Source organism: Scyliorhinus torazame, chromosome 3 (genome assembly GCF_047496885.1).
Source record: "Scyliorhinus torazame isolate Kashiwa2021f chromosome 3, sScyTor2.1, whole genome shotgun sequence".
Lineage (NCBI taxonomy): Eukaryota > Metazoa > Chordata > Chondrichthyes > Carcharhiniformes > Scyliorhinidae > Scyliorhinus > Scyliorhinus torazame.
In genome coordinates this window covers 341870714-342387843 of record NC_092709.1, presented here as the reverse complement: position 1 = coordinate 342387843, position 517130 = coordinate 341870714, and the positions used below count along the sequence as shown (strand labels likewise).

At 49.1% G+C, this 517130-nt stretch overlaps 2 protein-coding genes across 8 annotated transcripts; one reads left to right on the top strand and one right to left on the bottom strand.

Moving 5' to 3' along the window:
* Nucleotides 1-53123: 53123 nt before the first annotated feature.
* On the top strand, nt 53124-405774 carry sema4f (sema domain, immunoglobulin domain (Ig), transmembrane domain (TM) and short cytoplasmic domain, (semaphorin) 4F). 4 transcript variants are annotated; one of them, XM_072497724.1, is made up of 14 exons: nt 53124-53618; nt 184357-184517; nt 205375-205434; nt 230176-230274; nt 232936-233044; nt 235735-235851; nt 285144-285289; nt 292113-292288; nt 326479-326623; nt 338297-338507; nt 346721-346830; nt 371481-371644; nt 395012-395073; nt 401919-405774. In XM_072497724.1, exons 1-14 carry the CDS (start codon nt 53501-53503, stop codon nt 402536-402538), a joined length of 2298 nt encoding a protein of 765 aa, XP_072353825.1. In that variant the 5' UTR covers nt 53124-53500; the 3' UTR covers nt 402539-405774. The 4 variants fall into 4 exon arrangements, with proteins under 4 accessions (XP_072353825.1, XP_072353824.1, XP_072353826.1 ...); XM_072497723.1 differs by having other exon boundaries at nt 53125-53618; nt 395009-395073; XM_072497725.1 differs by lacking the exons at nt 53124-53618; nt 184357-184517 and adding an exon at nt 184973-185055 and having other exon boundaries at nt 395009-395073.
* A 29116-nt stretch (nt 405775-434890) lies between these two features.
* Nucleotides 434891-504887, bottom strand: ccdc166 (coiled-coil domain containing 166). 4 transcript variants are annotated; one of them, XM_072497720.1, is made up of 9 exons: nt 504737-504887; nt 504376-504506; nt 502055-502184; nt 499632-499685; nt 498586-498640; nt 478388-478532; nt 464251-464330; nt 449259-449435; nt 434891-435586 (listed from the first exon to the last, which is right to left on the bottom strand). In XM_072497720.1, the coding sequence occupies exons 3-9, from the start codon at nt 502159-502161 to the stop codon at nt 435122-435124; spliced, it is 1083 nt and encodes a 360-aa protein (XP_072353821.1). In that variant the 5' UTR covers nt 502162-502184; nt 504376-504506; nt 504737-504887; the 3' UTR covers nt 434891-435121. The 4 variants fall into 4 exon arrangements, with proteins under 4 accessions (XP_072353821.1, XP_072353820.1, XP_072353819.1 ...); XM_072497719.1 differs by having other exon boundaries at nt 504283-504506; nt 504594-504747; XM_072497718.1 differs by having other exon boundaries at nt 504594-504747.
* Nucleotides 504888-517130: the final 12243 nt, after the last annotated feature.

Here is a 517130-nt window from a genome sequence, read left to right as displayed (position 1 = left end):
TGTGGCAACATTTGGCTCCAAAGCCATTTACAAGTTTGCTAATGACACGACCATAGTGGGTTAGATCTCGAGCAACGATGAGTCAGAGTACAGGAGGGAGATAGAGAACCTGGTGGCGTGATGTAACACCAACACTCTCTCCCTCAACTTCAGCAAAGCTAAGGAGCTGGTCATTGACTTCAGGAAGCAAAGTATCGTACACACCCCTGTCTGCATCAATGGTGCCGAGGTGGAAATGGTTGACAGCTTCAAATTCCTAGGTGGCAAATCACCAACAATCTGTCCTGGTCCACCCACGTCGACGCTACAATCAAGAAAGCACAACAGCGCCTTTCCGTCCTCAGGAAACTAAGGAAATTCAACATGCCCACATTGACTCTTACCAATTTTTACAGATTCACCATAGAAAACATCCAAGGGTGGCATGGTAGCACAGTGGTTAGCATAGAACATAGAACATAGAACAATACAGCGCAGTACAGGCCCTTCGGCCCACGATGTTGCACCGAAACAAAAGCCATCTAACCGACACTATGCCATTATCATCCATATGTTTATCCAATAAACTTTTAAATGCCCTCAATGTTGGCGAGTTCACTACTGTAGCAGGTAGGGCATTCCACGGCCTCACTACTCTTTGCGTAAAGAACCTACCTCTGACCTCTGTCCTATATCTATTACCCCTCAGTTTAAAGTTATGTCCCCTCGTGCCAGCCATATCCATCCGCGGGAGAAGGCTCTCACTGTCCACCCTATCCAACCCCCTGATCATTTTGTATGCCTCTATTAAGTCTCCTCTTAACCTTCTTCTCTCCAACGAAAACAACCTCAAGTCCATCAGCCTTTCCTCATAGGATTTTCCCTCCATACCAGGCAACATCCTGGTAAATCTCCTCTGCACCCGCTCCAAAGCCTCCACGTCCTTCCTATAATGCGGTGACCAGAACTGTACGCAATACTCCAAATGCGGCCGTACCAGAGTTGTGTACAGCTGCAACATGACCTCCCGACTCCGGAACTCAATCCCTCTACCAATAAAGGCCAACACTCCATAGGCCTTCTTCACAACCCTATCAACCTGGGTGGCAACTTTCAGGGATCTATGTACATGGACACCTAGATCCCTCTGCTCATCCACACTTTCAAGAACTTTACCATTAGCCAAATATTCCGCATTCCTGTTATTCCTTCCAAAGTGAATCACCTCACACTTCTCTACATTAAACTCCATTTGCCACCTCTCAGCCCAGCTCTGCAGCTTATCTATATCCCTCTGTAACCTGCTACATCCTTCCACACTATCGACAACACCACCGACTTTAGTATCGTCTGCAAATTTACTCACCCACCCTTCTGCGCCTTCCTCTAGGTCATTGATAAAAATGACAAACAGCAACGGACCCAGAACAGATCCTTGTGGTACTCCACTTGTGACTGTACTCCATTCTGAACATTTCCCATCAACCACCACCCTCTGTCTTCTTTCAGCTAGCCAATTTCTGATCCACATCTCTAAATCACTCTCAATCCCCAGCCTTCGTATTTTTTGCAATAGCCTACCGTGGGGAACCTTATCAAACGCTTTGCTGAAATCCATATACACTACATCAACTGCTCTACCCTCGTCTACCTGTTCAGTCACCTTCTCAAAGAACTCAATAAGGTTTGTGAGGCATGACCTACCCTTCACAAAGCCATGCTGACTATCCCTGATCATATTATTCCTATCTAGATGATTATAAATCTTGTCTCTTATAATCCCCTCCAAGACTTTACCCACTACAGACGTGAGGCTCACCGGTCTATAGTTGCCAGGGTTGTCTCTGCTCCCCTTTTTGAACAAAGGGACCACATTTGCTGTCCTCCAGTCCTCTGGCACTATTCCTGTAGCCAATGATGACATAAAAATCAAAGCCAAAGGTCCAGCAATCTCTTCCCTGGCCTCCCAGAGAATCCTAGGATAAATCCCATCAGGTCCCGGGGACTTATCTATTTTCAGCCTGTCCAGAATTGCCAACACCTCTTCCCTACGTACCTCAATGCCATCTATTCTATTAGCCTGGGGCTCAGCATTCTCCTCCACAACATTATCTTTTTCCTGAGTGAATACTGACGAAAAATATTCATTTAGTATCTCGCCTATCTCTTCAGACTCCACACACAATTTCCCATCCCTGTCCTTGACTGGTCCTATTCTTTCCCTAGTCATTCGCTTATTCCTGACATACCTATAGAAAGTTTTTGGGTTTTCCTTGATCCTTCCTGCCAAATACTTTTCATGTCCCCTCCTTGCTCATCTTAGCTCTCTCTTTAGATCCTTCCTCGCTACCTTGTAACTATCCATCGGCCCAACCGAAACTTCACACTTCATCTTCACATAGGCCTCCTTCTTCCTCTTAACAAGAGATTCCACTTCCTTGGTAAACCACGGTTCCCTCGCTCGACGCCTTCCTCCCTGTCTGACCGGTACATACTTATCAAGAACACGCAGTAGCTGATCCTTGAACAAGCCCCACTTATCCAGTGTGCCCAACACTTGCAGCCTACTTCTCCACCTTATCCCCCCCAAGTCACGTCTAATGGCATCATAATTGCCCTTCCCCCAGCTATAACTCTTGCCCTGCGGTGTATACTTATCCCTTTCCATCATTAACGTAAACGTCACCGAATTGTGGTCACTGTCCCCAAAGTGCTCTCCTACCTCCAAATCCAACACCTGGCCTGGTTCATTACCCAAAACCAAATCCAACGTGGCCTCGCCTCTTGTTGGCCTGTCAACATATTGTTTCAGGAAACCCTCCTGCACACACTGTACAAAAAACGACCCATCTATTGTACTTGAACTATATCTTTTCCAGTCAATATTTGGAAAGTTAAAGTCTCCCATAATAACTACCCTGTTACTTTCGCTCATATCCAGAATCATCTTCGCCATCCTTTCCTCTACATCCCTAGAACTATTAGGAGGTCTATAAAAAACTCCCAACAGGGTGACCTCTCCTTTCCTGTTTCTAACTTCAGCCCATACTACCTCGGAAGAAGAGTCCCCATCTAGCATCCTCTCCGCCACCGTAATACTGCTCTTGACTAGCAGCGCCACACCTCCCCCTCTTTTGCCTCCTTCTCTGAGCTTACTAAAACACCTAAACCCCGGAACCTGCAACATCCATTCCTGTCCCTGCTCTATCCATGTCTCCGAAATGGCCACAACATCGAAGGCCCAGGTACCAACCCATGCTGCCAGTTCCCCTACCTTGTTTCCTATACTCCTGGCATTGAAGTAGACACACTTCAAACCACCTACCTGAACACTGGCCCCCTCCTGCGACGTCAAATCTGTGCTCCTGACCTCTATACTCTCATTCTCCCTTACCCTAAAACTACAATCCAGGTTCCCATGCCCCTGCTGCATTAGTTTAAACCCCCCCAAAGCGCACTAACAAATCTCCCCCGCAGGATATTTGTGCCCCTCAGGTTCAGATGTAGACCATCCTGTCTGTAGAGGTCCCACCTTCCCCAGAAAGAGCCCCAGTTATCCAGAAATCTGAATCCCTCCCGCCTGCACCATCCCTGTAGCCACGTGTTTAAATGCTCTCTCTCCCTATTCCTCATCTCACTATCACGTGGCACGGGCAACAACCCAGAGATAACAACTCTGTTTGTTCTAGTTCTGAGCTTCCATCCTAGCTCCCTGAAAGCCTGCCTGACATCCTTGTCCCCTTTCCTACCTATGTCGTTAGTGCCAATGTGGACCACGACTTGGGGCTGCTCCCCCTCCCCCCTAAGGACCCGGAAAACACGATCCGAGACATCACGTACCCTTGCACCTGGGAGGCAACATACCAAACGTGAGTCTCTCACGCTCCCACAAAATCTCCTATCTGTGCCCCTGACTATAGAGTCCCCAATTACTAATGCTCTGCTCCTCTCCCCCCTTCCCTTCTGAGCAACAGGGACAGACTCCGTGCCAGAGGCCCGTACCCCATGGCTTACCCCTGGTAAGTCGTCCCCCCCACAAGTATCCAAAGCGGTATACTTGTTTCTCAGGGGAACGACCGCAGGGGATCCCTGCACTGACTGTTTTTTCCCAGTCCCTCTTACAGTTACCCACCTATCTCCAATCTTTGGTGTAACTAATTCCCTGAAGCTGCTATCTATGACCCCTTCTGCCTCCCGAATGATCCGAAGTTCTTCCAACTCCAGCTCCAGTTCCCTAACTCGGTCTTGGAGGAGCTGGAGATGGCAGCACTTCCTGCAGGTAAAATCAGCAGGGACACTAACTGCATCCCTCACCTCAAACATCCTGCAGGAGGAACACTGCACTCCCTTCCTTGCCATTCCTCTTACTTTCTACCAAGATCTGGCTAACAACTAAATTAAATTTTTATAAAAAATAATAGTAATAAAATAAAATATGGTACTTACCTCAGACCAATGGGTTTTATTATTAGGTTAGAGGAGGAGGGCGGGTGGGAGACACTACACGTGTAGTGTCTCGGGTTTCCTCTCCACCAGAATTTATTGGTGAGGGTCTTCCCAGACGTCCGCGGGTCGACTTCCTGTTCCCGCCTAAAAAACTAATTTAAAAAAAAAGAAAAATTCTCAGCTCCTTCTGAAATTGACTAACCAGCCAGCTCCACTCCCGCCGAAATCGACTGGCCTGCCCCTGCAAAGACAAGTGCTTTTAAAGGTTGACTTACCTCCCAGCAGCCACTTCCGCAATGCTCCCGCTGAAACTGACTCACCAGCAGTTCTCACGCCGAAATCGACTGGCCTGCCCCTGCAAAGACAAGTGCTTTTAAAGGTTGACTTACCTCCCAGCAGCCACTTCCGCAATGCTCCCGCTGAAACTGACTCACCAGCTGATTCTCCCGCCGAAATCAACTGGCCTGCCCCTGCAAAGACAAGTGCTTTTAAAGGACAGACTTACCTCCCAGCAACCACTTCCGCAATGCTCCCGCTGAAACTGACTCACCAGCTGTTCTCCCGCCGAAATCGACTGGCCTGCCCCTGCAAAGACAAGTGCTTTTAAAGGTTGACTTACCTCCCAGCAGCCACTTCCGCAATGCTCCCGCTGAAACTGACTCACCAGCTGTTCTCACGCCGAAATCGACTGGCCTGCCCCTGCAAAGACAAGTGCTTTTAAAGGTTGACTTACCTCCCAGCAGCCACTTCCGCAATGCTCCCTCTGAAACTGACTCACCAGCTGATTCTCCCGCCGAAATCGACTGGCCTGCCCCTGCAAAGACAAGTGCTTTTAAAGGACAGACTTACCTCCCAGCAACCACTTCTGCAATGCTCCCGCTGAAACTGACTCACCAGCTGTCTCCCGCCGAAATCGACTGGCCTGCCCCTGCAAAGACAAGTGCTTTTAAAGGTTGATTTACCTCCCAGCAGCCACTTCCGCAATGCTCCCGCTGAAACTGACTCACCAGCTGTTCTCACGCCGAAATCGACTGGCCTGCCCCTGCAAAGACAAGTGCTTTTACAGGTTGACTTACCTCCCAGCAGCCACTTCTGCAATGCTCCCGCTGAAACTGACTCACCAGCTGATTCTCCCGCCGAAATCGACTGGCCTGCCCCTGCAAAGACAAGTGCTTTTAAAGGACAGACTTACCTCCCAGCAACCACTTCCACAATGCTCCCGCTGAAACTGACTCACCAGCTGTTCTCCCGCCGAAATTGACTGGATTCAGAATGTCCAATTCACCTAACAAGCACGTCTTTCAGGACTTGTGGCAAGAAACTGGAACATCCGGAGGAAACCCACGCAGACATGGGGAGAACGTGCAGACTCCGCACAGATAGTGAGCCAAGCCGGCAATCGGACCTGTGACCCTGGCTCTGTGAAGCAACAGTGCTAACCACTGAAATAAAATAAAGAATAAAGTTAAAACAATGGTCGGAATTCTCCGTTGGTTGCGATTCACGTTTCCCAATGGCAGCGCACCCCTGCGACGTGTGGTGGTTACAATGGGAAATCCCATGGGCGGCACGGTGAAGCAGTGGTTAGCACTGCTGCCTACGACGCTGAGGACCCAGGTTCGATCCCGGCCCTGGGTCACCTCCCGTGTGGAGTTTGCACATTCTCCCCATGTCTGTGGGGTTTCACCCCTGCAACCCAAAGATGTGCAGGTTAGGTGGATTGGCCACACTAAATTGCGCCTTAATTGGAAAAAAATAATTGGAGACTCTAAATTTATTTTAAAAATACAATGGAAAATCCCATTGACATGCGGTGGGAGGATAGAATCCCGCTACCAGAGAACGTTGTGCGGTGGAGAAACACGCTGCTGGAGGACAGGAGAAAAATATTTGAATTGTGACTAAAAGTTGAAAGAAGTGGCTTTGAAGGAGACTCTTAATGAAGGGACGGAGGTGTAAAGGCAGAGAGAAGTCCAAAGTGTAGGACCAAGGTGCATTGGTGAGGGAAAGGGAGTGAGAAATATTAAAAATTAGAAATTATACACTGTAAAAGCTGGTTTTTGAAGCTTGTGTCACATCTACCAACTGATTTCAGGAAACAAATAAAAACTTTATCAAATGGAATTCTGAAAATGCAAATAATTCATACCTCTGGGTAATTCTTATCCGCTGATTTAAGTTGCCTCCTGAAAAAATTCAATAGATCAGTAAGTCACGATGCAATGCTTCCAAAATCTATACCCAATAAATAATGAATAGCCAATAGCATTTTAAATTATTACCCTGATCACAATCTTACACATGTAAAAGTGGAATGAAAGCTTAGCTAATTTCCTCAATGTCTTATGATAAGCCGAGATGATTCTATAAACAGAACATGGGCAGCAGGTTGAGCAGCAGGGGGAGCTGGGAACATTCTGCATGTTGCTGGAATGTTACACCAAAGTGCCTTACACCTGGCGCAGATGAAGGAGAGCACACAGTAAAACAGCAGATCTGATCAAAGTGCTGACCCCACAGTGGATAAAATTAAAACCTATTCAGGCAAAATTAACATTATGTAATATTATTACTTTGAAATAAATTGTACCATTTTGCTTCCACTTCAAGTTAAATATAAAATGTATAACCCAGACTTCAAAGGTGTCAGTTGTGACTCAGCGGTTAGCACTCTCATCTCTGAGTCAAAATGCTGTGGGTTCAAATCCTACACCAGAGACTCAAGCATGTTGTCTAGACTGACTTTTACACGAATGACTGGGGGAGTACTGCACCAGCAGAGGTGGCTTCTTTTACATGAGACATTAAATGAAGGTTGTGTCTGCCTTTCAGGTGGATGTAAGGAACGTAATCACAGAGGGCGGCATGCTGGCATAGTGCCAATACTACCCCACAGCTCCAGGGACCCGGGTTTAATTCCGACCTTGGATGACTGTGTGGAGTTTGCATGATCTCCCCGTGTCTGCGTGGGTTTCCTCCTGGTTCTCCGGTTTCCTCCCACAGTCCAAAGATGTGCAGGTTAGGTAGAGTGGCCATGCTAAATTGCCCACAAAGATGTGGAGGTTAACTTGGGTTACGGGGTTATTGGGATAAGGCAGGGAATGAACCTAGGCAGGGTGAACTTTCGGAGGGTCGGTGTAGACTCCATGGGCCGAATGACCGAAAGGCCTCCTTCTGCACTGTAAGGATTCTAAAATTTTAATTTCAGGAGGCGGCCACATAGGGTCCAGCCAATCAATGAAGTGCCCGAGCCTGCCATCACCTGATGGAGTCAAAGGTCTGGGTGGCCTATATAAGAGCCAGCTGAACAAGCAACGGACATCTAGTGCCAGCCATGGTGTGAGTGAGTGCACACAGGGCAGCTCCTGCTTGAAGGCGTAGAAAAGAGCTCTTTTTACCCCAAATTGCATGTAACTTTGATGGAAAAGTGTAACTGAAGGTTGGAAGAGACGTTACCCCCCGAAATTGTCTGATGGTTACCAAACCCGCAAGGAGAAGGTGAAGGATCTGGCCAAGGAGTTGGAAGAGAACTGTGGTGCAGCAGTTAGTAGAAAGATGGTGGAGGGAGAAAGGTCAGTGCAAGTTGGAAAACCACAGATGGAACAGTTGATGGCCTTCATCAAGGAAGTGTTTCTCCAACAGAGGAAGGAGTTGCAGGAGGATCGATCAAAGGCCATTGAAGGGGCTGTGACACTCCTGAAGGGCTTGATGGAGAGGGTGGAAAAATGTCTGGAGGCTCAGAGGTTGCAGATCCGAGAGATTGAGAGGGTGGGACTCTTGGGAGACCTTTGCAAGACGTTGAGAGCAAAGTTGGAGGAAAACAGGTAGGGAAGGTAGAATATACGTATAGTTGGCCTGCCTGATGGAATGGAAGGTGGAGGTACATTTTGAGGATGCTGGCGGGGCTGATGGTGGAGGGGATGCTGGACAAGGTCCCTGAGGTGGACAGAGTGCATAGATCTCTGAGGCAGAATCCAAGAGCTGGGGAGCTACCACAGGCAGTGATTGTGAGATTCCAAAAGTTTATGGAGAAAGAGAAGATCCTACAGTGGGCCAGGGAGAAGCGGAACTATGAATGGGAGGGGGATAAGGTACGAATATACCAGGACATTGGAGCTGAACTGGCAAAACGGAGTGCGGGGTTCAACAGGGCCAAGGTGGTGCTGCATTGACGGTATATTTTGTCGTGTTGTGTGCTTTGCTACATAGACGAACCAACACGGTTGTGGATGGTACAATTCAGGTTTATTACTAACAATAACAACATCTGTAAACTGGTTACTGTGGTTCTTTTATTACCCTCTAACCTGTGGACCTAGCCCTAACACTATCTTGGAGAAGCACTCAGCACATAGTGAATGTCTGAGTGGCTTCCTGTGGGCTCTGTGGCCTGAGCTATCTCCTGCTGGAATGAGCGGGAAGTGTCGTGTTCCCCGTTTTATAGTGTGTATGCTCTTGCCTGTGATTGGCTGTGATGTTGTGTGTGTATTGATTGGTCCGTTGATCTGTCCATCAGTGTGTATGTATGTTTGCACCATGATGTTTATCTGAATATCATGACATCCCCTCTTTTTTACAAGAATATGTGCCTATGTGGTAATAAATATAGATGTGTACTGAGTGCAGCTGAATGTGTGTGTGCATAGGAAGGTGTCAGGTGCAACATAGCAACGAGGTTGTACCATAAACAAAACATGTGTAAACATTAAGCATCAAAACGAACTCCTGTAACGACAAAAAGAGAAACATATTAACATTGTGGCATAATACGTCAGTGAGTTCAATGTTCAAACAGGCTCATAAGTCCAGCCTAGTAGGCGGCGATGAATTCGGGTTGACCGTTAGGGTGGCACACCATTCATCACCCGGATTGACACTGTTCACTGGCATCGGCTGGTGGGTCCTGCTTGGAGACATCCGGTTCCTGTCAATGACCGCAAGACGGAAGGCTTCCCGGTCGTCTGTATCACCGGTCTGTATATCGTCAGGGTATGACTCGGTGTACGGAGGCTAAATGGTCCACACGTCCCTGCGAGGCTGTCGGAATTGGGGAGCGTTGGCAGGTTGAGCTGCTCGACAGCAGGCAGTGTAGTGGCCCATCTTGCCACAGCGGAGGCATTGTCGGTTCTTTGCCGGACATTGCCGCTTTAAATGTGCGGATCCACAGTTGCTGCACGTCGTGACGTCATGGCGTTCGTTGCGCCATCGCGCATGCGCAGTTCGGTCCTGCGTAGAGCACGCCTGCGCGTCACGTTCCTCTGCGTCGATGTCTCTTTTGGCGCGTGCAAGCGCGGGAGGCCGCGGAAAGCGCGCGAAATGGCCGCCCTCGTCCGGGCGGAACTCGATCGCCTGGACCCGCTCGGCCTCGTAGGACCCCTGCCTTGCCGATTCGGCGGCGTAGGACCCCTGCTGTGCCGATTTGGCCACCTGGAATTGGGAGTAGCGGCTGGTCGTGTTTTCATGGAGGACGCAGGCTTCAATGGCGGTGGCTAGGGTGAGGCTTTTAATTTTGAGGAGCTGCTGGCGTAGGGTGCCCGAGGTGACCCCAAAAACAATCTGGTCCCGAATCATGGAGTCGGAGGTGGCCTCGTAACCGCAGGACTGCGCGAGGATACGGAGGTGTGTTAGGAAAGATTGAAAGGGCTCATCCTTACCCTACAGGCGCTGCTGGAAGAGGTACCTTTTGAAACTCTCATTTACCTCGACGCTGAAGTGTCGCCTTCAAGCAGATATAAAGATAGATGGGTGACGGTGAGAGGGGCTGGGAGGAAGCAGTCAGTACAGGGATCCCCTGTGGCCGTTCCCTTTAGTAACAAGTATACCGCTTTGGATACTGTTAGGGGGGACGACTTGCCAGGGTTAAGCCATGGGGTACAGGTCTCTGGCACAGAGTCTGTCCCTGTTGCTCAGAAGGGAAGGGGGGAGAGGAGTAAAGCATTAGTCATTGGAGACTCCATAGTTAGGGGGATAGAAAGGAGATTCTGTGGGAACGAGAGAGACTCACGGTTGGTGTGTTGCCTCCCAGGTGCCAGGGTGCGTGATGTCTCGGATCGTGTTTTCGGGATCCTTCAGGGGGAGGGGGAGCAGCCCCAAGACGTGGTCCACATAGGTAACAACGTCATAGGTAGGAAAAGGGATAGGGATGTAAGGCAGGAATTCAGGGAGCTAGGGTGGAAACTTAGATCTAGGACAACAGAGTTATTATCTCTGGGTTGTTACCCGTGCCATGTGATAGCGAGACGAGGAATAGGGAGAGAAAGGAGTTGAACACGTGGCTACAGGGATGGTGCAGGAGGGAGGGTTTCAGATTTCTGGATAATTGGGGCTCATTCTGGGGTCGGTGGGACCTCTACAAATGGGATGGTCTGCACCTGGACCAGAGGGGCACCAATATTCTGGGGGGGAAATTTGCTAATGCTCTTCGGGAGGGTTTAAAATAGTTCAGCAGGGGCTTGGGAACCTGAATTGTAGCTCCAGTATACAGGAGGTTGAGAGTAGTGAGGTCATGAGTAGGGTTTCAAAGTTGCAGTAGTGTACCGGCAGGCAGGCAGGTGGTTTAAAGTGTGTCTTCTTCAATGCCAAGAGCATCCGGAATAAGGTGGGTGAACTTGCGGCATGGGTTGGTACCTGGGACTTCGATGTTGTGGCCATTTCGGAGACATGGATAGAGCAGGGACAGGAATGGTTGTTGCAGGTGCCAGGATTTAGATATTTCAGTAAGCTCAGGGAAGGTGGTAAAAGAGGGGGAGGGGTGGCATTGTTAGTCAAGGACAGTATTACGGTGGCAGAAAAGACGTTTGATGAGGTACTACTGAGGTAGTATGGGCTGAGGTTAGAAACAGGAAAGGAGAGGTCACCCTGTTAGGGGTTTTTTATAGGCCTCCGAAAAGTTCCAGAGATGTAGAGGAGAGGATTGCAAAGATGATTCTGGATAGGAGCGAAAGCAACAGGGTAGTTGTTATGGGGGACTTTAACTTTCCAAATATTGACTGGAAATGCTATAGTTCGAGTACATCAGATGGGTCCGTTTTTGTCCAATGTGTACAGGAGGGTTTCCTGACACAGTACGTAGATAGGCCAATGAGAGGTGAGGCCATATTGGATTTGGTACTGGGTAATGAACCAGGACAGGTGTTAGATTTGGAGGTGATAGTGACCACAATTCGATTGCGTTTACTTTAGTGATGGAAAGGGATAGGTATATACCGAAGGGCAAGAGTTATATCTGGGGAAAGGCAATTATGATGCGATGAGGCAAGACTGAGGAGACATCGGATGGAGAGGAAAACTGCAGGGGATGGGCACAATGGAAATGTGGAGCTTGTTCAAGGACTACTGCGTGTCCTTGATAAGTATGTACCTGTCAGGCAAGGAGGAAGTGGTCGAGTGAGGGAACCGTGGTTTACTAAAGCAGTCAAAACACTTGTCAAGAGGAAGTTGGAGACTTATGTAAAGATGAGACATGAAGGTTCAATTAGGGCAGTCGAGAGTTACAAGTTAGCTAGGAAGGACCAAAAGAGAGAGCTAAGAAGAGCCAGGAGGGGACATGAGAAGTCTTTGGCGGGTAGGATCAAGGATAACCCTAAAGCTTTCTATAGATATGTCAGGAATAAAAGAATGACTAGGGTAAGAGTAGGGCCAGTCAAGGACAGTAGTGGGAAGTTGTGCTTGGAGTCCGAGGAGATAGGAGAGGTGCTAAATGATTATTTTTCGTCAGTATTCACACAGGAAAAAGACAATGTTGTCGAGGAGAATACTGAGATTCAGGCTACTAGACTGGAAGGGCTTGAGGTTCATAAGGAGGAGGTGTTAGCAATTCTGGAAAGTGCAAAAATAGATAAGTCACCTGGACCGGATGGGATTTATCCTAGGATTCTCTGGGAAGCTAGGGAGGAGATTGCTGAGCCTTTGGCCTTGTTCTTTAAGTCATCTTTGTCTACAGGAATAGTGCCAGAAGACTGGAGGATAGCAAATGTTGTCCCCTTGTTCAAGAAGGGGAATAGAGATAACCCCGGTAACTATAGACCAGTGAGCCTTACTTCTGTTGTGGGAAAAATCTTGGAAAGGTTTATAAGAGATAGGATGTATAATCATCTGGAAAGGAATAATTTGATTACAGATAGTCAACACGGTTTTGTGAAGGGTAGGTCGTGCCTCACAAACCTTATAGAGTTCTTTGAGAAGGTGACCAAACAGATGGATGAGGGTAAAGCAGTTGATGTGGTGTATATGGATTTCAGTAAAGCATTTGATAAGGTTCCCCATGGTAGGCTACTGCAGAAAATACGGAGGCATGGCATTCAGGGTGATTTAGAAGTTTGGATCAGAAATTGGCTAGCTGGAAGAAGACAAAGGGTGGTGGTTGATGGGAAATGTTCAGACTGGAGTCCAGTTACTAGTGGTGTACCACAAGGATCTGTTTTGGGGCCACTGCTGTTTGACATTTTTATAAATGACCTGGAGGAGGGCGTAGACGGATGGGTGAGTAAATTTGCAGATGATACTAAATTCGGTGGAGTTGTGGACAGTGCGGAAGGATGTTACAAGTTACAGAGGGACATAGATAAGCTGCAGCGCTGGGCTGACAGGTGGCAAATGGAGTTTAATGCAGAAAAGTGTGAGGTGATTCATTTTGGAAGGAATAACAGGAAGACAGAGTACTGGGCTAATGGTGAGATTCTTGGCAGTGTGGATGAGCAGAGAGATCTCGGTGTCCATGTACATAGATCCCTGAAAGTTGCCACCCAGGTTGAGAGGGTTGTTAAGAAGGCGTATGGTATGTTAGCTTTTATTGGTAGAGGGATCGAGTTTAGGAGCCATGAGGTCATGTTGCAGCTATACAACACTCTGGTGCGGCCGTATTTGGAGTATTGCGTGCAATTCTGGTCGCCGCATTATAGGAAGGATGTGGAAGCATTGGAAAACGTGCAGAGGAGATTTACCAGAATGTTGCCTGGTATGGAGGGAAGATCTTATGAGGAAAAGCTGAGGGAATTGAGGCTGTTTTCGTTAGAGAGAAGAAGGTTCAGAGGTGAACAGTAGTGGACTCGCCAACACTAAGGACATTCAAATGGTCATTGGATAGACATATGGACAATAAGGGAATAGTGTAGATGAGCTTTAGAGTGGTTTCACAGGTTGGCGCAACATCGAGGGCCGAAGGGCCTGTACTGCGCTGTAATGTTCTATGTTCTATGTTGCTTGAGTTTGAGAAGGACCGTCTTGTACTTCGTCTTGTCCTCACCTTCTGCGAACAACAGGGAGTTGTAGATGTGGATGGCGTGTTGCCCTGCCGTGGAGAGGAGGAGGGCAATTTTCCTGGTGTCCGAAGCTTTCTCCCATTCTGTGGCTTCTAGGAAGAACTGGAAGCGCTGTTTAAACAGCTCCAGTTGACGCCGAGGTTTCCAGCGATTTGGAGCGGCTGCAGTGGGCTGATGGTTTCCATGGCGCAGGATGGCGGATTCCTTAAGATGCGTAGGTAGGTCTCACAGTTACTTGGTTCCAATCCTGGTACTATGTCGTGTTGGGTGCTCTGCTACATAGACGAATCAACACGGTTGCGGATGGTACAATTCAGTTTTATTACTAACAATAACAACATCTGTAAACTGGTTACTGTGGTTCATTCATTACCCTCTAACCTGTGGACCTAGCCTTAACACTATCTGGAGAAGCACTCAGCACATGGTGAATGTGTGAGTGGCTTGCTGTGAGCTCTGTGCCCTGAGCTGTCTCCTGCTGGAATGAGCGGGAAGTGTCGTGTTCCCCGTTTTATAGTGTGTAAGCTCTTGCCTGTGATTGGCTGTGATGTTGTGTGTGTATTGATTGGTCCATTGATCTGTCCATCAGTGTGTATGTATGTTTGCACCATGATGTTTATCTGAATATTATGACAGATTTGGGGTGTTCTACCCATCGAAACTATGGAATACTACCTTTTTTTTTTCAATTTTAAAATAATTTTTATTAAAGGTTTTCATAAAATATCAATAACAAAATGAGAAAGAAAAAAGAACCCAACAGGGTTAAGTACAAAACACAATCTAAAAAAGCAACCCCCAAACCCCTCCCCACTGTACATAAATAATAAATTAACATTAACACCTCGACTTAACACAACAGGTATATACACCCCCTCAGACCCTCCAGTGTAAATAACATAAACAAAAATAAAGTAACCCCCTCCCCTGCCCCCGAGCTGCTGCTGCCATTGACCAATGTCTATCGTTCTGCCAGAAAGTCTAAGAACGGTTGCCACCGCCTAAATAACCCTTGTACTGACCCTCTCAAGGCGGATTTCACCCTCTCCAATTTAATGAACCCTGCCATATTGCTGATCCAGGATTCCACGCTTGGGGGCCTCGCATCTTTCCACTGAAGGAGAATCCTTCGCCGGGCTACCAGGGACGCAAAGGCCAGAATTCCGGCCTCTTTCGCCTCCTGCACTCCCGGCTCCTCTGCCACCCCAAATATTGCGAGCCCCCAGCCCGGTCTGGCCCTGGATCCTACCACCCTCGACACTGTCCTCGCTACGCCCTTCCAAAATTCCTCCAGCGCTGGGCATGCCCAGAACATATGGGTGTGATTTGTTGGGCTCCCTGAGCACCTGACACACCTGTCCTCACCCCCAAAGAACCGGCTCATCCTTGTCCCGGTCATGTGTGCCCTGTGCAGCACCTTAAACTGTATGAGGTTGAGCCTCGCGCACGAAGAGGAAGAATTCACCCTCCCTAGGGCATCTGCCCACGTCCCCTCTTCGATCTCCTCTCCCAACTCCTCCTCCCACTTTCCTTTCAACTCCACCACCGAAGCCTCCTCCTCCTCCTGCATCACCTGGTAAGTTTCCGAGATCTTCCCCACTCCCATCCACCCCCCCCCGCGAGCACCCTGTCCTGTACTGTGTCTGGCAGTAGCCACGGGAATTCCACCACCTGCCGTCTGGCAAACACCCTTACCTGTAAGTACCTGTAGGTGTTCCCCGGGGGGGAGCCCGTACTTCTCCTCCAGCTCACCCAAGCTCGCGAACTTCCCGTCCACAAACAGGTCCCCCAACTTTCGTATCCCTGCCCTGTGCCACCCCGAAAACCCTCCACCTGTTCTTCCTGGGGCGAACCGGTCATTCCCCCGTAATGGGGTCCACGCCGAGGCCCCAACTTCCCCCCTATGCCGCCTCCACTGCCCCCAAATTTTGAGGGCCGCCACCACCACGGGGCTCGTGGTATACCTCCTTGGAGGGAGCGGCAGCGGCGCCGTTGCCAGCGCCCCGAGACTCGTACCCACACAGGACGCCGTCTCCAGCCTCTTCCATGCAGCCCCCTCCCCTCCATCACCCACTTGCGCACCATCGTCGCATTGGCGGCCCAGTAGTACCCACAGAGGTTGGGCAGCACCAGCCCCCCCCCCTATCTCTACTCTGCTCCCGGAACACCCTACTCACCCTCGGAGTCCCTCGCGCCCACACAAACCCCATTATACTCCTGTTAACATGCCTGAAAAAAGCCTTCGGGATAAACACGGAACTGGAACAGGAACAAAAACCTTGGAAGCACCGTCATTTTGATTGACTGGACCCTACCCGCCAAGGACAGCGGCAACACGTCCCACCTCTTGAACTCCTCCTCCATTTGCTCCACCAGCCTTGTAAAGTTAAGCCTATGCAGGGCCCCCCAGCTCCTGGTCACCTGGACCCCCAAACATCTGAAGCTCCTCTCCGCCCTTTTTAGTGGGAGCTCGCCAATCCTTCTCTCCTGGTCCCCTAGCTGAACTACGAACAGCTTGCTCTTCCCCGTATTGAGCTTGTACCCTGAAAAGTCCCCGAATTCCCTAAGGATCCTCATTACCTCTGGCATTCCTCCCACCGGGTCCGCCACATACAGAAGCAGGTCATCCGCATAAAGCGACACCCTATGCTCCTCCCCACCCCGCACCAATCCCCTCCAGTTCCTCGACTCTCTCAGTGCCATAGCCAGGGGTTCAATCGCCAGTGCAAAGAGCAGGGGGGACAGGGGCCCTGTCTCGTCCCTCGGTGCAATCGAAAGTACTCGGACCTCCTCCTGTTTGTGGCCACACTCGCCATCGGGACCTCATACAACAGCCTAACCCACCTGACAAACCCCTCCCCAAACCCGAACCTCTTCAGCACCTCCCACAGGTACCCCCACTCTACCCTATCGAAGGCTTTCTCAGCGTCCATCGCCACCACTATCTCCGCCTCCCCCTCCCTCGCCGTTCAAAAGCCTCCGCACATTCGCGTTCAACTGTCTCCCCTTCACAAACCCCATCTGGTCATCATGGATGATCTGCGGCACACAATCCTCAATCCTCGTGGCTAAGGCCTTCGCCAGCACCTTGGCATCTACATTTAGCAAGGAAATCGGTCTGTAAGACCCACATTGCAGGGGATCCTTGTCCCGCTTCAGGATCAAGGAGATCAGTGCCCGGGACATCGTCGGGGGTAAAGCACCCCCCTCCCTTGCCTCAGTAAAGGTCCTAACTAACAGCGGGCCCAACAGGTCCATATATTTTTTATAGAATTCGACCGGGAAACCGTCCGGCCCCGGTGCCTTCCCTGCCTGCATGCTTCCTATCCCTTTGATCAGCTCCTCCAGCCCAATCGGGGCCCCCAGTCCCGCCACCAGTCCCTCTTCCACCTTTGGAAACCTCAATTTGTCCAGGAAACGGTCCATCCCTCCCTCCTCCCGTGGGGGCTCGGATCGGTACAATTCCTCGTAGAAGTCCCTGAAGACCCCATTGATGCCAACCCCACTCCGCACCACACTCCCTCCCCTGTCCTTAACTCCCCCGATCTCCCTAGCTGCGTCCCGCTTCCGAAGCTGATGCGCCAGCATCCGGCTTGACTTTTCCCCATACTCGTAGACCACCCCCTGGGCCTTCCTCCCCTGCACCTCCGCCTTCCTGGTGCTCACCAGGTCGAATTCGGCCTCGAGGCTGCACCTCTTCCTCAACAATCCTTCCTCAGGCTCTTCCGCATACCTCCTGTCTACCCTCACCATCTCCCCCACCTGCCTCTCCCTCTCCCCCCCGCTCCCTCCACTCCTTGTGGGCCCTAATGGAGATCAGCTCTCCCCTCACCACCGCCTTCAGTGCCTCCCATACCATCCCCACTCGGACTTCCTAGTTGTCGTTGGTCTCCAAGTATCTCTCTACTTCCTCGGACCCACTTGCTCACCTCCTCGTCCGGCAACAGCCCCACCTCCAAGCGCCACAACGGGCGCTGGTCCCTCTCCTCCCCCATCTCCAAGTCCACCCAATGCGGGGCGTGGTCCGAAATGGCTATTGCCGAATACTCGGTATCCTTGACTCTCGCTATCAGCGCCCTACTCAAAATGAAAAAGTCGATTCGAGAATAAGCCTTATGGACATGTGAGAAGAATGAAAATTCCCTAGCCCCCGGCCTTGCAAATCTCCAAGGGTCCACCCCTCCCATTTGGTCCATAAATCCCCTCAACACTCTAGCCGCCGCCGGCTTCATACCCGTCCTAGACCTGGAGCGATCCAGTGCCGGATCCAACACCGTGTTAAAGTCTCCCCCCATTATCAGGCCCCCTACTTCCAAGTCTGGGATCCGACCCAACATACGCCGCATAAAACCCACATCGTCCCAGTTCAGAGCATACACATTGACCAGTACCACCCTCTCTCCCTGCAACTTACCACTTACCATTACGTACCTACCGCCATTATCTGCCACAATGCTCGACGCCACGAATAACACCTTCTTTCCCACCAAGATCGCCACCCCTCGATTTTTGGCATCTAGCCCCGAGTGAAACACCTGACCTACCCACCCTTTCCTCAGTCTTACCTGGTCTGCCACCTTCAGTTGTGTCTCCTGGAGCATAACCACATCTGCCTTAAGCCCCTTCAGGTGCGCGAACACGCGGGCCCGCTTAACCGGCCATTCAGTCCCCTTACATTCCAGGTTATCAGCCGGATCAGGGGGCTACCCGCCCCCCTCCACCGCCAACTATCCATGACCCCTCCTCGGCCAGCCACGCGCCCGCACCCCACACCCGGCCCGTTCCCCACAGTGGCACAACCCCGTCTCGACCCCCCCCCCCACTCGCTCCAGCTCCTCCTTGACCTTAGCAGCAGCAGCAACTCGATTCCCCCCCCCCATCCTAGCTGGTTTACTCCCCCCATTGCACTTCCGCACGTCAGCTGACTCCTGCTGACCCCGGCCACTCCCGCCTCCCCTTCGACTCCTCCCATTGTGTGGCACACCCTCCTCTCCCGCTCCCCATCGACAGGCTCTCCCCCTCCCCCCTCCGTTCTAAGCGCGGGAAACAATCCTCGCTTCCCCGCCCCGGCCCCGCGCCCCCAGTCTTCGGCGTGGGAAAAAAAGACATGCTCTCCACCTACTAGGCCCCGCCACCAACCAAAACAGTGCCCAACCCGCCCCATCCACCCTCCCCTACCCGAAAGAGAATAACACAGAGAAAAAGAAACCCAAAACAATGCAAAGGCCCCCCCGCGAACCAAAAATAGGCATAACATATCCACCGCAGTCCCCAATCGCCCATCCCGACCCTCAGTCTGTGTCCAGCTTCTCAGCCTGAACAAAGGCCCACGCCTCCTCCGGAGACTCAAAATAATGGTGCCGGTCCTTGTAGGTAACCCACAGTCGCGCCGGCTGCAACATGCCAAACCTCACCCCCTTCCTGTGCAGCACCGCCTTCGCTCGATTGTACCCGGCCCTCCTCTTCGCCACCTCCGCACTCCAGTCCTGATATATCCGAACCTCCGCGTTCTCCCACCTGCTGCTCCTCTCCTTCTTGGCCCACCTGAGCACACACTCCCGATCGACGAACTGATGGAACCACACCAGCACCGCCCGCGGAGGCTCGTTAGCCTTGGGCCTCCTCGCCAACACTCTATGGGCACCTTCCAGTTTCAGGGGCCCCTGGAAGGACCCCGCTCCCATCAGCGAGTTCAACATGGTGACCACATAGGCTGAGGTACCCTCAATAATGATGCTTAGAGATTAAGCTGTAAAGAAGGCTTTATTAGGCTAATAACTCTGCCACAGATTTGGACGAGATCTGACTGCTATACAGACCATGAGGCAGGCCTTTATGTATGGCTCCCAGGTGGGCGGAGCCGGAGGCAGAGTCCCCAGGGTTCCAAGCCTGGTCTTAAAGGGGACATCACCTTACATGATAAGGCAGTAACCGTTCATCACATTCACCCCCTGTTTAAAAAGGAGTCCGGCGGGGGTGAAGTGCCATCATAGGTCCATCCGTCTCGGCGGCCGGATCGTCCTCCTCGATCTCCTCAGTTCGGGCGGTGGTGCGGCGGGCACGGACGTCCCGGTTGAGGGCACATCCGGGAGCACAGCGGTCGGAGCTTCGGTCCGGGTCGGGGCAGAGGAACTAGGCAGGGCCGGGTGTAGCGGAGCCGGCGCCGGCGGGGTGTGTAAAGGGGGGGCGCACGGTAGGAGCTCACCAACGGGTGGTAGGGCCGGAAGGGGGTGTGTTGTAGGGGGCGACGGGTCCTGCAGGGGAGCGGTGCGGGAAGGGGCGTCTGTGGTGGAGGATCCAGCGGGCGCCAGATCCCGGAGGGAAACCGTATCTTGCCTGCCGTCGGAGTACTCCACGTAGGCGTAACTGGGGTTGGCGTGGAGCAGTCGGACCTTTTCAACTAGGGGGTCCGTTTTATGGCTCCTCGCGTGCCTCCGGAGAAGAACAGGTCCCGGAGCCGTCAGCCAAGGTGGAAGCGAGACCCCGGAGGTAGACTTCCTGGGGAAGAGAAACAATCGCTCATGAGGGGTCTCATTTGTGGCCGTGCAGAGGAGTGACCTAATGGAGTGTAGGGCATCGGGTAGGACCTCCTGCCAGCGGGTGGTTGGGAGATTTCTCGACCGCAGGGCCAGAAGGACAGCCTTCCACACGGTCGCGTTCTCCCTCTCCACCTGCCCGTTTCCCCGTGGGTTATAGCTGGTCGTTCTGCTCGAGGCGATGCCTTTGCTGAGCAGATACTGACGCAGTTCATCGCTCATGAACGATGTACCCCGGTCGCTGTGGATATAAGCAGGGAAACCGAACAGGGTGAAGATGCTGTGCAGTGCCTTAATCACCGTGGCTGAGGTCATGTCGGTGCAGGGAATGGCGAATGGGAAACGGGAGAACTCATCGATCACGGTGAGGAAATAGGCATAACGGTTGGTGGACGGGAGGGGCCCCTTGAAGTCCACGCCCAGTCGCTCAAAGGGGCCCGAGGCCTTCACGAGCCAAACCTTGTCTGGCCGATAGAAGTGCGGTTTGCACTCCGCACAGACCTGGCAGGCCCTGACCATGGCCTTGACCTCCTTGGTTGAGTAAGGTAGGTTGCGGGACTTGATGAAATGGACGAGCCGGGTAACCCCGGGTGGCAGAGGTCATTGTGGATGGATTGCAGGCGGTCCTCCTGCGCGTTGGCGCATGTGCCGCGGGACAGGGCATCTGGGGGCTCGTTGAGCTCCCCTGGACGATACTTGATATCGTACGAGTTGGTGGAGAGTTCGATCCTCCACCTCAAAATGTTATTGTTTTTTATTTTGCCCCGTTGCGTGTTATCGAACATATAGGCGACCAACCATTGGTCGGTGACGAGGGTAAACCTCCTACCAGCGAGGTAGTGTCTCCAGCACCGCACAGCCTCCACAATGGCTTGTGCCTCCTTTTCGACTGCAGAGTGTCGAATCTCGGAGACGGTGAGGGTTCGGGAGAAGAACGCTACTGGTCTGCCTCTTTGATTGAGGGTAGCAGCCAGGGCGATGTCTGATGCATCGCTCTCTACCTGGAAAGGGATGGTTTCGTCCACCGCGTGCATGGCGGCCTTGATGATGTCGGCCTTGATGCGGTTGAAGGCCGATTGAGCCTCAGCCGATAGGGGAAAAGTGGTGGTCTTTAGGAGTGGGCGGGCTTTGTCCGCATACTTGGGGACCCACTGGGCGTAATAGGAGAAAAGCCCCAAGCACCGTTTGAGGGCCTTGAGGCTGCGGGGGAGAGGGAGTTCCTTAAGGGGGCGCATGCGGTCGGGGTCGGGACCTAGGACCCCGTCTTCCACGACATAGCCGAGGATGGCCAGCCGGGTGGTGTGGAAAACGCATTTGCCCTCGTTATAGGTCAGGTTAAGGGCTCGGGCGGTCTGGAGGAACTTTTTGAGGTTAGCGTCATGGTCCTGCTGATCATGGCCGCAGATGGTGACATTGTCCAAGTACGGGTGTGTAGCCCGCAAACCGTACTGGTCCACCATTTGGTCCATCGCCCTTTGAAAGACGGAGACCCCATTTGTGACACCAAAGGGGACCCTGAGGAAGTGGAAGAGCCGGCCGGCTGCTTCAAAGGCAGTATAGAGGCGGTCTTTTGGTCGGATGGGGAGCTGGTGGTAGGCAGATTTGAGGTCGACCGTGGAAAAGACTCGGTATTGGGCGATCCGATTTACCATTTCCGCGATGCGAGGAAGGGGGTACGCATCAAGCTGCGTGAATCGGTTTATGGTCTGGCTATAGTCCACGACCATCCGTTTCTTCTCCCCGGACCGGACTACCACCACTTGCACTCTCCAAGGGCTGTTGCTAGCCTCGATGACCCCCTCTCCCAGTAAACGCTGGACCTCTGACTTGATAAAAGCCATATCTTGGGCACTGTAGCGCCGGCTCCTGGTGGCGACGGGCTTACAGTCGGGAGTGAGGTTAGCGAATAGCGAGGGGGGTGCGACTTTCAGTGTCGCAAGGCAGCACACCGTGAGGGGGGGCAAGGGTCCGCCGAACTTCAGTGTCAGGCTTCGGTGGCTGCACTGGAAATCCAGTCCGAGCAGCAGGGGGGCACAGAGGTGAGGGAGGATATAAAATTTGAAACGGGTGTATTTGGCACCCTGGATCGAGAGATCCGCAATACAGTACCCCGTGATTTGTACCGAGTGGGACCCAGATGCGAGGGCTATGGTTTGGGATGTGGGATGGGTGCGTAGGGAGCAGCGCCTTACCGTTTCAGGGTGGATAAAGCTCTCCGTGCTCCCGGAGTCGAAGAGGCATGCAGTGTCGTGCCCGTTGACCTGGACCTGCATCATGGAGTTCTGCAGGTGTTTTGGCCGAGTTTGATCGAGGGTGATCGCACCCAGTCGTGGGTAGTCGGAGTCGTAAAATGGCCGCTGCCGTTGGTCGCACGTGTCAGGTCGAGAAGATGGCCGCCGACCAGATGGCCGCTCCCATGATTCGCACGAGGCTGATGACGCGTCAGAAGAGGACGTGTCGGGTCGGTGCGCAGCAGCATTGCGAGGCCTGTGGGCCTGAGAGCCTGATTTTCGGGCCGGCTGTTCTTTGTTTTTCTGGCCCCTGGGTCTGGCCAGGCAGACCCTCGCAAAGTGCCCTTTCTTCCCGCAGTCGCTGCAGATCGCGGAGCGGGCTGGGCAGCGTGGGCGTTGGTGCTGGCCCTGCCCGCAGAAGTAGCAAGGTGTGCCCCCATTGTGAGCGGATCGCCGCGTGGCGCAGGCCTGTACTACGGGCGAGTCTGAGGAAGTCCGGGGGGGCTGGCAGAGTCCGCGGGGTACGTACCCAAGTTATGTCGGGCCACCTCCAGCGAGGAGGCGAGCGTTAGCGTCCCCTGGAGGTCTTTTGCCCCGTTTTTGAGCAGTCACTGCCGGATGTAGGTCGAGCGGATGCCGGACACGAAAGAATCTCTGATGTGCAGGTTCATATGGACTTCCCCTGTCACATCCTGATGGTCACAGTCCCTGGCCAGCGCGGTGAGTTTCTCAACAAACTCGTCGAGCGATTCCCCCGAGCGCTGCCGGCAGGTAGAGAGCAGATGCCGGGCGTGCACCTCATTGACGGGTTTGACAAACCGCTTGCGGAGCAACTCAATCGCTTCCTCATAAATCGTCGCCTTTTCGAGCGTGGCGGAGATTCTGTGACTCACCCGGGCGTGGAGTAGACGCAGCTTGCGTGGCCCCAGGATGGGAGTCTCTGCGGAGTCCAGGTAGGCCTCAAAGCACCGCAGCCAGTATTTAAAAATTTCCTTTGCCTCCGGCGTTCGTGCTTCCAGATTGAGCTTCTCTGGTTTTAGGCCTGCGTCCATCCTGAATCTAGTTTAGCCTAATAAATTGAGGTACCCTCAATAATGATGCTTAGAGATTAAACTGTAAAGAAGGCTTTATTAGGCTAATAACTATGCTACAGATTTGGACGAGAGCTGACTGCTATACAGACCATGAGGCAGGCCTTTATGTATGGCTCCCAGATGGGCGGAGCCAGAGGCGGAGTCCCCAGGGTTCCAAGCCTGGTCTTAAAGGGGACATCACCTTACATGATGATAAGGCAGTAACCGTTCATCACATAGGCCCCCACGTCCGGCCCCTCCAGCCCCTCCGGGAGGACCAGAATCCGCAGATTCTTCCGCCTCGACCGATTCTCCATCTCCTCGAACCGCTCCTGCCATTTCTTGTGGAGCGCCTCGTGTGCCTCCACCTTTACCACCAGGCCTAAGATCTCGTCCTCATTGTCAGAGCTCTTTTGTCGAGCCTCTGGGCCGTCTGTGTCTCCAGCAGCTTATCAATAGAAGCCTTCATCGGCTCTAGCAGGTCCGTTTTAATCTCTCTGAGGCAGCGCTGGATACCCTCCTGTTGCTCCTCCGCCCACTGCCTCCACGCTGCCTGGTCTCCGCCCGCCGCCATTTTGTCCTTCTTCCCTCCCTTCTTCGGTTCCACCACCACCTTTTTTGTCGCCCCGCTCCTAGTTAAAGCCATATACTGACGGGGAGCTTTTATTAACTCCTTCCCACACTGGGAAACGTCAAAAAAGTGCCCTTGGGGGCCCTGAAAAGAGCCCAAAAATCAGTTTTGCGGTAGCCGCCGAATGTGCGACTTAGCTCTGCATAGCCGCAACCGGAAGTCTCGAGAGGGAATCCTTTTGGCAGTGTTCGCTTCACCAATCTGCCCCAAAAAGTCTGTGAAAACTCCTGAAAAAGGTCTGAGAGTAAGTTCCAGACGGGAGCTGCCGAATGCGCGACCTACTCCTCCATGGCCGCCACCGGAAGCCTCGTCCCCGCTTCTTCAATGGCTTTGGTAGATCTCTTCACAGTTGTTCCTTCTGCTGCTAGAATTAACCTTTATTAGAGGCCCTCAAGTCAGGTTGCAGCTTTAAGCTTGCCCTTCCCCCGCCTGCATGCTGGAAGAGGCTCCTCTCTCCCCTGCAGTTACAGACAAAGATTTTACTGTTTCTGCCGGGTCTGGTAACCAAAAGACATAACATTCCTGGGGGACACTGTCAGAGGAATGTTACAGTCTTCTTCCCACACCGAGAAATGTCAAACAAATGCCGTAGGGGCCCTGTAAAAGAGCCCAAAAGTCCATTCTAAGCGGGAGCTACCGAATATGCGACCTAGCTCTGCATAGCCGCACCCGGAAGTCCTATGGAATACTACTTTGAGACCCCAATTACTTTATCAACGTGCACAAACTGGGGGGAACTGAAAAATGTTGGGAGACGGAGGTGCTGGCAATTTGGAGTAATAGAGAATACGGCTAGAGTGGGGGTTGGAGGGAGATGGGGGAGGGGTTCTTTTCCTCCGATGGTTTGCTTCTTTTTTATGTTGGTTCGACAAAGGGTACCGAGGGAGTGGGCGATGCTACATAAATTAAATCTAACACTGCTGGTGGAGGAGGACAGGGAGGATCTGAAGAGGTGGGACACATTGCACTTGATTCTGGCAGGGAGGGTCCAAGTGGTGAAGATGAACATTCTGCTGAGTTTCCTGTTCATATTCCAGACACTTCTGGGGCGAGAATCTCCGACCCCCCATCGGGTCGAAGAATCGCCGGGGGCTGCCATGAATCCCGCCCTCGCCGGTTGCCGAATTCTCCGGCACCGGAGATTCGGCGGGGGCGGGATTCGCGCCGGTTGGCGGGCACCTCCCCACGATTCTCCGGCCCGGATGGGCTGAAGTCCCGCTGCTAGACTGCCTGTCCCGCCGGCGTGGATTAAACCACCTCTCTTACCGGCGGGACAAGGCAGCGCGGGCGGGCTCCGGGTCCTGGGGGGGGCGCGGGGCGATCTGGCCCCGGGGGGTGCCCCCACGGTGGCTTGGCCCGCGATCAGGGCCCACCGATCCGCGGGCGGGCCTGTGCCGTGGGGGCACTCTTTTCCTTCCGCCTTCGCCACGGTCTCCACCATGGCGGAGGCGGAAGAGACTCCCTCCACAGCGCATGCGCGGGGATGCCGTGAGTGGCCGCTAACACTCCCGCGCATGCGCCGCCCGGCAATGTCATTTCCGCGCCAGCTGACGGGGCACCAAAGGCTTTTTCCGCCAGGTGGCAGGGTGGAAATCAGTCCGGCGCGGGCCTAGCTCCTCAAGGTTAGGGCTCGGTCCCCCAAGATGCGGAGGATTGGGGCGGCGCGATGCCGGACTGATTTTCGCCGTTTTTGGCGCCGGTCGGCGGACATCACGCCGATACCGGTGAATTTCGCCCCTGATCTTTTGAAAACTGGATATGATTATCTCAGACTTTGTATGGGCAGGGAAGGTGCCAACGGTTAAGAGTACCCTGTTACAGAGACAGGGGCAGAAGGAAGAATTGGCATTGCCGAACCTGCTACATTATTACTGGGCGGCGAACGTGGAGAAAGTGAGGTGATGGTGGGAAGGAGAGGGGGCAGAAGGGTTAGGATGGAGGAAGTATCCTGTGGGGTGTCCAGCTTGAGGGCTATGGTGATGACGGAATTTCCAATGGCGCCAACAAAATATATAGAGAGCATGGTGGTACAGTCCACAGTAAAGGTCTGGAACCAGCTTAGGAGGCATTACAGGAGAGAAGGGATGTCGGTGCTGGAGTCGCTGTGCGAAAACCATGGTTTTGAACCGGGGGCGGGAATAGACAGTATGTCTAGAGAAAAGTGGGGCTGGTTAAGGTGAGGGATCTGCACCTGGAAGAGGGGCTTGCCAGTATAGAGGAACTGAAGGAGAGGGTAGAGTTCCCGAGAGGAAGAGAGTTTAAGTACCTGCTGGTAAGTGACTTCTTGCGGAAGGTTTGGAAAGAGTTCCTCAGGTTGTCGAGGTACACCCTGTTGGAGCGATTGCTGCTTCCTGATGTGGAAGTGGATGGCAGGATTGGGGACTTATACGGGTGGCTGGGAGAGCAGGGAGGTGAGCAGCTGGTGAAGATTAAGGAGGAGTGGGTAGGGGAGCTGCGAGGGGAGATAAACTGGGGAGTATGGAGTGATAGGCTACGGAGTGTAAATAAGACCTCCTCGTGTGCACGGATGAGCCTGATACAGTTCAAGGTGGTACACAGGGTACATATGACTCAGGCAAGAATGAGTGGGTTCTTCCAGTGGGTGGCAGATGAGTGTGAGAAGTATGGGCAGGGACCAGCGAATCACCAACATATGTTCTGTGGCTGCGAAATGTTGGAGTGATTCTGGGCGGGAGTGTTCGAGGCACTAACATGGATAGAGGGGGAGGAGGTTGAACCGGACCTTTTGGTGTCGATATTCGGGATATTGGAGAAGCCTGAGCTAATGGAGGGGAGGAAGGCCGACGTTGTGGCCTTCGCCTCTCTGATTGCCCGGTGAAGAATTTTGTTGGCGTGGTGGTCAGCAACGCCACCGCGGGTGGCGGCCTGGCTGGGGGACTTACCTGGCTTTCTTCAGCTGGAAAAGATCAAATATGAATTAAGGGGTTCAGCGGAGGACTTTGCGGCAAGGTGGGGAATGGTCGTGGCCGTGTTTGAGGAGCTGTTTGTCGCGGGGCGGGGGGGGGGGTGAAAACAGGAAAATGTGTAGAAACTGTATAGTTCTGTGTTGGGGTTGTTTATGTTTTGTTTATGTTTTGCTTATGTTTTGTAACCTTTTATACAAGTTTGGAATAAATACATTTAAAAGAAAAATCTGAACAAGCAACCATTTCCTTCAGGTAAGAGCCTTACAGACACCTTAGGCAAAACAAGTATCTTATCTCTCCTGAACCTCTATGTTCTCTCTATGACCAGCTGATCTATTCAGATTCCCCATCAGCTGCATCTACCTTCTCCATCTTTCAGCTAAAATTATCTGGTGACATTTACAACACACATGTGCCAGGCAATAACCACCGCCCTAGACATTCAATGACATTACCATTGCTAAACCCCCTTCTATCAATGTTGGGTACTATTGACCGGAAAGTAAATTGGCCATGTAAATACTGTGGCTACAAGAGCATGTCAGAAACGGTGAATTATGAAATGAATACCTCACCTCCTGACTCCCCAAAGCTTGTCCACCATCTACAAGCAACACGTCAGGAGTGTGATGGAATACTCACCACTTGCCTGGTTGAGTGCATCTCCAACAGCACTCCAGAAGCTAGACACCATCCAGGACAAAGCATCCCACTTGATTGCTACCCCTTCCACAAATATTTAATTCCCCCACCACCGACAAACTGTGGCAGTTCTGTGTACATCTACAAGATGCACTGCAGGAACTCACCAAGGTTCATTCGACAGCACCTTCCAAACCCACGAGCACTATCATCTAGAAGGATAAGGGCAGCAGACACATGGGAACACCACTACTTGGAGATTCCTCTCCAACCTACTCACCATCTTGACTTGGAAATAAATGGCCATTCTTTCATTGTCACTGGGTCAACATCCTGGAATTCCCTCCCTAACAGCACATTGGATGTACCTACATTTCTGGAACTGCAGCGATTCAAGCAGGCAGCTCATCACCACCTTCTTAAGGGCAACTAGGGATGGGCAATAAATGCTGGTCTAATCAGTGATGCCCATATCCCGTAAAAAAAAAGTAAAACTAAAAGCTAGCATGCAGGTGTAGCCAATGGTTAGGAAAACAAATGGTTGGAGTTAAGATGCCTTGCTGCAGTTGTCTAGTGCCTTGGTGAGACTGCACCCCACCTGGGGTATTATGTGCAGTTTTTGTCTCCTTATCTAAGGAAGGATACACTTACCATGGAGAGAGAGCAACAGAGGTTCCCCAGAATGTCCCAGGATTGAGGATTGTTTTATGAGGAAAGATTGACAAAACTGGGCCTGGGTTCTCTAGAATTTCGAAGAATGAGAGATGATCTCACTGAAATGTATTCATTCTTACAGGGTGTGACAGGATAGATGTAAGTAGGATGTTTTCCCTGGTTGGTAAGTCTTAGAATAAGGGCCAGGACATTTAAGATATAAGGAGGAATTCCTTCACTCAGAGGCTGGTGGATCTTTGGAATTCTCTTCTTCAGAGGATTGAGCAAGCTCTGTGATTCATTATGTTCAGAAATTGATAGACTAATGGTTTCAAATGATATCAAGGGATACGGACATAACACGGGAATATGGCATTGAGGTAGATGGTGAACCATGATGAAATTGAATGGTGGAGCAGGCTCAATGGGCCAAATGGCCCACTCCTGTTTCTAACCAACTAGTTTGGAAGCTGCTTCAACAATGGCATGCATTGGACAGAAAAAGCTCTGGTTGTTGGGTGGTTGTTCCACAGGGGTCTATTCATAGATCCAGTTCCATTCTACTATTGAAAAATGGTATGGGAAAGGATATGTCTCGCAAACATTTCAAAAGGGGCTGAAAGCATTGAATGAAATCTGGTCAGATTAAGTGGATGGACAAGTGCACTTAGAAATAAATCATATTTATTCTCGATATGTCATTTTACATTTTGTTGCAAAGTATTCATATTCCTAGCTCCCCTCCTCTTGCGAAAAAGCAATGGACATAAACTGTTTTTGATTCAAATGAGTGGCGCTAGCTACTTAAAGCATATGCACTACAGCTCGTAGTATGTTACTTAAGTATGTTACTGGCAACATAAAAAGGGTCTTCGCACATTGGAACTTAGGAACAAGGGGAGGCCATTCAGCCCCCTAAATCTATTTACCATTGAATTTGATATGGTTGACCTGAACTTTAAAAATATCTATCTGCTTTGGTTCAGTACCATTTATACCGAGGGAAAATCTGAAATCACAGTGTTGAAATTTTCCATTGATCCTTTAAAAGCTTTTTGGGGAGAGTTCCAGATAACCACTATTCTTAGTACTATCTATTCGGGTTTTTAAAAGCTATTTGTTGTAGAAGGAAGGGACTACTGAAAAGGTGAGTAGTAGTACTATTTCAATGGTGCTGGAAATAATAAAATAGTACAGGAAAGAGATTGATGAGTCTGTTTCACCATGTACAGAGTGGTATTTATATATATTTCATGATATATATATATATTATTCAGCATGTATCCTTGGTGCACTTAAAAAGTTAAATTGAGGAGTGAAATATATTACCATGCAATTTTTTCTGTGCACTTTTTCATTACTGTCGTGTTGGGTGTTCTGGTGTACAAACGATCCAACAAGGCTGGAGATGGTGTAACTCAATTTTATTAACTACTTAACTATAACAGCACACTGCTAACTTGGGTACGTGCATTACCAGCTAATCTGTGGACCCTGCCCTATTATTATCTGGGTGAGGCACTCAGCACATGGCAGGCTCTGAGCTCGGTGCTCTGAGCTGGCTGCTGCTGGAATGAGCGGGAACTGTAGTGTCCCCTGTTTTTATAGTGCGTGTGCTCTCACTGGTGATTGGCTGCGATGTTGTGTGTGTGTTGGTTGGTCCTACTGCATGTCCATCAGTGTGTGTTTGATTGCACCATGATATGCTGATCTAAATATCATGACAATTACCTCTGTTGTTAGTTATACATGATGTGGAGATGCCAACGCTGGACTGGGGCGGGCACAGTAAGGAGTCTCACAACACCACGCTAAAGTGCAACAGATTTATTTGAAATCACAAACTTTTAGACTTTACTTCACCTTTTCATCAGGTGAAGTAGTTATACTACTTTCTTTCCACTGAAGAATATGTGGCAATGATGGGGTTAAATTAATAGAAATTAACTACATCGCATGTACATATGGATGGGAATGAGAAATGGTTAGCACTGTAGGGCAGCATAGTGGTTAGCACTGTGGCTTCACAGCACCAGCGTCCCAGGTTCGATCCCCAGCTGGGTCACTGGCTGTGCGGAGTCTGCACATTCTCCCTGTGTCTGCGTGGGTTTCTTCCATGTGCTCCGGTTTCTTCCCACAAGCCCTGAAAGACGTGCTTGTCAGGTGAATTGGGCATTCTGAATTCTCCCTTATGTACCCGAACAGGCGCCGGAGTATTGCGACTAGGGGCTTTTCACAGTAACTTCATTGCTGTGTTAATGTAAACATACTTGTGGCACTAATAATAATAATAATTAATATTATTATTATTATTATTATTATTATTATTATTATTAATAAAGATTATTATTAGGGGTGGAGTTTGTGACATGAAGACCAGGTGGAGAGGCAGTATCTAGAGGGACCAGACCTTGAATGAGATGGGGGGATGCCCCAAGATTGCAAGATATGCAAGATTATTCCCAAGCAGGATAATCCCCATCCTGAATCCGTCCTAACAGCCTGAAAATTGAGGGCATGGCGGGATCCCTGATTTGGGGTGTGGTGGGCAGGTGCACCGCCCACTTCCCCATAGAACATAGAACATTACAGCGCAGTACAGGCCCTTCGGCCCTCGATGTTGCGCCGACCTGTGAAACCACTCTAAAGCCCATTTACACTATTCCCTTATCGTCCATATGTCTATCCAATGACCATTTGAATACCTTTAGTGTTGGCGAGTCCACTACTGTTGCAGGCAGGGCATTCCACACCCTTACTACTCTCTGAGTAAAGATCGTACATCTGACGTCTGTCTTATATCTATTTCTCCTCAATTTAAAGCTATGTCCCCTTGTGCTAGACATCACCATCCAAGGAAAAAGGCTCTCACTGTCAAAGGCTCTCCTAACCCTAACCCTAACCCTAATCCTCTGATCATCTTGTATGCCTCAATTAAGTCACCTCTTAGCCTTCTTCTCTCTAACGAAAACAGCCTCAAGTCCCTCAGCCTGTCCTCATAAGATCTTCCCTCCATACCAGGCAACATTCTTGTAAAACTCCTCTGCACCCTTTCCAATGCTTCCACATCCTTCCTATAATGCGGCGACCAGAATTGCACGCAATACTCCAAATGCGGCCGCACCATAGTGTTGTACAGCTGCAACATGACCTCATGGCTCCGAAACTCACTCCCTCTACCAATAAAAGCTAACACACCGTACGCCTTCTTAACAACGCTCGCAACCTGAGTGGCAACTTTCAGGGATCTATGTACATGGACACCGAGATCTCTCTGCTCATCCACACTGCCAAGAATCTTACCATTAGCCCAGTACTCTGTCTTCCTGTTATTCCTTCCAAAATGAATCACCTCACACTTTTCTGCATTAAACTCCATTTGCCACCTCTCAGCCCAGTGCTGCAGCTTATCTATGTCCCTCTGTAACTTGTAACATCCTTCCGCACTGTCCACAACTCCACCGACTTTAGTGTCATCTGCAAATTTACTCACCCATCCTTCTACGCTCTCCTCCAGTCATTTATAAAAATGACAAACAGCAGTGGCCCCAAAACAGATCCTTGTGGTACACCACTAGTAATTGGACTCCAGTCTGAACACTTCCCATCAACCACCACCTTTTGTCTTCTTCCAGCTAGCCAATTTCTGATCCAAACTGCTATATCTCCCTGAATCCCATGCTTCCGTATTTTCAGCAGTAGCCTACCGTGGGGAACCTTATCAAACGCTTTACTGAAATCCATATACACCACATCAACTGCTTTACCCTCATCCACTTGTTTGGTCACCTTCTCAAAGAACTCAATAAGGTTTGTGAGGCACAACCTACCCTTCACGAAATCGTGTTGACTAGGCCTTGCTTGCCCTCTGTAAAATTGCATGTACGTTGCAGGTGGGAGGGAGGAAGTTTGGGAAGGCCACACGGGGAATTTTATGGCTCTCCCCACCTGCAAACCTACTGGCTGGGTGTCTGTTAGATTCTGCCCATGGAGACCAGAATTGCAATGAAGGGGAGAGGGAGGGAAGTGGCAATGGATGATAATGAGGGGAATATGAATGATGATGAAAGGGAGAGACTTGTTTTTGACAGCGGATGGAGTATAAAAGTAGGGAAGTTTTGCCACAACTGTATAGGGAATTTGTGAGACCACACTTAAGAGTACTGTGTACAGTTTTGGTCTCTTCCTTTATCGAGGGTTATCCTTGCATTAGAAACAGTTCAGAGAATGTTCACAAGGCTTACTCCTGTGATAAAGGAGTTCATAGAATCTACGGCACGGAGACAGGCCCTTTGGCCCAAACTGGTCCATGCCAACTAAAAAGCCCATCCAAGCTAACCCCATTTGCCTGCATTTGGCCCACATCCCTCTCAACCTTTCCTACCCATGTATCTGTCCAAATGCCTTTTTAAAAATATATATTTTTATTCTCCCTTTTCACATTTTCTCCCAAATGTATACCTACCAACAATAAACAATAATCTGTAACAAATGCAATGTCAATCCCCATATCAATAACAACAATCCCATCCTCCCACCAAACCCCCAAACAGCAGCCCGCATGTTAACATAAACAAATAACAAAAAGGAATCAGGAATCACCCATAGTCACCATTAACACATACAGTCCCCCTCCTCCCAACACCCCCCTAATGTTCAATGTAATCTAATTCTCGAAAGTGCATAATGAATAACGCCTGTGAATTGTAGAACCCTTCTCCAAATGCCTTTTAAATGTTGTCAATGTCCCTGCCTCAGCCACTTCCTCCGGCAGCTCATTCCACATACGTACCACCCTCTGGTGTAAAATGTTGCTCCTAAGGTTCCCATTAATTATTTCCCCTCTTAATTTAAACCTATGCCCTCTAGTTCTCGATTCCCCAACCCTGGGAAAAAGACTGAGTGCATTCACCCTACCCATGCCTCTCATGATCTTATATACTTCTATAAGTTCACTCCTCAGTCTTGTTATGGGCCAGGGTTTGGAGAATCCTAAAGTGTATCATGGAGTTCACCTGACCCACAACTTTTAACAGATTGTGGTACGGGGAGCACATGGCTCACTCTACAGGTATGGTACAGCATAAAATGGACCAGTGGTTTTTAAAACAAAACAATGTTTATTCTATGAACTCAAGTTAACCTTTTTAAAACAAACAGTGAATATCTTTGCAACCAGTAAATCAAATACACCCCTCCAAAGACTACAACACTAAGTAACCTGTATGCTGCCCTTTTACACCCAAAAGACTTAACAGACCTTCAAACAGGAGCACATTAGGTTTACATTCAATATTGAGACCCTTTTACAATTCTGAGTTCGCCAAATGATCCATAGATAGTCTTTGGATGGCAGAGATCAACAGCAGAGCAGCTCACTGAAAAACACAGACACACCCAAGCTCTTTCTCAAACTGAAACTAAAAAGCAGAAGTAGAGCTCAGCTCCACCCATACTCTGACATCACTCCAGTAACATGAGCAGCTCCATTTCTTAAAGGTACATTTCATACACCCATTTCTTAAAGGGTACTCTCACATGACAGTCTCCTATACTCCAAAGAAAAGAGTCCTAGCCTCACCAATGTCCTGTACAGCTGCAACATAACTTCCCAAATTCTATATTCAATGCCCTGACAGATGAAGGCCAGTTGCCCTATCTACCTGTGACTCTACCTTTAGAGAACCGTGCATCTGAATTCCAAGGTCTCGCGATTCCACGATACTCCCATTCACTGTGAAAATCCTACCTTGATTTGACTTTCCAAAATGCAACACCTCACACTTAGAACATAGAATATAGAACATTACAGCTCAGTACAGGCCCTTCGGCCCTCGATGTTGTGCCGACCTGTGAAACCACTCTAAAGCCCATCTACACTATTCCCTTATCATCCATATGTCTATCCAATGACCATTTGAATGCCCTTAGTGTTGGCGGGTGCACTACTGTTGCAGGCAGGGCATTCCTCGCCCTTACTACTCTCTGAGTAAAGAACCTACCTCTGACATCTGTCCTATATCTAGCTCCCTTCAATTTAAAGCTATGTCCCCTCGTGCTAGACATCACCATCCGAGGAAAAAGGCTCCCATTGTCCACCCTATCCAATCCTCTGATCATCTTGTATACCTCAATTAAGTCACCTCTTAACCTTCTTCTCTCTAACGAAAACAGCCTCAAGTCCCTCAGCCTTTCCTCATAAGACCTTCCCTCCATACCAGGCAACATTCTGGTAAATCTCCTCTGCACCCTTTCCAATGCTTCCACATCCTTCCTATAATGCGGCGACCAGAATTGCACGCAGTACTCCAAATGAGGCCGCACCAGAGTATTGTACAGCTGCAACATGACATCATGTCTCCGAAACTCAATCCCTCTACCAATAAAAGCTAACACACCGTACGCCTTCTTAACAACCCTCTCAACCTGGGTGGCAACTTTCAGGGATCTGTGTACATGGACACCGAGATCTCTCTGCTCATCCACACTGCCAAGAATCTTACCATTAGCCCAGTACTCTGTCTTCCTGTTATTCCTTCCAAAATGAATCACCTCACACTTTTCTGCATTAAACTCCATTTGCCACATCTCAGCCCAGCGCTGCACCTTATCTATGGCCCTCTGTAACTTGTAACATCTTTCTGCACTGTCCACAACTCCACCGACTTTAGTGTCATCTGCAAATTTACTCACCCATCCTTCTATGCCCTCCTCCAGGTCATTTATAAAAATGACAAACAGCAGTGGCCCCAAAACAGATCCTTGTGGTACACCACTAGTAACTGGACTCCAGTCTGAACATTTCCCATCAACCACCACCCTTTGTCTTCTTCCAGCTAGCCAATTTCTGATCCAAACTGCTAAATCACCCTGAATCCCATGCCTCTGTATTTTCAGCAGTAGCCTACCGTGGGGAACCTTATCAAACGCTTTACTGAAATCCATATACACCACATCAACTGCTTTACCCTCATCCATCTGTTTGGTCACCTTCCCAAAGAACTCAATAAGGTTTGTGAGGCACGGCCTACCCTTCACAAAACTGTGTTGACTATCTCTAATCAAATTATTCCTTTCCAGATGACTATACATCCTATCTCTTATAAACCTTTCCAAGACTTTGCCCACAACAGAAGTAAGGCTCACTGGTCTATAGTTACCGGGGTTGTCTCTACTCCCCTTCTTGAACAAGGTGACAACATTTGCTATCCTCCAGTCTTCTGGCATTATTCCTGTAGACAAAGATGACTTAAAGATCAAAGCCAAAGGCTCAGCAATCTCCTCCATAGCTTCCCAGAGAATCCTAGGATAAATCCCATCCGGCCCAGGGGACTTATCTATTTTCACACTGTCCAGAATTGCTAACACCCCCTCCTTATGAACCACAAGCCCTTTTAGTCTAGTAGCCTGAATCTCAGTATTCTCCTCGACAACATTGTCTTTTTCCTGTGTGAATACTGATGAAAAATATTCATTTAGCACCTCTCCTATCTCCTCGGACTCCACGCACAACTTCCCACTACTGTCCTTGACTGCCCCTACTCTTACCCTAGTCATTCTTTTATTCCTGACATATCCATAAAAAGCTTTAGGGTTATCATAAGAACATAAGAGCTAGGAACAGGAGTAGGCCATCTGGCCCCTCGAGCCTGCTCCGCCACTTAATGAGATCATGGCTGATCTTTGTGGACTCAGCTCACTCTCCGGCCCGTACACCATATCCCCGAATCCCTTTATTCTTTAGAAAGGCATCTATCTTTTTCTTTAAAATGTTTAAAGAAGGAGCCTCAACTGCTTCACTGGGCAAGGAATTCCAGAGATTCACAACCCTTTGGGTGAAGAAGTTCCTCCTACACTCGGTCCTAAATCTACCTCCCCTTATTTTGAGGCTATGCCCCCTAGTTCTGCTTTCCCCGACCAGTGGAAACAACCTGCCCGCATCTATCCTATCTATTCCCTTCATAATTTTATATGTTTCAATAAGATCCCCCCGCATCCTTCTAAACTCCAATGAGTACAGTCCCAGTCTACTCAACCTCTCGTCATAATTTAATCCCCTCAACTCTGGGATCAACCTAGTGAATCTCCTGCAATAAAGCCTCAATAATTTCACCATTTTTGTCGCGTGGTCATTGATGGTACATCAATTTATTGCACAAGAATTTTAGAGATGAACATCTTAATCAAGCCTGATCGCCTGGAGCTGAACCCTCACGCAGCCGACGCCACAGCCACCTTCGAGCACTGGCGAGCCTGCTTTGAAGGATACCTTGGAGCATCTACAGAAGCCCTCTCAGGACCCGCAGAAGCTCCAGATCCTCTACTTACTGGTGACCCCACAAGATTTCCCCCTCATTCTGGATGCGCCCACCTACACGTAAGCGATGGCGCTACTAAAAGGACAGTACACCAGGTCTGTGAATCAAGTGTTCGCCAGGCACCTCCTGGCCACGAGATGGCAACTCCCGGGGGAATCTCAGGACGATTTCTTGCGTGCTCTGCGGATACGGGTAGGAACTGTAATTGCCAGGCAGTGTCAGCAGTCCAACACAGAACTGCTAATCAGAGACGCTTATATTACGGGCATTAAGTCTACTTACGTTCGCCAGCGGTTATTGGAAGTGGGTACGCTCGAGCTTACAGAGACTGTGCAGCTTGCTAACTCCCTAGATGTGGCCTCTTGCAATCTGGAGGCCTACATCACCGACCGCGCGGCACCCTCGTGGGCAGCATGGGCCCCACAATCTGCCGAGTCGAGTACACCGCAAGCCTGCGCCGCGCGGCAGCCAGCCAACTCCGGAGGGCCCAAATGTTATTTTTGCGGACAGAACAAGCACCCCAGACAACGCTGCCCGGCGCGAAGTGCGACCTGCAACGGGTGTGGAAAGAAGGGCCACTTCGTCTCCGTTTGTCACGCCCGATCAGTCGCTGCCGTTTCCAGGCCCAACATCGCTGCACCTCCCACGTGCGATCCAGGGGCGCCGCCATCTTCTCCGCCACCCACCACGTGCGGCCCGTGGGTGCCACCATCTTTGATGTCATCCGCCATGTGCGCCCCGTGGGCGCCGCCATCTTCGGCGCCATCTTGGACCGTGCCTCAGGACCCCTGCTTCCACGGCCGTTCGCGGCCCGCCGATACCTCCGCCACCGCTGACCAGCCCAGCGACTCCCAAAATCTTCCACAGCTCGCCTCCATCACCCTCGATCAGTCTCGGCCCCGCAACCTCTCGACCGCTACGACGACAGTAAAGATCACCGGCACGAGACGACCTGCCTCTTTGACTCCTGGAGCACAGAGAATTTCATCCACCCTGCTACGGTAAGGCGCAGCTCCCTCCCGGACCTCCCCGTCACCCAGAAAATCTCCCTAGTCTCCGGATCCCATTCCGTGCAAATCCGGGGGTACTGTGTCACGACCCTCTCCGTTCAGGGCGTAGAGTACAGCAACTTCAGACTCTAGGTCCTCCCCCATCTCTGCGCTGCCCTGTTACTAGGTCTCGATTTTCAGTGTCACCTCCAAAACCTTACTCTGAAATTCGGCGGACCCCCGCACCCCTTCAGCGTTTGTGGCCTCACGACCCTTAAGGTCGAGCCGTCTTCACTTTTTACAAACCTCACCCTGGACTGTAAGCCCATTGCCACCAGGAGCAGACGGTACAGTGCACAGGACAGGACCTTTATCAGGTTGGAAGGGGCTGGTTTAGCACAGAGCTAAATCGCAGGCTTTGAAAGCAGACCAAGGCAGGCCAGCAGCACGGTTCAATTCCCTTACCAGCCTCCCCAAACAGGCGCCGGAATGTGGCGACTAGGGGGCGACAGTAACTTCATTTGAAGCCTAATTGTGACAATAAGCGATTTTCATTTCATTTCAAGTCCAACGGCTTCTGCGGGACGGGGTCATTGAGGCCAGTAACAGCCCCTGGAGAACTCAAGTGGTGGTAGTTAAGACTGGGGAGAAACACAGGATGGTCATCGACTACAGTCAGACCATCAACCGGTCCACGCAGCTCGATGCGTACCCCCTCCCATGCATATCTGACATGGTCAATCAGATTGCGCAGTATTGAGTCTTCGCCACAGTTGACTTAAAGTCTGCCTACCACCAGCTCCCCATCCGCCAGTAGGACCGCCAATACACTGCATTCGAAGAAGATGGTCGCCTCTATCACTTCCTTAGAGTCCCCTTGGGTGTCACCAATGGGGTCTCGGTCTTCTAGCGAGAGATGGACCGAATGGTTGACCAGTACGGGCTGCGGGCCACGTTCCCGTACCTAGATAATGTCACCATCTGCGGCCACGATCAGCAGGGCCACGATGCAAACCTCCAAAACGTCCTCCATACCGCCAAACCCCTTAACCTCACCTGCAATAAGGAGAAATGCGTTTTCTGCACCCACCGCTTAGCCATCCTTGGCTACATTGTGGAAAATGGAGTCCTAGAGCCTGACCCCGACCGCATGCGCCCCCTCCTGGAACTCCCCCTCCCCCACTGCCCCAAGGCCCTGAAACGATGCCTGGGGTTTTTCTCATATTACCAGTGTGTCGCTAATTATGCAGACAAGGCCCGTCCACTCATCAAGTCCTCAGTTTTTCCCCTGACGCTGGGCCTTCAACCACATCAAGGCGGACATCGCTAAGGCCACAATGCAAGCGGTCGACGAGTCCCTCCCCTTTCAGGTGGAGTGCGATGCATCGGACGTGGCCCTGGCTGCCACCCTCAACCAGGCGGGCAGGCCCGTAGCTTTCTTTTCCCGTGTAGCCATCTGGGATGGGCACTTCCCGATTACAAAATGGACACTTTGCAAAGATTGCAGGGAAAATGGCCAGCACTGAGAAAGCAAGCAGGTGCAAGGTTTGTCTGTTGATTGGAGCCGTAGCTCCCAGACAAGACCGATACTGCAAAACCATTACCATACTAATGAGCTATCCCCGGGGACAAAAAGATAACATTTAAGTAAACAATACCAAGACAGACATCCCGGCGCCAGAGGAGACCAGAAAAAAGCAGGCTAACGGCCACCTAGGACACGACCAGCCATCAGGGCACCCACCCCTCTATTGGAGGAAATCGATAGAAACGATATGGAAACAGCCCAATTAATTGGGGCCAAGTTCAAGGCCCGCCCAAAAGTGCGTGAAGCCCCTTTTGGGTATAAGAAGAATCCCCCGAGAGAGAATCGCTCTCTTGCGGCTCCGGCTCTCACCAAGGAGAGACCTGCCCAACAGCAACATCAGAACAAGTAAGTCCAAGGTCAACGCAAGCTACGAGACAGACGCTCCTAGCTGTTATTCCATAACAGTTCGACCCCAGCAGCCTCAGAACTGAACAACGGCCATTGTTCCTCTGACTGAGTGGGCGCCCGAAGCTAAGTATAGGCTTTAGCAGTAGTGATAGTTTAGTTTGTAGAGTTTTATGCATGAGTATATTTGACTGTGTGTGTAAATAAATGAGCATTGCGTTTGAACTACTAACTGGTGTATCGAGTCTTTGATCAGTATTCGGCTTTGAACCTTGTGGCGGTATCAAAAGATACCTGGCAACTCTAGAGCAAACGTAATTAGAATTAAGGAAGGCGACCATATTGGCCGCCATCTTCAGAGTCAAATTAAGAGAAACACAATTAGCAACACCTGCACTCTTCATGCCTCCAAAATTCGGCACTCCTCTGTCGAAAAGGAGGCCCAAGACATTGTGGAAGCTGTGCGACATTGGCGGCATTAACTGGCCGGCAGGAGATTCACTCTCCTCACTGACCAACGGTCGGTTGGCTTCATGTTTAGCAATGCACAGCTGGGCAAGATCAAGAATGATAAGATCTTGAGGTGGAGGATCGAGCTCTCCACCTATAACTATGAGATCTTGAATCGCCCGGGAAAGCTCAATGAACCCCCAGATGCCCTATCCTGCGGTACGTGCCAGCGCACAATTTGACCGACTGCAGGCTCTCCACAATGACCTCTGCCACCCGGGAGTCACCTGGTTCTTCCATTTTATCAAGGCTCACAACCTGCCCTACTCCATCGAGGAGGTCAGGACCGTGACCAGGGACTGCCCAGTCTGCGCGGAGTGCAAGCCGCACTTCTACCGGCCAGATAGAACAAACCTGGTGAAGGCCTCCCGCCCCTTTGAGCACCCCAGCATGGACTTCAAAGGGGCCCTCCCTTCCACCGACCGCAACGTGTACTTTCTCAATGTTATTGACGAGTACTCCCTTTTCCCATTCGCCATCCCATGCCCCGCCATGACTTCTGCCATGGTCATCAAGGCACTGCACAGCATCTTCACCCTGTTCGGTTTCCTCACCTACATCCATAGTGATCAGGGATCCTTTTTCATGAGCGATGAGCTTTGTCAGTTCTTGCTCAGCAAGGGCATCGCCTCGAGCAGGACGACCAGCTAGAACCCCCGGGGAAACGGCAGGTGGAGAGGGAGAACGCGACGGTCTGGAAGGCCGTCCTGTGGCCCTTCAGTCTAGGAATCACCCAGCCTCCCGCTGGCAGAAGGTCCTCCCCGATGCGCTCCATCCGGTCGCTTCTGTGCACTGCTACTAATGAGACCCCACACGAACGTGTGTTTGCCTTCCCTAGGACGTCGCTCCCAACCTGGCTGACAGTTCCTGGGCCCGTCCTCCTCCGGAAGCATGTGAGGAGTCATAAATTGGATCCTCTGGTCGATAAAGTCCTCATCCTCCATGCAAACCCACAGTACGCCTACGTGGCACACCCCGACGGGCGACAGGACACAGTCTCCCTCCGGGGCTTGGCACCCGCTGGGTTCCCACCCACAACCGCCGCCACCCCCGACCTGGTACCGTCCCCTCCCCCTCCGGTTGCCTCCCTCGCTCCTGCGCCGCCCTCCCTCCCACCAGCGAACCTCACCACGGCTCCCACCCCAGCAGCATCTGTCCCCTCACCGGATCCACTACTGGGTGACGAAGGAGAGGACAACACGCTCCCGGAGTCGCAGGTCACCACATGGGTGCCCACACCACCACCAGGACCGAGACGATCGTGGCGGAGGGTCAAAGCCCCCGATAGACGTCATTCTGCAACATTGTTTTTCAACCCCGCTGAACCTTTTTTAAACAGGGGGTGAATGTGGTAAGCACCACTGTACTGCAGGTAACACAGTAAATCCCAGCCTGCTGGCTCCTCCCAGCTGCAGGAGGCTCAACATCTTGTGCAATAAAGCCTCAATAGTTTCACCATTTGGTATTTGAATTTGATTAATAAACCTGCAGTTATCATCAAATTTATTTTAAAAATATGGTTCACTAATGTCCTTTTAGGAAGGAAATCTGCTGTCCTTACCTTGTCTGCTTTACCTCTGAACCCAGACCCACAGTGGTGTAGTTGACTCGTAACTCCCCTCTGAAATTGTTTAGCAAGCCACTCAGTTCAAGGAAAATTAGGAACGGGCAACAAATGTTGCCCTTGCTTATGTTGCTACGTTCCATGAAAGAACAAAGAAAAGCTGAATTTCACAGACTTTTGGGACGCGATCTACCCAAATGGGGTCAAAGTTTCTTAGCGCGAGATCAGCTGGGTGTTTCCTGGCACTTGGAGGGCCGAGAAACGCCCTGCTAGCTAATGGGTAGATTGGGGGCCTCAGCGGGGAAGTCCGCAACAAGGCACACTTAGCCCCGTTTTCTGCACTGAGGAGCTCCACTCGCCAGAACTTCTCAGTGAATCGAGAGATCAGGACGACATTTTTAAATGCCAATCTAATCTCTCGAGCCCCTAATACAACCCCAGACCCCCCCCCCCCCCCCAAAGCCAACACATTATAAGGGGGGTCCTCCCACTGCACACCACAGCCAATCACCACTATGCAAAGAATGCAACTTGGCAGTGCCAACCTGGCACTGTTCCCACCAGCTGGCATTGCTACTTGGCAGTGGCAGGCTGGCTACCAGGTGGCACTGCCAGGGTGCCCAGGTGGAACCAGCAGTGCCAGGGTACCACCCTGTCCAAAGGGCATGCGCCTGGGGGTTTCCAATCCCCTGGGAGACCCCCACCAGTACCGTTGAGTCTGGCCCCTGTTTGTGGAGCCCAGCAGTGAACAGGTCTCCAAGGTAAGCGAGTTAGATCCCACGCCTTGGTTAGAACTCAGGAACACATATTAGAGTGAGATTAGCTATCTTCACCTAAAGTGCAGATTTGCCAGAAAGTGATCCCACCCACAATGGTGGGATTCACATTGCAACATCTCACAAGATTGTGTTAGATCTCACGAGCCGTGGTGAGCCGGGTAGATCCTGGAAGTGGGATCTCCCGGCATCTAGTGGTCGCGTTGCACTGCTCTGCTTTTCGGGCACAACGCGAACGGTACACCCCGCCCCAACAAAGGAGTTGTGTTATGGGGAAGATAGCAAAGTGGAGTTAAGGCTACAGTTATATCAACCATGACCCGATTGAATGACGGAGCAGGCTTATTCCTTACAATCCTAGGAGAGAGCAATGGTGAGGTAATGAAAGGGTGGATGAAAGATGGTGTAGATACAGTGGATGAAATAAAGGGTTTAGAAGGGGAGGGAAGAATTGGGGTTATATACAAGTGACTGGGGGAGCAGAGAGGCGAGCAGGTGGTGAAGATCAAGGACAAACGGGAAGCAGAGTTGGGAGGGGAGATCAATTGGGGAGTATGGAGTAAGGCACTGCGTAGGGTAAATAGGACCTCCTCTTGTGCAAGGATGAGCCTGATACAGTTTAAGGTGGTACACAGGGTGCATATGACTCGGGTGAGACTGGGTGGGTTCTTTCAGTGTGAGATGAGTGTGAGAGGTGTGGGCGGGGGCCAGTGAATCACGCGCACATGTTTTGGCGTTGTGAAAAATTGGGAAAATTCTGGGCATGAATGATTGTGGTCTTAGCCAGGGTAGCGGAGGAGGAAGTGGACCGGGTGGCGATATTTGGGGTTTCAGAGAAGCCGAAGCTTATGTGAAGGTGGAAGGCCGATGTCATGGCCTTCGCCTCCCTGATTGCACAGCGGCAAATTTTGCTGGAGTGGCGGTCGGCATCGCCGCCGGGGGTAGTGCTTGGTTGGGTGACTTGTACAACTTCCTGCGGTTGGAGAAGATAGGGGGCACGGTTCTCCGAAATGGAGACAGAGGGCAGGATTCTGCGCAAATCGTCGGGGCAGGAAAAAACGGCGCAAACCCTGGCGGGAATCACTCCGGCGTTGAGCCGCCCCAATCCTCCGCACCTTCGGGGGCTAGGATGGCGCCGGAGTGGTTTGCGCCGTGCCGGCTGGCGGGAATGGGCTTGGCACCACGCCAACTGGCGCCGAAGGGCCTCCGCTGGCCGGCGCGAGTTGCCGCATACGCGGGAGCGCCAGCGTGTGCTGTTGTCATCCCAACGCATGCGCAGGGGTGGTTCATCTCCGCGGCAGCCATTGCGGATCAGTACAAGGCTGACGCGGAGGAATAGAGTGCCCCCACGGCACAGGCTTGCCCGCGGTTCGGTGGGCCCCGATCACGGGCCAGGCCACCGTGGGGCACCCCCCGGGGCCAGATCGCCCTGCGCCCCCCCGAAGACCCCGGAGGCCACCCACGGAGCTGGGTCCCGCCGGTAGGGACCAACCTTGATTTACGCCGGCAGGACCCTTGTTAAACGGGCGGGACTTCGGCCCATCGCAGCCCGGAGAATTCGGGCGGCCCCGGGCCCATTGAGTCGCGCCGGTCCTCGCCATTCTCTGAGGCGGGTGGCATGATTCACGGCGAGGTGATTTTTGGGGGGCCGGAGAATTTGGAGGACGGCGGGGGCGGGATTCACGCCGACCCCTGGCGATTCTCCGACCCGGTGGGGGGTCGGAGAAACCCGCCCAGAGTGTTCGCGCCGTCGTGAATTCCGTCGCGAAAGGAGCGAAACGGGCACAGGGACTACCGATGGGCCAGCAGGTGCTGGAGCGGTTCACACCACTCCAGCCTCCTTTCCTAGCGTCAAATGGACGATGCGCCAACCCACGCATGTGCAATTTGGCCGCGCCAACCCACGCATGCACGGGGGACTTCTTCAGTGCGCCGTCCACGACCCAACATGGCGTGGGGGTTCAGGGTCCGGCCACGTAATAAAATAGGGCCGGGGCTGAAGAGGCCGGCCCGCCGATCGTTGGGCCCCGATCGCGGGCCAGACCCCATTGGAGGTCCCACCCGGTGAAGGAGCGCTGTGCCCAGCCCCACAGACCACCCCCGACCCTTCGTGCAGAGTTCCCGCCGGCAGCGACCAGGTGTGAACGGCGCCGGCGGGACTCTGCCGTTTCCACGCGGCCGCTCGGCCCATCAAGGCCGGAGAATCGGCGGTCTGGCCGCGGACAGCGGCCTGTGACCGCGCCGCACCAAATGCGCTGCCGCAAATGGCGCCGATTCTCAGCTCCTCAGAGAATCACCTGCCGGCGTCGGACCGGTGCCGCGGGAAAAAATGGCGTGAACGCCGATTCTCCCGTACGGCGCGGCATTGGGAGAATCCCGCCCAAAGTATGAGTTAAGGGACTCTGCAGGGGGTTTGGGAAAAGGTGGGGTTGTTTGTGACCGTGTTTGAGGAGTTGTTTGAGCAGGTGGGGGTGTGGGGGGTGGTGGGGGGGGGGGAGAGAGGGTGAAAAAGGGGAAAAAATCTGTACAGACTGTATAGTTGATTGCTGGGAAGCATGTTTCCCGAGGTGTTTATTTGCTGTAACCTATTTTGATATATGTTTGTAATAAAATATATTTTAAAATGTGTTTAGAAATTCATGGCAATGGATTGGATTTGTTTTATTGTCATGTGTACCGAGGTACAGTGAAAAGTATTGTTCAAACTACAGTCCAGACAGATCGTTCCATACATGAAACAAACCATAGGACATACATAATTACACAATGTAAATACATAGTCACAGGCATCGGGTGAAGCATACTACTCAGTAGAGAAGATGTGTGAAGACATCAGATCAGTCCATAAGAGGGTCATTTAGGAGTTTGGTAACAGCAGGGAAGAAGCTGTTTTTGAATCTGTTTGTGCGTGTTCTCAGACTTTTGTATCTCCTGCCCGATGAAAGAAGTTGGAAGAGTGAATAAGCCAGATGGGAGGGGTCTTTGATCATGCTGCTAATCATCTCCACATCGGCACAATTGATGCAAACAGGGGTGTGTACGATACTTTGCTTCCTGAAGTCAATGACCAGCTCCTTAGTTTTGCTAACATTAAGGCAGAGATTGTTGTCGTTACACCACTCCACTATGTTCTCCATCTCTTTCCTGTACTGTGACTCATCATTGTTCAAGATCTGACCCACTACGGTTATGTTTTCAGCAAACTTGTAGATGGAGTTGGAGCCATATTTTGCCACAGTCATGTGTGTGTAGCAGGAGAGTGTTCAGGTGGGAGGGGGGCGAGGGAGAGTGTGCAGGTGGGAGGGGGGTGCGGGAGAGTGTGCAGGTGGGGGGGGTGTGGGAGAGTGTGCAGGTGGGAGTGGGGCGAGGGAGAGTGTGCAGATGGGAGGGGGGGTGTGGGAGAGGGTGCAGGTGGGAGGGGGGGCGGGAGAGTGTTCAGGTGGGAGGGGGCGAGGGAGAGTGTGCAGGTGGGAGGGGGGTGAGGGAGAGTGTGCAGGTGGGGGGGGTGCGGGAGAGTGTGCAGGTGGGAGGGGGGTGAGGGAGAGTGTGGATGGTATCGCCCATCCGCGGAATCCACATGTCAGCCGCCCTGATATGGCAGGACGGTGACGAGGACACGGCCGTAGGGTGCGTGTGGCTGATGGGCACAGGCGAGTGGCACACTGGTGAGCAGTACGGTGTGAAGTGACCGTTGGGCGCAGCCAGTGACCAGGTGTTAGGCTGGCTGCGTGTCTGCAGCGCGACCAGGCCACCGGGGCACACTGGTATCCCATGCAGCCCAGCTGACAAGGTGTGGAAGAACCTCCGTGTAACATGTCGTTTCTCTGCCCCCCACCACCCTCCTGCAGGTCACCATGTATGCCAACCAGACAGCGACGTTCACTGCCATGGTTGGAGCCGCAGCTCTGGAGTTTGCCATCCGGCAGCGTAGAGTCGGACGGCCCACAGTTGATGCAGATGCAGCGGTCACCGGTGCAGCAGAGGGGATGGCCGGGGAGTGGCCCGTCGTCGCCACGCAGGCCGCAGGCGCTCAGGACCCGAATGTACAGGGGGATGCCGAGGGGAACATTGACCGCCAGACGGCGAGGAATGCAGAGGAAGTGCTTTGGGGGGGAGCAGGAGGAGGAGGAGGAGCAGGTGGAGCAGGAGGATCCACTGATGGTGGTGCCAGGGCGCCACAGGCGTCCAGCAAGGCCGAGGGTGTACCGTGACAGAATGTCGTTCGAGGCCCTACCGGACATCACATGCAGGAGGAGATTACGGTTCAGCAGGGAGACGGTCGCACATATATGCCAGCTCATGGCGCACCTCGCACCACGTGGAATGGGAGGAGGACACGCGATACCAGTCTCCGCCAAGGTGACGGTGGCCCTAATCTTCTATGCAACCGGTTCCTTCCAGGCGCCGAGCGGGGACCTCTCCGGGATATCACAGGCATCGGTCCACAGGTGCATCAGGGCCGTCACCGACGCCTTGTACGCCATCGCGGACAGGTACATTCAATTCCCCGAGGACCGAGCACAGCAGGAAGCACGGGCACGTGGATTCACCAAGGTGGCCGGGATACCGATGGTCCAGGGTGTCATCGATGGTGTGCACGCCCCCATGCGCCCGCCTGCAGACAGCAGGGACATGTTCATGAACAGGAAGGGCGCGTACTCCATGAACATTCAGGTGGTGTGCGACCCCCACATGAAGATCATGCACGTGTGTGCAAGGTACCCCAGCAGTGTGCATGACGTCATGGCTGCTGTCGCCAATACGGAGGCCTCACACCAACGCGGGGAGCCTATACAACGAGGCACATGCAGCAACCAGGAGTGTGGTGGAGCGGTGCTTCGGGCTGCTGAAGATGCTCTTCAGATGCCTGGACCGCTCCGGAGGGGCCCTGCAGTACCAGCCCGACAGGGTCGGTCGCATGGTTGTGGTCTGCTGTGCGCTGCACAACATTGCTATGCAGAGGGGAGACGACCTGGTGGAGGAGCCGGAGGGAGGACCCGACGGCACCGGAGCCAACGCAAACGAGGGGGATGGGGAAGAGGAGGATGCGGAGGATGAGGATGATGGGGCGCATCAGGATGGGGGAGGGGCGCAGGACGCAGACACTGCCCGGCAGCTCGTTACGCCCAGGAGACTGCGCGACGGCACCGCCGGGGACAGCGGGCACGCAATGCGTTGGTGGCCACATGGTTCACGCACTGTGGGGGTGGGATTCGCTGAACACTGCCACTTGCACCGTCACTCCTGTACACGGGCACCACACAGCACCCACCACCTCCCCCCCGCCCCCCCCCCCCCCCCCCCCCCCCCCCCCCCCCCGGGCACCCCCGCACCGCGTTCACGGCAACAATTCCACATCACCTTACCACTGCGGCACTATGGATTGCACAACATTGATGATTGGGTAAGTGCAGCGATACATACTACCACAGTAAGCGGGTGTGATCAGTGCCATGTTGAATGATAACAGCCCGCTCTGCGATGAGCTGTGTGCTCAGATTTGCCAGCCGAGGTCTGACTCATGGCTATAGCTGAACCATGCACTCCGGTGGTCACAGCCTTCGTGACGGATATTTCACCACATGCCCGTGGGGTGGCTGGCGTCGGTGTACTGAGGACAACGGTGTCCGATTATGGGGGGGCCAGGGGGGGAAAAGGGTCACCACATCCGGAACATACCTTGAACGGCTCGTATACCACGACGCCAATCGGGCACCCTCACGAGCCCCCTGGCATCGGACATAGCACACAGTCTTACAAGTCAAATTTAACAGTGCGTTTATTCGTGTGGTGAACATAGGTGCCCTACCCCCTACAACTAAACTGTGCCCTGCACCTGTGCCAACTTCTTACGTGCCGAACGACTTTGCCTTACGGGCCCTACCACTACGTCTTGGAGTGTTCCCAGATGGTACAGCAGGAGTGGAGGTGGACTGCTGTGAATCGCGCCCTTCGACATGGCTCCCCTTCGGCACGCGTTTCCTGGGGCGGCCCGGCTTCGATGGGCCAGGCTGCTCTGCGGGCGTGCTGGATGGCGTGGTGCCACCCTGACTTGCCCGCTCCCCACCAGATGCACCAGGGGACGGAACAGGGGGAGGCCGAGTGTACCGGGACGTCCTTTGGTGGAGCTACCGGGACGGGCCCCAGAACCTCCTCCTCCCTCGGGGAGCCCGGTGGCCCCCGGGCCTCACTGTGGACAGAGGTGCGCTCGGAGACATGCCCCGTCGCACCCCCGACACCTGGCGCTGCCAGTCCTGGGGGCCTGCAGCGGTATCGACCACGGTCCGAATGTTCGCCGAGACGGGGCCCAGGGAGTGCCACATTCCTGCCAAGGTCTGTGCAATCTCGACCTGTGAGTGCGCGACGCCATCCATCACGTGCGCCAGGTGGTCTATGCTCTCCGCGACCGACTGCTGGGACTGAGCCATCGCTTGCTGGGACCGGGCCATGGCATGGTGAGACTCAGCCAGGGCCCGGAGAGCGGCGGCAATGTCGTGTTGGCTCTGTGAGATGGCTGCCTGTGAGAGGGCAGCCCGCTCCTGAGCCATGGATGACGCGTGCACGTGAAGCCCAATGCCTTGCAGAACCTGACCCATGGCCAAAACCCCTTCACCCATTGCCTCCACCGCGGACGCCACCCGTGCGGTGTCGGCCTGGGTGGCTGCGATGAGCGGCACCACTCCCTGCTCCTGGATGCGGATAGACTCCTCCCGCTGCGTGTGCAGGTCCTGGATGATGGCCCTCATCCCGTTACTCAGTCCCTGGGTGTCCATACGCATCGGTTGTCCGGGTGTGTCAATTACATCCAGGAACCCGGGAACCGTCTGGGTGGCAGCTGGTTGCTGGGCCTGGGCTGCCCTCCAACCGTCCAGCCCCTCGGCTGCTCCAAACTCCACCTGCTGTTCCGGCTCGGCTGTGGGGTGCGCACCAGACTGTGACCCGGGAGCCTCATCACTTATCTGCCCAACCGAGGTGAGTGTCTCTGCGATGGTGAACGGTGTGGGAGACAGCAGTGCCGCAAGCTCGAGGTCATCATCCGTCAAGAAGTTTGGTGTGGACTGGTCCCCCTCATGGCCCGGCGCAAGCTCCATGCGGGCCATGTCGTCTTGACCTCCAGTTCGATCCAGCGGGTGTGTGGCCATGATGTGGGCTTCGGCATGACTGTCCACCCTGTGCACCTGACTAATGTCTGTCCCGGAGGTCTCAGCATCCCGGTCCCAGACTGTGAGGTCTGCCCTCCTGTCCGACCAACTGCCAACCTCTGGCGTGCATCCCTGGGTGCCGTTGCGGTGGGTGGCATTGTGCTGCTTCCTGGGCGAGACGTCCCTGAAGGTTCGGCCGATGGCCCTGGGGAACATAAAAGATTCGGGGTTCGTTAGACACAGTGGCCCGGGTGTATGATGGTGGTGGGTGCACAGTGTGAGGGGATCTGGGGTGCAGTGGCCAGAGTGTGAGGGGGGATGGGATCTGGGGTGCAGTGGCCAGAGTGTGAGGGGGATGGGATCTGGGGTGCAGTGGCCAGAGTGTGAGGGGGGATGGGATCTGGAGTGCAGTGGACAGAGTGTGAGGGGGATGGGATCTGGGGTGCAGTGGCCAGAGTGTGAGGGGGGATGGGATCTGGGGTGCAGTGGCCAGGTGTGAGGGGAGATGGGATCTGGGGTGCAGTGGCCAGAGTGTGAGGGGGGATGGGATCTGGGGTGCAGTGGCCAGAGTGTGAGGGGGGATGGGATCTGGGGTGCAGTGGCCAGAGTGTGAGGGAGGATGGGATCTGGGGTGCAGTGGCCAGAGTGTGTGTGGGGATGGGATCTGGGGTGCAGTGGCCAGAGTGTGAGGGGGGATGGGATCTGGGGTGCAGTGGCCAGAGTGTGAGGGGGGATGGGATCTGGGGTGCAGTGGCCAGAGTGTGAGGGGGGATGGGATCTGGGGTGCAGTGGCCAGAGTGTGAGGGGGGATGGGATCTGGGGTGCAGTGGCCAGAGTGTGAGGGGGGATGGGATCTGGGGTGCAGTGGCCAGAGTGTGAGGGGGGATGGGATCTGGGGTGCAGTGGCCAGAGTGTGAGGGGGGATGGGATCTAGGGTGCAGTGGCCAGAGTGTGAGGGGGGATGGGATCTGGGGTGCAGTGGCCAGAGTGTGAGGGGGATGGGATCTGGGGTGCAGTGGCCAGAGTGTGAGGGGGATGGGATCTGGGGTGCAATGGCCAGAGTGTGAGGGGGGATGGGATCTGGGGTGCAGTGGCCAGAGTGTGAGGGGGGATGGGATCTGGGGTGCAGTGGCCAGAGTGTGAGGGGGGATGGGATCTGGGGTGCAGTGGCCAGAGTGTGTGGGGGGATGGGATCTGGGGTGCAGTGGCCAGAGTGTGAGGGGGATGGGATCTGGGGTGCAGTGGCCAGAGTGTGAGGGGGGATGGGATCTGGGGTGCAGTGGCCAGAGTGTGAGGGGAGATGGGATCTGGGGTGCAGTGGCCAGAGTGTGAGGGGGGATGGGATCTGGGGTGCAGTGGCCAGAGTGTGAGGGGGGATGGGATCTGGGGTGCAGTGGCCAGAGTGTGAGGGGGTATGGGATCTGGGGTCAGTGGCCAGAGTGTGAGGGGGGATGGGATCTGGGGTGCAGTGGCCAAAGTGTGAGGGGGGAGGGGATCGGGGGTGCAGTGGCCAGAGTGTGAGGGGGAATGGGATCTGGGGTGTAGTGGCCAGAGTGTGAGGGGGGATGGGATCTGTTGTGCAGTGGCCAGAGTGTGAGGGGGGATGGGATCTGGGGTGCAGTGGCCAGAGTGTGAGGGGGGCGATGACGGGTTGGGGGTGGAGAGGACATGCTGGGTTCTCTCACTTGCTTCTGCGCCTCCGACCTGGCATGGCGCGACCTCCCGGGTGGCGGATCCCCCAGCGAGGTCCTGGGCCCTCTGCTCGTGAATGGTTAGGGGGTGCAGGACCGGAGATCCCCCTCCGGTTCTCATGCGCTCCCGCTTGTTATGCGCTGTCTTGTCCTGGGTTTGGGGAGGGGGGGGGGGGGGCGGTGTCGGATAAAGCATCACCATTAGGCGGGTATCATCAGGCCATGCAGATATTGACAACATTTTTGCTGGTTCAGGAGACAGCACGCAATGCTGTCTCCACGGGGGTCCTGGTGCTCATGTGGGTCGAGTAGATAGTTGGGCACCGTGACCCCCCCAAGCCCCCTGACCCCCCCAACATCGCCCCTGATGCCCCAGTCCTCCCCAACACTCCCAACGCCCCCCCCAATCCCCCGTGCCCCCCCCAAACCCCGTGACCCCCCCAACATCACCCCTGATGCCCCAGTCCCCCCCAACACTCCCAACCCCCACCCCCCCACCCCACTTCTCCCCCCCGTGCTGGGGGGGGTGGAGCCTGGGGGCACCCTCATGGCACTTACCCTGGCAGCCCGGGTGAGGTCGTGCAGCTTCTTGTGGCACTGCTCCCCCGTCCAGGGGGTCTGCCCCACATCACTGACTGCAGTGCCCACCTCCTGCCAGCCGTGCCTCACCGTGCTGGATGGCTGGCGATGCCCACGTCTTGGGCAGAGGGTGTCCCTTCTCCACTCCACCTCATCCACCAGGGTGTCCAGGTCTGTATCCCGGAACCTCGGTGCGGCTCTTCGGGGCTCAGCCATCTCCTCAATTCTCCTCCGGGTCCTCTGTGCGCGGATCGCGCCATTTTTGACGCAGCGGTGCGTCATTCGGGCGTCGCACGGTGACGACGCGGCCTTCACGGAACGCCCCCCCGAGGTTCTCGCGGCCCCGATCCTAGCCCTTTTTCGGGCCCTGAATCGGTCGGGATCGGGGCCGTTCTGCGCCGTCGTGAACCTCGACGGCTTTCACGACGGGGCGGCCACTTTGGCGTGGGAGTGGAGAATCGCGCCCAATGTGTCTCATAACCAACCTCTCGAAGCACTTCATAATAATAGATGTCAAGGCCACCGGAGGGTAGTCATTGAGGCATGAAAGGAGATGGTCATGGATGGAATAGCAATGAACGCAAATACACTCATGTCTGAGGGGGTGTGGTCAAAGGAGAGGGTGTATTTCCAGTCTGTACTGATGAAAATTGTTGACTCGAGTTAGCAATTTTGGTTACCACAGGCACCACCCCGATACTCTTCTATGTTTTCCCCCCCAACTCATCATTTCTATAACTAATAGAAGTAAACACACATGAACAAAATGTCAATGTCCCCATGATTTTCTGCTGGGTTGCTCACACAAGTGTTCAAGATATTAATCTTTAACCCCTGGAGATTTGAGGGAAATGTTAACTTGCTTTCTTTTACTTTGGAGATGCTGAATTGTTTCTAGTACTTTCTGTTGCTTTTTTAAAGCCAAAAAGAAGATTGATCTCAGGGGAAGTTTTTCCTGTTTTTTTAAAAGAAGCGCCTCACTGGGTTTATATTATATTATATTAGATATCCTATTTAATTTCTGAACTTCTGAAAAAAGTGAAGGAACAGTCGACTGAATTAACATGGATAGCTGAGCTACACGATTCAATTTAAGTCCGAGAAAAATGCTCCCGACACTTGAGAAACGACAAGATTATTGGTGTCCTTGTTGTTGGGGAACGGATGAGAGAGGGTGGAGTTTTCTTAGGTACATATAGGCTGTGACTCAAACCCAATCCGCCCTCTGATTCACGCATTTTGCGCTACCTGGCGCTGTTGCAATGCTCGACCAACGCCGGCATCTCCACATCATGGATAAGAGACAGGAACAGAAAGCGACTGCGTAACGCTTCCGACTGTCGCCATCAACTGTAATTTGTTCAGAAAAGTTTCATAAACTCTGGAGAATTCTGGACTGTGAGCCGCAATCTGAATGTAAAGCAGGGGCTGACGACGGAAAGTTTGTAAGGAAAGGAGCGGCTTGCTTGTATTTCAAACACCTGGTGGGCGTGTGTGCACTTTGTTTCTTTGTATTGGCGACTACAAGGAAAGGGAATCGTGAGAATAGCAGAGGACGTTGTTTTTTTGTCCTCCCCCCATTTTAGTTACGGGACTTTATTTGTTTTTTTCTGAACAACATGATGAAAGGAGGATCTACGGCTCTGGCTGTTTACGTTGCGATCTTGTGTTGTATTAGTGCCTGCGTTTTGGGCAATACGAAGGATTCAGTCCCCAGGAAAACCATCTCTCACGATGGTAGGTGTCAATTTATGATTTATTTTCTCTCTCAACAATGATCCCCTATCTCCAAATGAATGCATATCTGTTGTTAAGTAGGCTGCATATATTACACTGTTAAGATACTTTGAGAGGGGTTTAAAGATCGCTTCATCATGCGTTGTATGTTCATGACATGATCAGTGAGGTACTTGTTCACAAAGGAAATGAAAAATTCTGCATTTCTATAGCACCCTTGGAATTGCTGAAATGTTTTGCAGGAAGTGCAGCAGCCAAACTGCACACAGCAAGCTCTCACTGACAACATTGAAGTAATGACTAGATAATTGGATTGAACTTGGTTCTGGGGCATATTGGGGTTCATAACCAACGCTGACCTAAAATACATAACCAATGCTGATTGTATTGCAAACGACGAGGCTGGTCTGGAATTTGTTCCTTGGGCTGCGTTTTTTTTCTTGACCAAGCTGCTAGTATCTTTAGTTATAAAAGCAGAAAATGTTATTTGTAAGGACTCGAAACGTTAAACTGTTTCTTTCTCCACAGATACTGCTGAGTTTAACCAGCAATTTCTGTTTTTATTTTAAATTTACAGCATCTGCAGTATTTTGCTTTTATTTTGATGTGCTTTAGTTCCCCTGACAGGAGCTTGCCCTCTTTCTAAAGAGAATCTTTTACAAATTAAAAACAATTTTAAAACAAAGATTTAAAAAAATATTTTTATGCAAAAAATATGTTTTGCAAAGAGTGCTGAACAATCCTGAACAGAGCTCATTATCAACTAGTTTCAGCAAAGGGACCTAAAAGCAGTGTTAAACCCCTCATTCAAATATACAACACACCTAACACCTGTTTTTAGGGGGCTGGATGGAATGTCTTAAAAACGGGTGATATGAATTTATCAGTAGCTTGATCTCCCAACTGCCATTGTTAAATTGTGTTATGCCTGTTTTAAACCCAAAATATCCTGATAATATCAGCCAGCACATGGCTTTAATTGCCAAGCAGTGTCTTGGATGATTTATGTCCATGAGGGCATCACTGCCTCAGTTTAATGTCTCACCTGAAAGATGGCACTGACGACCGTGCATAGCTTGTACAGTATTGAATAGAATGTCAGCATGGATTATATGCTCAAGACACTACATCCTCCTGAGGCAAGATGGTAACAAGCATTAATATTTTAAAATAATCTTTAGGTTAACATTAACACTGCAATGAAGTTACTGTGAAAAGTCCCTCCCTAGTTGCCACACTCCGGTGCCTGTTCGGGTATACAGAGGGAGAATTCAGAATGTCCCAATTCATCTAACAAGCATGTCTTTCAGGACTTGTAGAGGAAAACGGAGCACCCGGAGGAAACCCACGCAGACACGGGGAGAATGTGTAGACTCCACATAGACAATGACCCAAGCCGGGTATCGAACCCGGGTCCCTGGTGCTGTGAAGCAATAGTGCTAACCTCTGTGCTACCGTGCTGCTTTTAAGAAGAGAAACCAAGGTAACAGAGGAGGCTCTTAGCAGTACAAACCGGCAATCTGGAAATAAAAATTGAAAGGGATATAGAATTGTTTTCTGGTTTGTAACCCACCATTGTACATTATTTGTAAAACTGGATTGCTGAAAGAAGAAAAGGCCAAGGGAGATGAGGAAATTCACAATTTTTGTAGACCTAGGAAATTAGATAACTTGCGTTATATGTCATAATGCACAGGTTAATTCAGTCTTCCTCCATCCCAATCTCGGCAAGCCCCTCCAGCATCTAGAAGTAAGTTCCCGCACCTATAAAATTCTCTGGGCGAATGCTCTGATAATGGGATGTCCCCCACGCCTGTGAGAAAATGGACGTGAATCACTCGACATTCCTTGAGAAAGTCCAGAGTGATTCTCCGTTTTGCAGGGGGCTAGCAGGGCCCCGAAGTGCTCCTCGCAGCTCCAGCTTCCGATACGGGGCCCTGCACTTCTGAACGTGGGTCTGTGCATGCACGCAGCGGCCGCGCGCAATATGGCGGACTCGCATCGCGGGCTGGCCCCGACAGTTTAGGCCTCCCCCCGAGAGATTGCACGCACCCACCGATCGGTGGCCCCCGATCGCGAGCCTGACCATCCTGGAGGCCCCGACGGTGACTGATGCCCTCGCCCCCCCCCCACCAGCGTGGCTGCGGAATGAGTCCGCAGGCCACTCCGAGCTCCCACCGGTTGGAACCATGAGTGAACCACGCAGGCGGGAATGAATTGCTGCGGGGGCCTCTTTCAATGGCCTCTGACCTGCGCTGCATTGACTGTGTGTGAGCGATTGGCGCCGATTCTCCAGTCCCCGGAGAATCATGGAAGTGGGGTCGGTCCCGATCGCAGGTCTGACGCCCCATTCGCCGTTCCGGCGCCGAGCGCGATTGTGCTCAAAGGCTCTGAGAATCCCGGCCCCTATTTCTGTAAGTGAAGTTTACTGCTAGGATTATTTTGCCTTGCTTCTTTGTCGATGGCACGGTTGCATAGTGGTTAGCACTGTTGCTTCACAGCATCTGGGTCCCAGGTTCGATTCCTGGTTTGGGTCACTGTGCGGAGTCTGCACGTTCTCCCTGTGTCTGCGTGGGTTTCCTCTGGGTTCTCTGGTTTTCTCCCACAAGTCCCAAAAGATGAGCTTGTTGGATGAATTGGACATTTTGAATTCGCCCTCCGTGTACCCGAACAGGCGCCAGAGTGTTGGGACTAGGGGATTTTCATAGTAACTTCATTGCAGTGGCAATGTAAGCCTACTTGTGACAATAATTATGCACTTTGCCTCTGCTGCGAGGGGAACCAGATTTCATGAAATAATCACGAAAGGGGAGAGACTTGAAACACTGGAATTGTTCTCCTTAGAATAGAGAAGGTTAAGAGATCTTTTGATAAAGGGGTCTTTTTCAGGATGCCAGCCGGTGACTAGTGGTGTGCCTCAGGGTTGGTGCTGGGACCACAACTTTTTGCAATATACATTAATGATCTGGAAGAAGGATGATCTGCTCTGTTGCTAAGTTTGCTGATGATACAAGATCTGTAGAGGGGCAGGCAGTATTGAGGAAGCAGGCGGGCTGCAGAAGGACTTGGACAGGCTAGGAGAGTGGGCAAAGAAGTGGCAGATGGAATACAATGTGGAAAAGTGTGAGGTTATGCACTTTGGAAGGAGAAATGGAGGCACAGACTACTTTCTAAATGGGAAGATGCTTAAGATGGACAAGGATAAGAGTGGTCCTAGGATGAATGTGCTAAATTGGGGGAAGGCTAATTATAACAATATTAGGCGGGAACTGAAGAACATAGATTGGGGGCGGATGTTTGAGGGCAAATCAACATCTGACATGTGGGAGGCTTTCAAGTGTCAGTTGAAAGGAATTCAGGACCGGTATGTTCCTGTGAGGAAGAAGGATAAATACGGCAATTTTCGGGAACCTTGGATAACGAGAGATATTGTAGGCCTCGTCAAAAAGAAAAAGGAGGCATTTGTCAGGGCTAAAAGGCTGGGAACAGACTAAGCCTGCGTGGAATATAAGGAAAGTAGGAAGGAACTTAAGCAAGGAGTCAGGAGGGCTAGAAGGGGTCACGAAAAGTCATTGGCAAATAGGGTTAAGGAAAATCCCAAGGCTTTTTACACGTACATAAAAAGCAAGAGGGTAGCCAGGGAAAGGGTTGGCCCACTGAAGGATAGGCAAGGGAATCTATGTGTGGAGCCAGAGGAAATGGGCGAGGTACTAAATGAATACTTTGCATCAGTATTCACCAAAGAGAAGAAATTGGTAGATGTTGAGTCTGGAGAAGGGTGTGTAGATAGCCTGGGTCACATTGAGATCCAAAAAGACGAGGTGTTGGGTGTCTTAAAAAATATTAAGGAAGATAAGTCCCCACGGCCTGATGGGATCTACCCCAGAATACTGAAGGAGGCTGGAGAGGAAATTGCTGAGGCCTTGACAGAAATCTTTGGATCCTCGCTGTCTTCAGGGGATGTCCCAGAGGACTGGAGAATAGCCAATGTTGTTCCTCTGTTTAAGAAGGGTAGCAAGGATAATCCAGGGAACTACAGGCCGGTGAGCCTTACGTCAGTGGTAGGGAAATTACTGGAGAGAATTCTTCGAGACAGGATCTACTCCCATTTGGAAGCAAATGGACGTATTAGTGAGAGGCAGCATGGTTTTGTGAAGGGGAGGTCGTGTCTCACTAACTTGATAGAGTTTTTCGAGGAGGTCACTAAGATGATGGATGCAGGTAGGGCAGTGGATGTTGTCTATATGGACTTCAGTAAGGCCTTTGACAAGGTCCCTCATGGTAGACTAGTACAAAAGGTGAAGTCACATGGGATCATGGGGGAGCTGGCAAGGTGGATACAGAACTGGCTAGGTCATAGAAGGCAGAGAGTAGCAATGGAAGGATGCTTTTCTAATTGGAGGGCTGTGACCAGTGGTGTTCCACAGGGATCAGTGCTGGGTCCTTTGCTCTTTGTAGTATATATAAATGATTTGGAGGAAAATGTAACTGGTCTGATTAGTAAGTTTGCAGACGACACAAAGGTTGGTGGAATTGCGGATAGCGATGAGGACTGTCAGAGGATACAGCAGGATTTAGATTGTTTGGAGACTTGGGCGGAGAGATGGCAGATGGAGTTTAATCCGGACAAATGTGAGGTAATGCATTTTGGAAGGTCTAATGCAGGTAGGGAATATACAGTGAATGGGTAGAACCCTCCAGAGTATTGAAAGTCAAAGAGATCTAGGAGTACAGGTCCACCGGTCATTGAAAGGGGCAACACAGGTGGAGAAGGTAGTCAAGAAGGCATACGGCATGCTTGCCTTCATTGGCCGGGGCATTGAGTATAAGAATTGGCAAGTCATGTTGCAGCTGTATAGAACCTTAGTCAGGCCACACTTGGAGTATAGTGTTCAATTCTGGTTGCCACACTACCAGAAGGATGTGGAGGCTTTAGAGAGGGTGCAGAAGAGATTTACCAGAATGTTGCCTGGTATGGAGGGCATTAGCTATGAGGAGCAGTTGAATAAACTCGGTTTGTTCTCACTGGAACGAAGGAGGTTGAGGGGAGACCTGATAGAGGTCTACAAAATTATGAGGGGCATAGACAGAGTGGATAGTCAGAGGCTTTTCCCCAGGGTAGAGGGGTCAATTACTAGGGGGCATAGGTTTAAGGTGAGAGGGGCAAGGTTTAGAGTAGATGTACGAGGCAAGTTTTTTACGCAGCGGATAGTGGGTGCCTGGAACTCGCTACCGGAGGAGGTGGTGGAAGCAGGGACGATAGTGACATTTAAGGGACATCTTGACAAATACATGAATAGGATGGGAATAGAGGGATACGGACCCAGGAAGTGTAGAAGATTGTAGTTTAGTCGGGCAGCATGGTCGGCACGGGCTTGGAGGGCTGAAGGGCCTGTTCCTGTGCTGTACATTTCTTTGTTCTTTGTTCTTTGAAATCAGAAGCACAAAGTGACTTGGGAGTCTTTGTTCACGATTCTCTTAAGGTTCACGTGCAGGTTCAGTCGGCAGTTAAGCAGGCAAATGCAATGTTAGCATTCATGTCGAGAGGGCCAGAATCAGAGGTACATCAAGGATGTACTTCTGAGGCTGTATAGGCTCTGGTCAGACCCCACTTGGAGTATTGTGAGCAGTTTTGGGCCCCGTATCTAAGGAAGCATCTGCTGGCCTTGGAAAGGGTCCAGAGGAGGTTCACAAGAATGATCCCTGGAATAAAGAACTTGTTGTATGAGGAACGGTTGAGGACTCTGGGTCTATACTCGTTGGAGTTTAGAAGGATGAGGGGGCATCTTATTGAAACTTACAGGATGTTGTGAGGCCTGGATAAAGTGCACATGGAGAGAATGTTTCCACTTGTAGGAAAAACTAGAAGCAAAGGACACAAACTCAGACTAAAGGATGATCCTTTGAGACCGAGATGAGGAGGAATTTCTTCAGCCAGAGGGTGGTGAATCTGTGGAACTCTTTGCCGCAGAAGGCTGTGGAGGCCAAATCACTCGAGTGTCTTTAAGACAGAGATATTTCGGTTCTTGATTAATAAGGGGATCAGGGGTTATGGGGAGAAGGCAGGAGAATGGGGATGAGAAAACTATTAGCCATGATTGAATGGTGGAGCAGACTCGATGGCCTAATTCTGCTCCTATGTCTTATGGTCTTCTGGATATATTAAATATATGTTTTATTTTGTGTTTATATGTTGAATGTGATATTTTAAAATTATGAGGCACTTTTATTGAGTAAATAAGGAGGAACTTTCCACCTGCAGGAGGGCAATAACCAAAGGACACAAATGTAAATAAATTGAGAAAAAAATGGATGGAGTGTAGCTGAAATTCTTTTAATGCAATGGGTGGTCACCACTGCTGCCTCACAGCGCCAGAGGCCTGGGTTCAATTCTGACCTTGGGTGACTGTATGGAGTTTGCACATTCTCCCTGTGTCTCTATGGGTGCTCTGGTTTCCTCCCACAGTCCAAAGATGTGCAGGTTAGGTGGATTGGCTGTGCTAAATTGTCTCTTGGTGTTCAAAAGGTTAGGTGGGGTTATGGAGATATGGGGAGTGGATCTCGGTTAGGGTGCTCTTTCAGAGGGTTGGTGCAGAGTTGATGTGCTGATTGGCCTCTTGCACTGTCTATGATTCTAGTTCTTAGCTGGAAATCACAAATTCAACAGGAACTTGGAGAGATTGAACTTGGATATAATTTGGTCAGGTGAGTGGGCAGCATGATGACAGATGGAATATATTATAGGGAAATGTAGATGCACAGTCACTTATAGCACAGAAGGAGACCATTCAGCCACTGTCTCCACACCGGTCAACAAAGATCTGACAACACTAATCCCATTTTCCACTGCTTAGCCCAGTGTATATCTAAATATTTCTTAAATATGCCAATTTTTGACTCAACCATACTTTGATGAGTTCAGAGTCCCACCACTCTCTGAAAAGAGACTCCCACCACTCTCTTGAGTGAAAAGATTTCTCCTCAACTCCCCTCTTACCTTGGGAGGTACGATGGGGCAGTGGTTAGCACTGCTGTCTCACGCGCCGAGGATCCGGGTTCAATCCCGGCCCCGGGTCACTGTCCGTGTAGAGTTTGCACATTCTCCCCGTTTTTACGTGTATCTCATTCCCACAACCCACTGTGCAGTGTATGCGTAGGTGGATTGGCCATGCTGAATTGCACTTTAATTGGGAAAAAAAAACCCTCCTCTTACCCTCTTCTTACCCTAAATCTATAGCCCCTATAATCTGTACCCCCTGTTTATTGACCCTTCTATTAATGGAAAGTGCCTTCTTAGCCACGTTATCTATGTCTCATAATGTTACACACCTCTATCAGGTCGGTGTCGACCTTCGCTGCTCCAAGGAAAGCAGTCCCAGTCTATTCAATCTTTCCTCATGGTCATGCAGCATCCTGGTAAATCTCTACACCCTGTTCACTGCAATCACACTCTACCCAGAGGGGCTGGTTTAGCACAGTGGGCTAAATAGAACACAGAACATAGAACATTACAGTGCAGTAGAGGCCCTTCGGCCCTCGATGTTGCGCCGACCTGTGAAACCACTCTAAAGCCCATCTACACTATTCCCTTTATCGTCCATATGTCTATCCAATGACCATTTGAATGCCCTTAGTGTTGGCGAGTCCACCACTGTTGCAGGCAGGGCATTCCACACCCTCACTACTCTGAGTAAAGAACCTACCTCTGACCATCTGTCCCCATAGCTATTGCCCCTCAATTTAAAGCTATGTCCCCTCGTGCTAGACATCACCATCCAAGGAAAAAGGCTCTCACTGTCCACCCTATCCAATCCTCTGATCATCTTGTATGCCTCAATTAAGTCACCTCTTAACCTTCTTCTCTCTAACGAAAACAGCCTCAAGTCCCTCAGCCTTTCCTCATAAGATCTTCCCTCCATACCAGGCAACATTCTGGTATATCTCCTCAGCACCCTTTCCAATGCTTCCACCTCCTTCCTATAATGCGGCGACCAGAATTACACGCAATACTCCAAATGCGGCCGCACCAGAGTTTTGTACAGCTGCAACATGACCTCATGCTCTGAAACTCAATCCCTCTACCAATAAAAGCTAACATACCGTACGCCTTCTTAACAACCCTCTCAACCTGGGTGGCAACTTTCTGGGATCTATGTACATGGACACCCGAGATCTCTCTGCTCATCCACACTGCCAAGAACCTTACCATTAGCCCAGTACTCTGTCTTCCTGTTATTCCTTCCAAAATGAATCACCTCACACTTTTCTGCATTAAACTCCATTTGCCACCTCTCCGCCCAGCACTGCAGCTTATCTATGTCCCTCTGTAACTTGTAACATCCTTCCGCACTGTCCACAACTCCACCGACTTTAGTGTCATCTGCAAATGTACTCGCCCATCCTTCTACGCCTCCTCCAGGTCATTTATAAAAATGACAAACAGCAGTGGCCCCAAAACAGATCCTTGTGGTACACTACTAGTAACTGGACTCCAGGCTGAACATTTCCCATCAACCACCACCCTTTGTCTTCTTCCAGCTAGCCAATTTCTGATCCAAACTGCTAAATCACCCTGAATCCCATGCCTCCGTATTTTCTGCAGTAGCCTACCGTGGGGAACCTTGTCAAACTCTTTACTGAAATCCATATACACCACATCAACTGCTTTACCCTCATCCACCTGTTTGGTCACCTTCTCAAAGAACTCGAGGTTTGTGAGGCACGACCTACCCTTCACAAAACTGTGTTGACTATCTCTAATCAAATTATTCCTTTCCAGATGATTATACATCCTATCTCTTATAAACCTAAAATAGCTGGCTTATAATGCAGAACAAGGCCAGCAGCACGGATTCAATTCCCATACTGGCCTCCCTAAAAGGTGCCGGAATGTGGCGACTAGGGGCTTCTCACAGTAACTTCATTGAAGCCTACTTGTGACAATAAGCGATCATTCTTATTATTATGATGATGATGCTGACGATGTGGTGACCAGAACTGCACGCAGTACTCCAGTTGTGGCCTGACCAGCATTTTATACAGTTCCAGCATGACCTCCCTCCTTTTTCTATGACAAGAAAGGCAAGCATCCAATATCTTGTCTTCACCACCTTTACCTACCCTGCCACCTTCAGGGATCTGTGGACTTGCACTCCCAAGGTCCCTCTGATTTTCAGTACTTTCTAGGTCCTACCATTCCTACGAATCTTACGAGCTTTACCATAAAATATTCAATGGTTCTGCTTCTACTGCCTATTGAGAAAGCAGTTCCAGACACTCATGGAGATAAAAGCAAGTTACTGTAGATGTTGGAATCTGAAACAAAAACAGAAAATACTGGACAATCGCAGCAGGTCTGACCGCATCTGTGGAGAGATAAGGGAGCTCAGATTGAGCGAGAGAAGACAGTGCCGTACTAGAGCTTTAGCCTTGGGCGGAGGTAATTATACAGTCCTGAGGAAAGAGTTGGTCCAAGTAGACTGGGGACAGATAATTGAGGTAGGATAGTTGAGGAACAACGGTGAAAGTTCAGGGAGATATTAAATACCTCCCAATGAAAGTATATTCCTGAGAGGAATTATAAAATGGAGCAAAACGTTCCATGGCTAAAAAAGGAAGTCAAGGAGGACATTAAGGAAAAAAACCGAGGGCATACCATACTGCGAAAGCTAGTGGTAAACTGGGAGGATTGGGAGAACTTTAAGGTTCAGCAAAAGGCTACTAAAAATAAAACCAAAAGAACTAAGATGAGCTACGAAAAGAAACAAACAGAAAACATAAAAGCTGATCGCAAAAGCTTCTGTAAGTGTATATAAAGAGGATGATAATAGCTAAAGGAAATGTTGGCCCTTTATTTTTTTAAAATATTTTTATTCAAGGCTTTTTAACAAAAATCTAAATATGCAAGATGTCAAAAGAGCAACAGAAGAACAACGCATCAACCTCAACCCTCCAGCCCCTCTGACACCCACCCCCAGCCAGGTCCAGCCTTCCCCATTTGAACCCCCTTAACCCTGCTGAAGGCCCACCCTTGCTGAGCCCTCAATCCTCCTTGAAGAAATCGATGAACTGATTCCACCTCCGAATGAACCCTTCTACTGACCCTCGTAAAATCAACTTGATCTTCTCCAACCGCAGGAGTTCCGCTGGTTGCTCACCCTTGCCCCTGCCTTCATCGGCTCCGAGCCCTCCAACATAACAAAATCTGTCTCCAGGATATCAGGGAGGCAAAGGCCAATACATCGGACCTGCCCCCGCACTCATGGTCTTCCGACACACCAAATATCGCCAACCGTCATGTGAGCCAATGCACTATTTTTAACTGGATGAGGCTTAACCTCGCACATGATGAGATCGCATTCCCCCACCGCAAACCCTCAGCCCATAACCCAGCCCCCCATCTCCTCTCCCAACTAGGGGCAGCACAGTGGGTAGCACTGTTGCTTCACATGCTTCAGAATCCCAGGCACATCTTTGGACTGTGGGAGGAAACCGGAGCACCCGGAGGAAACCCACACAGACACTGGGAGAATGTGCAGACTCCGCACAGACCGTGGCCCAAGCCAGGAATCGAACCTGGGACCCTGGAGCTATGAAGCTATAGTGCTAACCACCATGCTACAGTGCCGCCTGTTGTGCTACCGTGCCGCCCGATAAAGATAGGGAGGTTTTGAAACACTAACGTAACCTATACAGCACCGTTGTTTTTACTGTCTGCTCCCGCCCTGCTAGCGACAACGGCAAAAACATCCCACCTCCTAAAATCCACCTTCATTCCCTCCACCAATTGGCCAAGTTCAACCTATGCAGCTGAGCCCAGCTCCACGCCACCGGGATACCGAGGTATTTAAAGCTTGTTCCCACCACCCCTAAACGGCAACTCCCTAACCTCCTTTCCTGCCCTCTAACATTTATCGGGAACACCTCACTCTTCCCCATGTTCAATTAGTATCCCAAAAACCGGCCAAGTTCCCCAAAATCTCCATAATCTCTCCAATGTAGCCCAATGAGCGCCATTGCTAGTGGCTCTTAACGGCAAAGCAAAAAGCAATGGGGAGAGCAAGCACGTCCCATGGTGTAGCCCAAAGTACCCCAAACTCACTCGGTTAGCCTGCATACTTGCCACAGGTGCCTTATACAACAACCAGATCAAATCCACAAACCCTGTCCGAACATTAATCTCCACAACATCTCGAACAAATACTCTAAAAGTCATCTCCGCATCCATCGCCACCACTACCTCAACCTCCTGCCCCATGAGGGCATCGTAATCATGTTGAGTAGCGTCTGCACATTTGCCAAAAGCTGCCTTCCTTTCACTAAACAGCACACAATCCTCAATCCGTGATGCAAGCATCTTCATCAATAGCTTGGCATCAACATTCAACAACGACATTGGGTGGTGTGAACCACACTGCTCCGGGTCCTTAACCTTTTTAAGAATCAGGGAGATAGAAGCCTGCGACAAAGTAGGAGGGAGTTCCGCCTTTCCATCGCCTCAATATACGCCCTCATCAGCATTGGCCCCAGTTCCACATCAAACCTCTTGTAAAACTCCACTGGGAACCCCTACTGCCCCTGGGCCTTCCCCGCCAGCATCGCCCCATGCCATCCATTGCCTCCTGCAGCCCAATTGGGGCCTCCAGGCCCTGCACAACGCCAACCTCTTCATTCTCTTTTTCCCTCCTTGGGGCTCCGACTCATAAAGCCTCCTACAGAAGGCTTCAAATACCCCATTCACCCCCTCAGGGTCAATCACCACCTTACCCCCTTCATCCCTCACTCTACCGATCTCCCTTGCTGCTGCCTGCTTCCTCAACTGATGGGCCAGCATCCTACTTGCAGTCCCCCTGTACTCATACCATGCCCCTCTGGCCACTGAGTACCTCCTATCTACCCTCAAAATCTCATCAACCAGCCTTCCCCTCTCCTGCTCCACCCTCTCCCTGTGCACCTGAATCAAAATAAACTTCCCTCTAACTACAGCCTTATTGCCTCCTACAACATAGAACATTACAGCGCAGTACAGGCCCTTCGGCCCTCGATGTTGCGCCGACCTGTGAAACCACTCTAGGTGGCTGTGACCTGCCCCATGTCGTCTCCCCCCCCCCCCCCCCCCCCCCCCCCCCCCCCCCTCTCATCTGCCAACAGCCCTACATCTAACCTCCACTGCGGCCATTGGGCCTCCCCCCCCCCCCGAGCCACCTGCAAATCCACCCCAATGTGGCGCGATCACAATTGTCAAATAAGAACAAAGAACAAAGAAATGTACAGCACAGGAACAGGCCCTTCGGCCCTCCAAGCCCGTGCCGACCATGCTGCCCGACTAAACTACAATCTTCTACACTTCTTGGGTCCGTATCCTTCTATTCCCATCCTATTCATATATTTGTCAAGATGCCCCTTAAATGTCCCTATCGTCCCTGCTTCCACTACCTCCTCCGGTAGCGAGTTCCAGGCACCCACTACCCTCTGCGTAAAAAAACTTGCCTCGTACATCTACTCTAAACCTTGCCCCTCTCACCTTAAACCTATGCCCCCTAGTAATTGACCCCTCTACCCTGGGGAAAAGCCTCTGACTATCCACTCTGTCTATGCCCCTCCATAATTTTGTATACCTCTATCAGGTCTCCCCTCAACCTCCTTTCTTCCAGTGAGAACAAACCGAGTTTATTCAACCGCTCCTCATAGCTAATGCCCTCCATACCAGGCAACATTCTGGTAAATCTCTTCTACACCCTCTCTAAAGCCTCCACATCCTTCTGGTAGTGTGGCGACCAGAATTGAACACGAGACTCCAAGTGTGGCCTAACTAAGGTTCTATACATCTGCAACATGACTTGCCAATTCTTATACTCAATGCCCCGGCCAATGAAGGCAAGCATGCCGTATGCCTTCTTGACTACCTTCTCCACCTGTGTTGCCCCTTTCAATGACCTGTGGACCTGTACTCCTAGATCTCTTTGACTTTCAATACTCTTGAGGGTTCTACCATTCACTGTATATTCCCTACCTGCATTAGACCTTCCAAAATGCATTACCTCACATTTGTCCGGATTAAACTCCATCTGCCATCTCTCCGCCCAAGTCTCCAGACAATCTAAATCCTGCTGTATCCTCAGACAGTCCTCATCGCTATCCGCAATTCCACCAACCTTTGTGTCGTCTGCAAACTTACTAATCAGACCAGTTACATTTTCCTCAATCATTTATATATACTACAAAGAGCAAAGGTCCCAGCACTGATCCCTGTGGAACACCACTGGTCACAGCCTTCCAATTAGAAAAGCATCCCTCCATTGCTACTCTCTGCCTTCTATGGCCTAGCCAGTTCTGTATCCACCTTGCCAGCTCACCCCTGATCCCGTGTGACTTCACCTTTTGTACTAGTCTACCATGAGGGACCTTGTCAAAGGCCTTACTGAAGTCCATATAGACAACATCTACTGCCCTACCTGCATCAATCATCTTAGTGACCTCCTCGAAAAGCTCTATCAAGTTAGTGAGACACGACCTCCCCTTCACAAAACTGTGCTGCCTCTCACTAATACGTCCATTTGCTTCCAAATGGGAGTAGATCCTGTCTCGAAGAAGTCTCTCCAGTAATTTCCCTACCACTGAAGTAAGGCTCACCGGCCTGTAGTTCCCGGGTTTATCCTTGCTACCCTTCTTAAACAGAGGAACAACATTGGCTATTCTCCAGTCCTCCGGGACATCCCCTGAAGACAGCGAGGATCCAAAGATTTCTGTCAAGGCCTCAGCAATTTCTTCTCCAGCCTCCTTCAGTATTATTCTGGGGTAGATCCCATCAGGCCCTGGGGACTTATCTACCTTAATATTTTTTAAGACACCCAACACCTCGTATTTTTGGATCACAATGTGACCCAGGCTATCTACACCCCCCTTCTCCAGACTCAACATCTACCAATTCCTTCTCTTTGGTGAATACTGATGCAAAGTATTCATTTAGTACCTCGCCCATTTCCTCTGGCTCCACACATAGATTCCCTTGCCTATCCTTCAGTGGGCCAACCCTTTCCCTGGCTACCCTCTTGCTTTTTATGTACGTGTAAAAAGCCTTGGGATTTTCCTTAACCCTATTTGCCAATGACTTTTCGTGACCCCTTCTAGCCCTCCTGACTCCTTGCTTAAGTTCCTTCCTACTTTCCTTATATTCTACACAGCCTTCGTCTGTTCCCAGCCTTTTAGCCCTGACAAATGCCTCCTTTTTCTTTTTGACGAGGCCTACAATATCACTCGTCATCCAAGGTTCCCGAAAATTGCCGTATTTATCCTTCTTCCTCACAGGAACATGCCGGTCCTGTATTCCTTTCAACTGACACTTGAAAGCCTCCCACATGTCAGATGTTGATTTGCCCTCAAACATCCGCCCCCATTCGATTCGGCCACCTCCGCCAGCAGCGCCTTGTCAATTAAGGAAAAAATCAATTGGAGAATATACCCGTTGTACATGAGAGAAGTATGAAAACTCCTTCGCCCTCGGCCTCTCAAATCTCCATGGATCCACCCCCCTCCCATGCGCTCCATGAACCCCCCCAGCTCCCCAGGCAGTGCTGACCTCCTCAGCGACTTCGGCTCGGGTCCAGGGCTCTTATTAAAATCCCTCCACATAATAAACCAGTGCGTATCTAAATCCGGAATCCTCTCCCAACACCCGCCTCATAAAATCCACATCATCCCAATTCGGGGCATAAATATTTAGCAGGACCACCAGCGTCGCTTCCAGCTTCCCACTAATCATCACATACCTTCACCCTGGATCAGCCACAATGCTCCCCACCTCAAATGCCATCCTCTTATTGACAAACACTGCCAATCCCCTCGCCTTCATATCCAGCCCCGAGTGTAAACCTGCCCCACCAATCCCTTTCTCAACCTCGTCAGATTCCCCCAACTTCAGGTGCGTCTCCTGCAGAAATACCAGATCCGTCTTCAGACTCCTCGGGTGAGTGAGTAAACGCGACCGTTTAACCAACCCATTCAACCCTTACACATTCCACGTGACCAGCCTGGTCAGGTGGCTCCCCGCCCCCTCCCCTGCCAATCAGCAATACCCCTTCTTGGGCCAGCCCCTGGCCCGCGTAACCCACCCCAACAGGCCGGCCTCCGTCTCTCCCTTCCCAACTGTGTCACACCCGTGACCGCAAACCCTCCCCACCCCCAAACAAAGAACTACCCCCCACCCCCAACCACACACTCCTTCCTCCTGGCAACCCCCCACTTCACTTCCGTTAACTAGCCCACCCAGCTAGCACGGTAGCCCCGCCCAAGTTCTCCAACCTCCACCCTCCCCCTCCTCCCAACCACCAACAAACCAAGAACAAAAAGCACACTCGCCATCGCTGCTCCCCGTCGAAACCCTCAAAATACGCACCCCAGGCATTTTACACTACACACAAAGTGCTTCTCCAAAGTTCAGTGTCCTCACACTCCTCCGTGTCCATGGTCTCTCATAAAGTCACCTTCTCTTGCGAGTCAAAATAAAACTCTTGTCTCTGACGATTCCCCCACAAGCAGGCAGGGTACAGAATCCCAAACTTCTGTTTGGTGGATTGGCCGTGATCAACTGTAGGGATTCTATGGGGCAAGTCCACAGTATATGGGAGGCAGTGGCGTAGTGGTATTGTCACTGGACTGCTCTAGGGTCCCTGGTTCAAATCCCGCCACTGCAGATGGTGAAATTTGAATTCAATATAAATCTGGAATTAAAAGTCCAGTGATGAACATGCATTGTTGTTGTCGTAAAAACCCATCTGGTTAACTAATGTCCTTTAGGGAAGGAAATATGCTGTCCTTACCTGGTGACTCCAGACCCACATCAATGTGGTTGTCTCTTAACTGCCCCAAGGCCAATTAGAGATGGGCAATAAATGGTGGCACCGCCTGCAACGCCCATTTCCCATGACTGAATAAAAGAAATTCTCAGGCAATATCTTTGGATCAGCCAGCTCCGTAACCTGTTACTGGGGCACATTTATTTGTTGCTAGTGGCTCAATTATCTTAATTATACTCGGCTAGTGAAAATTGTATTCGATTTATAAACTCAGTTTGAACAAAATAAGATCCTAAACAGAGAGCGTTTGTATGACAGTTTGTGTTTCCATTCCAACATGTCATAATGTCTCTGCTGTTGGTTGAAAATGATTCACAGCATACCCCTTTTTTAAAAAAAAAAAGATGTTTGATAAAGGGCAGCAAATATCTTGATATTCACTTTGTGCTGCTGGTGTCAAATTCTGGAGCAAAGATCACTTCTGATGCTAATTTGCATATGTGGAGCAGTAATTTTTAATGTATGCCTTCTGGGCACTAGTCTTAAAATGCTCATTGTACTTGCACAGTATACGATTCTCTTCAGTCATTTGACAACATACAATAGGCCGTTACAGTTAAAAAAAACTGTACTAAAACCGTCACTTTCTGCCCCCAAAGGATCGACATTTCAATCTAATATAATGTTCCATTTACTTTACCAATTTGCTGTTGTCAGCATCAGCAGGGTTGGCACTTACAAGCCCCACTCCCTGACAGAAGTATTGTTTACATTTACCAACAGTAGAGCTGCCTCTTCTAACAAGATAACCCCAAAAAGTCATGACTGGCCATGTTCTAAGCTGAGGTAAACTGATCCTATCTTCTTAATGGTCATCGCTTAGAGCAGCACAGTGCACAGTTGTTAGCACTGCTGCCTCACAGCGCCAGTGTCTCGGGTTTGATTCCGACCTTGGGTTACTGTGTGGAGTTTGCACATTCTCCCCATGGCTGCGTGGGTTTTCTCCGGGTGCTCCAGTTTACTCCCACAGTCCAAAGATGTGGTAGTTGGGTGGATTGGCGGATTGCAATGTTAAATTTCCCCAGAGTGTCTAAAGGCCAGGGGGGGGATTACGGGGATAGGGCAGGGGTGTGGGTCTGGGGGGGGGGGGGGGGGGGGTGCTCTTTTGGAGGGTTGGTGCAGACTTGATGGGCTGAATGGTTCATTCTGCACTGTAGGGATTCTATGAATGGTGCCAGATTCCTTTCCCTGAAAAACACAAGTTAGCATCTTGCGCCAATCCAAAACCTTTCATGCTCGCTTTTTGCTGCGCTGTATGATGAACTAAAGATTAATTGAGGTCACTTTCACAATTTGGTAGGTGATGCATATAGTGAGTACTTGTTAGTGCAGTGACATAACGTCTGTGCACAGTAGCCTTGGACCTGTTTTTGTAGTGTGGCAAAGGTATTGGGAGAACAAGATAATTTCACTGCTGTTGGGAATAGTGCAACTACTTTACTGCCCCACCAACAGGTGCAAAGATGATGTAGTGGCAGATTTATTTACCTATTCATGTTAGCATAAAGCTTAATCCTAAATTGAACCTCATTTAAACACTGCCAGTAAGCTGTGAGTGACAATTAGGGTGTCCTGTTGCAGCTCATCAGAGATGGCGGGCAGGGAATTATTTGACCCAAATTCTCTGCAGGTTGAGTCTTGGAGAGATAGAAGAGATGATCCTGTAGCAAAGTTTTGAATGGCCCAGAGATTTTTATGGGGAGCACTTTTGCTTCTCCTGGGATCACACAAATAAAAACAAAATTCTGAAATCCTTGAATTAAATTTCACCTCTGCTTTGTTTGTGCAACCATTTGCACAACTTCCCATCTTGCTGAACACACCAGCTCTGGTTCCCTTTTTCGGAGTGCCCTCTTGTAGCTCTTTTGTGAAATTGGTGGTGGACTAACTTGTAAAACTGCACCGGATGTGGAGAAGATGTATTCATATCTGTTCGGTAAAAAAGGTCTTTGAGTTAAATAGTTAAGATTTGCTGAAACAGTCTGGATAATGAATGATTCAGTTCCTTCATGAGGGGTAGAGGAGTAAATCTCACTTTGAAACAAATATTCAAACATAAGGTGGAGAGTAAGCTTCATTTTTTAAAACTGCACTACAAATTTAAATTTTACTTGAATTTTGTGAATGTCTCTTGAATGCATTTGTAAACAAATTATTTCGACCATTAGATCCAGGGCAGCATTTGTTACCCATCCCTAATGGCCGTTGGGAAGGGCTGCCAAGGAAAAGGATCTGACTGAGGCTGAGTCGGAAAATTTAAGCTTTCCTGACAATTGGCTTTTGACGTGCAGGAAGGTTATTAAAATCCCACAGGAAAATTATTTTAAAGATTTTTATACGCACATCTATGCACACAAGGATGTGAGTAGTCAGATATTTCTAATTTACGCCTAGTGTTACAACACCCTGGACCAGTGCTTGGTCAGTTCCACGATTGAAACTAACTTTTATTTTAAAACACCCAAGGTCTTTGGCTGCCCAATAACTATAGTCGCCAGGTTTGTAAATTTAAACGCAATTAACTTTTTATTATTTCAGTAACTATAATTAAATAGGCAACAAATATAACTGGTTAGCTACTGTTTAATCTCTAACCAACCCCCAACACACACACACAAACGGGAAAGAAGGGTGCAAAATGATGATGAAAGTAAAAGGATAATAGTCTTTGTTTCAGGTGGATGTCTGCCTGTTAGTTTCTTCTTCAGTTCCGGCTTTCAGATGGATGCTATCTTTTCTTTCAGCTTGTGATGGCTTTCATTGTAGACTCTCAAAAATAGCAGCCAGCCAACATTCGAGAGAGGGAGTGAGAAATCTTCTTTCAGTGTCTAGAAGCTTCTGTCGGCAGCAGAAGCGAGAGAGCTGCTTAATTCCTGAGGGTCCAGTGACTTCTCTCGGATTCTGTCCGAAAAATTCCACCTGACAGAAACCAATCGTTTTCGGTTTGCCGGGCAGAATACTGTCCCTGACTATTCCATTGGCCACCAGTCCACCAATCGAAACAAACCCCTCCAATCTCTTGGGTGATATAAAGTCTGGGTTCTTTTGTCCAATACACACACCTTTACAACACCGTGTACTATTTTTACACCTCGAGTTCCTTCCTCTGCTCAACTTAAATGTATTGACCAAAAATGATAAAGACAAAATAAAAGTAATAGGAACTAAGGGAATCAACAGGAAGCATGTTGGAGGTTATGGATGTGTGATAGTGGTTTGGAAAATTAAGATGTTAACAGGCTCTGTGCGTGTCGGAAAGATTTTGATGCGGATGCATGAAGGATAAGAGACAGGAAGTAAAATAACATAATTTGCAGCCTGCGTCAAATGGAACTTCTGCTATCAGTGTCAAACTCCAATATCAGTATTGTAGCACTTGAGCTTGGATTTCTTGGATTTGTTTATTGTCACGATTACTGAGATACAGTATTTTTCTGCGAGCAGCTCAAACAGATCAGTTAGTACATGGAAAGAAAAATAAAATAAAAATAAAATACATAATAGGGCAACACAAGGTCCACAATGTCAATACATAGTCACCGGTATCGGGTGAAACATACAGGTGTGTAGTATTAATGAGGTCAGTCCATAAGAGGGTCATTTAGAAGTCTGGTAACAACAGGGAAGAAGCTGTTTTTGAATCTGTTCGTCTGTGTTCTCAGACTTTTGTATCTCCTGCCTGATGGAAGAAGTTGGAAGAGTGAGTAAGCCGGGTGGGAGGGGTCTTTGATTATGCTGCCCACTTTCCCCAGGCAGCAGGAGGTGTAGATGGAGTCAGTGGATGGGAGGCAGGTTCGTGTGCTGAACTGGGCGGTGCTCACGACTCTCTGAAGTTTCTTGCGGTCTTGGGCCGAGCAGTTGCCATACCAGGCTGTGATGCAGCCCGATAGGATGCTTTCTATGGTGCATCTGTAAAAGTTGGTAAGAGTTAATGTGGGCACGCCCAATTTCCTTAGTTTCCTGAGGAAGTATAGGCGCTGTTGTGCTTTCTTGGTCGTAGTGTCGACGTGGGTGGACCAGGACAGATTTTTTGGTGATGTGCACCCCTAGGAATTTGAAACTGTGTTAACCATCTGCACTGCAGACCCTTTGATGTAGACAGGGGTGTGTATAGTACTTTGCTTCCTGAAGTCAATGACCAGCTCTTTAGTTTTGCTGGCATTGAAGGATAGATTGTTTTTGTTGCACCACTCCACTAGGTTCTCTATCTCCCTCCTGTATTCAGACACGTTGTTATTTGAGATCCGACCCACTATGGTCGTGTCGTCAGCAAACTTGTAGATGGGGTTGGAACCAAATTTTGTCACGCAGTCATGTATGTACATGGAGTAAAGTAGGGAGCTAACTAAGCAGCCTTGTGGGGCCCCAGTATTGAGGACTATTGTGGAGGAGGTGTTGTTGTTTATTCTTACTGATTGTGGTCTGTGGGTCAGAAAGTCAAGGTTCCATTTGTAGAGTGAGGAGCCAAGTCCTAGGTTTTGGAGTATTGCTATGAGCTTGGCTGGGTTTATGGTGTTGAAGGCAGAGCTGTAGTCATTAAATAGGAGTTTGATGTAGGAGTTCTTGTTGTCGAGATGCTCTCGGGATCAGCATAGGGTCAGGGAGATGGCGTCTGCTGTGGACCCGTTGCGGCGGTTTGCGAATTACAGTGGATCTAGGTGTTTTGGGAGTATGGAGTTGATGCGCTTCATGACCAACCTCTCAAAGCACTTCATTACTATTGATGTCAGGGCCACCGGACGGTAGTTGTTGAGGCACGTTGCCTGGTTCTTCTTTGGCACCGGTATGATGGTGGTCTTCTTGAAGCATGAGGGAACCTTGGAACAGAGTAAGGACAGGTTAAAGATGTCCGCGAGCACACCTGCCAGCTAGTCCGCGCAGGCTCTGAGTGCATGACCAGGGATCCCGTCCGGACCCGTCGCCTTCCGAGGGTTCACTTCAGGAAGGCCAATCTGACTTCGGAAGCTGTGATGGTGGGTATGGATGTGTTCTGGGCTGCTGGGGCACTCGACAGTGGATCGATGGTTTCCTGCTTGAACCGAACATAGAATGCGTTTAATTCATTGGGGAGGAGTGCGCTGCTGCTAGAGATACTGCTTGACTTCACTTTGTAGCCCGATGCTTAAAAAAAAAAAAAAAAAATTTTATTAAAGGTTTTCATAAAATATCAATAACAATGAAAAAAAGAACCCAACTGGGTTAAGTACAAAACACAATCTAGAAAAGCAACCCCCCATACCCCCCTCCCCATACATAAATAATAAATTAACATTAACACCCAGACTTAACACAACAGGTGTATACACCCCCTCAGACCCTTCAGTGTAAATAATAAAGTTAAATCCCCCCCCCCCCCTCCCTTGCCTCATTAAAGGTCCTGACTAACAGCGGGCCCAACAGGTCCATATATTTTTAATAGAATTCGACCGGGAAACCGTCTGGCCCCGGTGCCTTCCCTGCCTGCATGCTTCCTATCCCTTTGATCAGCTCTTCCAGCCCAATCGGGGCCCCCAATCCCGCCACCAGTCCCTCTTCTACCTTTGGAAACCTCAATTGGTCCAGGAAGCAGCCCATCCCTCCCTCCGCCCGTGGGGGCTTGGATCGGTACAATTCTCGTAAAAGTCCCTGAAGACCCCATTGATGCCAACCCCACTCCGCACCACACTCCCTCCCCTGTCCTTAACTCCCCCGATCTCCCTAGCTGTGTCCCGCTTCCGAAGCTGATGCGCCAGCATCCGGCTTGCCTTTTCCCCATACTCGTAAATCGCCCCCTGGGCCTTCCTCCATTGCACCTCCGACTTCCTGGTGGTCACCAGGTCGAATTCGGCCTGGAGGCTACGCCTCTTCCTCAACAATCCTTCCTCGGGCTCCTCCGCATACCTCCTGTCTACCCTCACCATCTCCCCCACCAGCCTCTCCCTCTCCCTCCGCTCCTTGTGGGCCCTAATGGAGATCAGCTCTCCCACTGTCACCAGACTCCTAAATGACTCTTGTGGACTGACTTCATTAACACTACACTCTGTATGCTTCATCCGATGCCAGTGCTTATGTAGTTACATTGTATATGTTGTGTTGCCCTATTATGTATTTTCTTTTATTCCCTTTTCTTCTCATGTACTTAATGATCTGTTGAGCTGCTCGCAGAAAAATACTTTTCACTGTACCTCAGTACACGTGACAATAAACAAATCCAATCCAATCCTCACCACCGCCTTCAGTGCCTCCCATATCTCCCCGTTGTCATTGGACTCCAAGTTCCTCTCTATACTTCCTCAGAAATGCTTGCTCACCACCTTGTCTGCCAACAGCCCCACCTCCAAGCACCACAGCGGGTGCTGGTCCCTCTCCTCCCCCATCTCCAAGTCCACCCAATGGCTATTGCCGAATACTCAGTATCCTCTACTCGCTATCAGCGTCCTACTCAAAACGAAAAAGTCGATTCGGGAATAAGCCTTTTGGACATGAAGAATGAAAATTCCCTTGCAAATCTCCAAGGGTCCACCCCTCCCATCTGGTCCATAAACCCCCTCAGCACTCGAGCCGCCGCCGGCTTCCGACTCGTCCTAGGCCTGGAGCGATCCAGTGCCGGATCCAGCACCGTGTTAAAGTCTCTTTCCCGCCCCCCCCCCCCCCCATTATCAGGCCCCCCACTTCCAAGTCTGGGATCCGACCCAACATGAGCCGCATAAAACCCGCATCGTCCCAGTTCGGGGCATACAGATTGACCAGTACCACCCTCTCTCCCTGCAACTTACCACTTATCATTATGTACCTACTGCCATTGTCTGCCACAATGCTCGACACCTCGAATGACATTTTCTTTCCCACCAAGATCGCCACCCCTCGATTTTTGGCATCTAGCCCGGAGTGAAACACCTGACCTACCCACCCTTTCCTCAATCTTACCTGGTCTGCCACCTTCAGGTGTGTCTCCTGAAGCATAACCCCATCCGCCTTCAGCCCCTTCAGGTGCACGAACATGCGGGCCTGCTTAACCGGCCCATTCAATCCCCTTACATTCCAGGTTATCAGCCGGATCAGGGGGCTACCCGCCCCCCTCCCCCGCCGACTAGCCATGACCCCTCCTCGGCCAGCCACACGCCTGCACCCCACACCCGGCCCGTTCCCAACAGCGGCATACCCCCGTCTCGACCCCCCCCCCCCAACTCGCTCCAGCTCCTCCTTGACCATGGCAGCAGCAACTCGATCCCCCCCCCCCCCCCCCCCCCCCCCCCCCGGGCTAGGACCCATCCTAGCTGATTTACTCCTCCTCCCCCCCCCCCCCCCCCCCCATTGCACTTCCGCAAGTCAGCTGACTCCTGCTGACCCCGGCCACTTCCGCCTCTCCTTCGACTCCTCCCATTTTGTGCACACCCTCCTCTCCTGTTCCCCTACCATAGGCTCTCCCTCCTCACCCTTCCGTTCTAAGCGTGGGAAACAACCCTCGCTTCCCCGCCCCCTCCAGTCTTCAGCGTGGGAAAAAGCCCGCGCTTTCCACCTACCTGGCCCCGCCACCTCTGCGCAGCTCCTTTTACAAGCCCAGACCCTGCACCCCTGACTCGGGCCTCCCCCTCCTCCGCGGGGCCCCATCTCACTGCCGGCCACCACCCCTGTTCCGTTTACCTACCCCCCTCCAAGAGCCCCCCCCCCGACCAACCTTCCAAAACAGTGCCCAACCCGCCCCAGCCACCCTCACCAACCCGAAAGAGAAAAACACAGAAAAAGAAACCTGGAGCAATACAAAGGCGAGAAAAAAATAAATAAACATAACATATCAACCGCAGTCCCCAATTGCCCATCCCGACCCTCAATCTGTGTCCAACATCTTGGCCTGAACAAAGGCCCACGCCTCCTCCGGAGACTCAAAATAATGGTGCCGGTCTTTGTAGGTAACCCACAGTCGTGCCGGCTGCAACATGCCAAACTTCACCCCCTTCCTGTGCAGCACCGTCTTCGCTCGATTGTACCCGGCCCCCGTCTTCGCCACCTCCGCACTCCAGTCCTGGTATATTCTAACCTCCGCGTTCTCCCACCTGCTGCTCTCCTTCTTGGCCCACCTGAGCGCACACTCCCGATCGACGAACCGATGAAACCGCACCAGCACCGCCCGCGGAGGCTCGTTAGCCTTGGGCCTCCTCGCCAGCACTCTATGGGCCCCTTCCAGCTCCAGGGGCCCCTGGAAGGACCCTGCTCCCATCAGCGAGTTCAACATGGTGACCACAAAGGTCCCCACGTCCGGCCCCTCCAGCCCCTCCGGGAGGCCCAGAATCCGCAGATTCTTCTGCATCAACCGATTCTCCATCTCCTTGAACCGCTCCTGCGGAGTGCCTCGTGCACCTCCACCTTTACCGCCAGGCCTAAGATCTCGTCCTCATTGTCAGAGATCTTTTGTCGAGCCTCGCGGATCGCCACCCCCTGGGCCGTCTGTGTCTCCAGCAGCTTATCAGTAGAAGCCTTCATTGGCTCTAGCAGGTCCGTTTTAATCTCTCTGAAGCAGCGCTGGATGCCCTCCTGCTGCTCCTCTGCCCACTGCATCCACGCTGCCTGGTCTCCACCCGCCGCCACTTGTCCTTCTTCCATCGCACCTTCTTCGGGTCCACCACCACCTTTTTTGTCGCCCCGCTCCTAGTTGAAGCCATATACTGACGCGAGCTGTTGTAGACTCCTTCCCACATCGGGGAACATCGAGTGCCGTTGGGGGCTCTAAAAAGAGCCCAAAAGTCTGTTTTTGCGGGAGCCGCCGAATGTGCGACTTAGCTCCACATAGCCGCAACCGGAAGTCTGTAGCCCCATATGTTGTTGGTTGTACAAGAGTCTGTGACTCTCGCTTGGTCTGATATTCTCTCCTGGCATCCCGGATGGCTTTGCGGAGGTCATACCTGGATTTCATGTATAGGTCCGGGATACCGGTCATGAATGCCTCAAATCTGGGCAGCACGGTGGTGCAGTGGGTTAGCCCTGCTGCCTCACGGCGCCGAGGTCCCAGGTTCGATCCCGGCTCTGGGTCACTGTCCGTGTGAAGTTTGCACATTCTCCCCGTGTTTGTGTGGGTTTCGCCCCCACAACCCAAAGATGTGCAGGCTAGGTGGATTGGCCACACTAAATTGCCCCTTAATTGGAAAAAATTAATTGGGTACTCTAAATTTATTTTAATAAATTGTTAAAAAATGAATGCCTCAGATCTGTCCTTCAGTAGGGAGTCAATCATAGAATTTATAGTGCAGAAGGAGGCCATTCGGCCCATCGAGTCTGCACCGGCTCTTGGAAAGAGCACCTTACCCAAGGTCAACACTTCCACCCTATCCCATAACCCAGTAACCCCACCCAACACTAAGGGTAATTTTGGACACTAGGGCAATTTATCATGGCCAATCCACCTAACCTGCACATCTTTGGACTGTGGGAGGAAACCGGAGCACCCGGAGGAAACCCACGCACACACTGGGAGGATGTGCAGACTCCGCACAGACAGTGACCCAAGCCAGAATCGAACCTGGGACCCTGGAGCTGTGAAGCAATTGTGCTATCCACAATGCTACCATGCTGCCCGATCTCCCGAATACCCGATACCAATCTCCCGAATAAGCCATGGTTCCAGTTGTATGTGTTAGTATGTGTGCACAACCAAAGCTGGCTTTCTGGTGGTGCTCAAGTGTAGATAGCAATTGGCACAGGCAGTGGAAAAGCATGGCCAATCTTTAGTAGCTGAAATATTATTGCCTGCCATGGCATCAACATTAACCAAATTATTACCAGCAGAAACTTCTATGACAGCTCCAAATATACAGACTTGTGACTGGGGTAAGGGAGATTGATAAAATGTGCATAAAACATAGGAAAACCTGTTTTTCTGTTATTTACAACCCACTCAACCTTTCAGTTAAACTCGGCATTTCTTCAATTTCCTTGGTCAACCATTATTAGAGAGAAGGCAGAACTTGAACCAAGGTGTCCGCCTTGGCTCACTGGTAGCACCCTCGGCATTGAGTCAGAACATTGTGGGTTTAATTCCCCTTCACGAGGCTAGAGTTCATAATCTAGGCTAACAACATTTAATTGCAGCACTGAACGACCGATTGCACTATTGGAGATAACAGCCGGAGTTTTATGGCGCCTGTGCGCGCGCGACTTATTTTCTGGCTGTGGATGTCGCTCACCATTGGTTGCCGGCAGGATCTTGGTGTTTTGTACGGCTCGCCCGCTCCACTGCCAGGGAACCCACTTCAGAGGATCGCCTTTGGTTGGACTGGATTCCACTGGCGGGAAGGGGTGGGAAATTCCACTCCATCTTTCAGATGCGATATTAACATAAGGCCCCACCTGCCTCTCAGGTGGATTTAAGAATGGGGTAGCTTTCCTGTGTGCTGGCTTTTGTTTATCCCTCAAATAACATTGAGGAAACAGATTATCTGGCCATCAGTACTGATGCGACCATCAATTCACTCAAGGACTCGTGTCGGAGTAAAACAGTGGTTTTAATTAACTATCAACATTGCCTGCCTGCGACTGGTACATACTGAGGACAGTCCCACAAGCCAGCTACTCTTGTACTCCTTCAAAGGGGCAGAGCCATGGGCGGAGCCTGTACATGCTCCAACATCTCCCCCTGTGGGTGAAGCCATACAATGCCTCACAGATAAAACCCACAGGGTTAATAACATAGAACATTACTGGTGAATTAACTGTATTTACAAACATAAGAACTAGGAGCAGGAGTAGGCCATCTGGCCCCTCGAGCCTGCTCCACCATTCAATGAGATCATGGCTGATCTTTTGTGGACTCAGCTCTACTTTCCGGCCCGAACACTATAGCCCTTAATCCCTTCTTCAAAAAACGATCTATCTTTATCTTGAAAACATTTAATGAAGGAGCCTCTACTGCTTCACTGGGCAAGGAATTCCATAGATTCACAACCCTTTGGGTGAAGAAGTTCCTCCTAAACTCAGTCCTAAATCTACTTCCCCTTATTTTGAGGCTATGCCCCCTAGTTCTGCTTTCACCCGCCAGTGGAAACAACCTGCCCGCATCTATCCTATCTATTCCCTTCATAATCTTATGTTTCTATAAGATCCCCCCTCACCTTCTAAATTCCAACAAGTACGTCCCAGTCTACTCCACCTCTCCTCGTAATCCAACCCCTTCAGCTCTGGGATTAACCTAGTGAATCTCCTCTGCACACCCTCCAGTGCCAGTATGTCCTTTGTCGGTTAGGAGACCAAAACTGAACACAATACTCCAGGTGTGGCCTCACTAACACCTTATACAATTGCAGCATAACCTCCCTAGTCTTAAACTCCATCCCTCTAGCAATGAAGGACAAAACTCCATTCGCCTTCTTAATCACCTGTTGCACCTGTAAACCAACTTTGTGCGACTCGTGCACTAGCACACCCAGGTTTCTGCACAGCAGCATGTTTTAATATTTTATCCTTTAAATAATAATCCCTTTCGCTGTTATTCCTACCAAAATGGATAGTCTCACATTTTTCAACATTGTATTCCATCTGACAGACCCTAGCCCATTCACTTAGCCTATCCAAATCCCTCTGCAGACTCCCAGTATCCTCTGCACTTTTTGATTTACCATTCATCTTAGTGTCGTCTGCAAACTTGGACACATTGCCCTTGGTCCCCAACTCCAAATCATCTATGTAAATTGTGACAGTTGTGGGCCCAACACTGATCCCTGAGGGACACCACTAGCTACTGATTGCCAACCAGAGAAACACCCATTAATCCCCACTCTTTGCTTTCTATTAATTAACCAATCCTCTATCCATGCTACTATTTTTCCCTTGATGCCATGCATCTTTATCTTATGCAGCAACCTTTTATGTGGCATCTTGTCAAAGGCTTTCTGGAAATCCAGATATACCACATCCATTGGCTCCCCGTTATCTACCGCACTGGTAATGTCCTCAAAAAATTCCACTAAATTAGTTAGGCACGACCTGCCTTTTATGAACCCATGCTGCGTCTGCCCAATGGGACAATTTCCATCCAGATGCCTTGCTATTTCTTCCTTGATGATAGATTCCAGCATCTTCCCACTACCGAAGTTAAGCTGACTGGCCTATAATTACCCGCTTTCTGCCTACCTCCTTTTTTTACACAGTGGTGTCACGTTTGCTAATTTCCAATCCGCCGGGACCACCCCAGAGTCTTGTGAATTTTGGTAAATAATCACTAGTAAATTATCACATTGAACATAACTGGTGAATTAACTATTTACGTTCACCACAAGTACATTGCTGTTTGTAGAATCTTGTATGAAAATTGACTGCCGTGTATCCTATATTACAACAGTGATTATCTTTCACAAAGTGCTTCATTGTCTTTAAAGCGCTTTGGGCCTGATTTCTGCAATCACGAAAGGCACTATAGAAACACAGAGTTTTTAATATAGAGCGCCTTCTGGACATCCCAAACTGATTTACAGCTTGTACATTACTTTTGAAGTGTAACCACTGCTAACAAATGGACACAGCAAGACCAACAGATGGTATGTCTTTGATCCTAAAGGGATAAACATGCAGGACACCAGAACATAGCTGCTTGTCTTCAGATGCTGCAACATGATTGTTAATATCTATTTGAGCAGGCAGAGCCTTGTTTTAACACCTCATCTGCATGACACTCTGTAACAATGTAGCATTCTCAGTTGCCTCATTGCTGTACTGTATGTGTCAGATTATTAGGTGCCAAATCTCGAGTGGGGCGTCAACCAAAAACCTACATTTTAAAGGGAAATATAATTTTATTGACACAAACAAAGGATCCATTCTTTGTTGGAACAGCTTAGATATATACACTGGCAGGTTTCTAGAGCAGCAGGACTGGAAACAGCTTCTGGAGGCAGTTCTCTCACATAAGTGACCTTGAAAGGGGACTGTGCGACATTTTGAATGCATGTGTATTTGGAAGTAAATGTGTATTGTTTCATTTGTTCAAGTACGGTCAATTATATTTTTCAGGCTTTGTTTCGATATTTGCATCATGATGCATACGTATATTATGCGTTTTTGTGCTGTGCCTTCTCTTAAATCATCACAACATTTTGCATTCATATTATACAGAAGAAGATGCAAGGTGCTTTCATAGGGGTGCAATGCAAAATTGAAACCTTTGAGCTGTTGTTAAAAGGTTTTCTCAGGGTTTTAGAGCGAGCCTTAAAGGAAGCAAAGAAGAGAATTCCAAAGTGTGGAGTAGGTAAGCGATAAGAAGGGCGAGCTGTGGTTAAAATTAACATATGGATGAGAATTTTAAAGTTGTGGTATAAAAGTCCAATATCAGTTGGCGAGGGCAGGTGATGGGAGACTCAACATTTTGCTTGCTGCCAGATGCTGGAAGGAATTGATTGTACTTGAAAGCTGTTTGTATCCAATCTATAAATATAATTGATGAGATGAAGGTGCTGTTTAGTACTGTGCGTTCTTTGTCGTGTTCTCCTGCCAAACTACTTGCACTTTATTATAGGAGTGCAGATGATGGGGAGGATACATATGATAATTTGGAGCTGCAGGCAATGATGTATGGTGTTTATATTTTCAGATTTGCTGTTCTTGATTTGAAGGCTTTTTTTTAATAAGCATTTTATTGAGTTATTTTTGGTATTATAACAACAAAATAAACAATGTACATGAAACTATAAACATTGTGCAAAAGCCGTCTCCCTCCCTTACAGGTCCCACCTTTTATTAACCTCCTACTCTGAGCTAAACTAAACCCCTCCCCCCTTCTGCTGACGATTAATTTTCTGCGAAGAAGTCGACGAACGGTTGCCACCTCCGGGCGAACCCTAACCGTGACCCTCTCCAGGCGAACTTGATTTTCTCCAAACGGAGAAAGCTAGCCATGTCCGATAGCCAGGTCTCCGACTTCGGGGGCTTTGAGTCCCTCCAAGCTAATAGTATCCGTCTCCGGGCTACCAGGGAAGCAAAGGCCAGAACGTCAGCCGTTTCTCCTCCTGGATTCCAGGGTCTTCTGACATCGCCACCTCTGGACTCAGTGCCACCGTTGTTTTTAACACCGTGGACATGACATCTGCAAACCCCTGCCAAAATCCCCGAAGCTTCGGACATGTCCAGAACATGTGGACATGGTTCGCTGGTCCTCCTGCACATTTTGCACACCTGTCTTCCACCCCAAAGAATCTGCTCATCTGGGCTGCTGTCATGTGGGCCCGGTGAACGACCTTAAATTGTATCAGGCTCAGCCTGATACAATTAGTGGATGCGTTGACTCTACTCAACGCGTCCGCCCATAGGCCATCCTCTATCTCTCCTCCCAGCTCCTCCTCTCACTTGCGCTTCAGCTCCTCGGTCAGCGTCTCCTCTGACCCCATAAGTTCCTTGTAAATGTCAGAGACACTCCCTTCTCCTACCCACCCTCTGGAAACTACCCTGTCCTGAATCCCCCTTAGCGGTAGAAGCGGGAGGTTGACACCTGTGTGGTGAGCCACGTATGGCTATTGTATATATTATTGTATTTACTCACTGTTACTGTTGTTGTGTTGATGTTGTTGTTGGCCCCACCCCGCTGAGAAGGTATATAACCCATCGATTCGGGACAGCCTCTCAGTGTGGGAGACGCTACTGGTGGGCACATTCTAGCTGATTAAAACCACAGTTCTTGTTAACTACCGTTTCGACTGGATTGATTGGTATCAATTTAATCAGCTAGAAGTTTTTTTTTTAACATGGAAGCAGTTTTAAAACCAGAATGCCTCGATCTTGACCAGCAGGCGCCGGAGGCTACAGCAATATTTGAGCATTGGCTCAATTGCTTTGAGGCCTATCTCCGCTCCTTCGCCGCCGAGGTCTCCCCGGAAATTAAACAGCATCTCCTCAACGCCCAGGTGAGCCACAGGATTTTCCAACTCATCAGAGACGCGGCCTCATACACCGAGGCAGTGGAGCTGCTCAAACGACAGTTGGTGAGGCCGGTGAACGAGGTACTTGCTCGACATCTCCTGACCATGTGGCGTCAGAGCCAGGGTGAGTCACTGGCTGAATACCTACGTGAACTGAGAATACGCAGTTGTAACTGCAGGACTGTCACAGTGGTGGAGCATGCGGAGCTGATGGTCCGGTCCAGCTACATTCGGCAGTGGCTTCTAGAAAAAGGAGCGCTCGACCTCGAAGAGACTGTGAAGCTGGCTACTTCGCTGGAAGTAGCCTTCCAGAGCCTGGATGCCTTCCCATCCGACCACGCGGCATCCTCTGGGACTTCGGAGGCACAGCCATCACCCTACCCAGGCGTGCCTCATTCCTGCACCGCGCGGCAGCCGTCCAGCTCCGGAGGACCATGCTGTTAGTTCTGCGGTCAGGGCCAGCACCCCAGGCAGCGTTGCCCGGCTCGCAATTCCACGTGTAACGAGTGTGGCAAGAAGGGGCACTACGCTAAAGTATGCCCAAAAGCCTGTCAAGCCCCGTCTGAGACTCTCAGACCCCTGCAGCGTGGCATCGTGCCTGCCCGGTGCGCCCTCTGCTGACACGTCACTCGCCGTGTGCAATCCATGGGGGCAGCCATTTTGTCCGACTTCGTCGACGACGCCATTTTGCGACCAGATTGACAAGATTTTGCGGTGGAGGATCGAGCTCTCCATCTATAACTACGACATCTTGTATTGTCCTGGGAAGCTCAATGAGCCCCCAGATGCCCTGTCCCGTGGCACCTGCGCCAACGCGCAGACTGACCGGTTATGGGCTATCCACAACGACCTCGTTCACACCGGCTTCTCCACTTTGTCAAGGCCCGCAATCTGCCTTCTCCACAGAGGAGGTCAAGGCCATGACCAGGGACTGCCAAGTCTGTGCGGAGTGCAAGCCGCACTTCTATCGGCCTGGTGAAGGCATCCCGCCCTTTTGAACGCCTCAGTATGGATTTCAAAGGGCCACTGATCGTAACGTGTACTTCCTCAACATTGAGTGCTCACGTTTTCCTTTCGTCTTCCCATGCCCTGACATGACCTCTGCCACAGTCATCAAGGCCCTGCGCAGCCTGTTCGGTTTCCCCACTTATATTCACAGCGATCGGGGATCCTCATTCATGAGCGATGAGCTGTGTCAGCACCTGCTCGGCAAGGGCATCGCCTCGAGCAGGACTACCAGGTACAACCCCAGGAGAAACGGCCAGGTGGAGAGGCAGAATGCTATGGTCTGGAAGGCCGTCCTTCTCGCCCTATGGTCTAGAAGCCTCCCAGTCACCCGCTGGCAGGAGGTCCTCCCTGACACGCTCCACTCCATCCGGTCACTGTGTACTGCCACTAACGAGACCCCTCACGACCGTCTATTTGTCTTTCCCAGGACGTCGATCTCCGGGGTCTCGCTTCCTACCTGGCTCATGACTCCTGGGCCGATACTCCTCCGGGAGCACGTGAGGAGCCATAAGGCCGACCCCTTGGTCGAGAGGGTTCACCTCCTCCATGCGAACCCTCAGTACACATACGTGACACACCGCGACGGGCAGCAGGACCCAGTCTCCCTCGGGGACTTGGCCCCTGCGGGTACCCCTGCGCCCACCATCACCTCACCGCTGCCTTCTACCTCCCCATCTACCCCTGCACCCACCATCACCTCACCACTTCCTTCTACCTCCCCATGAACTCATCCGGGGTCCATTAGCACCGCTCCTGCGCCGTCATCCTGTCCGGGACCCTGTTGTGAGGACGACGTGCTCCCGGAGTCGAAGGTCTCGACACTGCGACGTTCACAGTGGACAATACATCCTCCTGTGAGTCCACGCCGCCCCCACCTGACCTTTTTTTTAAACCGAGGGTGAATGTGGTGAGCCACGTATGGCTATTGTATATATTATTGTATTTACTCACTGTTACTGTTGTTGTGTTGATGTTGTTGGCTCCGTCCCTCTGCGAAGATATATAACCCATCGATCCGGGACAGCCTCTGTGCGGGAGAAGCTACTGGTGGGCACATTCTAGCTGATTAAAACCAGAGTTCTTGTTGACTACCGTTTCGACTGGATTGGTTGTATCAACCTGTCTACATAGGAAGTCCCGCACCTGCAGGTACGTAAATTTGTTTCCCCTCGCCAACCCAAACTTCTCCTCCAGCGTCCTCATACTCGGAAAGCTCTCCTCTATAAACATATCCCCCATCCTCTCAATCCTTGCTCTCCGCCATATCCGGAACCCCCCCATCCATACTTCCCTGGGCAAACCGGTGATTATTACAGATTGGGGACCAGACCAATGCTCCCTCTGCTCCCACATGTCTCCTCCATTGCCCCAGACTCTCGGGGCCGCCATCACCACGGGGCTGGTGGAGTACCGTGCCGGCGGGAATGGCAGAGGCGCAGTTACCAACGCCCCCAGACTGGTGCCCTTGCATGAAGCTGCCTCCATACGCTCCCATGCTGACCCCTCTCCCACCACCCACTTCCTGATCATGGCTATATTCGCCGCCCAGTAATAGTTCCTAAATTTGGCAGCGCCAGCCACCCTCTCCCCGACTCCCCTCCAGCATTACCTTCCTTACTCGTGGGGTCTTGCCCGCCCAGACGAAGCCAGTGATCACTTTGTTGACCCGTTTAAAAAAAGGACCGCGGAATAAAGATGGGGAGACACAAACACGAACAGGAATCTCTGGAGGACTGTCATCTTCACCGTCTGCACCCACCCAGCTAATGACAACGGGAGCGCGTCCCATCTCCGAAAATCGTCCTTCATTTGGTCTACTAGTCGGGCCAGATTTAATTTATGCAGCCGGTCCCATTCCCGCGCCACTTGATTGCCTAGATACCTAAAGCTTCCCCCAACTAATCTAAACGGCAGCTCCCCCAATCGCCTCTCCTGTCCCCTCGCCTGGACTACAAACATCTCCCCTTTCCCCATATTTAGCTTATACCCCGAAAACCCGGCCAAATTCCCCGAGAATCCTCATGATTTCTTCCATCCCCTCTATTGGGTCTGATACATAGAAGCAGGTCGTCTGCATAGAGCGAGACTCTGCCCCCCCCCCCCCCCCCCCCCCCCCCCCCCCCCCCCCGGCACCTGCCCCTTGAGGCTCTCCGAACAATTGCCAGTGGCTCTATAGCTAGCGCAAACAACAGTGTTTAGAGGGGGCATTCCTGTCTCGTTGCCCAGTGAAGTCTAAAATAGTCAGATGTTGTCCTATTAGTCCGTACGCCTGCCACAGGAGCCTGATACAGCAACCTGACCCAGTCAATAAAGCCCCGCCCAAATCCGAACCGTCCCAGTACCTCCCACAGATAATCCCATTCTATTCGACCCAAACGCTTCTCTGCATCCATTGCGATCACTACCTCATTGAACATCCTCATCAACACTGGCCCCAATATCCCAGAGAACATTTTATAAAACTCCAATGGGTACCCGCCCGGCCCCGGGGCTTTCCCCGACTGCATGGCCTTCAGACCCTCCACTATCTCTTCAAACCCGATCAAGGCTCCCAGCCCTTCTACCAGCACCCCGTCCACCAAATTCGCCTTTCTCAGCTGCTCAACCGCCTTCCCTGTGGTTAACAAGCCGAACTCCGCCTGTAGCCTCCGCCGTTCCCTTAAAAGCCATCTGGGGTCACCGCATACCTCCTATCAATCTTTAGTATCTCTTTTACCAGTCGGTCTGTCTCTGCCCTGTCCACCTTCTCCCTATGGGCCCGTATCGAGATCCGTTCCCCTCTGACCACCGCCTTCAGTGCTTCCCAGACCACAGCTGCTGAAATTTCCCCCGTGTCGTTGACCTGAAGGTAGTTTGGAATACATTTTCTCAGCCGCTCGCACACCTCTTCGTCAGCCAAAAGTCCCACATCTAACCTCCAGTGCGGGCGCTGGTTACTGTCTTTACTAACCTGCAGGTCAACCCAGTGCGGAGCATGGTCTGAGATTGTAATCACCGTGTACCCCGTGTCCACCGACCCTGCTCAAAATAAAGAAATCAATCCGGGAATACACTTTATGCATGTGTGAGTAGAAGGAGAGCTCCTTCACCCTCGGATGCCCAAATCTCCGTGGATCCACCCCCCCCCCCCCACCCCCCCAACTGCTCCATGAACCCTTTTAGTTCCTTTGCCATTGCTGGCACCCTGCCTGTTTTTGAGTTTGACCGGTCCAAGCCAGGGTCAATAACTGTGTTGAAATCCCCTCCCCATGACCAACCTGTGCAAGTTCAGGTCCGGTATCTTCCCCAGCATCCTCTTTATAAACTCCACATCATCATCCCAATTTGGCGCATAGACATTTACTAATGACCCCTCCAGTTTCCTTCTGACCATAATGTACCAACCTCCCACATCCGAGACTATTCTATCCGCCTCAAACACCACCTGCTTATTGATCAGGATCGCGACCCCTCTAGTTTTTGAATCCAGTTCCGAGTGAAATACCTGACTGACCCAGCCTTTCCTCAATCTAATCTGGTTAATTACTCTAAGGTGTGTCTCCTGCAACATTACCGCGTCCGCCTTCAGTCCCCTAAGATGCGCGAACACGCGTCCCCTCTTGACCGGCCCGTTTAGCCTTTGAACATTCCTGGTGATCAGCCTAGCAGGGGCAGTTTAGCACAGGGCTAAATCGCTGACTTTGAAAGCAGGCCAGCAGCACGGTTCAATTCCCGTAACAGCCTCTCCGAACAGGAGCCGGAATGTGGCGACTAGGGGCTTTTCACAGTAACTTCATTTGAAGTTTCTTTTAGTTGGGGGGCTCATTGCCCCCCCCCTTCGTCGATCAGCCATTCCCTTTTTTGGGCCAGCCTCCAGCCCGTGCTCCGCGCCTCCACCGCCCGCCCCCAGGCAGCCTCCGCCCCCAACCTCCACTCTGTCCCTTAGCACAAGCCCACCCCCGGTAACCCAAACCCTTTAATAAACCAAACACATGCACACACCCCACTACGCTTCCGTGAGCTTGCCTGCCCAGCTAGCTTGGTGGCCCCCATCCCTGGCGCTGGAAAGTCTCCCACCTATTGTTCTCTCTCTCTCTCTCTCTCTCTCTCTCTCTCTCTCTCTCTCTCTCTCTCTCTCTCTCTCTCTCTCTCTCTCTCTCTCTCTCTCTCTCTCTCTCTCTCTCTCTCTCTCTCTCTCTCTCTCTCTCTCTCTTCCCTCCCTCCCTCATTCCAACATAATTGCCCGACAGAAAAACACCACAATCTAAACAAGTGCACCTCCATCCCCCAACAGTGCAAATGAAAACCTTAACTCACTCAGCTCTGCCTCTGGTCCCAAATCAATACAGAAGGCATTACAAACCGTTTCCACAAAACGAGAAACTTAAAAAAAAAACATGAACGATGCAGCAAAGTTTAAAAAGTTCTCAGTCCACCACCAGTCCTTTCTTTTTCACGAAGTCCAGCGCGTCCTAAGGCGACTCAAAATAAAAGTGCTGTTCCTAGTACGTGGCCCAGAGACTGGCCGGATACAACAGTCCAAACTTCACCTTTTTCTGAAAAAGAATCGACCTGATCTGATTCAAGCCTACTCTTCTCCTGGCCACCTCTGCTCTCGGGTCTTGGGTCTTGGTAGACCCGCAGGATACTGTTGTCCCACTTACAGCTCCGTGTCTGCTTGGCCCACTGTAGAATGCGATTCTTATGTATTCCCTGTGGAATCTCACCACCATTGCCCTCAGGGGGTCTCCCATTTGCTGCTTCCTCGCGAGTGCTCTGTGAGCCCTGTCCATCTCCAAGGGTCGGGAGAATGCCCCATCCCACAGCAGCTTCTCAAACATGTCTGCGATGTATGCCCCAGCACACCTCCGGGAGCCCAACGAATCTCAAGTTCTGTCGGCGGGACCTATTCTCTAGATCCTCCACCTTCACCAGGAGCTTCTTCTGCTGGTCTCTCAGCATCCCCGCCTCCAATTCCACTGCAGTTTGATGTTCCTCGTGCTCAGCCAGTGCCTTTTCTACCTTCTGGATTGCCCGATCTTGGGCGTCCAATCTAAGTTCCAGCCGTTCAATTGACTCTTTTATCGGGTCCAAGCAGTCCCGTTTCTGCTTAGCGAAGCCTTCCTGAATAACTTGCATCAGCTGCTCCGTTGACCACTGGGTCGACAAGCCAGAGGTCCGGTCCTCCTCCATGCTATCTCCCGCTGCAGCTTCAGCCCAAGCCTTCTCTGTCTTTCTGTTTCTGCCTTTTCGAGCACTTCTAGTCCTTCTCTCCATGCACCGATGCGGGAATTCAGTACGCAATTGCCTCTGTTTTTCAATTCAAGTCCGGTAGAAAATCGGGGGGAAAGGTCCACAAGTCTGACCCGAGCGGGGGCCACCGAATGTGCGATTTACTCCTTCATAGGTGCCACCGGAAGCCCCCTGATTTGAAGGCGTTTAATGTAGCCAAATACAATACTGTGGTAAACCACTGTAGTGTATTGTACTGTTGTATTATTACATACCTGGGCTTGTTCCTGCTGGCTCCGCCTGTGGCTCCTCCCCTCGGGTTCATGTATAAAAGTGGCCAACATCCAGTCCTGCCCTCATTCTGGGACCGGCTGCCAGCAGTGTCTTTAAGCATGTGCGACCCGCGGGGGCCACCATCTTTGATTCTGCTCATCCGATCGGCCTGCCCGCCTTCTGAAGATCGCCTCCATCACTCTTGACCTCATCACCTCGCCAAATCCATGATGCCAGTCCGGATCAATGGTCATGAGATGACCTGCCTGTTCGACTCTGGGAGCACAGTTTTATTCACCCAGCTATGGTATGGCGCTGCTCCCTCCCAATCTTGCCTGTGACCCAGAAAATCTCCCTGGCTTCCGAATCTCATTCAGTGGGTACTGTGTTGCAACCCTTACAGTACGGGGCGTTGAGTTCAAAGGGTTCAAACTCTACGTCCTCCCACAACTCTGCACTGCCGTGCTACTAGGTCTTGACTTCCAGTGCCACCTCAAAAGTCTTACCCTGGAGTTCGATGGACCCCCCCCCCCCCCCCCCCCCCCTCACCGTATGTAGCCTCTCGACCTTTAAAGTCACCCCATCCCCGCTCTTCGCTAACCTCACTCCGGACTGTAAGCCCGTCACCACTAGGAGCAGACTATACAGTGCTCGGGACAAGGCCTTTATCAGGTCGGAGGTCCAGCGACTCCTGCGGGAATGGATCATAGAGGCCAGTACTAGCCCTTGGAGAGCCCAAGTGGTGGTTGTCAAAACTGGGGAGAAGCAGTTGGATGCGTACCCTCTTCCCCGCATATTTAGTGGCAGCACGGTAGCATAGTGGTTAGCACAATTGCTTCACGGCTCCAGGGTCCCAGGTTCGATTCCCAGCTTGGGTCACTGTCTGTGTGGAGTCTGCACGTTCTCCCCGTGTGTGCGTGGGTTTCCTCCGGGTGCTCCGGTTTCCTTCCACAGCCCAAAGATTGGTAAGGGGAGACGGAGTGCAGGATATAGTTTTGTTTTTCTTGAAAGCTTTGTGAAAACACTTGGACAAAAAGTGTTCCAATGATTTGTTAGGTGTTAGATGGATTGGCTATGCTAAATTGCCCTTTGTGTTGGGTGGGGTTACTGGATTATGGGGATAGGGTGGAGGTGTGGGCTTGGGTAGGGTGCTCTTTCCAAGAGTCAGTGTAGACTCGATGGGCCGAATGGCCTCCTTTGCACTGTAAATTCTATATCTGGCATGGTCAATCAGATTGCGCAATACCGAGCCTTCTCCATCATCGACCACGTACCACCAGCTCCCTATCCACCTGGAGGACTGCCAATACACTGCCTTCGTGGCAGATGGTTGCCTCTACCACTTCCTCAGGATCCCCTTTGGCGTCACCAATGGGGTCTCGGCCTTCCAACGGGAGATGGACCGAATGGTTGACCAGTATGGGCTGCGGGCCACGTTCCCGTATCTGGATAATGTCACCATCTGCGGCCATGACCAGCAGGACCATGACGCCAACCTCCCAAAATTCCTCCACTCTGCCAAGCTCCTTAACCTCACATACAATAAGGAGAAATGCGTTTTCCGCACAACCCGCATAGCCATCCTTGGCTACGTTGTGGATGCGCCCCTTTCTGGAACTTCCCCTCCCCCACTGCCTCAAGGCCCCGAAGAGATGCCTGGGGTTCTTCTCCTACTATGCCCAGTGGGTCGCCAATTATGCAGACAAAGTCCGCCCACTCATTAAATCCACCCTTTTTCCCCTGACGGCTGAGGCCCGCCTGGCCTTCAACCGCATCAAAGCAGATATTGCTAAAGCCGCGATGCACGCAGTAGACTAGTCCATCCCGTTCCAGGTGGAGAGCGATGCGTCCGACTTTGCCCTGGATGCTGCCCTCAACCAGGCAGGCCCGTTCGTGGCTTTCTTCTCCTGTACCCTCCAGGGCTTCGAAATTCGACACTCCTCCATCGAAAAGCAAGCCCAAGCCATTGTGGAAGCTGTGCGACATTGGAGGCATTACCTGGTCGGCAGGCAATTCACTCTCCCCACTGACCAATGGTCAGTTGCCTTCATGTTCAATAACTCACGGGTGGGCAAGATCAAGAATGACAAGATCCTAAAGTGGAGGGTCGAATTCTCCACCTATAATTATGATGTCTTGTATTGACCTGGGAAGCTCAATGAGACCCCAGATGCCCTATCCCGCGGTACATGTGCCAGCGCACAAGTAGACCGACTTCGGGCCCTCCGCAATGACCTCTGTCACCCAGGGGTCACCCGGTTCTTCCACTTCATCAAGACCCGCAAACTGCCTTACTCCATCGAGGAGGTCGGGACCATGACCAGGGACTGCCAGGTCTGCGCGGAGTGCAAACCGCACTTCTATCAGCCATACTGAGTATACCTGGTAAAGGCCTCCCGCCCCTTTGAGCGTCTCAGCATCGATTTCCAAGGGCCCCGCCCCTCCACTGACCGTAACGTGCACTGACCGTAACGTGTACTTCCTCAACATCATTGAGTACTCCTGTTTCCCTTTCACCACAGTCATCAAGGCCCTGCACGGCCTCTTCACCTTGTTCGGTTCCCCCACTTACATCCATAGTGATCGGGGTTCCTCTTTCACGAGTGATGAGCTGCGTCAGTTCCTGCTTAGCAAGGGCATCGCCTCGAGCAGGACTACCAGCTACAACCCCCGGGGAAACGGACAGGTGGAGAGGGAAAACGCAACGGTCTGGAAGGCCGTCCTCCTGGCCCTACGGTCTAGAAGTCTCCCTGTCTCCCGTTGGCAGGAGGTCCTTCCCGATGCGCTCCGCTCCATCCGGTCGCTCCTGTGTACCGCCACCAATGTGACCCCTCATGAGAGGATGTTTGTTTTCCTAGGAAGTCCACCTCTGGGGTCTCGCCCCGTCCTGGCTGACAGTCCCAGGGCCCGTCCTCCTCCGGAAGCATGCGAGGAGCCATAAGTCGGATCCACTGGTTGAAAAGGTCCTTCTCCTCCATGCTAACCCCCCAATATGCCTACGTGGCACACCATGACGGGCGGGGGGACACAGTTTCCCTTTGGGATTTGGCACCCGCAGGTTCCCCAGTGACCATCACCACTACCCCTGACCCTACACCGTCTCCCCCATTGCTACTCCTCTACTACGAGACGTAGAAGACGACACGCTCCTGGACACGCACGCCTCAACACCTCACCCGACACCAATATCCACGCCACAGCCGGGTCTGAGGCGGTCACAGCGGAAAGTCAAAGCCCCCGACCGACTCGTATCTATAACTCAACCCGTCCACTTCACCCCCCGCCGGACTCTCTCTTTTATTTATTTATTTATTTATTTTTTAAACAGTGGGTGCATGTGGTAAACCATTGTAATGTATTGTACTGTTGTATGGTTACCTACCTGGGCTTGTCCCTGCTGGCTCTGCCTGTGGCTCCACCCCTCGGGCTCATGTATAAAGGTGGCCAACCTCCAGCCCTGCCCTCATTCTGGGACCGGCTGCCAGCAGTGTCTTTAAGCTGATTAAAGCCACAGTTTTTCTCCCGACTCCTCGTCTGTTGTCAATTGATGGTGCATCAAATACTTAATATTTTGGGAATTTAATACTGTCAAACTACTTCTGCTATGCTGCATCAAGACGTGTTGGCCCAAACGTTAATCACATGTAATATTTGACCCAATTTATTTGCTCTAAGATAATGCCTGCAATTTATAACTCTGCATCCCAAAAAGACTGAATTAAAGATCAGTGACTTCAGAGGTTAATATCTGCTTGCTGGAAGTATCACTGGGAATTGACACCAAAACATCTACAAATGATTTCAGAATGCTAAATGGGATCCGAAAGTCAGTGTATCAACACTGGGCCTTTCCAGCCCAGTCCAAAGTGAAACCATAAACATATGTTGTGGGGTGGCGGTTGGGGAATTTCTTCCAGAGATTTTGAAGTGTCAAAGATTTGATTATTGGAGATGGGTGAATGGTTGGGGTGGAGTTGGGCAGTGATGGGCTGGGGCAGCTAGGAAAATAAAAGTTATAAAATTCATATTCTGCTCTAACCAACCCACTTTTGGTTTCAATGGAGATGGGTTGGGTGCATAAAAAACAAACTCACTGTCAGGAGATGGTTGGTCACTAAAACCTGGTATCTGAGTGCCTCCATTTAAAAAAAAAAAAAAAAAAAATAATAAAAAAAATAAATAAAATAAATTTAGAATACCCAATTATTGTTTTCCAATTAAGGGGAATATAGCGTGGCCAATCCACCTAACCTGTACATTTTTGGTTGTGGGGGTGAAACCCACGCAGACACATGGAAAATGTGCAAACTCCACACACTTGGTGACCTGGGGCCGTAATTCAACCCGGGTCCTCAGCGGTGTAGGCAGAAGTGCTAACCACTGCGCCACCATGCCGCCCTCGAGTGCCTCCATTTTAACTGGATTTTTATTTTAAACACTGGGCTGCATCGTCCGGTAAGGGCAGGAAAACGCAGGTAGGCTGCTTTTGCGGCTTCCGAAAAGCGACCCTGCCTTAAAAACACATTCCCGACATATTTTTGTCTTTGAGAGAGTTGGGTTTTTGCGAGTCATAAAGAGGTACAAGAGGAGTTTGGTGCAGAGGCGGGAATATTATAATGCGCTGGTCTGTTCTTAAGGGCAACAGCCCAACTCCCTATTCTTGCACTCCTTAAGACTCACACCATCGTCATTCTCTTTCAGTGCTACTTCCCATGTTCCCTGCATGTGCAGAGAGACCTGGGTGTGCTAGTGCATGAGTCGCAAAAAGTTGGTTTACAGGTGCAACAGGTGATTAAGAAGGCAAATGGAATTTTGTCCTTCATTGCTAAAGGGATGAAGTTTGAGACTAGGGAGGTTCTGCTGCAATTGTATAAGGTGTTAGTGAGGCCACACCTGGAGTATTGTGTTCAGTTTTGGTCTCCTTACTTGAGAAAGGATGTACTGGCACTGGAGGGTGTGCAGAGGAGATTCACTAGGTTAATCCCAGAGCTGAAGGGGTTGGATTATGAGGAGAGGTGGAGTAGACTGGGACTGTACTCGTTGGAATTTAGAAGGATGAGGGGGGATCTTATAGAAACATATAAGATTATGAAGGGAATAGACAGGATAGATGCGGGCAGGTTGTTTCCACTGGCGGGTGAAAGCAGAACTAGGGGGCATAGCCTCAAAATAAGGGGAAGTAGATTTAGGACTGAGTTTAGGAGGAACTTCTTCACCCAAAGGGTTGTGAATCTATGGAATTCACTGCCCAGGGAAGCAGTTGAGGCTCCTTCATTAAATGTTTTTAAGATAAAGATAGATAGTTTTTTGAAGAATAAAGGGATTAAGGGTTATGGTGTTCGGGCCGGAAAGTGGAGCTGAGTCCACAAAAGATCAGCCATGATCTCATTGAATGGTGGAACAGGCTCGAGGGGCCAGATGGCCTACTCCTGCTCCTAGTTCTTATGTTCTTATGTTATGTTCGGCACCCAACTTCACATGCCCCTTCAAGATGCCTCATATGCTCCATGCAACCTGATGACTCCTAATACTCTCCATTCTCCCTGATAACCCATTACTTAACAATGAGGTCTAAGAGACATTGCAATCAATTGTCTCATTTATGTTAAGTATCCATTGACACAGGTGGCCTCTTTCAGGTGATGGATGGTTAGAGTTTTATGCAAAGGCTGTTGGAATGAAATAAATGTGTGTTGTGAAAAAGGAACAGAACTTTAGACTCTTCAAAGCTCAGCAACTAAAACGTCGAACAATTGGTAGCAGAGGATGGTTGCTGTGTAAAAATGAAGGGTTGAAAGATGCAACTTTTCCAGATCAAACCAAGGAGTGAGTGAGAAAAGAAAAAAAGGATATATGGCTGAACTGAGGATAAAGATGGCTGGGTATGACTATCCTCCCTTATTTTCTGAAAGGGAATCGTACGACCAATGGAGAAGTGCAGTAGTTATGTGGACTAAGGTAACTGCTTTGGGAAAGAGAAAACAAGGTATGGCATTGGCTCTTTCTCTACCATATGGCAGTAAAATCCGAAACAAAGTGATTTCTGACCTGGAATTGGAAGAGTTAGACTCAGAAGAAGGTCTGGAGACTTTATTACATTATATGGATAAGATTTATAAGAAAGATGACTTGTTAAGTGCGTATGAAGCATGGTCGGATTTTGATAAGTTCCGGAAAATGGAGGATATCTCCATGGAAGACTACATAATGGAATTTGGCAGACTATATAAAAGACTGCAGAAACACAATCTGGAATTTCCAGTCTGTGTTGGCCTTTAAATTACTTGACTGTGCTAGAGTGAGCAACATGGATAGGCTCCTGGTTTTGACAGGAGTTCAGTTTACTGATAAGGATACCTTATTCGAACAGATGACAAAAGCTTTACAAAGGTTTCTGGGGAAACATTCGATTCCGATGGCTCTGATGACCCAAATAGGTCAGCCTGCAATAAGGCAGAATATGGAAGGTACACTACTAACAGGATGGCGAAATCGTATGGCTACGAACAGGGCTCAAGACTATAGAAGGAGACCGAGACAAGGAAATTATGAAGACCGAAACCCAGTTAGAACCCACAATAGGAAGATGAACCCCAGAAATGCACGGGGCATGATAAATCGATGTTTACGATGTGACTCTCAATACAATTATGCTTTGAACTGTCCAACCCGTTATGATAAGAGTGTTTGAAGCGACACATGACACGGAAGAGTCAGAAGAGGAAAAAGATAGTGAACAGAAAGAACGCATTGTCCTATTGATGAGCAGTTTTACGCTGGTAATGAGGGTGTTGGTTGCAGAATCCTTCAACTGTGCTGTATTGGACAGTGGCTGCTCATCTACTGTGTGTGGAATTGACTGGTTGAAATGTTAACTGGACTCTTTGAATGCTGAAAATCGTAACAAGGTTAAGGAATTTGAAAGTTCCACAAGTTTCAGGTTTGGGGATGATAATACTCTGAAGTCACTGAAAAAAGTGGTGATCCCTTGCAATATTGCCAGAGTGAATCATTTCATTAGCACCGATGTTGTATCAAGTGAGATACCTTTGCTTCTGAGCAGACCGTCGATGAAGAAAGCACGCATGAAACTGGATATGGAACAGGATAAGGCAACCGTTTTTGGAAACAATTTACACAGTCGGCACACTATTGTATTCCATTACTGACAAATAATATTTCAAGTAGAGTGGTTAAGGATGTGTTAATGGCAGTTGAAAATGGGACTTTAGCTGATAAAAAGCTTGTGGTATTAAAACTGCATAGGCAATTTGCACATCCGTTTCCTCGGAGGCTGAAAAATTTATTAAAGGATGCAGGGGTAAGGGATGACGACTATACTAAACTGATAGAACAGGTTAGTGACCGCTGTGAAGTTTGTAGGAAGTACAGAAGGACACCAGCACGACCGATAGTAACCCTACCTTTGACCAGGGATTTTAACGACATTGTGGCCATGGACCTTAAGATCTGGGATAAAGCAAATAATATATTTATTTTGCATTTTGTAGATTTAGCAACCAGATTTAGTCAATCAACGATTGTATGAAGTAAAGAAAAGAGAGTAATTCTGGATCAAATCATGGAAAAATGGATAGGGACAGGAATGGGACCACAGGCAAAATTCCTTACGGACAATGGGGAGAATTTGCTAATGATGAGTTTAGGGATATGTGTGAAAACATGAATATCAGAATTATGAATACGGCTGCAGAAAGCCCATTTAGTAATGGTGTCTGTGAAAGAAATCCTGCTGTCATCGATGACATGCTTCGGAAAACTTTGGCAGATCGACCAAATTGCAGGCGAAATTCAGCTTTAGCATGGGCAGTACATGCAAAGAATTCATTGAAGATGGTTGGGGGCTATGGTCCTAATCAATTAATGTTTGGTAGAAATCCTAAAATTCCGTCCATTTTGGATGATCAGCCTCCAGCTTGGGAGGGGACTACAATTAGCTCTGGTTTAGCTGAACATTTAAATGCATTACATAGCAGTAGAAAAGCTTTTTTGGAAGCAGAAGTCTCTGAAAGAATTCGCAGAGCTTTAAGACATAACGTACGACCATCAGATGCCGCTTTTCAGCAAGGAGGCATGGTATACTAGAAGAGAGACAATTTTAATGAATGGAAAGGCCCAGGGATCATACACATAGATGGCAAAACAATTATTTTGCAACATGGTAATCAAACTGTTAGGGTACATTCATCAAGGATAATGGGTACAGATTGCAAATTTTCAAATTTTGACAGAGCAGACAGACATGACGAGGGACCAGAGTCATCTGGTACGCATGTTTTACAGAACTATGAGGACCAATTAACTGATATAGACAGGGTTTCTGTGGAGGAACACAACACTTCTGATGAATTAGAACAGGCCATTTTTCCGAAAAGCCAACTGCCAAAAGTTGGTACAAAAGTGACATACTTGCCTAAGGGGTCTAGTCAATGGAAGGATGCAACTGTTACTAGTAGAGCAGGGAAGGCCACTGAAAAGTATAAACATATTGGTTGAATGTACAGCATTCAGGGGAAGGAGTCAAGTCAATGGATTGGGAAAACGAAGTTCAAAAATGGACGGCACAGAAACGCAGTGCCAGTTCAGATAGTACATCGGATAGTGAATAGGTCCGCAGGAAAAGGTCGAGAACTATTGAAAGGCCATCTCACAGCAGAAGGGAAAGATCTAGCAGAAAAGAACGAGATACCAGGCTGGAGAGGGGACGTAGTTTGTCAAGATCTCGGAACATGAGTAAGACTAGGAATACTAATAGGAGTAGAAGCCTACATGCCCGTGAGCTTTTGGTGGCTTCAAATAAATTAGATGAAAAAGTTATTAAAGAAGCTAAACAGCAAGAATTGCATAGTTGGAATGAATTTGGGGTATACACGGAAGTACCGGCTAGGGGACAAAGAGCTCTATCCCACAGATGGATTTGCACCGAAAAGGTTCTTCCGGATGGAACTTATAACGCAGAGGCCAGGCTTGTGGCAAGGGTATTTGAAGAAAACTTAGAAGATTAGGATTTAAGGGTAGATTCACCTACAGCAGGAAAGGTTTTTTTAAAGATCTTCTTGGCTCTATTAGCCACAAAGGCATGGGAATGCAAATCTATAGATATAAAAGCTGCCTTTTTGCAGGGGCATCTGCTCCAGAGAGACATTTTTCTCCGTCCTCCTAAAGAAGCAGCTAACACAGAAGGGGTACTCTGGAAGTTGAACAAATGTGTATATGGATTAAATGATGCATCTAGAGTCTGGTATTTTTCGGTAAGGTCAGTTTTGTTAAAGTTAGGCTGTTGCCAGTTGAAAGCAGATCCTGTAATGTTTTACTGGCACTATAAAGGAAATCTTTCTGGCATTTTTATGATGCATGTCGATGATTTTTTGTGGGGTGGGACTAGTGATTTTGAAGCTATTGTAATCTCTGGTTTGAGGAAAGAATTCCGGGTTGGAAGTCCGACTTCCGGTGCATTTAAATATATTTTACGTCAGCAACTTTACGTCCGCAATCTTATTTGGAAAGCATCACCCCAATAGCAATTAGTCGTGGCCGAGTTTCACAAAAAGACACAATGGTTTCAAAGATAGAAAAAGAGCAACTGCGAAGTTTAATTGGGCAACTGAACTGGTTAGGTAGACCAACTAGACCGGACGTGAGTTTTGATGTCTTAGAGTTGAGTACAAAAATGAATGATCCCAAAGTGGAAGACATAATAAGAGCAAATAAAGCATTGGCCAAACTAAAAATGCAGGAGTGTGTTTTGAAGTTCCCGGTTTTAGGTGACCTTAAGCACTTGAAACTTATAGTTTATAGTGATGCGTCCTACGCAAATTTATGTGATGGGGTTTCAAGCGCAGGAGGTTTTATAATTTTCCAGTTGGTGAACAATGTTAAATGTTGACCGCTTGTGTGGGAAACAAAGAAAATAAGGAGAGTGATAAAAAGCACTTTGGTTGCTGAGACATTAAACCTTGTAGAGGTGGTGGATATGGCCTTTTATACAAGTATGATATTGACAGAAATTTTGGGATTAGGGGATTTGGGTAATATATCTATTGACTGTCACATTGACAATAAATCCCTGTGGGAAAATGTGCACTCTATAAAAAGTGTCAATGAAAAGAGGTTACGGATAGACATCGCAAGTTTGACGCAGATGTTGGACAGCGGGGAAATAACCAAAATTAAATGGGTCGACAGGAGCTATGAACTGTCAGACTGTTTTACGAAAAGAGGGGCGAGTTCACAGAAACTTTTGGATATTGTTAATGAAGGGCGCTTGTTTCTGTGACTTTTTTTTCTTTCTCGTCCAAACCAAAGAAAAAGGGCGGGGGGGAAATAATGTGTGTTTTTTTGAGTTTCTTGGAAAAAAAAAATACACTTTTTTTCTCCAAGGATGGGGAGACTGTTAAGTAATGGGTTAAGATACATTGCAATTAGTTGTCTCTTATGTTAAGTATCCATTAATTGACACTGATATGTAAAGGGGCTTCAGGTGGCCTCTGTCAGGTGATGGATGGTCAGAGTTTTGTGCATAGGCTGTTGGAATGAAATAAATGTGTGTTGTGAAAAAGGAACAGAACTTTAGACTCTTCATATCACAGCAACTAAAACGTCTAACACTCATGCTCTTTCTGTCCTCATGCCCGCTGCCGTTTTATGTGGCCCGATAGCGAGGTCCCGTGCTGGCCACCCCCCGCATCACACTTCAGCACCCCTCGCATTGCAATTCAGCTTCCCACCCCTGGATTTTCCGGGTCTCCCCCTTTCCCCAAGTACCGGAGTGACCCGACCCACCTTCCTCACAGAGGACCCCCCCCCCCCCCCCCCCAAATAAAGGGACCTCCCTGATACCCCCTAAATAAAAGGACCTCCCCAAGACAGCCTAAATAAAGGGTCCCTCCAGAGACCCCATAAAGGGACCCCCACAGAGACTGCTAAATAAAAGGAAGTCCCATGGACCCCCCCTCAAAGAGAAACCTGTCTGGAAGCTCAAGAGCAGTCCAGACAGAGGCAGTGAAAAATATATATTTGTGTATATATAGGGGCATGAGGTCCTGCAGCAGGAGTTCAGGGAGCTAGGCAGAAAGTTAAAAGACAGGACCTCGAGGGTTGTAATCTCGGGATTACTCCCTGTGCCAGTGAGGCTAGAAATAGGAAGATAGAGCAGCTAAACACGTGGCTAAACAGCTGGTGTAGGAGGGAGGGTTTCCATTATCTGGACCACTGGGAGCTCTTCTGGGGCAGGTGTGACCTGTATAAGAAGGACGGGTTGCATCTAAACCGGAGAGGCATAAATATCCTGGCCGCGAGGTTTGCTAGTGTCACACGGGAGGGTTTAAACTAGTATGGCAGGGGGGTGGGCACGGGAGCAATAGGTCAGAAGGTGAGAGCATTGAGGGAGAACTAGGGAATAGGGACAGTGGGGCTCTGAGGCAGAGCAGACAGGGAGAAGTTGCTGAACACAGCGGGTCTGGTGGCCTGAAGTGCATATGCTTTAATGCAAGAAGTATTACGGGTAAGGCAGATGAACTTCGAGCTTGGATTAGTACTTGGAACTATGATATTGTTGCCATTACAGAGACCTGGCTGAGGGAAGGGCAGGATTGGCAGCTAAACGTTCCAGGATTTAGATGTTTCAGGCGGGATAGAGGGGGATGTAAAAGGGGAGGCGGAGTTGCGCTACTGGTTCGGGAGAATACCACAGCTGTACTGCGGGAGGACATCTCAGAGGGCAGTGAGGCTATATGGGTAGAGATCAGGAATAAGAAGGGTGCAGTCACAAACAGGCCTCCCAACAGCCAGCAGGAGATAGAGGAGCAGATAGGTAGACAGATTTTGGAAAAGTGTAAAAACAACAGGGTTGTGGTGATGGGAGACTTCAACTTCCCCAATATTGACTGGGACTCACTTAGTGCCAGGGGCTTAGACGGGGCGGAGTTTGTAAAGAGCATCCAGGAGGGCTTCTTAAAACAATATGTAGACAGTCCAACTAGGGAAGGGGCGGTACTGGACCTGGTATTGGGGAATGAGCCCGGCCAGCTGGTAGATGTTTCAGTAGGGGAGCATTTCGGGAACAGTGACCACAATTCAGTAAGTTTTAAAGTACTGGTGGACAAGGATAAGAGTGGTCCTAGGATGAATGTGCTAAATTGGAGGAAGGCTAATTATAAAAATATTAGGCGGGAACTGAAGAACATAGATTGGGGGCGGATGTTTGAGGGCAAATCAACATCTGACATGTGGGAGGCTTTCAAGTGTCAGTTGAAAGGAATTCAGGACCGGCATGTTCCTGTGAGGAAGAAGGATAAATACGGCAATTTTCGGGAACCTTGGATGACGAGAGATATTGTAGGCCTCGTCAAAAAGAAAAAGGAGGCATTTGTCAGGGCTAAAAGGCTGGGAACAGACGAAGCCTGCGTGGAATATAAGGAAAGTAGGAAGGAACTTGAGCAAGGAGTCAGGAGGGCTAGAAGGGGTCACGAAAAGTCATTGGCAAATAGGGTTAAGGAAAATCCCAAGGCTTTTTACACGTACATAAAAAGCAAGAGGGTAGCCAGGGAAAGGGTTGGCCCACTGAAGGATACAATACGAAGTCTTACAACACCAGGTTACAGTCCAACAGATTTGTTTCGATGTCACTAGCTTTCGGAGCGCTGCTCCTTCCTCAGGTGAATGAAGAGGTCTGTTCCAGAAACACATATATAGACAAATTCAAAGATGCCAAACAATGCTTGGAATGCGAGCATTAGCAGGTGATTAAATCTTTACAGATCCAGAGATGGGGTAACCCCAGGTTAAAGAGGTGTGAATTGTACCAAGCCACGACAGTTGGTAGGATTTCGCAGGCCAGATGGTGGGGGATGAATGTAATGCGACATGAATCCCAGGTCCCTGTTGAGGCCGCACTCATGTGTGCGGAACTTGGCTATAAGTTTCTGCTCGGCGATTCTGCGTTGTCGCGGGTCCTGAAGGCCGCCTTGGAGAACGCTTACCCGGAGATCAGAGGCTGAATGCCCTTGACTGCTGAAGTGTTCCCCGACTGGAAGGGAACATTCCTGCCTGGTGATTGTTGCGCGATGTCTGTTCATTCGTTGTCGCAGTGTCTGCATGGTCTCGCCAATGTGCCACGCTTCGGGATATCCTTTCCTGCAGCGTATGAGGTAGACCACGTTGGCCGAGTCGCACGAGTATGTACCGCGTACCTGGTGGGTGGTGTTCTCACGTGTAATAGTGGTATCCATGTCGATGATCTGGCACGTCTTGCAGAGATTGCCATGACAGGGTTGTGTGGTGTCGTGGTCACTGTTCTGAAGACTGGGTAGTTTGCTGCAAACAATGGTTCGTTTGAGGTTGCGCGGTTGTTTGAAGGCAAGTAGTGGGGGTGTGGGGAAGACCTTGGCAAGATGTTCATCGTAATCAATGACGTGTTGAAGGCTGAGAAGAAGATGACGTAGTTTCTCCGCTCCGGGGAAGTACTGGACGACGAAGGGTATTCTGTCTGTTGTGTCCCATGTTTATCTTCTGAGGAGGTCGGTCCGGTTTTTTGCTGTGGTGCGTTGGAACTGTCGATCGATGAGTCGAGTGCCATATCCCGTTCGTACGAGGGCATCTTTCAACGTCTGTAGATGTCTGTTACGCTCCTCCTCGTCTGAGCAGATCCTGTGTATACGGAGCGCTTGTCCATAGGGGATGGCTTCTTTAATGTGTTTAGGGTGGAAGCTGGAGAAGTGGAGCATCATGAGGTTATCCGTAGGTTTGCGGTAAAGCGAAGTGCTGAGGTGACCGTCCTTGATGGAGACGAGTGTGTCCAAGAATGCAACTGATTTTGGAGAGTAGTCCATGGTGAGTCTGATGGTTGGATGGAACTTATTGATGTCATCGTGTAGTCGTTTCAGTGATTCTTCGTTGTGGGTCCAAAGGAAAAAAATGTCATCGATGTATCTGGTGTATAACATCGGTTGAAGGTCCTGTGCGGTGAGTAGGTCCTGTTCAAACTTGTGCATGAAGATGTTGGCGTATTGGGGTGCGAATTTGGTCCCATGGCTGTTCCGTGCGTCTGGATGAAGAACTTGTTGTCGAAGGTGAAGACGTTGTGATCCAGAATGAAGCGGATGAGTTGCAGAATTGCGGCTGGAGATTGGCAGTTGTCGGTGTTGAGTACTGAGGCTGTTGCAGCAATGCCGTCGTCATGGGGGATGCTGGTGTAGAGTGCCGAGACGCCCATTGTGACGAGGAATGTTCCTGGTTCAACTGGTCCATGGGTGCTGAGTTTCTGTAGGAAGTCCGTCGTGTCGCGACAGAAGCTGGGTGTACCTTGTACGATGGGTTTCAAGATGCCCTCGATGTAGCCAGAGAGGTTCTCACACAGCGTCCCATTGCCTGAAACGATAGGGCGGTCTGGTGTGTTGGCCTTATGTATTTTCGGGAGGCAGTAGAGATCTCCAATGCGGGGAGTACATGGGATGAGAGCAGGTAGGGTGGTCTGAAGATCTGGATCCAAGGTCTTGATCAGTCTGTTAAGTTGGCGGATGTGTTCCTTGGTCGGATCTGCGGGTAACTGTCTGTAGTGTTCTTGGTTGTTCAGTTGTCGGTATACTTCTTTGCAGTAGTCCGTTCTGTTCAGTACGACAGTGGCCCCCCTTTGTCTGCTGGTTTGATTACGATGCTGTGGTTGGTCTTGAGAGCGCGGATGGCATTGCGTAGTGCTTGGGTGACGTTCGGGGCTGTCTTGTGAATGCGACTGATGAATCTGGCATTGACGCGACTCCTGACGGCTTGAGCATACATGTTGAGTCCAAGGCAGCGGCCTTCCGGAGGGGTCCAATTTGACTCTTTCCTCTTCGGTTGCCGCAACCTCAGACGAGGAGGAGCGTAACAGACATCTACAGACGTTGAAAGATGCCCTCGTACGAACGGGATATGGCACTCGACTCATCGATCGACAGTTCCAACGCGCCACAGCGAAAAACCGGACCGACCTCCTCAGAAGACAAACATGGGACACAACCGACAGAATACCCTTCGTCGTCCAGTACTTCCCCGGAGTGGAGAAACTACGTCATCTTCTTCACAGCTTTCAACACGTCATTGATGACGATGAACATCTTGCCAAGGTCATCCCCACACCCCCGCTACTTGCCTTCAAACAACCGCGCAACCTCAAACGAACCATTGTTTGCAGCAAACTACCCAGCCTTCAGAACAGTGACCACGACACCACACAACCCTGTCATGGCAATCTCTGCAAGACGTGCCAGATCATCGACATGGATACCACTATTACACGGGAGAGCACCACCCACCAGGTACGCGGTACATACTCGTGCGACTCGGCCAACGTTGTCTACCTCATACGCTGCAGGAAAGGATGTCCCGAAGCGTGGCACATTGGCGAGACCATGCAGACGCTGCGACAACGAATGAACGGACATCGCGCAACAATCACCAGGCAGGAATGTTCCCTTCCAGTCGGGGAACACTTCAGCAGTCAAGGGCATTCAGCCTCTGATCTCCGGGTAAGCGTTCTCCAAGGCGGCCTTCAGGACCCGCGACAACGCAGAATCACCGAGCAGAAACTTATAGCCAAGTTCCGCACACATGAGTGCGGCCTCAACAGGGACCTGGGATTCATGTCGCATTACATTCATCCCCCACCATCTGGCCTGTGAAATCCTACCAACTGTCCTGGCTTGGTACAATTCACACCTCTTTAACCTGGAGTTACCCCATCTCTGTATCTGTAAAGATTTAATCACCTGCTAATGCTCGCATTCCAAGCATTGTTTGGCATCTTTGAATTTGTCTATATATGTGTTTCTGGAACAGACCTCTTCATTCACCTGAGGAAGGAGCAGCGCTCCGAAAGCTAGTGACATCGAAACAAACCTGTTGGACTTTAACCTGGTGTTGTAAGACTTTGTACTGTGCTCACCCCAGCCCAACGCTGGCATCTGCACATCACTGAAGGATAGGCAAGGGAATCTGTGGAGCCAGAGGAAATGGGCGAGGTACTAAATGAATACTTTGCATCAGTATTCACCAAAGAGAAGGAATTGGTAGATGTTGAGTCTGGAGAAGGGTGTGTAGATAGCCTGGGTCACATTGAGATCCAAAAAGACGAGGTGTTGGGTGTCTTAAAAAATATTAAGGAAGATGAGTCCCCACGGCCTGATGGGATCTACCTCAGAATACTGAAGGAGGCTGGAGAGGAAATTGCTGAGGCCTTGACAGAAATCTTTGGATCCTCGCTGTCTTCAGGGGATGTCCCGGAGGACTGGAGAATAGCCAATGTTGTTCCTCTCTTTAAGAAGGGTAGCAAGGATAATCCAGGGAACTACAGGCCGGTGAGCCTTACTTCAGTGGTAGGGAAATTACTGGAGAGAATTCTTCGAGACAGGATCTACTCCCATTTGGAAGCAAATGGACGTATTAGTGAGAGGCAGCACGGTTTTGTGAAGGGGAGGTCGTGTCTCACTAACTTGATAGAGTTTTTCGAGGAGGTCACTAAGACGATTGATGCAGGTAGGGCAGTGGATGTTGTCTATATGGACTTCAGTAAGGCCTTTGACAAGGTCCCTCATGGTAGACTAGTACAAAAGGTGAAGTCACATGGGATCAGGGGTGAGCTGGCAAGGTGGATACAGAACTGGCTAAGCCATAGAAGGCAGAGTAGCAATGGAAGGATGCTTTTCTAATTGGAGGGTTGTGACCAGTGGTGTTCCACAGGGAACTTTACCAGTGCTGGGACCTTTGCTGTTTGTAGTATATATAAATGATTTGGAGGAAAATGTAACTGGTCTGATTAGTAAGTTTGCAGACGACACAAAGGTTGGTGGAATTGCAGATAGCGATGAGGACTGTCTGAGGATACAGCAGGGTTTAGATTGTCTGGAGACTTGGGCGGAGAGATGGCAGATGGAGTTTAATCCGGACAAGTGTGAGGTAATGCGTTTTGGAAGGTCTAATGCAGGTAGGGAATATACAGTGAATGGTAGAACCCTCAAGAGTATTGAAAGTCAAAGAGATCTAGGGGTACAGGTCCCCAGGTCATTGAAAGGGGCAACACAGGTGGAGAAGGTAGTCAAGAAGGCATACGGCATGCTTGCCTTCATTGGCCGGGGCATTGAGTATAAGAATTGGCAAGTCATGTTGCAGCTGTATAGAACCTTAGTTAGGCCACCCTTGGAGTATAGTGTTCAATTCTGGTCGCCACACTACCAGAAGGATGTGGAGGCTTTAGAGAGGGTGCAGAAGAGATTTACCAGAATGTTGCCTGGTATGGAGGGCATTAGCTATGAGGAGCGGTTGAATAAACTCGGTTTGTTCTCACTGGAACGAAGGAGGTTGAGGGGAGACCTGATAGAGGTCTACAAAATTGTGAGGGGCATAGACAGAGTGGATAGTCAGAGGCTTTTCCCCAGGGTAGAGGGGTCAATTACTAGGGGGCATAGGTTTAAGGTGAGAGGGGCAAGGTTAAGAGTAGATGTACGAGGCAAGTTTTTTACGCAGAGGGTAGTGGGTGCCTGGAACTCTCTACCGGAGGAGGTGGTGGAAGCAGGGACGATAGTGACATTTAAGGGGCATCTTGACAAATACATGAATAGGATGGGAATAGAGGGATACGGACCCAGGAAGTGTAGAAGATTGTAGTTTAGTCGGGCAGCATGGTCGGCGCGGGCTTGGAGGGCCAAAGGGCCTGTTCCTGTGCTGTACATTTCTTTGTTCTTTGTTCTTTTGTGTAACACACTCACCTGGGCACATACCTTTTTTAAAATTCTATTTAATCGCCTAACTCATTTCCATACTTTTCCTTTCCTGTTTTCCACCTCACCAAATTCCTGCTAACTAACCCATTATCTGCAAAAACCTCAACAACCTTCTTACTTCCCCAGATTTTTGCCTACTGACATATGCTAGCTTTTTAAAATATGTGAACAGTTAAAGATGAGTTGTTTTCACAATTGTTTTGTCACTTTTGGGCTGCTGAACATGTTTGTTGTTTTGATATAAATTCTACAATGCATAACTTTCACCCTCTGCATGTCACTTCCCTCCTTTAGGACTCTGCTAAAAAGCAACCTGCAGACAAAGCTTTTGGTCAGCTGGGCTAAAATCTCTCTCTGTCAAATTTTATGTAATAATGATTCTTCTGTGATATACTTTGAGATGGTGGTGAGAGTATATGGTGATGTTGTTGTCCGAGCCTGCTACCTTGCAGGCATTTCTTTTTGCATTGTTTAACAATTGGGCATTAATCTGATTAGAGCTAGTCTGAATACATTTCTTTGTACTGCTCATAAAGGACAAGAGGGACATTGTGCACAAATGTGACCTGATTTAATGGCAAATCTTTGAACCATTGAAGCATTTCAACATTTGGCAGTATTTTTTCCCTGATGAATGGGTACCATTTTAGAGGGCAGATAAGAGTTAGCCACAGTGGATCTCGAGCCATAGGTCAGCCAGGTAAGCATGACAAGGTTGCGGACGAACCCAGTTGTGACAGCACCTAACACTTAAAATAATCAAAAAGTTCAAATATTTTCCGTTGCAAAATATTTTCTGAAAAGGAAGAATGTGCAGAGTATGGGAAAACAGTGGGAATATGGCACTGTGAATTGCTTATTTGTGAGTGCTGGTGCAGACTTGACTGGCTGAATGGACTTCTGTGCTGGAACAATCCTGTGAGAAGGACTTGGGTTTCAGGATGTGGATGTTGCTGACGAGGCCAGCATCTGTTGTCTTTCCCTCATTGCTTCTGGACCGGTTTAACTCAGTTGGCTGGACAGCTGGTTTGTGATGCAGAGCGAGACCAACAGCCGCGTTCAATTCCCATACTGCCTGAGGTTATTCATGAATACCCACCTTCTCTACCTTGCGCCTCGCCTGAGGTGTTGTGATCCTCAGGTTAAATCGCCAACAGTCAGCTCTTTCCCCCTCATAGGGAAAACAGCCTATGGTCACCTGAGTAGTGACATCTTTACTTACTTTACTTGCTGTTGGGAAGGTGGTGGTGAGCTGCTGCCTTGATGCACTGCAGTCAGTGTGGTGTAGATATCACAGTGCTGTGAAGAAGGCATTTCGAAGACTTTAACCCATTGACAGTGGGGGAATGAGGATATACTTCCAAATCAGGATGTTGTGTGGTTTGGAAGGGAACTTTCTGGTGGTTGTGTTCCCATGCGTCTTGTCCTTCTAGGTGGTAGAGATTGTGATTTTAGAAAGTAAATTTGAAGGAGCCTTTGTGAATTGCTGTATTTCATTTTGTATATATGGTATGCACTGATACTGTGTGTTAGTGGTGGAAGAAGTGAATGTTTAAGGTGCCAATCAAGTATGCTGCTTTGCCCTGGATGGTGGCTTGTGTGTTGTTGGAGCAAACTCATCCAGATATGTGGAGAGTATTCCATCACATTCCTCATCAATGCCTTGTAGATGTGGGCAGGCTTTGGGAAGTATTGAGGAGGTGAGTTACTCTCCGTAGGATTCTCAGCTTCTGACTTGTTTTTGCAGCCATATATTTATTTGACTGGTCCAGTTCCGTATCTGATCAATGGTAATCCCCAGGATGTTGATAGTGGAGGATTCAGTGATGGTCATGCCATTGAATGTCAAAGGGAAATGGTTAAATTCTCTCTTGTTGGCGATGATCATTGCCGGGCACTTGTGAGGTGCAAATGTTTCTTGCCACTTGTCAGCCCAAGCCTTAATGTCTCTCTGGTTTTGCTGAGAGGGCTGCTTTATCTGAGGAGCTGCGAATGATACTAAAAACTGTGCAATTATCAGCAAACACCCTCCCTTCTGACCTTTATGGTGGAGCTAATGTCATTGGTGAAGCAACTAAAGATGGTTGGAGCTGGGACCGTACCCTGAGGAACTCCTGTAGCCATGTCCCTAGACTGAGATGATTGACCTTTAACAACCGGTGGCACAATGGTTAGCACTGCTACCCCACAGCACCAGGAACCTGGATTCAATTCCGGCCTGTGTTCTCTGGCGTTTTCACATTCTCCTTGTGTCTGCGTGGGTTTCCTCTGAGTGCTCTGGTTCCCTCCTGAAGTCCAAAGGTGTGCAGTTTAGGTGGGTTTACGGGGATTTGTTAGGTGAATTGGACATTCTGAATTATCCCTCAGTGTACCCGAACAGATGCCGTAGTGTGGCAACTAGGGGATTTTCACTGTAACGTCATTGCAGTGCTAATGTAAGCCTACTTGTGACAATAATAAAGATTATTATTATTATGGCAGGGAAGTTGGCCTAGGGTCCGTGCAGCCTCAGTGGGCTGAATGGTCCCCTTCTGCACTGTAGAGATTCTATGATTCACAGCCAACTTTCTTTGTGCTACGTCTGATTCCAACCAGTGGAGAGTTTTCCTCCTTATTTCCATTGACTTTAGTTTTGTGCTGGCTCCTTGATGGCATACTCGGTCAAATGATGCCTTGATGTCAAGGGCAGTGATTCTGTCCATCTTTTTTGTCCACATTTGGACCAAGGATGTGATGAGGTCAGGAACCGAGTGGCTCTGGCGGAGGTTTGGTGAAATGAAGGCCTGGAAAGCTTGGATCTGATCTGTTGGTTGTGCGATTGCTTAGCACTGTCTTTCGTATACTGCTTGGCATGAAAGTAGCCCTGTAGCTTCATAAAGTTGACATCTCAATTTTAGGTATGCCCTCTGCTGCTCCTGGCAAGTACTTGGAACCAGGTTGAAGCTGCGGCTTGATGGCAATGGCAGAGTAACGGATATTTCGATGAGGTTATAGATTGTGGTTGAATGTACTGCTGATGGCTCACAACACCTCCTGCTTAGTTTCGTGTTGCTAGATCTGTTTAAAATCTATCTCATTGAGCTCAGTGGTCATGCCACACAACACAATGTCCGGTATTTAATATTTTTGTTCGAGGCATTTTCAATTATTTACAAACAAAACACAGCACCAATAACTGTCGCTCCCAAACCGAACTCCAAATACCCTTCGTAAGACCTCACTCCGTCGTCCAACTTCTAGTGCCCCTCTCAGCTCTTCTTGCCATTTATGCCTTATTTCCTCCACCATGATCCCCCTCTCTCCATCAGTTCTCAGAGATCCTATCCTCCCCATCTTGTAATTTTATCTTGTAATGCCGGGTCCGGTAGATTTGGAAACATAACACCCGCCCCAAACGAACATATCCCTGAAGCACTTTACGCCCGCCCGCTCCCAAGTTCTGAATGTGGAATCCAACCCCACCGGAACAAATACCGCATCTTGGCACCCACAGTGACATGCTCTTCATCTTAGGATGCTGTCGGCTCTGATTCCACACTCTGAGCGATGAGACAACCACCGTGGAGTACCTGGCCGACCAGAACGGGAGAGGTGCCAATAAAACCGTCCCCCTCACGAGGCCTTCCATCCGCCCCTACACCGACCCTTACCCCAGCGTCATCTCCTACCTTTACTACGTTCATCGCCCAGTAGTAATTCAACAAACTTCGGCAGCACTGTCATTTTAACTGTCTCGACCTTTCCAGCCAATGAGAGTGGCAGGGCATCGCATCTCCTAATGTCCTCCTTCACCCCCTCCACCCAGTTCGTCAAATTCAGTTTGTGCAACTGGGCCCAACTATGCACCACCCGTATCCCCAGGTATTATAAACTTAACCCATCCAGCCAAATTGGCAACTTCTCCAAGCCATAAGACGTAGGAGCAGGATTAGGTCATTCGACCCATCGAGTCTGCTCTGCCATTCAACCATTGGTTATATTTTCCTCCTGCCTTCTCCCCATAACTCGTGATCCCCTGATTCATCACTATCCTATCTATCTCTGTCGTACCCTCCAACTTCCCATTCACATTACATACCTACCCTCGGGATCACCCACAATATTATTCACCGAGAAAGCCACCCTCTTACTCGCCAGCACCGCTACCTCCCTTGCCTTCATATCCAACCCTGAATGAAACATCCGGCCACCCACCTTTTTTCCTCAAGCTCATCTGGTCTGCCACCTTTAAATGAGTCTCTTGCGTGAACCACATCTGCCTTCAAACTCTAAATGACCAAAGACATGGGACCTCTTGATCGGCCCATTCAATCCCCAAATATTCCAAGAGCTCAGCCTGGTTGGATAGCTCCATGCAACCCTCTTACACCCCCCCCCCCCCCCCCCCAAACCTGATTAGCCTTGCCATTTTACGAGCTCCTCCAGGCCCATCTCCCCCTCCCCTGGATTGTGACGACAAGAGGATTTTTACAGTAAATTCATTGCAGTGTTACTGTAAGCCTACTTGTGACACTAATAAAGATTATTATTATATCTTGACGCGCACATGAACAGTTCCCCATCCTCCCAGAGTACAGCACCTCCAGTCTGCTTCATGGTAAATCTCCCCAAAATCCAATGTTTTCACAATTCCCCCAGTCCATGGCCTCTTAAGAACTTACCCCGGTGCATCAACGAAATGTTCCTGTCCCCCATACGTGTCTCACAAACCAGCAGGGTATAACATCCCACCCGCACCTTATTCCTAAATACGGTAGCCTCGACCCTATTGAACCCACCCGGCCACTTGGCCAACTCCGCTCCCAAGACCTGGTAGATGCGAACATCATGTCCCTCCCAGGTACACACTCTCGCCTCCTTCACCCACCGTAGGATCTTATTTTTATCCAGGTAGCAATGCAGCCGCACAATCCTCGCCCTCGGTGGCTCCCCTGCTTTCAGCTTCCTCCTCAGACTTGTACGCCTAATCCACTTCAAGAGGTCAGACAAAGATGGGGGCTAGGGTGGAGATGTGGACCTTGGGTAGGTTGCTCTTTCCAAGAGCCGGTGCAGACTCGATGGGCCGAATGGCCTCCTTCTGCACTGTGAATTCTATGAAATCTATGAAAGACCCCTTCCCCCACCAACTTCTTGAACATCCAAGCCACACATTTCATTGCCTGCGTTCCTTTGATCCCTTCAGGCAGCCCATGATCCTTAGATTCTGCCTCCTTGAGCTGTTTTCCAAGTCATCCACCTTCTGTCTCAATTTTTTCTGGCCCTCCACCATTATGAGCACTTTTGCCTCCAACAAGGCCAGCTGATCTTCATGATCATCCACCTTCTGGAGCGTTGCATCCTGCGCCTCCAGCCTCTGCTCCACTCTCTCCAGGGCAGCCCGAATCAGCTCTACCATCCTCGTCAAATCCTCCAAGGTCACCTTCCTCTGCTGCTGAAACTCAGCCATCAGAAACTCCACCAATTGCCCCATTGACCATTGTGTGGGCAACCATGCTCCAGATCTCTCTGCCATCTTTCCCGCTGCTGTGCCACGCAATTCCTCGTGGCCTGACTGGTCGTTGCACACCTCGTTTGATAGGATTGCAACATTTCCTACAGAAGGAGAATCACTAGTTCGTTCTTATTCTCTCATTTTTCACCAACAATCACCCCACAAAACGGGTAGAAAGGGCCAAAGAAACTAACCTCGGACAGGAATCACCTTGTGTGCGACCACTTACTCCTTGGCCGCCACCGGAAGTCACAATGTCAGGTATCCTCAATGTGAGTACTGGATTTTGTCTCCAAAGGTATTGTGTCATGGTCTCTTCTACCAGTACAGTCATGGACTGATGCATGTTTGACTTCTGCAGTTAACTTTTACAGATTGGCATTGCTATCCTAAAGCTCTAGTGCAAGAGTGCAAACAGGAATTTGGGTGCAGTGGCGGGTGGGCCTGACATTAAAATAGCCATCAGAAGAGTTGCTTGTCAATATAGTCTACTCCTTGTATCACTTTAGTGGAAAAAAATGGAAATTAACAAAGTCATTCCTGAAATAATGGGCAGGTGTCGTTTTTCACCCACCCCCACTGAGGTATGTTTTGCGGGAGCGGAGGCAGTCTACCATTGGCCGGTGACGAGATCTTCCTGTTCGTTGTTCACACCCTCTACTGTTGGGGAATCTGCGGCAGGGGGTTGCTGTCGGCTATAAGGGGAACAGTGAGGAAAGTTAGTAATGGCCCTGTGCAATGTTGCTCTTTTTGGGCAGTCCCTTGGGCTTGAGGATGACATTTTAGTTAAGCACAGAAGGAGGCCATTAGGTTCATCGGTCTGTGCTAAACCTCTGAAGGAGAAATTCATCTGCTACTTCTTCCCTTTTTCCTGCAGCCCTGCAATTTTTACCGTCACAGATAATTATCCAATTTTCTTTTGAAAGTCTCCATTGACCCTGCCTCCATCACACACACACTCAGCAAGGCAGTGCATTCCAGACCCTAACCACTCTGCGTGAAAACATTTCCCCTCATGTTGCCATTGCTTTTGGCAATTACCTTCAATCTGTGCCCCTTGTTCTTGATCCTCTTTAAAGCCTTCACATTCTTCCTAAAGTCTGATGCCCTGAGCTTGAGGAAAAATCAGTGTTTTCAACAGGTTTAAACTAACGTCCTTGCTTTTGTTTACAACGCCCCTATTGATAAAGCCCAGGATGTCATATGCTTTATTAACTGCCCTCTCGAGTTGTCCAGCCACCTTCAATGATTTGTGCACAAGTAGCAGATGCATTTTAATGTAGCAAAGTGTGGACTGGTTCATTTAGGTAATAAGAAGGTGGTTAGACAAAACAAAATAAAGAAAAATTGGATTGGATTGGATTTGTTTATTGTCACGTGTATCGAGGTACAGTGAAAAATATTTTTCTGCGAGCAGATCATTAGTACAATAAAATAAAATACATAACAGGGCAACACAAGTTCCACAATGTAACTACATAAGCACCGGCATCGGGTGAAGCATACAGGGGTGTAGTGTTAATGAGGTCAGTCCATAAGGTACACACATTGCTCCCGCAATATCTTTCATGGTGAATCTCCTCTGTACCACCTCCAGTAGACTTCCCAAGAGATCAGTGTTCGGACCCCTAATTATCCATATATATAATATATTAGATAATCTGAAACTTAAAAGTATTGTGAACCAGGTGGAGAATAGGGTAGAACTCCCTCAATGCCAGCAAAACGAAGAGCTGGTCATTGATTTCAGGAAGCAAAGTACTGTACACATCCCTGTCAGCATCAACGGGGCTGAGGTGGCGATGATTAGCAATTTTAAATTCCTAGGGGTACACATCACCAAAAATCTGTCCTGGTCTACCCACGTCGACGCTACCACCAAGAAAGCACACCAGCGCCTATTCTTCCTCGGGAAACTAAGGAAATTTGGCATGTCCACATTAACTCTTACCAACTTTTACAGATGCACCACAGAAAGCATCCTACCTGGCTGCATCACAGCCTGGTATGGCAACTGCTCGGCCCAGGACCGCAAGAAACTTCAGAGTCGTGAGCACAGCCCAGTCCATCACACAAACTCGATGGGCCGAAGGACCTCTTCTGCTTTGTATTTTCTGTCATTCTGTAAACCGTACTCTAATCCGAAAAACAACCATTCACTGTCGTGTTAATCACTCTGAGATAACACGGACTGCAACTGGATGCAGTTGGACTTGAAAGTAGACTCCAAACTTTGATAGTTCAATACGCTTTATTGAACTTGTTAAGCAGTGCACACAGTTCGCTGTGGGTTTGACACTCTACTAATCTAAGCGTGCTTACGAGAACTAACTAGACCAGACTAGCTCTGAGCCACGTGTAGAAGGTGCAAATTGATATATACACCCTGACTGTCACTACAGTTGTCACCAGTGGAAAGAGGCAGAGTTTTGATGCCTCGTGTGTTTTATAGTGGGAGACCACCTTCTAGTGTTCTGCCTGGTGATTTGTTGTGTTCTTTCCTGTGTGTTGATTGGCTGTAATGGGTGTCTGTCACTGCCTGCCTGTATCTCATTATGTGCATGAGTGCATATCATGACATCTCTCCTTTTAAAAAAAAAAAATGTTGGTTGCTTGGAGCATATGCGACTGTATTTACATGTATAACTATTTACATTAAATGGTGAGTGGATGAATATATACACAAGAGGTGTCTAGCGTGCAGATACAGAACAAAATTTACAAGATCAATGTCTATATGTTCAATCTTTGGGGCTTGCGTCTGATCTTTGTTGACTGCCTGAGAGGTGGAGGTGGGGATGAGGGCTCCTTGACAGGTGGGATTGGTGGCCTCGTGGTGCGAGGTGTCCAGAGGAGGCATAACAACAGCTGGAAAAGTAAGATCTGGTGGTGGGCAGGCAACTTTGCGCAGTGAACTTCTGTTGCGCCTGACAATGGAGCTATCAGCCATACGAACTACAAACTATCTGGGAGCAGCCTGTCGAACAACAACAGCTGGAGCTGACCAGCCTCCATCAGGTAGCTTGATCTAAACAGCACCTTCTGGAGATAGCATCGGTAACATGAGCATCGTACGTCAGCTTTTGCCTGTTCCTGAGTTGCTGCACCTCTTGCAGCACTGGGAGGTGATCCAGGTCTGGTAAGTGTATGGCCAGAACAGTCGTTCGCAGGTCTCTATTCATGAGGAGTTGAGCCGGAGACATACCGGTGGACAGAGCCCTGTACGCCAACAGCGCAAGGTTGAAGTCAGAAGCAGAGTCCGCAGCCTTGCAGAGCAGCTGCTTCGCCATATGGACCCCTTTCTCAACCTTCCCGTTGGACTGCGGGTAGTGTGGGCTTGAGGTAATGTGGTTGAATTGGTACAACTTGGCGAAATTGGACCACTCCTTGTTGTGGAAGCAGGGACCATTGTCGCTTATGACAGTGAGTGGAATACCATGCCTGGCAAATGTCTCCTTGCAGGCCTTGATGACTGGCCTTGATGGAGGTCTGACAGCTTCACAACCTCCCGGGTAATTTGAAAAGTAATCTATGATGAGCACATAGTCACGCCCATTGGTGTGAAAAAGGTTGATTCCCACCTTAGACCACGGAGAGGTCACAATCTCGTGTTGCTGGAGTGTTTCTTTTGTTTGAGCAGGCTGGAAACGCTGGCAGGTCGCACAGTTGAGGACCATGTTGGATATGTCCTGGCTGATTCCAGGCCAATAGACAGCCTGCTGGGCCCTGCACCTACACTTTACGACACCTAGGTGTCTCTCGTGGATTTGTTTGAGCACTAGGCTCTGCAGACTGAGGAATAACTATACGATCGAGCTTGGAGGATCCCCTCGACGACTGTCAAGTCGTCCTTCACATTAAAGAACTGAGGGCATTGCCCTTTTTGCCAGCCATTTGCAAGGTGGTGCATTACACGCTGCAGAAGAGTGTCTTTGGCAGTCTCTTCACGAATGCTGATCACTCTTTCATCTGAGGCCGGGAGGTTGATGGCACATAGCTGCACCTGTGCCTCAATCTGGCAGATTTAAGTCAACCTGTTCACAGGGCGAGGTGATGGAGTGGGGCAGGGCATCCGCAATCATCAGCTCCTTGGCTGGTGTGTATACTAACTCAAAATCGTTCCTTCGGAGTCGAAGGAGAAGGCGCTGAAGCCTGTGCGTCATGTCATTCCAGTCCTTATGAATGATATGGACCAAGAGCCTGTGGTCCGTCTCCACTGTGAATGTTAGTAGACCGTAGACGTAGTCATGGAACTTTACAATGCCGGTTAGGAGGCCCAGGCACTTTTTTTTTTTTTTTTTTTCTTCTTTTTCTTTTTTCTATCTGGGCGTACTTCTGTTCGGTAGGAGTCATGGCCCTTGATGCATAAGCAACTGGAGCCCAGGACGAGGAGTCATCCCTATGGAGGAACACCGTACCAATGCTATCCTGGCTTGCGTCTGTTAAGATTTTTGTTTCATTGTCCGGGAAAACGCTAGTACTGGAGCAGTGGTGAGCTTTGCTTTGAGCTCGAGCCACTCTGCTTGATGTGTGGGTAGTCAAAAAACGCTTGTCCTGGAATGCAGTGGACTTCTTCTCCAGATGCCCGAGAGCCGTGGTGTGTGAGGCCATGTTGGGAATGAATTTTCCCAAGAAGTTCACCATTCCGAAGAATCGTAGTACCGCCGCCTTGTCTTCCGGGGTCTTCATGGCGTTAATGGCCTTGACCTTGTCCGAATCTGGTCGCACACCCTACTGGGATATCTGGTCGCCCAAGAACTTGATGGATGACATGCTAAAGGAGCACTTGGCCTTGTTCAGCTTGAGGCCGTTTGCATGGACACGTAGAAAGACTTTTTTGAGGCGAGATTTGTTCCTTGGGGGTTGTGGACCATATGATTACATCCTCTAAGTAGACACGCACCCCCTCAATGCCCTCCTTCATCTGCTCCATGATCCTGTGGAAGATTTCAGAGGCTGAGACAAGCCAAACGGCATACAGTTCTAACAGTAACTGCCAAATGGTGTGTTGAACATGCAGAGCTTCCTGCTGGACTCGTCCAGTTGTATCTGCCAGAAACCACGCGATGCATCTAGCTTTGTGAAGAATGTGGCATGTGCCATCTCACTGTCACTTCCTCCTGCTTCGGGATCGAATAGTGTTCCCGCATTATGTTCTGGTTAAGATCTTTGGGACCTATGCATATCCGCAACTCTCCTGAGGGCTTCTTCACACAGACCATTGAGCTGACACAGTCAGTCGGTTCCATCACTTTGGAGATGATGTCCTGGTCTTGGAGGTCCTGTAGCTGTGTCTTTTAAACGTTCCTTCAGAGGAGCCGGCACCTGGCGTGCATGGATTACAGGCATGGCATCAGGCCTGAGTAGGATTTTGGAGCAGTATGGCAGAGTACCCATTCCATCAAACACATCCGGATATTGAGCAAGGATGGCATCAATGTTAGCCTAAGATCCACATTGGAAAAAGACATGGCATGGACTCGCTGTACGAGGTTGAGTAGCTTGCATGCATGGGCACCAAGCAGGGATGCCTTATCAGGCTTGGCGATTTTGAATCACAGTGTGGCATTGGTCTTGTTGGAGATGAATAGATGACAAGATCCTTGTGCAGTTATGGCATTGCCATTACAATCGAGGAGCTGGCAGAAGAATTTTGGGTTGCTTTTTAATGCGGTCAAAATCAGCTTGAGAGAAGAGATTGGATGAAGCACCAGTGTCCAGCTTGAACTGTATGCTGCATTGATTTGCGTGTATGACAGCACGCCATTCGTCCGCGGAATCTACATTGAGGATAGATGGGCATCTTGCTGAATTTGAGGAGCCATACTCGCATGTAGTGATGATGCCCACACGATAGGGGGACTCCAGGCAGTCGTCCTCTGGATCCGTAGTGCTACCAGGATCAGAATCCAGTACACCCTGCTGTACCCATCGAACGTGCTTATGTTGAAATTGGGATCACTGGCCCTTGACTGGTGGTGCAAACCTGCGCAAGGCTGCAGAATGTCCAGGCTTCCCGCAATTTAAGCATTGCCACTTTAAGTGGGCAGTGCCGCAGTTTGGGCACGTCATGACGTTGACGTCGTTACGCTCTGTGTTGTCGCACATGCGCAGTGTGGTCAGCTGCCGCTCGCACCTGCACAGTTTGGTTTTCGGCCGCTTCGTTCTCCCGTTTGTGTTGCGCATGCGTGGGGCCCTGGGAAAAGCACGCAAAATGGCTGCTTTCATTGATACTGAGGCGCTGCATCCGGCCAATGGCCTGTACACGCTCTCTGCCTCGGCAAGTTTTTCGTATTCTGCCGATTTGAAACGGGAGTACCGATTTCTCGCATGCCATGCACTATACACGTCTCGATTGCTACTTGCAAGGTCATGTGCTAAATTTTGAGGCGTTGCTTCTGCAAGGAATTGGAGTGCACCCCAAACACTATCTGATCCCTGATGATGGAATCAGCGGTATCAATAATTGAAGGACTGCGCTAATATACGGAGATGAGTTAGAAAGGATTGGAAAGGTTCATCCTTAACCTGAAGGCGTTGCTGGAAGATATAGCGCTCAAAGCTCTTGTTTGTTTCGACTTCACAGTGACTGTCGAACTTCTCCAAAACGGTCTTGAGTTTGGTCTTGTCCTGGCCCTCGGTAAAATTAAGCGAGTTGAAAATCTGGATGGCTTTGTCCCCCGCAGTTGATAGGAGCAGTGCGATTTTTCTGGCATCAGACGCATCCTCTAGGCCTAAGGCCTCCATGTAGAGAAGGAACCTTTTGCTTGAAGACCCGCCAGTTGGCGCCGAGATTGCCGGAGATCCGTAGCTGTGGAGGGGCCTGGATCTTCTCCATGCCGCTGGAAGGCACTTGCTGGTCGTCACGGAATCACTCTAGGTAAACCACTTAAAGAAAGTAGACTACTGGTACCATGTCATGTTAATCACCCTGGGGTAACACTGACTGCAACTGGATGCAGTTGTACTTGAAAGTAGCCTCCAAACTTTGATGTTAGTTCAATATGCTTTATTGAACTTGTTAAGCAGTGCACACATTTCGCTGTGGGTTTGACACTCTACTAATCTAAGCATGCTTACTATAACTAACTAGACCAGACTAGCTCTGAGCCACGTGCAGAAGGTGCAAACTGATATATACTCCCTGACTGTCACTACAGTTGTCACCAGTGGAAAGAGGCAGAGTTTTGATGCCTCGTGTGTTTTATAGTGGGAGACCATCTACTAGTGTTCTGCCTGGTGATTTGTTGTGTTTTTTCCTGTGTGTTGATTGGCTGTAATGGGTGTCTGTCACTGCCTGTCTGTATCTCATTATGTGCATGAATGCATATCATGACATTCACCGCTGCTGTTGGGTGTTTCCTGTCACTCAGCCAATTTCGTATCCATTATATTGTCATTTTTAATTCCATGAGCTGTACCTTTGCTCACAAATCTGACTTAAGGCACTGTATCAAATGCCAAATGGAAGCCTGGTTTTGTATTGTATTGTCACCTGAGATCTGTCATAAGCACACTTTTTCCTACTTCCTCTTAATCTTTATCTCTTTTGTCATCCAGGGAGCTCTGGATTTATTTGCCCTGCCTCTCCCCTTCGTAGGAATATATCTCAAACTATCCCTTCTTTAAAGGCAATCCATTGGTCAGATAGTTAGCCTAATAAATGGGTGGCATGGTAGCACAGCAGTTAGCACAGTTGCTACACATATCCAGGGTCCTAGGTTCGATTCACGGCTTGGGTCACTGTCTGTGTGGGTTTGCTCTGGTTTCCTCCCACAAGTCCTGAAAGACGTTCTGTGGCTGTTGGGTAATTTGGACATTCTGAATTCTCCCTCACTGTTACCTGAGCAGGCGCCAGATAGTGGCGACTAGGGGATTTTACAGTAACTTCATTGCAGTGTTAATGTAAGCCTAGTTAATCTACAATTTCAATTTTACTGACCAGATCTGTTCTTACCTCATTGAAGTTGGCTTACCCCCAGTTCATTATTCTTACTCTGGATTGTTCCTTGTCCTTTTCCATTGTCACCGTAAACCTTATGAAAATATGATCACTGTCGCTTAAATATTCCCCTATTTACACATGGATCTAGTTGATCTATTTTCCAAGTCCAACAGCACCATTCCACATCAAGCATAGTTGACCAGAAAACGTCCCCACTCTAACTACCTGCCCTCCTGTGAGTCTCCAGCTATGATTAAATTCCAACTTTGCTCATTATTACATGCACAAAATATCTAGGAATTAGAATATCTCCGTTAGGCCCAACCATTTGATAGATTACAGTAAAACTATTTGTTTAAATAGTTTGTAGCAATTGTGAAATCAATTGGTTACATTTACATAGGTTTGCATAGTACAGAAAAGGGTATTCTGGAATATCATAGAGGGCCCAGGTCTGGAAACATGAGATATTGAGATATCTTTCTTGTACCTAAATCTCTTACCTTGCCAAATATCTGTTCTGTTACCTGTTGAATTCATCAAGGAAATCCATCTCCATAGCTTCTCTAGCAGAAATCCATTTTGCATATTTATAAGCATGAGAAAGCAATGACAAGCTCGCTTCACAAAAGGTGAACTATTATTTTATACCCTTCCCATAGCATCTTGAATAGAACAAAATATCCCCTGAACCTTCTTGAACACACTATTCTTGAAGGAATTGAGGTACAGATTGGCTGTGATCTAATAGAATGGCTGAAAGGCCCAAGGGACTGAATTACCTCCTCTGTTCCTGGTTGGTTGTAGAGGCCGCGATTCAGCAGACCAAAAGTTAAAGTCAGGTTTTGGGTGTTTTTGGTGGGGGAGTTTCATGGTGGCTGCGATGGCGAGATCACGGACTGTATTCAACTGCACATAGTGCCAAAAATGAGCCCACATGAGAATCTCTACATTACTGGCTCCCTTGCTGTCTGATTCACCCGACTCTCGCCTCAGCTGCTCACTGTTAACACCACTCATTCCCAGTCAACACACCAGCGTGGCAGGGCGCAGACCAGCTCCTCCGTTTGGGGATGTCACCCTCCATGCTGTGGATAACCTGTTCCCCTGAAGGGGTTGGAGGACCAGCAACAGGGTCAGCAATGCCGCTTGGGAGGCAGTACAACTCGTACCCTCCCCACATCCGATCTTCAAGCATGGTCCGCAAAACCTATTACACTTGACAAGTGTGAAAATAGATAAGTCCCCTGGGCCGGATGGGATTTATCCTAGGATTCTCTGGGAAGCTAGGGAGGAGATTGCTGAGCCTTTGGCTTTGATCTTTAAGTCATCTTTCATCGAATTTTGGAAGGAATAACAGGAAGACAGAGTACTGGGCTAATGGTAAGGTTCTTGGCAGTGTGGATGAGCAGAGAGATCTCGGGTGTCCATGTACATAGATCCCAGAAAGTTGCCACCCAGGTTGAGAGGGTTGTTAAGAAGGCGTACGGTATGTTAGCTTTTATTGGTAGAGGGATTGAGTTTCAGAGCCATGAGGTCATGTTGCAGCTGTACAAAACTCTGGTGCGGCCGCATTTGGAGTATTGCGTGTAATTCTGGTCGCCGCATTATAGGAAGGAGGTGGAAGCATTGGAAAGGGTGCTGAGGAGATATACCAGAATGTTGCCTGGTATGGAGGGAAGATCTTATGAGGAAAGGCTGAGGGACTTGAGGCTGTTTTCGTTAGAGAGAAGAAGGTTAAGAGGTGACTTAATTGAGGCATACAAGATGATCAGAGGATTGGATAGGGTGGACAGTGAGAGTCTTTTTCCTTGTATGGTGATGTCCAGCATGAGGGGACATAGCTTTAAATTGAGGGGAGATAGCTATAAGACAGATGTCAGAGGTAGGTTCTTTACTCGGAGTAGTAAGGGCGTGGAATGCCCTGCCTGCAACAGTAGTGCACTCGCCAACACTAAGGGCATTCAAATGGTCATTGGATAGACATATGGACGATAAGGGAATAGTGTAGATGGGCTTTAGAGTGGTTTCACAGGTCGGCGCAACATCGAAGGCCGAAGGGCCTGTACTGCGCTGTAATATTCTATGTTCTACCTCTGGCACTCACCAGCATAACCCCTTCATGTCCAGGTGTGATGCGCCCACATGCCACCTGCTATCGACCCCCTGATCCATCAAGCATGAGGCTCACCATGCCCTCTTTGTCCCCGCAGGAGAAGATAGCCAATAATAAGCAGAGAAGGCTCAAGTTGGGGGATGGGGAGGAGGAATCCCATAGATCCAAGTCCTCACCCCCTGTAAGGAAAGGACCCTGAAAATCACGGAGTTGCCCGAGGAGGGTGAGGAGAACGACAATGAGGTTGGCCTGCACCAGAGACGTGAGGATCCACTGCCCTTTCATCCAGATTACATGACTCAAGTGAGTTCATGTCAGACAAAAAGATTCTTCCCTTTCACTGACCCCATGTCCACTGTCTTGCAGAACACCGAGGGGACCACCGGCAAGGCATTACAGCTATCACCCATACCTTCCACCAGTGCAGAGGCACACACCTCAGTGGGCAACATTATGAACAGGCTTCTGGGGCACATTCTGGTGAGCAACACACAGCTGCTGGCAGGAAGAGTGCAGACGATAAAAATGATTATGCTGCCAAGGTTCCTTTTCCTATTCCGGTCTTCATCCCCAAATCCCTCTTCACCACGGTTGACAAACTGAACAGGGCCTTTGTCTGGGTGGGAAAGAACCCTAGGATACGGAAAACCGTCCTACAAAGAGGGTGACACATGGAAGGCTTGGCTCTGCTGAACCTCTAAACCTCTATTCAACCACTGGGCAGCGAACACAGTGTGCAGGGGTGGTTGGGAGAGCCGGAGGTGGAATGGTTGCAGATGGAGGAGGCCCCCCTGTACAGGGACATCCTTTGGGCACTAGCCACTGCTCACACCCAGCCAAATATCGAGGAGCCTGGTGGTAGTAGCCACATTAAGGACCTGGAACCAGTTCAGACACTATTTCAAACTCAGTGGCATGTCTGCTGCGGTCCCCATTTGAAGGAACCATGAATTTATCCCGGCAAAAATAGACCCCACTTTCAAAACGTATTGACGGTGAGGGACATGTACGTGACTGGTAGAGTTGCAACCCTGAGGGAACTAAAAGTGCCAACTCCCAAAAAGGAAAGAGCTTGGCAACTGCGAGACTTCTACCGCAAAGAGACCACAACGTTTCCCCAGATATCTGGATACACTCAACTGGACAGATTGCTAGCACTGGACTTGGTAGGGGGAGGTAAATGTGGCAACATATACGACTGTTCGAAGAGTTAAGGGCCACACTGGATGAGATGCAGAAAAAAATGGGAGGAGCTGGGCATGGAGATGAAACTCCACTTAAAAACGTCAAGGCCTCTTTGTGCACGGACAACATCACAGTCTTCTGCTCGGATCCGCTGTCAGTGCACAGGCGGATCAACATTTGTGACCAGTTTGAACTGGACACTGATGCCAAGGTAAATTGTGGCAAGAGTGAGGCCATGTTCTTTGGGAACTGAGCTAACCGATCCCTCAGCCCTTTCACTGTCAGGTCAGATGGTACAAAGGTGCTGGAGATGTGTTTCGGAGGGACCAAGGCATGTGTTAGACTGGAAGGAGCGAGTAGGTATAATGAAATAAAAATTGTGTATGTGGCAGTGACACACTCTCCATTGCAGATAAGAACCTGGTTATCAGGTGCAAGACCGTAACGGTGTTGCTGTGTGTGGTGCACGTCTGGGCCATTACTCACTCCTGCGCTACGGCGATTACCCGAGCCATTTTTCACTTCATTTGTGGGTCAGAATGGACACGTTCAAAGGGATGTGATGTACAAGTTTCTAGATAAAGGGGGGGGGTCAAAATGTGCCCAACATCACCTTAATCCTGATGGCCACATTTATGTGTGACTGCATCAAATTGTGCATAGGTCCTCGGTATGCAAGAGCAAAGTGTCGCTATGTGCTGAGATTCTACTCGCCCACCGTGTTGCAAAGGTTGGGTCTGGCCGCGCTGCCGCAGACCCCTCCCAAGTACCACCTGTGCTGTACCACCTGGCCTTAGAGGAAACATTTATGCAGAGAAACACCTTTGACCACAAGTCCATCAGGCAGTGGTCTGCATGCAATGTCCTAGAAGTCATAGATGTTTACAGCATGGAAACAGGCCCTTCGGTCCAGCTTGTCGATGCCGCCCAGTTTCTATCACTAAGCTTGTCCCACTTTATATAAGAAGAACATAAGAACTAGGAGCAGGAGTAGGCCATCTGGCCCCTCGAGCCTGCTCCACCATTCAATGAGATCATGGCTGATCTTTTGTGGACTCGGCTCCACTTTCCGGCCCGAACACCATAACCCTTAATCCCTTTATTCTTCAAAAAACTATCTATCTTTATCTTAAAAACATTTAATGAAGGAGCCTCTACTGCTTCACTGGGCAGGGAATTCCATAGATTCACAACCCTTTGGGTGAAGAAGTTCCTCCTAAACTCAGTCCTAAATCTACTTCCCCTTATTTTGAGGCTATGCCCCCTAGTTCTGCTTTCACCTGCCAGTGGAAACAACCTGCCCGCATCTATCCTGTCTATTCCATTCATAATCTTATATGTTTCTATAAGATCCCCCCTCATCCTTCTAAATTCCAACGAGTACAGTCCCAGTCTACTCAACCTCTCCTCGTAATCCAACCCCTTCAGATCTGGGATTAACCTAGTGAATCTCCTCTGCACACCCTCCAGTGCCAGTACGTCCTTTCTCAAGTAAGGAGACCAAAACTGAACACAATACTCCAGGTGTGGCCTCACTAACACCTTATACAATTGCAGCAGAACCTCTCTAGTCTTAAACTCCATCCCTCTAGCAATGAAGGACAAAATTCCATTTGCCTTCTTAATCACCTGTTGCACCTGAGAACCAACTTTTTGCGACTCATGCACTAGCACACCCAGGTCTCTCTGCACAGCAGCATGTTTTAATATTTTATCATTTAAATAATAATCCCTTTTGCTGTTATTCCTACCAAAATGGATAACCTCACATTTATCAACATTGTATTCCATCTGCCAGACCCTAGCCCATTCACTTAGCCTTTCCAAATCCCTCTGCAGACTTCCAGTATCCTCTGCACTTTTTGCTTTACCACTTATCTTAGTGTCGTCTGCAAACTTGGACACATTGCCCTTGGTCCCCAACTCCAAATCATCTATGTAAATTGTGAACAGTTGTGGGCGCAACACTGATCCCTGAGGGACACCACTAGCTACTGATTGCCAACCAGAGAAACACCCATTAATCCCCACTCTTTGCTTTCTATTAATTAACCAATCCTCTATCCATGCTACTACTTTCCCCTTAATGCCATGCATCTTTATCTTATGCAACAACCTTTTGTGTGGCACCTTGTCAAAGGCTTTCTGGAAATCCAGATATACCACATCCATTGGCTCCCCGTTATCTACCGCACTGTTAATGTCCTCACAAAATTCCACTAAATTAGTTAGGCACGACCTGCCCTTTATGAACCCATGCTGCGTCTGTCCAATGGGACAATTTCCATCCAGATGCCTCGCTATTTCTTCCTTGATGATAGATTCCAGCATCTTCCCTACTACCGAAGTTAAGCTCACTGGCCTATAATTACCCGCTTTCTGCCTTCCTCCTTTTTTAAACAGTGGTGTCACGTTTGCTAATTTCCAATCCGCTGGGACCACTCCAGAGCCTAGTGAATTTTGGTAAATTATCACTAGTGCATTTGCAATTTCCCTAGCCATCTCTTTTAGCACTCTGGGATGCATTCCAGCAGGTCCAGGAGACTTGTCTACCTTTAGCCCCATTAGCTTGCCCATCACTACCTCCTTGGTGATAACAATCCTCTCAAGGTCCTCACCTGTCATAGCCTCATTTCCATCAGTCACTGGCATGTTATTTGTGTCTTCCACTGTGAAGACCGACCCAAAAAACCTGTTCAGTTCCTCAGCCATTTCCTCATCTCCCATTATTAAATCTCCCTTCTCATCCTCTAAAGGACCAATATTTACCTTAGCCACTCTTTTTTGTTTTATGTATTTGTAGAAACTTTTACTATCTGTTTTTATATTCTGAGCAAGTTTACTCTCCTATTCTATCTTCCTCTTCTTTCTGCTTTCTAAAAAAGAAAGCTTTTTTAGTAGCTTTCTGTTGCCCCCTATAGATTTCCCAGTCCTCTAGCCTCCCACTAATCTTTGCTACTTTGTATGTTTTTTCCTTCAATTTGATACTCTCCCTTATTTCCTTAGATATCCATGGTCGATTTTCCCTCTTTTTACCGCCCTTCCTTTTTGTTGGTATAAATCTTTGCTGAGCACTGTGAAAAATCACTTGGAAGGTTCTCCACTGTTCCTCAACTGTTTCACCATAAAGTCTTTGCTCCCAGTCTACCTTAGCTAGTTCTTCTCCCATCCCATTGTAATCTCCTTTGTTTAAGCACAAAACACTAGTGCTTGATTTTACCTTCTCACCCTCCATCTGTATTTTAAATTCCACCATATTGTGATCGCTCCTTCCGAGAGGATCCCTAACTATGAGATCCTGAATCAATCCTGTCTCATTGATCCAGGACCAGATCTAGGACTGCTTGTTCCCTCGTAGGTTCCATTACATACTGTTTTAGGAAACTATCGCGGATACATTCTATAAACTCCTCCTCAAGGCTGCCTTGACCGACCTGGTTAAACCAATCAACATGTAGATTAAAATCCCCCATGATAACTGCTGTACCATTTCTACATGCATCTGTTATTTCTTTGTTTATTGCCTGCCCCACCATAATGTTACTATTTGGTGGTCCATAGATTACTCCTATCAGTGACTTTTTCGCCTGACTATTCCTGATTTCCACCCAAATGGATTCAACCTTATCCTCCATAGCTCCAATGTCATCCCTTACTGTTGCCCGGATGTCATCCTTAAATAACAGAGCTACACCACCTCCCTTACCATCCACTCTGTCCTTCCGAAAGGTTTGATACCCTTGGATATTTAACTCCCAATCGTGACCATCCTTTAACCATGTTTCAGTAATGGCCACTAAATCATAGTCATTCACGATGATTTGCGCCATCAACTCATTTACCTTATTCCGAATACTACAAGCATTCAGGTAAAGTACACTTATGCTGGCTTTTATACCTCTGTTCTTAATCTTAACACCTCGATCAGTAACCTCTCCCAAGTTATATTTCCTCTTGACCTTTCTCCTAATTTTCCTTGTCGTCGAACCCATATCTTCATGTAATAACCTGCCGCGGCGCTTACCATTAATGTTTTCATTTCCCATTTTATTTCTTTTAGTATTCCTGGTCCTATTCACTGAGCTCCCCTCAGTCACTGTACCTTGTACTGTCGCCCTTTTTGATGTTTGACTATGGCTTCCCCCCCCCCCCCGGGACATCGGTTCCAGTCCTGCTCAGTTGCAGACCGTCCGGTTTGTACTGGTCCCACTTGCCCAGATCCGGTTCCAATGTCCCATGAATTTGAATCGCTCCCTCTTGCACCATCTCTCGAGCCACGTATTCATCCTCTCTATCCTGACATTCCTTCTCTGATTAGCTCGTGGCACTGGTAGCAATCTTGAGATTACTACCTTTTGAGGTCCTACTTTTTAGTTTAACTCCTAGCTCCCTAAATTCAGCTCGTAGGAAATTCAGCTTTGTAAAAAAAAATTTAGAATACCCAATTCTTTTTTTTTTTCAATTAAGGGGCAATTTATCAAGGCCAATCCACCTACCCTGCACATCTTGGGGTTGTGGCAGCGAAACCCATGCAAACACAGGAGAATGTGCAAACTCCACACGGACAGTGACCCAGAGCCGGGTTCGAACCTGGGACCTCGGCGCCGTGAGGCAGCAGTGCTAACCACTGCACCACCATGCTGCCCCTAGCTAGTCTCACTTGCCCACATTTGGCCCACTATTTCCCTCCATTTCCACCCTGCTCATGTAACTCTTGTTTTTTTAAAGGAAAAAATTGTACCCGCCTCTACCACTGTCTCGGTGTGAAAAAACTTCCCCTCTTGGTCTCTTTTGTATCCCCTCCTCACCTCACCTCAAACCTATGCACTCTAGTTCTAGACTCCACTAGCCCTTGGGAAAAGACAATGGTAGATCCTGTTGGATGGTTCCCTGAGCAGACTATCAAGGTAATTTGGCAGAATGCCTCATGACTAGAACATTCAAACAAGCACCAAGACCTAGCTTGGTTGGGGGTGAGAAAGGACCTCCCCGTCAGATCCTTCCTGCATGCCCGGAGTCTTGCCTCATCTGCATGCAGCCCTCGAGGTGACATTTAAGCCAGGGGTGGACAAGCGAATGTTATCCTGACTGGGTGAGACACATGCTCGGTTGTTGAAACAAGTAAAGGTATAAAATGCAGAGATGCTGGCTACAATCTTACAATCCTCTTTCAATATGGGGTGGACTAGAGGATTGACAAATTGTTCAATAAATGGGAGAAGGATCAGCCTATCTGTTATGGGTCAGCTTATTTAACACCAGTGGTGGGAAAGCATCTTGAAACAATGATCTAACAGAAAGTTAACATGCACTTGGAGAAGTTGGGACTTATAAATGTGACGTAACCTGGGATTCTTTTGATAAGGGGCTAGATTTTATGACTTCTCACCATGTTATCAGCAGGGGGGCAGGTGAGGATACGTAAAATATGATGGATGATTAGCCTGCTGCCCCCATAACACAGTTGGTGCTGGGCAGGCACCAGAATTGGCAGCCTGCCTGCCATTTTTAAAAAGATAATTAATAGACAATTGAGCTTGTTAAGCCAATTAATCTGTATATTACACTGCCCACACAATTCATTGGTTATGGGTAGGCTGTTTTTTACCAAATTGGTGGAAAGGAAGGGTGATCTATGTCGTTTGGGTGAGCAATCCCCCCCACAAGATGTTCCCATCCTTTGTCCCTTCCCCCTGGCCTCTAATACCCGCCTTGCTCCACATCTGAAGTTGGCTGATCCCTTCTTGCTCTAAAAGCCCAAGATTTATTTCATTCCTGATGCCATTGCTCTTTCTCAAAGTTTTGCCTGCAGTCCAGCAGAGCCCACTACTAAGTTCAGGTGATGCTGAGAATGAGAGATCTGTCAGCCAATCCGATTGGCTAGCAGCTCCTGAGGGCAGGACCTCCTCCCACTGAGGGGTGGAAATCCAATCGTCATCTGCCTGCCAACAGTGGGTTATGCTCATATGAAATAGGAGCAGAATTAGCCTTTTTGGTCCATCAGGTCTGCTCTGCCATTCGATCATGGCTGATCTCATCTAGGCCTTAACTACACCGTTCTCCATAACCCTACAACTCATTACCAATTAAACATCTGTCTGACTCCTCAAATTTACTCATTATCCCGATATCCACTGCACTCTGGGGTAGCGAATTCCACAGATTCACAACCCTTTGGGAGAAGTAGTTTCTTCTCATCTGTTTTAAATTTACTACCTCTTATCCTAAGACTATGACCTAGGTTTGCAGTGATGATGGGTTATCAGTGGCTGAGAGATGGTGTGTTGAGATTAAAAAAGAAGCATATTATCTAACTGGTGAGAACGTAGGGGTCTGAGGTGCAAAGGGAGCTAGTGCAAAAATTGCAAAAGATTAGTATGCAGGCACAGCAAGTAATTAGTAGAATGTTGTCACTTATTGAGAAGGGAATTGAATACAAATCATAGAATAGGAGAAGAAAGAGGTCATTCGGCCTCTGGGCAGGGTGGCATCCTGGCACTGCTGATGCCACCTGAGCCTTTGGAAGTGCCACCCAGATGCCAGGCTGGCAGTGCAAAGGTGCCCAGGTGGTATAAGCCCACGCCGGAATCTGGCCTGGGGTGCATTGCCCTGAGGAGATGGGTACGGGGGGCTGGAGGACCCCGAGCAGATAAGTTGGTGCTTTGGTTGGGGGGTGGGTCGGGTTGGAAATTGAGAGAGTGTCAGTTCTTCCTGCAATGACAAGAGGAGCTCCTCAGTGCAGGAAATGAATTCACCTGAGGAAGGAGCAGCGCTCCGAAAGCTAGTGACATCGAAACAAACCTGTTGGACTTTAACCTGGTGTTGTAAGACTTCGTACTGTGCTCACCCCAGTCCAACGCCGGCATCTCCACATCAGGAAATGAAGCTCACTGAGGCAAGAAAAAACGACAGTGTCCCATTCGATAGTGCTGGGAACCACTCCGTTAAACCCACCGATGACAGGGCACCCTTTTTTCGTTAAATCGCAGCCCCGTTTCTTCTTCCAAAGCAGAGTAGGGCAGTTATCATTGGTATCTTGGCCGATATTTATCCATCAAGTTAGATCACAAAGGCGGATTATATGTTCATTATCACATTGTTGTTCGTGGCAGCTGTGCACAAAGTGGCTATTAAATGTTTTGCATTACAACAGTGACTACACTTCTAAAGCACGTAATTGGTTGTAAAGCATTTTGAGACATCTGGTGATTGTGAAAAGTGCTGCATTTGTGAAAGCCTTGTTTTTCTTTTACAAATTCATAATTCCACCACCAATGTTTTTCTCCGAACAGATATGTGAAGAAGAATTTAGGTTTATAGTTACTTTGCCAGCTATGCAAGTTTGACTCAATGATATAAATGTGCTAATAGTTGTGTGGGGCAGGGAACCTGTAAAGAATAATATGGGTTGGATTATTTGTTTTAATGATATGCCATGTAGTGTATAAAACTTTGATGCTGAAATGCTTTCGAGTTACTGCCAGTTGAACCCTTCTAATAATGAGAAGGCACCGACACTTGAGGCCGTTTTGAGGTTCTTGAGATGGGTTATTACTTTGGCAGTAGCCATTAGCGGAAGACAAAGACGCTCAGAAATCTGTAGCAAATGAATATTTGCATCAGGGTAAAGAAACAATGGAAACACCGGGCTGGAATTTTCCGTCCGTTTGCTGGCGGTGGGACTCTGATCCTGCTGGCAGCGCACCTCCGCCCGCCGGTTTCCCAGCGGTATTGGATTGCTTTGGTGGGAAATCCCATTGACAGCAACAGGAGCAGAGAATCCCACCGCCAACGAATGGTGCGCTGACTCCCACCGCCAAGAAACATGTGGCTGAGAAACCCATGGGGTGGGGGTGCACTGCCGACAGCAACAGAGAATCCCGCCGCCAGCGAACGGCTGGAGAATTCCCGCTACAATCCTTTCTATTCCTTGAATGATTTGGGAAGATACCATCAGTCTGTTATTAACTGAAACCGAGAACTTTTCTCCCTCAGCCAACCTCATGAAAAACAGACCACATCATTATTCACCTGCTGAACGTGGAACCTTGCTGCGCTCATAATGCTGACATGTTTTTACAAAATAGGCTGCGATTCAAAAATAGTCCATTTGCTGTAAAGCACTTTGCAGCATCCTTTTAAAAAAAAAAAAAATTATAAATTCATATTCCTGGCCTGGAGCCATTAGATTAAAATACTTCATTGGCAACATACGAGGGCATTTGTGTAATTTTTCCCTCAGGTGCCTAAGTAAACATGTCTTGTTATGATTATGAAGTGGAGTTTTCTCAGTGTCTCGTAAATTGTACAACATCCTGTACTTTTACACTTGTTTGCTGTTATGATTGCAGATGCTTGCTAAGAAGTCTAGCAGAAATGTGACCTGTTGTTTGGCCATACACTCAAATTGTGTTATTCTGCCGTGTTGTCATAGCTAATTTGGATTTAAAAAAAAAACTTACCCAGCTATTAGTATATGCTGCCTCCCAGTAAGTGGAGAAAATAGAAAAAGATCCAGTCTGACTGGTTTTGATACCTTCAGGCAAAATCCCACAACTAGCTATGAATCAACTCTAGGAGCCAGGCAACAACAGCTCTGATGAATTTGCATCAAGTTGCCTTTATCACATGTACTCGGTGCATCAGAAGATTGTGGGTTTCAGACCCACTCCTGAGATTCGACTGCACAACCTTGGCTGATCCTCCAGTGCAATACTGAGGGAGTGCTGCATTGTGCGAGGTTCAGCCCTCTCAGGTGGGCATAAGAAATCCCATGACACTACTTTGAAAAAGAACAGGGGTGTTCTTTCTGGTCTTTTGGCCAATAGAGGAATGAAGAGATATAGGGAGGGCATTCTGGTGTTTTAGGGCTTTAGCAGCAAAAGGCATGACCACCAGTGGTGGAGCAGCTAAAATGGGGGCAGTGCAAATGGCTCGAGTTGAGGGAGCACAAATATTGGAGGGTTGTAGGCTTGGAAGAAGTTCTAGAGAGGGGGAGGCGCCATGTCCTGGAGGGATTTTAAAAGAAGGATGAGAATTTTAAAAGATCGCCCTGGGAGAGAATATATCAGTGAGCACAGAGGTGCTGCGTTGTGATTTAAGACACGGGTTTTGGATTACTTCAAATATACAAGAGGGTAGAATGTGGGAGATTGGCCAAGTGTGTGTTGGAATAGTTAACTGTGGAGGTAATAAAGGTATTGAGAATGCCAGACTGATTAACTGAGACAATAGTCCCTTCCCTTTCCTCCTGTCATTTCTAATCTCTCCACCCAAAATCACAAATTAATTAAACTTAAAAATGGTGAAGCAACTATTCTACTAAAGTGGCCTGATAGCAGAAAGAACTGGAGTAGAGACATGTACCATCTTGAAACAAATAACTTTCTGCTCAATTCCTTTCCATACAATTAAATATTTAAGAATTGCTGAAAAAAGAGACATGTCAAAGCTTTTTGTCTTGCATTCCTAGGACATTTTGCAAGAATACTGATGAGGGGTAAAGGCAACTGATACTGTTTAAGAAGAAAGTGCTAATTGATTAGAAAGTATATTCTGATTGGTAGAGGCGTTGCCATGAAAAATGCTCCAGATGACTGACAGTTAACTGCCAAGCATTGTTTCAAATTTAAACCAGGCAGTTTGACCCTGATTGGTCACGGCACTACGCTGAGCAATGAGTCAGCGAATGGCGATCATTTACTTTGTTTAGTTGAAACAAATGCAATGTTCTTTCTGTCTGCAAAGAACAGGACCCTGTGTATTAATATATGTAGATTTCAGTGCATGCTATACACCACACAGTGAGCCTGATTATCTTAAATTGGTTGTCAGCATAATTCTCAGCATGCTCAGGGTTATTTCACAAATGCTAGTATCACATCTAATGTTTGACACTGTGGTTTGTGATTTGCACACATGGGCTGACTGGGTACGTGCTTTCCATGCACAAGCTGGTTGGGTATGGTCTGTACGTTGCTCATTGCGAACAGTGGCTCGAATATGCTGTTTGATACAATCTGCCAGTCTTTGAGACATGTGGCTTGCATTCCTAGAATCATACTGAAATTCATCTACCACATTACTCATTCGTGTGATTGACAGGATGTCTTTGTGGCTAAACGGCAGCATCTTGTTCGGGTGAGTACCACTGGTGTTGCTACTGCATTAAATATTTGGTTGGAGGACTTGAGCATGATATGATGAAGAAATGGGATTAATTGGAAAATACCATTTAGCAAAGGGAACATTGGCACAGATATTCGATATGCACTGCTGATGCACACCAAACCTCCTTAGACAGCGCATTCCAAACACATGACCACTACCATCCAGAAAAACAAGGGCAGCAAACACATGGGAAGTGACGCCACCTGGATGTTCCCCCTCCAAGCCACTCGTCACCCTGACTTGGAAATATATAATCGTTCCTTCACTGTTGCTGGGTCAAAATCTTGGAACTCCCTTCCGAACAGCTGTGGGTATCCCTATAACCATATATGGAGAAAGCTAGTGATTCGAAACAAACCTGTTGGACTTTAACCTGGTGTTGTAAGACTTCTTACTATAACCATAGACTGCAGAGGTTCAAGAAGGCAGCTCACCACTACTTTCTCAAGGGCAATAAATGCTGGCCTAACCAGCAACGCCCACATCCCAAGAATGATTAAAAAAAAAAAAAAAAATTGAGCATGAGTGGGGGTTGCATAAAGAATAATCTCTGCATTTGAATAAATAGGCATAAGTCTCAGTAATGAAGATCTAATGGCCAGCCCCAGGCAGCTTAGTGGAAATAATCTTTGGTCTGGGCACTATGATGTGAAGGAGAATAGTGGTAATCAGATGGATCAATAGCAGTCTTCAATAATTGGGAAGGATGGATAGTGGTGATCAGGATGCAGAATAGCAGTCTCCAATGCTTAGGAAAATTGGGCAGTATTTATGATCAGGAGGCTAGGGGGCTGCAATTTGGGGAGGTTAATGGCTAGAAGCCAGAGCTGGTGGGTTTGGGTGTTGGGAGCAGATTGGTAACAGTTCTGAACGGGAGGACTGCTGTGACAGACTGGTTTGAATTTGGGTCAAGAAGAGTATACTTTCTCCTCCAAGTTTTACATTCAGTTAAGTACATGAACACTTAGCTTGTTGGCTGGGGCCTGCTTTGGTTCCTTTTAAGGACTGCTGGGCAAGCAGGCTGTGCATTTGACTTTCTTGAACAAAGCCAGCCCAGTAACTGCACTAGAATAACTCTGGATTTGAGACAGGGACTCATAGGGTTTCGGCTCTTTATTTGAATATGATTTAGAGACCTCCAGCCTTCATATTGATTTCAATGACTTCATAACATACCCTCGACTCCCATTTTCTCTTAGACAACAGATTCTGGTAATGTGGGATGCACCAGAGATTTAAAAAATGGGAAGATTTTGGATTAAAAACACTGCTCTGAAGAAGTCATGCAGCCTCAAAAATATTAACTGTGTTTCTCCCTCCACAAATTATTCCAGACCTGCTGAGATTACCCCGCATTTTCTGTTTTTATTTCAGAGTTTCAGCATCCATAGTTTTTTTGTTTTAAGATTCTGGGCTGTTGTTTTATATCTGTTTCTATCTCTTCACCATGTTGTCTGTGAGGATCCTCCCGTTCTAGACCCCAAACTTCATTTTAATGGTGGAAGGTGCCTGTGCGTGAATTCTTTTAAAGTTGGGTGGCCATTACACAAGAGCTACCGCAAGGGCTGGACAGAGCAAGGCCTCAGTCCAGTGGCAAGGGTGTCCAAGACGACTGGAGACCAGGCTCCACTGTATGATTTGAGGAAATACAAACACACATACTCCAATTGTTCTCCTTTCTCCTTCTCACAGGACCACTCTCCCTGGGATTTATATAGAGTGCTGTGGCGCGGGCTTATGAGGGTGGCAATGACCTCTCAAGGGGCTGGTTTAGCACAGTGGGCTAAGGCAGCTGGCTTGTAATGCAGAACAAGTCCAGCAGCGCGGGTTCAATTCCCGTACGGGCCTCCCCAAACAGGCGCGGGAATGTGGCGAATAGGGGCTTTTCACAGTAACTTCATTGAAGCTTACTTGTGATGAGCTATTATTATTATTATTATTTTACTGGCTTTACTGCTCCTCTCTCACTGTGACTAGCCCCACCGCTCCTTTTTTTAAAATTAATTTGCGGAATGTGTATTTCACTGGTTAGGCCAGCATTTATTGCCCATCCCTAATTCGGAAGGTGGTGGTGAGTTGCCTTCTTGAACCGCTGCCGTCCTTGAGGTGTCTGTATACCCATAGTGCTTTTAGGGAGGGATATCCAGGATTTTGCCCCAGTGACAGTGAAGGAACGGTGATATATTTCCAAGTCAGGGTGGTGAGTGACTTGGAGGGGAACCTCCTGGTGGTGGCACTGGGGCAAAATCCTGGATATCCCTCCCTAAAAGCACTATGGGTATACGGACACCTCAAGGACGGCAGCGGTTCAAGAAGGCAACTCACCACCACCTTCCGAATTAGGGATGGGCAATAAATGCTGGCCTAACCAGTGAAATACACATTCCGCAAATTAATTTTTAAAAAAGGAGCGGTGGGGCTATGTGCTGCCCTTGTCCTCCTAGATGGTAGTGGCCGTGTGTTTGGAAGGTGCTGTCTAAGAAACCTAGGTGAGTTCCAGAGTGCATATTATAGATGGTACACATGGCTGCCGCTGTTAGTCGGTGATGGAGGGTTTGAATGTTTGTGGAAGGGGAGCAATAAAGCGGCTGCTTTGTCTTGAATGGTGTCGAGCTTCTTGAGTGTTGTTGGAGCTGCACTCATCCAGGCAAGTGGAGAGTATTCAATTACATTCCTGACTTGTGATTTGTAGATCAGTGTTTTTCCAACTTTTTTTCCCCGGGAGCCATTTTTACCAACCGGCCGACCTTCGCGGCCTACGCTGGCCAATCTGCGCGACCCACCATTTTCTCTTACCTTGTTTGTTGCTGACAAAAATGGAGGAAATGGTTTTGGGTCCCTTTGGCCCCAATTGTCCCTTTGGCCCCCCCCGAACTTGGGGGAAAAAAAAAAGGCTGCGACCATATTTAAAAAAAAAAAAAAAAAAAAAATGCGGTCGCACTGCACATGCGCAACGATGATCGGGCACGCATGCACAGTGCAGCCAAATTTTTAAAAATCTGTTCCTGGCCATTTTGAAGGCCGCTCGCATCCGGCATTATTAAAAGCCGGCTGCTGCGCACGGATTTGCGCGATCAGGAGCGCCGCGACGGACGGATCCGCAACCATCCCGACACCCGCCAACGACCCACCCGTGGGTCGCACCCCAGAATTTGACAATGCCTGTTGTAGATGGTGCGTCAGGAGGTGAGTTACCTGCCGCAGGAATCTGAGCCTTTCTCCTGCCCTTGTAGCCACAGTATTAATATGGCTCGTCCAGTTCAGTTTCTGATCAATGGCAACCCCCACGGTGTTGATTGTGGGGGACTCAGCGATGGTAATGCCATTCAATGTCAAGGGGCGATGGTTAGATCCTCCCTTGTATGAGATGGTCATTGCCTGGCACTTGTGTGGTGCAAATGTAACTTGCCGCTTGTCAGCCCAAGCTTGGATATTGTCCAGGTCTTGCTGCATTTGGACATGAACTGCTTAATTATCTGAGGAGTCATGAATGGTGCTGAGCACTGTACAATCATCCGCAGACATCTCCACTTCAGACCTTATGATAGAACATAGAACATACAGTGCAGAAGGAGGCCATTTGGCCCATCGAGACTGCACCGGCTCTTGGAAAGAGCACCCTACCCAAGGTCCACACCTCCACCCTATCCCCATAACCCAGTAACCCCACCCAACACCAAGGGCAATTTTGGACACTAAGGGCAATTTATCATGGCCAATCCACCTAACCTGCACGTCTTTGGACTGTGGGAGGAAACCGGAGCACCCGGAGGAAACCCATGCAGACACCGGAGAATTTGCAGACTCCGCACAGACAGTGACCCAGCGGGGAATCGAACCTGGGATCCTGGCGCTGTGAAGCCACAGTGCTATCTACTTGGACCCACTGATGGGAGGGAGGTCATTGATTAAGCAGCTGAATATGGTTCAGCCTAGGACACTACCTGAGGAGCTCCTGCAGTGATGTCCTGGAGCTGAGATAATTGACCTCCAACCACCACAACCATTTTCCTTTGTGCCAGTACGACTCCAACCAGCGGAGATTTTTGATTTTGGTTGATTGTCACGTGTACCGAGGTGCAGTGAAAAGTATTGTTCTGCGTACAGTCCAGACAGATCGTTCTATACACGAAAAACATAGGACATACGATAAATATACAATGTAAATAAATAGACAAAGACATCGGGTGAAGCATACGGAGTATAGCTTTTATTCGGTATAGAAGATGCTTCGAAAGATCTTTTCAGTCCATAAGAGGGGCATTCAGGAGTCTGGTAACAGTGGGGAAGAAGCTGTTTTTTGAACATGTTAGTGCTTGTTCTCAGAATTTTGTATATCCTGCCCGATGGAAGAGGTTGGAATAGAGAATAACCCAGGTGGGAATGGTCTTTGATTATGCTGCCCGCTTTCCCAAGACAGCGGGATGTGTAAACAGAGTGAATGGACGGAAGGCAGGTTTGTGTGATGGACTGAACTGTGTTCACGGATCTCTCTAGTTTCTTATAGTCTTGGGCCGAGCAGTTGCCATACCAGGCTGTGATGCAGCCAGAGGGATGTTTTTTATTGTGCATCTGTAAAAATAGATAAGAGTCAATGTGGACGTGCCAAATTTCTTTAGTTTCCTGAGGCAGTACAGGTGCTGTTGTGCTTTCTTGGTCGTAGCGTTGACATGGGTGGACCAGGACAGATTGTTGATGATGTGCACACCTAGCAATTTGAAGCTATCCATCATCTCCACCTCGGCACCATTGATGCAGATAGGGGCACAGTAGCACAGTGGTTAGCATTGTTGCTTCACAGCGCCAGGGCCCCAGGTTCAATTCCCGGCTTGGGTCGCTGTCTGTGCGAAGTCTGCATGTGTCTGTGTCTCCCTGTGTCTGTGTGGGTTTCCTCCGGGTGCTCCGGTTTCCTCCCACAAGTCCCGAAAGACGTGCTTGTTGGGTCAATTGGACATTCTGAATTCTCCCAACGTGTACCCGAATAGGCGCCGGAGTGTGGCGACTAGGGAATTTTCACAGTAACTTAATTGCAGTGTTAATGTAAGACTACTTGTGACACTAATAGAGGTAAAGGGTGTGTATGATACATTTTACCCCCTGATTCCCAATGACTCCAGTTTAGCTGGGGCTCCTTGATGTCAAATGCTACCTTGCTGTCAAGGGCAGTCACTCTCACCTCACCTCTGGAATTCAGCTCTTTTGTCCATGTTTGAACCAAGGCTGTAATGAGAGCAGGTGCTGAGTGACCCTAGCGGAACCCAAGCTGAGCATCCGTGAGCAGGTTATTGCTGAGTAAGTGCTGCTTGATGGCACTGTTGATGTCTCCTTCCTTCACTTCGCTGTTGATAGATAGTAGACTGATGGGGCGGTAATTGGCTGAGTTACATTTGTGAGGTTTCTTATGTACAGGCCACATCTGGGCAATATTTCACATTGCTGGGTCGGTGCCTGTATTGGAGCTGTACTGGAACCGCTTGGGTAGGGGTGCAGCAAGGTCTTGAGCAAAAGTCTCCAATATTATTGCCAGAATATTGTCAGGGCCCATAGCCGTTGCAGTATCCAGTGCCTTCAACTGTTTCTTGGAATGAATCGTATTGGCTGAAGACTGACATCTGTGATGCTGGGGACCTCCGGAGGAGATTTAAGATGGATCATCCACTCGGCACTTCTGGCTGAAGCTTGTTGCGATTGCCTCAGCCTCGTCTTTTGCAGAGATGTGCTGGGCTTCACCATCATTGAGGATGGGATATTTGTAGAGCCTCTTCATCAAGTGAGTTGTTTAGATGTCCACAACCATTCCCGGCTGAATGTGGCAGGACTGCAGAGCTTAGATCTGATGCATTTGTTGTGGAATCGCTTAGCTCTATTACTTTCTGTTTGTGCTGTTTGGCACACAGTTGGTCCTGTGTTGTAGCTTCACCAGGTTACACTTCATTTTTCGGTATGCCTGATGTTGCTCCTGGGATGCACTCCTGTGTTCTTCATTGAACCAGGGTTGATCGACTGGCTTGGTGGTAATGGTAGAGTGGGAGATATGCCGGGCTATGAAGTTACAGAATGTGATTGAATATAATTCTGCTGCAGCTGGTGGCCCATAGCACCTCATGGATTCCAGTCTTGAGTTGCTGGATCTGTTGGAAGACTATCCCATTTAGCATTGTGGTAGTGCCACACAACACGATGGAGTGTATCCTCCATGTGAATATGGTACTTTGTCTCCACAAGGACTGTGTAATGTTCCCCTCTCGCTGGGAATGGCCCCGCTGTTCCCCTCTCGCTGGGAATGATCACGCTGCTCCCCTCTCGCTGGGAATGATCACGCTGCTCCCCTCTCGCTGGGAATGGCCCCGCTGCTCCCCTCTCGCTGGGAATGGCCCCGCTGTTCCCCTCTCGCTGGGAATGGCCCCGCTGCTCCTCTCTCGCTGGGAATGGCCCCGCTGCTCCTCTCTCGCTGGGAATGGCCCCGCTGTTCCCCTCTCGCTGGGAATGGCCCCGCTGTTCCCCTCTCGCTGGGAATGGCCCCGCTGTTCCCCTCTCGCTGGGAATGGCCCCGCTGCTCCCCTCTCGCTGGGAATGGCCCCGCTGCTCCCCTCTCGCTGGGAATGGCCCCGCTGCTCCCCTCTCGCTGGGAATGGCCCCGCTGCTCCCCTCTCGCTGGGAATGGCCCCGCTGTTCCCCTCTCGCTGGGAATGGCCCCGCTGCTCCCCTCTCGCTGGGAATGGCCCCGCTGTTCCCCTCTCGCTGGGAATGGCCCCGCTGTTCCCCTCTCGCTGGGAATGGCCCCGCTGATTCTCTCTCGCTGGGAATGGCCCCGCTGCTCCTCTCTCGCTGGGAATGGCCCCGCTGCGCCTCTCTCGCTGGGAATGGCCCCGCTGTTCCCCTCTCGCTGGGAATGGCCCCGCTGTTCCCCTCTCGCTGGGAATGGCCCCGCTGTTCCCCTCTCGCTGGGAATGGCCCCGCTGTTCCCCTCTCGCTGGGAATGGCCCCGCTGTTCCCCTCTCGCTGGGAATGGCCCCGCTGTTCCCCTCTCGCTGGGAATGGCCCCGCTGTTCCCCTCTCGCTGGGAATGGCCCCGCTGTTTCTCTCTCGCTGGGAATGGCCCCGCTGTTCCCCTCTCGCTGGGAATGGCCCCGCTGTTCCCCTCTCGCTGGGAATGGCCCCGCTGTTCCCCTCTCGCTGGGAATGGCCCCGCTGTTCTCCTCTCGCTGGGAATGGCCCCGCTGTTCCCCTCTCGCTGGGAATGGCCCCGCTGCTCCCCTCTCGCTGGGAATGGCCCCGCTGCTCCCCTCTCGCTGGGAATGGCCCCGCTGTTCCCCCCTCGCTGGGAATGGCCCCGCTGCTCCCCTCTCGCTGGGAATGGCCCCGCTGCTCCCCTCTCGCTGGGAATGGCCCCGCTGTTCCCCTCTCGCTGGGAATGGCCCCGCTGTTCCCCTCTCGCTGGGAATGGCCCCGCTGTTCCCCTCTCGCTGGGAATGGCCCCGCTGTTCCCCTCTCGCTGGGAATGGCCCCGCTGTTCCCCTCTCGCTGGGAATGGCCCCGCTGTTCCCCTCTCGCTGGGAATGGCCCCGCTGTTCCCCTCTCGCTGGGAATGGCCCCGCTGTTCCCCTCTCGCTGGGAATGGCCCCGCTGTTCCCCTCTCGCTGGGAATGGCCCCGCTGTTCCCCTCTCGCTGGGAATGGCCCCGCTGTTCCCCTCTCGCTGGGAATGGCCCCGCTGTTCCCCTCTCGCTGGGAATGGCCCCGCTGTTTCTCTCTCGCTGGTAATGGCCCCGCTGTTCCCCTCTCGCTGGGAATGTCCCCGCTGCTCCTCTCTCGCTGGGAATGGCCCCGCTGCTCCCCTCTCGCTGGGAATGGCCCCGCTGTTCCCCTCTCGCTGGGAATGGCCCCGCTGTTCCCCTCTCGCTGGGAATGGCCCCGCTGCTCCCCTCTCGCTGGGAATGGCCCCGCTGCTCCCCTCTCGCTGGGAATGGCCCCGCTGCTCCCCTCTCGCTGGGAATGGCCCCGCTGCTCCCCTCTCGCTGGGAATGGCCCCGCTGTTCCCCTCTCGCTGGGAACGGCCCCGCTGTTTCTCTCTCGCTGGGAACGGCCCCGCTGTTCCTCTCTCGCTGGGAACGGCCCCGCTGTTCCCCTCTCGCTGGGAATGGCCCCGCTGTTCCCCTCTCGCTGGGAATGGCCCCGCTGTTTCTCTCTCGCTGGGAATGGCCCCGCTGCTCCTCTCTCGCTGGGAATGGCCCCGCTGTTCCCCTCTCGCTGGGAATGGCCCCGCTGTTCCCCTCTCGCTGGGAATGGCCCCGCTGTTCCCCTCTCGCTGAGAATGGCCCCGCTGTTCCCCTCTCGCTGGGAATGGCCCCGCTGTTCCCCTCTCGCTGGGAATGGCCCCGCTGTTCCCCTCTCGCTGGGAATGGCCCCGCTGTTCCACTCTCGCTGGGAATGGCCCCGCTGTTTCTCTCTCGCTGGGAATGGCCCCGCTGTTCCCCTCTCGCTGGGAATGGCCCCGCTGTTTCTCTCTCGCTGGGAATGGCCCCGCTGTTCCCCTCTCGCTGGGAATGGCCCCGCTGCTCCTCTCTCGCTGGGAATGGCCCCGCTGTTCCCCTCTCGCTGGGAATGGCCCCGCTGCTCCTCTCTCGCTGGGAATGGCCCCGCTGTTTCTCTCTCGCTGGGAATGGCCCCGCTGCTCCCCTCTCGCTGGGAATGGCCCCGCTGCTTCTCTCTCGCTGGGAATGGCCCCGCTGCTCCCCTCTCGCTGGGAATGGCCCCGCTGCTCCCCTCTCGCTGGGAATGGCCCCGCTGCTCCCCTCTCGCTGGGAATGGCCCCGCTGCTCCCCTCTCGCTGGGAATGGCCCCGCTGCTCCTCTCTCGCTGGGAATGGCCCCGCTGCTTCTCTCTCGCTGGGAATGGCCCCGCTGCTCCCCTCTCGCTGGGAATGGCCCCGCTGTTTCTCTCTCGCTGGGAATGGCCCTGCTGTTCCCCTCTCGCTGGGAATGGCCCTGCTGTTCCCCTCTCGCTGGGAATGGCCCCGCTGTTCCCCTCTCGCTGGGAATGGCCCCGCTGTTCCCCTCTCGCTGGGAATGGCCCCGCTGTTCCCCTCTCGCTGGGAATGGCCCCGCTGTTCCCCTCTCGCTGGGAATGGCCCCGCTGTTCCCCTCTCGCTGGGAATGGCCCCGCTGTTTCTCTCTCGCTGGGAATGGCCCCGCTGCTCCCCTCTCGCTGGGAATGGCCCCGCTGTTTCTCTCTCGCTGGGAATGGCCCCTCACTTTTCCAGGTGGTGATTACTGCCTCTGGGTCCTCTTTTTTCCCATTATGGTTTGTGTCCAATATTTTCCTCATCTGTAGATCTTCTGGTTTGCCAACTGGGTAAAATAATGGGCTGGATTCCCACGCCATTGTAAAAACTGTGGTCTTTCACAACAGAAAAACCGGCTTGAGAAGGCCCCATATTCATAGCCCTGCAGGCGTCTAGCAGGGACTCGGCGTGAAACTAGCAGCTTTAGCTGCAGATACGGGACCGCACACTTCCGGGTCAGAGGCTCCAGCGGCCGCCCCATGCTCCATGGTGGATTCAGACCGCGGACCTCCCAAATAGTGCGGCCGCGTGCCTGAACCGGACGGCCCCCGACCATGGTGGCTGTGGACTGAGTCCGCAGTTGCCACGTGCGTATCCCGAACGGCTGGGACCATGTTAGACCGAAGACCCAACGGCGCGGATCTATCGGGGCAGAGAATAGCAGGGCGGGCCTCCAGCAATGGCCGCAGGTAGGGGATACGGGGCCGCACTCTCCGGATATGCTGCTTCTTGAGGCCTGGAGAATCGGGGAACCGGCGCCGGTCCAATTCTGTGCGTGGACATGGGTTGTCCACCCCGGTGTCGGATGAGATTTTGGGGTCCGGGTGCGGAGAATCCAGCCCAATATGTCTGTTCACTATTTGATTTCTATGCCGGGTGGTTTACCCAGAACATGTCTGTACATGCTTCACATTGCTGGTGTGTAATCACTTTTTTCTTCAGCCATATTCCTGAGCTACAGATACCTTCTTTGCTGCTTCTGATTTTTCCATGGTTCTCTCTGCAATATTCTTTGATTGTGGCTGGTGTGAACAAAAAACATTAGACTTTGTTTGATAAACAAAGCTATTTATTACTAACACTACATTAACTAATTACTAAAATGTGTAAGATGAATACAGTCGGAAATAAATGTCTCTCTCTAACTTACACTAAGATGCAACAGAATTACTTTAAAGTGCGACTGGTATCGACTCCTGACAAGAACCTTCTGGTGGAACACCTGGGGAATCCCAGGTCCAGGGACTCCGTACTCGCCCCACCTGCTGATCGGAATAAACATATAACAACAATAAAACATAATTTACAGGGATGATGAACTGCTCATTTATGTACAGATGGTAGTCTACCTATCAGCACACAGAACCTCTGCCTCTGATGTTGACGCCTTTCATATCTCTGGACACAATTTTTGTGTTACTTGACTTTAATTGACCCCACCCAAAAAATGCAAAATTGAAATATACTCTCATTGCCTGCACTGCAAAATCCAACCAGGGGATGTGGGAAACAAGTTGTGAACTTGTCGAAAGGAATCATTTTGGTTTCAAAGTGCTTTTCATGTTTTTAGACTGCCCTAAAGCATTTTGCAGCCACAATTGCTTAAGCAGTGCAGTCATTGTTCAACACTCTTTATGGTGGAGCTATCATTGAGGGTCAGATTAGTTGGCAATCTGTTGATGACTTTACGCTTCTGTCTGTGAATCTATTCAATGTTGGCTAGAGAAACCCACCTTTTTTTGTGGATCAAAATAGTGTTCCAAATGTGAAATTGTGCCAGTAGCGGGTAGATCTGCCACCTGTAACACTTCATCTCACTTGTTGTGTCACTAAGGCGTGTTCCATTTGGTTATTGTACTTTGATTCATGTTGAGAAATGCTTCACCCAATAATATAAATATTCCACATGATGTACTTTTAAGATTTGAAACTGAAAACACCTTGCAGCTTTTGTTCTTCATCCTTCTGTTTCTTTAAAATCTCTACCTGGCTGATAAATTTTTGATTGCATGTGAGACGAATTAATAAAAATAAATACATTTAGAGCACCTAATTATTTTTTTCCAACTAAGGAGCAGTGTGTGACCAATCCACTTAACCTACACATCTTTGGGTTGTGGGGGTGAGATCCATGCAGGCACGGGGAGAATGTGCAAACTCTACACAGACAGTGACCCGGGGCCAGGGTTGAACCCGGGGGTTCAGCGCCGTAGGCAGCAGTGCTAACCACTGTGCCACCGTGCCGGTATATATGAATGGATTTGATTAAAACCATGACTTGCCATTCTGGCAACGTAGAAGTAAACTCACTGTTTGCCTGGGCTCAGGTTAACTGCTGTTGCTGCTAACTTTAGCCTTCGTTTAATTGCTCTGTTCTATCACCTTTGCTCTTGAGTCTCCAGGTATCTTTCTGATACCGCCACGTGGTTCAAGTCCGAGTAATGATCAATAATCCAACACACCGCTTAGTAAGAGTTAAATCAACGCACATTTATTATATACAGTAATCAATATTTATGCATCAATTCTACTTCTAAGCTACTTCCTCCAACTAACGGGCCAGTACTTAACTTTGGAAATGACCCACCAGGTCAGGGAAACGAATGGCCTTTCGTTTGGGTTCTGAGCCTGCGGGATTCGAAGCTGATACAGATCGATAGCTAGGAGCGCCTATCTCGTAGTGAGCATTGAAGTAAGACTTCCGATTTGAGCGGCTGTTGCAGAAGGGTGTGGAAGGGTGGCAGAAGGAAGAAAGGTGCAGAAGGGTCGATTTGAACTTGGACTCTATTCTTCTAGTCCCCAGGGGCTTCCCGCCTTTCGGGGCGGACCCTGTACCTGGTTCCAAGTGATTGGACTTTGTCCCAATCACTTGGTTCGATATTCTCCAATGCGGGAGCGATTCCTTGATCGATGGGCGGTCTTGGGTGATCGTTCACCTCCATTTGTGTAGGCTCCTGTTGGTGCTGAAGAGTCTGGGTTGGCTTTGTGTGTCTAAATTGTTGCACATTGTTCCCGGGGATTGCTGATTAGTATTCAGATGGCTGGTGTTTTGTTATGCTGATGGCTGCAGGTATTGATCTTGTCTGGCCTTCCCAGAGGTGAATACACAGTTTACCTGCAGCTGCTTGTTTTAGTCCAGTTGTCTGATTTTCCCATCAGCCTTTTCCGTTCGCATTTTAAAATCGGGGTTAGCCATTCTAAATCTGGAGTTAGCCATTTTAACTGGCTACACTGCTCTAACAGAAAGCATCTTTCAAAATATGGGTTGAATACTCCGCTTCGTGACGCCTCTAGTGCAAATCGCGATCGGGTGGAGAAACTCACAAAATGGAACAATTCTGTATTGTGCACGGCACCAATTCTGACGCCATGGTCCATTCCCTTGCTGGCTGTGTTATCGAAATTTGCCTCCTGCACCGGCGGATCCTTGCAAAATCGTAATTTGCATGGATTAAAATATAATTTCACACTTGGGCACTTCGTGCTCCACCCCTCTGCAATGCTCCATCCCTCTTAGGCGGAGGGCTCATGGGCGCGAATTGGTACACCTATTTACAAGCCGGGACTGGGCGTCGTCGTTGCTGATGTTTCTGAAAAAGCCTCAAATTGTCAACTTTGCTGTGGGGTAGTTGCCCTGGCCAAGGGCAGTAGCAGAGAATGACTTGGTGCTAAGTCCGTACACTTGGGATGTCGCCCTTGGGATCGGGATAGACGGCCACAGACCACCATTACTGCAGTATGTGTTTTAAACATTACTTTGATGCTACTTACTGGCCCCTGGCTGGCTCCCTGGATGCTCATACTGCTGAGTGCTGCCTGTGCCCTGTGAATGCTCAGAATATAAATGCTCAAAGGATGCACAGTGGTTAGCACTGCTGCCTCTCAGTGCCAGGGACCTGGGTTCAATTCCAGTCTCGGGTGACTGTCTGTGTGGAGTTTGTATGTTCTCCCCGTGTCTGCGCAGGTTTTTCTGGGTGCTCCGGTTTCCTCCCACATTCCAAATATATGCGGGTCGGGTGGATTAGTAATTATAAATTGCCCCTTAGTGTCCAGGAATGTGTAGGTTCGGTTAAGGGGTTATTGGGATAGGGTGGGGAATTGGGTTGGGGTGGCGTGGTCTTTCAGTGGATTGGTACAGACCTGATGGGCCGAATTGTCTCCTTCTGCACTGTAGGGATTCTACGATTTTGAGAACCACTGGTCACTGGAAGTCCAACCAGGTCGCCCCTCTGGAAACCCTCATACCTCAGCTGTATCACAAGGATGTCGCTCCTCTCCTCACTGGTATGGAGCAGTAGGTCCACCTCGGACTCCTCAAGTGAGGGGACAGGTCTACTCTGAGCCATCTTCATGGCTGTAGTGAGTGTGTGGTAAGTGGAGCGCTTTAAAACGGCTCCAGCTGTCAAACTCTTTAGTGCTAATTCTGGCCACAGCGGTTCCAAAGTTCCGCTGGCCAGGGGGTCTTCGGCGGGGACTGGTTTGGGGGGTGGTCCGGGGGTGGCGTAGGGGGGTACAGGGGGGCACTATCTGGTTTAGCACAGTGGGCTAAACAGCTGGTTTGTAATGCAGAACAATGCCAGCTGCACGGTTTCAATTCCTGTACCGGCCTCCCTGAACAGGCGCCAGAATGTGGCGACTAGGGGCTTTTCACAGTAATTATTTCAGTTATTATTATCTGGCAGGTCGGGTCTGCATGCGGCCGGCACTATGTTGTACGGCGCGACCGCTGCTGGTCATTGCCGTGTGAATGCGCAGCCATGGACCCGGCCATTTTCCGCCAGTTTTCGCCGCGGAAGCCGGGGGTTTTACCCAGTGCCGCTGCTAGCCCCTTACCGGTCCCGGAATCAGTGAGGGTTGGGTGCCAATTTTAATGTCGGAAAGCGCCACTGTTCCCACGCGGGCGCATCGGAGAATTCTAAGTCCCCAGAGAGAGAGTGAGAGAGAGAGAACAAGGTGCAATAAACAGCAATGATATTAATAAATAGATAATCTGTTTTAATGTTGGCTGAAAGATGAAGTCAGGATTAAATCCCCTTTTCTCCTTCAAAATAGTGCCACAGAATCTTTAGCATCTTCTGAGAGGGCAGATGAAGTAATGTCTCATCCAAAACAGCTGCCTGTGGAACTATACTCTCGAGGAACCTACGTTCTGGAGAGTCGGGAAGAAGACAGTTACATAGATTTCTCAACATTTCATATCTCTACTCTAAGTGCAATATTTAAGGTGAATTTGACTGTCCCTGGGCAGTAGGGAAAGATTGGGAGAGCAGAACTGAGATGAGAAATATCGAGTGATTCTCCCAACTGAGGACCAAGTCCCCTAGCGAGCGTGTGTAGCCCCGTGTTTCCCAGCGCTCGCCCTGTCGAGAAACGCATGGCTATTCAATGTGACTCGCGTTGAATAAGGGTCTGAACGAGAACGCGCAGCCGAGGCCGCACAGCCCCGTTTTGTATAGAAGGGAGATCCGCTGCTGGAACTCCCCATTGTAGCAAGAGATTGGGATACCAAACTCGGAGGACCCCAAAACGATCCTGACCTCGACCCCCAGCCTGAACGCACTATGGGAGAGTCCCCGGCCCGATCGCGCCAGCATGGTACCTTGGCAGTGCCAACCTGACACTCTAAAACTAATTTCCTAATAACTGAGAGCCAAGGAACTCCCACAGCGATGACCCCAAAACTTAGGGCACTTAAATAGTGCTTTTTCTCACCAGAATTTGGACTGATATTCAAATAGAACTGATTAAGTATTGGCTACAGTCCAAATTGCAGATGTAGCTCGCAAAGTTTACGGCACTATGTATGTTGGGTTTTGTAGTTCTATACAATATAGGCATTAAAACACAGTTTTAAATAAAATGCCAGGAATGAATTTAATAAACGCCTAAAATGCCCCGAAACACCCAGCCTTCCATGATGGCCACCGAAGCACAGGGACAGCATGCCCCAGGCTCATTGCCTGTGAGCGAAGTTGGTTGCTCACCTCTGCTGCAGCCCATCCGCCAGGTTCATGTTTTTTAAAAGGAGTACTAATCGGCGCCAGCGTGACCACTTGCTGGGAAGGCCGCTGAATCATGGAAGGCTGTTGGATATGGGGTCACTCCCGTTAATTGTACGGAAATAGGGCTTAAGTGGTGATAATTGGTTTCTCTGCGGAGACACCAAGGGCATAGTTAGCTGCATGTGCAGTTCACATTGGTGGTGGGGGAGGGTTGGGGTGAAGGGCAGGTTTGGGGGGCAGATGGAGGGTTGGGAGGGGATGGAATGGTCGTGTTGGGGTTGGGTGTTTTGGGAGAGTGTCAACTCACCAGTGCTGCGTGTAGGTCGTTCCCTTTATGAGACACTGGAGGCCAGTCCTGGTCACGCTGCATGAGCTGACGGCCAATTACACTTCGTCCCAGGTGGCACTGGTTGCCCTGTGACTCACCCTCCAGGACCCTCTGGGGAACAGGACATTCCTCCTGGCCTCCACCGATTCTAGGAGCCACCCAAGGTGCGCATCTCCTAACCTTGGGGCCAGTTGTCTCAGCGCCATGGCTGCGAACTGAGTGGGTTTGGTTGTGCAAGCGCTGTTTTAAGTGCTGTTCGACCTTGTTAGTGGAAGGGGGCTGGTGAGCGAGGTCCAGGTGAATTGGCTGGTGAGCCTTCATTTATAGCGTGGGTCCAGGTGAATTGGCTGGTGAGTCTTCATTTATGGCGTGAAGCCTGTGAGGCCTCGTTAAGTGGACCAATTAACGTTGAATAGCGTAGCCGGCCTCGTCGGACCAAACGCTGAGAAACGTGTGGCCGTTCTCGCTCACTACCACACTTGGAATTCTTTCCTGAGAATTGCGCCCCGGTGTTTTCTTTCCAGAGAATTGCGCCCCTGTTGTATTTGGATTTTCAGAAAGTGTTTGATCTAAGTCCAATGCAAGAGGGATAGGGGGTAATGTATTGACATGGATTGAGAATTGGTCAGTCACAGAGTTGAAGATTTTTACAGCACAGAGAGGCCCTTTGGCCCATGTCTGTGCTGCCCATCAAGGATCACTTCTATTCTAACTAAACTATTCGAAACCGGCAAGTCATGCTACAGTTGTATAGAACCTTGGTACGGCCGCACTTGGAATATTGCGCACAATTCTGGTCACCACACTACCAGAAGTATGTGGAGGCTTTGGAGAGGGTGCAGAGGAGGTTTACCAGGATGTTGCCTGGTCTGGACTGGAGGACCTTGGCTATATGGAGAGGCTGAATGGACTTGGACTATTTTATTAGACTGATGGAGGTTGAGGGGTAACCTGATTGAGGTCTACAAGATTATGAGGGGCATGGGTAGAGTGAATGGACAGCACTCTTTCCCACAGTGAAAGGGTCAGTCACCAGGGGGCATAGGTTTAAGTTTCATGGGGCAAAGTTTGGAGAGGTGTGAGGCAGGTGTTTTACACAGAGGGTGATGTGTGCCTGGGATGCGCTGCCAGGGGAGGTTGTGGAAGCAGATACATTAACGGCATTCAAAAGGCATCTCGACAAATACATGGACAGAATGGGTACAGAGAGACACAGCAATAGTGCTGAGGGTTTCGGCCGAGGGTGGTATCATGACTGATACAGGCTTGGAGGGCCTGTTCCTGCCCTGTATTGTTCTTTGTCGTTTGTTCTTTGTTCTGATCCCATTTTCCAGCACTTGACATTTCAAGTGCTCAGCTACATGCTTTTTAAATAATAATAATCGCTTATTGTCACAAGTAGGCTTCAATGAGACCCCAACAGTGACTCGGATACTGGACACCAATCCAATATTTTATTTTAATTTTGTAAGACTGAGGAAAGGATACCTCACTCTACGTGATTTCATGTAATATAGGGATATCGTGTATTAAAACAAACTTTGTTACTAACACTGTACTGAAATATCTTTAACATCACACAAGAAAATAACTTACAATTACTACCCCTTAAGCAATGCCATTCAGTACAGTGAGAATAACCCTTAACTGCTGCCTTAATTTCCACACAAACAAAAGCATCTCAAGTCCCAATCCACTTAATACAGTTAGCGCTCCGGAATACTTGCTGTATAGAGATGTCTTGAATACTCCACTTTCAGAAAGAGCGATCTTTTGAGACTGCTTAAAGTAAAAGACCTGTCACCCTGTCAAAATAATGCAGAATATCTGGCTGTATTTCTTCAGAAACCTCTCTGCTCACCTTCCAGGCAAAAACTAATGAAAAATCTTATCACCTAACTGCTTAAACCTTGGCTCATATAATATAATATATCTGAAATTCCCACATTCATCACATACTCCAGCTGTGGCCTAACAAGGGTTTTATGTAGCTCCATCATAACCTCCCTGCTTTTACATTCCATGACTTGGATAACAAATGCAAGTATCCTATATATGTTTTTAATCACCTTATCTACCTGTCCTGCTGCCTTTAGGGGCCTACGGACATGGTCCCTTTGGACCTCCACACATCTGAGTGCCCTTCCGCCCATAGTGTGTCCTTCCGCCCATAGTGTGTCCTTCCGCCCATAGTGTGCCCTTCCGCCCATAGTGTGCCCTTCCTCCATAGTGTGCCCTTCCCTCCATAGTGTGCCCTTCCCTCCATAGTGTGCCCTTCCGCCCATAGTGTGCCCTTCCCCTCCATAGTGTGCCCTTCCCCTCCATAGTGTGCCCTTCCCCTCCATAGTGTGCCCTTCCCCTCCATAGTGTGCCCTTCCCCTCCATAGTGTGCCCTTCCCCTCCATAGTGTGCCCTTCCCCTCCATAGTGTGCCCTTCCCCTCCATAGTGTGCCCTTCCCCTCCATAGTGTGCCCTTCCCCTCCATAGTGTGCCCTTCCCCTCCATAGTGTGCCCTTCCCCTCCATAGTGTGCCCTTCCCCTCCATAGTGTGCCCTTCCCCTCCATAGTGTGCCCTTCCCCCCCCCCCCCCCCCATAGTGTATTTTCTTACCTTGTTAGTCCTCCCAAAATGCATCACCTCACACTTTTCCGGGTTAAATTCCATTTGCTACTGTTCGATCCATCTGATCAGTGGATAGTGCCCTGTAATCAAAGGTTTTCCTCCTCATTATTTACCATATCACCAATTTTTGGGTCATCTGCAAACTTATTGATCCACGTTCCCGGCTAGATTATTAATGTACACTACAAACAGCAAGAGACCCAGCACCAATCTCTATGGAACATCACTGGACACGGGCTTTCAGTCCCAAAACAACCCTCGACCACCAACCTCTGCCTCCTGCTACTAAGCCAATTTTAAATGCTTGTCTCAGATCAGCTGCAGGACATACTGAAGGGGGAGGGTGAACAACCAGTTGTCGTGGTGCATATAGGCACCAATGATATAGGTAAAAAATGGGATGAGGTCTTACCTCCTAACTCCCTAAATTCCGATTTGTAAGTTTTAAAAAGTAGGACCTCAAAGGTAGTAATCTCAGGATTGCTACCAGTGCCACGAGACAGTCAGAGTAGAAATTCAAGAATAGTCAGAATGAATACGTGGCTTGAGAGGGGGGTTCAGATTTTTGGGACATTGGAACCGGTTCTGGGGGCGGTGGGACCATTACAAATCGGATGGTCAACACCTGGGCAGGACTGGAACCAATGTCCTAGGGGGTGCTTTTGCTAACACTGTTGGGGAGATTTTAAACTAATGTGGCGGGGATGGGAACCAGATTAGGAAGTTGGAGTTCAGTAAAAAGGCAGCAACCAAAGCCAGTAAGGTACTAGATAATAAACTCATTGTGACTAAGGAGAAGAGTAGACAGGGAAGAGATGATGAACGCTAAGTGACAGGTGGTCTGAGGTGCATTTGTTTTAATGCGAGGTGTAGCAGGTAAGGCAGATGAACTTGGGGCTTGGATTAGTACCTGGGAATATGATGTTATTGGTATTACTGAGACATGGTTGAGGGAAGGGCAAGATTGGCAACTAAATATCCCAGGGCATAGATGCTTCAGGAGGGATAGAGAGGGAGATAAAAGGGGTAGAGGAGTTGCATTACTGGTCAGAGATGATATCACAGCTGTGATGAAGGAGGATTCGAGCACTGAGGCAATATGGGTAGAGCTAAGAAATAGGAAGGGTGCAGTAACATTGTTGGGATTTTACTACAGGCCTCCCATAAGCGAGCGTGAAATAGAGGTACAAATATGTAGACAGATTATAGAAAAATGTAGGAGCAATAGGGTGGTCGTGATGGGAGATTTTAACTTCCCCAACATTGAATGGGACTCATGTATTGTTGGAGGCGTAGATGGAGCAGAATTTGTAAGGAGCATCCAGGAGAGTTTTTTAGAGCAGTATGTAAATAGTCCAACTCTGGAAGGGGCCATACTGGACCTGGTATTGGGGAATGATCCCGGCCAGGTGGTTGAAGTTTCAGTTGATGATTACTTTGGGAATAGCGATCACAATTCTGTAAAGACGAGTGGTCCTAAAGGAAGAGTGCTGAATTGGGGAAGACGAGCGTGGTCCTAAAGGAAGAGTGCTAAATTGGGGAAAGGCCAAGTATAACAAAATTCGGCAGGAGCTAGGGAATTTGGATTGGGAGGAGCTCTTTAAGGGTAAATCCACATTTGAAATGTGGGAGTCTTTTAAGGAAAGGTTGATTAGAGTGCAGGACAGACATGTCCCTGTGAAAATGAGGGATAGAAATGGCAAGATTAAGGAACCATGGATGACAGGTGTAATTGTGAGACTAGCTAAGATGAAAAAGGAAGCATATTAAGATCTAGGCGACTTAAAACTGATAACTTTGGAGGAATATCGGGAAAGTAGGACCAATCTCAAACGCGCAATAGGACCAATCTCAAACGCGCAATAAAGAGGGCTAAAAGGGTTATGGAAAATCCCAAAGTCTTTTATTCGTAAATAAGGAGCAAGAGGGTAACTAGAGAAAGGATTGGTCCACTCAAGACAAAAGAGGGAATTTATGCGTGGAGTCAGAGGAAATGGGTGAGATTCTTAATGAGTACTTTGCATCGGTATTCACCAAGGAGAGGGACATGACGGATGTTGAGGTTAGGGATGGATGTTTAAATACTCTAGGTCAAGTCGGCATAAGGAAGGGGGAAGTTTTGGGTATTCTAAAAGGCATTAAGGTGGACAAGTCCCCAGGTCTGGATGGGATCTATCCCAGGTTACTGAGGGAAGCGAGGGACGAAATAGCTGGGGCCTTAACAGGTATCTTTGCAGCATCCTTGAGCACGGGTGAGGTCCTGGAGGACTGGAGAATTGCTAATTTTGTCCCTTTGTTTAAGAAGGGTAGCAGGGATAATCCAGGGAATTATAGACCTGTGGGTCTATAATTTGCCTACCATCCGTGGTAGGCAAACTATTGGAGAAGATACTGAGGGGTAGGATCTATTCACATTTGGAAGAAAATAGACTTTTCAGTGATAGGCAGCATGGTTTTGTGCAGGGAAGGTCATGTCTTACAAACCTAATAGAATTATTTGAGGAAGTGACAAAATTAATTGATGAGGGAAGGGCTGTAGATGTCATATACATGGACTTCAGTAAGACGCTTGATAACGTTTCCCATGGTTGGTATGGAAAAAGTGAAGTCGCATGGGGTTCAGTGTGTACTAGCTAGATGGATAAAGAACTGGCTGGGCAATAGGAGACCGAGAGTAGTGGTGGATGGGAATGTCTCAAAATGGAGAAGGGTGACTAGTGGTGTTCCACAGGGATCCGTGCTCAGACCACTGTTGTTTGTGATAAAAATAAATGATCTGGACGAAGGTATAGGTGTCTGATTAGCAAGTTTGCAGATGATACTAAGATTGGTGGAGTTGCAGAAAGCGAGGGGGACTGTCCGAGAATACAGCAAAATATAGATAGATTGGAGAGTTGGGCAGAGAAATGGCAGATGGAGTTCAATCCAGGCAAATGCGAGGTGATGCATTTTGGAAGATCTAATTCAAGAGCGGACTATACGGTCAATGAAAAGACCTGGGGAAAATTGATGTACAGAGAGATCTGGGAGTTCAGGTCCATTGTACCCTGAAGGTGGCAACGCAGGTCGATAGAGTGATCAAGAAGGCATACAGCATGCTTGCCTTCATCGGATGGGGTACAAGAGTCGGCAGGTCATGTTACAGTTGTATAGGACTTTGGTTAGGCCACATTTGGAATACTGCATGCAGTTCTGGTCACCACATTACCAGAAGGATGTGGATGCATTAGAGAGAGCGCAGAGGAGGTTCACCAGGATGTTGCCTGGTATGGAGGGTGCTAGCTATGAAGAAAGGTTGAGTAGATTAGGATTGTTTTCATTGGAAAGACGGAGGTTGAGGGGGGACCTGATTGAGGTCTACAAAATTGAGGTATGGACAGGGTGGATAGCAACAAGCTTTTACCAAGAGTGGGGGTGTCAATTACAAGGGGTCACTATTTCAAGGTGAGAGGGGAAAGTTTAAGGGAGATGGTTTTTTTATGCAAATGGGGGGGGGGGGGGGGGGGGGGTAGCGGGGGAAGGGCGGGGGTGTGGAGTGGAGAAGTTCTTGTTTTCTTTCCTCGGTACACAAGATGTATTCGAGGATTATTCTTCTCGCTGGGGTGAAGAAGGCTGAGTACTCAGTGGTGTTTATTTCAGACCATGCTCCACACTAGGTGGATCTGGTGCTGGAGGTTGGTTGGGAGAATCAAAGAAGGTGGCGGTTAGACGTAGAACTGCTGTCGGACTTTTGAGTTCTGTGTGAGGATTTTGAGGGCCATACGGGAGTATGTGGAACACACCGATAACGAGATGGTCTCACCCTCGATTTTGTGGGAGGCGCTGAAGACGGTGATCAGAGGATAAATCATAGCATATGATGCACATATGGAAGGAGAGGCAAGGGAGGAGCGACAGAAACTGGTGGATGAGATTCCAGGGGCAGATTGTAGATATGCAAGGAACCCGAGTTCTTGTCGTGCAGGAAAAACTGCAATTGCATTCTGACCTGCTGTCCATGGACAGGGCGGTGCCAACTGAGGCGAGCGAAAAAGGCGGTGTAGGAGTCTGGGGAGAAAGCCAGTCATCTCTTGGCTCACGAACTATGGCGGCAGGAGGTGACTAGGGAGATTGATCAGTTTAGAGATTTGGAGTGTAGACTGGTCTCCTACACGGATAAGGTGAATGGAGTGTTTGTATAGGTCAAAGCCACTGGAGGACAAACTGGGAATGACCGAGTTCATGGGGGGTTTGGAGTTTCCCAAGGTGGGGGAGGAACTGTGGGAGGATCTGGAGGCGCCAGTTTGCTTAGAGGGGATTCAGATCGAGTCGAGGCACATGCAGGCAGGGGAGGGCCTGGGGCCGGATGGGTTCCCGGTGAAATCTTTTAAGAAGTTTTCAGATCAGTTGAGGTCGTTGTTGCTGGGCATGTTCAGGCACTCTTTGGCAAGTCGTGCCCTCCAGGAGATACTGGGGCAGGCGTCTACATCTCTGCTCCTGAAAAAGGATAAAGACCCTACAAAAGTGTAGGTCGTATCGCCCTATCTCCATATAATATGTAGGTGCCAAGGTATTGGCATTAAGGCCTTGCCTTCCGGAGGTAGTAGGGGACGACCAGACTGGATTGTGAAGGGTCGGAAATTGTCCACTAATGTGAGGCAGTTGTTGAGTAGTGCTTACTCCTGTGGCTGGATATTAAGTTCCCCGAACCAACCAGAGGCACTCGGCGGAGTGGGAGACCTCTAAATGAGCAGTATCCTTCTCCAGGTTATCAATGGGGCAAAGATATTTGAATTAATAAAAGCAAATTACTGCGGATGCTGGAATCTGAAACCACAGAGAAAATGCTGGAAAATCTCAGCAGGTCTGGCAGCATCTGTCGAGAGAGAGAAAAGAGCTAACGTTTCAGCCCAGATGACACTTTGTCAAAAAAATTAAATATTTTAATTAATAATCTTTATTGTCACAAGTAAGCTCACATTAACACTGCAATGAAGTTACTGTGAAAAGTCCCTAGTCGCCACATTCCGGCTCCTGTTCGGGTACACGGAGGGAGAATTCAGAATGTCCAATTCACCTGACAGCACGTCTTTCGGGATTTGTGGAAGGAAACCGGAGCACCCGGAGGAAACCCACACAGACACTGGGAGAACATGCAGACTCCGCACAGACAGTGACCCAAGCCGGGAATCGAACCTGGGACCCTGGCGCTGTGAAGCAACATTGCTACCCGCTGTGCTACCGTGCCACCCACCTCTACCCCAGAGTGAACTATCAGAGAATCTAAAACCCAAATATGGCCACCAGTGGGCATTTTATGAAATGGGGAGAAAGCCCTTTTGCTCATCAGCTGAGGCGGCAGACTGCTTCCCGAGTGTGCAGATAAGGGACTCTGGGTGGATTGGTTTCCGCCTCATCTAAAGCCATTGCGGCCTTTGAAGCATTCCAACGGGACCTCTATAGGTTGGAGCTCCCAAAGGAAAGTTCGGTCATGGCGGAGTTTAAAAAATATATATTTTTATTCAAGGCATTTTCATATATTTTTATAAACCGAATCCGAAGAACAACCAAACAATTCAATAAACAACCCCCATCCCCCCCCCCCCCCCTTGCTCCCCTGACACCAATCCTTCCTCACTACCTGCCTGTTCATTTTAACCCCCTTACTCACCACCACCACCAGCTGACCTCTCGAGCGTCCTTTAAAGAAATCAGTAAACGGCTTCCACCTCTGGGTAAACCCATCTGCCGACCCCCTCAAGAAGAACTTAACCGTCTCCAGCCTCAGGAATTCCGTCAGTTCACTGAACCCACACCCTCGCTTTCGGTGGCTCCAAAGCCCAGAGAGGTGGTGTGATATCAGGGAGACTCTCAGGTATTCCAACACCCCAAATAGCGCCATCTCTGGACTCGAGACCTCCTCTGCACCCAGCACTTTGGATGTCACGTCAGAGAAGCCCTGCCAGAACTCACCAATCTAGGGCACACCCAAAACATGTAGATGTGATTCGCGACCCCCCCCCCCCCCCGTGCACCGCCCACGCCTATCCCTGCCCACACCTATCCTCTACTTCCGCAAAGAACCTACCCATCCTCACCACCATCATGGTGCACCACTTTAAACTGGATGAGGCTTAACCTCACACATGACGAGGATGTGTTCACCCTCTACAAGGCCTCAGCCCACATCTCAACCCTCACTTCCTCTTCCCACTTGCGCTTAATACCTCCAACCAAGGCTCTGTCCCACTCCCGTCAACTCGTTTTAGTGTCTGACACCTTCCCCTCCCCTATTTTGTCTGTTGACAGCACCTTATCCTGCAACCCTCAGGGTCAGCAGCTCAAAAAGGATGGCACCTCACTTCTTACAAACTCCTGAACCTGCAGGTACCTAAAGCTATTCTCCCTGGACAACTCGTATTCTTCTTCCAGGTCCTCCAACGTTGCAAATTTGCCCCCCTATAAACAGATCGCCAAAGCTCTCAATCCCCATTTGCTGCCACCTCTGAACCTTTCATCCAGCCCCGCCGATCCAAACCTAAGGATGCTACAATTGGCGCCCACACCGAGGCACCCTCCAGCCCCAGATGCTGCCGCTGTAGTAACCATCATATTCGGCAATGCCAGCATCACGTCACCCCCGCTCCAAGAAAGGCCTCCTAACCTGCGGGATCTTTCCCGCCCACACAAATCCAGAGATCAGCCCATTGTCCTTCCTAAAAAAATGACTCTGGGACAAAGTTTGGGACACAAACAAACCTTGGCAGCACCGTAATTTTTACTGTCTGCACCCGCCCTGCCAACGACAGCAGTAGCACATCCCACCTCCTAAAGTACATACTTATCTGCTTCACCAGCTAAGCCAGGTTCAGCTTGTGTAACTGCCCAACCATGTGCCACCTGGGTTACCAAATATCGAAAATTTGCCCCCACCACCCTAAACAGCAACTCCCTGAATCTTCTTTCTTGCCCTCTAGTTTTAATCGGGAACACCTTGCTTTTTCCCATATTCAATTTATAGCCCGAGAACCAGCCAAACTCCCCCAGGATCCCCATGATGCCTCCGATGCTGCCTACCAGGTTGAAATATACAATAGCAGGTCGTCCGCATGCAATGAGACCCTGTTCTTGACGCCCCCTCCCTGCTCAAACCCCCTCCAGCCCCTTGACGCCCTAAGTGCCATTGCCAGCGGCTCCATCGCCAATGGGGAGAGCGGACACCCGTGCCTTGTCCCCCGATGCAACCCAAAGTACCCCAAACTCACTCGGTTTGTCTGCACAATCGCCTTCAGTGACTTATTCAGCAGACCCAATCTAGAAACTACTGCTCAAACCGAACCACCCCAGCACCTCCAACAGATACCCTTCTCCGCATCTATTGTCAACACTACCTCCACCTCCTGCCCCTCCGAAGGCATCATGATTACATTCAGTAGCCTCCTCACATTTACCGACACTACATCCACTTCACAAAACCCGTTTGCTCCTTTTCTGTTGGGAAAGGATGGCAGCTCTCCTCATCTGACCAAGGCAAGAAGGAGCAATTTTTTTGCATAGGTGGGCAGCAGGTATGAGTTGTGTTCTCAGGAGCTGACTAACCATGCTCGTATTTCAAGTCTTGACCCAAGTAGTTAAGCTTTTGGGTCTCCTTCTTCAACACCATGTCAGAGAGTCTGGAGTCTGTCTGTTGGTGGCCATTTTGGGGGTATCAGACTTGCCGGTACTGCAGACGGGGCTGAAGGTAAATGTCCTCGCCTTTTCCTCATTAATAATCCGGAGGTGAGTTCTGCTTGGGTGGAGGACTCCTCCACCCAGTGCCTCGACCTGCTTGGGTGACCTCTTAGAGTTCCTACATTTGGAGAAGGTGAAGTACACCATTTGGGGGTCGATAGAGGTGTTCTATGTAAGATGGCAGCCATTAATTTCCTTTGTTATAGCGTTAGTTACCGTCAGTTGTGTAGGGTTTTTCTCCCAGTTTTTTGTTGAGGGGTTTGGATTGGATGTTTTGTTGATTGAGCTTTTTTTATATTGTAACTTGAAGTTATTTTGTTCAAATGAAAATGTTTCAATAAAAATATTTTTTACATGGCAACAAAGAAAAAGAACATCAGCTATGGAGCAAACAAAAGAAATCCGTCATAAATAGCTTGGGTCATCAAGATTACACACAAACAACAGACATGAAAAGTGCCCATGCAACGAGCCATAGATCAAATTAAATGGAGCCCCAAATGTGCTTCTGGACAAAGGAGTCTTCATCCATTCAGAATGTCGCATGAAGGCAGGCTGAATAAATCATCCTGAAGTTCACTCCATTCTTATAGAGAGCAGATTTCACTTTGGTAAAGGCAGCCCATTTCCTGGCTAGGTTTGCCCCCATGTCCTGGTATAATCTGATAAGAGTGGCCTTTCCATTTAAAATATCAGTGCTCTTTTGCCTATCGAAGTACCAACTCCTCCTTAAAGCTGTGAAACCTTGCGATTACTGCATGAGGAGAATCTCCAGAGCGAGGCTTGGGTTGAAGCCACCAGTGGGCCTGATCTAATTCTGTGGGCGATGGAAGACATTCTCCTCCACCATTTTGTGAAACAGGTCTGAGAAATCCTGAGTACGGGTGCAGCCTCCGATCCTTTCTGGTAACCCTACAACACAGAACATTTTGCCTTCTGGATCTGTTCTCCAGGTTGTTCAGCTTAGATGTTAATGTCTTGGGTATGCTTGATCACAGAGGCACGGTCGGACTCCAAGGGGGTGATCCTATCACTGTGGTCAGACCATGCAGTCTCCATGCCCTTGATTGTGGTTCCTTGTGCTTCGACAGTCTGGCTGGTGATCTTGAGAACTGAATGAATGGGGGCTAGGCCACCTCGATAGATCTTTTAAAATCCTAGGTCAACCAGTCGTGTGTTTTGGCTGTTAGTGATGTGGCTGGAGAAGAAGGTGTCACTGCCATCTTACCTCCAGTTGATCCATGTGAGGTATCAGAGTCTGCCATTGAACTTCGGGCCGAATCTCTTCTGGCTTTGCTTGCCTTGGGCATTGTGGCGATGAGGGAGCTGTAATTTAATAATTTACAGATTTTTTCCGGCAAGTTCAAGACCCACGATGCCGGGGAAAAGGGTAAAAAGGTCACTGGGAGGCTGTCTCCATTCATCAGCTACAATTCAGCCTCAGCGATGGTGCAGTGGTTAGCACAGCTGCCTCACGGCACCGAGGTCCCAGGTTCGATCCCGGCTCTGGTCACTGTCCATGTGGAGTTTGCACATTCTCCTCGTGTTTGTGTGGGTTTCACCCCCACAATCCAAAGGTGAGCAGGGTAGGTGGATTGGCCATGCTAAATTGCCCCATAATTGGGAAAAAAAATGAATTGGGTACTCTAAATTTAAAAAACAAAAATAAAAAAATTCAACCTCGACGAGGAGCCAGGATGCAGACTGAAAAATTCAAGACAGTGACCTTTATAGCCCTGGGAGGGCGCGATTTAACGGAAATGTTTCAAAGTGTCATTTCAGGCAGGTTTAGCTGGGGGTTTCTCCCCCAGCTCTGATAGCGAGTTCTCGACCACTATCTAACCACACTTTTTCGGGCCCTGGGGTGTTTGTCCCTGGGATAGCCCACACTTTGATGATGGGTGGTGCACCAGGGAGGGAGCCAGTGCCCGGTCCAGGTAATGCTATCAGGGGTTTGCCTGAGGTGCAAGCTCTGGTGCCGGGAGTTACCGCTGCAGCCGAGGGTATGTGTGCAGGGTGTTGGTAGCACCCTGAGAAATGGGAGGGGATGTGGGGGTGGGGGGTTGGGGACCAGAGGGTACCGGGCTGGAGGCCATCGCTGATTTGATTGACTGTCCCTCACCAGTGCCAATTCTTTACAGAGATTACACTGGATGGATAATATCTTTGACCCCGCAGAGGCTGCTCTTGCGTGCTGCTGACGGGTGGGCAGACGCCAGAGGAGGCAGCGGTAGCAGCGTCGACAAGAGGTTTGAGGTGGCAGCCCATGTGCAGGGGCATGCCCATACGGGCCTGTCCACAAATCAGAACAGAGGGAGGTCGGCGATGGTCCAAGGGCTACAGGCGTCACTGGTCTTGCAAACAGATGACTAATTGCATGTGCCGCAGGAGGCTCCACCACAACAAGGGGACGGTTGGCACCTGTGCCATGTTCTTGCAACCCTGCCACCACTTGGAAGAGGAGGATATCCACCCCCAATGGCCGTCAAGGTCACTGCAGCCTTGAACATTTACGCCTCAGGATCATTCCAGCCCTCAAATGGGGACTTGTGCTGCATACCCCAACCAACAGCCCACAAGTGCACCCATGAAGTCATGGATACCCTGTTTGCCCGGGCAGCTAACAATATAAACTTTAACCTGGACCAAGCCCTTCCAGATGCCTGGGCAGCAGGATTCTCCACTATCGCCAGGATGCCCCAAGTCCAGAGGATAATAGATGGTAAGCATGTTGCCTTGCATGCACCAGGCCATCGGGGAGCACCCTACATCAACAGGATGGGGATTCGCTCCCTGAATGTCCAGCACGTAGGCGATCACCACACAAAAATCATGCATCTCTGGGAGGATGCACAACAGCTACGTCCTGGGATACTCTGAGATCCTCGGCACTTCGAGGTTCACCCCAGGATGGCCGGTTGGCTCTTGGGGGATAAGGGTTACTCGCTTGGGACCTAGCTAATCACATCAGTACGGAGGCTGGTGACCGATGCGGAGACCCGATATAATGAGGCCCCTGAAGCTACCCGGGCTGTCATTGAACGATGTATCGGCTCGAAATGCAGTTCTGGTGCCTCGACCGTGGAAGATGAGCCCGCAGAAGACCCGCAGGACGGCAGCAGCGAGGGTCCGGCATGCCCGGAGGGCCAGGGAGGCCCTCATCCTCGCCCACTTCACATAGAACGTGGCATCATTCGTCATCGCCACCCCATGTTCCACCCTCCCACGATCTGTGTAACATCACCCCAGGGTGATGGGGCTGTGTCGGCACTGTCAGCGGGTCACTGGCGAAGGCTGGGGCGGCTGCCGAGCGCTGGTGCTTTTCAATCTATGCCATAGTCTGCATCTTTTTAAAAATAAATTTAAAGTACCCAATTAATTTTTTCCAATTAAGGGCCTATTTAGCGTGGCCAATCCACCTACCCTGCACATCGTTTAGGGTTATGAGGGTGAGACCCATGCAGACACTGGGAGAATGTGCAACCCAGGTCCTCGGGGCTATGAGGCAATGGTGCTAGCCACTGTGTCACCGTGCTGCCACATAATCTGACTCGTGCCTGGTTGCTTAATCCTTTGTGTTCTGCCACTATGTTTACATGTTTCCCCAGGATGCACATCAGCGGTGGAGGCAGCCTGCTGCTTACAGCATTCCTCTGTGGTGTTCCCTTGGGAGACATTGGGGGGGGCCACCCGGATGGGCTGGCACCATCGGATGAGATCCTGTGGGAGAATGGACATGTTGTCAATGGGGTGGCCGGGGTGGGGGGGATATCAACATGCTGGCACGTTCAACTAACATGTGACCGGTCCTCTGGGTGGGGGCTGGTGGTTACCCAACTCAGCGGCGCAGGCTAATCTCAACATTGGTGAGCGATCTGATCCCGGCCACCCCTGCAACCTCCTGGGCCTGTTCCTCCTATGGGGTGAGGACTCTGATATCCGGCACCCTGCCGCACGCCTTGGCCCTCTCACGTCTGTTATGGGCCAGCTTATTCTGTGGGCACAGAGGGCACTGTGAGCCGCACGCATCATGGGGGGGGGGGGGCATGGGTGAACACCACTGCGAGGCATGGCTGGGGTAAACATGGCAAGGTGCTGGGCAGTGACTATGCAGGCGCATGGTTGTCGGTGGGAGGTGGAGGAGGGGAGGGTGACAGGCGGGACTGGACTGGTGCAGGGGCCAAATGCCAACTCACCCGTGCAGCCCGATGGAGGTAATTTAGCTTTTGGCGGCACTGTGTGGCGGTCCTCCGGGTAACATTGATGGCCGCTGCCATTTCTTTCCAGGCGGCACTGGCTGCCTTGTGGCTGACCCGCTGCGCCCCTCAGGGAAACTGTATCGCATTGCGACTCCACTGCATCCAGCGGGTGGGCCAGGTCAGTTTCCCCGAATCTTGGAGAAGGTCTCCCTTGTGGCATGGTTGCATGCAGTGTGGGGTCACCTCTGCGGGATCGGTTTAACTGCTGCTCCCCTTCGTTAGTGGGGGCTGACGAGTATGTTCCCGGCGAATCATCAAGCGGGATGTCATTTGCAGCGTGAAGCCCGTGGGACCTCATTAAGTTGACCAATTAATGTTTAATACTGGTGACAGCCTCGCCGGGTTGACCGTCGGTAAGCTTGTGGAAGTTCTAGCTTGCTACCACACTTCGAAACTTTTCCATTAGAACGCACTCCAAATTTTCTTCATCACTGGGGAGCTGAACTATCTGACCAGACCAGCTCAGAGTTCGGGCTGCATTTTTGAAAGGGTGCCCGATCTCTAAGTGGGCTTCAGGATCCTCCACCCCCCCCCCCACCAACGGGCAATGTCACCCCCGGCACTGAGGACCCGGTTTCGATCCCGGCCCCAGGTCTCTGTGTGGTGTTGAACATTCTCCCAGTGTCTGCGTGGGTTTCACCCCCACAACCCAAAGATTTGCAGGGTAGATGGATTGGCCATGCTAAATTGCCCCTTAATTGGGAAAAAAAAAAATTGGTACTCTACACCAGCCCCCCCCCCCCCCCCCCCCCCCCCCCCCCCCCCCCCCCCCCCAAACCCCACCATCATTCCTGTCCAGAGGTGCTGGGCCAATTTAACTGATCTCAACAGTGCCCCAACTCCGATAAAGTACTGATGCAATGGGGACCAAAATTGATAACCTGTGGTGAGTATTCCTTATTGAGTAACTGAAAAACTCAATAGGGCAGCACTGTAGCACAAGTGGATGGTACTGTGGCTTCACAGCACCAGGGTCCCAGGTTCGATTCCCCGCTGGGTCACTGTCTGTGCGGAGTCTGCACAGGTGCTCCGGTTTCCTCCCACAGTCCAAAGACGTGTAGGTTAGGTGGATTGGCCATGATAAATTGCCCTTAGTGACCAAAAAAAAAGATTAGGAGGGGTTATTGGGTTACGGGGATACGGTGGAAGTGAGGGCTTAAGTGGGTTGGTGCAGACTCGATGGGCCGAATGGCCTCCTTCTGCACTGTTATGTTCTATGTAACCCATCAGAGGGACCAGTTGTAAAGTTATTTATGCATGGCTTCATGCAAAAGTGCAACAGTGTGACACAGTGGTTAGCACTTCATTGCCATCTGTGTGGAGTGTACATGTTCTCCCCATTTCTGCTGGGTTTCCTCCGGGTGCTCCGGTTTCCCCCCTCAGTGCAAAGTGTGCAGTTAGGTGGATTGGCCATGATAAATTGGCCCATAGTGTCCAAAATGTTCGGTGGGGTTACTGGGATAGAGTGGTGTGGGCCTAGGTAGGGGCTCTTTCCAAGGGCCAGTGCAGACTCGATGGGCCGAATGGCCTCCTTCTGCACTGCAGGTATTCTATGATTCAATGATTAAAGACAACTTTATATCTTGTTTTTAAAAAGCATTGTCACTTAGAGCGTCCTTCATGGCCCTGAGTGGCCCTTCTTCAACTCTGTGAGCTGCAAGATTGAAATCCAGCTTGTTCACTCCGCATGATGCCATGAATAAGATTAAATACATTTATTACCACCAAATATTTCATAACTAGTTATAGAAAATGCCTAATCATTCATAAATGAATAGAATTATCATCAACGTCAAATGGAAAAAACAAAATAAATATTTGCACTTGGATGCCAATGGAGCACACGGCTCACAGTCAATGTTCTGAGCAATCAGCATGCAGCTCACTTCACTTTCCCTTGCTTTACATGTGTATCACTTCAGTCATAATGGTAGGAAAAAAACTACGAGGATGGAAATCAGTGGAATGAAGCAACCCTGCGAATGGGCAGCGGTCAGCAAAATGTCTCATCTGCTGCACTCCCAACCCAGATGGACCACATGTAGCCCCGGGCCACAGGTTGCTCACCACCAATTTCCTGGCTAAGGAAATGCAAACAAACAAAAACATCTGTTCCAGTAGGTTGTAATATTACTCATTTAATTTTAAAGACTGGCAAGATTCCACTTAAAAGAAGCTGTCAAGCTAATGGTACTGAAAGTACATGAATCACTGGCATTAGAAGCAATTATTTCAATGCTTAATGCCACAAGTAAGAACCCACAATGATCAGAGAACACTACTTGTACTACATTCGTACCTTCACAAAACCTTATAGCACTGAGAAGGCCATTCATTCCATTGTACCTTTACTAGTTCTTGGAAGGAGCTGCTGAATTAAACCCACTTCTCAGCCCTGCCCCTGTAGCCATGCAATTCTTTTTTCCTTTTCATGTATATATTCAATAACATTTTGAAGGTTACAATTGAATTTGAGCCACTAAATTTCAGGTAGTTTGTTGCAGATCATGGCAACTTGCTGAGTAAAAAGAATGTTCCAACTTTCTCCCAGGTTCTTCTGGTAATGAGAACAGTCTTTATTTACTCTATCAAAAACCCTCTTAATTTGCAACACCTCTATTAAATCGCCCTTGATTTACTGCACTCTAAGAAGAACCTGCCTACACTGCACTTCAAGATTGTGTATTGAAGTGCAGACCATCAGATTGTTTAAGGAGCCCTAGCAAAACTGGAGTCAATGTGAATGAAGGAGAAAACTCTTCACTGGTTGGAGTCAAACGTAGCACAAAAGATGGTGGTTGTGGGAAGTCAGTCATTACAGTCTAAGGACATCACTGTAGGAGTTCCTCAGGGTAGTGTCATAGGTCCAACCATCTTCAGCTGTTTCATCAATGATCTTCCATCATGAGGTCAGAAGTGGGGCTGTTTGCTAATGGTTGCACAGTGTTCTGCATTATATGTGACTCCTGATACTGAAGCAGTCTGTGCCCATACGCAGCAAGGCCTGGACAACATTCAAGCTTGGGCTCATAAGTGGCAAATAGCATTTCTGCCCCACAAGTGCCAGTCAATGACCATCTGCAACAGGAGAGAATCCAATAATCTCCCCAGGACGTTCAGCGAACTTGTGCTCCAGAACTTGCCGCGCCACTAGCCAAGCTGTTCCAGTACCGCTACAACACTGGCATCTACTCGGCAATTTGAAAAGTTGCTCAGTTACTACCCCATCAGTCTACTCGCGATCATCTGTAAAGTGATGGAAGGGGCCATCAGCAGTGCTATCAAGCGAGACTTGCTAAGGAATGACCTTTCGCTGACACTCCGTTTGGTGTTCTGCCCGAATCACTCAACTCCTGACTCCATTATAGCCTTGGTCCAGATATGGACAGAAGAGCTGAACTCCAGACGCGAGAGTGACAGCCTTGACATCAATGCAGCATTTGAATGTATGTAGTATCAAGGAGCCATATCAAAACAAGTCAATGCGAATCGGGGGAAATTCTCCGCTGGTTGGAGTCACACCTAACACCGAGGAAGATGGTTGTGGTTGTTGGAGGTCTATCATCTCAGTTCCAGGACATAACTTCAGGAGTTCCTTAGGATAATGTCCTAGGCCCAAACATCTTCAGCTACTTCATTAATCACCTTCCTTCCATCATAATGTCAGAAGTGGGGTGTTCACTGATGCTTGCACAATATTCAGCACACTTTTCCCCATGAAGCAGTCCATGTCCAAATGCAATAAGGCCGGATAATACCCAGGCTTGGGCTGTCAATGTGCCAGGCAATGGCACACATGTGCCAGGTAATGATCATCTCCAACAGAAAATCTGACCATTGCACTTTGACATTCAATAGCATTAGAAACATGGAAAATAGGAGCAGGAGTAGGCCATTTGTGAAATACTGGACGACGAAGGGTACTCTGTCGGTTGTGCCCGTATTTGTCTTCTGAGGTGACAAATACCCCCCCCCCCCAACCATCTGGCCTGGGCTTGCAAAATCCTACCAACTGTCCTGGCTTGAGACAATTCACACCTTTAACCTGTGATTATCACTATCTCCAATTGCTCCGTCTGGACCTGGAAAGACTTAATTACCTGCAAAGACTCTCATTCAAAGTATCGTCTTGCATAATTGACTTTGTCTATATATATATATATATATATATATATATATATATATAATGTGTTTCTGGAACCCACTCTTCATTCAGGAGCTGTGCTCTGAAAGCTAGTGATTCGAAACAAACCTGTTGGACTTTAAGCAGGTGTTGTAAGACTTTTTACTGTGCTCACCCCAGTCCAATGCCAACATCTCCACAGTGGTATTAGGGAGAGAGTTCCAGGATTTTGATACAGTGACAGTGAAGGAGTGACAGTGAAGGAATGGTGCTATATTTCCAAGTCAGAATAGTGAGTGATTTGGAGGGGAACTTCCAAGTGGTGGTGTCCCTATGTATCTGCTGCCCTTGTCCATTGAGATGGTAATGGCCGTGGGTTTGGAAGGTGCTGCTTAAGGAGCCTTGGTGAGTTCCTGCAGTGCAACTTATAGATGATGGACGCGGCAGTTTAGAATTAGAATGTACAGTGCAGAAGGAGGCCATTCGGCCCATCGAATCTGCACCGGCTCTTGGAAAGATCACCCTACCCAAGGTCAACACCTCCACCCTATCCCCATAACCCAGTAACCCACCCAACACCAAGGACAATTTTGGACACTAAGGGCAATTTATCATGGCCAATCCACCTAACCTACACATCTTTGGACTGTGGGAGGAAACCATAGCACCCGGAGGAAACCCACGCACACACTGGGAGGATGTGCAGACTCCGCACAGACAGTGACCCAAGCCGGAATCGAACCTGGGACCCTGGAGCTGTGAAGCAATTGTGCTATCCACAATGCTACCGTGCTGCCCTGTGCCGTTACTGTGCGTTGATAGTGGATGGTGAATATTTGTGGAAGGGGTGCCAATCAAACGAGCTGCCTTGTCCTGAATGGTGGCGAGCTTCTGAGTGTTTTTGGAGCTGCACTGATTCAGGCAAGTGGGGAATGTTCTCCAAACAAGTGCCGGAATGTGGCGACTAGGGGCTTTTCACAGTAACTTCATTTGAACCCTACTTGTGACAATAAGCAATTTTCATTTTTCATTTCAGTCTAGTTCAGTTTCTGGTCAATGATATCCCCAGGATGTTATCGGGGGATTCAGTGATGGTAACGCCATTGAATACCATGGGGTGATGGTTTCATTCTCTCTTATTGGAGATGGTCATTGGCTGGCACTTGGGTGGCGCGAATGTTACTTGTCAGCCCAAGCTTGGATATTGTCCAAGTCTTGCTGCATTTGCACGTGCTGCTTCAGTGTCTGGCGAGTCACAAATGGTGCTGAATATTGTGCAACTGACAACGAATATTCCCACATTTAAAAAAAATAAATTTAGAGTACCCAATTCATTTTTTCCAATTAAGGGGCAATTTAGCGTGACCAATCCACCTACCATGCACATCTTTGGGTTGGATTGGATTGGATTTGTTCATTGTCATGTGTACCGAGGTACAGTGAAAAGTGTTTTTCTGCGAGCTGCTCAACAGATCAATAAGTACATGGGAAGAAATGGGAATAAAATAAAATACAGAATAGGGTAACACAAGGTATACAATGTAACTACATAAGCACCGGCATCGGATGAAGCATACGTGGTGTACTGTTAATGAGATCAGTCCATAAGAGGGTCATTTAAGAGTCTGGTAACAGCAGGGAAGAAGCTGTTTTTGAGTCTGTTCGTGTGTGTTCTCAGACTTCTGTATCTCCTGCCCGATGGAAGAAGTTGGAAGAGTGAGTAAGCCGGGTGGGAGGGATCTTTGATTATGCTGCTCGCTTTCCACAGGCAGCGGGAGGTGTAGATGGTGTCAGTGGATGGGAGGCAGGTTCGTGTGATGGACTGGGCGGTGTTCACGACTCTCTGAAGTTTCTAGCGGTCCTGGGCCGAGCAGTTGCTATACCAGGCTGTGATGCAGCCCAAAGGATGCTTAATATGGTGCACCTGTAAAAGTTGGTAAGGGTTAATGTGGACATGCTGAATTTCCTTAGTTTCCTGAGGAAGTATCGGCGCTGTTGTGCTTTCTTGGTGGTAGTGTCGACGTGGGTGGACCAGGACAGATTTTTGGAGATGTAATTTGAAACTGCTAACCATCTCCACCTCTGCCCCGTTGATGCTGACAGGGGTGTGTACAGTACTTTGCTTCCTGAAGTCAATGACCAGCTCTTTAGTTTTGCTGGCATTGAGGGACAGATTGTTGTCCCTGCACCACTCCACTAGGTTCTCTATCTCCCTCCTGTATTCTGACTCATCGTTATTCGAGATCCGGCCCACTATGGTCATATCGTCAGCAAACTTGTAGATGGAGTTGGAACCAAATTTTGCCATGCAGCCGTGTGTGTACAGGGAGTAGAGTAGGGTGCTAAGTACGCAGCCTTGCGGGGCCCTGGTATTGAAAAGAGAGAGGTTAGTAATAATGTTAGTCTTAGAATTAAATTTTAAAAGATTAGAACGAGTATAAGTTAAGTAAAAAGTTGACCTGTTGGGGAGAGCTCGCAGAGAGTCGTCTTGCTCTGGCGCCATCTTCTGGGGGTGAAACCCACGCAAACATGACGAGAACTCCACACAGTGACCCAGGGCTGGGCTCGAACCTGAGACCTCGCCGCCATGAGACTGCACTGCGCCACCGTGCTGCCCTTAATATTGCCACATTTGACCTTGTGTTAGAAGGAAGGTCATTGATGAAGTAGCTGAAGATGGTTGGGCCTAGGACACTACCCTGAGGAACTCCTGCAATGATGTCCATGGACTGAGGTGACTGACCTCCAACCACCATCTTCCTTTGTGCTAGATATGTCTCAGTGGAGAATTGTCACCGTTTTCCCATTCACTCCAATTTTTTGCCATATTTTTGCTATTGTTGCCATATTTGATCAAACGCCTTGATATCAAGATCAGTCACTCTCACTTCATCTCTGGAGTTCGGCTCTGTTGTCCATGTATGAACCAATGCTGCAATGAGGTCATGAGCTGAGTGACCCTGGCGGCACCCAAACTGAGCGTCCATGAGCAGATTATTGCTAAGTAAGTGCCACTTGATAGCACTGTTGGTGACTCCTTCCATCCTTTGCTGATGGTGGGTAGACTGATGGGGCATTAAGTGGCTGGATTGGATTTGTCCTGTTTATTGTATACAGGACACACCTGAGCAATTTTCCACATTGCCAGGGAGATGCCCGTGTTGTAGCTGTACTGGAACTACTTGACTAGAGTGCGGCAAGTTCTGGAGTACACGTCTTCAGTTCTAATGCCGGAATATTGCCAGGGTCCATAGCCTTTGCAGTGTCCAGTGCCTTCAGCGGTTTCTTGATATCACGTGGAGTTAATCGTATTCGCTGAAGACTGGCATCTATGATGCTGAGGACCTCCGGAGGAGACCGAGATGGATCATCCCCTCGTCATTTCTGGCTGAAGGTCGTTGCAAGTTCCTCAGCCTTGTCTTTTGCACATATATGCTGAGCTCCTCTATCATTGAGGATGAGAATATTTGTAGGGCCTTCTCCTCCAGTGAGTTGTTTAATAGTCAACTGCCATTCACGGCTGGATGTGGCAGGACTGCAGAGCTTATATCTAATGCGTTTGTTGTGAAATTGTTTAGCTCTGTCTATTACTTGCTGCTTATGCGGTTTGGCACACAAGTAGTCCTGTGTTGTTGCTTCACCAGGTTGACACCTCATTTCTCGGTATGCCTGGCGTTGCTTCTGGCATGTTCTCCTGCACTCTTCATTGAGAAAGTTGTCCAGCAAGTTGTCTGCAATGATAACTTTCTCAACCAAATGAAATATGATATAATGACTATTGATATGAATAGAGGGATTGCTAGGACAAGACATAGCATGTCCTAACATGTGGTGTGAAGAGGTACGGTGGTGAGGGGTTTAAAGGGCTACCATCCTATTTTCCTCCCTCCCCTGGGCTGAGATTTACAGGTGCGCACCTCGAATTCCAGCCCCGCCCACATGACAGCGCTTGGGCTCACACTTTCTCAGATTCCAACTCCCAAATACTGAATGCCAACTGAACCACAGCTTCCATCAGGCACCATGGGCTGGTCTGCCCCCAGATTCCTCACTGCCCCACATGGGTAATGTAGTTCTGACCAGTGATTGTGTTGGGAAAGAATTGCTGCCTCTATGATTGGCTCAACAGTGTGATTGAATGGACATTCTGGAAGGGATTTCAAAGTAGTTTGGTCGCTGATTGGCTGAGAGAGACTTGCTCATCATTTAATGGCCCCCTGTCATTTGGAGGCCCTGTTCCTGGGCATGGTGTGTTGCATTGTAAATCCGCTCCTGGAGTTGGCATTTCTAATCTGTATGACTCTTTATCTGTCTCTCTCCACTGAGGCTGTGTGACCTACTGAGTCCATCCAGCACTTCCTGTTTTTCTTTCAGATTTCCAGCATCTGCAGTAATTGCTTTTCATCTAGAATTAGATTTTTGGGCCGTGTTGATGAATAGCTTAAACTGATAAAGGAATAGACAGTTGGGGAGAGCCACATACATCCCCACAGTATGGGGAAACCCCTGTGCTCACTTTTTTTTTTCAGAAGCACAAATCTGTTCCATAGCGATATATTTGAAGTGAATTGTAACATGTGTTATGGATAAATGTCAACAATGAATGCAGCGAACAAGGAATGCAATTTAGCAAGTCAGTAATGCGAGAAAAGAAGTCAAACAGTTAACTGAGCGGGTGGAATACATGCAGAAAATGAAGTGAAATAACAAGGGGACAGAGATCTAAAAGGGAGCACTCAACTTGGCAGCTGTGAGAGATTAGCGGTTAAATTAATTTTTAAAATAAAGTTTTGGTTCCTTTTGCTGTGGATTTGGCAGTATTACTAATGGCATGATTTGGTTTATTTGGTTAAAGTCTGTGCCAGAGTACATATTTCCAAACTTCCTGCAACATCTCCAGTACACTGATCCAGGAAGATGAAACCTTGTAAAGGAATACTTGAATGCACAACTCATTAGGAACAGGAATCTTGGCTTATCCAACATAATTGAGAAACAACTTAACTGGTCATTTTCATATTGCTGTTCAGGGGATTAAAATTGATTACCATGTTTCCTCCATTACAATAGTGACTATGTCTGAAAAGAACTTCATCAGCTGTAAAGTGCTTTAGAATGTTGTGAAATTCTGAAAGGACCCATATATATGCAAGTTGTTCTTCAATTAATGACTGTGCATGCACACTGGTCTGTTTTGGACACAAAACCCACCTCGCCTTTCCTGGGGTGCGGGGGGCGGGGGAGGTGGTGGAAGCGAGGTTGGGGTCGGCCGATCGACGTTGGGGTGGTGCATTCCGGTGCCTGGTCGGGGAGGTCGGTACGGAAATTGAACCCGCGCTGCTGGTCTTGTTCTGCATTACAAGCCAGCTGATTGACCCTGTGTGCTAAACCAACCCCAGGTTTTGTGGACCGTATCAGATTGAAAGGAAATTAAGTGAGATGAATTATGTTAAGAACGCCGTATGGAAGGAGAAAACACCGCATGTGTCATGTGAATATGCTTAAAAGGTACTACGAATGTGAATATGCTTAAAAGATACTTTGATTGTGAATATGCTTAAAAGGTACTTTGAAAGGGAAGGAGAGCAAAAGGAGGAGGTTTTAATGATTCTAACTCAAAGTGACAAACAAAAACCAGATGACTGTGAATTTGACATAGCTCAAATTAAATTGAAAAACGAGCGATGAAATTAAAATGAAAATCGCTTATTGTCACAAGTAGGCTTCAAATGAAGTTACTGTGAAAAGCCCCTAGTCGCCACATTCCGGCCCCTGTTCGGGGAGGCTGGTACGGGAATTGAACAGTGCTGCTGGCCTGCCTTGGTTGTTAAAAGGTTGGATAAGTTGTTGAGTTCCCTCCCAGAGGAAAAACGAACTGACCTGAAAGAGTTTATTGATAGCACCTGGACAAGTTTGTGGAGATAAGTTGGGAAGTACTATAAATGGCTATAAATGATGTAGATGTGGGAAATGCTGTTTCAATTAAACAATGTCCATATAGACTTAACCCTTTAAAATTGGCACAGGTTAACAAAGTAATTGCGAGTATGCTTAAAACAGGCATAATCAAAGTGGGTTGCAGCCAATGGAGATCACCCATAGTGATGGTACCAAAACCGGATGGTACCCAACGGTTGTGCATGGACTATAGAAAGGTTAATGCAGTTACAAAAGCGAATTCTTATCCTATCCCACGCTTGGAGGATTGCATTGAGAAGGTGGGGACAATGTGCTTTCATTTCCATTATTTACTTAAAGGTTACTGGCAGGAACCTTTATCCGAAAGAGCGAAGGAGATTTCAGCTTTTGTGACTCCAGATGGTATATACCAATTCAGAGTTATGCCATTTGGCATGAAAAAAGCCCTAGCCACATTTCAAGAGTTAACTAACAAAGTTGTTTCAGGATTACCCAATTGTGCTGTATACATCGGCGATCTGGTTATTTTTAGCCCGATATGGACAGAACATTTGAAGCATCTGATGAAGTTATCCGATCGACTTCAGGAGACTGGTTTGGTGGTAAACCTAGCCAAAAGTGAATTTGGAAAAGCCCAAGTCACTTTCCTTGGCCATACAATCGTACAGGGTTGAATGGTCACACGGGATGTGAAAACAAAAGTTATTATTGAGGAGTTTCCAATCCCCTTGACAAGGGAAATAATGTGATTTCTTGGCATGAGTGGATTCTACTGGAAATTTGTGTCAAATTTTAGTGTGGTTGCTTCACTGACGGACTTGCTGAAGAAACATCAAATTTCAGTGGACTTTCAACAGGCTTTTGACTGCCTGACAGCTGTGATAACCAATGCTCCTGTGTTGGAGATTTACAAGGGCCCCTGTGATCAGATTGAACTAAAGTATCTGACTTTAAAGAGAAATGCCGAGGCGGAGAGAAATGGACGGATCGTGCAAAGACCTTCTTGGTCAAAGAGACTGTCAATCGAGAAGGATTCCAATTGGAGGAAGAAGAATAAAAATGGACTATATTGTTATTAAATGTTTGCGTATTTTGTTTAGTTAAAAAAAGACGTCTATTCTTGTCCATATTTCTCAAAGGAAAGTGAAAAATGAAACCATCTTGAAGTTGATGGTTTTTTTTTTTCTTGGGGTGAGGTGTCACGTGGGAGTACCTTTGAGAAATGGGTGTTGATAAAAATAGCTGTAGGGAATATCACTTTAAGAAATGTTTGTCTGCTCAAGTGGCTGCAGTGATGTCAGTGTGGGTGGAGCTGGGCTCTGGCTCTGCTTTTTGGTTTTGTTTTGAGGAAAAGCTTGGGTGTGTCTGTTTTTTGTTTCGTTTTAGTGTTGGAGCTGCAACCAGCCAAAGAAGCTGTAATTTTGATCTCCCTGCAATCTAATGACTAGATCATTTGGGTGAATTGAATGTACTTCTGTAAAAAGGTTTTTTTGTCTTCTGGATGTTAAAAGGAAAGTTTAAAGATTACTTTGGGGTTCTCTAAACCCTGACCCATAACACTTGCCCCTCGCACCTTAAACCTATGCCCCCTAGTAATTGACCCCTCTACCCTGGGGAAAAGCCTCTGACTATCCACTCTGTCTATGCCCCTCATAATTTTTTAGACCTCTATCAGGTCGCCCCTCAACCTCCGTCGTTCCAGTGAGAACAAACCGAGTTTATTCAACCTTTCATCACAGTGGCGCATAGTTGATGGCGCAAATCATCGTGAATGACTATGATTTAGTGGTCATTACTGAAACATGGTTAAAGGATCATCACGACTAAGCATTAAATATCCAAGGGTCTCAAACTATTCGGAAGGACAGAGTGGATGGTAAGAGAGGTGGTGTCGCTCTGTTATTTAAGGATGACATATGGGCAATAGTAAGGGCTATATCGGTGCTATGGAGGATGAGGTTGAATCCATTTGGGTGGAAATCAGGAATAGTAAGATGAAACAGTCACTGATAGGAGTAGTCTGTAGGCCACCAAATAGTAACATTATGGTGGGGCAGGCAATAAACAAAGAAATAACTGATGCATGTACAAATGGTACAGCAGTTATCATGGGGGATTTTAATCTACATGTTGATTGGTTTAACCAGGTCGGTCAAGGCAACCTTGAGGAGGAGTTTATAGAATGTATCCGCGATAGTTTCCTAGAACAGTATGTAATGGAACCTACGAGGGAACAAGCGGTCCTAGATCTGGTCCTGTGTAATGAGACAGGATTGATTAATGATCTCATAGTTAGGGACCTTCTCGGAAGGAGTGATCCCAATATAGTGGAATTACAGATGGAGGGTGAGAAGGTAAAATCAAACACTAGTGTTTTGTACTTCAACAAAGGAGATTAAAATGAGATGAGAGAAGAGCTAGCTAAGGTAGACTGGGAGCAAAGACTTTATGGTGAAACAGTTGAGGAACAGTGGAGAACCTTCCAAGCGATTTTTCACAGTGCTCAGCAAAGCTTTATACCAACAAAAAGGAAGGAGGGGAGAAAGAGGGAAAATCGACCATGGATATCTAAGGAAATAAGGGAGAATATCAAATTGAAGGAAAAAGCATACAAAATGGCAAAGATTGGTGGGAGACTAAAGGACTGGGAAATCTCTAGGGGGCAACAGAAAGCTACTAAAAAGGCAATAAAGAAGAGTAAGATAGATTATGAGAGTTAACTTGCTCAGAATATAAAAACAGATAGTAAATGTTTCCACAAATATATAAGACAAAGAGTGGCTAAGGTAAATATTGGTCCTTTTAGAGGGTGAGAAGGGTGATTTAATAATGGGAGATGAGGAAATGGCTGAGGAACTGAACAGGTTTTTTGAGTCGTCACAGTGGAAGACACAAATAACATGCCAGAGATTGATGGAAATGAGACCATGACAGGTGAGGACCTTTAGATGATTATCACTGAGGAGGTAGTGATGGGCAAGCTAATGGGGCTAAAGGTAGCTCCTGGCCCTGATGGAATGCATCCCAGAGTGCTAAAAGAGATGGCTAGGAAAATTGCAAATGCACTAGTGATAATTTACCAAAATTCACTTGAATCTGTGGTGGTCCCGGCGGATTAGAAATGAGCAAACGTAACACCACTGTTTAAAAAAGGAGGTAGGCAGAAAGCGGGGAAGATATAGTAGGGAAGATGCTGGAATCTATCATTAAGGAAGAAATAGCGAGGCATCTGGATGGAAATTCTCCCATTGGGCAGACGCAGCATGGGTTCATAAAGGGCAAGGCGTGCCTAACTAAGTGAATGGGATAGGATCTGTCAGATGGAATACAATGTTGACAAATGTGAGATTATCCATTTTGGTAGGAATAACAGCAAAAGGGATTATTATTTAAATGATAAAATATTAAAACATGCTGCTGTGCAGAGAGACCTGGGTGTGCTCGTGCTTGAGTCGCAAAAAGTTGGTTTACACGTGCAACAGGTGATTCAGAAGAAAAATGGAATTTTGTCTTTCATTGCTAGAGGGATGGAGTTTAAGACTAGGATGGTTATGCTGCAATTGTGTAAGGTGTTAGTGAGGCCACACCTGGAGTATTGTGTTCAGTTTTGGTCTCCTTACCTGAGAAAGGACGTACTGGCACTGGAGGGAGTGCAGAGGAGATTCACTAGGTTAATCCCAGAGCTGAAGGGGTTGGATTACGAGGAGAGGTTGAGTAGACTGGGACTGTACTCATTGCAATTTAGAAGGATGAGGGGGGGATCTTATAGAAACATAAAATTATGAAGGCAATAGATAGGATAGATGCGGCAAGGTTGTTTCCACTGGCTGGTGAAACAGAACTAGGGGGCATAGCCTCAAAATAAGGGGAAGTAGATTGAGGACTGAGTTTAGGAGGAACTTCTTCACCCAAAGGATTGTGAATCTATGGAATTCCCTGCCCAGTGAAGCAGTAGAGGCTCCTTCATTAAATGTTTTTAAGATAAAGATAGATAGTTTTTTGAAGAATAAAGGGATTAAGGGTTATGGTGTTCGGGCCGGAAAGTGGAGCTGAGTCCACAAAAGATCAGCCATGATCTCATTGAATGGCGGAGGAAGCTCGAGGGGCCAGATGGCCTACTCCTGCTCCTAGTTCTTATGTTCTTATAGCTAAGTAGAGGTTCTAACCACTGTGCCACCGTACTGCCCCGAATTTCAATTTTTAAAGATGATGCACTATCAATTACTACAAAGACGAGAGTAGTGAATAATCGAGGCTTCATTGAGCAAAGATATGTGGCCTCCTGTAGCTGCTTCCAGAATGGGAGCAGCACCGGCGAGCACACACATTTATACGCCGTCTATTGGGCGGAGCCAGCAGGCAGGGATATACCCATGTACCTCTAGTACAGGAGTCTTGCCGTACTACATCTAATATACATCTAATATACATCTAATATACATCTAATAATGGTGACTACCACATTCACCCCCTGTTTTAAAAAAAAAAAAAAAGAGTCCGGTGGGGTATGGTGGAAAAATTTGCAAGTTCAGTCTGTCGGGGGCCTTGATCCTCCGCTGTGATCGCCTCAGTCCTGGTGGTGATGCGGGTGCCGACTTGGTCACCGGTGACTCCGGGAGTGTGTTGTCCTCGTCTTCATCGCCCCTGAGTGGAACCAGTGGGAGGACGGATCCTCCTGGGGCGGGGGCTGCGGTGAGGTGTGCTGGGGGGAGTGTGCGTGGCGCAGTGGCAACCGGAGATGTGGGGGGATCGGATGGTGGGCCGTGGGTGGGGATCCAGCGGGTGGCAGGTCCCAGAGGGAGACTATGTCCTAGTACCCGGCGGGGTGCGCCACGTAGGCATACTGCGGGTTCGCGTGCAGTAGTTGGACTCTTTCGACCAACTGGTCCGACTTATGGGTCCGCACGTGTTTGCAAAGGAGGACGGGTCCAGGAACTGCCAGCCATGTTGGGAGCGAGACCCCGGAGGTGGATTCCTGGGGAAGGCATGGGGAGGTTTCGTTAGTTGCAGTGCAGAGGAGCGATCGGATGGAGTGGACCGTGTCGGGGAGGACATCCTGCCAGCGAGAGACCAGGAGATTTTTAGACGGTAGGGCCAGCAGACTGCCTTCCAGACCGTCCCGTTCTCCCTCTCCACCTGCCCGTTTTCCCCGGGGATTGTAGCTGGTCGTCCTGCTCGAGGCAATGCCCTTGCTGAGCAGGAACTGATGCACTCATCGCTCATAAAGGAGGATCCCCGATCGCTATGGACGTAAGCAGGGAAACCGAACAGGGCGAAGAAGCTGTGGAGTACTTTAATGACCGTGCGGAAGTCATATCGGGGCATGGATGGCGAAGGGAAACCAGGAGTACTCGTCGACCACTTTCAGAAAGTACGTGTTTTGGTCGGTGGAGGGGAGGGGCCCTTTGAAGTACATGCTGAGGCGCTGAAAGGGGCGGGAGGCCTTCACTAGGGGCGCTCGATCTGGCCGGTAGAAGTGCGGTTTGTACTCCACGCAGACCTGGCAGTCTCTGGTGACAGTCCTGACCTCCTCAATGGAGTAGGGCTGTTTGCGGGCCTTGATGAAGTGGAAGAACTGGGTGACCCCAGGGTGACAAGAGGCCATCGTGTAGAGCCCGGAGTCGGTCCACTTGTGCGCTGGCACATGTACCTCGGGATAGGGCATTGGGGGGCTCGTTGAGCTTCTCGGGGCGATACAAAATCTCGTAATTATAGGTGGAGAGCTCGATCCTCCACCTCAAGATCTTATCGTTTTTGATCTTGCCCCGCTGTGTATTATTGAACATGAAGGCAACCGACCGTTGGTCAGTGAAGAGAGTGAATCTCCTGCCGGCCAGGTAATGCCTCCAATGCTGCACAGCTTCCACAGTGGCCTGGGCCTCCTTTTCGACAGAGGAGTGCCGAATTTTGGAGGCATGGAGGGTGCGGGAAAAGAATGCCACAGGCCTACCTGCCTGGTTGAGGGTGGCCAGAGCTACGTCCGATGCATCGCTCTACCTGAAAGGGGAGGGACTCGTCGATCGCGTGCATCGTGGCCTTGGCGATGTCTGCCTTGATGCGGTTGAAGGCCTTGCGGGCCTCAGCCGTCAGGGGAAAGACTGTGGACCGAATGAGTGGGCGGGCCTTGTTAAGGACCCATTGGGCATAATAGGAGAAGAACCCCAGGCATCGTTTCAGGGTCTTGGGGCAGTGGGGGAGGGGGAGTTCCATGAGGGGGCGGTCGGGGTCGGGCCCTAGAACTCCATTTTCCACATAGCCAAGGATGGCTAAGCGGTTGGTGCGGAACACGCACTTCATCTTATTGTACGTGAGATGAAGGAGTTTGGCGGTGTGGAGAAATTTGAGAAGGTTAGCGTCGTGGTCCTGCTGATCGTGGCTGCAGATGGTGATGTTGTCTAGGAATGGGAAGGTGGCCCGCAGTCCGTACCGGTCAACCATTCGGTCCATCTCACTGCACTGTACTGTCTGCTCCTGGTGGTGACGGATTTGCATCTCAGGGTGAGGTTTGCAAACCAGGAAGGTGGATTGACCTTGAGGGTCGTGAGGCCGCATACTGTGAGGGGGAGGGGGGATCCGCCGAATTTTAAAGTTAAGCTTTGGAGGTGGCACTGGAAGTCCAGGCCGAGTAACAGGGCAGCGCAGATGTGGGGGAGGACGTAGAGCCGGAAGTTGCTCAACTCTACACTCTGGACGGTGAGGGTAACAATGCAATACCCCTGGATTTCGATGGAATGGGATCCGGAGGCCAGGGAGATTTTCTAAAAATAATTTTTGTTAAACGTTTTCATGAAATATCAATAACAAAATGAGCAAGAAAAAATAACCCAACAGGGTTAAGTACAAAACACAACCTAAAAAAGCAACCCCCCCCCCCCCCCCCCAAACCTCTTTCCCCCCCGCTCCGCCCTTTAATAATTAAATAAAAAACACCCCGACTTAACACAACAGGTGTATATACCCCCTCAGACCCTCCAGTGTAAATAACATAAACAAAAGTAAAGTAAACCCCCCCCCGAGCTGCTGCTGCCATTGACCAATGTCTGTCGTTCTACCAGAAAGTCTAAGAACGATTGCCTCCGCCTAAAGAACCCTTGTACCAACCCTCTCAAGGCTAATTTCACCCTCTCCAATTTAATGAACCCTGCCATATTGCTGATCCAGGATTCCACGCTTGGGGGCCTCGCATCTTTCCACTGAAGGAGAATCCTTCGCCGGGCTACCAGGGACGCAAAGGCCAGAATTCCGGCCTCTTACACTCCCGGCTCCTCTGGTACCCCAAATATTGCGAGCCCCCAGCCCGGTTTGACCCTGGATCCTACCACCCTCGACACCGTCCTCGCTACGCCCTTCCAAAATTCCTCCAGCGCTGGGCATGCCCAGAACTTATGGGTGTAATTTGCTGGGCTCCCTGAGCACCTAACACACCTGTCCTCACCCCCAAAGAACCGGCTCATCCTTGTCCCGGTCATGTGTGCCCTGTGCAGCACCTTAAACTGTATGAGGCTGAGCCTCACGCACAGAGGAAGAATTCACCCTCCCTAGGGCATCTGCCCACGTCCCCCCCCCCGAGAGCATCCTGTACTGTGTGTGGCAGTAGCCACGGGAATTCCACCACCTGCCGTCTGGCAAACGCCCTTACCTGAAGGTGTTCCCGGGGGAGCCCGTACCTCTCCTCCAGCTCACCCAAGCTCGCAAACTTCCCGTCCACAAACAGGTCCCCCAACTTTCGTATCCCTGCCCTGTGCCACCCCGAAAGCCCTCCACCTGTTCTTCCTGGGGCGAACCGGTGGTTCCCCCGTAATGGGGTCCAGGCCGAGGCCCCAACTATGCCGCCTCCACTGTTCCCAAATTTTGAGGGCCATCACCACCACCGGGCTCATGGTATACCTCCTTGGAGGGAGCGGCAGCGGCGCCGTTGCCAGCGCCCCCAGATTCATACCCACACAGGGCGCCGTCTCCAGCCTCTTCCATGCAGCCCCCTCCCCCTCCATCACCCACTTGCGCACCATCGTCGCATTGGTGGCCCAGTAGTACCCACAGAGGTTGGGCAACGCCAGCCCCTCCCCTATCTCTACTCCGCTCCAGGAACACCCTTCTCACCCTCGGAGTCCCTCGCACCCACACAAACCTCTGTTTATACACCTGTTAACCTGCCTGAAAAAAAGCCTTCGGGATAAACACGGGGAAGCACTGGAACAGGAACAAAAACCTTGGGAGCACCGTCATTTTGACTGACTGCACCCTACCCGCCAAGGACAGCGGCAATGCGTCCCACCTCTTGAACTCCTCTTCCATTTGCTCCACCAGCCTTGTAAAGTTAAGCCTATGCAGGGCCCCCCAGCTCCTGGCCACCTGGACCCCCAAATATCTGAAGCTCCTCTCCGCCCTTTTTAGTGGGAGTTCGCCAATCCCCCTCTCCTGGTCCCCTAGCTGAACTACGAACAGTTCGCTCTTCCCCATATTGAGCTTGTACCCCGAAAAGTCCCCGAATTCACTAAGGATCCTCATTACCTCTGGCATTCCTCCCACCGGGTCCGCCACATACAGCAGCAGGTCGACCGCATAAAGCGATACCCTATGCTCCTCCCCACCCCGCACCAACCCCCTCCAGTTCCTTGACTCCCTCAGTGCCATAGCCAGGGGTTCAATCGCCAGTGCGAAGAGCAGGAGTCTTACCGTACTACATCTAATACAGCTAGTGGTGACTACCACAAGATTTTGTTGTTTAATAGTCTTGTCTCTGATAAGATTTTTGTTGTCATTTTTCTTCCAATTTTTTAAAATGTATTTCTCTATTTTTTTCCATTTTCAGAACTTCAGAACATGACATCAGTGAGAAGTTTCACCCAGCATAGTTATGCCAGCTCCTTTAACACCTTTCTGGTGGATCAGCAAAGTAATCGTCTCTATGTGGGAGCAACTAATGCGATCTTCATCCTTAACTTGACTTCTGTGACGATGGATCCATTTAAGGTAATTTTTTGAATACAAATCTGTCGACTGTGTGATTCAGAATTCCTAAGCAGTCATGACAATGAGTTGTTGGCTGCAGTCATGCAAGAATGGGATTTGTTCAAGACTTCTGCTGAATGTAATCTCTGGTGTGTAGTTAGGTCTTTAGGATTTATTAGGATAGGGGAACTGAAATGTTGGGAATAAAAATCTGAGTTTGTGGAGCTGCATTAGTTAGGATCTGCCAAAATTTAATCCGGACTGAGTGATACTGTGATTTGATTATGTATTTATGTGTAAAAAAAGGTCAAGGATTAGGAAAGACGTTTCAAATCTCCTTCCTGCTGCCTAGCTCGTCTTGCCTACAATCTGGCATTATAACTGAGTCTAATAGGTTTTCCGGTGACGACGATGTGCTGAGAAGTCACTCATCCGGTGGCTCTCATCCCACGAACCTGTAAAATAGCCACTGGATCAGCAAAGTAATCGTCTCTATGTGGGAGCAACTAATGCGATCTTCATCCTTAACTTGACTTCTGTGACGATGGATCCATTTAAGGTAATTTTTTGAATACAAATCTGTCGACTGTGTGTGATTCAGAATTCCTAAGCAGTCATGACAATGAGTTGTTGGCTCTCATCCCGCGAACCTGCAAAATAGCCACTTTTCACCTGAAAAACGTCTAGAATTTGAACAATTCATCCCCTCTACTTTAGCAGAACAACAGGAGGAAAAAGAAAGGATGCCGGGCAAAAGTCAATTCAGGGGCCAAACAGAGACCAGGAGTGGGAACGAATGGACGAACTGACCGGCACACGAGGTGGTGAAACCAAAACTTCGCCCGGAGCAAGAGGGCCCAACCAGCCACGCACAAAGCCCTCCCTCACCAGGAGGTGGCTGGATGGCGTTCCTCTCAAGAGCACTGAGGGAGCACAGAGGAGACCAAATCGGACATTTAAACGGCGATGAAGGGCATGGTGGCCGGAGCTCTGACACTCATGCAGCTGGCCCTGACAAAGCCAAAAAGAGATTGGAGGCCCAGGAGGTGGGTATCACAGACCTGGAAAGGACCGCAACGGACCAGAGTGACCGGATCGCCGCCCGATTAAAAGGATGTGGCGAAGCTGGTTGCGACACAGGACAGCCTAAAAGGAAAGGTCGAAGAGCAAGAGACGGCAGAACATACGAATCATGGGCCTACCAGAGGTTATCGAAGGTAGGGGCCCCACAGACTATGTGGCCCAAATATTGGGAAACCTGGTGGGAAGAGAGATCTTTCCCAACCCACCAGAAATAGACAGGGCACACCAGTCGCTCCGACCAAAGCCGGGGACCAGCCAAGGGCGATTTATAGTGAAATTGCACCAGTACCAAGACCGGGAGAGAATCCTGCGCTGGACCAGACAGTCCAAGAACTGTAGCTGAGAAGTACCTAAGATCTGGATATTCAAGGACATTGGGGTTGAACTGGCCAAGTGCCGGGCTGAATTCAACAAAGCAAAGGCCGCACTGTACAAGAGCGGCGTAAGATTTGGTATGCTGTACCCAGCCAAGCTCTGGGTCACATACCAAGGCAAAGAACACTTTTTTACAGTCCCTATGAAGGCAGATACATTGGTCGCAGAGTGCGGGCTGGAAAAGCGGCAACAGGGGAAACTATGAGGAGCCCACAGAACGAGTAATGTGCTAACAAGGGGCTGGGGGAGAAGAAAAGAGCCCCCCCCCCCCACTTCCCGGCAACGACCTATACAACCAATATCAAACCACCAGCGAAAGAGTGAAGGATGAGTGGCATCTAGACAAGTACAGGGTTAGACGGGGACAGAGAGAACAAGAAGTTCAGAGAACGGGCGAGGGAAGGAAACACAGTACTTCCCGGAAGGGGAGCCACCACACTCGTGGGATAGCTAGCACTGGGACTCGTGCGAAGGACCGAAGGGGGAAAGTGCCTGCCAGTGGGGGGGCACGGTGAGAAAGAACTAGGGAAAGACGGACCAAAAACGGCAGACTGGCTACTGCAGGCCACGTATGATGGCTTGGAACAAAATGATGCAGTAAGCATCCACCTGAAGAGTCCCTGAGCAAAGGGAGATCCCGGAGAGCAGGGGCATAGCCACGTGGTGGCCATGTTGGATGCCCCCTGGACAAAAGGAAACCCCGGAGCGCAGGGGTTTCTGGTGAATATGCCAGTGAATATGAATACACTCTACTGGGTGAATATGAAAGCCGATATAGTCTTCCTACAAGAGACGCACCTGAGGGAAAAGGACCGACTGCGAGTAAGAAAGGGCTGGGTGGGACAGGCCTATCATTCCTGCTATGGGGCGAGGGCCAGGGGGGTAACCATTCTAATTAATAAGAGGACGATGTTCATGGTGACAAAGATGGTAACGGACCAAGGGGTTTGATACATCAAGGTCAATGGTGTCCTAGACGGGGCACCGGTGGTCCTCGTTAACATTTTTGCTCCCAACTGGGACAACACGGACTTTATAAAGATGACCATGGTGCTGACATAGATACGCACTGACTGATCAGTTGGGGCGGGGGGGGAGGGGTGGGACACACTCACTTGAACTGTGTACAGGACCCACGGACGGACAGGCCGAACCCCAAAACAGGAAAGACCTCCAGCATGGCAAGAGAACTTGACCATTTTATCGAACAGATTGGAGCGGTGGACCCATGGCGAACCCACCCAGGGGAGAAGGAGTTCTCCTCCTTCTCCCAAGTGCATAACATCTACTCAAGGATTGACTTCCTTGTAATAGGGAAATTGGTGCTTCCAAGGCTGGTTAGGGCAGAATACTCCGCAATCGTAATCGCCGACCATGCTCCACGTTACATGGATGTGAGGTTGGAGACAGGCCGTGCACAGCGCCCCACATGGAGGTTGGACACTACCTTATTGGCCGACAAGGCCTTTTGCGATAAAATATCACAGGCCATAGACGCATATATAAATAACAACCAGAACGGGGCGCTCTCACCCTAAAGGCTGTGATCAGGGGAGAATTTAGCACTTTTAAAGCACAAAGAGACAGGGAGGAGAGGGCTAGGCAACAGCTAGTTGACTTGATACTGGAGTTGGACCGACGATACTCCAAGGTCCCAACCGTTGAGCTCCTGGCGGAGAAGAAAAAGCTACAGGTGGACTTTGACCTGCTCTCCACGAGGAGAGCGGTGCACCAATACCGCCAGGCACAGGGGACCCTATACGAGCAGCGAGTCGAGGCCAGCAGCCTGCTGGTGAATCATCAGAGAAAGCAGGGAGCCACAAGGGAGATCATACAAATTAGGGATAGCAGAGGCACATGAGTAACAAATCCAGATAAGGTTAACAGAGCCTTCAAGGCCTTCTACCAGGTGCTGTACACCTCGGAGCCCCCAGCAGGGACTCTGGGATGAAGCAGTTCCTTGATGGACTGGACATGCCAATTGTGGGGGTGGATAGGAAACTTGATGCAATATGTAGATAGTCCAACTAGGTAAGAGGCACTATTGAATCTGGTATTGGGGAATGAGCCTGGACAGGTGGTTGAGATTTCAGTAGGGGGAACATTTTGGAGGTAGTGACAATTCTGTACGTTTTAGGGTACTTTGGACAGAGATGATGGTAACCCTCGCATTAAGGTGCTAAACTGGGGAAAGGCAAATTACGATAATATTAGACAGGAATTGAAGAAGTTGGATTGTGTGCGCCTGTAGGATAGTAAATCAATATCGGACATGTGGGAATCTTTCAAGCGACAGTTGATTAGGATTCAGGAAAGTCACGTTCCTGAGAGAACGAAGGATAAATATGGGAAGTTTAGGGAGCCCTGGATAACCAGGGATATTGTGAACCTCATCAAAAAGGAAAAGGAGACATTTGTACAATCTAGCAGGGTGGGGACAGTCGAATCCTTTGAGGAGTATAAAGGAAGTAGGAAGGTACTGAAGCAGGAAATTAGTAGGGCTCGGAGGGGTCATGAACAGTCCTTGTCAAGTAGAATTAAGGTGAATCCCAAAGCTTTTTATTCGTAAGTAAAAAGTGTTATGGGCCAGGGTTTAGAGAACCTCAAAGTGAATCATGGAGTTCACCTGACCCCCAATTTTTAATAGATTGTTGTATGGGGAGCACATGGCCCACTCTACAGGTGTGGTGCAGCAGAAATGGAAAAGCAAAACAATGTTTATTCTATGAATTCAAGTTAACCTTTTTAAAACAAGGTGACCATCTTGGCAACCATCAATTCAAATATAACCCCCAAATAATACAACACTAAATAATCCTTAAGCTGTCCTTTTAACATCCATAAGACTTAAAAAACCTTTAAACAGAAGCACATCTGGTTAAAGTCACTACTGAGAGCAGTTATTAGTTTTAAATCACCAAAGGATCGATTTACAGTTTTTAGATTACAGAGAGGGAGACTAATACCCTTCTGGCTGTGACTGCAGCTATCCAGCTCTGAAAACGAAAGTAAAATACACCCTGCAGCAAACAGCCTAAAATGGAAATAAAAAGCTGACAGCCCAGCTCCACCCACTCTCTGACATCACTGCAGTAATAAACACCCATTTCTTAAAGGTACACTCACTACAGATATTTATATACACATCCATTTATAAACACCCATTTCTCACATGACAAAAGCAAGAGGGTGGCCAGGGAAAGGATTGGACCACTTAAGGATAGTGGGAGAGGATAGTGGGGGGGGAGGAATCTGTGTTGAGCCAGAGGAAATGGGCGAGGTACTAAATGAGTACTTTGCATCAGTATTCACCAAAGAAAAGGACTTTGTGGAAGATGATTCTTGTGTAGGGTGTGTGGACAGTCTGGGTCATGTTAACATTGGGAATCTTTCAAGCGACAGTTGATTAGGATTCAGGAAAGTCACGTTCCTGAGAGAACTAAGGATAAATATGGGAAGTTTAGGGAGCCCTGGATAACCAGGGATATTGTGAACCTCATCAAAAAGGAAAAGGAGACATTTGTATGGTCTAGCAGGGTGGGGACAGTCAAATCCCTTGAGGAGTATAAAGGAAGTAGGAAGGTACTGAAGCAGGAAATTAGTAGGGCTACGAGGGGTCATGAAAAGTCCTTGTCAAGTAGAATTAAGATGAATCCCAAAGCTTTTTAATTCATATGTAAAAAGTGTTATGGGCCAGGGTTTAGAGAACCCCAAAGTGAATCATGGAGTTCACCTGACCCCCAACTTTCAATAGATTGTTGTCTGGGGAGCACATGGCCCACTCTACAGGTGTGGTGCAGCAGAAATGGAAAAACAAAACAAAGTTTATTCTATGAACTCAAGTGGCTTTAAAAAAAATATTAAGGTAGATAAGTCTCCTGGGCCGAATGGGATTTACCCCAGAATACTGAGGGAAGCAAGGAAGGAAATTGTTGGGGTCTTGACTGACATCTTTGTTTCCTCATTGGCTATAGGTAGATCCCAGAGGACTGGAAAATGGCTAATGTGGTACCGCCATTTAAGAAAGGTAGCAGGGATAATCCTGGAAACTATAGGCCGGTGAGCCTCATGTCGATAGTAGGTAAATTATTGGAGAGAATTCTCAGGGACAGGATTTATACCCATTTGGAAACAAATGGACTCATTCGCAATAGGCAGCATGGTTTTGTGAAGGGGGGTTCGTACCTCATTAACTTGATAGAGTTTTTTGAGGAGGTAACAACGATGATTGATGAGAGGGCGATGGATGTTGTTTACATGAACTTCAGTAAAGCCTTTGACAAGGTGCCTCATGGCAGACTGGTACAAAAGATGAAGTCACACAGGATCAGAGGTGAGGCGGTAAGATGGATACAAACTGACTCGGTCACAGAGGCAAAAGGTAGCAGTAGAAGGGTGTTTTTCTGAATGGAAGGTTGTGACTAGTGGTGTTCCATAGGAATCTGTGCTTGGGCCTCTGTTGTTTGTAGTGTACATAAACAATTTGGAGGAAAATGTAGCTGGTCTGATTAGTAAGTCCGCGGATGACACCAAGATTGGTGGAGTGGCAGATAGTGTTGAGGATTGTTAGAAGATAAAGCAGGACATGGCTAGGTTGGAGACTTGGGCAGAGAAATGGCAAATGGAGTTCAATATGGACAAATGTGAGGGAAATATCCCGTAAATGGCAAAACTCTTCAGAATCTAGGAAGTCACGAGAGATCTGGACGTGCAAGTCCACAGATCTTTGAAGTGGAAACACAAGTGGACAAGGTAGTCAAGAAAGCATACGGAATGCTTGCCTTCATTGGACGGGGCATCAAGTATAAAAACTGGCAAGTCATGTCACAGTTGTAGAGAACCTTGGTAAGGCCGCACTTGGAATATTGTGCACCGTTTTGGTCGCCACACTACCAGTAGGATGTGGAGGCTTTGGAGAGGGTGCAGAGGAGGTTTGCCAGGATGCTGCCTGGTCTGGATGCTGTTAGCTACATGGAGAGGCTGAATAGACTCTGATTGTTTTCACTAGAAGGATGAAGGTTGAGGGTTGACCAGATACAGGTCTACAAGATTAGATGGGGCAAGGATAGAGGGAATAGAAAGCACTCTTTCCCAGGATGTAGGGGTCAGTCACCAGGAGGCATAGATTTAAGGTCCGTTGGGCAAAGTTTAGAGGAGATGTGCGAGGCAGGTTTTTTTTTATGCAGAGGGTGGTGAGTGCATGGAACACATTGCCGGGGGAGGTTGTGGAAGCAGATACATTAACGGCATTCAAAAGGCATCTTGACAAACACATGGATAGGATGGGTATAGAGGGATACGGCACAAGGAAGTGCTGAGGGTTTTGGCAAAGGTGGTATCGTGGCTGGTGCGGGCTTGGAGGGCCAAATGGCCTGTTCCTGTGCTGTATTGTTCTTTGTTCTTTCGGACCTGGAAGCACCACTAGAGCTGGGCGAGGTCGTGGAGAGCATTAGCTCCATGCAGGCGGGGAAGGAGCTGGTACCGGAGGGTTTGCCGACGGACGTCAACAAAGGATTTGTGACAGCACTGGTCCCGCACCTGCGGGAGATGTTCACAGACTCACTGGCAAGGGACACACTGCCGCACAGGTGAGCACAAGCCTCAATCTCACTGATACCTAAAAACGACAAAGACCCAACAGAGTGCGGAAGCTACAGACCCATCTTGCTACTAATCGTAGACTCAAAAATACTGGCCATGATCCTAGCCAAAAGGCTAGAGTACTGCGTACCAAACGGGCTTTGACTAGGGTAGACAGCTAACATTGATCATCAGGCACCTTCTGAACGTGATCATGACCCCATCCAAGAACAGAACACCTGAGGTGATCGTCTCCCTGGACGCAGAAAAAGCCTTCGTCAGAGTCGAATAGAAGTACCTCATCGAGGTATTGGAGCGGTTCGGGCTCGGAACAGGATTCACCGCCTGGGTGAAAGTCCTGTACAATGCCTCCAAGGCAAGCGTATGGACGAACACCACCAGTTCTAATGACTTCCAGCTGTACAGTGGTACGAGGCAAGGATGTCTGCTATCCCCACTGCTGTTCACATTAGCAATAAAGCCATTAGCGATCACGCTCAGGCTAGCAAAGAATTGGAACAGAATCAGAAGAGGAGACCGAGGGCATAGTGTTTCACACTTTCACAGTATGTGGATGACCTGCTCCTCTATATCTCGGACCCACAAAGCAGCATGGAATCATTGCGCTCTTGAAGGAGTTTGGAGCCTTCGTGGGCTACAAACTCAGCATGAGCAAAAGCTAAATCTTCCTGGTGAACCCGCAAGGGGGAGGGGCAGAGCTGGTGGGGTTGCTGTTTTGGCACAAACTTCGCTACCTGGGGATCCAAATTGTCCACGACTGGATAGGGGTCCACATATGGAACCTGACCAGTCTGACAGCGCAAGTTAAAAAGGACCTGCAGAGATGGAACACACTCCCACTCTCCTTGGTAGGGAGGGTGCAGACAATCAAAGTGAACGTGCTGTTCAGGTACCTCTTCCTACTTAGATCCATCCCGATCTATATCCGCAAGTCCTTTTTCAACTCACTGGAGAAATTAATTATGGCATGGGGTGGGGGGGGGGAAGAGAAGAATGCAAGGGTCCCAAAGAAGGTTCTACAGAGAACAAAACCCATGGGGGGCCCAGCCCTCCCAAACCTACAGTATTACCACTGGGCAGCGACAGCAGAAAGAATAAAGGGGTGGACAAGGGAGCCAGAGGCCGAGTGGGTGCTCACGGAGGGTAATTCCTCCAGGCCCTAGCCATGGCGGCACTCCCACCCAAGAAACATTCAACCAGCCCAGTGTTGGCGGCAACACTCCAGTCGTGGAATCAACTGCAACAACATTTTGGCTTAACCAAAATGGCAGACTAAGCACCCATCTGCAACAATCACAGGTTCACGCTGGCGCTCAGACGCCTCCTTCAAAAGGTGGAAGCAGGGCGGGGGGGACGCTGGCAATTAGCGATCTGTACACTGATGGTAGGGTAACAATATTGGTCGAGCTGACAGAAGGATTCCAACTAGCTGGTGGCAATGAAGTCGGGTGCCTGCAGCTTAAAAGCTTTCTGCAAAAAGAAACCAGGACGTACCCATGACCACCACGACAGTCACTATTAGAGGTACTGCTGGACTCATAGTTTAGGCAAAGGGAACTGTAGCAACCTATACGGACGACTGATAAGGGTGGCCGACACCCAACTGGATGAGACGAGGGAGAAGTGGGAGGAGGACTTGGGGTTCGAAATAGGGTGGGAGTTCTGGAGCGAAGCACTGCACAGGGTCAACTCCATCTCCACATGTGCAAGGCTTAGCCTACCGCAAATAAAAGTGGTACATAGAGCCCACTTGACCAGAACCCAAATGAGCAGGTTCTTCCCGGAGGTGGAGAACAGATGTGAAAGGTGCTAAGGAGGCCCGGCCAACCACACCTGCATGTTCTGGTCTTGCCCCAGATAACAGGGGCTATTTAGCACAGGGCTAAATTGCTGGCTTTGAAAACAGACCAGGGCAGGCCAGCAGCACAGTTCGATTCCCATAACAGCCTCCCCGAACAGGCGCCGGAATGTGGCGACTAGGGGCTTTTCACAGTAACTTCATTTGAAGCCTACTTGTGACAATAAGCGATTTTCATTTCAGACTAAGCTATATACTGGACACCCTTTATCGAGGCAATATCTAAAGTGGTGGGCATGAGGGTGGAGCCATGCACAAAAGCGTCAGTCTTCAGGGTATCCGAACAGCCATATCTCGTCATGGGGAGGAGGGCCGATGCCCTTGCCTTTGCTTCCTTGATTGCCCGCTCAGCTGGCAATCAGCAACGCTTCCTAAAGCTGAAGACTGGCTGTCCAACCTGTCGGAATTTCTCCAAATGGAGAAAATCACATTGGATATCCGTGGGTCGGAAGAGGGCTTCCACAGAACGTGGGAGCCATTCACTCGGTTGTTCCAAGACCTGTTTGTGGCTAACGACTAAGAAACCAATGACCAAGAGAGGTGTCACGAAAGGGGAGGGGGGGGGGGGGGGGGGAAGGGGAGGGTCCGGGGAAATAGGAAAGTACAACCAAACCCAACAGGAGAGCCAGGGGCCACAGGGCAGGGCAGGAGCAACAACAATTGAACCATGGGGGGAGAAAAGAGAGGGGAAAACCGGCCGGGAGGGATACACAGGGGACCACAACGACCACAGCAAATGCTGCGAGGAAAGGACAAAAGAGCGGAAAGAAGAGACTGAAAAATCCATGTAAATTGTTAAAACCAATCTCGCAATAAATAACAATAAATAAAAGAGAATTGTCTACGTGCTCCCTTGCAAAATTCTCATTGTTCTGTTCGTATTTATATTTGTTATGTACACCAAAAAAACAATAAAAACATTTTTTTAAAAAAAATTACTGAATCTAATCTAAATTATGAAGGAATCTGTGGACTGGACTTCAACAAAAATGAATGGAAGCAAAGATGAGCAGCCTCTTGAAAATAAATTGACTGTGAGAAGGGAAGATAGAGTAGGTTAGCTTTCAGTGTAAAAATGCTTCTGAATTGGTTAACACTACTGCCTCACAGCACCAGGGACCCAGGGTCAAGTCCAGCCTTGGATGACAGTCTGCACGTTCTCCCCGTGTCTGTGTGGGTTTCCTTCGGGTGCTCCGGTTTCCTCCCACAGTCCAAACATGTGTAGGTTAGGTGGATTGGCCATGCTAAATTGCCTCTCGGTATCCAAACATTAGATGGGGTTACAGGGTTACGGGAATAGTGTGGGGGGTGGGCCAAGGTGGGTTGCCCTTTAAGAGGGTTGGTTCTGACTTGATGGGCCGACTGGCCTTCTTATGCACTGTGGGGATCCTATGATTCAATGAATCCAATGTGAATTTTATTGTGGCATTTTTACATGATTTCAATCAGGAAGAGAATTCTAAATAGTATGTTTTTTTTCCAGTGAGAAGTTTGTAAGTAAGAGAGCATATATAGTGCTTTGTCTGTTGTTTCTCTTGTTTGCCAGGAAGCTGGAAGGTAATATGTGTTCCACAGAATTTCAGTTTGCTTGCTATGAGGGTGCACACTCATCCTGTGGCAGCACACACTTGGTGTGTGGGTGCATATTCACCTTGTGGTTTGCATACTCACCCTGTGGGTTGCATGCTCATCCTGTGTGCAGATTGCTCCAGGGAGAAAACGTACACTCTAACAGGCAAACATGTGTGGATTTCAGTTTTAAGGTTTGTGGTCATGGTGATTAACTTCTATGTGTGAGATAAAACAATGTCCAGAAATATCTCCTGAGGATATGGTTATGAATGTCCTGTAGTGAAGGCAGAAGTAAGTTGTGAATGCTAAATGTTGCTCTGTGAGTTTGTTTGATTTTGCGTTAATAGAGTGAGAGCTGTTGTGGCAATTGCACTTCACAGAATAGTTGTAATAAGTTGTAATGGGGTGGCACAGTGGTTAGCATTGCTGCCTCACAGTGCCAGGGACATGCATTCGATTCTGACCTCGGATGACTGTGTGGTGTTTGTACGTTATCCCTTTTCCTGCGTAGTGTTATACGACTGGGTTTAGAAAATTCCAAAGTATATCATGGAGTTCACCTGACCCACAACTGTTTATAGATTTTGGTTATGAGGAGCACAAGGTGTTATTCAACAGAGGCCTTAAGCACTTTTAATTTAAAAAAAGTTTATTCTACGAATTCAGTTAACATTTCCATAAACACACACCGTAAGCATTTTTATCAACCACAAACATAAATACCCCACACAGCTACAGTTCTTTCTCTCTCTCTCTCTCTCTCTCTCTCTCCCTCTCTCTCTCTCCCCCCCCCCACTTAATAACTTCTCTTTCAACTGTTTCAATTTGATAACAACACCCAATACCAGAAAAACCCTTTTACCAAAGCAGTAGGTTTGAATTCTTTCCTGAAAACAGTTATCACTTTTAAATTATCAAGTGACCCGGACACCTTTTAACATGCAGAGAGAGACAAGAGAAGTCTTCTTTGTCTGAATCCAGCTTCCAACTGTGTAAATCGAAAGTAAAACTCAGCCACAGTTGGCTCCTAGCTCAAAACGCAAGTAATAGCCAGTGCCACAGCCTAGCTCCACCCCACACAATGACATCACTGAAGCCATTTGATAAACACACATTTCTTAAAGCGACACTCCCATGACCGTAGCTTTCCTCCGGGTGCTCGGGTTTACTCCCACAAGTCCCGAAAGACATGCTTGTTAGATGAATTGGACATTCTGAATTCTCCCTCTGTGTACCGAACAGGTGCTGGAGTGTGGCGACTAGAGGATTTTCACAGTAACTTCATTGCAGTGTTAAGCCTTCTTGTGACCATAATAAAGATTATTATGATTATTATCAAATGTTGGGTGGGGTTACAGAAATAGGGCGGGGATTGGGCCGAGGTAGGGTGATCTTTCGAAGTGGTGGTGTCGACTCGATGGGCTGTTTGGCCGCCTCCTGCACTGTAGGGTTTCTATGGTTCTAAGAGTACAAAACCTCAGTCGACTTTCCCAATAGACTACTGGAGATTTGAAATAATGACAGAATAATGTTTGTATTGTAATCTTCAGTTTCTTTTAATGCATTAATTTATTTTTCTTCTTTCTTTCATGGGATGAGAATGTCACTGGCAAAATTCGTGGGCAGCATGGTAGCATAGTGATTAGCACAATTGCTTCACAGCTCCAGGGTCGATTCCCGGTTTGGGTCACTGTGTGGAGTTTGCACGTTCTCCCCCTGTGTGCGTGGTTTCCTCCGGGTGCTCCGATTTCCTCCCACAGTCCAAAGATGTGCACGTTGGTGGATTGGCCATGCTAAATTGCCCTTCGTGTCCAAAATTGCCCGTAGTGTTGGGCGGGGTTACTGGGTTATGGGGATAGGGTGGAGGTGTGCGGTTGGGTAGGATGCTCTTTCCAAGAGCCGGTGCAGACTCGATGGGCCGAATGGCCTCCTTCACTGTAAATTCGCTGAATTTGTTGCCCGTTCCTAATTGCACTTGAATTGTGTAGCTCGTCATTTCAGAAGGCAGTTAAGAGTCAGCCATTTTGCTGTGTGTCTGGAGTCGCATGCAGACCAGACTGGGTAAGGACGGCAGATTTCCTACCCTAAAGGACATTAGTGAACCAGATGGATTTTTTAATGATAATCGACAATGGTTACATAGTCACTATTACTGCGACTAGCTTTCAATTCCAGGTTTATTGAAATTCCACCAACTGCCTTGGTGGGATTTATACCTATTCCCCAGAGCGCTACCCTGTGTCTCTGGATTAATAGTCACCATGACATTATCACTACACCACCATCTTCCCTTCTAGACTACATTATCTCCAAAGGCCAGGAACAACTTTTGCGGTTATACTATTTCAAATGATTTCAGAAAAAAGCATATACCTCTGTCCATTTAGTGTTCACCATATACGGTGGTAGATTCCAATGCTGCCAGCAGCAAAGGTTTGGCAGGTGGGGGCTGGAAAGACGGGGGAAACTTGGTGGGTGACAGGGGAAGGGTAGAAGGTGCTGGACTTGTATCGCTAGGAGATGCGCACTGTTGTTTAACTTTCAGTGCCACAACGCTGCCCCACAGTAAGAGTTAAGACTCAAAATAGGAGGAAGGCCTTTAGCGATGAGTAGAGCTACTGGTGTGCCTATTGGCCAATGAAAGGGGCACCCTAATAATCATTAGCCAGCTGGATGGAGAACGATGCTTAGATGCATTCGCAGCTCTAAGACAGCAACATTCGTCCATAACTCATGGGTCTCATTACAGCATCATTCCAGCAAGGTCTGGAGCAGATCGAAGCTTGAGCTGAAGACTGTTTCCTCTTGACCAAGATGGGGATGGCCGGAGTGGGAGAGGGAAATGGAGCTCCACAGGTAGATGGTAGATACAGGCTTTCCAATTGGCTGAATTGATGAAATGAAATGAAATGAATGATCAGGGATGGAGGGAAAATTTCAAACAATGGATGATTACATTGGTCATAGCAATATGTTCAAAGATTACCTTGTGCATCCCCAAATAATTACCTTAAAACTATTTCTCTACCATTACCAATTTCCTTCAGCTCTGCATTAAAACTTGTGTTTCTCAGAACTTTTGGTACATTATTCATGTCTTCCTTTGTTAAGATAGAAGCAAAGTACGAATTTAGTTCGTCAGCCATTTCTTTGTTTCCTATTATGAATTCGCCCATTTCTGACTGAAAGGGGCCGACATTTGTTTTTAATCAACCTTTCTCTCTTTACATACCTATAGAAACTTTTACAGTCAGTTTTTGTTCTCCCCGCTAGCTTACCTTCATATTGTATTTTCCCCTTCTTAATCAATCCCTTGGTCTGCCTTTGCTGAATTTTAAACTGTTCCCAATCCTCCGGTCTATTGCTTTTTCTTGCTAACCTGTATGTCTCTTATTTTATCTAATACTGTCTCTAATTTCCCTTGTAAGCCATGGTTTGGCCATGGTTCCCTTTCTACTCTTGCGCCAAATAGGAATAAACCAACTTTTGGAGTTCACCCATTTGTTCCTTGAATGCGTGCCATTGCCTGTCCAATGTAAACATGTCCTTTTAGTAATGTTTCCCAGTCCACCATAGTCAAATCATGCCTCATACCATCATAGTTACCTTTATTGAGATTCAGGAACCTGGGATGGGATTCTCCCCTATCCGGCGGGACGGGGGGTAATGGAGTGGCGGGAACCAGTCCGGCGTCGGGCCGCCCCAAAGATGCGGAAGTCTCCGCACCTTTAGGGGCCAATCCCTCACCTTGAGGGGCTAGGCCCGCGCCGGAGTGGTTTGCGCTCCGCCGGCTGGCGGGGAAGGCCTTTGGCGCCACGCCAGCTGGGACCGAAAGGTCTTTGCCGGGCGACGCATGCGCGGGAGCGTCAGCGGCTGCTGACTTCATCCCCGCGCATGCGCAGGGGAGGGGGTCTCTTCCGCCTCTGCCATATAGCATGGCGAAGGCGGAAGAAAAAGCGTGCTCCCACGGCACAGGCCCGCCCGCGGATCGGTGGGCCCTGATCGCGGGCCAGGCCACCGTGGGGACACCCCCGGGGCCAGATCGCACCCACCCCCTCAGGACCCCGGAACCTGCCCACGCCGCCTTGTCCCACCGTTCAAAAGGTGGTTTAATCCACGCTGGCGGGACAAGCATTCCAGCAGCGGGACTTCGGCCCATCGCGGGCCGGAGAATCAGCGGGGGTGGGCCTGCCGACCGGCGCGGCGCTATTCCCGCCGTTGCCGTATCTCTGGTGGCAGAGACTTCGGGACACGGCGGGGGCGGGATTCACGCCAGCCCCCGGCGATTCTCCGACCCGGCGTGGGGTCAGAGAATCCCGCCCCTGGTCTTAGAATCAACTACCTCACTATCCACCATGATAAAGAATTCTGTCATATTATGGTCACTCATCCCCAAAGGTTCTCTCATAACTAGGTTGTCAACTAATCCTTTCTAATTGCACAATGCCTAGTCCAACATATTGGTCCCGACACCTATCCCTTACGCACTCCAGAAATTCATCCCCTATTGTACTGTGACTAATTTTACTTCCCCAATCTACATGCAGATTAAAGTCATCCATAATCAAAGATGTTCCTTTAACACCTGCAACTCTGATTTCCTATCTAATGCTATTCCCAACATTACCACTGCAGGTTGGTGGCCTGTATATCACCGCTATGACTGATCTTTGCCCCCTGGTGTTTATTAATCAACCCATACAGTTTTCACATCGTTAGTGCTGAAATCTTTCCTCAATATTGTATCAATACTTTCTTTAATCAACAATGCAACCCTACCACCTTTTCCTTCCTGTCTGTCCTTCCTAAAAACTGAATAGACCTCCCATGTTTATTTCCCATCTGTGGTCACCTTGGAGCCAAATCTCCGTAATCCCATCTATATCATGGCACGAGTAGGCTTACATTGACACTGCAATGAAGTTACTGTGAAAAGCCCCTAGTCGTCACATTCCGGCGCCTGTTCGGGTACACCGAGGGAGAATTCGGAGTGTCCAATTCACCTAACAGCACATCTTTCGGGACATGTGGGAGGAAACCCATGCAGAAAGTGGGAGCACGTGTAGACGCCACACAGACAGTTACCCAAGCCTGGAATCGAACCTGGGGCCCTGACGCTGTGAAGCAACAATGCTAACCACTGTGCTACCATGCCGCCCAAACCCTTTACATAGATACATAGAAGATAGGAGCAGGAGGAGGCCTTTTGGCCCTTCGAGCCTGCTCCGCCATTTAACACAATCATGGCTGATTATGTCAAATCCCAAATTTCTTAACCCGTCAGTCTGGCCTCAATAAAAGTCGAGATGGATTTGCAGGTACAGCATTAGTTATTTTATTTAGCTTGCAAGCTTTCCTCAATTCTCAGGAGCACAAAGCACATCCTGCTTCGTACACTTCTGGAATCAAGTGAGGCTGTAGAACAAAGGAGTCTGTACTGATACATTCAAATGGCATCAAGTTTCACATACACGATTCCCATAGGTCATCCTATATCCCTCCTGACCTGTTGATATATTCTGATTGGCTCACTTCCAATCCCTTCCTCTGGCCCCTATTACCCAGCATCCTTTTCTCCTCCTTTGGTGGACACACCTCTTCCTTGCTTTGCCATGCGGTCTGAAATCCTTTGTCTGTGAACTCACCAGAATGAGACTGGCCTATCTCTACATTACAGTAACTAATATCTCTAAAGTAACTATTTTATATCACATTCGTCAATTATCCAACTCAATAGCCTAACCCTGCTTTCTCCCCAGAACCTTTGAGCCCATTCGCCCCAAGTGCTATAGCTAGTTGCCTCTTGAATATATTCAATGTTTTAGCACCAACTACTTCCTGTGGTAATGAATTCCCCAGGCTCACCACTCTTTGGGTGAAGAAATGTCTCCTTTTTACATCTATCTGCGCAACTAATTCATCCATTTTATTTTGAATGCTCCGAACATTCGGGTACAAAACCTTCAAGGCTCGTCCTTTTAACATTTCTTGACTGGTCCCTACTCCTTTTGCAGTGTCATTTTCTGATATTGGCCATTGGTATCTATGCCGATCACTTTCCTTATTTTCCTCGCTGTGTTCTTCTCTTGTTCTTGATACCCCCAGCTCAGAATCCTTACATAGGTTCCCACCCCTCTGCTATATTAGTTTAAACCCTCCCTAACCGCACTAGCAAGCACTCCAGGTGCTACCCGTCCAGTTTGTACAGGTCCCACCTCCCCCAGAGCCAGTCCAATGCCCCAGGTGTTGTATTCATCCGATGCATCCTACCATTTCTCCTCTGATTAGCTTGTGGCACAGGTATTAATCACGACCGTTAAGGTCTGACTTCTCAACTTTCTTCTAAAGTCCCTATATTCTGCTTTCAGGACCTCATCCCTTTTTTACCGATGTTGTTTGTACCAATGTGTACCACGACCATTGGCTGTTCACCCTCTCCCTCCAGAATATCCTGTAACCGCTCCGAGACATCCTTGACCCTAGCATCAAGAGGCAACAAGTCTTTGAGCCTCATTTGTGGCCACAGACATGCTTATCAATTCCCTTACAATTGAATTCCCTATAACTATTACATTTCCACACTTTTTACTGCTGCCCTCTGCAGCAGGATGAACCCTGGTGCAACAAGTTTGGATGTTGCTTTCCTCTGAGAAGTGTGAGCTCCCCCTGCTACCTATGGGGTTATAACCATGTGTATATAAGGTTGGCCAGATAGGAACCGACCGACAGGGATGACCTGGTGAAGTCTAACCAGGTCCGTTTGTAAATAGTACGTATATTCTAAATAAACGTCTTCTTTATGTTACCTGTCTTACTCCTCTCACCTTTATTAAAGGGAGATGGGGCGAATTGACTTTTAAAAATTATTCTATGTGAGCAGAATTTTTGGAGCAGGTTGCTGAATGTAGAGTGACCTGAAGCCTCTTCAGTAAGATGAAAACTCTTAATAAAACAACTTATTTTTTCGGCTTGTTAGTAACAGAGCATCAACCAGGCAGGGAAAAGCATCAAGAGCTCTGTGTTAAGATCATAAGACCATAAGACATAGGAGCAGAATTAGGCCACACGGCCCATCGAGTCTACTCTGCCATTCAATCTTGGCTGATATTTTCTCATTCCTATTCTCCTGCCTTCTCCCCATAACCCTTTATCCCCTTATTAATCAAGAACCTATCTATCTCTGTCTTAAAGACACTCAGTGAATTGGCCTCCACAGCCTTCTGCGGCAAAGACTTCCACAGATTCACCACCCTCTGGCTGAAGAAATTCCTCCTCATCTCTGTTTTAAAGGATCGTCCCTTTAGTCTGAGACTGTGTCCTCTGGTTCTAGTTTTTCCTACAAGTGGAAACATCCTCTCCGCATCCACTCTCTCCAGGCCTAGCAGTATCCTGTAAGTTTCAATAAGATCCCCCCCCCCCCCTCATCCTTCTAAACTCCAATGAATACAGACCCAGAGTCCTCAACCATTCCTCATACGACAAGTTCTTCATTCCAGGGATCATTCTTGTGCACCTCCTCTGGACCCTTTCCAATGCCAGCACATCCTTCCTTAGATAAGGGGCCCAAAACTGCTCACAATACTCCAAGTGGGGTCTGACCAGAGCCTATACAGCCTCAGAAGTACATCCCTGGTCTTGTCTTCTAGCCTCTTGACATGAATGCTAACATTGCATTTGCCTTCTTAACTGCCGATGCACGTTAACCTTAAGAGAATCGTGAACAAGGACTCCCAAGTCCCTTTGTGCTTCTGATTCCCTAAGCATTTCCTCATTTAGAAATTAATCTATGCCTAAGTTCCTCCTTCCAAAGGACATAACGTCACACTTTTCCACATTGTTTGTAATAACTTTGAATTAACTTTACGCTCTACTGAGTTCCCTCTTCACTTATTATTTCTGAACTAATAAAAAAAAAAACTACATTTCAGACAGGAAGATGTTCCTGAACTATGGCAATGTTGTTTGAGCTTTGAGGATGCTACATCATAAGTAGCCGTTACTTGAAACTTCATAAGCCTTTATAACTTCATCAACTGGATTGAAATTCCTCGGCAGGTGCAGCTGACAATGACTTTAACTCTTGAGGCAGGCCACGTCAACAGCTTGCAGTTTTTGCCAGGAGTGGGGTGTATTGAGCCGTTGTCTCAGAAAAGCCTAGTGAGGGGGTAGAGCCACTGGCACTTTGTTCGATAAGTTATTGCATTGCAGTCTCAGACCTTGATATGCCTCGTGAGAGCAGATATATCTCCATGACACGTGATCACGGAGTCCAGAACAGGATCGGGGCAATAAATGTTTGTTTTAAGGCAGCCAGCAGCCTCGCCTTTCTTGGAGAAATCACCCCATAGTTAGAGAAGGGACATGAAGGGCAAAAATGAAGCAATTCTCTCATATCCGACCTTGCAACTCCTGCTGCAAAAGTTGTTAGTTTAATATAAGCATTTAAATATCATCTTTATCTGTTCCATCAGTGACCTTCCCTTCATAATAACAGAAGTGGGGATATTTGCGGATGTTTGCACAATGCACCATTTGTGACTTCTCAAATACTGAATCAGTCCATGCTCATATGCAGCAAGACCCGGACAATATTCAGGCTTGGACTGATAAGTTACAAGTTACATTTTCACCACGCGATTGCCAGGCAATGACCATCTATAACAAGAGAGAACCTAACCACCTCCCCATGACATTCAATGACATTACTATCAATGAATCCCCCGCAAGGTCTGTCTGCTATCTACAAGGCACAAGTCAGGAATGTGAGGAAAACTATCCAATTACCTGGATGACTGAAGTTCCAATAAACACGTAGAAGCTTGAGACTATTCAGGTCAAAGCAGCCCACTTGATTTGTACCCCATCCACCACTTTAAACATTTGCTCCCTCCACCACTGACTCACAATGGCAACAGTCTATACCATCGACAAGATGCACTGCAGCAACTCACCAAGGCTGCTTCAACAGTACCTCCCATACCTTCCACCGTCTTGTAGGACAAAGGCAGCAGATGCATGAGAACACCACCACCTTCTCAAGGGAAACTGGGGATGGGCAATAAATGCAGGCATGGCAAGGGATGCCCACGTCCCATGAATGAACGATAGAAAATAGCTCCCTCGAAGTCACACACCATCGTGCCTTGGAACTATATTGCCGTTTCCTTCATTGACTCTGGGTTAATATCCTGGAACTCTTCCTAAGCACTGTGGGTGTTTTTTCAACACATGGACTGTAGCGGTTTAAGAAGGCAACTGACCATCACCTTCTCAAAGACAAATAGAGATGGGCAGTAAATGCTGGCCTGGCCTGTAATACCCACATTCCATGAATGAAAAAAAATGAGCTGAAGACACAATCAGGCTCAGTGACTACTTTGTCTCTCGTATTAAGAATGGACGTTTGGGCAAAGTACCAGAACTTAATCACCAGTACCCCTAGAATAGGACAGCAGTAAGGATCCAGAACTTGAGGCGAGGATAATACTGCACGGAGGGAGATAAAACAAATGCTCTGGTTCTTGCATGTTCTGTATAATAGTCATGATGTGGAGATGCCGGCGTTGGACTGGGGTGAGCACAGTACGAAGTCTTACAACACCAGGTTAAAATCCAACAGGTTTGTTTCGATGTCACTAGCTTTCGGAGCGCTGCTCCTTCCTCAGGTGAATGAAGAGGTCTGTTCCAGAAACACATATATAGACAAATTCAAAGATGCCAAACAATGCTTGGAATGCGAGCATTAGCAGGTGATTAAATCTTTACAGATCCAGAGATGGGGTAACCCCACCTCTTTAACCTGGGGTTACCCCATCTCTGGATCTGTAAAGATTTAATCACCTGCTAATGGTCGCATTCCAAGCATTGTTTGGCATCTTTGAATTTGTCTATATATGTGTTTCTGGAACATACCTCTTCATTCACCTGAGGAAGGAGCAGCGCTCCAAAAGCTAGTGACATCGAAACAAACCTGTTGGACTTTAACCTGGTGTTGTAAGACTTTGTAGTGTATAATAGTGCAATCCCTCCAAAAATAGGGGTCAACTTCTAGGCTGAGTAAATAAGTGGACTGCTGGAGTAGATGCCATTTTGAAATGTCATCAGCATCCAACACAACGAGTAGGTGTCTCCTAAACTCCCACCTTCACAATACAACCCGTATTGCCTACTTGATCCTTTGCGCCCAGTTATAATGTACCGGTCATTAAAACATGCATTTGTGGTGAAAAATTAAGGCCAACTATAAATGCGATTGTAGCATATCATGGCTGAAAAGGGGAATCAACTTCTACACCAAGTGTATGCAGAAACAGTTCCACTTATACATAGGATTGACTTGTATACTGTGATTTTCAGTAATTATATGATGTGAATGCATTTATTTTCCAGATAGAGTGGAATGTAACAGAAAAAGAGCATCAAGACTGTATCAGTAAAGGCAAGGCGAAGGTCGGTCTTCAAAGCTTTCTATTCTTAACTTTTGCAAAATCTGTGGTGTGAGTCACTCCTTGGCAAGTCGTCATATACCTATTGAATGCCAGAGTATTTACTGAAACTAACCATACAACTGCTACAAGTTGAATTTGATGCATGGGATCTGTTAGTGCAGTGATAAGCAGTCAAATATTGAGAGTTCAAACCACACCATGGAAAGCTGTGAAATGGAGCGCAATAAATCTAGTAATTAATTTTGGAAACTACTGACCACAAAAGCTGGCAGGTTATTTTAAAAGGTCAACTGGTTCACTGATCCTCTTTAAGTCGTAAGCTGGTATGGCTAATAAATAACACTGATTTAAATTGATTGGGAAAAAGACCAGATCAGAATGTAGTTAGGATGTTTCTGAGAGTGTGGTGGAGGCAGATTCAATCATGGCATTCAAAAAATAAGTGAGAAAATACATTTAAAAGAATAGATCTATGAAGAAAATATACTGGAGTGGGACCTAGATGGTCTCCTGTGTTAGAACAACAGAATCACAAAATGGTTACATGAATTGATATATTTAGTCATCTTCAGTTGCTAATCAGTTCAGGTAGATCACCCTGTGGACTACTCAGAATTAATTTTTGCCTGATTATGGCTCTATAAATATCTATGGAATATTTTTCTACGTCAAAGGTGCCATAGAAGTGCAGATTGTTTTCACAATTTTCCTATCTGAAATGAATGTCACCAATTAATTAATCAAATGTTGTAGATAATGGATGGGCATTCATTAGTAAAAGATGATATTCAGGAACAGTAGGAAAAGGGGAAGGGATGGCAGTGTTAGTTAAGGAAAGCATTGCAGTGCTAGATAAAAAGGTGCAAAGATGGTTTTGCACTGAGTGCTGTATTTGGTGCATTTGAGTGCTATAGTGAGAGTTTGGTGACCGAGGGAGTGCTGAATTTGGTGCATTTGATTATAGTGAGAGTTTGGTGACTGAGGGAGTTAGGTGAGGAAGGTGCTCCTTTCATTTTGTTTCCTACATTTCCGCAAAGAGCGAGAAGGGAGCCAGGAGTTTACAGAGAGTGCAGCTGACTGGGAGCAGAGTCGGAGGGTGGAGGTCCAGTTGGTCCACAGGGTAGTTCTATTCTGTAAGGTAAGAGAGGATGGAGGCTAGGCCAGTTGCATGCTCCTCTTGTAGGATGTGGGTGGTGAGGGATGCCACCGGTGTCCCCACTGACTATACCTGCGGGAAGTGCACCCAACTCCATCTCCTCAGAGACAGTGTTAGGGAACTGGAGCTGAAGCTGGATGAACTTCGGATCATCCGGGAGGCAGAGGGGGTGATAGAGAAGAGTTACAGGGAGGTAACCCAAGGTACAGGACAAGAGTAGCTGGGTTACAGTCATGGGAAAGAAAACAAACAGGCAGACAGTGCCGGGATCCTTCGTGGCCGTTCCCCTTCAAAACAAGTATACCGTTTTGGATGCTGTTGGGGGGGGGGGGGGGGGGGGGGGGGGGTGACCTACCGGGGGAACGCCCTAGCGGCCAGGTCTCTGGCACTGAGTCTGGCTCTGGGGCTCAGAAGGGAAGGGGGAGAATTGAAAAGCAATAGTAGTAGGAGATTCAATGGTTAGGGGAATAGATAGGAGATTCTGTGGTCGCGAGCGAGACTCCCGGAAGGTATGTTGCCTCCTGGGGGCCAAGGCCAGGGATGTCTTGGATCGTGTCTTCAGGATCCTTAAGGGGGAGGGGGAGCAGCCAGAAGTCGTGGTGCACATTGGTGCACGTAGGTAGGAAAAGGTGTGGAGGTAATAAACTAGTTTAGGGAGTTAGGCTGGAAGTTAAAAGCCAGGACAGACAGAGTTGTCATCTCTGGTTTGTTGCCGGTGCCACGTGATAGCGAGGCTAGGAATAGGGAGAGAGTGCAGCTGAACACGTGGCTGCAGGAATGGTGTAGGAGGGAGGGCTTCATGTATTTGGATAATTGGAACGCATTCTGGGGAAGCTGGGACTTGTACAAGCAGGACGGGTTGCATCTGAACCAGAGGGGCACCAATATCCTGGGAGGGAGGTTTTCTAGTACTCTTCGGGAGGGTTTAAACTAATTTGGCAGGGGAATGGGAACCGGATTTGTAGTCCAGCAACTAAGGTAGCAGATATTCAGGACGCCAAAGCGTGCAGTGAGGCAGTGGGGAAGGGAACACTGACAAAGGAGAGTACTTGCAGGCACGGAGATGGGTTGAAGTGTGTATACTTCAACGCAAGAAGCATCAGGAATAAGCTGGGTGAACTTAAGGCATGGATCGGTACGATGTGGTGGACATCACGAAAACTTGGATGGAAGAGGGGCAGAAATGGTTGTTGGAGGTCCCTGGTTATAGATGTTTCAATAAGATTAGGGAGGGTGGTAAACGAGGTGGGGGTGGCATTGTTAATTAGAGATAGTATAACAGCTGCAGAAAGGCAGTTCGAGGAGTATCAGCCTACTGAGGTAGTATGGGTTGAAGTCAGAAATAGGAAAGGAGCAGTCACCTTGTTAGGAGTGTTCTCTAGGCCCCCAAATAGTAGCAGAGATGTGGTGGAACAGATTGGGAAACAGATTTTGGAAAGGTGCAGAAGTCACAGGGTAGTAGTCATGGGTGACTTCAACTTCCCAAATATTGAGTGGAAACTCTTTAGATCAAATAGTTTGGATGGGGTGGTGTTTGTGCAGTGTGCCCAGGAAGCTTTTCTAACACCGTATGTAGATTGTCCGACCAGAGGGGAGGCCATAATGGATTTGGTACTTGGTAATGAACCAGGGCAGGTGATAGATTTGTTAGTGGGGGAGCATTTTGGAGATAGTGCCCACAATTCTGTGACTTTCACTTTAGTAATGGAGAGGGATAGGTGCGTGCAACTGGGCAAGGTTTACAATTGGGGGAAGGGTAAATACGATGTTGTCAGACAAGAATTGAAGTGCATAAGTTGGGAACATAGGCTGTCAGGGAAGTTCACAAGTGAAATGTGGAACTTGTTCAAAGAACAGGTACTACGTGTCCTTGATATGTATGTCCCTGTCAGGCAGGGAAGAGATGGTCGAGTGAGGGAACCATGGTTGACAAGAGAGGTTGAATGTCTTGTTAAGAGGAAGAAGGAGACTTGTGTAAGGCTGAGGACACAAGGTTCAGACATGGCGCTGGAGGAATACAAGATAGCCAGGAGGGAACTGAAGAAAGGGATTAGGAGAGCTAAGAGAGGGCATGAACAATCTTTGGCGGGTAGGATCAAGGAAAACCCCAAGGCCTTTTACACATATGTGAGAAATATGAGAATGACTAGAGCGAGGGTAGGTCCGATCAAGGACAGTAGCGGGAGATTGTGTGTTGAGTCTGAAGAGATAGGAGAGGTCTTGAACGAGTACTTTTCTTCTGTATTTGCTAATGAGAGGGGCCATATTGTTGGAGAGGACAATGTGAAACAGACTGGTAAGCTCGAGGAAATACTTGTTAGGAAGGAAGACGTGTTGGGCATTTTGAAAAACCTGAGGATAGACAAGTCCCCCGGGCCTGACTGGATATATCCAAGGATTCTATGGGAAGCAAGAGATGAAATTGCAGAGCCGTTGGCAATGATCTTTTCGTCCTCACTGTCAACAGGGGTGGTACCAGGGGATTGGAGAGTGGCGAATGTCGTGCCCCTGTTCAAAAAAGGGACTAGGGATAACCCTGGGAATTACAGGCCAGTTAGTTTTACTTCGGTGGTAGGCAAAGTCATGGAAAGGGTACTGAAGGATAGAATTTCTGAGCATCTGGAAAGACACTGCTTGATTAGGGATAGTCAGCACGGATTTGTGAGGGGTAGGTCTTGCCTTACAAGTCTTATTGAATTCTTTGAGGAGGTGACCAAGCATGTGGATGAAGGTAAAGCAGTGGATGTAGTGTACATGGATTTTAGTAAGGCATTTGATAAGGTTCCCCATGGTAGGCTTCTGCAGAAAGTAAGGAGGCATGGGATAGTGGGAAATTTGGCCAGTTGGATAACGAACTGGCTAACCGCTAGAAGCCAGAGAGTGGTGGTGGATGGCAAATATTCAGCCTGGATCCCAGTTACCAGTGGCGTACCGCAGGGATCAGTTCAGGGTCCTCTCCTGTTTGTGATTTTCATTAATGATTTGGATGAGGGAGTTGAAGGGTGGGTCAGTAAATTTGCAGACTATATGAAGATTGGTGGAGTTGTGGCTAGTGAGGAGGGCTGTTGTCGGCTGCAAAGAGATATAGATAGGATGCAGAGCTGGGCTGAGAAGTGGCAGATGGAGTTTAACCCTGAAAAGTGTGAGGTTGTCCATTTTGGAAGGACAAATATGAATGCGGAATACAGGGTTAACGGTAGAGTTCTTGGCAATGTGGAGGAGCAGAGAGATCTTGGGGGTCTATGTTCATACATCTTTGAAAGTTGCCACTCAAGTGGATAGAGCTGTGAAGAAGGCCTATGGTGTGCTAGCGTTCATTAACAGAGGGATTGAATTTTAGAGCTGTGAGGTGATGATGCAGCTGTACAAAACTTTGGTAAGGCCACATTTGGAGTACTGTGTACAGTTCTGGTCGCCTCATTTTAGGAAGGATGTGGAAGCTTTGGAAAAGGTGCAAAGGAGATTTACCAGGATGTTGCCTGAAATGGAAAGTAGGTCTTGCGAGGAAAGGTTGAGGGTGCTCGGCCTTTTCTCATTAGAATGGAGAAGGATGAGGGGCGACTTGATAGAGGTTTATAAGATGATTAGGGGAATAGATAGAGTAGACAGTCAGAGACTTTTTCCCCGGGTGGAACAAACCATTACAAGGGGACATACATTTAAGGTGAATGGTGGAAGATATAGGGGGGATGTCAGAGGTAGGTTCTTTACCCAGAGAGTAGTGGGGGCATGGAATGCACTGCCTGTGGAAGTAGTTGAGTCGGAAACATTAGGGACCTTCAAGCAGCTATTGGATAGGTACATGGATTACGGGAGAGTGATATAGTGTAGATTAATTTGTTCTTAAGGGCAGCACGGTAGCATTGTGGATAGCACAATTGCTTCACAGCTCCAGGGTCCCAGACTCGATTCCAGCTTGGGTCACTGTCTGTGCGGAGTCTGCACATTCTCCCCGTGTGTGCGTGGGTTTCCTCCGGGTGCTCCGGTTTCCTCCCACGGTCCGGGGATGTGCGGGTTGGGTGGAGTGGCCGTGATAAATTGTCCTTAGTGTCCAAAATTGCCCTTCGTGTTGGGTGGGGTTGCTGGGTTGTGGGGATGGGGTGGAGGTGTTGACCTTGGGTGGGGTGCTCTTTCAAGGAGCAGGTGCTGACTCGATGGGCCGGGTGGCCTCCTTCTGCACTGTAAATTCTATGATAATCTATGATTAATCTAGGACAAAGGTTCGGCACAACATCGTGGGCCGAAGAGCCTGTTCTGTGCTGTATTTTACTATGTTTTCTATGGTTTCAAAACTGGTGGGAAGGATGTAGAAGAAATTGCAGAGAGGTGCAAAAAAAAAAATGATAGTTTTATGGCGGATTTTATTTATCCAGATATAGACTAGGATAGTTGTAGTGTAAAGGGCAGTGAGGGGCAAGAGTTCCTAGTGTGTGTTGAGGAACAATTTCTACAGCAGCATGTTTCCAGTCCATTGAGAAAGGAGGAACTGCAACAGGTGGTTCTTAGGAATGAGGTGGACCAATTTGAAACAGGTGGCAGCAGGAGAACAGTAGGGGAACAGTGATTATTATATCGTAAGGTTTAGGTTGACTATGTAAAAGGATAAAGAACAATATAATCCAGAGTAAGAATAATAAACTGGGTAAAAGCTAACTTCAGTGGGGTAAGAATGAATCTGGACCGAATAAATTGGAGTCAAAGCTTGGCAGAAAACATTGTAGCTGATCATTTGGCTCCCTTGAAAGAAGAGATCATTCCAGCTCAGTCAAGGTATAGTCCTTTGAAAGGAAAAGGTAGGACAAACAAATCCAGTTCTTTCTGGGTGATTAATGAGATAGAAGTTAAGATAAAGAAGAAAATAGTGGTTACCTGGAGATTAAAACTGGGAACTAAATATTCAGGGATATGTGACTTTTCGTAAGGACAGGCAGGAAGGAAAATGTGGTGGGGTAGCTTTGTTAGTGCGAGATGGAATAAGTACAATTACAAGAAATGATCTCGGATTGGAAGATGTAGAATTCATATGGGTGGAGGTAAGAAATAACAAAGGGAAGAAGAGTAGTGGGAGTGGTCTATAGGTTGCATAACAGCAGCTATACTGCAAGATGAAGAATAAATCGGGAGATAATGGGGGCATGTAAAAAAAGGCAGTACATTAATCATGCGTGACTTTAATATTCATGTGGCTTGGGAAGATCAAATTGGCAGAGGTAGCCATGAGGAAGAATTCATGAAGGCTGAATTCTCCGCCGTCGGGAATCTCCGTTTTGCCGGCAGCCTGGGGGTTTCCTGATAGTGTGGGGCTTCCCCACAATGGGAAACCCCATTGACCAGCCAGTGAAACGGAGAAGCCCAACGGCGTGCCATACCAGAAATCTGGTGCGGCGGGACGCAGAAACCCAGCCAGAGTGTATCCAGGACAGTTTCCGAGAAAAATATGTGGTAGCTCCAACCAGGGATCGGGCTATTTTGGATCTGGTAATGTGTAACGAGACGCAATAACATGATAGAATTTAGCATGCAGTTTGAGAGTGAGAAACCTGGATCAGAAAACAACTGAAGCTGAACGTAAATAAAGATAATTACAAAGGAAATAAGGGCAGAGTTGGCTGGAGTGAACTGGAAAAGGAGTTTAGTAGAAAAAGCAGTCCATCGGCAATGGCAAACTTATATAAAAAAAGTTAATGGGCGCGATCTAATGGCGGAGATTCTTCCTCATCGACCTATTCTCCAGGTCCTCGAACATTTCCTGCCACTTCTTGTGCAGCGCCTCCACTTTCATCGCCAGGCCCAGAATCTCGTCCTCGTTTTCAGAGGCTTTCTGCTGCACCTCTCGAATCGCCGCCCCTTGAGCCTTCTGGGTCTCCACCAGCTTTTCTATCGACGCCTGCATTGGGGCCAGCATTTCTGCTTTCAGCTCCGCAAAGAAGCTTTTCAGGAACTCCTGCTGCTCCCGCGACCATTGCGCCCACGCTGCCTGGTCTCCACCCACCGCCATCTTACTTTTCCGCACCTGCTCTCCTCTCTGCACCAAACCTACTTTTTTTAATCGCTCCACTCCTGGTCCACTCCATACAATGCTGGGGGAACCTTACTGCTACCTTCCCACACCGGGAATCGTCGTCCAAGTGCCGCTGGGGCTCCTCAAAAGGACCCAAAAGTCCGTTCTTGACGGGAGATGCCGAACGTGCGACCTACCCAAACATAGCCACAACCGGAAGTGGGATGGCACATATTTTAATGCAAAGAATCTTACAGCTAAGGCAAATGAATTGAGGGTGTTGGTTAACATGTGTATGATATTGCTATCCCAGAGACATGGTTGAGGGAGGGGCAGGACTGGCAGCTCAATATTCCGGGGTATAGAATCTTCAGTTGAGGAGGTATTGTAAAAGAGGAGATGGTGTCACAATATTGGTCATGAAGTCAATGGAGGGGTAATATCTTGGCAGGCCACATGGGTGGAACTTGAAAATAGAAAGGGGCGATCACATTGCTGGGAGTATACGTCTGGCCCCTAAACAGTCAGGGAGAGATAGAAGAGCGGATATGTAGGAAAATCTTCTAGAAGTATAAAAATAATCGAGTAATAATAGTAGGGGATTTCAAATTTCCCACTTGGGATAGTAAAAGTGTGAAAGGCTTAGAAGGGGCGGAATGTTAAAGTGCATCGAAGAGAGCATTTTGAACCAGCGCATAGGGGCGGTACTGGATTTAATTTTAAGGAATGAAGCCAAGCAGATGGTAGAAGTGTCAGTGGGGGAGCATCTCCGTGATAGTGACTGTAATTCGATAAGATTTAAGGTAGTTCTGGATAAGGACAAAAACTGGACCGGAAATAAAGGTTGTGAGTTGGGGACAGCCAATTTTAATATGATAGGATCTGGCCATAGTTACTGGGAGCAGATACTTGTAGGAAAATCCACATCAGAGCAGTGGGAGTCATTTGAAAAGGAAGTAGAGAGAGTACAAAGCCAACATGTTCCTGGAAAGGGTGGGACCAAAAGGGTGCAGAGAATCCTGGATGTCAAAGGATATACAGGATTGCATAAGGAAAAAAACAAAAGCTTATGGCAGATGTAAGGGGCTCAAAACAGTGGATGCCCCATAGAAAGTGCAGGGGGTAATTCAAAAATAAATTAGGAGAGCAAGGGGAGGGCATGAAAGAACACTGGTGGGCAAAATAAGGGAAAATCCCAAGGTGTTTTAAGGGTAAGCGAGTAACCAGGGAAAGAGTAGAGTCCATTATGGACTAAAGTGGCAATCTGTGAGTGAAGCCAAAAGACATGGGTGAGGTATGAAATGAGTATTTTGCATCTGTATTCACTATGGAAAAGGACAATCTCGATATAAAAAGCAGGGAGGGGGACTGTGATACAATTGATCAGATTAGCATTGAGAGGGAGGAGGTGTTAGCGGATTTAGCAGACTTAAAAGTGGATAAATCCCCAGGCCCAGATGCTTATTCCTGAGGCAAGAGATGAGATTGCACGGGCTCTGACACTAATTTACAAATCCTCCCTGGCCACTGGAGAGGTACCAGAGCACCGGAGGACATATATTATGGTACCATTATTCAAGAAGGGAAATAGGGAAAAACAGGTAAATACAGACCAGTGAGTGTCATCAGTGCTAGGGAAATTATTGGAAACAGTTCTGAAGAACTAGTGAATCTCCACTTGAAGAGGCAAGGATTAATCAAGGATAGGCAGCATGGTTTTGTAAGATGGAGATCATGTCTACAAATTTGATTGAATTTTCCGTGGAGGTGTCTTGGTGTGTAGATGAGGACAGTGCAGTAAGGTTATTTTTGTAACTGGAAGCCTTTGTCCAGTGCTGGATCCCTTGCTGTTTTCTTTTGTTACCTTACTGTAGTGTGGTTGGTAGCACTAACTGTAAGTAACATGCATTACTCAATCCAGTTGCAGCAGATGCTTTCTGTACCTTGATGAAGGAGGCTCAAAGTCATCCAGCGGTATTGAAAGGTTTATTGAGTAACAGAATTTAAAAACTGTGTGAGTTCTTATTTTAAGATCAATACCAGTAGAAGGGTTACAACGTTTATATACAATAGCTATGTCTGACCACACTAGTAGCCCTGAGTTAGATCTATGGTCCTGCTCTCATCACAGACTAATCACCAAGATAAGCAGAGCCGCTTGCGTCTGCTTTTATACCCGCCAGTGCTGCCCCCTAGTGATCTTTCAATTTCCCATTAACCCCTTATGCACATACCCATGTAAAGATCACTACAGGTAGCAGGAGGCAGAGGGTGATATTTGAAGGTTATTTTTGTAACTGGAAGCCTTTGTCCAGTGCTGGATCCCTTGCTGTTTATAGTGTACATTAATGATCTTGATGTGAATGTGAGCGGTAAGATCAATAAGTTAGCAGATTACATGAAAATTGGTGGTGCGGTAAATAATGAGGAGGAATGCCTTAGATTACAGGACAATACAGATGGGCTGGTCAGATGGGCAGAATAGTGTCAAAGGCGAGGGAATACAATGAACGGTAGGATCTTGTGAAGTGCAGAGGACCAGAGGAACCTGTCCAAAGATCCCTGAAGACAGCAGGACAGGTAGAAAAGGTGGCAAGAAGGTATATGGGATAACTGCCTTCATTATCTGAGGCATAGAATATAAGAGCAGGGAGGTTATGATGGAGCTGTATAAAACACTGGTTAGGCCACAACTTGAGTACTGTGTGCAGTTCTGATCACCATAGTTATTGGAAGGATGTGATTGCACTAGAATATCTGCAGAGGAGATTCACCTGGAGATGTTGCCTGGGTTGGAGCATTTCAGCTATGCTGGCTAGGCTGGGGTTGTTTTCTTAGAGCAGAGAAGCCCGAGGGGGGACGGGGGGGGGGACGACCTGATTGAGGTGTACAAAATTGAGTGACAAATTCAGGAAGAAAATGTTATCCTTAGTAGAGGGGTCAATAACTAGGGGCATAGACTTAAGGCAAAGGGTGGGAGATTTAGAGGGAACAAGTAAAATGGGAATCTGGAACTCACTGCCTGAAAGAGTCGGTTGGGGGGGGGGGGGGGTGGGGGGGCTGGTAGAGGTGGGAACCTTCACAGCATTTAAGAAACATTTAGATAAGCACTTGAAGCACCATACCATAAAAAGTTACAGACCAAGTGCTGGTAAATGGGATTAAAATAGATAGGTGTTTGATGGCCAGCACAGATACGATGGGCCGAAGGGCTTCTCTCTGTGCTGTAAAACTCTATGATTCTGAGTGACCCAGAAGCTTGTCTCCTAATCATTCCCACCAAGGAGTCTCTGCGCTGGTGGAGGGTGTGGGTGACAGCTGTGAAGCCTCCTCTATCAGGATGTCAGAAAAGTCGTTGAAGCTGCTCTCCTTGGCTGGTGTCCAATACCCTACTGGTGGGTGGATCAAGCTGCTCCACTGATTTTCCGGCAAGGGAAGGGAGATTTTTTGTTTTTTATTTGTTCATGTGACATGGGCATCGCCGGCTTTACCAGCAGTTATTGCCCATCGCTAACTGCCTTTCAGGGGGCAGTTAAGAGTCAACCACATTGCTGGGGCTCTGGAGTTGCATTTAGGCCAGACCAGGTAAGGACAGCAGATTTCTTTCCCTAAAGGACATTAATGAACCAGATGAGTTTTTACGACAATCGACAATGGTTTCATAGTCACCTTTAGACTTTTAATTCCAGATTTTATTGAATTCAAATTTCACCATCTGCCATGTCGGGATTTGAACCAAGGTCCCCAGAACAGTACTCTGGGTCTCTGGTTAAGCACTCCAGTGACAATATCACTATGCAACTGTCTCCCCATGATGGCATTAATGCATGGCAGAGGCATTAGGAGAGCGAGAACCCGCGTGAGGCTGCCAAATGAATGATTGTGTTGTGTGCCGTCACTTTTTCCCCTTTCCCCCAATCACTTTCAGCGTAGGTGCAGTCCTCTTCCTCCCTGCGAAGCTGGAGGGTTCTCTCCTCAAAACTAAACTATATTTAGTTTGGACATGCCTCCGCCCATCTGTGCTTCTTTATACTGTGAACCATCTTGTCCTGCAAGGAGACAGATGGGGAGAGTGTAACCAGGCCATGTGACGGGTCAGATGGTAAGGATACTTGGTCTATGATTGGTGAATTGGAGCTGGGATGTGATGAGTAGAGGAGCCACAGGAGAGATGAGGAAGCATGGGGGCGGGCAAGTGATGGAACCCCATGAGGTGGCATAGTGAGTGCTCAGTGGATATGTGATGCATGTTAGTGGGTGGGTGACTGAGAGACTTGTACTGGCTGTATGGAGGAGGTAATTCATCATCTTGCTGCACTGGATGCCCATCTTCTTGTGCGGGCAGCTGGCACTTATCAGCTGGCACTTATCAGGGCTGCCACTGCCTTCCTTGCAAGATTGGTCACATTGCTGGAGGGTCTTCACCCCACTTGAGGGTACAAGATGTCCCACCTCTCTACTCCATCCAGCATTCTGTTCAGTGCTCCCTCAGAGGACCTTGGAGCAGCCTTCCTAGCAGTTGTCCTCTTTACTGGATTGGAATAAGTGCTGGTGAAGCATTTATGTTAAAAGGGGTAAAAGGGATATGGGGAATAGGCAGGGAGGTGGATTTGAGACCAGGAAGAGATCAGCCATGATCTAATTGAATGGCGGAGCAGGCTTGCAGGGCTGAATTGCCTACTTCTGCTCCTAATTCCTATGTTCCTGTATTTAAATGAAGCATTCCCCAGATTGAAGTGCTCAGCTGATGGCGGGCAGGGTGAATCAGTCAATCCGCCACGCGGATAGCTTGAAACTTGTGCAAATTATTTTTTGAAAATGCCCCAAAATACACCAGGAAACCTTGCCAACAGCACTGATAGGGCTTTTCTCACCCAAAACGACACTTAGCCAAAAATAGAGAAAATTCTGCTGATTGTTTTTATTCAGTTAAGTAAAGCCATTGCCATCTCCAAGATCAAGTAGTGTGAACAGGCTTGGTAAAGCCATTTTCACAATTTAAAACAAATTCAAGACATGGTACAAGTTCAATTATAAGGTTGGTGTGTATTTTTTTGTGTGGGGTTTTAAGGCTACGTTTTGTGATACATTAATTATCAGAGATATTACTAATTTTAGATTTTCTGGAAATGTAGCAGTGTAGTCCTTCAAACAGCAATAGGACAATACCCAACTCATCTATTTTGGTGATTTTGGTTAAGGGATAGATAAATAGACAAGACAGTTAGCGGAACTCCCTATGCAGTACAGTAGCACAGTGCTTAGCACCGTTGCTTCACAGTGCCAGGGTCCCAGGTTTGATTCCTGGATTAGGTCACTGTCTGCATGGAGTCTGCACGTTCTCCCTGTGTCTGCCGTGGGTTTCTTCCGGGTGCTATGTTTTCCTCCCACAAGTCCCGAAAGACGTGCTGTTAGGTGAATTGGACATTCTGAATTCTCCCTCCGTGTACCTGAACAGGCGCCGGAATGGGACGACTAGAGGATTTTCACAGTAACTTCATTGCAGTGTTAATGTAAGCCTACTTGTGATAATAAAGATTATTATTATATTTTCATGCATTCTTTTACATTCACTTGAAAGGGCCATAGCACAGTTCTGGTATAGAGGTATGGCTACTCAGAATGCAAATTGGAAAATCGTAGGCCTACACCTTTCAACTGCTAATTTTAGTGGGCAAAGAATGGTGTGAGTTGTGCTCAGATTTCCCAGCATGTGGTCCCACTGGAGCACAACAATTAGTAGGAGCACTTCCGCTATTCAATAAGATCAGGGCAGATCTGATTGTGGTCTCCACGTCACTTTCCTGTCCATGCCCCATAATGTTTGACACCCTTGTCCATCAGAAATCTTTCTAACTTGGTCTTGAATATATTCAATGACCCACTGCTGTCTGGGGAAGAAAACTTCACAGACTACGGACCCTATGAGAAATAAAATCCCCTTTTCTCAGTCTTAACTAGGAAACCCTCCGCATCCACCCTGACAAAGCCCCATAGGATCAATGTTTCAATAAGATTATCATAGAATTTACAGTGCAGAAGGAGGCCATTCAGCCCATCGAGTCCGCACCGGCTCTTGGAAAGAGCACCCTACCCAAGGTCAACACCTCCACCCTATCCCCATAACCCACCAACCCCACACAATACTAAGGGCAATTTTGGACCAACTCTTTGGAGATCAACTCTCACACTTCTAAACTTCAGTGGGTATAGGCAAAACTTGCTCAGCTTTTCCTCATAAGAATCAGTCGACTGAACCTTCTCTGAACTGCTTCTGATGCAATTTTAAAAATTAATTCAAGGGATGTTGGCTTCGCTGGCTAGGCCAGCAGTTATTGCCCGAGCCTAATTGCCCTGCAGAAGTAATGGTGAGTTGCCTTCTTGAACCGTTACAGTCCATGAGGTGTAGGTGCATCCACAGTGCTGTTAGCGAGGGAGTTCCAGGGTTTGACCCGGCAAGAGTGAAGGAACGATGATATATTTCCAAGTCAGAATAATGAGTGGCTTGGAGGAAAACCTCCAGATGGTGGGGTTCCCATCTAGATGCTGCCCTTGTCCTTCTAGATGGTGGTGGTTGTTGGTTTGGAAGATGCTGTCCAAGGAGCCTTGGTGAGTTTCATCGTGTAGATAGCACACACTGTTGCTAATGTGTGTTGGTGGTGGGGGGAGTGAATAAGACCATAAGACATAGGAGCAGAATTAGGCCACTCAGTCCATCGGGTCTGCTCCGCGATTCAATCATGGCTGATATTTTTCTTCTCCCCATTCTCCTGCCTTCTCCCCATAACCCCAATCCCTTTATTAATCAAATGGGCGATATTAACGTGAATGGTTTCAAACGTCTTGAGTGTTGATGGAGCTGCACTCATCCTAGCAAGGGGAGAGTATTCCATCACACTCCTGACTTGTGCCTTGTAAATTGTGGAGAGGCTTTGGGGAGTCGGGAGGTAAGCTATTCGCCACAGGATTCCTAGCTTCTGACCTGCACTTGTAGCTGTGGTATTTATATTGCTAGTTCAGTTAGGTTTCTGGTCAATGGTAATGCTGGGGTGTTGATTATGGGGGATTCAGCAATAGCTATGCCAATGGATATCAAGGGGTGATGGTTAGATTCTCTCTTATTGAAGATGGTCATTGCCTCGCAATTGAATGGCATAAATGTTACATACAACTTGTCAGCCAAGCCTGGATATTTCTTGCTGCATTTGGATGTGGGCTGCTTCGGTATCTGAGGAACTGAAAATGGTGCTGAACATTGTTCAATTATCAGCAAACATCCCACTTCTGTCCTTATGAAGGAAGGAAGGATGGACATTGATGAAGCAGCTGAAGATGGTTGGGACTAGGACATTATCTTGAGGAATTCCTGCAGTGATGTCCTGGAGCTGAGATGGAGCTTTGGTCTCCTTACTTGAGAAAGGACGTACTGGCACTGGAGGGTGTGCAGAGGAGATTCACTAGGTTAATCCCAGAGCTGAAGGGGTTGGATTACGAGGAGAGGTTGAGTAGACTGGGACTGTACTCGTTGGAATTTAGAAGGATGAGGGGGGATCTTATAGAAACATATAAGATTATGAAGGGAATAGATAGGATAGATGCGGGCAGGTTGTTTCCACTGGCGGGTGAAAGCAGAACTAGGGGGCATAGCCTCAAAATAAGGGGAAGTAGATTTAGGACTGAGTTTAGGGGGAACTTCTTCACCCAAAGGGTTGTGAATCTATGGAATTCCTTGCCCAGTGAGGCAGTAGAGGCTCATTCATTAAATGTTTTTAAGATAAAGATAGATAGTTTTTTGAAGAATAAAGGGATTAAAGGTTATGGTGTTCGGGCCGGAAAGTGGAGCTGAGTCCACAAAAGATCAGCCATGATCTCATTGAATGGTGGAGCAGGCTCGAGGGGCCAGATGGCCTACTCCTGCTCCTTGTTCTTATGACTGACCGCCAACAACCTCAACCAGCTTCCTTTGCACCAAGTATGACTCCAACTTGATATCCATTGACCCCAGTTTTGCTAGGGCTCCTTGATGCCAACAGGCTGTAATGAGGTCAGGAGTTGAGCGGCCCTGGCGGAAGACAAACTGATTTTCAGTAAGCAGGTTATAGATAAGCAAGTAGTGCTTGATAGCACTGTTAATGACACTTTACATCGCTTCATTGATCGAGAGTAAACTGATGCGGTGGTAATTATGTCCTTTCTTGAGTAAGCAACCCAAAACAGTACACAGTACTCCAATGTAACTGAGTCCCTTTACCGCTATAGTAAAACACTCCTACTTTTGTGTTTCATTCCCCTTCCATAGATTCATAGACGTTTACAGCAGTGAAGGAGGCCGTTTGGCCAATCTTGTCCATGCTGGTCAACAAAGATCTGACTACATTCATCCCATTTTCCATCAATTGGCCTATAGCCCTGGAGGTTATCATAGAATCGAATAGAATCACTACAGTGCAGAAAGAGGCCATGAGGCCCATCAAATCTGCATCGACCCTCTGATTGACCCACGGCCAATCCTCCTAATCTGCACATCTTTGGACTGTGGGAGTAAACCGGAGCGCCCGGACCCCACAAACATTGGAAGAATGTGCAAACTCCACACACACACACAGTCACCCAAAGTCGGAAACGAACCCGGATTCTGGGTGCTGTGAGGCAGTGCTAACCACTGTGCCACCGTGAATATCTAAAAACATCTTAAATGTTACAAGGGTTTCTTGAGTCAACCATACTTTCAGTCAATGAGTTCCAGACTCCCACCATCCTCTGTGGAAAAAGTTTCTCCTCAACTCCCCTCTTAGCCTTCCATCTCTTATCTTAAATGTATGCCTCCCCCACCAGGTTATTGACTCCTCTACTAATGGAAAAAGTGTCTTCCTATCCACCCTATCTATGCCTCTCATAATCTTATACACCTCTACCAGGTCCCATCTCAACCGTAGCTGCTCAAAGGAAAACGCCTATCAAATCTTTCCTCATAGCTCAAACCTTCCAGCCCAGGCTGGTAATTCCTGAAAAATCTTCTCTGGACCCGTTCCAGTGCAATCACATCCTTCTTATAATGTGGTGACCAGAACTGCACACAACACTTCAGTTGTGGCCTAACGAGTGTTTTTATACAGTTCCAGCCTGATCTCCCTGCTCTTATATTTTATGCCTTGGCTTGTAAAGAAAAGCAAGTAACCCATATGCCTTCACCACCTTGACTACCTGCCCTGCTACTTTCAGGGATCTGTGGACATGCACTCAGTACTTTCCACGGTCCTACCATTCATAGTGTAATCCTTTGCCTTGTTATCCCTCCCCATGTGCATTTCTTCACACTTTTTTCTGGGTTGAACACCTTGCTCTGCTCACCTGATCAGTCCATTGATATCCCCCTGCAGCCTAAAGCATGTGCTCCATGAGCTTCTTGATCATACCCCCTGCATTTAAGTCCAAATCATTAATGAACACCACAAATAGTAAGTGGTCCTGCGGAAGCTCACAGGAAACAGACTTCCTGTCACAGAAACATCCCTCCAGCATCATCCTCTGGATCAGAGGTGAGCTGGAAATATGGATACAGAACTGGCTAGGTCATAGAAGACAGAGAGTAGCAATCAAAGGGTGCTTTTCTGATTGGAGGGCTGTGACTAGTGGTGTTCTGCAGGGATCAGTGCTGGGACTTTTGCTGTTCGTAGTATATATATAAATGATTTGGAGGAAAATGTAACTGGTCTGATTAGTAAGTTTGCGGACGACACAAAGGCTGGTGGAATTGCGGCTAGCGATGAGGACTGTCAGAGGATACAGCAGGATTTAGCTTATTTGGAGACTTGGGCGGAGAGATGGCAGATGGAGTTTAATCCGGACAAATGTGAGGTAATGCATTTTGGAATGTCTAATGCAGGTAGGGAATCTACAGTGAATGGTAGAACCCTCAAGAGTATTGAAAGTCAGAGAGATCTAGGTGTACAGGTCCACAGGTCACTGAAAGGGGCAACACAGGTGGAGAAGGTAGTCAAGAAGGAATACGGCATGCTTGCCTTCATTGGCCAGGGCATTGAGTATAGAAATTGGCAAGTCCTGTTGCAGCTGAGAAGAACCTTAGTTAGGCCACACGAGTACAGTGTTCAATTCTGGTCGCCACACTACCAGAAGGATGAGGAGGCTTTAGAGAGGGTGCAGAAGAGATTTACCAGGATGTTGCCTGGTGTGGAGGACATTAGTTATGAGGAGAAGTTGAACAAACTTGGTTTGTTCTCACTGGAACAAAGGGGATTGAGGGGCGACCTGATAGAGGTCCACAAAATTATGAGGGGCATAGACAGAGTGGATAGGCAGAGACTTTTTCCCAGGGTAGAGGGGCCAATTACTAGGGGGCATAGGTTTATGGTGCGAGGGGCAAGGTTTCGAGGAGATGTACGAGGCAAGTTTTTTACAAAAGGCAGTGGTTGTCTGGAACTCGCTTCAGGAGGAGGTGGTGGAAGCAGGGACGATAGCGACGTTTAAGGGGCATCTTGACAAATGCATGAATAGGATGGGAATAGAGGGATAGAGACCCCGGAAGTGTAGAAGATTTTAGTTTAGACGGGCAGCATGGACGGCACAGGCTTGGAGGGACCAAGGGCCTGTTCCTGTACTGTACTTTTCTTTGTTCTTTGTTCTCTGCTTCCTGCCTCTCCGATCCAATGTTCCACTTTGCCTGAGAACCTAAGGGCCCTTACTTTCTTGACCAGTCTGCCATGAAAGATTTTATCAAAAGCCTCACTAATGTCCATATAGACCACATCAAATGCATTATGTTCATCAACACTCCTGGTTATCTCTTCAAAATATTTGATTACATTTGTCAAACAAGACCTTCTCTTCACAAATCCATGCTGACAATCCCTGATTAATCGGTGTGTGTCCAAGTGCAGATATAAACCGTTCCTCAGAACTCTTTCTAGTAACCTCCCCACCACCAAGATTAGACTGACTGCCCTATAATTCCCTGGTCTATCCCTCCCTTTTTAATGATGCTACAATTTTAGCAGTCCACAGTCCTCATCTGTGGGCAGAGAAGATTTTAAATTTTCTTTTCTTTATTCTTTCATGGGATGTGGGTGTGCAGACATTTGTTGCCCTTCCCCAATTGCCCTCTAACGAGGGGAATTAATTTTAATAGTCAACCATATTGCTGTGAATCTGGAGTCACTTGTAGGCCAGACCAGGGACGGATGGTAGATATCCTTCACTAAAGGATATTAATGAACTAGATGGGTTTTTAACGACAATCGACAATGGTTTCATGGCCATTATTAAACTTTTAATTCCAGATTTTTCATTGAATTCAAATTTCACCATCTGTCATGGTGGGATTCGAACCAGGGTTCCCTGAGCATTACCCATGGTCTCTGGATTACTAGTCCAGTGACAATACCACCCCCATTTCCCGCGTCCCTGATATCTGCTTTCTTGCCTCCCTCAACAGTCTGGGAAACATCTCATCCAGGCCTGTGGATTTATCCACTGTCTGCTAACCCTGCTAGTGCCTGCTCTCTCTATGTTAATTTCTTCTAATATCTCACAATCCTTTGCCCTGATGTCGACACCTGCGTTGTCCTTTTCCATTGTGAAGATCGATGCAAAGTATGCATTGAGAATTGTACCCACATCTTCTGGGTCCACACACACATTATCTATTTGGTCCTGAATTAGCCCTACTCTTTCCCTCGTTATTCCAGTAGGTACCAACACTATTTGCCCTCCTAATCACTTGTACCGACCCATAACATAGAATTCTACAGTCGCCCCTCCCCCATTCAAATAATATACTGCTTTTCTATTCTTTGTGCCAAAATGGACTAATTCACATTTTCTGAGATTATACTCCATCTGCTAAATTTCCACCTAGTGGGTGAGACTGACCAGGAGTTTACTTTGGGAGAATCAGTCTCAGGCATTATATTGCACATCTGCTTAGGTGGATAATTTGGACGACATTGGATTCTTGTAGGGCGACGTATTTTGCAATGATAGAAACATGGATTTTCACAGAACATTGCAGCCCATTGTGCTGGTCCAAATTCTCTTGAATTTGACCATGCGGAAGAAATTTCTGCAAAATGAATCTGATCCCTTCAGGGTTCACACAGATGATAGTGAATGTGTGGAACAGACCGCCCAAGGAGATGATACCAACAAATTCAAAAGGGAACTGTGTTTCTTTTTGACAGAAGAACATGTGTGATACAAGACCATAGTACAGTTTTTTGGTACCTTTGAAGGATCTTTTCCATTCTTTTCTATGTTGTTAACATTTTCTGAATTAAAACAAATCACAGCACGGGGATATGGTGATGGGCATTGGTATCGATTGGCAGTTGGTGCAAAAGGGAAAATTGTTGAACAATCTGATGATTGAAGTCTCAATCTAAGATTAGTTTTCAGAGTCCGTCTCGATGCAATGTTAAGTGTTCCATCTATATTGTAATATATAATTCATGTGACCAGAATGTTCTGCTGGTTAATTCTTCTGATGAGATCAGTGAGGGGGGTGTACTGCCACTCCTTAACAAATACGTTTTTGTGGACACCAGGAAAGGAGAACAATGGGGACATTTTTCCCTGCTGTCTGCTCTAATAATCTGATTTATTTTCTGAAGAGCTCAAATGTTTGTCACATAATGTGCCTTATGTCACATAAGAAAAACATCACAAGGGGATAGGAAATATATGCATATTTTAATATATTCTATTTAGGCAGAAAGGAAAATTTAAGTTCGAGCTTTGCTTGTTATTGAACTATCCCTTAATACTGATTAAAGCAAGATGAAAGTTCAATGTTTGGATCAAAATATTTTTTAAATCATTGATGAAAGGCAGGAAAATTAATTAGCTAAACAGACTCGATCAAACAGAACAAATTCCCAAAAGAGATGCACCAGATTTTAAGTTTATAACTTTTGGAGAGCAGCACAGTGGCGCAGTGGTTAGCATTGCTGCCTCACGGCGCCGAGGTCCCAGGTCCGATCCTGGCTCTGGGTCACTGTCAACTATCAGTGTGGAGTTTGCACATTCTCCCTGTGTTTGCGTGGGTTTCACCCCCACAACCCAAATATGTGCAAGGTAGGTGGATTGGCCACACGATTAGAAAAAATGAATTGGATACTTGAAATTTAAAAGAGAAGTTTATAAGTTTTGTGTCAGTTTTCATTGGATAGTCACCCGGTAATACTTGTGACCCTAGCCCCACTTTTAACTTTCGGAAGATCCGTGTAGACAGCAAGGCTATCCTAAGGAGCCATATCTCTCTGGGCCATATGAAGCTAAAGAAATTATAATGGAAACATTTGCTTCGGCCTCTCCTGATGCCAGGGTCAGTGAATGATGAGACCATTTCAAGAACGAGATTTTCAGGCAGTGCAATGGAGATTTTGGGCAGAGTAGGGTGTAGGTAGGAGGCTCAAGCCCTGAAGAGTTATTGAGTTTTAAAAAATATAGATATTTTTATTAGAGTTTTTCCATTTTTACAAATAATGTAACAAGCCCTCAAAAGTGGTACAGTATAGATGCATACGCGTGCATGAATACAGAAAAAAACAGGAGAACACCAACACAGTTGGTTCGGCTTAATCATCAAACTTGGTGCTCCCAATTATACAATGAAAGACAATGAACAGATAAGTTAGAGGATGGAGGAGAAAAGGATAAAGGCATGAAAACATGGTAAAAGGTGCAGCGAGTTCAAGATGGTACAACATTACTTATGGAAGACCTTGTGGGAACGGAACCTACGATTTGGGATTGGGGTCCGATTTCGAACAGAACATGCAAGTTGGGAACTCCATAGAGATACATTCCATGATAATATTATGCCAATTCTGAATTGAAGGATATTTATCGCTAATCCAGAAGTAAGGGACGTTCTTCTGTACCGCAAAAGTTAGAATATCATACAGCCTTTTTTCCATTACCGGCAAATCTCCTACCCGGGAGCCCAGAATTAGGAACAAAGGTTCAAATTCTAAGGCTGTATCGAATATCTTCTCAAGCTCCTTAAGTACACCAAACTGCCTGTGTGGAGTTTGCACTTTCTCCCCCTCTGCATGGGTTTCCTCCGGGTGCTCCGGTTTCCTCCCACAGTCCAAAGATATGCAGGTTGGATGGATTGGCCATGCTAAATTGCCCCCGAGTGTCCAAAAGTTGCCCCCGAGTGCCTAAGCTGGACAAGAGCAACTCAGCTCTACGATCAAAGGACCTTGGTGAGAATCCCGGAATTCCTCCCCCCCATGGATAGCCCAGAGCAGTTTGACCATTATTAATTCCCTGAATGGTAACCATCCTGCCAAAGCTCTACACCCTTTAGAAGATACAACATCAGGATTTAAAAAGGCACTGAGTTCTGAGAGGTTTTGTCGTCAACTGTGTCAAATGCTTTGCTTATCCCTAATCCCCAAGAGAGAAGAATTCAGAACTCTAACTCCTGAATAGACTGCCTCCGCCCCATCAATTAAGACCGATTTTGAATGCCGCGGGTAAACCTAAATACAATCCACATCACAGGAGAGGACAGTGTCCTTCCTGATATCCTGACCCAAGTTTAAACTTCAGAAATGCAGCAGGGAGCTGCTATTGCCCCTGCTAGTCGTATTGTGTGTTTGGCTTTCTAGTGTAAATGAGGGAATGACTGCATACCTCTTTACCTCCTGCTTTTCTTTCACAAGGCAACATAGAACATACAGTGCAGAAGGAGGCCATTCGGCCCATCGAGTCTGCACCGACCCACTTAAGCCCTCACTTCCACCCTATCCCCGTAACCCAGTAGCCCCTCCTAACTTTCTTGGACACTAAGGGCAATTTATCATGGCCAATCCATCTAACCTGCACGTCTTTAGACTGTGGGAGGAAACCGGAGCACCCGGAGGAAACCCATGCAGACACTGGGAGAATGTGCAGACTCCGCACAGACAGTGACCCAGCGGGGAATCGAACCTGGGACCCTGGTGCTGTGAAGCCACAATGCTATCAACTTATGCTACCATATTGTGCTGCCCAGTTTATTTTTTTTAAACTGGAATTTCTGCTGAATGTGGACAATTAAGATAGTGACCTTCATCGCAAGGGGATTTCAGGAGGGGTGTCAGGATGATCTGCTACATTTATAGAGAGCCTTGGTGAGCCCTCACCTGTAGCATTGTGCACAGTTTTGTTCCCCTTATCGATGGAAGGATTTAAATGCCATCAGATGAATGCAATGGAAGTACACAAAATTAATCTCTGGGATTGCAGGATTGTTTTATGAGGAGAGATTGAGGGGACTGGGTCTGTATTCCCTAGAGTTTTGAAGAATGAGGGGTGACCTCATTGATACTTACAAAAATTCTGACAGGGTGTGACATGGTGGATGTAACGTGGATGGGTAGCACAGTAGCATTGTGGATAGCTCAATTGCTTCACAGCTCCAGGGTCCCAAGTTCGATTCCGGCTTGGATCACTGTCTGTGAGGAGTCTGCACATCCTCCCCGTGTGTGCGTGGGTTTCCTCCGGGTGCTCCGGTTTCCTCCCACAGTCCAAAAATGTGCAGGTTAGGTGGATTGGCCATGAAAAATTGTCCTTCGTGTCCAAAATTGCCCTTAGTGTTGGGTGAGGTTATTGGGTTATGGGGATAGGGTGGAGGTGTTGACCTTGGATAGGGTGCTCTTTCCAAGAGCCGGTGCAGTCTCGATGGGCCGAATGGCCTCCTTCTGCACTGTAAATTCTATGTTAATCTATGTTAAATACGGGCCGGGATTCTCTGGTATCCGGCGGGGCGGGACGTACCGGCGCCGAGGAGTGGCGTGAACCACTCTGGCGTTGGGACGCCCGGAAGGTGCGGAATCCTCCATACCTTTTGGGGGTCGTCGGCCTGCCTTTGGCTAGGCTGGCGCCGGCGGTGAAGGGCCTCCGCCGGTGGGCGTGAGTTGCCGCATGCGCGGGAGCGCCAGCGTGTTCTGGGCAATGCGCAGAACTGCTGGAGGGATCCCAGTGCATGCGCAGGGGGTTTCTTCTGTGCGCTGGCCATCGTGGAGCTTCACAGTGGCCGGTGCGGAGGGAAAGAGTGCCCCCGCGGCACAGGCCCGCCCGCAGATCGGTGGGCCCCGATTGAGGGCCCCCCGGGGACCAGATCCCCCCGAGGACTCCGCAGGCCGCCCGCAGAGCCAGGCCCCGCCGGTAAGGACCTTGTGTAATTTACGCCAGTGGGACAGGCCGAAAACAGGCGGCTGCTCATCCCATCGCGGAGCGGAGAATCGCCGGGAGGGGGGAGGCGGCGCTGGCAATGGCCCCCTCCTACCGGCACGTCGTGATTCCCACCGCCGCCGGAGAATTCGGCAGCCAGCGTCGGGGCGGGGTTCCAGCCCCCCCACCACACCCCCCCACCCCGGCGATTCTCCGACCCAGTGGGGGGGGGGGGGTCGGAGAATCCCACCCACTATGTATCTATTGCAAAATTCCACTCTTCACCCTTAATGTGATGCTTTGCATGGACTTATTCTGTCCTTTGATCCCACCTAGTTCAATATCCTCTTGTTTCACAGTAACTACTGTAACCATTCTGCACAAGTCTCATTCCACATAGAGACAAATGTACAAGGAATCTGTCTTTTCTTGTGGGACTGGTTAAGTGAACATTTCCCTCTTCCGGTTGTTTGTTTTGTGCACTGTGTGCTGGCTGCATTAACAGTTTTCTTTTGAAAAGTAAAGCTTAATAATGCATTTAATGAGGAGGAGATCAATTGGACTGATTAATTATTAATGTCAAGAGGAATTCAGGAAGTGGATTTTCCAATAGAATGCCAGTTACGTTCATTGATGACAATTCAGCTGATTGACCTTGTGTTGCATTAGGGGCTTTATACAGTAACTTCATTGCAGTGTTAATGTAAGCCTGCTTGTAATCTCCACATTGTGACAACAAAGATTATTATTAAAGCCCGGATTGTTTTTCCTTCTCAAAAACTGCAACCCGTGTCTGGGTTGGTGAACGCTAATGATGCTGTCGTTAGTGGTCATAGAGGAGCATGAATGTGAAGGTGGAGTGCAATGACTTTAATTCCTTTCTCATTTGGAATGGTTTGATGGGGATGAGCTTTCTGAGTATATTGGACATCTTTTCTATTGTTGAAAGCTCTCTAATTAATTGATCCCTGCCTGGCAGTTTCCTTCAATTGTGACATTCTTTTAGTTATGTGGAATCTGACTGCACATGTTCAAGCAAGTAGAGTTTGATTCTTTTGCATTGAATGTTTTTTTTCTTTGTACTTGTTTTGTTCTTTTCAGCAACTCCACATGACATTTAGACCTATCAATTGCAAACACTGAAAAGATTGTTGTGATTTATAGATATACTTGTACCTGATCATTTCTATGTTATTGATTCAAAAGTTCTTAATGTCACAGGCCTATATTTTGAATTTTGAGAAAAACGAAAGCTTAGCAGAGCCCAAATTAATTGTATCCATGGCTTGTGTTTTCAAATTTGTGGGCGTGACAGACAGTCCAGCAAAGCAAAACAATTTGAAAATGATTTCTTGTCCTGTGATTCAATTTCCTGTTGGTTGACTTTTTTGTTTTGGTTATTATAGAATAAATGCTATAATTACATTCGAATTTTGAAAGCCTGGAATGATACACATCTCTTCGCCTGCGGAACATATGCTTTTGATCCTCACTGTGCATATATCGTAAGTGCATTTTTAATACTCGACAATGTGATTAGGACAAATGTAGTCCAAATTAATAAACACCTCTTCTTTCTGCCTGAATGAAAGCACTTAGATGACAACTTCTTGTTTAATAGTATGATATTGTTTGAGAATAGCATAATAGGCAGTCCCAAATGCCAGTACAAGGGTGGATGTGTTGGGCAGAATGGGGAATATTGTTAGTAACCTACCTCCCGATTATTTTGGCAGAACTTGGGATCAGCAGGAAATCAAATTTAGGATTAATGGGACAGTAGTACAAAGGTAGGAGTTGCAGTTAACCAAGGGTCTGTGTCCTTTCAAGAGATGTCAGTGTATTCAACCGATGGCCCCTTGACCCCACGTTTCAAAAGATAGAGGAGAGAGTTTGGCCAAAGGAAACATGATCTGGAAGGGGTTGCAGCAGCAACTTTGAAAGACTGCGTAGGGGGATCTTTTAAATGAGAATGACAATTTTCAGTTTGGAACAGCTGATGGTGAAGAAAAGGTGATGGGTGAACCAATGAAAGGATGACGGGCGCGATTCATCGGCCTCGCCACACCCAACTGTGTCGGGACTAGGCTGTTGAATCTCGCAATAGGCCTCTTGCGAGATTTGTGATGCTCAAAACGTTTTGCAAGATTCAACGGAATCTCACGAGACCTCATGATATGGATCTCACCCTCACTGGCATGATCTAGGTCAGAATATTTAAATGAGCTGCTTATACGTTCGCTGGATTTGCCCGGTACTCCAATACCACACCTGAGAGACCTCTCCAGGGCGCCTTTTAGTATTGGTCCACACAAACGTGGACCAGTTGTAACAACCCCTGGGCGGGTCTCCCAGGCCATTGGAGACCCCGGGTGGTCAGGGACAGGGCAGGGTGGCACCCTGGCTCTCTGGCACCCGAATACCTTGACCCGAGCACCAAGAATGCTCGTGGCATTGCCAGGCTAGAAGGGGCATTTCCAGGGTGTCTGGATGCCAGGTTGGCACTGCCAGGGATTGGGCAGGGTGGCCTTACCAAGTAGAAGGGGCGTCCTGCGGTCCTCCACAAGGTTGGTGGAGTTGGAAATACGGGGGTGCCTGAAAGGCCGGTGGGGGAAGGCGCAGTTTATGGACAGATTCTGTCAATGGAAGCTGCCTCGCTGGACCGGCTGAAGGAGAAGTGGGAGGGAGAGCTGGAATCTATTTCGGATGAGGACAAGTGGTGTGGCCTTTCGCGTGAACTCCACTTCCTCTTGCATGCAGCTCAACCTGATTCAGCTTAAGGTGCTCACCTAACCAAGGTCAGGATGAGTGTGTTCTTCGTGGGAGTGGAGGACAAGTGTCAGCGGTGCTCTCGTGGGCCCGCTAACCACACCCACATGTTCTAGTTGTGTCGAATGATGGTAAGCTTTTGGGTCTCCTTCTTTAGCAGTATATTAGTGATTCTTAACATTGGTTAACTGGGGCCTTGTCCATTGGTGTCCATTTTCGGGGTGTCAGACCCGCTGGGTTGCAGACTGGGGTGAAGCCGGAGGTTCTTGTCTTTGCCTCTTTGCTAGCCCGGAGATGAGTTATGCTGGGATGGAGATCTTGCGCTCCACTCAGTGCCTCGACCTGGTTGGGTGACCTCGTAGAATTTTTCTATCTGGAAAAGGTCAAGAACACCATTAGGGGGTCAGTGGAGGGGTTCTACCTGAGGTGGCAGCCATTTATTTCCTACTTTAAAGCATTAGTCACCATCAGCTGCTGGGGGGGGGGGGAAAGATAGTTATTATTATTTGGGTAGGTTATTTTAGTCTTCCTTTGGGTGGGATTTATAAGTTCGGTTGGATTCTTTTTTCTTTTCTTTTGTACAATATTGTACTATTTGATAGTCGTTTTCTGGTCTGTTCGATGTTAATGTCGTATTTGTTGTCAATGAAAAATTTTCAATAAATCTTTTTAAAAATTTGTGTGCATATTTCAAATTATGGTGTTCATTTCCCCCACAATATCTCCTTAGTCACAGTCTCCTTAAAAGATCTTGGTGATGAACCAACGATCTGATAACAGATCACTTGACCACCACCCAACCTGTCTCTGTTAACGCCACAAATGAGTAGGTTGAGGTCTAGTTTTCCTTTTCACGTTTCCCCTACCTGTTTCCTCCCTCACGTCTTCGGGAGTTCAAACACCCTCCGTGTGAAAGAGATCAAGAAGTCCGATTGTGGATGGTTTTATTGCAGGGTACTTAAGAGATAAACCTGGTGGATGGGGAATTACTCATCCTGGACCATAAACTGTGCAACAAGCGCACTGTCTATTTAACCTATAAAGTTCTTAAGGAGCTTGCCAGGGTAGGTGTTCTTGTGTCTTTTTCAAAAATGCTGGGAAGACTTTTTTCCTGACTGGGAATCTAGGGATCACAGTCTTAGAATAAGAGGTTGGCAGAAGGTTCAGGCTCAATAGGCCATGTAGCTGACTCCTGCTGACCAACACATGACCTGCCTGTTCAATCCAGAAGTGAGTAGGTTAGGGTCTGGTTTTCCTTTTTAATGTTTCCCACTATTGTCCTCCTCCCCCACATATCCTGGGGAGGTGAAATTATCCCTATGTGTGTTTTTATGCTTTTTGGGCTCCAAGTCCTTTACAGTACAGACACTTCAGAGATGTGCAACATTGTATTTCAGAGAATCTTCGATTCTGTCAACACAACAGAGAGTAGAGTTCAAGGAAAGGAAAAGGGGCGTGGGAAATGTCCATTTGAACCAATGCAACCATTTGCCGCAACTTTGGCAGGTAAGTGATTTGAGCAGGGATGATGTTTGTCTGGGTCTTGTCAGACTCTTACTGTGGTTTTGTTCCATAGGTGCATTGAAATATAGCAATTGCAGGACGAGAAATAGTCCTACTATAGTCCTAGTTGCCATATGATACAACAATGGTGGAATTATTGACTAATAGCAATCAATCTCTATCCATTAATTTACAACAGAAGTGTCACTGGTGATAGAGAGGCCCTGAGTCACTTGTTCCTTGATCCCGCAAGCATGTTACCGTTGGTCCATATTATGTCTCAAATTACTCAGCAGAAAGTTCCCTCAGCCTTCCTGATACTAAACCCATGTGACAGTGAAGGTTAACCAGGGCCACTGCACCTGATGGCTAATCACCCTGGTCCTGTTTTGTCTCTAAGTGCAAAATTAGGCATTGGGTGAAGACAAGCATTGTAATCTTCCGTGATGCCCCTCTCAGTTAAATAACCTGTTGACACTCATATTAAGGTCATCTGTTTCCCTTAACACAGTTCACAATTATGAATGCTTGGTTGAGCTCCATGATTCATTAATAAATTAGCTCTGTGGGGGCCTGTTCTCACAGGTAGAAGTGAAGTGCTTGTTTTAATTGAGGTTGTAGTAAGTTATTGGGTGGGATTCTCCAACCCTCCGCGCCAAAATCGTGCTCGGTGTGGGGGCGGAGAATTATCCAAAATAGGCTCCCACGCCGGCACGCGATTCTCTGGCGACCAGAGAATCGGCGCAGCGCTGGTCGGGGGCCGTTGAAAACGGCCCCCTTGGCAATTCTCTGTGCCAGACAGGCCGAGAGCCCCCTGAGTCCTGCCGGTGTGGTTCACATGTGGTCCCACCCGGTGGGACCTCGGCCTTCGGGCTGCTGCGGCCGTCCTGGTGGAGGGGCGGGAGGGATCCAACTCCGGGGGGCGGTGGGGGGGGGGGGGGCTTCCACAGTGGCCAGGCACGCGATCGGGGGCTACCGATCCGGGTGGGGGCATATGTTTCTCTGCGACGGACCCCTGTAGGGCTCCGCCATGTTGGTCGGGGGCCGGATCCGTGCACTTGTGCGGCCGGGCGGGCATAATTGCAGGGCCCCGCCTGCAGCCGGAGCTGCGGATCGCACGCTGGAGCCCTGCTAGCCCCCTTGAAAACCAAGAATCACGCCGGACTTTCTAGGAAAAAGTCCGGAGTGATTCTTGCCTGTTTTCCGGCTGGCATGGGGAATTAATTCCCAGAAGGGAGAATATCGCCCATTGTTTCTTTGAACTCCTCTTCAATGTCTGTATGTTTATTTGGACAAGATTAAGAAGTGTGAAGTGAGCTGAAGCTTCTGGTATTGATGCTATAATGGCTCTGATTGACACTTTCTCAGGGTTGTAAGCGCAGTAGGTTTTTAAGAGAAGATTTCTGAATGGGTAGTTTTTTAAGTGTACTTCAAGACTTGTCATTATATGGCTCATTGGGAGTACGAGATGCCTACTCCTGCAGTGGCACCAACGAAGTTGGGAATGCAGTGTGTGGGTTTGGTACCTATTGGAAAGAATTGCTGGAAGCAGGAATGCCAGAATCCAGTCTTGTACACCCGTCTTAAAGGCCTCTTGAATTGGCCTGACTTGGTGAAAATCCACCTTCACTGTCAAAACTTTTATGTGAAAATTAGCCAAATAGGAAGGGTGCAGATGAGCAACTGGTTCTTTGATACACATGCCCAGCCTTTGGAGATCATGAGGGAGGAAAAGCAACAGAACGAAACGCATAAAGCAGAGTGTGAGGTGATTCATTTTGGTAGGGAAGTGTGCTCGAGAACAAAGAGGCAGTCTCATTGAAAAACTGTGGTTCGGAAAACACCTCCTACTCTTGAGTTAATCCCTGCAGAGCTATATAAATGAGTATTCTGATATGCCCCTTTGAAACTGCCTCGACCTGTTTATAAGGTTTATAACGGGCATGTAATTAAATGTAAACAAAGACAATGAGCCCCATCCCAGGAAGCACCCCCACCAAGTGCAAGCCCCCCTTGACCCTCACCTCCCATGAAGGACCCTCCTCGGGAACTTGGCAGCAGTTGTTGGGAAAGCTCGTACCACCTTACCACCCCTCGGACTGCAAGGTGCTAGGTTGGTACTGCCAAGGGATGGGGCCTGGAGGCATAGTTATGTCTACAGGTACTAAAGCATGGATGAGAGTTGAAGCAGCAGATGAGCTGAGATAGGTATGCAGTCACACGATGTTACAGAGGTAGAAATAGGTGATCTTCACCATGGCATGGACATGTAGTCGGAATCTCAGCCTGAGATGATGCAAAGTCTAGCTCAGCCTCCAGGAGAAGGATGGACTTGGTGGCTACAGATGAAATTGTTGTTGTGACTGAAAACTATAATCTTTCCAACATTTATGTGGAAATTTCTGCTTATCCAGTACGGGATGTTAGTGAAGCAGTCTGACAGTTTAGAGACGGTGGAGGGATTGCAAAAGATGGTGGTGAAGTAGAGCTAAGTGTTTCCATCCTTTGGAAATTGATGCTGATCCCCTGAGCATTTTCTGGCATTTTCCATTCATAATTTACAGAACAGATAGCATTTTGTTCTTTGCATTGATTTCTTCCCTTGAATAGTCATGATGAATGGATGTGGCGCTTTGTGGCTGCATATCTCTATGGATTGGTTTTATTTATTTATTTTATGGGCTTGCTTTCAGATCAAGTGCTGTACACAGCGACTACGACTGATTTTCAGGGTAAGGATCCTGCCGTGGTCAAGAGCATGGGACCTCAAGAAAAGATCCGCACGGAGGATACGATCAAATGGCTGAATGGTGAGATTCTGTGATTGTGTTTTACATCTACGGCAGATCATAGTGCCAAAAATAAAAAGATTATTCCAGAAGGGAAAAATGAATCAAGGTATTCTAGCTTCTTGATATTTGTCCTAGTATCCCTTTGCGCAGCTCTGAATTTCTCAATATTTCCTCTCAATGCTCCGGAGAAGTGTTTTGGCACTGAAATTCATCTACCACATTGGTAATTTGAATGGTAGATAGAACATCTTTTTGGCTGAACGACAACATCCTGTTGGTGTAAAATGGCACTTGCATACTGTCAGTGCAATGTCATGCACATAGTTCAACTGGTGGATCGCATTAAACCGGGTGCGATTTAACCACCACGTTGCACCCAACGCGCCAGTAAAATAGCTGGAAAGGCCAAAATAGAGATTCATGCTGGGTGTGAATCAGTTTGCCATTTAACTGATCTGCTCCCAATGGAGACTAACAGATCACGCCCAAATATGGCATGCATATCATTGACCCCAATTAGCACCAATTTCCATCTCATTAGCAAAATTGAAGTTGAATGTAACGGCATTCTGGGAATTAACCTGCTCAACAGCGAGGAATCACGCAGGCATCATTTAGTACTCCTTTTTAAAAATGTGAAGCTGGCGCAATGGCTGCTGAGAGGATATGTGGAGGTGAGTAGCCATTTCCATTTTGGATATACAGCTCCAGGGCACTGGAGCTGCTACCCCAGTGTTGGGGGCAGGAGGTGAGTGTGTGGTTGATAAGGAGACCCCTAAGGGTTTTGGCTTGGTCGGGGAGCTGAAGCATTCCAGGTCAGGGGTTGCTGCTGGGCTGGGAAGGAGGGGGGCGGTGTGAGTTGAGGTCAAGAGGCTTCACGTCTGTGAGGCCTTCAAGCCATCTTTAAATATTGTGGATACCCATAATGGAGGCAACTGCAGCTTTTGCCTGTCTGCTCTACCAAACACTTCCAGGACAGAGCCCTGTTCTTGGTGATATGCTGAAATCAATTTGACTCCCTTTGACTGAGACGCCAGATCCCTGAGGATGGCAGGAGCAGTTAATAGTGTAGTTAAGAAGGCAGACTTGCCATTATCAGTTGTGGCATAGATCATAAGAGCAGGAAGGTTATGTTGGAACTGTACAAATCTTTGGGTGGGCCACAGATGGAGTCCTGTGTGCAGTTCTGATTGTTTCACTGTAGGACGGATGGGCTTACACAGGAAGTGGGTGCAGGATGTTGTCTGGGATGGAGAATTTGAGTTATGAAGGAGGATGTATAAGATTGAGGGGTATGGATGGTCATTTCTCAGACTGGGGACAAGTTGGAGGTGATGATCCCCAGGGCTCTGTTGGGATCCTTGCTTTTTATGATTTATACAAATGATATAGAAGTGGGTGTTGAGGGCAAAATCATGATTTTTTAAAAATTTGTTTGTGGGATGTGGATGTCGCTGGCTGGGCCAGTATTTATTGGCCATCCCTAATTGCCCTTAGGGGACAGTTAAGAGTCAACTACATTGCTGAGGGTCTGGAGTCACATGTAGGCCAGACCAGGGAAGGATGGCAGATTTCCTTCCCCAAAGGACATTAGTGAACCAGGTGGGCGGGATTCTCCAATCCCGCAGCAGAGTGTCCTCACCGTCTAAAGCGCCATTACGTTTTACGACGGCGTGAACGGGCCGCCCCCACATCTAATTCTGGCCCCTACAGGGGGCCAGCACGGCACTGGAGCGATTCGCGCCGCTCCAGCAGCAGATCCCGGCACGAACTGGGTGCCGCGGGATCCGTGCATGCGCAGTTGTACCGGCGCCAACGAGGACATGCTCAGTGGCGCTGGCGGCAATGCGCGCATGCGCAGTGGCCTCCTTCAACACGTCAACCCCAATCAACATGGCGCAAGGCTACAGGGTCCGGCCACAGAGGCCGGCCTGCCGATCGATGGGTCCCGATCGCGGGCCAGGCCACATTGGAGGTCACCCTGGGGTCGGACCCCCCCCCTCACTCCCCACAGGCTGCCACCCGACGCTTACACGCTGAGGTCCTGCCGGCCCAGAGCAGGTTAGAATGGCGCCGGCGGGTCTCGGCTCTTTTCCTACGGCCGCTCAGCCCATCCAGGCCGGAGAATCGGCGGGTCGGCCGGGTGGAGCGGTCCGCGACCGGGGCCACGCTAACCACGCCAGCGCCAATGGCGCTGATTCTCTGCACTCCCGAGAATCGCGTGCCAGCGTCGGGGCGGCATGGTCTATTCGCGGGGATTCTCCGGCCCGGCGCGGGGCTGGGAGAATCCCACCCATGGGTTTTTACGACAATCGGCAATAGTTTCATGGTTATCCTTAGACTTTTAATTCCAGATTTTTATTGAATTCAAATTTCACCATCGGCCGTGGCGGGATTCAAACCCGGGTCCCCAGAGCATTACCCTGGGTTTCTGGTTTACTGTCCAGTGACAATACCGCTATACGACTGCCTCCCCTCATACCAAGTCTAGGGCAAAAATGAATTGTGAGAATGAGCGACTTCCAGAGGGGCACTGACAAGTTGTCCAAATGGGCAGACACCTGGCAGATGAACTTCAATGCAGTTAAATGTGAGGGAATGCATTTTGGTAGAAGAAATATGGGGAGACAATTTAGGTTCAATGGTACAACTTTGAGGAGAGTACAGGAACAGAGGGACCTCGGAGCTCAAGTGCATAGTTCTCTGAAAGTGGCCAGACAAGTTCAAACAGTTGTTAAGAAGGCTTCTAGGATCCTTGGGTTTATAAATAGAGGCATAGAGTATAAAAGCAAGGAGGTGTTACTAACCTCTACAAATCATTGGTTGGACCACATTTGGAGTATTGTGTTCAGTTCTGGGCACCTTAAGGAAGGATGTTAAAACCCTAGAGAAGGTGCAGAGGAGATTTACTCGAATGGTACCAGGGATGAGGAATTCTGGATACAAGGAAAGATTGGAGAAATTGGGCTTGTTCTCCTTGGAGTAGAGAAGATTAAGAGGTGACCTTATTTTTTTTCCCAGAAAATATTTTATTGAAGCATTTGTAATTTTCACAGTTTAACACATTACCATTTCTTAAACAACCACGTGGGCCGACACATGTACAAAAACTTTTTAAAAAACTGTCCCCAACTGCTCTGAGTCCCTCTATCCGAGCAAAATCCGTCTCCGCCCTCCACCCCCCCCCCGCATCATCCAATACCCCAAATATTACCATTTTTGGACCCGGTTACCATCCCTTCCAGGACTTCTGACATAACGTCTGCAAATCCCTGCCAGAATCCCCTCCACTTCGGACATGCCCAGAACATGTGCACATCGTTAGCCGGACTATCCCCACACGCCCACCTCTATCCTCCACCTCCTCAAAGAACCTGCTCATCCGGGCTACTGTCATGTAAGTCCTGTGGACCACCTTGAACTAGATCAGGCTAAGTCTGGCACAGGACGAAGATGATTTAACTCTCTTCAAGGCTTTTTTCCATTTCCAGCTCTCTTCCCAGTTCCCTCTTCCACTTCACCTTCCTGATCGGAGCCCCTTCCCACTCCATCAACTCCTTGTATATCTCCGAAATCCTCCCCTCTCCAACCACAGTTTTTGATCTCACCTTATCCTGTAGTCCCCTCAGGGGGAGGCGAGGGAAGTTTGGGACCTGCCTCCGGACAAAATCCCGGACCTGAAGATATCAAAACCCATTCCCGCCCGGGAGCTCAAACTCCTCCTCTAGTGCATTCAAGGTTGGGGAGCCCTCATGGATAAATAAATCCCCAAATCTCTCGATCCCTGCCTGCTGCCACCTCCTGAAGCCCCCATCCAGCCTCCCCGGGATAAACCGGTGATTGTTACAAATCGGAGACACACTGACACCCCCTCCAATCCCATGTGCTGCCGCCATTGCCTCCACACCCTTAGAGCTGCCACTACCCACAGGGCTTGTAGAGTACTGAGCCGGTGAGAACGGCAGAGGCGCTGTTAGTAAAGCCTCCAAACTCGTACCCTTACAAGATGCCGCTTCCAATCGCTCCCAGGCCGACCGCTCCCCTACTTCCTGACCATCGATATGTTGGCCGCCCAGTAATAGTTAATAAAGCTCGGGAGAGCCATGCCCCCCGCCACGCGACCCTGCTCCAGGGGTGCCCTCGTTACTCTCGGGGTTTTCCCCGCCCACACACAACCTTTAATCGCCACGTTTATTTTTTCACAAAAAGCCTTTGGGACAAAAATTAGAGGCATTGAAAAAAGAAAAGCAGTCTTGGGAAGACTGTCATCTTCACCGTCTGGACCCTTCCAGCTAGCTTCAGCGGGAGCATGCCCCATCTATGGAAATCTCTTTTCATTTGGTCGACCGCTTTGCCCAGATTTAACTTGTGGAGCTGCCCCCACACTTTAGCCACTTGAATTCCTAAATATCTGAAACTCCCCGCCATCACTTTAATAGGCAACTCCCTCAGTCTCCTTTCCTGTCCCCGTGCCTGGATCACAACCAACTCTCTCTATCCCATATTCATCTTGTAGCCTGAAAATCGCCCAAATTCTCCCAGTATCGTCATGATTTTGGTCATTCCCCCCACCAGGTCTGTAACGTAAAGCAGCAAGTCATCCGCATAGAGAGCAACCCTGTGATCCTCCCCCCCCCCCCCCCCCCCCCCCCTCACCATTCCCTGCCATGCACTCGATGCTCTGAGGGCCATTGCGAAAGGCTCTATGGCCAGGGCAAACAGTAATGAGGAGGGCGGGCATCCCTGCATTGCCTCCCGAGATTAAATTATTCTGACCAGGTTTGGTTGGTTCTCACATTTGCCACCGGTGCCTGATGTAACAGCCGGACCCAGTCCACAAATCCCTGCCCGAACCCAAACCTGCCTAAAATATCCCATAGATACTTCCACTCCACCCGGTCGAAAGCCTTCTCCACATCCATGGCAATATTTGGAAAGTTGAAGTCCCGGATAACAACTACCCTTTTACTTTCGCTCCTATCTAGAATCATCTTTGCAATCCTTTCCTCTACATCTCTGGAACTTTTCGGAGGCCTATAGAAAACTCCTAACAGGGTGACCTCTGCTTTCCTGTTTCTAACCTCAGCCCATACTACCTCAGTAGACGAGCCCTCATCAAACGTCCTTTCTGCCACCATAATACTGTCCTTGACTAACAATGCCACCCCTTCCCCTCTTATACCACCTTCCCTGAACTTATTGAAATATCTAAACCCCGGCACCTGCAACAATCATTCCTGTCCCTGCTCTATCCATGTCTCCGAAATGGCCACAACATCGAAGTCCCAGGTACCAACCCATGCCGCAAGTTCACCCACCTTATTCCGGATGCTCCTGACATTGAAGTAGACACATTTTAAACCACCTTCCTGCCTGCCAGTACACTCCTGCAACTTTGAAACCTTACTCATGACCTCACTACTCTCAACCTCCTGTATATTGGAGCTACAATTCAGGTTCCCAAGCCCCTGCTGAACTAGTTTAAACCCTCCCGAAGAGCATTCGCAAATTTCCCCCCCAGGATATTGGTAGTCCTCTGGTCCAGGTGTAGACCATCCCATTTGTAGAGGTCCCACCTACCCCAGAATGAGCCCCAATTATCCAGGTATCTGAAACCCTCCCTCCTGCACCATCCCTGTAGCCACGTGTTCAACTACTCTCTCTCCCTATTCCTCGTCTCTCTAGCACGTGGCTCGGGTAACAACCCAGAGATAATAATTGTTTGTTCTAGATCTAAGTTTCCACTCTAGCTCCCTGAATTCCTGCCTTACATCCCTATCCCTTTTCCTACCTATGTCGTTGGTGCCTACGTGGACCACGACTTGGGGCTGCTACCCCTCCCCCTTAAGGATCCCGAAAACACAATCCGAGACATCACGCACCCTGGCACCTGGGAGGCAGCACACCAACCGCGAGCCTCTATCATTCCCACAGAATCTCCTATCTATCCTCCGAACTATGGAGTCTCCAATGACTAATGCTCTACTCCTCTCCCCCCTTCCCTTCTGAGCAACGGGGACAGACTCTGTGCCAGAGACCTATACCCCATGGCTTACCCCTGGTGACGAATTTAGAGGGCTATGGAGATAGAGCTGGGCAATGGGACTAGCTGGGTTGCTCTTTTGGGAGCCGGTGCAGACACGATGGGTTGAATGGCCTTCTGTGCTGTAAATAACAAACAAAACTTTAACAAGAACAAAGAAAAGTACAGCACAGGAACAGGCCCTTCGGCCCTCCAAGCCTGCGCCGACCATGCTGCCCATCTAAACTAAAATCTTCTACACTTCCGGGGTCCATATCCCTCTATTCCCATCCTATTCATGTATTTGTCAAGATGCCCCTTAAATGTCACTATCGTCCCTGCTTCCACCACCTCCTCTGGCAGCGAGTTCCAGGCACCCTCCACGCTCTGTGTAAAATACTTGCCTCGTACATCTCCTCTAAATCTTGCCCCTCACACCTTAAACCTATGCCACCTAGTAATTGACCCCTCTGCACTGGGAAAAAGTCTCTGACTATCCACTCTGTCTCTGCCTCTCATAATTTTGTAGACCTCTATCAGGTCGCCTCTCAACCTCCTTCGTTCCAGTGAGAACAAACCGAGTTTATTCAACCGCTCCTCATAGCTAATGCCCTCCAGACCAGGCAACATTCTGGTAAATCTCTTCTGCACCCTCTCTAAAGCCTCCACATCCTTCTGGTAGTGGTGGCGACCAGAATTGAACACTATACTCCCAAGTGTGGCCTAACTAAGGTTCTATACAGCTGCAACATGACTTGCCAATTCTTATACTCAATGCCCCGGCCAATGAAGGCAAGCCTTCTTGACTACCTTATCCACCTGTGTTGCCCCTTTCTGTGACCTGTGGACCTGTACACCTAGATCTCTCTGACTGTCAATACTCTTGAGGGTTCTACCATTCACTGTAGATTCCCTACCTGCATTAGACATTCCAAAATGTATTACCTCACAATATGCTCACCACTCTCTGGATGAAGAAATTTCTCCACATCTCTGTACACACCCACCATCAGGAACATCCTTCATGCATCTACCCTGTCTAATCCTGTTAGAATTTTTAGGTCTCTATGAGAACCCCCCTTATTCTTCTGAACTCCAGTGAATACAATCCAATCTCTCCTTGTACATCAGTCAGACCATCCCAAGAATCAGTTTGGTAAATCTTCGCTGCACTCTCTCTAGAGCAAGTACATCCTTCCTCAGATGAGACCAAAACTGCACACACTATTCCAGATGTGGCCTCACCAAGGCCCTGTATAATTGCAGCAAGACAATCGTTTAAAACCGAGATGAGGAGGAATTTCTTCAGCCAGAGGGTGGAGAATCTGTGGAACTCTATGCCGCAGAAGACTGTGGAGGCCAAATCACTGAGTGTCTTTGGGACAGAGATAGATAGGTTCTTGATGAATAAGGGGATCAGGGGTTATGAGGAGAAGGCAGGAGAATGGGGATGAGAAAATATCAGCCATGATTGAATGGCAGAGCAGACTCAATGGCCCAAGTGGCCTAATTCTGCTCCTATGTTGTATGGTCTTATAACAACTGCTTCTGCTGTTTAATAGACCATTAATCTGTTGTCACCGGGTTGCCACCACATTTTCTGACATGTTTTTCTACACCCCTCATTGAACCAGGATATTTGGCCTCATTTAATGCTAATGGTAGATTGAGGGATATCGTGGGGTTAGAAGTTACAGATTGTAGTCGAGTAAATTTCTGTTGCTGCAGATGCCTTATTTTGAATGGTCTAATTTGTTCTGAATTTCTCCCATTCAGCATGGTGGCAGTGACCCATGACACAATGGAAGGTTTGCCTCAGTCTAGATATGGGCATTTATCTGTACAAGGAGTATGAGAGCATCACTTGGTCAGATGCAGCTGTGGCAAGTAGTTTAGAGAGGATGAATACGAGCAAGCCTTGGTTACGTTTTGCTGTATCCTTCAGGACTCGGTCAGCAGTGGTGTTACCAATCCTCTCTTTGTCATGCATGTTGAGGTCCTCACGCAGAATAGATTCAGTGCTTCCTTCAAGGGGAATGGGAGTGCCTGGATTGCTCAACAGAGTCAGGAGGTTTCATGGAGTCCAGAGTCAAATGTTGAGAGCTCCGAGAGTCACTTCTTCCTGACTGTATACCACTGTTTTGTGGGCTGGGTTTGTTGCGAACACTGTGCATGCTCAGTTTTACACTTGGTAGGCCAGGTTAGCTTTATAAGGTGGGGGGGGGGGGGTTGCGGGGTGCAACAGGGTACATGCACAGTCATCACTGACCCTGTAAGTAGGAAGAGAGAATGTAGGGCACTTCTATCCTGGACTGACAGTGATGGATTTCGGAAACTCCCTTTACATGTGGTTAGAACGGAAGGATTTGTCGATAGGAAACTAAAATCTTCCTTGTGTCATATTTTACTGCAGTCATGTTGGTTAGTGTTTTGAACTCTGACTCACTATGTCATTATGTGGTGTAAGACTCGTTGTTACTGAAACTGCACTTACTTCCACTCACCTTCCTGGAGCTGCACCACACAGGCAGTAATGTAACTTGCTGTGAGTGGTGCTTTTTTATATTGCTTTTCCTAATTTTCCCCTCTTCTGTCACTCGTGAGTTCTAGGCTTCAGGCTCTAGCAGTGACATCATCAAACTGGTATTGATGGTCATCTTGCGAGATCATATTGCTTTGACAGGAAACTATGCTGTGCTGCCACCTCTGGGGGGTCTGTTGCTAATGGGACAGGACATATCAGAGGATGATGGAGGAGTTTGGGAAATTTAGTGATGGGTATGAATCTGTGAAGTGACTATCCCAGGCTGTTGCTGGGCTGGACTATGGGACAGCTCTCTCAATTTTGGCACAAGTCTTTAGTTAGACAGCATTGATTAAGCTGGCTGTGTTGTTTCTGAATCCAGTGCCTAATTTCTCCATATCCCTTTTGTTATGGGTCAGGGTTTGGAGAATCCTAAAGTGTATCATGGAGTTCACCTGACCCACAACTTTTAATAGATTGTGGTATGGAGAGCACACGGCTCACTCTGCAGGTATGGTACAGCAGAAAATGGACCAGTGGTTTTTAAAATAAAACTATGTTTATTCTATGAACTCAAGTTAACCTTTCTAAAACAAACAGTGAACATCTTGGCAACCAGTAAATCAAATACACCTCCCAAAGAATACAACACTAAGTAATCTGTATGCTGTTCTTTTAACATCCAAAACTTAACAAAACTCTAAACAGGAGCACATGAGGGTTTACATTCAAGACTGAAAACATTTATACTTCTTCTGAATTCACCAAATGATCCATAGATAGTTTTTGGATGGCAGAGATCAAAAGCAGTGCAGCTCACAGACACACCCAAGCTTTCTCAAACTGAAACTAAAAGGCAGAAGTAGAGCTCAGCTCCACCTACACTCTGACATCACTCCAGTAACATGAGCATCTCCATTTCTTAAAGGTACATTTCTTAAACTCTCATTTCTTGAAGGGTACTCTCACATGACACTTTTTCTCGTTTTTAAAATCCGAAATATATCTATCATCATCTCGAAACCATTTAATGACTCAGATTCAACCGCACTATGGGGCAGCGAGTTCCACAAATTCACAACCCTCTGCGAGAAGCAGTTCCTCCTCATCTCAGTAATAAATCTACCGCCTCTCAATCTCTCGTTCTAGATTGCCCACATTTGGTCTACCTTTACTTTATCAAACCCTTTTAGTATGTTATATACCTCGATCAGATCCCCTCTCATCCTTCTAAACTCCACGAGTATAAGCCCAAACTGTTTAATCTCTCCTCATGCATCAGTCCTTTCATTCCCAGAATCAATCTGATGAACCTCCTCTGAACTGCCTCCAATGCCACCACATCCTTCCTCAAATAAGAAAACCAAAACTGGATACAATACTCCAGATGCGGTCTCACCAACGCCCTATACTATTGCAACAACACTTCTCCGCTTTTATATTCCAGTCCTTTTGCAATAAACGCTCACATTACATTTGCCCTTTTAGTTGCACGCTGTAGCTACATACTGACTGTCTGCGATTCATGAATATCTGGTATGGTTTGGTTTGTATTCTACCTTTTTTGCAATGGTTTGATACCATCTGAGTGCTGTACGTCCGAGAACAGTTGGTTGCATTGCTGTGGTAACACTTTCCTCATTATTACAATACTAAAACAGTATATCAAAATAAGAACCATAACCAAAGATCTATCCAAGGCAGTGCGCCTTTAGGTAAACTGCCTCAACAATTCTTCAAGGCAGTAAACTCTAGCAGTATGTTGCAATGATTGAACTTGCACAAACAGAATGAGTCATCCATATTAACATGCGCGTTATTGATTGAAACCAGTCGTTTCATCTTGCATGGCAAGATGTTCTGCAAAATTCGTGCAAAGCCTCAGGCTTTTGTAGGATGGTTTGTTGTTAGTGCTATCCTGTTCTAATTTATGCAGTTGACCCAGAAATTCTAAACAATTTCATCCTGGTTATGCTGGAACTGACTGTGCTCTGGTATAGAAGGACTGTGGGCACAGTGTGATAGGATTCAGGATTTCCCACCAGTGGTGACAAAACATCCTTTCATATGTGGGTGGGCGTATTGTAACATTATGCAAATGTGCTTGGCATCTAGTGTTGGCATAGGCACTAAAGGAGCTATTTGAAGTTTAAAGGAGCCAGAAAGTTTTTTTGCTACGGAGTCCACACCATGTACTGTAGGTGGCCCGTGAGGTCAGTAACACGAGATGCCAACATTCTCATGCACTCTTGACAAAAGTGGAAGAGCCACCTTTTAAACGTGACTTTTCTGATTGCAGACTATGGATCAAGCGGGAGTGGGAAAGTTTGGTAGGGGGGGGGGATGTCACCAAATCCATTTAAGCGGGAGAAGGCAGTTACTAGGACTACAGTCGTAATAGGGGACAATACAGTCAAGAGGATAGATGCAGTTCTTTGCACTCGGGAGCGTGAGTCCAGAAGGTTGTGTTGCTTAAAAGCAAATTACTGCGGATGCTGGAATCCAAAACCTAAAGAGAAAATGCTGGAAAAGTTCATCAGGTCAACAGCATCTGTAAGGAGAGAAAGGAGCTAATGTTTCGAGTACAGATGATCCTTTCTCAAAGCTTTGACAAAGGGTCATCTGGACTCGAAACATTAGATCTTCTTTCTCATTACAGATGCTGCTTACCTGCTGAGATTTTCCAGCATTTTCTCTTTAGGTTGTGTTGCTTGCCTGGTGCCAGGATTTGGGACACCTGCTGCTGGATTGGAGAGGAACCTGCAGTGGGAGAGGTAGGGTCTGGTTTCATGGTCCATTTGGGTACCAATGACCGAGGTAGGACTAGGATCGGGGCCCTGCTTTGAAGGCATGAGCAGCTCGGAGCTATATTTAAAAAACTAAATTAAACTGAAACTAAATTAAAAAGCAGAACCTAAAACATTACCTGAGCCACAAGCATATTGGATTATGGTAAATTAGGGTTTGAGAGTAAAATGTGTGGCTGAAAAAACTGGTGTGTGAATGGGTTTTAGAACATAGAACATTACAGCGCAGTACAGGCCCTTTGGCCCTCGATGTTGCACCGACGGTTTTGATTCATGGGACACTTGGACATTACTGGGGAAAGTGGGAGCTGTACTGTTGTAATGGTCTTCACTTGAACTGTGCTGAGACATAACAAAGGTGGTAAAGAGGGCTTTTTTTTTTTATAAATATTTTATTGAAAATTTTTGGTCAACCAACACAGTACATTGTGCATCCTTTACACAATATTATAACAACACAAATAACAATGACCTATTTTATAAACAAAAAAAATGAATAAATAATAAATAACAAAAATGAAAACTAACCCTAATTGGCAACTGCCTTATCACAAGTAACACTCTCCAAAAATATAATTTAACAGTCCAATATATAATTATCTGTCGCAACGACCTATACATATTATACAGTATATATTAACAACCCTGAGAGTCCTTCTGGTTCCTCCTCCCCCCCCCACCCCCACTCCCCTATCCACCCCCCTCCCCCGATCCTGGGCTGCTGCTGCTGCCTTCTTTTTTCCATTCCATCTATCTTTCTGCGAGGTATTCGACGAACAGTTGCCACCGCCTGGTGAACCCTTGAGCCGACCCCCTTAGAACGAACTTAATCCGCTCTAGCTTTATAAACCCCGCCATGTCATTTATCCAGGTCTCCACCCCCGGGGGCTTGGCTTCTTTCCACATTAGCAATATCCTGCGCCGGGCTACTAGGGACGCAAAGGCCAAAACATCGGCCTCTCTCGCCTCCTGCACTCCCGGCTCTTGTGCAACCCCAAATATAGCCAACCCCCAGCTTGGTTCGACCCGGACTCCTACTACTTTTGAAAGCACCTTTGTCACCCCCATCCAAAACCCCTGTAGTGCCGGGCATGACCAAAACATATGGGTATGATTCGCTGGGCTTCTCGAGCACCTCGCACACCTATCCTCCACCCCAAAAAATGTACTGAGCCGTGCTCCAGTCATATGCACCCTGTGTAATACCTTAAACTGAATCAGGCTTAGCCTGGCACACGAGGACGACGAGTTTACCCTGCTTAGGGCATCTGCCCACAGCCCCTCCTCGATCTCCTCCCCCAGCTCTTCTTCCCATTTCCCTTTTAGTTCATCTACCATAGTCTCCCCTTCGTCCCTTATTTCCCTATATATATCTGACACCTTACCATCCCCCACCCATGTCTTTGAGATCACTCTGTCCTGCACCTCTTGTGTCGGGAGCTGCGGGAATTCCCTCACCTGTTGCCTCGCAAAAGCCCTCAGTTGCATATACCTGAATGCATTCCCTTGGGGCAACCCATATTTCTCGGTCAGCGCTCCCAGACTCGCGAACTTCCCATCCACAAACAGATCTTTCAGTTGCGTTATTCCTGCTCTTTGCCACATTCCATATCCCCCATCCATTCCCCCCGGGGCAAACCTATGGTTGTTTCTTATCGGGGACCCCCCCAAGGCTCCAGTCTTTCCCCTATGTCGTCTCCACTGTCCCCAAATCTTCAGTGTAGCCACCACCACCGGCTTGTGGTGTAGTTCCTCGGTGAGAACGGCAATGGGGCTGTCACCATAGCCTGTAGGCTAGTCCCCCTACAGGACGCCCTCTCTAATCTCTTCCACGCCGCTCCCTCCTCCTCTCCCATCCACTTATTCACCATTGAAATATTAGCGGCCCAATAATACTCACTTAGGCTCGGTAGTGCCAGCCCCCCCCTATCCCTGCTACGCTGTAAGAATCCCTTCCTCACTCTCGGGGTCTTCCCGGCCCACACAAAACCCATGATGCTCTTTTCAATCCTTTTTTAAAAAAAAAAAAGCCTTGGTGATCACCACCGGGAGGCACTGAAACACAAAGAGGAATCTCGGGAGGACCACCGTCTTAACCGCCTGCACCCTCCCTGCCAGTGACAGGGATACCATATCCCATCTCTTGAAATCCTCCTCCATTTGTTCCACCAACCGCGTTAAATTTAACCTATGCAATGTGCCCCAATTCTTGGCTATCTGGATCCCCAGGTAACGAAAGTCCCTTGTTACCTTCCTCAACGGTAGGTCCTCTATTTCTCTACTCTGCTCCCCTGGATGCACCACAAACAACTCACTTTTCCCCATGTTCAGTTTATACCCTGAAAAATCCCCAAACTCCCCAAGTATCCGCATTATTTCTGGCATACCCTCCGCCGGGTCTGCCACGTATAGTAGCAAATCGTCCGCATACAAAGCTACCCGGTGTTCTTCTCCTCCTCTAAGTACTCCCCTCCACTTCTTGGAACCCCTCAACGCTATCGCCAGGGGCTCAATCGCCAGTGCAAACAATAATGGGGACAGAGGGCATCCCTGCCTTGTCCCTCTATGGAGCCGAAAATATGCAGATCCCCGTCCATTCGTGACCACGCTCGCCATCGGGGCCCTATACAACAGCTGCACCCATCTAACATACCCCTCTCCAAAACCAAATCTCCTCAACACCTCCCACAAATAATCCCACTCCACTCTATCAAATGCTTTCTCGGCATCCATCGCCACTACTATCTCCGTTTCCCCCTCTGGTGGGGCCATCATCATTACCCCTAACAGCCTCCGTATATTCGTGTTCAGCTGTCTCCCCTTCACAAACCCAGTTTGGTCCTCGTGGTCCACCCCCGGGACACATTCCTCTATTCTCATTGCCATTACCTTGGCCAGGATCTTGGCATCTACATTTAGGAGGGAAATAGGTCTATAGGACCCGCATTGTAGCAGGTCCTTTTCCTTCTTTCAGAGAAGCGATATCGTTGCTTCAGACATAGTCGGGGGCAGTTGTCCCCTTTCCTTTGCCTCATAAAAGGTCCTCGTCAATACCGGGGCGAGCAAGTCCACATATCTTCTATAGAATTCGACTGGGAATCCATCCGGTCCTGGGGCCTTTCCCGCCTGCATGCTCCTAATTCCTTTCACCACTTCTTCTACCTCGATCTGTGCTCCCAGTCCCACCCTTTCCTGCTCTTCCACCTTGGGAAATTCCAGCCGATCCAAGAAGCCCATCATTCTCTCCCTCCCATCCGGGGGTTGAGCTTCATATAATTTTTTATAAAATGTCTTGAACACTCCATTCACTCTCTCCGCTCCCCGCTCCATCTCTCCTTCCTCATCCCTCACTCCCCCTATTTCCCTCGCTGCTCCCCTTTTCCTCAATTGGTGTGCCAGCGACCTGCTCGCCTTCTCCCCATATTCGTACTGTACACCCTGTGCCTTCCTCCATTGTGCCTCTGCAGTGCCCGTAGTCAGCAAGTCAAATTCTACATGTAGCCTTTGCCTTTCCCTGTACAGTCCCTCCTCCGGTGCTTCCGCATATTGTCTGTCCATCCTCAAAAGTTCTTGCAGCAACCGCTCCCGTTCCTTACTCTCCTGCTTCCCTTTATGTGCCCTTATTGATATCAGCTCCCCTCTAACCACCGCCTTCAGCGCCTCCCAGACCACTCCCACCTGGACCTCCCCATTATCATTGAGTTCCAAGTACTTTTCAATGCACCCCCTCACCCTTAGACACACCCCCTCATCTGCCATTAGTCCCATGTCCATTCTCCAGGGTGGGCGCCCTCCTGTTTCCTCCCCTATCTCCAAGTCTACCCAGTGTGGAGCGTGATCCGAAATGGCTATAGCCGTATACTCCGTTCCCCTCACCTTCGGGATCAACGCCCTTCCCAGCACAAAAAGGTTTATTCGCGAGTAGACTTTATGGACATAGGAGAAAAACGAGAACTCCTTACTCCTAGGTCTGCTAAATCTCCACGCGTCTACACCTCCCATCTGCTCCATAAAATCTTTAAGTACCTTGGCTGCTGCCGGCCTCCTTCCAGTCCTGGACTTCGACCTATCCAGCCCTGGTTCCAACACCGTATTAAAATCTCCCCCCATTATCAGCTTTCCCATCTCTAGGTCTGGAATGCGTCCTAGCATCCGCCTCATAAAATTGGCATCATCCCAGTTCGGGGCATATACGTTTACCAAAACCACCGTCTCCCCCTGTAGTTTGCCACTCACCATCACGTATCTGCCCCCGTTATCCGCCACTATAGTCTTTGCCTCGAACATTACCCGCTTCCCCACTAATATAGCCACCCCCCTGTTTTTCGCATCTAGCCCCGAATGGAACACCTGCCCCACCCATCCTTTGCGTAGCCTAACCTGGTCTATCAGTTTCAGGTGCGTTTCCTGTAACATAACCACATCTGCCTTAAGTTTCTTAAGGTGTGCGAGTACCCGTGCCCTCTTTATCAGCCCGTTCAGCCCTCTCACGTTCCACGTGATCAGCCGGGTTGGGGGGCTTCCTACCCCCCCCCCCTTGTCGATTCGCCATCCCCTTTTTCCAGCTCCTCACCCGGTTCCCACGCAGCTGTATCTCCCCCAGGCGGTGCCCCCCCGCCCATCCCCTCCCATACCAGCTCCCCCCCTCTCCCCAGCAGCAGCAACCCAGTAATTCCCCCCTCCCACCCACCCCCCCCCCCCGCTAGATCCCCCGCTAGCGTAATTACTCCCCCCATGTTGCTCCCAGAAGTCAGCAAACTCTGGCCGACCTCGGCTTCCCCCCGTGACCTCGGCTCGCACCGTGCGACGCCCCCTCCTTCCTGCTTCTCTATTCCCGCCATGATTATCATTGCGCGGGAACCAAGCCCGCGCTTCTCCCTTGGCCCCGCCCCCAATGGCCAACGCCCCATCTCCTCCACCTCCCCTCCTCCCCCATCACCACCTGTGGAAGAGAGAAAAGTTACCACATCGCAGGATTAGTACATAAAACTCCTCTTTCCCCCCCTTTTTAACCCCCCTCTTCGCCCCCCACATTCGCCCCACCACTTTGTTCAAACGTTCTTTTTAATAACCCGCTCATTCCAGTTTTTCTTCCACAATAAAAGTCCACGCTTCATCCGCCGTCTCAAAGTAGTGGTGCCTCCCTCGATATGTGACCCACAGTCTTGCCGGTTGCAGCATTCCAAATTTTATCATCTTTTTATGAAGCACCGCCTTGGCCCGATTAAAGCTCGCCCTCCTTCTCGCCACCTCCGCACTCCAGTCTTGATAAACGCGGATCACCGCGTTCTCCCATTTACTGCTCCGAGTTTTCTTCGCCCATCTAAGGACCATTTCTCTATCCTTAAAACGGAGGAATCTCACCACTATGGCTCTGGGAATTTCTCCTGCTCTCGGTCCTCGCGCCATCACTCGGTATGCTCCCTCCACCTCCAACGGACCCGCCGGGGCCTCTGCTCCCATTAACGAGTGCAGCATCGTGCTCACATATGCCTCGACGTCCGCTCCCTCCGCACCTTCAGGAAGACCAAGAATCCTCAGGTTGTTCCTCCTTGCGTTGTTCTCCAGTGCCTCCAACCTTTCCACACATCGTTTCTGATGTGCCTCATGCGTCTCCGTCTTCACCACCAGGCCCTGTATGTCGCCCTCATTCTCGGCTGCCTTTGCCTTCACGACCCGAAGCTCCTGCTCCTGGGTCTTTTGCTCATCTTTTAGCCCTTCAATCGCCTGTAATATCGGGGCCAACAGCTCCTTCTTCATCTCCTTTTTAAGCTCTTCCACGCAGCGTTTCAAAAACTCGTTGTTCAGGGCCCCATATTAAACTGCCACCTTCCGACGCCATCTTGGTTTTTGCTTGCCTTCCTTGCTGCTGCTCTAAAGGATCCACCGCAATCCGGCCACTTTCCTCTCCTTTTTCCATCCGTATCCAGGGGGGATTCCCTTCTGGTTCACCGCACAGTGCTTTTAGCCGTTAAAATTGCCGTTGGGGCTCTTATTAAGAGCCCAAAAGACCGTTCCACCGGGAGCTGCCGAAACGTGCGACTTAGCTGGTCATCGCTGCACCCGGAAGCCATCATTGGCAGGACTTGTTGATAGACCATCAAAGCGTAGTGGTAATGTAGGGCACGGTATACATCAGGAAATAGAGGTGCGTGTAACAAAAGAAAATACGGTAATCATGAAGTATTGTGTAGAGTAGATAAACAAAGTTGACAGTAATCATGTGGACGATGAATTCCAGGAACGTATACGCGATGGTTTTCTAAGAACAGCATCTGGCGGAACCAATGAAGAAATGGTCTATTTTAGATCTAGTATTGTGCAATGAGAAAGAGTTAATTAATAATCGGAGCAGGAGTAGGCCATCTGGCCCTTCGAGCCAGATCATCATGAAGGAACCTCTAGAGAAGAGTGACAATATTATAATACAATTTTACAATAAGTTTCATAAATGATGTAGTTCAATCTGAAACTAAATCTAGGGCGCGATTCAGAAGAAAAACTTTGAAATGCCATTTTGGGTGGGCTTGGCGGGGTGTTCCTTGACAGCTGCGTTGGTGAGATCGCGACCCGTATTCAACGGCACTTAGTGCCACAAATGAGCCCCCACGTGAGTCTCGCCATTACTGGTTGTCCCGCTGTCTGATTCACCAGACTGGTGCCTCAGTGTCTCACCGCTAACAAGGGGAGCCACTTTTAAACGTTCCCTCAGCATACACGCCCAGTCCACATTCAGGCATGGCTGTGCGGAGACATGCTCTTCAGTTTGAGGATGCCGACCTGGCCAGGTTTCTCAATGCTGTGGATGTGAGAGAGGTCATCCTGTCCTCTCAAGGGGGTCAGGGTCAGAGGACCAGCAGCAGTGGCAGCGGCTGTCTGCGGGCAGGAGGACCGCCGCCCACCAACAACTTCCACCAAACCGCAACGATAAGATACCATTTCGTTCCTGGCATCAGTTCCGCCTGTCACCCCTCAAATTCCCAAATCCCCACCCCCACAGATCACTGGCTGACTCCTCTCAACCTTCCTATATTGATCTTCATGCTTTTTCCTCCGAATTCCAAGGCACCCACCAGCACAACCCCTTCATGTCCAGGCGCAGTTCCCACACATGTCACCTGCTATAAATCCTCCGACCCATCAAGCGTACAGCTCACATTGTCCTCTCTTTGTCCCCACAAGAGAAGATAGCTCATAATAAACGGGTCAGGGCCGAGACGGGGCGTGTGGAGTACCAGTGATCCAAGCCCTGGATCCCCCTTGAGGAATGGGACCTGGTAATCGTGGAGTTGACTGTGGACCGAGCAGTCAGCAACAGCGATTTTGGCTTGCACCACAGAAATATGGATCCACTGCTCCTTCACCCAGATGACCTATTTCAAGAGAGAAGTTCATGTCTGACAAAATGGTCTTTCCCTCTCACTGACCAGATGTCCATTGCCTCACAGGATCTCCATCTGATGAGGCCAGGCCATCCAGTCAAGCCTCGCCACCCACGAGACCATCTTGGAGGAGAACTCCAAGGATAGCATCGGCAAGGCATCACAGCTATTATCCCCATCTTCCACCAGCACAGAGACGCACACCTCGGTGGGTGACAGTAGTGGCTCGGCTTCAAGGGCACACAGTTGCTGATGCACATAGGTGGAGGCAGGAACATACAAGGGAGACAATTGGAGGAGTCCCAAAGGAATCGGTCGGAGGAGATGTTGCTGACCATGTGTGGCACTGAGGCAAACACTGCCAAGGTGGCAATTGCAATGGAAAGCCTGAAGCACGATATTTGTATCTTGAGTGCTGGTGTCCAAGGCATGGCTCCGTTTGTGACGACTCTAGCTGAGGGCCTCAACATCATGTCTCAGTCGCTGAGGGACATGTCCCAGCCGCAGATGGATATTGTCGAGGCAATCCTGAGCGTTGCACCATCACTGAGGAGCATAGCTGAGGGCGTCGACACCATGGTGCAGACAATAGGGAACCATCAGGCCTGGCAAAGCCAGCCTCTAAAGCTCACTCCAGCTGTCCCTCCATCCCATGGAGTCTCCTAAGGCCCCAAGGGAATTGTCAGGGAGGAAGAAATGCTGGAGACCTTCCATCACTCCCAACAGTCTCCAGTTCTTCCAAGTCCGTCCCCCCCCCCCCCCCTCCCACTGCCTCACCTGACACCAGACACATTTCATGGGCAGCAGACAGAATAGGGTAGCACAGCAACGCCAGTAACACCGGTAGGTCGGCCAGGGTCCCCCTGGCTTCAGGTGCTCCAAAGGAACAGGCTGCCTCCACCTCCAATGTGACTCCTGGAGACTCATCTAGACGTAGTAGTGGACCACAAAAGATCAAGAAAATTGAGGAGCACTGAGTGGGCATTGGGGTGGTGTCACTGTCTGTAGCTAGGGGCAATGGAAATGTCACTAGTTCACTGTTAAAACATCAACACCTGATATATGTGAAGCTGGAGGCTGGGTACAGTGAAAGGAAAGGAAAATGAATTTACCATTGAAAGCACAGCAGGGCTCTGTCCTTGAAGTGTTTAGTAGGACATACAGACTGAAGCTGCAGCTTGCCTCTGTTATGGACCTCCATAATATTTAAAGATGGCTTGAACGCCTCACAGACACAAAGTTCCCCCCTGGGCCAGAGGTGATCCCCGACCTGGAACGCTTTAGACCTCTGACCAAGCCCAACTCCCTGAGAGATCCCCGCCCCGAGCACTAGGGCAGTAGCTCCTGTGTCCTTGAGCAGCATGCTGAAAATGGAAGTGTCTACTTCTTCACTTTCCTTCAGTTGCCATTGCGCCAGCCTCATGCTTTTAAAAAGGAGTACTAAATGATGCCAGCTGATTTCTCGCTGGGGAGTCTATTAATTCCCAGGAGGCCGCTGCATTTGACTTTAATCTCTCTAATGAGATTGAAATTAATGTAAATTACGGCTAATGATATGCCCGCATTTGTAGAACTCGCCATTGGAGCGGGCTGGGTGAATTGCAAACTGGTTCACACCTGTCACGAATCTCGAATTTGCCCTTTTCCACTATTTAAGCGGCGTACCAAATCCATGCCAGGGGAAACGCAGTGGTTGAATCATACCCCTAGTTTCGTAATTCTAAACAAAGGAAACTACTACAGTATGAGGGGCAAATTAGCTGTGGTAGATTTGGAAACTAAATGCACGAGTCAGCAGTCCGGTTGCACCCGGCACTGATACGGGCACAACGGTTGAATCGTGTGAGAACCCCAAATCGTACTATGCGCTGGGCCGATCATGCGTCACTGGACTCACTCCACCGGCACTCCTTTGGCAACTGGGCGCGCTAGAACTGCCAGCCTGGTACCCTGACAGTGCCACCCTTTCCAAGTAGAGGGGTGGTAAGGGGTGCTTCCCAGGGCCTCCCCAAGATTGCAGGGGGGAACAGAAATGTTGTGTGGGTGTGAAGCAGGGCATGGGGCAAAGATCTGGGCTGCCGGACAAATGACGCCCTGATCTGTGAGGAGCATTTCCTGCTGGCGAGTACAGCTGGCCTTGGCAGGGAGATAGTCCCCATGGTCAAAAAACCCGGCAAATGCCGAATGTGTAGCAGGATGTACCTCGGTGCTACAGCCGCCGACAAACATCACATTAAACGTGCCAGTCAGCGGACATTGACGTCAGTCCTCTGACTCACGCCCTCATTAAAAGGTATGATGGTAGAGAGGTACAGAATTAATACTTGATTTACAACACATGTATATTTTTTGAGGCACAAAAATTCAGCTAAAGTGATTCAACTATGGCTAAGACCAAAGGAAGAGGCTTACAAAGTTGACAAAAAAGGTAATAAGCACAGGATTGGGAGCATTTTAGGACCGAGCAAAAGTGGACCAAGAAACGGAAACATACAGAAAGAGAAACTGGAATCAGAAAATAATCTAGAGAAACATAATAACAAACTGTTGAAGCTTCTATAGATATATAAAAAAGAAAGGATTAGCAAAGACAAATGTGGGCTCATTGCACAGACAGGAGAAAGGAAGAAACTAAACGAATACATTGGGCAAAATGTTCCTGTCCCGCCAGCAGCAGGAAGCTTGGTGGGATGGGAAACTTAATTTGGAGTTGGGCCAAAAAACAGTTTCCCTACGGAATGATGACGTTTTGGAATTAAATTCTCAGGACTAAAGGAGTTGCGCTTCCCAAACAACAATGTCGGGAAGGCATTCTCGATGTAATAGCATGACATGCATGCTCATAAAAGGCCAGCTGGCTAGAATTAGGTTCCCCCTCCTGATTAAGTTCTCTGCCTGTGAGAAATTACGACGTCCACTTTTGTGCCAGTACACAAGTGCCATGCAACTGACGAGGTTGACACCTTGCATGATTAACAGTGGGTTTCGGCTGCAGTGTCTTCTTTGGGGAGTGCCTGTAAAAGCCAGTCTGGATTTGACACTGGGTGATGGCAGTGCAAGTTGTATGGAGGATGACCACGAAAGCAGGGTGGGTGTAGTGTTAGCGGGGAAAAGTGGGATAGTGGCTGGAACAGGTGGAAGGCATAGTGCAGGCTGTATGGACATCCTTTCTATATGGCAGCCAGACCTTCATTAATAATAATAATCTTTATTAGTGTCACAAGTAGGCTTACATTAACACTGCAATCAGGTTACTGTGAAAATCCCCTAGTTGCCACATTCCGGCGCCTGTTCGGGTACACGGAGAATTCAGAATGTCCAAATTACCTAACAAGCACGTCTTTCGGGACTTGTGGGAGGAAACCGGAGCACCCGACGGAAATCCGCGCAGACACAGGGAGAACGTTCAGACTCTGCACAGACAGTGACAGAAGCTGGGAATTGAACCCGAGTCCCTGGCGCTGTGAAGCATCCATGCTAACCACTGAGCTACTGATGTAACTGCAGGGCCAGTGACTTCCTGCTGGCTCCCATCATGAGAATTGGAGAGCTCCTCCCAGATATAATGAGCTGAACAGCACAAGATTGCGTGTGGTCAGCCATATTGTTTATCCCCCCTAACCAGCAAAACTACTCCCACTTCCTTCCCCGCCACCGTGCTTAGGCTCCAGAAAGGAAGATTCCAGCCTTTGTTTCATGGAGGAAGATGCAAAAAACTTCCAGGAATGTAAGACAATCAAGGGACTAATGTGAATGAAGAACTGAAAGAAATTAGAATTGGTAATAAGACATTACTGGAGAAATAAATGGAATTAAAAGTTGAAAAATCCCTTGGACCGATGATCTTCATCCCAGTATTTGAGAGGTAGCTGTAGAGATCGTGGATGTGTTGGTGGTTATGTTCCAAAATACTATAAATTCTGGAACAGTTCTTGTAGATTGGAAGGTAACAAATGTAATTCCACCATTGAAGAAAGGAGAGAGAGAAAAAGGGGAACTGCCGACCATTTAGCATGCAGAACCAACGTGGATTTATGAAAGAGAAACAGCTTCTTCCCTACTGCCATCAGACTTTTGAATGGACCTACCTCATATTAAGTTGATCTTTTCTCTACACCTTGCTATAACTGTAACATTATGTTCTGCAGTCTCTCCTTCCTTTCCCATGTACGGTATGCATTGTTTGTACAGCATGCAAGAAACAATACTTTTCACTGTATGCTAATGCATGTGACAAATCAAATCCAGTCAAATTTAGCCTGACATCAGTAGTAGGAAAAATGCCAGAATCTATTATAAAGCATCTGACATCTGGATACTTGGAAAATAATGTTGGGATTGGGTGGAGCGAGGGCAGCAAGCTGGCACACAGTGGGTTAGCACAGCTGCCTCACGGCGCCGAGGTCCCAGATTCGACCCCGGTTCTGGGTCACTGTCCGTGTGGAGTTTGCACATTCTTCCCATGTTTGCGTGGGTTTCGCCCCCGCAACCCAAAAGATGTGCAGGGTAGGTGGATTGGCCATGCTAAATTGCTCCTTAATTGGAAAAAATGAATTGGTTATGAAAGAGAAATTGTGTTTAACAAACTTTGTGGAGTTTTTAGGGGACATAACTAGCAGAATAGATGAGGGAGAACCCAATGATTGTGATTAATTAGAATTTTCAGAATGTTTTTGATAAGGTCCCACACTTTGGTAGCAAAATTGGAGCCCATGGGAATTGGGGGTAATATTAATTGAGAATCGATTAACGGATAGAAAACAAGAATCTAAATAAACGGGTCATTCTCAGGTTGGCAGGCTGTGACTAGTGGCATACCACAATGATTTGATGTAATTTCAAAAGTTTGATGATGACATAAAACTAAGTGGAATTATGAGCTATGAAGCGGATGCAAAGAATCTTCAAAGGAATTTAGATAGGCTAAGTGAGTGATCAAAATCTTGGCAGATCGAATATAATGGGAAGGCGGTAGAGTAGTGGTATTATCACTGGACTAGTAATCTAGATACTAGTATTGCTCTGGGGACCCGGGTTTGAATCCTACTATATCTGATGGTGAACTGATGGTGATCAGTAAAGAACTATTGCTTCTGTGACTGTTGATTTTCTCCTTAACTATTGTTTCCAGACGTTTCCCTACCACTGAAGTCAAACTGACTGGTCTGTAGTTGCCAGAATTATCTTTACACCCTTTTTGAATGAGCGTGTAACATTCGCAATCCTTCAGTCCTCTGGCACACTGCTTTGTCTGAGAAAGATGGGAGGATTATTACCAGTGCCTCTGAAATTTCCACTCTCACCTCCCACTGGTCATTCTAGGTGCCGCACAGGAGACTATGAAATAAGTTAAGAGCCCATGGTGTTAAGGGTAAGATCCTGGCCTGGATAGAGGATTGGCTGCCTGGCAGAAGGCAGAGAGCGGGGATAAAGGGGTCTAGGATGGCAGCCGTTGACCAGTGGTGTGCCTCGGGGGTCTGTGCTGGGTCCACAACCTTTCGCAATATATATTAATGATCTGGAAGAAGGTACTGAAGGGACTGTTGTTGGGTTTGCAGATGATACAAAGATCTGTAGAGGAACAGGTAGTATTGAGGAAGCAGGGGGCTGCAGAAGGATTTGGACAGGCTAGGAGAGTGGGCAATGAAGTGGCAGATAAAATACAATGTGGAAAAATGTGAGGTTATGCACTTTGGAAGGAGAAATGGAGGCATAGACTATTTTCTAAATGGGGAAATACTTAGGAAATCAGAAGCACAAAGGGACTTGGGAGTCCTTGTTCATGATTCTCTTAAGGTTAATGTGCAGGTTCAGTTAGCAGTTAAAAAGGCAAATGCAATGTTAGCATTCATGTCAAGAGGGCTAGAATACAAGAGCAGGGCTGTACTTCGGAGGCTGTATAAGGCTCTGGTCAGACCCCATTTGGAGTATTGTGAGCAGTTTTGGGCCCCGTATCTAAGGAAGGATGTGCTGCCTTGGAAAGGGTCCAAAGGAAGTTCACAAGAATGATCCTTGGAATGAAGAGCTTGCCGTATGAGGAATGGTTGAGGATGCTGGGTCTGTACTCGTTGGAGTTTAGAAGGATGAGGGGGGATCTTATTGAAACTTACAGGCTACTGTGAGGCCTGGATAGAGTGGACATGAAGAGGCTGTTTCCACTTGTAGGAAAAACTAGAACCAGAGGATACCATCTCAGACTAAAGGGATGATCCTTTAAAACAGAGATGAGGAGGAATCTCTTCAGCCAAACGGTGGCGAATCTTCATAGAATTTACAGTGCAGAAGGAGGCCATTCGGCCCATCGAGTCCGCACCGGCTCTTGGAAAAGCACCCTACCCAAGGTCAACACCTCCACCGTATCCCCATAACCCAGCAACCCCACCCAACACTAAGGGCAATTTTGGACACTAAGGGCAATTTACCATGGGCAATCCACCTAACCTGCACATCTTTGGACTGTGGGAGGATACCGGAGCACCCGGAGGAAACCCACGCACACACGGGGAGGATGTGCAAACTCTGCACAGACAGCGACCCAAGCCGGAATCGAACCTGGGACCCTGGAGCTGTGAAGCAGTTGTATTATCCCACAATGCTACCGTGCTGCCCCTGTGGAACTCTTTGCCACAGAAGGCTGTGGAGGTCAAATCACGGAGTGTCTTTAAGACAGAGTTAGATAGGTTCTTGATGAATATGGGGGTCAGGGGTTATGGGGAGAAGGCAGTAGAATATGAATGAGAAAAATATCAGCCATGATTGAATAGAGGGGCAGACCCAATGGACCGAGTGGCCTAGTTCTGCTCCTATGCCTTATGGTCTTACGGCCTTCAGCCTGACTCTCCATTGTATTTTCTACCTGACATCTGTAATTCGCCTACTTCTTTCTTTTCATCTTCAACTCGACATCTCTTGTCATCCAGGGTGTTATAGATTTGTCCTATCTTTCCGCTTCAAGGGAATATATCTTGACATTGCCTGCAATAGCCCATTGTTCAGTCAACTCCTTTTCCTGGATGTCTTCAAGGTAATTTTCTGCAGTAGTATGTTTCTGATCCAATGAGAGGGCAGATGCTGTTCTGGAGAATGAGTTGGCACAAGTGGATCAAATAATAGTGGGGAGAGCATTTAGAGGAGAATGATTATTGTATTATAAGGTTTAGGTTATATGGACCGTGGAAAAGGACAAGGAGCAATGCAGCCAACTTTGCAGACGACACAAAGGTTGGTGGAATTGCGGATAGCGATGAGGACTGTCTGAGGATACAGCAGGATTTAGATTGTCTGGAGACTTGGGCGGAGAGATGGCAGATGGAGTTTAATCCGGACAAATGTGAGGTAATGCATTTTGGAAGGGCTAATGCAGGTAGGGAATATACAGTGAATGGTAGAACCCTCAAGAGTATTGAAAGTCAAAGAGATCTAGGAGTACAGGTCCACAGGTCATTGAAAGGGGCAACACAGGTGGAGAAGGTAGTCAAGAAGGCATACGGCATGCTTGCCTTCATTGGCCGGGGCATTGAGTATAAGAATTGGCAAGTCATGTTGCAGCTGTATAGAACCTTAGTTAGGCCACACTTGGAGTATAGTGTTCAATTCTGGTCGCCACACTACCAGAAGGATGTGGAGGCTTTAGAGAGGGTGCAGAAGAGATTTACCAGAATGTTGCCTGGTATGGAGGGCATAAGCTATGAGGAGCGATTGAATAAACTTGGTTTGTTCTCACTGGAACGAAGGAGGTTGAGGGGCGACCTGATAGAGGTATACAAAATTATGAGGGGCATAGACAGAGTGGATAGTCAGAGGCTTTTCCCCAGGGTAGAGGGGTCAATTACTAGGGGGCATAGGTTTAAGGTGAGAGGGGCAAGGCTTAGAGTAGATGTACGAGGCAAGTTTTTTACGCAGAGGGTAGTGGGTGCCTGGAACTCACTGCCGAAGGAGGTAGTGGAAGCAGGGACGATAGGGACATTTAAGGGGCATCTTGACAAATATATGAATAGGATGGGAATAGAAGGATACGGACCCAGGAAGTGTAGAAGATTGTAGTTTAGTCGGGCAGTATGGTCGGCACGGGCTTGGAGGGCCGAAGGGCCTGTTCCTGTGCTGTACATTTCTTTGTTCTTTGTTCTTTGTTTGATGGGATGAGAATGCATCTGAGTCAAGTGAGTTGGAATCAAATGTTGGTGTTGGAGAGCATTCTCATTCAGAAGCTCTTGGGTTCAAACCCTCATTCATGGGATGCTGGCTTTGCTGGCAAGCATTTATTGCCCATTCCTAATTGCCCTTGAAGGTGGTGGTGAGTCATCATGGTGTGGAGGCAGTGGTATTGTCACTGGACGAGTAATCCAGAGACGCACGGTAATGCTTTGAGAACCCAGGTTCAAATCCCGCCACTGCAGATGGAGAAACTTGAATTCAATAAAAATCTATAATTAAAAGTCTAATAATGACCATGAGACCATTGTCAATTGTTGTGAAACCCATCTGGCTCACTTTAGGGAAGGAGATAGAACATAGAACATAGAACAATACAGCGCAGTACAGGCCCTTCGGCCCACGATGTTGCACCGAAACAAAAGCCATCTAACCTACACTATGCCATTATCATCCATATGTTTATCCAATAAACTTTTAAATGCCCTCAATGTTGGCGAGTTCACTACTGTAGCAGGTAGGTCATTCCACGGCCTCACTACTCTTTGCGTAAAGAACCTACCTCTGACCTCTGTCCTATATCTATTACCCCTCAGTTTAAAGTTATGTCCCCTCGTGCCAGCCATTTCCATCCGCGGGAGAAGGCTCTCACTGTCCACCCTATCCAACCCCCTGATCATTTTGTATGCCTCTATTAAGTCTCCTCTTAACCTTCTTCTCTCCAACGAAAACAACCTCAAGTCCATCAGCCTTTCCTCATAAGATATTCCCTCCATACCAGGCAACATCCTGGTAAATCTCCTCTGCACCCGCTCCAAAGCCTCCACGTCCTTCCTATAATGCGGTGACCAGAACTGTACGCAATACTCCAAATGCGGCCATACCAGAGTTCTGTACAGCTGCAACATGACCTCCCGACTCCGGAACTCAATCCCTCTACCAATAAAGGCCAACACTCCATAGGCCTTCTTCACAACCCTATCAACCTGGGTGGCAACTTTCAGGGATCTATGTACATGGACACCTAGATCCCTCTGCTCATCCACACTTTCAAGAACTTTACCATTAGCCAAATATTCCGCATTCCTGTTATTCCTTCCAAAGTGAATCACCTCACACTTCTCTACATTAAACTCCATTTGCCACCTCTCAGCCCAGCTCTGCAGCTTACCTATATCCTTCTGTAACCTGCTACATCCTTCCACACTATCGACAACACCACCGACTTTAGTATCGTCTGCAAATTTACTCACCCACCCTTCTGCGCCTTCCTCTAGGTCATTGATAAAAATGACAAACAGCAACGGCCCCAGAACAGATCCTTGTGGTACTCCACTTGTGACTGTACTCCATTCTGAACATTTCCCATCAACCACCACCCTCTGTCTTCTTTCAGCTAGCCAATTTCTGATCCACATCTCTAAATCACCCTCAATCCCCAGCCTCCGTATTTTTTTTGCAATAGCCTACCGTGGGGAACCTTATCAAACGCTTTGCTGAAATCCATATACACCACATCAACTGCTCTACCCTTGTCTACCTGTTCAGTCACCTTCTCAAAGAACTCAATAAGGTTTGTGAGGCATGACCTACCCTTCACAAAGCCATGCTGACTATCCCTGATCATATTATTCCTATCTAGATGATTATAAATCTTGTCTCTTATAATCCCCTCCAAGACTTTACCCACTACAGACGTGAGGCTCACCGGTCTATAGTTGCCGGGGTTGTCTCTGCTCCCCTTTTTGAACAAAGGGACCACATTTGCTGTCCTCCAGTCCTCTGGCACTATTCCTGTAGCCAATGATGACATAAAAATCAAAGCCAAACGTCCAGCAATCTCTTCCCTGGCCTCCCAGAGAATCCTAGGATAAATCCCATCAGGTCCCGGGGACTTATCTATTTTCAGCCTGTCCAGAATTGCCAACACCTCTTCCCTACGTACCTCAATGCCATCTATTCTATTAGCCTGGGGCTCAGCATTCTCCTCCACAACATTATCTTTTTCCTGAGTGAATACTGACGAAAAATATTCATTTAGTATCTCGCCAATCTCTTCAGACTCCACACACTATTTCCCATCCCTGTCCTTGACTGGTCCTACTCTTTCCCTAGTCATTCGCTTATTCCTGACATACCTATAGAAAGCTTTTGGGTTTTCCTTGATCCTTCCTGCCAAATACTTCTCATGTCCCCTCCTTGCTCGTCTTAGCTCTCTCTTCAGATCCTTCCTCGCTACCTTGTAACTATCATCGCCCCAACCGAAACTTCACACTTTATCTTCACATAGGCCTCCTTCTTCCTCTTAACAAGAGATTCCACTTCCTTGGTAAACCACGGTTCCCTTGCTCGACGCCTTCCTCCCTGTCTGACCGGTACATACTTATCAAGAACACGCAGTAGCTGATCCTTGAACAAGCCCCACTTATCCAGTGTACCCAACACTTGCAGCCTACTTCTCCACCTTATCCCCCCCAAGTCACGTCTAATGGCATCATAATTGCCCTTCCCCCAGCTATAACTCTTGCCCTGCGGTGTATACTTATCCCTTTCCATCATTAACGTAAACGTCACCGAATTGTGGTCACTGTCCCCAAAGTGCTCTCCTACCTCCAAATCCAACACCTGGCCTGGTTCATTACCCAAAACCAAATCCAACGTGGCCTCGCCTCTTGTTGGCCTGTCAACATATTGTTTCAGGAAACCCTCCTGCACACACTGTACAAAAAACGACCCATCTATTGTACTCGAACTATATCTTTTCCAGTCAATATTTGGCAAGTTAAAGTCTCCCATAATAACTACCCTGTTACTTTCGCTCATATCCAGAATCATCTTCGCCATCCTTTCCTCTACATCCCTAGAACTATTAGGAGGCCTATAAAAAACTCCCAACAGGGTGACCTCTCCTTTCCTGTTTCTAACTTCAGCCCATACTACCTCGGAAGAAGAGTCCCCATCTAGCATCCTCTCCGCCACCGTAATACTGCTCTTGACTAGCAGCGCCACACCTCCCCCTCTTTTGCCTCCTTCTCTGAGCTTACTAAAACACCTAAACCCCGGAACCTGCAACATCCATTCCTGTCCCTGCTCTATCCATGACTCCGAAATGGCCACAACATCAAAGTCCCAGGTACCAACCCATGCTGCCAGTTCCCCTACCTTGTTTCGTATACTCCTGGCATTGAAGTAGACACACTTCAAACCACCTACCTGAACACTGGCCCCCTCCTGCGACGTCAAATCTGTGCTCCTGACCTCTATACTCTCATTCTCCCTTACCCTAAAACTACAATCCAGGTTCCCATGCCCCTGCTGCATTAGTTTAAATCCCCCCAAAGAGCACTAACAAATCTCCCCCCCAGGATATTTGTGCCCCTCAGGTTCAGATGTAGGCCATCCTGTCTGTAGAGGTCCCACCTTCCCCAGAAAGAGCCCCAGTTATCCAGAAATCTGAATCCCTCTCGCCTGCACCATCCCTGTAGCCACGTGTTTAAATGCTCTCTCTCCCTATTCCTCATCTCACTATCACGTGGCACGGGCAACAACCCAGAGATAACAACTCTGTTTGTTCTAGTTCTGAGCTTCCATCCTAGCTCCCTGAAAGCCTGCCTGACATCCTTGTCCCCTTTCCTACCTATGTCGTTAGTGCCAATGTGGACCACGACTTGGGGCTGCTCCCCCTCCCCCCTAAGAACCCGGAAAACACGATCCGAGACATCACGTACCCTTGCACCTGGGAGGCAACATACCAAACGTGAGTCTCTCACGCTCCCACAAAATCTCCTATCTGTGCCCCTGACTATAGAGTCCCCTCTTACTAATGCTCTGCTCCTCTCCCCCCCTTCCCTTCTGAGCAACAGGGACAGACTCCGTGCCAGACGCCCGTACCCCATGGCTTACCCCTGGTAAGTCCCCCCCCCCCCCCCACAAGTATCCAAAGCGGTATACTTATTTCTCAGGGGAACGACCGCAGGGGATCCCTGCACTGACTGCTTTTTCCCAGTCCCTCTTACAGTTACCCACCTATCTCCAATCTTTGGTGTAACTAATTCCCTGAAGCTGCTATCTATGACCCCCTCTGCCTCCCGAATGATCCAAAGTTCTTCCAACTCCAGCTCCAGTTCCCTAACTCGGTCTTGGAGGAGCTGGAGATGGCAGCACTTCCTGCAGGTAAAATCAGCAGGGACACTAACTGCATCCCTCACCTCAAACATCCTGCAGGAGGAACATTGCACTCCCTTCCCTGCCATTCCTCTAACTTTCTACCAAGATCTGGCTAACAACTAAATTAAATTTTTATAAAAAATAATAATAATATAATAAAATATGGTACTTACCTCAGACCAATGGGTTTCCTCTCCACCAGAATTTATTGGTGAGGGTCTTCCCAGACGTCCACGGGTCGACTTCCTGTTCCCGCCTAAAAAACTAATTAAAAAAAAAAAAAAAATTCTCAGCTCCTGCTGAAATTGACTAACCAGCCAGCTCCACTCCCGCCGAAATCGACTGGCCTGCCCCTGCAAAGACAAGTGCTTTTAAAGGACACACTTACCTCCCAGCAACCACTTCCGCAATGCTCCCGCTGAAACTGACTCACCAGGTGTTCTCACGCCGAAATCGAGATCTGCTCTCCTTACCTGGTCTGGACTATATGTGACTTTAGACCCATAGCGGTGTGGTTGACTCTTAACTGTCCCCTCAAGGGCAATTGGTGATGGGCAATAAATCCCATGAACACATTTTTAAAACTACTTGGAACTGCTGCAGCATGGTGGTGTAGATAGTGCTGCTAGGACAGGAGTTGTAGAATGTTGATCCAGGGACAGTGGTGGTGCGTGACTTGGTGACCTTGCGTACCTGCTACCCTCCTTCTCATTGATAGTAACACTCCAGTGTAGTACCAAGGATGCACCGCACTGTTGGGGTTGCCATCTTTCAGATGAGATGTTACAGCAAGACCAACCTAAAAAGTCCAATGCCACTATTTGATGAAAACAAGGGAGTTCTTCCAGATGTCTGGCCTGATATTTATCCCTCGACCAACAACAAAAGAAATCATCTGGTCATTATCCCATCACTGATCGTGGAATTTTGCTTTGTAAAGATTGGCTGCCATGTTTCCTACATTACAACAGTGACTTCAAAAATACTTTGTCTGTTGTAATACATGTAGGAATCTCCTGAGGTTGTAAATGCAGGTTATTCTTTCTCTCTCTCTCTTACACTCACTCTCTCGCATTGCATTGTTCTATTTTTGACGACAAGTGGCACCCAGGCTTTTTCATTCAGTATCTCAGAATTGTATACCTGGCATTTATGCCAAGTTAGCAGGGTGTTGTTCTCTGATAGTATTAAGTATGTGGCAGCAATGGAGAGAAGTGTTTGTCCCTGTTTGCATAGCCCAGAATTACTGAGCCGTTAATTTGAAAATATTATAGCATTTTTTGCTTTTCTAACTCTCAGATTCAAACTCATCCGGGTGGAAATTGGAAGTTGTTGTTTCCAGTGAGAAATGAAGGAAATGGATCAGCTTCTCAGTGCTGGCTATGTTCCATGTGCCAAAGATGCCGGAATTGCATCTAACCCCAAATTCAGTTGAGGGGAACTTCTTGGCATATGCCTCAAGCAAAATGTTAATTAAGGGCTCAATCTCTATTTGAGGACCTGTTCCTGAATTGGACTGTTGCTTGTGCAGCAAGCATTGGGATTGCTCTGCTCCAGTTTTTGGAAGGGACTTAAAAAGTGGTTGTGAATAGAAAGTATGTTTTTTAAGTAAGCTTTCACATGAAGGCAAGATGAGCAGACGTTCACCTTTCATCTCCAGAGCACTCTTGAAGCACTTCTGTAACTTCTATTGGTATAATGCATAAGGATTTGTCTGTGACAGTTTATTTGAAAGGACTATTCACTCCTCTGCTCTTTCTCCATAGCCCTACAAAATATATTTGTTATTCACTTACAAAAAGTTCTTTTGAAACTGCTTCCACCACTCTTTCAGGCAGTGCATTCTCCCCGAACAGGCGCTGGAATGTGGCGACTAGGGTCTTTTCACAGTAACTTCATTGAAGCCTACTCGTGACAATAAGCGATTTTCATTTCATTTTTTCATTTCACACTTCTTTGTTTAAAAAAAATTCTCTTCCACCTGGCTCTTTTGATTCTTTTTATGTTCTGCTGGATGCATCACAAAGCATGCCGAGCAGGGTTCCTAGACTTTATCTTCTCCAACTGCAGTAAGTTGTACAGGTCACCCAACCAAGCCGCTACCCCCGGTGGCGATGCCGACCGCCACTCCAAGTTCGGCAACCCCAACCCCATCTGCTGCCTCTGCCTCTGTAGCAGTGTCCTCTCCACCCGGCATCTTCCCCGCCCATACAAAGTCCGAAATGATCGTATTAAGTTTCCGAAAAAAGGCCTTTGGTATAAAGATCGGGAGAGCCCTAAAAATAGACAAAAACCTCGGCAGAATATTCATTTTCACCACTTGGACCCTCCCCGCCAACATTGTACAGTGTATTCCACCTCAGGGGCTCGTTTACCACAGGGCTAAAAAGCTGGATTTTAAAGCAGACCAAGGCACGCCAGCAGCACGGTTCAATTCCCGTCCTGAACAAGCGCCGGAATGTGGCGACTAGGGGCTTTTCACAGTAACTTCATTTGAAGCCGACTTGTGACGATAAGCAATATTCATTCATTTCATTAAGATCTGCCCTAGCCTCCTCCATCAGCTTCATTAAGTTCCACTTATGGAGCTCCGTCCATTCTCTCGTTACCTGAATCGCCAAATATGTAAACCTATCCGTCGCTACCGTAAAAGGCATCCCCCTAAATTAGCCTGCTGTTCCAGCTCATTCACCGGGAAAACCTCGCTTTTTCCTACATTCAGTTTGTACCCCGAGAACCCTCCAAACTTCCCCAGCAGGCTCATAACCCTTCCCATACTCTCCATCAGATCCAAAATATACAGCAGAGGCCATCAGCATAGAGCGACACCCGATGCTCACTTTATCCCCTCATAATTCCCCACCACTCCGCCGACCCCCTAAGAGCCCTCGCCAACGGCTCTATGGCCAGCGCAAACAGCAATGGCAACAAAGGGCACCCCTGCCTCGTACCCCTGTGTAAGTCAAAGCTTTGTGAACTCATAGCATTCATCCTCACACTCACCCTTGGTGCCACATACAGTAACCGCATCCATGCCACAAATCTCAGCCCAAATCCAAACCTTCCCAAAACCTCGAACAAGTACCATCACTCTAACCGATCAAGTGCCTTCTCCGCGTCCATGGACACCACCTCCAGTACCAGAGCCCCCGACGGATTCATCATCACATTCAACAGCTGTCTTATATTACTCACAAGCTGCCTGCCCTTCATGAAGCCTGTTTGATCTGCTGCCACCACCCCGGGACATAATCCTCCATCCTCCCCGCCAACAACTTAGCCAATACTTTCACATCCGTGTTCAATAGTGATATGGGCCTATGCGACCCATATTCCACCGGGTCCTTCCCTTTTTCAGGATTGGTGTGATTACTGCCTGCATCATCGTCTCCAGCAACTCCCTCTTCTCCAGTGCTTCATTAAACACCCCCAACAAATGTGGTGCCAGGTCCGTCTCCAACTCCATATCCCTGATACTATTCAGCACCTCCCTCAGTCCTAGGGGCTCCTCCAATGCCTGCCTCTTTGCTTCCTGCACCTGTGGAAATTCCAGCTCGTCGAGAAACAGCCCCATGACCCCCTCATCTCCCCCAGGTCCACCTAGTAAAGTCCCTGTAGTACTCCTTAAATACCTTGTTTATCTTCCCTGCTTCCGACACCACATCCCCAGCCCCAGTCCGTATCTTCAATATTTCCTTGGGCACAGCCTGTTTCCGCAGCTGGTGCACCAACATGCGGCTCGCCTTCTCTCCCCTACTCATATTGCACCCCTCTTGCCCTACTCAGTTGCCCTACCGCCCTCCCCGTTTGAAGCCTGTCAAACTGCCCCTGAAACTTTTCCCTCCTCGCCAACCTCTCCACGATGGGCACCCTCAAATATTCCCTGTCCTCCTCCACTATCTCGCTCACTAGACTGTCATGTTTCTCCCTCCTTTCCCTATCCGCACGAGCCTTAAACAAAATAATTTACCCCAGACCACTGCCTTCAGTGCGTCCTTAAAAATGGCTGCCGACATCTACCTATTCTGATTCAACTCCACATACTCCTTAAACCTTTTCTTGTTAATCCCAAACTGCACCTCCCACTCCCTGCTGATTTAACTGTCCTGGAAGAAATCAGCGAGGGGCAGCATAGTAGCACAGTTGCTTAACAGCTCCATGGTCCTAGGTTCGATTCCCGGCTTGGGTCACTGTCTGTGCGGAGTCTACACGTTGTCCCTGTGTCTGCGTGGGTTTCCTCCGGGTGCTCTGGTTTCCTCCCACAGTCCAAAGATGTGCAGGTTAGGTGGATTGGCCATGCTAAATTGCCCTTAGTGTCCAAAAAGGTGGGGTGAGGTTATTGGGTTTCGGGAATAGGGTGGAGGTGTGGGCTTGAGTAAGGTGCTCTTTCCAAGGTGTAGACTCGATGGGCCTAATGGCCTCCTTCTGCACTGTAAATTCTATGATTCTATGAACGGTATCCATCTCCGTATAAAGTACATCTTAAGGTACAATGGTCTCATTAACACAAAAGTCCCTTTTCAGACACACAAGATGACGATGGTCAAATACACTTTCTGCTCTGAACCCAAGTTAGTGTCTGTGGTTCTCGTCCAAAACCCTTCCGATGAATATCACGTGAGAGCTTCTACACTCCACTCCCAAAAACACGCTTTAAAATCTTTTCTTATAATAATGCTTTCTCTTGCTGGTTTGCATTCCAAAACCCAGTCTAGATTTTGCAAATCGCACTTTCACACAAAGCTTCTGCTCCACTTTTAACATTGATTCCAGTCCAGGATTTCACACCAACCCTGTTACAATTTATGTGTCTTAACTGCTGTGCAACCTGCTCACAATTGCTTTCACTTTTGATTCCAAGACGGTATTAAAATCACATGAAATGATTCATCTACCCCTGAAGTCTGCTGTCCCACTTTAAATCTAGTTACTGCGATAGTCTCTAACTCAGAATACTTTGTTTACTCTTCCTGGAATTCTTCTGAACAATACTTTGGTCTCGTCCTCTTAACTTCAGTCATCTTACACATTCTTTCTGTTCCAATTCCCTGGTTACCTAGATTATAATTTGTACTTCAGGAAGCCTGCCTCTTTGCCGCTCCCACCCTGTCCAGTCTTTCTTCTGGCAGAGTTGAGAGATGGTCCCAAGATCCTGTCTCCAACTGCTCTGGCTTCCAGTTAGAACTAAGAAAACAGGAAGGTGGCCACCTGTTGCAAAGCAATGCTCCTGTTACTACTATTTATTCTTCATGTCGCAGCTCTCTCTAAGCACAATAGTAACACAGTTGGAACTTAACTAACCCCCACACATATAAACACCGTTGTTCAGCATTAATCTAACTGCAAGATTTTCCCTTCCAGGCACAGAAACATTAAACTAAACACACTTAACACTTAATTTCTAGTGTTCACTAATACTAATCTAAATCCCTCAAAATTACCTTTGTTTTCCTTACACTACCAGATTTTCCGTTGCAGTCAATTATTGCAAAATAAGATGATGTTCGCTTTGGGCTAAAATAATGTACGGTTATTTATGATCCATATCTTACTGTAATTACATAGCTCCTCTGCTGTCAAGGTTCAAATAGTTTGGTGAGGGTTCCCTTTTAGCATTTCCACATAAGATCATAAGTATTGCCGTGATTGGTTGCTGAATGTAACTTTTAGAAGAGGGTCAAAAAATCACGGTGGGTAAATATACAAACTGTGCTAGGCAGCTCAAAAACAATGTTCGATAACCAGACTTTGTTGAGTTGACTGACGTAAAGCACAGGCGTTGCTGTGGCTTTTGCAGTTTTCCTCAGCAAGGAGGAGGAAACAGCCGTCAGACAGGTTCCGGTTCCAGATTGATGTCCAGTGCATATATTTCAGGACAGACAACAGGCCATAGCTGTGATGCCCTCCACCTTAAAATAGGTTGTAAACTTCACTTTTTGGCTTGCATATGAAAAATTATTGCTTGCATTCAACAAGGTTCCACAAATAGCAATGACCTGGTCATCTCTTGGTTGAGAGACAAATTAAACTGGGCCACGAGGACAACTCCTCCGCTCTTCTGCTAGCAGTGCTTGGGGATACCTAATGCTCACCTGAGAGCATCTGAGATCTTGGTGTACAGCTTATCTAAAAGTACCTCCAACAATGCAGCACTCCTTCAGTACTGCTTTGGAGTGTCAGCCTAGATTTTGCACTAAGTTTTAACTTGAATTTATGGTCCTCTGACTCAGAAGTGTGATTGCTATTGACTGAACCAAATGAGGGTGAGGGGAAGTAAAGATTAGGGGGGAAAAAATCTAACGATTTGTCTCTTTAAGACCAAGTTGCTGAAGCCAGTATTTGGAGCAGTCATGATGCACCTCATGTTGTGCAGCACTTCCGTCAAATAAACAGTGTACATGTAAATGCCATCTGTTCCAATATCATTAAAAGTTTTATTCCAATGCACATTTTAACTCTGTCAACTGAATTGAGACCAGTTAGAGTATTGCAGCTGGTGTACCATTTCCTTGTTTACTGATATCTGACTTTCATGGCAGCTTACAAGCAGACAGCCAAGGACTACTTTAAAGGCTCTCCCCAATTCTGCGTGGGTGTCATCCCCACAACCCAAAGATGTGCACGGTAGGTGGATTGGCCACACTAAATTCCCCCTTCGTTGGAAAAAAGATTTTAATGGGAAAAACAGACTACTTTTAAAGGCTGAAGAGTCCTTATTCTGTGTGAAAAAGGCTCCGATCTAAGATAGCAAGAGAATAAAGTGGTTCTTTTGGTTTGTTTGATTTCATCCCTCAACAATCATCGAATAATAGCATGTATAACACAGAAGACGGCTATTCTGCTCCATGGCTCATTCTAGCACCTATGTAAATGCCCATAGTACAATGCTTATTCCCCCAGCAGCAAGGGTTTATTTTTCATCCGATTCATCAATTATTCATCAGATTCCCTTTGAAAGTTGTTCTTTTATCTACTTTCACCAGCCTTGTAGGCAGTGCATTCGCAATGTAACAAACAGTGTGTGGAAAGAAAAATCTTATGTCACCTCTGGTTCTTTCACCAACTTCTGTATCCTGGGACTGATGTCCTTGGGGGGGCTATTTGCTGAAGCGGTTGGGGAGGGTTATGCCAGGGGGATATGCCAGGAGAATGGGAACCTATGCAAGGAGTCGGAGAAAGCGGTAGCGAGGATAAAAACAAAAGGTAGAAAAGCAAAGAAGAAAAATGATAGGTGGAGAAACCAAGGGCAAAAGAGAAAAATATTGGGAGCAAGACAAACAATGTGAAAAAGACAAACTTAAAGGCTCTCTGCCTTAATGCACGGAGCATTTGCAATAAAGTGGATGAACTAATTGCGCAGATAGATATAAATGGGTATGATATAATTGGGATTACGGAGACATGGCTGCAGGGTGACCAGGGATGGGAACTGACTGTCCCAGGGTATTCAGTATTTAGGAAGGACAGGCATAAAAGAAAAGGTGGTGGCGTGGCACTGCTGGTTAAAGAGGAAATTAACACAATAGTGAGAAAGGATATTAGCTCTGACAATATGGAGTCTGTCTGGGTAATGTTGCTAACTTTTGGTTGGCTCTTAATTGTAATTTGCTCTGTTTGTTTAACCTTTGTTCTAGAGTCGCCAGGTAGCTTTATGATACCGCCACGAGGTTCAAGTTTAAGGACTGATCAATAACTTAACACACCAATTAGTAAGATTCAAATCAAAACACATTTATTATACACAGTAAATCACTACTCATACATAAACTCTACTTTCTAAGCTAATCACTAAAAGGCCTATACTTAGCTTCGGACTGGCCCACCAGGTCAGGGGAACAAATGGCCTTTCGTTCAGGTCCTGAGTCTGCAGGATTCAAAGCTGGTATGGACTTGTAGCTAGGAGCGCCTATCTCGTAGCGAGCATTGGCTTGAGACTTCCTTGGTTGGCAACAGCGAGGCTGGTCACTGTCAAGGGTTGGTTCGAGCTGCTGAGTGACCCTGCCAAAGAAGGACGATTTGAACTTGGGGGGCTTTACTTTATAGTCCCCAGGGGCTTCCCGCCCTTCGGGGCGGACCCCGTACCTGGTTCCAAGTGATTGGACTGCGTTCCAATCACTTGGATCGATTTCTCCAATACTGGAGTTGTTCCCTGATCGTTGGGCGGTCCCTAAATGTCCGTTGGCCTTCCTTTGTCTTGGCTCCTGCTGGCGCCGAGGAGTCTGGCTTGGCTTTATTCACCTTAACTGTTGCCATTATGCCTTGGAATCGCTCATTACTATGCAGATGGCTGCTGCATTACTATGCAGATTGCTGCTGGTTTCAGTGCTGTCTGGTTCCTTACAGGTTTCAATACACATGATTTCTGTATTTGCTAGTCTCTGCCTGTGTTGGCTGAATTTCCCTTCAGCCTTTGCAGTTCTCCATTTTAAGTCGGGAAGTGGCCAACCCAGGTGGCTACAGTAATAATAATAATAATTGTTTATTGTCACAAGTAGCCTTCAATGAAGTTACTGTGAAAAGCCCCTAGTTGCCATATTCCGGCACCTGTTCAGGGAGGCCAGTACGGGAATTGAACCCACGCTGCTGGCCTTGTTCTGCATTACAAGCTAGCTGTTTAGCCCTCTGTTCTAAACTAGCCCCAGAGTAGAGTTGAGAAATACCAAGGGACAAAAGACATTAGTGGGTGTCATATATAAACCCCCAAACTGCAATGGTGATGTTGGGAATGGCATTAAACACAAAATTAGAGATGTAATAAGGGAATATCCGTGATCATGGGTGATTTTAATCTTCACATAGATTAGGCAAATCAAATTAGCCACAGTGCCATAGAGGAGGATTCCTGGATTGTATGCGGGATGGTTTTCTTGACCAATATATGGAGGAACCAACTAGAGAGCAGGCCATCTTAGACTGGGTACTGTGTAATGCAAAGGGAATCATTGCCCATCTGGCTGTGCGAGACCCCTTGGGGATGAGCGACCGTAACATGATAGAATTTTTTATCAAGATGGAGAGTGAAGTAGTTGATTCGGAGACTAGGGTGCTGAATCTTAATAAAGGAAATATGAAGATATGAGGTGTGAGTTGACCTTGATAGATTGGGGAGAGTTACTTAAAGGGATGACAGTGAATCGGCAACGGCAAACATTCAAGGAACGCATGGGGGGGACTGCAGCAACTGTTCATTCCTTTCTGGCACAAAAGCAAAATGGGTAAGAGGGCCAATCCATGGCAACCCCATAGTGGGGTTTCATCACTTGGGTGAGTGTGGGGTAATGGTCTTTGAGGACACCCAGGTCTCCTTGCACTATTTTGCTCAATTTACAGCCATTCAGGTAATAATCTGCCTTCCTGTTTTTACTACCAAAGTGGGTAACCTCACATTTATCCACATTATACTGCACCTGCCATGCATTTGCCCACTCACACAGCTTGTCCAAATCACAATGAAGGATCTCGGCATCCTCCTCACAGCTCACTCTCCCACCCAACTTTGTGTCATCTGCAAATTTGGAGACATTGCATTTAATTCACTCATCTAAATCATTAATATGTATTGTGAATAGCTGGGGTCCTAGCACCGATCCCTGCGATACCCCACTAATCACTGCCTGCTATTAGGAAAATGACCCGTTTATCCCTGTTGTTTGCTTCCTGTCTGCCAGCCAGTTTTCTATCCATCTCAATACACTACCCCTAATCCCATGAAGTTTAATTTTACACGCTAATCTCTTATATGGGACTTTGTTGAAAGCCTTCTGAAAGTCCAAATACATCATATCCACTGACTCCCATTCATCAACCCTACTAGTTACTTCTCAAAGAATTTGAGTAGATGTGTTAAGCATGATTTCCCTTTCGTAAATCCACGCTAACTCTGTCCGATTCTGACATTGTTTTCTAAGTACTCTTGTGCAATGGAATCTAGCATTTTTCCCACAACCGACGCCAAGCTGACTGGTCTATAATTCCCTGGTCATTTTTACCTCCTTTTGTAAACAATGGGGTTACATTAGCTACCCTCCAATCAGTCGGAACTGTTCCAGAGTCTAAAGAATCTTGGAAGAATACCATCAATGCATTCAGAACTACCCTAGTGGCTTAAATCTGGGCATCTTGGGGACATCAGCAGCAGCATGATTGTATTACACCATAATCTGTAACCTCAAGGCTCAAAATATCCCTCACCCTACCATTACCATTAAGTTGCTCAATGAGCAGTATTGGAAAGCAGTGCCAATGAAGTGTCAACCTGGTAAAGCTGCAACACAGGACTGCATGCATGACAAACAGGAAGCTGAGAGATTCCGTAATTAACAAATTAGGTAAAGCTCTTTACTCCTGCTACATCCAGCCATGAATGGTGGTGGACACTTACAGGAGGAGGAGGGTGCATGAAAATTCCCATCCTCTGTGATGGTGGAGTCCATCACATGAGCACAAGAGACATGGCTGAAGTCTTTGTAACCACCTTCAGCCAGAAATGTCAGTGAATAATTCAGGTAACCGCCTCCAGAGATTGCCACTATCACAGAACTCCGTCTTCAGCCAATTGATTCATTGTACCATGATTATGAAGAAATGGCTGATTTCTCTGGAAAAAGCAAAGACCATGGGTGCTGACTAATCTTTCCTTGAAAATGTAGTTATACAGCGTTAAACTTTTGTGTGCGACTGTGCATGTTATTTCTCACAGAGCAAGATCTCTGTGGTACTTTGCAGGCTGTTACTTGGCCATGCACCTACCTGTAACGGTTTAGAAGAAGCATTGGTCCCAATCTTTCCCGGCTATGGTCCTTTGCTCCGAGGCTGGTTTAGCACAGTGGGCTAAACAGCTGGCTTGTAATGCAGAATAATGCCAGCAGCGTGGGTTCAATTCCCGTACCAGCCTCCCCGAACAGGCGCCGGAATGTGGCAACTAGGGGCTTTTCACAGTAACTTCATTGAAGCCTACTTGTGCGAATAAGTGATTATTATTATCCAGAACTAGCTGAGACCTTAGCCAAGCTGTGCACTATAAATACATTAGCATCTACATAACAAAACTGGAAAATTGGCCAAATTTGTTCCAACCACAAAAAGAAAGACAAATCAAAACCAACAATTGCCATCCCATCCGTCTACTCTTTTATCAGAAAAATGATGGACGATATCATTAACATGACCGATTCGGATCATGTCGGCCTGGGTCACAGACTTTCTGCGCTAAAGGTTGATGTGTGGTTTTTGGATGTATTTGATTTTCGGGTTTATAGATGAAGGATACTTGACCTGTAATATCAATTGTTGTGATCATTTGAAATTTGGCATTTGTCCTGTTGAATGCAAGATCAAAAGCTTCAACAACATGTCTATCTTTTTGGCAATATTCAACTTCTTGATACAAAGCAATCAACTGAATTGCCCTTTGAAAGATCCAACGCAGGCTTAATGGACCAGATGGCCATCTGCGTTGTACTATTGTTTAATTCTGTGATTACCTAGCAATTATCACACTATATTTCTCTCCAGTCTGAAAAACAGCAAATCACCTTCACTGTTTTGTTTTTGTCGTTTTACCAATTTTATTGCAACACTGCCACTGCCCCTTTAATCCCAATACTACGGCTGAAACTTTCTGTCTGTTCCTTCAGGTGGGATCTTCTGATCCCACCTGAAGGAACAGGTCTGGGCCTGCATCGGGGGGTACCTCAAATGTGGCATGCCCCGCGATCGGTGCCCACCGATCGTCGGGCCGTCCTCTCTGAAGGAGGACCTCCTTCCTTCCGCGGCCCCACAAGATCTGTCCGCCATCTTCTTGAGGGGCGGACTCAGAGAGGACGGCAACCACGCATGCGTGGGTTGGCGCCGGCCTGAGAATAGCGGGGGTGCTGGAGAATTGCCATTTTGGGTGTCTCCGCGGAACGCGACGGGGCCGTTCCCGCCGCTTGGGAGAATCGCAGTGGGAAAACGCGTTGACGGTGGGCGGTCCAGAAGATCCCTCCACCAGCCAATGGCAGGCTGCCTCCACCGCCACAAATTGTGCCAAGGGCGGGTGGGGTGGGAGGGGGAGGATCAATACTGGCGGGACAGGAACGTTTGCAGAGAGGCAGCCGCTCTCCACATTTTCCCTTCCTGCCCATGACAATGCTGCTGTTGGCAGGACTGGAAGATCCTGGCCCACAATTCTTTTAGTAGCTTTATGAACTGAAAAAATGCCTTCCCTTTTGGATATTACTCACCTCAAGCAGAGGTTGTTCCAGAGAGATAATGTTTTCCTGGTCGAAAACAAAGAGAATGACATGCTAGTCAGAGATATGTGTCTTGGTTCATCAGATGCAAATGTCAGATTAAAGCCACAAAGAAAGTAAAATACTAGTATTGGCTGTGCTGATAGCAGTCTCTATTTTTTGTCATTGCTAAAATTTTAAATCAGTCCTTCACTGCCCGTCCAACCATCAAAAAATTAACTTGCCTTTATTCAGGAGTGGTTAGCACTGTTGCTTCATAGTGCCAGGGTCCCAGGTTCGATTCCCGGCTTGGGCCACTGTCTGTGTGGAGTCTGCCTGTGTCTGTGTCTGCGTGGGTTTCTCCCTGTGTCTGCGTGGGTTTCCTCCCGCAAGTCCCAAAAGACATATGCTGTTTGGTGAATTGGACATTCTGAATTCTCCCTCTGTGTACCCGAACCGGCGCCGGAATGTGGCGACGAGGGACTTTCCACATTAACGTCATTGCATGTGTTAATGTAAGCCTACTTACAGTTTCTTTAACAGAAAATGTCAAGCTGCTTCACAGGTGTGTTGGACACAATTTAATCCGAGCCACATCAGAACATATTCAGATAGGTAACCTCATGTTGAGTCAAAGAAGTGGGGCGGGATTCTCCACTCCCGCGCCGAAGTGTCCACGCCGTCGTGAACGCCGTTGAGGTTCACGACGGCGCGAAACGGCCCCTATCCCGACCGATTCAGACCCCGACAATGGGCTAGGATCGGGGCCGCGTCATCTACACGCGCCAGGCCTTGTCGCCGCGTAAAGGCGGCGCCGCATAGATGACGCAGCCGGCGCCGCATAACTGGCGTCACCCGCGCATGCGTGGTTGCCGTCCTCTCCGAGGCCGGCCCTCAAGAAGATGGCGGACGGATCTTGTGGGGCCGCGGAAGGAAGGAGGTCCTCCATCAGAGAGGATGGCCCGACGATCGGTGGGCACCGATCGCGGGCCATGCCACATTTGAGGTACCCCCCGGTGCAGGATCTCCCCCCCCCCCCCCCCCCCCCCCCCAGCGTTCCCGCGCTGTTCCCGACGGCAGCGACCAGTTGTGGGAGGCGCCGGGGGAACCCGCCGTTTTGGCCTGGCTGCTCGGCCCATCCGGGCCTCAGAATAGTGGGGGTGCCGGAGAATCGCCATTTTGGGTGTCTCCGTTGATTCTCCGGCCTGCGGCCCGCGGAACTCGACGGGGCCGTTCCCGCCGCTTGGGAGAATCGCGGGAGTGCGTCGGACCAGCGTCCCGGGAAATTTTGGCGGCCCAGGCAATTCTCCCAACCGGCGCGGGAGTGGAGAATCTCGCCCGTGGGATTTGAACAAAGAACAAAGAAATGTACCGCACAGGAACAGGCCCTTCGGCCCTCCAAGCCCGTGCCGACCATGCTGCCCGACTAAACTACAATCTTCTACACTTCCTGGGTCCGTATCCCTCTATTCCCATCCTATTCATGTATTTGTCAAGATGCCCCTTAAATGTCACTATCGTCCCTGCTTCCACCACCACCTCCGGTAGCGAGTTCCAGGCACCCACTACCCTCTGTGTAAAAAACTTGCCTCGTACATCTACTCTAAACCTTGCCCCTCTCACCTTAAACCTATGCCCCCTAGTAATTGACCCCTCTACCCCGGGGAAAAGCCTCTGACTATCCACTCTGTCTATGCCCCTCATAATTTTGTAGACCTCTATCAGGTCGCCCCTCAACCTCCTTCGTTCCAGTGAGAACAAACCAAGTTTATTCAACCGCTCCTCATAGCTAATGCCCTCCAGACCAGGCAACATTCTGGTAAATCTCTTCTGCACCCTCTCTAAAGCCTCCACATCCTTCTGGTAGTGGTGGCGACCAGAATTGAACACTATACTCCCAAGTGTGGCCTAACTAAGGTTCTATACAGCTGCAACATGACTTGCCAATTCTTATACTCAATGCCCCAGCCAATGAAGGCAAGCATGCCGTATGCCTTCTTGACTACCTTCTCCACCTGTGTTGCCCCTTTCAGTGACCTGTGGACCTGTACTCCTAGATCTCTTTGACTTTCAATACTCTTGAGGGTTCTACCATTCACTGTATATTCCCTACCTGCATTAGACCTTCCAAAATGCATTACCTCACATTTGTCCGGATTAAACTCCATCTGCCATCTCTCCGCCCAAGTCTCCAAACAATCTAAATCCTGCTGTATCCTCTGACAGTCCTCATCGCTATCTGCAATTCCACCAACCTTTGTGTCATCTGCAAACTTACTAATCAGACCAGTTACATTTTCCTCCAAATCATTTATATATACTACAAACAGCAAAGGTCCCAGCACTGATCCCTGTGGAACACCACTGGTCACAGCCCTCCAATTAGAAAAGCATCCTTCCATTGCTACTCTCTGCCTTCTCTGACCTAGCCAGTTCTGTATCCACCTTGCCAGCTCACCCCTGATCCCGTGTGACTTCACCTTTTGTACTAGTCTACCATGAGGGACCTTGTCAAAGGCCTTACTGAAGTCCACAGAGACAACATCCACTGCCCTACCTGCATCAATCATCTTAGTGACCTCCTCGAAAAACTCTATCAAGTTAGTGAGACACGACCTCCCCTTCACAAAACCATGCTGCCTCTCACTAATACGTCCATTTGCTTCCAAATGGGAGTAGATCCTGTCTCGAAGAATTCTCTCCAGTAATTTCCCTACCACTGAAGTAAGGCTCACCGGCCTGTAGTTCCCTGGATTATCTTTGCTACCCTTCTTAAACAGAGGAATAACATTGGCTATTCTCCAGTCCTCCGGGACATCACCTGAAGACAGTGAGGATCCAAAGATTTCTGTCAAGGCCTCAGCAATTTCCTTCAGTATTCTGGGATAGATCCCATCAGGCCCTGGGGACTTATCTACCTTAATATTTTTTAAGACGCCCAACACCTCATCTTTTTGGATCTCAATGTGACCCAGGCTATCTACACCCCCTTCTCCAGACTCAGCATCTACCAATTTCTTCTCTTTGGTGAATACTGATGCAAAGTATTCATTTAGTACCTCGCCCATTTCCTCTGGCTCCACACATAGATTCCCTTGCCTATCCTTCAGTGGGCCAACCCTTTCCCTGGCTACCCTCTTGCTTTTTATGTACGTGTAAAAAGCCTTGGGATTTTCCTTCACCCTATTTGCCAATGACTTTTCGTGACCCCTTCTAGCCCTCCTGACTCCTTGCTTAAGTTCCTTCCTACTTTCCTTATATTCCACGCAGGCTTTGTCTGTTCCCAGCCTTTTAGCCTTGACAAATGCCTCCTTTTTCTTTTTGACGAGGCCTACAATATCTCTCGTTATCCAAGGTTCCCGAAAATTGCCGTATTTATCCTTCTTCCTCACAGGAACATGCCGGTCCTGAATTCCTTTCAACTGACACTTGAAAGCCTCCCACATGTCAGATGTTGATTTGCCCTCAAACATCCGCCCCCAATCTATGTTCTTCAGTTCCCGCCTAATATTGTTATAATTAGCCTTCCCCCAATTTAGAATTTAGCACATTCATCCTAGGACCACTCTTATCCTTGTCCACCAGTACTTTAAAACTTACTGAATTGTGGTCACTGTTACCGAAATGCTCCCCTACTGAAACATCTACCACCTGGCCGGGCTCATTCCCCAATACCAGGTCCAGTACCGCCCCTTCCCTAGTTGGACTGTCTACATATTGTTTTAAGAAGCCCTCCTGGATGCTCCTTACAAACTCCGCCCCGTCTAAGCCCCTGGCACTAAGTGAGTCCCAGTCAATATTGGGGAAGTTGAAGTCTCCCATAACCACAACCCTGTTGTTTTTACTCTTTTCCAAAATCTGTCTACCTATCTGCTCCTCTATCTCCCGCTGGCTGTTGGGAGGCCTGTAGTAAACCCCCAACATTGTGACTGCCCCCTTCTTATTCCTGATCTCTACCCATATAGCCTCACTGCCCTCTGAGATGTCCTCCCGCAGTACAGCTGGGATATTCTCCCTAACCAGTAGCGCAACTCCGCCTCCCCTTTTACATCCCCCTCTATCCCGCCTGAAACATCTAAATCATGGAACGTTTAGCTGCCAATCCTGCCCTTCCCTCAACCAGGTCTCTGTAATGGCAACAACATCATAGTTCCAAGTACTAATCCAAGCTCGAAGTTCATCTGCCTTACCCGTAATACGTCTTGCATTAAAGCATATGCACTTCAGGCCACCAGACCCGCTGTGTTCAGCAACTTCTCCCTGTCTGCTCTGCCTCAGAGCCCCACTGTCCCTATTCCCTAGTTCTCCCTCAATGCTCTCACCCTCTGACCTATTGCTCCCGTGCCCACCCCCCTGCCATACTAGTTTAAACCCTCCCGTGTGACACTAGCAAACACCACGGCCAGGATATTTATGCCTCTCCGGTTTAGATGCAACCCGTCCTTATATAGGTCACACCTGCCCCGGAAGAGCTCCCAGTGGCCCAGATAACAGAAACCCTCCCTCCTACACCAGCTGTTTAGCCACGTGTTTAGCTGCTCTATCTTCCTATTTCTAACCTCATTGGCACGTGGCACAGGGAGTAATCCCGAGATTACAACCCTAGAGGTCCTGTCTTTTAACTTTCTGTCTAGCTCCCTGAACTCCTGCTGCAGGATCTCATGCCCCTTCCTGCCTATGTCGTTAGTACCAATATGTACAACGACCTCTGCCTGTTTGCCCTCCCCCTTCAGGATGCCCTCTACCCATTTGGAGACATCCTGGACCCTGGCACCAGGGAGGCAACATACCATCCTGGAGTCTCTTTCACGTCCACAGAAGCGCCTATCTGTGCCCCTGACTATAGAGTCCCCTATTACTATTGCTCTTCTGCGCTTTGACCCTCCCTTCTGAACATCAGAGCCAGCTGTGGTGCAACTGCTCTGGCTGATGCTGTTTTCCCCTGATAGGCTATCCCCCCCGACAGTATCCAAAGGGGTATACCTGTTCGAGAGGGGGACAACCACAGGGGATTCCTGCACTGACTGCCTGCCCTTTCTGGTGGTCACCCATTTCTCTGCCTGCGCCTTGGGTGTGACCACATTTATATAACTGCGATCTATGACGCTTTCCGCCATCTGCATGCTCCTAAGTGCATCCAATTGCTGCTCCAACCGAACCATGCGGTCTGTGAGGAGCTCCAGTTGGGTGCACTTTCTGCAGATGAAGCCATCTGCTTCAGTGATGAGTGTTTTAAAGGAGGGGAGGGGCTTTTATTAGGGAATCCCATTGTTTGAGCTCTAGACAGCTACCAATGATGGAGTGACGATAATCAGATGTAGGACTGGGAGTTGGTGTAGAGACAGGGAGGGAAGAGACCCTGCAAATTTTAATATTGATACAGCTAGGCCAGAGCCAGTGTAGATCAACAACCCCGGGATGATAAGTAAATAGGGGCCTGAACTCTCCGTCTGTTCGCACTGATGGGATTCTGCAGTCCTGCTGCAGTGAATGGAGTTGTGGCTGAGCGGGGTGAACTCTGATCCGAGAATCCTGGCCAGGGTTTGATGTGTGTCTGAACACAGAAAGCAGAATTTTGGATAAACCAAAGAGTGGAAGGTGGGCAGCTGACCAGGGCAGAATTGGCGTAGTTGAGTTTGGTCATAATGAAAGGATCGAATAGAGTTTCAGCAACAGGGCTGAATATGGATTGTAGTATGGAGATTTGAAGGATCTAATTTAGCTTGGTGAGCTGGCAACAGAAAGATGTGACAGAGGCAGCTGAACGGATGGTCTCAATATTTTAAACAATGAAGTCCATTAGCTTGCACTTTTTGGAGGTGAGGGGATACAGGAAAGTGGGGCAGTAACTTCAGGACATGAGGGAGGGACACTGCATGAAGCGGGAGCTTTCAGTATTATAAAAACATTTTTGCTGTGAAACTCAATCTGCAGTGCTTGAGGAAATTAGTGAGATGTTCTGCCTCATAAGTATACATTCAGTAAATGTTAAACAAACACATTGTTACTTGTCAGTTAATGATCTAATTCCATCTCTCTCCTCAGACCCAGAGTTTGTTGGATCGACATTTGTCAAAGCAGATCAGGACAGCGGGGATGATGACAAGCTCTACTTTTTCTTCAGTGAGAATGCACGGGAGTTTAATTACTACAAAACACTGCGAATTCCCAGAGTGGCCCGTGTTTGCAAGGTATTGACTCTTTGCCCCTGATCCCACAGCCCTAACATCAGGAATTTGTTAGAACAGTATAAAGCCATCAGGATCAACGGGCCTTTCTGAAGAATATCAGCTCTGCTTACCAGGTCTCACCAAATCTCTCAATCCCTTTTCTCTTCAGAATGCCGCCTTTTGGAGCCACTTCAGCCCATACATACGAATATATGAATATACACATTAGGTGCGGGGTAAGGATCTACAGGATCTACTCCCATTTGGAAGCAGATGGACGTATTAGTGAGAGGCAGCACGGTTTTGTGAAGGGGAGGTCGTGTCTCACTAACTTGATAGAGTTTTTCGAGGAGGTCACTAAGATGATTGATGCAGGTAGGGCAGTAGATGTTGTCTATATGGACTTCAGTAAGGCCTTTGACAAGGTCCCTCATGGTAGACTAGTACAAAAGGTGAAGTCACACGGGATCAGGGGTGAACTGGCAAGGTGGATACAGAACTGGCTAGGCCATAGAAGGCAGAGGGTAGCAATGGAGGGATGCTTTTCTAATTGGAGGGCTGTGACCAGTGGTGTTCCACAGGGATCAGTGTTGGGACCTTTGCTGTTTGTAGTATATATAAATGATTTGGAGGAAAATGTAACTGGTCTGATTAGTAAGTTTGCAGACGACACAAAGGTTGGTGGAATTGCGGATAGCGATGAGGACTGTCAGAGGATACAGCAGGATTTAGATTGTCTGGAGACTTGGGCGGAGAGATGGCAGATGGAGTTTAATCCGGACAAATGTGAGGTAATGCATTTTGGAAGGGCTAATGCAGGTAGGGAATATACAGTGAATGGTAGAACCCTCAAGAGTATTGAAAGTCAAAGAGATCTAGGAGTACAGGTCCACAGGTCATTGAAAGGGGCAACACAGGTGGAGAAGGTAGTCAAGAAGGCATACGGCATGCTTGCCTTCATTGGCCGGGGCATTGAGTATAAGAATTGGCAAGTCATGTTGCAGCTGTATAGAACCTTAGTTAGGCCACACTTGGAGTATAGTGTTCAATTCTGGTCGCCACACTACCAGAAGGATGTGGAGGCTTTAGAGAGGGTGCAGAAGAGATTTACCAGAATGTTGCCTGGTATGGAGGGCATAAGCTATGAGGAGCGATTGAATAAACTCGGTTTGTTCTCACTGGAACGAAGGAGGTTGAGGGGCGACCTGATAGAGGTATACAAAATTATGAGGGGCATAGACAGAGTGGATAGTCCGAGGCTTTTCCCCGGGGTAGAGGGGTCAATTACTAGGGGGCATAGGTTTAAGGTGAGAGGGGCAAGGTTTAGAGTAGATGTACGAGGCAAGTTTTTTACGCAGAGGGTAGTGGGTGCCTGGAACTCACTACCGGAGGAGGTAGTGGAAGCAGGGACGATAGGGACATTTAAGGGGCATCTTGACAAATATATGAATAGGATGGGAATAGAAGGATACGGACCCAGGAAGTGTAGAAGATTGTAGTTTAGTCGGGCAGTATGGTCGGCACGGGCTTGGAGGGCCGAAGGGCCTGTTCCTGTGCTGTACATTTCTTTGTTCTTTGTTCTTTGTAAGCCATTCGGTCCCTCAAGCCCCATTTGATAAGATCATGGCTGATCTGATTGTGGCCTTAACACTAATTTTCTGTCTACTCCCTGTACTCTTTGACTCCCTTGTCAATCAAGAATCTAACTTAACCTTAAAAATAGTCAATGAAGCTGCCTCCACAAGCCTCTGCGGAAGAGAATTCCACAAATCGACTCGAAGAGAAAATAATTCTCCTTATCACATTTTTAAATGGGAGAACCCTTACATTTCAACTGTATCCCTTAGTGCTAGCCTCTCCCAAAAGGTTTGGCATGTCCAAATTGACTCTGACCAACGTTTACACTTGCACCATAAAAAGCATCCTATCTGGCCACATCGCAGCCTGGTATGGCAACTGCTTGGCCCAAGATTGTTAGAAACTACAGTCGTGAACACCCAGTCCATCATGCAAAGCCACCTCCCATCCATTGACTCTGTCTACACCTCCCGCTGCTTGGGAAAGCAGGCGGCGTAATCAAAGATCCCTCCCACCCGGCTTAGTCACTCTTCCAACCTCTTTCATCAGGCAGGAGATACAAAAGTATGAGACCACGGACTAACTGATTCAAAAACAGCTTCTTCCCCACTGTTACCAAACTCCTGACTGACCCTGGACTGAACTGATCTCTTCACAAATCTTCTCTACCGAGTAGTACTACACTCCATATGCTTCACCTGATGTATTTACATTGTGTATCTATCGTATGTCTTATGTTTTTTTTTCATCTATGGAACAATCCGTCTGGACTGTATGCAGAACAATACTTTTCATTGTACCCCTCGGTACACGTGACAATAAATCCAAATCCTCCGCCCAGCAGCCATCCTGTCAAGTCTCCTCAGAATCTTATATGTTTCAATAAGAACGTCTCTCGTTCTTCTAAATTCCAATGGGTACAGGCTCAACATATTCAACCTTTTCTCATTAGAAAACCCCTCCTTTCAAGAATCAGTTGAGTGAACCTTCTCTGACCAACGAATGCAATTAATCCTTTCTTAAATAAGGAGACAAAAGCTATGCACAATACTGATGTGGTCTCACCAACTTCAGCAACACTTTCTTTCTTCTATATTCCATTCCCTTTGCAATAAACAACAGCATTCCATTTGCCTTATTAATCTAAATCTAAAAAATCCAATATCACAGATTTGTTGCTTCCCTATTCTCTTCAAAGGTAAGGACAAAGTTTCTGGGGATGTTAGTTGGAATGTAGCAGATGTCAGACAATCCAACTGATGGGGATATGGAAGAAAAGGGGAACTGAGGAAGGCGAGATCCTGAATTGCTGTAGATTAATGAAGCACCCAGAGGATAAACTTGAGCCTATTGAAGAGCTGAAAAAGATAAATGTTAGCAAAATGTGTTATCTTTTTCTAAAATTTCTCCTTTCTTCCTCTGCATCCCGAACTTTGCTATTTGTAAAGGCCTAGCATCTAATCTATGTAGTTTTCCAGTTGTTATCTGGTAAATTATCTGATGCTTAGACCATGTTAATATTAAAACGCTTACCCAGGTTCCCTTACTAATGAGACGAACAAAGGACAAAAAACAGGTTTGCGGTTTAACCCAATTTTATTCACAAACCACTCTCAATTCTCATGTACAAAACTCTTAACTCTTTTTTAAAAAAGCAACTTCTAAAAGAAACATGCAGATGATTGCTGATTTGGATATGGGGACCAAATGTAATATTTCCAATTTCACAGAAGGAACACATCTAAGCGGAAATGTATGTTGTGAAGAAGCTGCAAAGTGGGGGCTTCAAGGGCATTTGTACAGAGTGGGCAAGAACATGGCAGATAGGATATAATGTGGAAAAATGTGAGATTATACATTTTGGTGGTAGAAACCGATCATATAGAATCATAGAATCCCTACAGTGCAGAAGGTGGCCATTTGGCCTATTAATATGTACCGGCCCTGGGAAAGAGCACCCTACTTCAGCCTGCTGTGCAAAGTTTTTAAATGGTTAGAGATTAGAAAGTATAAATGTTCAGCACCATTCGTGACTCCTCAGATAATGAAGCAGCCCATATCCAAATGCAGTAAGACCTGGACAAAAACCAGGCTTGGGCTGACAAATGGCAAGTTACATTTGTGCCACAGAAGTGCCAGGCAATGGCCATCTCCTACAAGAGAGGATCTAACCATCGGCTCTTGACATTCGATGGCATTACCGTCGCTGAATACCCACATGCAGCATCCTGGGGCTTACCATTGACCGGAAACTGAACTGGACTAGCCATATTAATACTGTGGCTACCAGAGCAGGTCAAAGGCTAGGAATCCTAAATGAGTAACTCACCTCCTGAACAGCCCCCCCACCCCCACCACCCCGCAAGCCTGTCCACCATCTATAAAGGCACAGGTCAAGAGTGTAATGGAATACTCTCCACTTGCCTGGATGATTGCAGCTGCAACACTCTAGAAGCTCATCACTATCCAGGACAAAGCAACCCACTTGATTGCCATCCCTGCCACAAACATTCAATTCCTCCATCACCGATGAACAATGGCAGCCATGTGTACCATCTACAAGATGCACTATAGGGAAGGACCTCGCCAAGGTTCCTTTGGTAGTACCTACCAAACCCATGACCACTACCATCTAGAAGAACAGCAGATACCTGGGAACCCCACCACCTGGAGCTTCCCTTTCAAGCCCCTCACTACCCTAACTTTCCATTTTTTCACTGTTGCAGGATCAATATCCTGGAACTCACTCCCTAACAGCACAGTGGGTGTACCTTCTCCAGGACTGCAGCCGTTCAGGAAGGCAGTTCACCACCACCTTCTGAAGGGCAACTAGGGATGGGCAATAAATGCCCTCACCAGTGACGCCCACATCCCATAAATGAATTTTTAAAAAATCACTGAATATTACACCAACATAGCTAATAGGCTGTTGCTTCAACAATCTGTCTTAAAATTGCAAGAAAACTCCAAATGCAAGGAAGAATACTATGATTTGGCTGAAAACAGCAGAAAGTAAATTAAGTTATGTAAAAATGAAATCGTGGGCAGATATGGAAGGGTCAATTTTGTAAAATGTGATTGTAGAAACCTATGGCAGGTACATATTTTTACCTCCAAAACCAGTAGTACTGATCTCCCAATCCAAGTGAACCTCTGTCCACGCTTTCAGTGAAGCTCTGGATCTGGACCAGAACCATGCTGAACTTAGAGAATGAGATTAATGGAGCTGACAAAACCGTGCAATACAGCGGGGTTCTCCTTTGGCTGATGGCAAAATCAGGAAACGGGATTGGGCGAATAGATTCCAAAGCCAAAATTGCAGCAGGTGCCGATTTGACGCCAAATCGCAATTCTCCGTCACCTCGACAGCGGAATCACCGCTTGCATATTATTAGCGGGCCTGACCCGGTATTCTCAAGGGCTTCCACAATTCTCCACCTCCGATGGGCCGAGTTCCTGATGGCACAGCTTACTTGTGCTTTTAAAAATCGTGAAACCGGCGTTATGGCTACTGAGGGAGAGAGGGGGGGGTACTTCACATTCCCCCAGCATTACTTGTCCAAAACCATTAATCTGTGTTCCTTGGCCTTTGGACCGTCGACTAACAGGAATAGCTTTACTTTGTCTACCTTATCTAAACCTGGATGTGGATTTTGTTTATTTGTCTTGTTGGGCCATTTCAGAGAGTAGTTGAGAGTCCGTCATATTGCTGTGGGTTTGGAGTCACATGTAGGCCAGACGAGGTTAGGGTGCAGATTTCCTTCCCTTTAAAAGACACCAGTGATCCAGATGTTTTTTTTACAACAATCAATGATAATTCCATGGTCACCATTACTTTCAATACCAGATATTGTTCAAGTGAATTTAAATTCAGCTGCCATAGTGGAATTTGAACCCCTGTCCCCAATATGTTAGTTTGGGCCACTGAATTACTCGTCCCATGACATTACAACAAATGTGCCATGTTTCTTTTCTTATCCCATTAACATGTCTCTTTTGTCTTGCACTAGATTCCTTTTGTAATGTAATTACTCTTGTCTTTCACCCTGCCACACTTTGTTTTACTAGTTCAGGACAACATGTACATTTCATATTAATCCAAGAAAACGCCCAAGTGCAAACGAGTGTGCGAACTTGGTTTGAAATTTTGATCTCTCCATTCTTGTTGCATTTATGGCCAGAATTCTTTGCAGAACTAGTGACTGCCCATCTTGGGATAGCTTAGTGAGGGTCACCCCTCCACTGGCCGGTTACGTTTGTCAGGCCGTTAATGGTCTGAGGTTGTGGCTTCCATCTCCATAAGGGAAAATATGGGATTCCTATCCGTCACCAACGATGAAATGTAATGGAAGCCAGATAAAGGGTGCAATTTACCCACCGTGTCGGCGCCTGGTGTATTGTGGGAGAGGCCTAAATCGGGCTTCATGCTGGTGAGAGGTTTTGCGGCAGGCGCAAAGTCCGATTTGGGCCTCTCCCGTGATGCGCCCGCGCTGACACGGTGGGAAAAACTGGATAATCATATTTAAATGGGTCATTAAGCTAATTAAAATATCCCAAAGTCGTATTCACCCTGGTTTTTGCACTGCCAGGGTGCTGCGGGCATGGTCAGACTGCCAGGCTGGCACTGCCAAGGGTCCGGGCCTGTGGGACATGCACATGAAAGGGGGGCTGAGCTGATTTTGAGGGGGCCACAGAAGCATTGGGGTTGAAGGTTGGCCTTGAAAAGTGGGGGGCGGGGGGGTAGAGATCGGGGCAGCCTTTCTGTGAGGAGGTGGTCCTGTTGGCAAGCTCAGCTCCCAAATGCCGGAAAACCTTCATAGCGTGGCCTCAACAGGGAGAAACTCCCTGAGGCCCCAAAAAACGGCTAAGTGCCGTTGAATAGTGGTGTCAATCTCGGCATTGCAACCATCGCGAAACACCCTGCCAAATGCCCCAGAAACAGGACTGAAATTTTATCGGTTAATCACGGCCAATATGTGTGGAGTCTCACTGGGATTAGTCAGGCAGACCCAGTGAGGAGGGGGAGGGGCCCATGGGCAAACAGGAGCGGCTATTTCTACTGGTGATCATCCATTCGGAATGGATGCTCAAACTGGAGGTTCACACTCGTCCCCCCCCTCACAGGCCCGCAGCCAGGTTGCCAGAGTTTATCAAGCGGCCTCTCCTCCGTGGGAGGGGGGGGGGGGGGGGGTGCTGAAACTGCTATTAAATATCAGATGTGCTGCTCTTGTACTGAAAAGCATTTATGGATTGATCCATTCTTCAGGGTGACATCGGTGGTCAGAAGACACTGCAGAAACGATGGACCTCCTTTCTCAAAGCCCGCTTGATATGCTCTGATGAGGGATTATTATTTGATCAGATTCATGATGTCTTTACTCTTCAGCCTGACGAGGATAACACAACTTCAACTGTCTTCTATGGAGTCTTTTCCACTAGATGGTAAGTAAGCTGATTTTGGTGGAACAACACAGCTCTCTTTTCTGTACCCAATTTGCAAATAGTTTATTCTTTTAGCTGTGCCAGTTTTCTGCTTTCATAAAACCTTTGCTAGGGTGTGATTCAATGTGGTTGCTCTTTGGAAGTCTGGACAGTGAATGTTGCCAGACAATTCTGCCATCGCCACCAAGCCCATTCTCAACAAATATCCATATGCATTTCCTAGATTTAATCCCTCCCATTGTGAAGTCTTTTTTTTCTTTCTTCCAAATCATCAGTAAATAAAGAGAAATTGTGCCTACCAGGAGGTGGGTCGGTAAGTAGGTAACAGATTTAAGTTAGTTGCCAAAAAAAACTGGAATGGAGATGAGAGCTTTTTTTGAACGCAGTGAATTGTCGATCTGCAATGTATTGCATGAAATGATGGAACAGATTCATTAGTAATTTTCCAAAGGGAATTTGGTAACTACATCAAGAAGAAAATGTAATGAATTAATTAGATAGTTCTTTCAAGTAACTGACGCAGACAGAATGAGCCAAATGGCCTCCTTCTATGCTGTAAGATTCTGTTGTTGAGCCCAATTGGTAAAGCAAATTAAAATGCAAACTGACAATCTAAGCACAAGTGTGTACTCTAAATTATCTGTTTGAAAACATTGATGCGAACTGAGCTAAGTACTGCAGATTTGGAATTTTAAATAACAACAGAAAATTCTGGATATACAGATATGTCTGACAGCAACTGTGGAGAGAGAAACCAAGCGGAGATAAAATAGTTTTAAGCCAGGAAAGGAAAGAACAAACTGTGAGGTCCTTGATTGAATGGAAATCAGGAGTGATTAAATGACAATGAAGGAGATGGTAATGGGCCAAGTAAAGGAAAAAAAAGATGTATCCAGAGGAGCTGTATATGGGAAAGTAGAATCACTAGCAGCTTCCATCAAAATTATCTGGAATTGTTAAATTCCGAGTTGAGTCGGGAGCATTGTAAAGTGCCTAATCGAAGGATGAGTTGTTCCTTGAGCTTATATAGGAAGCCGAAGACAGAAAGTGGGAATGGAACAGAGAATTAAATTGACAGGCTAATTCTGATTTGGTGATTCTGCTTTCTCATTGGTAACTCATTTTTCATTTTTCATTTCAACTCCTTTGATTGTAAATTTTATTCCTTTACTTGTTCCATTATCATGAAATGAAATTAAAATCGCTTATTGTCACAAGTTGGCTTCAAATGAAGTTACTGTTATTTCCCTACCTACCTTTGTGACATCAGCAAATTTAGCGACCATAAATTTGATCATTTCACCCAAATCATCCAGAAAGATTCTTATTGTTGACACCTCAGCATTAATCCCTGTGGCACTCCACTCGTCACATCTTGCCAACCCAAATAACATTTATCCCTACTCTCTGCTTCTTGTTCACTACCGAATCCTTTATCTATACAATATGTTACCCCTGCATTAACTCTTATTTTGCATAGTGACCTTTCATGTGGCACTTGGTCAAATGTTTTCTGAAAATCTAATCCGCAGGTTCCCCTTTTGCCATGTTGCTTGTTATTCCCTCAAAGAACTGCAATAAATTAGTCAAACATGATTTCCCTTTCACAAATCCATGTTAACTCTTCTTGATTACATTGAGATTTTCTAAGTGCACACTATGACCTCCTTAATAAGAGATTCCCATAATTTCTGAGAGATTTTCAACTGGCCTGTAGTTTCCTGCTTTCTACTTTCTTCCTTTCTTGAATAGAGTGGTCATTTTCATTATTCGCTGTTCCGTTCATCTGCCATTTCCTTATTTTCAGTTATTAATTCCCCATTCTCACTCTCTCGGGGACCAACACTTAACTTTGCTTTTTTCCTCTTTAAATACCTGAAGAAACTGTTTTTATATTTAGAATTAGTTTTCTCTCATACTCTAATTTCTCCCTCCTTAATCTTTTGTTCATTATTTGCTGTTCTTTATATTCTATTCATTCTTTTGATCTGCCACTTATCTTTGTGGAATTATATGTTTTTTCTTTCAATTTGATACTAGCTTTAACTTCTTTAGTTCGGCATGAACAGTGGCTCCCTTGGTGACTACCTTAGAGTCTTTCTTTATCAATGGAATTTATAGGGCAGCACGGTGGCGCAGTGGTAGCACTGCAGACTCACGGCGCCGAGGTCCCAGGTTGATCCTGGCTCTGGGTCACAGTCCGTGTGGAGTTTGCACATTCTCCCCGTGTTTGCGTGGGTTTCGCCCCCACAGCCCAAAGATGTGCAAGGTAGGTGGATTGAATACGCTAAATTGGAAAAAATAAATTGGGTACTCTAAATTTATTTTTTTTTAAATAAAAAAAAAATCAATGGAAATTTATCTTTTCTGAATATTCTGAAATATCTTCTTAAATGTATGCCACTGCATCTCTACTGACCTATCCTGTAACCTAATTTCACCATTCACTTTGGCCAGCTCTGCCGCAGCACGGTAGCACAGTGGGTAGCACCGTTGCTTCACAGCTCCAGGGTCTCAGGTTCGATTCCCGGCTTGGGTCACCGTCTGTGTGCAGTCTGCACGTGCTCCCCGTGTCTGCGTGATTTTCCTCCGGTACTCCGGTTTCCTGCCACAAGTCCCGAAAGATTTCTGTTAGGTAATTTGGACATTCTGAATTTTCCCTCTGTGTAACCGAGCAGGCGCCGGAATGTGGCGGCTAGGGGCTTTTCACAGTAACTTCATTGCAGTGTTAATGTAAGCTTGCTTGTGACACTAAAGATTATTATTATGTCTTCATAATTGCCTTAATTAAATTTAAAACGCTAGTCTTAGATCCACTCCTCTCTTCCTCAAATTGAACATAAAATTCAATCATATTATTATCACCACTATCTAGAGGCACCAATACTATGTCATTAATTAATCCTGTCTCATTGCAAATAACCAGATTTAGTATAGCTTGCTCTCTGATTGGTGCTAAAATATGCTGCTTTAAGAAACTCGCAAAAACACTCATCATCCCGGCTACCTTTGCCAACCTGATTTGTCCAATTGCTTGGTGGATTGAAATCAAAAGAGGTTATTTCTGCTCCAATAGGAATGGGAAATGTTGGAAATGCTCAGCACTTCTGGCGGCATCTGTGCAGAGTGAAACAGGTCTGAAATAGTGCAGATCGTGGACCTGAAGTGTTTTCTCTCTGAAGATGCCCCCTGACCTGCTGAGTATCTCTAGCTTTTTTAAATATTTCAGATTTTCAGTGCTGTCCTATTATCTGCTCCATGCTGGACATTTCTAGACATTGTTAGTTTCAATTTATTTATTTATTTTTAATTGCTTTTATTACAATTTTTGTCAAAAACATAATTTTTTGAATAACCGTACGCAACAATTAACAACAAAATAAATGTTACCATATATACAAAGAAAAGAACAATACAACGTAACGATCCTCCCCGGGATGCTGCTGACCTTTACTGCTCTCCTAGAAAGTTGAGGAACAGCTGCCACCTCCGAGAGAACCCTGCCATGGACCCTCTCAAGGCAAACTTTATTTTCTGGAGACTGAGAAACCCAGCCATGTCACTAACCCAGGTCTCTGCACTCCGGGGGGGGGGGCGGCTTCAAGTCCCTCCACATTAAAAGGATCCGTCTCCGGGTTACCAGGGAGGCAAAGGCCAATACATCGGCCTCTTTCGCTTCCTGAACTCCCGGATCGTCTGACACACCAAAGATCGCTATCTCTGGACTCGGCACCACCCTCGTGTCTAAGATCTTGGCCATTGCCTTAGCAAATCCCTGCCAGAATCCCTTAAGAGCCGGGCATGCCCAGAACATATGGACATGATCTGCAGGGCTTCTCGCACATTTATCCTCAACCCCAAAGAGCTTGCTCATCCTGGTTGCCGTCATGTGCGTCTGGTGGACCACCTTAAACTGGATTAAGCTAAGCCTGGCACATGAGGAGGAGGAATTGACGCTGTTTAGGGCATCTGCCCACAGGCCCGCGTCCAGCTCCCCGCCTAGCTCCTCCTCCCACTTGCCCTTAAGTTCCTCCACCTCCTGAAGTTCCTGGTAGATGTCCGACACTTTCCCCTCCCCTACCCAGGTGCCGGAGACCACCCTATCCTGTATCCTGTGTGGGGGTAGCAGCGGAAATGATACCACCTGTTTTTTCAGAAAGGCGCGTACCTGAAGGTATCTGAAAGCGTTTCCAGGGGGCAAACTGAATTTCTCCTCAAGTGTTTTCAGGCTGGGAAAGGCCCCATCTATGAACAGTCCCCCATTCTTTTAATGCCTGCCCTATGCCAGCTTTGAAACTCTCCATCTAGAGATGATCTTGTTCACCCGCTTAAAGAAGGACTTGGGGATGAAGATGGGAAGGCACTGGAAGTTGAACAGGAATCTGGGGAGAACCGTCATCTTAACGGTCTGCACCCTCCCCGCTAAAGATAGCGGGAGCATGTCCCACCTTTTGAAGTCCCCCTCCATCTGCTCTACCAGCCGAGATAGATTAAGCTTGTGGAGGGCATCCTACTTTTGAGCCACCTGTATCCCGAGGTACCGAAAGCTCTTCTCGACCAACTGCAGTGGAAGCTCTCCCAGTCCCTTTTCCTGTCCCTTAGCTTGGATCACGGATATCTCGCTTTTCTTCTCGTTTAGTTTGTACCCTGAGAAATTGCCAAAGTCCCTCAGAATCTGCATGACCTCCCCCATCCCCTCTAGTGGGTCCGAAATGTACAGGAGCAGATCGTCCGCAAAAAGCAAGACCCGATGCTCCCGCCCCCCCGAATCAACCCCTGCCAGTTCTTTGAAGTCTGCAGCGCTATTGCCAGCGGCTCTATCGCAAGGGCGAATAATAATGGGGAGAGGGGGCACCCCTGCCTCATCCCCCGGTGGAGCCTAAAGCATTCCGACCTCACTCTGTTCATGCACACACTTGCCACGGGGCCAGATAGAGTAGTTGGACCCAACCTATGAACCCCTCACCGAATCCGAACCTTCTTCGCGCTTCCCACAGGTATTCCCATTCCACCCGGTCAAAGGCTTTCTCTGTGTCCATCGCCGCCACCACTTCTGCCTCCCCTCCCTCAGGGCATCATGATGATGTTTCGGAACCTCCGTACATTGGAGTTCAATTGCCTGCCCTTGACTAAGCCTGTCTGATCCTCCCCTATCACCCCAGGGACACAGTCCTCAATCCTAGCAGCTAAGACCTTGACCAGCAGTTTGGCGTCTACGTTCAGGAGCGATATCGGTCTGAAGCGGATCTTTCTCTCGTTTGAGGATGAGTGAAATCGAAGCCTGTGACATTGCTGGGGGGAGGGTCCCTCTCTCTTTGGCTTCATTAAAGGTCCTTAGTAGGAGTGGGCACAGCAGTTCCGAAAATTTCTTGTAGAATTCTACAGGGTAGCCGTCCGGCCCCGGGATTTGCCCGACCGCATGTTCCCTAAACCCTTTACCATCTCCTCCAGCTCTATCGGGGCCCCCAGTCCCTCCACCAGTTCCTCTTCCACCTTAAACCTCAGTTGGTCCATGAATTGCTTCATCTCTTCCACCCCCGCACCCTGCCGGGCGGGGGCTTTGACTCATACAATTTACCGTAAAATGCCCTAAAGACTTTGTTCACCCCCTCTGTTTCTGTGACCATGTTGCCCTCCTTATCCCGTACTTCCCCAATTTCCCTGGCTGCCTCCCTCTTGCGAAGTTGGTGCGCCAGCATTCTACTCGCTTTCTCCCCGTATTGTAGACAGCACCTTTGACCTTCCTCAGCTGTGCTACTGCCTTCCCAGTGGTCAGCAGGTTGCAGCCTCCGGCACTCTTTCAGTAGTCCCGACTCGGGGATCTCCGGGTAGCTCCTATCTACTCTTGAGTATCTCCCCGACTAGCCTTTCTCCCTCCGCTCTTTCTTTCTTCTCTCTGTGGGACCTGATCGAGATTAACTCCCCTCTGATAACTGTCTTCAGGGCCTCCCACACCGTGGACGTGGCTACCTCCCCCGTATCGTTAGTTTCCAGGTAATCTTTGATGTTCCTCCTTATCCGCCCACAAACCTCATCGTCTGCCAGCAGCCCCACATCTAGCCTCCATAGTGGGAGCTGACCTCTCTCACGCAAATCCACCCAGTGTGGAGCACGATCGGAGACTGCAATGGGCGAGTATTCTGTCCCCTCCACCCTAGGGATTAACGCCCTGCTCATCACAAAGAAATCTATACAGGAGTAGACTTTATGGACATGGGATAAGAAAGAGAACTCCTTCGCCCTCGGTCGGGCGAATCTCCACTGGTCAACACCCCCCACCTGTTCCATGAATCCCCTCAGTTCTTTAGCCGCCGCTGGTCGCTTCCCCGACCTGGGATTTGACCGGTCCAGTACAGGGGGTGGGATTCTCCCCTACCCGGTGGGGCGGGGGGTCTCGGCGGGATGGAGTGGCGTGAACCACTCCGGCGTCGGGCAGCCCCAAAGGTGCGGATTTCTCCTCCCCTTTAGGGGCCAAGCCCTCACCTTTAGGGGCTAGGCCTGCGTCGGAGTGGTTGCCGTCCCGCCGGCCGGCGGGAAAGGCCTTTGGCGCCACGCCAGCTGGGGCCGAAGGGACTCTGCTGGCCGGTGGAAGTCTGCGCATGCGCGGGAGCGTCAGCGGCTGCCAATGTCATCCCCGCGCATGCGCGGGGGGGGGGTTCACCTCCGCGTCAGCCATCGCGGAGGCTGATGGCTGACGCAGAGGGAACAGAGTGCCCCCATGGCACAGGCCTGCCCGCAGCTCGGTGGGCCCCGATCACGGGCCAGGCCACCGTGGGGGCACCACCCGGGGCCAGATCGCCCCGCGCCCCCTGTGGTAATACCAGGTATTGCGGTACCAGAGAGAGGAATAACCATTGGCTAGACCGCGGGGTCTACCATTGGGCAATGTACATAGCCCCGCCCTGAGAGGCGGGGTATAAGAATCTGTGCTGTCCCCAGCAGCCTTCACTTCTGTAACTTCGCTGCTGGGTACAGTTCTATCTGATTACAGCTGAATCGTTCTGACTCCACGTAGACTCAAACGTATTGATTGTGCATCCCCCCCCCCCCCCCCCTCCCCCCCAGGACCCCGGAGCCCGCTCGCGCCGCATGGCGGGGGAATCGGAGAATCCCACCCAGGATCTATAACTGTGTTAAAGTCACCTCCCATAATCAGATTGTGTGTCTAAGTCTGGAATTTTACCCAGTGTGCGTCTCATAAATTCCACGTCGTCCCAGTTCGGGGAGTAAACGTTCACTAGCACCACCTGAGTCCCCTGCAGCTTCCCGCTAACCATTATGTATCTGCCCCCTTGTCAGCCACAATATTCCCTGCCTCAAAAGCCACCCGTTTGCTGACTAGGATTGCTACTCCTCTGGTCTTTGAATCCAGCCCCGAATGGAACATCTGGCCCACCCACCCTTTTCTCAATTTTGTTTGGTCTGCAAGTTTTAGGTGCGACTCCTGTAGCATGGCTACGTCTGCGTTTAACCCCTTTAGGTGTGAGACACGTGAGCCCTCTTGACCGGCCCATTCAGGCCCCACACACTCTACGTGATCAGCCTGAATGGGGGGCTAAGCATTCTCTCTCTGTTCCCCCATGTTGTCTCCTTTTCTGTCAGCCAAGCAGCATCCCATCCTTCCCCCGTCCCCCCCAGCAGCCCCGTGATCCCAAACCCCACGTCAAGCACCCGCTTGACACTGGCTCAGCCCCCGTTACGCTTCCGTGAGTCAGCTGACCCCGGCCGCTCCCGCCTCTGTCTCCGATTACTCAGATGCCTCATTTTTCGGGTCCCCCCTCCCTGTGGAAAGCCCAACTTATCTGCTTCAACGGCCCCAAAGAACATTTTCCGCCCCCTCCCCCCCAACAAAACAAACAACAAACCCCGGGCGCAAACCCGGCCCCACAAAAGAAACTGCTCCAGCTGCCAGGAGAGCAGTCCTATGTGTAGGGGCCCCTCTCCTCCCTCTGTGGCCGAGCTCTGCAAAAGCCGAAAACATGGCCGAAGAAACAGGGAACAAACAAAAATAAGGGGAAACAACATAGTGTCGCTCCCTCCGGCTACTCGGCAATTACCATCCCCATCAGAGTAACGTTCCAGTGTGGCTGTCCTTTAGTTCAAGTCCAACTTTTCTTGCTTGATAAAATTCCACGCCTCGTCCAGTGTATCAAAGTAATGGTGGCGATCTTGATACGTGACCCACAGCCTCGCCGGTTGCAACAGCCCGAACTTCACCCCTTTGCTGTGGAGGGCGCGCTGTTGAATCCAGCGCGCCTCTTGGTCAGTTCTGCTCCCAGGTCCTGGTAGATGCGGATTACGCTGTTCTCCCACCTGCTGCTCCGCTCCTTTTTAGCCCATCGCAGGACTCGTTCCTTATCCGAGAAGTGGTGGAACCGTACCACCATGGCCCTTGGTGGTTCATTCATTTTGGGCTTCCTTGCAAGGACTCTGTGCGCCCCATCCAGTTCCAGAGGCCGAGGGAATGCTCCTGACCCCATTAGGGCCCCCAATAACGTGGTCACGAATGCGCTCGCGTCTGACCCCTCCGCCCCCTCAGGTAGGCCCAGAATGCGCAGGTTCTGCCTCCTGGACCTGTTTTCAAGGTCTTCCAGCCTCTCCTGCCACCTCTTATGTGGGGCGTCGTGTGCCTCCACCCTGTCGGCCAGACCTAGTATCTCGTCTTCGTTATCCAAGACCTTTTTCTCAATCTCCTTGATCGCCTTCCTGCATTTTCTGGGTCTCAACCATTTTCTCCATTGAGGCCAGCATCTCCGTTTTCAGGTCAGCAAAGCAGCTTCTAAGGAACTCCTGATGTTCCCACGACCACTGGGCCCACGCTGCCTGATCCAAGCTGGCCGCCATTTTCTGATCCCGCGCCCGTTCCTGCCGTTTCTCACTGGTCGTTTGCTTGGCTGTCCTGCTCCTGGTTCCCTCCATAAACTGCTGTGGGGAGCCTTCTAGTGCTGTTTGCCCGCCGGTTTGCGTCGAAAAGGGGCTGTCAATGCTCCTTAAAAGGGCCCGTTAGTCCGTTAGCGGCGGGAGCTGCCGAAAACGCGACCTATCCGCGCATGGCCGCTACCGGAAGACTCGTTAGTTTCAATTTAAAATGAGAAAATACTTAAAACTCAATACAAAGTGTAGTATTTCTGTTAACAAAGCCCACTTGTTTGGATAGAAATGTCGCATTTGTTTCTTTACACTTTCATGGAATGCGGGTATTACTGGCAAGGCCAGCATTTGATACCCATCCCTAATTGCTTTGAACTGAGTGGCTTGCTAGGCAAATTCAGAGGGCAGTTGAGAATCAGTCACGTTGATGTGGATCTGGAGTCACATGGAGGCCAGACCAGGTAAAGATAGCAGATTTAATTCCGTAAAGGACATCAATGAATCACATAGGTTTTTATGACCAGCAATGATAATCTTGTGGTCACCATTACTGAGGCTGGCTTTATAATTCCAGATTTATTAATTTAGTTTAAATTCCACCAACTACTGTGGTGGGATTTGAGCATGTGTTCCCAGAACATTAGCCTATACCCTTAATCCAATGGCATTACCATTACGCTACCGTCTCCCCTTATTGCAGTTGAATTCGTTGATCCTAATTTACTGGAAGGTTTTGCCATTTTTAAACTAGGAAGTGAAACTAGGGGCATGATTCTCCGGCCTCGTTAAGCGAAACGAGGCCGGTGAATCGCGGGAAAGGCCAAAAACGAGAATCGTGCCAGACGGCAAACAGTTTGCAATGCAATTGTCCTGCTCCCGTAGGCGAAATCAGGATCTCGCCATAACGTGGCAAGAAACCTCACTTAAGCCCCATTTCCGTACAATTAACGAGAGCCACCCCATTTCCAATGGCCTCCTGTCATTCATTGGCCTCCCCAGTCAATGGCACGCTGGTGCCGATTGGTACTCCTTTTGAAAAACGTGAACTGGTGGAAGGGCTTCTGTGGGGAGCCGAGGAGGTGAGCAGCCATCTTTGTTCACAGGCAAAGAGCCTGGGGGCACTGGGCTTGCAGCCCTAGTGCTCAGCGGGGGGTGGTCTCACTTGGCTGGGGGTGGGAACCATCCGCAAGGGTGGGCTGCCATGGGAGGGTGTGGGGTGGGGTAACCGGGCAGCAACCACGCGTGGCACCACCATGCCAACCTCTGGATCATGTGTACCCGTTCCTGGGGCAACCCTAGTGTCTGCCTCACTGACCACCCATAACCCCCATCGACTGCCGAGACCTCTGGCTGTGCGGCTGAAGGCTATTGTTAATTGGGAATTGGCAATCATGGTTAAGTGAGCGCTTCACACAATCCAAGTGGATTCCTGTTGGTAGGCAGGGCATGTAGCATGTGGGAGTCATTGCCTAGCATCCCAGTCACACCTTGATGCATGGACTCTGCCTGAACACTACGGGAGGCAACACCACACATGCAGCAGCCAACATTTGAACACCCAGGGATGGGACACAGTCAGGTACATGTCCACGGCCGGAGGGTAGATGAGTGACATGGGGAGGGGAGATGTCTGGAGAGATGAGCGGAAGAAGGTGACAGAGGCATCATTCTCATTTTTTATCAATAAGAGTGAAGGGTGGTGGATATGGGTTTTATCCCATCTTACCAGTGGAAATTACCCTGAAATTGCAGTTGAAACATTTGTACAATTTCTTGACTACCATCCAAGTCTTTTCTGCTGATTTTTGTGATTAATTACTCTGAATCTGTTCCCATCCCCATTTTCTGTTGTCCTTTGTGACCACCGTCCTAAAATATGATTTACTATGAGTATTGCCCTTGCTGTTCGTGAGCTCCAACAAAACATTTGCATTCAGGTTACGTTGTATTATTTTGTCTTTGGAATGTATATAAATGAAACATTTTCACCATGTCGCCTCTGTTTTGACTGCCAGGTTTGGCAGCTGAATGATTTAGTTGCATCTTGATGTGTGTGGTTGGAATTCTGAACTGTGGTTTAGTACATTGTTGATAATGAGCTGAGGTATCTGCTTTTTAAACTCTGTTCCATGCCTCAATTTCTCCTGTCCTGCTGCTCCCAGTCTCCTGAAGGTGTAGCCTATTGAGAATGTGAAGGATATTAAACCTTATTTATTATAATGACCGGCATTTCTGACATGCATTGGGCGCAATCTACCGGCCATGACCCACTAGAATCGGAGCCCAACTTTGCCGGTTGGTGCCAGGAGAGACACCGTTCCCTCAATGGGCAAGACCCAGTTTCACGCAGCCACTTAACCATGCTGACGCCTGATCTAACCGGCTCCGGGCATCTATCGGCCTCCCCAGGGAGACATCAGCTGGGTGCCATTTATAATAATATAATAATAGTGTTAGTCCACGCAAACTAGACCAGGGAGAATGGCACCTGGGGGTCTCCATTGGAGACTCCTGGGTGGTCAGGAACAGATTAGGGTGGGCTCTCCCTGGGCACCTTGGTACTTCCATGCTGGCACTGTGACGCTTCTACCGTGGCACTGAAAAAAGTGCCTGGGTGGCACTGCGTGGCAGACGGGAGCACTGCCTGGGTACCTGGATGCCAGGGTGGCACTGCCAAGGATCATGGCCAGAGGGGGACAATGCCCATGAAAGGAGGATTCCGGGTTGGAGGGGGTGGGGGGTGGGGGATGAAGGTTGAGGGGTGAAGGGCAGGTATGACATGGCCTCCAGAAGTATGAGGGGGAGGGGGAATATGGTTAAGAGTGGGGCCCTGAAAGGGGAAGAGGCCTGAAAGGGGACGTGGGAAGGGCTGAAAAAGTGGGACCCTCACCGACCCTATCGTGGGACATAGGGGGGTAGTGCCCGTGTGTGTGTGTGTGTGTGTGTGGGGGGTGGTGACATTGACATTGCCCGTGGGTGGAAGAGGTGAGGGACTCTCAAGCTCACTTGGAGATCGGGGCACCCTTTCAAAATGGTGCATTTCCCGTTGACAGCATCCCTCGTTGCCAGGAAATCCATGCGCCGGCATAGGACCAGAATTTCCCGCCCTGTGGGCTAGCTCCGGGGAGAAACTCCCCAGGGCCCAGAAAAGTGACCAAGTGTGGTTAGATAGCGGTGGGAAACTCGGCGACAGAGCCAGGGAGAAACTCCCAGCCAAACCTGCCTGAAATGACACTTGGGGCGCGGTTTTCGGCACCCCAGCCCGGTGACCGGAAATTCATGCCCAAGGTCATAAGACCTTTATATGGTTCCACTCCCGTCTGTGGTGATCTTGCGGCGCATGCGGCTGAAAAATCCAGCCCTTAAAACCTTTTCTGTTAGATCGTGCCCATAATTCTAAAGGGCGACTAAATGTCCCAGTTTTGCCAGAACAGTCCTGGATCTTCATTAATCTCCCTGGTGTCAAAATGATTCAAATGTCCCAGTTTTCAGCTTTTTTACCTATTTGGACAAGCTTAAAATGATGCCAATGAGAACAAAGCAGCGGCAAAATACTAATGCAACCATGATGTAAAGCAAGAAGATACAGCAGGGCTGCGGGGATACAGAAGGATGATTAATAACTGATCCCAGGTAAACGCTTGCAGCAGGTTTGTGCTCCCGGAGCTCTTGCAGGATTTGCCCAGGCCACACTCTTTGATGTGTGTTGGCAACGTCAGGGCAGCGAACACATGGGAACACCACCACCTGCAAGTTCCTCTCTAAACCACATACCACCTTAACTTTGAATTATTTTGTCATTCCTTCACTGGATCAAAATCGAGGAACGCCCTCCCTAACATCACTGGGTATACTTGCACCAGATAGATTGTAGGGTCCAAGAAAGCGGCTCACTGCCACTTTTTCAAGTGCACAGTATGCTGACCTAGCCAATGACAATCATGCCTGCGAAAGAACAAGAAAAAATTGTGTGTCAAAGTTGCCTGTTATTGTGGTGCAACTTTCTGAAATGAGAAACCCTTCTTGCTCCCTGCATGTTGAAGCTTGTTTGTATTAAACCCATTTTTACATTAAATATTCCTGGCTGTAATGTAGAAGCTCTCTGAGAACAGAAGTGATACTCTACCTTGTTGTAGAACTAAAAGAAAAAGTTCCCTTCCCAGAGAATTCTGTTTTCCCACAACCATTGGTAACATACTCACTCATGAGCCAGTAGGTTTGGTGTTCAAAGTCCTACTGCAAGGTTGAAGTAATTAGATGAAATAACTAAAAGACTAATGGTAATCTGTGGAACTACATTCCAGGGAAGGGAGGGGTACAATTATTGATTTCTCTTGCAAAGAGATCAACCAATATCCTACAGAGAAATACTTTGAGTAGTTGTAATATTTTTTATAGAGTACACCAGCCATATCGAAGCACTTTACAGCCAATGATGTATTTTTGAAGTGTAATCACTGGTATTGCAGGAGACAGCAGCAAACTTTGCACACTCCCACAAGCAGTAAAGATTATCTGTTTTTATGATGTTGATTGAGGAATAAATATTAGCCGGGATACTGCGGATAACTTTCCTGTCCCTCAAAATAGTGCCATGGGATCTTTTACATCCACCAGAGAAGGCAGTTGGAGCCTCAGTTTAAAGTCTCATCCAAATGACAATGCCGTACTCCACTGGAGTATCAGTCTTGATTTGTGTGCCCAAGCCCTGAAGTGAGATTTGAACCCCGAACATGTGATTCAAAGGTGGGACTGCTACCGACTGAGCCACTGCGCCGGAAAAAAAAGAGTTCCACAGATTCACCACCCTCTGGCTGCAGAAATTCCTCCTCATTTCTGTTTTAAAAGATCGTACCTTTAGTCTGAGATGATGTCCTCTGGTTCTAGTTTTTCCAAAAGTGGAAACATCCTCTCCACGTCCACTCTCTCCAGGCCTCGCAGTATCGTATAAGTTTCAATAAGATCCCCCCTCGCCCTTCTAAACTCCAACGAGTATAGCCTCAAGAGCCCTCAACCGTTCCTCATAGGACAAGTCCTCTTCTTACATTGGATGGCGCTTTGGGCGTGGTTGCCAGACATGCAGATCTGCTGGACAATGGCCTCCCAAGCCAGCAGCGAGATGTTAGGGTGCTTCCTCGAGCCATTCTTGGGGTATAGGACATGCTAGTGTGCCCACATTCCCATGATTGAGGGCTTGATGGCTGAATTGTGGTGCTGCTTGATTCTTGGTGCTGCAAGCCATTTTCTTCTGGCTGCCACTTATTTTTTGACAGTCTCCTGAAGATAAGTGAACTGGTGAGAGTGAGATGTATGTGTTGAACTGGCGTTAAATATGGCACAAGGACCTCCAAATTCACCAGCTGATTAATGAACTTCCAAGCACAGAATCTAGCGAGTTCCTGCCTTTCAGGCCATTCCGGCCAGCTGGAACTTTTACCAACTTTTACAGATGCACCATAGAAAGCATCCTATCGGGCTGCATCACAGCCTGGTATGGCAACTGCTCGGCCCAGGACCGCAAGAAACTTCAGAGAGTCGTGAACACCGCCCAGTCCATCACACGAACCTGCCTCCCATCCATTGACTCCATCTACACCTCCCGCTGCCTGGGGAAAGCGGGCAGTATAATCAAAGATCCCTCCCACCCAGCTTACTCACTCTTCCAACTTCTTCCATCGGGCAGGAGATACAGAAGTCTGAGAACACGCACGAACAGACTCAAAAACAGCTTCTTCCCCACTGTCACCAGACTCCTAAATGACCCTCTTCTGGATTGATTTAATTAACACTACACCCTGTATGCTTCATCTGATGCCGGTGTTATGTAGTTACATTGTATATGTTGTGTTGCCCTATTATGTATTTTCTTGTATTCCCTTTTCTTCCCATGTACTTAATGATCTGTTGAGCTGCTCGCATAAAAATACTTTTCACTGTACCTCGGTACACGTGACAATAAACAAATCCAATCCAATCCAGGGAGCACAAGGGCACAGCAGCCACTGGTTAGGTGTGGTGGCATCCTTCAAGGAGCTGGGGGTTGGGGAGCTCGGGCTACGCTTGCATTCTTTCATACTTGACACCCCAGAATTGCTGCAGCCTAGCCCGTACATTCTAAGATCCTCTCGCAGGCCAGAGCCAATCTGCAGCTTGCCTCTTGGAGAAGCATTTCACTCCCCTTGAAGTTTCAACAGGCTCTGTGGTTTCACTGTTGCACTATGCCTTTTTTTTTAAATCACTTTGTATTTGCTTCTTTACATTGAATTTCACACCCTATTGATTTTTACAAGCCTCTTGATTGACAGCTGAAGGCTATCTCAAAGGAGGGTTAGCTTTGTTTTTGAAGCAATTCATGGTCTAGTAACTCGGAAGTGTTTTTGAGTCTTGTAGTGGGTTATTTTCTATTCTGAGATCGAGGCGCCCATTCTATGAAGATCTGACCTTGCTGACATCTTCGGGACCTACACATCACTTTTTCAGCGAGATTCACCCCTGGCTCCAGAAAAATATCTAAGCGTGGGTGGATTGCAATTTTGATCTCACCAAACCACTTGTTACCCTCCGGGAGACACAGGTGCGATTCTCCGGCCTCATTCTGCACTCGCTCAAGCAAAACGAGGCCAGTGAATAGCGGGAGAGGCCGAAAACGTGAACCATCAGCCTCCGGGACAGCCTCTTCCACATGCTCAGCATCAAGCTGGGACACAGCTGAATCCTGGCAGCCCTCCGACTACTGTCTCACCTGGGGATTCCTGCCTCCACCGGTTGTGCATCAGCACCTGTGCGATGCTCACCAGATTATGCCCCAGAAGCTTAGCCACTAACAGTTTGCACTGAGGTGCGTCTATCTGCGGTGGTGGAGGGTGGGGATAACAGCTGTGATGCCTCGATCATGTCTTCCTCTGTGCTCTCCTAGGAGGCTGGAGAGGGTGTCACTGGGATGGGTCGGAGCCGTTGGCTGGAGGACAATGGACATGTGCCAGAGGGGGGGATGGGTCAGTCAATAAGGCAACAACAACTCGCGTTTGATAGGTCCTTTGGCTGGGGCCAAGTAGTTCCTCACCTCACGGTGTCCGCCAGCTTAGATGTTGGGAACCGCTCAGTCCTCAGCTACCCCAGTCACCTCCAGGGCCCGCACCATGAAGGAGGTGAGGATTGTTATTCTCCGCACGTAACCGCCGATTGTGGGAGAGATTTTCCTGAGGAGAGAAGGCATCATTAGCCACATGTGTGGTTCACAGTGGTGGGCAGGGGGGTGTGAAGGAAAGGTTGAGGGTGTTTGAAGAGAGGGGGGGGGGTTGGAAGGAGGGTTGGGAGTCGCATGGAGAGTTGGGGGGTGGATGCTCGCATGGGGTGGAAAGGTGTCAGGATGGGCATTGGTGTCTACTCGCTCATACTGCACAGTGTAGATCATTGACGTTTTTCCAGCACTCGAGGTCGGTCCTGGTCACAGTCCCGGCGCTCACAGCTGTCGCCACCTCATCCTCGGCATCACTGGCTGCCCTATGACTGACCCTCGGGGGAACAGGACAATGGGGTAGCAGGTTAGCACTGTTGCTTCACAGCTCCAGGGATCAGGTTTGATTCCCGACTTGGGTCACCGTCTTGTGTCGAGTCTGCACGTTCTCCCTGTGTCTGCGTGGGTTTCCTCGGGGTGCTCCGGTTTCCTCCCACAAGTCCCGAAATACGTGCTTGTTGGGTGAATTGGACATTCCGAATTCTTCCTCTGTGTACCCGAACAGGCGTCGGAATGTGGTGACTAGGGACTTATACATAGATGCGTAGAAGATAGGAGCAGGAGGAGGCCTTTTGGCCCTTCGAGCCTGCTCCGCCATTCATCACTATCATGGCTGATCATCCAACTCATTAGCCTAATCCTGCTTTCTCCCCATAGCCTTTGATCCCATTTTCCCTATCCAGCCGCCTTTTGAATATATTAAAATGTTTTAGCATCAACTACTTCCTGTGGTAATGAATTCCACAGGCACACCACTCTTTGTGTGAAGAAATGTCTCCTTATCTCTGTCCGAAATGGTTTACCCTGAATCCTCAGACTGTGACCCTTGGTTCTGGACACACCCATCATTTGTAACATCTTCCCTGCATCTATCTACCCTGTCTAGTCCCGTTAAAATTCTATAAGTCTCTATGAGATCCCCCCTCATTCTTCTGAACTCCAGCGAGAACAATCCCAACCTAGTCAATCTCTCCACATATGGCAGTCCCGCCATCCTTGGAATCAGTCTGGTAAACTTTCTCTGCACTCCCTCGAGAGCAAGAACATCCTTCCTCAGAGAAGGAGACCAAAACTGCACACAATACACTAGGTGTGGCCTCACCAAGGCCCTGTACAATTGCAGCAACACATCCCTGCTTCTATACTCAAAACCTCTTGCAATGAAGGCCAACATACCATCAGCCTTCTTTACCGCCTGCTGCACCTGCATGCTTACCTTCAGCGACTGGTGCACAAGGACACCCAGGTCCAGCTGCACACTCCCCTCTCCCAATTTACAACCATTTAAGTAGTAATCTGTCTTCCTGTTTTTTGCTTCCAAAGTGAATAACCTCTCACTCATCCAAAGTATACTGCATCTCCCATTGATTTGCCCACTTACCCAACCTGTCCACATCTTGCTGTAGGATCCCTGCATCCTCGTCACAATTCACCCTCCCACCTAATTTGGTATCATCTGCAAACTGAGATGTTATGTTTGTTCCCTCATCCAAATCATTAATATATATTGTGAATAGCTGGGGTCCCAGCACCGATCCCTGTGGTACCCTACTAGTTACTGTCTGCCAATTTGAAAAGGACCCATTAATCCTGTTATGGGCGAGACGTTTTCAGAACCCCAAAATGTATCATGGAGTTCAACCAACCTCTCCCTTTAATGTATTTGTTGCTTTTCCTAGCACACTGCTTGTTCCCTAGGTGTGGGATTACAATTATGGACATGTGGGTTTTTAAACACAAAACACTGTTTATTCCATGAACTCAACTTAACATCTTAAATAAACATTGGATCAAATAATGCCCCTTACTTCAAAGATAACTCTGAAAATATTGCAACAGTAAATAATTCCTAAAAATGTTCCTTCAAACTTCCAAGAGACGTAACACCTTTAAACAGAATCACATCAGGTTAAAGGCTTTACAATTATGAGTTTAAATCACCCAAATGATCCAGAGATAGTCTTCATGGCAGAGATCCAGCTCACTGCAAACACACACTCCCCAAGCTCTTTTCAAACTGCAAAACTAAACTGCAAAAAATGGCTGATCTGAGCTCAGCCCCACCCACTCTCTGACATCATTGTTTTCTTAAAGGTGCATTGCTTAAACATCCATGTCTTAAAGGTACTCTCACATGATACGTCCCCCCAAGAAAAAAAAATAAACGTCAACTTCAAGATGGTTTCATTTTTCAATTTTGCACCATCCACTAAGAAATGCACACAGTAAATATACACTTTCATTTAAAGAAAACAACACATGCAAACAGGTATAATAATATAGTCCATTTTTCTTTGTTCTGCTTCCTCCAACCGAAAACCTTCGCAGTTGACAGTCTCTTTGAATAAAGTCTCTGCATGATCCATCCATTCCTCTACTCCTCGGCATTTCTCTTTAGAATCAGATACTTTAGTTCAATGAGACCACAGAGCAATTCTCCAATCCAGGAGCACTGGTGATCACAGCTTTCAGGCAGTCAAATGCCTGTTGAAAGTCCGCTGTCCATGAAATTTTTTGGGTTTCTTTAGCAAGTCCATCAGTGGAGTAATCACGCCACAAAACTTTGCACAAAGGTTCGATCAAATTCATTTGTGCTAAGAGATTGCATTGCCTCCCTTCGTCTTGAGGGTATCGGAAACTCCTCAAGGAAAGTGATTCGGGCAGCTCCAAATTCCCTTTCGGCTAGGTTCGTCACCAAACCCGCCACCTGAAGTCAATCGAAGAACTCCATACAATGTTTTAAATGTTCTTTCCATGTCTGGAAGTTGGAAATAAAAGCAGATTGTCCCACTTTCTCCATTCAATCCTTCAATGGTGGGACAGGATAAGAGTCCGTTCTTGTAACTGCATTCACCTTTCTATAGTCCACACACAATCGTTGGGTACCATCTGGTCTAGGTACCATCACTATAGGTGAGCTCCATTGGCTGCAACCCACTTCAATTATGCCATTCTTCAGCATACTCTCACTCTCTCTGTTAACCTGTGCCAATTTTAAAGGATTAAGTCTATATGGATGTTGTTTGGTAGGAACAGCATTTCCCACATCTACACCATGTATAGCCATTTTAGTACTTCCCAATTTATCTCGACAAACTTGCCCATGTGATACCAATAACTCTTTCAGGTCAGTTTGTTTTTCCTCTGGAAGGTAACTGAACAATTCATCCCAATTTTTAAGAACATCCTCATTTTCCAATTTAATTTGAGGTATGTCAAATTCACAGTCATCTGGATTTGGTTTGTCACTTTGAGTTAGAATCATTAAAACCTCCTTTTTCTCTCCTTCCCTTTCAAAGTACCTTTTAAGCATATTCACATGACACACTCGGTGAGTCTTCCTTCTGTCTGGTGTTTTTACCACATAATTCACCTCACTTAATTTCCTTTCAATCTCATACGGTCCACAAAACCTAGCTTTTAAAGGTTCACCTACCACTGGTAACAACACTAAAACTTTATCCCCACTGGCAAAACTACGAACTTTGGATTTCTTGTCCGCTAACCTTTCATCACATTTTGTGCAACTTTCAAATGTTGTCTAGCCAATTCACCTGCTCTATTTAATCGTTCCCTAAAATTTGACACTTAATCCAATAGTGTAATTTCCGATTTCTCACCCACCAATTTTTCCTTAATCAATTTAAGTGGTCCTCTTACCTCATGACCAAAAATTAGTTCAAAAGGACTAAATTTGGTAGACTCATTAGGTGCATCCCTAATTGCAAACAATACAAATGGGATTCCTTTATCCCAATCCTCTGGTAATCTTGACAATACGCCCTCAACATTGTCTTTCTAACTCTCCCTACGATTCTGGATGGTACGCAGTTGATTTAAATTGTTTTATTCCTAAGCTATCCATAACTTCTTTGAATAACTTTGAAGTACAATTTGTTCCTTGATCCGATTGAATTTCTGTGGGTAGTCCATATCTAGTAAAGAATTTAAGTAACTCCTCCACAATCCTTTTAGCTGTAATATTACTGGAATGGCCTCTGGAAACCTAGTAGACACATCGATTATAGTCAAAAGATATTGATTCCCACTTTTGTTTTAGGAAACGGTCCTAAACATTCGATTAGGACCCTTGTAAAAGGTTCCTCAAATGCTGGAATGGGTATTAAGGGTGCTGGTTTTATCACTGCTTGAGATTTCCCTATCACTTGACATGTGTGACATGATTGACAAAATTTAACTACACCTTTATGTAGTCCAGGCCAATAAAAATGATTCTGGATTTTAGCTTGAGTTTTCCTTACTCCCAAATGACCTCCCACTGGTACCTCATGTGCAACTCGCAACACCTCCTTTCTATACCCTACCGGCAATACTTCTGCCCAATTTTCACCTGCCTGCATATGTACAGGTCTCTATTTTCTCATCAAGACATCACTTTTACGTTAATAACACTCTGGTATACTCTCAGATTCCTCTTCCGTATATGCTTTCTGATATATCCGTTTTATTTCTACATCTTTCTGTTGTAACTCCGCCAGTTTTCCTGAACTAAAAATATCCGCCTCATCCTCCACCTGTTCTTGGTCTTTTTCAACGATCTGATCAAATATCATTTCTGATAATTGCACTTCAACTTCATCTTCATTCCTTGATTTCTCCTCTTGTCTTAACCTGTGACTTTGCGACCTTGTTACTATATAATCCGGAAAAATCCCAGGATATTCGTCCTTCAACACTTCAGTTGTCTGATTTTCCAATGGCTTATCAACCACAGTGGGCATCCCTCCCACCTGCGATCCAGCTATATCATTACCCAAGATAAACTGTATTCCTGGACAAGATAGTTTATCTATTACTCCTACCACCACTCTTCACTGGACTTTCCAACCTTACCTTATATAATGGAACGCCACTCCTCTCACCCTGAATTCCACCTTTTCTGGCAACATTCTTCCCAAACTACATAACTCCTCATCTCTTACCATTAAAGATTGACTAGCCCCTGTATCTGTTAAAATTGTGACTTCTTTACCTGCTCCTCCTGATACACATGAGTAAACTTTACCCACACAAGTAAATTCTTTAAAGAGATATGGTACCTTCTTATCAATCACCTCTTGATCAGGCTGTACAATCTTTTGCACCTCCTTCGCTTCCCTTGGGCTTTCCTTTACCACTCTAACAAATCCCACTGTCTTATCCTGTTTTATCACATCAGCCTTCCCAGTGCTTTTCTTCGACCACCAACACTGTGACTTTACATGGCCTAGTTTATTACAGTGAAAACATCTGAAACTTTTCATTTCTTTTCCACCCTCCTGGATTTATTTTTTAATCTGAGGTACACTCTCTTTATTGTCTCCCATCAGATCACCTTTACCTTTACGACTTGAGTATTTCTCATGTCCCCAGTTGCTATCCCTCACCGGCTGAAACTGATGTCGGCAACCAATCTTTGATTTATGAACTAATTCATAATCATCTGCCATTTCTTCTGCTAATCTCGCAGTCTTAACGCTCTTTTCTTCCACATGAGTTCTCATTACATCAGGAATTGAATTTTTAAACTCCTCCAAAAGTGTAATTTCTCTGAGAGCTTCATACGTTTGGTCTATTTTGAAAGCCCTTATCCACCTATCAAAATTACTCTGTTTGAGCCTTTCAAACTCCATGTATGTTTGACCAAATTCTTTCCTTAAATTTCTAAACCTTTGTCTGTAAGCTTCAGGCACTAGCTCATATGCACTTAAGATGGATGTCTTCACCTCGTACGTTCCAGATACTTCCTCCGGTAGTGATGCAAACACTGCACTAGCTCTACCTACCAGCTTTGTTTGAATCAGTAACACCCACATGTCCTGTGGCCATTTCATTTGTTTAGCTACCTTCTCAAATGCAAAGAAAAAGGCTTCCGCTTCCTTCTCGTCAAACTTTGGCAATGCTTGGACATATTTAAATAGATTCCCACCAAGCCTTCGACTATGACGCTCTTTCTCACTATCCTCATCACTATCATCCAACTGAACATTTCCCTTTACGTCTGTCAATTTTAACTGATTGTCATGTTTCATGGCCATTTTCTGAAGTTCAAACTCCCTCTCTTTATCTTTTTCCCTGATCTGTATCTCCCTTTCTTTTTGTTCTGCTAGGGCTATTCTTTCTTTTCTCCTTTCTTCTCTCTCCTTTTTTTTTCCCCCTCTCTCTTTCTTTTTCCTCTCTCTTTTGTATTCAAGCCGCTTTAATTCTTTCTCATGATCCTTTTGTTTAATTTGCAACTGAATTTTTGCCATTTCCCATGAGTCAAACTCTATCTCAGGCAACTTTAAATGCTTAACCACCGCCATAATTACCTCATCTTTTCGCACTTTGTCAGGTAATGTTAACTGCAATGTTTTTGCCAGACCCAACAGTCTGCTTTTCATCTCTGTCCGTAAAGTACTGCGTCTGACAGTCTCCACCCCCAAAAACGCCTGAGCCTCTGAAAGAGCCATTGTTCACAACACTCTCCCCACTTAAACTAAAATACCACACTGGAAAAGCAACAATCCTTCACTGTCTTTAAGTTCAGAAAAGCCAATCCAATAGATAGACTTCAATCACCCTCGAGCCCCCAATTGTTACGGGCGAGGCGTTTTCAGAACCCCAAAATGTATCATGGAGTTCAACAAGCCTCTCCCTTTAATGTATTTGTTGCTTTTCCTAGCACACGGCTTGTTCCCTAGGTGTGGGATTACAATTATGGACACATGGGTTTTTAAACACAAAACACTGTTTATTCCATGAACTCAACTTAACATCTTAAATAAACATTGGATCTCTTAACATCCCTTACTTCAAAGATAACTCTGAAAATATTGCAACAGTAAATAAGTCCTCAAAATGGTCCTTCAAACTTCCAAGAGACTTAACACCTTTGAACAGAATCACATCAGGTTAAAGGCTTCACAATTATGAGTTTAAATCACCCAAATGATCTAGAGATAGTCTTTCATGGCAGAGATCCAGCTCACTGCAAACACAGACACTCCCCAAGCTCTTTTCAAACTGCAAAACTAAACTGCAAAAAATGGCTGATCTGAGCTCAGCCCCACCCACTCTCTGACATCAGTGTTTTCTTAAAGGTGCATTGCTTAAACATCCATGTCTTAAAGGTACTCCCACATGACAATCCCTACTCTTTGTTTCCTCTCTGCCAACCAGTTTTCTGTCCACCTCAATACATTTCCCCCAATCCCATGCACTTTAGTCTTGCATAATAATCTCTTATGCGAGACTTTGTCAAACGCAGCGTTTTCACAGTAACTTCATTGCAGTGTTAATGTAAACCTACTTGTGACACTAATAACGATTATTATTATTATCTCTCCTGGAATCCACTGCGTCTAGGAGCCTGGTCAGATCTGCATCACTGAATCTTGGGGCTGATCTCCTGGGCACCATTATTGTGAGCTGACTCGGGTTAGCTGAGCAAGTGCTGCTTAAATGCTGCTCAAGATGGATAGTTTTTTGAAGAATAAAGGAATAAAGGGTTATGGTGTTTGGGTGAGAAAGTGGAGCTGAGTCCACAAAAGATCAGCCATGATCTCATTGAATGGCAGAGCAGGCTCGAGGGGCCAGATGGCCTACTGCTGCTCCTAGTTCTTATGCTCAACCTCGTTCGCGGTAGGCTGGCAAGTGCGGTGCTGGCAAATTGGCTGGCGAGCCTTCATTTGTGGCGAGAAGCCCTTGAGGCCTTGTTAAATAGACCAATGAACGTTGAATAGCATTGCCGGCATCGCTGGGTCGAGCACCGGGAAACTCGTGGCAGTGCCTGCTCATTATCACACTTAGAAATCTTTCCAGAGAATCGTGCCCCCAGACACCTTTTGGGAGAATTACGCTCATCGTCAATTAATTCCTGTTGCCACAGTATAATTGTAGATTGTCCAACTGACCAGTTGAATAATTAGTCAATCAATCAATCAACACATAGTTGGGTCATTTCATTTCAATGTAGATTATTTTTAAATTATTTTTTTACGGGATACAGGCTGACTGGGCCAGCATTTATTGCCCATCCCTAGTTGCCCCCCATTTCAGTCAACCAGATAACTATGGATCTGGAGTCACATATAGGCCAGACCAGGTAAGGTAGGCAGATTTCCTTCTTTCAATTACATTACTGTGCCACATACGTTTTTATGACATTCAATTACAGTTTTGTAGTCAGCATTAGACTTCTAATTCCAGATTTTTATTGAATTCAAATCCCACTTTCTTCCGTGGTTTGAATCCGGGGCAGGATTCTCCCCTACCCAGCGGGGCAGGGGGTCCCGGCGTGATGGAGTGGCGGGAACCACTCCGGCGTCGCGCCGCCCCAAAGGTGCGGAAGTCTCCGCACTTTTAGGGGCCAAACCCTCACCTTGAGGGGCTAGGCCCGTGCCGGAGTGGTTTCCGCTCCATCGGCTGGCGGGAAAGGCCTTTGGCGCTATGCCAGCCGGGGCCAAAAGGTCTTCGCCAGGCGACGCGGGTCGGCGCATGCGCGGGAGCGTCAGCGGCTGCTGACGTCATCCCCGCGCATGCGCAGCGGAGGGGGTCTCTTCCGCCTCCGCCATAGTGAAGACCATGGCAAAGGCGGAAGAAAAAGAGTGCCCCCACGGCACAGCCCGCCCGCGGACCGGAGAGTCCCGATCGCGAGCCAGGCCACCGTGGGGGCACCCCCACGGGCCAGATAACCCCCCCCAGGACCCCGGAGCCCGCCCGCGCCGCTTTGTCCAGCCGTTCAAAAGGTGGTTTAATCCACGCTGGCGGGACAGGCATTCCAGCAGCGGGACTTCGGCCCATCGCGAGCCGGAGAATCGGCTGGGGTGGGCCCGCCAACCAGCGCGGCGCGATTCCCGCCCCCGCGATTCTCTGGTGGCAGAGGCTTCGGGACACGGCGGGGGCGGGATTCGCGACAGCCCCCGGCGACTCTCCGACCTGGCGGGGGGTCGGAGAATCCCGCCCCAGGTCTTTCCCTAGGTCTCTGGATTACAATGCAAGTGACAATACCACTACTGCAGCACCTCCGCTGTTGTAAACAGAGGAGTTGGTTTAGCTCAGTGTGCTAGACAGCTGGTTTGTGATGCAAAACAAGGCCAGCAGCGTGGGTTCCATTCCCGTACCAGCTGAGAATTCTGAATTTGCTCTCTGTGTACCCGAACAGGCGCCGGAATGTGGCGACTAGGGGCTTTTCACAGTAACTTCATTGCAGTGTTAATGTAAGCTTACTTGTAAAGATTATTATTATTATTATTACCTCCATTTTCAGGGTTATGAGGAAGTGCATGGAAGTAGCATCATGTGCTGAGTGACTTTGTCCTGCACTGTATTATTGTACATTTTTATGGTAAATATAAATGATACACCGAGGTTACCTTGATAATTTGAGTCAAACAGGTTGATGACCTTTCTGACCTGAAATATTAGGACAGATTCTTGTAGAGGAGATGGAAGGTTGAGTCAGGGAACTTCTCTATTCAATAAATCTGGCTCCGTAAGGAGGCCTGTGCCTGCCAGATTTTTGTTTTATTTTGAAGCTGGAGAAGAATGCAGTCAAGCCCACTGCTTCAAAGGCAAGCCACACTCTGGAATGGAAGCAATGGATTATGAGAACCATAGAATCCCTACAATGCAGAAGGAGGCCATTTGGCCCATCAACTCTGCACTGACCTCTGAAAAGGCATGTTATCTACTCCCACTCCCCATAACCCCCCCCCCTCTGCTGATGGTTAATTTTCGCTAAAGAAGTCGATGAACGGCTGCCACCTCCGGACGAACCCTAACATTGACCCTCTCACTGCGAACCTGATTTTCTCCGAACAGAGAAAGCTAGCCATGTCAGATAGCCAGGTCTCTGACTTTTGGGGCTTTGTGTCCCTCCAAGCTAATAATATCCGTCTTGCGCACCTGTCTTCCACCCCAAAGAACCTGCTCATCTGGGCCACTGTCATGTGAGTCCGGTGAACGACCTTAAACTGAATCAGGCTGAGCCTGGCACATGTTGTGGACGCGTTGACTCTGCTCAACGCATCCGCCCAGAGACCATCCTCTAACTCTCCACCTAACTCCTCTTCCCATTTGTGTTTCAATTCCTCAGTCTGTGTTTCCTCTGATCCCATCGGGGCTGTTTAGCAGGGGCTGTTTAGCACAGGGCTAAATTGCTGGCTTTGAAAGCAGACCCAGGCAGGCCAGCAGCACGGTTCGATTCCCGTAACAGCCTCCCCCAACAGGCACCGGAATGTGGCGACTAGGGGCTTTTCACAGTAACTTCATTTGAAGCCTACTTGTGACAATACGCGATTTTCATTTCATTTCATAAGCTCCTTTATAAATGTCTGAAACCCTCCCTTCTCCCAGCCACACTCTGAGACTACCCTGTCCTGTATCCCCCTTGGTGGTAGGAGCAGGAAGGTTGAGACCTGCCTGCGTAGGAAGTCTCGCGCCTGCAGGTACCTAAATTCATTCCCTCCCGTCAGTTCAAATTTCACCTCCCGTTCCCTCAAGCTGGGAAAGCTCCCCTCTATAAACATATCGCCCATCCTCTCGATCCCTGCTCTCTGCCATCTCCGGAACTCTTCCATCTAACCCCCCGGGGCAAACCGGTGATTATTGCATATTGGGGATCAGACCGATGCTCCCACATGCTAACACACACATCTCTGGACACTAAGGAGCAATTTTCTCATGGCCAATCCACCTATGCTGCACATCTTTGGAGAAAACATGAGCACCTGGAGGAAACCCACATTGACATGGGGAGAATATGCAAACTCCACACAGTTACTAAAGGCAGGAATTGAACCTGGGTTCCTGGTGCTGTGAGGCAGGAGTGCTAACCACTGTGCCACCATGCCACCCCTGAAGTGAGCCTGGCAATCTAGACCATCTGCCTCTGTGTACTGGGATATTGGCCCAGTTGTGATGATGAATGCTAGGCCCTTGGGCCCTCATCACCATCCCCCACCACCACCATCACCCTACCCAACTCCATAATCTCTTGCCCTTCCATGTCTCAATCCTTCCCTCACCACTCATCCACTCTTCACTATGGCAGATTTCAGAAGCTGGGTAATAACAATGGGAAGACTTTGAAGTGGACCTCAACAAAATTTAACTTTTTACCAATTTGATGGAGTTGTTGCTTAACCAAACACACTCCATGCTGGAAAAAACCTCCAACGGTAATCCCAAAAGTTAAATCCTCTTAAGTGGTCAATCAGTTGTAAAAATAAACAAGTATCTAATCAGAAATCACATCAAAGACTTAAATAAACTTTACAAATGTTAGTCAAACTCTTTACACAACCCCCTGCTGAAATAAGTGGTTCGACATCAGAAACTCAAGGGGCGAGATCTTCCGGCTGTTCATGCCGGCAGGATCTTTGTTCGGCTGATGGCACACTCCCGCTGCGGGTTCCTGACCGCGTGGGGTGGATTCAATGGGAAATTGCATTGACAGTGACGGGACCAGAAGATTTTGCCGCTGAACCAAGGTAGGCCGGGCCGCTTCCCGCTGCTGATAAACACACCGCGGCGACGTCAAAAAATCTCGTTGAAGAATTTATAATGGTTCAGCTTTAAAATACACCCTTGCATCTGCAAACAATGAAGCCAATTGAAACATGGAAAACCAGCTGGCTAGCTTTGTTCCGAGCTGCAGAAGATAGCTTCTCAATTAAAACAATCCAGGAGCCAAAATGGATTGTCAGGTGGCTGTTTTTCTTTCTCTAAGTGAGAGCTGCAGACCAAGTTTATTTTTCAAATTTAAAACACTTCACATCTTGACACATGGGGCGGTATTCTCTCCCCCGCCCCCCCCCCGCCGGGTGGGAGAATCGCCGGGGCGCCGCACGAATCGCTCCCACGCCACCCCAACCCCTGCACGCGATTCTCCCACACCCCCCCCCCGCCCCGAAACCAGCACCGCGCGAATCGCGCTGGGCCGCTCGGAGAATCGCCGCAAACGGCGAGCACCGATTCTCCGGCCCGAATGGGCCGAGCAGCCGCGCGCAAATGGCCTAGTCCCGCCGGCGCCATCCACACCTGGTCGTGCCGGCGTGTACTCGTCGCGAAGGCTTGGGGGGCAGCCTGTGGGGGGGGGGGGGGGGGGGGCCTGCAGAGTGGCCTGGTACGCGATCGGGACCAACCGATCGGCGGGCCGGCCTCTCTGTCGGCTGGCCTCCTTTCTTCCGCCGGCGAGCCTGGATCCATCCACCATGTTTGTGTGGGGTGGCCTGGGGGAGGACGGCCACCGCACATGCGCTAGTTGGTGCCGGCCCAACTGCGCATGTGCGGGACCCAAGGCACCCCACCCCAAGGCGTCTTTTATGCGCCGCCGGGTCGCTGATGCCACGCCGAGGCCCCGCCCCCGTAAATCGGGCAACGCCCCTGCTAGCCCCACGGAGGGGGGAGAATAGGGGTCTGGGAATGGGCGCCGACGCCGGAGTAAAACACTCCAGTTTTTACTTCGGCGTCGGCACTTAGACTCCCGTTGGGAGAATCCCGCCTCATGAGTTCCCAAAGATTATTTTCTGAAGTTTTGAATGCATAATAGCATGTTCCAATGGGAAAGTTACTCCAATGAATTCCAACATGTACATAATGCTGATCATAGTAACGGTTAACTAAGCTTTGCAGGATAGAGCCGTATGATCATTGTAGTAGAAACATAGCTAACCCATACAGCATCTAACTACTGAAGCTGAAAGAACAATTTTTTTTTGTGATTCAAAGCAAATGGCCTGTCAACCAAATAATTCCAGGAGCAGGTAGGTGGCTCTTAGAACATAGAACATAGAACATAGAACAATACAGCGCAGTACAGGCCCTTCGGCCCACGATGTTGCACCGAAAAAAAAGCCATCTAACCTACACTATGCCATTATCATCCATATGTTTATCCAATAAACTTTTAAATGCCCTCAATGTTGGCGAGTTCACTACTGTAGCAGGTAGGGCATTCCACGGCCTCACTACTCTTTGCGTAAAGAACCTACCTCTGACCTCTGTCCTATATCTATTACCCCTCAGTTTAAAGTTATGTCCCCTCGTGCCAGCCATATCCATCCGCGGGAGAAGGCTCTTCACTGTCCACCCTATCCAACCCCCTGATCATTTTGTATGCCTCTATTAAGTCTCCTCTTAACCTTCTTCTCTCCAACGAAAACAACCTCAAGTCCGTCAGCCTTTCCTCATAAGATTTTCCCTCCATACCAGGCAACATCCTGGTAAATCTCCTCTGCACCCGCTCCAAAGCCTCCACGTCCTTCCTATAATGCGGTGACCAGAACTGTACGCAATACTCCAAATGCGGCCGTACCAGAGTTCTGTACAGCTGCAACATGACCTCCCGACTCCGGAACTCAATCCCTCTACCAATAAAGGCCAACACTCCATAGGCCTTCTTCACAACCCTATCAACCTGGGTGGCAACTTTCAGGGATCTATGTACATGGACACCTAGATCCCTCTGCTCATCCACACTTTCAAGAACTTTACCATTAGCCAAATATTCCGCATTCCTGTTATTCCTTCCAAAGTGAATCACCTCACACTTCTCTACATTAAACTCCATTTGCCACCTCTCAGCCCAGCTCTGCAGCTTACCTATATCCTTCTGTAACCTGCTACATCCTTCCACACTATCGACAGCACCACCGACTTTAGTATCGTCTGCAAATTTACTCACCCACCCTTCTGCGCCTTCCTCTAGGTCATTGATAAAAATGACAAACAGCAACGGCCCCAGAACAGATCCTTGTGGTACTCCACTTGTGACTGTACTCCATTCTGAACATTTCCCATCAACCACCACCCTCTGTCTTCTTTCAGCTAGCCAATTTCTGATCCACATCTCTAAATCACCCTCAATCCCCAGCCTCCGTATTTTTTGCAATAGCCTACCGTGGGGAACCTTATCAAACGCTTTGCTGAAATCCATATACACCACATCAACTGCTCTACCCTCGTCTACCTGTTCAGTCACCTTCTCAAAGAACTCAATAAGGTTTGTGAGGCATGACCTACCCTTCACAAAGCCATGCTGACTATCCCTGATCATATTATTCCTATCTAGATGATTATAAATCTTGTCCCTTATAATCCCCTCCAAGACTTTACCCACTACAGACGTGAGGCTCACCGGTCTATAGTTGCCGGGGTTGTCTCTGCTCCCCTTTTTGAACAAAGGGACCACATTTGCTGTCCTCCAGTCCTCTGGCACTATTCCTGTAGCCAATGATGACATAAAAATCAAAGCCAAAGGTCCAGCAATCTCTTCCCTGGCCTCCCATAGAATCCTAGGATAAATCCCATCAGGTCCCGGGGACTTATCTATTTTCAGCCTGTCCAGAATTGCCAACACCTCTTCCCTACGTACCTCAATGCCATCTATTCTATTAGCCTGGGGCTCAGCATTCTCCTCCACAACATTATCTTTTTCCTGAGTGAATACTGACGAAAAATATTCATTTAGTATCTCGCCTATCTCTTCAGACTCCACACACAATTTCCCATCCCTGTCCTTGACTGGTCCTACTCTTTCCCTAGTCATTCGCTTATTCCTGACATACCTATAGAAAGCTTTTGGGTTTTCCTTGATCCTTCCTGCCAAATACTTCTCATGTCCCCTCCTTGCTCGTCTTAGCTCTCTCTTTAGATCCTTCCTCGCTACCTTGTAACTATCCATCGCCCCAACCGAAACTTCACACTTCATCTTCACATAGGCCTTCTTCTTCCTCTTAACAAGAGATTCCACTTCCTTGGTAAACCACGGTTCCCTCGCTCGACGCCTTCCTCCCTGTCTGACCGGTACATACTTATCAAGAACATGCAGTAGCTGATCCTTGAACAAGCCCCACTTATCCAGTGTGCCCAACACTTGCAGCCTACTTCTCCACCTTATCCCCCCCAAGTCACGTCTAATGGCATCATAATTGCCCTTCCCCCAGCTATAACTCTTGCCCTGCGGTGTATACTTATCCCTTTCCATCATTAACGTAAACGTCACCGAATTGTGGTCACTGTCCCCAAAGTGCTCTCCTACCTCCAAATCCAACACCTGGCCTGGTTCATTACCCAAAACCAAATCCAACGTGGCCTCGCCTCTTGTTGGCCTGTCAACATATTGTTTCAGGAAACCCTCCTGCACACACTGTACAAAAAACGACCCATCTATTGTACTCGAACTATATATTTTCCAGTCAATATTTGGAAAGTTAAAGTCTCCCATAATAACTACCCTTTTACTTTCGCTCATATCCAGAATCATCTTCGCCATCCTTTCCTCTACATCCCTAGAACTATTAGGAGGCCTATAAAAACTCCCAACAGGGTGACCTCTCCTTTCCTGTTTCTAACTTCAGCCAATACTACCTCGGAAGAGTCCCCATCTAGCATCCTCTCCGCCACCGTAATACTGCTCTTGACTAGCAGCGCCACACCTCCCCCTCTTTTGCCTCCTTCTCTGAGCTTACTAAAACACCTAAACCCCGGAACCTGCAACATCCATTCCTGTCCCTGCTCTATCCATGTCTCCGAAATGGCCACAACATCGAAGTCCCAGGTACCAACCCACGCTGCCAGTTCCCCTACCTTGTTTCGTATACTCCTGGCATTGAAGTAGACACACTTCAAACCACCTACCTGAACGCTGGCCCCCTCCTGCGACGTCAAATCTGTGCTCCTGACCTCTATACTCTCATTCTCCCTTACCCTAAAACTACAATCCAGGTTCCCATGCCCCTGCTGCATTAGTTTAAACCCCCCCAAAGAGCACTAACAAATCTCCCCCCCAGGATATTTGTGCCCCTCAGGTTCAGATGTAGACCATCCTGTCTGTAGAGGTCCCACCTTCCCCAGAAAGAGCCCCAGTTATCCAAAAATCTGAAACCCTCCCGCCTGCACCATCCCTGTAGCCACGTGTTTAAATGCTCTCTCTCCCTATTCCTCATCTCACTATCACGTGGCACGGGCAACAACCCAGAGATAACAACTCTGTTTGTTCTAGTTCTGAGCTTCCATCCTAGCTCCCTGAAAGCCTGCCTGACATCCTTGTCCCCTTTCCTACCTATGTCGTTGGTGCCAATGTGGACCACGACTTGGGGCTGCTCCCCCTCCCCCCTAAGGACCCGGAAAACACGATCCGAGACATCACGTACCCTTGCACCTGGGAGGCAACATACCAAACGTGAGTCTCTCACGCTCCCACAAAATCTCCTATCTGTGCCCCTGACTATAGAGTCCCCAATTACTAATGCTCTGCTCCTCTCCCCCCTTCCCTTCTGAGCAACAGGGACAGACTCCGTGCCAGAGGCCCGTACCCCATGGCTTGTTGGAGATGATCGTTCCTTGGCACTTGTGTGGCGTGAATGTCACTTGCCACTTAGCCCAAGCCTGAATGTTGTTTAGGTATTGCTGCATGTGGACATGGACTGCTTCTGACCCCATGATGGGGGGAAAGTTATTGATGAACACAAAGAACAAAGAACAAAGAAATGTACAGCACAGGAACAGGCCCTTCGGCCCTCCAAGCCCGTGCCGACCATACTGCCCGACTAAACTACAATCTTCTACACTTCCTGGGTCCGTATCCTTCTATTCCCATCCTATTCATATATTTGTCAAGATGCCCCTTAAATGTCCCTATCGTCCCTGCCTCCACTACCTCCTCCGGTAGTGAGTTCCAGGCACCCACTACCCTCTGCGTAAAAAACTTGCCTCGTACATCTACTCTAAACTTTGCCCCTCTCACCTTAAACCTATGCCCCCTAGTAATTGACCCCTCTACCCTGGGGAAAAGCCTCTGACTATCCACTCTGTCTATGCCCCTCATAATTTTGTATACCTCTATCAGGTCGCCCCTCAACCTCCTTCGTTCCAGTGAGAACAAACTGAGTTTATTCAATCGCTCCTCATAGCTTATGCCCTCCATACCAGGCAACATTCTGGTAAATCTCTTCTGCACCCTCTCTAAAGCCTCCACATCCTTCTGGTAGTGTGGCGACCAGAATTGAACACTATACTCCAAGTGTGGCCTAACTAAGGTTCTATACAGCTGCAACATGACTTGCCAATTCTTATACTCAAAAAAACCTGAGGAATTCTAGCAGCGATCTCCTGGGACTGACATGATTAGTCTCCAACAACCACAACTATATTCCCTTGTGTTATTTATGACTCCAACCAGTGGAAAGCTTTCCTCCTAATTTGCATTGACTTCAATTTTGCCAGGGCTCCTAAATTCCACACTTGGTCAAATGTCAAATCAATGTCAAGGGCAGTCACTCTCACCTCACCTCTTGAATTGAGCTCTTTTATCCACATTGGGGCCGAGAATAATGAGATCAGGAACCCCATGTGAATTCTCAAGCATCCTAAGGAGAGCCTATCGCCTTGACCTGAAATAGTGGGTGAGATTCTCTGGCCTCCCGGCGGTGTTTTATCTCGGGGGTGAGAGGCGGCCTGCCGATGGCTGGCGGTGAGATCTTTCGGTCCCACCGCTTTCAATGGGATTTCCCAATGAATCCACCCCATATCACCGGGAAATAAATGGCGGGTGGGCCATTTCGAGACCGGACGATCCTGCCGACGTAAACAGCAGTAAGACCTCACCCAGTGTGTCATAGGCATAGAACGTACACTGCAGAAGGAGATCATTCGGCCCATCGAGTCTGCCCCGACCCACTTAGGCCCTCAATTACACCCTATCCCCCAAACCCAATAACCCCTCCTAATCTTTTTGGACACTAAGGGCAATTTAGCATGGCTAATCCACCTAACCTGCATGTCTTTGGATTGTGGGAGGAAACCAGAGCACCTGGAGGAAACCCACGCAGACACTGGGACAACGTGCAGACTCCACACAGACAGTGACCCAGTGGGGAATTGAACCTGGGACTCTGGCGTTGTGAAGCCACAGTGCTAACCACTATGCTACTGTGCTGCCCAGATGTGATGGAGTTACTTTTTAATTGGGAAAACTGTTCGAATCTCTAAGGAGCAGGGAGTTTCTTTTACATATTAAAGCATGATAATTGAGTAAAAACTGCAGAACTTAATTAAAAGCAATTCATGTTTCTTCCACCTGCCCCATATCACCTAGGAACAACCAAAATGTTTCTGCAGTGTGTGCTTATGATATCACAGATGTGCAGAAAGTCTTTGCTGGGCAATATATGAAGTATAAAATGGACACCGACAAATGGGACTCGCAGAAAGATGACATTCCAGATCCACGCCCTGGCGCGGTAAGTGGGAGACCAATTGCTGTAAGTGTTTTTCACCTAATAGAAATAAAAATATCTATTTTGTAATAAGGAAAGTAGCCAGATGTGGCATCTTGAGTGTTAGTGCCAGTGTAAAGCATTCAGACAAGGATCCAAGGCATGCTTGGATTGTGCTGGTCTCGTTATTAGCAGAGATGGAAAATCAGGTCCTCCTGAACGTTTGTGGCGAATGCTGCTGGAAGTACACCCAAGTAGATGCCCCTCCAAACCTGAATGCCCTGCTGACTGTTGCCTTGACTCATGAAGGGTTCAGACTTAGAAAAACTATGGAAAACACACATGGAAATACATCCCAGCACCAGTAGCACTTCAGTGCAAGAGAGCAGGCTAAGAGAAAAAGCTTTTCCTAGGGATTAATAATAATATTTATTATCACAAGTAGTCTTACATTAACACTGCAGTGAAGTTACTGTGAAAATCCCCTAGTCACCACACTCCGGCGCCTGTTCGGGTACACTGAGGGAGAATTCTGCATGTCCAATTCACCTAACAGCATGTCTTTCGGGACTTGTGGGAGGAAACCGGAGCACCCGGAGGAAACCCACGCAGACACTGGGAGAAATGAAATGAAATGAAAATCACTTATTGTCACAAGTAGGCTTCAGTGAAGTTACTGTGAAAAGCCCCTAGTCGCCACATTCCGGCGCCTGTTCGGGGAGGCTGGTACGGGAATTGAACCGTGCTGCTGGCCTGCCTTGGTCTGCTTTCAAAGCCAGCGATTTAGCCCTGTGCTAAACAGCCCCGTGCAGACTCCGCACAGACAGTGACCTAAGCCAGGAATCGAACCTGGGACCCTGGCGCTGTGAAGCAACAGTGCTACCCACAGGATGGAAACCTTCCTGCCAACTCTCAAAAGCACCAAATTACCATTTACAGTGTAATTGGAAATTGCAGCAGGGTCTCAGCACATTAAGTCTTACAAAAATCAAACTTGTCATACAGGTCAACATTAATTCAGTTTTATCCTATTTGTTTCATTGGTTTCAGTAGGGAGCTGAGAATATAGGTTGGTAGAGTTTACTGTGTCCAGCAGCATGAGGGAGCTGATTAACATTAGAGACAGTAACACAAGGTAAGAGCTGGCAAAAGCTCTGAAAGCAAACAGTGTGGGGAAACAAGATACATCTTTGGAGATACAATCATTAACCCAGGATTCTGTGGGAGCTGATTGGAAGAGGACCTTAGTTTTCCAGGTATTTAGTGAAAGGCCTGTTTTCTCATATACTTTGGAGAAGGAGTCCATACACAAGCGTCATCTGCGTACTAAAACTCTATGACTGAGGTTAGAGTGATGAGGATCCTCGGAGAGATCCTGGAAAAATTTCCATACCTTGGGAGCCAATGTAGGTAAGCACAGATGATGAAATTCATCACTGCCTCTATTGTGCCAGCTCAGCCTTCAACCAACTAAGAAAAGGAGTATTGAGGACCAGAATCCCAAACTCAAGATTAAGGTTACAGTTTACCAGGCAGCATTGATTCCCATGCTCCGATATCCTTCAAAGACTTGGTTGACCTATAGCACATATATCAAAGCACCTGAGAAGTACCACTAGCATTGTCTTTGCAAAATCATGCAAATCCAGAGACAAGAAACCTTTCCAACAGCAGCACCCTCTTGCAAACCAGCTGGTCCAGCATTGAGGCGTAAATCATTCAAAACCAGCTCTGCTGGGTGGGACATATCGTTCATGTGGCTGACACCTAGGGCGTCATTCTCCGACCCCCCAGAGGGTCGGAGAATGGCCGTTGGCCGCCGTGAATCCCGCCCCCGCCGGTTGCCGAAGTCTCCGAAGGGAGAAACGTCGGCGGGGCGTTAATGTCGCCGCTGCCGCGGAGAATGTCACGGGTCTGCGCAAGGCAGCCGATTTTCGGCCTGCCGATATTCTCCCTTCCGGATGGGCCGAAGTCCCGTCGACGTGATGACCGTTCACGTCGATGTAAATTAAACCTCCTTTTCATCGGCGTGACCCGGTGCTCCAGGCTCACGCCGACCAGCGTGGAGGTGAGTGACGGGCTGGGGGGTTGGCTGGGGGGTTGGCTCTGGGCAGGCAATGGCGTGGCCGCAGTCTGAATGCGTGAGGAGAGGTGTGTCTAGGGCTGTGTGTGTGTGCGCGGCGGGGGGGGGCGGGTAAGAGTAGGCTGGGCTCCGGGGGAGTGCCGGGTGGGGGTCTGTGCCGGGGAGGTGGATGGAGGGTCCGTGGAGGTTGGGGGGGGGTCCGTGCTGGGGTGGAGGCTGGGGGGGGGGGGTCCGTGCCAGGGTGGAGGTTGGGGGGTGGTCCGTGCCGGGGTGGAGGTTGGGGGGGGGGGGGGGTCCGTGGAGGTGGGGGGGGGGGGGGGTCCGTGGAGGTTGGGGGGGGGGGTCCGTGCTGGGGTGGAGGTTGGGGGGGTCCGTGCTGGGGTGGAGGTTGGGGGGGTCCGTGCCGGGGTGGAGGTTGGGGGGGGGGGGGGTCCGTGCCGGGGTGGAGGTTGGGGGGGGGGTCCGTGGGGGGGTGGGGGGTCCGTGCTGGGGTGGAGGTTGGAGGCGGGTGTCCGTGCCGGGGTGGAGGTTGGGGGGGAGCCCGTGCCGGGGTGGAGGTTGGGGGGGAGCCCGTGCCGGGGTGGAGGTTGGGGGGGGGGAGGTTGGGTGGAGCTTGGGGGGGGGGGGAGGGGTCCATGCTGGGGTGGAGGTTGGGGGGGGATCCGTGCCGGGGTGGAGGTTGGGGGGGGGTCCGTGCCTGGGTGGAGGTTGGGGGGGGGTCCGTGCCGGGGTGGAGGTTGGTGGGGGAGGTCCGTGCCGGGGTGGAGGTTGGTGGGGGAGGTCCGTGCCGGGGTGGAGGTTGGGGGGGAGTCCGTGCCGGGGTGGAGTTGGTGGGGGGGGTCTGTGCCGGGGTGGAGGTTGGGGGAGGGGGTCCGTGCCGGGGTGGAGGTTGGGGGAGGGGGTCCGTGCCGGGGTGGAGGTTGGGCGGGTGTCCGTGCCGGGGTGGAGTCCGTGCCGGGGTGGAGGTTGGGGCGGTCCGTGCCGGGGAGGGGGATGGGGGGTCCATGCCGGGGTGGAGGTTGGGGGGGGGGGGGTCCGTGCTGGGGTGGAGGTTGGGGGGTTCTGTGCCGGGGTGGAGGTTGGGGGGGGGGTCTGTGCCGGGGTGGAGGTTGGGGGGGGGTCCGTGCTGGGGTGGACGTTGGGGGGGGGGGTCCGTGCCGGGGTGGAGGTTTGGGGGGGGGGGTCCGTGCCGGGGTGGAGGTTGGGGGGGGTCCGTGCCGGGGTGGAGGTTGGGGGGGAGCCCGTGCCGGGGTGGAGGTTGGGGGGGAAGGGGTCCGTGCTGGGGTGGAGGTTGGGTGGAGGTTGGGGGGGGGGTCCGTGCCTGGGTGGAGGTTGGGGGGGGGTCCGTGCCGGGGTGGAGGTTGGGGGGGGTCCGTGCCTGGGTGGTGGTTGGGGGGGGTCCGTGCCGGGGTGGAGGTTGGTGGGGGAGGTCCGTGCCGGGGTGGAGGTTGGGGGGGGGAGTCCGTGCCGGGGTGGAGTTGGTGGGGGGGGTCCGTGCCGGGGTGGAGGTTGGGGGAGGGGGTCCGTGCCGGGGTGGAGGTTGGGGGAGGGGGTCCGTGCCGGGGTGGAGGTTGGGCGGGTGTCCGTGCCGGGGTGGAGTCCGTGCCGGGGTGGAGGTTGGGGGGGGTCCGTGCCGGGGAGGGGGATGGGGGGTCCGTGCCGGGGTGGAGGTTGGGGAGGTGTGGGGGGGTCCGTGCTGGGGTGAAGGTTGGGGGGTTCTGTGCCGGGGTGGAGGTTGGGGGGGGGTCTGTGCCGGGGTGGAGGTTGGGGGGGGTCCGTGCCGGGGTGGAGGTTGGGGGGGGGGGGGTCCGTGCTGGGGTGGAGGTTGGGGGGGAGCCCGTGCCGGGGTGGAGGTTGGGGGGGAAGGGGTCCGTGCTGGGGTGGAGGTTGGGTGGAGGTTGGGGGGGGGGGTCCGTGCCGGGGTGGAGGTTGGTGGGGGAGGTCCGTGCCGGGGTGGAGGTTGGGGGGGGAGTCCGTGCCGGGGTGGAGGTTGGGGGGGGTGGGTGGGTCCGTGCCGGGGTGGAGGTTGGGGAGGGTCCGTGCCGGGGTGGAGGTTGGGGGGGTGGGTCCGTGCCGGGGTGGAGGTTGGGGGGGGAGGTTCCGTGCCGGGGTGGAGGTTGGGGGGGGGGGGTTCCGTGCCGGGAAGGGGGATGGGGGGTCCGTGCCGGGGAGGGGGATGGGGGGTCCGTGCTGGGGTGGAGGTTGGTGGGGGCGGTCCGTGCCGGGGTGGAGGTTGGGGGGGGGGGGGGTCCGTGCCGGGGTGGAGGTTGGGGGGGGGGGGCCCGTGCCGGGGTGGAGGTTGGGGGGGTCCGTGCCGGGGTGGAGGTTGGGGGGGAGCCCGTGCCGGGGTGGAGGTTGGGGGGGAGGGGTCCGTGCTGGGGTGGAGGTTGGGTGGAGGTTGGGGGGGTCCGTGCCGGGGAGGGGGATGGGGGGTCCGTGCCGGGGTGGAGGTTGGGGGGGGGTCCGTGCTGGGGTGGAGGTTGGGGGTTCTGTGCCGGGGTGGAGGTTGGGGGGGGTCCGTGCCGGGGTGGAGGTTGGGGGGGGGTCCGTGCCGGGGTGGAGGTTGGGGGGGGGTCCGTGCTGGGGTGGAGGTTGGGGGGGGGGTCCGTTCCAGGGTGGAGGTTGGGGGGGTGGGTCCGTGCCGGGGTGGAGGTTGGGGGGGGGTCCGTGCCGGGGTGGAGGTTGGGGGGGTGGGTCCGTGCCGGGGTGGAGGTTGGGGGGGTGGGTCCGTGCCGGGGTGGAGATTGGGGGGGGGGGTTCCGTGCCGGGGTGGAGGTTGGGGGGCGGTTCCGTGCCGGGGTGGAGGTTGGGGGGGGGGGTTCCGTGCCGGGGAGGGGGATGGGGGGTCCGTGCCGGGGAGGGGGATGGGGGTCCGTGCCGGGGAGGGGGATGGGGGGTCCGTGCTGGGGTGGAGGTTGGTGGGGGCGGTCCGTGCCGGGGTGGAGGTTGGGGGGGGGGTTCCGTGCCGGGGTGGAGGTTGGGGGGTGGGGGGGTCCGAGCTGGGGTGGAGGTTGGGGGGGTGTCCGTGCTGGGGTGGAGGTTGGGGGGGGGTCCGTGCCGGGGTGGAGGTTGGGGGGGGGGGTCCGTGCTGGGGTGGAGATTGGGGGGGGGTCCGTGCCGAGGAGGGGGATGGGAGGGCAAGTGAGTTGGTCCACCTGGCCAGGTGCCAGCCTCCAACAGTTGGACCCATGCGGTCCATGCCACCTGGCTAGGGGGAGGAGGGGATATGGGCAATGATGACATGTCGTCGTTCCGCGCCCCCCCCCCACCAGGCCGTCATGTTTTCAGATCATCCAGCGATGTTGGCCGCCGTGGTCGCAGCCGCTCATGTCTATGTTGCCCTGGATGAGGAGGAGGAGGAGGAGGAGGAGGAGCGTGCCAGAGAGGCGGCGCAGGCTGCCGCAGAGGGGCAGGCAGCAGCCGCCCAGGCTGGAGGGACACCTGACCGACAGGATGAGGAGGGGGAGGAGGCCGTCGCGGCCCCACGGCAACGGACGCACCCGAGGGCGCCCCGTGTGTACCGGCCCCGGGAGTCATTCCAGGACCTCACGGACCGGGAATGCAGGAGGAGACTACGGATGAGCCAGGAAACCGTGGCACACATCTGCCACCTGCTGGCACACCTGTCACCGCGTGGCACTGGCGGGGGACACCCTCTCCCCGTGTCCATCAAGGTTACGGTGGCCCTGAACTTTTATGCAACGTAGTCATTCCAGGCACCGAGTGGGGACCTGTCCGGCATATCGCAGACATCGGTGCACCGGTGCATCCGGGCAGTGATAGATGCCCTATATGCCATGGCGCACCGCTACATCCGCTTCCCCGTGGACCGGGCCAGCCAAGATGCCCGGGCCGTGGGCTTCTCTGCCGTGGCCGGGTTCCCCATGGTCCAGGGCGCGATCGATGGATGCACGTCGCCGTGCGGCCACCTACAGAGAACAGGGCCGTGTTCACTAATAGGAAGGGGACCAATTCGATGAACGTACAGGTGGTCTGCGACCACTGCATGATGATCCTGCACATCTGCGCCCGTTACCCAGGCAGTGTACACGACTCATTCGTGTTGTCGTGGTCATCCATCCCCGGCATGTACGAGGGACGCCATCCCCGGCTGAGGGGCTGGTTGCTGGGCGACAGGGGCTACCCATTGCGATCGTGGCTGATGACGCCTATACGGAGGCCACGCAATGAGGCGGAGAACCGCGACAATGATGCCCATGTAGCGACAAGGGGAGTGATAGAGAGGTGCTTTGGCGTGCTGAAGATGCGTTTCAGGTGCCTGGACCTCTCTGGGGGCGCCCTTCAGTATCGGTCAGATAGGGTCGGCCGCATCATTGTGGTGTGCTGCGTCCTGCACAACATAGCCCAGCAGAGGGGCGATGTGCCGCAGGCAGAGGAGGGCGGAGTGGAGGAGCAGCAGGAAGAGGCCCAGTCCTCCCCAGATGAGGTGCATGGGGGCAATGGTCAGGGCAGACGGGGTAGACACAGGCGGGCGGCTGTCCACCGTTACCGGGACAGACTGATAGACGCCCGCTTCACTGACTAGATGGGCGTGGGAATCGGGTAGTATGGCCACAGACCGCACACCATGGCAACAGCCGACCACCCACACCCCCCACCCATCCACCCACCCAGCACCCTCACCCCACCCGCATGCACACAACCCCGCCCCCATTGCCGATCCACCTGCGGCACAACGGGCCGGGCTCACACAGTTGCGGGTGGACGCGTGTCTATCGCAGGCCATGGAGGATGATGACAACCCGCCCTGCGGTGAGCTCCTGGCTCTACATCGTTGGACTATGTCTGACCCATGGCCACAGTACCACCATCCACCCGGACCATCCCTGCATGCGGCTGTGACACTGCAGCGCACGGTCCCGTCCTCTGCCCGGGGATGTTGATGGCGGCCCAGGGGGAAGGAGGCAGACTCACCTGGGGCTGAGGTAAGACCACCCCTCACACACACACTTGCGCTCAACGTACATAACACCCCCGCACACTTTGGACAGAGCACAAAGGCAGCTTCTGTAGGTGTAACATTGACTTTAATAACCAAAGGAGTTCATGCACGTGCCCTAGCCCCTAAAACTCATCTGTGCCCTGCAACCGTGTCAACTTACTCAGTGTCTAATTGTTTGGCCTTACGGGCCCTTTGACTACGTCTACGTGGTTCCCCAGACGGTACACCAGAACTGGAGGTGGACTCCTGTGATTCCTGCCCTCTGACACTGGATCCCTTTGGCGGCCGTTTCCTGGGGCGTCCTGGCCTAGATGGGCCAGGCTGCGGCCCGGGCGACTGGGATGGCGAGCTGCCAGCCAGTCCTGCCCGTTGCCCACCCGATGCACCTGGAACGGAAGGGGGGGGGGAGTCCGAGGTTTCGCGGTGTACCGGGACCTCCCCTACAGAGGGAGCCGGGACGGACCACACCATCTCCTCTTCCCTCGGGGTGCCCGATGGCCCCCAGGCGTCTACATGGGTGGGGGATGCGAACGGACTGGCCATCTGACGCCCCCCCGACATCTGGCGCTGCCAGTCCTGGAGGCCCGTGCTGGTATCGACAGGGGTCTGCAGGTTTGCAGCCATGCAGCCCAGGGGGTTGGCAAACCCTGTCTGTGACAGTGCGACGCCGGCTCGCACATGGCCACTGGCGCCGATGCCCTCAGCGATGGCCTGCGGAGACTGGGCCATGGCCTGCAGAGACTGGGCCATGGCCTGCTGAGACTGGGCTATGGCGTTGAGCACCTCTGCCATCTGGCGCTGGCACTGGCTCATGGCCTCCTGTGAGAGGGCAGCCATTTCCTGCGCCACAGACGCCGCCTGCACGGAAGGCCCCAGGCCTCGCAAACCGTTCCCCATGTCTGACACCGTCGCACCCATTGCCTCCACCGCGGACGCCACCCGTGCGGTGTTGGCCTGGGTGGCACGCATGACCGGCACCACTCCCAGCTCCTGGACGCGGGTGGACTCCTCCACCTGCGACCGCAGCCGCCGCAAGCCGCCCGTCACCCTCTTCGCTCGTCTCCGGGTCGGTGGTTGCATCGGATCTGTGTGTGGGTGTGGTAGCTGCAGGAACCCGGGACCCATCTGGGCGGCAGATGTTCGCTTGGGCTGGGCTGCCCTCCGACCGCCTGGTCCCTCTGCTGCTCCTACCTCCACCTACTGTACCAGGACGGCTGTGTTGTGCACACCAGTGAGTGTACCAGACGCCTCATCACTAAAGTGCCCGACCAAGGTGAGTGTTTCTGCGATGGTGGAGGGTGTTGGTGACAGCAGTGGCGTGTCGTGCTCTTCGTTCCATTCTGAGTCCATGGCACTTTGGGGTGGGGGTTCGTCTCCACCCATCCACTCTGAGTCACTGTTCGGTATTTCGTCTTCCTGGGTAGGGGTGTCCCGGGTAGGGGTGTCCCGGGTAGGGGTGTCCCGGGTAGTGGTGTCCTGGGTAATGGTGTCCTGGCTCAGATGTGACGGGGGCCTGTGGCTGCCCCCCTCGTCGCTGGGTGTTCGCTCCCGCACGTGACGGGGGTTTCGTCTCCCTGTTGCTCCAGGTCTCTCCGTCTCCCGTGGTGTGCGAGGGGCATCCTGTGGGCGTCGCATGCTGGAGGGTCCGGGTCTCTCCGTCTCCCGTGGTCTCCGAGGGGCATCCTGCGGGCGTCGCATGCTGGAGGGTGCGGGTCTCTCCGTCTCCCGTGGTCTCCGAGGGGCATCCTGCGGGCGTCGCATGCCGGAGGGTGCGGGTCTCTCCGTCTCCGAGGGGCATCCTGCGGGCGTCGCATGCTGGAGGGTGCGGGTCTCTCTGTCTCCTGTGGTCTCCGAGGGGCATCCTGCGGGCGGTCTGCATCTGCGGGGATGGGTGCCTGGACGTTTGGTCCTGCGATACACAATGAAGCATGCATGGTTAGACATCAGGCAGTGATCAGGTGATACGGGGGAGGGGGATATAGGGGAGGGGGGATATGGGGTCGGGCTGTCGGTGGCTCACTTGCTAGTACGCCCCCGACCTCTGCATCAGCAACCTCCCGGTCCTCAGGTCCGCCAGCCAGTTCCAGGGCCCTTTCCTGGTGTTCGGTCAGTGGCCTCTCATCAGCGGGCCCTCCTCCAGTCCTCACATGCTCCCTATTGTTGTGTGCGCGCTTCTCCTGTGGGGGGGGGGCGGGGGGGCAGGGGTAAAAGGCAACAGTGTTAGGCAGGTATATGAATGCACGCCATCGGTTGCGCGTGCATTGCAGAGGTTAAGGTTAGGGCTGGATTCACTTGGGGATATGGGGGAGGGGGGCATATGGGGGAGGGGGGGATATGGGGATATGGGGGAGGGGGGATATGGGGGAGGGGGGGATATGGGGAGGCTCACCCTGCCTGCTCTGACGAGGTTGTTCACCTTGTGGCACTGGGTGCCTGTCCGTGGTGTCAGGGCCACAGCGGTGACGGCCTCTGCCACTTCCCTCCACAGACGCCGGCTGTGGCGTGGGGCAACTCTGCGGCCGTGCCCGGGATACAGGGCGTCCCTCCTCTGCTCCACCGCGTCCAGGAGCGCCTCCACATCGCGTGACTCGAACCTCGGGGCTGAGCGACGGCCAGCCATCCAGTCGGGTGTTGCGGTCGGGTGTTCCGGTCGGGTGGGGGGGGGAGCAGCGCGGCCTTATGAGCCGTCACGCCGTGCAGCGCGTATGACGCTGCGCGGCGTGAACCACTGCGCAAGCGCGGATCCAGTTACGTCGCTGCTAGCCCATTTCGGGCCGGAGACTATCGACCCATTTTTCCGACGTGACGCAAGTCGGATTTGCGCCGTTTTTTGCGCCGATCGGCGGACTTTCCGCCGATAACGGAGAATTGCGCCCCAGAATCCCGCAGTAGCCGCTCTACTCCGTTGCAGCAGGAGACTCGCAGGAGCACAGCATTAAAACTTTAAGGTTTTCCTCAAAGCATCACTGAATAGGTCAAATAACCTTCCCGATTCATTGGAGACCCTGGCCTATGATCGACCAAAATGGAGAAAACACGTTTAGGAAGGCACAAAACACATCAAGAGACTTTGATGGGAATATGTAGAGGTGAAATCAAGGTATCAGTGGGAGCGCACAAATTCAAAACAACCTGTCCGCCCAACAGGAGTGGGGTTACTGAGTGACAGTGTGAGGGAGCTGTATTAACATCAGTCGCGATACAGTCGGTAACACAGGGTGCTGGGGGAGAGGGGTTACTGAGTGACAGTGTGAGGGAGCTGTATTAACATCAGTAGCGATACAGTCAGTAACACAGGATGCTAAGGGTGAGGGGTTACTGAGTGACAGTGTGAGGGAGCTGGATTAACATCAGTGGAGATACAGTCAGTTACACGGCGCTTGGGTAGAGGGGTTACTGAGTTGACAGTGTGAGAGAGCTGGATTAACATATAATAGTCTTTATTAGTGTCACAAGTAGGTTTACATTAATACTGGGGCTGGTTTAGCACACTGGGCTAAATCGCTGGCTTTTAAAGCAGACCAAGGCAGGCTAGCAGCATGGTTCGATTCCCGTACCAGCCTCCCCAAACAAGCGCCGGAATGTGGCGACTAGGGGCTATTCACAGTAACTTCATTTGAAGCCTACTTGTGACAATAAGCAATTTTCATTTTTCATACTGCAATGAAGTTACTGTGAAAATCCCCTCGTCGTCAAACTCCGGCTCCTGTTCGGGTACACTGAGGGAGAATTCAGAATGCCCATTTCAAAGAACAAAGAAATGTACAGCACAGGAACAGGCCCTTCGGCCCTCCAAGCCCGTGCCGACATGCTGCCCGACTAAACTACAATCTTCTACACTTCCTGGGTCCGTATCCCTCTATTCCCATCCTATTCATGTATTTGTCAAGATGCCCCTTAAATGTCACTATCGTCAACCTAATAAGCACATCTTTCGGGACTTGTGGGAGGAAACTGGAGCATCAGTAGTAGACAGTCAGTAACACAGGGCTCTGGGAAGAGAGAGGTTACTGAGTGACAGTGAGATGGTGCTGGATTAACAGACGTCAAAATATAACTTTACAGTAACTAATTTTAATGGATGGTGGTACAGTGGTTATGTTACTGGACAAGTAATCCAGAGATCCGGATGAAAGATTTGAGTTCAAATTCTACCATGGTAGCTGAAGGAATTTAACATTCAAATAGTTCATAAGTCTGGGATAATATGCTAGTGTCATTAAGAATGTTGATGAAACTAACAAATTGTCATAAAAACACATCCTCTTGACTAACGTCTTTCAGGGGTGGAAATCTGCTGTCCCTATCCCGTCTGGTATGTATGTAAGTCCAGTCCCACAATAGTGTGGTTGACTTTTAATTGCCATCTGAAATGGCCTAGCAAGCCACTCAGTTGAATCAAACCAATATTTTTGAAAAGGCGCTGTACGTGTACCTTCACTTTATGGTCTGCAGCAGTTTATGGGACTAACTCACCACCTTTTCAAGGGAAATTGGGGATGGGAAATAAATTCTGGGTTTGCCTGCGACGCTTTCATCTCCAAAATTTAAAAAAAAAAATTCAGTGAAGGTGCCGGAATTGCTGAAGATCAGAAACTCTAAGTACAACTGAAGCTAATTGGTGTTTTTTTTCTGTTTATTTTTTATTCAGTGCATCACTAATGAGATGAAGGGGAAGGGCTATTCAACATCCTTGGACCTGCCAGATCAGGTGCTGATGTTTGTTCGAGATCACCTTCTGATGGCTGATAGCATCCTCCCAATTGGTGGGAAGCCGCTCCTTATTATGAGGGACACTGTGTATTCCAAGATCATTGTCCAGAAAGTGAGTGCCGGGATTGAGGTTTTCTACTTGGGTACAGGTGAGGAAATATAATCTATCTTTGTGTATGCCTATGGGTCTCTTTCTGTTCTGTTACTTGGAATCTAACGGAACAGAGTGGTCTACTTCCCTGACAGTGTAGTTGGAAGGGCTGTGCATTGTAACACTGCTCTTCTGTTTCTGGAATGTGGATCAGACCCTGATAAAGCAAAAGTCTCCTTTCTGCTTTTGTAAAATCCTGGCCATGTCCTTTGTGGTGTAACATAGAACATACAGTGCAGAAGGAGGCCTCACTTCCACCCTATCCCGGTAACCCAATAACCCCTCCTAACCTTTTTTGGTCACTAAGGGCAATTTTATCATGGCCAATCCACCTAAACTGCACGTCTTTGGACTTTGGGAGGAAACCGGAGCACCCGCAGGAAACCCACGCAGACACGGGAAGAACATGCAGACTCTGCACAGACAGTGACTCAGTGGGGAATCAAGCCTGGGACCCTGGCGCTGTGAAGCCACAGAGCTATCCACCTGTGCTACCGTGCTGCCCATTTTGCTACACTTTACTATAAGCTTTACGATAATTGTCACAACAATACTGGCATTATACCACATAAGGAGCTGTGGAATGAGTTGCTCTTAGCAACTAGTGGTGGCAGAAGGGATGTCATAGTTGATCTCAAATAGTAGAGTACCCTACTGCTGCCCCAGCTGAGCGAGAGTGAAGAATTTACTAGGATTTTTGCTGTTGATTGCTATCCTATAACTGTATCTCTTTTGTGTCTTATATGTCTGGTTACGCTTGCTGTGACACAGCAATCATCTTTAGAGTATTATTTTATCGTAATTGTCACTTTTAAAGGAACATAATTTCTTGGGTGAGAAGTCAGTTGATACATTCCTCAGTCTCAGTTAAGAGCATCTCCTCTCCTTAACTCTTACTTGAAGGTAATTATTTAAAAAAAAAAATTTTTTAGAGTACCCAATTATTTTTTTTTCCAATTAAGGGGCAATTTAGCGTGGCCAATCCATCTAACCTGCACATCTTTGGGTTGTGGGGTGAAACCCACACAGACACGGGGAGAATGTGCAAACTCCACACGGACAGTGACCCAGGGCCAGGATTCGAACCTGGGTCCTCAGCGCTGCGGTCTCAGTGCTAACCACTGCACCACATGCCACCCTGAAGGTCATTATTTTGAAGGCTTGTATTTTATGAAGGCTAGCAATTTAAAAATAAAAATCTTGAACTCAATGGATGACTCAGGAAAAATTGGAGATTCGACAGCTAAGCCTTGTCCTACTGCTCCATACAGCCCACTGAAAGATTGGTAAGCAGAGGGCACAGACAGAAGAAAATTGGTAAGCAGAGGGCACAGACAGAAGAAAATTGGTAAAATAGTCAGAGAGGAGATGGGGAGAATTTACCTCATGCAGCAGTTGTAAGCTGGAATGTGCTGCCTGAAAGAATAGTGGAAACAAATTCAATAGTGGCTTTCCAAAGGAAATTGGACATGTAATTGAAAAGGATAAAATTGCAGAGTGCGGGGAACGAACAAGGGACTGGGTCTAATTGGATAGCTCATTTCTAAAAAGGCAGCACCGGCATGATAGGGTGAATGCTCTCTGTTCAGTGAAATTCAACGATTCTTCAAGTTGAAACATGTAGCAGTCAAGGTGATTGTATTTTTAGAAGCATAATATGGAGTCCTCTACTATAGATTCAGAAGTCAACTTTGGGAATGACGTCTCACCATGGAACTGGGAAACAGACATGTTTGTTTTTGGGTCAATATCTCGCCTTTGTGAGGGGTAGGGGGAGGTGTAGGTACTGATTAAAGTTAAAATTTTCATGTGGATGATCCCTTATATGGCAATGGACTGGTTTCCTGTCCAATTCAGGACATTCGGCAAGCTCTCTAAGGCCATATGGAGGCCTTTCAGTTTCAGAGAAGCAACCAGCTGCAGTGCAAGGTAAGGAAACAGGAGGGTTACGACATCCTGGAGAAGTGCACGGTCAATTCCAGCCCCACTCGTCTCAGAGTCACAACACAAGTGAAATTAACCAATGGTTCTTCTAAAACGTCTTTGGCCTTTTGCTTCCCAATAAGTACAGTCACCAGGTTTGTAAGTTGAAACACAATTACTGTTTTTTTATAATGAGGATAAAGATGAAATATGCATTAAATGCAACTGAATGACAACAAGCTAACCTACCCCCTTCAACTGTCCACCTTCTAGCCCCCCCCCCCCCCCCCCCTCCACACACACACACACACACAGATCAGACAAACAGAGGGGGAGAGAAGGGGTAAGAATAATAAGGTAGCAGGACAGGTAGAAAAGTGGTGGAAAAGGTATATGGGATAGTTCCTTTCATAGAGTAACTATTATACATTATTTAAATTTATTGCTGAGGTCATCAGCAAGTGAACATAAGAACTAGGAGCCGGAGCAGTCCATCTTGCCCCTCGAGCCTGCTCCGTCATTCAATAAGACCATGGCTGATCTTTTTGTGGACTCAGCTCAGTGGGTTGAGATGTAATCACCTTCTGTTATTGGGCAGAGCACAGCCTTTTGGTCCCATTCATTGTCCATCAACCAAATCAATCAAACCTGTATCAGCCAGTTTAAAACCGCACAGCCTTCTGGATCCTCCTGTTTGAATTAAAGGTGCAGGCTGCTTTGCTTTAAAGTCACAAGTCCATTTAGCATCCATGGGTCAAAAATGTATCAGCAAAAATAAACGAATGAAGAAAGAAGGGAACAAACGGGGCATTACGGTGGCACAGTGGTTAGCACTGCTACCTCACAGCACCAGGGACCCAAGTGACTGTCTATGTGGAGTATGCACTTTCACTCCATGTATGCATGGGTTTCCTCCGGCTGCTCCGGTTTCCTCCCTTAGTCCAAGGATGTTCAGGTTAGATGGATTGGCCAGGCTAAATTGCCCCTTAGTGTCCAAAAGGTTAGGTGGGGTTATGGGGATGGGGTGGGGTCATGAGCCTAGGTAGGGTGATCTTTCCAAGGGTCGGTGTAGACTATGGGCTCCATGGCCTCCTCCTGCACTTAGAGATTGTATGACCCTTACAGTGCTTCTTCGTGCCTAACCTCATTACAGCCTTGGATCAAACATGGACAAAAAGAGCTGAATGCCAGTGGGGAGGTGAGAGTGATTGCCCTTGATATCAAGGCAACATTTGACCGAGTATGGCATCAAGGAGCACTAGCTAAACTGAGTCAATGGGAATCGGGGAGAAACCTCTCCGCTGGTTGGAGTCATATCTGGCACAAAGGAAGGTGGCTGTTGTGTTGGAGGTCAATCATCTCAACTCTAAATCTTCACTGCAGGAGTTCCTCCGTGTAGGAGGTCAATCATCTCAACTCCAAATGTTCACTGCAGGAGTTCCTCAGGGCGGTGTTCTGGGCACAACCATCTTCAGCTGCTTCATCAATGACCTCCCATCCATCATAATGTCATAAGTGGGACGTTAGCGGGTGACTGCACCATATTCAGCACCATTCACGATTCCTCAGATAATGAAGCAGTCCATGTCCAAATGCGGCAAAACCTGGAATATCCAGGCTTGAGCTGACAAGTGACAAGTTACATTTGTGACAAGTGCCCGGCAATAACCAATCGCCACAAGTGCCAGGCAATGACCATCTCCTACAAGAGAAGATCTAACCACCCCGCCCCTGACATTCAATGGCATTACCATTGCTGAATCCCCCATAAATCAACATCCTGGGGTGGGGGGGGGGGGGGGTTACCATTGATCAGAAACTGAACTGGAGTAGCTATATTAATACTGTGGCTACCAGGGCAGGCCAAAGGCTATGAACCCCCCCCCTCCCCGCCAAAGCCAGTCCACCATCTACAAGGCACAAGTCAGGAGTGTAATGGAATACTCTCCATTTGCCTGGATGAGTGCAGCTCCAATAACAATCAAGAAGCTCGATACCATCCAGGACAAACCAGTCCGCTTGCTTACACCCCCTTCCACAAACATTCAAACCCTCCACCACCAACGAACAGTGGCAGCCGTGTTTACCATCTACAAGATGCACTGCAGTAATTCACCAAGGTTCCTTCGACAGCACCTTACAAACGCACGGCCACTGCCATCTAGAAGGACAAGAGCAGCAGATACCTGGGAACCCCACCACCTGGAGGTTCCCCTCCAAGTCACTTACCATCCTGACTTGGAAAAATATCACCGTTCCTTCATTGTCGCTGTGGCAACAACCTGGAACTTGCTCCCCAACAGCATAGTGGGTGTACCTACACCTCGGACTGCATCGGTCCAAAGAGGCAACTTACCACCACCTTCTGAAGGACAACTAGGGATGAGCAATAGATACTGGCCTAACCAGTGATGCCCATAATTCCACAAATTAATTTTAAAAATCCATTTAAAAAATCTTTACAAAAAAAAACAGCAAGCCACCACTGTGGGAGGAGAGCCTTTTTACATATGGTCTTTGGTTGTACCTCCACCTAGGCATCAGAGAAGGCCTGTAAGCTTGACAGGCATCCCAGCCTGCTGCTGGGTTCCTGCCTCTCGGCAGGTGACCTGTGTTGGGGAAACTGGAAGCTGACTTTAAAATCCCTTTAACAAGGCACTTAATGAGCTTAATTGCCTGCCATCCACTTGGGTCCTGATATCATCTCCCCAAAATAGTACACACCAGGAAGAGTTTCCTGTACGGGTCTCCAAAAATTCAACCTTGTATCTCAGAGCTTCAACGACCAGGAAAGGCCCAGTTTCAATCACCTGTGTTGCTCAGTAAACTGATCTTATTTGGGTTAAGTTTCAGGTGCCATAGTTGACAATCACACCCTGGGAATGGAGGGGAAAATTGCAGAGGTTTGCTGCTCTCCATCAGACTTCAGTTGCCACCCATTTGCTGCCAAGTATTTGAGTTGATATCAGTTTCGGATTAGGTTGGGTAAGATGTCCTCCTCCATCAGATAACATGCATTTCCTGTCATGGTTCACATTTTTTATTCGTTCACGGGATGTGGGCATCGCTGGCTGGGCGAGCATTAAAGGCCCATCCCTGGGGGCATTTATGAGTCAACCAGATTGCTATAGGTCTGCAGTCACATGTAGGCCAGAACAGGTAAGGACGACAGATTTCCTTCCCTGAAGAACTGTAGTGAACCAGATGAGTTTTTAACGATACTTGACAATAATTTCATGGTCACCCTTTTTTAACCTATTAATTCCATTTATTTTTTTAATGAATTCAAATTTTACCGTCAGCCATGGCGGGATTCGATCCCGGATCCCCAGAGCATGACTCTGGGTCTCTGGATTACTAGTCAAGCGACAATACCACTACGCCACTGCCTACCCCCACTTGGGCAAGGTTCCAGATTTTAAAAAAATTATTTGTTCATGGGACGTGCCCGTCGCAGGCTATGCCACATTTATTGCTGATCCCTACTTGTCCTTGAGGGGCAGTTAAGAGTCAACCACATGCTGTGGGTCTGGAGTCACATGTAGGTCAGACCAGGTAAGGACCACAGATTTCCTTCCCTGAAGGACATTCGTGAACCAGATGTTTTTTTTACGATAATCGGCAATGGTTTCATGGTCATCAGCACATTTTTATTGAATTCAAATTTCACCATTTGCAGTGGCGTTTTTGAACCTGGGACCCCAGAGCAGTAGTCTGAGTTTCTGGATTACTAGTCCAGTGACAATATCAGTATGCCACCGCCTCCCCAATGCCAGAGAAACCATCTCCCACCAAAGGGGCTGGATTCTCCGGTCCCCCCCAGCCACGTGTTTCCTGGCGGCACCCTGCTCACTGGTGGCGGGATTCTATTTTCCCGGTGCTTGTCAATGGAATTTCCCATTGTGACCACTCCATGTGGGCAGATGTGCGCTGCCAGTGGGGAAAGTGAATCGCAGCAACCAGAGAATTCCGGCCAATGCTTCTTGAAAAAAAAAAAAGCGGTTTAGTGAAAGAGTAACACAGTACAATATTATATATAATATAGTGTGCTAGAGTCTCCCTCTGGTTCTGAGAAATACCAACCAAGCATCTCCCTGAAAAGTGGAAGGCGAAATAGACAGGAACGTTGTTGGAGGATGTTCTTTAATGCAACTGCTCAGTTAGAGGAACAAAATGATTGCACATATTTTTAAAAAATAAGAAAGAGCTTGCATTTATATAGCATTTTGAAAGCACTGGCAATATTCTTATCTGGAGCCCTGTCCGATTACAGTTAATGCCTTGCTTTACAAGTCAGTGAGACATTGGAGATCTGAAAGAGGAGACATGCACTACACTCTTGTGACCAGTCTCAACCTGAAACACCAGCCTAGCTACTTCTCTTTTTTTGGACAACATTCATGCTCTTATTACATCATAGCTGTTTGCTTCAGAATGACAAAGAAGACTGGAGGAAATGATTAACGTTGTTACTTGGGTTTTAAATGTCACATGGTGTGATCCAGGAAAGGGGGACTAGGGTGACCGTGTTTTAAAAGGATTCTCAATGTTTGAGTATCATGGATTGACTGTACATGAAACTCCTGCAATTAGTGCCGCCCAAAGGCATTAGCAATGTCCATGATTTGGTGGCATAATGGTAATGTCACTGTATTAATAATCCAGAGGCCCAGGCTAATGCTCTGGGATATGGGATTGGATCCCACCATGGCAGCTAGTGGAATTTAAATTCATTTATGTAATGCAAAAGTTTGGAAATTTTTTAAATTAATTTGCGGGTGTGGGCATCACTAGTTAGGCCAGCATTCATTCCCCATCCTTAGCTGCCCTTCAGAAGGTGGTGGTGAGTTGCCATCTTTAACCGCTGCAGTCATTGAGGTCTAAGTACACCCGCAGTGCCGTTAGGGAGGGAGTTCCAGGATGTTGCCCCAGCGACAGTGAAGGAACGCCGATATATTTCCAAGTCAGTGTGGTGAACGACTTGGAGGGGAACCTCCAGGTGGTGGGGTTCCCAGGTATCTGCTGCTCTTGTCCTTCTAGATGGTAGTGGTCGTGGGTTTGGAAGGTGCTGTCTGGGGAACCTTGGTGAATTACTGCAGTGCACCTTGTAGACAGTACACATGGCTGCCACTGTTCGGCGGTGGTGAAGGAAGTGAATGTTTGTGGAAGGGGAGCAATTAAGTTAGTCTCAGTATTGGTTAAATGATCATTAATTATTGTAAAAACTCAATTGGTTCACTAATGTCCTTTAGGGAAAGAAGTCTACCATTTTTTGGTTGTCTTTTCAGTTTAATAGACCATGGCCAGTAACCATCCTTACCTGGGTTGACCCGCATGTGACTCTGGATCCACAGAAAAGTGGTTGACTCTGAACTACCCTCTGAAATGGCCTAGTTCAAGTGCAGTTAGGGACGGGCAACAAATGCTTTCCTTTAAATGACTGCCCACATCCCGTGAAAGAATTTTTTACAAGTCCCAATCAATGAATGGTGACAGTACAGAAGGGGTCATTAGGCCCATTGGGTTTTTCCAATTTTATGTAAGTGCAATTTAGCTTGTTCTATTCCTTTGTCCTTTTACCTTTCAGAGATTTATCCAATTTCCTTTTTGACAGGCACATTGTATCAAGTTCACCACACACTCAGGCAGTACATGTACATTCCCAGTCCTAATCACTCATCGCATAATTTCTTCTTCCCTCGAGTTGCCTTTGGTTCTTTTGTCACACACCTTAAATCTATGTTATAAATAAAAACAAAAAATACTGGAAATGCACAGCACATCTGGCAGCATCTGTGAAGAGAGTTAGCATTTCAGGTCAGTCAGCTGCGTGCTCAGGTTCTTAACCCTTCTGCTCGCCAATGGGAACATTTTCTTTCTATCCACCGTCCAGATAATTCACGATTTTGAACTCTTCTATCAAATCGCCTCTCAATGTTCTCTTCTAACAAGAACCACCCCAGCTGCTGCAATCTTTTCATGTCACTGAAATCCTCCATCCCTGGAATCATTCTCATAAATCCTTGCCGCACCTTCTCTAATGCTTTAACATCCTTCCTGAAGTGTGATGCCCAGATTTTAACATATAATACTCGAAGGTTGATTGAGTATTTTCTAGGCAGTGGGAAAAATCCACTGATGGAAAGCTTTAAACCAGAGGCCCAAAGTCACTTGGCTCTCCCAAGAATGTTACAACCACCAAATGTCACACTTCAAGTTATTCAAATACTATATCCTAATTTGTGCTTTACTTGAGAATAACGTTATCTTTTTGGTGTATTGATATAGAAACTGGACATTTGCACAAAGCAGTCAGAAGCCACTCCAAGACCCGTGTGGTGGAGGACTATGTAGTCTTCAAGACAGATGAGAAAGTTCAGTACATTGCATTACACAAGGTAAGGAGTGCAGCAAATCATAAGGCCATCAAACCTTGCAATATGGACCTTATACTATTACTAGAAATCTTGGAAAATACAACTGGACCAAGTGATGGCCATTCAATGCATGAATCTTGCTTCCATAGACTGTATGTTTTACTCTGCTCCATTGTGGCCAGATTTCTGTTGATGCAAATATATGAATTGGGAAAAGAGTAGACCCCTTGATCCTCCTCCACAATTAGTACGACCATGGCAATAATATCATGGTTGATCTGATTGTAACCATGGGCGAAATTCTCCATTTGGGAGATATGGGGCAGGATTCTCTGTTTCTTAGACTAAGTACTGACGCCAGGATTGAATCGCGGGTGGGCAGCACGGTGGCACAGTGGTTAGCACTGCGACTACGGCGCTGAGGACCCTGGGTCACTGTCCGTGTGGAGTTTGCACATTCACCCCGTGTCTGCGTGGGTTTCACCCCCACAATCCAAAGATGTGCAGGGTAGGTGGATTGGACATGCTAAATTGACCCTTAATTGGGAACAAAAAATAATTGGGCACTCTAAATTTTTTTTAAAAGGATTAATCGCGGGTGTTTTACGGTTACGATGAAGGCGTTGTTCAGGACATGCTAATATGCCAGCACTGGTGCCAGGTGGAACTAGTGAGATCCTAATGCACGCCGGCATGTGATTCGCTGGGGTTGGGATTGGCACTGGAGAGCCTGACCAGCTACAGCCGCATAGAAGCATTCCACTGCCCCACACACTCATTCCACCCAAGAAGATCTCGCGCCAAAGAGAGGCACGAGGTTCGCTGATGCAGAGCTGGAGATATTGCTCGATGCCGTGGAGGAGAGGAGGCTGCCACCCACTGACGTCAACTGGGCCTGGCTGCAGGTGACAGAGGCCGAGAGTGCCGTGGGCCCCACCTCCAGGACCAGGCAGCAGGGCAGGAAGCAGCTGCACAACCTCCTCAGGGTGGACACGGTGAATCACCAACTCCAAACCACTGGAACCACCTCTGTCCCATACTCTCCATACCCATCACACTCCCAATCCCACCCCCCACGAGGGCCCCACTAAGTGGACCGGTAAGCAGTTTTTTTTATTTTAAATACCACAAGTGAATCTCGCTGTCGGCCCTTCTGCCTGTTAATAAGATATTAATGCATTATACTGTACATTCTGGATGCCCATGCTGGCGCATGGCGTGAACCGCATTCAGGTTGCTGTTGAGGCACTGGAAGCTGTCTTTTGGGCGCCCTGCGTGACCTCGATTTTCGTCTGACACCGTGGGCGTCATTCTCCGACCGCCCAGTGGGTCGGAGAATGGCCATTGGCCGCCGTGAATCCCGCCCCCGCCGGTTGCCAAAGTCTCCGAAGGGAGAAAAGTCGGCGGGGTGTTAATGGCGCCGCAGATGTCGGAGAATGGCACGGGTGTACGCAAGGCAGCCGATTTTGGGCCTGCCGATATTCTCCCTTTCGGATGGGCCGAAGTCCCGTCGACGTGATGACCGGTCACGTCAACGTAAATCAAACCTCCTTTTCATCGGCGTGAACCTGTGCTCCAGGTTCACGCCGACCAGCGTGGAGGTGAGTGACGGCCTGGGGGGTTGGCCGCTGGGCAGGCGATGGCATGGCGTGGCCACAGTCTGAATGTGTGGGGAGAGGTGTGTCTAGGGTTGTGTGTGTGTGTGTGTGTGTGTGTGTGTGTGCGGTGGGGGGGGGGTGGTTAGAGTGAACATAGAACATAGAAAATACAGCACAGAACAGACCCTTCGGCCCACGATGTTGTGCCGAACCTTTGTCCTAGATTAATCATAGATTATCATTGAATTTACAGTGCAGAAGGAGGCCATTCGGCCCCCTGAGTCTGCACAGGCTCTTGGAAAGAGCACTCCACCCAAACTCAACACCTACACCCAACACCAAGGGCAATTTTGGACACTAAGGGCAATTTATCACGGCCAATCCACCTACCCTGCACATCTTTGGACTGTGGGAGGAAACCGGAGCACCCGGAGGAAACCCACGCAGACACTGGGAGGACGTGCAGACTCCGCACAGACAGTGACCCAAGCCGGAATCGAACCTGGGACCCTGGAGCTGTGAAGCAATTGTGCTATCCACAATGCTACCGTGCTGCCCTTAAGAAAAAATAAATCTACTCTATATCATTTTACCGTAATACATGTACCTATCCAATAGCTGCTTGAAGGTCCCTAATGTTTCCGACTCTACTACCTCCACAGGCAGTGCATTCCATGCCCCCACTACTCTCTGGGTAAAGAACCTACCTGTGATATCCCTCCTATATCTTCCACCATTCACCTTAAATGTATGTCCCCTTGTAATGGTTTGTTCCACCCGGGGAAAAAGTCTCTGACTGTCTACTCTATCTATTCCCCTAATCATCTTATAAACCTCTATCAAGTCGCCCCTCATCCTTCTCCATTCTAATGAGAAAAGGCCTAGCACCCTCAACCTTTCCTCGTAAGACCTACTCTCCATTCCAGTGGGCTGGGCTCCGGGGGAGTGCCGGGAGCGGGGTCCGTGCCGGGGAGGAGGATGGGAGGTCCGTGCCGGGGGGGAGGATGGGGGGTCCGTGCCGGGGAGGGGGATGGGGGGGGGTCCGTGCCGGGGGGAGGATGGGGGGTCCGTGCCGGGGAGGGGGATGGGGGGGATCCGTGCCGGGGGGAGGATGGGGGGTCCGTGCCGGGGAGGGGGATGGGGAGTCCGTGCCGGGGAGGGGGATGGGGGGGGTCCGTGCCGGGGAGGAGGATGGGGGGTCCGTGCCGGGGAGGGGGATGGGGGGTCCGTGCCGGGGAGGGGGATGGAGGGGGGGGTCCGTGTCGGGGAGGGGGATGGGGGGGTCCGTGCCGGGGAGGGGGATAGGGGGTGGTCCTTGCCAGGGGGGAGGATGGGGGGTCAGTGCCAGGGAGGGGGCTGGGGGGTGGGGGGGGGGGGGGGTCTGTGCCGGGGAGGAGGATGGGGAGGGGGGTCCGTGCCGGGGAAGGGGATGCGAGGGCAAGTGAGTTGGTCCACCTGGCCAGGTGCCAGCCTCCAACAGTTGGACCCATGTGGTCCATGCCACCTGGCTGGGGGGAAGGAGGGGATATGGGCAATGATGACATGTCGTCGTCTCCCCCCCCCCCCCCCCCAAACCAGGCCGTCATGTTTTCCGATCATCCAGCGATGTTGGCCGCCGTGGCGGCAGCCGCTAATGTCTATGTTGCCCTGGATGAGGAGGAGGAGCATGCCAGAGAGGCGGCGCAGGCTGCCGCAGAGGGGCAGGCGGCAGCCGCCCAGGCTGGAGGGACACCTGACCGACAGGACGAGGAGGGGGAGGAGGACGTCGCGGCCCCACGGGCGCCCCATGTGTACCGGCCCCGGCAGTCATACCAGGACCTCACGGACCGGGAATGCAGGAGGAGACTCCGGATGAGGCGGGAAACCGTGGCACACCTGTCACCGCGTGGCACTGGCGGGGTACCTATGTACCGTCAAGGTTACGGTGGCCCTGAACTTTTATGCAACAGGGTCATTCCAGGCACCGAGTGGGGACCTGTCCGGCATATCGCAGACATCGGTGCATCCGGGCAGTGACAGATGCCCTTTATGCCATGGCGCACCACTACATCCGCTTCACTGTGGACTGGGCCAGCCAAGATGCCCGGGCCGTGGGCTTCTCTGCCGTGGCCGGGTTCCCCATGGTCCAGGGCGTGATTGATGGGATGCACGTCGCCGTGCGGCCACCTGCAGATAACAGGGCCGTGTTCACCAATAGGAAGGGGACCTATTCGATCAACATACAGGTGGTCTGCGACCACCGCATGATGATCCTGCACGTCTGCGCCCGTCACCCAGGCGGGGTACACTGTCTACTCTATCTATTCCCCTAATCATCTTATAAACCTCTATCAAGTCGCCCCTCATCCTTCTCCATTCTAATGAGAAAAGGCCTAGCACCCTCAACCTTTCCTCGTAAGACCTACTCTCCATTCCAGTGGGCTGGGCTCCGGGGGAGTGCCGGGAGCGGGGTCCGTGCCGGGGAGGAGGATGGGAGGTCCGTGCCGGGGGGGAGGATGGGGGGTCCGTGCCGGGGAGGGGGATGGGGGGGGGTCCGTGCCGGGGGGAGGATGGGGGGTCCGTGCCGGGGAGGGGGATGGGGGGGATCCGTTTCAGGTGCCTGGACCTCTCTGGGGGCGCCCTTCAGTATCGGTCAGATAGGGTCGGCCGCATCATTGTGGTGTGCTGCGTCCTGCACAACATAGCCCAACAAAGGGGCGATGTGCCGCAGGCAGAGGAGGGCGGAGTGGAGGAGCAGCAGGAAGAGGCGCAGTCCTCCCCAGATGAGGGGGATAGGGGCAATGGTCAGGGCAGACGGGCTAGATACAGGCGGGTGGCTGTCCACCGTTACCGGCTGGCCCAGCGGGCACGGGACAGACTGATAGCCGCCCGTTTCACTGACTAGATGGGCGTAGGAATCGGGTAGTGTGGCCACAGACCGCACACCATGGCAACAGCCAACCACCCACACCCCCCACCCATCCACCCACCCAGCACCCTCGCCCCCCAACCCCACCCACCCCACCCGCATTCACACCCCCCCCCATTGCCGATCCACCTGCGGCACAATGGCCGGGCTCACACAGTTGCGGGTGGATGCGTGTCTATTGCAGGCCATGGAGGATGATGACAACCCGCCCTGCGATGAGCTCCTGGCTCCACATCGTTGGACTATGCCTGACCCATGGCCACAGTACCGCCATCCACCCGGACCATCCCTGCATGCGGCTGTGACACTGCAGCGCACGGTCCCGTCCTCTGCCCGGGGGGATGTTTATGGCGGCCCAGGGGGAAGGGGGCAGACTCACCTGGGGTTGAGGTAAGACCACCCTCACACACACACTTGCGCTCAACGTACATGACACCCCCGCACGCTTTGGACAGAGCACAAAGGCAGCTTCTGTAGGTGTAACATTGACTTTAATAACCGAAGGAGTTCATGCACGTGCCCTAGCCCCTAAAACTCATCTGTGCCCTGCACCCGTGCCAACTTACTCAGTGTCTAATTGTTTGGCCTTACGGGCCCTTTGACTACGTCTACGTGGTTCCCCAGACGGTACAGCAGAACTGGAGGTGGACTCCTGTGATTCCTGCCCTCTGACTCAGGATCCCTTTGGCGGCCGTTTCCTGGGGCGTCCTGGCCTAGATGGGCCAGGCTGCGGCCCGGGTGACTGGGATGGCGAGCTGCCAGCCTGTCCTGCCCGTTGCCCACCCGATGCACCTGGGATGGAAGGGGGGGGAGGAGTCCGAGGTGTCGCGGTGTTCCGGGACCTCCCCTACAGGGGGAGCCGGGACGGACCACATCACCTCCTCCTCCCTCGGGGTGCCCGATGGCCCCAAGGCCTCTACATGCGTGGGGGATGCGAACGGACTGGCCATCCGACGACCCCCCGACATCTGGCGCTGCCAGTCCTGGAGAGCCGTGCTGGTATCGACAGGGGTCTGCAGGTTTGCAGCCATGGAGCCCAGGGGGTTGGCAAACCCTGTCTGTGACTATGCGACGCCGGCTCGCACATGGCCACTGGTGCCGATGCCCTCAGCGATGGCCTGCTGAGACTGGGCCATGGCCTGCTGAGACTGGGCCATGGCCTGCTGAGACTGGGCCATGGCCTGCTGAGACTGGGCCATGGCCTGCTGAGACTGGGCCATGGCCTGCTGAGACTGGGCCATGGCCTGCTGAGACTGGGCCATGGCCTGCTGAGACTGGGCCATGGCCTGCTGAGACTGGGCCATGGCCTGCTGAGACTGGGCCATGGCCTGCTGAGACTGGGCCATGGCGTTGAGCGCCTCTGCCATCTGGCGCTGGCACTGCCTCATGGCCTCCTGTGAGAGGGCAGCCATGCCCTGGGCCACAGACGCCGCCTGCACGGAAAGCCCCAGGCCTCGCAAACCGTTCCCCATGTCTGACACCGTCGCACCCATTGCCTCCACCGCGGACGCCACCCGTGCGGTGTCGGCCTGGGTGGCACCACTCCCAGCTCCTGGACGTGGGTGGGCTCCTCCACCTGCGACTGCAGCCGCCGCAAGCCGGCCGTCACCCTGTTCGCTCGTCTCCGGGTCGGTGGTGCATCGGATCTATGGGTGGGTGTGGTAACTCCAGGAACCCAGGATCCATCTGGGCGGCAGATGTTCGCTTGGGCTGGGCTGCCCTCCGACTGCCCAGCCCCTCTGCTGCTCCTACCTCCACCTGCTGTACCGGGACGGCTGTGTTGTGCGCACCAGTGAGTGTACCAGACGCCTCATCACTAAAGTGCCCAACCAAGGTGAGTGTTTCTGCGATGGTGGAGGGTGTTGGTGACAGCAGCGGCATTGTGTCGTGCTCTTCGTCCCATTCTGAGTCCATGGCACTTTGGGGTGGGGGTTCGTCTCCACCCATCCACTCTGAGTCACTGTCCGGTATTTCGTCTTCCTGGGTAGGGGTGTCCCGGGTAGGGGTGTCCCGGGTAGGGGTGTCCCGGGTAGGGGTGTCCTGGCTCGGCTGTGACGGGGGTCTGTGGCTGCCCCTCTCGTCACTGGGTGGCACACGCCTGCGTCGTCGCATTCACACGCGACGGGGGAGTCGTCTCCCTGTTGCTCCAGGTCTCTCCGTCTCCCGTGGTGTGCGAGGGGCATCCTGCGGGCGTCGCATGCCGGAGGGTCCGGGTCTCTCCGTCTCCCGTGGTGTGCGAGGGGCATCCTGCGGGGTTGCATGCCGGAGGGTCCGGGTCTCTCCGTCTCCCGTGGTGTGCGAGGGGCATCCTGCGGGCGTCGCATGCTGGAGGGTCCGGGTCTCTCCACCTCCCGTGGCCTCCGAGGGGCATCGTGCGGGCGGTCTGCATCTGCGGGGATGGGTGCCTCGACGTTTGCTCCTGCGATACACAATGAAGCATGCATGGTTAGACACGCAGGCAGTGATCAGGTGATATGGGGGAGGGGGGATATGGGGGAGGGGGGATATGGGGGAGGGGGGATATGGATATCGGGCGTGGGGGGGGGGAGCCTCACCCTGCCTGCTCTGACAAGGTCGTTCACCTTCTTGTGGCACAGGGTGCCTGTCCGCGGTGTCAGGGCCGCAGCGGTGATGGCCTCTGCCACCTCCCTCCACAGACGTCGGCTGTGGCGTGGGGCAACTCTGCGGCCGTGCCCGGGATACAGGGCCTCCCTCCTCTGCTCCACTGCGTCCAGGAGCGCCTCCACATCCCGTGACTGGAACCTCGGGGCTGAGCGGCGGCCAGCGATCCAGTCGGGTGTTCCGGTCGGGTGGGGGGGAGCAGCGCGTCCTAATGAGCCGTCACGCCGTGCGGCGTGTATGACGCTGCACGGCGTGAACCACGTGAGCAAGCGCGGATCCCGTCACGTCGCTGCTAGCCCATTTCGGGCCGGAGACTTTGCAACGATTTTTCCGGCGTGACGCAAGTCAGATTTGCGCCGTTTTTTGCGCCGATAACGGAGAATTTCGCCCCGTATTTCTGCCCATTCGTGATTCCGGTGTCAGCCGATGCAGATTCCTGTTCATGTCCAGTATTCCGAAAGGATAGACAGGATGGAACAGGAGGTGGAGTTGCTTTATTGGTTAAAGATTACATCAAGGCTGTATTAAGAAATTATATTGGCACTCGGGGCCAAAATGCTGAATAGATCTGGGTGGAAATAAAAAGACAAGGGAAAAAACTCCTTGGTAGGAGTAATTTACAGGCCCCCAAGGAATACTTCCAAAATGGGGCATAGTATAAACCAAGAAATAATGAGGACTTGTGAGAAACCACAACGGTAATCATGGGTGATTTTAATATGCATATTGACTTGATTAATCAAATTGGCAAGGGTAGCCTCAAGGAAGATTTCATAGTGTATGAGGGATCGTTTCTTCGAGCAATATGTTATGGAGCCAACGAGAGAGCAGATTATTTTAGATTCAGTATTATGTAATGAAGAAGGGTTGATAAATAGTCTTGTTGTTAAGGATCCTCTTGGGAGGAATGATCACAGCATGATAGGATTTCAAATTCAGAATGAGTGAGAGAAGACAGTATGCCATATTAGAGTTTTAGCCTTGGGCGGAGATAATTATACAGGCCTGAGGAAAGAGATGGCCCAAGTAGACTGGGCACAAATAACTGAGGGTAGGACACTTGAGGAACAATGGCAGATATTCAGGGAGATACAAAATACCTCCCAATTAAAGTATATTCCAGAGAGGAAGAGGAAATATAAAAGGGAAAAAAATGTTCCATGGCTAAAAAGGACGTCAAGGAAGACATAAAGGCAAAAACTAGGGCATAGGATGGTAAACTAGAGGTATGGGGGAACTTTAAGGTTCAGCAAAAGGCTACTAAAAATAACATCAAAAGTGCTCGTATGAACTACGAAAGGAAACATAAGAACTGATTCCAAAAGGTACTATAAGTATATAAAGAGGAAGAGAATAGCTGAAGTAAATGTTGGCCCTTTAGAGGACGATACTGGTGAGGTAATAATGGGGAACATAGAGATGGCAGAGGCACTGAATCAATATTTTGCCTGTTTTCAAGATAAAAGATAATTTAAAAATTTCCCAAAACTACAGTTAACGCAAAGGAACTTGGTGCAATAACCATCACTGGGGAGATGGTATTGAATAAACTGATTGGAATAAAAGCCATACAAGTCTCCGGGACCTGATGGCGTGTACCTTCGGGTATTATGGGAGGTGGCAGCAGAGATGGTGGATACATTGGTTATGCTGTTTCAGAATTCCCTGGATTCTGGAAGGGTCCAAGGATAGGAAACACACTATTGTGACACCCCTATTCAAAAAGGTAGCGAGGCATACAGTAGGAAACTATAGACCGGTTAGCTTGAACTCTGAGGTGGGTAAGTTGCCAGAATCAATCATTAGGGAGGAGATGACTGAACATTTGGAAAGACAAAGCTCAATCCACCATTGTCAGCATGATTTTATGAAGGGTAAGTCATGCTGGACAAACTTGCTTGAGTTCTTTGAGGACGTAACCAGAAGGGTGGATAATGGAGAACTTGCAGATGTGGTGTATCTAGACTCCCAGAAAGCATTTGACAAGGTGCCGCATAAAAGACAGATCCAGAAGGTGGGATCGCAGAGCATTGGGGGTAGAGTACTAGATTGGATTGAGGATTGGCTGACTGACAAAAAGCAGAGGGTCAGGATAAATGGGTTCTTCTCTGGCTGGCGAACTGCAATTGGCGGATGCCGCAGGGGTCAGTCCTCAGACCTCAGCTGTTTACAATCTATATAAACGATCTGCAAGCGGAGTCTACCATAGCAAGATTTGCAGATGATGCTAAAATAGGAAGCACAATGGTTAATACTGTTGCTTCACAGCGCCAGGCACCCAAGTTCGATTCCCGGTTGGGTCACTGTCTGTGCGGAGTCTGAACTTTCTCCCCGTGTTTGCGTGGGTTTCCTCCGGGTGCTCCAGTTTCTTCTCTCAAGTCTCGAAAGACGTGCTGTTAGGAAATTTGGACTTTCAGAATTCTCCCTCAGTGTACCCGAACAGGGTCTTGTGTGGCAACTAGGGGATTTTCACAGTAAGTTCATTGTAGTGTTAATGTAAGCCTATTTGTGACAATAATAAAAGATTATTATTATTATTAAATAGGTGGGAAAGCAGGCAGTGAAGAGGAGTTAAAGATATTACTGGCGGATATAGATAGGCTAGGATATTGGGCCAAAATTTGGCAGATGGAATTTAATGTGGATAAGTGTGAGGTTATCCATTTTGGACGAAAAAATAGAAAGGCAAATCATTATCTAAATGGAAAGCGATTCAAAATGTATCTGTGCAGAGGGATCTGGGTGTCTTTGTTCATGAAAGTAGTAACATGGATAGAGGATTGGTTAATTAACAGAAAGCAAAGAGTGGGGATTAATGGGTGTTTCTCTGGTTGGCAATCAGTAGCTAGTGGTGTCCCTCCGGGATCAGTGTTGGGCCCACAATTGTTCACACTTTACATAGATGATTTGGAGTTGGGGACCAAGGGCAATGTGCCTAAGTTTTCAGACGACACTAAGATGAGTGGTAAATCAAAAAGTGCAGAGGATACTGGGAGTCTGCAGAGGGATTTGGATAGGCTAAGGGAATGGGCTAGGGTCTGGCAGATGGAATACAATGTTGAAAAATGTGAGGTTATCCATTTTGGTAGGAATAACAGCAAAAGGGATTATTATTTAAATGACAAAATATTAAAACATGCTGCTGTGTAAAGATACCTGGGTGTGCTAGTGCATGAGTCGCAAAAGGTTGGTTTACAGGTGCAACAGGTGATTAAGAAGGCGAATGGAATTTTGTCTTTCATTGCTAGAGGGGTGGAGTTTAAGACTAGGGAGGTTATGCTGCAATTGTATAAGGTGTTAGTGAGGCCACACCTGGAGTATTGTGTTCAGTTTTGGTCTCCTTACTTGAGAAAGGACGTACTGGCACTGGAGGATGTGCAGAGGACATTCACTAGGTTAATCCCAGAGCTGAAGGGGTTGGATTACGAGGAGAGGTTGAATAGACTGGGACTGTACTCGTTGGAATTTAGAAGGATGAGGGGGGGATCTTATAGAAATAAAATTATGAAGGGAATAGATAGGATAGATGCAGGCAGGTTGTTTCCACTGGCGGGTGAAAGCAGAACAAGGGCATAGTCTCAAAATAAGGGAAGTACATTTAGGACTGAGTTTAGGAGGACCTTCTTCACCCAAAGGGTTGTGAATCTATGGAATTCCTTTCCCAGTGAAGAAGTAGAGGCTCCTTCATTAAATGTTTTTAAGATAAAGATAGATAGTATTTTGAAGAATAAAGGGATTAAGGGTTTTGGTGTTCGGGCTGGAAAGTGGAGCTGAGTCCACAAAAGATCAGCCATGATCTCATTGAATGGTGGAGCAGGCTCGAGGGGCCAGATGCCCTACTCCTGCTCCTAGTTCTTATGTTCATCTGAATCGCAGAAAGTCGGTATGTAGGTAAAGCATGTAATTAAAAAGGCAAATGGAATGTTAGTGTTTATTGTGAAAGGACTGGAGTATAAAAGTCGAGAAGTGTTGTTGCAATTGTATAGGATGTTGGTGAGACCAGTTTGTGTCCAGTTTTGGTCTCCTTATTTGAGGAAGGATGTGGTGGCATTGGAGACAGTTGAGAGGAAGTTCTCCAGATTGATTCCAGAGATAAAATGGTTGACGTATGATGAGAGATTAAACAGTTTGGGCTTATACCAGCCAGAGTTCAGAAGGATGAGAGGGAATCTGATCGAGGTGTATAACATACTAAAAGGGATTGATAAAGTAAACATAGACCAAATGTTCCCTCTTGTGGGCAGTCGAAAACGAGAGGTCACAAATATAGGTTGAGAGGCGATAGATTTAAAACTGAGGAACTACTTCTCGCAGAAGGTGGTGAATTTGTGGAACTTGCTGCCCTACAGTGCAGCGGAATCTGAGTCATTCAATGGTTTCAAGAGGAGATAGATATATTTCTGATTTAAAAAACTAGTTAAAAGGATATGGGGAAACCGGTAGGGAGGCGATTTTGAGACCAGGAAGAGATCAGCCATGATCTGATTGAATGGCGGAGCAGGCTTAAAGGACTGAATTGCCCACTTTTGCTCCTAATTCCTATGTTCCTATGTTCTCCCACCGGAGTTGAATTGCAACGCGGGATTCCCAATCCTCAGCAATACAAATTTATGATAAAGTTGTCCCGCGGCTGGGCAACAACCCCCCCATGTATGTCACACATCAGTGCCCTGTCTATGGCTGCATCACAAAGCAACCCCCCATCCCTGGGATCCCACCTTCCCCAAGTACAGGGGTGAGCTGCTTCACCCCCCACCCCCACAGGGATCTTAATAGAGACCTCCTGTATAGAGAGAGCCCCCACAGAGATCCCCTGATGTAGGGAGACCCCCCTCCATGAGATCCCCTATATAGGAAGACCCCCCCCCCACAGAGACCCTCTAGATAGTGAGACCACCCCCACAGAGACCCCTGAGGTAGGCTGATCCCCCACATAGACACCCTATATTGGGAGACCCCCCCCCCCACAGAGACACCCTACATAGAGGAGGGCCACACCCACAGAGACCCCTTACATATGGCGATGCCTCACAGAGACCCTGTACACGGGAAGACGGCCACACGGATACACATTAGATAGGGAGACCCTCCCCCCAAAGAAATCCCCTAGACAGGGGGACACCGACAGATGCCCCAGAAAAGGGGCAGCACGGTAACATTGTGGATAGCACAATTGCTTCACAGCTCCAGGGTCCCAGGTTCAATTCCGGCTTGGGTCACTGTCTGTGTGGAGTCTACACGTCCTCCCCGTGTGTGCGTGGGTTTCCTCCGGGTGCTCCGGTTCCCTCCCCAGTCCAAAGATGTGCAGGTTAGGTGGATTGGCCATGATAAATTGCCCTTAGTGTCCAAAATTACCCTTAGTGTTGGGTGGGGTTACTGGGTTATGGGGATAGGGTGGAAGTGTTGACCTTGGGTAAGGTGCTCTTTCCAAGAGCCATAGCAGACTCGATGGGCTGAATGGCCTCCTTCTGCACTGTAAATTCTATGAAAAGAGATTCCTGTCAGGAAGCTCCCCAGACATTAGAAACTGTTAGGAAGCCCCCCAGTAAAGAGAAACCTGTCATGAAGCTCCCCAGTCCAGAGAAACCTATCAGGAAGCCCCCGCAGTACAGAGAAATCTGTTGGGAAGGTCCCCAGTGCAGAGAAACCTGTCAGGAAGCCCCGCAGTACAGAGAAACCTGTCAGGAAGCCCCCCTAGTACAGTACAGAGAAACATGTCAGGAAGCCCCCCCCCCCCCCCCCCCCCCCCCCCCGCCAGCACAGGAAGCCCCACAGTACAGAGAAACCTGTCAGGAAGCCCCCCAGTACACCGAAACCAGTCAGGAAGCCCCCCCCCAGGTCAGAAAAACCTGTCAAAGAACAAAGAAATGTACAGCACAGGAACAGGCCCTTCGGCCCTCCAAGCCCGTGCCGACCATGCTGCCCGACTAAACTACAATCTTCTACACTTCCTGGGTCCGTATCCTTCTATTCTCATCCTATTCATGTATTTGTCAAGATGCCCCTTAAATGTCACTACCGTCCCTGCTTCCACCACCTCCTCCGGTAGCGAGTTCCAGGCACCCACTACCCTCTGCGTAAAAAACTTGCCTCGTACATCTACTCTAAACCTTGCCCCTCTCACCTTAAACCTATGCCCCCTAGTAATTGACCCCTCTACCCTGGGGAAAAGCCTCTGACTATCCACTCTGTCTATGCCCCTCATAATTTTGTATACCTCTATCAGGTCTCCCCTCTACCTCCTTCGTTCCAGTGAGAACAAACCGAGTTTATTCAACCGCTCCTCATAGCTAATGCCCTCCATACCAGGCAACATTCTGGTAAATCTCTTCTGCACCCTCTCTAAAGCCTCCACATCCTTCTGGTAGTGTGGCGACCAGAATTGAACACTATACTCAAGTGTGGCCTAACTAAGGTTCTATACAGCTGCAACATGACTTGCCAATTCTTATAATCAATGCCCCGGCCAATGAAGGCAAGCATGCCGTATGCCTTCTTGACTACCTTCTCCACCTGTGTTGCCCCTTTCAATGACCTGGGGACCTGTACCCCGAGATCTCTTTGACTTTCAATACTCTTGAGGGTTCTACCATTCACTGTATATTCCCTACCTGCATTAGACCTTCCAAAATGCATTATCTCACATTTGTCCGGATTAAACGCCATCTTCCATCTGTCCGCCCAAGTCTCCAAACAATCTAAATCCTGCTGTATCCTCTGACAGTCCTCATCGCTATCCGCAATTCCACCAACCTTTGTGTCGTCTGCAAACTTACTAATCAGACCAGTTACATTTTCCTCCAAATCATTTATATATACTACAAAGAGCAAAGGTCCCAGCACTGATCCCTGTGGAACACCACTGGTCACAGCCCTCCAATTAGAAAAGCATCCTTCCATTGCTACTCTCTGCCTTCTATGACCAAGCCAGTTCTGTATCCACCTTGCCAGCTCACCCCTGATCCCGTGTGACTTCACCTTTTGTACTAGTCTACCATGAGGGACCTTGTCAAAGGCCTTACTGAAGTCCATATAGACATCCACTGCCCTACCTGCATCAATCATCTTAGTGACCTCCTCGAAAAACTCGATCAAGTTAGTGAGACACGACCTCCCCTTCACAAAACCGTGCTGCCTCTCACTAATACGTCCATTTGCTTCCAAATGGGAGTAGATCCTGTCTCGAAGAATTCTCTCCAGTAATTTCCCTACCACTGAAGTAAGGCTCACCGGCCTGTAGTTCCCGGGATTATCCTTGCTACCCTTCTTAAACAGAGGAACAACATTGGCTTTTCTCCAGTCCTCCGGGACATCCCCTGAAGACAGCGAGGATCCAAAGATTTCTGTCAAGGCTCCAGCAATTTCCTCTCCAGCCTCCTTCAGTATTCTGGGGTAGATCCCATCAGGCCCTGGGGACTTATCTCCCTTAATATTTTTTAAGACACCCAACACCTCGTCTTTTTGGATCACAATGTGACCCAGGCTATCTACACCCCCTTCTCCAGACTCAACATCTACCAATTCCTTCTCTTTGGTGAATACTGATGCAAAGTATTCATTTAGTACCTCGCCCATTTCCTCTGGCTCCACGCATAGATTCCCTTGCCTATCCTTCAGTGGGCCAACCCTTTCCCTGGCTACCCTCTTGCTTTTTATGTACGTGTAAAAAGCCTTGGGATTTTCCTTAACCCTATTTGCCAATGACTTTTCGTGACCCCTTCTAGCCCTCCTGACTCCTTGCTTAAGTTCCTTCCTACTTTCCTTATATTCCACGCAGGCTTCGTCTGTTCCCAGCCTTTTAGCCCTGACAAATGCCTCCTTTTTCTTTTTGACGAGGCCTACAATATCACTCGTCATCCAAGGTTCCCGAAAATTGCCGTATTTATCCTTCTTCCTCACAGGAACATGCCGGTACTGTATTCCTTTCAACTGCCACTTGAAAGCGTCCCACATGTCAGATGTTGATTTGCCCTCAAACATCCGCCCCCAATCTATGTTCTTCAGTTCCCGCCTAATATTGTTATAATTAGCCTTCCCCCAATTTAGCACATTCATCCAAGGACCACTCTTATCCTTGTCCACCAGTACTTTAAAACTTACTGAATTGTGGTCACTGTTACCGAAATGCTCCCCTACTGAAACATCTACCACCTGGCCGGGCTCATTCCCCAATACCAGGTCCAGTACCGCCCCTTCCCTAGTTGGACTGTCTACATATTGTTTTAAGAAGCCCTCCTGGATGCTCCTTACAAACTCCGCCCCGTCTAAGCCCCTGGCACTAAGTGAGTCCCAGTCAATATTGGGGAAGTTGAAGTCTCCCATCACCACAACCCTGTTGTTTTTACTCTTTTCCAAAATCTGTCTACCTATCTGCTCCTCTTATCTCCCGCTGGCTGTTGGGAGGCCTGTAGTATACCCCCAACATTGTGACTGCACCCTTCTTATTCCTGATCTCTACCCATATAGCCTCACTACCCTCTGAGGTGTCCTCTCGCTGTACAGCTGTGATATTCTCCCGAACCAGTAGCGCAACTCCGCCTCCCCTTTTACATCCCCCTCTATCCCGCCTGAAACATCTAAATCCTGGAACGTTTAGCTGCCAATCCTGCCCTTCCCTCAACCAGGTCTCTGTAATGGCAACAACATCATAGTTCCAAGTACTAATCCAAGCTCTAAGTTCATCTGCCTTACCCGTAATACTTCTTGCATTAAAACATATGCACTTCAGGCCACCAGACCCGCTGTGTTCAGCAACTTCTCCCTGTCTGCTCTGCCTCAGAGCCACACTGTCCCTATTCCCTAGTTCTCCCTCAATGCTCTCACCCTCTGACCTATTGCTCCCGTGCCCACCCCCCTGCCATACTAGTTTAAACCCTCCCGTGTGACACTAGCAAACCTCGCGGCCAGGATATTTATGCCTCTCCGGTTTAGATGCAACCCGTCCTTATACAGGTCACACCTGCCCCGGAAGAGCTCCCAGTGGTCCAGATAATGGAAACCCTCCCTCCTACACCAGCTGTTTAGCCACGTGTTTAGCTGCTCTATCTTCCTATTTCTAGCCTCACTGGCACGTGGCACAGGGAGTAATCCCGAGATTACAACCCTCGAGGTCCTGTCTTTTAACTTTCAGGAAGACCCCCAGGCCAGAGAAACCTGTCGGGAAACCCACCAGAAAAGAGACTCCTGTCTGGAAGACCCCAGTCGAGAGAAACCTGACAGGAAGTCCCCCCCAGCACACAGAATCCTGTCAGGAAGCCCCCCCCCCCCCCACCAACAGAAACCTGTCAGGAAGCCCCCCCCACCCAGCAGACGGAAACCTGTCAGGAAGCCCCCCCCCCCCCCAGCACACAGAAACCGGTCAGTAAGCCCCCCCCCACAGCACACAGAAACCTGTCAGAAAGCCCCCCACCCAGCACACACAAAGCTGTCAGGAAGCCCCCCCCCCCCACCCTCCCAGCACACAGAAACCTGTCATGAAGCACCCCCACCCAGCACACAGAAACCTGTCAGTAAGCCCCCCCACCCCCCCACAGCACACAGAAACCTGACAGGAAGCCCCCCCCCCCCCCCAGCACACACAAAGCTGTCAGGAAGCCCCCCCCCCAGCACACAGAAACCTGTCAGGAAGCCCCCACCCTCCCAGCACACAGAAACCTGTCAGGAAGCACCCCCCCCAGCACACAGAAACCTGACAGGAAGCCCCCCCCCCCCCAGCACACACAAAGCTGTCAGGAAGCCCCCCCCCCCCCCCCAGCACACAGAAACCTGTCAGGAAGCCCCCACCCTCCCAGCACACAGAAACCTGTCAGGAAGCACCCCCCCCAGCACACAGAAACCTGTCAGGAAGCCCCCACCCCCACCCAGCACACCGAAACCTGTCAGGAAGCCCACCCAGCACACACAAACCTGTCAGTAAGCCCCCCCACCCCCCCACAGCACACAGAAACCTGACAGGAAGCCCCCCCCCCCCAGCACACACAAACCTGTCAGTAAGCCCCCCCACCCCCCCACAGCACACAGAAACCTGACAGGAAGCCCCCCCCCCCCAGCACACACAAAGCTGTCAGGAAGCCCCCCCGCCCCAGCACACAGAAAACTGTCAGGAAGCCCCCCCCCCCCCCCCAGCACACAGAAAACTGTCAGGAAGCCCCCCCCCCCCCCCCAGCACACCGAAACCTGTCAGGAAGCCCCCCCTCCCCCCAGTACAGAGAAACCTGTCAGGAAGCACCCCCCCCAGCACACAGAAACCTGTCAGGAAGCCCCCACCCCCACCCAGCACACCGAAACCTGTCAGGAAGCCCACCCAGCACACACAAACCTGTCAGTAAGCCCCCCCACCCCACAGAAACCTGACAGGAAGCCCCCCCCCCCAGCACACACAAACCTGTCAGTAAGCCCCCCCACCCCCCCACAGCACACAGAAACCTGACAGGAAGCCCCCCCCCCCCCCAGCGCACACAAAGCTGTCAGGAAGCCGCCCCGCCCCAGCACACAGAAAACTGTCAGGAAGCCCCCACCCCCACCCAGCACACCGAAACCTGTCAGGAAGCCCACCCAGCACACACAAACCTGTCAGTAAGCCCCCCCACCCCACAGAAACCTGACAGGAAGCCCCCCCCCCCAGCACACACAAACCTGTCAGTAAGCCCCCCCACCCCCCCACAGCACACAGAAACCTGACAGGAAGCCCCCCCCCCCCCAGCGCACACAAAGCTGTCAGGAAGCCGCCCCGCCCCAGCACACAGAAAACTGTCAGGAAGCCCCCCCCCAGCACACCGAAACCTGTCAGGAAGCCCACCCAGCACACAGAAACCTGTCAGGAAGCCCCCCCTCCCCCCAGTACAGAGAAACCTGTCAGGAAGCCCACCCCCCAGCATACAGAAACCTGTCAGGAAGCGCCCCCTCCCCTGCATGCTCCCCGTTTGTAATTCCTGCACTAGGACACCCAAATTCCACTGCATCTCAGAGCTCTGCAAACTCTCACCATTTAGAGAATATGTTGTTTAAAATTCTTCTTGCCAAAATAGGCAATACACATTTTCTCACTTAAGCTGTTTATATATATATATATATAGTCTCCTTAGGTCCTCTTCACAATTTCGTTTCCTTTTTACCTTTGTATCATCAGTCTAATCAACCCCCACATGTGTTGATGTTCTACCCTGGTAGCATCTCTCTCAGTGATGTGACAGGGGTTGGAGGAAGGTCCAAATGAGCCAGGAATGCATGTTTAGAATTTGTTTTAATGACTGAATAGGCAGGCTAACTACTCAACCTCAGGAGATAGGTTATGAAACTAATTACCTAGATGGTGCCCCTTGTCTCTGTAGCCACATTAGATGCACTGGCAAAGATTACAATATACATGGCTTATTATGTATAAACTCTTGAGCAATAGCTTCACATAAAGCAAAGCCATAGTTTAACATTAACTTCCTGGATCATTAATATTTTTCATTGAGCCATGAATTATTAGATTGATGAGCCATGTCACTTCAAGTCTTCTCTTCCATCATTTAATTGGTACTGAAGACATTGAATCATAGAATGGTTGCAGCACTGAAAGAGATCATCTTGCCCATTAAGTTTGTGCCGGTTCTCAACAAGAGCAATTTAGCTCGTCCCACTCACTTTTCTCCATAGATTCTTTCATCAGATGACATTCACATTTGAAAGCCTATGGTTCTCAAACGTTCCATCAAGGATAACTGTTTATTTCTACCTACTGCATGATCTTAAATTTGTGATCTTAAATTTCTCTAAAAATAACCTTTATATCACAAGTAGGCTTACATTAACACTGCAAAGAAGTTACTGTGAAAATCCCCTAGTCGCCACCTAAGGCGCCTGTTCGGGTACACTGAGGGAGAATTCAGAATGTCCAAATTACCTAATAGCACGTCTTGTGGGAGGAAACCGGAGCACCCAGAGGAAACCCACGCAGACACTGGGAGAACGTGTAGACTCCGCACAGTGACCCAAGTTGTGAATTGAACCTGGGTCCCTGGGCGACATTCTCCGACCCCCCGTCGGGTCGGAGAATCGCCGGGGGCTGGCGGGAATCCCGCCCCCGTCGGTTGCCGAAGTTTCCGGCACCGGATATTCGGCGGGGGCGGGAATCGCGCCGCGCCAGTTGGCTGGCCCCCACGCTCGATCCTCCGGCCCGGATGGGCCGAAGTCCCGCCGATAAATTGCCTGTCCCGCCGGCATAAATTAAATCACCTACCTTACTGGCGGGACAAGGCGGCGTGGGCGGGCTCCGGGGTCCTGGGGGGCCGCGGGGCGATCTGGCACTGGGGGGTGCCCCCACGGTGGCCTGGCCAGCGATCGGGGCCCACCGATATGCGGGTGGGCCTGTGCCGTGGGGGCACTCTTTCCCTTCCGCCTCCGCCACGGTCTCCACCATGGCGGAAGCGGAAGAGACTCCCTCCACTGCGCACGCGCGGGAAACTGTCAGCGGCCGCTGATGCTCCCGCGCATGCGCCGCCCCGAGATGTCATTTCCGCGCCAGCTGGCGGGGCACCAAAGGCCGTTTCCGCCAGCAGGTGGGGCGGAAATTCCTCCGGCGTCGGCCTAGCCCCTCAATGTTGTGGTTCGGCCCCCAAAGATGCGGAGCATTCCGCGCCTTTGGGGCGGCGTGATGCCCGTCTGATTGGCGCCGTTTTGGGCGCCAGTCGGCGGACATCGCGCCATTTCGGGAGAATTTCGCCCCAGGTCACTGCCAAATCTCATCTCAACCTGGGGCGGGATTCTCCGGCCCCCCGCCGTGTCCCGAATTCTCCGCCACAGCAATTCGACGGTGCCGGTCGGCGGGCCCACCCCCGGAAATTCTCCGGCCCGCGATGGGCCGATCATGCCGCTGTTAACCCTCTCCCACCCGCATAGATTAAACCACCTACCTTACCGGCGGGAGCAGGCGGCGCGGACGGGCTCCGGGGTCCTGGGGGAGGGGGGGGGCGCGGGGCGATCTGGCCCCGGGGGGTGCCTCCATGGTGGCCTGGCCCGCGATCGGGGCCCACCAATCCGCGGGCGGGCCTGTGCCGTGGGGCACTATTTTTCTTCCGCCTTCACCATGATCTTCACCATGGCGGAGGCGGAAGAGACCCCCTCTTCTGCGCATGGGTGGGGATGACGTAAGCAGCCGCTGACGCTCCTACGCAAGCGTGGACTTGCGCAGGCCGGCAAAGTCCTTTCGGCCCTGCCAAAGGCCTTCCACGCCAGCCGATGGAGCGGAAACCACTCCGGCGCGGGCCTAGACCCTCAAGGTGAGGGATTGGCCCCTAAAGGTGCGGAGACTTCCGCACCTTTGGGGCGGCCCAAAGCCTGAGTGGTTCCCGCCACTCCATCAAGCCGGGACCCCCCCGACCCAGCGCCCGCCCCATATCTTTAAAGGGAACAAGGCCAGTATCTTGTTTTTGTTAGTTTATGGGATGCATGCATCTCTGGCAAAACCAGCATTTATTGACATTCCTAATTGCCCTTGAAGGTGGTGCCCTTTTGAATCTCTACAGCCCATCTTCAGCCTGAAGTGCATAGCACAGTGGGTAGCACTTGTTGCTTCACAGCTCCAGGGTCCCAGGTTCGATTCCCAGCTTGGGTCACTGTCTGTGTGGAGTCTGCACGTTCTCCCTGTGTCTGCGTGGGTTTCCTCCCACAAGTCCTGAAAGATATGCTGTTAGTTAATTTAGACATTCTGAATTCTCCCTCTGTGTACCCGAACAGGCGCCAGAATGTGGCGACTCGGGGATTTTCACAGTAACTTCAATGCACTGTTAATGTAAGCCTACTTGTGACAAGAAAGATTATTATTATTATCTGAACCTCCTCCTGAGGGCCCCAGCATCACAAATGCCAGTATTTAGCCAATTCAAATCACTCAACAAGCTATCACGAAATGGCTGAAGACATTATTCAAAGGCGATGGGCAGTGACATCAGTCCAGCAATATGCTGAAGACATGTACTGCCGAACTAGCTGGGGCCCCAGCCAAACTGCTCCAGTACAGCTATAACACTGGCATCTACTGGCCAAAAGATACAAAATTGCCCACGCACATCCTGTGCACACAAAGCAAAACAAATCTAACCCAGGCAATTACCGCCCCATCAGTTTACTATTGATGATCAGCAAAGTGAAAGTGTTGTCGACAGTGCTTTCAAGCGGCACTTACACCAATGACCTAATTCCTAACACTCTGTTTGGGTTCTGCTGGGCCACTCAACTCCTGTCTTCAGACCTTGGTCCAAATATGGACAAAAGAACTGACCTGCAAAGGTAAGGAGAGAGTGACTGTCCTTGTTATCAAGGCAGCATTTGACTGAGTGGTATCAAGGATCCCTCGCAAAGTTGATGGGAATCAGAAGGAAACCTCTCCACTGGTTTGAGCCATTCTTAGCACCAGGGCGATGGTTGTTTGTTGGAGGTCAATCATCTCAGCCCAAGAAAGTCATTGTAGGCATTCTTCAGTGTAGTTTCCCACACCCATCCTTCTTCAGCTGCTTCATCAATGACCTTCCCTTCACCTTAATGGTAGAATCATAGAATTTACAGTGCAAAAGGAAGCCATTCGGCCCATCGAGCACATTGAAAGAGCACCCTACTTAAGCCCATGCCTCTACCCTATCCCTGTAATGCAGTAACCTAAATCTTTTGGACACTAAGGGGTAATTTAGAGTGGCCAATCCACCTAACCTGCACATCTTTAGACTGTGCGAAGAAACCGGAGCATCCAGAGGAAACCTACGCAGACACGGGGAGAAAGTGCAAACTCCACACAGACAGCCACCCAAGGCCGGAGTTGAACCAGAGTCCCTGGAGCTGTGAGGCAGCAGCGCTAACCATTGTGGCGTCGTGCTTCAGGATGTTCATTGATTATTGCACAAAATTCACTACCATTCGTGACTCCTCAGATACTGAAGCTGGGTGAAAATCGTGGAATTCCTTTCCTAACAGCACTGTGAGTGTACCTATGCAACCTAGACTGTAGCAGTTCAAAAAGGTGGCTTCTCATGGGCAATTAGGGATGGGCAACAAACATTGGCTTCACGGGCAAAGCTCACCCCCTATCAAAGGATGTCTTGCAGGGGCACCTACATTGTTGTTTTGGGAGAGAGTTTCAGGATTTTGACACAGCAACAGTGAAAGATTATATGGACAATATATTTCCAAATAACTGATGCCCATTTATTTCCATGAATCTGAAGTCCCTCATTCCCATTCGTGTATCTCTTTTCTGAACCCTTTTAACATCCCACAAAGAATGAATAATCTGATTCGGTCCTGGTGACTTAGCAACTTCGAAGTGCAGCCAGCTTTCTAATTCCTGCCCTTTATTAATTTGTTAACGCATCCAGTATCTCAGATACCTCCTCATTCACTATGACCCTGCAGCATCTTCTTGTTAAAGACAGATGCAAAATACTCTGTTGATCCCAGTTGATGTTATAACTGGACAGGAAGATCCCAGAACGTAACCTTGGCTCAAAAGACCATCTGGGGGACTTTCTGTCACCGGGATCCTCAGCCCCACCGGCAGCACACCCACGCCCGCACGTTTCCCAACGGTGTGGGGTGGCCCACAATGGGAACCCCTTTGGCTGGCTGCAGGAACAGAGAATCCTGCTGCCAACGGGTGCCGCCATGCCAGAAAATGGGGCTGGCGGGACAGAGACTCCCGTAACCTTTATTTATTTTTCATGAAGCATTGAGGAACAGAGTCACAGGACCGCTAATTCGTTTTAGCAACAAGGCAAAAACATTTATTAAACATGAAAAGTTGGCTTTTATTTTAATAATTACATACAGATTTTAGAACTAACACGGATTACAAAGTGCATCTTAAGTTGCAATGGTCTCATTAACACACAAAGTCCCTTTTCAGTAACAAAAAATCCAGAAAATCACTTCAGACTTCTTTCTGTCTGCCTTTACTGAAAAATAGAAAATAGAAGCAGGAGGAGGCCATTTGGCCACTTGAGCCTGCTCCGCCATTCATTATGATCATGGCTGATCAACATATTCAATATCTGGATCCCGCCTTACCCCCATATGCCTTTAGCCCCAAGAGCTATACTTAATTCCTTCTTGAAATTACACAACGTACAATGCCCTGTTCTAGTACCGCTGACCTCCGACTTCTTGGAAACTTCTCTTCATTTCTCTAGTTCCCTTAACTAACTGCACTTCAGATTTAACTATTATTCCAAGGTATGGTGTTTCTTCTAAAAAAGCTGAGAGATGTTGCCTCTATCTAGCCTTCTATTTTTTTTTTTTAAAGTATTTTTATTCAACAGCTTTCAACCATTTTCACTATACAAAAACAACCCCAACCAAATAAACCCCCCCTGGCCCCCTCCCCCGAACCCCTCCTCAAAAATCAACGGTAACCAACTCCCGAAAGTGCATGATGAATTAACCCCAACAATTCTAGAACTCCTCCTTCACTCCCCTCAGCTCAAACCTCACCTTCTCCGGGGTCAAAATCTCCAATAGGTCCGCTTCGCTGAGGCACAGGGTGGAGAAGCTGACCTCCACCCCAACAAGACCCACCTAAGAGCGATCAAGGAGGCGAAGGCTAGGACATCTATTCGGGCTGGTCCGACACCCCGAATATGGCTTCTAGGGGAGCGGGCACGACATCTGCATGCATGGCCCCAGAGATTGAACTGAACACCCGTCTTCCAAAACCTTTCCAGCTTCCGGCAGGACCAAAACATATTCGGGGTCCCTTCCACATCACTCACAGACATCCTCCAATCCTTGAACAGCCGGCTCATCATTGATTTTTTGAGGTGCACAATATTATTATCAGGCCCCGCCACCTTCCCTATCACCTCCTACCCTGTCACCGGCTCTTCCAATTTATTATTATTCTGTCTAGCCTTTTAAACCAACTGCCCCTAACAGAGCTGTGAGAGTTGCCTTCTCTATCACTACCTATCTCCAATTGCAATCAGATTAGCGAAACTAAAACTTAAAAGCTTCTCTACCTTATAACGCCCTAATTGCGAAGCAACACCCACATGCTTATGCCTTTTATTTATTCTTCACGTGTGGCCCTCTCTTAAGTACAATACAAAATAGAAACACAATTGGAACTGAATCAACCCCATACATACAAACACCTTTGTCCAGCATGAATCCAACTATAGGTTTTACCTTTCCAGGCACAGAAACATGAAATTAAACCCACATAAAACTATACCTTATTTCTAATGTTTTCCAATACAAATCTAATTCACTTAAAATTACTTCTGCTTTCCTAACAACTCATTTAGCACCTTAACTGTACCTTCTGCCACCATGTGGAGACCCCTTTTTGGTCCCCAACCAGTTTTGCATCCCTTCTTACTACCATTTTACTATTTAAATGCCACATGAACACTCTTGGATTCTATTTTATGTTAGCTGCCAGTCTCTTTGTAGTCCTCTCTTTACCACTCTTATTTTCTTATTAAGCCTGGTAGACGAGCTTCAGAAAGAAATTGGTAATTGAAAAAGAGTTTGTGAGTGAAGTTGTTGCTGATTTGGCTAATTTCTTTCAGGAGTTTATCTACGTTGGAGCAACTAGTACTGTGCTTCAGCTTCCTGCAGTAAATTGCAGCAAGTATTCCCACTGTGAGGACTGTCTCCTGGCAAAGGATCCGTCATGCTGCTGGGATGCACAGAAATTGGAATGTGTTCAATATGAAAGCAATGCTGCTGAGGGGTGAGTACCAATTGTGAAGTTTTATCTTCTCAGCGTGATGTGTTGCACCAGGAAAGGAGTTTGAAACAGATCTAAAAAATGTAATTGAGATAATTGGACTGCTTTTCTGGAATTATTTTATTTTGAGGGTGCATTGTCGCAGAGCCAAACAATACCCTTGGTCAATGGCTAGATGGAGTTCTTTCAGGCTGCCTTCAAATTTAGTCAGTGAACACTCCTAGACACTTGAGTCATTGCAGTCTGGATGGCCTTGCTGACCCCACTGATGTTGGGTGGCTATACAGAGGCTTTGGTCAGACCCGAAACGGTTTATAAGGACCCACTGTCGCCATAGGTGATCAAAGTCTGGTGGTCAAGCAACAGTGACTACTATGAAAGGGTGGTTTCTAGTGGATATTTTCTCCTGCCAACCCTCCTTGTTAGCTGTTACTCCTTGGCATTGCGGGTTTAATCATATGGGGTGGCATATGGGAAGGAATACTGCTGGAGGGTTGAAGAGGTCATTTGAGTTAAGGTTAGAGTAGACCTCTGTAGCTTGCCTGTTGCAATTACCCTCCTGATTGGTGGGGAGAGAGGATGTTGCTTCGGATTGGGAGGCAGGGAAGTTCAAAGAGTATCTGTGATGATGTGCATTGTTGAATTGCACAATGGTGTGGGCAGATTGGGATCCCCATGAGGTCCAGCAGTTTACTTGAGATTGTTGTGAGTTTTAATTTTTTCAGCGCAGTCACGATGAAGCGCTGTTCGTACATAAAAGTTCTGTCAAGAATAGCACCTGGATAAACAAGGTGGGGGTTTGTGCTTGAGTCTCTGGACATCCAGGGTGATGTTCAATACCCTCTTAGCATTGGCACTGTGAAACTGGAATGTATTTTACTGGTGCACAGTTCCGGCACCAGCTAGTCCATCTAGCCCATTCCAAGGATTGCATTGCATCGCATGTATATGCCTATGTGAGTGACCTGTTACATTTTTTTCAGCAATCTATTTTCTGCCTTCCTCTCCTGAAGGCATTGCCCTTTCACTGGCATACTGTTCAACTAGTTTTATTAGGTTTCTGACTTCTCCAAGGTGAAAGTGAGTCTTGGTATTATACTGCATTGGGTTTCATGTATTTCTTTCCCCAGAAGCATATTACTACATCTACACTAAAGGAGCGCAGTGATAACCATGGTGAGAATAGTAACACAGAATTTTACCACACGGAAATAAATCTTTTGGCCCATCATGTTTGTCTCCGAAAGAGGCAACCAATTGGTCTTGTCACCATGCCTTTTCCCCACATCATTTTAAACATTTATTTACTTACCTGTTTGGTAGGGAATTCTATGGTCTACCAATTCACTGCAGAAAAATTGTTTCTCACCCGGCTAACCACCGGGAAGGGTTGGCACAGTTCCCCACAGCGCCTGGGACCCAGGTTCAGTTCCAACCTTGAGTGGCTGTCTATGTGGAGTCTGCACGTTCTCCCACTGCCTGCGTGTGTTTCCTCCGAGTGTTCCGGTTTCCTCCCACAGTCAAAAGATGTGCCGGTTAGGTAGATTGGACATGCCCCTTAGTATCCAAAAAGGTTGGGTAGGGTTACGGGGATAGGGCAGGAGGTGTATGCGTAGGTACAGTGCTCTTTCAGAGGATCAGTATAGACTCGATGGGCTGAATGGCCTCCTTCTGCACTGTGGTGATTCTATGATTCTTCTTCTATGATAACGTCTCAAAACATTACTTTTTTGGTGCTGATCTTAAATTTATGCCCTCTGGTTACTAAGTCACTGATCAGTGCAAATAGCTTTTCCTGAGTTACATTTAGAAAACTACATCATTCAAATAGAAACATGGGAGCAGGCGGATGCCATTCGGCCCATCGAGCCTGCTCCGCCTTTTACTGTGATCATGGCTGATCATCCAAGTCCGTAACCTGCTCTCCCCCCCCCCCCCCCCCACATATCCTTTTAGCCCCAAGCGCTATATCTAACCCCTTCTTGAAAACATGCAATGTTTTGGCCTCTACTGCTTTCTGTGGTAGAGAATTCCACAGGCTCACCCCTCTCTGGGTGAAGACATTTTCCTCATTCCAGTCCTAAATTGTCTACCCCATATCCTCAGATAATGACCCCAGGTTCTGGATACCTTCCCCCCCCCCCCCCCGAATCGGGAACATCCTTCCTGCATCCAACCTGTCCTGCCCTGTTAGAATATTATAGGTTTCTATGAGATTGCCTCTCATTTTCTGAACTCCAGTGAATATAATCCTAACCAACTCAATCTCCCCTCGTATGTCACTCCTGTCATCTCAGGAATCAGTCTGATAAACCTTCTCTGCAATTCCTCTGTAACAAGAACATCCTTCCTCAGATAGGGAGAGCAAGATTGCACACACTATTCCAGGTGTGGTTTTACCAAGGCTCTGTTTGCAGCAAGACATCCCTGCTCCTGTACTTGAATCCACTCGCTATGGAGGCCAATGTATTATTTTCCATCTTTACCGCCTGCTGCACCTGCATGCTTACCTTCAGCGACTAGTGTATGAGGACACCCGGGTCTAATTGAACACTCCCCTCCCTTGGGGCGCAATCTACCCAAATGGGAACAGAGGCCCATAATGCAAGGGTTAGCTGGGTGTTTCCCTGCGTTGAGAACCACCACACTATCAACTGGCTATTCAAGTAGATTGGGGGCCGAGGCCGCACTTAATTTCATTCCTTGCACTGAGGAGCTCCGCCCTCCGGAACTCCTCAGTGCAGGATGATATCAGGATGCCATTAAAAATGGGAGCCCAAGACTTCCGGTATGCCTAGGTAGGTCGCACGTTCGGCAGCTCCCGCCGGGAACGGACCTTTGGGCTCTTCAGAGGGGCCCCAACGGCAATTGTTCGACGGCTTCCAGTGTGGGAAGGTGATAGCAAAGGCCCCCGACAATATATGGATTGGACCAGGAGTGGAGCGGTTAAAAAACTGATCCTGGTGCAGCGGAAAGTGCAAGGGAGGAAAAATAAGATGGCAGTGGGTGGAGACCAAGCAGAGTGGGCACAGTGGTCGCAGGAGTAGCAGGAATTTCGTAAACGCTGCTTCGAGGAGCTGAGGACAGAAATGCTGGCGCCAATGAAGGCGGCGATTGAGAAGCTTGTGGAGACCCAGAAGGCCCAAGGGGCGGCGATCCGGGAGGTGCGGCAAAAAGCCTTGGAGAACGAGATCTTGGGCCTGGCGGTGAAGGTGGAGGCGCACGAGGTGCTACACGAGGTGGGCGGAAAAATTTGAGAACCTGGAGAATAGGTCGAGGAGGGAAGAATCTTCGGATTCTGGGTCTCCCTGAAGGAGTGGAGGGGCCCGATGCCGGGGCTATATATGAGCACAATGCTCAATTCGCTGATGGGCACGGGAGCTTTCCCCGAGGCCCCTGGAGCTGGATGGGGCTCATCGGGTCCTGGCAAGGAGACCCAAAGCTAACAAGCCGCCAAGGGCTGTAGTGGTGAGGTTCCACCGGTTTATGGACAGAGAGTGTGTCCCTGAGATGGGCCACAAAAAGAGCGGAGCAGCAGGTGGGAGAACACGGAGATCCGAATTTACCAGGACTGGAGTGCAGAGGTGGCTAAGAAGAGGGCTGGTTTTAACCGGGCTAAGGCGGTGCTCCATTGGAAGGGGGTGAAGTTTGGGATGCTGCAGCCAGTGCGATTGTGGGTCACGTTCCAAGATCGGCACCACTATTTTGAAACGCCTGATGAGGCATGGAACTTTATCCAGACTGAAAAGTTGGACTCAAACTGAGGGTTTGTCGTGGGGGGATGTTTACTGTGTTTGGGTTCTTTTTGTTTTGGTGCTGGGTGGGGATGGGTGAATGGATTTGATGTGGGGGCTGTGAGAGAGTGTGGGCGTCGGTGTTGGAGGGGCAGGGCCACGCGGAGGAAGAGGGGGTGGAGGCCAGGGGATGGGGAGTTGGGGTAAGGCCGCAAAAAGGAGCTGCGCCAGAGGGGACGCGGGCGGCTCAGGAAAGCGCGGGCTTTTTTCCCGGGTTAGGGAAGGATGGGGGCGGGGCCGGGGGGGGAAAGGGCTCTGCTGGAGAGGAGCGCACACTGACTGCCAAGGGGTGGGGGGATTCTCACACTTGGGGGTCGATGGAATGGCCGGATCTGGAGGGAGGAAGCTTGATAATGGGGGGGGGGGGGGGGGGGGGGGGGATCCATGGAGGTTTGCCAGGCCGCAGGCCAGGGAATTTTCCTTCTTTTCCCTCATCCATAGAGCCTACTTCCGGATAGACTTTTTCATTTTGAGTAGGGCGCTAATCCCGAAAGTGGAGGGAACGGAGTATTCGGCCATAGTCATCTCGGACCACGCCCCGCATTGGGTGGAGATGGAGCTGGGGGAGGAGAGGGACCAGCGCATGCTGTGGCGCCTTGATGCGGGACTGTTGGCGGATGAGGGGGTGTGTGGGGGTGTATTGAAAGATACTTGGAGGCCAATGACAACGGGGAGGTGAAGGTGGGGGTAGTTTGGGAGGCGTTGAAGGTGATGGTCAGGGGAGAGCTAATCTCCATGAGGGCCCACAGGGAGAAGAGAGAGGGGAGGGAGAGGGAGAGGTTGGTGGGGGAGATTTTAAGGGTGGACAGGAGGTATGCAGAGGCCCCCGAGGAGGGGCTACTTCGGGAGCGACGGAACCTCCTGACGGAATTCGACCTGTTGACCACGGGGAAAGCAGAGGCACAGTGGGGTGGCGTATGAGTATGGGGAGAAGGAGAGTCGGATGCTGGCACATCAGCTTCATAAGAGGGAGGCAGTGAGGGAAATTGGTGGACTTAAGGATAGAGGGGAGAATACGGTGCAGAGTGCGGTGAGAATAAACAAGGTATTTAGGGACTTCTATGGGGATCTGTACAGGTCTGAGCCCCCAGTGGGGAATGATGGGATGCGACAATTCCTGGATCAGCTGAGGTTCCTGAGGGTGGAGGAGGAGGAGGTGGCTGGTTTGGGGGCACCGATTGGGCTGGAGGAGCTGGTTAAAGGATTGAGGAGCATGCAGGCGGGGAAAGCCCCGGGGCGGATGGGTTCCCGGTTGAATTTTACAGGAAATACGTGGACCTGCTGGGCCCGTTGCTAGTGAGGACTTTTAATAAGGCGAGGGAGCGGGGGACCTTGCCCACGACAATGTCCAGGGCGCTGATTTCTTTCATCTTGAAGCGGGACAAGGATCCATTGTAATGTGGGTCGTATAGACTGATCTCGCTCCTCGATGTTGACGCTACGTTGCTGGCAAAGGTGCTGGCTACGAGAATTGAGGACTGTGTCCCGGGGGTGATTCATGAGGACCAGACGGGATTTGTGAATGGTAGGCAGCTAAATACAAATGTGCCGAGGCTCCTCAATGTGATTATGATGCCCTCGGTGGATGGGGAAGCGGAGGTAGGGCAGCTATGGACGCGGAGAAGGCCTTTGATCGGGTGGAGTGGGAGTAACTTTGGGAAGTGTTGCGGAGGTTTGGGTTCGGGGAGGGGTTCATCAGTTGGGTCAGGCTGCTATATAAAGCCCCGGTGGCGAGTGTGGCTGCGAACCGGCTGTACCGGGGACGAGGCGGGGTGCCCCCTATCCCCCTTGTTGTTTGCAGTGGCAATTGAGCCGCTGGCCATGGCGCTGAGGGAATCTAAGAAATGGAGGGGATTGGTCCGGGAGGGGGGGAAGAGGAACACCGGGTGTCATTGTATACCGATGACCTGTTGTTGTATGTTGCGGATCCAGTGGAGTGGATGGCGGAGGTCATGCGGATCCTTAGGGAGTTTGGGGACTTTTTGGGGTATAAACTCAACGTAGAGAAGGCTGAGCTCTTTGTGGTGCATTCAGGGGACCAGGGAAGGGGGATAGACGAGCTACCGCTGAAGAGGGCGAATGGAGCTTTCGATACCTAGGGATCCAAGAAGCTAGGAGCTGGGGGGCCCTGCACAAGCTCAATTTGACGCGGTTGGTGGAGCAGATGGAGGAGGATTTTAAAAGATGGGATATGCTGCCACACTCACTAGCGAGTAGGGTGCAGTCGGTCAAAATGACGGTCCTCCCGAGATTCCTCTTTGTGTTCCAGTGCCTTCTCATTTTGATCCCCAAACGGTAAGCAGGAGCATCATGGGATTTGTGTGGGCGAATAAGACCCCGAGGGTGAAAGAGTGTAGCAGGGACAGGGGGGGGCTGGCACTGCCGAATTTGTGTGGCTATTATTGGGCTGCCAATGTGGCGATGATCCGTAAGTGGGTAATGGAGAGAGAGGGGGCGGCGTGGAAGAGGCTAGAGATGGCGTCCTGTGTGGGCGCTGGTGACGGCACCGCTGCCTCTCTCGCCGACAAGGTACACCACGGGTCTGGTGGTGGCGGCAACGCTGAAGATCTGGGGGCAGTGGAGGCGACACAGGGGCGAGGTGGGAGCCTCGGTTTGGTCGGGAGAATCATCGGTTTGTCCCGGGAAGGATGGATGGGGGGTTTCGGAGCTGGCATCGGGCAGGGATTAGAAGAAAGGAGGACCTGTTCATCGATGGGACGTTTGCGAGCCTAGGGGTGCTGGAGGAGAGGTTTGGGCTACCCCCGGGAAACGCTTTCAGGTACATGCAAGTGAGGGCGTTTGTGAGGCGGCAAGTGAGGGAATTCCTGCTGCTTCCGGCACGTGGAATTCAGGACACGGTGATTTCGGGTGTATGGGTTGGAGAAGGCAAGGTTTCGGCGATTTACCAGGAGCTGAAGGAAGAGGAGGAGGCCTCGGTGGAGGAGTTAAAGGGCAAGTGGGAGGAGGAGCTTGGGGAGGAGATAGATGAGGGTCTGTGGGCTGATGCCCTGAGTAGGGTTAATTCTTCCTCCTTTTGCGCCAGGCTCAGCCTAATACAGTTCAAAGTTACTCACAGAGCGCATATGACAGGGGCGAGGTTGAGTAGGTTCTTTGGGGTGGAGGACAGATGTGGGAGGTGCTCGGGGAGCCCGGCAAATCACAACCTGGTTGTGCCCGGCGCTGGATGGGTTTTGAAGGGGTTTTGCGAGGACTATGTCCAAGGTGGTGAATGCCCGGGTCAAGCCGAGCTGGGGATTGGCATTTTACATAGACATAGAATTTACAGTGCAGAAGGAGGCCATTCGGCCCATCGAGTCTGCACCGGCTCTTGGAAAGAGCACCCGACCCAAGGTCAACACCTCCACCCTATCCCCATAACCCAGAAACCCCACCCAACACTAAGGGCAATTTTGGACACTAAGGGCAATTTATCATGGCCAATCCACCTAACCTGCACATCTTTGGACTGTGGGAGGAAACCGGAGCACCGGGAGGAAACCGGAGCACCCGGAGGAAACCCACGCACACACGGGGAGGATGTGCAGACTCCGCACAGACAGTGACCCAAGCCGGAATTGAACCTGGGACCCTGGAGCTGTGAAGCAATTGTGCTATCCACAATGCTACCGTGCTGCCCGTGCATTATTTGGGGTATCGGACGAGCCGGGAGTGCAGGAGGTGAAAGAGGCCAGTATTCTGGTCTTTACGTCCCTGGTAGCCTGGAGGAGGATTCTGCTACTATGGAAAGATGTGACACCGCCTAGTGTGGAAGCTTGGATCAATGACATGGCAGGGTTCATTAAGCTGGAGAGGATAAAGTTTGCCTTGCGAGGGTCTGTGCAAGGGTTCTCCAGGCGGTGGCAACTGTTCCTAGACTATCTCGCGGAGCGTTGGGAGGAGGTCAGCAGCAGCAGCAACCTTGGGGGGGGGGTCTTTTGGTGTGGCGTTTGGGTGAAGGTGGTTTTTTTCCCCTATTTTGTGCTTTTAAATGTTATATGGGGGTTATTGTATATGGGGGAAATCCAATGTATAATTTCTGATTGTTGTGTTTTTGCTTCTTTTTTCTTGAGGGGGGGTTTTATTGAAAATTTGTTGGAAAATTTGAATAAATATATATATATATATTTAAAATGGGAGCCCAATCTCTCAACTCCCGGACATGACTCCAGAACCCCCCCCCCCCTTCCCCAAGCCGCAACTCACGTCCTCGGCCTCCTGCATCCCACCCCACAGCTACGCAGGGCACCCCCAGGCCTGATACCCGCGCATGAAAAATGCAAGCCAAGCACCCTGGCAGTGCCCCATCCAGCTGACAGTGCCACCTGGGCAGTACCAGGCTGGCACCCAGGTGGCAGTGCCCGGGTGGCAGCAGCAGTGCCAGGACGCCACCCTGCCCAGAGGGCATGTACATTGGGGCCTCCGATCGGCTGGGAGACCCCACAAGTCCCCATTTATGGAGACCAGCCCTGAACGGCGCTCCCCGGAAATAATCAAGGTGAGGGGGTTAGATTCCAGGCCTAGGTTGGATCGTAGGAGTGCATAAAGTGAGACTAGCTGTCGCACTCCAATGTGCAGATTTGCTAAAAGGTGCTCCACCCACAATGGGTGGAATTCACATCGCGATGAATCACGAGGTTGTGTTAGATCTCGCGAGGCATGGTGAGCCGGGTAGATCGCGGAAGAGGGATCTCCCGGCTTCTACCGGTCATGTTGCACCACACTGAGCTACCTTTCGATGTAAGGCGGACAATAGATCTCGCCCTTAATTTATACCAATAAATCTCCTCTTACTTTTCTCAGGTATAATGAAAAGAATCGTAGTTTTTTTAGTCTCCTCTTCATGACTTAGCTGGTCGCTCCAATATGAGCTAAGTGGATTGCTTTTGCACTCTCTCCAAGGCATCAGTATCCACCCTTAAGTCGGGTGCCCAAAATTAAGAACACTAATGTGTCGTAACCAATGATTTAAGTCTGTGAACATGAACAAACAGATTCAAAAACAGCTTCTTAGCCGTTGTTACCACACTCCTAAAGGCCCTCTTATAGACTGACTTGATTAATACTACGCTCCTATATGTTTCACCCGATGCCGGTGTCTTTGTATTTACATTGTGTACCTTCATCATAGAATTTACAGTGCAGAAGGAGGCCATTCGGCCCATCGAGTCTGCACCAGCTCTTGGAAAGAGCACCCTACCCAAGGTCAACACCTCCACCCTATCCCCATAACCCAGTAACCCCACCCAACACTAAGGGCAATTTTGGACACTAAGGGCAATTTATCATGGCCAATCCACCTAACCTGCACATCTTTAGACTGTGGGAGGAAACCGGAGCACCCGGAGAAAACCCACGCATACACGGGGAGGATGTGCAGACTCCGCACAGACAGTGACCCAAGCCGGAATCGAAACTGGGACCCTGGAGCTGTGAAGCAATTGTGCTATCCACAATGCTACCTTGTGTTGCCCTATTGTGTATTTTCTTTTCTTTTCATGCACTAAATGATCTGTTTGAGCTGCTCACAGAAAAATACTTTTCACTGTACCACGGTACACGTAACCATAAACAAACCCAAAAATTTACCATTAGCTCTTCGCTTTAGTACTCTGTGACACTAAAACTCTTTGACACTAAAAACTCGGATTTCTCACATCTTAATAGTTTGTTCTCCCATCTAAACCCATACATTTTCTGCTTCTCCACTGTATTACGTTTTATGTACTTTCTTGAGATCCTTGTAGACCCTGGCCTATTGATTTTATTTTTGCTCTCCATATTTCAGTACTCTGATTTCTTTAAAATTACTGACCATAATTTTTAAAATTTCTCTACTCTGCCATGGACTTCAGATTCCACCTCACTGTCTGAACTATTACAGAATATGGCTCCTGTGTGAATTTTGCATTTAATATCAGAACTTTGAAGAACAATACAGAAACAATAATAACCATAACAACGCCAGCGCAAGTATCATACACCATTACCACGTTTGTGACAGTAGTCCCAGTATTATGATTTACTACATTATTTACATTAGGTTGTAGGAGTTATTGGGTTATGGGGATAGGATGGAAGTGAGGGCTTAAGTGAGTCGGTGCAGACTCGATGGGCCAAATGGCCTCCTTCTGTACTGTATGTTCTATATGTTCTAGTGTGTAGCAGTTTTTCAAATGTGTTCTTATTGGGACTTTTAACATTTAATAGAAAGAATTACACACAACTTTACATACATATTTACAGTTACTGCTACGAGTCGTTACGTTGTTTACGATTACTTTGGTGTTCCACAGGGATCTGTGCTGGGACCACTGTTGTTTGTGATGTACATAAATGATCTGGAGGAAGGTATAGGTGGCCTGATTAGCAAGTTTGCAGATGACACTAAGATTGGTGGAGTAGCAGATAGTGAGGGGGACTGTCAGAGAATACAGCAGAATATAGATAGATTGGAGAGTTAGGCAGAGAAATGGCAGATGGAGTTCAATCCGGGGAAATGCGAGGTGATGCATTTTGGAAGATCCAATTCAAGAACGGACTATACGGTCAATGAAAAAGTCCTGGGGAAAATTGATGTACAGAGAGATGTGTGTGTTCAGGTCCATTGTACCCTGAAGGTGGCTGCGCAGGTCGAGAGAGTGGTCAAGAAGGCATACAACATGCTTTCCTTCATCGGAAGGGGTATTGAGTACAAGAGTTGGCAGGTCATGTTACAGTTGTATAAGACTTTGGTTCGGCCACATTTGGAATACTGCATACAGTTCTGGTTGCCACATTACCAAAAGGATGTGGATGCTTTGGCGAAGGTTCACCAGGATGTTGCCTGGTATGGAGGGCGCTAGCTATGAAGAGAGGTTGAGTAGATTAAGATTATTTTCATTAGAAAGACGGAGGTTGACTTCCGTGTGCGGCGATGACCAGCTGAGTCGCACGTTTCGGCAGCTCCCTGTGAAACGGACTTTTGGGCTCTTGATAGGAGCCCCAACGGCAATTTTAACGGCTGAAAACACCGTGCGGTAAACCAGAAGGGTGTTCCCCCTGGACACGGATGGAAAAAGGAGAGGAAAGTGGCCGGATTGCAGCGGATCCTTTGGAACAACGGCAAGGAAGGCAAGCAGAAACCAAGATGGCGTCGGAAGGTGGCAGTTTCATATGGGGCCCTGAACAACAAGAGTTTTTGAAACGCTGCGTGGAGGAGATAAAAAAGGAAATGAAGAAAGAGTTGTTGGCCCCGATATTACAGGCGATTGAAGGGCTGAAAGAGGAACAAAAGACCCAGGAGCAGGAGCTTCGGGTCGTGAAGGCGAAAGCAGCAGAGAATGAAAACGACATACAGGGCCTGGTGGTGAAGTCGGAGATACAGGAGGCACACCAGAAACGATCTGTGGAGAGGTTGGAGGCACTGGAAAATAACGCAAGGAGGAACAACTTGAGGATTCTTGGCCTTCCTGAAGGTGTGGAGGGGGCGGACGTCGGGGCATATGTGAGCACGATGCTGCACTCGTTAATGGGAGTGGAGGCCCCGACGGGTCCGTTGGAGGTGGAGGGAGCATACCGAGTTATGGTGCGAGGATCGAGAGCAGGAGAAGCTCCCAGAGCCATAGTGGTGAGATTTCTCCGTTTTAAGGATAGAGAAATGGTCCTTAGATGGGCGAAGAAAACTCGGTGTAGTAAATGGGAGAACGCGGTGATCCGCGTCTATCAAGACTGGAGTGCGGAGGTGGCGAGAAGGAGGGCGAGCTTTAATCGGGCCAAAGCGGTACTTCACAAAAAAAAGATAAAGTTTGGAATGCTGCAACCGGCAAGACTGTGGGTCACATATCAAGGGAGGCACCACTACTTTGAGACGGCGGATGAAGCGTGGACTTTTATTGTAGAAGAAAAATTGGAATGATTGGACTACGAAAATGAACGTTTGGACAAAGTGGTGGGACAAGTGGGGGGGGGGGGGGCGAAGAGGGATTGTATGATTAATCCTGCGGTATGGTAACTTTTCTTTCTCCCACAGGTGGTGATGGGGGGAGGTGGGGAGGGAGAGGAGATGGGGCGTTGGCCATGGGAGGCGGGGCCGAGGGAGAGGCGCGGGCTTGGTTCCCGCGCTATGATAATTATGGCGGGAATAGAGAAGCAGGAAGGAGGGGGCGCCGCACGGGGCGAGCCGTGATCACGGGGGGAAGCCGAGGTCAGCCAGAGTTTGCTGACTTCTGGGAGCAACATGGGGGGAGTAATTACGCTAGCGGGGGGTCTAGTGGGGGGGGGGGGAGGGGGGAATTACTGGGTTGCTGCTGCTGGGGAAAGGGGGGAGTGGGTGCGGGAAAGGATGGGCGGGGGGGCACCGTCTGGGAGAAATACAGCCGCGTGGGAACTGGGCGAGAAGCTGGAAAAAGATGATGGCTAACCGGCAAGGGGGGGGGGGGGGGGGGTGGGAAGCCCCCCAACTCGGCTGATCACGTGGAACGTGAGGGGGCTTAACGGGCCGATAAAGAGGGCACGAGTACTCGCACACCTTAAGAAACTTAAAGCAGATGTGGTCATGTTACAGGAAACGCACCTGAAACTGATAGATCAGGTTAGGTTGCGCAAAGGATGGGTAGGGCAGGTGTTCCATTCGGGGCTGGATGCGAAAAACAGGGGGGTGGCTATATTAGTGGGGAGGAGGGTAATGTTCGAGGCAAAGACTATAGTGGCGGATAACGGGGGCAGATACGTGATGGTGAGTGGCAAATTACAGGGAGAGATGGTGGTGTTGGTAAACGTGTATGCCCCGAATTGGGACGATGCCAATTTTATGAGGCGAATGCTAGGACGCATCCCAGACCTAGAGACCGGAAAGCTGATAATGGGGGGAGACTTTAACACGGTGTTGGAACCAAGGCTGGATAGGTCGAAGTCCAGGACTGGTAGGAGGCCGGCAGCAGCCAAGGTGCTTAAGGATTTTATGGAGCAGATGGGAGGGGTGGACCCGTGGAGATTCAGTAGACCTAGGAGTAAGGAGTTCTCGTTTTTCTCCTATGTCCATAAAGTCTATTCACGCATAGACTTTTTTGTGTTGGGTAGGGCATTGATCCCGAGGGTGAGGGGAACGGAATATACGGCTATAGCCATTTCGGATCATGCCCCACACTGGGTAGACTTGGAGATAGGGGAGGAAACAAGAGGGCGTCCACCCTGGAGAATGGATATGGGACTAATGGCGGATGAGGGGGTGTGCTTAAGGGTGAGGGGATGCATTGAAAAGTACTTGGAACTCAATGACAATGGGGAGGTTCAGGTGGGAGTGGTCTGGGAGGCGTTGAAGGCGGTGGTTATGGGGGAGCTGATATCAATAAGGACACATAAAGGGAAGCAGGAGAGTAAGGAACGGGAGCGGTTGTTGCAAGAACTTTTGAGGGTGGACAGACAGTATACGGAAGCACCGGAGGAGGGACTGTATAGGGAAAGGCAAAGGCTGCATGTGGAATTTGACTTGCTGACCACAGGCACTGCAGAGGCACAATGGAGGAAGGCGCAGGGTGTACAGTATGAATATGGAGAGAAGGCGAGCAGATTGCTGGCACACCAATTGAGGAAAAGGGGAGCAGCGAGGGAAAAAGGGGGGTGAGAGACGAAGATGGAGAGACGGAGCGGGGAGCGGAGAGAGTGAATGAAGTGTTTAAGACATTTTATAAAAAATTGTATGAAGCTCAACCCCCGGATGGGAGGGAGAGAATGATGGAGTTTTTGGATCGGCTGGAAATTCCCAAGGTGGAAAAGCAGGAAAGGATGGGATTGGGAGCACCGATCACGGTAGAAGAAGTGGTGAAAGGAATTAGGAACATGCAGACGGGAAAGGCCCCGGGACCGGACGGATTCCCAGTTGAATTTTACAGAAAATATTTGGACTTGCTCGCCCCGCTACTGACGAGGACCTTCAACGAGGCAAAGGAAAGGGGACAACTGCCCCCGACTATGTCAGAAGCAACGATATCGCTTCTTTTAAAGAAGGAAAAGGATCCGCTACAATGCGGGTCCTACAGACCAATCTCCCTCCTCAATGTAGATGCCAAGGTCTTGGCCAAGGTAATGGCAATGAGAATAGAGGAATGTGTCCCGGGGGTGGTTCATGAGGACCAAACTGGGTTTGTGAAGGGGAGACAGCTGAACACGAACATACGGAGGTTGTTAGGGGTAATGATGATGGCCCCACCAGAGGGTGAAACGGAGATAGTAGTGGCGATGGATGCCGAGAAAGCATTTGATAGAGTGGAGTGGGATTATCTGTGGGAGGTGTTGAGGAGATTTGGGTTCGGAGAGGGGTATGTTAGATGGGTGCAGCTGTTGTATAGGGCCCCAGTGGCGAGTGTGGTCACGAATGGACGGGGATCGGCATATTTTCGGCTCCATAGAGGGACAAGGCAGGGATGTCCTCTGTCCCCATTACTGTTTGCACTGGCGATTGAGCCCCTGGCGATAGCGCTGAGAGGTTCCAAGGGATGGAGGGGAATACTTAGGGGAGGAGAAGAACACCGGGTATCTTTATATGCGGATGATCTGCTACTATATGTGGCGGATCCAGCGGAGGGGATGTCAGAAATAATGCGGATACTTGGGGAGTTTGGGGATTTTTCAGGGTATAAATTGAACATGGGAAAGAGTGAGCTGTTTGTGGTGCATCCAGGGGAGCAGAGTAGAGAAATAGAAGACCTACCGTTGAGGAAGGTAACAAGAGACTTTCGTTACCTGGGGATCCAGATAGCTAAGAATTGGGGCACATTGCACAGGCTAAATTTGACGCGGTTGGTGGAACAGATGGAGGAAGATTTCAAGAGATGGGATATGGTAGCATTGTCAATGGCAGGGAGGGTGCAGGCGGTTAAGATGGTGGTCCTCCCGAGATTCCTTTTTGTGTTTCAGTGTCTCCCGGTGGTGATCACGAAGGCTTTTTTCAAAAGGATAGAAAAGAGTATCATGGGTTTTGTTTGGGCCGGGAAGACTCCGAGAGTGAGGAAGGGATTCTTACAGCGTAGTAGGGATAGGGGGGGGCTGGCACTACCGAGCCTAAGTGAGTATTATTGGGCCGCTAATATTTCAATGGTGAGTAAGTGGATGGGAGAGGAGGAAGGAGCGGCGTGGAAGAGATTAGAGAGGGCGTCCTGTAGGGGGACCAGCCTGCAGGCTATGGTGACAGCCCCATTGCCGTTCTCACCAAGGAACTACACAAGATCCAAAAACAACGATGCTTTCTCAGAAAAGATTAACATGAAAAATAACTAGCTGTGAAGCAGAGTAGTTACTGCTATTATTTAGCAAATTGCAAAGTTCCTTGTCCGAGTCCGGTGGTGGTAGCTACACTGAAGATTTGGGGACAGTGGAGACGACATAGGGGAAAGACCGGAGCACTGGGGGGGGTCCCCGATAAGAAACAACCATAGGTTTGCCCCGGGGGGAATGGATGGGGGATATGGAATGTGGCAAAGAGCAGGTATAACGCAATTGAAAGATCTATTTGTGGATGGGAAGTTTGCGAGTCTGGGAGCGCTGACCGAGAAATATGGGTTGCCCCAAGGGAATGCATTCAGGTACATGCAATTGAGGGCTTTTGCGAGGCAGCAGGTGAGGGAATTCCCGCAGCTCCCGACACAAGAGGTGCAGGACAGAGTCATCTCAAAGAAATGGGTGGGGGACGGTAAGGTGTCGGATATATATAGGGAAATGAGAGACGAAGGGGAGACTATGATGGACGAACTAAAAGGGAAATGGGAAGAAGAGCTAGGGGAGGAGATTGAGGAGGGGATGTGGGCAGATGCCCTAAACAGGGTAAACTCGTCGTCCTCGTGCGCCAGGCTAAGCCTGATTCAGTTTAAGGTATTACACAGGGCACATATGACTGGAACACGGCTCAGTAAATTTTTTGGGGTGGAGGATAGGTGTGCGAGGTGCTCGAGAAGCCCAGCGAATCATACCCATATGTTTTGGTCATGCCCGGCACTACAGGGGTTTTGGATGGGGGTGACAAAGGTGCTTTCGAAAGTAGTAGGAGTCCGGGTCGAACCAAGCTGGGGGTTGGCTATATTTGGGGTTGCACAAGAGCCGGGAGTGCAGGAGGCGAAAGAGGCCGATGTTTTGGCCTTTGCGTCCCTAGTAGCCCGGCGCAGAATATTGCTAATGTGGAAAGAAGCCAAGCCCCCGGGGGTGGAGACCTGGATAAATGATATGGCGGGGTTCATAAAGTTAGAGCGGATTAAGTTTGTCCTAAGGGGGTCGGCTCAAGGGTTTACTAGGCGGTGGCAACCGTTCGTCGAATATCTTGCGGAAAGATAGATAGGGGAGAACAAAGAAGGCAGCGGCAGCGGCCCAGGACTTGGGGGGGGGGGGGGGAGGGATGGGGGTGGGTGGAGGGATGGGGGGGGGGGGGGGGGGGAGATGGGGGGGGGGGATGGGGGGGGGAGGGATGGGGGGGGGGGGGATGGGGGGGGGAGGGATGGGGGGGGGAGGGATGGGGGGGGGGAGGGATGGGGGGGGGAGGGATGGGGGGGGGGAGGGATGGGGGGGGGGAGGGATGGGGGGGGAGGGATGGGGGGGGGGGGATGGGGGGGGGGGATGGGATGGGGGGGGGGGGATGGGGGGGGGGGGAGGGATGGGGGGGGGAGGGATGGGGGGGGGGAGGGATGGGGGGGGAGGGATGGGGGGGGGGGGATGGGGGGGGGGGGGGGGGATGGGGGGGGGGGGATGGGGGGGGGGGGGGGGATGGGGGGGGGGGGGGATGGGGGGGGGGGGGGGGATGGGGGGGGGGGGGGGGATGGGGGGGGGGGGGGGGATGGGGGGGGGGGATGGGGGGGGGGGATGGGGGGGGGGGATGGGGGGGGGGGATGGGGGGTGGGTGGCCTGAGACAAGGCAGTTGCCAATTAGGGCTAGTTTTTATTTTTTGTTATTTAATATTTATTTATTTGTTGTTGTTTTTGTTTAAATTTAAAAAAGGTCATTATTATCTGTATTGTTACAATGTTGTGTAAAGGATGCACAATGTACTGTGTTGGTTGACCAAAAATTTTCAATAAAATATTATTTAAAAAAAAAAGAAAGACGGAGGTTGAGGGGGGACCTCATTGAGGTCTACAAAATCATGAGAGGTTTGGACAGGGTGGATAGCAAGAAGCTTTTTCCCAGAGTGGGGGACTCAATTACTAGGGGTCACAAGTTCAAGGTGAGAGGGGAAAGGTTTAAGGGAGATATGCGTGGAAAGTTCTTTACGCAGAGGGTGGTGGGTGCCTGGAACGCATTGCCGGCGGAGGTGGTAGAGGCAGGCACGATAGCGTCATTTAAGATGTATCTAGACAGATACATGAATGGGCAGGGAGTAGAGGGGTACAGATCCTTAGAAAATAGGCGACAGTTTTAGAAAGAGGATCTGGTTTGGCGCAGGCTTGGAGGGCCGAAGGGCCTGTTCCTGTGCTGTAATTTTTCTTTGTTCTTTGTTCTTTTTGTTTTTCTGCCCTCACCTCCTCCCGGTTAGTTGCTGGTTGCAAACAGGTCTGTAAAGAGGTTAGGGAACTTCCACGTGTCTTGGAATCTCTCCTCGGATCCCCTTGGCAAGAATTTTAATTTTTTTCCAGTTTCAGGAACTCTGCCAGGTCTGAGAGCCACTCAGAGGTCCTGGGTGGCACTGCCGATCCAGCCTAGCAGAAGTCTCTGCCTGGTGATCAGTGAGGCGATGGCCAGGGCGCCCATCCTCTTCCCCATCCAGAGCTCAGTCACGGTTCCATCTCGACAACCCCGACCCTGGACATTGCCTCGAAAATAGCCATCCAGAACTCTGTGATCTGGGTAGAAACAGAACATGTGGCTGTGGACCTGTGGAACTTCACGATAATTACCCGCAGTGGTTCCCTGGCCCTAGGCTGCTACCGAAGCCACCTTTTGGCGTGGTATATCTCTGGGGGCTTGGCGAAGTCGACCAGCATCCCGCGAATCGCTGCTATGTATTCTGTGGAGTTTCTCCCCTCTGTTCCCTCCGGCAGCCCCACAGTTCTTAGGTTTTGCCGACGCAATTGGTTCTCCTCGTTGTCGACTTTATCCTTCAACCTCTTCTGGGTCTTGACCAGGCTCGCTAGCTTGGCCTCAAATGCTGTAATCCGGATCCCTTGGTCCCTGGCAGCTTTTTCGAGATCTTGTGTCGTATTTCCCTGGGCCTCTAGTCTCTGCTCCAGATTGTCCATTTCCTCCTTTATGGGGGCCATCGCAGCTTCCACCGCTGCCTCAACGGCCGCCAGGAGGTCTTTTCTCATCTCATCTCCCTATGTCTCTGTAGCTCGGAGGTGATGAAGCACGTCAACTTGTCCATTAGCGCCTTGGTCTGTGCTGGAACTCTGTAGGGTCGACCCTCACCGGTTCTGTGCCTCCACTGAGATTCCCTGCTCTGAGGCTGAGGTTTCCCACCCCTCATCTCTACTGGCTTTTCAGCTGAGCGGCTGATTCTTTCCCAATCTGCTTGGTGGTGCGGTCAATGGAGAATTAGTCTGGGGGTGTACTTTTGGTGCCCGACTGTTGGGTTAAAAGGCCTTAGTCGAGGTTCTTAGATGGGTTTCATGCGGCCGCTCAGCTCATGGCTGCCACTGTAACCCTTTCTGCAGAATTGAAGGGATTGAGTGTAGCTTGAAAATCTGGTGCAGAGTGGACAGCGACAGTGCAGTCATTCAAAACCTTTAAATCATACATGTCTATGGTGGTCAGTTTAATATTTTTAAAAATTTTTATTCAGAAAGTTTTTTTCATTATAACAAGTTAAACAAAACAATAACATACTGCAAACACCCTTGCAAAATGCTGTCCTAAAGTGCCTCCAAATCCTCAAAAGTGGCAACTACTGCCGGGCTCGTGATGAATCTTGCTGGAGAAAATGGAAGCGAGGCAGTGACCAGTGCCCTCCGACTCCAACCCCTGCACAAGGCTGCCTCCATACACTCCCATGATGTTTCTAAAGAAAGAGAGGCAGATGGGAGATTTGGTGCTCCCTAATTTATTCTTTTATTATTGGTCTACAAATATTGAAAAGGTGTGGGGGTGGTTTTGGGATCCAGACTCCTTGGCTCGGGGGTGTTGCTGGTCACTCCCAGAAGACAAGGCTCCAACCACATTTCCAACACCTTAACCAATAACCTCAACATTTAACAATGAAATGGGTCGGCACAGCCACACTACGTTGGATCCTTATCCTTCTTCAGGATCAGGGAAATCCATGCCTGGGCCAAGGTGACCAGCAACATCCCCCGAGCCAAGGAATCATTGAACATATCCAACAACAGTGGGGTCAACTGACCCACAAATATTTTATAAAATGAATGAAATGAAAATGAAATGAAAATTGCTTATTGTCACAAGTAGGCTTCGAATGAAGTTACTGTGAAAAGCCCCTAATCGCCACATTCCGGCGCCTGTTCGGGGAGGCTGATACGGGAATCGAACCGTGCTGCTGGCCTGCCTTGGTCTGCTTTCAAAGCCAGCAATTTAGCCCTGTGCTAAACAGCCCCTATTCGATAGGGAACCCATCCGGATCTGGAGCCTGAACCGACTGCATTAATCCGATACACTTCATAACCTCCTCTGGACCCATCCTTGCCTCCAGCTCCTCCCTTCTTCCCCGCTCCACCACCGGCAAGGACAACTCGTCCAAATACTGCACCATTGCCAATCTTTCCTCTGGAGGCTCTCAGTTATATAGTTCTTAATAAAAGGCCTCAAACACCACATTAACCTTCCGTGGGGTGGTAACCAACCACCACTCCTGGGAGGCAGCCTGTCCCCTCTGCTGGTACGCTAAAAGATGACTAACCTTCTCCCCATATTAATAGAAGGTTCTCCTTGAGCGCTGCCGTAGGTTCACTGCCTTGCCCGTCCCGGGTGATAATGCAGTGGTGGATTGGTTACCACCCCAGGGAAGGTTAATGAGGTCTTTTATTAGATGTCGTCCCGATCTCTTCCTGCACCGAGGAGGAAACTGAACTAAGTACAGCCTCGGCGGGACGTTTCTCGGCACTGCAAGCACCGGGAAACACCCGGCTAAACGCGCTCATCAGGGGACTCTGTTCCAATTTAGTTAGACCACGCCCAAAGAATTTGTCACCGTCACCATTTTACCCCTCCCTATCCCTCTTTCCCACATCCCCACCCCGCCTCCCATTCATACCACAACCCAATGAACAAACAATGAGACAAAAGCCCTCATGCAAAAATTGTCACTCCTCCGCTCCCGTTAACTAACTTTACAGATAGCAAGATGACTCCCACACAGGATAAAACCAGAAACACAATCATACCAACAATCAGCTTCCCGCCCACATCCAGTTTTTATATAAAACGATAGAGAGAAAAAGAAAACCGACACACATCCACAAACAACCCCAAAAATACAAACTCCAACTTTGCCCAGAGAAAACTCCAGCAACCACTGCGTCCCCTCACCCAAAATATAAAAATCTCACAATAAATACAGATTCAACTGCCCTAACAATTTACATATTAGTTCGCCCCCAGTCCATGTTTCTTTACAAACTCATCAGCTGCCTCCGGCACTTCAAAGTAGTCTCTCTCCTTAAAAGTCACTCAAAGACGGGCTGGTTACACCACACCAAATCGCACATTACTTCTGTACAACGCAGCCTTGGCTTTGTTGAACGCCACATGCCTCCTGGCATGATCTGCTCCCACGTCCTGGAGCATGGCCCTCCCATCTAGGTCCTGAAACCACCTCAGGACCCGTTATTTGTCTTGGTCCTGAGGAACCTGACGATAATTGCCCTTGGTGGTTCCCCAGATCAGGGATTCTGCCTCAGCAACCGATGGGGCCGGTCCAATTCAGGACGGGATGGCAATGCCCCCTTTCAATTCCCCACCATCTTTCCAAACATCCTGAACAGATAGTTCCTAGGATTTGGGCCCTCCCACAACCCAATGATTCTTAAAGTCTGCCATAAGAAGCGGTTTTCCAGATCATCTACTTTAAACTTGAAGGCATTATGCCCCTCAGCCATCAACGCCATCTCTGCCTCCAGGGAAACAATCCAGTCTCTCTGGTCTGAGAGCGGCACCTCCACCCTTTGTATCACCGCGCCTTGCTCCTCCACCTTTCCATCCATCTTCTCCAAGGCCATGTGCATGGGGGCTAGAGCCCCTTCCATCGCCTTCTGAAAGTCCTCAGAGCCCGACTGCCGCTGTTGGAGTGGCACGGTAACACAGTGCTCTCTTGCACTGAAGTGCTACTGGTGCTGGGATGTATTTCCATGTGTGTTTTCCATAGTTTTTCTAAGTCTGAACCCTTCATGAGTCAAGGCAACAGTCAGCAGGGCATTCAGGTTTGGAGGGGCATCTACTTGGGTGTACTTCCAGCAGCATTCGCCACAAACGTTCAGGAGGACCTGATTTTCCATCTCTGCTAATAACGAGACCAGCACAATCCAAGCATGCCTTGGATCCTTGTCTGAATGCTTTACACTGGCACTAACACTCAAGATGCCACATCTGGCTACTTTCCTTATTACAAAATAGATATTTTTATTTCTATTAGGTGAAAAACACTTACAGCAATTGGTCTCCCACTTACCGCGCCAGGGCGTGGATCTGGAATGTCATCTTTCTGCGAGTCCCATTTGTCGGTGTCCATTTTATACTTCATATATTGCCCAGCAAAGACTTTCTGCACATCTGTGATATCATAAGCACACACTGCAGAAACATTTTGGTTGTTCCTAGGTGATATGGGGCAGGTGGAAGAAACATGAATTGCTTTTAATTAAGTTCTGCAGTTTTTACTCAATTATCATGCTTTAATATGTAAAAGAAACTCCCCGCTCCTTAGAGATTCGAACAGTTTTCCCAATTAAAAAGTAACTCCATCACATCTGGGCAGCACAGTAGCATAGTGGTTAGCACTGTTGCTTCACAGCGCCAGAGACCCGGGGTCGATTCCCGGCTTGGGTCACTGTCTGTGTGGAATCTGCACGTTCTCCCCGTGTCTACGTGGGTTTCCTTCAGGTGCTCTGGTTTCTTCCCACAAGTCCCGAAAGATGTGCTGTTAGGTAATTTGGACATTCTGAATTCTCCCTCAGTGTAGCTGAACAGGTGACGGAATGTGGCAACTAGGGGCTTTTCACAGTAACTTCATTGCAGTGGTAATGTAAGCCTACTTGTGACAATAATAAAGATTATTAGTATTATTTTAAAATTAATCCTCCAAGAAGCTTGCCAGCATCTTGACCGTCCACGAAGAGGCCAAAGTCACAGCCGCAGCAGGAGCTTCTGCCATTTTCTCCACCACCGGGGCTTGAGAGGTTTCTGAGTCCAATGGCGCTCCCTTGCCCGACTATGCCTTGTGTTATATTTTATGGGCATTACTTTTATGTTGGGAAATTATTCCATCAAACTATACAGCTTTCCCCCCAAACATCACCCATTAACTGGGTGGAAAGAACTAAAAACCAAGTTCCCTGGCGGGAGCCACCGTGTGTGTGACTGCTCACGACATAGCCGCCACTGGAAGTCGGTGGTCAGTTTTTTTTTGATATTGAGGCAACTGATGTTAAAGAGCTTTCCTTCCAGACAGTATTTAACATGGACACCAGAGAGCAGGTGAATTGCCATGGTCAGGTAGATTGTGGGCTGCATTCTCCAGTACCCCAGCCGTGTGTTTCTCGGTGGCACAACGTTCGCTGGCGGCGGGATTCTATACTCCCGCTGCTTGTCAATGGGATTTCTCATTGAAGCCACTCCACTCCGCCAGGAAACCTATGGGTAGGGGTATGCTGCCGCCGGGAACAGAGAATCCCAAAGGCCGGAGGATTCAGGCCTGTATATCGTGTGGGGGCTATCTCACAGCCTTGGCTGAATCCCGGTCTGCATTTTAAAGGTGTCTGTTTTAGATATCCCACTCAAGATGGTTGCAGACACATCATGAAGCAATTGCAGGAGGGGACAGATGGACTGCAGCAAATCAACTGCCACCTCAGAGAGAGGATTGGATGGGTTGGATAGAGAGAAACTATTTCCTCATGTTAAGGAATCCAGAAATAGGGGACGCAGTTGTGAAATTAGAGCAAGACTTTTCAAGAGTGAAATCAGGAATCAAACACTTCACAACTGAAAGGAACTTCAGTTGGAACTTTCAAAACTGATCGCAAGATTTATTTTCAGAAAGATTATCAACACCAAACGAGCCAAGGTGGGTAAGTGGAATTGACGTCCAGATCAGCCATGGTGTGTTGAGTGTTGCAACAGGCTTCTGGTGCTGAAAGGCCCACTCCTTTTTCTATGTAGAATGCAACAGCTAACTGTGAGCCCAACAGCCCTCCCTGGTTCAGATGTTGTTTCAGAGTTACAGCTTTTCATTCAAATTATCTTTCAAAAGTACATTAAAAATTTTAGGGCTGTCCACATTGCACGTCAAAACATTTGGTTATAAATTCCTGTATCCACATGTATAGTTGAACACTATTGCCCTGAATCATGTTTTGATATAGAATTGAGACTATTTTATATACAACTGATAATTATTGCACTCTATTATTGCACTCTGTTAAAAACAAAATAATTTTGCTTCTTCAGTAGGATGGTGCAAGATGTGGAATATGATCACCCACAGACTAATACCTTGTGTAAATCTGATAAAGGTACGTTTGATAAGTCACACACCCCTTCAATGCCGGGGGTGGATTTTCAAAATCCTGCTCCTTTCTCCTGACGGTGTTAAAGTTGATAATTTACAGCAAAGTCCCACAAATAGTATAGTCGCCTAAATCCCAGATGACCATTCGCTGCTTTCCCCTTTGTTGTGGAGAGCTGACTGGTGGTCATATGACCATAACACACAGGAGCAGAAGTAGGCCACTCGGCCCATCGAGTCTGCTCCTACATTCAATCATGACTGATATTTTCTCATCCCCATTCTCCTGCCTTCTCCCCATAACCCCTGATCACCTTATTAATCAAGAACCTATCTATCTCTGTCTTCAAGACACTCCGTGATTTGGCCTCTACAGCCTTCTGCGGCAAAGAGTTCCACAGATTCACCACTCTCTGGCTGAAGAAATTCCTCCTCATCTCTGTTTTAAAGGATCGTCCCTTTAGTCTGAGATTGTGTCCTCTGGTTCTAGTTTTTTCTACAAGTGGAAACATCCTCGCCACGTCCACTCTATCCAGGCCACGCAGTATTCTGTAAGTTTCAATAAGATCCTCCCTCATCCATCTAAACTCCAAAGTGTACAGACCCAGATTCCTCAACCGTTCCTCTAATGTCAAGTTCTTCATTCGAGGGATCATTCTTGTGAACCTCCTCTGGACCCTTTCCAAGGCCAGCACATCCTTCCTTGGATACGGGGCCCAAAACTGCCCACAATACTCCAAATGACCAGAGCCTAATTTAGCCTCAGAAGTACATCCCTGCTCTTGTATTCTAGCGCTCTCGACATGAATGCTAACATTGCATTTGCCTTCTGAACTGCCGACTGAACCTGCACGCTAATCTTAAGAGAATCGTGAACAAGGGCTCCCAAGTCGCTTTGTGCTTCTGATTTCCAAAGATCTTCCCATTTAGAAAATAGTCTCTGCCTCTATTTCTCCTTCCAAAGTGCATAACCTCACACTTTTCCACATTGTATTCCAACTGCCACTTCTTTGTCCACTCTCCTAGCTCGTCCAAACCCTTCTGCAGCCCCCTTGATTTCTCAATACTACCTGTCCCTCTACAGATCTTTGTATCATCTGCAAACTTAGCAACAGTACCTTCAGATCATTAATGTATATTGTGAAAAGTTGTGGTCCCAGCACTGACCCCTGCTGAACACCATTAGTCACCGGCTGCCATCCTGAAAAAGACCCCTTTATCCCCACTCTCTGCCTTCTGACATTCAGCCAATCCTCTATCCATGCTGGGATCTTACCCTTAACACCATGTGCTCTTAACTTATTTAACAATCTCATATGCAGCACCTTGTCAAAGGCCCTCTGGACATCTAAATCAATCATGTCCATTGGTTCTCCTTTGTCTAATTTCCTTGTTACTTCCTCAAAGAACTCTAACAGATTTGTCAGACATGACCTCCCCTTGACAAAGCCATGCTGACTCAGTCCTATTTTATCATGCACTTCCAAGTACTCCGCTATCTCATCTTTAATAATGGACTCTAAAATCTTACCAATGGCCGAAGTCAGGCTAACCGGCCTACAATTTCCCATCTTCTGCCTCCCTCCCTTCTTAAACAGTGGTGTTACATTAGCTACTTTCCAGTCCTCGGGGACCCATCCTGCCTCCAGTGAATCCTGAAAGATCATCACCAATGCCTCCACAATCTCCTGAGCTATCCCTTTTGGAACCCTGGGTGTAGTCCATCCGGTCCAGGTGATTTATCCACCTTCAGACCTTTCAGTTTCCCCAGAACCTTCTCCTTAGTAATGGTCACTGCACTCACCTCTGCCCCCTGATTCCCCTGGAGCTCTGGCATCCCACTGGTGTCTTCCACTGTGAAGACTAATGCAAAGTAACTATTCAGTTCACCTGCCATTCTTTGTTTCCTATTATTACTTCTCCAGCCACATTTTCCAGTGGTCCAATGTCTATTTTTGCCTCTCTCTTACCAATTATATATTGAAAAAAACTCTTCCTATCTTCCTTTATATTACTAGCTAGCTTGCACTCTTACTTCATCTTCTCCCCCCCTTATTGCTTTTTTAGTTGTCCTCTGCTTGCTTTTAAAGGCTTCCCAATCCTCTGGTTTCCCACTAATCCTCGCCACTTTGTATGCTTTTTCTTTAGCTTTTATGCTGTCCTTGACTTCCCTCGTCAGCCATGGATGCCTTGTTCTCCCCTTAGCATGTTTCCTCCACCTTGGGATGAAGTTCTGTTGTGCCTCCTGAATAACTCCCAAAACTCCTGCCATTGCTGTTCCACTGTCTTCCCTGCTAGTCTCCGTTTCCAATCAACTCTGGCCAGCTCCTCCCTCATGTCTCTGTAGTTTCCCTTATTTAATTGTAATACCGTTACATCTGATTGCAGCTTCTCCCTCTCAAACTGTAGGGTAAATTCTATCATATTGTGGTCACTGCTCCCTAAGGGTTCCATCTGCATTTCCTTTTGATAGGATACATATGCTTGGATATTTAGACCCCAGCCCTGATCCCCTTGCAGCCACATCTGTGATGCCCACAACATTGTAATGAACAATTTCAGTGTGCGCAACAAGCTCATTTACCTTGTTCCGTATACTGCGCGCATTTAGATACAACACCCTCAATCCTGCATTGACCACCTCCCTTTTCACACTTGTCACCTTTTTTGTTCTGCCTGAGGGTGTTGTTCTTTTATTTTGGTTCTCTATTTCCCCTTCGTTATTACACCTTCTAAGCTCACATTATGGTTCCCACCCCCCTGCCATACTAGTTTAAATCCTCCCGAATGAATCTAGCAAACCTCCCAGCCAGGATATCAGTGCCCCTCCAGTTTAGATGCAACCAGTCCTCCTTGTACAGGTCCCACTTGCCCCAGAAGAGATCCCAATGGTCCAAAAATCTGAAACCCTCCCTCCTACACCACCGGTTTAGCCACGTGTTTCACTGCACTATCGTCCTATTTCTAGCCTCACTGGTATGTGGCACAGGGAGTAATCCTGAGATTACAGCCCTGGAAGTCCTGCTTTTTAGCTTACTGCCTGACTCCCTGAACTTCTTCTGCGGGACCTCATCATTCTTCTTGCCTATGTCGTTAGTACCTATGTGTACTACGACCTCTGGCTGTTCACCCTCCCCCTTCAGGATGTCCTGTGTTCGTTTAAACATTTAACCTGAGGGTCACCACACCTCAGGCAAGGAACAAGGTTGAGAAGGTTCATGAATAACCTCAGTCAGTACGGGAATTGAACCCACGCTCTGCATCATAAACCAGCTGTCGAGCCAAGTGAGTTAAACCGGCCCCCACTTGTATCCACAAAGAGTAAAGTGATACTGACTAGATCATCTTTGTTTTTGACGGATAAATGATGCCCAAGACTCAAAGAGAAGTTGCTAGTTGTACTTGAATGTATACCTGAAAAAACAGAGGTATCCTTTGGTTTAATGTCCTATCTGAAAGACAGTACCTTGGAGAACTGCTGCCAGTGCACAGTGGTGGCAGGGTGATATGGAGCCCACAGGTGGAGGCATGTGCTCCAGTTAACCAAACTGTTCTGTCTTCAGTGGTGTTAAGCTGAATGAATGTTGCAGCAGCTTCACCCTTTTAAGCAAGTGATAAATATTTCACCAAACTTCTGACTTGAGCCACAGACCATTGTCCATGTGTACACCAGATGAAAATTTCATTGTAGCTCTAATAAATGTTGAACGGGATTCAACTGCAACAGTGCTAATAGACTGCCAATGGGGAGAAGCTTTCAGTGATCAACTAGGACTGACGATGCCTGGCATTTGTTTTATTATCACATGTCTGTGAATGTTTATAATGGTCACTTTGTAGTAGGCATAAATCACTTCTCAAAGTATATTCCATCTGCTGACACCATCCAACATCATTATGCCATAATACTTAAGCAAAAAACAGATGTCTGCAGAGTGCTGAGGCTGAGGTCCAAGTTAAAAGATTAAGCCAATCATTGTTTGTGTGTGAACTTCGGAGTACATGTTCCCGTGCAAGTCAATCTGACTTGGAACTAAATCACCGTTTCTTCACTGTCGCTGGGTCAAAATCCTGGAATTTCTCTTTCTAATACCGCATGGACTGCAGCAGTTCAAGAAGTTAGTTCATGACCATTTTCTCCAGAGCAACAAATGGCGACCTAGCCAGTGACGGCCACTTCCTGTGAAAGCATATTTTCTCGAGGTGTAGTGAAAATCTGGAACTTAGCGAGGCACAATTTCTCAGATGAGGGGCGGGATTCTCCCCTACCCGGCGGGGTGGGGGGTTCCGGCGTAATGGAGTGGCGGGAACCATTCCGGCGTCGGGTCGCCCCAAAGGTGCGGAAGTCTCCGCACCTTTAGGGGCCAAGCCCTCACCTTGAGGGGCTAGGCCCGCGCCGGATTGGTTTGCGCTCCGCCGGCTGGCGGGAAAGGCCTTTGGTGCCACGCCAGCCGGGGCCGAAAGGTCTTCGCCGGTCGACTCATGCGCGGGAGCGTCAGCGGCTGCTGATGTCATCCCCGCGCACGCGCGGGGGAGGGGGTCTCTTCTGCCTCCGCCATAGTGAAGACCATGGCGAAGGCGGAAGAAAAAGAGTGCCATCACGGCACAGGCCTGCCCGCGGATCGGTGGGCCCCGATCGCGGGCCAGGCCACCGTGGGGGCACCCCCCGGGGCCAGATCCCCCGCGCCCCCCCCCCCCCCCCCCCCCCCAGGACCCCGGAGCCCGCCCACGCCGCCTTGCCCCGCCGTTCAAAATGTGGTTTAATCCACGCCGGCGGGAGAGGGTTGACAGCGGCGGGACATCGGCCCATCGCGGGCCGGAGAATCGCCGGGGGTGGACCCGCCGACCGGCGCCCCCGCCGAATCTCTGGTGGCGGAGAATTCGGGACACGGCGGGGGCGGGATTCACGCCATCCCCCGGCGATTCTCCGATCCAGTGGGGGGTCGGAGAATCGCGCCCGTGGTGTTCTATGCATCATAAACTAGTGGGAAAGATCTGGAAGAGTAAACTTGCAGGGAAAAGACAGAAGTGTAAAACCGAAAGGTTAGATCAATTGGGGACTTCATTATTATAATGTGGAGATGCCGGCGTTGGACTGGGGTGAGCACAGTAAGAAATCTTACAAAACCAAGTTAAAGTCCAACAGGTTTGTTTCAAATCACGAGCATTCACCTGAGGAAGGAGCAGTGCTCCGAAAGCTAGTGTTTGAAACAAACCTGTTGGACTTTAACCTGGTGTTGTAAGACTTCTTACTGTTCATTATTATAGACTGGGGCAATAATGGTACGAAGGGAGAAAGGGGAAAGAGTTGCTGAAGTGTGTTCACAAAAATATTCTTGATCAGTATGACTTGAGCTGAATGAGGATGGGGACGTTGCTGCTTCTGTGAAAGGTGGTGAATCAAATTGATCAGCAGGGAAACATTTATGATGATCATAGTATCATAAAATTTCAGTTAAATATGGAAACGGGCAAGAAGAGATTAAGGAAGGACCTGTTTCAGTGAGATGAAAACCGATCTCTCCCCAATAAATTGGAATCAAAAATTCACAAGCAGAACAGATTTGAAACAATGGGCTGCTTTTAAAGAGGAGATGGTTTGCTTACAGTCGAGAGACATTCATTCCCATGAGGGGGTTAGGTAGGACAAGTAAAGCCCGAGTTCGCTGGATGACAAAACAAATAGAAATTGAAGTGGAAAAATGTCCTTTTAGGGAATGAAATCTACCACCCTTACCTTGTCTGGCCTACATGTGACTTCAGACCCACACAATGTGATTGACATTTAACAGCCCTCTGAAATGGTTTAGGAAGCCTTCTCGAGGGCAGCACGAGATGGTCAACAAATGCTGGTCTAACTGGCGATGCTCATGTCCATGAATGAATTAAAAATCAGTGCCCTCGATAGATGTCAGATTGATAATATAAGTGAGTAGTTGGTTGAAAAAGTTCAGTACAGGAGTAAAAAAGAAGCGAAAAGGTGACAAAGTGTATGAGAGGAGACTGGTGATCAACATAAAAGGGAATCTAAAAGTATTGTAGGTCGGTAATTATCCTTATTTAAGAGGAATTGGAGGCATCTCTCCATTTTGGAAAGACAATTAGTTACATAACTTGAGATGTATCACTCCACATCCAGCATGGGACAGGCAAAGAGGCAGGTCCTGAGTCTACCTCAGCTGGAACAGGAGTTGAACCTGCACTGGTGGCATTATTCTGAACCACACTCGAGTCAACTAAGCTAATCCTTCCATCCTGTCGCCATTTAATTATTTTATGATTTAAACCCAAAGCATTGTCCGTCTGGCAGTGGATTTAAATAATAATTTTATGGTATTTTTTTATTTTTCAAGATTTTCTCCTGGCACAAAGCTATCCAGGGCTGAGAAGTTTGATTAATTGGTGTTCCTGCCTCTGGGATCAATGTCTGTCCCTTCACCACTGGCTAACTGGCGCACTGTGTACTATTGACATGACACATTGCTGTAATTTCCTCACTTATCACTTTCAACAAAGACATTGAAACAGTTGAGATTGTCATTAAAGGTCCTACAGCACTATTGGAAGAAGTGCAGCAGATTTGTCCCTGGTGTCCTGATTAATATTCATCCTTCAACCAGTATCACAGCTAGAAATGATCTGTTTGTTATTTCACTGCTATTTGAGACCGTGCTGTATGTATTTCCTGCATTACAACATTGGCTGTAAAGCTATGTTGACTCCATTCACTTTTTCTCTATACTTTCATAATCCTCTTTTTCACTGCTTCAATTTAGAACTTTGCCATTTTTCATCTCCACATGTGAAAGTTAAAGCCCAATCATGTCTATAAAGTTTTTATTTGTTTTCCAGGCTTGGCACCCGTGGCAAAGGTGGTACCAGCGGTGAATGGGATCACAGTTTTCCTTCAGTGCGAACCCAGTTCCGCCTGGTCAACCTGTCACTGGATAACACCTCATGGAACCTTGAGTAACAATGACAAAGCTGGAGGAATTAGCATGACAGCTGCTCAAGACAACCTGGGTGATTATAAGTGCATGTGTGTTGAAGACAAAGTGCAGGCTTTAAAAGGTTTCTACAGCCTGGAGTTTGGTCCTTCTGCTGATCCTATGAAGGATACAAATTCTGTCAGTTATTTCCTGATGTTTTTCTTCCTGGTCCTTGGCGTTATTCTCGGTGCCATTGCCTACAGGTTTGGTCACCCGAGGTGCAGCAACAAAAAAGCGTCAAAGAACGACCATAAGGGGAATTATACAGAAGCAGCCGGGGGAGGCACGGTTCCCAGTTTGGGCTCCACTGATGAAATCCGGCCCTTGACCATCAGCCAGAAGAGCGAATCAGGTTTAAATGGAACCAGTGAAAAAGAGGAGGATTATGAAAGTATGGAAAAAGAAGTGAATGGAGTCAACATAGCCTCTTCGAGAAACCACACTCTTTCTATCATATCGTGCCAGGATGAAACCTCAATTTAAACACTGGCAGACTGGCACCTTTAAAGAATATGGCCCAAGATAGCAGTCAAGCACCTGCTTTACAAAAAATACCTGTCTTTTATATGGTTGCGTGCATGGTCTTGCTTTAAATTCTGTCCACATGTCAGAAGGTAGAAGAGTTTTGGGATCCATCAGTGGCCCTCGCTCAGCATCGTTGTTTATCACGTCAGCTTCATGCATGCCTGGCAAACAGTTCTCACTAATGGAGCAGAGGAGAAGGCAATACCATTTTATTTGCAACTGCACTGTTTCAGACAGTGTGATGGCATTATGTGACGTTTTATCCTTCTGAGGACTACCCAAGTTGCCAATTTTAGTTTATGCCAAATCTTAAGAACTTGAATTGTTTGATCCTGTGAATAAATGTATATATTATTTTTAAAAGATGGAAGCTATTGAATGCTCAGGCCTATAGGTTCCGGAAGGGACCTCTGCTCCATACCACGCTTATTGATCTCAGTCCAGGATGTCACTGAGGACCTCAAGCAGAGTAAATATCAGTCCAGGATTCCTGCTTCTTTCATTGCTTGATGCTTGTAGATGTGACAATAGGTCAAGACCAATTTTGAATGCCCTGCTAACGGTCAGTTAATTCTCAGAGCTATGGAAAAAGATTGGGATAGTGGGATTAATTACATCGCTCTTTCAAAGAACCAGCATGGGCATGACCGGTCGGTTGACCTTCTCCTGTGATATATCATTCGATATTCCATTTAGGTTTACACATGAAACAGTGACCACTAATGCAAAGTATTGTTGAACAACCCCACATGCAGGGATTCACACTGCAAAAGGAATCAGCACCTTGCAGTTAGGAGAATGAATAGAAGTGAAAAATGAAAATTACCACTAGTACTCAACATGTTAAGACTGCTGATTTCGTGGGATTGCCGAAGACTTATTACGGGTTAAAACGTACAAAGCTTTGGTTGTTGAGATGCATGCTTACCGCCACAACCACGTGATCTGAAACAAACTTGGCCAACTTGTCACATGGAGGAGGACTGCTGCTGTGTATAGCACACCATCCCCAGTTTTTAAGCCTGCTGATTTTTGATATTTAGTGATTGTTGTGTTATTGCTGTACTCCGTTTTAAGTATTGCTCGTGTTTTGTACATATCCACTTTGGTTCACTGGTGACATTCCAGTGCATTCTAATTGCAGTGAAAACTGGGGTGAAATGTTGGTCGATGCGCTGCACAATGTATCAATTTTGTCCATTGCCACAGGTTTAATTAGGAGACCTGTAAGTTCAAGGCGTTATCACTGCTGTCTCTAAGCTTATTTAGTGCGAAGGGACGATTCACACTTAAACCCATAAAATACCCTTTATGTTTGATGTTCTTAATTCTTCAGCTCATATTGCTCCTACCAGTGATTGACCTGTAACCACCAAACTTGGGTCATTTTAACTTTGCATTACTGTCCACAATACGCAATATTGAAATGGCTCTTCGTTGTATGCCCAGCCTAATATTCACTTCCATTAATTTTAATGGACAGGCAGGATATATACTGCCTGAACCTGTAAAAAATTCATCTACAGAATGTGGGCATTGCTGGCTCGGCCAACATTTATTGCCCATCCCTAATTGCCCTTGAGAAGATGGTGGTGAGTTGCATTCTTGAACTGCTGCAGTCCCTGAGATGTAGCTACACCCACAGTGCTGTTAGGGAGGGAGTTCCAGAATTTTGATCCTGTGGCAGTGAACGAACAGTGATTATTTCCTAGAGAGGGTGGTGAGTGTCTTGGAGAGGAACCTCCAGATGGTGGTGTTCCCAGGCTGCCCTTGTCCATCTGGATGACAGAGATCATGGGTGGAAATCACCATCCCGCCAGCCCCATTTTCCAGTGCGGTGTGCCCCTGCCAGCAGCGGGATTCTCCATTCCCATTGGGGTTTCCTATTGTGGGCCACCCCACGCCATCGGGAAACACGCGGGCTGAGCACGCTGCAAACGGGATGGAGGATCCCGCCAACGGATAATCCCGCAGCATGGGTTTGGAAGATGCTGTCGAAGGAGCCTTGGTGAGTTCCTGCAGTGCATCTTATCGATGGTACACATTATTGTTTTCATTTATTGATAGTGGAGGGAGTGAAAGTTTGTGGAAGGGTGCCAATCAAACAGGCTGCTTTGTCCTGGATGGTGTTGCACTCCTTCAGTGTTATTAGAGCTGCACTCATCCAGGACTAATCCCCATGTTGCCTGTTTGACGCCACATGCCAAAGTTAAAATCAGCCCTTTGTCTTTTCCAATTCAAAACACTCATTTCAAATGAAATAACTCCGAAGAACAGAGTGGGAAACTTTAATGTTGAGGTGTTCGTTTCACAGCTGAAGTAGGTGTAATGTGAAAACTGCACAGACATCCTGGAATGCATGGGCTGATATCAAACGGCTAGTGTGACAGTACTGCACACTTTAAATGCAGCTCTCTTGACAACACTGGTGTCTGTCCTCTCATCCCTATCAGTATTCTGTAAACAACCTGAGCCTTTCCAGTATTGCTGTTTGTGAATTTTGATGTTTCAGTCTATTTGATGTGGATTAAAGGTTTAAAATTGATGGGAAGAGGAGAGGGTGGGGGGGATGTGGGAGGAGGGATACTGAGCTTTCTTGATGGTTAGAGGGTAGACGCACCTCCTGGACGGATCTGACCCACAAGAAGGAAAGCAATAGGTTACAGTTGTCAACTGAGATAGCAGTATGGACGTGGATTTCAGTCCATTATCTGAGCTGGAAGATGTGCGGGTGTGTACGTGGGATCAAGGCAGGATAACTCATGCACAGTGATGCATTCCATGGATCAAGAGCCGACCAAAGCTTGCTGCATAAGCTCTGGAATGATGATTGGGTGCATGAACAAATTACTGGAGGGTTCTGCCACTTGGAACAACAGTTCAAACGAGGTTGGTGTCTTCGCAAGAGGAGAGTGAGGGTGTGGGGATTAATGCTTAGGATTCCTGAAACCTGAGGTTATTACTGCCTTTTTACACATAACGGTTTCTGTTTGTTACACTTACATTATACATTTGTTTTAGATAATTATCTACCCGACTCATCCCAGAGTGCTGCATTGCACACTATGCACATCTTCAGTGCAGTGGTGGAGCAGTGTGCAGTAGCAGAATGATGAGGAAGGTAATGTTTATTACTCGTGAATGTACAAATTCTCAGTCTTCACTTTTTTTTTAATAAACATTTTATTGAGGTATTTTTTGGTATAACAACACAATGTACATGAAACTATAAACATAGTGCAAAAGCCATCTCCCTCCCTTACAGATCACACCTTAATTAACCCCCTATTCTAAGCTAAACTAACCCCCCTCCTTTGCTGACGATTAATTTTCCGCGAAGAAGTCGACGAGCGGTTGCCACCTCCGGGCGAACCCTAACAGTGACTCTCTCAAGGCGAACTTGATTTTCTCCAAACAGAGAAAGCTAGCCATGTCCGATAGCCAGGTCTCCGACTTTGGGGGCTTTGAGTCCTCCAAGTTAATTGTATCCGTTTCCAGGCTACCAGGAAGCAAAGGCCAGAAGGTCTGCCTCTTTCTCCTCCTGGATTCCCGGGTCTTCCGACACCCTGAAAATCGCCACCTCAGCGCTACCCTTGTTTTTAACACCGTGGACATGACATCCGCAAACCCCTGCCAGAATCCCCTGAGCTTCGGTCATGTCCAGAACATGTGAACATGGATTGCTGGTGCTCCTGCACATTTGCACACCTGTCTTCCACCCCAAAGAATCTGCTCATCCGGGCCACTGTCATGTGAGCCCAGTGAACGACCTTAAATTGTATCAGGCTGAGCCTGGGACATGTTGTGGATTCATTGAGTCTACTCAACGCGTCCGCCCATAGACCATCCTTTATCTCTCCTCCACACTCCTCCTCCCACTTGCGCTTCAGCTCTCGATCTGCGTCTCCTCTGATCCCATAAGTTCCTTGTAAATGTCCAAGATGCTCCCTTCTCCAACCCACCCTCTGGAAACTACCCTGTCCTGAATCCCCCTTAGCGGTAGGAGCGGGAAGGTTGACACCTGTTTACGTAGGAAGTCCCGCACCTGCAGATACCTGAATTTGTTTCCCCTCGCCAACCCAAACTTCTCCTCCAGCGCCCTCATGCTCTGAAAGCTTCCCTCTACAAACATATCCCCCATCCTCTCAATCCCTGCTCTCCACCATATCCGGAACCCCCCATCCATACTTCCCGGGGCAAACCAGTGATTATTACAGATTGGGGACCAGACCGATGCTCCCTCTGCTCCCACATGTCTCCTCCATTGCCCCCAGACTCTCAGGGCTGCCACCACCACGGGGTTGGTGGAGTACCGTGCCGGCGGGAACGGCAGAGGCGCAGTTACCAACGCCCCCAAACTGGTGCCCTTGCATAAAGCCGCCTCCACACGTGCCCATGCTGACCCCTCCCCGACCACCCACTTCCTGATCATGGCTATATTCGCCCCCAATATAGAACAAAGAAAAGTACAGCACAGGGACAGGCCCTTAGGCACTCCAAGCCTGTGCCGACCATGCTGCCCGTCTAAACTAAAATCTTCTACACTTTCTGGGTCCGTATCCCTCTATTCCCATCCTATTCATGTATTTGTCAGGATGCCCCTTAAATGTCACTATCATCCCTGCTTCCACCACCTCCTCCGGCAGCTCGTTCCAGGCACCCACTACCCTCTGTGTAAAAAAAACTTGCCTCATAAATCTTCTCTAAACCTTGCCCCTCACACTTTAAACCTATGCCCCCTAGTAATTGACCCCTCTAACCTGGGGAAAAGTCTCTGTCCACTCTGTCTATGCCCCTCATTATTTTGTAGACCTCTATCAGGTCGCCCCTCAACCTCCGTCGTTCCAGTGAGAAAATACCAAGTTTATTCAACCTCTCCTCATAGCTAATGCCCTCCATACCAGGCAACATCCTGGTAAATCTCTTCTGCACCCTCTCTAAAGCCTCCACATCCTTCTGGTAGTGTGGCAACCAGAATTGAACACTACTCTCAAGTGTGGCCTAAGGTTCTATACAGCTGCAACATGACTTGCCAATTCTTATACTCAATGCCCCAGCCAATGAAGGCAAGCATGCCGTATGCCTTCTTGACTATCTTCTCCACCTGTGTTGCCTCTTTCAGTGACCTGTGAACCTGTACACCTACATCTCCCTTGACTGTCGATACTCGAGGGTTCTACCATTCACTATATTCCCTACCTGTATTAGACCTTCCAAATTAGACCTCGCATTTGTCCGGATTAAACTCCATCTGCCATCTCTCCGCCCAAGTCCCCAAACGATCTAAATCTTGCTTTATCCTCTTGACAGTCCTCATCGCTATTTGCAATTCCACCAACCTTTGTGTCGTCCGCAAACTTACTAATCCAAATCATTTATATATACTACGAACAGCAAAGGTCCCTGCGGAACACCACTAGTCACAGCCCTCCAATCAGAACATTGCTACTCTTTGCCTTCTATGACCTAGCCAGTTCTATATCCATCTTGCCAGTTCACCTCTGATCCCGTGTGACTTCATCTTTTGTACCAGTCTGCCAAGAGGGACCTTGTCAAAGGCTTACTGAAGTCCATATAGACAACATCCACTGCCCTACTGCATCAATCATCTTTGTAACCTCCTCGAAAAACTCTATCAAGTTCGTGAGACACGACCTCCCCTTCACAAAACCGTGCTGCATCCAAACCCGGCCACCAGGCAGAGCTTCTCACCAAGATCTTCATTTTGGACCGTCTGGGATGTCTATTGTGAAGGTCCTTCAACACGATAACCTGCCGCTTGGCCGGGACAACAATCCTAATGCCCCACAGGAGGATACCATCTTCTATTGTCAACTTCCAACAATTTCAAGGAGAAACCCTTCAACTCCCCAGGGAGCAGTCACTGCTGCCCACCGTGTAGCACCAGATGTCACACCTTGGCAAGTACAGGTCGGTTTGCATCCAGTCACGAACACACGAGGCCAGAGACGGGCAAGGAGTTAACTCGCTGGGCCAACGTCCTGGAACTTCCTCACAGCACTGTGGATGTACTTACACCACAGGGACTGCAGTGGTTCAAGAAGGCAGCCCACTGCCACATTCTCAAGGGCAATTAGGGATGGACAGTAAATGCTGGCCTAGCCAGCGACCGCCCGCATCTTGCAAATTAATTTTTTTTAAAGGTGGGTCTATGTGCAGAAGGAGGCCATTCAGCTCATTAGGTCTGCCCCGACCCTCTGAAAGAAATGAAATTAAATGAAAAAATGAAAATTGCTTATTGCCACAAGTAGGCTTCAATGAAGTTACTGTGAAAAGCCCCTAGTCGCCACATTCCGGCACCTGTTCGGGGAGGCTGGTACGGGAATTGAACTGTGCTGCTGGTCTGCCTTGGTCTGCTTTAAAAGCCAGCGATTTAGCCCAGTGTGCTAAACCAGCCCCTACATGAGCACACTACCTGGGCCCACACCCACCCACCCTATCCCCATAACCTCACTTAACCTACAAATCTTTGGACACTGAGGGGTAATTGAGCATGGCCAATCCACCTAACCTGCACATCTTTGGACTGTGGGAGGAAACCAGAGCAGCCGGAGGAAACCCACGCAGATACGGAGAGAAAGTGCAAACTTCACGCAGTCACCCGAGGCTGGAATCACTGGCGCTGTGAGGCAGCAGTGCTAACCACTGTGCCACATTGCCACAATTGAAGCAAGTCTTCACTATTCGTGTCCTCAGATCCTCTTGTGATAACATACTGTTGCCTTCCTAATTGCTCGCTGCACCTGAATGTTAGCATTGAGTAATTTATTGACAACGACACCCAGCGTCTTTTGTACACTTTCTAGTATCTCGCCATCTAAGAAATAATTCACATCTGTTTCTCCTACCAGAGTGGTTAACTTCAGATTTTTCCACATTATATCCCATTTGCTGTGTTCTTGCCCACTCACTGATCTGACCAAATCCCCTTGAAGTTGCTTTGCATCACAAACTTAGAAATAAGGGGCTGTAATTTCCTCCTGTGGTAATTAGTGTCAGGTTGCCACTCTGTACCAACTTACCTGAGCCAAATTCATTCTGATCGCCCAACTTTCCTAACTTAAGCCGGGGCAAGATCCAGGCAGCGCAGCTATCCATGAGGCCCAATGTTGAAGTCACTTCAGATCCCAGAAGTGGCCAAGCTCAATCAACCGGCACATCAGGCGCTGGCACTCCTCAGCACACTCATCAGCCCCACTGCAGGGGACTAGCAGAGCTCAACCCAAACAAAGAACTCATGCACCCTGGCCTTTGGAACCCTCCCTAGCACACAGCCCTTCAGGACCACGAGCTGTCTCCCAAGCACTGCCTGTGCAACGCACCCCTGCTCTCATCCATCCTGCCCCCAGCCAGGAAACTGACCAGCTCTCTGTCATGGCTTGTGAGTTACACCCAGGACCCACATCAAACTGCAGCCAAGCTCCCAGCAGAAGCACACTTCCCTTGCTCACCCCCTTCTGTAAGACATGCCCACATACAAGCCTCTAAGATTGATGGCAAACGGTGAACCTCTCCACCGCACCACCAATTGCCATCCTGCTGGTGGGAAAACACAGTCCACTGTTATGGGCCAGGGTTTAGAGAACCCCAAAGTGTATCATGGAGTTCACCTGACCCACAACTGTCAATAGATTGTGGTATGGGGAGCACACGGCCCACTCTACAGGTGTGGCACAGCAGAAATGGAAAAATATTTTTTAAAGCAGAACAATGTTTAGTCTATGAACTCAAAGTTAACCTTTTTAAAACATACAGTGAACATCTTCGCAACCATTAATTCCAATACAACCCCCAAAGAATACAACACTAAGTAATCCTTTAAGCTTTCCTTTTAACATCCATACGACTTAAAACACCTTTTACCAGAAGCACATCAGGTTAAAGTCACTACTGTTATTAGTTTTAAGTCACCAGGATCGATTTACAGTCTTTAGGTTACAGAGAGAGATTCATACACCTTCTGGCTGTGACTGCAGCTATCCAGCTCTGAAAACGAAACTAAGACACACCCTGCAGCAAACAGCCTAAAATGAAAGTAAAATGCTGGCAGACAGCCCAACTCCACCCACTCTCTGACATCACTGCAGTAGTAAACACCCATTTCTTAAAGGTAATCTCACTACAGATATTTATATACACACCCATTTATAAGCACCCATTTCATAAAGGTACTCTCACATGACACCACCCAGTGAGGAGACACAGTAGCCCACATTGGGGGGAAACAGAACAGGAGCCACAGAGCTATTGCTGACACGGGTTGCGGCAGCCACCCTGTTGATAGGGGCGGGTGGTAAGGATAGAGGATCCCACATCACAGGCCAGGTGCCATTCGTTGATGGGGACAGTGGTGCAGTGCGGGTGGCTACATATTGAAGGGGCAGGGTGAGGGTGTCTTTGGATAGTCAATGGAATACTCATATCGCTAACACACTCTAAACACTCGCCCCTTCCTGTAGAGGATGAATTTCAGAGTACAGCCAGCTTTACTGTCTGTCTATCTGGCTGCTGCTGCCGTTGCGGATGAATGGAGGCTGGAGGAGCAGGACCAGCTCCGGGAGGACCCTACATGAGAGGACACTGCCCCAGAAGAGCAGGGACAAACTGGTGAGCTCAGGTCAAAGCCTCCAATAGGCCGAGGAGGAAGTGCGAAGTAGGCCCCCAATCAGGGAACGTATATACCATTGGTGCCTGTCCTTCGAGGAGCTGCTGGAGCGCCCATGCTGCCGAAGACTTCAGCTAACCAGCAAGACCATTGGCTGCCTGTGCCTTATGGTGACGTACCTGGCATCGCAGGGTTTGGAGGAGGACACCCACCCCTGGTTGCTGTCAAGGTGATGGTCGTCCTGAACCTTCATGCCTCTGGATTATTCCAGGTCTCAAGCGGGGACCTGTGTGGAATTCCGCAAACGTTCACACATCTGCATTCACGCTGTTACAGATGTCCTATGTGCCGTGAACCAAACTATCACCTTCAATCTGGGCCAGACCCCCTAGGATGCTCGGGCAGCAGGATTCGCTGCCATCACTGGCGTGCCCAAAGTCCAGGGGGTGATTGATGGAACGCATGTTCCCCTTTGAGCACCAGGTTCATCAGCAGGTGCTCTTCATCAGTAGGAAGGGTTTCCACTCCTTGAATGTGCAGCTGGATTTGCGACCAACAGCTGCACATCATGCATGTCTGAGCCCGAAGACTTCCGGTTGCGGCGATGTGGAAGACTTCCGGTTGCGGCGATGCGGAGCTAAGCCGCACGAGTCGGCAGCTCCCGCTATTACGGACTTTCGGGCTCTCAACGGGAATCTTTTGAAGACACTCCGTGTGGGAAGGGAAGAGGGAGATCCCCCTTCATCGTTTATGGACTGGACCAGAAGCGAAACGGCCAAAAAAGCGGCGTTGGAGCAGCGGGAGAAGCGAGGGAAGAAAGACAAAATGGCGGCGGCTGGGAATAAAGTGGAATGCGGGCCGGAGCTGCAAGATTTCATCAAGCGCTGCTTCGAGGAGCTGCGGAAGGAGATGCTGGCGCCTATGCTGTCGGCGATTGAAGGACTAGGGATGACCCAGAAGGCCCACGAGGTAAAGATCCCGGAGGTGCAGAAAAAAGTCAATGAGAACGAGGACGAGATCCTGGGCCTGGCGGTGAGAGTTTAGGAGCACAAGGCGCTGCACAAAAGGTGGGCGGGAAGATTCGAAGACCTGGAGAACAGGTCGAGGAGAAAAAATCTTTGGATCCTGGGTCTCCCTGAAGGAGTGGAGGGGGCCGATGCCGGGGCTATATATGAGCACGATGCTCGAGTCGATGATGGGGGCGGAGGCCCCTTTGAGGCCTTTGGAGCTGGATGGGGCACACCGGGTGCTGGCGAGGAGGCCCAAGGCTAACTAGCTGCCAAGGGCAATTGTGGTGGGGCTTCACCGTTTCACGGACAGAGAGAGGGTCTTGAAATGGGCCAAGGAGCGGAGCAGCAGTTGGGACAATGTGGAGATCCGAATATACCCGGACTGGAGCACGGAGGTTGCAAAGAGGAGAGCGGGTTTCAACCGGGCCAAAGCGGTGCTGCACCGGAAAGAAGTGAGATTCGGAATGCTGCAGCCAGCGCGATTGTGGGTCACATACAAGGATCAGCACCATTATTTTCGAAAAGCCTGAAGAGGCGTGGACCTTTATTCAAACTGAAAAGTTGGACTCAAACTGAGGGTTTGTGAGGGTGGGGGGGATGTTTGATGGTTGTTGTATATAGGGTGTTAAACACACGCAGGAAATGTTACATGAGCTGGGGGAGAGAGGGGGATGACGATGGGGGAAAAGAGACAAGGCCGCAACAGGGACTGCGCCAGAGGGGGCGGGGTAGGCTTAGGAAAGCGCGGGTTTTCTTCCCGCGCCAGGGAAGAAAGGCGGGAGGGGGAATGGTGGCACACTGATTGGCAGATTCCCACACGGGGGGGGGGGTCAATGGGACGGCGGGGGAAGCCGGGGTCAGCAGGTGTCAGCTGACTTACGGGAGTGTTATGGGGGGAGCAAAAAAGCTAGACACGGGTCTAGTGGGTGGGAAGGGGGGGGGGGGGGGGGAAGGGTTGCTGCTGCACTGGTCGACGGGGAATGGGACACAGAAGAGGTGGTCGGGGCGGGGGTCTCCCGTCTGGGGGACTGGAGGGTAAGGGCGGCTCGGGCACGGGACTGGCCTAGAAAAGGAGATGGCTGGTTGGGGGGGGGGGGGGGGGTGGAAAACCCCCCCTGGCGGTAGGAAGCTTGATAATGGGTGGGGATTTTAATACGGTGTTGGACCCAGCACTGGATCGCTCCAGATCTAGGACCGGAAAGAGGCCGGCGGCGGCCAAGGTGCTCAGGGGGTTTATGGATCAGATGGGGGGAGTGGACCCGTGGAGGTTTGCCAGGCCGCAGGCCAGGGAATTTTCTTTTTTCTCCCACGTGCACAAAGCCTACTTCCGGATAGATTTTTTTTGTTCTGGGCAGGGCGCTGATCCCGAAAGTGGAGGGAACGGGAGTATTCGTCCATAGCCATTTCAGATCACGCCCCGCACTGGGTGGAACTGGAGTTGGGAGAGGAGAGGGACCAACGCCCGCTGTGGCGGTTTGATGTGGGACTGCTGGCAGATGAGGTGGTGTGTGGGAGGGTGAGGGAGTGTATCGAAAGGTACTTGGAGGTCAACGACAATGGGGAGGTGGGGGTGGGGGTGGTATGGGAGGCGCTGAAGGCGGTGATCAGGGGAGAGCTAATCTCCATCAGGCCTCACAAGAAGAAGATAGAGGGCATGGAAAGGGAGAGGCTAGTGGGGGAGATTTTAAGAGTGGACAGGAGATATGCAAAGGCCCCTGAGGAGGGATTACTTAGGGAAAGGCGACGTCTCCAGACGGAGTTTGACCTGTTGACCACAGGGAAGGCAGAGGCTCAGTGGAAGAAAGCGCAGGGGGCGACCTACGAGTATAGGGAGAAGGTGAGTCGGATGCTGGCACACCAGCTCCGTAAGAGAATGGCAGCGAGGGAAATAGGTGAAGTTAAGGATGGAAGGGGAGCTACAGTGCGGAGTGCAACGAAAATAAATGAGGCATTCAAGGCTGTACAGATCCCAGCCCCCAGCGGGGGAAGAGGGGATGAGACGATTGCTAGACCAACTGAGATTCCCGAGGGTGGAGGAGCAAGAGGTGGCTGGTTTGGGGGCACCAATTGGGTTGGAGGAGCTGAGCAAAGGTTTGGGGAATATGCAGGCAGGGAAGGCCCCGACCCCGGTGGAGTTCTACAGGAAGTACATAGACCTGTTGGCCCCGCTGCCAGTGAGGACCTTTAATGAGGCAAGGGAGGGAGGGACCCTGCCCCCGACAATGTCAGAGGCGACGATTTCTTTGATCCTAAAGCGGGACAAGGACCCACTGCAATGTGGATTGTACAGGCCGATCTCGCTCCTCAACGTGGATGCTAAGTTGCTGGCAAAAGTGCTGGCTACGAGGATCGAGGACTGTGTCCCAGGGATGATTCACGTGGACCAGACGGGATTTGTAAAGGGCAGGCAACTAAACACCAATGTGCGGCGGCTCTTAAACGTGATAATGATGCCATCGGTGGAGGGAGAGGTGGAGATAGTGGCAGCTATGGACGCGGAGAAGGCCTTTGACCGAGTAGAGTGGGAGTACCTCTGGGAAGTGCTGCGTAGGTTTGGGTTCGGGGGAGGGTTTATTAGCTGGGTTAAGCTCCTTTACAGAGCCCCGGTGGTGAGTGTGGTTACGAATCGGCGGAGGTCGGAGTATTTTTGTCTGGGACGAGACAGGTGTGCCCCCTGTCCCCGCCTGCTGTTTGCATTAGCAGTTGAACCCTTGGCCATATTATTAAGGGAGTCTAGGAAATGGAGGGGGCTGGTCCGAGGGGGAGAGGAGCACCGAGTGTCGCTTTATGCAGATGACCTGTTGCTGTATGTGGCGGATCCAGTGGAGGGAATGGTGGAGGTCATGCAGACTCTAAGGGAGTTTGGGAATTTTTCGGGCTATAAGCTTAATGTGGGGAAGAGTGAGCTTTTTGTAGTACAGGCAGGGGACCAAGAAAGGGGGATAGGCGATCTACCGCTGAGGAGGGCGGAGGTTTTTTTCCGGTACCTGGGGATCCAGATAGCCAGGAGTTGGGGGGCCCTACATAAACTGAATCTGACGAGACTGGTGGAGCAGCTGGAGGAGGACTTCAAAAGATGGGACATGTTACCGCTCTCGCTAGCGGGTAGAGTGCAGTCGGTCAAAATGGTGGTCCTTCCGAGGTTTCTCTTTGTGTTTCAGTGCCTTCCCATCGTGATCACCAAGGCCTTTTTTAAGAGGGTAGGCATTATGGGGTTTGTGTGGGCAAATAAGACCCCGAGGGTATGGAGAGGGTTTTTGGAGTGCAGTAGGGACCGAGGAGGGTTGGCGCTACCAAATTTGGGGAGCTACTACTGGGCAGCAAATGTGGCGATGATCCGTAAGTGGGTGATGGAAGGAGAGGGGGCGGCATGGAAGAGGTTGGAGATGGCGTCCTGCAAAGGAACGAGTCTGGGGGCGCTGGTGACGGCACCGCTGCCGCTCTCGCCGTCAAGGTACACCACGAGTCCGATGGTGGCAGCAACGCTAAAGATCTGGGGCCAGTGGAGACGACACAGGGGTGCAATGGGAGCCTTGGTGTGGTCCCCGATCAGGGGTAAGTAACCACTGGTTTGTCCCGGGGAGGATGGATGGAGGGTTTCAGAGCTGGCATCGGGCGGGGATTAGAAGAATGGGGGACCTGTTCAGTGATGGGACGTTTGCGAGCCTAGGGGCACTAGAGGAGAAGTTTGGGATACCCCCGGGAAATGCTTTCAGACACATGCAGGTGAGGGCGTTTGTGAGGCGACAGGTGAGGGAATTCCCGTTGATCCCGGCACAGGAAATTCAAGACAGAGTGGTCTCGGGCGTATGGGTGGGAGAGGGCAAGGTGTCAGCAATATACCAGGAGGTGAAAGAAGAGGGGGAGGAGTTGGTAGAGGAGCTGAAGGGTAAATGGGAGGAGGAGCTGGGGGAGGAAATTGAGGAGCGGCTATGGGCTGATGCCCTCGGTAGGGTTAATTCCTCCTCCTCATGTGCCAGGCTCAGCTTGATACAATTTAAGGTGGTTCACAGAGCGCACATGACGGGGGCGAGGCTGAGTAGGTTCTTTGGGGTAGAGGACAGATGTGGGAGGTGCTCAGGAAGTCCGGCGAACCATGTCCATATGTTTTGGTCATGCCCGGCACTGGAGGGGTTCTGGACGGGAGTGGCGGGAACAATATCTAAGGTGGTGAAAGCCCGGGTCCAGCCAAGCTGGGGGCTAGCAATATTTGGAGCAGTGGATGAGCCGGGAATGCAGGAGGCGAAAGAGGCCGGCATTCTGGCCTTTGCGTCCCTAGTAGCCCGGCGAAGGATCTTGCTAATGTGGAAGGAGGCGAAGCCCCCCAGCGTGGAGGCCTGGATAAATGACATGGCTGGGTTCATTAAGCTGGAGAGGATGAAGTTTGCCTTGAGAGGGTCTGCGCAGGTGTTCAACGGGCGGTGGCAACCGTTCCTAGACTATCTCGCGGAGCGTTAGATGAAGGTTGGTCAGCAGCAGCAGCAACCCGGGGGAGGGATGTCTTGGGAAGGGGGGGGGGGGGGAGGGGGGAAGGGGGGTCTGCCTGGGGGGTATTTGAGCAAGAGAACACATGAAAGATCTGGAAAACTGGCATGGATGGGAGGAATTCAGTGTACAAAGCTCTGTAACATATCCTTTTACCATGTTTATATCTTGCTACGTGCGTTTTCTTTCTATTTTGTTACGAGGGGGGGGGTTTTTTTTGTAAGGGTGAAAAATTGTGTTAAAAAACTTCAATAAATATATATATTTTTTTTAAATGCATGTCTGAGCCCGATACCCAGGTAGCGTGCCCAGCACATCCCATGGCACTGTGTTTCATGCTAATGGGGCTGGTTTAGCTCAGTGGGCTAGACAACTGGTTTGTGATGCAGAAGAAGGCCAGCAGGGCTGGTACAATTCCCGTATCTGCTGAGAATTCTTAATTCGCCTGTGTACCTGAACAGGCGCCGGAATGTGGCGACTAGGGGCTTTTCACAATAACTTCATTGCAGTGTTAATGTAAGCCTACTTGTGACAATAAAGGTTATTTATTATTTTATTTTTATTTTATTATGTCAGAGGTTCCCGGCAGCTTCGAGGCGCTACCTCGGTTGATGGGTTGGCTGTTGGGCAACAAGGGTTACCCACTGTTGTCATGGCTGATGATAACCGTGCGGAGGCCCCAGACCGATACGGAGAACCGTTACAACATAGAAAATAGGTGCAGGAGTAGGCCATATTCGGCCCTTCGAGCCTGCACCACCATTCAATATGATCATGGCTGATCATGCAAATTCAGTATCCAACTCCAGCTTTCTCTCCATATCCCTTGATCCTTTTAGATGCAAGGGCCATGCCAAGAATCCTTTTGAATATATCCAATTAACTGACCCCAGCAGCTTCCTGTGGTGGAGAATTCCACAAGCTCACAACTCTCTGAGAGAAGAGGTCCTTCTCATCTCAGTCCTGAATGGCTGACCCCTTAATCTTAGACTGTGACCCTTATTCTGGACGCCCATGCAGCAGCCAGGAGCATCATTGAGTGCTTCAACGGCATGCTGAAGATGCATTTCCAATGCCTGCACCGCTCTGGTGGAGCTCTCTAATATAGCCCAGGAAGGTCTCGAGCATCGTCTTGCACAACATCGCACAGCAGAGGGGTGACATACTAGAAGAGGAGGAAGAATGGCAGACTGCATCTGATGAGGAGGGTGTAAGGACAATCTGGGTGTGGAGTCCGAGCTGGCAGGGCAGGCCGCCCAACGTGTCATGCAGGACCACTGCACATGGGACAAGCTCATCACTTCCCGATTCTCTAAGAGGCCTTCACCACCGCCAGGTCCGCTGCCCTATTCCACCTCTTTATGTCCCCCCATCTTCACTTTAAAATGAAATCCCCTTCCCCATAACCACTCTCCCTGTTCCTCAGCCCTTCACTCCACCTTCCCCCACCTGGGCACCTGCCCGCCCCCCCCCTCCCAAAGGTCCTACCAGCATCACCACAGGGTTGGCCGTGGGCAGGCAGTATCAGAGGGTCTTGTCCATGGGATGGAGGATGTTGACAACTCATTGTGAGATGAGCTCTGGTACTCTTCATCGTTTGACAAAGTCTAACTCCTGCCTTTAGGATCACATTGTATTGTCCGCCCGGGTGATCCCTGCTGGCCAATCCACCTCGCGGGCCGTTATATCCTTTGAGGGAGTGGGGGATCCAAGAGATGGTGAGCGGTTATGGCTCACCCACTGGGTAAGCAGTTATGCAAGGCGGGCTCACATTTCTGGCTCCATGCCCTGCCAGCTCTCGCTGAGGGTGATACCATTTGGTACCATTTGGGACATTCATGTGCCATGGGGACCCTGCCCTGCCCTGCCCCATCCTCCAGTACCCCCCACTACCCAGCAAATCTTCTTCACCCAGGCCCAGCCCATCCCTAACACCCATCAGACAGAGGTTATAAGCTAGTCGGACTGTTGCTGCAAAAGTGTTTAAGTTTAAAGTTTACCCTAATTCTATGCCCCCTGGTCATTGATCCCTCCACCAAGAGGGAAAGTTTCTTCCTGTCTGTCTGTGCCCTTCATAATTTTATCCATCTCAATCATGTCCCCTTTCAGTCACCTCTGCTCCACGTAAAACGACCCCAGTCTATCCAATCTCTCTTCATAACTAAATCTCCCCAGCCCAGGCAACATCCTGGTAAATCTCCCCTGCACCCTTTCCAGTCATAACACAACACTCCTATAAAGTGGATTCCAGAACTGCACACGATACTCTAGCTGTGGACTAACCACAGTGGCAGCATAACCTCCCTGCTGTTAAATCCTATGCCTTGGCTAATAATGGCAAATATAAAATATGCCAATGGTGACCACCCATCACAGGTTCACCAGTGTCAGAGATGTGAACAGTGGGAAAACCCATTGGCAGCAGTGGGCCACCTCTGGCGCTGCAAAATGTGCCACGGGGAGTGGGGAGGGATAGGGGAGGTGGCAGGAAATGCCTCCCACTATCGTTTTGGCCAACGTGTACTTTAAACTACAGAATGGAATGACTTCCTCCTTATTAGCCCATTTGGAATAATGTACTTTGTCAGTATACTGTTGAGGGGGATAGCCTATCAGGGGAAAACAACAGCAGCCAGATCAGTGGCACCACAACTGGCTCTGTTGCTCAGCAGGGGAGGGCAAAGTGCAGGAGAACGATAGTTATAGGGGACTAAGGGTGCAGATAGGCACTTCTGTGGACGTGAAAGAGATTCCAGGATGGTATGTTGCCTCCCTGGTGCCAGAGTAAAGGATGGCTCTGAACGAACACAGGACATCCTGAAAGGGAGGGTGAGCAGCCAGAGGCCGTAGTACAAATAGGTAATAATGGCATAGGCAGGAATAGTGATGAGGTCCTGCAGAAGGAATTATGGGAGTTAGGCAATAAACATAAAACAGGACCTCTTGGGTTGTAATCTCAGGGTTACTTCCTGTGCCACGTGCCAGTGAGGCTAGAAATAGGAGGATAGAGCAGCTAAACACGTGGCTAAACCAGTGGTGTAGAAGGGATGGTACAGATTTCTGGACAACTGGGATCTCTTCTGGGGCAGGTATGACCTGTATAAAAAGGACGTGTTGCACCTAAATTTGAGGGGCACCAATATCTTGGCTGGGAGGTTTGCTAGAGTCACTCAGGAGGATTTAAACTAGTATGGGGGGGGGGGGGTGTGGAAACCAGAATGTGAGCTTAGAAGGTGTTATAACTGAAGGGGAAATAGAGAACAAAAATAAGAGAACAACTCCGGGGCAGCACGGTTAGCACAGTTGCTTCACAGCTCCAGGTTCGATTCCCGGCTGGATCACTGTCTGTGCGGAGTCTGCACGGTCTCCCCGTGTCTGCGTGGGTTTCCTCCCGCAGTCCAAAGATGTGCAGATTAGGTGGATTGGCCATGCTAAATTGCCCTTAGTGTCCAAAAAAGATTAGGTGGGGTTACTGGGCTACAGGGATAGAGTGGAAATGTGAGGTTAAATAGGGTTCTCTTTCCAAGGGCTGGTGCAGACTCAATGGGCTGAATGGCCCCCTTCAAATTAGCAAAATTTCATCGGATCCCATGGGCTCTTAACTTCGCTATCAGTCTTCCATGTGGGACCTTATCAAAAGCCTTGCTGAAGTCCAAGCAGACTGTCTAATGCATTTCCCTCATCCACACGCCTGGTCACCTCTTTGAAATATTCAATCAATTTGGTCAGACATGACCTCCCCTTAACAAAATCACATTCACGGTTCTCAATTAATCCCTGCCTCTCCAAATGCAGATTAATTCTGTCTCTCACAATTGCTTCCAATAGTTTCTGACTGGCCTACAGTTTCCTGGTTTATCCCTTCCTCCCTTCTTGAATAGTGGTACCACATTGGCTATCCTGCAGTCCTCCAGCATCTCTTGTGGCCAGAGAGGAATTGAACATTATTGCCAGTGCCCGTGCTATTTAATCATTGCCTCACTCAACAGCCTGGGATACATTTCATCTAGCCCTGGAGATTTATCTACTTTTAAGCCTTCCAAACCACTCAGACCCTCCTCTCTGTCAACGTTACAACCTCCTCTCTGTTTATGCATTTTGATTCTTGACCTTTTGATCAACTCGGTACAGTTTTATCCACTCTGTCTAGATCCCTGATTATCTTCAGCACCTATACCAAGTCTCCTGTCAACCTTCTTTCAGGAAAACAACCACACCTTCCTCAAGCTATTAACGTGACTGGAGGTCCTCATCCATGGATCAATTCTAGTAAATATTTTTCGCACACTCTCTAAAGCATTCACATCTTTCCTAATGTGTAGGGTCCACAATTCAACAAAACATTGTGAGGCCGAACCATTGTTTTCTAATGGTTTGTTATAACTTCCTTGTGAAATACTCTGAATTTCACTCTATTGTAAGCGTCTTTCTTGGTTATTCCCTTATTTCCCCTTTCTTTTATTTTTGCCGTTGCATTTTTGATCCGATGGATGATTGATGGGCATCTCACTTTAAGGCAAGCAGTCTGTAAGCAGCCTGTACCTTTAATTCAAACAGAAGAATCCAGAAGGCTGCACTGATTTGAACTGGAGATTGCCCAGTGACAGAGAGATGGGTGGGGTCTCGGTTAGATTGATTGGCTGGTGGTCAATGGATTGGTCCAAAAGACGGCTCTGCTCGGTAACCGGTGGTCATTGGATCCTAGTCCACTGGGATGTTTTCAGACTCCCGAGGTCTCATTTTGGTTTCAGATTTGATCTTGGCAGCACCAGGAAAGGTTGTGTTATCCTTTCACTTGTTTTTGTTTTCAGAAAAACTGCTTCTGAACTGGCAGAGGACCTGGGTGAACCACCATATGAAAAAAAGACTCTTATCTTTTGACCTTCACCCTTATTATTTTTCACCCCTTCCCCTCCTCTGTGTTTGTCTGTCTTATGTGTGTGCATTTTCCCATGATAGTTCTTGTTATAAATAAACAGTCACTGTGTTTAAACTTACAAACCTAGTGACTGTACTTTTTCGACAGCCAAGGGCCAAATACTTTGGGTATTTGTATAAGAATTATTAATTAATTCACTTGTGAAATGACTCTGGGATGAGTGAGGTTAGAATTGACTGCGCGCTTGCCCAGAGTGTTGGAACACTACCAAACAAGGCTGTGGAGGCCAAGGCACTGAATATATTGAAGAAGGAAGAGAGCACTGGACTATGGCATTGAGAAAGAGGATCAGCCATGATCATATTGAATGGTGGAACAGGTTCGAAGGGCCAAATGGCCGCCTCCTGATCCCATTATTTATGTTTCTAAAAATAAATTCAAGCTTTCAATTCATTTATTGTGACTATTCACAAAAAACTGGTAGAAGTTTCCAGTTGTTCCCACCTGCAGAATCTTCCAGTCCTGCCAATGGTGACCACCCATCACAGGTTCACCAGTGTCAGAGATGTGAACAGTGGGAAAACCCATTGGCAGCAGTGGGCCACCTCTGGCGCTGCAAAATGTGCCACGGGGAGTGGGGAGGGATAGGGGAGGTGGCAGGAAATGCCTCCCACTATCGTTTTGGCCAACGTGTACTTTAAACTACAGAATGGAATGACTTCCTCCTTATTAGCCCATTCGGAATAACGTACTTTGTCAGTATACTGTTGAGGGGGATAGCCTATCAGGGGAAAACAACAGCAGCCAGATCAGTGGCACCACAACTGGCTCTGTTGCTCAGCAGGGGAGGGCAAAGTGCAGGAGAGCGATAGTTATAGGGGACTAAGGGCGCAGATAGGCACTTCTGTGGACGTGAAAGAGATTCCAGGATGGTATGTTGCCTCCCTGGTGCCAGGGTAAAGGATGACTCTGAACGAACACAGGACATCCTGAAGGGGAGGGTGAGCAGCCAGAGGTTGTAGTACAAATAGGTAATAGTGGCATAGGCAGGAATAGTGATGAGGTCCTGCAGAAAGAGTTATGGGAGTTAGGCAATAAACATAAAACAGGACCTTTTGGGTTGTAATCTTAGGGTTACTTCCTGTGCCACGTGCCAGTGAGGCTAGAAATAGGAGGATAGAGCAGCTAAACACGTGGCTAAACCAGTGGTGTAGAAGGGATGGTACAGATTTCTGGACAACTGGGATCTCTTCTGGGGCAGGTGTGCCCTGTATAAAAAGGACGTGTTGCACATAAATTTGAGGGGCACCAATATCCTGGCTGGGAGGTTTGCTAGAGTCACTCAGGAGGATTTAAACTAGTATGGGGGGGGGGGGGGGGGGGGGGGGGTGGATGGAAACCAGAATGTGAGCTTAGAAGGTGTAATAACTGAAGAGGAAATAGAGAACAAAAATAAGAGAACTCGGGGGCAGCACGGTTAGCACAGTTGCTTCACAGCTCCAGGGTCCCAGGTTCGATTCCCGGCTGGATCACTGTCTGTGCGGAGTCTGCACGGTCTCCCCGTGTCTGCGTGGGTTTCCTCCCGCAGTCCAAAGATGTGCAGATTAGGTGGATTGGCCATGCTAAATTGCCCTTAGTGTCCAAAAAAGATTAGGTGGGGTTACTGGGCTACAGAGTATAGAGTGGAAGTGTGAGGTTAAATGGGGTTCTCTTTCCAAGGGCTGGTGCAGACTCAATGGGCTGAATGGCCCCCTTCTGCACTGTAAATTCTATGGTTCTAACATCACCCTGTCTGCTCAAATGCAGTGGTTGAAGTGTAATTGTTTCAATGCCAGAAGTATAGCGGGTAAGGCAGATGAACTTCGAGCACTTATTGGTACTTGGAATTATGATGTGTCTATCTGGGCTGGTTTAGTTCAGTGGGCTAGACAGCTGGTCTGTAATGCAGAACAAGGCCAGCAGCGCGGGTTCAATTCCCGTACCAGCCTCCCCGAACAGGTGCCAGAATGTGGCGACTGGGGGCTTTTCCCAGTAACTTCATACTTACGACAATAAAAGATTATTATATTATTATCACAGAAACGTGGTTAAAGGAAGGACAACATTGGCAGCTGAACATTGGAGGATATAGATGCTTCAGGAGAGATAGAGGGGGATGTAAAAGGGGTGGGGAAGTAGCATTACTGGTTAAGGAGAATATTATAGCCGTACTGCGGGAGGTCACCACGGAGGGCTCGTACAATGAGGCAATCTGTGTAGAATTCAAACAGACTCAAAAACAGCTTCCCCACTGTCACCAGACTCCTAAATGACCCTCTTATGGACTGACCTCATTAACACTACACCCCTGTATGCTTCATCCGATGCCAGTGCTTATGTAGTTACATTGTATATCTTGTGTTGCCCTATTATGTATTTTCTTTTATTCCCTTTTCTCCCCATGTATTTAATGATCTGTTGAGCTGCTCGCTGAAAAATACTTTTCACTGTACCTCGGTACACGTGACAATAAACAAATCCAATCTAATCCAATTCAGGAACAGGAAGGGGGTAATCACAATGTTGGGGGGTTATTACAGGCCCCCCACTGCCAGCGAGAGATAGAGGTGCAGATATGTAGAGAGATTTTGAATAGGTGCAAAAAGTAACAGGGTTGTTGTGGGGGATTTTAATTTCCCCAATATTGACTGGGACTCACTTAGTGCCAGGGGCTTAGATGTGGCAGAGTTTGTAAGGTGTATCCAGGAAGCCCTCTTGATGCAAAATGTAGATAGTCCAACTAGGGAAGGGGCAGTACTTGATCTGATATTGGGAATGACCCTGGACAGGTGGTTGAGGTTTCAGTCAGGGAACATATTGGGAGTAGTGACCACAATTAGGGTATTTTTGAACAGAGATGAGGGTAACCCTCGCATTAAGGTGCTAAACTGGGAAAGGCAAATTGCGATAACATTGGACAGGAATTGAAGAATTTGGATTGGGTTAAGCTGTTGGAGGGGAAATCAACATCGGACATGTGGGAGTCATTCAAGCAACAGTTGATTAGGATTCAGGAAAGACACGTTCCTGAGAAAATGAAGGATAAGTATGGGAAGTTTAGGGAGCCTTGTATTACGAGGATATGGTGAACCTCGTCAAAAAGAAAAAGGAGACTTTTGTACGGTCTAGAAGGGTGGGGACAGTCGAAACCCTTGAGTAGAAAGAAAGTAGGAAGGTACATTAGCAGGAAATTAGGAGGGCTAGGAGACCCATGAAAAGTCCTTGGCACGTAGGATTAAGGTGAATCCCAAAGCTTTTTATTCATATATAAAATGCAAGAGGGTGGCCAAGGAAAGGATTGGACCACTGTTAAGCCAAAGGAAATGGGCGAGGTACTAAGACCATAAGACATAGGAGCGGAGGTAAGGCCATTCGGCCCATCGAGTCCACTCCACCATTCAATCATGGCTGATTTCAACTCCATTTACCCGCTCTCGCTCCATAGCCCTTAATTCCTCGAGAAATCAAGAATTTATCAACTTCTGTCTTAAAGACACTCAACGTCCCGGCCTCCACCGCCCTCTGTGGCAATGAATTCCACAGACCCACCACTCTCTGGCTGAAGAAATTTCTCCTCATCTCTGTTCTAAAGTGACTCCCTTTTATTCTAAGGCTGTGCCCCCGGGTCCTAGTCTCCCCTGCTAATGGAAACAACTTCCCTACATCCACCCTATCTAAGCCATTCATTATCTTGTAAGTTTCTATTAGATCTCCCCTCAACCTCCTAAACTCCAATGAATATAATCCCAGGATCCTCAGACGTTCATCATATGTTAGGCCTACCATTCCTGGGATCATCCGTGTGAATCTCCGCTGGACCCGCTCCAGTGCCAGTATGTCCTTCCTGAGGTGTGGGGTCCAAAATTGCTCACAGTATTCTAAATGGGGCCTAACTAATGCTTTATAAAGCTTCAGAAGTACATCCCTGCTTTTATATTCCAAGCCTCTTGAGATGAATGACAACATTGCATTTGCTTTCTTAATTACGGACTCAACCTGCAGGTTTACCTTCAGAGAATCCTGGACTAGGACTCCCAAGTCCCTTTGCACTTCAGCATTATGAATTTTGTCACCGTTTAGAAAAGTCCATGCCTCTATTCTTTTTTCCAAAGTGCAAGACCTCGTACTTGCCCACGTTGAATTTCATCAGCCATTTCTTGGACCACTCTCCTAAACTGTCTAAATCTTTCTGCAGCCTCCCCACCTCCTCCATACTACCTGCCCCTCCACCTATCTTTGTATCATCGGCAAACTTAGCCAGAATGCCCCCAGTCCCGTCATCTAGATCGTTAATATATAAAGAGAACAGCTGTGGCCCCAACACTGAACCCTGCGGGACACCACTCGTCACCGGTTGCCATTCCGAAAAAGAACCTTTTATCCCAACTCGCTGCCTTCTGCCTGACAGCCAATCGTCAATCCATGTTAGTACCTTGCCTCGAATACCATGGGCCCTTATTTTACTCAGCAGTCTCCCGTGAGGCACCTTATAAAAAGGCCTTTTGGAAGTCAAGATAGATAACATCCATTGGCTCTCCTTGGTCTAACCTATTTGTTATCTCTTCAAAGAACTCTAACAGGTTTGTCAGGCACGACCTCCCCTTACTAAATCCATGCTGACTTGTCCTAATCTGACCCTGCACTTCCAAGAATTTGGAAATCTCATCCTTAACAATGGATTCTAGAATCTTGCCAACAACCGAGGTTAGGCTAATTGGCCTATAATTTTCCATCTTTTTCCTTGTTCCCTTCTTGAACAGGGGGGTTACAACAGCGATTTTCCAATCCTCTGGGACTTTCCCTGACTCCAGTGACTTTTGAAAGATCATAACTAACGCCTCCACTATTTCTTTAGCTATCTCCTTTAGAACTCTAGGATGTAATCCATCTGGGCCCGGAGATTTATCAATTTTTAGACCTCTCAGTTTCTCCAGCACCTTCTCCCTCGTGATGGCTACCATATTCAACTCTGCCCCCTGACTCTCCGGAATTGTTGGGCTATTACTCATGTCTTCTACTGTGAAGACTGACGCAAAGTACTTATTTAGTTCCTCAGCTATTTCCTTGTCTCCCATCACAAAATTACCAGCGTCATTTTGGAGCGGCCCAATGTCAACTTTTGCCTCCCGTTTGTTTTTAATGTATTTAAAGAAACTTTTACTATCATTCCTAATGTTACTGGCTAGCCTACCTTCATATTTGATCCTCTCTTTCCTTATTTCCTGTTTGTTATCCTCTGTTTGTTTTTGTAGCCTTCCCAATCTTCTGACTTCCCACTACTCTTTGCCACATTATAGGCTTTCTCTTTTGCTTTGATGCATTCCCTAACTTCCTTTGTCAGCCATGGCTGCCTAATCCCCCCTCTGATAACCTTTCTTTTCTTTGGGATGAACCTCTGTACTGTGTCCTCAATTACTCCCAGAAACTCCTGCCATTGCTGTTCTACTGTCTTTCCCACTAGGCTCTGCTCCCAGTCGATTTTCGTCAGTTCCTCCCTCATGCCCCTGTAGTTACCTTTATTTAACTGTAACACCTTTACATCTGATTCTACCTTCTTTCTTTCAAATTGGAGATTGAATTCTACCATATTATGATCACTGCCTCCTAAGTGCTCCCTTACTTTAAGGTCTGTAATCAAGTCTGGCTCATTACATAACACTAAGTCCAGAATGGCCTGTTCCCTCGTGGGCTCCATCACAAGCTGTTCCAAAAAGCCCTCCTGTAAACATTCAATGAATTCCCTTTCCTTGGGTCCACTGGCAGCATTATTTACCCAGTCCACCTGCATATTGAAGTCCCCCATGATCACTGTGACCTTGCCTTTCTGACATGCACTTTCTATTTTGTGGTGCATTTTGTGCCCCCGGTCCTGACCACTGTTAGGAGGCCTGTACATAACTCCCATTATGGTTTTTTTGCCTTTGTGGTTCCTCAACTCTACCCACACAGACTCCACATCATCTGACCCTATGTCATTTAGTGCTATTGATTTAATTTCATTCCTAATTAACAAGGCAACCTCTCCCCCTCTGCCCACCTCCCTGTCTTTTCGATAGGTTGTGAATCCCTGGATGTTTAAATGCCAGTCCTGAACCCCCTGCAACCATGTCTCTGTGATGCCTACCACATCATACCTGCCAGTCACAATCTGGGCCACAAGCTCATCTACCTTGTTCCGTACACTGTGCGCATTGAAATATAGCACCTTTAATTCTCTATTGACCGACCCTTTTTGTTTTCTTAGTGTGGTGGACCTTGGTTTACTGAGCCTTTCCATACACTGTGTCATATTTTGTGGGATGGGGACTATCGTAACCTCTCCTGAGTTTTGTCTTTTCGTGCTTTTTTGTATTCCTAAGCAGCTACGCTTCCCACTGAATACTTCACCTCTTGGTCCCCTGACTTTCCCTTCCCCCCCAATCTTTAGTTTAAAGTCCTATTGACCACCCTATTTATTCTTTTCGCCAGAACACTGGTCCCAGCTCGGTTCAGGTGGAGACCATCCCAACGGTATAGGTCCCCCCCGTCCCAAAACTGATGCCAGTGTCCCATGAAAAGGAACCCCTCTTTCCCACACCACTCTTTCAGCCACGTGTTAACTTCCCTTATTCTTGCCTCCCTATGCCAATTTGCACGTGGCTCAGGCAGTAATCCGGAGATTATGACCCTTGAGGACCTGTTTTTTAATTTGAATCCTAGCTCTTTATAATCTCTAAACAGGTCCTCTTTCCTAGACTTGCCTATGTTGTTGGTACCGACATGGACCACAACAACTGGATCCTCCCCCTCCCTCTCCAGTATCCTTTCAAGCCGGTCAGAGATGTCCCGCACCCTAGCACCGGGCAGGCAACATACCATGCGGGACTCTTTATCCTGCTCACAAAGGATACTATCTATCCCCCTGATAATAGAATCCCCTACAACTACAACTTGCCTATTTACTCCTTCCCCTTGAATGGCCTGCTGAACCATGGTGCCTTGGTCAGCTGACTCATCCTTCCTGCAGCCCTGTTCGCCATCCACACAGGGAGCAAGTGCCTCATACCTGTTGGACAGAGTCAAGGGCTGAGGCTCCTGAGTTCCTGACTGCTGGTTCCCTTTACCTGCCTGACTTGCAGTCACACCCTGCTGTCCCTGGCCACTGGCAGGATTTAAACTACTTACTCTGACAGGTGTGACTGCCTCCTGAAACACAGTGTCCAGGTAAGTCTCCCCCTCCCGGATGTGCCTCAGTGTTTGAAGCTCAGACTCCAGCTTATCAACTCTGAGCCGGAGCTCTTCGAGCAGCCAACACTTACTGCAGATGTGGTCGCTGCAGCTCGCAATGGGATCTGCCAGCTCCCACATCAAGCAGCTCAAGCACATCACCTGACCAGCCATCACTAATTAATTAATTAGTTTAATTTAAGTTTATGAGTTTAGCTGTGTTTTTAAAAAAATTTGGGGCAGATTTGCTATCAACCACTCAGATCACAGCTTCCCTCTGACGTCACTTTTGGAAAAAAAAACTGGAAAACAGGAAGTTACCGTTAGGTTTTTATGCTCACAGAGACTGCTCCTCCTCCTCCGAACGGCTCCCGAAATTAGGCCCGAAGAAAGAGAGAGAACAAAACAGTAGGGAAAAAGCACCTTCTCCCACTCTTCACCGAATTACCTCACTGCACCAAATTACCAAATTCTCACTCTGTCTGTGTCTCACTCATTCAGGCTGTGTCTCCTTGACCTGCACAATGCTTACTAATGTACGCTTTCTGTCTGTCTTTTATACAGACTTTAGGATGACTCACGCTAAACCTTCAAAGAGAAGAAAACAATGTGTACCTTTGTGCCCCTTAACAGGCCTCAGGTGACTGCCAGATAACTGCCTCTCAGCAATTAGGGTGGGGGCAGCTTCAGCCAATCAGACACTAATCTACACTGCACTTTTAACTGAAAAACAGCCAAATTAGATTAACTACTTACCTTTCCTGGTTACCTCACTGCACCAAATTACCAAATTCTCACTCGGTCTGTATCTCTCTCACTCAGGCTGTGTCTCCTTGACCTGCGCAATGCTAAATCAAGTACTAAATCAATACTTTGCATCAGCGTTCACCAAAGAAAGGGACTTTGTGGAAGATGATTATTGGGTAGGGTGTGTGGGCAGTCTAGATCAGGATAACATCGAAAAGGCAGAGGTATTGGGTCTTTTAAAAGATATTAAGTTAGATAAGTCTCCTGGGACGGATGGGATTTAGCCCAGAATACTGAGGAAAGCAAGGGAGGAAACTGATGGGGCCTTGACTGACATCTTTATATCCTCATTGGCTACAGGTGAGATCCCAGAGGACTGGAGAATAGCAAATGTGGTAACACTGTTTAAGAAAGGTAGCAGGATAATCCTGGAAACTATAGGCCGGTGAGCCTCACGTCGGTAGTAGGTAAATTATTGGAGAGAATTCTCAGGGACAAGATTTATACCCATTTAGAAACAAATGGACCCATTAGCGATAGACAGCATGGTTTTGTGAAGGGGAGTTCATGCCTCACTAACTTGATCGAGTTTTTTGAGGAAGTGACAAAGATGATTGATGAGGGGAGGGCAGTGAATGTTGTTTACGTGGACTTCAGTAAAGCCTTTGACAAGGTGCCTCATGGCAGACTGGTACAAAAGGTGAAGTCACACGGGATCAGAGGTGAGGTGGTCAGATGGCTACAGAACTGGCTCGATCACAAGGCAAAGGGTAGCAGTAGAAGGGTGTTTTTCTGAATGGAAGGTTGTGACTAGTGGTGTTCCACAGGGACCTGTGGCTGGAGCCTCTGCTTTTAGTATACATAAACAATTTGGAGGAAAACGTAGCTGATCTGATTAGTAAGTTTGCGGATGACACCAAGGTTGGTGGAGTGGCAGGTAGTGTTGAGGATTGTCAGAGGATTCAGCAGGACATAGATGGGTTGGAGACTTGGGCAGAGAAATGGCAAATGGAGTTTAATCCGGACAAATGTGAGGTAACGCATTTTGGTCTAACATAGAGGAGAAACACACCAAAAATAGCAAAACGCTTAGGAATATAGAAAGTCAGAGAGATCTGGGCGTGCAGGTCCACAGATCTTTGAAGGTGGCAACACAAGTGGACAAGGTAATCAATAAAGCAGACAGAATGCTTGCCTTCATTGGACGGGGCATTGAGTATAAAAACTGGCAAGTCATGTTACAGTTGTATAGAACCTTGGTAAGGCCACAATTGGGAAAATTGTGCACAATTCTGGTCGCTACACTACCAGAAGGATGTGGAGGCTTTGGAGAGGGTGCAGAGGAGGTTTACCAGGATGCTGTCTGGTCTGGAGGGTGTTAGCTATGTGGAGAGGCTGAATAGACTCGGACTGTTTTCATTAGAAAGACGGAGGTTCGGGGGTGACCTGGTAGAGGTCTACAAGATTATGAGGGGCATGGATAGAGTGGATGGGCGGGCACTCTTTCCCAGGGTGGAAGGGTCAGTCACCAGGGGGCATAGGTTTAAGGTCCGTGGGGCAAAGTTTAGAGGAGATGTGTGAGGCAGGATTTTTACGCAGAGGGTGATGAGTGCCTGGAACGCGTTGCCAGGGGAGGTTGTGGAAGCAGATACATTGACAAATATGATGGGATAGGATGGGTATAGAGGGATATGGCACTAGGAAGTGCTGAGGGTTTTGGCAAAGGCTGGTATCATGACTGGTATGGGCTTGGAGGGCCGAATGGCCTGTTCCTGTGCTGTACTGTTCTTTTATACTTTATATTGTTCTTTATGCAGACTTTCAATTTTTCCAGAGTCAATCCAAAATTATTTTTAACTCGTGAGGGAAGGGAGTGACATATTGCTGATGTTTTTCACCTTGTACCTATCAGGGCAAACACAAGAATGCCAAATTTCAAACAATCACCACAATTTATACTACAGTCGGGAAGGGTGTGATTGGTTGGCAAGTCAACTCTGTTTGAAAGGTTGCCATGGAGAAAGCACCAGGTCAGTCTTATGTATTTCTTTACACACCGTAATAAACTCCATCCCACACTCAAATCCACGTTTAGATGGAGCAGTCAAATGCGCTCTCTTTCCTCAATGTCCAATCTGCAAAATCCTCTCCAGTCAACTGCAAGCCTATCTTCACTGGCCGCTGCACACATTGGGATTCTATCGACCCATCTTCTATAAGATTGATCATACCAGCAATTGTGTAAATAGGGCCATGTGTACGATATTACAACAGTTACTATCCTTCAAAAGTCCTTTAATGGATGTAGCACTTTGGGATGTCCTGAGATTGTAAATGATGCTATATTAATGCAAGTCTTTTGTTCTTTTACTGCTCACGCTCTGCCCATTGAGAGAGTCAGAAGCCGTTGTGCTGAACAAAATTTCACTGCCTGTTCAATGTCCATCCAAAGCCAGACAGAAAAGACCTTATCAAGCTGGAGAAAGTTTACAGCACAGAAAGAGGCCATTCGGCCCACTGTGTCTGGGCAAGATCAAGGGTACTTTATTTACACACACAATTAATCATGCAACATAGACAATACTAGTTAAACTACACATGTCAACTATGACAACCTGTACTTAACTTCAGGCACCCGGCTTAGGTCAGAGGAACACTGCCCTTTGTTCGAATCTGGATCTATCGGGTCTGTAGAAGTAACTGCTGCTCAGCTTGGCTCATCCGTCTGGTAGCGGGCGTTGAACTTGAACTTGCTTCTGGTGGTGCTGCAATTGGAGGTAGACGTTGCAATTGGAGGTAGACGTTGCCGGAGCGCCAGGTCCAAGACAGGCCGAACACATGATGGTCTCTCTCTTTATCCTTGGGGGTTTTCGTGCTCTTTTGGGCGGTCCTTCAGTTTGGACCCCACTAATTGGGTACTTCTTGATCACTGTGTACGATTTGAACCAATAAACGGGCGTCCTAAGTGGTCATTGACCCTGACCCTTCCCGAGTACAGCGAGTGGCGCCGAAATGTCTGGGATTGTATCGGTTGCTCAAGTATCAGTCCTTTGTCTGATGGAGCTGTGCCATCAAAATGCTAATCGGTTGGGGATTTCGATGCTGTCTGGATTTTTCGCTCACAAATATACATTCAGGCTCTGAGCCTGCCTGAACCTTACATTGGCCATTTTTCCCATTATGCTTTGCAACCGTCCATGTTCCTTCTTGTAAGTGGCCATCCCAGATGGCTACAGTGGCATTGGAGTTCAGAGGAGGTCCAATCTCATGCGACTATCCTCTTGTACAACTTACTACCAACTGCCTGATATCTCGGGCCTCATAGTAGATCTCTATCGCCACCAGCTGGTTGGAGGTCGCATCGATAACTATATACATTGATAGACAACTATGTATAAAACCGTGCACAGGCACATCACCACAAAAGATATTGACAAAGTAGACGTAGAGCAGATGGCTTCCTCTTGTGGGTTAATCTAGTATGAGAGGTCACAGTTTTAGGATGAGGGGTAGTAAAGTTAAAACAGAGATGAGAAGAAATTACTTCTCTCAAAGGGTCATGAATCTGTGGAATTCACCACCCGAGGGTGCTGTGAATGCTGGGACATTGCTTAAATTTAAAGAGTAGACAGATTTTTAATCAGTAATGGGTTGAAGGGTTACGGAGAAGGGGCAGGACGGTGGTGTTGAGGCCGAGATGAGATCAGCCATGATGGAATTGAATGGTGGAACAGGCTTGAGGAGCTGAATTGCCTACTCATGCTCCTAGTTCTTGGGCGAGATTTAACGGAAACATTTATTTTTTTAAAGATATTTTATTCCAAACATATCCAATATCAACAAAATACACAGTCTAGCAAAGCAGTCAACAGTTTGTACAGTTATTCCCCTGTTGACCCCACAACAACGAACAGCTCCTCAAACAAAGTCATGAACAGCCTCCACTGCACCTCAAAACACTCTTCTCAACTCAAACTTAATCTTCTCCAGCCGGAGAAAGTCGTACAAGTCCCCCGGCCAGGCCACCACCCTCGGCGGTGTATCTGACCTCCAATTGAACAGGATCCTTCGCCGGACAGTCAGAGAAACGAAGGCCGCTACGTCGACCACCTTCCCCTCCAGCAGCTCCGACTTCTCCGAAACCCCAAATATCCACGCCACAGGGTCTGACCTGACCTCAGCCCCCACTATCCTGAATAACATCCCATGTTCAGCTTGTTGTTCCTTGGAGGGGGAAGGGTCTGCATGTTCTCCCCGTGTCTGCGTGGGTTTTCTCCGAGTGCTCCGGTTTCCTCCCACCAATCCTGAAAGACATGCCGTTAGGTGTATTAGACAATCTGACTTCTCCCTCAGTGAACCCGAACAGGCACCAGAGTGTGGCGACTAGGGGGTTTTCCACAGTAACTTCATTGCAGTGTCAATGTAAGCCAACTTGCGACACTAATAAAGATTATAAAGACCAACAAGCTGCAAGAGTAAGTTACCACCTGTCTCCTGGCATCCGTTCCGCCTGCCACCTCTAAAATTCCCAACCCCCCCTCTCCCAAATCACTAGCTGACATGTCACATCCTCCCCACAATATATGAAGATGAGTTGAAGGCCTCACAGATGAAAAACCCCATACATCCCCCGACCTGGAATGCCTCAGCTCCCTGACCAAGCCCAACCCAGAGGGGTCCTCCACACTGCATGCTCCCCCCCCCCCCCCCACCCACCCAGACCTGGGGCTGACGTTCCAATGCTTTTGAGCTGCATGCTGGGAAATGAAAATGGCTACTCACCTCCTCAGCAGCCATTGCGCCAGCTTCATGTTTTTAAAAGGATAACTAAATGAAGCCGCGTGATTTCTCGCTGGGGAGCCGGTTAATTCCAGGAAGGCCAGTAAATTCGACTGCAATCTTGCTAATAAGATGGAAATTAATGCAAACGAGTTAATGATATGCTCGCCATATTTGAGCGAGATCCACAGCTCAGAGTCAACCACATTGCTGTGGGTCTGGAGTCACATTTGGCCACACCAAGTAAGGACGGCATATTTCCTCCCCTAAAGGACATTAGTGAACCAGATGGGTTTTTGTAACTATCAATGGTTTCATGGTTATCTTTAGACTTTTACATCCCAAAAATAGGTTACAGAAAAAAAGTTTAAATCTTTTTGAGAAGGCAGCCCATGACTATTCGGAGGAACACTAGCATTAGATATGTCTTTGCAACCTCCAAAAACAATTGTGGAAAACTGACTGCGTACTTTGGGTGGAGAAGATCTGTGGTTGGGAAGCAAAGGTTTATTTCAAGAAATTACTCGTACTCGAGACTGTACAATACATCAGTTTAATATTCATTGATGGAGACAACAATCAAGTTGCAGAATTTTGGAAAAAAAGAAAACCTGGAAAAGGATGATTCTGACATCTTCCTTGGGTCAAGCAATATTTGTCATATATACACAGGAGAGGCAGCTGGTTAAATGAGTACGGGCTGCCTGTAAGTTGCATGGTTCTGGCACTTTCTCTCTATTCTCCAGCCCAGCCTCTTCCAGCTTGTCTAACTATTCGTCATCTAGATCATCATCATCATCATCATCATCATCATCATCATCACTGTCTAGATCGTCGTCATCTAGATCGTTGTCCTCTTGCTCCTCGAGCGTCAGCTCTTCCTTGGTCTCTGACGACTCCTCGGACTCTGGCTCATCCTTTACCTTTGGCTGCTCCTTCATTACTGGCTCCACCTTCACCTTTGGCAGCTCCTTGATTTCTGGCTCCTCCTCGACTTTAGGCAGCTCCATGACCTTTGGCTCCACATAGTCGCTGAGGTGCTTCCTGTACCGCAGTGTCCTCAACTTGCTGCAGTAGTCTTTCTCCTGCAGCAGCTGCTTGTGCTGTGCCTCGAGCTCCTCCTGCTGTTCACGGAGGACCCGGGAGCGTCGGATCAAACACACCAGTACCTCTCGCAGCTGCTGATTCTCCACCTTGATTGATTCGATGTGCTCAATCAGGCAGCAGACTGCCTCCTGTGGGGCGGACAGAAGACATGGTTTGAAACTCGTCACATTACCTTGAACTTCAGTTTTCTCCTTTGTCCTCTTAACATGCAGGCTTTTAAAACCAACACACTGTGTTACCTCAAAAACCGATGTCTACAGTCCCGCTCATTTTAAACTGGTTTGTGTCCTGTACTATGGGCCTTCATCCAATACCTGAGGGTTTGCCAGACTTTGCCATGGTGTGTAGAAGCAGTGACATAGCCAGGATTTTACTGGTTCCCACGGGTGGGAGGGGTGCTGATAAAGTTTTGAGGATCTGCATTGGATCAGCTCCCCAGTGCAGTCCCGCCGTCAGACTATTTAAAAAAAAAAATGTATTCTCCTTTTTCACATTTTCTCCCAAATTTGCACCCACCAACAATAAACAATAATCAGTAACAAATATGTCAGTCCCCATATCAATAACAACGATCCCATCCTCCCACCAAACCCCAAACATTAGCCCGCATGTTCACACAAACAAATGACAAAAAGGAATTAGGGATCACCCATAGTCACCATGAACACACACCGCCCCCCTCCCCCCAACCCTCCCACCCACCCGCCCCAACTAATGTTCGATGTTATCCAGTTCTTGAAAATGCATAATGAATAATGCCCATGAATTGTAGAACCCCTCCATCCTTCCCCTCAGTTCAAACCTTGTTTTTTTTCCTTTTTTAAAATAAATTTAGAGTACCCAATTCATTTTTACGAATTAAGGGGCAATTTAGCATGGTCAATCCACCTAGCCTGCACATCTTGGAGTTGTGGGGGCGAAACCCACGCTAACACGGGGAGAATATGCAAACTCCACACAGACAGTGACCCTGAGCCAGGATCGAACCTGGGACCTCGGCGCCGTGAGGCAGCAGTGCTACTCACTGCACCACTGTGCTGCCCACGCAGTTCAAACTTATCCTTCTCAAGAGTCAAGAATTCCAACAGAACCCCCCGCCACGCCAGGGCACAGGGTGGAGAGGCTGCTCTCCAACCTATCAGGATCCGCCTTCGGGTGATCAACGAGGCGAAGGCTACAACATCTGCCTCCGCACCGTTTCCAACCCTGGCTGGTCCGACACCCCGAATATGGCCTCCTGGGGGCCCGGGTCCAGTTTCACGTGCACCGCTCTAGAAATTACCCTAAAAACCTCCTTCCAGTAATCCTCTAGCTTTGGACAGGACCAAAACATATGAACGTGATCAGCGCCCCTCCCCCCGCAATGTTCTGTTGCTAACTTTTGGTTGGTTCAATTGGCTCTGTTTTATAACCTTTGCTCTAGAGTCGCCAGGTATCTTTATGATACTGCCACGAGGTTCAAGTTCAAGTAATGATCAATAACTCAATACACCAATTAGTAAGATTCAAATCAAAACACATTTATTATACACAGTAAATCACTACTCATGCATGAACTCTACTTTCTAAGCTATTTCTATCACTAACAGGCCTATACTTAGCTTCGGACTGGCCCAACAGGTCAGGGGAACAAATGGCCTCTCGTTCGGGTTCTGAGTCTGCGAGATTCAAAAGCTGGTATGGACTGGTAGCTAGGAGCGCCTATTTCATAGCGAGCGTTGACTTGAGACTTGCGTTCTTTGGAGGCAGCTGGACAGGTCACTGTCAAGGGTTGGTTCGCGTTGCTGAGTGACCCTGTCAAGAAGAACAATTTGAACTTGGGGGCTTTACTTTATACTCTCCAGGGGCTTCCCGCCTTTCGGGGCGGACCCCGTACCTGGTTTCAAGTGATTGGACTTCGTTCAATCGCTTGGTTCGATTTCTCCAATACTGGAGCTGTTTCCTGATCGTTGAGCCGTCTTTAAGTGTCCGTTAACCTCTTTTGTGTTGGCTCCTGCTGGCGCCGAGGAGTCTGGCTTGGCCTTGTTTACCTCAAATGTTTCGATTGTTCCCGGGGATCGCTCATTACTATGTAGATGGCTGCTGGTATCGATGCTGTCTGGGTTCTTGCAGAGCCAAATACACAGTAAACTTGCACCTGTTAGTTTTTGCCTGTGTTGGTTGAATTTCCCTTCAGCCTTTGCTGTTCTCCATTTAAAGTCGGGAAGTGGCCAACACAGGTGGCTACACACGCTCCTTGTGATCCTAACGCGAAGCGTGAAGGATCACATAACTGTGTTGTCTTCATTCCCTGACCCGGCGAGCACTCTTTTTTATGGCCTCTACACTGACCATAACTATGCAAGAAAATTTTAACTGACAATTCTAAGTGGCGCTATGTCAAAACAGGGACATGCATTACAAAATAAGAAAAACGGTACCTCTAACTGTCCTTAATAAACTACACTCACTCAAACATTCAATCATACTAACTTCCTGAATGACACAAACAAAATCATAGCAGCATTATTCACATTTTTCCTGGCTTGGCAGTCAAGCTCAGGATTGTACAATCGCTCATGAAACACACTTCTTTATTCACAAAAAGAACGCAAACAAATGTTCTTTATTATAGATCGCGGGGGTCTGGTCATAACAGAAAATAGGGGATCTTATCCTATATACCGGGGTGCGAGCGCGGTAGGCTCTCCTTCTCCATTTCCTCAGACGAATAGTCTGCATGATGCAGCAGAGTATCGCCAATACTAGTAGGGATTCTATTAAGTAGGACAGGGAGTACCAGGTTATAAACCTGTCACACCAAGATGGTGTGGTGTTGCTTGTGACTGGACTCTGGGTGCTATGGGGAAGTGAATCATTAACGGCTGGGGGGGGTTGGGGTCAGGGGGTTCGCGTTGGTGAGCAACCAAATGTTCATTAGGGTGATGAGCAACACGGAGGATGTCCTCATGGTGCTTCTCCTTTCTCTTCTCTTCTCTTCGTCTCTTTTCCTGGAGCTTCTGGGGTTCTGTGGGATCAAGCATAGTGTCTGTTACTATCTTGGTTTAATGTCTCATCTGGTAGTATGTCTGTCCTTTTGTGCCAATTCTCCCGTTACAATTTGTCACCATGTGTGACTCCCTCATTTTTTTTTTTAAACCGAATATTCCGGACAAGAAACACTTAAAAATACTGAAACAGTGCGAGCCGTCTCGCAGGCTGTGCGATTTACCATCCAAATGTTTGAGGATGTAAATAGCATAGGGATGGCAACCTAAGGGTCACCTGAAAATAAAACAAAACTTATTGAACGAAAAGTGCCGAAATGAGGTGCGTATGGGCCGCGACGGGTAAGATTTGGATGGAATCCCCAGGTAGGACGGCGACCAATGCCGTGTGTGCTCTACCCGAGCGGAGCTGACCAGAGGGGGGTTCCCAGGCAGGGCGGGTCCCAATGCCGTTTCTCCACTGCCTGAGCAACCGACAAGAACGGGCAAAAATGTAGTCATCGTGGGGGGGTGGTTGCCGTATTGGTTCTACCTTCGAACCAGAAGGGCAGTTATGAACGGGGGTCTGGCAAGCTCTCAGAGGTTTCTGCTGATGAGCGTGCTGACACGTTCTCCGAGGTTTCGGCCGAAAAATAAGGCGTGGGGCTATGGAAAAAAAAATTCCGATCTTACAAACAACATTAAACAATACCACTACAAACAACATGCTGCAGGTTCCATCAGAAAGGACACCGTTTTCTCCCAAGCGGTTCCTTTTTAAAACATCATCTGGACACCTCAGTTATCGGTTGTGAACAGGGTCGCAAAGGGGTTCTCGTTTTGGGAGTCAGCATCTTCTCCCGGATGCCAAACTCTCGAGTGTATCAGGGCGGATAGGGCTGCATGGTGCGATTTGGGGTCCATCACGTCGTTCCGGACGAGTCTGTGTGAGTTATCTCGGTGCCAAAAGGTGGTGTCTACTTCTGTGGGGACGGAATCGGGGTAGTCATTGTTGGTCGGTGGTGGGGTTTGTTTAGGAAAGTGATCATGAAGGGATCACTCGAATCGTGGTCAGATTCGCTAGGTGGGCGTCCTGTTGCATGGGGATAGTAGGGAGGCGTGCTGTGGCTATTGTCCGAGTCACAGTCGCTGCTGCTGCAGTCTGTGGGCGTTCCGGGGCGGAGCCTAGAGTTTGGGGGTGGAGTCGGGCTTGAGTCCGTGGCTGGGCTGGACGTGTTGGGGGAGGGTAGGGTTACGTTGGCTGTGGGCGGGGCGTGGTCTGCTGCATGGAGCATGACGTGGTGTGTGTGGTTCGACTGTGGTCCCTCTGCCTTAAGCTGCGTGGAACCACGCAGTCTTTCCGTTGGGATACTTTATTTTGTTGACGGAAGGGCTGACTTTGTCCGCAATGGAGTACGGACCCGAATGCTTGGTGGTGATGTTGCCGATTTGAATGGGTACAGGGGCTGTGATGTGTCCCTGCTGTGAGTGGCCTGTAAAGCCGCTGAGGGTGATAGTGGCTGTAGTGGGCCATGTGTCCTTTTGAAACATGGTGGAGGAATTTATTGTGGTGCGGGACCCTCCTGTGTCCCAGAGAACTCGATGGGCTGTGCCCGTATTTTTGCTGCAACTACTGGTCGGCCGGACCTATCCCAAAGGGTGTCGCAGACCCAACTGGGGGAGCCCGAACACCGTCCGTCCGTTCCGTTCAGGTCCGTCTGATCTGAACGGGTGCTAACGCTATGTATTGGCTTTGTCCTGTTCTTATTTAGAGTGCCTGTCTGCTGGGCTCTCTGTTGCTTTTGTGGGGCATTGCAGTCTCTTGCAAAGTGTCCCAACTGTCCACAGTTGTAACACTCCTGTGGCTTTTGTGGGGGGCAGTTCTTGTCTTCATTTACCCATGCGGGGTTCTGGTGTGCCTTAACTGTGTGTATGTCTGCTTCTGCCTGCTGTTCTTCGGGATTTTTGTTCGTGGGTTTGTTTTGAACAGATTGCTCCCTGGCGCGGGACAATCTTTTTACAACCCATTTCTCATTATGAGCCTCCTCTGAGGGATCATAATTCGCACAAGCTTTTTGTTCTATTTCTGTGGCATGGGAAATAAGGGTGCGGGTCCATTTGGCCATGTTGTCTGGGGACAAATGGGCGCGGTCTAAGTCTCCGAATATTGCTGCGAAATGGATCCACAAGCGTCCAGCAATCGCTGTGGGGTGCTCGGTTTTCTTTTGCCTGCACTTATTGAGGCCACCTACGGGGTCACCCCTGTTACACCCGATCGCGTCTAGGATCGCGGTATGCATTTCTGCAAGGGTGCTTCCTGCTACATTCTGTGGGTTGGGAAGGGCTGCTGCGACCAAAGGGTCTAAACTCAAAACTGTGAGCTTCACGTGCTCACGCTCATCCAGGCCATACATGGTAGCCTGCTGTTTTACTCTGGCAAAGAAGTGGTGGGGGTCTGAGGTGGGGAGGAACGGTTTGATTTTATCGCACGCGTCCCGTAATTGGGTCACTGTTAAGGGGGTGGTGTACAGAAATTCCGTGTCGTCCGATGTGGCTGTGCGGTGGGTGGTGACTGGGTTCATTGGAGCCTGAACTATCTGCTCTGTGGGGGGTTGGGGCGCTTTTCTCTTCTGGGGCTTTCCCTGCGCACATGTTCCCTGAACATATCTCTGCGCTGTCTCATTCAACTCTTCCCAATCAGGGCTGTCTTCCTCATCTAATTTTGCTCCAAAGGTTTCCTGGAATCCTTTTTGAACTGAAAGCAGAGATTGCAGTTCTGCAATCTGCTTCCGGCACTTTGTGTGGTCTAATGAGCTTTGTCTTTGCTCCGTGGTGGCAGCATGGAGTGCTCTTAACGCTGCCTTCAGGTCACTGCACTGTCTCTGCAATGCCTCTACCTGCTTCTCGGTTTCCTCTCGTACCAGCACTGCACGTTGCGTGTCTTGATAGGCCTTTTTGTACTGGGATTGGAAGCTGCTTAAGTGCGCCAGACAAGACTGGTGTGCCCTCTTGGCATCATCCACCTCTCCGTCCTTTGCCGCTAACTTCCTCCTTAATTCTACATTCTCTTTCTCTACATCACTGACATCGACCTTGCTTATTCAATGTATGCCTTCTATCTCTTTTCGGAGCGTCCTAATGACCTCCTCTGTGCCTCGCAATTGTGCCAAACAGGACACGATTGCCATCGGCTTGCGAGCTTTTCCTAAGCTCTTCTTGTGAATCTCGCTCAGGTTCTCCCACCAAGTATGTCCTATACTCCCGGGACCTGTTTCCCCATTTTCACAGAATTCGCTCCAAAGGGGCCATCCTTTCCCTTTGAGGTACTTTCTGATTTCCTCTTCCCAAACTGCTCTGCTGCTGGTCGCTGCGACCACAAAGTTTTCAGGGTTCATGAGGCATTGCATTGCCTCCATTGCCATCTTTCTTATCTGAATGCTTCTCTTTAAATTTGGAACAAGGTGACTAAGGCGGTGCTGTAATTACGGATACGGCTTTCGCTATTTTCCGGAATACAAACTCCCGACAGTTTTGTCGCAACAGAAAATCTACCTTATAACCCTGTTAGTTACGCATGCATTAACACACTTCCGAATTATGAGGATTGATCAGAACTGCTTGAACACTTGTGGTTTTTCTGTTCCCAACTGGATTTCTAATTCAAATTTTGGGTTCTCCCGGAGTGGTTAAGCCACTTCTAGATCGGGTCCCGTCAGGATGTCGCCAGTAACATGTTGCTAACTTTTGGTTGGTTCAATTGGCTGTTTTATAACCTTTGCTCTAGAGTCGCCAGGTATCTTTATGATACCGCCACGAGGTTCAAGTTCAAGTAATGATCAATAACTCAATACACAAATTAGCAAGATTCAAATCAAAGCACATTTATTATACACAGTAAATCACTACTCATGCATAAACTCTACTTTCTAAGCTATTTCTATCACTAACAGGCCTATACTTAGCTTCGGACTGGCCCACCAGGTCAGGGGAACAAATGGCCTTTTGTTCGGGTTCTGAGTCTGCGGGATTCAAAAGCTGGTATGGACTGGTAGCTAGGAGCGCCTATCTCGTAGCGAGCGCTGACTTGAGACTTACGTTCTTTGGAGGCAGCTGGACAGGTCACTGTCAAGGGTTGGTTCGCGTTGCTGAGTGACCCTGTCAAGAAGAACGATTTGAACTTGGGGGGCTTTACTTTATAGTCCCCAGGGGCTTCCCGCCTTTTGGGGCGGACCCCGTACCTGGTTTCAAGTGATTGGACTTCATTCCAATCGCTTGGTTCGATTTCTCCAATACTGGAGCTGTTTCCTGATCGTTGGGCGGTCTTTAAGTGTCCGTTAACCTCTTTTGTGTTGGCTCCTGCTGGCGCCGAGGAGTCTGGCTTGGCCTTGTTTATCCCAAATGTTTCGATTGTTCCCGGGGATCGCTCATTACTATGTAGATGGCTGCTGCATTACTATGCAGATGGCTGCTTGTATCGATGCTGTCTGGGTTTTTGCAGAGTCTAATACACAGTAAACTTGCACCTGCTAGTTTTTGCCTGTGTTGGCTGAATTTCCCTTCAGCCTTTGCTGTTCTCCATTTAAAGTCGGGAAGTGGCCAACTCAGGTGGCTACAGTTCACACACATCTTCTACTCCTTCAAAGAATCGGCTCATCCTCGCCCTCGTGAGGTGTGCTCTGTATACCACCTTCAGCTGTATCAGCCCCAACTTCGCGCACGAGGTGGAGGCGTTCACTCTCCGGAGCACCTCACACCAGAATCCCTCCTCCATATCCCAACTCTTCCTCCCACTTCCATATCCCTTCCAGTGGTGCCTTCTCCTCTTCCAAAATAGCTCTGTAAACCGCCGACTCTACCCCCTTCTCCAGTCCCCCTATCGTCAGCACCTCCTCCAGCAATGTGGAGGCCAGCTCCACCAGGAAGCTCTGTACCTCCTTTCTGGCAAAATCTCTTACCTGCACGTATCTAAACATTTCCCCCTGCTCCAGCCCATAATTCGCTTCCAGCTCCTTCAATCCTGCAAACCGACCCCGAAGAAACAAATCTTTTAGTATCTTAATCCCCTTCTCCTCCCATTTCCGAAAATTTCCATCCCACTTGCCGTCAGACTATTTTAATGACAATAATACTACACATGGAGAGACTGTTCGCCTCCATCATCATGAGTTTTTATTTAGCGTATCCTCACACACACACATACACAAACATCTTTTAAGTGGTGGGAGGATTCCAGAGCTGATTATCAATCAGCCTGTTGAACCGCATTGTAAACGTTCCCACCATGACCAGCAAGTCCTAGCGATGGACTTGAAACCAGAGCATCTGGTCCAAAGGTGGGGATGGTATCACTGTGCCACAAGACTTCCCATTGGTCACCTCCTTGGAGTGGGCAGCTCATTCAGATAATTAAAGGCCCAATTAGGGGACAATTAGCAGTTCTGTTGGCATTTTGCTGATGACCGGGAAACTCCCATGAATGGAGGCCACCAGTTAAATGAAGGTGGTCTCCCTGGGGCATCCTGCAGCAGGGCAACACATCAGGAGAAACTTTATTCTGACAGAAATCTGAGACTGAAAGTCACTTTCAGGGAGAATTGTTCAGACAGAAGCTTTGTGGATAGCACTGTGGCTTCACAGCACCAGGGTCCCAGGTTCGATTCCACACTGGGTCACTGTCTGGGTAGAGTCTGCATGTTCTCCCTGTGTCTGTGTGAGTTTCCTCCGGGTGCTCCGGTTTCCTCCCACAGTCCAAAGACGTGCAGGTTAGGTGGACTGGCCATGCTAAATTGCCCTTAGTGACCAAAAAAGGTTAGGAGGGGTTATTGGGTTACGGGGATAGGGTGGAAGTGAGGGCTTAAGTGGGTCAGTGCAGACTTGATGGGCCGAATGGCCTCCTGCTGCACACTATGTTCTACGTCGATCTTCAGATTAGATGAAGTGATTGTAGGACGATGGAAACGGGGGTGGGTGGGGGGGGCGTTAAATGTGAGTAAGACTATTTACTCACATTGAGGTTAAACTCTGTAGAGTTATAGAGTTTTACAGCACAGAAAGAGAGTCTTTGGCCAATGATGTCTGCGCTGACCATCAAACACCTATATAATCTAATCCCATTTTCTAGCACTTGGTCTTCAGCCTTGTATGCTGTGGTGTTTCAAATGTTCATCTAATTACTTCTTAAATGTTGTGAGGGTTCCCGCCTCTACCACCCATTCAGGCAGTGAGCTCCAGATTCCCACCAACTCCTGGGTGAAAAAGTTTTTCATCAAATCCCCTCAACTCCTGTCCCTGACTTTAAATCTATTCCCCCTGGTTATTGACCCTTTTGCTAAGGGTAAAAGTTTCTTCCTATATACCCAACCTAATTTTATGCATCTCAATCAGGTCTCCTCCCCAGCCTCCCTTCATCGCTGAAATGCTCCAGTCCAGGCAACATCCCGGTGAATTTCCTCTGCATATTCTCGAGCGCAATTACTTTCTTCCTATGTAAGAAGTCTTACAAGACCAGGTTAAAGTCCAACAGGTTTGTTTCGCTGTCACTAGCTTTCGGAGCGCTGCTCCTTCCTCAGGTGAATGAAGAGGTCTGATCCAGAAACACATATATAGACAAATTCAAAGATGCCAGACAATGCTTGGAATGCGAGCATTAGCAGGTGATTAAATCTTTACAGATCCAGAGATGGGGTAACCCCAGGTTAAAGGACGTATGAATTGTGTCAAGCCAGGACAGTTGGTAGGATTTCTCAGGCCAGATGGTGGGGGATGAATGTAATGTGACATGAATCTCAGGTCCCGGTTGAGGCTGCACTCATGTGTGCGGAACTTGGCTATAAGTTTCTGCTCGGCGATTCTGCGTTGTCGCGCGTCCTGAAGACCGCCTTGGAGAGCGCTTACCCGGAGATCAGAGGCTGAATGCCCTTGACTGCTGAAGTGTTCCCCGACTGGAAGGGAACATTCCTGCCTGGTGATTGTCGCGTGATGTCCGTTCGTTCGTTGTCGCAGCGTCTGCATGGTCTCGCCAATGTACCACGCTTCGGGACATCCCTTCCTGCAGCGTATGAGGTAGACAACGTTGGCCGAGTCGCACGAGTATGTACCGCGTACCTGGTGGGTGGTGTTCTCATGTGTAATGGTGGTGTCCATGTCGATAATCTGGTATGTCTTGCAGAGATTGCCATGGCAGGGTTGTGTGGTGTCGTGATCACTGTTCTGAAGGCTGGGTAGTTTGCCTCAAACAATGGTTTGTTTGAGGTTGCGCGGTTGTTTGAAGGCAAGTAGTGGGGGTGTGGGGATGACCTTGGCAAGATGTTCATCTTCATCGATGACGTGTTGAAGGCTGTGAAGAAGATGTCGTAGTTTCTCCGCTCCGGGAAAGTACTGGACGACGAAGGACACTCTGTCGGTTGTGTCCCGTGTTTGTCTTCTGAGAATGTCGGTGCGGTTTTTTGCTGTGGCACGTTGGAACTGTCGATCGATGAGTCGAGCGCCATATCCCATTCTTTCAACGTCTGTAGATGCCTGTTACGCTCCTCCTCGTCTGAGCAGATCCTGTGTATATGGCGAGCTTGTCCATAGGGGATGGCTTCTTTAATGTGTTTAGGGTGGAAGCTGGAGAAGTGGAGAATCGTGAGGTTATCTGTGGATTTGCGGTAAAGCGAAGTGCTGAGGTGACCGTCCTTGATGGAGACGAGTGTGTCCAAGAATGCAACTGATTCTGGAGAGTACTCCATGGTGAGTCTGATGGTTGGATGGAACTTATTGATGTTATCGTGTAGTCGTTTCAGTGATTCTTCGCCGTGGGTCCAAAGGAAAAAAATGTCATTGATGTATGTGGTGTATAACGTCGGTTGAAGGTCCTGGGTAGGTCTTGTTCAAACTTGTGCATGAAGATGTTGGCGTATTGGGGTGGTAATTTGGTCCCCATGGCTGTTCCGTGCGTCTGGATGAAGAACTTGTTGTCGAAGGTGAAGACGTTGTGATCCAGAATGAAGCGGATGAGTTGCAGAATTGCGTCTGGAGATTGTCAGTTGTCAGTGTTGAGTACTGAGGCTGTTGCAGCAATGCCGTCGTCATGGGGGATGCTGGTGTAGAGTGCCGAGACGTCCATTGTGACGAGGAATGTTCCTGGTTCAACTGGTCCATGGGTGCTGAGTTTCTGTAGGAAGTCAGTTGTGTCGCGACAGAAGCTGGGTATACCTTGTACGATGGGTTTCAAGATGCCCTCGATGTAGCCAGAGAGTTTCTCACGCAGGGTCCCATTGCCTGAAACGATAGGACGGCCTGGTGTGTTGGCCTTGTGTATTTTCGGGAGGCAGTAGAGATCTCCAATGCGGGGAGTACGTGGGATGAGAGCACGTAGGGTGCTCTGAAGATCTGGATCCAAGGTCTTGATCAGTCTGTTAAGCTGGCGGATGTGTTCCTTGGTCGGATCTGCGGGTAACTGTCTGTAGTGTTCTTGGTTGTTCAGTTGTCGGTATACTTCTTTGCAGTAGTCCGTTCTGTTCAGTATGACAGTGGCCCCTCCTTTGTCTGCTGGTTTGATGACGATGCTGCGGTTTGTCTTGAGAGCGCGGATGGCATTGCGTTGTGCTTGGGTGGCGTTCGGGCCCAACGCTGTGCGAGAACCTCTCATCCAGACGCACGGAACAGCCACGGGGACCAAATTACCACCCCAATACGCCAACATCTTCACGCACAAGTTTGAACAAGACCTACTCACCGCACAGGACCTTCAACCGACGTTATACACCACATACATCGATGACATTTTTTTCCTTTGGACCCACGGCGAAGAATCACTGAAACGACTACACGATAACATCAATAAGTTCCATCCAACCATCAGACTCACCATGGACTACTCTCCAAAATCAGTTGCATTCTTGGACACACTCGTCTCCATCAAGGACGGTCACCTCAGCACTTCGCTTTACCGCTAACCCACGGATAAACTCACGATGCTCCACTTCTCCAGCTTCCACCCTAAACACATTAAAGAAGCCATCCCCTATGGACAAGCTCTCCGTATACACAGGATCTGCTCAGACGAGGAGGAGCATAACAGACATCTACAGACGTTGAAAGATGCCCTCGTACGACCGGGATATGGCGCTCGACTCATCGATCGACAGTTCCAACGCGCCACAGCAAAAAAACCGCACCGACCTCCTCAGAAGACAAACATGGGACACAACCGACAGAATACCCTTCGTCGTCCAGTACTTTCCCGGAGCGGAGAAACTACGACATCTTCTTCACAGCCTTCAACACGTCATCAATGAAGATGAACATCTTGCCAAGGTCATCCCCACACCCCCACTACTTGCCTTCAAACAACCGCGCAACCTCAAACAAACCATTGTTTTGCAGCAAACTACCCAGCCTTCAGAAGTGACCACGACACCACACAACCCTGCCATAGCAATCTCTGCAAGACGTGCCAGATCATCGACATGGATACCACCATTACACGTGAGAACACCACCTACCAGGTACGCGGTACATGCTCGTGCGACTCGGCCAACGTTGTCTACCTCATACGCTGCAGGAAAGGATGTCCCGAAGCGTGGTACATTGGCGAGACCATGCAGACGCTGTGACAACGAATAAACGGACATCGCGTGACAATCAGCAGGCAGGAATGTTCCCTTCCAGTCGGGGCACACTTCAGCAGTCAAGGGCATTCAGCCTCTGATCTCCGGGTAAGCGTTCTCCAAGGTGGTCTTCAGGACGCGCGACAACGCAGAATCGCCGAGCAGAAACTTATAGCCAAGTTCCGCACACATGAGTGCGGCCTCAACCGGGACCTGGGATTCATGTCACATTGCATTCATCCCCCACCATCTGGCCTGAGAAATCCTACCAACTGTCCTGGCTTGACACAATTCACACGTCTTTTAACCTGGGGTTACCCCATCTCTGGATCTGTAAAGATTTAACCACCTGCTAATGCTCGTATTCCAAGCATTGTCCGGCATCTTTGAATCTGTCTATATATATGTTTCTGGAACATACCTCTTCATTCACCTGAGGACGGAGCAGCGCTCCGAAAGCTAGTGACATCGAAACAAACCTGTTGGGCTTTAACCTGGTGTTGTAAGACTTCCTACTGTGCTCACCCCAGTCCAACACCGGCATCTCCACATCATTCCTTCCTATGGTGTGGCGACCAGAACTGCACACAGTACTCCAGCTGTAGCCTAACCAGTGTTTCACACACTGACCAATGAGTGGGCGATATGCCTATTTTTGGCAGTCCGACTAATGGCCTGGCCCGATTTCATACAAAGCAGGTGTCGAGGCTCAGGTTTCATCACCAGCCGGTGACCCGGGTGGCCATTCAATGTGCTCATGACCTATCTTCATACTAATCAGGAAAGGCCCAGGCTCCAGCCGCGGCCTGCAGTTATATTGGCTCAGTTCAGCCAAGAATGAGAATCTACCACAGCACCTCTGGGGAGATGAACTGGGTGGGGGAGGGAGAGGGGTGTGGTGGTGGCAAGGGATCAGTTCCTGCTGGAGGGTTGCACCCCAGGAGGTATTATGCATGTTGTGCTGCCCTCTACAGCTGAAAAGTCCGACAACGCACACAAGGCCCACAGGTGAAGAATGAAGACAGGGTGAGGGAGGGTGACTGCCTCTGTTGAATCACATCTCAGCAACAATGAGAGGAGAAAACAGTGATGGAGAGAAGCATGAGAAAAGGGTGAAGGAAAGACCTCCGGAATAATGAAACTGATAAACGCTCCCTACAGAAAATTGCCTCGCTGATTTGCCAACTGTATTATTTCAGTGTCATTTTGGAGTTTGAAGTCCCGAACCCTTCCTTGCTCACCTTGTTTGCATCTTTCTCCAGCTGTTTCACCATCTTTCTGGCGTTCTGTTTATACTCGGCCTTCTCCTTGTTGAAGTTGAGTTTGAGGTCGTGTACACACTGTGAGTGTTTGGCTCGGGCATCCATCACCAGACTGTCCAGTTCACTGATTTTGGCCAGCTGCTGTGCCCGCAGTTCCTAATGGGCCGGGACAAAAACAATTGTTTCACCATTACTGATTTTGATTTCTCTCTGATTTCTCTCAGCTTTTTTAGTCTAACTTCCCTGGTCAACATGGCTCTTGGTGCAATTCTCCCGGCACCTCCCCATGACTCTGTCATTTACCCGAGCACAGAAAGAGGAGGTTATTCAGCAGCTCAAGCCAGTACAAGCAGTCAGGTTGTGGTTGATCTGTACCTCAATGTGATTTACTGCATAAAGTTTTGATCTCCTTACATGAGAAAGGATATATTTGTCTTAGAAGAGGTATGACTATTGACTCCTGGGGTGAGAAGGCTGTCCAATGAGGAAAGACTGAGTGGAATGGGCCTTTTTTTATATTCATTCACATGATGTGGACATCACTGGCAAGGCCAGCATTTATTGTCCATACCCAATTGTTGTGGTGAGCCACCTTCTTAAACCGCATCAGTCAATGTGGTGTAGGTACACCCACTGTGCTGGTAAGGAGGGAGTTCCCGGATTTTCACCCAGTGACAGTGAAGGAACGGCGATATATTTCCAAGTCAGGATGGTGAGCGATTCGGTGGGGAACTTGCAGGTGGTGGGGTTCCTATGCGTCTGCTGCCCTTATCCTTCTTGATGATAGAAGGTTTGGGTTAGGAAGGTGATGTCGAAGGAGTCTTGTTGAGTTCCTGCAGCGTATCTTGTCCATGGGACACACTACTGTTACTGTGCATCGGTGGTGGACAGAGTGAATGTTTAGGGTGGTGGATAGGGCGCTCATCAAGTGGGTTCCTTTGTCCTGGTTAGGCTTCTTGATTGTTGCTGGAACTGCACTCATCCAGGCAAATGGGGAATATTCCATCACACTCCTGACTTGTGCCTTGTCGATGATGGACAGGTTTTCGGAAGTGTTAAAGGGAAGTGTTAAATGGAGTGGAGTTCTTAAAATGTATGCAGTAGAACATTTAGCTCAATATGTAGACTGTAGCGAAGACTCCGTGAGACGAATAGAGTGAAGTCGACGAGGCTTTATTAAACGTGTCTGTTCCCCCGCAGCTCGATAGTAAACTGGCCTGCGGGGGAAGACTCCGGCTTCTTATACTCCGCCTTCAGGGCGGAGCTTGAGGTCAACGGCCAACCAGGACCCGGGATCTGTCAGCCAATGACATTAGGGCTTCCAGTCCCACATGACCCCCAATACATACTACCACATTCACCCCTTGTCAAAAATGAACCCGGCGGGGTGATGCTTCGTATGGTGGTAAGGGTTTACAGGGCTGGTCCTGGGAGGACAAAACATTCACATGGCAATACAGTATTGGACAATTTTGTCCTGTTGCAACTATTTACAGAGGGTATAGGAAGAAAAGCAAAATGTTCTTGTGAACAGTCCATATTTGTTTTACATCGACGCCACGAGTCGGTCGGGCGGTCTGATCGTCCGTGTCGATCGCCTCGGCCCCGGCGGTGTTGGTGGTGCTTGTACCAGTGTTGTCGCCTCCAGGAGCCGTACGGTTTCAGCTCGGGCTTGATTCTTGGTCGGTGCTGAGGGGAGGGGAACCGATCCTCCTGGGAAGGGGGCGGTCGCGGGGTGCGGCGGTGGCAGGAAGGGGGGGGGGGTTGGGTTGATGGTGTCGGGGGGGTGTGCGTGTTGCCGGCGGGCGCCAGATCCCGCGGGGAGACCGTGTCCTGTCGGCCGTCGGGGTACTCCACGTAGGCGTACTGGGGGTTCGCGTGGAGGAGGTGAACCCTTTCGACCAACGGGTCCGCCTTATGTGCCCGCACATGCTTTTCGGAGCAGGATGGGTCCTGGGGCCGCCAGCCAGGTCGGCAGCGACGTTCCAGAGGAGGACCTCCTAGGGAAGACAAGGAGACGCTCGTGAGGCGTTTGATTAGTGCTCGTACATAATAACGACCGGATGGAATGGAGAGCGTCCGGGAGGACCTCCTGCCACCGTGAAACTGGGAGGTCCCTGGACCGTAGGGCCAGTAGGACGGCCTTCCAGACCGTGCCGTTCTCCCTTTCTACTTGCCCGTTCCCCCGGGGGTTGTAGCTGGTCGTCCTGCTTGAGGCTATGCCCTTGCTGAACAGGAACTGGCGCAGCTCGTCACTCATGAAAGAGGACCCCCTGTCGCTGTGGACGTATGCGGGGTAACCGAACAGTGTGAAGATGCTGTTCAGGGCTTTAATGACTGTGGCCGCGGTCATGTCAGAACAGGGAATGGCAAAAGGGAAGCGGGAGTATTCGTCCACTACATTGAGAAAATATGCGTTGCGGTCGGTGGAGGGGAGGGGCCCTTTGAAATCGAGACTGAGGCGTTCAAAGGGGCGGGAAGCCTTAATCAGGTGCGCTCCATCTGGCCTGAAAAAAATGCGGCTTGCATTCCGCGCAGATGTGGCAGTCCCTTGTGACTGTACGGACCTCCTCTAAAGAGTATGGGAGATTGCGGGACTTGATGAAGTGGTAAAACCGAGTGACCCCCGGGTGGCAGAGGTCCTCGTGGAGGGTTTGGAGGCGGATAATTTGTGCGTTGGCACATGTGCCGCGGGATAGGGCATCGGACGGCTCGTTCAGCTTTCCGGGACGATACAAAATCTCATAGTTGAAGGTGGAGAGCTCGATCCTCCACCTTAAGATTTTGTCGTTTTTGATTTTGCCCCGCTGTGCACTATCGAACATGAAGGCTACCGACCGTTGGTCCGTGAGGAGAGTGAATCTCCTGCCGGCCAGGTAATGCCTCCAATGTCGCACAGCTTCCACTATGGCTTGGGCTTCCTTTTCCACTGAAGAGTGGCGGATTTCTGAGGCGTGGAGGGTCCGGGAGAAAAAGGCCACAGGTCTGCCCGCTTGGTTAAGAGTGGCCGCTAGAGCTGCGTCGGAGGCGTCGCTCTCGACCTGGAAGGGGAGGGACTCGTCGATGGCGCGCATCGTGACCTTTGCGATATCCGCTTTGATGCGGCTGAAGGCCTGGCAAGCCTCTGTCGACAGAGGGAAGGTCGTGGTCTGTATTAGGGGGCGGGCCTTGTCTGCGTACTGGGGGACCCACTGGGCGTAGTACGAAAAGAACCCCAAGCAGCGTTTCAGGGCTTTTGGGCAGTGCGGGAGGGGAATTCCATGAGTGCGCGCATACGTTCGGGGTCGGGGCCTATTATCCCATTGCGCACTACGTAGCCCAGAATGGCTAGCCGGTCGGTGCTAAAAACACACTTGTCCTCGTTGTACGTGAGGTTCAAGGCTTTGGCGGTCTGGAGGAATTTTTAGAGGTTGGCGTCGTGGTCCTGCTGATCGTGGCCGCAGATGGTTACATTGTCGAGATACGGGAACGTGGCCCGCAACCCATGTTGATCAACCATTCGGTCCATCTCCCGTTGGAAGACCGAGACCCCGTTTGTGACGCCAAAAGAGACCCGTAGGAAATGGTATAATCGCCCGTCTGCCTCGAAGGCTGTGTACTTGCGGTCACTTGGGCGGATGGGGAGCTGATGGTAGGCGGACTTGAGGTCCACGGTGGAGAAGACTTTATATTGGGCAATCCGATTGACCATGTCGGATATGCGGGGGAGAGGGTACGCGTCTAGTTGTGTGTACCTGTTGATGGTCTGGCTATAGTCAATGACCATCCTTTGTTTCTCCCCTGTCTTCACTACTACCACCTGCGCTCTCCAGAGACTATTGCTGGCCTGGATTATGCCCTCCTTTAGTAGCCGCTGGACTTCGGACCGAATGAAGGTCCGGTCCTGGGCGCTGTACCGTCTGCTCCTAGTGGCGACGGGTTTGCAATCCGGGGTGAGGTTCGCAAACAAGGACGGGGGTTGCACCTTGAGGGTTGCGAGGCCGCAGATAGTGAGTGGGGGTATGGGGCCGCCGAATTTGAACGTAAGGCTCTGTAGATTGGAAATCTAATCCCAGCAAGGTGGGGGCACAGAGTTGGGGAAGGACGTTTAGTTTGTAGTTTTTGAACTCCCTCCCCTGCACCGTTAGGGTAACTATGCAGAATCCCTGGATCTGTACGGAGTGGGATCCTACAGCTAGGGAAATCTTTTGTGCGCTGGGATAGGTGGTCAAGGAACAGCGTCTTACCGTGTCGGGGTGTATAAAGCTTTCCGTGCTCCCGGAGTCGACTAGGCATGGCGTCTCGTGGCCGTTTATTAGTACCGTTGTCGTCGTCGTCTGGAGTGTCCGGGGCCGAGCTTGATCGAGCGTAATTGAAGCGAGCCGTGGTTGTAGTAGTGGAGTGGGGTCCGTTGTTGCCGTCCAAGATGGCGTCGGGGATGAACAAAATGGCCGCCCCCATACATCGCACGTGGCTGGGGGGGTCACAAGATGGCGGCGGGGGTGGACAAAATGGCCGCCTCCATGCGTCGTACAGGTCTGGGGCGGTCCAAGATGGCGGCGCCCCTCCTCCCCTCGTGGTGGCCGGGACCCAAAATGGCGGCGTCTGCGGGTCGCACATCGGCGCCCCTCCTCCCCTCGTGGTGGCCGGGACCCAAAATGGCGGCGTCTGCGGGTCGCACATGGTGTGCTGGGGGGGCTGGGGAGCGCTAGGACCGCGAGCGCTAGGACCGCGAGTGCTAGGACCGCGCAGAGCTCCCTCACTGGGGACAGAGGTGGTCGGGGCCCAAGTAGGTGGCGCCGGCAGGTCAGGCGTGGGGCGCGGGGTGGGGGTTAGGGTGGCGTTAGGGTCGCGGAAAACTCCCTCCTCTCCGTGGAGAGTGTTGGCCGGGACTGCGGGGAGGGGGGTTGGGGAGCATAGGCGGCGTGCAGGGCTCCCAGTTCTCCCGGGACCGCGGTGGTCGGGACCCAGAGCGGCTGCGCCTGCGGGTCGTACATGGCGTGCTGGGGGGGGTTGGGGCGCGTAAACTGCTTGCAGGGCTCCCTGTGCTCCCGGGACGGCGGCGACCTCGCGGGACCGGCACACAACCGCATAATGGCCCTTTTTCCCGCAGCTTTTGCAGATAGCTGCGCGGGCCGGGCAGCGCTGTCGGGGGTGTTTCGCCTGGCCGCAGAAATAACAGCGGGCGCCCCCGGTGCGACTCGGCGTTTGGATCGCGCAAGCCTGTGGGGTGTCCGGGGGGGGGGGGGGGGGTAGGGGGTTTGCCGCGACGGGTACGTACGGGGCCCAATGGGTTGCCGCGCGGTCGGGGCCGTAGGCGCGGGTATTACGCGCGGCCACGTCTAGGGAGGCTGCTAGGGCCCGTGCCTCTGAGAGTCCTAGCGACTATTTTTCTAGAAGTCTTTGGCGGATTTGGGAGGATTGCATACCTGCCACAAAAGCATCGCGCATTAACATGTCCGTGTGTTTGTTTGCGTTCACCGACGGGCAGCTGCAGGCTCGTCCCAAAATCAGCAGCGCGGCGTAGAACTCGTCCATCGATTCTCCGGGAGCTTGCTGTCTCGTCGCGAGCTGGTAGTGAGCGTAGATTTGGTTAACAGGGCGGACATAGAGACTTTTCAGTGCTGCGAACGCCGTCTGGAAATCGTCCGAGTCTTCGATGAGGGAGAAGATCTCCGTGCTCACCCTCGAGTGCAGGACCTGCAGTTTTTGGTCTTCTGAGACTCGGCCGGTGGTCATTCTGAGGTAGGCCTCGAAGCAAGTCTGCCAGTGCTTGAAGGCTGCTGCCGCGTTCACTGCGTGGGGGCTGATCCTCAGGCATTCCGGAATGATCCTGAGCTCCATAGTCCTTTTTATTTTTAGGCACGCTTAATAAATTGTAGCGCACAAAGACTCCGTGAGACGAATAGAGTGAAGTCGATGAGGCTTTATTAAGCGTGTCTGTTCCCCCGCAGCTCGATAGTAAACTGGCCTGCGGGGGAAGACTCCGGCTTCTTATACTCCGCCTTCAGGGCGGAGCTTGAGGTCAACGGCCAACCAGGACCCGGGATCTGTCAGCCAATGACATTAGGGCTTCCAGTCCCACATGACCCCCAATACATACTACCACATAGACGATCCAAGAAGAGATGGTGCAGTGCTGGACCTAACTCTGGGGAATGAAACTGGATAGGTGGTTGATGTGTTGGTGGGGGAGCATTTTGGTAATAGTGAACACAACATTGTACAATTTAAGTTTGTTATTGACAAAGAAATAGACAAGTTGCAAAAAAAGGTTGTGGTTTGGGGGAGAGTGGATTTTAGTGAAATAAGGCAGGATCTGGCCAAGGTAAACTGGAAAGAGTTACTTGTGGGAAAATCTACAGAAGAGCAGTGGGGGGGAACGTGGAAAAAGAAATGGGGAAGGTACAGGCCCAACATGTTCCCTCTGGGGTAATATGAGGGAGTAACAAGCCCAGAGAACCAGGGATAAGCAGAGATATTCAGGATATCATGAGAAGGAAAAGGGGGAGCAAATCAACAGAGGCATTAGTGGAGTACAGAAAGTGCAGGATAGAGTTTAAGAAAGTGACGAGGGAGTATGAGAAAGCTCTAGTTGGTAAAAGTAGAGAAAATCCCACGATATTCTGTAAGTATATCAATGGGAAGAGGATAACCAGGAAAGGATAGCATCCATTTGGGACCAAGGGGAAAATCTGTGGGTGGAACCAGAGGACATAGAATCATACAATTTACATTGCAGAAGGAGGCTATTCAGCCCATCGAGTCTGCACTGGCCCTTGGAAAGAGCACCCCACTTAAGCCCACATTTCAAACCTATCCCTGTTACCCAGTAACCCCACCTAAACTTTTTGGACACTAAGGGCAATTTAGCATGGCCAATTCACCTAACCTGCACATCTTTGGAGGAAACCGGAGCACCCAGAGAAATCCCACGTAGACATGGGGAGAACGTGTAGACTCCACACAGGCAGTGACCCAAGCCGGGAATCGAACCTGGGACCCTGGAGCTGTGAAGCATCTGTGCTAACCACTGTGCTACCGTGCTGCCCCGTAAAATTCTCATGACATAAGTGATAATCTCTAACAGAATCTAACCATCTCCCCATGGGGCACGATCTAACTAAATTTGTTCTGTGTGGTAGCAAGCGGGAATCGATGGGTGATTCCCGACGGTCATTAGTAGGGTGTTGAACGAATACTTCACATCTGTCTTCACCCATGAGAATGAGGAGGTAGATATGGAACCTGGGGCTGGTTTAGCACTGGGCTAAATAGCTGGCTTTGAAAGCAGATCAAGGCAGGCCAGCAGCACGGTTCAATTCCCGTACCAGCCTCCCCGAACAGGCACCGGAATGTGGCGACGAGGGGCTTTTCACAGTAACTTCATTTGAAGCCTACTTGTGACGATAAGCGATTTTCACTTCATTTTGTTTTCATTTTTCATGGGGAGAGAGATACTGTGAGGTTCTTGAGCAAATTGCCATAGAGAGTGACAAGGTATTGGAGCCGTTGGCAGGCTTAAAAGTGGACAAGTCTCCAGGTCTGGATGAATTGGGTCCCAGGCTGCTGTGGGAGGCGAGGGAGGAGATTGCTGGAGCTCTAACCCAAATATTTAACTCCTCTCTGGCCACAGGGGAGGAGGCAGCACGGTAGCCTTGTGGATAGCACAATTGCTTCACAGCTCCAGGATCCCAGGTTCGATTCCAGCTTGGGTCACTGTCTGTGCGGAGTCTGCACAACCTCCCCGTGTGTGCGTGGGTTTCCTCCGGGTGCTCCGGTTTTCTCCCACAGTCCAAAAATGTGCAGGTTAGGTGGATTGGCCATGATAAATTGCTCTTAGTGTCCAAAATTGCCCTTAGTGTTGGGTGGGGATACTGGGTTATGGGGATAGGGTGGCGGTGTTGACCTTGGGTAGGGTGCTCTTTCCAAGAGCCGGTGCAGACTCGATGGGCCGAATGGCCTCCTTCTGCACTGTAAATTCTATGATATCTATGACAGAGGTCTGGAGAACAGCTAATGTGGTCCCACTATTTGAGAAAGGTTGTAAAGGTAAACTAGGGAACCACAAACCAGTAAGTCTATTGGAGACAATTCTGAAGGAGAGAATCTATCCCTACTTGGAGAGGCAAGGTTTGATCAGAGGTAGTCAGCATTTGATGAATTATTTGAGCATGTGACCAGGTGTGTAGGAGACAGAGGGTGATACCAGAAAGCTGCTTTTAGTGACTGAGTGCCAGGGTGTGCTGGGGCGTGGGCACGGTATTGTACTGAGTGAGGCAGTGGCAGGTGCAGGGTCATCGAGAGGGGCATCTGGGGATGGCAAGGGGCCGTGCCAACTCACCCGTGTTGCTCACCGATCTTCTTTCAGCATTGGGTGGTGGTCCTCCTGGTCACACTCCCTGTGCTGACGACTATCACACTGCCTCCCAGGTGGCATTGGTTGACCTGTGGCTGATACTCCGACCTCCTCAGTTTTGCACTGAGTGCTGAATTTGGTGCTTTTTGAGTGCGATAGTGAGAGTTTGGTGACCGAGGGAGTGCTGAATTTGGTGCTTTTTGAGTGCGATAGTGAGAGTTTGGTGACCGAGGGAGTGCTGAATTTGGTGCTTTTTGAGTGCGATAGTGAGAGTTTGGTGACCGAGGGAGTTAGGTGAGGAGGGAGTAAGGTGCTTCTTTCATTTTGTTTCCGACATTTCCGCAAAGAGTGCGAAGAGAGCCAGGAGTTTACAGGAAGTGTAGCTGACTGGGAGCAGAGTCGGAGGGCGGAGATCTAGTTAGTCCACACAGCAGCTATATTCTTTAAGGTAAGAGGGGATGGAGGCTAGGCCAGTTACATGCTCCTCCTGTAGGATGTGGGTGGTGAGGGATACCACCGGTGTCCCCACTGACTATACCTGCGGGAAGTGCACCCAACTTCAGCTCCTCAAAGACCGTGTTAGGGAACTGGAGCTGAAGCTGGATGAACTTCGGATCATCCGGGAGGCAGAGGGGGTGATTGAGAAGAGTTACAGGGAGGTAACCACACCCAAGGTACAGGACAAGAATAGCTGGGTTACAGTCAAGGGGAAAAAAACAAACAGGCAGACAGTGCAGGGATCCCTCGTGGCCGTTCCCCTTCAAAACAAGTATACCGTTTTGGATGCTGTTGGGGGGGATGACCTACCGGGGGAAGGCCCTAGCGGTCAGGTCTCTGGCACGGAGTCTGGCTCTGGGGCTCAGAAGGGAAGGGGGGAGAATAGAAAAGCAATAGTTGTAGGAGATTCAATGGTTAGGGGAATAGATAGGAGATTCTGTGGTCGCGAGCGAGACTCCCGGAAGGTATGTTGCCTCCCGGGTGCCAGGGCCAGGGATGTCTCGGATCGTGTCTTCAGGATCCTTAAGGGGGAGGGGGAGCAGCCAGAAGTCGTGGTGCACATTGGTACCAACGACATAGGTAGGAAAAGGGGTGTGGAGGTAATAAACAAGTTTAGGGAGTTAGGCTGGAAGTTGAAAGCCAGGACAGACAGAGTTGTCATCTCTGGTTTGTTGCCGGTGCCACGTGATAGCGAGGCTAGGAATAGGGAGAGAGTGCAGTTGAACACGTGGCTGCAGGAATGGTGTAGGAGGGAGGGCTTCAGGTATTTGGATAATTGGAGCGCATTCTGGGGAAGGTGGGACCTGTACAAGCAGGACGGGTTGCATCTGAACCAGAGGGGCACCAATATCCTGGGAGGGAGGTTTGCTAGTACTCTTCGGGAGGGTTTAAACTAATTTGGCAGGGGAATGGGAACCGGATTTGTAGTCCAGCAACTAAGGTAGCCGATATTCAGGACGCCAAAGCATGTAATGAGGCAGTGGGGAAGGAAACACTGACAAAGGAGAGTATTTGCAGGCACGGAGATGGGTTGAAGTGTGTATACTTCAACGCAAGAAGCATCAGGAATAAGGTGGGTGAACTTAAGGCATGGATCGGTACTTGGGACTACGATGTGGTGGCCATCACGGAAACTTGGATAGAAGGGGGGCAGAAATGGTTGTTGGAGGTCCCTGGTTATAGATGTTTCAATAAGATTAGGGAGGGTGGTAAAAGAGGTGGGGGGGTGGCATTATTAATTAGAGATAGTATAACAGCTGCAGAAAGGCAGTTCGAGGAGTATCACCCTATTGAGGTAGTATGGGTTGAAGTCAGAAATAGGAAAGGAGCAGTCACCTTGTTAGGAGTTTTCTATAGGCCCACCAATAGTAACAGAGATGTGGAGGAACAGATTGGGAAACAGATTTTGGAAAGGTGCAGAAGTCATAGGGTAGTAGTCATGGGCGACTTTAACTTCCCAAATATTGAGTGGAAACTCTTTAGATCAAATAGTTTGGATGGGGTGGTGTTTGTGCAGTGTGTCCAGGAAGCTTTTCTAACACAGTATGTAGATTGTCCGACCAGAGGAGGGGCAATATTGGATTTAGTACTGGGTAATGAACCAGGGCAAGTGATAGATTTGTTAGTGGGGGAGCATTTTGGAGATAGTGACCACAATTCTGTGACTTTCACTTTAGTAATGGAGAGGGATAGGTACGTGCAACAGGGCAAGGTTTACAATTGGGGGAAGGGTAAATATGATGTTGTCAGACAAGAATTGAAGTGCATAAGTTGGGAACATAGGCTGGCAGGGAAGGACACAAGTGAAATGTGGAACTTGTTCAAGGAACAGGTGCTACGTGTCCTTGATATGTATGTCCCTGTCAGGCAGGGAAGAGATGGTCGAGTGAGGGAACCATGGTTGACAAGAGAGGTTGAATGTCTTGTTAAGAGGAAAAGGTGACTTATGTAAGGCTGAGGAAACAAGGTTCAGACAGGGCATTGGAGGGATACAAGATAGCCAGGAGGGAACTGAAGAAAGGGATTAGGAGAGCTAAGAGAGGGCATGAACAATCTTTGGCGGGTAGGATCAAGGAAAACCCCAAGGCCTTTTACACATATGTGAGAAATATGAGAATGACTAGAGCGAGGGTAGGTCCGATCAAGGACAGTAGCGGGAGATTGTGTATTGAGTCTGAAGAGATAGGAGAGGTCTTGAATGAGTATTTTTCTTCTGTATTTACAAATGAGAGGGGCGATATTGTTGGAGAGGACAGTGTGAAACAGATTGGTAAGCTCGAGGAAATACTTGTCAGGAAGGAAGATGTGTTGGGCATTTTGAAAAACTTGAGGATAGACAAGTCCCCCGGGCCTGACGGGATATATCCAAGGATTCTATGGGAAGCAAGAGATGAAATTGCAGAGCCGTTGGCAATGATCTTTTCGTCCTCACTGTCAACAGGGGTGGTACCAGGGGATTGGAGAGTGGCGAATGTCGTGCCCCTGTTCAAAAAAGGAACTAGGGATAACCCTGGGAATTACAGGCCAGTTAGTCTTACTTCGGTGGTAGGCAAAGTAATGGAAAGGGTACTGAAGGATAGGATTTCTGAGCATCTGGAAAGACACTGCTTGATTAGGGATAGTCAGCACGGATTTGTGAGGGGTAGGTCTTGCCTTACAAATCTTATTGAATTCTTTGAGGAGGTGACCAAGCATGTGGATGAAGGTAAAGCAGTGGATGTAGTGTACATGGATTTTAGTAAGGCATTTGATAAAGTTCCCCATGGTAGGCTTATGCAGAAAGTAAGGAGGCATGGGATAGTGGGAAATTTGGCCAGTTGGATAACGAACTGGCTAACCGATAGAAGTCAGAGAGTGGTGGTGGATGGCAAATATTCAGCCTGGATCCCAGTTACCAGTGGCGTACCGCAGGGATCAGTTCTGGGTCCTCTGCTGTTTGTGATTTTCATTAATGACTTGGATGAGGGAGTTGAAGGGTGGGTCAGTAAATTTGCAGACGATACGAAGATTGGTGGAGTTGTGGATAGTAAGGAGGGCTGTTGTCGGCTGCAAAGAGACATAGATAGGATGCAGAGCTGGGTTGAGAAGTGGCAGATGGAGTTTAACCCTGAAAAGTGTGAGGTTGTCCATTTTGGAAGGACAAATATGAATGCGGAATATAGGGTTAACGGTAGAGTTCTTGGCAATGTGGAGGAGCAGAGAGATCTTGGGGTCTATGTTCATACATCTTTGAAAGTTGCCACTCAAGTGGATAGAGCTGTGAAGAAGGCCTATGGTGTGCTTGCGTTCATTAACAGAGGGATTGAATTTAAGAGCCGTGAGGTGATGATGCAGCTGTACAAAACTTTGGTAAGGCCACATTTGGAGTACTGTGTACAGTTCTGGTCGCCTCATTTTAGGAAGGATGTGGAAGCTCTGGAAAAGGTGCAAAGAAGATTTACCAGGATGTTGCCTGGAATGGAGAGTAGGTCTTACGAGGAAAGGTTGAGGGTGCTAGGCCTTTTCTCATTAGAGCGGAGAAGGATGAGGGGCGACTTGATAGAGGTTTATAAGATGATCAGGGGAATAGATAGAGTAGACAGTCAGAGACTTTTTCCCCGGGTGGAACACACCATTACAAGGGGACATAAATTTAAGGTGAAAGGTGGAAGATATAGGAGGGATATCAGAGGTAGGTTCTTTACCCAGAGAGTAGTGGGGGCATGGAATGCACTGCCTGTGGAAGTAGTTGAGTCGGAAACATTAGGGACCTTCAAGCAGCTATTGGATAGGTACATGGATGACGGTAAAATGATATAGTGTAGATTTATTTGTTCTTAAGGGCAGCACGGTAGCATTGTGGATAGCACAATTGCTTCACAGATCCATGGTCCCAGGTTCGATTCCGGCTTGGGTCATTGTCTGTGCGGAGTCTGCACGTCCTCTCCGTGTCTGCGTGGGTTTCCTCCGGGTGCTCCGGTTTCCTCCCACAGTCCAAAGATGTGCGGGTTAGGTGAATTGGGCAATGATAAATTGCCCTTAATGTCCAAATTGCCCTTGGTGTTGGGTGGAGGTGTTGAGTTTGGGTATGGTGCTCTTTCCAAGAGCCGGTGCAGACTCAAAGGGCCGAATGGCCTCCTTCTGCACTGTAAATTCAATGATAATCTATGATTAATCTAGGACAAAGGTTCGGCACAACATCGTGGGCCGAAGGGCCTGTTCTGTGCTGTATTTTCTATGTTCTATGTTCTCCTCGGGGCAGTAGGGTATCCCTGCTGGACCCGAGAGTATTGAAAGTCAAAGAGATCTAGGAGTACAGGTCCACAGGTCACTGAAAGGGGCAACACAGGTGGAGAAGGTAGTCAAGAAGGCATATGGCATGCTTGCCTTCATTGGCCGGGGCATTGAGTATAAGAATTGACAAGTCATGTTGCAGCTGTATAGAACCTTAGTTAGGCCACACTTGGAGTATAGTGTTCAATTCTGGTCGCCACACTACCAGAAGGATGTGGAGGTTTTAGAGAGGGTGCAGAAGAGATTTACCAGAACGTTGCCTGGTATGGAGGGCATGAGCTATGAGGAGCGGTTGAACAAACTCGGTTTGTTCTCACTGGAACGAAGGAGGTTGAGGGGCGACCTGATCGAGGTCTACAAAATTATGAGGGGCATAGACAGAGTGGATAGTCAGAGGCTTTTCCCCGGGGTAGAGGGGTCAATTACTAGGGGGCATAGGTTTAAGGTGAGAGGGGAAAGGTTTAGAGTAGATGTACAAGGCAAGTTTTCTACGCAGAGGGTAGTGGGTGCTTGGAACTCGCTACCGGAGGAGGTGGGGGAAGCAGGGACGATAGTGACATTTAAGGGGCATCTTGACAAATACATGAATAGGATGGGAATAGAGAGATACGGACCCAGGAAGTGTAGGAGATTGTAGTTTAGTCGGGCAGCATGGTCGGCACGGGCTTGGAGGGCCGAAGGGCCTGTTCCTGTGCTGTACATTTCTTTGTTCTTTGTTGACCATGTCTATGAGCCTGGCCACGTCGGCATCACCAAACCGCAGAGCTGGTCAGCGCAGTGGCATGGCTGCGTGTTGTCTGGAGTTTGCTCTGCGGGATCAGTTTATGTGATGCTCCCCCTAGTGGGGAGCTGCTGGGAGAGATCACAGCAAATCAGATGGTGGGACAGTCATTTCTGACATAAAGCCCGTGAGACATCATTAAGTGCCCTAATTATCGTTAGATTTCGGGAACGGCCTCACCAGGTCGACCATCGGGAACCACCCAGCGATTCCCGCTTGCTACCACACTTAAAACAAATTTGGTTAGATCGCACCCCATGGGAGAGACGGTTAGATTCTGTTGGAGATGATCACCTATGTCATGAGAATTTTACATGCTGCTCATCAGTCCAAGCCTGAATGTTGTCCAGGTCTTGCTGCATGTGAGCAGAGACTGCTTAAGTATCTGAGATGTGAATGGTACTGAACATTGTACAACCTTCAGTCAACATCCCCACTTCTGACCTTATGTTGGAGCAAGCTCATTGATGATGCAGCTGAAGATGGTTGATCCGAGAACACTGCCCTGAGCAACTCCTGCAAGTGATGTCCCGGGATAGAGGTGATTGGCCTTCAACAACCATTCAGAAAAATGCCAGCTTTGCCTGCCGTCTCCTCGAGGAAGGGACCTCATTGTCAGGGGAATGGGGCGGGGGAGCAGTGGCTGGCACTAGATAAGCTTTTCTGCTTCTGTCCCTGTGCATATCTGTGTTTCAGTCATCAGAATGAGAGGATTCACTCCTGAAAGAGGCTAGTGACTGGGTTTTTATGAAAAGCCGATACCTTCACGAGTGCTGGAAATCTGAAGTCAAAGCAAAAAATGCTGCAAAATCTCTGCAGGACAAGCAGAATCTGTGAAGAGCATCTGAGTTAACCTTTCAGGTCGATGACCTTTGGTTAGAACACTCAGTTTACCCATCACCATTGGACCAGATTTATACTGCTGGATATTTAAAACTGACAGTGTGTTTTGAACTCTCATTCGCTGGATCGCTTGTCCACTGAGGTAACCACCATACTGTCGAACCAAGTTTCAGTTAGGTTGCCTGAAGAAAGAAAGACTGCCCAGTGCAATGTTTTACTTAGGCAAGAGGTTCACATACTTTATATTCCTCCAGATCCTCAATCTCCTTTTTAAGCTCAATCAGCTCATTTTCTTTATCTGCTTGTGCCATTTCCAGTTCTGATGGAAAAGAGAAATAAATCAAATTGACGGGCATTTCCCACCCAGCTTTGTGACTGGGTTCATCTTCATAAATTACACCTAAACTAAAATATTTTATGTGTCACGTCAAAGAAGGTCTTGCATTTATAGAGCATCTTTCACATTGTCAGGGGATCCCGCGGGACAATTTGAAGTGTATGGTCATTGGTAGGTAGAAAATAGAGCAGCCAATTTGCACACAGCAGGATCCCACAAAGAGTAATCTGCCTTGAATCCACCGTCTGCAGACTCGGGTGAGGCTGTTACCAGCTGAAAGCCGGTCTTCCTCCACCATCAGACCTGTAACCCAGCCAGGGCCACGCTTTTTCCAAAAACAAACCCAAGTTTGGGAGGGTCAATTTCCACAACTGAAGGCCTTCGGTGTTTGCCACTGTTCAACCAACCGTCAACCATACCATAGAGACGATACCAGCTGTGGGTGGAGATATTCATGGAGGTTTCATCAACCAGTATGTACGTTCTCATGATGCCCTCATTCTCAGCCAAACCAGAAAGGACTTGGATGATGCTGGACTGTCAGTTAAACAGCCTTTCTTTCACCTCTTCTCCAATATTTATATAACAGATTAAAGTGCAAACGGAAAATGAGAAACAACATTCACAGTCTTTCTGTCCAATGCCCTTTTGATTTTTCTCCTGTATTTTGCTCATGACATCTTTGCGATTAATTCCTGGAAATGCCACGGCAATTTGGCAGGGTTCATTCACTGATCTTGTCTGATTGGGGAAAGGAAGTATCAACTGCAGTTCACTACTATCCAGGGACAGCCAGCCTCCAGCCAGCTACAATATGGACACTGGGTGAGGGAAGGGTTAAACTCCCCTTGTGATACCTCTGGCCCTGCCCACCTAAAATCGTGAGCTTGCAAAGTGGAACAATGAGCGTTAAGATAGGAGAGTCATAGAGGAGGAAATAAGGAGTTGCACATGCCAGGAGTCGTGAGAGGGGAATGTGGCACATGAGACGGGTTACAGCGGCCATTCACATAAAACACTGTGGCACACAGTGGGTTATGGCGATAGGATTTCAGCACTTGTGTTGGGTTATATACTGTTCAGGCTGTGCCTGAGGACTCTTTCGTGCTGGGACCCAAACCACATTCACTTCAACCCTTGGAATGGACTCCCAAGGTTGTAAGAATATCGAAACCATTGCAGCATCCAGTCCCCACAGTGGGCTGCTTCGAGTTGGTTAGTAACCACTGCCAAATTACCTCATTGTGTCTCACCCAGCAGTATTTGGCCTGAGGTTGCCCAATGTCGACATCAGGTGCGTTACACGACAAACTGGTCTGGGCTGTGCTAAGCTGGGGTGGTCATGTCTCCCCTATGGATGATTACAGAAGCCCTGAGCAGATCTCCTATGGGGAGTTGTTTCGGGGCAAACAGCATCAAGGTGGTCAGTACAAACGATGTCAGGACACCCTTAAAAAAGAGTACAAACTTCTGCATGCAGGCTACCTCTCTTGGGAAAACTACAGATGGCCGGTCCATGTGGCAGAAAGCACTGAAACCTGGTTCAGTTTATTCTACGTCAAACTCGCAGCATCCAACGTGCCAGAGGTGGGGCAGCTACAGATGTTCCCCCAGGCACCAATGATGAGAACATGATTACCGGTCCTGTGGATGTCCAAGTCGATCCTACATCGGACTCTTCAGTCACAGAGGACCCACAGAAGATAATGAAACAATTGACACTTGAACAGGCTCGAATAACGTGTAGTCTACCATTAATTTGGAGTGACAGCGACGGTGTAGGGAGTACTACAGTGCAGAGGGATTGTCTAATGGTGTAGGGAGTACTGCAGTGCAGAGGGATTGGCACACTGTTGGAGCTGTCTGTCGGATGCAATCTTAAACTGAGGCCTCCTCGGCCCTCACAGGTGCGTGTGAGAAATTCAAAGACGAGCAGGGGAAGTTATCCCTGATATTCTGGACAATATTTGTCCCTCAATCAACATCACAAAAACACAATAATGATCGAGACGAGAAAGTGGGAGGTTTGATTGGTAAGTTTGCAGATGACACAAAAATTGGTGATGTGGTAAATAGACAGGAGGGAAGGCTTATATTGCAGGATGATAAAGAAGAGCTCATTAGCTGGGCTGTACAGTGGCAAATAGAATTTGACCCAGAAAAATGTGAGATGATGCAAGATCATTTTAGGAGGACTAATAAGTCAAGAGAATACATAATGAACAGGAGGACCCGAGGAAGTACAGAGGGCTAGCGTGCATTCCCAAAGATCCCTGAAGACAGCAGGACAGGTAAATAAGGTGGTTACGAAGTCAGATAGGATACTTTCCTTTATCAACCGAGGCACAGAATATAAGAGCAGGGAGGTTATGATGGAGCTGTATAAAACACCACAGCTACAGCACTGACTGCCATTCTGGTCACCACATTATAGGAAGGATTGATGCAAGATGGCGCCGGAGCGTGGTGACACTCTGCGAGCTCTCCACCACAAATTCTCTTCCTATATCTATTATAACCGTACTAACCTTTTAAAACTTTAATTCTAACACTATCTCTAACCATGCTCTTTTATATTTACTTACAGGTCTGGAGATCCTCCGACGTCCGTGGGCCGACCCACATGACCCGACACAACGCAACCTAGCAGGACTCCTCCAGCGACCCGACTATGACCTCGACCTGGAAGCTGAAGAGGCCTGGCAAAGAGGCCCGACACCGACTCACGTGGGAATCGACCTGGCTCCCGAGTGCCTGACCCGGTCTCGGCAGCAACCCCAGCCCCCAATGTGCCTGACTCAGCTCCCGCAACGACCGACCCGGCCCCCGATCATGAGACCTGTCCTGACCCGCAGAGGCCCGCCCAGTACCCTGGCCTACCAGAAGATGAAGAGGAGACTCGACATGGAAGCCTGACCATGCCTATTCCAAGGCCCGATCCTGACCCGACCAATACTGAAAGCGAACACGTGACATGCCCAACCTGACCCAGAAAGACCCTGCCAGCCACCCAAAGCCAGAATAAACACCCCCAAAAACAGCGAAGACCCCACACGAGGACCCAAGCAAGCCGAAAGGTAGATTCATCCCCGCAGAATGCCGAGGCCCGATTGGATCACGAACATGCCCCCTCGGCGACCCTGAAATCGCACCCAGCGACTGGGACCCTGCCAGACACAACCACTTACTTTGCACAAGGTCAGACTTCTCCCATTGGATCCGGGACCATCCAAAAGCAGCTGCCGACCGAGGAAACGAGGGAAACACGGCGGTCTGCAAGTGAGACTAAACGTGGTTTCAAGTCTCCTCTCCCCACTATACTCCTGACAAACATCCAAGTGATCGAAAACAAGCTGGACGAGCTTAACGCTAGACTTACCTCACAAAGTTAAGTGAGAGACTGCTGTGTGCTCTGTTTCACAGAGACATGTCTCACCCCTGCCTCACCGGACTGTGCCATACAACCTGACGGCTTCTCAATATACCAGATGGACTTGCACGGCATCATCAGGCAAAGTGAAGAGTGGAGGGGTTTACCTCCTCACCAAAACCTCCTGGTGCTCAGAACTGGTGACCCTGGTGACCTACTGTTCCCCGGACCTGGACTACCTGACTGTGTAGTGCCGACCTTACTACCTCCCACAGGAGTTCACTTCTGCCTTCATCACGACAGTCTACATCCCACCCCAGGCGGAAGTGAAGAAGGCACTTGGTGAATTGTAGAGTTATAAATAACAATGAAACAGAATACCCAGAGGCCTTATTCATTGTGGCCAGGGACTTCAACCAGGCCAACCTCAAGAGTGTACTGCCAAAATTCCACTAACACATCTCCTGTCCCACCAGGGGCCCCAACATCCTTGACCACTGCTACACAAACATTAAGGGCCTACCCATCCATCCCCTGACCGTACTTCGGAAAATTGGACAACAAGGAGGCAGCACGGAAGCACAGAGGTTAGCACAGTCGCTTCATAGCTCCAGGGTCCCAGGTTCGATTCCCGGCTTGGCTCTCTGTCTGTGCGGAGTCTGCACGTTCTCCCCGTGTCTGCGTGGGTTTCCTCCGGGTGCTCCAGTTTCCTCCCACAGTCCAAAGATGTGCAGGTTAGGTGGATTGGCCATGCTAAATTGTCCATAGTATCCAAAAGGTTGGGTGGGGTTACTGGGATGGGATGGACGTGTGGGCTTGGGTAGGGTGCTCTTTCCAAAAGCCGGTGCAGACTCGATGGGCCAAATGACCTCCTTCTGCACTGTAAATTCTATGATAAGGTGCTCCTTCTCCTGACATACAAGCAGAAACCTAAGCAGGAGAATCCGGTTAAGAAGGTTGTGCAGTGCTGGTCCGAGGAAACAGAAGAGCTCCTAGGGGACTGCTTGGAGACGGTGGTCTGGTCCATATTCAAGAACTCTGCGACTAACCTAAACGAGTATGCCACCACCACCACAGACTTCATTAATACATTTGTAGAAGATTGCGTGCCAAAAAAGGTAGTACGTGCGTTCCCCAACCGGAAACCATGGTTTAATCGGGAGATTCACTCCCTCCTGAAGGCCAGGTCTGAGGCGTTCAAGACAGGCGACCCTTATCATTACGAGAAATCTAGGTACGACCTCCGTAAAGCCATCAGGGATGTCAAGAGACAATACCAGACTAAGCTAGTCACAGAGTAACGAAACAGACTCTCGTCAGTTGTGGCAAGACTTAAACAATTTTACGGGCTACAAAGCAAAGCCAAGTAGAATCTCTGGCAACAGAGCACCCCTCCCAGATGAACTCAATGCATTCTAGGCTTGCTTTAAGCAGAAAACCAACAAACCGTTGTCAACAGCCTCAACAACCTTGGACACACCCATACCTACCATCACAGCCTCCGAATTCAGATCGGCATTCTCGAAAGTGAACTCTGGGAGAGCAATGGGTCCTGATGGGATCCCTGGTCGTGCACTCAGATCCTGCGTGGACCACCTGGTAGGTCTATTCGCGGTCATCTTCAACCTCTCCCTATTCCGTTCCAAAGTTCCCACCTGCTTCAAGAAGGCCACCATCATACCGGTGCTGAAGAAAAACCAGGCAAAGCGGACAAATGACCCAGTCTGGTGGCCTTTATATCTATTATCATGAAGTACTTCGAGAGGTTGGTCATCAGACACATCAACTCCGTACTCCCAGAGTGCCTTGATCCACTGCAATTCACATACCGCCACAACCAGTCCACAGCAGACACTATCTCCCTGGTCCTACACTCATCCCTGGAGCATCGCGACAACAAGGACTCCTATGTCAGACTCATTCATTGACTACAGCTCCGCCTTCAAAACCATAATCCCAGCCAAGCTCATTTCAAAACTCCAAAACCCAGGACTTGGCTCCTCCCTCTGCAACTGAATCTTCGACTTTCCAACCCACAGACTACAATCAGTAAGAATAAACAACAACACCTCCTCCACAATAGTCCTCAATATCGGGGCCCCACAAGGCTGCGTACTTCACCCTCTACTACACACCCTATACACACACGACTGCATGGCAGATTTCGGCTCCAACTCCATCTACAACTTTGCTGATGACACGACCATCGTGGGTCGGATCTCACACAACGATGAGTCAGAGGAGGGAGATAGAGAACATAGTGCAGTGGTGTAAAGACAACAATCTCTCCCTCAAAACTAGGGAGCTGGTCACTGACTTCAGGAAGCAATGTATCCTATACACCCCTGTCTGCATCAATGGTGCAGAGGTGGAGATGGTTGACAGCTTCAAATTCCTAGGTGTAAACATCATCAGCAATTGGAAATTTGGCATGTCCACAGTGACTCTTACCAATTTTTACACATGCACCATAGAAAGCATCCTATCCGGCTGCATCACAGCCTGATATGGCAACTGCTCGGCCCAAGACCGTAAGAAATTACAGAGTCGCGAACACAGCCCAGTCCATCACACAAACCCGCTTCCCATCCATTGACTCTGTCTACACCTCCCGCTACCTGGGGAAAGCGGGCAGCATAATCAAAGAACCCTCCCATCCGGCTTATTCTCTCTTCCAACCTCTTCCATCGGGCAGAAGATACAAAAGTCTGAGAACACGCACGAACAGACTCAAAAACAGCTTCTTCCTCACTGTTACCAGACTCATAAATGACCCTCTTATGGACTGAACTGATCTCTCCACACACCTTCTCTCCTATGCAGCACAAGCCATATGCTTCACCCAATGTCTATGTCTATATATTTACATTGTGTCTTTATCGTATGTTCTATGGCTTTCATGTATAGAATGATCTGCCTGGACTGTATGCAGAACAATACTTTTCACTGTACATCGGTACACGTGACAAATCTAAATCTAAATGTGATTGCACTAGAGACAATGCAGAGGAGATTCACCAGGATGTTGCCAGGCTAGAGCATTTCAGCTATGAAGAGAGGCAGACGAGACATGAACCCTCACACATTTAAGATATATTTAAATGAGCACTTGAACTGCCATAACATCCAAGGTTACGGACCAAGTGCTGGGAGATGGGATTAGAATAGATCGGTGCTTGATGACCATGCAGACACAATGGGCCAAAGGGCCTCTTTCTGTGCTGTAAAACTCTCTGACCCGAACTGCTTCCAATATGAAGTTATTTGCATGGAATTGTGACAGCGGAAATATGGGTAGAATTTCACACTTGGCGTGCACAGTAAGCGGGAGTAACCGGAAGCGGCTGCGAATCCCCGTCCTGTCCAACTCCAATAAGACTCGCAATATTAAGTGGCAGCCAGCGTGAATCGTATTGCACTGGGTGAGCGGGGTCAGGCGCGAGGCAGGTGCTCTGTCCAATGGTGGCCCGTGGCAAACTTTGAAAGCAGCATCCACAGACCACAAATGAATGCAGGAGGCCACAGCAGGCAGGAGGGGGGCTCTGTTTCCCCAATGGCTGCCTCAGGACCATGGTAGAGGCAATAATAGAAAAGGGGACATCCTGATGCCAATAAGGCCTGGGCCGAGATGACAGCCAAGGCCTGTGGCCAGGACCTCATCCGGCAAACCTGGAGTCAGTTCCAGAAGAGGTTCAATGACCTTCTGTGCTCGGCACTCAGTGAGTACTGAGTGGGCACTGTGCTGAATGGGGCACTGAGGAGTGTGCTCACCGATGGTTATGGACAAGTGTGTGGGTTTCAGGAAGTCTCAAGACGCATAATGCTGGTGCATCTCAAGGCTGGAGAGATGGATCAGCAGCCTGTGGTCCATCACAAGGGCAGGTGTCCAAAGAGGTGGTAATGTTCTCAACCATCTCAGGGGCGGTTTGAGTTGCTGAGGGAGGGGGGTGGGGGGAGCAGTATGGTTTTGGAGGTCACGCTTTCGGCATTCAATAGAGCTCTGCACTTACTTGCAGGAGAAAAAAAGTAACAGCAATTGTGAGCGATCCGCCACTGGTGGTAGTATGCCAAATTTAACGAGCCTCACCAGCCAGGATCTTGGAGATCTGGAGGTTGAGGGAGAACAAGGAAGCAGATCATTAGGTTTCAGAGATGCTGGTGTCTCTGAGGAAGGTAAGAGCCCAGGGGGCTAAAGCGTGACAGAATGAGGTGAAGTGATGAATGAGCATTTTGTCCATCAGAACAACCTCAGTTGGACGGCGGGCGGGAGACGGCCGCACAATGGAGGGCTCCCATTCGGGAATGGCATTTTCGGGGCTTTAAGCCCGGTCCCCGGGTCCACGGAGGCGGCAAAAGCAGGAAGAAGGCACAGAGGCGGCATAATGAAGGCACAGTGAAGAAAAATGTCGAGGGTGAGCAAAAAAGCGTCCGTAAGGAAAACAGCTGAAGGTCTGTCGGGGAGTGGAAAGGTCACCGCGGGGTCACCAAGGGAAATGGAGGCTGGAGCACCAGGGAAGGCCGCATTGCTTACGGCTGAAGAAATAACTAAGGTGATGGCTGTGGAATTCGAAAGGCAGTTTACAAAATACATGGAGACAATGAGAAAGGAGATGAGAGAGGTTTTGAGTGCGCTGGTGGAGGAAGCGATTTCCACGGTGACAATGGCGGTGGCGAGCGCAGTGGCGGAGGTGCGGGAGCAACGGGAGGCGCTGAAGGAAGTGGAGGAGACGTTATTGCAGCACGGTGATCAACTTGCCTCGATGGGGAAGGAGATGTGAAAGGTAATGGACATTAAGAAAGATCTGCGAGGAAAAATGGAAGACCTGGAAAACAGATCCAGGCGACAGAATTTGAGGGTTGTGGGGCTGCCTGAAGGACCGAGGCCGACTGAGTATTTTGCCGAGATGCAGGGGGAGGGGGAGGATCCCTCCCGATATGAACTGGATCGGGCTCATCGGTCGTGGAGGCCTGTACCAAAGGCGAGTGAGCCGCCAAGGGTAGTGACGCTGTGATTCCATAGGTACAGTGTGAAGGGGAAGGTCCTGAGCTGGGCCAAGCAGAAGTGGGTGGTGCAGTGGGCTGGAGCTGGTATATGGTGGAGCTGGCGAGGAGGCGGGCTGCCTTCAACCGGGTGAAGAGGGCACTGTACATTAGCAAGGTGCAGTGCAGCATTGTGTATCCAGCGAAGCGGAGGGTGACTTACAAGCTCAGGGACTTTTATTTTGGAACGGTGGAAGCAGCGGAGGAGTTTGCGAAGGCAGAAGGACTGTGGCAGAACTGAGAAATGGCCATGTGCCGATGTAACCTCATGACTGTATTTTCTTTTTTTTTTTGTTTCACTGCGTGCGGGTATATGGGCTAAAGGAACCAATGTTGTATATATTTGGATAAGGGAAGGGACGGGACTTTCACTCGAAATGAGGGCTCTTTGGGGTGTAGGTGGATATGCGGGGTTTGTGTGCTAAAAGGGGATTTCTGGGCTTTCCTAGGGCCAGGCAAGGGGGAAAGGGACCCGGGCGGGGGCCTCCACGCTGGCCGGTTTAAGCCGGCCAGTGAACGGGAGTGAGGTGGGGGAAGGGGCTGCGGCCATTGGAGCCTGGCAGAACAGGGTCCGAGTGGTCTAGCCGGGGTGGAAGATTGGGGGGAAGGAACCGAGGTTGGGGGAGGAGTTTTACAAGAGTCAGTGGACGGGGGGAGTTGGAGACTGGGGGGGGGTACAACTCTTGGGTATCATGTACGGTACTCTTTCAGAGGTTGGATGGCGTTGAATGTAGGGGGGGGGAGGGGGAGTGGACTCTATTGATCAATGGTGACCATGGGCGGTCCCGGACTCTTTTTTTCCTTTGTTTTTTGTTTCCACCGTGGGAGGGCTTGTTTTATTGGATGCATATATTGACAGGTGGGCCGTTGTTTGGGGTGGTGGGAGGGTGGGATCGTTGGTATTGTTAAGGGGATTGATTTTGTATTTGTTACCGTTTACTGTTTGTGGGTGGGTGTAAATTATGAAGGAAAATGTGAAAAAGGAGAATAAAAACATTTTTAAAAAAGAACAACCTTAGTTATGCACCAGCCACAGAGCCAACTCAGTATAACTGAGACCAATCGCGATGGGGAGTATGTTCTGAGAATTGAATCCGTGTGCTATGAGTCATGTGTCTCACCCTTTGTATTCATCGCTCAGATGAGCCGTTAAACAGCGCCAGCCAAGAGGCCGATGACCCTCCCTTGGCACCGGAGACATCAAGGAAAAGCGTGTGCCACACCATCTCTCAGCGCCGTGCACCCGTGCAGACACTGGCACACTGGTGGCCATGACCATGTTGGATGAATTATTAGGGCAAAACAGTGAGGGCACATCACGCTCGCAGGTGCAGGCAAAGAGCGCCCAGTGTGCCAGCAGCTGCAGGACTGCTGGAGACAAGGACCACACTGAATCCGAGGAGGACTATGAGCCCCATGGAGTTGTCAATAAGGTGGCAAATGCTGGATGCCCAGCAGTATGCATGGGCAGATCTGGGGGATATTTCCGAGGGATTGCATGCCATGGTATCTGTCATGGAGGAGTCCTTGCGTAACATGAGTGCTGCAATGACACTAAGCTCTGAGCTAACAGCCTTATCTATTGAGAGAATGGCACATCAATTGGAGAGGCAGCTCCAGGGGCATGGTGATGCCTTATTGGGTTGTGCTCGGATCTGCAAGACCTCAGGCATTGTGAGAGAAAGAGACATCAACTAATGTCACTGATGGTTGGCCATCTTTCATTGGTGAGCGAGGTGATGAAGACTCACCTCAGAATGGCGGACGAGGTGGCTGTCGTCTCTGTGTACTCTTGTGACGGAGCCCGGAAGAGGGCACTCCCGCTCCTCAGACTCACTGCCAGCCACTGTTCCATCCTCTTGAGTCCGCGGCGATTGAGTTGCAGAGTGAACGTCCCAGGTGATGACTGCTCAGGCCCCGCCGTTTAGAGGACAACCACCAAAGTCATCTAGACGTAGCACCCGCAAACAAAAGCTCAAGACACACTAGTCACTAACAGTGGTCTGCACTGGGGTGGCACGGTAGCAGTGGTTAGCACTGTTGCTTCACAACTCCAGTGTCCCAGGTTCGATTCCCGGCTTGGGTAACTGTCTGTGCGAAGTCTGCACGTTCTCCCCGTGTCTGCGTGGGTTCCCTCTGGGTGCTCTGGTTTCCTCCCACAAGTCCCGAAAGGCTTGTTAGATAATTTGGACATTCTATTGCGTCCCTAGTAGCCCGGCGAAGGATATTGTTAATGTGGAAGGAAGCTAAACCCCCGGGCGTGGAGGCCTGGATAAATGACATGGCAGGGTTTATAAAACTGGAGCGGATAAAGTTTGCACTAAGAGGTTCGGCTCAAGGGTTCACCAGGCGGTGGCAACCGTTCATTGACTATCTCGCAGAACGATAAAGGAACTGGGAAAGTAGCAGCAGCAACCCAGGCGGAGGGAAGGGGGGGGGGGGGGGGCTCGGGTGGGTCCCCAGGGGAGTTTTTGTATGGATATTTTTACTTGGATATGTATATTGGCTTGTTTGACATTATTATTTGGGAGAGTTAATATTTTGTTATGGCAGTTGCCATTTAGTTTATATATTATTTGTTTATTTGTTAAAAACGGTCACTATTATTTATCTTGTTTTATTGTTGTAAAAGGGAAACATTTTTGTACTTTGTTTGGCCGAAAAAATTTGAATAAAATATATTTAACAAAAAAAAAATTTGGACATTCTGAATTCTCCCTCTGTGTACCCGAACAGGCGCCGGAGTGTGGCGACTAGGGGATTTTCACAGTAACTTCATTGCAGTGTTAATTTAAGCCTACTTGTGACAATAAAGATGATTATAAAGATTATTATATTGCTTTCTTTTCATAAAAAGAACTATTTTAGTGACCTAGATGGGTCTGCTTTGATTTGCTCCATGTTAATTTTCTCACCATAAATAACTTACTGCACTCAAGCCAGAAATATCCTGTGTGCTGCATTGGTGTCAGCCTCATCATTGCCTGTTCAGAGATGTCCAGAGTGACAGACTTTATTTGGAAGGGAATGGGCTCATGGAATGGATGAGTATTAGCTGTTAGAGATTAAGATAGGGCCCATTGGTGAACGGACGGCTGAATCAAGGCATTGCTGGTGTGTTTCCCTGCCTTCTGAAGTCTCCTGATTGCACCATCAGCATCCTCAGCCTGTGGCTGCCAAGCATCAGCATCAGCGTTTTCAACAGTGTCCATGTCTGAGGCAGATACTGCAGCATCAGCATCCTCCTGATCAAGAGGTTCCCCTCTGGAGAGAACAGGATTGTGAAGAGCACAGCAGACATAGAAAATAAGAGCCTGTAATCACAGGTTCGCTCCGAGGGGGCTGGACGGGGGCCTTAAGAGGTGGCAGCGGATAGGGATTGAGAGATTTGGGGATCTCTTCATTGAGGAGGGGTTCCCGAGCCTGGAGGAGGAGTTTGAGTTGCCGGGTGGGAACGGATTTTGGTACCTGCAGGTATGGGATTTTGTCCAGAAGCAGGTTCCAAGCTTCCCTAGCTTCCTTAGTTTACCTCTAAGGGGACTACAGGATAAGGTGATGTCTAAAACAGGGGTTGGGGAGGAGAAGGTTTCGGAAATATATAAGGAAATGATGGAGTGGGAAGGGGTCCCAATCGGAGAAGTGAAGAGGAAGTGGGAGGAAGAGTTGGGAGGGGAGCTGGAAGCTGGGTTATGGGAGAAGGCCCTGAGGAGAGTTAATGCATCCTCATCATGTGCCAGGCATAGCCTGATCCAGTTTAAGGTGGTCCACATATGACTGTGGCCCGGATAAGCAGGTTTTTTTGAGGAGGTAGAGGACCGGTGTGGGGGAAATCCTGCTAATCGTGTGCATATGTTTTGGGCGTGTCCGAAGCTGAGGGTATCCTGGCTGGGATTTTCATATGTCTTGTCGGAGATCTTAGAAGGGAGGGTGACTCTGAGTCCAGAGGTGGAGTGTCGGCAGATCTGGGAGCTGGGGGGGAGGCGACAGGGGTTCGCTTGGAGGTGGCAGCCATTCATCGACTTCTTCAAGGAAAATTGACCGTTAGCGGAGGGGTTGGGGCGCATGGAAGTGAAAAATAAGGGTAGAGAATCTAATATACAGGGACCTGCGGGCGGAAGTTGGGTATGTTATTGTGGTTTTTTTTGCTTGTGTTGGACTGCTCTGTTGTTCAGAATGTTAAAATTATAAATGCCTAAATAAAATGTTTCTGAAAAAAGAAGAAAATAAGAGCCTGGCTGGCCCTTCGAGCCTGCATCTGTCTCAGGCACCTGACAGGCATTACCTTTTCAGTGGGTAACCCTGGTTGCCAATCAAACCACCCAATGAGGTGAGGTGGAGCAGCAAAGTGCCCAGGCACCTGTGAGTGATGAAGAATGAATGGATTGTGCGAGCTGCCCGGGTACCTGGCACACACCTGCAGAACCTGGGTTTTATGGTCTCACACGATCTGAATGTTCGAGTGAAAACCCTTCCTGTTCACAAAAGCACCCTGGCTGCCCAACTGGCACCGCGATGGCCACGTGGGTGCAATCAATAGCACCCCGGCTGCAGGAAAGCCCTGTAATGCCTGCGAATCCTCTTGCTCTCTCAGCCAAGCTGACCTGGTCCTCCCTGAACTGAATGAATGTCCTCACATGCCTGGGCAGGGTGCCAGTGACCAGCTTCACACAGCTGTGTGCAGCTGACAGACTCCACATGGATCGCCGATAGCGCCTTGGGACAACCCGGAGGCATAAATGTTTAGTGCCACAGTGACCTTCAGAGCCACGGGCATATGGTGTCCACCTACCCAATTGGAGGCTGCCTCTGGCTCAATCACCTGGCAGATGCTCATGTTGGCTTCCCTTGAAAATCAGAACCTCCTGCAGCACTGGACCTGTCATGTCAGGATAGATTGATCGCTATCTGTACACCCTGGCAGCGGGGTCTTCTGCAGGAGCGGTCTGCTTGCCCTCCCTGTTGGCCTTGCCATCCTGTACCTGTATTTGTGTCCAGGGGGGAGTGTCTGCGACCACCAGGCCTTCTCACTCTTTGTCCCTTCTCCTCCTCAGTGGAGGATGTGCTCCCTGCCGAGTAGACATTCATTACCCAGGCTGGCAAATGGGACTCACTCGTGTGAAAAGTGTGACAGGGGGACCCAAACCCCTGGTACCAGAGGATAGAAATGTCCTGGGAGCTCCGCACTGGGATGAACCCAACACAGAAAACACTCTATCAATACTCCAAAACACCAGCTCACCTCATTCCTAGGAAGGCGGAAAACCTCAGTCAGCCCCTTTTATCCTACCCTTGCATGAAAAAAGATCAAATTCAGTTGGTCCGCCTGCCCGTGCGACGAGCTTAGTCATTGCACAGACAACATTAAATTCTGGTTATTTGAAGGTTTCATCCTCTTAACTACCTCCATTATTGTTGGCGGGCTCGCTGCCCAGTCACACCTGTGCCTGCTGACCCAGATATTGCGCGAGTGCGAGATGATGTTGGAATGCGCGCCCGACATCAGAACGCGTCGCTCTTCCGGGTTGAGCACGAGCCCGCCCAATGTAAAATTCTACCCATGGAGTGGTGAATGAACGGTGAGCATGTTCAGTCTATCATATCAAGGTGAATTATTTATATTTGAACAAACCTTGTTTATGTGCCTCAAATCCGGCCACTAATTTCTCCTTTGCATTCCTGATTTCTTCCAGGTTCTGGTGGTTCTGATCATTCAGGGTGATGATCTGATGCTGCCTTTTGTCAGTCCTTTTTGACATCTGTACAATGTATTCATGCTAAAGCAGATTATAATTAAAATGTGTTAAAACTGCAAATGTATCAACTCAAATTTATTTGCACTCAGCCAAAAATGCTAATTAAATAACGAGTATTGCAATCTTCATTAACATAGTGAAGAAATCGGGTAGTTTACATATTAGGATAATGCCTAATCTGTCTTGTGTTATATCCCATTAACACCATGAGGGTTCCGATAGATTGTGTATGAGACAATACAAACTGGAGGCGATGAACAGTTGTGTTATTTGAAAATTAAAAATATTTTCAATTCCGTTTCACTCGATAAAAGTGAAGAGGAAATTTTAATCCCCTATCGCCATTCTTCGCACTTGGAGTGCATTTACAGTGATATTACTCAGTGTCTAACTAGCAACAAAGATACACAGGGGTCTTGATTCAAATAGGATACAGATTGTTCAAGGATTTGAAGATAATCTTTTCATGACACCCTAGCTCTGACTGTAACATTACACTCTGCAGTCTCTCCTTCCTTCCCTATGTATGGTGTCTTGTGAGAGTACCTTTAAGAAATTAGTGTTTAAGAAATGTACCTTTAAGAAATGGGTGTTTATCAGTGATGTCAGAGTGTCGTGGAGCTGGGCTGTCTGTCAGCTTTTTAAACTTTCATTTTAGGTTGTTTGCTGCAGGGTGTGTGAGGGATGGGGACATGAGAAATACTCAAGAGGTAAAGGTAATCTGATGGGAGATAATAAGGAGAATGTATCTCAGATTTTAAAAAAATTCCAGGAGGGTGGAAGAGACATGAAAAGTTTCAAATGTTTTCACTGTAATAAACTAGGCCATGTAAAGTCACAGTGTTGGTGGTTGAAGAAAAGCACTGGGAAGACTGAGTGGTAAAACAGGGTAAGAAAGTGGGGTTTGTTAAAGTGGTAAAGGAAAGCCCAAGTGAAGCGAAGGAGGTGCAGAAGATTGTACAGCCTGATCAAGAGGTGATTGATAAGAAGGTACCATATCTCTTTAAAGAATTTACTTGTGTGGGTAAAGTTTACTCATGTGTATCAGGAGGAGCAGGTAAAGAAGTCACAATTTTAAGAGATACGGGAGCTAGTCAATCTTTAATGGTAAGAGATGAGGAGTTATGTAGTTTGGGAAGAATGTTGCCAGAAAAGGTGGTAATATGTGGAATTCAGGGAGAGAGGAGTAGTGTTCAATTATATAAGGTAAGGTTGGAAAGTCCAGTGAAGATTGGTGAAGTGGTAGTAGGAGTAATAGAGAAACTATCTTGTCAAGGAATACAGTTTATCTTGGGTAATGATATAGCTGGATCGCAGGTGGGAGTGATGCCTACTGTGGTTGATAAGCCAGTGAAAAATCAGACAACTGAAGTGTTGAAGGACGAATATCCTGGGATTTTTCCGGATTGTGTAGTAACAAGGTCGCAAAGTCACAGGTTAAGACAAGAGGAGAAATCAAAGAGTGAAGATGAAGATGAATTGCACTTATCAGAAACAATTTTTGATCAGATGGTTGAAAAAGAACAGGGTGAGGTGGATAGTTTTAGTTCAGGAAAATTGGCGGAGTTACAACAGAAAGATGTAGAAATAAAACGGATGTATTAGAAAGCATACACGGAAGAGGAAGCTGAGTGTATACCAGAGGGTTATTACCTTAAAAATAATGTTTTGATGAGAAAATGGAGACCTTTACATATTCAGGCGGATGAAAAGTGGGCAGAAGTCCATCAAGTAGTATTGCCGGTAGGGTATAGAAAGGTGTTGCGAGTTGCACATGAGGTACCAGTGGGAGGTCATTTGGGAATAAGGAAAACTCGAGCTAAAATCCAGAAACATTTTTATTGGCCTAGACTACATAAAGGTGTAGTTAAATTTTGTCGATCATGTCACACATGTCAAGTGATAGGGAAACCTCAAGCAGTGATAAAACCAGCGCCCTTAATACCCATTCCAGCATTTGAGGAACCTTTTACAAGGGTCCTAATTGATTGTGTAGAACCGCTTCCGAAAACGAAAAATGGGAATCAATATCTTTTGACTATAATGGATGTGTCTACTAGGTTTCCAGAGGCCATTCTAGTACGTAATATTACAGCTAAAAAGATTGTGGAGGAGTTACTTAAATTCTTTACGAGAGATGGATTACCCACAGAAATACAATGGGATCAAGGATCAAATTTTACCTCAAGGTTATTCAAAGAAATTATGGATAGCTTAGGAATAAAACAATTTAAATGATCTACGTCCCATCCAGAATCAGAGGGAGCATTAGAAAGGTGGCATCAGACATTAAAGAGAATGTTGAGGGCGTATTGTCAAGATTATCCAGAGGATTGGGTTAAAGGAATTCCATTCGTACTGTTTGCAATTAAGGATGCATCTAATGAGTCAACCAAATCTAGTCCTTGTGAACTAATTTTTGGTCATGAGGAAAGAGGACCACTTAAATTGATTGAGGAAAAATTGGTGGGTGAGAAATCGGAAATTACATTATTGGATTACGTGTCAAATTTTAGGGAACGATTAAATAGAGCGAATTGGCTAAACGGGGAGCGAACAAGAAATCCAAAGTTCGTAGTTTTGCCATTGGAGATAAAGTTTTAGTGTTGTTACCAGTGGTAGGTGAACCTTTAAAAGCAAGTTTTTGTGGACCTTATCAGATTGAAAGGAAATTAAGTGAGGTGAATTATGTGGTAAAAACACCAGATAGAAGGAAGACTCATCGAGTGTGTCATGTGAATATGCTTAAAAGGTACTTTGAAAGGGAAGGAGAGAAAAACTAGGAGGTTTTAATGATTCTAACTCAAAGTGACGAACCAAATCCAGATGACTTGGAATTTGACATACCTCAAATTAAATTTGAAAATGAAGATGTTCTTAAAAATTGGGATAAATTGTTGAGTTACCTTCCAGAGGAAAAATGAACTGACCTGAAAGAGTTATTGATATCACGTGGGCAAGTTTGTAGAGATAAATTGCGAAGTACTAAAATGGCTATACATGATGTAGATGTGAGAAATGCTGTTCCAATCAAACAACATCCATACAGACTTAGCCCTTTAAAATTGGCACAGTTTAACAGAGAGAGTGAGAGTATGCTTAAAAATGGCATAATTGGAGTGGGTTGCAGCCAATGGAGCTCACCCATAGTGATGGTACCAAAACCATACGGTACCCAACGGTTGTGTGTGGACTATAGAAAGGTTAATGCAGTTACAAGAACGGACTCTTATCCTATCCCACGTTTGGAGGATTGCATTGAGAAAGTGGGACAATCAGCTTTTATTTCCAAACTGGATTTATTTAAAGGTTACTGGCAGGTACCTTTATCTGAGAAGGTGAAGGAGATTTCAGCTTTTGTGACTCCAGATGGTATATACCAATTCAAAGTTAAGCCATTTGGCATGAAAAACGCACCAGCCACATTTCAACGGTTAACTAACAAAGTTGTTTCAGGATTACCCAATTGTGCGGTATACATTGACGATCTGGTAATTTTCAGCAAGACATGGAAAGAACATTTAAAACATCTGATGGAGTTATTCGATCGACTTCAGGAGGCGGGTTTGGTGATAAACCTAGCCTAAAGTGAATTTGGAAAAGCCCAAGTCACTTTCCTTGGCCATACAATCGGACAGGGTCGAATGGTCACACGGGATGTGAAGATATCAGCTATTGAGGAGTTTCTGATAGCCTCAAGACAAATGGAAATATTGCGATTTCTTGGCATAAGTGGATTTGATCGAACATTTGTGCAAATGATTTGTAGCGTGATTGCTCCACTGATGGACTTGCTGAAGACATGTCAAAAATTTAAGTGGACAGCAGGCTTTCAACAGGCATTGACGGCCTGAAAGCTGTGATAACCAATGCTCTTGTGTTGGTGAATTACAAGGGACTCTGATCAGATTGAACTAAAGTATCTGACTTTAAAGAGAAATGCCGAGGCATAGAGAAATGGACGGATCGTGCAGAGACTTTCTTGTTCAAAGAGACTGTCAATCGAGCAGGATTTCAGTTGGAGGAGGAAAAACAAAAAATGGACTATATTGTTGTACCTGTTTGCGCGTGTTGTTTTTTTTAAAACGAAAAGGTGTCTTTACTGTGTGCATTTCTTAAAAGATAGTGAAAAGGTGAAAAATGAAACCATCTTAAGTTGATGGGGGTTTTTTTTTGGGGGGGGGGAGGTATCATGTGAGAGTACCTTTAAGAAATGGGGTTTAAGAAATGTACCTTTAAGAAATGGGTGTTTAGGCGGCACAGTGGTTAGCATTGCTGCCTACGGTGCTGAGGACACGGGTTCAAATCCCGGCCCTGGGTCACTGTCTGTGTGGAATTTGCACATTATCCCCGTGTCTGCGTGGGTTTCACCCCCACAATCCAAAGATATGCAGGATAGGCGAATTGGTCACACTAAATTGCCCCTTAATTGGAAAAAATAATTGGGTCCTCTAAATTTAAAAAAAGAAAAAAGAAATGGGTGTTTATCCGTGATGTCAGAGTGTGGGTGGAGCTGGGCTGTCTGTCAGCTTTTTACTTTTGTTTTAGGCTGTTTGCTGTTTTAGTTTCGTTTTCAGTGTTGGAGCTGACACCAGACAGAGCGGGTGTACTGTTGATCTCTCTGCCATGAAAAGACTATCTCTTGATCATTTGGTGAATTCAGAATTATAAATGTTCTCAGTAGTGAATGTAAACCTAATGTGCTTCTGTTAAAAGGTGTTTCTTTTGTCTTCTGGATGTTGTTTGGGAGTTATTAAGGATTACGTAGTGTTGTATTCTTTGGGGGTTGTATTTGAATTGATGGTTGCTAAGATGTTCACTGTACGTTTTAAAAAGGTTAACTTGAGTTCATAGAATAAACATTGTTTTGCTTTAAAAAATATTTTTCCATTTCTACTGTACCACACCTGTAGAGTGGGCCGTGTGCTCCCCATACAGTCTATTAAAAGTTGTGGGTCAGGTTAACTCCATGATACACTTTGGGGTTCTCTAAACCCTGGCCCATAACAATGGTATGCAATGGTAGCAATGCTTTTCACTCTATAGTAATACATGTGACAATAATAAATCAAACCAAATAATGGTGATGGCTGTGAAATCTCACGGTCAGCTTATGCCTAGGATATTTGGGTTTGGATCTTAAGGCCCTGGGATAGAGTCTTCACTTCAAGGATCAAATGGGGATCAGAGGCCCACACTGTGTGTGTGTGTGTATGTGGGGGGGAGAGAGGTAGTCCCCCCCCGCTGTAATTTGCCCCGAATTGACCAACTGATGGCCTCATCAACATGGCTGGGTTTTCAAGGCTGGAGTTCCAAAAGGAGGCCCTCCAGCACTGAAGAATCAGATGGCTGTCTTTTCAGGTAAGTGAGAGAGATTTCCTCGAGATGGAGGCATTCCCTCTCCAACTTTTTCAACTTTAATATAAAAATTCTCCTCAGCGGTCAGGCGACCACTGTGGAGAGGGATCCACACTACAGGTCAGCCTGCAGCTGGAGCTGAAGTCAGGCTGGCTGCGTGGGCCTTTAGGCCTGCCTGGAGCACTCGCTGTTGCCAAGAGGCTGCCTGCAGAAAGCTACACTGTTCCCCGATGCCTCCAGAGATCTGGAGGCGGACTAGAAAATTCCAGTCTTAATAAGCCTTTCAGAAGTTGATTTGGACACCCACAGCTTGCGACAGGTATCCCCGATCCTGCCCTTTTGAAAATGGCTTGGAGGTTGATAGTGCTGGAAAACCGACGTGCTAGCCGGCATGGACCACCAGGACCTACAACTGTATAAAGCAGACAGACTGTGTTGTTAATTGTGAAACAGAGCAGCAGAGTGCCCATGCATCTCAGCAAGCTGGCAAAAACTCACATCATTGGCAGAGGTGACAGGTTCCAGTTTTTAGATTATCTGAAATTCCACACAGGGCCTCAGTCAGCTCATCTAAGGATCATCACAGAATTATCCAGCACACAGGAGGCCCTTCTGCCCATTCCTGTCTGTGCAAGCATTTGAAAGAGCTTTCCACTTAATCCCATAGCCCAAATGTTTTGCCCCTTTGAATTTCAAAATTCCTTTTGAATCTGCTTCCACTGCCCTTTCCAAATCATAACAACTTACTGCGTAAAAAAAAAATCTCCTAATCTTGCCTCTGATTTTTTTGTCAACTATCTGATATTGTGTCTTCTAGAACGTCGTGTCTCAGAACAAGTATAACAAAGCCCCTTATGATTTTGAGCAGCTTTATTAAATACGAAAGTGAGCTGCCTCCCTCTAATGGTTACAGTCTGTATGTACTGTGAGAGTTTTTAAAATCTCGCACATTGAACTGGAGATGCAACATACATACATAGCACGGTAGCCTTGTGGATAGCACAATTGCTTCACAGCTCCAGGGTCCCAGGTTCGATTCCGGCTTGGGTCACTGTCTGTGCGGAGTCTGCACGTCCTCCCCGTGTGTGCGTGGGTTTCCTCCGGGTGCTCCGGTTTCCTCCCACAGTCCAAAGATGTGCAGGTTAGGTGGATTGGCCATGATAAATTGCCCTTAGTGTCCAAAATTGCCCTTAGTGTTGGGTGGGGTTACTGGGTTATGGGGATAGGGTGGAGGTGTTGACCTTGGGTAGGGTGCTTTTTCAAAGAGCCGGTGCAGACTCGATGGGCCGAATGGCCTCCTTCTGCACTGTAAATACTATGAAACATTCACAGAAAAACAGCCCATGCTGCTTTGCAGGAGCATGATTAAATAAAACTGGGCAGAGAGCCAAAGGACTGGGGGAGCCACTAAACACTTAGTCAAGGAGGTGAGTTGAAGGGTGGTTAGTAACCTTATGGTCAGACCAAGTTTGGTGCGCTGAAGGCTCCTTATATAGCACTGTCCAAACCAGCCACCTTTACTCTCCAGGACAAGGGCAGCAGATGCATGGGAACAGCACCACCTGGAGGTTTGCCTCTGTAATAGCAGGATCTCCAGGTGATCATCAGTGGACAACAACAGACAGTTTATTTAGAGGCAAAAACTATTTCCAGAAAGTATAAAGGAACATTAAAAAGAAAAAATTTAGAGTACCCAATTCATTTTTTTCAATTAAGGGGAAATTTAGCGTGGCTAATCCACCTAACCGGCACATCTTTGGGTTGTGGGGGCGAAACCCACGCAAACATGGGGAGAATGTGCAAACTCCACACGGTCAGTGACCCAGAGCCGGGATCGAACCTGGGACCTCAGCGCCTTGAGGCAGCAATGCTAACCACTGCGCCACCGTGCTGCCCTATAAAGGAACATTATAATACCAGCCAGCGACTCCAACTTTTCTCCCAGACTGGATCTGTTCTGCCTACTGAAATCGCACGTGCTTTGCTCTGGGTGTTGCAATGCCTCTGAGGTTTGCGGAGTCCTCGCTCGGGGAGGTGATGTGACCCCCAATGTTCACCGCAACGTCCTTTCCGCCCCTCAGGTCCACTGGTACTGGAGATCTTGGTCACAATAACTCAGTTTATCGCAGGCCCTCCCTTCGCTGGTTGGGGTTCTCCCCCAGGAGTTGTTTTGCTTGGGCCGGCCTCTCCAATTTCGTCTGTGGGTACTGGTAGGTCCTTGGCCTCCACTTCTGCTTGCCCGGTAACCTCAGGTTCTGGACTCATGACGGCCTGTTTGGCCACTTCGAGCCCCTCATTTATTTCAAATACTCTCTCTGCCCTCGACGAGTCATGGTTCCTTTATTGGAGATGTTGCCTGGACGCTACCGTCCGCCACATTTGGGAAGATCAAGCACCTTTGGTTCCGCCAACGACGGCTCATCAGCAGCTCCGCCAGGGCAACAACTCCCACATGGAATGCGGAGTAATCGTATACGACAACACAAACCATGAAATCGTGGTATCCAAGGAAGCTGTCGACTGTTTTCTAATTCCAACTTTAAAGGTCTGCACAGCGTGTTCCACCAACCCGCTTGGTGATGGATGGTATGGTGCCGTTTTATGTGCCTGATCACATTAGAACATAGAAAAAAAAATACGGCCCACGATGTTGTGCCGAACCTTTGTCCTAGATTAATCATATATTATCATTGAATTTACAGTGCAGAAGGAGGCCATTCGGCCCATTGAGCCTGCACCGGCTCTTGGAAAGAGCACCCTACCCAAAGTCAACACCTCCACCCAACACTAAGGGCATTGAAAGACATAAACCGCTGGAATTCCATACTAGCAAACATGGTACCATTGTCCGAAACGAGGACCTCGGGTACATCATGGTCACAAAAATACTGGTGCAACTGATCGACAGTCAGGAAAATGAAGTGGACTTCATCTGGTACACATCCATCCAATTTGAGAGGGCATCTACCAACAAAAGAAACATGGTCCCCATGAAAAGCCCCACAAAGTCGACGTGTATCCTCATCCAAGGATGCTTCAAGGAATATTCATAGGTTGATAGTAGAAATGGTCAACATTGTATTTGGGCAGAGGCAATAGGGGGAATTACCTCATCCTCCTTGAATAATGCTATCAATACTTTGTGATCCATCATCAATGTGAAATGCTGTTCATAGACATATTGGTGGAATTTCTTAACGCTGAACACAATGACCAAAGCCTCCTTTTCAATTTGAGAGGACCCTTTCTATGCCTCAGAGAAGGTTTGGGATATATAAGCGATGGGCCTGTCTGTCTATTGGACAATCAATGAGAAAGTACGACTCCACTCCCATATGGAGACTCGTCACAGGTGAGGACAAGTTCCTTTAGAAGATCAAAATGGAAGAACAAACTAGTGGATTAAGACGCTGCTTCACTTAATTGAAGGCGTACTTTCCAAAACCTTTCCTGGTGTTTCTTCAACAAAGCATGCAATGGCGCTAACAGGGTGGCCAGATTTGGAAGGAATCTGCTGTGATAGTTAATCATCCCTAAGGACTTCACTCTGTAGTGTTTTTCTGGTCAGACACTTCTCTGGTGTCTTTTATATTCTCCTCCAACAGGTGCAATCCTTTTGCGTCGACCCTGTACCCAAATAGGTCACCTCACTGGCCGGAACCGTACACTTTTCCTTTTTTAAGCGCATGCCAGCATTTGCAAATCTTTTTAGCATTTCTTCCAATTTGGCCTAGTATTCCTCTTCCGTGGAACCGGTAATCATGACATCATCTAAATAAATGGCAACTTAAACTGGGCAGACCCTGCTACAAATTTTCCATGGTGCGTTGGAAAATTGAGCACACTGACGATAGCCCGAATGGTAACCAAGCATACTCATGCAAGCCTTTGTACGTGTTCATGGTAACATACTCTCAGGATGCCTCATCTAACTCCAATTGCAAGTATGCATGGCTCATGTCCAACACCAAACCCCCAGCATGCTTAGTGTACAGGTCCTCAATCTTAGGTATGGGATAGCGGTCCAATTTTATCACTCAATAAACAGTTGCTTATAGGGAGGGTACCAGAGGATTGGAAAATGGCTAATGTAACACCCCTGTTTAAGGGAGTGAGACAGAAGACTGGAAATTATAGGCCCATTAGCCTTGCTTTGGTTGTTGGTAAGATTTTAGAGTCCATTATTAAAGCTGAGCTCGCGGAGTACTTAGAAGTGCATGATAAAATAGGATTGAGTCAGCACGACTTCGTCAAGGGGAGGTCATGCCTGACAAATCTGTTGGAATTCTTTAAGGAGGTAACAAGGAAGTTAGACAAAAGAGAGCCAGTGGACGTGATCTATTTGTACTTCCAGAAGGTCTTTGACAAGGTGCCATATAGAAGGTTGCTGATAAGATAAGAGCCCATGGTGTTAGGGGCAAGGTACTGGCATGGATAGACGATTGGCTGACTGGCAGAGAGTGGGGATAAAAGGGTCCTTTTCAGGATGGCAGCCAGTGACTAGTGGTGTGCCTCGGGGGTCAGTGTTTCACAATGTGCATTAATGATCTGGAAGAAGGAACTGAAGCATTGTTGCGAAGGTTGCAGACTATACAAAGATATGTAGAGGGACATGTAGTGTTGAGGAAGCAGGGAGGCTGCAGAAGGACCTGAACTTGCTAGGAGAGTTGGCAAAGAAGTTGCAGACGGAATACAGTGTGAGGTTATGCACTTTGGTAGGAAGAATAGAGGCATGGACTATTTTCGAAATGCAAAAAGACTTCAGAAATCAGAAGCACAGAGGGACTTAGGAGTCCTAATTCAGGATTCTCTTAAGGTTAATGTGCAGGTTCAGTCGGCAGTCAGGAAGGCAAATGCAATGTTAGCATTCATGTCGAGAGGGCTAAAATACAAGAGCAGGGATGTATGGTAGCACAGTGGTTAGCACAGTTGCTTCACAGCTCCAGGGTCCCAGGTTTGATTCCCGGCTTGGGTCACTGTCTGTGCGAAGTCTGAATGTCCTCCCTATGACTGCGTGGGTTTCCTCCGGGTGCTCCGGTTTCCTCCCACAGTCCAAAGATGTGTGGGTTAGGTGGATTGGCCATGCTAAATTGCCCTTAGTGTTCAAAAAGGTTAAGTGGGGTCACTGGGTTACAGGGATAGGGTAAATATGTGGGCTTGAGTAGGGTTCTCTTTGTAAGGGCCGGTGCAGACTCGATGGGCCGAATGGCCTCCTTCTGCACTGTAAATTCTATGATACTGTTGAGGCTGTATAAGGTTCTGGTCAGGCCCCATTTGAAGTATTGTGAGCAGCTTTGGGCCCCATATCTAAGGAAGGATGTGCTGGCCTTGGAGAGAGTTCAGAGGAAGTTCACAAGAATGATCCCTGGAATGAAGGACTTGTCATATGAGGACTCTGGGTCTGTACTTGATGGAGTTTAGTAGGATGAGATGGGATCTCATTGAATCTTACAAAATACTGAAAGGCCTGGATAGAGTGAACGTGGAGAGGATGTTTCCATTAGAAGGAGAAACTAGAACCGGAGGGCACAGCCTCAGACTGAAGGGACGATCCTTTAAAACAGAGATGAGGAGGAATTTCTTCAACCAGAGGATGGTGAATCTGTGGAACTCTTTGCCGCAGAAGGCTGTGGAGACCAAATCACTGAGTGTCTTTAAGACAGAGCCAGATAATTTCTTGATTAATAAGGGGATCAGGGGTTATGGGGAGAAGGTAGGAGAATGGGGATGAGAAACATATCAACCACGATTGAATAGCGGAGCAGACTCAATGGGATGAATGGCCTAATTCTGCTCCTATGTCTTATGGTCTTATAAACCCCCAAATTCGGACTGCCTTGTCCGGCTTGAGGCAGGTACGATGGGTATGGCCCACTCTGTGGACTGCACCAGTCTAATGATAGCTCGGTCTTTAAGGAAGCTCTGTTTCCACTTTCTCTAATGTGGAATAAGGAACCGGCCTAGTCCTATAAAATCTTGGTGTGGCTGCTGGGTCTGCATATATTTTGGCTTGAAACGCCCTTTATCTTCCCTAGTACGTCTCAGAAGACCTCAGAGTACCTTTGGATAGCTTTATACAGGTCCTGCTCGTCCAGATTGAATATTCCACCCAATTTAATTTTGTATGTTGGAGCCAGTTATGCCCCATTGAGCTTGGACCCTGTCCACTTACAACGACAAGTGGGAGCCGGGCCAACTGCCACCTGTATGCTCCCGGAGCCATCGTATTCCCCTTGATTTTTAGCGCCCCTCCTATTTAAATGGCTAACTGAGCCGCAGTGTTCTTCAACCCTTCCTGCAAGTAATGATGAACTTGTTCCACTATAACAGTTGCTGAAGACCCGGTGTCTACTTCCATCATTACAGGGCGTCTGTTAACAAGTAGTACCAAGGTTATTGGAACCACTCTGCCCATGTCAATATGATGCCACATTAACACATTCCGCTCAGTTGACTGGTATTCCTCCATAGTGTGAACAGCTGCCAATTATTTTCCCCTTTCTGGGCTGGGCAGGCTCTGTTTAACTCTGCATCTATGCCTCAAGTGACCTCTTTTACTGCATCGAAAACACTTGGTCTCTCGGAATTTGCACGTGCCTGGAGCATGGCTTCTTCCACAATGGAAACATTTGTTGAAACTTGCCATCCGATTAACGTGGCTCCTGCCCCAGTTCCCTCCATGGGTGAATCTTCCCCTATCTGTGCTGTGAGCTTCATTCCTGGTGCTGCTATTTGCGGCCCCTAGCTCCAACTGGTGGGCCTTGTCCCTAGCACGTTTTGCAATTCCTGGGCGCCTTTCTCATCCCCCAACTATGGATAAAGATATTTCGGCCGCCCTTTTTAAATCCAGCTCACATTCCGCCAACAACTTCTTCTGAATAGAAATGTTATTCACCCCACACACCAGATTGTGGCGTAACATATCAGTCAGGGACTTCCCAAAATTAAAATAAATGAATGCCAACTTCCTCAAGGCGGTCATAAAAACTACAATGAATTCACCTGGGGCCCTTTCCATTGAATTGAACGTATACCGCTGAAGGATGATAGAGGTTTTGGGTGATAATGACCTCTGACTAATTCCACAAGATTAAATGGTTTGGAATCAGGGGCCTCAGGATAGGTCAAGCTTTTTATTACACTGTAGGTATTTTTTTTTTAATAAACATTTTATTGAGGTATTTTTTGGTATTATAACAACACAATAAACAATGTACATGAAACTATAAACATAGTGCAAAAGCCATCTCCCTCCCTTACAGGTCCCACCTTTATTAACTCCCTACTACAAAGAACAAACAAAGAACAAAGAAGTGTACAGCACAGGAACAGGCCCTTCGGCCCTCCAAGCCCGTGCCGACCATGCTGCCCGTCTAAACTACAATCTTCTACACTTCCTGGGTCCGTAGCCCTCTATTCCCATCCTATTCATGTATTTGTCAACATGCCCCTTAAATGTCACTATCGTCCCTGCTTCCACCACCTCCTCCGGCAGTGAGTTCCAGGCACCCACTATCCTCTGTGTAAAAAACTTGCCTCGTACATCTACTCTAAACCTTGCCCCTCTCACCTTAAAGCTATGCCCCCTAGTAATTGACCCCTCTACCCTGGGGAAAAGCCTCTGACTATCTACTCTGTCTATGCCCCTCATAATTTTGTAGACCTCGATCAGGTCGCCCCTCAACCTCCGTCGTTCCAGTGAGAACAAACCGAGTTTATTCAATCGCTCCTCATAGCTAATGCCCTCCATACCAGGCAACATTCTGGTAAATCTCTTCTGCACCCTCTCTAAAGCCTCCACATCCTTCTGGTAGTGTGGCGACCAGAATTGAACACTATACTCCAAGTGTGGCCTAACTAAGGTTCTATACAGCTGCAACATGACTTGCCAATTCTTATACACAATGCCCCGGCCAATGAAGGCAAGCATGCCGTATGCCTTCTTGACTACCTTCTCCACCTGTGTTGCCCCTTTCAGTGACCTGTGGACCTATACTCCTAGATCTCTCTGACTTTCAATACTCTTGAGGGTTCTACCATTCACTGTATATTCCCTACCTGCATTCATTACCTCACATTTGTCTGGATTAAACTCCATCTGCCATCTCTCCACCCAAGTCTCTAAACTAAACTAACCCCACCCCCATCCCCCCTTCTGCTGACGATTAATTTTTCGCGAAGAAGTCGATGAACAATCGACTTGTCGGCGAACCCTAACAGTGACCCTCCCAAGGCGAACTTGATTTTCTCCAAACAGAGAAAGCTAGCCATGTCCGATAGCCAGGTCTCCGACTTCGGGGGCTTTGAGTCCCTTCAAGCTAATAGTATCCGTCTCCGGGCTACCAGGGAAGCAAAGGCCAGAACGTCTGCCTCTTTCTCCTCCTGGAGTCCCGGATCCTGCGACACCCCAAAAATCGCCACCTCTGGACTCAACGCCACCCTTGTTTTTAACACCGTGGACATGACATCTGCAAACCCCTGCCAAAATTCCCTAAGCTTTGGACATGTCCAAAACATGTGGACATGGTTCGCTGGTCCTCCCGCACATTTTGCACACCTGTCTTCCACCCCAAAGAACCTGCTCATCCGGGCCACTGTCATGTGAGCCCGGTGAACAACCTTAAATTGTATCAGGCTGAGCCTGGCACATGTTGCGGACGCGCTGACTCTACTCATCGCATCTGTCCATAGACCATCCTCTATCTCTCCTCCCAGCTCCTCCTCCCACTTGCTCTTCAACTCCTCGGTCTGCGTCTCCTCTGACCCCATAAGTTCCTTGTAAATGTCCGAGATGCTCCCTTCTCCTATCCAACCTCTGGAAACTACCCTGTCCTGAATCCCCCTTAGCGGTAGGAGCGGGAAGATTGACACCTGTTTACGTAGGAAGTCTCGCACCTGCAGATACCTGAATTTGTTTCCCCTCGCCAACCCAAACTTCTCCTCCAGCGCCCTCATACTCGGAAAGCTCCCCTCTATAAACATATGGGCAGCACGGTAGCATTGTGGATAGCACAATTGCTTCACAGCTCCAGGGTCCCAGGTTCGATTCCGGCTTGGGTCACTGTCTGTGCGGAGTCTGCACATCCTCCCAGTGTGTGCGTGGGTTTCCTCTGGGTGCTCCGGTTTCCTCCCACAGTCCAAAGATGTGCAGGTTAGGTGGATTAGTGTCCAAAATTGCCCTTAGTGTTGGGTGGGGTTACTGGGTTATGGGGATAGGGTGGAGGTGTCGGCCGTGGGTGGGATGCTCTTTCCAAGAGTCGGTGCAGACTCGATGGGCCGAATGGCCTCCTTCTGCACTGTAAATTCTATGAAATCTATGAAAACTATATCCCCCATCCTCTCAATATCCGGAAACCCCCATCCATACTTCCTGTGGTAAGCCGGTGATTATTACAGATTGGGGACCAGACCGATGCTCCCGCATGTCTCCTCCATTGCCCCCAGACTCCCAGAAACCTGACCCAGTCAATAAAGCCCCGCCCAAGTCCGAACCGTCCCAGTTGTCATCTGAGATTACCTTTAAGAAATGGGTGTTTATCAGTGATGTCAGAGTGTGGGTGGAGCTGGGCTGTCTGTCAGCTTTTTACTTTCGTTTTAGTCTCGTTTTCAGAGCTGGATAGCTGCAGTCACAGCCAGATGATGTATTAGAGTCTCTCTCTGTAATCTAAAGAATGTAAATCGATCCTTTGGTGATCCTTTGGTGATTTAAAACTAATAACTGCTCTCAGTAGTGATTTTAACCTGATGTGCTTCTGTTGAAAGTTTTTATTTAAAGTCTTATGGATGTTAAAAGGAAAGTAAGAATTACTTAGTGTTGTATTCTTTGGGGGTTGTATTTGAATTAATGGTTGCTAAGATGTTCACTGTATGTTTTAAAAAGGTTAACTTGAGTTCATAGAATAAACATTGTTTTGCTTTAAAAAATACTTTTCCATTTCTGCTGTATCACACCTGTAGAGTGGGCCGTGTGCTACCCATAACACAATCTATTAAAAGTTGTGGGTCAGGTGAACTCCATGATACACTTGGGGTTCTCTAAACCCTGGCCCATAACACAGTACCTCCCACAGATAATCCCATTCTACCCGATCAAAAGCCTTTTTTGCATCCATTGCGATCACTACCTCCACCTCCCTACCTTCCGGGGGCATCATGATCACATTTAACAACCTTCTTACATTGGCCACCAACTGCCTACCCTTAACAAACCCCGTCTGGCCCTCCCCAATAACGTCCGGCACACAATCCTCAATCCTGGAGGACAAATTTTGGCCAGCAGTTTGGCGTCCACATTCAACAGGGATATCGACCTGTAGGACCCACACAGCTCCGGATTCTTGTCCCGCTTCAGAATCAGCGAAATTGCGGCCTGTGACATCGTCTGGGGCAGCACCTCTCTTTCCCTTGTCTCATTGAACATCCTCATCAACACCGGTCCCAATATCCCGGAGAACATTTTGTAAAACTCCACTGGGTACCCATCCGGCCCTGGGGCTTTACCCGACTGCATGGCCTTCAGATCCTCCACTATCTATTCCAACCCGATCGGGGCCCCCAGCCCTTCTACCAGCTTCCCGTCCACCTTTGGGAAATTCAGCCCCCCCAAGAAGTGCTTCATCCCCTCCGGCCCCGTAGGGGGTTCCGACCTATACAGCCTACTGGAGAAATCCCTAAACGTCTTATTCACCCCTGCTGAATCTCCAACCAGGTTCCCATCATCGTCATTTACTTTCCCTATCTCCCTGGCTGCCTCCCTCTTTTGAAGCAGTTGTGCAAGCATTCTCTCCATCGCCCCCCTCGCCTTTCTCAGCTGCTCCACCGCACTCCCTGTGGTTAACAAGCCGAACTCCAGCATTCCCTTAAAAGCTCTGCCTCTGGGGTCTCCGCATACCTCCTACGATCTGTAATTTCTCCTTAACCAGTCGGCCGGTCTCTGCCGTGTCCACCTTCTCCCTATGGGCCCGTATCGAGATCAGTTCCCCTCTGACCACCGCCTTCAGTGCTCCCCAAACCATTGCTGCTGAAATTTCCCCCGCGTCGTTGACCTGCAGGTAGTTCTGAATACATTTCCTCAGCCACTCGCACACCCCTTCGTCAGCCAAAAGACCCACATCCAACCTCCAGTGCAAGCGTTGGTTACTGTCTTTACTAACCTGCAGGTCAACCCAGTGCGGAGCATGGTCTGAGATTGTGATCGCCGAGTACCCCGTGTCCACCACCCCTGCCAGTAAGGCCCTGCTCACAATAAAGAAATCAATCCGGGAGTACACTTTATGCACGTATGAGTAGAAGGAGAACTCCTTCACCCTCAGCTACCCAAATCTCCATGGATCCACCCCGTCCATGAACCTTTTTAGTTCCTTTGCCATTGCTGGTACCCTGCCCGTTTTCGAGCTTGACCGGTCCAAGCCAGGGTCAATAACTGTTGAAGTCCCCTCCTATGACCAACCTATGTGAATCCAGGTCTGGTATCTTCCCCAGCATCCTCTTTATAAACTCCACATCATCCCAATTTGGCACATACACATTTACTATACCACCTGCATCCCCCCCCCCCCCCCAGTTTCCCACTGACCATAATGTACCGACCTCCCACATCCTAAACTATTCTACCGGCCTCAAACACCACCCGCTTATTGATCAGGATCGCGACACCTCTAGTGTTTGAATCCAGTCCCGAGTGAAAGACCTGACTGACCCAGCCTTTCCTCAATCTAATCTGGTCAGCTACTCTAAGATGTGTCTCTTGCACAGTCCCTTGCAACATTACCACATCCACCTTCAGTCCCCTAAGATGCACAAACACATGTGCCCTCTTGACCGGCCCATTTAACCCTCGAACATTCCAGATGTTCAGCCTAGTTGGGGGTCTCTTTGCCCCCCCACTTCGCCGATCAGCCATCCCCTTTTTGGGCCCGCCTCCAGCCCATACTCTGCGCCTCCACCTGCCTGCCCCCAGGCAGCATCCGCCCCCAACCTCCTCTCTGTCCCTTGGCCCAAGTCCCTCCCTCGTCAGCAGAACATTTCACCCCCCTCCCCCCCCTAGTAACAACACTCTGTAACCCAGCCCCTTTGATAAACCAAACATATGCACCCCCCCCCCCCCCCCCCCACTGCGCTTCCATGAGCTTGCCTGCCCAGTCAGCTTGGTGGCCCCATCTCTGGTGCCGGATAGTCTCCCACCTATTGTTCCCTCCCCACCCGCTCATACAAATATACTCCCAACACAATTGCCCGACAGAAAAACACCAAAATCTAAACAAACACACCTCCATCTCCCAACAGTGCAAATGAAAACCTTAACTCACTCAGCTCTGCCACTGGCCCCAAATCAATACAGAAGGCATTACAAACAGCTTCCACAAAACGAAAAACGAGAAACTTTTTTTAAAAAAAGAACAGAGAAACAAAATGAAAAAAAAAACCATGATCGTTGCAGCAAAGTTCAAAAGTTCTCAGTCCACCACCAGACCTTTTCTTTTCACGAAGTCCAGCACATCCTCAGGCGACTCAAAATAAAAGTGCTGTTTCTCGTACGTGACCCAGGGGCGGGCCGGATACAACAGTCCGAACGTCACCTTTTTCTTAAAAAGGATCGACCGAATCTGGTTGAAGCCTGCTCTTCTCCTGGCCACCTCCACACTCAGGTCTTGGTAAACCCGCAGGATACTGTTGTCCCACTTACAGCTCTGTGTCTGCTTGGCCCACTGTAGAATGCGCTCCTTATCCAAGTACCTGTGGAATCTCACCACCATTGCCCTTGGGAGGTCTCCCGTTCGCGGCTTCCTCGCGAGTGCTCTGTGAGCCCTGTCCACCTCCAAGGGTCAGGAGAATGCCCCATCCCCCAGCAGCTTCTCAAACATATCTGCGATGTATGCCCCAGCGTCCGCTCCTTCGGACCCCTCCGGGAGCCCAACGTTTCTCAAGTTCTGCCGGCGGGGCCTATTCGCTAGGTCCTCCACCTTCTCCAGGAGCTTCTTCTGCTGGTCTCTCAGCATCCCCACCTCCAACTCCACCACAGTTTGATGTTCCTCCTGCTCAGCCAGCGCCTTCTCCACCTTCTGGATCGCCCGATCTTGGGCGTCCAATCTAAGCTCCAGCCGTTCAATCGACTCTTTTGTCAGGTCCAAGCAGTCCCGTTTCTGCTTAGCAAAGCCTTCCTGAATAACTTGCATCAGCTGCCCCGTTGACTGCTGGGTCGACAAACCAGAGGTCCGGTCCTCCGCAATGCTGTCTCCCGCTGCAGCTTCAGCCCAAGCCTTCTCTGTCTTTCTGTTTCTGCCTTTCCGAGCACTTCTAGTCCTTCTCTCCATGCACCAATGTGGGAATTCAGTACACAATTGCCTCTGGTTTTCAATTCAAGTCCGGTACAAAATCAGGGGGAAAGGTCCAAAAGTCCAACCCGAGCGGGAGCCACCAAATTTGCGACTTACTCCTTCATAGCCGCCACCGGAAGTCCATTACACTGTAGGTCTGAGTGCCACAGGCCATGCGCAAAATAATATTTTGTCTTTTGACCCCTTCCATGCCGTTTGGTCTGCAAATTGGCGCATACCCCCCTCATATTGCACCCAATCTTCATCTGCATTGAAAGGCTCAAGTTTACCAAAAAGCAGCATGATCGTGCTCCTTCCGCTGGGCACTGGAAATAACTAGGAACTGGGCGTGGAAAAACTACTGTGCTCGTACCAGAATCGTGTCCTTCTACTTCGTCGCCAATATAGTAACAGAACTCCAGGCGACCATCAGCGGATAACAGCAACAGACAGTTTATTTAGAGGCAAAAACTAATTACAGAAAGTACAAAGGATCACTGCAATACCAGCCAGCGACTCCAACTCTTCTCCCAGACTAGATCTGGTCTGCAGGGGTGGCATGGTAGCACAGTGGGTAGCACTGTTGCTTCACAGCACCAGGGACCTGGGTTCAATTCCCAGCTTGGGTCACTATCTGTGCGGAGTCTGCACGTTCTCCCCGTGTCTGCGTCGGGTTCCTCCGGGTGCTCCAGTTTCCTCCCAGAAGTCCCGAAAGACGTGCTGATAGGTGAATTGGACCTTCTGAATTCTCCCTCAGTGTACCTGAATAGGCGCCGGAATGTGGCGACTAGGGGCTTTTCACAGTAATTTGATTGCAGTGTTAATGTAAGCCTACTTGTGACAATAATAAAGATTCTTATTAGGTTTTAATGTGCTAGAACCACGTGTGCTTTGCCCTGATGGGCTGGGCATCACGTGACCTTTGAGGTTTGCTGAGGCCTTGGTCGGGGAGGTCACGTGACCCCCCCCCCCCCCCCCCCCCCCCCCGATGTTTGCCACAGTAGCTGCAAGCCACATACCATCCTGACTTGGAAATATATCGCCGTTCTTTCACTGTTGCGAGGTCAAAATCCCGGAATTCTCTCTTCCAAACAGCACTGTAGGTGTTCCTACACCATAGGAATACAGGAGATGGCTCACAGTGAGGGATGGGCAACAAATACAGGCCTAGCCAGCAATACTCACACCCCATGAGCAAATGAAAAAAGGCCACTCCCTGCCCCCCCCCCACCCCCACCCCACCCACCCACCTATCCCAGTCTCTGACCCCCAACCCACCACTTGACCTAATCCATGATCCTTTGCCTCAGTCCCTGACACCCTGAGCCGGTCCCTAAGCCCCAGGCCCTGGTACAAATTCCTCCCTATCTCCCCCTTGTGGTAATGTGCTGTATACTCACGGTCTCCAGGCGGGTCTGCTGAGCTTCCTTTTCTAGGAATTCATTCTCCTTCCGCCTGGGAAGTGATGGCTAAAGAAAGTTATCAGCAAATCATTTCTCTATAAATACACAAACATGCTTGCTATTTCAGGTAATATCTCAATCAGTACAGGTGAGGGAGACCATTCAGTCCATCACGTTGATCCGGCAGTAGCCCCTCCCAGAAGTATTTTTTCATTCCCTTGTTATTATGGATATTTAAGGACCCTGGGCTGGATTCTCCGATTCTGGGGCTATGTTCCCACGTCGGCGTGGGAATGGTGGCATTTTACACCAGAACAACTGGCGCAAAACGGCCACCGATTCTTTGTTTTGCAGGGGCTAGCAGGATGGCAGCGTAGAGCACCCGGCTCTAGCTGCCGATACGCCCCGGAGAATTGCCGGGTCAGTGGCTGCGCATGCACACGGCAGCGGCCACGCCGTGCAACATGGTGCCGGCCCCGCGTGGACCTGGCCTGCAAAATAGTCCCCCCCTTCGGCCGACTCGGGTGCCACGGACCACCCCGTCACAGTGACCCAGCCCCGAATAATGTCCCCACCTGCCCGCAGATCAGCCCTCCCCCGACTGTGGCGACTGTGTCCGCAGCCGCCACGTCGAGTTCCCGACGGGTGAGACCATGAGAGACCCACACCGTCGGGAAGTCGGCCAGTCGGGGGCACAGCAGGCAACGTCCTGAGGTCTTCGATACGCCGTGCGGCGTACTCTTAGAGCACGCCTCTTTGGAGGGGGTGGAGCATCACGAAAGCTGCACCGTTCCTGATTTGGTCGGAAACTTGGATTGTCTGGCCGATTTGCTAAACTCGATTTCGCCGTCGCCGACCGGCGAATCCAGTCCCATGTCTCTACCTCCTGAAGAGCAAGAGGAGATGGGACAGCAGTGAATTTCAGGTTGGATATTGTCCCCAAGCCTGGAAAGGACTGCAGCACCTGATCTGTCAAGGGAAAGATGAGCCACAATGGGCCATGTCACATATCCACATGTTTAGAAATCCCCAGCAAAGGATACAGGTTATAAATCTTTAACTTCATTTGTTTCAGCTCTTTGACAATTTCATCGTACCTTTCAAATAGAAAAATGAAAATATTAACAATTTTCGAATAATTATTCCTAACTTTCACTTTAACTAACGGGTTGGTTGCTCTATGGCTTGTCCATGACAGCTGTCATCTGTCTTTCACTATCCAGCTCTCACCCAGCCACGTATGCTCACATTGAGTCTACCTATTTCCAGCTCTGACCCTCATTTACAGGTTGCTCCGTGGCGACATTTAAAATAGGCACGGAATTAAGCTCCCTCTACATTGTCCCCATCAAACACTCCCAGGACAGGTACAGCACAGGGTTAGATATAGAGTAAAGCTCCCTCTACACTGTCCTTTCAAACAATCCCAAGACAGGTAAAGCACGGGGTTAGATACAGAGTAAAGCTTCCTCTACACTGTCCACATCAAACACGCCCAGGACAGGTACAGCAAGGGGATAGATACAGAATAAAGCTCCCTCATGGGCGACACGTGGCACAGTGGTTAGCACTGCTGCCTATGGCGCTGAGGACCCAGGTTCGAATCCCGGCCCCAGGTCACTGTCCGTGTGGGGTTTGCACATTCTCCTCGTGTCTGCTTGGGTTTCACCCCCACAACCCAAATATGTGTTGGTTAGGTGGATTGGCCACGCTAAATTGCCCCTTAATTGGAATAAAAATAATTGAGTGCTCTAAATTTATTAAGAAAAGAATAAAGCTCCCTCTACACTGTCCCCATCAAACACTCCCAGGACAGGTACAGCACAGGGTGAGATACAGAGTAAAACCCCCTCTACACTGTCCCATCAAATACTCCAGGGCTTGTACAGTACAGGGTTAGATACAGAGTAAAGCTCCTTCGGCACTGTCCCAGAGTAAAGCTCCTTCTGCACTGTCCCATCCAACACTCCCAGGACAGGTACAGCACGGGTTAGATACAGAATAAAGCTCCCTCTACACTGTTCCCATCAAACAGTCCCAGGACAGGTACAGCACAGGGTTAGATACAGAATGAAGCTCCCTCTACAATGTCTCCATCAAACACTTCCAAGACAGGTGCAGCACGGGGTTAGATACAGAGTGAAGCTCCCTCTACACTGTTTCCATCAAACATTCCCAGGACAGATACAGCACGGGGTTAGGTAAAGAGTAAAGCTCCCTCTACACTGTCTCCATCAAACACTCCCAGGACAGGTGCAGCACGGGGTTAGATACAGTGGAAAGCTCCCTCTACATTGTCCCATCAAACACTCCTAGGACAGGTACAACACAGGTTAGTGAGTAAATCTCTGTCTACACTGTCCCCATCAAACACTCCCAGGACAGGTACAGTACGGGGTTAGATGGAGAGTAAAGCTCCCTCGACACGATCCCCATCAAACACTCCCAGGACAGGTACACACGGGGTTAGATACAAAGTACAGCTCCCTCTACACTGCCCCCATCAAACACTCCCAGAACAGGTAAAGCTTGGGGCTAGATACAGAGTAAAGCTCTCTCTACACTGTCCCCATTAAATAGATGTGGCCAGAATAAATAAAATTTGGCCTCCACCCTATCCCCCCAGTAACCCCAACCATCTTTTTGGACAGGAAAGTGGAACACCCGGAGGAAACCCACGCAAACACGGGGTGAAAGTGCAAACTCCACACAGTCAGCCAAGACCGGAATTGAACCAGTGTGCCCCGAGCTATGAAACAGCGATGCTAGTCACTATGTTGCTGTAGAACATCTTTAAATATCTCTATCTCTATCAAGTGGGAAGCTTAGTGATAGAAACTGGGCGGCATGGACAAGCTAGGCCGAAGGGCCTATTTCCATGCTGTGAAGATCTATGACTCGATCTAGAATGGGCAACAAATGCCGGGCCAGCCAACAATGCCCAAGTTCATGAAAGAATAAACAAAAAGGTAACATATTGTGGTTGAGAATTGTGAGCCGGTGATTAGGGTTGTGTCCTGTTGCGAATGGGTTAGCCCTCAGCTCATTCTGCTTGTGGTTAACCCTCTAGGGACAGCACTGAGGGATGCTCCATTGCTCTGTCAACAGGTGTGAGATTAAACCAAGGTCCCATCTGCCTGTGGTGATGTGGAAGATCCCACAGCCACGATGGGAGAAGGAGCAGGAGCTTTGCCCCAGAGGTCTGATCAGCAGTGTACCCATTGACCAACACCACTGAACCAGAGGGTCACTCCTTTCTCATCACATTCATGACCCTGGGAATTTGCAAAATGGCTGCCGTGTTTAATGAGAGTTCAACAACTTTAACACTGAGGATGTACTAATCTGAGGTGACAAAATCTTCTACAAATGCTAGTTCTTCCTATCTTGGGCTGTTTGCTCTTGGTTCCATTCCAGCCCCCGCAGCCTCTCAGTAACACCGGTTATTAAGTGCTGCCAAACTCACTCATTTTGTAGTGTGACAATTCGCTCTGTAGCTGCCGTCAGAACCTCCAGTTCCATCCCGACTGGCTTGCTCTTGCCTTCGGCACGCCCCTTCTTCTTCTTTGACATACTGCGGTTTCTTTCTCCTCGGCCTGCATTAAAATGTGAGCAGGAAGTTACTTTCAATAATGTGGTCCATGGAACACTTTCTCACCAATTTCCCCCACCCTCCTGAATGACCTGAAGCTTTGCCGTGTGTCCGCCCATCTTCACCCCCCAATTGCCTGCTATCTCTCCATTTGGCCATTCTTTCTCTTCATGTCTGGTTAATGAGCAGCATGAAGTTCTTTGACAGGGGAGAAGAGAGTGGCCTCGGTCTACACATAGCTGCACTCTCCATCGGGAAGCCAGCTAAATATGGATTTACAATTGGACCCAGAGTATGGATTTTTGATGAGGTAGTGGCGTACAGGAAACGTCACTGAACTGGTAACTGGGAACATGGATTCAAATCCCACCATGGCAGCTGGTGGAATTTAATTCAATTTGCAAACCTGGAATTCAAGCCTACTCTCAGTAATGGTGACCATGACAACCATCACCAATTGTAGCAAAAACTCATCTGGTTCACTAGTTAATGTCCTTTAGGGAAGGAAATCCGCCATCCTTACCTGGCCTGGCCGACATGTGATCCAGACCCACAGCAATGTGGTTGACTCTTAACTGCCCTCAGCAACAGCCCAGCAAACCATTTGAGGGCAATTAGGGATGGGCAATGAAAACTGGCCTCAAACGTAACGCCAATATCCCATGAAATAATTTTTTTTAAATTCATTCTCGGGATATGGGCTTGGCCAGTTTTTGTTCCACAGTCTGATTTACCTTGGGACGGTGAGGTTGTACCTTCATCTCTTTGAAGGCCCACTGGTCCATTGCAGAGGGCAGTTAAGAGTCAAGCACCTCAGTATGAGACTGGAGTCACATTTAGGCCTGGACAACTTAAGAACAGGAGGTTTCCTTCCCTAAAGTGTATTAATGAACCTGTTGTGACAACCTGACAGCTTTATGACCACTTTTATTCGCAGAAATTTTCAATTTCTCGATTTTAATTTAACTGAATTCAAATTCTCAATCTCTGGGTTACTAGCCCAGTTACATAATCACTATGCTGCCATATCCATCATTAATCTTGCTTCCTCAAACCCTCTCCCTCCATCATACTCTTATTGTAGCTACAACTAACATCGACTAACTGCATTTTGGGCACCGGTTTACTTATTGGGGAGTGATATGCAGTCACAGTTTAAAACAAATCAAATTTCTTGACTTAGCCCTTGATCACTAATAATAGGGTGGCATCATGGTGTGCTCACACTCAGTATCACTGAGCTGGAGTAGCCCATGTTCAAAACAAGAATGTCATTTGGCAGACTGTTGGACACATCCGTTGAGATATGGGGGGGGGGGGGGAAGAGGCAGAGGGAGAGGCAAGTGGGTGGGGCTTGGTCATTTGGGAAGATAAGAGGAATGCTGAGGTGCTTCCCATAGACATGTAACTGTTACAGAGAGCAGGACAGTTTGTGAAGGACCAAACTGGTGTTGGTCGCGGAATAAGACACAAAGGCGATGGTCCAAGTGACCTGTTTCCAAAGCTGTATCATTTAATAACCCACTGCTACGCTAGCAGCCTGGAAATACAGCACCAGCTGAGGAACATTATTATCTGTAATAAGTTCCATGTTTTAGTAACTTGAAGATGATGATGATAATGATAATCTGTATTGTCACAAGTCGGCTCACATTAACACTGCAGTGAAGTTACTGTGAAAAGCCCCTAGTTGCCACACTCTGGCGCCTATTCGGGTACACTGAGGGAGAATTCATAATGTCCAATTCACCTAACAAGCACGTCTTTCGGGTCTTGTGAGAGGAAACTGGAGCACCCAGAGGAAACCCACGCAGACACGAGGAGAACATGCAGACTCCACACAGACAGTGACCCAAGCCAGGAATCAAAGCTGGGACCCTGGTGCTGTGAAGCCACAGTGCTAACCACTGTGCTACCATGCAGCTCTGCGAAGCCAGCGGTAGTGGGGAATGATTTATTGAACTAAAGATAATACTCTACCCACGGCAGTAACACTCTCTCTATCCAGTCCCTGTTGGGACAACCAACAGCTCCGGGCCTTGCTTGGGCAAGCTGCATATGTAGATCTAACAAGCTCCTGCTGGGTGGCCTCTGCCCCCTACCTGGGAAGCTCGTACTCCACGAGTCCCACGGCGAGATCGACAATGGTTTCCCTGTGGTCCTCGACAAATGCCCACATCTACAATGGAACTTGCCTATGTAAACATGTCACGCTGCAATGACAGGCATCCACCAGCGATGGCACTATTGCAGACTGCAAGCCTCAAGTTGGAAATTCATTCTGCTAACCGACTGTCCTCCTCCACTTTCAGTATTTTACTCCAGACTGTCAAAACAAAAACAAATATTAGGCTCTACAAAGGCGAGGATAAGACAGGATTTAAAAATGGAGACCTAAGTCAGATCTTCCTACTTTCCAAGGATTCTGAGGTCTCAAATCCCACAACACTTGGTCCCCAATTCCCACAAAAATAACAAGCTGAATTTTTTAAAACAAAATGCTATAATCCCCATGTACGTGAATGCTGTGCAATAACTGGGAGATCACTACTGTACCGACAGTCGGTGTGAGCCCAGCAAACAGCCGTCACCATGCCAACAGCTAGAGGGCCCGTCCATCGTCACTGTGGCAACAGCTGGAGGGCCCGCCCCTTCCGTTACAGAAAAATGACTTTTACAACATACAGGTATTTTAAACAAACAATTATTTGAGATCCAAATCAAATGAAATGTTTTGGTTTTAAATATGCGTCACATGGCGGTCTTTTTAACTTTTCGGTCGCCACGGCAACGGCCGGCACAGGAAGTGGATGGGCGCCGTGCTGCTCCGCGCGTTGCATGCTGGAACCTTGGAGACCCGGGCGGCGCGAGGACGCACGGCCGATGGGATGGCGCATGCGACCTGGAGGCGCCGTGACGGCGCATGCTCCCGGTGCAGAGTGGCCGCAGGATTGCTGCTGTTCATTAAGTCCTCCATTAAACATTGATCAAAGTACAGAGGAAAAAACAAAAAATAAATTTCACGAAATATTGCACCTATTTTATATAAATATCCTTGACTAAAGACCTGAGCCCAAAGTCTATGCTGATCCAAGAGTGCAGTGCTGGAGGAGTGCTGCACTGTCCAAGTGCCTTGTGTGTGATAATTCAAGACCCTCTTAAGTAATTTCAAACACCCCATAAAGCGGATACATTGAAGGGGATATCTCCCCAATACCCTGCCCAATTATATCTTAAATTTAGAGTACCCAATTAATTTTTTACAATTCAGGGGCAATTTAGCGTGGCCAATCCACCTAGCCTGCACATCTTTGGGTTGTGGGGGCGAAACCCACGCAGACACGGGGAGAATGTGCAAACCCCACACGGAGAGTGCCCCAGAGCCGGGATCGAACCTGGGACCTCGGCGCCGTGAGGAAGCAGGACTAACCCACTGCGCCACCGTCTGCCCTCCGCCCAATTATATCTTATCCAACTTTTTTTTAAAAACATGAAAATAAATGCAAAATTCTGCAGACGCTGAAAATCTGAAATAAAAGAAAATTCTGGATCAACTGCAGATCTGGCAGCGTCCATGGAGAGAGAAGCAGAGTTAACGTTTCAGGTCAAAATGACCCTCCTACCGAACAGGTCCTCTGCTTATCTCCACACTTGCTGCCAGACCTGCTGAGTTTATCCAGTGTTTTCAGTTTTTAAATATTTGGAGAAAAAAACATGATCTAGTCAGCATCAAATTTCTGACTGGGAGGCTGTGTGCGAGTTGCCTCTGTTAAATTAAATTAGTGACTACACATCAAAAGTGCTTCATTTACTGTAAAGTGTCCTGCTAGGTGCAGAAACAGAGAACTAGAATGATATCAGCATGAGGAATTTAAGTTTACGTGGAGAGATAGAGAAGCAAGGGTTGTTAGAGCAGAGAAGGTCAAGTCAAGATTTCATAGAGGTGTTCAAAATCATGAAGGGTTTTGATAGCGTAAATAGGGAGAAACTGTTCCCACTGAAGGAAGGTTCAGTAACCAGAAAGTGATTGGCAAATGGTCAGAAGGGTCAGGAGGATTTTATTTTATGCAGTTGTTGCGACCTGAGATGCACTGCTTAGGAGGAAGCAGATTCAATACTAATCATCAAAAAATAATTTGATAAGTACTTGAAGGGAAATTTACTAGGATGTGGGAAAAGAACGGAAGGGAGGGATTAATTGGATGACTTTTGCTTATTCTAATCTCGATGTTTCGGGGGCGCTATTTGACAAACAGCAACAGAGGCATCCCTTAATCAATGCCACCAGAACAGGTTAATCGGTTGTTTATTTCTTTGTTGAATCTTGCTGTGCTCCAATTCCCTGCTGCATGTACCTACATGTCAGTGACTACACTTCAAAATTGTATTGCAGGCCAGGAGACATCGAAACGATGTGAGAGTTCCTGCTAAAATCAAGTTATTGACAGATAACTACCGATGCAGCATTTATTGGCAATCTCGTTCATAGATCACGAAATATTAGGTGCAGGAATTGGCACATTCACAGACTGGTAGAGTTGGGAGCACACAGTCAGTTGAGTTTGAGAGTCAGCTGCCTTGTGAGGGCAGAGTACTTCATGAGGAGAGGTTGGCAAAGTTGGGAATGTAGTCCTTGGAACAGAAATGGTTGAAGGGTTCCAGATGATGGGAGGTTGTGGTAGAGTGGAGCAAACCAGAGGTCATGGATCTAACATCATTGGCAAAAGATCCCAACAGAAGATGATGAGAAATTTTATTCACTAAAAGAATTGTTGGAATTTGGAACATTCTACCTGAAAAGGTGGTGAAAGCTGATCCCATGAATAATTCTAAATGTTGGACAGGTACTTGAGGAATTTACAGGATTATGGACAGAAAGTGGAGGATGTGGCACTAATACAGCCACTAATATGGCCACTGTTGTAATAATGTGGGAAACACAGCAGTTGATTTGTGCATAGCAAGCTTCCACAGGGAGCAATGCCATAATTCTGGAGTGAGGTCATTGAACTGATACATTAACACTGCGTTTTTCTCTCTCCACAGCACTTAGAGTCATAGACTTTTACAGCACAGAAAGAGGCCCTTCTGCCCATCCTGTCTGTGCGCCCATCAAGCACCTATTTATTCAAATCCCATTTTCCAGCCTTGGCTGTAGCCTTGTACGCTGTGGCATTTCAAGTGCTCATCTAAAAGCTTCTCAAATGCTCTGAGGGTTCCTGCCTCTACCCCGCTTTCAGCCAGCGAGTTCCAGATTCTCACCACCCTCTGGGTGAAACTGTTTTTCCTCAAAACCCCTCTAATTCTCCTGCTCCTTACCTTACATCCATGCCCCCTGCTTAATGGCCTTTCTACTAAGGGTAAAAAGGAGCGGCACGGCAGCACAGTGGTTAGCACTGGTGTTTCACAGCGGCAGGGTCCCAGGTCCCAGGTTCGATACCCGGCTTGGGTCACTGTCTGTGCGGAGTTTGCACGTTCTCCCCGTGTCTGCGTGGGTTCCACCGGGTGCTCCGGTTTCCTCCCACAAGTCTTGAAAGACGTGCTTGTTAGGTGAATTGGACAGTCTGAATTCTCCCTCAATGTACCCGAACTGATGCTGGAATGTGGTGACGAGGGGATTTTCACAGCAACTTCATTGCAGTGTTCATGTCGCCTACTTGTGACAATAATAAAGATTATTATTCTTTTCTTCCTATCTATGCCCCTCATAATTTTATACACCTGAATCAGGTCCCCCCTCAGCCTCCTCTGCTCCAAGGAGAACAACTCCAGTCTAACTAGCCTCCATTCATAGCTGAAACACTCCAGCCCAGGCAGCATCCGGGTAAATCTCCTCTGATTAAGCTTTCCAGCGTTTTCTTTTTTTATTTCAGATTTCCAGCGCCTGCAGTATTTAGCTTTCGGATTGGTCAGTACACAAGGAATAAATCACCTAAATCATTATAGTGTTATGGGCCATCCACCAGAGAAGGAACTTCATCCAGAAGAAGGCATCATTTGACAGTGTGGCACTCCCTCAACACTCCTGGATTAATTGCCTGAAATGTGTTTCCCCTGGTTACCAACATTCTTGCCTGTGCAAACAATTTCCCCAAGCTACTCGATAAGACCCTCTTAACATTCAACCCATCGAGTAAATCTCCACCTTGTTTTGGTGTACATTAGAGAGCCAGGACTTGGTTCTGTCCCTGAATCTGACTTTATTTCCTTTCCTCCATGTGCAAGTCCAGGGGAAATCGATTAGTTTTATATCAAGGCTTTTGCAGTCAGTTAGAGATAAAATGGGCAGGATTCTCCGATCCTTGCGCAAAGTGTTGACGCCGTGGTAAACACCGGATGTGTTTTACGCCGGCGTCATGTGGCCCTAGGACCAGCGATCCTGCGCCGTACAGAGGGCGGGATTCTCCGACCCCATGCCAGGTCAGAGAATCGCCGGGTGGGGCGTGATTCAGGTGACACCGCTCCGCCGATTCTCCGGTCACCGGAGAATTGCGCCATTGGCACCGGCGTGCCGCTGGTCGGGGGCCATTGAAAGCGGCCCCCCCCCCAGCGATTCTCCCTGCTCAATGGGCCGCGTGCCTGCCGAGTTAGGCGGGGTACCGCCGGCGCCGGTCTCGTATGGTCCCACCCGGCAGGACCTCAGCATTTATGTTGCGGGGGCGCGGCCTGGTGCGGGGGAGGGGGGATCCGACCCCGGGGGGGGGGCTCCATGGTGGCCTGGCCCACGATCGGAGTCTACCAATCAGCAGGTGGGCTTCTGCTGGTGGGGCCCTATGTCCCTCCGCGCTAGGCCCCTGTAGCTCTCCGCCATGTTGCGTTGGGGCGGTGCGGAGAAGGCAACTGCGGCACCCGTTCTGACGCCGGTATTGGCAGCTGGAGCAGCGTGAGGCTCTCCAGTGCCGTGCTGGCCCTCTGTGCGGCGCAGGATCGCTGATTGTAAAACGCTCCTGCATATACAACGGCGTCAACACTTGGCCTCAGGGTCAGAGAATCCCGCCCAGGGGGCCAGCACGGCACTGGAGCGCTTTACCCAGCTGCAGCTGCCGATACGGGTGCGGGCACGGCCGGCGCGAGTTCATGCATGCGCGTGCGTTACTGTCTCCACGCCGGCCCCGACGCAACATGGCGGAGACCTAAAGGGGCCCGGCGCGGAGGAGCATAGGCCTGTTGCTAACTTTTGGTTGGTTCTTAATTTGGCTCTATTTAATCACGTTTGCTCAAGAGTCGCCAGGTATCTTTCGACACCGCCAGAAGGTTCAGAACCGAATACTGATCAATGATTCGATACACCAGTTAGTAAGTTCAAAAGCAATGCTCATTTATTTATACACAGTCAAATCTACTCATGCATAAACTCTACAAACTAAACTACCAATATTACTAAAGCCTATACTTAGCTTCGGACGCCCACTCAGTCAGAGGAACAATGGCCGTTGCTCAGCTCTGAGGCTGCTGGGTTGAGCTGTTTACAGGGTAACAACTAGGAGCGTCTATCTCGTAGTGTGCGTTGACTTGGAACTTACTTGGTCTGCTGTAGCTGCTCGGCAGGTCTCTCTCTTCGCTGAGAGCCAAAGCCAAAGGAGGGTGTTCTCCCTTGGGGGATACCTGGTATCCCCAAAAGGGCTTTGCGCTCTTTTGGGCGGGCCTTGAACTTGGCCTCAACTAATTGGGTCTTTCCCAATCATCGGTATCGATTTTCCTCCAATAGAAGGGTGGTTCCCTGATCGCTGGGCGTGTCCTGGTGACTGTCAGTCAGCTTTGTCTTAGCTTCTTCTGGCGCCGGGGAGTCTGTCCTAACATTGTGTATCTAAATGTTTCCCTTTTGTCCCCGGAGATGGCTCATTAGTATGTAAATATTTTGGTAGTTTCTGTCCTTTCTGAGCGTTTAAGGTTCTAATCAACAGACAGAGCTTGCACCTGCATGTTTCTTAGCATTGTCCAATTTTCCCTGCATTCTTTGCAAGTGTCCACTTTGTAATCGGGACGTGGCCATCCCAGATGGCTACACCCCCTCCTTGTGATCCTCAATGCGAAGCATGAAGGATCACATTACCATGGCGCCTTCATCCTCTGGTCCCCGGGGTACCCATGCTTAGGCTTTACACTGTCCTATCCTATGCAACACAATTTTGCCTAAACCATTTTAAATACATTCATTATCAAAAAATTCTACGGGCCGCTATGACATTAATACATGCATTACAGAAAAGTAAAAAACTCGAACCTCTAACTATTCTCAATAAACTATCCTCATTTAAACAATCCAAAAATACAAACAATCCAAAAATAATCTATACATCTTAAACTGTACAAAATAGCAGCACACAAATTTATCTGGGCTGGCAGTCAGACACAGAGGTTTACATCTCTTTATTCCATAGAATACATTAAACAAAATGGATGCTCTTTAATCCGTCCCAATGGGTTCGGGATTCTGGTGAAATCTGAAAATGGGGGACCTAAATCTGTATACCGGGGTGCGAGAGCGATATGCTCTGTTTCACCATTTCCTGACTCTAAACGTTTGCACGACACTACAAAGTATCGCCAGCACCAAAAGTGCTTCAACAACATATGAGAGCGAGTACCAGGTGATAAACATATCACACCTGGTCGGGGTATTGCCAGCTGTCGCTGGGCTAGTTATCTCGGGGTTCCGTGTATTACAGGGGTGAGAGTCATTTACGGTTTGTGTGGTAGGGGTCAGGGGGTAGCGTCCGCGCAGAACTGAAGGGATCCCGCTAAGATCCATGTGAACATGAAGGCTGTCTTCATCTTTGTCGGACTTCTTTGTCTTCCTCTGGGGTTCCTGGGTTTCTGGAGTTCTGTGAACACAAGCATAATTTCTGTTATTATCTTGCTTAAGATCTCGTATGTCTGTCTGTCTGTCCTTTACTGCCAATTTCCCTTTATAATTGGTCACCATCTGTGACTCCCTCATTTTTAAAAAACCGAATATTTGGACAAGACATCTAAGAAAATACTGCCATACTGCGAGCCGTCTCGCAGCCTGTGTGATTTACCATCCCAGTGTTTGAGGATGTAAATAGCATAGGGAAGCAACTTAAGGGTTGCCAAAACCAAACAAAAGAATTTTGAATGTAACAAGCCGAAATGGGGTGCGTATGGGCCGCGGCGAGTAAGAAATGGGTGGAATCCCCGGGTAGGACGGTGATCAATGCCGTATGTGCTCTACCCGAGCGTAGCTGACCAGAGGGGGGGTCCTCAGGCAGAGCGGGGACCAATGCCGTTTCTCCACTGCCTGAGCAACCGGCAAGAACGGGTAAGAATGTGCTCATCGTGGGGGGCTGCCTCTCAAATTAGGAAAGCAACTATGAGTCGGGTTCTGTCGACAGACTAGTTCCTCGGAACTATTGTCTGGGACAAACTTGTACCTTTAACAAGGTTCTGGTGACAAACTAGTTCCTCGAACAGCCATTTGCCGTCAAAGGGGGTGGTGACGTGGGGCCGTGAAAAACTTTCCAAGTTTACACACAACACTTAACGATAACACTAACGAACAAACATTCAACAAACATGGTGGAGGTTCCATCAGAAAGGACACCGTATCTCTCCATCCGTTCCTTTTTTCTCCATCATCTGGACACCTCACTGCTCAATAGCGAACAGGGTCGCAAAGGGATTCGTTTGGTGGGAGTCAGACTCTAAGTCATCATCTTCTCCCGGGTGCCAAACTCTTGTCTGTAGTAACCGTGCTAAAGCTGCTTGGGGCGAATTGCGGTCCATCTCATCATTCCGGATGAGCCTGAACGAATTGTCTCGGTGCCAGAATCGTGTGTCGAGGTTGGAGCTACTATGCTTCAATCCGTAATCGTCGGGCAGTGGATCTGGGTCAGGGGCTTTGATATAAGTGATTTCAAATGGGTCTGTAGAATCATGCTCAGATTCACTGGGAGTGGGGCCTGGTGCAGGGGTGTAGTCGTATCATGGTGTGCTGTGGCTATCGTCATCTTGATCGCTATCACTGTTGCTGCTGGTTGAGGGAAGGGCGAGGTGGAGTCGTGCCTCTGGGGGCGGAGTTGAAGTTGTGTCTGAGGGCGGGCTGGACTGGCTGGGGGAGGGTAGGAATATGTCATCTGTGGGCGGGGCGTGATCATCTGCTGCTGCGAGCAGGATGTGGTGTGTGGTTATTCTGTGAGCCATAAGCCTTGAGCTGGTTTATATGAAACCACGCAGACTTACCATTGGGATATGTAATTTTGTATACCGAGGGGCTGACTTTGTCCGAAATGGAGTACGGACCAGAAAATTTTGGGGAAAGGAATGAACTTGGGTTGTAAAGGGAAAGCATAACTTGTTGCCCTACTGTAAACTCAGTGGCGTGTACTGTTTTGTCGAAACAGGCTTTGCTCTGTTTCTTCCTGGTTCCAAGTCTCACTGCTGTGGCGAGTTGGGCTGTCTTTATGTTCTGTACTAGTTGTGTGACCGCATTTTCATCCGTGAGGGCTGTAACTGTGGGGCTGGCCAAATCCAGTCCTAATAAATACTCTGCCTTTCATGGGGCGTCCGGTCATGAGGGTGTGGGGGGTGTATCCTGTGGATGTAGATACCGTGTTTCTTAAAAACATCAAAGCAAATGGGAGTACTGAATCCCAGGTACTATTATTTTGCTGAACCATTTTCCTGAGGGTGGCTTTCAATGTCCTATTCATTCGTTCTACTATACCACTTGACTGGGGGTGGTATGCGATATGGAACTTTTGTGTAATTCCGAAAATTGTGAGGACGTTTTTCATTTCACGTCCGGTGAAATGGGAGCCTTGATCGGACTCTATACTGCGTGGGAGGCCCCATCTTGCAAAGATGTGGTGTGTTAATATTTTAGCCATTGTCTTGGCCGTATTAGTTCTTGACGGAAATGCTTCCATTTTGTGAAGGTGTCTGTGACCACCAACACATACTTGTAACCATTTCTGCACGGGGGTAGGGGTCCTATATAATCTATCTGGAGATTTGTCCAGGGTCCATTAACGGGGTGGGTATGGCTAAATTGAGCCTTTTTAGCATATCTGTCCGGATTGTTCTGGGCACAGATTAAACAATTCTATACGTAGTGTGTGACATCGGTTTTTAAATCAGGCCACCAGCAGAGCGGTCTGAGGTGGGCTAGGGTGGGTTCAATTCCTTGGTGTCCAAGATTGTCATGGAACTGACAAATGATCTGGTTCCTGTCCTGGCTGGGAGCTATATAAATGCCATCCTTTAAAATCACACCGTCGTGTGTGAAATGAAATGAAAAATGAAATGAAAATCGCTTATTGTCACATGTAGGCTTCAATGAAGTTACTGTGAAAAGCCCCTAGTTGCCATATTCCGGCGCCTGTTCAGGGAGGCTGGTACGGGTGCTGATCGCGTTTCTAAACTTGTTGTACGGGGCTGGGAAGGTTCCCTTTAAAACTTCCCTGAGTTTCTCGTCCTCTTTCTGGGCCTTCGCTAAATCCTGAATGTTGGTCTGTGAGACCTGAACTGCGTGTACTGGGGTGCTTTCGGGGGGGGGGTTCCAAAAATAACTGTGCCTGGAGTCTGCCTTCGCTAGGGCGTCTGCTTTAACGTTACCGGGGGGGGAAGAACGGTGATGACTGTGAACCTTAATTATGCCGTATTTCCTATCCTTCGCTGTCTCGAAGAGTAATGGAGTAATGGGGCTGAGGGTAGGGGTTTACCGTCCGCGGAAACAAATCCTCTTGTTTCCCAGAGTGGTAAGAACTCTGTCAAACTATTACAGACATACAAGCTGTCTGAATAGATGTCTGCTGGGGTCGGGAACGAGTCTGGGTGGTCTACAATATACGCAATTACTGCCAGCTCTGCTGCCTGCGAGCCTAAGTGTCCTGGCAACTTTAAGGAAATTTCATCTTGGGCACGTCCCTGCGCGTCCTCTACATATATACTGCAACCGGTAATTCTCTCTCCATTTAACACTGTGGATGAGCCAACCACATAAATCCTTAGGGGTGCTCACATGTCTGTGGGCTGGGGTCTCTGGGGTGTACTACCTGTTTTCCTGGGGGGTGTTTTGGGAATAAATGGGCCTGTGTTGTGTTTTGTGGTGATGATCTCACATTCGTGACGGGTGCCTGCATACTGCAGATTATCGGCAAGGAATATGTGGGTTTTGGTTCTTTTTACCGTGATGTCCCGTCCCTGTAAAAGAAGGTCCCACGGGCTGCGCGGATTTGGCTGACTGCCATCTTTAAGTCGGCCGTCTAACAATAGCTGTGTCGGTGTGTGTTCTGTGAGGATGGTGATGGGGTTGAGTCCTGTAATGTATGCGAAGTATTGCACTGCCCAAAAAACTGCGAGCAGGTGCCTTTCACAGGCAGAAAATCCTTGCTCTACGGGGTCTAACATGCGTGAGGCGTATGCTACTGGTCGTGGCGTTCCTGGAGGAGCACGGCAGAAAGGGTTCGGCCGGTGCTTGCTACCTCTATAGCGTACGGGGAATGTGGATCTGGGACCTGTAGTGCGGGGGCTGTGCTGAGTGCTCTTTTTAAAGCGTCCACGGCATCTGTATGAAGTCTCCTACTGAGCTAATCCTATTTACGTATTCTCCTACTGTGAGTGTGGCGGGGGCTTGTGCTGCCTTTGCCATTTTCCATACACACTTGTTAACTGGATCAAAAGAAAGGTTATGGGAGCTCATGAAATCGATCCCAAGTATATGTTCTGCTGTCTGGGGCAGATCAACTAAAACTACGGGGTGCTTGGTTGCGATGTTCCCTATCTGTATTGCTATAGGGGCTGTGATGTGTCGCTGTTGTAAATGTCCTGTAAAACCGCTGAGTGTAATGGTGTCTGTTGTGGGCCACGTGTGTCGCTGGAACATCGTGGAGGAATTGAGTGTGGTGCGGGACTCTCCTGTGTCCCAAAGAAATTCCACGGGTTGTCCCCGAACTTTGCCTGCTACTACCGGTCTACCGGACTTGTCCCAAAGGGTGTTGCAGACCCAAGTTCGGGAGCCCGAACACCATCAGTCGGTGCCGTTCATGTCTGTACTCTCTGAACGGGGGCTAACGCTATGGATCGGTTTTGCCCTATTCTTGTTTAGGGTGCCTGTCTGTTGGTTTCTCTGCTGCTTCTGGGGCGCGTTGCACTCTCGTGCAAAGTGTCCTAGCTGTCCACAATTATAACCTTCCTGAGCTTTGAGCTGGGGTTGGCTGTTCCTGCCCTCATTTAGCCATGCAGGGTTCTGGTGTGCTTTAACTGGGTTCATTTCTACCTGCTCTTCATCGGGTGTTATAAATGCGGTTTTGCCTGCAATTGATTGCTCCCAAGCGCGGGACAATCTCTTCAAAACCCATTTTTCATTGTGGGCCTCACCTGAGGGGTCATAATTTGCGCAATCTTTTCGTCCTGCTTCTGTGGCGGGGGGGACTAGAATTCGGGTCCATTCGGCCATATTAAATGGGGACAAATGGGCGCGGGCTAACTCTCCAAAAACTGCGGTAAAGTGAATCCACAAACGTCCAGCAAACGCTGTGGGGTGCTCTGTCTTCTTTTGCCTACACTTATTTAGGCCTTCTACGGGGTCTCCTCTGTTATAGCCGATCACATCAAGGATCGCTGTGTGCATCTCTTGGAGTGTGCCTCCTCCTACATTCTATGGGTCGGGAAGGGCTGCTACGACTGAAGGGTCGAGGCTTAAAACTGTGAGCTTCACTTGCTCCTTTTCGTCCAGGCCGTACATGGTAGCCTGCTGTTTGACTTTCGCGAAAAAGTGGTGGGGGTCTGAAGTGGGAAGGAACGGTGCAATTTTTCCACACACGTCCCGTAATTGGGTCACGGTTAACGGGGTTGTGGAAAGGAAATCTGCTTCTCCTTCTCCTGTGGCCCTGCGGTGTGTGGTCACAGGATTCATGGGGGTGTGTTCTGCCTGGTTGGGGCACTTTCCTTTTCTGGGGTTTTTCCTGCGTACATGTCCCATGTACGTATCTATGGGTAGTCTCGTTCAATTCCTGCCAGTTGGGCCGTTTTCTTGATCTAGTTGGGGACCGAATGTACTCTGAAATCCATTTTGCACGGACAGCAGAGATTGCAATTCTGCAATTTGTTTCCGGAACTTTGCATGGTCTACTGAGCTCTGCCTTTGTTCCATCGTGGACGTATGGAGTGCTCGTAGGGCTGCTTTTATTTCGTTGCACTGCTTCTGCAATTTCTCAACTTGCTGTTCTGTTTCTTGTCTTACCAAGACCGCACGTTGCGTGTCCTGGTAGGCCTTATCGTATTGTGTCTGAAAGCTGTTCAAATGCGCGAGACTGATGTGCCCTCTTGTCATCATCCACCTCTCTGTCCCTTGCTGCTAACTGCTCTTTCAGATCTCGATTCTCTTTCTCTACCTCACTCATGTCTACCTCACTGGTTCTGTCTCTCTCCTCTATCTTTCTACGGAGCGTCCTAACGACCTCCCCTGTGCCTCGCAATTGTGCCAAACAGGACACGATTGCCATCGGCTTGCGAGCTTTTCCCAAGCTCTTCTTGTGGATCTCTGACAGGTTCTTCCACCAAGTATGTCCGATACTCCCGGGTCCTGTTTCCTCATTATCACAGAATTCACTCCAAAGGGGCCATCCTTTCCCTTTGAGATATTTCCTGATCTCTTCTTCCCAAACGGGACACTGTCCTACTCTACGGGTCACTGCGCCCTTGAATTCCTGGGGGATCATAAGGCGATTCATTGCCTTCACTGCCATTCTCTCTACTAGGATCTCTAACGAATTTGCAACAGGGGGTGATAAAGTGGTGATGTAAACACGGGTACGGCTTACGCTAATTTCCGGCCTACAAAACTCCCTACAGTTTTTTGCAACAAAGTCTCTCAGGTTTACCTTATATCCCTGTTAGTACGCATGCATTAACACACTTCTGAATCTCAGAGGCTTGATCTTAACGCTCTTAACGCTTGCGGTTTTCTTTCTGTTCTCAATTGGAT

What these genes read in the sequence shown, in the direction of transcription:
- ccdc166 (XM_072497720.1), bottom strand. Translation starts at nt 502,161, where the DNA reads ATGTCAAAGAAGAAGAAGGGGCGTGCCGAAGGCAAGAGCAAGCCAGTC. An exon ending in AAGTTAAAGATTTATAACCT is followed by an intron (nt 498,641 to 499,631) that starts GTATCCTTTGCT and finishes ATCACTTCCCAG; the next exon opens with GCGGAAGGAGAATGAATTCC. An exon ending in ATTTGAGGCACATAAACAAG is followed by an intron (nt 464,331 to 478,387) that starts GTTTGTTCAAAT and finishes CTTTTCCATCAG; the next exon opens with AACTGGAAATGGCACAAGCA.
- sema4f (XM_072497723.1), top strand. Translation starts at nt 53,501, where the DNA reads ATGATGAAAGGAGGATCTACGGCTCTGGCTGTTTACGTTGCGATCTTG. An exon ending in TGACGATGGATCCATTTAAG is followed by an intron (nt 184,518 to 205,374) that starts GTAATTTTTTGA and finishes TTTATTTTCCAG; the next exon opens with ATAGAGTGGAATGTAACAGA. An exon ending in CTTGTGTAAATCTGATAAAG is followed by an intron (nt 395,074 to 401,918) that starts GTACGTTTGATA and finishes TTTGTTTTCCAG; the next exon opens with GCTTGGCACCCGTGGCAAAG.